Source organism: Schistocerca nitens, chromosome 10, assembly GCF_023898315.1.
Source record: "Schistocerca nitens isolate TAMUIC-IGC-003100 chromosome 10, iqSchNite1.1, whole genome shotgun sequence".
NCBI lineage: Eukaryota > Metazoa > Arthropoda > Insecta > Orthoptera > Acrididae > Schistocerca > Schistocerca nitens.
Genome location: NC_064623.1, coordinates 30736859 through 31313574, shown reverse-complemented (window position 1 = coordinate 31313574; position 576716 = coordinate 30736859). Strand labels below are relative to the sequence as shown.

General features: G+C 44.3%; 6 protein-coding genes, 1 long non-coding RNA gene and 2 pseudogenes across 11 annotated transcripts; 5 read left to right on the top strand and 4 right to left on the bottom strand.

The window, feature by feature from the left end:
* The first annotated feature begins 91145 nt into the window (after positions 1-91145).
* Positions 91146-91878, top strand: LOC126209826 (acanthoscurrin-2-like). Its single transcript, XM_049938958.1, has 2 exons — positions 91146-91149; positions 91211-91878. The coding sequence occupies exons 1-2, from the start codon at positions 91146-91148 to the stop codon at positions 91876-91878; spliced, it is 672 nt and encodes a 223-aa protein (XP_049794915.1).
* Positions 91879-140796: 48918 nt separating this feature from the next.
* LOC126210550 (zinc finger protein 239-like) lies at positions 140797-212404 on the bottom strand. Of its 5 annotated transcripts, XR_007540697.1 has the most exons (6): positions 212203-212404; positions 191137-191199; positions 182986-183054; positions 167371-167420; positions 160759-161134; positions 159957-160549 (listed from the first exon to the last, which is right to left on the bottom strand). XR_007540697.1 is itself a non-coding variant. In XM_049939803.1 (5 exons), the coding sequence occupies exons 1-5, from the start codon at positions 212242-212244 to the stop codon at positions 141127-141129; spliced, it is 1056 nt and encodes a 351-aa protein (XP_049795760.1). In that variant the 5' UTR covers positions 212245-212402; the 3' UTR covers positions 140797-141126. The 5 variants fall into 5 exon arrangements, 4 of the variants coding, with proteins under 4 accessions (XP_049795760.1, XP_049795762.1, XP_049795761.1 ...); XM_049939803.1 differs by lacking the exons at positions 159957-160549; positions 160759-161134 and adding an exon at positions 140797-141958 and having other exon boundaries at positions 212203-212402; XM_049939805.1 differs by lacking the exons at positions 159957-160549; positions 160759-161134; positions 212203-212404 and adding exons at positions 140797-141958; positions 203459-203542.
* Positions 155495-155612, bottom strand: LOC126210752 (5S ribosomal RNA; annotated as a pseudogene).
* Positions 212405-212654: 250 nt separating the features above from the next.
* On the top strand, positions 212655-232386 carry LOC126210476 (uncharacterized). The gene is made up of 3 exons (XR_007540683.1): positions 212655-212719; positions 227224-227366; positions 231977-232386. It is a non-coding gene; the product is annotated as an uncharacterized LOC126210476 (long non-coding RNA).
* A 252-nt stretch (positions 232387-232638) lies between these two features.
* LOC126209825 (speckle-type POZ protein B-like) lies at positions 232639-233142 on the top strand. The gene has a single exon (XM_049938957.1). It carries the CDS (start codon positions 232639-232641, stop codon positions 233140-233142), a length of 504 nt encoding a protein of 167 aa, XP_049794914.1.
* A 29351-nt stretch (positions 233143-262493) lies between these two features.
* On the bottom strand, positions 262494-390508 carry LOC126210442 (uncharacterized). Its single transcript, XM_049939674.1, has 4 exons — positions 388507-390508; positions 279413-281135; positions 270417-270685; positions 262494-264615 (listed from the first exon to the last, which is right to left on the bottom strand). Exons 1-4 carry the CDS (start codon positions 388603-388605, stop codon positions 264301-264303), a joined length of 2406 nt encoding a protein of 801 aa, XP_049795631.1. The 5' UTR covers positions 388606-390508; the 3' UTR covers positions 262494-264300.
* Positions 272355-272472, top strand: LOC126210747 (5S ribosomal RNA; annotated as a pseudogene).
* A 992-nt stretch (positions 390509-391500) lies between the features above and the next one.
* On the bottom strand, positions 391501-471278 carry LOC126209824 (proline-rich protein 2-like). Its single transcript, XM_049938956.1, has 3 exons — positions 471236-471278; positions 467308-467830; positions 391501-391936 (listed from the first exon to the last, which is right to left on the bottom strand). The coding sequence occupies exons 1-3, from the start codon at positions 471276-471278 to the stop codon at positions 391501-391503; spliced, it is 1002 nt and encodes a 333-aa protein (XP_049794913.1).
* Positions 471279-535539: 64261 nt separating this feature from the next.
* On the top strand, positions 535540-574216 carry LOC126210154 (26S proteasome regulatory subunit 6B). The gene is made up of 8 exons (XM_049939305.1): positions 535540-535691; positions 535778-535879; positions 546905-547091; positions 550861-551007; positions 551355-551558; positions 554390-554634; positions 565697-565921; positions 574049-574216. The coding sequence occupies exons 1-8, from the start codon at positions 535659-535661 to the stop codon at positions 574160-574162; spliced, it is 1257 nt and encodes a 418-aa protein (XP_049795262.1). The 5' UTR covers positions 535540-535658; the 3' UTR covers positions 574163-574216.
* Positions 574217-576716: the final 2500 nt, after the last annotated feature.

Sequence of the window (576716 nt, the reverse complement as noted above, 5' to 3'; positions counted from 1 at the left end):
TAAGATTAAAGGAAGACATCAAAGCAATTGAGAGGAGTGCTGCTGCTGCGACCTATACTTGAGCACTGCTCGAGTGGGTGGGATCTGCACCAGGTCAGATTAAAGAAAGACATCAAAGCAATTAAGAGGAGTACTACTGCTGCGACCTATACTTGAGCACTGCTCGAGTGTGTGGGATCTGCACCAGGTCAGATTAAAGGAAGACATCAAAGCAATTCAGAGGAGAGCTGCTGCTGCGACCTACTCTTGAGTACTGCTCGAGTGTGTGGGATCTGAACCAGGTCAGATTAATGGAAGATGTCAAAGCAATTAAAAGGAGCGCTGCTGCTGCGACCTATACTCGAGCACTGCTCGAGTGTGTGGGATCTGCACCAGGCCAGATTAAAGGAAGACATCAAAGCAATTCAGAGGAGAGCTGCTGCTGCGACCTATACTTGAGCACTGCTCGAGTGGGTGGGATCTGCACCAGGTCAGATTAAAGGAAGACGTCATAGGAATTCAGAGGAGAGCTGCTGCTGCGACCTATACTTGAGCACTGCTCGAGTGGGTGGCATCTGAACCAGGTCAGATTATAGGAAGACATCAAAGCAATTCAGAGGAGAGCTGCTGCTGCGACCTACTCTTGAGTACTGCTCGAGTGTGTGGGATCTGAACCAGGTCAGATTAATGGAAGATGTCAAAGCAATTAAAAGGAGCGCTGCTGCTGCGACCTATACTCGAGCACTGCTCGAGTGTGTGTGATCTGCACCAGGTAAGATTAAAGGAAGACATCAAAGCAATTGAGAGGAGTGCTGCTGCTGCGACCTATACTTGAGCACTGCTCGAGTGGGTGGGATCTGCACCAGGTAAGATTAAAGGAAGACATCAAAGCAATTCAGAGGAGAGCTGCTGCTGCGACGTATACTTGAGCACTGCTCGAGTGGGTGGGATCTGCACCAGGTAAGATTAAAGGAAGACGTCATAGGAATTCAGAGGAGAGCTGCTGCTGCGACCTATACTTGAGCACTGCTCGAGTGGGTGGGATCTGAACCAGGTCAGATTATAGGAAGACATCAAAGCAATTCAGAGGAGAGCTGCTGCTGCGACCTACTCTTGAGTACTGCTCGAGTGTGTCGGATCTGAACCAGGTCAGATTAATGGAAGATGTCAAAGCAATTAAAAGGAGCGCCGCTGCTGCGACCTATACTCGAGCACTGCTCGAGTGTGTGGGATCTGCACCAGGTCAGATTAAAGGAAGACGTCATAGCAATTCAGAGGAGAGCTGCTGCTGCGACCTATACTTGAGCACTGCTCGAGTGGGTGGGATCTGCACCAGGTCAGATTAAAGAAAGACATCAAAGCAATTAAGAGGAGTACTACTGCTGCGACCTATACTTGAGCACTGCTCGAGTGTGTGGGATCTGCACCAGGTCAGATTAAAGGAAGATGTCATAGCAATTCAGAGGAGCGCTGCTGCTGCGACCTATACTTGAGCACTGCTCGAGTGTGTGGGATCTGCACCAGGTCAGATTAAAGGAAGACATCAAAGCAATTCAGAGGAGAGCTGCTGCTGCGACCTATACTCGAGCACTGCTCGAGTGGGTGGGATCTGCACCAGGTCAGATTAAAGGAAGACGTCATAGCAATTCAGAGGAGAGCTGCTGCTGCGACCTATACTTGAGCACTGCTCGAGTGGGTGGGATCTGCACCAGGTCAGATTAAAGGAAGACGTCATAGCAATTCAGAGGAGAGCTGCTGCTGCGACCTATACTTGAGCACTGCTCGAGAGTGTGGGATCTGCACCAGGTCAGATTAAAGGAAGACATCAAAGCAATTCAGAGGAGAGCTGCTGCTGCGACCTATACTCGAGCACTGCTCGAGTGGGTGGGATCTGCACCAGGTCAGATTAAAGGAAGACGTCATAGCAATTTAGAGGAGAGCTGCTGCTGCGACCTATACTTGAGCACTGCTCGAGTGTGTGGGATCTGCACCAGGTCAGATTAAAGGAAGACATCAAAGCAATTCAGAGGAGAGCTGCTGCTGCGACCTATACTCGAGCACTGCTCGAGTGGGTGGGATCTGCACCAGGTCAGATTAAAGGAAGACGTCATAGCAATTCAGAGGAGATTTGCTGCTCCGACCTATACTCGAGCACTGCTCGAGTGGGTGGGATCTGCACCAGGTCAGGTCAAAGGAAGACATCAAAGCAATTGAGAGGAGTGCTGCTGATGTGACCTATTCTTGAGCACTGCTCGAGTGTGTGGGATCTGCACCAGGTCAGATTATAGGAAGACATCAAAGCAATTCAGAGGAGCGCTGCCCCTGCGACCTACTCTTGAGTACTGCTCGAGTGTGTGGGATCTGAACCAGGTCAGATTAATGGAAGATGTCATAGCAATTCAGAGGAGCGCTGCTGCTGCGACCTATACTTGAGCACTGCTCGAGTGTGTGGGATCTGCACCAGGTCAGATTAAAGGAAGACATCAAAGCAATTCAGAGGAGAGCTGCTGCTGCGACCTATACTTCAGCACTGCTCGAGTGGGTGGGATCTGCACCAGGTCAGATTAAAGGAAGACGTCATAGGAATTCAGAGGAGAGCTGCTGCTGCGACCTATACTTGAGCACTGCTCGAGTGGGTGGGATCTGCACCAGGTCAGATTAAAGGAAGACATCAAAGCAATTCAGAGGAGAGCTGCTGCTGCGACCTATACTCGAGCACTGCTCGAGTGGGTGGGATCTGCACCAGGTCAGATTAAAGGAAGACGTCATAGCAATTTAGAGGAGAGCTGCTGCTGCGACCTATACTTGAGCACTGCTCGAGTGTGTGGGATCTGCACCAGGTCAGATTAAAGGAAGACATCAAAGCAATTCAGAGGAGAGCTGCTGCTGCGACCTATACTCGAGCACTGCTCGAGTGGGTGGGATCTGCACCAGGTCAGATTAAAGGAAGACGTCATAGCAATTCAGAGGAGAGCTGCTGCTGCGACCTATACTTGAGCACTGCTCGAGTGGGTGGGATCTGCACCAGGTCAGATTAAAGGAAGACGTCATAGCAATTCAGAGGAGAGCTGCTGCTGCGACCTATACTTGAGCACTGCTCGAGTGGGTGGGATCTGCACCAGGTCAGATTAAAGGAAGACATCAAAGCAATTCAGAGGAGAGCTGCTGCTGCGACCTATACTCGAGCACTGCTCGAGTGGGTGGGATCTGCACCAGGTCAGATTAAAGTAAGACGTCATAGCAATTTAGAGGAGAGCTGCTGCTGCGACCTATACTTGAGCACTGCTCGAGTGTGTGGGATCTGCACCAGGTCAGATTAAAGGAAGACATCAAAGCAATTCAGAGGAGAGCTGCTGCTGCGACCTATACTCGAGCACTGCTCGAGTGGGTGGGATCTGCACCAGGTCAGATTAAAGGAAGACGTCATAGCAATTCAGAGGAGAGCTGCTGCTGCGACCTATACTTGAGCACTGCTCGAGTGGGTGGGATCTGCACCAGGTCAGATTAAAGGAAGACGTCATAGCAATTCAGAGGAGAGCTGCTGCTGCGACCTATACTTGAGCACTGCTCGAGTGGGTGGGATCTGCACCAGGTCAGATTAAAGGAAGACATCAAAGCAATTCAGAGGAGAGCTGCTGCTGCGACCTATACTCGAGCACTGCTCGAGTGGGTGGGATCTGCACCAGGTCAGATTAAAGGAAGATGTCATAGCAATTCAGAGGAGCGCTGCTGCTGCGACCTATACTTGAGCACTGCTCGAGTGTGTGGGATCTGCACCAGGTCAGATTAAAGGAAGACATCAAAGCAATTCGGAGGAGAGCTGCTGCTGCGACCTATACTCGAGCACTGCTCGAGTGGGTGGGATCTGCACCAGGTCAGATTAAAGGAAGACGTCATAGCAATTCAGAGGAGAGCTGCTGCTGCGACCTATACTTGAGCACTGCTCGAGTGGGTGGGATCTGCACCAGGTCAGATTAAAGGAAGACGTCATAGCAATTCAGAGGAGAGCTGCTGCTGCGACCTATACTTGAGCACTGCTCGAGTGGGTGGGATCTTTACCAGGTCAGATTAAAGGAAGACATCAAAGCAATTCAGAGGAGAGCTGCTGCTGCGACCTATACTCGAGCACTGCTCGAGTGGGTGGGATCTGCACCAGGTCAGATTAAAGGAAGACGTCATAGCAATTTAGAGGAGAGCTGCTGCTGCGACCTATACTTGAGCACTGCTCGAGTGTGTGGGATCTGCACCAGGTCAGATTAAAGGAAGACATCAAAGCAATTCAGAGGAGAGCTGCTGCTGCGACCTATACTCGAGCACTGCTCGAGTGGGTGGGATCTGCACCAGGTCAGATTAAAGGAAGACGTCATAGCAATTCAGAGGAGAGCTGCTGCTGCGACCTATACTTGAGCACTGCTCGAGTGGGTGGGATCTGCACCAGGTCAGATTAAAGGAAGACGTCATAGCAATTCAGAGGAGAGCTGCTGCTGCGACCTATACTTGAGCACTGCTCGAGTGGGTGGGATCTACACCAGGTCAGATTAAAGGAAGACATCAAAGCAATTCAGAGGAGAGCTGCTGCTGCGACCTATACTCGAGCACTGCTCGAGTGGGTGGGATCTGCACCAGGTCAGATTAAAGGAAGACGTCATAGCAATTTAGAGGAGAGCTGCTGCTGCGACCTATACTTGAGCACTGCTCGAGTGTGTGGGATCTGCACCAGGTCAGATTAAAGGAAGACATCAAAGCAATTCAGAGGAGAGCTGCTGCTGCGACCTATACTCGAGCACTGCTCGAGTGGGTGGGATCTGCACCAGGTCAGATTAAAGGAAGACGTCATAGCAATTCAGAGGAGATTTGCTGCTGCGACCTATACTCGAGCACTGCTCGAGTGTGTGGGATCTGCACCAGGTCAGGTCAAAGGAAGACATCAAAGCAATTGAGAGGAGTGCTGCTGATGTGACCTATTCTTGAGCACTGCTCGAGTGTGTGGGATCTGCACCAGGTCAGATTATAGGAAGACATCAAAGCAATTCAGAGGAGCGCTGCCCCTGCGACCTACTCTTGAGTACTGCTCGAGTGTGTGGGATCTGAACCAGGTCAGATTAATGGAAGATGTCATAGCAATTCAGAGGAGCGCTGCTGCTGCGACCTATACTTGAGAACTGCTCGAGTGTGTGGGATCTGCACCAGGTCAGATTAAAGGAAGACATCAAAGCAATTCAGAGGAGAGCTGCTGCTGCGACCTATACTTCAGCACTGCTCGAGTGGGTGGGATCTGCACCAGGTCAGATTAAAGGAAGACGTCATAGGAATTCAGAGGAGAGCTGCTGCTGCGACCTATACTTGAGCACTGCTCGAGTGGGTGGGATCTGCACCAGGTCAGATTATAGGAAGACATCAAAGCAATTCAGGGGAGTGCTGCTGCTGCGACCTACTCTTGAGTACTGCTCGAGTGTGTGTGATCTGCACCAGGTCAGATTAAAGGAAGACATCAAAGCAATTCAGGGGAGAGCTGCTGCTGCGACCTACTCTTGAGCACTGCTCGAGTGTGTGGGATCTGCAACAGGTCAGATTAAAGGAAGACATCAAAGCAATTCAGAGGAGAGCTGCTGCTGCGACCTATACTTGAGCACTGCTCGAGTGTGTGGGATCTGCACCAGGTCAGATTAAAGGAAGACATCAAAGCAATTCAGAGGAGAGCTGCTGCTGCGACCTATACTTTTGCACTGCTCGAGTGGGTGGGATCTGCACCAGGTCAGGTCAAAGGAAGACATCAAAGCAATTGAGAGGAGTGCTGCTGCTGCGACCTATATTTGAGCCCTGCTCGAGTGTGTGGGATCTTCACCAAGTCAGATTAAAGGAAGACATCAAAGCAATTCAGAGGAGAGCTGCTGCTGCGACCTATACTTGAGCACTGCTCGAGTGGGTGGGATCTGCACCAGGTCAGGTCAAAGGAAGACATCAAAGCAATTGAGAGGAGTGCTGCTGCTGCGACCTATATTTGAGCACTGCTCGAGTGTGTGGGATCTGCACCAGGTCAGATTAAAGGAAGACATCAAAGCAATTAAGAGGAGTGCTGCTGCTGCGACCTATACTTGAGCACTGCTCGAGTGGGTGGGATCTGCACCAGGTCAGGTCAAAGGAAGACATCAAAGCAATTGAGAGGAGTGCTGCTGCTGCGACCTATATTTGAGCACTGCTCGAGTGTGTGGGATCTTCACCAGGTCAGATTAAAGGAAGACATCAAAGCAATTCAGAGGAGAGCTGCTGCTGCGACCTATACTTTTGCACTGCTCGAGTGGGTGGGATCTGCACCAGGTCAGGTCAAAGGAAGACATCAAAGCAATTGAGAGGAGTGCTGCTGCTGCGACCTATATTTGAGCACTGCTCGAGTGTGTGGGATCTTCACCAGGTCAGATTAAAGGAAGACATCAAAGCAATTCAGAGGAGAGCTGCTGCTGCGACCTATACTTGAGCACTGCTCAAGTGGGTGGGATCTGCACCAGGTCAGGTCAAAGGAAGACATCAAAGCAATTGAAAGGAGTGCTGCTGCTGCGACCTATATTTGAGCACTGCTCGAGTGTGTGGGATCTGCACCAGGTCAGATTAAAGGAAGACATCAAAGCAATTAAGAGGAGTACTACTGCTGCGACCTATACTTGAGCACTGCTCGAGTGGGTGGGATCTGCACCAGGTCAGGTCAAAGGAAGACATCAAAGCAATTGAGAGGATTGCTGCTGCTGCGACCTATATTTGAGCACTGCTCGAGTGTGTGGGATCTTCACCAGGTCAGATTAAAGGAAGACATCAATGCAATTCAGAGGAGAGCTGCTGCTGCGACCTATACTATTGCACTGCTCGAGTGGGTGGGATCTGCACCAGGTCAAGTCAAAGGAAGACATCAAAGCAATTGAGAGGAGTGCTGCTGCTGCGACCTATATTTGAGCACTGCTCGAGTGTGTGGGATCTGCACCAGGTCAGATTAAAGGAAGACATCAAAGCAATTAAGAGGAGTACTACTGCTGCGACCTATACTTGAGCACTGCTCGAGTGGGTGGGATCTGCACCAGGTCAGGTCAAAGGAAGACATCAAAGCAATTGAGAGGAGTGCTGCTGCTGCGACCTATATTTGAGCACTGCTCGAGTGTGTGGGATCTTCACCAGGTCAGATTAAAGGAAGACATCAAAGCAATTCAGAGGAGAGCTGCTGCTGCGACCTATACTTGAGCACTGCTCGAGTGGGTGGGATCTGCACCAGGTCAGGTCAAAGGAAGACATCAAAGCAATTGAGAGGAGTGCTGCTGCTGCGACCTATATTTGAGCACTGCTCGAGTGTGTGGGATCTGCACCAGGTCAGGTCAAAGGAAGACATCAAAGCAATTAAGAGGGGAGCTGCTGCTGCGACCTATACTTGAGCACTGCTCGAGTGTGTGGGATCTGCACCAGGTCAGATTAAAGGAAGACATCAAAGCAATTGAGAGGAGTGCTGCTGCTGCGACCTATATTTGTGCACTGCTCGAGTGTGTGGGATCTGCACCAGGTCAGGTCAAAGGAAGACATCAAAGCAATTAAGAGGGGAGCTGCTGCTGCGACCTATACTTGAGCACTGCTCGAGTGTGTGGGATCTGCACCAGGTCAGATTAAAGGAAGACATCAAAGCAATTGAGAGGAGTGCTGCTGCTGCGACCTATATTTGAGCACTGCTCGAGTGTGTGGGATCTGCACCAGGTCAGATTAAAGGAAGACATCAAAGCAATTAAGAGGAGTACTACTGCTGCGACCTATACTTGAGCACTGCTCGAGTGGGTGGGATCTGCACCAGGTCAGGTCAAAGGAAGACATCAAAGCAATTAAGAGTAGTACTACTGCTGCGACCTATTCTTGAGCACTGCTCGAGTGTGTGGGATCTGCACCAGGTCAGGTCAAAGGAAGACATCAAAGCAATTAAGAGGGGAGCTGCTGCTGCGACCTATACTTGAGCACTGCTCGAGTGTGTGGGATCTGCACCAGGTCAGATTAAAGGAAGACATCAAAGCAATTAAGAGGAGTACTACTGCTGCGACCTATACTTGAGCACTGCTCGAGTGGGTGGGATCTGCACCAGGTCAGGTCAAAGGAAGACATCAAAGCAATTCAGAGGAGTGCTTCTGCTGCGACCTATACTTGAGCACTGCTCGAGTGTGTGGGATCTGCACCAGGTCAGATTAAAGGAAGACATCAAAGCAATTAAGAGGAGTACTACTGCTGCGACCTATACTTGAGCACTGCTCGAGTGGGTGGGATCTGCACCAGGTCTGATTAAAGGATGACGTCATAGCAATTAAGAGGAGTGCTTCTGCTGAGACCTATTCTTGAGCACTGCTCGAGTGTGTGGGATCTGCACCAGGTCAGGTCAAAGGAAGACATCAAAGCAATTAAGAGGGGAGCTGCTGCTGCGACCTATACTTGAGCACTGCTCGAGTGTGTGGGATCTGCACCAGGTTAGATTATAGGAAGACATCTAAGCAATTCAGAGTAGTGCTGCTTCTGCGACCTACTCTTGAGCACTTCTCGAGTGTGTGGGATCTGCACCAGGTCAGATTAAAGGAAGACATCACAGCAATTGAGAGGAGTGCTGCTGCTGCGACCTATACTTGAGCACTGCTCGAGTGGGTGGGATCTGCACCAGGTCAGGTCAAAGGAAGACATCACAGCAATTGAGAGGAGTGCTGCTGCTGCGACCTATATTTGAGCACTGCTCGAGTGTGTGGGATCTGCACCAGGTCAGGTCAAAGGAAGACATCAAAGCAATTGAGAGGAGTGCTGCTGCTGCGACCTATACTTGAGCACTGCTCGAGTGGGTGGGATCTGCACCAGGTCAGATTAAAGGAAGACATCTAAGCAATTCAGAGGAGTGCTGCTTCTGCGACCTACTCTTGAGCACTTCTCGAGTGTGTGGGATCTGCACCAGGTCAGATTAAAGGAAGACATCACAGCAATTGAGAGGAGTGCTGCTGCTGCGACCTATACTTGAGCACTGCTCGAGTGGGTGGGATCTGCACCAGGTCAGGTCAAAGGAAGACATCAAAGCAATTGAGAGGAGTGCTGCTGCTGCGACCTATACTTGAGCACTGCTCGAGTGGGTGGGATCTGCACCAGGTTAGATTATAGGAAGACATCTAAGCAATTCAGAGTAGTGCTGCTTCTGCGACCTACTCTTGAGCACTTCTCGAGTGTGTGGGATCTGCACCAGGTCAGATTAAAGGAAGACATCACAGCAATTGAGAGGAGTGCTGCTGCTGCGACCTATACTTGAGCACTGCTCGAGTGGGTGGGATCTGCACCAGGTTAGATTATAGGAAGACATCTAAGCAATTCAGAGGAGTGCTGCTTCTGCGACCTACTCTTGAGCACTTCTCGAGTGTGTGGGATCTGCACCAGGTCAGATTAAAGGAAGACATCACAGCAATTGAGAGGAGTGCTGCTGCTGCGACCTATACTTGAGCACTGCTCGAGTGGGTGGGATCTGCACCAGGTCAGGTCAAAGGAAGACATCACAGCAACTGAGAGGAGTGCCGCTGCTGCGACCTATATTTGAGCACTGCTCGAGTGGGTGGGATCTGCACCAGGTCAGGTCAAAGGAAGACATCAAAGCAATTGAGAGGAGTGCTGCTGCTGCGACCTATACTTGAGCACTGCTCGAGTGGGTGGGATCTGCACCAGGTTAGATTATAGGAAGACATCTAAGCAATTCAGAGGAGTGCTGCTTCTGCGACCTACTCTTGAGCACTTCTCGAGTGTGTGGGATCTGCACCAGGTCAGATTAAAGGAAGACATCACAGCAATTGAGAGGAGTGCTGCTGCTGCGACCTATACTTGAGCACTGCTCGAGTGGGTGGGATCTGCACCAGGTTAGATTATAGGAAGACATCACAGCAATTGAGAGGAGTGCTGCTGCTGCGACCTATATTTGAGCACTGCTCGAGTGGGTGGGATCTGCACCAGGTCAGGTCAAAGGAAGACATCAAAGCAATTGAGAGGAGTGCTGCTGCTGCGACCTATACTTGAGCACTGCTCGAGTGGGTGGGATCTGCACCAGGTCATATTAAAGGAAGACATCTAAGCAATTCAGAGGAGTGCTGCTTCTGCGACCTACTCTTGAGCACTTCTCGAGTGTGTGGGATCTGCACCAGGTCAGATTAAAGGAAGACATCACAGCAATTGAGAGGAGTGCTGCTGCTGCGACCTATACTTGAGCACTGCTCGAGTGGGTGGGGTCTGCACCAGGTCAGGTCAAAGGAAGACATCAAAGCAATTGAGAGGAGTGCTGCTGCTGCGAGCTATACTTGAGCACTGCTCGAGTGGGTGGGATCTGCACCAGGTTAGATTATAGGAAGACATCTAAGCAATTCAGAGGAGTGCTGCTTCTGCGACCTACTCTTGAGCACTTCTCGAGTGTGTGGGATCTGCACCAGGTCAGATTAAAGGAAGACATCACAGCAATTGAGAGGAGTGCTGCTGCTGCGACCTATACTTGAGCACTGCTCGAGTGGGTGGGATCTGCACCAGATCAGGTCAAAGGAAGACATCACAGCAATTGAGAGGAGTGCTGCTGCTGCGACCTATATTTGAGCACTGCTCGAGTGGGTGGGATCTGCACCAGGTCAGGTCAAAGGAAGACATCAAAGCAATTGAGAGGAGTGCTGCTGCTGCGACCTATACTTGAGCACTGCTCGAGTGGGTGGGATCTGCACCAGGTTAGATTATAGGAAGACATCTAAGCAATTCAGAGGAGTGCTGCTTCTGCGACCTACTCTTGAGCACTTCTCGAGTGTGTGGGATCTGCACCAGGTCAGATTAAAGGAAGACATCAAAGCAATTAAGAGGGGAGCTGCTGCTGCGACCTATACTTGAGCACTGCTCGAGTGGGTGGGATCTGCAGGTCAAAGGAAGACATCACAGCAATTGAGAGGAGTGCTGCTGCTGCAACCTGTTCTTGAGCTCTGCTCGAGTGTGTGGGATCTGCACCAGGTAAGATTATAGGAAGACATCAAAGCAATTCAGAGGAGCGCTGCCCCTGCGACCTACTCTTGCGTACTGCTAGTGTGTGTGTCATCTGCACCAGGTCAGATTAGAGGAAGACATCAAAGCAATTCAAGGAGTGCAGCTGTTGCGACCTATACTTGAGCACTGCTCGAGTGTGTGGGATCTGCACCAGGTCAGATTAAAGAAAGACATCAAAGCGATTAAAAGGAGTACTACTGCTGCGACCTATACTTGAGCACTGCTCGAGTGTGTGGGATCTGCACCAGGTCAGATTAAAGAAAGACATCAAAGCGATTAAGAGGAGTACTACTGCTGCGACCTATACTTGAGCACTGCTCGAGTGTGTGGGATCTGCACCAGGTCAGATTAAAGGAAGACATCAAAGCAATTCAGAGGAAAGCTGCTGCTGCGACCTACTCTTGAGCACTTCTCGAGTGTGTGGGATCTGCACCAGGTCAGATTAAAGGAAGACATCAAAGCAATTAAGAGGGGAGCTGCTGCTGCGACCTATACTTGAGCACTGCTCGAGTGGGTGGGATCTGCACCAGGTCAGGTCAAAGGAAGACATCAAAGCAATTGAGAGGAGTGCTGCTGCTGCGACCTATATTTGAGCACTGCTCGAGTGTGTGGGATCTGCACCAGGTTAGATTAAAGGAAGACATCAAAGCAATTAAGAGGAGTACTACTGCTGCGACCTATAATTGAGCACTGCTCGAGTGGGTGGGATCTGCACCAGGTCAGATTAAAGGAAGACGTCATAGCAATTAAGAGGGGAGCTGCTGCTGCGACCTATACTTGAGCACTGCTCGAGTGGGTGGGATCTGCACAGGGTTAGATTATAGGAAGACATCAAAGCAATTCAGAGGAGAGCTGCTGCTGCGACCTACTCTTGAGCACTTCTCGAGTGTGTGGGATCTGCACCAGGTCAGATTAAAGGAAGACATCAAAGCAATTAAGAGGGGAGCTGCTGCTGCGACCTACTATTGAGCACTGCTCGAGTGTGTGGGATCTGCACAAGGTCAGATTAAAGGAAGACATCAAAGCAATTCAGAGGATATCTGCTGCTGCGACCTATACTTGAGCACTGCTCGAGTGGGTGGGATCTGCACCAGGTCAGGTCAAAGGAAGACATCAAAGCAATTGAGAGGAGTGCTGCTGCTGCGACCTATATTTGAGCACTGCTCGAGTGTGTGGGATCTGCACCAGGTTAGATTAAAGGAAGACATCAAAGCAATTAAGAGGAGTACTACTGCTGCGACCTATACTTGAGCACTGCTCGAGTGGGTGGGATCTGCACCAGGTCAGATTAAAGGAAGACGTCATAGCAATTCAGAGGAGCGCTGCAGCTGCGACCTATACTCGAGCACTGCTCGAGTAGGTGGGATCTGCACCAGGTCAAATTAAAGGAAGACATCAAAGCAATTGAGAGGAGTGCTGCTGCTGCAACCTGTTCTTGAGCACTTCTCGAGTGTGTGGGATCTGCACCAAGTCAGATTAAAGGAAGACATCAAAGCAATTAAGAGGAGTACCACTGCTGCGACCTACTCTTGAGTACTGCTCGAGTAGGTGGGGTCTGCACCAGGTCAGATTAAAGGAAGACATCAAAGCAATTAAGAGTAGTACTACTGCTGCGACCTATACTTGAGCACTGCTCGAGTAGGTGGGATCTGCACCAGGTCAGATTAAAGGAAGACATCAAAGCAATTGAGAGGAGTGCTGCTGCTGCGACCTATATTTGAGCACTGCTCGAGTGTGTGGGATCTGCACCAAGTCAGATTAAAGGAAGACATCAAAGCAATTAAGAGGAGTACTACTGCTGCGACCTACTCTTGAGTACTGCTCGAGTGTGTGGGATCTGAACCAGGTCAGATTAGAGGAAGACATCAAAGCAATTCAAGGAGCGCTGCTGCTGCAACCTATACTTGAGCACTGCTCGAGTGTGTGGGTTCTGCACCAGGTCAAATTAAAGGAAGACATCAAAGCAATTAGGAGGAGTGCTACTGCTGCGACCTATTCTGGAGCACTGCTCGAGTGTGTGGGATATGCACCAGGTCTGATTAAAGGAAGACATCAGAGCAGTTCAGAGGAGCGCTGCTGCTGCGACCTATACTTGAGCACTGCTCGAGGCTGTGGGATCTGCACCAGGTCAGATTAAAGGAAGACATCAAAGCAATTCAGAGGAGCGCTGCCCCTGCGACCTACTCTTGAGTACCGCTCGTGTGTGTGTGATCTGCACCAGGTCAGATTAGAGGAGGACATCAAAGCAATTCAAGGAGCGCTGCTGCTGCGACCTATACTTGAGCACTGTTCGAGTGTTTGGGATCTGCACCAGGTCAGATTATAGGAAGACATCAAAGCAATTCAGAGGAGCGCTGCCCCTGCGACCTACTCTTGAGTACTGCTCGTGTGTGTGTGATCTGCACCAGGTCAGATTAAAGGAAGACGTCATAGCAATTCAGAGGAGCGCTGCAGCTGCGACCTATACTCGAGCACTGCTCGAGTAGGTGGGATCTGCACCAGGTCAAATTAAAGGAAGACATCAAAGCAATTGAGAGGGGAGCTGCCACTGCGACCTATACTTGAGCACTGCTCCAGTGGGTGGGATGTGCACCAGGTCAGGTCAAAGGAAGACATCAAAGCAATTGAGTGGAGTGCTGCTGCTGCAACCTGTTCTTGAGCACTGCTCGAGTGTGTGGGATCTGCACCAGGTCAGATTATAGGAAGACATCAAAGCAATTCAGAGGAGCGCTGCCCCTGCGATCTACTCTTGAGTACTGCTCGTGTGTGTGTGATCTGCACTAGGTCAGATTAGAGAAAGACATCAAAGCAATTCAAGGAGCGCTGCTGCTGCGACCTATACTTGAGCACTGCTCGAGTGTGTGGGTTCTGCACCAGGTCAGATTAAAGGAAGACATCAAAGCAATTAGGAGGAGTGCTACTGCTGCGACCTATTCTGGAGCACTGCTCGAGTGTGTGGGATATGCACCAGGTCAGATTAAAGGAAGACGTCAGAGCAATTCAGAGGAGAGCTGCCGCTGCGACCTATACTTCAGCACTGCTCGAGTGGGTGGGATCTGCACCAGGTCAGGTCAAAGGAAGACATCAAAGTAATTGAGAGGAGTGCTGCTGCTGCAACCTGTTCTTGAGCACTGCTCGAGTGTGTGGGATCTGCACCAGGTCAGGTTATAGGAAGACATCAAAGCAATACAGAGGAGCGCTATCCCTGCGACCTACTCTTGAGTACTGCTCGAGTGTGTGGGATCTGCACCAGGTCAGATTAAAGGAAGACGTCATAGCAATCAAAAGGAGCGCTGCTGCTGCGACCTACTCTTGAGTACTGCTCGTGTGTGTGTGTGATCTGCACCAGGTCAGATTAGAGGAAGACATCAAAGCAATTCAAGGAGCGCTGCTGCTGCGACCTATACTTGAGCACTGCTCGAGTGTGTGGGTTCTGCACCAGGTCAGATTAAAGGAAGACATCAAAGCAATTCAGAGGATAGCTGCTGCTGCGACCTATACTTGAGCACTGCTCGAGTGGGTGGGATCTGCACCAGGTCAGGTCAAAGGAAGACATCAAAGCAATTGAGAGGAGTGCTGCTGCTGCGACCTATATTTGAGCACTGCTCGAGTGTGTGGGATCTGCACCAGGTTAGATTAAAGGAAGACATCAAAGCAATTAAGAGGAGTACTACTGCTGCGACCTATACTTGAGCACTGCTCGAGTGGGTGGGATCTGCACCAGGTCAGATTAAAGGAAGACGTCATAGCAATTCAGAGGAGCGCTGCAGCTGTGACCTATACTCGAGCACTGCTCGAGTAGGTGGGATCTGCACCAGGTCAAATTAAAGGAAGACATCAAAGCAATTGAGAGGAGTGCTGCTGCTGCAACCTGTTCTTGAGCACTTCTCGAGTGTGTGGGATCTGCACCAAGTCAGATTAAAGGAAGACATCAAAGCAATTAAGAGGAGTACCACTGCTGCGACCTACTCTTGAGTACTGCTCGAGTAGGTGGGGTCTGCACCAGGTCAGATTAAAGGAAGACATCAAAGCAATTAAGAGTAGTACTACTGCTGCGACCTATACTTGAGCACTGCTCGAGTAGGTGGGATCTGCACCAGGTCAGATTAAAGGAAGACATCAAAGCAATTGAGAGGAGTGCTGCTGCTGCGACCTATATTTGAGCACTGCTCGAGTGTGTGGGATCTGCACCAAGTCAGATTAAAGGAAGACATCAAAGCAATTAAGAGGAGTACTACTGCTGCGACCTACTCTTGAGTACTGCTCGAGTGTGTGGGATCTGAACCAGGTCAGATTAGAGGAAGACATCAAAGCAATTCAAGGAGCGCTGCTGCTGCAACCTATACTTGAGCACTGCTCGAGTGTGTGGGTTCTGCACCAGGTCAAATTAAAGGAAGACATCAAAGCAATTAGGAGGAGTGCTACTGCTGCGACCTATTCTGGAGCACTGCTCGAGTGTGTGGGATATGCACCAGGTCTGATTAAAGGAAGACATCAGAGCAATTCAGAGGAGCGCTGCTGCTGCGACCTATACTTGAGCACTGCTCGAGGCTGTGGGATCTGCACCAGGTCAGATTAAAGGAAGACATCAAAGCAATTCAGAGGAGCGCTGCCCCTGCGACCTACTCTTGAGTACTGCTCGTGTGTGTGTGATCTGCACCAGGTCAGATTAGAGGAAGACATCAAAGCAATTCAAGGAGCGCTGCTGCTGCGACCTATACTTGAGCACTGCTCCAGTGTGTGGGTTCTGCACCAGGTCAGATTAAAGGAAGACATCAAAGCAATTAGGAGGAGTGCTACTGCTGCGACCTATACTTGAGCACTGCTCGAGTGTGTGGGATCTGCACCAGGTCAGATTAAAGGAAGACATCAAAGCAATTCAGAGGAAAGCTGCTGCTGCGACCTACTCTTGAGCACTTCTCGAGTGTGTGGGATCTGCACCAGGTCAGATTAAAGGAAGACATCAAAGCAATTAAGAGGGGAGCTGCTGCTGCGACCTACTATTGAGCACTGCTCGAGTGTGTGGGATCTGCACAAGGTCAGATTAAAGGAAGACATCAAAGCAATTCAGAGGATAGCTGCTGCTGCGACCTATACTTGAGCACTGCTCGAGTGGGTGGGATCTGCACCAGGTCAGGTCAAAGGAAGACATCAAAGCAATTGAGAGGAGTGCTGCTGCTGCGACCTATATTTGAGCACTGCTCGAGTGTGTGGGATCTGCACCAGGTTAGATTAAAGGAAGACATCAAAGCAATTAAGAGGAGTACTACTGCTGCGACCTATACTTGAGCACTGCTCGAGTGGGTGGGATCTGCACCAGGTCAGATTAAAGGAAGACGTCATAGCAATTCAGAGGAGCGCTGCAGCTGCGACCTATACTCGAGCACTGCTCGAGTAGGTGGGATCTGCACCAGGTCAAATTAAAGGAAGACATCAAAGCAATTGAGAGGAGTGCTGCTGCTGCAACCTGTTCTTGAGCACTTCTCGAGTGTGTGGGATCTGCACCAAGTCAGATTAAAGGAAGACATCAAAGCAATTAAGAGGAGTACCACTGCTGCGACCTACTCTTGAGTACTGCTCGAGTAGGTGGGGTCTGCACCAGGTCAGATTAAAGGAAGACATCAAAGCAATTAAGAGTAGTACTACTGCTGCGACCTATACTTGAGCACTGCTCGAGTAGGTGGGATCTGCACCAGGTCAGATTAAAGGAAGACATCAAAGCAATTGAGAGGAGTGCTGCTGCTGCGACCTATACTTGAGCACTGCTCGAGTGTGTGGGTTCTGAACCAGGTCGGATTAAAGGAAGACATCAAAGCAATTAGGAGGAGTGCTACTGCTGCGACGTATTCTGGAGCACTGCTCGAGTGTGTGGGATATGCACCAGGTCAGATTAAAGGAAGTCATCAAGGCAATTAGGAGCAGTGCTACTGCTGCGACCTATTCTGGAGCACTGCTCGAGTGTGTGGGATATGCACCAGGTCAGATTAAAGGAAGACGTCAGAGCAATTCAGAGGAGAGCTGCCCCTGCGACCTACTCTTGAGTACTGCTCGTGTGTGTGTGATCTGCATCAGGTCAGATTAGAGGAAGACATCAAAGCAATTCAAGGAGCGCTGCTGCTGCGACCTATACTTGGGCACTGCTCGAGTGTGTGGGTTCTGCACCAGGTCAGATTGAAGGAAGACATCAAAGCAATTAGGAGGAGTGCTACTGCTGCGACCTATTCTGGAGCACTGCTCGAGTGTGTGGGATATGCACCAGGTCAGATTAAAGGAAGACGTCAGAACAATTCAGAGAAGAGCTGCCACTGCGACCTATACTTGAGCACTGCTCCAGTGGGTGGGATGTGCACCAGGTCAGGTCAAAGGAAGACATCAAAGCAATTGAGTGGAGTGCTGCTGCTGCAACCTGTTCTTGAGCACTGCTCGAGTGTGTGGGATCTGCACCAGGTCAGATTATAGGAAGACATCAAAGCAATTCAGAGGAGCGCTGCCCCTGCGATCTACTCTTGAGTACTGCTCGTGTGTGTGTGATCTGCACTAGGTCAGATTAGAGAAAGACATCAAAGCAATTCAAGGAGCGCTGCTGCTGCGACCTATACTTGAGCACTGCTCGAGTGTGTGGGTTCTGCACCAGGTCAGATTAAAGGAAGACATCAAAGCAATTAGGAGGAGTGCTACTGCTGCGACCTATTCTGGAGCACTGCTCGAGTGTGTGGGATATGCACCAGGTCAGATTAAAGGAAGACGTCAGAGCAATTCAGAGGAGAGCTGCCGCTGCGACATATACTTCAGCACTGCTCGAGTGGGTGGGATCTGCACCAGGTCAGGTCAAAGGAAGACATCAAAGTAATTGAGAGGAGTGCTGCTGCTGCAACCTGTTCTTGAGCACTGCTCGAGTGTGTGGGATCTGCACCAGGTCAGGTTATAGGAAGACATCAAAGCAATACAGAGGAGCGCTATCCCTGCGACCTACTCTTGAGTACTGCTCGAGTGTGTGGGATCTGCACCAGGTCAGATTAAAGGAAGACGTCATAGCAATCAAAAGGAGCGCTGCTGCTGCGACCTACTCTTGAGTACTGCTCGTGTGTGTGTGTGATCTGCACCAGGTCAGATTAGAGGAAGACATCAAAGCAATTCAAGGAGCGCTGCTGCTGCGACCTATACTTGAGCACTGCTCGAGTGTGTGGGTTCTGCACCAGGTCAGATTAAAGGAAGACATCAAAGCAATTAGGAGGAGTGCTACTGCTGCGACCTATTCTGGAGCACTGCTCGAGTGTATGGGATATGCACCAGGTCAGATTAAAGGAAGACGTCATAGCAATTCAGAGGAGAGCTGCCGCTGCGACGTATACTTGAGCACTGCTCGAGTGGGTGGGATCTGCACCAGGTCAGATTAAAGGAAGACATCAAAGCAATTGAGACGAGTGCTGCTGCTGCAACCTGTTCTTGAGCACTGCTCGAGTGTGTGGGATCTGCACCAGGTCAGATTATAGGAAGACATCAAAGCAATACAGAGGAGCGCTGCCCCTGCGATCTACTCTTGAGTACTGCTCGAGTGTGTGTGATCTGCACCAGGTCAGATTAAAGGAAGACGTCATAGCAATTAAAAGGAGCGCTGCTGCTGCGACCTACTCCTGAGTACTGCTCGTGTGTGTGTGATCTGCACCAGGTCAGATTAGAGGAAGACATCAAAGCAATTCAAGGAGCGCTGCTGCTGCGACCTATACTGGAGCACTACTCGAGTGTGTGGGATCTGCACCAGGTCAGATTATAGGAGGACATCAAAACAATTCAGAGGAGAGCTGCTGCTGCGACCAACTCTTGAGTACTGCTCGAGTTTGTGTGATCTGCACCAGGTCAGATTAAAGGAAGACATCAAAGCAATTCAAGGAGCGCTGCTGCTGCGACCTGTACTTGAGCACTGCTCGAGGCTGTGGGATCTGCACCAGGTCAGATTAAAGGAAGACATCAAAGCAATTAAGAGGGGAGCTGCTGCTGCGACCTATACTTGAGTACTACTCGAGTGTGTGGGATCTGCACCAGGTCAGATTATATTAGGGCATCAAAGCAATTCAGAGGAGTGCTGCTGCTGCGACCTACTCTTGAGTACTGCTCGAGTGTGTGTGATCTGCACCAGGTAAGATTAAAGGAAGACATCAAAGCAATTCAGAGGAGAGCTGCTGCTGCGACCTACTCTTGAGCACTTCTCGAGTGTGTGGGATCTGCACCAGGTCAGATTAAAGGAAGACATCAAAGCAATTCAGAGGAGAGCTGCTGCTGCGACCTATACTTGAGCACTGCTCGAGTGTGTGGGATCTGCACCAGGTCAGATTAAAGGAAGACATCAAAGCAATTAAGAGGGGAGCTGCTGCTGCGACCTATACTTGAGCACTGCTCGAGTGTGTGGGATCTGCACCAGGTCAGATTAAAGGAAGACATCAAAGCAATTTTGAGGGGAGCTGCTGCTGCGACCTACTCTTGAGCACTTCTCGAGTGTGTGGGATCTGCACCAGGACAGATTAAAGGAAGACATCAAAGCAATTCAGAGGAGAGCTGCTGCTGCGACCTACTCTTGAGCACTTCTTGAGTGTGTGGGATCTGCACCAGGTCAGATTAAAGGAAGACATCAAAGCAATTAAGAAGGGAGCTGCTGCTGCGACCTATACTTGAGCACTGCTCGAGTGTGTGGGATCTGCACCAGGTCAGATTAAAGGAAGACATCAAAGCAATTCAAGGAGCGCTGCTGCTGCGACCTATACTTGAGCACTTCTCGAGTGTGTGGGATCTGCACCAGGTCAGATTAAAGGAAGACATCAAAGCAATTAAGAGGGGAGCTGCTGCTGCGACCTATACTTGAGCACTGCTCGAGTGTGTGGGATCTGCACCAGGTCAGATTAAAGGAAGACATCAAAGCAATTCATAGGAAAGCTGCTTTTGCGACCTACTCTTGAGTACTGCTCGAGTGTGTGTGATCTGCACCAGGTAAGATTAAAGGAAGACATCAAAGCAATTCAGAGGAGAGCTGCTGCTGCGACCTACCCTTGAGCACTTCTCGAGTGTGTGGGATCTGCACCAGGTCAGATTAAAGGAGGACATCAAAGCAATTCAGAGGAGAGCTGCTGCTGCGACCTATACTTGAGCACTGCTCGAGTGTGTGTGATCTGCACCAGGTAAGATTAAAGGAAGACATCAAAGCAATTCAGAGGAAAGCTGCTGCTGCGACCTACTCTTGAGCACTTCTCGAGTGTGTGGGATCTGCACCAGGTCAGATTAAATGAAGACATCAAAGCAATTAAGAAGGGAGCTGCTGCTGCGACCTACTCTTGAGCACTTCTCGAGTGTGTGGGATCTGCACCAGGTCAGATTAAAGGAAGACATCAAAGCAATTAAGAGGGGAGCTGCTGCTGCGACCTATACTTGAGCACTTCTCGAGTGTGTGGGATCTGCACCAGGTCAGATTAAAGGAAGACATCAAAGCAATTAAGAGGGGAGCTGCTGCTGCGACCTATACTTCAGCACTGCTCGAGTGTGTGGGATCTGCACCAGGTCAGATTAAAGGAAGACATCAAAGCAATTAAAGAGGGGAGCTGCTGCTGCGACCTATACTTGAGCACTGCTCGAGTGTGTGGGATCTGCACCAGGTCAGATTAAAGGAAGACATCAAAGCAATTTTGTGGGGAGCTGGTGCTGCGACCTACTCTTGAGCACTTCTCGAGTGTGTGGGATCTGCACCAGGACAGATTAAAGGAAGACATCAAAGCAATTCAGAGGAGAGCTGCTGCTGCGACCTACTCTTGAGCACTTCTCGAGTGTGTGGCATCTGCACCAGGTCAGATTAAAGGAAGACATCAAAGCAATTAAGAGTGGAGCTGCTGCTGCGACCTATACTTGAGCACTGCTCGAGTGTGTGGGATCTGCACCAGGTCAGATTAAAGGAAGACATCAAAGCAATTACGAGGGAAGCTGCTGCTGCGACCTACTCTTGAGCACTTCTCGAGTGTGTGGGATCTGCACCAGGTCAGATTAAAGGAAGACATCAAAGCAATTCAGAGGAGAGCTGCTGCTGCGACCTATACTTGAGCACTTCCCGAGTGTGTGGGATTTGCACCAGGTCAGATTAAAGGAAGACATCAAAGCAATTAAGAGGGGAGCTGCTGCTGCGACCTACTCTTGAGCACTTCTCGAGTGTGTGGGATCTGCACCAGGTCAGATTAAAGGAAGACATCAAAGCAATTCAGAGGAGAGCTGCTGCTGCGACCTATACTTGAGCACTTCTCGAGTGTGTGGGATCTGCACCAGGTCAGATTAAAGGAAGACATCAAAGCAATTAAGAGGGGAGCTGCTGCTGCGACCTACTCTTGAGCACTTCTCGAGTGTGTGGGATCTGCACCAGGTCAGATTAAAGGAAGACATCAAAGCAATTAAGAGGGGAGCTGCTGCTGCGACCTATACTTGAGCACTTCTCGAGTGTGTGGGATCTGCACCAGGTCAGATTAAAGGAAGACATCAAAGCAATTAAGAGGGGAGCTGCTGCTGCGACCTACTCTTGAGCACTTCTCGAGTGTGTGGGATCTGCACCAGGTCAGATTAAAGGAAGACATCAAAGCAATTAAGAGGGGAGCTGCTGCTGCGACCTATACTTGAGCACTGCTCGAGTGTGTGGGATCTGCACCAGGTCAGATTAAAGGAAGACATCAAAGCAATTAAGAGGGGAGCTGCTGCTGCGACCTATACTTGAGCACTGCTCGAGTGTGTGGGATCTGCACCAGGTCATATTAAAGGAAGACATCAAAGCAATTCAAGGAGCGCTGCTGCTGCGACCTGTACTTGAGCACTGCTCGAGGCTGTGGGATCTGCACCAGGTCAGATTAAAGGAAGACATCAAAGCAAATAAGAGGGGAGCTGCTGCTGCGACCTATACTTGAGCACTGCTCGAGTGTGTGGGATCTGCACCAGGTCAGATTAAAGGAAGACATCAAAGCAATTAAGAGGAGAGCTGCTGCTGCGACCTACACTTGAGCACTTCTCGAGTGTGTGGGATCTGCACCAGGTCAGATTAAAGGAAGACATCAAAGCAATTAAGAGGGGAGCTGCTGCTGCGATCTATACTTGAGCACTGCTCGAGTGTGTGGGATCTGCACCAGGTCAGTTTAAAGGAAGACATCAAAGCAATTCAAGGAGCGCTGCTGCTGCGACCTGTACTTGAGCACTGCTCGAGGCTGTGGAATCTGCACCAGGTCAGATTAAAGGAAGACATCAAAGCAATTAAGAGGGGAGCTGCTGCTGCGACCTATACTTGAGCACTGCTCGAGTGTGTGGGATCTGCACCAGGTCAGATTAAAGGAAGACATCAAAGCAATTCAAGGAGCGCTGCTGCTGCGACCTGTACTTGAGCACTGCTCGAGGCTGTGGGATCTGCACCAGGTCAGATTAAAGGAAGACATCAAAGCAATTCAGAGGAGAGCTGCTGCTGCGACCTACTCTTGAGCACTTCTCGATTGTGTGGGATCTGCACCAGGTCAGATTAAAGGAAGACATCAAAGCAATTAAGAGGGGAGCTGCTGCTGCTACCTATACTTGAGCACTGCTCGAGTGTGTGGGATCTGCACCAGGTCAGATTAAAGGAAGACATCAAAGCAATTCAAGGCGCGCTGCTGCTGCGACCTATACTTGAGCACTTCTCGAGTGTGTGGGATCTGCACCAGGTCAGATTAAAGGAAGACATCAAAGCTATTAAGAGGGGAGCTGCTGCTGCGACCTATACTTGAGCACTGCTCGAGTGTGTGGGATCTGCACCAGGTCAGATTAAAGGAAGACATCAAAGCAATTCAGAGGAGAGCTGCTACTGCGACCTACTCTTGAGTACTGCTCCAGTGTGTGTGATCTGCACCAGGTCAGATTAAAGGAAGACATCAAAGCAATTAAGAGGGGAGCTGCTGCTGCGACCTATACTTGAGCACTGCTCGAGTGTGTGGGATCTGCACCAGGTCAGATTAAAGGAAGACATCAAAGCAATTCAAGGAGCGCTGCTGCTGCGACCGATACTTGAGCACTTCTCGAGTGTGTGGGATCTGCACCAGGTCAGATTAAAGGAAGACATCAAAGCAATTAAGAGGGGAGCTGCTACTGCGACCTATACTTGAGCACTGCTCGAGTGTGTGGGATCTGCACCAGGTCAGATCAAAGGAAGACATCAAAGCAATTCAAGGAGCGCTGCTGCTGCGACCTATACTTGAGCACTTCTCGAGTGTGTGGGATCTGCACCAGGTCAGATTAAAGGAAGACATCAAAGCAATTAAGAGGGGAGCTGCTGCTGCGACCTACTCTTGAGCACTTCTCGAGTGTGTGGGATCTGCACCAGGTCAGATTAAAGGAAGACATCAAAGCAATTCAGAGGAGAGCTGCTGCTGCGACCTATACTTGAGCACTTCTCGAGTGTGTGGGATCTGCACCAGGTCAGATTAAAGGAAGACATCAAAGCAATTAAGAGGGGAGCTGCTGCTGCGACCTATACTTGAGCACTGCTCGAGTGTGTGGGATCTGCACCAGGTCAGATTAAAGGAAGACATCAAAGCAATTCAAGGAGCGCTGCTGCTGCGACCTATACTTGAGCACTTCTCGAGTGTGTGGGATCTGCACCAGGTCAGATTAAAGGAAGACATCAAAGCAATTAAGAGGGGAGCTGCTGCTGCGACCTATACTTGAGCACTGCTCGAGTGTGTGGGATCTGCACCAGCTCAGATTAAAGGAAAACATCAAAGCAATTAAGAGGGGAGCTGCTGCTGCGACCTATACTTGAGCACTGCTCGAGTGTGTGGGATCTGCACCAGGTCAGATTAAACGAAGACATCAAAGCAATTCAAGGAGCGCTGCTGCTGCGACCTGTACTTGAGCACTGCTCGAGGCTGTGGGATCTGCACCAGGTCAGATTAAGGGAAGACGTCAAAGCAAATCAGAGGAGAGCTGCTGCTGCGACCTACTCTTGAGCACTTCGCGAGTGTGTGGGATCTGCACCAGGTCAGATTAAAGGAAGACATCAAAGCAATTAAGAGGGGAGCTGCTGCTGCGACCTATACTTGAGCACTGCTCGAGTGTGTGGGATCTGCACCAGGTCAGATTAAAGTAAGACATCATAGCAATTCAAGGAGCGCTGCTGCTGCGACCTGTACTTGAGCACTGCTCGAGGCTGTGGGATCTGCACCAGGTCAGATTAAAGGAAGACATCAAAGCAATTCAGAGGAGAGCTGCTGCTGCGACCTACTCTTGAGCACTTCTCGACTGTGTGGGATCTGCACCAGGTCAGATTAAAGGAAGACATCAAAGCAATTAAGAGGGGAGCTGCTGCTGCGACCTATACTTGAGCACTGCTCGAGTGTGTGGGATCAACACCAGGTCAGATTAAAGGAAGACATCAAAGCAATTCAAGGAGCGCTGCTGCTGCGACCTATACTTGAGCACTTTTCGAGTGTGTGGGATCTGCACCAGGTCAGATTAAAGGAAGACATCAAAGCAATTAAGAGGGGAGCTGCTGCTGCGACCTATACTTGAGCACTGCTCGAGTGTGTGGGATCTGCACCAGGTCAGATTAAAGGAAGACATCAAAGCAATTCAAGGAGCGCTGCTGCTGCGACCTGTACTTGAGCACTGCTCGAGGCTGTGGGATCTGCACCAGGTCAGATTAAAGGAAGACATCAAAGCAATTCAGAGGAGAGCTGCTGCTGCGACCTACTCTTGAGCACTTCTCGAGTGTGTGGGATCTGCACCAGGTCAGATTAAAGGAAGACATCAAAGCAATTAAGAGGGGAGCTGCTGCTGCGACCTATACTTGAGCACTGCTCGAGTGTGTGGGATCTGCACCAGGTCAGATTAAAGGAAGACATCAAAGCAATTCAAGGAGCGCTGCTGCTGCGACCTATACTTGAGCACTTCTCGAGTGTGTGGGATCTGCACCAGGTCAGATTAAAGGAAGACATCAAAGCAATTAAGAGGGGAGCTGCTGCTGCGACCTATACTTGAGCACTGCTCGAGTGTGTGGGATCTGCACCAGGTCAGATTAAAGGAAGACATCAAAGCAATTCAGAGGAGAGCTGCTACTGCGACCTACTCTTGAGTACTGCTCGAGTGTGTGTGATCTGCACCAGGTAAGATTAAAGGAAGACATCAAAGCAATTCAGAGGAGAGCTGCTGCTGCGACCTACTCTTGAGGACTTCTCGAGTGCGTGGGTTCTGCACCAGGTCAGGTTAAAGGAAGACATCAAAGCAATTCAGAGGAGAGCTGCTGCTGCGACCTACTCTTGAGCACTTCTCGAGTGTGTGGGATCTGCACCAGGTCAGATTAAAGGAAGACATCAAAGCAATTGAGAGGAGAGCTGCTGCTGCGACCTATATTTGAGCTCTGCTCCAGTGTGTGGGATCTGCACCAGGTCAGATTAAAGGAAGACATCAAAGCAATTAAGAGGAGTACTACTGCTGCGACCTACTCTTGAGCACTGCTCGAGTGTGTGGGATCTGCACCAGGTCAGATTAAAGGAAGACATCAAAGTAATTAAGAGGGGAGCTGCTGCTGCGACCTATACTTGAGCACTGCTCGAGTGGGTGGGATCTGCACCAGGTCAGATTAAAGAAAGACATCAAAGCATTTCAGAGGAGAGCTGCTGCTGCGACCTACTCTTGTGCACTTCTCGAGTGTGTGGGATCTGCACCAGGTCAGATTAAAGGAAGACATCAAAGCAATTAAGAGGGGAGCTGCTGCTGCGACCTATACTTGAGCACTGCTCGAGTGTGTGGGATCTGCACCAGGTCACATTAAAGGAAGACATCAAAGCAATTGAGAGGAGAGCTGCTGCTGCGACCTATACTTGAGCACTGCTCGAGTGTGTGTGATCTGCACCAGGTCAGATTAAAGGAAGATGTCATAGCAATTCAGAGGACCGCTGCTGCTGCGACCTATACTTGAGCACTGCTCGAGTGTGTGGGATCTGCACCAGGTCAGATTAAAGGAAGACATCAAAGCAATTGAGAGGAGAGCTGCTGCTGCGCCCTATATTTGAGCACTGCTCGAGTGTGTGGGATCTGCACCAGGTCAGATTAAAGAAAGACATCAAAGCAATTAAGAGGAGTACTACTGCTGCGACCTATACTTGAGCACTGCTCGAGTGTGTGGGATCTGCACCAGGTCAGATTAAAGGAAGATGTCATAGCAATTGAGAGGAGCGCTGCTGCTGCTACCTATACTTGAGCACTGCTCGAGTGTGTGTGATCTGCACCAGGTCAGATTAAAGAAAGACATCAAAGCAATTGAGAGGAGAGCTGCTGCTGCGACCTATACTTGAGCACTGCTCGAGTGTGTGTGATCTGCACCAGGTCAGATTAAAGGAAGACATCAAAGCAATTAAGAGGAGTACTACTGCTGCGACCTATACTTGAGCACTGCTCGAGTGGGTTGGATCTGCACCAGGTCAGATTAAAGGAAGACATCAAAGCAATTCAGAGGAGTACTACTGCTGCGACCTATACTTGAGCACTGCTCGAGTGGGTGGGATCTGCACCAGGTCAGATTAAAGGAAGACATCAAAGCAATTGAGAGGAGAGCTGCTGCTGCGACCTATACTTGAGCACTGCTCGAGTGTGTGTGATCTGCACCAGGTCAGATTAAAGGAAGATGTCATAGCAATTCAGAGGAGCGCTGCTGCTGCGACCTATACTTGAGCACTGCTCGAGTGTGTGGGATCTTCACCAGGTCAGATTAAAGGAAGACATCAAAGCAATTGAGAGGAGAGCTGCTGTTGCGACCTATATTTGAGCACTGCTCGAGTGTGTGGGATCTGCACCAGGTCAGATTAAAGAAAGACATCAAAGCAATTGAGAGGAGTACTACTGCTGCGACCTATACTTGAGCACTGCTCGAGTGTGTGGGATCTGCACCAGGTCAGATTAAAGAAAGACATCAAAGCAATTGAGAGGAGTACTACTGTTGCGACCTATATTTGAGCACTGCTCGAGTGTGTGGGATCTGCACCAGGTCAGATTAAAGGAAGATGTCATAGCAATTGAGAGGAGCGCTGCTGCTGCGACCTATACTTGAGCACTGCTCGAGTGTGTGGGATCTGCACCAGGTCAGATTAAAGGAAGATGTCATAGCAATTGAGAGGAGCGCTGCTGCTGCGACCTATACTTGAGCACTGCTCGAGTGTGTGGGATCTGCACCAGGTCAGATTAAAGGAAGACATCAAAGCAATTGAGAGGAGAGCTGCTGCTGCGACCTATACTTGAGCACTGCTCGAGTGTGTGTGATCTGCACCAGGTCATATTAAAGGAAGATGTCATAGCAATTCAAAGGAGCGCTGCTGCTGCGACCTATACTTGAGCACTGCTCGAGTGTGTGGGTTCTGCACCAGGTCAGATTAAAGGAAGACATCAAAGCAATTGAGGGGAGAGCTGCTGCTGCGACCTATATTTGAGCACTGCTCGAGTGTGTGGGATCTGCACCAGGTCAGATTAAAGAAAGACATCAAAGCAATTAAGAGGAGTACTACTGCTGCGACCTATACTTGAGCACTGCTCGAGTGGGTGGGATCTGCACCAGGTCAGATTAAAGGAAGATGTCATAGCAATTCAGAGGAGCGCTGCTGCTGCGACCTATACTTGAGCACTGCTCGAGTGGGTGGGATCTGCACCAGGTCAGATTAAAGGAAGACATCAAAGCAATTCAGAGGAGAGCTGCTGCTGCGACCTACTCTTGAGTACTGCTCGAGTGTGTGTGATCTGCACCAGGTAAGATTAAAGGAAGACATCAAAGCAATTCAGAGGAGAGATGCTGCTGCGACCTACTCTTGTGCACTTCTCGAGTGTGTGGGATCTGCACCAGGTCAGATTAAAGGAAGACATCAAAGCAATTAAGAGGGGAGCTGCTGCTGCGACCTATACTTGAGCACTGCTCGAGTGTGTGGGATCTGCACCAGGTCAGATTAAAGGAAGACATCAAACCAATTCAAGGAGCGCTGCTGCTGCGACCTGTACTTCAGCACTGCTCGAGGCTGTGGGATCTGCACCAGGTCAGATTAAAGGAAGACATCAAAGCAATTCAGAGGAGCGCTGCCCCTGCGACCTACTCTTGAGTACTGCTCGAGTGTGTGGGATCTGAACCAGGTCAGATTAATGGAAGATGTCAAAACAATTAAAAGGAGCGCTGCTTTTGCGACCTATACTTGAGCACTGCTCGATTGTGTGTGATCTGCACCAGGTCAGATTAAAGGAAGACGTCATAGCAATTCAGAGGAGAGCTGCTGCTGCGACCTATACTTGAGCACTGCTCGAGTGTGTGGGATCTGCACCAGGTCAGATTAAAGGAAGACATCAAAGCAATTCAGAGGAGAGCTGCTGCTGCGACCTATACTTGAGCACTGCTCGAGTGGGTGGGATCTGCACCAGGTCAGATTAAAGAAAGATGTCATAGCAATTCAGAGGAGATTTGCTGCTGCGACCTATACTCGAGCACTGCTCGAGTGGGTGGGATCTGCACCAGGTCAGGTCAAAGGAAGACATCAAAGCAATTGAGAGGAGTGCTGCTGATGTGACCTATTCTTGAGCACTGCTCGAGTGTGTGGGATCTGCACCAGGTCAGATTATAGGAAGACATCAAAGCAATTCAGAGGAGTGCTGCTGCTGCGACCTACTCTTGAGTACTGCTCGAGTGTGTGGGATCTGAACCAGGTCAGATTAATGGAAGATGTCAAAGCAATTAAAAGGAGCACTGCTGCTGCGACCTATACTCGAGCACTGCTCGAGTGTGTGGGATCTGCACCAGGTCAGATTAAAGGAAGACATCAAAGCAATTCAGAGGAGAGCTGCTGCTGCGACCTATACTTGAGCACTGCTCGAGTGGGTGGGATCTGCACCAGGTCAGATTAAAGGAAGACATCAAAGCAATTCAGAGGAGAGCTGCTGCTGCGACCTATACTCGAGCACTGCTCGAGTGGGTGGGATCTGCACCAGGTCAGATTATAGGAAGACATCAAAGCAATTCAGAGGAGTGCTGCTGCTGCGACCTACTCTTGAGTACTGCTCGAGTGTGTGGGATCTGAACCAGGTCAGATTAATGGAAGATGTCAAAGCAATTAAAAGGAGCGCTGCTGCTGCGACCTATACTTGAGCACTGCTCGAGTGTGTGGGATCTTCACCAGGTCAGATTAAAGGAAGATGTCATAGCAATTCAGAGGAGATTTGCTGCTGCGACCTATACTTGAGCACTGCTCGAGTGTGTGGGATCTGCACCAGGTCAGGTCAAAGGAAGACATCAAAGCAATTGAGAGGAGTGCTGCTGATGTGACCTATTCTTGAGCACTGCTCGAGTGTGTGGGATCTGCACCAGGTCAGGTCAAAGGAAGACATCAAAGCAATTGAGAGGAGTGCTGCTGATGTGACCTATTCTTGAGCACTGCTCGAGTGTGTGGGATCTGCACCAGGTCAGATTAAAGGAAGACGTCATAGGAATTCAGAGGAGAGCCTCTGCTGCGACCTATACTTGAGCACTGCTCGAGTGGGTGGGATCTGCACCAGGTCAGATTAAAGGAAGACATCAAAGCAATTCAGAGGAGAGCTGCTGCTGCGACCTATACTCGAGCACTGCTCGAGTGGGTGGGATCTGCACCAGGTCAGATTAAAGGAAGACATCAAAGCAATTCAGAGGAGTGCTGCTGCTGCGACCTACTCTTGAGTACTGCTCGAGTGTGTGGGATCTGCACCAGGTCAGATTAAAGGAAGATGTCATAGCAATTCAGAGGAGCGCTGCTGCTGCGACCTATACTTGAGCACTGCTCGAGTGTGTGGGATCTGCACCAGGTCAGATTATAGGAAGACATCAAAGCAATTCAGAGGAGCGCTGCTGCTGCGACCTATACTTGAGCACTGCTCGAGTGGGTGGGATCTGCACCAGGTCAGATTAAAGGAAGACATCAAAGCAATTCAGAGGAGAGCTGCTGCTGCGACCTACTCTTGAGTACTGCTCGAGTGTGTGGGATCTGAACCAGGTCAGATTAATGGAAGATGTCAAAGCAATTAAAAGGAGCGCTGCTGCTGCGACCTATACTCGAGCACTGCTCGAGTGTGTAGGATCTGCACCAGGTCAGATTAAAGGAAGATGTCATAGCAATTCAGAGGAGCGCTGCTGCTGCGACCTATACTTGAACACTGCTCGAGTGGGTGGGATCTGCACCAGGTCAGATTAAAGGAAGACATCAAAGCAATTCAGAGGAGAGCTGCTGCTGCGACCTATACTCGAGCACTGCTCGAGTGGGTGGGATCTGCACCAGGTCAGATTAAAGGAAGACATCAAAGCAATTCAGAGGAGAGCTGCTGCTGCGACCTATACTTGAACACTGCTCGAGTGGGTGGGATCTGCACCAGGTCAGATTAAAGGAAGACGTCATAGCAATTCAGAGGAGAGCTGCTGCTGCGACCTATACTTGAGCACTGCTCGAGTGGGTGGGATCTGCACCAGGTCAGATTAAAGAAAGATGTCATAGCAATTCAGAGGAGATTTGCTGCTGCGACCTATACTCGAGCACTGCTCGAGTGGGTGGGATCTGCACCAGGTCAGGTCAAAGGAAGACATCAAAGCAATTGAGAGGAGTGCTGCTGATGTGACCTATTCTTGAGCACTGCTCGAGTGTGTGGGATCTGCACCAGGTCAGATTATAGGAAGACATCAAAGCAATTCAGAGGAGCGCTGCCCCGGCGACCTACTCTTGAGTACTGCTCGAGTGTGTGGGATCTGAACCAGGTCAGATTAATGGAAGATGTCAAAGCAATTAAAAGGAGCGCTGCTGCTGCGACCTATACTCGAGCACTGCTCGAGTGTGTGGGATCTGCACCAGGTCAGATTAAAGGAAGACATCAAAGCAATTCAGAGGAGAGCTGCTGCTGCGACCTATACTTGAGCACTGCTCGAGTGGGTGGAACCTGCACCAGGTCAGATTAAAGGAAGACGTCATAGGAATTCAGAGGAGAGCTGCTGCTGCGACCTATACTTGAGCACTGCTCGAGTGTGTGGGATCTGCACCAGGTCAGATTATAGGAAGACATCAAAGCAATTCAGAGGAGTGCTGCTGCTGCGACCTACTCTTGAGTACTGCTCGAGTGTGTGGGATCTGAACCAGGTCAGATTAATGGAAGATGTCAAAGCAATTAAAAGGAGCGCTGCTGCTGCGACCTATACTCGAGCACTGCTCGAGTGTGTGTGATCTGCACCAGGTCAGATTAAAGGAAGACATCAAAGCAATTCAGAGGAGAGCTGCTGCTGCGACCTATACTTTTGCACTGCTCGAGTGGGTGGGATCTGCACCAGGTCAGATTAAAGAAAGACATCAAAGCAATTAAGAGGAGTACTACTGCTGCGACCTATACTTGAGCACTCCTCGAGTGTGTGGGATCTGCACCAGGTCAGATTAAAGGAAGACATCAAAGCAATTCAGAGGAGAGCTGCTGCTGCGACCTACTCTTGAGTACTGCTCGAGTGTGTGGGATCTGCACCAGGTCAGATTAAAGGAAGACATCAAAGCAATTCAGAGGAGAGCTGCTGCTGCGACCTACTCTTGAGTACTGCTCGAGTGTGTGGGATCTGAACCAGGTCAGATTAATGGAAGACATCAAAGCAATTCAGAGGAGCGCTGCTGATGTGACCTATACTTGAGCACTGCTCGAGTGGGTGGGATCTGCACCAGGTAAGATTAAAGGAAGACATCAAAGCAATTGAGAGGAGTGCTGCTGCTGCGACCTATACTTGAGCACTGCTCGAGTGGGTGGGATCTGCACCAGGTCAGATTAAAGAAAGACATCAAAGCAATTAAGAGGAGTACTACTGCTGCGACCTATACTTGAGCACTGCTCGAGTGTGTGGGATCTGCACCAGGTCAGATTAAAGGAAGACATCAAAGCAATTCAGAGGAGAGCTGCTGCTGCGACCTACTCTTGAGTACTGCTCGAGTGTGTGGGATCTGAACCAGGTCAGATTAATGGAAGATGTCAAAGCAATTAAAAGGAGCGCTGCTGCTGCGACCTATACTCGAGCACTGCTCGAGTGTGTGGGATCTGCACCAGGTCAGATTAAAGGAAGACATCAAAGCAATTCAGAGGAGAGCTGCTGCTGCGACCTATACTTGAGAACTGCTCGAGTGGGTGGGATCTGCACCAGGTCAGATTAAAGGAAGACGTCATAGGAATTCAGAGGAGAGCTGCTGCTGCGACCTATACTTGAGCACTGCTCGAGTGGGTGGCATCTGAACCAGGTCAGATTATAGGAAGACATCAAAGCAATTCAGAGGAGAGCTGCTGCTGCGACCTACTCTTGAGTACTGCTCGAGTGTGTGGGATCTGAACGAGGTCAGATTAATGGAATATGTCAAAGCAATTAAAAGGAGCGCTGCTGCTGCGACCTATACTCGAGCACTGCTCGAGTGTGTGTGATCTGCACCAGGTAAGATTAAAGGAAGACATGAAAGCAATTGAGAGGAGTGCTGCTGCTGCGACCTATACTTGAGCACTGCTCGAGTGGGTGGGATCTGCACCAGGTAAGATTAAAGGAAGACATCAAAGCAATTCTGAGGAGAGCTGCTGCTGCGACCTATACTTGAGCACTGCTCGAGTGGGTGGGATCTGCACCAGGTAAGATTAAAGGAAGACGTCATAGGAATTCAGAGGAGAGCTGCTGCTGCGACCTATACTTGAGCACTGCTCGAGTGGGTGGCATCTGAACCAGGTCAGATTATAGGAAGACATCAAAGCAATTCAGAGGAGAGCTGCTGCTGCGACCTACTCTTGAGTACTGCTAGAGTGTGTGGGATCTGAACGAGGTCAGATTAATGGAAGATGTCAAAGCAATTAAAAGGAGCGCTGCTGCTGCGACCTATACTCGAGCACTGCTCGAGTGTGTGTGATCTGCACCAGGTACGATTAAAGGAAGACATCAAAGCAATTGAGAGGAGTGCTGCTGCTGCGACCTATACTTGAGCACTGCTCGAGTGGGTGGGATCTGCACCAGGTAAGATTAAAGGAAGACATCAAAGCAATTCTGAGGAGAGCTGCTGCTGCGACCTATACTTGAGCACTGCTCGAGTGGGTGGGATCTGCACCAGGTAAGATTAAAGGAAGACGTCATAGGAATTCAGAGGAGAGCTGCTGCTGCGACCTATACTTGAGCACTGCTCGAGTGGGTGGGATCTGCACCAGGTCAGATTAAAGGAAGACATCAAAGCAATTCAGAGGAGAGCTGCTGCTGCGACCTATACTCGAGCACTGCTCGAGTGGGTGGGATCTGCACCAGGTCAGATTAAAGGAAGACGTCATAGCAATTTAGAGGAGAGCTGCTGCTGCGACCTATACTTGAGCACTGCTCGAGTGTGTGGGATCTGCACCAGGTCAGATTAAAGGAAGACATCAAAGCAATTCAGAGGAGAGCTGCTGCTGCGACCTATACTCGAGCACTGCTCGAGTGGGTGGGATCTGCACCAGGTCAGATTAAAGGAAGACGTCATAGCAATTCAGAGGAGATTTGCTGCTGCGACCTATACTCGAGCACTGCTCGAGTGGGTGGGATCTGCACCAGGTCAGGTCAAAGGAAGACATCAAAGCAATTGAGAGGAGTGCTGCTGATGTGACCTATTCTTGAGCACTGCTCGAGTGTGTGGGATCTGCACCAGGTCAGATTATAGGAAGACATCAAAGCAATTCAGAGGAGCGCTGCCCCTGCGACCTACTCTTGAGTACTGCTCGAGTGTGTGGGATCTGAACCAGGTCAGATTAATGGAAGATGTCATAGCAATTCAGAGGAGCGCTGCTGCTGCGACCTATACTTGAGCACTGCTCGAGTGTGTGGGATCTGCACCAGGTCAGATTAAAGGAAGACATCAAAGCAATTCAGAGGAGAGCTGCTGCTGCGACCTATACTTCAGCACTGCTCGAGTGGGTGGGATCTGCACCAGGTCAGATTAAAGGAAGACGTCATAGGAATTCAGAGGAGAGCTGCTGCTGCGACCTATACTTGAGCACTGCTCGAGTGGGTGGGATCTGCACCAGGTCAGATTATAGGAAGACATCAAAGCAATTCAGGGGAGTGCTGCTGCTGCGACCTACTCTTGAGTACTGCTCGAGTGTGTGTGATCTGCACCAGGTCAGATTAAAGGAAGACATCAAAGCAATTCAGGGGAGAGCTGCTGCTGCGACCTACTCTTGAGCACTGCTCGAGAGTGTGGGATCTGCACCAGGTCAGATTAAAGGAAGACATCAAAGCAATTCAGAGGAGAGCTGCTGCTGCGACCTATACTTGAGCACTGCTCGAGTGTGTGGGATCTGCACCAGGTCAGATTAAAGGAAGACATCAAAGCAATTCAGAGGAGAGCTGCTGCTGCGACCTATACTTTTGCACTGCTCGAGTGGGTGGGATCTGCACCAGGTCAGGTCAAAGGAAGACATCAAAGCAATTGAGAGGAGTGCTGCTGCTGCGACCTATATTTGAGCCCTGCTCGAGTGTGTGGGATCTTCACCAAGTCAGATTAAAGGAAGACATCAAAGCAATTCAGAGGAGAGCTGCTGCTGCGACCTATACTCGAGCACTGCTCGAGTGGGTGGGATCTGCACCAGGTCAGGTCAAAGGAAGACATCAAAGCAATTGAGAGGAGTGCTGCTGCTGCGACCTATATTTGAGCACTGCTCGAGTGTGTGGGATCTGCACCAGGTCAGATTAAAGGAAGACATCAAAGCAATTAAGAGGAGTGCTGCTGCTGCGACCTATACTTGAGCACTGCTCGAGTGGGTGGGATCTGCACCAGGTCAGGTCAAAGGAAGACATCAAAGCAATTGAGAGGAGTGCTGCTGCTGCGACCTATATTTGAGCACTGCTCGAGTGTGTGGGATCTTCACCAGGTCAGATTAAAGGAAGACATCAAAGCAATTCAGAGGAGAGCTGCTGCTGCGACCTATACTTTTGCACTGCTCGAGTGGGTGGGATCTGCACCAGGTCAGGTCAAAGGAAGACATCAAAGCAATTGAGAGGAGTGCTGCTGCTGCGACCTATATTTGAGCACTGCTCGAGTGTGTGGGATCTTCACCAGGTCAGATTAAAGGAAGACATCAAAGCAATTCAGAGGAGAGCTGCTGCTGCGACCTATACTTGAGCACTGCTCAAGTGGGTGGGATCTGCACCAGGTCAGGTCAAAGGAAGACATCAAAGCAATTGAAAGGAGTGCTGCTGCTGCGACCTATATTTGAGCACTGCTCGAGTGTGTGGGATCTGCACCAGGTCAGATTAAAGGAAGACATCAAAGCAATTAAGAGGAGTACTACTGCTGCGACCTATACTTGAGCACTGCTCGAGTGGGTGGGATCTGCACCAGGTCAGGTCAAAGGAAGACATCAAAGCAATTGAGAGGAGTGCTGCTGCTGCGACCTATATTTGAGCACTGCTCGAGTGTGTGGGATCTTCACCAGGTCAGATTAAAGGAAGACATCAATGCAATTCAGAGGAGAGCTGCTGCTGCGACCTATACTATTGCACTGCTCGAGTGGGTGGGATCTGCACCAGGTCAAGTCAAAGGAAGACATCAAAGCAATTGAGAGGAGTGCTGCTGCTGCGACCTATATTTGAGCACTGCTCGAGTGTGTGGGATCTGCACCAGGTCAGATTAAAGGAAGACATCAAAGCAATTAAGAGGAGTACTACTGCTGCGACCTATACTTGAGCACTGCTCGAGTGGGTGGGATCTGCACCAGGTCAGGTCAAAGGAAGACATCAAAGCAATTGAGAGGAGTGCTGCTGCTGCGACCTATATTTGAGCACTGCTCGAGTGTGTGGGATCTTCACCAGGTCAGATTAAAGGAAGACATCAAAGCAATTCAGAGGAGAGCTGCTGCTGCGACCTATACTTGAGCACTGCTCGAGTGGGTGGGATCTGCACCAGTTCAGGTCAAAGGAAGACATCAAAGCAATTGAGAGGAGTGCTGCTGCTGCGACCTATATTTGAGCACTGCTCGAGTGTGTGGGATCTGCACCAGGTCAGGTCAAAGGAAGACATCAAAGCAATTAAGAGGGGAGCTGCTGCTGCGACCTATACTTGAGCACTGCTCGCGTGTGTGGGATCTGCACCAGGTCAGATTAAAGGAAGACATCAAAGCAATTGAGAGGAGTGCTGCTGCTGCGACCTATATTTGAGCACTGCTCGAGTGTGTGGGATCTGCACCAGGTCAGGTCAAAGGAAGACATCAAAGCAATTAAGAGGGGAGCTGCTGCTGCGACCTATACTTGAGCACTGCTCGAGTGTGTGGGATCTGCACCAGGTCAGATTAAAGGAAGACATCAAAGCAATTGAGAGGAGTGCTGCTGCTGCGACCTATATTTGAGCACTGCTCGAGTGTGTGGGATCTGCACCAGGTCAGATTAAAGGAAGACATCAAAGCAATTAAGAGGAGTACTACTGCTGCGACCTATACTTGAGCACTGCTCGAGTGGGTGGGATCTGCACCAGGTCAGGTCAAAGGAAGACATCAAAGCAATTAAGAGTAGTATTACTGCTGCGACCTATTCTTGAGCACTGCTCGAGTGTGTGGGATCTGCACCAGGTCAGGTCAAAGGAAGACATCAAAGCAATTAAGAGGGGAGCTGCTGCTGCGACCTATACTTGAGCACTGCTCGAGTGTGTGGGATCTGCACCAGGTCAGATTAAAGGAAGACATCAAAGCAATTAAGAGGAGTACTACTGCTGCGACCTATACTTGAGCACTGCTCGAGTGGGTGGGATCTGCACCAGGTCAGGTCAAAGGAAGACATCAAAGCAATTCAGAGGAGTGCTTCTGCTGCGACCTATACTTGAGCACTGCTCGAGTGTGTGGGATCTGCACCAGGTCAGATTAAAGGAAGACATCAAAGCAATTAAGAGGAGTACTACTGCTGCGACCTATACTTGAGCACTGCTCGAGTGGGTGGGATCTGCACCAGGTCAGATTAAAGGATGACGTCATAGCAATTCAGAGGAGTGCTTCTGCTGAGACCTATTCTTGAGCACTGCTCGAGTGTGTGGGATCTGCACCAGGTCAGATTAAAGGAAGACATCAAAGCAATTGAGAGGAGTACTACTGCTGCGACCTATACTTGAGCACTACTCGAGTGTGTGGGATCTGCACCAGGTCAGATTAAAGGAAGACATCAAAGCAATTAAGAGGAGTACTACTGCTGCGACCTATTCTTGAGCACTGCTCGAGTGTGTGGGATCTGCACCGGGTCAGATTAAAGGAAGACATCAAAGCAATTGAGAGGAGTACTACTGCTGCGACCTATACTTGAGCACTGCTCGAGTGTGTGGGATCTGCACCAGGTCAGATTAAAGGAAGACATCAAAGCAATTAAGAGGAGTACTACTGCTGCGACCTATACTTGAGCACTGCTCAAGTGGGTGGGATCTGCACCAGGTCAGATTAAAGGATGACGTCATAGCAGTTCAGAGGAGTGCTTCTGCTGAGACCTATTCTTGAGCACTGCTCGAGTGTGTGGGATCTGCACCAGTTCAGATTAAAGGAAGACATCAAAGAAATTAAGAGGAGTACTACTGCTGCGACCTATTCTTGAGCACTGCTCGAGTGTGTGGGATCTGCACCAGGTCAGGTCAAAGGAAGACATCAAAGCAATTAAGAGGGGAGCTGCTGCTGCGACCTATACTTGAGCACTGCTCGAGTGTGTGGGATCTGCACCAGGTCAGATTAAAGGAAGACATCAAAGCAATTGAGAGGAGTGCTGCTGCTGCGACCTATATTTGAGCACTGCTCGAGTGTGTGGGATCTGCACCAGGTCAGATTAAGGAAGACATCAAAGCAATTAAGAGGAGTACTACTGCTGCGACCTATACTTGAGCACTGCTCGAGTGGGTGGGATCTGCACCAGGTCAGGTCAATGGAAGACATCAAAGCAATTAAGAGGGGAGCTGCTGCTGCGACCTATACTTGAGCACTGCTCGAGTGTGTGGGATCTGCACCAGGTCAGATTAAAGGAAGACATCAAAGCAATTAAGAGGAGTATTACTGCTGCGACCTATACTTGAGCACTGCTCGAGTGGGTGGGATCTGCACCAGGTCTGATTAAAGGATGACGTCATAGCAATTCAGAGGAGTGCTTCTGCTGAGACCTAATCTTGAGCACTGCTCGAGTGTGTGGGATCTGCACCAGGTCAGGTCAAAGGAAGACATCAAAGCAATTAAGAGGGGAGCTGCTGCTGCGACCTATACTTGAGCACTGCTCGAGTGTGTGGGATCTGCACCAGGTCAGATTAAAGGAAGACATCAAAGCAATTGAGAGGAGTGCTGCTGCTGCGACCTATATTTGAGCACTGCTCGAGTGTGTGGGATCTGCACCAGGTCAGGTCAAAGGAAGACATCAAAGCAATTAAGAGGGGAGCTGCTGCTGCGACCTATACTTGAGCACTGCTCGAGTGTGTGGGATCTGCTCCAGGTCAGATTAAAGGAAGACATCAAAGCAATTGAGAGGAGTGCTGCTGCTGCGACCTATATTTGAGCACTGCTCGAGTGTGTGGGATCTGCACCAGGTCAGATTAAAGGAAGACATCAAAGCAATTAAGAGGAGTACTACTGCTGCGACCTATACTTGAGCACTGCTCAAGTGGGTGGGATCTGCACCAGGTCTGATTAAAGGATGACGTCATAGCAATTCAGAGGAGTGCTTCTGCTGAGACCTATTCTTGAGCACTGCTCGAGTGTGTGGGATCTGCACACGGTCAGGTCAAAGGAAGACATCAAAGCAATTAAGAGGGGAGCTGCTGCTGCGACCTATACTTGAGCACTGCTCGAGTGTGTGGGATCTGCACCAGGTCAGATTAAAGGAAGACATCAAAGCAATTGAGAGGAGTGCTGCTGCTGCGACCTATATTTGAGCACTGCTCGAGTGTGTGGGATCTGCACCAGGTCAGGTCAAAGGAAGACATCAAAGCAATTAAGAGGGGAGCTGCTGCTGCGACCTATACTTGAGCACTGCTCGAGTGTGTGGGATCTGCACCATGTCAGATTAAAGGAAGACATCAAAGCAATTGAGAGGAGTGCTGCTGCTGCGACATATATTTGAGCACTGCTCGAGTGTGTGGGATCTGCACCAGGTCAGATTAAAGGAAGACATCAAAGCAATTAAGAGGAGTACTACTGCTGCGACCTATACTTGAGCACTGCTCGAGTGTGTGGGATCTGCACCAGGTCTGATTAAAGGATGACGTCATAGCAATTCCGAGGAGTGCTTCTGCTGAGACCTATTCTTGAGCACTGCTCGAGTGTGTGGGATCTGCACCAGGTCAGGTCAAAGGAAGACATCAAAGCAATTAAGAGGGGAGCTGCTGCTGCGACCTATACTTGAGCACTGCTCGAGTGTGTGGGATCTGCACCAGGTCAGATTAAAGGAAGACATCAAAGCAATTGAGAGGAGTGCTGCTGCTGCGACCTATATTTGAGCACTGCTCGAGTGTGTGGGATCTGCACCAGGTCAGGTCAAAGGAAGACATCAAAGCAATTAAGAGGGGAGCTGCTGCTGCGACCTATACTTGAGCACTGCTCGAGTGTGTGGGATCTGCACCAGATCAGATTAAAGGAAGACATCAAAGCAATTGAGAGGAGTGCTGCTGCTGCGACCTATATTTGAGCACTGCTCGAGTGTGTGGGATCTGCACCAGGTCAGGTCAAAGGAAGACATCAAAGCAATTAAGAGGGGAGCTGCTGCTGCGACCTATACTTGAGCACTGCTCGAGTGTGTGGGATCTGCACCAGGTCAGATTAAAGGAAGACATCAAAGCAATTGAGAGGAGTGCTGCTGCTGCGACCTATATTTGAGCACTGCTCGAGTGTGTGGGATCTGCACCAGGTCAGATTAAAGGAAGACATCAAAGCAATTAAGAGGAGTACTACTGCTGCGACCTATACTTGAGCACTGCTCGAGTGGGTGGGATCTGCACCAGATCTGATTAAAGGATGACGTCATAGTAATTCAGAGGAGTGCTTCTGCTGAGACCTATTCTTGAGCACTGCTCGAGTGTGTGGGATCTGCACCAGGTCAGGTCAAAGGAAGACATCAAAGCAATTAAGAGGGGAGCTGCTGCTGCGACCTATACTTGAGCACTGCTCGAGTGTGTGGGATCTGCACCAGGTCAGATTAAAGGAAGACATCAAAGCAATTGAGAGGAGTGCTGCTGCTGCGACCTATATTTGAGCACTGCTCGAGTGTGTGGGATCTGCACCAGGTCAGGTCAAAGGAAGACATCAAAGCAATTAAGAGGGGAGCTGCTGCTGCGACCTATACTTGAGCACTGCTCGAGTGTGTGGGATCTGCACCAGGTCAGATTAAAGGAAGACATCAAAGCAATTGAGAGGAGTGCTGCTGCTGCGACCTATATTTGAGCACTGCTCGAGTGTGTGGGATCTGCAGCAGGTCAGGTCAAAGGAAGACATCAAAGCAATTAAGAGGGGAGCTGCTGCTGCGACCTATACTTGAGCACTGCTCGAGTGGGTGGGATCTGCACCAGGTCAGATTAAAGGAAGACATCAAAGCAATTGAGAGGAGTGCTGCTGCTGCGACCTATATTTGAGCACTGCTCGAGTGTGTGGGATCTGCACCAGGTCAGGTCAAAGGAAGACATCAAAGCAATTAAGAGGGGAGCTGCTGCTGCGACCTATACTTGAGCACTGCTCGAGTGTGTGGGATCTGCACCAGGTCAGATTAAAGGAAGACATCAAAGCAATTGAGAGGAGTGCTGCTGCTGCGACCTATATTTGAGCACTGCTCGAGTGTGTGGGATCTGCACCAGGTCAGGTCAAAGGAAGACATCAAAGCAATTAAGAGGGGAGCTGCTGCTGCGACCTATACTTGAGCACTGCTCGAGTGTGTGGGATCTGCACCAGGTCAGATTAAAGGAAGACATCAAAGCAATTGAGAGGAGTGCTGCTGCTGCGACCTATATTTGAGCACTGCTCGAGTGTGTGGGATCTGCACCAGGTCAGGTCAAAGGAAGACATCAAAGCAATTGAGAGGAGTGCTGCTGCTGCGACCTATATTTGAGCACTGCTCGAGTGTGTGGGATCTGCACCAGGTCAGATTAAAGGAAGACATCAAAGCAATTAAGAGGAGTACTACTGCTGTGACCTATACTTGAGCACTGCTCGAGTGGGTGGGATCTGCACCAGGTCTGATTAAAGGATGACGTCATAGCAATTCAGAGGAGTGCTTCTGCTGAGACCTATTCTTGAACACTGCTCGAGTGTGTGGGATCTGCACCAGGTCAGGTCAAAGGAAGACATCAAAGCAATTAAGAGGGGAGCTGCTGCTGCGACCTATACTTAAGCACTGCTCGAGTGTGTGGGATCTGCACCAGGTCAGATTAAAGGAAGACATCAAAGCAATTGAGAGGAGTGCTGCTGCTGCGACCTATATTTGAGCACTGCTCGAGTGTGTGGGATCTGCACCAGGTCAGATTAAAGGAAGACATCAAAGCAATTAAGAGGAGTACTACTGCTGCGACCTATACTTGAGCACTGCTCGAGTGGGTGGGATCTGCACCAGGTCTGATTAAAGGATGACGTCATAGCAATTCAGAGGAGTGCTTCTGCTGAGACCTATTCTTGAGCACTGCTCGAGTGTGTGGGATCTGCACCAGGTCAGGTCAAAGGAAGACATCAAAGCAATTAAGAGGGGAGCTGCTGCTGCGACCTATACTTGAGCACTGCTCGAGTGTGTGGGATCTGCACCAGGTCAGATTAAAGGAAGACATCAAAGCAATTGAGAGGAGTGCTGCTGCTGCGACCTATATTTGAGCACTGCTCGAGTGTGTGGGATCTGCACCAGGTCAGGTCAAAGGAAGACATCAAAGCAATTAAGAGGGGAGCTGCTGCTGCGACCTATACTTGAGCACTGCTCGAGTGTGTGGGATCTGCCCCAGGTCAGGTCAAAGGAAGACATCAAAGCAATTGAGAGGAGTGCTGCTGCTGCGACCTATATTTGAGCACTGCTCGAGTGTGTGGGATCTGCACCAGGTCAGATTAAAGGAAGACATCAAAGCAATTAAGAGGAGTACTACTGCTGCGACCTATACTTGAGCACTGCTCGAGTGGATGGGATCTGCACCAGGTCTGATTAAAGGATGACGTCATAGCAATTCAGAGGAGTGCTTCTGCTGAGACCTATTCTTGAGCACTGCTCGAGTGTGTGGGATCTGCACCAGGTCAGGTCAAAGGAAGACATCAAAGCAATTAAGAGGGGAGCTGCTGCTGCGACCTATACTTGAGCACTGCTCGAGTGGGTGGGATCTGCACCAGGTCAGATTAAAGGAAGACATCAAAGCAATTGAGAGGAGTGCTGCTGCTGCGACCTATATTTGAGCACTGCTCGAGTGTGTGGGATCTGTACCAGGTCAGGTCAAAGGAAGACATCAAAGCAATTGAGAGGAGTGCTGCTGCTGCGACCTATATTTGAGCACTGCTCGAGTGTGTGGGATCTGCACCAGGTCAGAAAAGGAAGACATCAAAGCAATTAAGAGGAGTACTACTGCTGCAACCTATACTTGAGCACTGCTCGAGTGTGTGGGATCTGCACCAGGTCAGATTAAAGGAAGACATCAAAGCAATTGAGAGGAGTGCTGCTGCTGCGTCCTATATTTGAGCACTGCTCGAGTGGGTGGGATCTGCACCAGGTCTGATTAAAGGATGACGTCATAGCAATTCAGAGGAGTGCTTCTGCTGAGACCTATTCTTGAGCACTGCTCGATTGTGTGGGATCTGCACCAGGTCAGGTCAAAGGAAGACATCAAAGCAAGTAAGAGGGGAGCTGCTGCTGCGACCTATACTTGAGCACTGCTCGAGTGTGTGGGATCTGCACCAGGTCAGGTCAAAGGAAGACATCAAAGCAATTGAGAGGAGTACTACTGCTGCGACCTATACTTGAGCACTGCTCGAGTGTGTGGGATCTGCACCAGGTCAGATTAAAGGAAGACATCAAAGCAATTAAGAGGAGTACTACTGCTGCGACCTATACTTGAGCACTGCTCGAGTGGGTGGGATCTGCACCAGGTCAGATTAAAGGATGACGTCATAGCAGTTCAGAGGAGTGCTTCTGCTGAGACCTATTCTTGAGCACTGCTCGAGTGTGTGGGATCTGCACCAGGTCAGATTAAAGGAAGACATCAAAGCAATTGAGAGGAGTACTACTGCTGCGACCTATACTTGAGCACTGCTCGAGTGGGTGGGATCTGCACCAGGTCTGATTAAAGGATGACGTCATAGCAATTCAGAGGAGTGCTTCTGCTGAGACCTATTCTTGAGCACTGCTCGAGTGTGTGGGATCTGCACCAGGTCAGGTCAAAGGAAGACATCAAAGCAATTAAGAGGGGAGCTGCTGCTGCGACCTATACTTGAGCACTGCTCGAGTGGGTGGGATCTGCACCAGGTCAGATTAAAGGAAGACATCAAAGCAATTGAGAGGAGTGCTGCTGCTGCGACCTATATTTGAGCACTGCTCGAGTGTGTGGGATCTGCACCAGGTCAGATTAAAGGAAGACATCAAAGCAATTAAGAGGAGTACTACTGCTGCGACCTATACTTGAGCACTGCTCGAGTGGGTGGGATCTGCACCAGGTCTGATTAAAGGATGACGTCATAGCAATTCAGAGGAGTGCTTCTGCTGAGACCTATTCTTGAGCACTGCTCGAGTGTGTGGGATCTGCACCAGGTCAGGTCAAAGGAAGACATCAAAGCAATTAAGAGGGGAGCTGCTGCTGCGACCTATACTTGAGCACTGCTCGAGTGTGTGGGATCTGCACCAGGTCAGATTAAAGGAAGACATCAAAGCAATTGAGAGGAGTGCTGCTGCTGCGACCTATATTTGAGCACTGCTCGAGTGTGTGGGATCTGCACCAGGTCAGGTCAAAGGAAGACATCAAAGCAATTAAGAGGGGAGCTGCTGCTGCGACCTATACTTGAGCACTGCTCGAGTGTGTGGGATCTGCACCATGTCAGATTAAAGGAAGACATCAAAGCAATTGAGAGGAGTGCTGCTGCTGCGACATATATTTGAGAACTGCTCGAGTGTGTGGGATCTGCACCAGGTCAGATTAAAGGAAGACATCAAAGCAATTAAGAGGAGTACTACTGCTGCGACCTATACTTGAGCACTGCTCGAGTGTGTGGGATCTGCACCAGGTCTGATTAAAGGATGACGTCATAGCAATTCAGAGGAGTGCTTCTGCTGAGACCTATTCTTGAGCACTGCTCGAGTGTGTGGGATCTGCACCAGGTCAGGTCAAAGGAAGACATCAAAGCAATTAAGAGGGGAGCTGCTGCTGCGACCTATACTTCAGCACTGCTCGAGTGTGTGGGATCTGCACCAGGTCAGATTAAAGGAAGACATCAAAGCAATTGAGAGGAGTGCTGCTGCTGCGACCTATATTTGAGCACTGCTCGAGTGTGTGGGATCTGCACCAGGTCAGATTAAAGGAAGACATCAAAGCAATTAAGAGGAGTACTACTGCTGCGACATATACTTGAGCACTGCTCGAGTGGGTGGGATCTGCACCAGGTCTGATTAAAGGATGACGTCATAGCAATTCAGAGGAGTGCTTCTGCTGAGACCTATTCTTGAGCACTGCTCGAGTGTGTGGGATCTGCACCAGGTCAGATTTAAGGAAGACATCAAAGCAATTCAGAGGAGCGCTGCTGCTGCTATCTATTCTTGAGCACTGCCCGTGTGTGTGGGATCTGCACCAGGTCAGATTAAAGGAAGACATCAAAGCAATTGAGAGGAGTACTACTGCTGCGACCTATACTTGAGCACTGCTCGAGTGGGTGGGATCTGCACCAGGTCTGATTAAAGGATGACGTCATAGCAATTCAGAGGAGTGCTTCTGCTGAGACCTATTCTTGAGCACTGCTCGAGTGTGTGGGATCTGCACCAGGTCAGATTAAAGGAAGACATCAAAGCAATTAAGAGGAGTTCTACTGCTGCGACCTATACTTGAGCACTGCTCGAGTGGGTGGGATCTGCACCAGGTTAGATTAAAGGAAGACATCAAAGCAATTAAGAGGAGTACTACTGCTACGACCTATACTTGAGCACTGCTCGAGTGGGTGGGATCTGCACCAGGTCTGATTAAAGGATGACGTCATAGCAATTCAGAGGAGTGCTTCTGCTGAGACCTATTCTTGAGCACTGCTCGAGTGTGTGGGATCTGCACCAGGTCAGATTAAAGGAAGACATCAAAGCAATTGAGAGGAGTACTACTGCTGCGACCTATACTTGAGCACTGCTCGAGTGTGTGGGATCTGCACCAGGTCAGATTAAAGGAAGACATCAAAGCAATTAAGAGGAGTACTACTGCTGCGACCTATACTTGAGCACTGCTCGAGTGGGTGGGATCTGCACCAGGTCAGATTAAAGGATGACGTCATAGCAATTCAGAGGAGTGCTTCTGCTGAGACCTATTCTTGAGCACTGCTCGAGTGTGTGGGATCTGCACCAGGTCAGATTAAAGGAAGACATCAAAGCAATTGAGAGGAGTACTACTGCTGCGACCTATACTAGAGCACTGCTCGAGTGTGTGGGATCTGCACCAGGTCAGATTAAAGGAAGACATCAAAGCAATTAAGAGGAGTACTACTGCTGCGACCTATACTTGAGCACTGCTCGAGTGGGTGGGATCTGCACCAGGTCTGATTAAAGGATGACGTCATAGCAATTCAGAGGAGTGCTTCTGCTGAGACATATTCTTGAGCACTGCTCGAGTGTGTGGGATCTGCACCAGGTCAGATTAAAGGAAGACATCAAAGCAATTGAGAGGAGTACTACTGCTGCGACCTATACTTGAGCACTGCTCGAGTGTGTGGGATCTGCACCAGGTCAGATTAAAGGAAGACATCAAAGCAATTAAGAGGAGTACTACTGCTGCGACCTATACTTGAGCACTGCTCGAGTGGGTGGGATCTGCACCAGGTCTGATTAAAGGACGACGTCATAGCAATTCAGAGGAGTGCTTCTGCTGAGACCTATTCTTGAGCACTGCTCGAGTGTGTGGGATCTGCACCAGGTCAGATTTAAGGAAGACATCAAAGCAATTAAGAGGAGTACTACTGCTGCGACCTATACTTGAGCACTGCTCGAGTGGGTGGGATCTGCACCAGGTCAGATTAAAGGATGACGTCATAGCAATTAAGAGGAGTACTACTGCTGCGACCTATACTTGAGCACTGCTCGAGTGTGTGGGATCTGCACCAGGTCAGATTAAAGGAAGACATCAAAGCAATTAAGAGGAGTACTACTGCTGCGACCTATACTTGAGCACTGCTCGAGTGGGTGGGATCTGCACCAGGTCAGATTAAAGGATGACGTCATAGCAATTAAGAGGAGTACTACTGCTGCGACCTATTCTTGAGCACTGCTTGAGTGTGTGGGATCTGCACCAGGTCAGATTAAAGGAAGACATCAAAGCAATTAAGAGGAGTACTACTGCTGCGACCTATACTTGAGCACTGCTCGAGTGGGTGGGATCTGCACCAGGTCAGATTTAAGGAAGACATCAAAGCAATTAAGAGGAGTACTACTGCTGCGACCTATACTTGAGCACTGCTCGAGTGGGTGGGATCTGCACCAGGTCAGATTAAAGGATGACGTCATAGCAATTAAGAGGAGTACTACTGCTGCGACCTATACTTGAGCACTGCTCGAGTGTGTGTGATCTGCACCAGGTCAGATTAAAGGAAGACATCAAAGCAATTAAGAGGAGTACTACTGCTGCGACCTATACTTGAGCACTGCTCGAGTGGGTGGGATCTGCACCAGGTCAGATTAAAGGATGACGTCATAGCAATTAAGAGGAGTACTACTGCTGCGACCTATTCTTGAGCACTGCTCGAGTGTGTGGGATCTGCACCAGGTCAGATTTAAGGAAGACATCAAAGCAATTAAGAGGAGTACTACTGCTGCGACCTATTCTTGAGCACTGCTCGAGTGTGTGGGATCTGCACCAGGTCAGATTAAAGGAAGACATCAAAGCAATTAAGAGGAGTACTACTGCTGCGACCTATACTTGAGCACTGCTCGAGTGGGTGGGATCTGCACCAGGTCAGATTAAAGGAAGACATCAAAGCAATTAAGAGGAGTACTACTGCTGCGACCTATACTTGAGCACTGCTCGAGTGGGTGGGATCTGCACCAGGTCAGATTAAAGGAAGACATCAAAGCAATTAAGAGGAGTACTACTGCTGCGACCTATACTTGAGCACTGCTCGAGTGGGTGGGATCTGCACCAGGTCAGATTAAAGGAAGACATCAAAGCAATTAAGAGGAGTACTACTGCTGCGACCTATACTTGAGCACTGCTCGAGTGGGTGGGATCTGCACCAGGTCAGATTAAAGGAAGACATCAAAGCAATTAAGAGGAGTACTACTGCTGCGACCTATACTTGAGCACTGCTCGAGTGTGTGGGATCTGCACCAGGTCAGATTAAAGGAAGACATCAAAGCAATTAAGAGGAGTACTACTGCTGCGACCTATACTTGAGCACTGCTCGAGTGGGTGGGATCTGCACCAGGTCTGATTAAAGGATGACGTCATAGCAATTCAGAGGAGTGCTTCTGCTGAGACCTATTCTTGAGCACTGCTCGAGTGTGTGGGATCTGCACCAGGTCAGATTAAAGGAAGACATCAAAGCAATTGAGAGGAGTACTACTGCGGCGACCTATACTTGAGCACTGCTCGAGTGTGTGGGATCTGCACCAGGTCAGATTAAAGGAAGACATCAAAGCAATTAAGAGGAGTACTACTGCTGCGACCTATACTTGAGCACTGCTCGAGTGGGTGGGATCTGCACCAGGTCTGATTAAAGGATGACGTCATAGCAATTCAGAGGAGTGCTTCTGCTGAGACCTATTCTTGAGCACTGCTCGAGTGTGTGGGATCTGCACCAGGTCTGATTAAAGGATGACGTCATAGCAATTCAGAGGAGTGCTTCTGCTGAGACCTATTCTTGAGCACTGCTCGAGTGTGTGGGATCTGCACCAGGTCAGATTAAAGGAAGACATCAAAGCAATTGAGAGGAGTACTACTGCTGCGACCTATACTTGAGCACTGCTCGAGTGTGTGGGATCTGCACCAGGTCAGATTAAAGGAAGACATCAAAGCAATTAAGAGGAGTACTACTGCTGCGACCTATACTTGAGCACTGCTCGAGTGTGTGGGATCTGCACCAGGTCAGATTAAAGGAAGACATCAAAGCAATTAAGAGGAGTACTACTGCTGCGACCTATACTTGAGCACTGCTCGAGTGGGTGGGATCTGCACCAGGTCAGATTAAAGGAAGACATCAAAGCAATTGAGAGGAGTACTACTGCTGCGACCTATACTTGAGCACTGCTCGAGTGGGTGGGATCTGCACCAGGTCAGATTAAAGGAAGACATCAAAGCAATTAAGAGGAGTACTACTGCTGCGACCTATACTTGAGCACTGCTCGAGTGGGTGGGATCTGCACCAGGTCAGATTAAAGGATGACGTCATAGCAATTCAGAGGAGTGCTTCTGCTGAGACCTATTCTTGAGCACTGCTCGAGTGTGTGGGATCTGCACCAGGTCTGATTAAAGGATGACGTCATAGCAATTCAGAGGAGTGCTTCTGCTGAGACCTATTCTTGAGCACTGCTCGAGTGTGTGGGATCTGCACCAGGTCAGATTAAAGGAAGACATCAAAGCAATTGAGAGGAGTACTACTGCTGCGACCTATACTTGAGCACTGCTCGAGTGTGTGGGATCTGCACGAGGTCAGATTAAAGGAAGACATCAAAGCAATTAAGAGGAGTACTACTGCTGCGACCTATACTTGAGCACTGCACGAGTGGGTGGGATCTGCACCAGGTCTGATTAAAGGATGACGTCATAGCAATTCAGAGGAGTGCTTCTGCTGAGACCTATTCTTGAGCACTGCTCGAGTGTGTGGGATCTGCACCAGGTCTGATTAAAGGATGACGTCATAGCAATTCAGAGGAGTGCTTCTGCTGAGACCTATTCTTGAGCACTGCTCGAGTGTGTGGGATCTGCACCAGGTCAGATTAAAGGAAGACATCAAAGCAATTGAGAGGAGTACTACTGCTGCGACCTATACTTGAGCACTGCTCGAGTGTGTGGGATCTGCACGAGGTCAGATTAAAGGAAGACATCAAAGCAATTAAGAGGAGTACTACTGCTGCGACCTATACTTGAGCACTGCACGAGTGGGTGGGATCTGCACCAGGTCTGATTAAAGGATGACGTCATAGCAATTCAGAGGAGTGCTTCTGCTGAGACCTATTCTTGAGCACTGCTCGAGTGTGTGGGATCTGCACCAGGTCAGATTAAAGGAAGACATCAAAGCAATTGAGAGGAGTACTACTGCTGCGACCTATACTTGAGCACTGCTCGAGTGTGAGGGATCTGCACCAGGTCAGATTAAAGGAAGACATCAAAGCAATTAAGAGGAGTACTACTGCTGCGACCTATACTAGAGCACTGCTCGAGTGGGTGGGATCTGCACTAGGTCTGATTAAAGGATGACGTTATAGCAATTCAGAGGAGTGCTTCTGCTGAGACCTATTCTTGAGCACTGCTCGAGTGTGTGGGATCTGCACCAGGTCAGATTAAAGGAAGACATCAAAGCAATTGAGAGGAGTACTACTGCTGCGACCTATACTTGAGCACTGCTCGAGTGTGTGGGATCTGCACCAGGTCAGATTAAAGAAAGACATCAAAGCAATTAAGAGGAGTACTACTGCTGCGACCTATACTTGAGCACTGCTCGAGTGGGTGGGATCTGCACCAGGTTAGATTAAAGGAAGACATCAAAGCAATTCGGAGGAGTACTACTGCTGCGACCTATACTTGAGCACTGCTCGAGTGGGTGGGATCTGCACCAGGTCTGATTAAAGGATGACGTCATAGCAATTCAGAGGAGTGCTTCTGCTGAGACCTATTCTTGAGCACTGCTCGAGTGTGTGGGATCTGCACCAGGTCAGATTAAAGGAAGACATCAAAGCAATTGAGAGGAGTACTACTGCTGCGACCTATACTTGAGCACTGCTCGAGTGTGTGGGATCTGCACCAGGTCAGATTAAAGGAAGACATCAAAGCAATTAAGAGGAGTACTACTGCTGCGACCTATACTTGAGCACTGCTCGAGTGGGTGGGATCTGCACCAGGTCAGATTAAAGGATGACGTCATAGCAATTCAGAGGAGTGCTTCTGCTGAGACCTATTCTTGAGCACTGCTCGAGTGTGTGGGATCTGCACCAGGTCTAATTAAAGGATGACGTCATAGCAATTCAGAGGAGTGCTTCTGCTGAGACCTATTCTTGAGCACTGCTCGAGTGTGTGGGATCTGCACCAGGTCAGATTAAAGGAAGACATCAAAGCAATTGAGAGGAGTACTACTGCTGCGACCTATACTTGAGCACTGCTCGAGTGTGTGGGATCTGCACCAGGTCAGATTAAAGGAAGACATCAAAGCAATTAAGAGGAGTACTACTGCTGCGACCTATACTTGAGCACTGCTCGAGTGGGTGGGATCTGCACCAGGTCTGATTAAAGGATGACGTCATAGCAATTCAGAGGAGTGCTTCTGCTGAGACCTATTCTTGAGCACTGCTCGAGTGTGTGGGATCTGCACCAGGTCAGATTAAAGGAAGACATCAAAGCAATTGAGAGGAGTACTACTGCTGCGACCTATACTTGAGCACTGCTCGAGTGTGTGGGATCTGCACGAGGTCAGATTAAAGGAAGACATCAAAGCAATTAAGAGGAGTACTACTGCTGCGACCTATACTTGAGCACTGCTCGAGTGGGTGGGATCTGCACCAGGTCTGATTAAAGGATGACGTCATAGCAATTCAGAGGAGTGCTTCTGCTGAGACCCATTCTTGAGCACTGCTCGAGTGTGTGGGATCTGCACCAGGTCAGATTAAAGGAAGACATCAAAGCAATTGAGAGGAGTACTACTGCTGCGACCTATTCTTGAGCACTGCTCGAGTGTGTGGGATCTGCACCGGGTCAGATTAAAGGAAGACATCAAAGCAATTGAGAGGAGTACTACTGCTGCGACCTATACTTGAGCACTGCTCGAGTGGGTGGGATCTGCACCAGGTCAGATTAAAGGATGACGTCATAGCAATTCAGAGGAGTGCTTCTGCTGAGACCTATTCTTGAGCACTGCTCGAGTGTGTGGGATCTGCACCAGGTCAGATTAAAGGAAGACATCAAAGCAATTGAGAGGAGTACTACTGCTGCGACCTATACTTGAGCACTGCTCGAGTGTGTGGGATCTGCACCAGGTCAGATTAAAGGAAGACATCAAAGCAATTAAGAGGAGTACTACTGCTGCGACCTATACTTGAGCACTGCTCGAGTGGGTGGGATCTGCACCAGGTCAGATTAAAGGAAGACATCAAAGCAATTAAGAGGAGTACTACTGCTGCGACCTATTCTTGAGCACTGCTCGAGTGTGTGGGATCTGCACCTGGTCAGATTAAAGGAAGACATCAAAGCAATTAAGAGGAGTACTACTGCTGCGACCTATACTTGAGCACTGCTCGAGTGGGTGGGATCTGCACCAGGTCTGATTAAAGGATGACGTCATAGCAATTCAGAGGAGTGCTTCTGCTGAGACCTATTCTTGAGCACTGCTCGAGTGTGTGGGATCTGCACCAGGTCAGATTAAAGGAAGACATCAAAGCAATTGAGAGGAGTACTACTGCTGCAACCTATACTTGAGCACTGGTCGAGTGTGTGGGATCTGCACCAGGTCAGATTAAAGGAAGACATCAAAGCAATTAAGAGGAGTACTACTGCTGCGACCTATACTTGAGCACTGCTCGAGTGGGTGGGATCTGCACCAGGTCTGATTAAAGGATGACGTCATAGCAATTCAGAGGAGTGCTTCTGCTGAGACCTATTCTTGAGCACTGCTCGAGTGTGTGGGATCTGCACCAGGTCAGATTAAAGGAAGACTTCAAAGCAATTGAGAGGAGTACTACTGCTGCGACCTATACTTGAGCACTGCTCGAGTGTGTGGGATCTGCACGAGGTCAGATTAAAGGAAGACATCAAAGCAATTAAGAGGAGTACTACTGCTGCGACCTATACTTGAGCACTGCTCGAGTGGGTGGGATCTGCACCAGGTCTGATTAAAGGATGACGTCATAGCAATTCAGAGGAGTGCTTCTGCTGAGACCTATTCTTGAGCACTGCTCGAGTGTGTGGGATCTGCACCAGGTCAGATTAAAGGAAGACATCAAAGCAATTGAGAGGAGTACTACTGCTGCGACCTATACTTGAGCACTGCTCGAGTGTGAGGGATCTGCACCAGGTCAGATTAAAGGAAGACATCAAAGCAATTAAGAGGAGTACTACTGCTGCGACCTATACTAGAGCACTGCTCGAGTGGGTGGGATCTGCACTAGGTCTGATTAAAGGATGACGTTATAGCAATTCAGAGGAGTGCTTCTGCTGAGACCTATTCTTGAGCACTGCTCGAGTGTGTGGGATCTGCACCAGGTCAGATTAAAGGAAGACATCAAAGCAATTGAGAGGAGTACTACTGCTGCGACCTATACTTGAGCACTGCTCGAGTGTGTGGGATCTGCACCAGGTCAGATTAAAGAAAGACATCAAAGCAATTAAGAGGAGTACTACTGCTGCGACCTATACTTGAGCACTGCTCGAGTGGGTGGGATCTGCACCAGGTTAGATTAAAGGAAGACATCAAAGCAATTCGGAGGAGTACTACTGCTGCGACCTATACTTGAGCACTGCTCGAGTGGGTGGGATCTGCACCAGGTCTGATTAAAGGATGACGTCATAGCAATTCAGAGGAGTGCTTCTGCTGAGACCTATTCTTGAGCACTGCTCGAGTGTGTGGGATCTGCACCAGGTCAGATTAAAGGAAGACATCAAAGCAATTGAGAGGAGTACTACTGCTGCGACCTATACTTGAGCACTGCTCGAGTGTGTGGGATCTGCACCAGGTCAGATTAAAGGAAGACATCAAAGCAATTAAGAGGAGTACTACTGCTGCGACCTATACTTGAGCACTGCTCGAGTGGGTGGGATCTGCACCAGGTCAGATTAAAGGATGACGTCATAGCAATTCAGAGGAGTGCTTCTGCTGAGACCTATTCTTGAGCACTGCTCGAGTGTGTGGGATCTGCACCAGGTCTAATTAAAGGATGACGTCATAGCAATTCAGAGGAGTGCTTCTGCTGAGACCTATTCTTGAGCACTGCTCGAGTGTGTGGGATCTGCACCAGGTCAGATTAAAGGAAGACATCAAAGCAATTGAGAGGAGTACTACTGCTGCGACCTATACTTGAGCACTGCTCGAGTGTGTGGGATCTGCACCAGGTCAGATTAAAGGAAGACATCAAAGCAATTAAGAGGAGTACTACTGCTGCGACCTATACTTGAGCACTGCTCGAGTGGGTGGGATCTGCACCAGGTCTGATTAAAGGATGACGTCATAGCAATTCAGAGGAGTGCTTCTGCTGAGACCTATTCTTGAGCACTGCTCGAGTGTGTGGGATCTGCACCAGGTCAGATTAAAGGAAGACATCAAAGCAATTGAGAGGAGTACTACTGCTGCGACCTATACTTGAGCACTGCTCGAGTGTGTGGGATCTGCACGAGGTCAGATTAAAGGAAGACATCAAAGCAATTAAGAGGAGTACTACTGCTGCGACCTATACTTGAGCACTGCTCGAGTGGGTGGGATCTGCACCAGGTCTGATTAAAGGATGACGTCATAGCAATTCAGAGGAGTGCTTCTGCTGAGACCCATTCTTGAGCACTGCTCGAGTGTGTGGGATCTGCACCAGGTCAGATTAAAGGAAGACATCAAAGCAATTGAGAGGAGTACTACTGCTGCGACCTATTCTTGAGCACTGCTCGAGTGTGTGGGATCTGCACCGGGTCAGATTAAAGGAAGACATCAAAGCAATTGAGAGGAGTACTACTGCTGCGACCTATACTTGAGCACTGCTCGAGTGGGTGGGATCTGCACCAGGTCAGATTAAAGGATGACGTCATAGCAATTCAGAGGAGTGCTTCTGCTGAGACCTATTCTTGAGCACTGCTCGAGTGTGTGGGATCTGCACCAGGTCAGATTAAAGGAAGACATCAAAGCAATTGAGAGGAGTACTACTGCTGCGACCTATACTTGAGCACTGCTCGAGTGTGTGGGATCTGCACCAGGTCAGATTAAAGGAAGACATCAAAGCAATTAAGAGGAGTACTACTGCTGCGACCTATACTTGAGCACTGCTCGAGTGGGTGGGATCTGCACCAGGTCAGATTAAAGGAAGACATCAAAGCAATTAAGAGGAGTACTACTGCTGCGACCTATTCTTGAGCACTGCTCGAGTGTGTGGGATCTGCACCTGGTCAGATTAAAGGAAGACATCAAAGCAATTAAGAGGAGTACTACTGCTGCGACCTATACTTGAGCACTGCTCGAGTGGGTGGGATCTGCACCAGGTCTGATTAAAGGATGACGTCATAGCAATTCAGAGGAGTGCTTCTGCTGAGACCTATTCTTGAGCACTGCTCGAGTGTGTGGGATCTGCACCAGGTCAGATTAAAGGAAGACATCAAAGCAATTGAGAGGAGTACTACTGCTGCAACCTATACTTGAGCACTGGTCGAGTGTGTGGGATCTGCACCAGGTCAGATTAAAGGAAGACATCAAAGCAATTAAGAGGAGTACTACTGCTGCGACCTATACTTGAGCACTGCTCGAGTGGGTGGGATCTGCACCAGGTCTGATTAAAGGATGACGTCATAGCAATTCAGAGGAGTGCTTCTGCTGAGACCTATTCTTGAGCACTGCTCGAGTGTGTGGGATCTGCACCAGGTCAGATTAAAGGAAGACATCAAAGCAATTGAGAGGAGTACTACTGCTGCGACCTATACTTGAGCACTGCTCGAGTGTGTGGGATCTGCACGAGGTCAGATTAAAGGAAGACATCAAAGCAATTAAGAGGAGTACTACTGCTGCGACCTATACTTGAGCACTGCTCGAGTGGGTGGGATCTGCACCAGGTCTGATTAAAGGATGACGTCATAGCAATTCAGAGGAGTGCTTCTGCTGAGACCCATTCTTGAGCACTGCTCGAGTGTGTGGGATCTGCACCAGGTCAGATTAAAGGAAGACATCAAAGCAATTGAGAGGAGTACTACTGCTGCGACCTATTCTTGAGCACTGCTCGAGTGTGTGGGATCTGCACCGGGTCAGATTAAAGGAAGACATCAAAGCAATTGAGAGGAGTACTACTGCTGCGACCTATACTTGAGCACTGCTCGAGTGGGTGGGATCTGCACCAGGTCAGATTAAAGGATGACGTCATAGCAATTCAGAGGAGTGCTTCTGCTGAGACCTATTCTTGAGCACTGCTCGAGTGTGTGGGATCTGCACCAGGTCAGATTAAAGGAAGACATCAAAGCAATTGAGAGGAGTACTACTGCTGCGACCTATACTTGAGCACTGCTCGAGTGTGTGGGATCTGCACCAGGTCAGATTAAAGGAAGACATCAAAGCAATTAAGAGGAGTACTACTGCTGCGACCTATACTTGAGCACTGCTCGAGTGGGTGGGATCTGCACCAGGTCAGATTAAAGGAAGACATCAAAGCAATTAAGAGGAGTACTACTGCTGCGACCTATTCTTGAGCACTGCTCGAGTGTGTGGGATCTGCACCTGGTCAGATTAAAGGAAGACATCAAAGCAATTAAGAGGAGTACTACTGCTGCGACCTATACTTGAGCACTGCTCGAGTGGGTGGGATCTGCACCAGGTCTGATTAAAGGATGACGTCATAGCAATTCAGAGGAGTGCTTCTGCTGAGACCTATTCTTGAGCACTGCTCGAGTGTGTGGGATCTGCACCAGGTCAGATTAAAGGAAGACATCAAAGCAATTGAGAGGAGTACTACTGCTGCAACCTATACTTGAGCACTGGTCGAGTGTGTGGGATCTGCACCAGGTCAGATTAAAGGAAGACATCAAAGCAATTAAGAGGAGTACTACTGCTGCGACCTATACTTGAGCACTGCTCGAGTGGGTGGGATCTGCACCAGGTCTGATTAAAGGATGACGTCATAGCAATTCAGAGGAGTGCTTCTGCTGAGACCTATTCTTGAGCACTGCTCGAGTGTGTGGGATCTGCACCAGGTCAGATTAAAGGAAGACTTCAAAGCAATTGAGAGGAGTACTACTGCTGCGACCTATACTTGAGCACTGCTCGAGTGTGTGGGATCTGCACGAGGTCAGATTAAAGGAAGACATCAAAGCAATTAAGAGGAGTACTACTGCTGCGACCTATACTTGAGCACTGCTCGAGTGGGTGGGATCTGCACCAGGTCTGATTAAAGGATGACGTCATAGCAATTCAGAGGAGTGCTTCTGCTGAGACCTATTCTTGAGCACTGCTCGAGTGTGTGGGATCTGCACCAGGTCAGATTAAAGGAAGACATCAAAGCAATTAAGAGGAGTACTACTGCTGCGACCTATACTTGAGCACTGCTCGAGTGGGTGGGATCTGCACCAGGTTAGATTAAAGGAAGACATCAAAGCAATTCGGAGGAGTACTACTGCTGCGACCTATACTTGAGCACTGCTCGAGTGGGTGGGATCTGCACCAGGTCTGATTAAAGGATGACGTCATAGCAATTCAGAGGAGTGCTTCTGCTGAGACCTATTCTTGAGCACTGCTCGAGTGTGTGGGATCTGCACCAGGTCAGATTAAAGGAAGACATCAAAGCAATTGAGAGGAGTACTACTGCTGCGACCTATATTTGAGCACTGCTCGAGTGTGTGGGATCTGCACCGGGTCAGATTAAAGGAAGACATCAAAGCAATTGAGAGGAGTACTACTGCTGCGACCTATACTTGAGCACTGCTCGAGTGGGTGGGATCTGCACCAGGTCAGATTAAAGGATGACGTCATAGCAATTCAGAGGAGTGCTTCTGCTGAGACCTATTCTTGAGCACTGCTCGAGTGTGTGGGATCTGCACCAGGTCAGATTAAAGGAAGACATCAAAGCAATTGAGAGGAGTACTACTGCTGCGACCTATACTTGAGCACTGCTCGAGTGTGTGGGATCTGCACCAGGTCAGATTAAAGGAAGACATCAAAGCAATTAAGAGGAGTACTACTGCTGCGACCTATTCTTGAGCACTGCTCGAGTGTGTGGGATCTGCACCGGGTCAGATTAAAGGAAGACATCAAAGCAATAGAGAGGAGTACTACTGCTGCGACCTATTCTTGAGCACTGCTCGAGTGTGTGGGATCTGCACCTGGTCAGATTAAAGGAAGACATCAAAGCAATTAAGAGGAGTACTACTGCTGCGACCTATACTTGAGCACTGCTCGAGTGGGTGGGATCTGCACCAGGTCTGATTAAAGGATGACGTCATAGCAATTCAGAGGAGTGCTTCTGCTGAGACCTATTCTTGAGCACTGCTCGAGTGTGTGGGATCTGCACCAGGTCAGATTAAAGGAAGACATCAAAGCAATTGAGAGGAGTACTACTGCTGCAACCTATACTTGAGCACTGGTCGAGTGTGTGGGATCTGCACCAGGTCAGATTAAAGGAAGACATCAAAGCAATTAAGAGGAGTACTACTGCTGCGACCTATACTTGAGCACTGCTCGAGTGGGTGGGATCTGCACCAGGTCTGATTAAAGGATGACGTCATAGCAATTCAGAGGAGTGCTTCTGCTGAGACCTATTCTTGAGCACTGCTCGAGTGTGTGGGATCTGCACCAGGTCAGATTAAAGGAAGACTTCAAAGCAATTGAGAGGAGTACTACTGCTGCGACCTATACTTGAGCACTGCTCGAGTGTGTGGGATCTGCACGAGGTCAGATTAAAGGAAGACATCAAAGCAATTAAGAGGAGTACTACTGCTGCGACCTATACTTGAGCACTGCTCGAGTGGGTGGGATCTGCACCAGGTCTGATTAAAGGATGACGTCATAGCAATTCAGAGGAGTGCTTCTGCTGAGACCTATTCTTGAGCACTGCTCGAGTGTGTGGGATCTGCACCAGGTCAGATTAAAGGAAGACATCAAAGCAATTAAGAGGAGTACTACTGCTGCGACCTATACTTGAGCACTGCTCGAGTGGGTGGGATCTGCACCAGGTTAGATTAAAGGAAGACATCAAAGCAATTCGGAGGAGTACTACTGCTGCGACCTATACTTGAGCACTGCTCGAGTGGGTGGGATCTGCACCAGGTCTGATTAAAGGATGACGTCATAGCAATTCAGAGGAGTGCTTCTGCTGAGACCTATTCTTGAGCACTGCTCGAGTGTGTGGGATCTGCACCAGGTCAGATTAAAGGAAGACATCAAAGCAATTGAGAGGAGTACTACTGCTGCGACCTATATTTGAGCACTGCTCGAGTGTGTGGGATCTGCACCGGGTCAGATTAAAGGAAGACATCAAAGCAATTGAGAGGAGTACTACTGCTGCGACCTATACTTGAGCACTGCTCGAGTGGGTGGGATCTGCACCAGGTCAGATTAAAGGATGACGTCATAGCAATTCAGAGGAGTGCTTCTGCTGAGACCTATTCTTGAGCACTGCTCGAGTGTGTGGGATCTGCACCAGGTCAGATTAAAGGAAGACATCAAAGCAATTGAGAGGAGTACTACTGCTGCGACCTATACTTGAGCACTGCTCGAGTGTGTGGGATCTGCACCAGGTCAGATTAAAGGAAGACATCAAAGCAATTAAGAGGAGTACTACTGCTGCGACCTATTCTTGAGCACTGCTCGAGTGTGTGGGATCTGCACCGGGTCAGATTAAAGGAAGACATCAAAGCAATAGAGAGGAGTACTACTGCTGCGACCTATACTTGAGCACTGCTCGAGTGTGTGGGATCTGCACCAGGTCAGATTAAAGGAAGACATCAAAGCAATTAAGAGGAGTACTACTGCTGCGACCTATACTTGAGCACTGCTCGAGTGGGTGGGATCTGCACCAGGTCAGATTAAAGGATGACGTCATAGCAGTTCAGAGGAGTGCTTCTGCTGAGACCTATTCTTGAGCACTGCTCGAGTGTGTGGGATCTGCACCAGGTCAGATTAAAGGAAGACATCAAAGCAATTGAGAGGAGTACTACTGCTGCGACCTATACTTGAGCACTGCTCGAGTGTGTGGGATCTGCACCAGGTCAGATTAAAGGAAGACATCAAAGCAATTAAGAGGAGTACTACTGCTGCGACCTATACTTGAGCACTGCTCGAGTGGGTGGGATCTGCACCAGGTCTGATTAAAGGATGACGTCATAGCAATTCAGAGGAGTGCTTCTGCTGAGACCTATTCTTGAGCACTGCTCGAGTGTGTGGGATCTGCACCAGGTCAGATTAAAGGAAGACATCAAAGCAATTGAGAGGAGTACTACTGCTGCGACCTATACTTGAGCACTGCTCGAGTGTGTGGGATCTGCACCAGGTCAGATTAAAGGAAGACATCAAAGCAATTAAGAGGAGTACTACTGCTGCGACCTATACTTGAGCACTGCTCGAGTGGGTGGGATCTGCACCAGGTCTGATTAAAGGATGACGTCATAGCAATTCAGAGGAGTGCTTCTGCTGAGACCTATTCTTGAGCACTGCTCGAGTGTGTGGGATCTGCACCAGGTCAGATTAAAGGAAGACATCAAAGCAATTGAGAGGAGTACTACTGCTGCGACCTATACTTGAGCACTGCTCGAGTGTGTGGGATCTGCACCAGGTCAGATTAAAGGAAGACATCAAAGCAATTAAGAGGAGTACTACTGCTGCGACCTATACTTGAGCACTGCTCGAGTGGGTGGGATCTGCACCAGGTCTGATTAAAGGATGACGTCATAGCAATTCAGAGGAGTGCTTCTGCTGAGACCTATTCTTGAGCACTGCTCGAGTGTGTGGGATCTGCACCAGGTCAGATTAAAGGAAGACATCAAAGCAATTGAGAGGAGTACTACTGCTGCGACCTATACTTGAGCACTGCTCGAGTGGGTGGGATCTGCACCAGGTCAGATTAAAGGAAGACATCAAAGCAATTAAGAGGAGTACTACTGCTGCGACCTATACTTGAGCACTGCTCGAGTGGGTGGGATCTGCACCAGGTCTGATTAAAGGATGACGTCATAGCAATTCAGAGGAGTGCTTCTGCTGAGACCTATTCTTGAGCACTGCTCGAGTGTGTGGGATCTGCACCAGGTCAGATTTAAGGAAGACATCAAAGCAATTCAGAGGAGCGCTGCTGCTGCTATCTATTCTTGAGCACTGCCCGTGTGTGTGGGATCTGCACCAGGTCAGATTAAAGGAAGACATCAAAGCAATTGAGAGGAGTACTACTGCTGCGACCTATACTTGAGCACTGCTCGAGTGGGTGGGATCTGCACCAGGTCTGATTAAAGGATGACGTCATAGAAATTCAGAGGAGTGCTTCTGCTGAGACCTATTCTTGAGCACTGCTCGAGTGTGTGGGATCTGCACCAGGTCAGATTAAAGGAAGACATCAAAGCAATTGAGAGGAGTACTACTGCTGCGACCTATACTTGAGCACTGCTCGAGTGTGTGGGATCTGCACCAGGTCAGATTAAAGGAAGACATCAAAGCAATTAAGAGGGGAGCTGCTGCTGCGACCTATACTAGAGCACTGCTCGAGTGTGTGGGATCTGCACCAGGTCAGATTAAAGGAAGACATCAAAGCAATTGAGAGGAGTACTACTGCTGCGACCTATACTTGAGCACTGCACGAGTGGGTGGGATCTGCACCAGGTCTGATTAAAGGATGACGTCATAGCAATTCAGAGGAGTGCTTCTGCTGAGACCTATTCTTGAGCACTGCTCGAGTGTGTGGGATCTGCACCAGGTCAGATTAAAGGAAGACATCAAAGCAATTGAGAGGAGTGCTGCTGCTGCGACCTATATTTGAGCACTGCTCAAGTGGGTGGGATCTGCACCAGGTCTGATTAAAGGATGACGTCATAGCAATTCAGAGGAGTGCTTCTGCTGCGACCTATATTTGAGCACTGCTCGAGTGGGTGGGATCTTCACCAGGTCAGATTAAAGGAAGACATCAAAGCAATTCAGAGGAGTACTACTGCTGCGACCTATACTTGAGCACTGCTCGAGTGGGTGGGATCTGCACCAGGTCTGATTAAAGGATGACGTCATAGCAATTCAGAGGAGTGCTTCTGCTGCGACCTATATTTGAGCACTGCTCGAGTGTGTGGGATCTTCACCAGGTCAGATTAAAGGAAGACATCAAAGCAATTCAGAGGAGTACTACTGCTGCGACCTATACTTCAGCACTGCTCGAGTGGGTGGGATCTGCACCAGGTCAGATTAAAGGAAGACATCAAAGCAATTAAGAGGAGTACTACTGCTGCGACCTATACTTGAGCACTGCTCGAGTGGGTGGGATCTTCACCAGGTCTGATTAAAGGAAGACATCAAAGCAATTCAGAGGAGTACTACTGCTGCGACCTATACTTGACCACTGCTCGAGTGGGTGGGATCTGCACCAGGTCTGATTAAAGGATGACGTCATAGCAATTCAGAGGAGTGCTTCTGCTGCGACCTATATTTGAGCACTGCTCGAGTGGGTGGGATCTTCACCAGGTCAGATTAAAGGAAGACATCAAAGCAATTCAGAGGAGTACTACTGCTGCGACCTATACTTGAGCACTGCTCGAGTGGGTGGGATCTGCACCAGGTCTGATTAAAGGATGACGTCATAGCAATTCAGAGGAGTGCTTCTGCTGAGACCTATTCTTGAGCACTGCTCGAGTGTGTGGGATCTGCACCAGGTCAGATTAAAGGAAGACATCAAAGCAATTGAGAGGAGTGCTGCTGCTGCGACCTATATTTGAGCATTGCTCGAGTGGGTGGGATCTGCACCAGGTCTGATTAAAGGATGACGTCATAGCAATTCAGAGGAGTGCTTCTGCTGCGACCTATATTTGAGCACTGCTCGAGTGTGTGGGATCTTCACCAGGTCAGATTAAAGGAAGACATCAAAGCAATTCAGAGGAGTACTACTGCTGCGACCTATACTTGAGCACTGCTCGAGTGGGTGGGATCTGCACCAGGTCAGATTAAAGGATGACGTCATAGCAATTCAGAGGAGTGCTTCTGCTGAGACCTATTCTTGAGCACTGCTCGAGTGTGTGGGATCTGCACCAGGTCTGATTAAAGGAAGACATCAAAGCAATTGAGAGGAGTGCTGCTGCTGCGACCTATATTTGAGCACTGCTCGAGTGTGTGGGATCTGCACCAGGTCTGATTAAAGGATGACGTCATAGCAATTCAGAGGAGTGCTTCTGCTGAGACCTATTCTTGAGCACTGCTCGAGTGTGTGGGATCTGCACCAGGTCTGATTAAAGGAAGACATCAAAGCAATTGAGAGGAGTGCTGCTGCTGCGACCTATATTTGAGCACTGCTCGAGTGGGTGGGATCTGCACCAGGTCTGATTAAAGGATGACGTCATAGCAATTCAGAGGAGTGCTTCTGCTGCGACCTATTCTTGAGCACTGCTCGAGTGTGTGGGATCTTCACCAGGTCAGATTAAAGGAAGACATCAAAGCAATTCAGAGGAGTACTACTGCTGCGACCTATACTTGAGCACTGCTCGAGTGGGTGGGATCTGCACCAGGTCTGATTAAAGGATGACGTCATAGCAATTCAGAGGAGTGCTTCTGCTGCGACCTATATTTGAGCACTGCTCGAGTGGGTGGGATCTTCACCAGGTCAGATTAAAGGAAGACATCAAAGCAATTCAGAGGTGTACTACTGCTGCGACCTATACTTGAGCACTGCTCGAGTGGGTGGGATCTGCACCAGGTCTGATTAAAGGAAGACATCAAAGCAATTCAGAGGAGTGCTTCTGCTGAGACCTATTCTTCAGCACTGCTCGAGTGTGTGGGATCTGCACCAGGTCTGATTAAAGGAAGACATCAAAGCAATTGAGAGGAGTGCTGCTGCTGCGACCTATATTTGAGCACTGCTCGAGTGTGTGGGTTCTGCACCAGGTCTGATTAAAGGATGACGTCATAGCAATTCAGAGGAGTGCTTCTGCTGAGACCTATTCTTGAGCACTGCTCGAGTGTGTGGGATCTGCACCAGGTCAGATTAAAGGAAGACATCAAAGCAATTGAGAGGAGTGCTGCTGCTGCGACCTATATTTGAGCATTGCTCGAGTGGGTGGGATCTGCACCAGGTCTGATTAAAGGATGACGTCATAGCAATTCAGAGGAGTGCTTCTGCTGCGACCTATATTTGAGCACTGCTCGAGTGTGTGGGATCTTCACCAGGTCAGATTAAAGGAAGACATCAAAGCAATTCAGAGGAGTACTACTGCTGCGACCTATACTTGAGCACTGCTCGAGTGGGTGGGATCTGCACCAGGTCTGATTAAAGGATGACGTCATAGCAATTCAGAGGAGTGCTTCTGCTGCGACCTATATTTGAGCACTGCTCGAGTGTGTGGGATCTTCACCAGGTCAGATTAAAGGAAGACATCAAAGCAATTAAGAGGAGTACTACTGCTGCGACCTATACTTGAGCACTGCTCGAGTGGGTGGGATCTGCACCAGGTCAGATTAAAGGATGACGTCATAGCAATTCAGAGGAGTGCTTCTGCTGAGACCTATTCTTGAGCACTGCTCGAGTGTGTGGGATCTGCACCAGGTCAGATTAAAGGAAGACATCAAAGCAATTGAGAGGAGTACTACTGCTGCGACCTATACTTGAGCACTACTCGAGTGTGTGGGATCTGCACCAGGTCAGATTAAAGGAAGACATCAAAGCAATTAAGAGGAGTACTACTGCTGCGACCTATTCTTGAGCACTGCTCGAGTGTGTGGGATCTGCACCGGGTCAGATTAAAGGAAGACATCAAAGCAATTGAGAGGAGTACTACTGCTGTGACCTATACTTGAGCACTGCTCGAGTGTGTGGGATCTGCACCAGGTCAGATTAAAGGAAGACATCAAAGCAATTAAGAGGAGTACTACTGCTGCGACCTATACTTGAGCACTGCTCGAGTGGGTGGGATCTGCACCAGGTCAGATTAAAGGATGACGTCATAGCAGTTCAGAGGAGTGCTTCTGCTGAGACCTATTCTTGAGCACTGCTCGAGTGTGTGGGATCTGCACCAGGTCAGATTAAAGGAAGACATCAAAGCAATTGAGAGGAGTACTACTGCTGCGACCTATACTTGAGCACTGCTCGAGTGTGTGGGATCTGCACCAGGTCTGATTAAAGGAAGACATCAAAGCAATTGAGAGGAGTGCTGCTGCTGCGACCTATATTTGAGCACTGCTCGAGTGTGTGGGATCTGCACCAGGTCAGATTAAAGGAAGACATCAAAGCAATTCAGAGGAGTACTACTGCTGCAACCTATACTTGAGCACTGCTCGAGTGGGTGGGATCTGCACCAGGTCATATTAAAGGATGACGTCATAGCAATTCAGAGGAGTGCTTCTGCTGAGACCTATTCTTGAGCACTGCTCGAGTGTGTGGGATCTTCACCAGATCAGATTAAAGGAAGACATCAAAGCAATTGAGAGGAGTGCTGCTGCTGCGACCTATATTTGAGCACTGCTCGAGTGGGTGGGATCTGCACCAGGTCTGATTAAAGGATGACGTCATAGCAATTCAGAGGAGTGCTTCTGCTGCGACCTATATTTGAGCACTGCTCGAGTGTGTGGGATCTTCACCAGGTCAGATTAAAGGAAGACATCAAAGCAATTCAGAGGAGTACTACTGCTGCGACCTATACTTGAGCACTGCTCGAGTGGGTGGGATTTGCACCAGGTCTGATTAAAGGAAGACATCAAAGCAATTCAGAGGAGTGCTTCTGCTGAGACCTATTCTTGAGCACTGCTCGAGTGTGTGGGATCTGCACCAGGTCTGATTAAAGGAAGACATCAAAGCAATTGAGAGGAGTGCTGCTGCTGCGACCTATATTTGAGCACTGCTCGAGTGTGTGGGATCTGCACCAGGTCAGATTAAAGGAAGACATCAAAGCAATTCAGAGGAGTACTACTGCTGCGACCTATACTTGAGCACTGCTCGAGTGGGTGGGATCTGCACCAGGTCTGATTAAAGGATGACGTCATAGCAATTCAGAGGAGTGCTTCTGCTGAGACCTATTCTTGAGCACTGCTCGAGTGTGTGGGATCTGCACCAGGTCTGATTAAAGGAAGACATCAAAGCAATTGAGAGGAGTGCTGCTGCTGCGACCTATATTTGAGCACTGCTCGAGTGTGTGGGATCTGCACCAGGTCAGATTAAAGGAAGACATCAAAGCAATTCAGAGGAGTACTACTGCTGCGACCTATACTTGAGCACTGCTCGAGTGGGTGGGATCTGCACCAGGTCTGATTAAAGGATGACGTCATAGCAATTCAGAGGAGTGCTTCTGCTGCGACCTATATTTGAGCACTGCTCGAGTGTGTGGGATCTTCACCAGGTCAGATTAAAGGAAGACATCAAAGCAATTCAGAGGAGTACTACTGCTGCGACCTATACTTGAGCACTGCTCGAGTGGGTGGGATCTGCACCAGGTCTGATTAAAGGATGACGTCATAGCAATTCAGAGGAGTGCTTCTGCTGAGACCTATTCTTGAGCACTGCTCGAGTGTGTGGGATCTGCACCAGGTCTGATTAAAGGAAGACATCAAAGCAATTGAGAGGAGTGCTGCTGCTGCGACCTATATTTGAGCACTGCTCGAGTGTGTGGGATCTGCACCAGGTCAGATTAAAGGAAGACATCAAAGCAATTCAGAGGAGTACTACTGCTGCGACCTATACTTGAGCACTGCTCGAGTGGGTGGGATCTGCACCAGGTCAGATTAAAGGATGACGTCATAGCAATTCAGAGGAGTGCTTCTGCTGAGACCTATATTTGAGCACTGCTCGAGTGTGTGGGATCTGCACCAGGTCAGATTAAAGGAAGACATCAAAGCAATTCAGAGGAGTACTACTGCTGCGACCTATACTTGAGCACTTCTCGAGTGGGTGGGATCTGCACCAGGTCTGATTAAAGGATGACGTCATAGCAATTCAGAGGAGTGCTTCTGCTGAGACCTATTCTTGAGCACTGCTCGAGTGTGTGGGATCTGCACCAGGTCTGATTAAAGGAAGACATCAAAGCAATTGAGAGGAGTGCTGCTGCTGCGACCTATATTTGAGCACTGCTCGAGTGTGTGGGATCTGCACCAGGTCAGATTAAAGGAAGACATCAAAGCAATTCAGAGGAGTACTACTGCTGCGACCTATACTTGAGCACTGCTCGAGTGGGTGGGATCTGCACCAGGTCTGATTAAAGGATGACGTCATAGCAATTCAGAGGAGTGCTTCTGCTTAGACCTATTCTTGAGCACTGCTCGAGTGTGTGGGATCTGCACCAGGTCTGATTAAAGGAAGACATCAAAGCAATTGAGAGGAGTGCTGCTGCTGCGACCTATATTTGAGCACTGCTCGAGTGTGTGGGATCTGCACCAGGTCAGATTAAAGGAAGACATCAAAGCAATTCAGAGGAGTACTACTGCTGCGACCTATACTTGAGCACTGCTCGAGTGGGTGGGATCTGCACCAGGTCTGATTAAAGGATGACGTCATAGCAATTCAGAGGAGTGCTTCTGCTGAGACCTATTCTTGAGCACTGCTCGAGTGTGTGGGATCTGCACCAGGTCTGATTAAAGGAAGACATCAAAGCAATTGAGAGGAGTGCTGCTGCTGCGACCTATATTTGAGCACTGCTCGAGTGTGTGGGATCTGCACCAGGTCAGATTAAAGGAAGACATCAAAGCAATTCAGAGGAGTACTACTGCTGCGACCTATACTTGAGCACTGCTCGAGTGGGTGGGATCTGCACCAGGTCTGATTAAAGGATGACGTCATAGCAATTCAGAGGAGTGCTTCTGCTGAGACCTATATTTGAGCACTGCTCGAGTGTGTGGGATCTGCACCAGGTCAGATTAAAGGAAGACATCAAAGCAATTCAGAGGAGTACTACTGCTGCGACCTATACTTGAGCACTGCTCGAGTGGGTGGGATCTGCACCAGGTCTGATTAAAGGATGACGTCATAGCAATTCAGAGGAGTGCTTCTGCTGAGACCTATATTTGAGCACTGCTCGAGTGTGTGGGATCTGCACCAGGTCAGATTAAAGGAAGACATCAAAGCAATTCAGAGGAGTACTACTGCTGCGACCTATACTTGAGCACTGCTCGAGTGGGTGGGATCTGCACCAGGTCTGATTAAAGGATGACGTCATAGCAATTCAGAGGAGTGCTTCTGCTGAGACCTATTCTTGAGCACTGCTCGAGTGTGTGGGATCTGCACCAGGTCAGATTAAAGGAAGACATCAAAGCAATTCAGAGGAGTACTACTGCTGCGACCTATACTTGAGCACTGCTCGAGTGGGTGGGATCTGCACCAGGTCTGATTAAAGGATGACGTCATAGCAATTCAGAGGAGTGCTTCTGCTGAGACCTATTCTTGAGCACTGCTCGAGTGTGTGGGATCTGCACCAGGTCAGATTAAAGGAAGACATCAAAGCAATTCAGAGGAGTACTACTGCTGCGACCTATACTTGAGCACTGCTCGAGTGGGTGGGATCTGCACCAGGTCTGATTAAAGGATGACGTCATAGCAATTCAGAGGAGTGCTTCTGCTGAGACCTATTCTTGAGCACTGCTCGAGTGTGTGGGATCTGCACCAGGTCAGATTAAAGGAAGACATCAAAGCAATTCAGAGGAGTACTACTGCTGCGACCTATACTTGAGCACTGCTCGAGTGGGTGGGATCTGCACCAGGTCTGATTAAAGGATGACGTCATAGCAATTCAGAGGAGTGCTTCTGCTTAGACCTATTCTTGAGCACTGCTCGAGTGTGTGGGATCTGCACCAGGTCTGATTAAAGGAAGACATCAAAGCAATTGAGAGGAGTGCTGCTGCTGCGACCTATATTTGAGCACTGCTCGAGTGTGTGGGATCTGCACCAGGTCAGATTAAAGGAAGACATCAAAGCAATTCAGAGGAGTACTACTGCTGCGACCTATACTTGAGCACTGCTCGAGTGGGTGGGATCTGCACCAGGTCTGATTAAAGGATGACGTCATAGCAATTCAGAGGAGTGCTTCTGCTGAGACCTATTCTTGAGCACTGCTCGAGTGTGTGGGATCTGCACCAGGTCTGATTAAAGGAAGACATCAAAGCAATTGAGAGGAGTGCTGCTGCTGCGACCTATATTTGAGCACTGCTCGAGTGTGTGGGATCTGCACCAGGTCAGATTAAAGGAAGACATCAAAGCAATTCAGAGGAGTACTACTGCTGCGACCTATACTTGAGCACTGCTCGAGTGGGTGGGATCTGCACCAGGTCTGATTAAAGGATGACGTCATAGCAATTCAGAGGAGTGCTTCTGCTGAGACCTATATTTGAGCACTGCTCGAGTGTGTGGGATCTGCACCAGGTCAGATTAAAGGAAGACATCAAAGCAATTCAGAGGAGTACTACTGCTGCGACCTATACTTGAGCACTGCTCGAGTGGGTGGGATCTGCACCAGGTCTGATTAAAGGATGACGTCATAGCAATTCAGAGGAGTGCTTCTGCTGAGACCTATTCTTGAGCACTGCTCGAGTGTGTGGGATCTGCACCAGGTCTGATTAAAGGAAGACATCAAAGCAATTGAGAGGAGTGCTGCTGCTGCGACCTATATTTGAGCACTGCTCGAGTGTGTGGGATCTGCACCAGGTCTGATTAAAGGAAGACATCAAAGCAATTCAGAGGAGTACTACTGCTGCGACCTATACTTGAGCACTGCTCGAGTGGGTGGGATCTGCACCAGGTCTGATTAAAGGATGACGTCATAGCAATTCAGAGGAGTGCTTCTGCTGAGACCTATTCTTGAGCACTGCTCGAGTGTGTGGGATCTGCACCAGGTCTGATTAAAGGAAGACATCAAAGCAATTGAGAGGAGTGCTGCTGCTGCGACCTATATTTGAGCACTGCTCGAGTGTGTGGGATCTGCACCAGGTCAGATTAAAGGAAGACATCAAAGCAATTCAGAGGAGTACTACTGCTGCGACCTATACTTGAGCACTGCTCGAGTGGGTGGGATCTGCACCAGGTCTGATTAAAGGATGACGTCATAGCAATTCAGAGGAGTGCTTCTGCTGAGACCTATTCTTGAGCACTGCTCGAGTGTGTGGGATCTGCACCAGGTCTGATTAAAGGAAGACATCAAAGCAATTGAGAGGAGTGCTGCTGCTGCGACCTATATTTGAGCACTGCTCGAGTGTGTGGGATCTGCACCAGGTCAGATTAAAGGAAGACATCAAAGCAATTCAGAGGAGTACTACTGCTGCAACCTATACTTGAGCACTGCTCGAGTGGGTGGGATCTGCACCAGGTCTGATTAAAGGATGACGTCATAGCAATTCAGAGGAGTGCTTCTGCTGCGACCTATATTTGAGCACTGCTCGAGTGTGTGGGATCTTCACCAGGTCAGATTAAAGGAAGACATCAAAGCAATTCAGAGGAGTACTACTGCTGCTACCTATACTTGAGCACTGCTCGAGTGGGTGGGATCTGCACCAGGTCTGATTAAAGGATGACGTCATAGCAATTCAGAGGAGTGCTTCTGCTGAGACCTATTCTTGAGCACTGCTCGAGTGTGTGGGATCTGCACCAGGTCTGATTAAAGGAAGACATCAAAGCAATTGAGAGGAGTGCTGCTGCTGCGACCTATATTTGAGCACTGCTCGAGTGTGTGGGATCTGCACCAGGTCAGATTAAAGGAAGACATCAAAGCAATTCAGAGGAGTACTACTGCTGCGACCTATACTTGAGCACTGCTCGAGTGGGTGGGATCTGCACCAGGTCTGATTAAAGGATGACGTCATAGCAATTCAGAGGAGTGCTTCTGCTGCGACCTATATTTGAGCACTGCTCGAGTGTGTGGGATCTTCACCAGGTCAGATTAAAGGAAGACATCAAAGCAATTCAGAGGAGTACTACTGCTGCGACCTATACTTGAGCACTGCTCGAGTGGGTGGGATCTGCACCAGGTCAGATTAAAGGATGACGTCATAGCAATTCAGAGGAGTGCTTCTGCTGAGACCTATTCTTGAGCACTGCTCGAGTGTGTGGGATCTGCACCAGGTCAGATTAAAGGAAGACATCAAAGCAATTGAGAGGAGTGCTGCTGCTGCGACCTATATTTGAGCACTGCTCGAGTGGGTGGGATCTGCACCAGGTCTGATTAAAGGATGACGTCATAGCAATTCAGAGGAGTGCTTCTACTGCGACCTATATTTGAGCACTGCTCGAGTGTGTGGGATCTTCACCAGGTCAGATTAAAGGAAGACATCAAAGCAATTCAGAGGAGTACTACTGCTGCGACCTATACTTGTCACTGCTCGAGTGGGTGGGATCTGCACCAGGTCTGATTAAAGGATGACGTCATAGCAATTCAGAGGAGTGCTTCTGCTGAGACCTACTCTTGAGCACTTCTCGAGTGTGTGGGATCTGCACCAGGTCAGATTAAAGGAAGACATCACAGCAATTGAGAGGAGTGCTGCTGCTGCGACCTATACTTGAGCACTGCTCGAGTGGGTGGGATCTGCACCAGGTTAGATTATAGGAAGACATCTAAGCAATTCAGAGGAGTGCTGCTTCTGCGACCTACTCTTGAGCACTTCTCGAGTGTGTGGGATCTGCACCAGGTCAGATTAAAGGAAGACATCAAAGCAATTCAGAGGAGTACTACTGCTGCGACCTATACTTGAGCACTGCTCGAGTGGGTGGGATCTGCACCAGGTCTGATTAAAGGATGACGTCATAGCAATTCAGAGGAGTGCTTCTGCTGCGACCTATATTTGAGCACTGCTCGAGTGTGTGGGATCTTCACCAGGTCAGATTAAAGGAAGACATCAAAGCAATTCAGAGGAGTACTACTGCTGCGACCTATACTTGAGCACTGCTCGAGTGGGTGGGATCTTCACCAGGTCAGGTCAAAGGAAGACATCAAAGCAATTAAGAGGAGTACTACTGCTGCGACCTATACTTGAGCACTGCTCGAGTGGGTGGGACCTTCACCAGGTCTGATTAAAGGAAGACATCAAAGCAATTGAGAGGAGTGCTGCTGCTGCGACCTATATTTGAGCACTGCTCGAGTGTGTGGGATCTGCACCAGGTCAGATTAAAGGAAGACATCAAAGCAATTAAGAGGAGTACTACTGCTGCGACCTATACTTGAGCACTGCTCGAGTGGGTGGGATCTGCACCAGGTCTGATTAAAGGATGACGTCATAGCAATTGAGAGGAGTACTACTGCTGCGACCTATACTTGAGCACTGCTCGAGTGGGTGGGATCTTCACCAGGTCAGATTAAAGGAAGACATCAAAGCAATTAAGAGGAGTACTACTGCTGCAACCTATACTTGAGCACTGCTCGAGTGGGTGGGATCTGCACCAGGTCTGATTAAAGGAAGACATCAAAGCAATTCAGAGGAGTACTACTGCTGCGACCTATACTTTTGCACTGCTCGAGTGTGTGGGATCTGCACCAGGTCAGATTAAAGGAAGACATCAAAGCAATTAAGAGGAGTACTACTGCTGCGACCTATACTTGAGCACTGCTCGAGTGGGTGGGATCTGCACCAGGTCAGATTAAAGGAAGACATCAAAGCAATTCAGAGGAGTACTACTGCTGCGACCTATACTTGAGCACTGCTCGAGTGGGTGGGATCTTCACCAGGTCAGATTAAAGGAAGACATCAAAGCAATTCAGAGGAGTACTACTGCTGCGACCTATACTTGAGCACTGCTCGAGTGGGTGGGATCTTCACCAGGTCAGGTCAAAGGAAGACATCAAAGCAATTAAGAGGAGTACTACTGCTGCGACCTATACTTGAGCACTGCTCGAGTGGGTGGGATCTTCACCAGGTCTGATTAAAGGAAGACATCAAAGCAATTGAGAGGAGTGCTGCTGCTGCGACCTATATTTGAGCACTGCTCGAGTGGGTGGGATCTTCACCAGGTCAGGTCAAAGGAAGACATCAAAGCAATTAAGAGGAGTACTACTGCTGCGACCTATACTTGAGCACTGCTCGAGTGGGTGGGATCTTCACCAGGTCTGATTAAAGGAAGACATCAAAGCAATTGAGAGGAGTGCTGCTGCTGCGACCTATATTTGAGCACTGCTCGAGTGTGTGGGATCTGCACCAGGTCAGATTAAAGGAAGACATCAAAGCAATTAAGAGGAGTACTACTGCTGCAACCTATACTTGAGCACTGCTCGAGTGGGTGGGATCTTCACCAGGTCAGATTAAAGGAAGACATCAAAGCAATTCAGAGGAGTACTACTGCTGCGACCTATACTTGAGCACTGCTCGAGTGGGTGGGATCTGCACCAGGTCTGATTAAAGGATGACGTCATAGCAATTCAGAGGAGTGCTTCTGCTGCGACCTATATTTGAGCACTGCTCGAGTGTGTGGGATCTTCACCAGGTCAGATTAAAGGAAGACATCAAAGCAATTCAGAAGAGTACTACTGCTGCGACCTATACTTTTGCACTGCTCGAGTGTGTGGGATCTGCACCAGGTCAGATTAAAGGAAGACATCAAAGCAATTAAGAGGAGTACTACTGCTGCGACCTATACTTGAGCACTGCTCGAGTGTGTGGGATCTTCACCAGGTCAGATTAAAGGAAGACATCAAAGCAATTCAGAGGAGTACTACTGCTGCGACCTATACTTGAGCACTGCTCGAGTGGGTGGGATCTGCACCAGGTCAGATTAAAGGAAGACATCAAAGCAATTAAGAGGAGTACTACTGCTGCGACCTATACTTGAGCACTGCTCGAGTGGGTGGGATCTTCACCAGGTCAGGTCAAAGGAAGACATCAAAGCAATTAAGAGGAGTACTACTGCTGCGACCTATACTTGAGCACTGCTCGAGTGGGTGGGATCTTCACCAGGTCTGATTAAAGGAAGACATCAAAGCAATTGAGAGGAGTGCTGCTGCTGCGACCTATATTTGAGCACTGCTCGAGTGGGTGGGATCTGCACCAGGTCTGATTAAAGGATGACGTCATAGCAATTCAGAGGAGTGCTTCTACTGCGACCTATATTTGAGCACTGCTCGAGTGTGTGGGATCTTCACCAGGTCAGATTAAAGGAAGACATCAAAGCAATTCAGAGGAGTACTACTGCTGCGACCTATACTTGAGCACTGCTCGAGTGGGTGGGATCTGCACCAGGTCAGATTAAAGGAAGACATCAAAGCAATTAAGAGGAGTACTACTGCTGCGACCTATACTTGAGCACTGCTCGAGTGGGTGGGATCTTCACCAGGTCAGGTCAAAGGAAGACATCAAAGCAATTAAGAGGAGTACTACTGCTGCGACCTATACTTGAGCACTGCTCGAGTGGGTGGGATCTTCACCAGGTCTGATTAAAGGAAGACATCAAAGCAATTGAGAGGAGTGCTGCTGCTGCGACCTATATTTGAGCACTGCTCGAGTGGGTGGGATCTGCACCAGGTCTGATTAAAGGATGACGTCATAGCAATTCAGAGGAGTGCTTCTGCTGCGACCTATATTTGAGCACTGCTCGAGTGGGTGGGATCTTCACCAGGTCAGATTAAAGGATGACATCAAAGCAATTCAGAGGAGTACTACTGCTGCGACCTATACTTGAGCACTGCTCGAGTGGGTGGGATCTGCACGAGGTCTGATTAAAGGATGACGTCATAGCAATTCAGAGGAGTGCTTCTGCTGCGACCTATATTTGAGCACTGCTCGAGTGTGTGGGATCTTCACCAGGTCAGATTAAAGGAAGACATCAAAGCAATTCAGAGGAGTACTACTGCTGCGACCTATACTTGAGCACTGCTCGAGTGGGTGGGATCTGCACCAGGTCTGATTAAAGGATGACGTCATAGCAATTCAGAGGAGTGCTTCTGCTGAGACCTATTCTTGAGCACTGCTCGAGTGTGTGGGATCTGCACCAGGTCAGATTAAAGGAAGACATCAAAGCAATTCAGAGGAGTACTACTGCTGCGACCTATACTTGAGCACTGCTCGAGTGTGTGGGATCTTCACCAGGTCAGATTAAAGGAAGACATCAAAGCAATTGAGAGGAGTGCTGCTGCTGCGACCTATACTTGAGCACTGCTCGAGTGTGTGGGATCTGCACCAGGTCAGATTAAAGGAAGACATCAAAGCAATTCAGAGGAGTGCTGCTGCTGCGACCTATATTTGAGCACTGCTCGAGTGGGTGGGATCTGCACCAGGTCTGATTAAAGGATGACGTCATAGCAATTCAGAGAAGTGCTTCTGCTGCGACCTATATTTGAGCACTGCTCGAGTGGGTGGGATCTTCACCAGGTCAGATTAAAGGAAGACATCAAAGCAATTCAGAGGAGTACTACTGCTGCGACCTATACTTGAGCACTGCTCGAGTGGGTGGGATCTGCACCAGGTCTGATTAAAGGATGACGTCATAGCAATTCAGAGGAGTGCTTCTGCTGCGACCTATATTTGAGCACTGCTCGAGTGTGTGGGATCTTCACCAGGTCAGATTAAAGGAAGACATCAAAGCAATTCAGAGGAGTACTACTGCTGCGACCTATACTTGAGCACTGCTCGAGTGGGTGGGATCTTCACCAGGTCAGATTAAAGGAAGACATCAAAGCAATTAAGAGGAGTACTACTGCTGCAACCTATACTTGAGCACTGCTCGAGTGGGTGGGATCTGCACCAGGTCTGATTAAAGGAAGACATCAAAGCAATTCAGAGGAGTACTACTGCTGCGACCTATACTTTTGCACTGCTCGAGTGTGTGGGATCTGCACCAGGTCAGATTAAAGGAAGACATCAAAGCAATTAAGAGGAGTACTACTGCTGCGACCTATACTTGAGCACTGCTCGAGTGGGTGGGATCTGCACCAGGTCAGATTAAAGGAAGACATCAAAGCAATTCAGAGGAGTACTACTGCTGCGACCTATACTTGAGCACTGCTCGAGTGGGTGGGATCTTCACCAGGTCAGATTAAAGGAAGACATCAAAGCAATTCAGAGGAGTGCTGCTGCTGCGACCTATACTTGAGCACTGCTCGAGTGGGTGGGATCTGCACCAGGTCAGATTAAAGGAAGACATCAAAGCAATTCAGAGGAGTGCTTCTGCTGCGACCTATATTTGAGCACTGCTCGAGTGGGTGGGATCTGCACCAGGTCAGATTAAAGGAAGACATCAAAGCAATTGAGAGGAGTGCTGCTGCTGCGACCTATATTTGAGCACTGCTCGAGTGGGTGGGATCTTCACCAGGTCAGGTCAAAGGAAGACATCAAAGCAATTAAGAGGAGTACTACTGCTGCGACCTATACTTGAGCACTGCTCGAGTGGGTGGGATCTTCACCAGGTCAGATTAAAGGAAGACATCAAAGCAATTAAGAGGAGTACTACTGCTGCGACCTATACTTGAGCACTGCTCGAGTGGGTGGGATCTTCACCAGGTCAGATTAAAGGAAGACATCAAAGCAATTCAGAGGAGTACTACTGCTGCGACCTATACTTGAGCACTGCTCGAGTGGGTGGGATCTGCACCAGGTCTGATTAAAGGATGACGTCATAGCAATTCAGAGGAGTGCTTCTGCTGCGACCTATATTTGAGCACTGCTCGAGTGGGTGGGATCTTCACCAGGTCAGATTAAAGGAAGACATCAAAGCAATTCAGAGGAGTACTACTGCTGCGACCTATACTTGAGCACTGCTCGAGTGGGTGGGATCTGCACCAGGTCTGATTAAAGGATGACGTCATAGCAATTCAGAGGAGTGCTTCTGCTGCGACCTATATTTGAGCACTGCTCGAGTGTGTGGGATCTTCACCAGGTCAGATTAAAGGAAGACATCAAAGCAATTCAGAGGAGTACTACTGCTGCGACCTATACTTGAGCACTGCTCGAGTGGGTGGGATCTTCACCAGGTCAGGTCAAAGGAAGACATCAAAGCAATTAAGAGGAGTACTACTGCTGCGACCTATACTTGAGCACTGCTCGAGTGGGTGGGATCTTCACCAGATCTGATTAAAGGAAGACATCAAAGCAATTGAGAGGAGTGCTGCTGCTGCGACCTATATTTGAGCACTGCTCGTGTGTGTGGGATCTGCACCAGGTCAGATTAAAGTAAGACATCAAAGCAATTAAGAGGAGTACTACTGCTGCGACCTATACTTGAGCACTGCTCGAGTGGGTGGGATCTGCACCAGGTCTGATTAAAGGATGACGTCATAGCAATTGAGAGGAGTACTACTGCTGCGACCTATACTTGAGCACTGCTCGAGTGGGTGGGATCTTCACCAGGTCAGATTAAAGGAAGACATCAAAGCAATTAAGAGGAGTACTACTGCTGCAACCTATACTTGAGCACTGCTCGAGTGGGTGGGATCTGCACCAGGTCTGATTAAAGGAAGACATCAAAGCAATTCAGAGGAGTACTACTGCTGCGACCTATACTTTTGCACTGCTCGAGTGTGTGGGATCTGCACCAGGTCAGATTAAAGGAAGACATCAAAGCAATTAAGAGGAGTACTACTGCTGCGACCTATACTTGAGCACTGCTCGAGTGGGTGGGATCTGCACCAGGTCAGATTAAAGGAAGACATCAAAGCAATTCAGAGGAGTACTACTGCTGCGACCTATACTTGAGCACTGCTCGAGTGGGTGGGATCTTCACCAGGTCAGATTAAAGGAAGACATCAAAGCAATTCAGAGGAGTACTACTGCTGCGACCTATACTTGAGCACTGCTCGAGTGGGTGGGATCTTCACCAGGTCAGGTCAAAGGAAGACATCAAAGCAATTAAGAGGAGTACTACTGCTGCGACCTATACTTGAGCACTGCTCGAGTGGGTGGGATCTTCACCAGGTCTGATTAAAGGAAGACATCAAAGCAATTGAGAGGAGTGCTGCTGCTGCGACCTATATTTGAGCACTGCTCGAGTGGGTGGGATCTTCACCAGGTCAGGTCAAAGGAAGACATCAAAGCAATTAAGAGGAGTACTACTGCTGCGACCTATACTTGAGCACTGCTCGAGTGGGTGGGATCTTCACCAGGTCAGATTAAAGGAAGACATCAAAGCAATTAAGAGGAGTACTACTGCTGCGACCTATACTTGAGCACTGCTCGAGTGGGTGGGATCTTCACCAGGTCAGATTAAAGGAAGACATCAAAGCAATTAAGAGGAGTACTACTGCTGCAACCTATACTTGAGCACTGCTCGAGTGGGTGGGATCTTCACCAGGTCAGATTAAAGGAAGACATCAAAGCAATTCAGAGGAGTACTACTGCTGCGACCTATACTTGAGCACTGCTCGAGTGGGTGGGATCTTCACCAGGTCAGATTAAAGGAAGACATCAAAGCAATTCAGAGGAGTACTACTGCTGCGACCTATACTTGAGCACTGCTCGAGTGGGTGGGATCTGCACCAGGTCTGATTAAAGGATGACGTCATAGCAATTCAGAGGAGTGCTTCTGCTGCGACCTATATTTGAGCACTGCTCGAGTGTGTGGGATCTTCACCAGGTCAGATTAAAGGAAGACATCAAAGCAATTCAGAGGAGTACTACTGCTGCGACCTATTCTTTTGCACTGCTCGAGTGTGTGGGATCTGCACCAGGTCAGATTAAAGGAAGACATCAAAGCAATTAAGAGGAGTACTACTGCTGCGACCTATACTTGAGCACTGCTCGAGTGTGTGGGATCTTCACCAGGTCAGATTAAAGGAAGACATCAAAGCAATTCAGAGGAGTACTACTGCTGCGACCTATACTTGAGCACTGCTCGAGTGGGTGGGATCTTCACCAGGTCAGATTAAAGGAAGACATCAAAGCAATTAAGAGGAGTACTACTGCTGCGACCTATACTTGAGCACTGCTCGAGTGGGTGGGATCTTCACCAGGTCAGATTAAAGGAAGACATCAAAGCAATTCAGAGGAGTACTACTGCTGCGACCTATACTTGAGCACTGCTCGAGTGGGTGGGATCTGCACCAGGTCTGATTAAAGGATGACGTCATAGCAATTCAGAGGAGTGCTTCTGCTGCGACCTATATTTGAGCACTGCTCGAGTGTGTGGGATCTTCACCAGGTCAGATTAAAGGAAGACATCAAAGCAATTCAGAGGAGTACTACTGCTGCGACCTATTCTTTTGCACTGCTCGAGTGTGTGGGATCTGCACCAGGTCAGATTAAAGGAAGACATCAAAGCAATTAAGAGGAGTACTACTGCTGCGACCTATACTTGAGCACTGCTCGAGTGTGTGGGATCTTCACCAGGTCAGATTAAAGGAAGACATCAAAGCAATTCAGAGGAGTACTACTGCTGCGACCTATACTTGAGCACTGCTCGAGTGGGTGGGATCTGCACCAGGTCAGATTAAAGGAAGACATCAAAGCAATTAAGAGGAGTACTACTGCTGCGACCTATACTTGAGCACTGCTCGAGTGGGTGGGATCTTCACCAGGTCAGGTCAAAGGAAGACATCAAAGCAATTAAGAGGAGTACTACTGCTGCGACCTATACTTGAGCACTGCTCGAGTGGGTGGGATCTTCACCAGGTCTGATTAAAGGAAGACATCAAAGCAATTGAGAGGAGTGCTGCTGCTGCGACCTATATTTGAGCACTGCTCGAGTGTGTGGGATCTGCACCAGGTCAGATTAAAGGAAGACATCAAAGCAATTAAGAGGAGTACTACTGCTGCGACCTATACTTGAGCACTGCTCGAGTGGGTGGGATCTGCACCAGGTCTGATTAAAGGATGACGTCATAGCAATTCAGAGGAGTGCTTCTGCTGCGACCTATATTTGAGCACTGCTCGAGTGTGTGGGATCTTCACCAGGTCAGATTAAAGGAAGACATCAAAGCAATTCAGAGGAGTACTACTGCTGCGACCTATACTTTTGCACTGCTCGAGCGTGTGGGATCTGCACCAGGTCAGATTAAAGGAAGACATCAAAGCAATTAAGGGGAGTACTACTGCTGCGACCTATACTTGAGCACTGCTCGAGTGGGTGGGATCTGCACCAGGTCTGATTAAAGGATGACGTCATAGCAATTCAGAGGAGTGCTTCTGCTGCGACCTATATTTGAGCACTGCTCGAGTGTGTGGGATCTTCACCAGGTCAGATTAAAGGAAGACATCAAAGCAATTCAGAGGAGTACTACTGCTGCGACCTATACTTGAGCACTGCTCGAGTGGGTGGGATCTTCACCAGGTCAGGTCAAAGGAAGACATCAAAGCAATTAAGAGGAGTACTACTGCTGCGACCTATACTTGAGCACTGCTCGAGTGGGTGGGATCTTCACCAGGTCTGATTAAAGGAAGACATCAAAGCAATTGAGAGGAGTGCTGCTGCTGCGACCTATATTTGAGCACTGCTCGAGTGTGTGGGATCTGCACCAGGTCAGATTAAAGGAAGACATCAAAGCAATTAAGAGGAGTACTACTGCTGCGACCTATACTTGAGCACTGCTCGAGTGTGTGGGATCTGCACCAGGTCAGATTAAAGGAAGACATCAAAGCAATTCAGAGGAGTACTACTGCTGCGACCTATACTTGAGCACTGCTCGAGTGGGTGGGATCTGCACCAGGTCAGATTAAAGGAAGACATCAAAGCAATTAAGAGGAGTACTACTGCTGCGACCTATACTTGAGCACTGCTCGAGTGGGTGGGATCTTCACCAGGTCAGATTAAAGGAAGACATCAAAGCAATTAAGAGGAGTACTACTGCTGCGACCTATACTTGAGCACTGCTCGAGTGGGTGGGATCTTCACCAGGTCTGATTAAAGGAAGACATCAAAGCAATTGAGAGGAGTGCTGCTGCTGCGACCTATATTTGAGCACTGCTCGAGTGGGTGGGATCTTCACCAGGTCAGGTCAAAGGAAGACATCAAAGCAATTAAGAGGAGTACTACTGCTGCGACCTATACTTGAGCACTGCTCGAGTGGGTGGGATCTTCACCAGGTCTGATTAAAGGAAGACATCAAAGCAATTGAGAGGAGTGCTGCTGCTGCGACCTATATTTGAGCACTGCTCGAGTGTGTGGGATCTGCACCAGGTCAGATTAAAGGAAGACATCAAAGCAATTAAGAGGAGTACTACTGCTGCGACCTATACTTGAGCACTGCTCGAGTGGGTGGGATCTTCACCAGGTCAGATTAAAGGAAGACATCAAAGCAATTCAGAGGAGTACTACTGCTGCGACCTATACTTGAGCACTGCTCGAGTGTGTGGGATCTGCTCCAGGTCAGATTAAAGGAAGACATCAAAGCAATTAAGAGGAGTACTACTGCTGCGACCTATACTTGAGCACTGCTCGAGTGGGTGGGATCTTCACCAGGTCAGGTCAAAGGAAGACATCAAAGCAATTAAGAGGAGTACTACTGCTGCGACCTATATTTGAGCACTGCTCGAGTGGGTGGGATCTGCACCAGGTCAGATTAAAGGAAGACATCAAAGCAATTAAGAGGAGTACTACTGCTGCGACCTATACTTGAGCACTGCTCGAGTGGGTGGGATCTGCACCAGGTCTGATTAAAGGATGACGTCATAGCAATTCAGAGGAGTGCTTCTGCTGCGACCTATATTTGAGCACTGCTCGAGTGTGTGGGATCTTCACCAGGTCAGATTAAAGGAAGACATCAAAGCAATTCAGAGGAGTACTACTGCTGCGACCTATACTTGAGCACTGCTCGAGTGGGTGGGATCTTCACCAGGTCAGATTAAAGGAAGACATCAAAGCAATTAAGAGGAGTACTACTGCTGCGACCTATACTTGAGCACTGCTCGAGTGGGTGGGATCTTCACCAGGTCTGATTAAAGGAAGACTTCAAAGCAATTGAGAGGAGTGCTGCTGCTGCGACCTATATTTGAGCACTGCTCGAGTGTGTGGGATCTGCACCAGGTCAGATTAAAGGAAGACATCAAAGCAATTAAGAGGAGTACTACTGCTACGACCTATACTTTTGCACTGCTCGAGTGTGTGGGATCTGCACCAGGTCAGATTAAAGGAAGACATCAAAGCAATTAAGAGGAGTACTACTGCTGCGACCTATACTTGAGCACTGCTCGAGTGGGTGGGATCTGCACCAGGTCTGATTAAAGGATGACGTCATAGCAATTCAGAGGAGTACTACTGCTGCGACCTATATTTGAGCACTGCACGAGTGTGTGGGATCTGCACCAGGTCAGATTAAAGGAAGACATCAAAGCAATTAAGAGGAGTACTACTGCTGCGACCTATACTTGAGCACTGCTCGAGTGGGTGGGATCTGCACCAGGTCTGATTAAAGGATGACGTCATAGCAATTCAGAGGAGTACTACTGCTGCGACCTATATTTGAGCACTGCTCGAGTGTGTGGGATCTTCACCAGGTCAGATTAAAGGAAGACATCAAAGCAATTCAGAGGAGTACTACTGCTGCGACCTATACTTGAGCACTGCTCGAGTGGGTGGGATCTTCACCAGGTCAGGTCAAAGGAAGACATCAAAGCAATTAAGAGGAGTACTACTGCTGCGACCTATACTTGAGCACTGCTCGAGTGGGTGGGATCTGCACCAGGTCTGATTAAAGGATGACGTCATAGCAATTCAGAGGAGTACTACTGCTGCGACCTATATTTGAGCACTGCTCGAGTGTGTGGGATCTGCACCAGGTCAGATTAAAGGAAGACATCAAAGCAATTAAGAGGAGTACTACTGCTGCGACCTATACTTGAGCACTGCTCGAGTGGGTGGGATCTGCACCAGGTCTGATTAAAGGATGACGTCATAGCAATTCAGAGGAGTACTACTGCTGCGACCTATATTTGAGCACTGCTCGAGTGTGTGGGATCTTCACCAGGTCAGATTAAAGGAAGACATCAAAGCAATTCAGAGGAGTACTACTGCTGCGACCTATACTTGAGCACTGCTCGAGTGGGTGGGATCTGCACCAGGTCAGGTCAAAGGAAGACATCAAAGCAATTAAGAGGAGTACTACTGCTGCGACCTATACTTGAGCACTGCTCGAGTGGGTGGGATCTTCACCAGGTCAGATTAAAGGAAGACATCAAAGCAATTCAGAGGAGTGCTGCTGCTGGGACCTATACTTTTGCACTGCTCGAGTGTGTGGGATCTGCACCAGGTCAGATTAAAGGAAGACATCAAAGCAATTCAGAGGAGTACTACTGCTGCGACCTATATTTGAGCACTGCTCGAGTGTGTGGGATCTTCACCAGGTCAGATTAAAGGAAGACATCAAAGCAATTAAGAGGAGCACTACTGCTGCGACCTATACTTGAGCACTGCTCGAGTGTGTGGGATCTGCACCAGGTCAGATTAAAGGAAGACATCAAAGCAATTAAGAGGAGTACTACTGCTGCGACCTATACTTTTGCACTGCTCGAGTGTGTGGGATGTGCACCAGGTCAGATTAAAGGAAGACATCAAAGCAATTCAGAGGAGTACTACTGCTGCGACCTATATTTGAGCACTGCTCGAGTGTGTGGGATCTGCACCAGGTCAGATTAAAGGAAGACATCAAAGCAATTAAGAGGAGTACTACTGCTGCGACCTATACTTGAGCACTGCTCGAGTGTGTGGGATCTGCACCAGGTCAGATTAAAGGAAGACATCAAAGCAATTAAGAGGAGTACTACTGCTGCGACCTATACTTGAGCACTGCTCGAGTGTGTGGGATCTTCACCAGGTCAGATTAAAGGAAGACATCAAAGCAATTAAGAGGAGTACTACTGCTGCGACCTATACTTGAGCACTGCTCGAGTGTGTGGGATCTGCACCAGGTCAGATTAAAGGAAGACATCAAAGCAATTGAGAGGAGTACTACTGCTGCGACCTATACTTGAGCACTGCTCGAGTGTGTGGGATCTGCACCAGGTCAGATTAAAGGAAGACATCAAAGCAATTCAGAGGAGTACTACTGCTGCGACCTATACTTTTGCACTGCTCGAGTGTGTGGGATCTGCACCAGGTCAGATTAAAGGAAGACATCAAAGCAATTCAGAGGAGTACTACTGCTGCGACCTATACTTGAGCACTGCTCGAGTGTGTGGGATCTGCACCAGGTCAGATTAAAGGAAGACATCAAAGCAATTAAGAGGAGTACTACTGCTGCGACCTATACTTGAGCACTGCTCGAGTGTGTGGGATCTGCACCAGGTCAGATTAAAGGAAGACATCAAAGCAATTCAGAGGAGTACTACTGCTGCGACCTATACTTTTGCACTGCTCGAGTGTGTGGGATCTGCACCAGGTCAGATTAAAGGAAGACATCAAAGCAATTAAGAGGAGTACTACTGCTGCGACCTATACTTGAGCACTGCTCGAGTGTGTGGGATCTGCACCAGGTCAGATTAAAGGAAGACATCAAAGCAATTAAGAGGAGTACTACTGCTGCGACCTATACTTGAGCACTGCTCGAGTGTGTGGGATCTGCACCAGGTCAGATTAAAGGAAGACATCAAAGCAATTCAGAGGAGTACTACTGCTGCGACCTATACTTTTGCACTGCTCGAGTGTGTGGGATCTGCACCAGGTCAGATTAAAGGAAGACATCAAAGCAATTAAGAGGAGTACTACTGCTGCGACCTATACTTTTGCACTGCTCGAGTGTGTGGGATCTGCACCAGGTCAGATTAAAGGAAGACATCAAAGCAATTAAGAGGAGTACTACTGCTGCGACCTATACTTGAGCACTGCTCGAGTGTGTGGGATCTGCACCAGGTCAGATTAAAGGAAGACATCAAAGCAATTGAGAGGAGTACTACTGCTGCGACCTATACTTGAGCACTGCTCGAGTGTGTGGGATCTGCACCAGGTCAGATTAAAGGAAGACATCAAAGCAATTCAGAGGAGTACTACTGCTGCGACCTATACTTGAGCACTGCTCGAGTGGGTGGGATCTGCACCAGGTCAGATTAAAGGAAGACATCAAAGCAATTAAGAGGAGTACTACTGCTGCGACCTATACTTGAGCACTGCTCGAGTGTGTGGGATCTGCACCAGGTCAGATTAAAGGAAGACATCAAAGCAATTCAGAGGAGTACTACTGCTGCGACCTATACTTTTGCACTGCTCGAGTGTGTGGGATCTGCACCAGGTCAGATTAAAGGAAGACATCAAAGCAATTAAGAGGAGTACTACTGCTGCGACCTATACTTGAGCACTGCTCGAGTGTCTGGGATCTTCACCAGGTCAGATTAAAGGAAGACATCAAAGCAATTAAGAGGAGTACTACTGCTGCGACCTATACTTGAGCACTGCTCGAGTGTGTGGGATCTGCACCAGGTCAGATTAAAGGAAGACATCAAAGCAATTAAGAGGAGTACTACTGCTGCGACCTATACTTTTGCACTGCTCGAGTGTGTGGGATCTGCACCAGGTCAGATTAAAGGAAGACATCAAAGCAATTCAGAGGAGTACTACTGCTGCGACCTATATTTGAGCACTGCTCGAGTGTGTGGGATCTGCACCAGGTCAGATTAAAGGAAGACATCAAAGCAATTAAGAGGAGTACTACTGCTGCGACCTATACTTGAGCACTGCTCGAGTGTGTGGGATCTGCACCAGGTCAGATTAAAGGAAGACATCAAAGCAATTAAGAGGAGTACTACTGCTGCGACCTATACTTGAGCACTGCTCGAGTGGGTGGGATCTGCAACAGGTCTGATTAAAGGAAGACATCAAAGCAATTGAGAGGAGTGCTGCTGCTGCGACCTATATTTGAGCACTGCTCGAGTGTGTGGGATCTGCACCAGGTCAGATTAAAGGAAGACATCAAAGCAATTAAGAGGAGTACAACTGCTGCGACCTATACTTGAGCACTGCTCGAGTGGGTGGGATCTGCACCAGGTCTGATTAAAGGATGACGTCATAGCAATTCAGAGGAGTGCTTCTGCTGCGACCTATATTTGAGCACTGCTCGAGTGTGTGGGATCTTCACCAGGTCAGATTAAAGGAAGACATCAAAGCAATTCAGAGGAGTACTACTGCTGCGACCTATACTTGAGCACTGCTCCAGTGGGTGGGATCTTCACGAGGTCAGGCCAAAGGAAGACATCAAAGCAATTAAGAGGAGTACTACTGCTGCGACCTATACTTGAGCACTGCTCGAGTGGGTGGGATCTTCACCAGGTCTGATTAAAGGAAGACATCAAAGCAATTGAGAGGAGTGCTGCTGCTGCGACCTATATTTGAGCACTGCTCGAGTGTGTGGGATCTGCACCAGGTCAGATTAAAGGAAGACATCAAAGCAATTAAGAGGAGTACTACTGCTGCGACCTATACTTGAGCACTGCTCGAGTGGGTGGGATCTGCACCAGGTCTGATTAAAGGATGACGTCATAGCAATTCAGAGGAGTGCTTCTGCTGCGACCTATATTTGAGCACTGCTCGAGTGTGTGGGATCTTCACCAGGTCAGATTAAAGGAAGACATCAAAGCAATTCAGAGGAGTACTACTGCTGCGACCTATACTTTTGCACTGCTCGAGTGTGTGGGATCTGCACCAGGTCAGATTAAAGGAAGACATCAAAGCAATTAAGAGGAGTACTACTGCTGCGACCTATACTTGAGCAGTGCTCGAGTGGGTGGGATCTGCACCAGGTCTGATTAAAGGATGACGTCATAGCAATTCAGAGGAGTGCTTCTGCTGCGACCTATATTTGAGCACTGCTCGAGTGTGTGGGATCTTCACCAGGTCAGATTAAAGGAAGACATCAAAGCAATTCAGAGGAGTACTACTGCTGCGACCTATACTTGAGCACTGCTCGAGTGGGTGGGATCTTCACCAGGTCAGGTCAAAGGAAGACATCAAAGCAATTAAGAGGAGTACTACTGCTGCGACCTATACTTGAGCACTGCTCGAGTGGGTGGGATCTTCACCAGGTCTGATTAAAGGAAGACATCAAAGCAATTGAGAGGAGTGCTGCTGCTGCGACCTATATTTGAGCACTGCTCGAGTGTGTGGGATCTGCACCAGGTCAGATTAAAGGAAGACATCAAAGCAATTAAGAGGAGTACTACTGCTGCGACCTATACTTGAGCACTGCTCGAGTGGGTGGGATCTGCACCAGGTCTGATTAAAGGATGACGTCATAGCAATTGAGAGGAGTACTACTGCTGCGACCTATACTTGAGCACTGCTCGAGTGGGTGGGATCTTCACCAGGTCAGATTAAAGGAAGACATCAAAGCAATTAAGAGGAGTACTACTGCTGCAACCTATACTTGAGCACTGCTCGAGTGGGTGGGATCTTCACCAGGTCAGGTCAAAGGAAGACATCAAAGCAATTGAGAGGAGAGCTGCTGCTGCGACCTATACTTGAGCACTGCTCGAGTGTGTGGGATCTGCACCAGGTCAGATTAAAGGAAGACATCAAAGCAATTAAGAGGAGTACTACTGCTGCGACCTATACTTGAGCACTGCTCGAGTGGGTGGGATCTGCACCAGGTCAGGTCAAAGGAAGACATCAAAGCAATTGAGAGGAGTGCTGCTGCTGCGACCTATATTTGAGCACTGCTCGAGTGTGTGGGATCTTCACCAGGTCTGATTAGAGGAAGACATCAAAGCAATTGAGAGGAGTGCTTCTGCTGAGACCTATTCTTGAGCACTGCTCGAGTGTGTGGGATCTGCACCAGGTCAGGTCAAAGGAAGACATCAAAGCAATTAAGAGGGGACCTGCTGCTGCGACCTATACTTGAGCACTGCTCGAGTGGGTGGGATCTGCACCAGGTCAGGTCAAAGGAAGACATCAAAGCAATTGAGAGGAGTGCTGCTGCTGCGACCTATATTTGAGCACTGCTCGAGTGTGTGGGATCTTCACCAGGTCTGATTAAAGGAAGACATCAAAGCAATTGAGAGGAGTGCTTCTGCTGAGACCTATTCTTGAGCACTGCTCGAGTGTGTGGGATCTGCACCAGGTCAGATTAAAGGAAGACATCAAAGCAATTCAGAGGAGAGCTGCTGCTGCGACCTATACTTTTGCACTGCTCGAGTGGGTGGGATCTGCACCAGGTCAAGTCAAAGGAAGACATCAAAGCAATTGAGAGGAGTACTACTGCTGGGACCTATATTTGAGCACTGCTCGAGTGTGTGGGATCTGCACCAGGTCAGATTAAAGGAAGACATCAAAGCAATTCAGAGGAGTGCTGCTGCTGCGACCTATATTTGAGCACTGCTCGAGTGTGTGGGATCTGCACCAGGTCAGATTAAAGGAAGACATCAAAGCAATTAAGAGGAGTACTACTGCTGCGACCTATACTTGAGCACTGCTCGAGTGGGTGGGATCTGCACCAGGTCTGATTAAACGATGACGTCATAGCAATTCAGAGGAGTGCTTCTGCTGAGACCTATCCTTGAGCACTGCTCGAGTGTGTGGGATCTGCACCAGGTCTGATTAAAGGATGACGTCATAGCAATTCAGAGGAGTGCTTCTGCTGAGACCTATACTTGAGCACTGCTCGAGTGTGTGGGATCTGCACCAGGTCAGATTAAAGGAAGACATCAAAGCAATTAAGAGGAGTACTACTGCTGCGACCTATACTTGAGCACTGCTCGAGTGTGTGGGATCTGCACCAGGTCAGGTCAAAGGAAGACATCAAAGCAATTGAGAGGAGTGCTGCTGCTGCGACCTATATTTGAGCACTGCTCGAGTGTGTGGGATCTTCACCAGTTCAGATTAAAGGAAGACATCAAAGCAATTCAGAGGAGAGCTGCTGCTGCGACCTATACTTTTGCACTGCTCGAGTGGGTGGGATCTGCACCAGGTCAGATTAAAGGAAGACATCAAAGCAATTAAGAGGAGTACTACTGCTGCGACCTATACTTGAGCACTGCTCGAGTGGGTGGGATCTTCACCAGGTCAGGTCAAAGGAAGACATCAAAGCAATTGAGAGCAGAGCTGCTGCTGCGACCTATACTTGAGCACTGCTCGAGTGTGTGGGATCTGCCCCAGGTCAGATTAAAGGAAGACATCAAAGCAATTAAGAGGAGTACTACTGCTGCGACCTATACTTTCGCACTGCTCGAGTGGGTGGGATCTTCACCAGGTCAGATTAAAGGAAGACATCAAAGCAATTCAGAGGAGAGCTGCTGCTGCGACCTATACTTTTGCACTGCTCGAGTGGGTGGGATCTGCACCAGGTCAGATTAAAGGAAGACATCAAAGCAATTAAGAGGAGTACTACTGCTGCGACCTATACTTGAGCACTGCTCGAGTGTGTGGGATCTGCACCAGGTCAGATTAAAGGAAGACATCAAAGCAATTAAGAGGAGTACTACTGCTGCGACCTATACTTGAGCACTGCTCGAGTGGGTGGTATCTTCACCAGGTCAGGTCAAAGGAAGACATCAAAGCAATTGAGAGGAGAGCTGCTGCTGCGACCTATACTTGAGCACTGCTCGAGTGTGTGGGATCTGCACCAGGTCAGATTAAAGGAAGACATCAAAGCAATTAAGAGGAGTACTACTGCTGCGACCTATACTTGAGCACTGCTCGAGTGGGTGGGATCTGCACCAGGTCAGGTCAAAGGAAGACATCAAAGCAATTGAGAGGAGTGCTGCTGCTGCGACCTATATTTGAGCACTGCTCGAGTGTGTGGGATCTTCACCAGGTCAGATTAAAGGAAGACATCAAAGCAATTCAGAGGAGAGCTGCTGCTGCGACCTATACTTTTGCACTGCTCGAGTGGGTGGGATCTGCACCAGGTCAAGTCAAAGGAAGACATCAAAGCAATTGAGAGGAGTACTACTGCTGCGACCTATACTTGAGCACTGCTCGAGTGTGTGGGATCTGCACCAGGTCAGATTAAAGGAAGACATCAAAGCAATTAAGAGGAGTACTACTGCTGCGACCTATACTTGAGCACTGCTCGAGTGGGTGGGATCTGCACCAGGTCTGATTAAAGGATGACGTCATAGCAATTCAGAGGAGTGCTTCTGCTGAGACCTATTCTTGAGCACTGCTCGAGTGTGTGGGATCTGCACCAGGTCAGGTCAAAGGAAGACATCAAAGCAATTAAGAGGGGACCTGCTGCTGCGACCTATACTTGAGCACTGCTCGAGTGTGTGGGATCTGCACCAGGTCAGATTAAAGGAAGACATCAAAGCAATTGAGAGGAGTGCTGCTGCTGCGACCTATATTTGAGCACTGCTCGAGTGTGTGGGATCTGCACCAGGTCAGATTAAAGGAAGACATCAAAGCAATTAAGAGGAGTACTACTGCTGCGACCTATACTTGAGCACTGCTCGAGTGGGTGGGATCTGCACCAGGTCTGATTAAACGATGACGTCATAGCAATTCAGAGGAGTGCTTCTGCTGAGACCTATTCTTGAGCACTGCTCGAGTGTGTGGGATCTGCACCAGGTCAGGTCAAAGGAAGACATCAAAGCAATTAAGAGGGGAGCTGCTGCTGCGACCTATACTTGAGCACTGCTGGAGTGTGTGGGATCTGCACCAGGTCAGGTCAAAGGAAGACATCAAAGCAATTAAGAGGGGAGCTGCTGCTGCGACCTATTCTTGAGCACTGCTCGAGTGTGTGGGATCTGCACCAGGTCAGGTCAAAGGAAGACATCAAAGCAATTAAGAGGGGAGCTGCTGCTGAGACCTATTCTTGAGCACTGCTCGAGTGTGTGGGATCTTCACCAGGTCAGATTTAAGGAAGACATCAAAGCAATTCAGAGGAGCGCTGCTGCTGCTATCTATTCTTGAGCACTGCCCGTGTGTGTGGGATCTGCACCAGGTCAGGTTGAAGGAAGACGTCAAAGCAATTCAGAGGAGCGCTGCTAGGTCCGACAAAAGTGTTACGGAGATGCTTCAGGAATTCAAATGGGAATCCCTGGAGAGAATGTAGTGTTGTTTTCGGGAAACACTATTGAGAAAATTTAGCGAACCGGCATTTGAAGCTGACTGCTGAATGAATCTGCTCTCACCAACATACATCTCAGATATGGACTATGAAGATAACGTATGAGAAATCAGGGCTCCTATGGAGGCGTGCAGACAATCGTTTTTCCCTCGTGCTTTTTGCGAGTGGAACAGGAGGGGAAATGACAGGTAGTGGTAAAGGGTACCTTACAGTGACTTGCGAAGTATCTATGTAGATGTAGATCTCGATGCTGATGGGACATTAAGCTCAATCTTCCGTCACAAGAATATATCAACTTTCACACTCTGCTCTCCAATACTAAACCTCATTGCATTTCCAACATTTACCGCCAACTAAATGTCAACAACAATTATCCCTTATCATTAGCGCACTTACTCTGTGCTTGTGTCCGCTGCTTGTGGTCGTGTGGTAGCGTTCTCGCTTCCCGCGCCCTGGTTCCCGGGTTCGATTCCCGGCGGGGTTAGGGATTTTCTCTGCCTCGTGATGACTGGGTGTTGTGTGATGTCCCTAGGTTAGTTAGGTTTAAGTAGTTCTAACTTCTAGGCGACTGATGACCATAGATGTTAAGTCCCATAGTGCTCAGAGCCATTTGAACGATTTTTGAATCTGTGCTTCTACTGTTACACCTTTCTACACTCTACATCCAATCCCAACGAAACTTTAGCCCTACCTTACCACAAAATCCTGTCAGAGCTCTATCCTTCCTTCAGGATAGAACAGACTACTGCTTCCCCACTCAATGGCAAAGCTTACCTTTTCCCAACTTTTCTCCTTTCCTATAAAACCGTTGCCCCATATTGTCCATTTCACATCCTTTTGTAGCATATTCCCCCAAAATAGTCTTTTCATCTTTTGCTTACTGTGTTCAGCTTAGTGCAGTGAAAACTAGTGGTTCATTTTTTAATTTTGCTGTTAACTATACTATGAGTTCTTATGTTGTAGAAGAATACAATTATTGATTACATCACTTCAGTTTACAAATATCGTTTCAAAAATTGATGAAACTTTTAATCATTTTACTAGTTTAATGCTTGTTGAAACAATGCTTGAAAATATTATAAAGAACCTCAGCTAATGAGTAGAAATATAGCTCTTCTTCTCTTCCTTTCGCCTGAGCAATAATTTGCATATTTTTGCAGGGGTGGTAGTTCAACTGAACGAGAGCTACTGGACTGAAGGTGACTGCGGGGGAGGAGGTCCATGTGGAGATGGAGATATAAGTTTAAATGCAGCTGGAAATGGAGGTGGAGCTGCAGGTGGAGCTGGAGGTGGAGTTGGAGGTGGAGGTGGAGTTGGAGGTGGATTTGGAGCTGGATTTGTAGGTGGAGGTGGATTTGGAGGTGGATTTGTAACTGTAAATGAAGGTGTAGGAGAAGGTGTGGCTGGAGGTGGAGGTGGATGGGGAGGTGGGTGGGGAGGTGGGTGGGGAGATGGTGATCATAGTTTGGTAGGTGGAGGTGGAGGTGGAGGTGGAGGTGGAGGTGGAGGTGGAGGTGGAGGTGGAGTTGGAGGTGGAGTTGAAGGGGGATTTGTAGGTGGAGGGGGGGGTGTAGGTGAAGGTGGAGGTGGATTTGGAGGGATAATTCTAAATGGCAGTGTTAGTATAGTTGGAGGTGGAGGTGGGGGTGGAGTTGGAGGTGGAGTTGGAGGTGGAGGGGGATTTGTAGGTGGAAGTGGGGGTGTAGGTGAAGGTGGAGGTGGATTTGGAGAGATAACTCTAAATGGCAGTGTTAGTATAGGTGTAGGAGAAGGTGTGGCTGGAGGGGGAGGTGGGTGGGGAGGTGGGTGGGTAGGTGGGCATAGTTAGGGAGGTGCAGGGGGAAACTTTAGTGGAGGTGGGGCATGGAGTAAGTGGCCCTCATGTATCTGGAGCAAGGCCTGACAATTCCACAAGAGGTCTACTACAAACACTAGGCAAACTGAATAGTTGCTCAGTGGCCATGTGGGTGGCAAACTTAAACACAAACTTTGAATCTATTAATGACACATCTTCCTTTGAGTTAGGTTCCATTAGGAACTAAATTCAGTGACTGTGTTACTGCAGAGCTTCCAGATTTTTTATGAAGAGGTTAAAATTTCCTGCAGGTGATCTGTATACACTTACTATTATAAAGGACTTGTTATGAGATACTAGTTCTGTTGCACAAGCTTGTAAGTGCTGCTCTGAGTAAAATTTATTAATATCAATATTCTTGAAATCAAAACAGTTTCTGACAATTGTGGCAACCCCTCCTTTCTCCATATTTTCGCTACAGAAGTAAGAAGCTAACTTCAGTTTTGTAACATTTAATGTATCTACACCAGTGATCACATGATGTTCAGAGAGGCAGATCATATCAACTGGTATGCTCAATTCTTCAACACAAATAAGCAACTCCTTTAGCTTACCCCTTAGTCCTCGCATATTCTGAAGCAATAACGATACCTGATTTTGTGCACTTTACAAGGTCTTTGATCTGATGCTGGAGGCCTACTTGTTTCTAGAAATTATGGATTCTTACTGTCAGCTGACTCCACTTGCTTGCGAGTGGAGATGTTCTATGGAGAATGGTTCGTCTGCTACTGCTGAGGAGATGGTAACTTTGACTTGTACCTTGTAATAGAGCACACAGTTAAAGCCAAAGGTGAGTCAAATTTTAAATGCAAAATCACACTGATGACGCTACAAGAAAATAAATTCAAGAGTACCACCCGCAAATGACATGTTACAAGTGTCATGTTAGTGATACTGTACAATACACACTGTGTGAGATGACTTCTCTGTTTAAATTTGGATTACTGTACCCCGATACACATACACTATGTGATCAAAAGTATCTGGACACCTGGCTGAAAATGACTTACAAGTTCGTGGCACCCTCCATCGGTAATGCTGGAATTCAATATGGTGTTGGCTCATCCATAGCCTTGATGACAGCTTCCACTCTCGCAGGCATACGTTCAATCAGGTGCTGGAAGACAGACAATTATATAATCTACGAGGTATATCCAACTATGAGATATTTTCACCAATATCTGAACTATATTATACCACCACAGAATGAAACAGTTTGAGCCCAATGTCCAGCAGTAGTGTCAAAAATAAAAGCTACTGTTCTAAAAATAATGTGACATCAGTGATGTATTCCTGCTGAAAATATAAGTTCTATGACAGAAAGTCCCTGTTATAATCTTGCCACAGCATGGTAACCAGTTTACAATTTTTGTTATCCCTGAGCAGAAGGAGTGCTTACCTCCCTATGAAAGTCAGACTTTGGTTTCCATTACTCCCAAACGACAAGAGTATCTACTTCCTAAGCAAGGTATCAATCTTTAGCTGGTGAGAGGATATTCTCAGTTCTTAACTGCATGATTATATCAAACTTACCTAGGTGACAGGAAGGGCACCTAATGTGCTAGTCAACCAGTAACTGATGGTATAACAGAAAAAAGTAGCTGTTAGATCTTAATAATGATTCAGTGTTTATGTGGCATCAAAATTAACTCTGCTGTTGCAAATAATATGTTCTGGCAAAGCTTTTAGGAGTTTGCAATTAGAAATTGGTAATAAATTCCAGAAAATGCTGCAAGATGTTTGGTAAACACATGGACTTAAATTTAACACTTTATCTTACCTTGATGTTTATAAACAAAACGCTTTTAATTTTAAACCACTTTATTATTGATTAAGGAAGAGCTCAGATTTATTAATGTGTTACCTTTGCATTTCTTTATGAAAGTTAAAACTAATTTGTTTCTGCACAATGTAATGTAAGCTTCATATGAAATGAAATTACAACCTTTACTAGATACCGAATGCGATATTCTGGGAATAAATGTCTAACAAATATTGTATATCTATCCAATAATTAAGTAATATTCGATCTGCATCCTTTTAGATTAGATTAGATTCAGTTTTCGTTTCATAGACCCATGTGATGCTTCTCATGGATGTGGAACATGTGAGAGAGTATAACATAAAAACATAAAAATTTCAATATAATACTTACTACCCTGATAATTTGTAAGGAGATTATCGAAATAAGTGAATACAATGAGCTAAACTGGAACAGCTAATATTTACACAATTAATACACTATCAGAATGAAACACTGTTATGCACTATTAATAAATTTATCATTCACAAAATACCTAATCTTAACTGTTGTGACCAAGTGCAGCCAAAACTGAAATCTAACAGATATTTTACTTAAGCTGGCTTAACAGTCTCTGTTAAGATATTCATCTATGGAGTAGAAGGCGTTGTCTATCAAAAAGTGTAGCTCTGCTGAAACTGTGCCCTATTTGAAACCAAGTTTTTATTGGTTGCTGGCATATTATTTAAAATGTGTATTCCTGAATATTGGACCTCTTTTTGGACCAAGGTAAGTGATTTTAGGTCTTTTTGTAGATTGTTCTTATTCCTAGTATTGATACTATTAATTGAGCTATTGGTTGGAAATAGAGATGTATTACTTGCAACAAATTTCATTATGGAATAAATATACTAATAAGCTGTGGTTAGAATACAAAGTTCCTTGAACAGGTTTCTACATAAATATTATTTAATTTAAACCTGAAATGATTCTTATCACAGACTTTTGCACCCTAAAAACTTTTGCTCAGTTTGATGAGTTGCCACAGAAAATAATCCCATATGACATAATAGAATGAAAGTAAGCGAAGTATGCAAGTTTTTTTTTGTATTTATATCTCCTACATATGACATCATTCTCACTGCAAATACAGACTTGTTTAGATGCTTAAGCAGTTCTGTGGTATGCCCTTCCCAACTGAATTTATTATAGAGTTTAACACTGTCATCCTCTTTGATCTGCATGTCTTCATATGTTATACGCATGCTGGAAGGAAATCCCTACAGGTTCTGAAAGGCATCTTGAATTGAATTGAATTTTATTTGATTCTGTAAGATTACATTGTGTACAGTAAATGTACATGTAATATAGGACATGTCAAAGTATTAAAATTCTTTATCACTTATTTTCCTACACCTTTAGCTTACATTTTTACATCACTGATAATGAGTAACAATATATACAAATTTAATGGCATAAGTATTCTGCAACACTGTAAAACTCTTTTTCAATGAGATAGTCTTTAAGTTTCTTTGCAAAGTCATTGTGAAGTACACCATCTTGCAGGGTTTTGGGCAGACTTCTTAGTAATCTTATACCAGAGTACTAGGGTCCTTTTTCTAGCATTGCCAGTCGGGGGGGGTATGCTCCGTACTTCGTTCTTCTTTCTTGTATTGTGGGTGTGTACACTAGCATTTGTAATCCAGTCCTCACTACCTTTTGTGATGTACATTATTGTTTTGTATATATACAACGATGAAAAAGTTAAGATACCTAAATTCTTGAAACAGTTTCTGCATGTTTCAGAGGTCTTTCTTCTTAAAATGGTCCTAATTGCTTTTTTTTTTGTAATGTGAACACTCGTTTTGTCTCTTGTTTGTTTGTTCGCGGGTCATCTCAAAGTTTAATGACAGTGCATTTGCTTTAAACCACTTATTAAAGTCAGTGAAAATTTGAGTAGCAGCTATTTCTAAATCTGTACTTGACTTGCTACTTATTGCAATGTTTGTAGCATCTGCAAACAAAACAAACTTATAATCTGGCAATGTAACAGATGCGAGATCATTAATGTACACAAGAAAAAGCAATGGACCCAAGGTGGGACCTCGCGGAACACAACATGTAATTAATTCCCAGTCAGATAAAGACTGACTCCTTACTGCACAGGTATTTCGCAGCGACACCCTTTGTTTCCTGTTACATAGATAAGACTCAAACCATTTCGCAGCTTTTCTGGTGACACCATAATATTCTAATTTACTTAAGTGAATGCTATGGTTCACACAGTCAAAGGCCAGTAGCCTTTAATTTACTAACTAATGAATTAAGTACATTCTCACTGTAAGTGTAAATAGCATTCTCTATATCAGAGCCCTTAAGAAATCCAGACTGTGAATTGGACAATATATTATTTGCAGTCAGATGCTTTAGGAGCCACTTGAACACAACCTTTCCCAACATTTTTGAGAAAGCTGGCAAAAGTGAAATTGATCGATCTCTTTATCCCCTTCTTGCAAAGAGGCTTAACTGCAGCATATGTTAGCCAGTCTGGAATTGTTCCACTGATAAGAGATTGATTACACAAATAAATTAAGATTTTGTTACAAAGCAAACAATGTATGTAGAAGATTTTAAATTAATCATGTGCCAAACAGTTCAAAAAATTATATAATCATCAGTAATAAACCTCCACGGAGGATACACATTCAGACTCTTCACTCATGCTAATACTGCAAAACTCCAGAACTGCTAATTATTGACCTCTAACCTCCATCACTGCTGCCGGCTCACTTCCAACTTCCATCACTGCTGGCTGTTCACCTCCAAGAGCTAGTCCGACCAGCCACAGAGTCTCTTACAGAGTGCACACAGCACTGTCAGAGTTATTAATGCAGAGCGCTACACACCACTGCCAACATACAAACACATAAACAGGCTACTTACAAACGACTTACAAGTTCGTGGCGCCCTCCATCCGTAATGCTGGAATTCAGTATGGTGTTGGCTCACTCTTAGCCTTGACGACAGCTTCCACTCTCACAGGCATATATTCAGTCAGGTGCTGGAAGGTTTCTTGGGGAATGGCAGCCCATTCTTCGCGGAGTGCTGCACTGGGGAGAGGTATCGATGTCGGTCGGTGAGGCCTGGCACGAAGTCGGAGATCCAAAACATCCGAAAAGTGTCAGGACTCTGTGCAGGCCACTCCATTACAGGGACGTTATTGTCGAGTAACAACTCCGCCACAGGCTGTGCATTATGAACAGGTGCTCGATCGTGCTGAAAGATGCAATCGCCATCCACGAATTGCTCTTCAACAGTGGAAAGCAAGAAGGTGCTTAAAACATCAATGTAGGCCTGTGCTATGATAGTGCCACGCAAAACAATGGGTGCAAGTCCCCTCCGTTAAAAACACGACCACTCTATAACAGCGCCGCCTCCGAATTTAACTGTTGGTTACTACACACGCTGGCAGATGATGTTCACTGGGCATTCGCCATACCCACACCCTGCCATCGGATCGCCACATTGTGTACCGTGATTCGTCACTCCATACAACGTTTTTCCACTGCTCAGTCGTCCAATGTTTACGCTCCTTACACCAAGCGAGGTGCGGTTTGGTATTTACTGGCGTGATGCATGGCTCGACCATGAAATCCAAGTTTTGTCACATCCCACCTAACTGTCATAGTAATTGCTGGGTATCTTGATGCAGTTTGGAATTCCTGTGTGACGGTCTGGATAGATGGCTGCCTATTGCACATTACGACCCTCTTACACTGTCGGTGGTCTCTGTCAGACAACAGACGAGGTCGGCTTGTGCGCTTACCCATTCACATTGTAAGAGGAATTAGTTGCTAGCGCACTCGAGCAGATGTGATTTCGATGGAATGCTCACACTCTGCCTGCAATATGTAAGCTATAAGAGAATCTCAGACTAGAGAGCAGTGTTGTATGCAGTAGGAACTGTGTAGCAGTTGGAGTAAGTAGTTGCTAGCAGTCGTGTGTATGGAGTAGGCTGGGCCGGTCGTGGGAGCGATGTAGTATAAGGTGAAAGCAGCCTCGCGCATATGTACTATTGTTATAACAAGCTCCATGTAGATGTTCTTAAAAAAATCTCTTAATAATAATCTTTCTTATAAAAATTAACTTTTGACAATCATTCATCTCAATTTAAAGAATTTACTAATTTCTCCAATCCATGGTCATCCCGAATATTGTAATGAAAAATCAGTTGTTTCTTTTTATACATGACAAATCTATCGGCCAGCATTGCACTGGACTGTGCCAGAAAAATTTCTTATAGGAGCAGATATATACATGTTATTCAGCAACCTTATTGAGGTAAGAATTTTCAATTTATTCAGTATGATCTCTCAGGGTCATGACGCAGCATTGCTGACGTCCAAATTTACCAGTTTTAACTCACAGTCAGTTAATTATTGAAAGGTTATCAGTGAGTCACATTTTTTATTGGGAGGTTATTCACGTTATTATTGCGAGGTTACGGAATAATAAACTGTTAGGTAGTTACACTGAATGTGAATTATATAATAATTTTTTTTACTGTTGGGAGGTTACACTTGTCGACAACCGGCCAGGATCGAATTTTTTTGTGAATTTCTGAGAAGTACACTCCTGGAAATGGAAAAAAAGAACACATTGACACCGGTGTGTCAGACCCACCATACTTGCTCCGGACACTGCGAGAGGGCTGTACAAGCAATGATCACACGCACGGCACAGCGGACACACCAGGAACCGCGGTGTTGGCCGTCGAATGGCGCTAGCTGCGCAGCATTTGTGCACCGCCGCCGTCAGTGTCAGCCAGTTTGCCGTGGCATACGGAGCTCCATCGCAGTCTTTAACACTGGTAGCATGCCGCGACAGCGTGGACGTGAACCGTATGTGCAGTTGACGGACTTTGAGCGAGGGCGTATAGTGGGCATGCGGGAGGCCGGGTGGACGTACCGCCGAATTGCTCAACACGTGGGGCGTGAGGTCTCCACAGTACATCGATGTTGTCGCCAGTGGTCGGCGGAAGGTGCACGTGCCCGTCGACCTGGGACCGGACCGCAGCGACGCACGGATGCACGCCAAGACCGTAGGATCCTACGCAGTGCCGTAGGGGACCGCACCGCCACTTCCCAGCAAATTAGGGACACTGTTGCTCCTGGGGTATCGGCGAGGACCATTCGCAACCGTCTCCATGAAGCTGGGCTACGGTCCCGCACACCGTTAGGCCGTCTTCCGCTCACGCCCCAACATCGTGCAGCTCGCCTCCAGTGGTGTCGCGACAGGCGTGAATGGAGGGACGAATGGAGACGTGTCGTCTTCAGCGATGAGAGTCGCTTCTGCCTTGGTGCCAATGATGGTCGTATGCGTGTTTGGCGCCGTGCAGGTGAGCGCCACAATCAGGACTGCATACGACCGAGGCACACAGGGCCAACACCCGGCATCATGGTGTGGGGAGCGATCTCCTACACTGGCCGTACACCACTGGTGATCGTCGAGGGGACACTGAATAGTGCACGGTACATCCAAACCGTCATCGAACCCATCGTTCTACCATTCCTAGACCGGCAAGGGAACTTGCTGTTCCAACAGGATAATGCACGTCCGCATGTATCCCGTGCCACCCAACGTGCTCTAGAAGGTGTAAGTCAACTACCCTGGCCAGCAAGATCTCCGGATCTGCCCCCATTGAGCATGTTTGGGACTGGATGAAGCGTCGTCTCACGCGGTCTGCACGTCCAGCACGAACGCTGGTCCAACTGAGGCGCCAGGTGGAAATGGCATGGCAAGCCGTTCCACAGGACCACATCCAGCATCTCTACGATCGTCTCCATGGGAGAATAGCAGCCTGCATTGCTGCGAAAGGTGGATATACACAGTACTAGTGCCGACATTGTGCATGCTCTGTTGCCTGTGTCTATGTGCCTGCGGTTCTGTCAGTGTGATCATGTGATGTATCTGACCCCAGGAATGTGTCAATAAAGTTTCCCCTTCCTGGGACAATGAATTCACGGTGTTCTTATTTCAATTTCCAGGAGTGTATAAATGTAGTTTGCATCTGGCGCAACGCATTTACTAATTTGTCACTCTTTCTTTCACAGATCATCGGCAATTCATTGCTCTTTGTTGTTATTGTATTTGTTCCATTTTTGCTTTGTCTTTGTTTGATTTTGTGCTTACCTTTGACTTGTGAAAAGGCCGCGAAAAACTGCTAACAGTACATCGCGATGCGCAATGAGTGAAAAAGCCGACTCGAATAATTTGACTGATAATACTAGCGACACTCAGTGTCATAATGATAATCCTCTAATTACAGATAATCAGTGCGTACCGACCACTAGTAATGATTTTAATCCGAATGATGAGCAAACAAATTCAATTATGTCCATAGTAAGTTTAACAACTGATGACACGGCACGTTCCGATTCAATGAACGCAGCCCAGCTTGACACACCTGATTTGCAAAATTTACACAGTGAACAGATAAATGTTTCTAACGTAAATGAACAATGTAGTCAAAATACATCAGATTTATTTGATTCTTATGTAGTGAGACACAGTGCACATCCAATTAGCAAATCTTTTCGTGAGTCAGACAATGACCAGATGGTTACACAAAACGTGACACATGCGGATACACCATCACACAGCACGGAAAATAGAGTTGCTAATTTTGGCATGGATCAAGTTGTGGCATTATTGCTAAAACTTAACGAACAACTTAATGAATCGAATAAACAACTTAATGAAAATCTGAAACAGTCGAATGATGAACAAGACAACAATTACAAACAACTTAATGAAAATCTCAAACAGTTGAATGAAAAACACGACAACCTTAATGACTCGAACAAACAACTTAATGAAAGTTTCAAACAGTCGAATGAAAAACACGACAGGTCGATCAAACAAATTAATGAGGACTTTAAACAGGTTAATGAACAGATTACAGCCGTTGCCGTGCAATGTCATGACACTAAAGAACAATTACGTGAGGAAATTAAGGCTTGTGCTAGGAACAGTAGTGAAGAAATTAGATCTGTTGCACAACAAGTAAGTAATATACATGCAGTCACAACGAAATTACTTAAGAGATGAAATTAGTGCAGTGGCTAAACAATGTTCAGAAAACGCAACACAGTTACGCGACGAGTTTAATATGTCAGCAGAACTTTCACGCACACTGGATGCGAAAGTCGCGAGAAATTGGAACAACAGAACAGCCAAACTGACGAACGTTTTAATCACCACTTACAAAACAGTGAGGCGCGTTACCGTAAATTCATACAGGAACAGAACAAAGTAAAGAAACAAGTCATGGAAACAATTGCTGCACAGAGACAGGAAGATAAGCGTAATTTGATTACAAAAGCAAAAACATACGTAAACAACAACATTGCTACAGTATCAGACGAAATCAATACTATCAAACAGTTGAACACCGAATTGCATGATGAAATCTCCGACCTTAAAACAAAAATAGACTCACACACACACACACACACACACACACAGTAGACTTTCAGACAGTGGCCAACAGACTTCAACAATTAGAATTAATACAGGATCCTGATGCCATTAAAGCAGACGTTAAGAAATTGAACAAAACCACACGTAAAATCCAAAAACAAATTAATGTCTGTCACACTAAAAATGACGATCAGGTAAAAGCACTGACTGAAAAAAAATCGATGAATTGCCCAGTCTTATTGATGTTATCGAAAATAACAATGACACCAAATCAGACAATACGCCACCAGTTTCGTTTAATCAAACACCCGAATTCCAAAACAAACAGCAGACAATCAGCGAGATAGGTTCGTCCAATAATACATTACGTAGAAAATTGTCATCTTTACAGCAAGAAGTGACAGAAATGAAAAATGTTTCAGCCTGTAACACGTCACAGCATATGCCACATCTTGAACATTTGTCACACTCACACAGCCAGTATAACTTAGGTAATTTACAGAGAGTAATTGATTTAGATTCCGAACAATCACAGACAAACAGATTCTCATGTAATCCTGAACCTGCTCAGACATATAGAGACGATAATTTCTATCCGTGAGAAAATTTAAGGTATTTAAGAATGACAGAACACAGATTCACCCTTTGGATTGGATACAACGATATACTTTTGCATTTTCACCGGCATTGCTTGTAATGCAGAAACTAAAATTTATCTGCAGCGCGTAAGTGACCTCAGGGGATTCATTACACTTCGATGAATATGTGCCGTAGCGTGCACAGGGCCCCGAGCCGTAGTAGTGCTATTTCCTCTTTAGTTTTCTGCACTGCTGCCTTCTCTTTTACTATCCTATACATCTATCAAAACAGCTCTCCAACTATCGATCTATCTAGGATTAGGAATGAGTAAAGAAAACCTGATACGACAAGTTTTACCGAAAGTGACAGTTTTCATTAGACACTCCCGAAATGACAAGAAATACCAGCCTAATTTTGATAAGAGACAAAATTTTAATCATCAGTATCGTCAAAATTATCAGCAATCGCAAACACATTTTGGTAACAATAGACGTTTTTCTCACAACAACAACAAAACCAGCCGGTTAGCATACCTAACCAATAATGTAATGTGCAAAGCCAACCAAGCTTTAATGTTTCGCCGCCTACACGTATAGCGTCGGCCTCACCAAATAGTAACGCACAGCAACAAGGAAATCACTACGTACAGAAAACACATCATTTCAATTCCTATCGCAATGCGCCATATAGCAATTATTATTATGACAGACGTAAAAGTAATGAGCACAGTTTTCAGCGTAACAGTCGGTCTTACCAGCAGCAGAATCATCCGCAACAACAGATTATCATGAATGAACCAGACAGTCGGTATCATTCCGAACCTAATACGTCAGGAAGAAATAACAGAACAGTACAAATAGTCGAAATGCCACAACATCCTCCCATAAATAACAGCACGTCAGAAAGAATTTGACTAGATATAGTACAGGTTGCATCTTCCAGCAACGTAAGCAATACTTTTGACACACAGAATCTTGTTCACGAAAATGTTATTACTTTTGACGACATCCGAAACACACTTTTACATGAAAAACCAGTAGTCTGAAATGATTAATCTGAAATGTGCCTTGTTGATGCACCACTTTTATCACACCCAGATCCTACCGGAAATTTTTCCATTGCCACCGACAGTTCTAACACTGCATTAAGCTTACACATTTTTCAGGAAATTGAAGAAGACGGTACTACAGTAATTAAAAACATCACATTTGCAAGTCGCATTCTGTCACCTGCTGAACGCAATTATTCTGTTACAGAACTCGAAACATTATGTGTCGCATGGGCATTTACCAGATTTAGGCATTTTCTTTATGGAAAACATACTACTGTTTACACAGATCATAGAGCTATTCAGTTTTTACTCTCCGGTAGATTTACACATGACAGATTAAGCAGATGGAAACTTTATTTACAGGAATTTAATTTTACAGTTGTACATTCCCGGTACACAAAATGTTGTAGCAGACGCACTATCCCGTTCTCTCAGCAACAATCAGCAAGACATCGTAACCAACTTCTGCAAAGCAAATTTTAGCGTCATATACAGGGTGTTACAAAAAGGTACGGTCAAACTTCCAGGAAACATTCCTCACACACAAAGAAAGAAAATATGTTATGTGGACATGTGTCCGGAAACGCTTACTTTCCATGTTAGAGCTCATTTTATTACTTCTCTTCAAATCACATTAATCATGGAATGGAAACACACAGCAACAGAACGTACCAGCGTGACTTCAAACACTTTGTTACAGGAAATGTTCAAAATGTCCTCCGTTAGCGAGGATACATGCATCTACCCTCCGTCGCATGGAATCCCTGGTGCGCTGATGCAGCCCTGGAGAATGGCGTATTGTATCACAGCCGTCCACAATACGAGCACGAAGAGTCTCTACATTTGGTACCGGGGTTGCGTAGACAAGAGCTTTCAAATGCCCCCATAAATGAAAGTCAAGAGGGTTGAGGTCAGGAGAGCGTGGAGGCCATGGAATTGGTCCGCCTCTACCAATCCATCGGTCACCGAATCTGTTGTTGAGAAGTGTACGAACACTTCGACTGAAATGTGCAGGAGCTCCATCGTGCATGAACCACATGTTGTGTCGTACTTGTAAAGGCACATGTTCTAGCAGCACAGGTAGAGTATCCCGTATGAAATCATGATAACGTGCGCCATTGAGCGTAGGTGGAAGAACATGGGGCCCAATCGAGACATCACCAACAATGCCTGCCCAAACGTTCACAGAAAATCTGTGTTGATGACGTGATTGCACAACTGCGTGCGGATTCTCGTCAGCCCACACATGTCGATTGTGAAAATTTACAATTTGATCACTTTGGAATGAAGCCTCATCCGTAAAGAGAACATTTGCACTGAAATGAGGATTGTCACATTGTTGAATGAACCATTCGCAGAAGTGTACCCGTGGAGGCCAATCAGCTGCTGATAGTGCCTGCACACGCTGTACATGGTACGGAAACAACTGGTTCTCCCGTAGCATTCTCCATACAGTGACGTGGTCGACGTTACCTTATTCAGCAGCAACTTCTCTGACGCTGCCATTAGGGTTATCGTCAACTGCACGAAGAATTGCCTTGTCCGTTGCAGGTGTCCTCGTTGTTCTAGGTCTTCCCCAGTCGCGAGTCATAGGCTGGAATGTTCCGTACTCCCTAAGACGCCGATCAATTGCTTCAAACATCTTCCTGTCGGGACACCTTCGTTCTGGAAATCTGTCTCGATAGAAACTACCGCACCACGGCTATTGCCCTGTGCTAATCCGTACATCAAATGGGCATCTGCCAACTCCGCATTTGTAAACATTGCACTGACTGCAAAACCACGTTCGTGATGAACACTAACCTGTTGATGCTACGTACTGATGTGCTTGATGCTAATACTGTAGAGCAATGAGTCGCATGTCAACACAAGCACCAAAGTCAACATTACCTTCCTTCAATTGGGCCAACTGGCGGTGAATCGAGGAAGTACAGTACATACTGACGAAACTAAAATGAGCTCTAACATGGAAATTAAGCGTTTCCGGACACATGTCCACATAACATCTTTTCTTTATTTGTGTGTGAGGAATGTTTCCTGAAAGTTTGGCGGTACCTTTTTGTAACACCCTGTATATTCAACAAGTTCCATTTGAAAATTTCATTCCGTCGTCATTACGAGACATAGCACAAGAGCAGAGCAAAGACAACGTATGGAAAGACATTAAACACCTTTGGCAAGATAGGAAAAATGTTACCATTAGAAACCATTATACTGTACGCAAGAACATTCTGTTTCGCCACTCTCACCCTGGCAGAAACAACTGGTTATTATGCATTCCTGACGAACTTGTTAACAAATTAATTTGGTATAATCATTCAAGTTACGCACATTATGGGGCCAGAAAATGTTTTCTTGTACTGAGACAGAACTGTTATTTTGCCAACATGGAGAAACGTATTCGATGAGTTTTAGCGTCATGTAAAATCTGCCAGAAAGCTAAATCAGACACAACTTCACATATTCCTCCATTGCATCCGATTGTACCATTAAATTGGGACATATGGCCGCTGTAGACATTTTGGGTCTGATTCTCAGATCTAATAGAGGATTTTGTTACATCGTTGTCGCTGTTAAACTCACTTCGAAATTTGTTACCTTCACTCCGTTACGCAAAGCTGCTGCTAAATCTATTTCGAATGCACTTGTAAAACATTTTTAATTTCATGTAGGACATGTATTGAAAGTAATTTCCGACAATGGACCACAATATTGATCTGCGATATGGACACGTATGTTACGAGCTAGAAACATTTCTGCGATCTATATATCCAGGTATCACGCTTCTTCGAACCCTTCTAAACGACTGATGAAAGAAATAGGTAAACTATGTAGAATATACTGCCATAAAAAACATATTGATTGGGACACACACATACTCTCGTTCCAGGATATAATCTACTCCATACCAATTGAACTACTATGTTATCTCCGACAGTTATATTGAAAAATGTTGAACCACCCAACAAAATTAAAGAATTAGTATCTTTTCCTACATCTCGTCGACTACGACACCATGAAATAGTTGACATTGCGCTCAACAACATCCAACGTGCCGCAGGGCGCCGGAGAAGACAGCAAAAACAGGTTTGTACACGCCGTGACTTTCACATTGGACAGAAGATATTAGTATGCTCACATTATTTATCCAACAGAGGAAAAAGTAGATGTAGTAAATGTGAGCTTCTATACGCAGGTCCATATAGAATTCGCAGCATTTCTCATCCCAATGTAGTACATGTCGAAACTCTGAGAACCAGAAAAACCAAGGGCAATCACCATTTTTTCAATATTAAACCCTTTACTGAATGAACATACAGGGCTATTACAAATGATTGAAGCGATTTCATAAATTCACTGTAGCTCCATTCATTGACATATGGTCACGACACACTACAGATACGTAGAAAAACTCATAAAGTTTTGTTCGGCTGAAGCCGCGCTTCAGGTTTCTGCCGCCAGAGCGCTCGAGAGCGCAGTGAGACAAAATTGCGACAGGAGCCGAGAAAGCGTATGTCGTGCTTGAAATGCACTCACATCAGTCAGTCATAACAGTGCAACGACACTTCAGGACGAAGTTCAACAAAGATCCACCAACTGCTAACTCCATTCGGCGATGGTATGCGCAGTTTAAATCTTCTGGATGCCTCTGTAAGGGGAAATCAACGGGTCGGCCTGCAGTGCGCGAGGAAACGGTTGAACGCGTGCGGGGAAGTTTCACGCGTGTATCTGGACATGCTGGAAAATTGGCTCATGCCACAACTGAAGACCGACAGCGCCGACTTCATCTTTCAACAGGATGGTGCTCCACCGCACTTCCATCATGATGTTCGGCATTTCTTAAACAGGAGATTGGAAAACCGATGGATCGGTCGTGGTGGAGATCATGATCAGCAATTCATGTCATGGCCTCCACGTTCTCCCGACTTAACCCCATGCGATTTCTTTCTGTGGGGTTATGTGAAAGTTTCAGTGTTTAAACCTCCTCTATCAAGAAACGTGCCAGAACTGCGAGCTCGCATCAACGATGCTTTCGAACTCATTGATGGGGACATGCTGCGCCGAGTGTGGGAGGAACTTGATTATCTGCTTGATGTCTGCCGAATCACTAAAGTGGCACATATCGAACATCTGTGAATGCCTAAAAAAACTTTTTGAGATTTTGTATGTGTGTGCAAAGCATTGTGAAAATATCTCAAATAATAAAGTTATTGTAGAGCTGCGAAATCGCTTCAATCATTTGTAATAACCCTGTACTTCATGATTTATCACAATGTAATGCCATTTCCAGTTATTTATATGACCACTTACTGATGATGATTATATTTTTTCTTGGCAAGTGCCCGGCAAGGTAAGGCTAGCAGGTCGCTTTTCTTGTCATTATATATCAGACCGTGCACATTTTTCATTTTTATGAATATATGATTGTTTTCCTACCGAAAGTAGAATTTTTGTCTGTATGCACTATGAAATCTTGAAGATATAACAAACACCAGTTGACTTTGACATTTTGCCTTATGATATCTCAATATTCGACTATTCTAGATTTTTTTGCTACTACGTTATGATATTGTGTGTACATTTTTGCACTTGAAAACTGTCTATGTTTTTGACCTTATAAGTTTTCTGTCATGCTATGCTGTACGATTAGTTATATCACTAGAAACAAGTTTTCATTTAATGGGTATGTGATTTAAATGCAAGATATTAATCCATATTCATCATTTTCAGAAAGCAATACCATGTAAAGGAAATAAATTATACAACCACATTGTTTTTCTATGAAACGGAAAGTTTATCACCAGAAAGACAGAAAGAAGATGCAATACTTTGTCATGAAGAGTAAATGGATCAGAATTAACAAGAATATACTATACACACTGTATAATAGCAGTCTTGACTAATTATTTTTCTTTCAGAATACGAGTCGATTATTGCAGGCTGTCAGACAGAACTACACATGTAAATTTCAGTGATGAAATATGCTAGAAGTAAGAAACTCTATAATATATGAAGTTTTGAATGGTAATGAATATTTGTATGAGGAAAATGATAATATGAATATGAATAATGAATAATGAAGTATCTATTTTTTGCAGATGATAATAAATGGTGATGAATAGTTATATGAATAATATGGTAATATGAATAATGAAGTTTTTCTTTGTAGATGATGATAATGATGTAGTTATGGTAATATGAAAAATGAAGTTTTTCTTTGCAGATGATGATAATGATGAAGTTTATATATTTTCTATTAGTTAAGAAATTCTATGTAGTTATTTAAGGGATCTGACTTTCCACACTCCGATCCGTAGAACGCCAGTTTTCTTTCTCCTGATAAGTTCGGTGGTAGGAGGAACAAGACTTTTGGTCGGGTGAATACAGGGTTATAAATACAAAATGAAATAGGGGAAATGCAGGAGTAGGTTTAATAATGAATAAAAAAATAGGAGTTTGGGTAAGCTACAACAAACAACATAGTAAACGCATTATTGTGGACAAGATAGACATGAAGACCACGTCTACAACAGTAGTACAAGTCTATATGCCAACTAGCTCTGCAGATGACGAAGAAATTGAAGAAATGTATGATGAGATAAAAGAAATAATTCAGATAGTGAAGGGAGACGAAAATTTAATAGTCATGGGTGACTGGAATTCGGTAGTAGGAAAAGGAAGAGAAAGAAACGTAGTAGGTGAATATGGATTGGGGGTAAGAAATGAAAGAGGAAGCCGCCTGGTAGAATTTTGCACTGAGCACAACGTAATCATAGTTAACACTTGGTTCAAGAATCATAAAAGAAGATTGTATACATGGAAGAAGCCTGGAGATACTGACAGGTTTCAGATAGATTATATAATGGTAAGACAGAGATTTAGGAACCAGGTTTTAAATTGTAGGACATTTCCAGGGGCAGATGTGGACTCTGACCACAATCTACTGGTTATGAACTGTAAATTAAAACTGAAGAAACTCCAAAGAGGTGGGAATTTAAGGAGATGGGACCTCCATAAACTGACTAAACCAGAGGTTGTACAGAGTTTCAGGGAGAGCATAAGGGAACAATTGACAAGAATGAGGGAAAGAAATACAGTAGAAGAAGAATGGGTACCTTTGAGGGCCGAATTAGTCAAGGCAGCAGAGGATCAAGTAGGTAAAAAGACGAGGGCTAGTAGAAATCCTTGGGTGACAGAAGAAATACTGAATTTAATTGATGAAAGGAGAAAATAAAAAAATGCAGTAAATGAAGCAGGCAAAAAGGAATACAAACGTCTCAAAAATGAAATCGACAGGAAGTGCAAAATGGCTAAGCAGGGATGGCTAGAGAACAAATGTAAGGCTGTAGAGGCTTATCTCACTAGGGGTAAGATAGATACTGCCTACAGGAAAATTAAACAGACCTTTGGAGAAAAGAGAACCACTTGTATGAATATCAAGAGCTCAGATGGAAACCCAGTTCTAAGCAAAGAAGGGAAAGCAGAAAGGTGGAAGGAGTATATAGAAGGTCTATACAAGGGCGACATACTTGAGGGCAATGTTATAGAAAGGGAAGAGGATGTAGATGAAGATGAAATGGGAGATATGATACTGCGTGAAGAGTTTGATAGAGCACTGAAAGACCTGAGTCGAAGCAAGGCCCCGGGAGTAGACAACATTCCATTAGAACCATTGAGAGCCTTGGGAGAGCCAGTCATGACAAAACTCTTACCATCTGGTGAGCAAAATGTACGAGACAGGTGAAATACCCTCAGACTTCAAGAAGAATATAATAATTCCAATTCCAAAGAAAGCAGGCGTTGACAGATGTGAAAATTACCGAACTATCAGCTTAATAAGTCACGGCTGCAAAATACTAACGCGAATTCTTTACAGACGAATGGAATAACTGATAGAAGCTGACCTCGGGGAAGATCAGTTTGGATTCCATAGAAATATGGGAACACGTCAGCAATACTGACCCTACGACTTATCTTAGAAGCTAGATTAAGGAAAGGCAAACCTACATTTCTAGCATTTGTAGACTTAGAGAAAGCTTTTGACAATGTTGACTGGAATACTCTCTTTCAAATTCTGAGGGTGGCAGGGGTAAAATACAGGGAGCGAAAGGCTATTTACAATTTGTACAGAAACCAGATGGCAGTTATAAGAGTCAAGGGGCATGAAAGGGAAGCAGTGGTTTGGAAGGGAGTGAGACAGGGTTGTAGCCTCTCCCCGATGTTATTCAATCTGTATATTGAGCTAGCAGTAAAGGAAACAAAAGAAAAATTCGGAGTAAGTATTAAAATCCATGGAGAAGAAATAAAAACTTTAAGGTTCGCCGATGTCATTGTAATTCTGTCAGAGACAGAAAAGGACTTGGAAGAGCAGTTGAACGGTATGGACAGTGTCTTGAAGGAAGGATATAAGATGAACATCAACAAAAGCAAAACGAGAATAATGGAATGTAGTCGAATTAAGTCGGGTGATGCTGAGGGAATTACACTCCTGGAAGTTGAAATAAGAACACCGTGGATTCATTGTCCCAGGAAGGGGAAACTTTATTGACACGTTCCTGGGGTCAGATACATCACATGATCACACTGACAGAACCACAGGCACATAGACACAGGCAACAGAGCATGCACAATGTCGGCACTAGTACAGTGTATATCCACCTTTCGCAGCAATGCAGGCTGCTATTCTCCCATGGAGACGATCGTAGAGATGCTGGATGTAGTCCTGTGGAACGGCTTGCCATGCCATTTCCACCTGGCGCCTCAGTTGGACCAGCGTTCGTGCTGGACGTGCAGACCGCGTGAGACGACGCTTCATCCAGTCCCAAACATGCTCAATGGGGGCAGATCCGGAGATCTTGCTGGCCAGGGTAGTTGACTTACACCTTCTAGAGCAAGTTGGGTGGCACGGGATACATGCGGACGTGCATTGTTCTGTTGGAACAGCAAGTTCCCTTGCCGGTCTAGGAATGGTAGAACGATGGGTTCGATGGCGGTTTGGATGTACCGTGCACTATTCAGTGTCCCCTCGACGATCACCAGTGGTGTACGGCCAGTGTAGGAGATCGCTCCCCACACCATGATGCCGGGTGTTGGCCCTGTGTGCCTCGGTCGTATGCAGTCCTGATTGTGGCGCTCACCTGCACGGCGCCAAACACGCATACGACCATCATTGGCACCAAGGCAGAAGCGACTCTCATCGCTGAAGACGACACGTCTCCATTCGTCCCTCCATTCACGCCTGTCGCGACACCACTGGAGGCGGGCTGCACGATGTTGGGGCGTGAGCGGAAGACGGCCTAACGGTGTGCGGGACCGTAGCCCAGCTTCATGGAGACGGTTGCGAATGGTCCTCGCCGATACCCCAGGAGCAACAGTGTCCCTAATTTGCTGGGAAGTGGCGGTGCGGTCCCCTACGGCACTGCGTAGGATCCTACGGTCTTAGCGTGCATCCGTGCGTCGCTGCGGTCCGGTCCCAGGTCGACGGGCACGTGCACCTTCCGCCGACCACTGGCGACAACATCGATGTACTGTGGAGACCTCACGCCCCACGTGTTGAGCAATTCGGCGGTACGTCCACCCGGCCTCCCGCATGCCCACTATACGCCCTCGCTCAAAGTCCGTCAACTGCACATACGGTTCACGTCCACGCTGTCGCGGCATGCTACCAGTGTTAAAGACTGCGATGGAGCTCCGTATGCCACGGCAAACTGGCTGACACTGACGGCGGCGGTGCACAAATGCTGCGCAGCTAGCGCCATTCGACGGCCAACACCGCGGTTCCTGGTGTGTCTGCTGTGCCGTGCGTGTGATCATTGCTTGTACTGCCCTCTCGCAGTGTCCGGAGCAAGTATGGTGGGTCTGACACACCGGTGTCAATGTGTTCTTTTTTCCATTTCCAGGAGTGTAGATTAGGAAATGAGACACTTAAAGTAGTAAAGGAGTTTTGCTATGTGGGGAGCAAAATAACTGATGATGGTCGAAGTAGAGAGGATATAAAATGTAGACTGGAAATGGCAAGGAAAGCCTTTATTAAGACGAGAAATTTCTTAACATCGATTATAGATTTAAGTGTCAGGAAGTCGTTTCTGAAAGTATTTGTATGGAGTGTAGCCATGTATGGAAGTGAAACATGGTCGATTAACAGTTTGGACAAGAAGAGAATAGAAGCTTTCGAAATGTGGTGCTACAGAAGAACGCTGAAGATTAGATGGGTAGATCACATAACTAATGAGGAGGTATTGAATAGGATTGGGGAGGAGTTTGTGGCACAGCTCGACTAGAAGAAGGGATCGGTTGGTGGGACACGTTCTGAGGCATAGAGGGATCACCAATTTAGTATTGGAGGGCAGCACGGAGGGTAAAAATCGTAGAGGGAGACCAAAAGATCAATACACTGATTCAGAAGGATGTAGGCTGCAGTATGTACTGGGAGATGAAGCTGCTTGCACAGGATAGAGTAGCACGGAGAGCTGCATCAAACCAGTCTCAGGACTGAAGACCACAACAACAACAACATGTAGTTATTTAAGTATTTGTTGCAGTTCATTTTGACAGTATGTCTTATGTCATATAGTATAATGACTGAATGTTTTGGGGAAGACAGCTAGAGTATATACATAATTCGAAGTTTACTACTTTTCAGCATAATATACATTTGTTCTTTCAGCTCAGTAATCCACTTTCTATTTTTTCCAAGAGAAGCTTTTCATGATATTAATATACTATATGCACTTAGTTATGGAACCTGTTCTAATACTTGCATTTTTTACCCAGTTGTGTGTATCGTTCATGAATGTGACTACATATACTCTACTTGTTTCATAACATTGCTACAGCTGACTCATGACGAATGACATTATTAATCCTTATTTCCAGCAATAAGTCAAAAGCGAATATTTTCATGCCCCAGCAATTGACTATCGATCCCAACGCAATGCATTGCTAGCACAAAAAAATTATTACCAGTCCCTACTATTACCAGTATACAACTAAATAATGCTACCAGTTTAAGATATATTTCTAGTCCTAAATATAATGCATATTTTTCTGAAGTATTGATTCCATGATGTCTATTATTATTGGACTAAACACCTTGAATACTAGTTCCAGTGTCTTACATTTTAAATATTTCTTATGTCACTTGCATGATCTCATATATAAACACTACCATTTTTTTTTGTTCTAATAAAACCGCATGTCATTCCAAGCATGTGCGTGAATTTGTACCTCTCTATCTACATTATTCCGTGATTTATTCAGTTTTCAAATTTATACCGACTTTTTGTCACCCGGTTTATTTTTTTGACAACTGCTTCTACTCCATATAATGGTTTTAAATGTGTGTAATACGCGTATGTGGGTGTAGTTCACTGCACTTCAACGTAAATCAATATGTATAAACATAGACTAGTGCAAAAGACTATCGTAAAAACTGTTAGAATGTTAACGTATTTTTCGGTGGCAACAGGTATTATGAGTTTAAGCTAATTCGCTCGACATTATAGTGGAAGCACGGATTTATGATCCACTGAACAAGCAAATAATTAACCATCTTCTGTGAATAACTCGATGGAATGCTGACGGGTAATGTGGAGTAACACCGACAAAAAGAAAAAAGATGTTCAAATATGTGTGAAATCTTATGGGACTTAACTGCTAAGGTCATCAGTCCCTAAGCTTACCCACTACTTGACCTAAATTATCCTAAGAACAAACACACACACACCCCAGTGTGCGATTTGCAGGGGGGAATGGGGGGATTTCCGCCCCCCCTCCCCCCCTCTGCATCAGACCATCCCCTCCTCTGGTTTTAGTTTACTTCCCACCCACTGGAGTAAAACTTTACATATAATTTAAATTTGTGGAGCCGAACACTGAAAGTTTTTAATAAGTCTTACTATTAATATTATTAATATGTTTCAGTTTTCTATCATCAGAATAAGTACAGCTTTTCACAAGTGTGCCTCTACTTTTTGAATTCCTCTCGTGTACCTGTATGTAGATGATTTTGTAAATAAGCTTTACCTATAATGTACTTTTAAAGATATAACAAGGGATGGCTTTTCTGATAGTGCATACGCGTGAATAGTGAGTTTCGGCATTAACATCTTTTTATAAATAGCTGTTTAACCATGCGTAACGCCATGGTACAAGCTAGTAACATATATAATTCTACTAACCCCCTAAGACTTCCCCCCCCCCACCCCACCCCCCACCACCCCACTGGTAAAAGCACAAATCGCACCCTGACACACCCACACCCGAGGGAGGACTCAAAACGCCGCCGGGACCAGCCGCACAGTCCATGACTACAGCGCCTGAGACCGCTCGACTAATCCCGCGGGGCTTACCACCGACATCTTGACAGGTAATCCTCGCTTTCATTTTAAGGCACTTTCCAACTCATGAATTGAAAATGACACAGGTTTACTTGTCGAAGTATTGGAGTTCTTTACAGATTTATCCGGCCGCATTCTCGCGAGTAATTAGAGCACGCAACAGGGCGGGAAAAGCTAATCTTCTCCTTGGGCAATGCGTTGAAATTATCGTGTGACTGCTTCGTAGGCTACACATTCCTAATCAGTAAAAGCTAAAAAGTTCTCATTACTATGTATGCTACTGATACGTTGACGGAAACATTTTAAACCATTAGTTTTTAAAACCAAGACGTCTACATCGTAATATCACGTCCACACTATCTGATTGTAAATTTAGGATGATAGGTTCAAGGCTTTTATCCATCTTCACCTCCCTGTCAAAGTCTTATTTCTGTAACTTTTCAGCGTGCTCCACGTAGTGTTCTCACGCCGAAGGGGGCTGCCATCTATTGCTTCGCGCACAAGCGTTTCAGTGTCTTGTTATCTTGAATGTTTTGTTGCTTTCCCCACGCAGCTTGTAACCTGTGCACAAATTAATTGTATGGGATTATACTGATATTTTTATTTATCAGCCAGAGCACAAGATCCCCTTTCCCGGTGTTTGTATTAGGTCTTTTCTCTGTAACGACTGAATGGTAAGTGGCACGGCTCGCTGAACAATTCTTGCCATACCTCGCTTCGGAGTCGGTCATTGTAATCGACGACCGACTTCGAAGCCAGGTAGGGCAAGAACTGTTCAGTGAACCACTTCTTGAACTTGACAGCGTTTATCTTCGAATGGTACACAGTACTGTTTTTCTTACACCTAAATACAAGTTTACTGTTAGCAACCAAGTCAGAAGAAGGGCCAGCATGCAGAATAAGTGCCAAAGAACATTATCCTATGCGAACTTTATAACCGCCAGTACCATCACTCATTTTCCAGCAAGTATTCGTGGAATGATTCTCGTTCACCCGTGTTTTATCATAGTAATACACTGAAAAACTGCCTCCTTCTGTTGTATTGTGCATCTTTATAATGAACGTGGTTCGTGCTGCTACTATGTCACTTCTTTCAATTAAAAACTCTTTTCTTAACAGATTTGAAACCAATGTCTTTCTAAATTCTTCGCATTGACGAAGCGCTACCTTCGATGCCAAATTGCTCAGGCATAACTGTAACGATGTTTTGTGATGTCAGATATTCCCCTCTTATCTGCATTTCAAAAATATCGGTGTCAAAACCATCTATTTGTGTTACAGGTTTCTTGCGATTTCGATGCTTTCCAAGCGACACGAAAACAAATTTTCCTGAGATTTCTACAGCTCCGACACTTTTATTTACTATTCTCTGTGTAATTCTCTTGCTGTCACGTGCTTCTGCAGTGCGTTCTACAGTCTTCAGAATGTCAAAAATAGAAGTATCGCTTTCAGATTCACATTTGAAAAAGTTGCAAATGCCGGACATAAACCTCCTAGACCTGCTTGCGAATCATCTACATGATTACGCTGCAATTCATAATTAGGTGTCTGGCAGATGGTTCATCGGACCACTTTCAAGCTATTTCTGTCCCGAACAGCAAGCGGGAAACACAAACACATTAATCTTTTCCCTTGCGAGCTCTAATTTCTCTTATTTTATTATGATGATCATTCCTCCCTATGTAGGTGGGCGCCAACAAAATATTTTCACAATCTGAGGAGAAAGTTGGCGGCTGAAATTTCATGAGAAGATTCTGCAACAACGAAAAAAGCCTTAGTTTTAATGATTGTCATCCCAGTTGGCGTATCATATCTGTGCAGTCTCTCTCCTATTTTCACTATAATACAAAACGAGCTGCCCTTCTTTGTACTTCTTCGATCAATCTCACATGCTGTGGATCCGACAACGCACAGCAATACTCCAGAAGAGGGCGAAAGCGTGGTGTAAGCAGTCTGTTTAATAGACCTGTTGCATTTTCTAAGTGTTGTACCAATAAATCGCAGTCTTAGGTTTGCTTCTGACACAACATTATCCATGTGATCGTTCCAATTTAAGTTATTCGTAACTATAATCCCTAGCGTTTGGTAGAATTTACAACCTTTAGATTTGTGTGTTTTATCCTGTAAACCGAAATTTAGCAGATTTGTTTTACTATTCATGTGGATGACATCAAACCTTTCATTATTTAGAGTCAACTGCCACTTTTCTCACCACACAGATATCTTGTCTATATCGGTTTGTAATTTGTTTTCGTCATCTTATGACTCGATAAGACGGTTAATCACAGCATCATCTACAAACAGTCTAAGAGGGCTGCTCGGATTGTCCCTTAAATCATTTACTAGATCAGAAACAGCAGAAGGCTTACAACACTACCTTGCAAACGCCACATATCACTTCTGTTTTACTCGATGATTTTCTATCGATTACCACATATTCTGACCTTCCTGACAGGAAATCACGAATCCCGGTCGCACAATGAAGACGATACTCCAGTAGCATTGCCTATGAGAAACTTCAAGTTTATTGCCATCACCTGACAAATCCATTTGGAAATCACACCAATGCGTTTACAGATACATGTTCACAGCTACACTGCTACAAGAAAGTAGCACTGTGAATCAAACTCCATTTTCGCGAAATTCGGCAAAAGCGCAGCGTGCGGGAGAAAGATTCTCGCAGTCTAGTCTGTAGCTCGCGGCTAGTCGCTCCGTGAGAGAAAGAATCTTATTGGCTCCTAGCAGTTAATGGTCAGGGATACGCAGAATGGCTGAAAATGGGGCCGCCTTCCTAAATGACGAGAACTTTAGTACAAATGCATATCAAAATGCCCTGAATTTAAAAAGTTACACTCTATCATAGACAAAGCTCTGACCCATATTAATTAGAGTAGATATGTTTTGTAGGTTCCAGCTCACTAACTCACTCACTAGCTCAATACTGCATTTTCTAATTAACTCAACCGATTTTTTTAAAATTCAGTCTATTTAAATCATTCCCACCGAATTTTGAGCTTTAGCTCAATACCTCAATTTTTTAATAACTCCACCGATTTTAGCTATTTACCTCATTTTTTCGTTCACCAAACGATATCTGAGTACTTTATTTCATATAAAAGGTGAATGTAAGAGAATAAATTTAGTGACTCATTTCCCTAGGTGAACGTAAGAAATTAAATTAGTTAACAAAGGTAAATTATTCACTTTCACTTTTTACTTTCCGAAAACACTCCAAAATGAAATGTAAACACGACGCCAGTGTCTCTATAACTTTTTCTAGTTTTTTATTCATTTACATAATTAAAAATTTTCAGTAAGTATTCCATGTTGTGCATTGTATGTAAGATTCTTCTTTCCACATGTAACTACATAAGCAAGTGTATCATTCGGAAGTTTATCGTTAAAAGTTGCACAGAGTTTCATAGTCTTTTTCTGGGTAGTTACAACATTCCTTCTATGAGTCATATTGATTACATAAATCAGATAATTCGGTATGAAACTAAATGGTCTAATATCGATATCTGATTTTAGTAGAGTGTTATACTGGAGACAAGGTAGCTCCTGAGGGCCGGCGACCCATATAACACCATAGAGGACGAGGTTGTCTATGCCCAAGGTGTACCCAAAAGCACCATGGTAAACACCAGCTATTGACATACAAGATAATGGAAACAGACAACCCGAGCACTACTTCCTGCAGGGGGAGCTGGAGCCAAGGCCTGCAGGAAGTATCACTACGCCAAAACCTGATTGGCTGGAGACAGCTATTTAGGGGCTAGAACCAGGCCCGAAGTTCAGTTCACGCCGGATGCCGACGTCGTGTACTGCGACCATTGCAGATTGCGTCTTCGTCTCGGAATTGGACTGTTACTAGTGTGTGAGAGTGTTACCATGAGCCTTTGTGGAAAATTAGAAGTGAACTTTTGTTGCCTCAAATAGGAGACTTTTTTCTTTATTGTTACATCTCATTTGTATGTTCAGTCATCAACCCTGTGAGCTTACATTAATAAAAGTTGATTTTGTGAAAAATTGAGAATTGTCTGTCACACCATAGAGTAATTCGTTTAAAATCGAGAAATGCGTCATATGCTTTTAGAAAATTATTTGGTGGATTAATATTCCACATCTCCTGTGGGAAAATTTCGTTTCTACCGTTTTTCAAATATATATGCTGTAGTTTAACGTGATCGAATAATGAATACACTCCTGGAAATTGAAATAAGAACACCGTGAATTCATTGTCCCAGGAAGGGGAAACTTTATTGACACATTCCTGGGGTCAGATACATCACATGATCACACTGACAGAACCACAGGCACATAGACACAGGCAACAGAGCATGCACAATGTCGGCACTAGTACAGTGTATATCCACCTTTCGCAGCAATGCAGGCTGCTATTCTCCCATGGAGACGATCGTAGAGATGCTGGATGTAGTCCTGTGGAACGGCTTGCCATGCCATTTCCACTTGGCGCCTCAGTTGGACCAGCGTTCGTGCTGGACGTGCAGACCGCGTGAGACGACGCTTCATCCAGTCCCAAACATGCTCAATGGGGGACAGATCCGGAGATCTTGCTGGCCAGGGTAGTTGACTTACACCTTCTAGAGCACGTCGGGTGGCACGAGATACATGCGGACGTGCATTGTCCTGTTGGAACAGCAAGTTCCCTTGCCGGTCTAGGAATGGTAGAACGATGGGTTCGATGACGGTTTGGATGTACCGTGCACTATTCAGTGTCCCCTCGACGATCACCAGTGGTGTACGGCCAGTGTAGGAGATCGCTCCCCACACCATGATGCCGGGTGTTGGCCCTGTGTGCCTCGGTCGTATGCAGTCCTGATTGTGGCGCTCACCTGCACGGCGCCAAACACGCATACGACCATCATTGGCACCAAGGCAGAAGCGACTCTCATCGCTGAAGACGACACGTCTCCATTCGTCCCTCCATTCACGCCTGTCGCGACACCACTGGAGGCGGGCTGCACGATGTTGGGGCGTGAGCGGAAGACGGCCTAACGGTGTGCAGGACCGTAGCCCAGCTTCATGGAGACGGTTGCGAATGGTCCTCGCCGATACCCCAGGAGCAACAGTGTCCCTAATTTGCTGGGAAGTGGCGGTGCGGTCCCCTACGGCACTGCGTAGGATCCTACGGTCTTGGCGTGCATCCGTGCGTCGCTGCGGTCCGGTCCCAGGTCGACGGGCACGTGCACCTTCCGCCGACCACTGGCGACAACATCGATGTACTGTGGAGACCTCACGCCCCACGTGTTGAGCAATTCGGCGGTACGTCCACCCGGCCTCCCGCATGCCCACTATACGCCCTCGCTCAAAGTCCATCAACTGCACATACGGTTCACGTCCACGCTGTCGCGGCATGCTACCAGTGTTAAAGACTGCGATGGAGCTCCGTATGCCACGGCAAACTGGCTGACACTGACGGCGGCGGTGCACAAATGCTGCGCAGCTAGCGCCATTCGACGGCCAACACCGCGGTTCCTGGTGTGTCCGCTGTGCCGTGCGTGTGATCATTGCTTGTACAGCCCTGTCGCAGTGTCCGGAGCAAGTATGGTGGGTCTGACACACCGGTGTCAATGTGTTCTTTTTTCCATTTCCAGGAGTGTAGTTAACTAATTGATTATTTCTAGGATTTGTCTGAAACATAACAAATACGAAATATGACATATCAATCTCCACAGTATTATAGTAATTCATGATATCTAACTTGTTCTTTCCACTCAGTCCAGCAACTTCTTCAGTTTGAAGTTCATAAAAAGGGATCGGAATTTTCGGATTTTTCAGAATATTTTTTCGTTGTTCAAGCTCGTTACTTGGTTCATATTTAACAATAGGAACACGAATCTCCATAGATTCTACAACAATTTTACCTTTTTTGGAAGAGTGTCTTTTATTTCAATTCCACCATCATTTCTGTCAGCCCAGCGATGAATTGCGTCTCCAGAAGTCGAAATGCACGTAAAAATTACAGTTAAACCTCCTTCCCATATAATTATTTTCTAATCCTTAAAAAATCCACCAAGCATTGACAACAGGTGAAGGACTTCATTTCTCTTACTCTTTATTTTTCCAGTGTTAAGAATATGTCCCTCTAAGTTTATTTTGCCAGTAACAGATGAAGTCAGATGTAGTAAAACTGATGAGGAAATAAAAGGATGTTCAATTCTAGATAAAATATTATTCCCTTTTTTTACTGTTATGAAGTCAAACAGTTTTGCTACGTAATTATCGATTAACCACTTGTTTGATTTCCCATCGTATGCTGGATAATCTGTTCCATCAGTTCCAATAATACTGAAATTCATGTACAATTATGCATGATTTGGATGAAGCCACACGTCGCCATTATTTATTTCAATCTCTGTATCCTTATTTGGAGCATTCAAATTATTTTTAGTTTTCTCATTCACAGGGAAGGACCAAAACTGATAACTCTCAATTTTATTCATTATTTATAAAGGAAAAAATTAATTAAGACATTTCTAATTCAACTGTTACAGTAGCACTATTAAAGTCAATTAAATTATCGTTTTCATCAGTTACAGTTATTCCTAAGTCTTGATTAGGATCAAAAATAGGACTATTTATAGGATAATGTGGTTTGTGAATTATTGATCCACCAAACTCTGCATTAGGCTTGAATGAATTGGTAATATCAGTTTCTTTCTGAAAATGATCAGTATGCTTTACAAACATTCCATCAGCGAGATTGAAATTTATATTGATCAATTCAAACAGAATAATTTTAGGAACATCTTTAGCTACAGTTTTTTCTTTAGACTCAACAACTTGATTACTAAAATCAAGCAAACGTCCAATGCTATCTACTATATCCATATACAATTTTACATCACTTTTGATAACAATTCTGTTTAGAATTTCATCTGCTTTAATGTGAATATTAGGCTTTGTCGAATAAATAATTAAAAAAAAATTTCAAACTATACTGATCTACAGGAATGTCTATTGTCTCTCCATCACAGTAAAGTTTATTATTTTTCGATGTAATATTTGGAGTTAAAAAAGTTGAATAAAAACTGACTAGTGAAACTTTAGTATAAGTATCTCATATTGGCACAGTCAATCGTTTTTTCAGAACAGATGGCTTACCACTCAGTTGAAATAATCTACTCATTTACTACTAAAAAAGTTTTTTATAAATGAGCAAAACTGATTGGGAGCCAAAAATAAGACTTCCAGAGAAGAAGTTGAAAAACAGACATGGTATGCTTTTACCAAATTATGTTTGATGTGCAATAATTGGACTGAGTGGACGTGGAAAGACTACATTAATGAACAACAATTATAATCTAGCTCCTGGTTGGTTGAACTGGAATAAAATTAATCATCTGTATGTTTACTTTAAAAGCTTAAATCAACCAAAATATCAAGAATTTATAAAAATATGTGAAAACATTGAAGATAAAATTAATTAAAAAATTGTTATTTTTATTTAATGAATAAATCATACCATTAAATGACTATGAAGAAAATTCAGTTGTTGTATTTGATGACTTCATTCTCGAAAATCAAGATATCTTTAGAGATTATTTTACTAGAGGTAGGTACAAAGGAATAGATTGCTTTTGCTTAGCTCAGACTTATTCAAAAATACCTAGACAGTTAGTCAGAGACAATCTAAATTTGTAAAATATCTTTAGACAAGATGGTACAAATTTAAATCATATTTACCATGAGTTTTTTGAGGAGATTTGATGTTTGATAATTTTAAAGACCTCCCCCCATGAACCATGGACCTTGCCGTTGGTGGGGAGGCTTGCATGCCTCAACGATGCAGATAGCCGTACCGTAGGTGCAACCACAATGGAGGGGTACCTGTTGAGAGGCCAGACAAACGTGTGGTTCCTGAAGAGGGGCAGCAGCCTTTTCAGTAGTTGCAGGGGCAACAGTCTGGATGATTGACTGATCTGGCCTTGTAACATTAACCAAAACGGCCTTGCTGTTGTGGTACTGTGAAGGCTGAAAGCAAGGGGAAACTACAGCCGCAATTTTTCCCGAGGGCATGCAGCTTTACTGTATGAGAGCTGCATCAAACCAGTCTCAGGACTGAAGACCACAACAACAACAATTTTAAAGAAATGTGTAGTAAATGTTGGAATGATGTGTTGGGATTCTTTACGACAGGCATGACTAGAAAGCCGAATTATGGCAATTTCATAAATAAAATACAACATTTCATAACAACATAAATGTTAAACATAAATGTCGTAAGTAGGCTGTTTATATTGGTAACGCCACGTATCGCTCTGTATGAAAATCACTGGATGCGCTGTGTGCAGTCTGTGGCTAGTTTGCATTGTTGTCTGCCATTGTAGTGTTGGGCAGTTGGCTGTTAACAGCGCATATCGTTGCGCAGTTGGAGGTGAGCCGCCAGCAGTGGTGGATGTGGGGAGAGAGATGGCGGAGTTTTGAAATTTGTAAGACTGGATGTCATGAACTGCTATATATATTATGTCTTTTGAACACTAGTAAGGTAAATACATTGTTTGTTCTCTATCAAAATCTTTCATTTGCTAACTATGCCTATTAGTAGTTAGTGCCTTCAGTAGCTGGCAGTAGTGGCGCTCGCTGTATTGCAGTAGTTCGAGTAACAAAGATTTTTGGTGAGGTAAGTGATTTGTGAAAGGTATAGGTTAATGTTAGTTAGGGCCATTCTTTTGTAGGGATTTTTGAAAGTCAGATTGCGTTGCGCTAAAAATATTGTGTATCAGTTTAAACACAGTCATGTATAAGTTTTCTAAGGGGACGTTTCAATGTAAACATCGAACATAAACATAAATGCTTAACACAAACGTTAGACATGTTTAATTAACGTTTTTATTCCTTAATAAACGTTTACAAAGTACGATGAAGATGTTGTTAAAAAAGCTAAGTGAAACAGAAAGAAAACTGAAGAATTAAAAGAGCAATTCAAGTTTTGGAAAGAAGCAACCAAGAACAGTGTATGAAAAGTTAGAGAAAGAGGAAAAAATCCGTCTGTACGAGTGTTAATCTCTCCTGTCGTACATTGGCTGTGAATATCTATTCTCAATAGCGTTTTCATGAAAAGAGCATTATCCAGTTTGAACTCATGTAATAGTAGTATGTTGATCATTCCTGCCAGTAACAAGTTCGGCATCACATATTCGTTTTTGGAAAAATTATTCTGTTTAGTAAGAGGTGTGTTATAGCATTTCCATAACCAACAAAAGATTCACTGCTGCGAAGTATGGCCACCAACCATATAGAACCATATTATAGGATTCTCGCGTCAGTGTGAGACCTCTACCGAGTTGGATTAATAGGTGTGAGATATAATTATCACGTATCCTATCTTAAATATGTGGTCCCTTAACAAATTACCCAGCAGACGGTTATAAGACGAAAATACCACAAATAAGGACTATGGGCATTTTCCGAATGAATTGTCCCAATCATTGCCTTGCAAGAGAACAAAAAAAAGAGAATATTTAGTAATATCCTGTCTACAGCCTTCTCCTCTTGGAGGCATCAGGATCTGAATTTGACTACGATATTAGCTGATTTGTGCTTCGTCATCAATGATAATGTCATAGATGGGGCACTGTCAGACCTCCAAAGATATGTGAGAACCAGAAAGGATGTGGATTTGTGGTTAAATCGTAACGTCCAACACATGCTTATCACATAAGCGTTAGAGGGTTTGGCTACCCTGCTGGAAACACGTTTATGCTGTTGCAGTTGCAGATACTGCTCAGTCCTCTCTCTCTCTCTCTTTCTGTGTCTCTCTCTCTCTCTCTCTTTCTAATGGTGTATACTCTGTAGTATTGTGGTAAATCTTATACCTACAGTATCCTTGGTTGAAAGCATCAGAATTTTGCTAAGATCTCATCATTTTCTATTGCTTTAACACACTCCAGTACCATAGGGGTGCCTTTGCAAGGGCTTAAACAGGGTGAATCACCTAAAACTTGCACCACAAATATTGCGGACATGGAAAATGCAACTGATGTGCGTTTTCACAGAATGGATTGGTATCGGGGACTCGTATTATTAGCCAGTAAACATATTGTAATAATACTCACAAAGTGTATTTTTTCTGCAAACATGCAATGGCTATTGGCATTAACAAATTAAAAGGAGGGTAAATTAGAGTGTCAGTGGTGATTATTGCCGGATTCTAGTTGAATCGTTAGTGAGAAATATTGTATTTTCAAAAGATTCCACACTGACACTTGTTTGGGCCGTTCAGCCTCCATAGTTGCTAGTGAGAAATATTGTATTTTCAAAAGATTCCACACTGACACTTGTTTGGGCCGTTCAGCCTCCATAGTTGCTAGATATGACGTTGTTACATTTGCTTACAGTGTGCTTTTGTGTTCCTTGAGAGCATTATGACCTGCTAATCTGTTGGTGTGTGACAGTCCAAGCAATAGGTCATGAGTGGATGATGGGATTTACCAATGCAGAAAAAATGTTCACACTCTTGATGTATGGTGTGTGTAGATAGAATACAGTTTGTTATTACGTGGTGGTATGCAGCAAGATATCCAAACAGATGTCAAACACCTCGGCAATTATTTATCAAACTCTTCACCCAGTTACATGAAAGTGGTCGTGTAACACCTACAGAATGTAATGAGAGGAAACAAGTGATGACAGAAGAGGGGAAAGTTATTGTTCTTGCTGCTGTTGCAGTTGATCCGCACATTAACACCTGCTCAGTGGCACAAGCAAGTGGTATGAGTCAGGCAAGTGTTCTACTCACATGTCGCTCCATCAAGAGCTTTACGAAAAGATTATGAGAATCATGTTAACTTCTGTACATGGGCATTATAATAGGATACTCCAGTATTATGTATCTTCCTTAGTGATGAAGCCACATTTACCAATCATGGCCATGTACACTATCGAAACGTGCACTATTAGTCTGATGACAATCCCAATTGGCATCGTCAGGTAGAACATCAGCATCTATGTAGTGTAAATATGTGGTGTGGGGTAATGAATCATCAGCTCATAGGCCCATTTTTCATAGACAGAACAATGAACGTCCACAAGTATCGCAGCTTCCTAATAGACCATCTTCCACAGATGCTATAAGACATTCCTCTGCAGAATAGGAGGAACCTGTGGGCCAATATGATGGCTATCCAGCCCGTAGTGCAAGAAGTACTACAGAATGTCTTCAAAAATTGTTTCCAGATCGTTGGATACGATGGAGAAGACCTGTACCTTCGCTAGCCCATTCTCTGGGTTTGATGCCTGTAGACTTTCTTCTCTGGGGAAAGCTGAAAGATGCTGTCTACAAGGACACACCAAATATACCTGATGCTATGTAATTACATATTACTGCAGCCTATTCAGACATCTCTGCTGAAAACCTAACACATGTGTAGCAGTCATTCCATACCAGGCTGGAAATGTGTATTGTCACAGCTGGTTGTCATGTGGAATACAGCCTATGATGGTCAGTCGTCTCGTTACTGGTGAGAATCTATATAACTAGTGTACGCACTTGTGTTGTTCTTTACCTTGTGCTACCACAGCCATTGTGCAAGTGTCAGTGTTGGAACTTTTCAAAATATGATATCTCGTTAACGATTAGTAATGTTACCCTGAAACAAACACCATGGACATTCGAATTTACCCTACTTTTGGTCTGTTAATAAAGTAAGGGAGAAATCAAGGAGCCAGAAGGAGCGAGTGGTACGACCTATGATGATTGCCTGGGTCTTGGAAGGATTGATTTTCAGGAGCCACTGGTTGCACCATGTGGCAAAAAGCTCAAGGTGATGCTGGATAAGGCGTTGGGACCATTGCAGGGTAGGAGCGAGGGCAAGGAAGGCGGTGTCATTGGCATACTGCAGGAGGTGTACTGGAGGGGGGGGGGGGGAGGGTTAGGGCATATCTTCCATGTACAGTAGATAGAGGAGAGTGGAGAGGACAGAGCCCTGGGGCACACCTGTGCAGGGGTTGTTATCTCGCTCCTCTTATAAAGTGTAATGCAAGTATTATTCTGTCAGTAACTCATTATAACATTGTTTTGGGTAAGTTAGAGCAGACGTAGAATTTCCAGTCATTAATATTTTGTGGCGATGCCAGTAAAATTTTCCTTTGTTATACAAAATTTCTTCTGTGAACTCTGGATTCACAGAGTATGTTAAAGGGATTTTTGTGTAACTTAAATGATGTATTGGTACACTAGCGCTAGCTGGTGACAGTTTACATAAGTGGACACTCTGCACTGAGCTGCACGTCTGTGCAGTTCCTACCTTGATGTTGTCGGTTAATGCCGTAACTTTACACCTATATCAGTTCACCAAATACTTTTGTGTTATGTGTATTTTATATTTTCATTTTCTTACTACTCACAAACCAAAGTCCCTACAGTGTATTATGAGTGGATTGTGTTCCCTGTAGGTGACTGATATGTGTGCAGTTTAAATTTCGGAGGATATGTACTTTATTTTATTATATACTATCCACCTGCTGGAAAATTATTCTGATACGGTATTATTACGTTCTCCTTTTAATGCCACAAAAGTTTTCTGAGTATCAAACCATGTCATGATGCAAAAAACTTTACTGGAGAAACCAATGTTTTGGCTAGACCCAGAAGAAGGCCTCTGTGCTGCGGCCTAAACGTTGCTTTCTCCAGTAAAGATTTTGGCATCATAACACTGTTCGATATTAAGAAAGTCCTCGTTAGTTGTTGCCAGTGTAAACACAGTCTAACATAACATTTTGCTACCCTCAGCAGTAGCAGCGCCCCAAGTGGCCAGCAAGGGTCACTAATGAATATGATATCAGGTGAGCGTGAATACTAACGTTTATATTGATTTGCAAGATAGATTTTTTACACTAAGAAGTGTATGTAGTGCTATAAAAATCAACACTAAAGCCTAGTTTATACGACGACACTAGTTTGCAGGCAACTGCGCTACCAGCCGCTGCATATGTGCGCCGCACGTTTGCGCAACTCGTTGGTGAAACTGAACACTTTCGGCGTGTTTCAACTTTGGCGACACTAGTTGCGTGAGTTTTGAGGTTATGTGTGTTCGTAGAGTGTAGACAACTGAAATCTGAAGTGGGGAACGGAGAATAATGTTCGCTTTTATGATATCTATGCTTTGCAAAGGTGTTCGTGGGGTTTCAGTGATGCTGATTACAAAAATAAGCAACATATTGCTGCCGCTGAGACCGTCATGTGCGACCATAACATATCTGAGCTGCAGGGCAAAATTTATTGAGTTAAGGAGCACATATACAACTGAATTAAGAAAAATACAAGCAAGTGTAATTCTAGCTGTGGCAATGCTCTCGTCTACAAGACTAAAATCCCATCGTTCGAGTTGGCCAACTCTTTGTTAAGGAATATTGTTGACAGGAAGGAAGGCCACACAAATTCAAGAAGCTGCATTCTTTATTCAGTATTCATCTATTTAAAACGTCGCTGCATTGCTCCCCATTCACATGTTAGAATTTTGAAATATTGCCACTGTACAGATCTATCTTCAAGAGAGTAGTTTGCAAACCATTCTCTTCTTAATGTGGCCTGCTTCGAATAATTATTGTTGCTAATGTTAGTAATTATTACTGTTAATGTTAATAATTATTGGTGTTAATGAAATAACATCATCACCAACAAAAACCGTTATCTTATAGCATGCCGATTGTTCTCGATTGTAATGCACGTAATATGATATGTAATTTCAATTCTGGCGTCAGTGCCTCATGTATTAAAGTACCTTTATTCTTTATCGCACAATTAATTCTATTCAGAAGAAACGTGAGCAGTTCTGGTGACATTCTAAAATAATTAAAAGAACTTCTTGGATCTTACATTATAAATTATTTCAGCAAGGATGCTGAGCAACCGAGCTGATGTCTTTTCTTCATCCAGTCACGAATCGAAACACGTTTCTTATTGTTTTCTTATGCAGCGATTCCATACAACAAGCTTTAACTCCAGCACAACTCATGTGACGTTCAGCTGCCAAAACTTTCATTTCAGACACGACTCAGGGACCCACAAAACGATGAAACTGAAGTGTATAATGGTGTCGCCGTGTCTACAGTCATATATGAAAGCACCTGCGTGCAACTCATTCCACACAAATAGTGGCGCAACACAATGTCATCGTGTAAACTAGGCTTAACTAAAAACATTACACCACATTTATGATTATTTGGTTTCCTAAGGACCCTGGAAATTCCAAACGGGACACTGAAGAACAATTTCCTTACAATTCTCTTGTAATGTACTGACATTTACTGAATAATGTCGTTTTCTCTAATAAAAAGATTGTTAGTTAACACCAGAAGACCTGACCTTTTACAGAAAGACGTCTTACACCTATCCAACAAAGCAGCATTCTGTTCAGTATACTTTCAGCCAAATCACTGGATTGGAATATAGGAAACCTATATGGAATGTAATATCTACATTATTTACCGTATAAAATAAGCCCCCAAAACTGTAGCTAAAGGTAAAATCACAGAGACGTGATAATAAATAGTCAAAAACAATGAAAATGTTTCTCAACGCAGGGAAACCAATTCCACAATTGTTGCTGAATCAGCCACAAACTGAAAGAATCGTCAACACATTCGCTTTTGAAGCAGAAGTAATTAAATTTAAGGAAATATTCGCCAGTTAGCAAGTCCAGTTAAACGTCAGAAAGAGCAAATCATTTGGACTCAATAAAAAATTATTAAGTGTCAAGGAAAGTGCCTATGACAATAACAAACAGATGACAACAGAAGTACATGCTTCTCATGATGAAATGTGTTAATTTTTCTTGCTTTCAGCGGCATAAGCTGCATGTTTAGGCATATTCGAATGTATTTCTTTATGAATGAGTTGTAGCTTACATCACTGAATCAAAGCGATTTCTGCTGGTTTTAGATGTATTTCACCATAATGCATGTATCATGGTAACTTACTAACCCACGAAACACGAAAACACAACAACTCCGCTAATTAAGTAGGCGATAGTTAAAACCAAACATATTTACGAAGGATGTGACTGCTTTACCACGGCTTGGAACGCTACGGTCACTCCGGCTGTCAAACGGTAACAACTTTCGCACCAAAGAGTGTTGTAACTGTATTTATTATTTTATTAGACTGTGTCTTCACTGGACGGGAGCGTTTTTCTGGGATAACTAATCAGGGAATAAATTGGCGTCGTACAAAATGCACTCCAAGTTAACCCGTGGTTAGGCTATTCCTCGGTTAGCTGTCCCTGGACTTATCCGGAGATTATACAAGTGATCCTATTCCGATAATGTATTTGTCACTTCAGCAATCGCCAATCACGAGACTATTAGAAAATAGTACACACAGACATATATATAAAGTGTTGTAATATACAGTATACACTTTCATTTATACGCTACTGGCCAATAAAATTGCTACACCAAGAAGAAATGCAGATGATAAATGGGGTATTTATTGGACAAATACGAGGGCGGTTCAGAAAGTAACCTCCGATTGGTCACAGTGCGGGTTGTGGGGGGAGTAGCGACGCCATCTGTGCGTTCACGCACTCAACAGGTCAGTCGGCATCAAGCCGTGATCGAGTGAACGTCGTACCTGCGCTAGTTTAGTTTTTGTGGCAGTTTGAAATGTGTGCTGCAATAGAAAACCCCGCCAAATGTGAAGTGCGTGCTGTCATAAGGTTTTTTACAGCCAAAGGATATTCTGCAGCAGCTATTCATCGTGAGCTTTGTGCCATGTACGGACCAAGAGTTATGAGTGAAGGAGTTGTCCGAGAATGGGTACGTTTATTTAAAAGTGGACGAGAAAACGTTCATGATGAAGAGAGGAGTGGTAGACCATCATTGGTGACTGACGAACTCGTTCAGACAGTTGATGCAAAAGTTCGTGAAAATCGACGTTTCTCAATGTCGGAGTTGTCTACTGGTTTTCCACAGATTTCTAAGACTCTCTTGTACGAGATAGTGACAGCAAGATTGGGTTACCGTAAGTTCTGTGCACAATGGGTGCCCAAAATTCTTACCGACCACCACAAAACTCAAAGAATGGCCTCTGCATTAGACTTCCTGTCACGTTATGAGGACGAAGGAGAACCATTGTTAAACAGAATCGTGACCGGTGACGAAACCTGGATTAAGTACGTGAACCCTGAGACAAAAGAACAATCAAAGATGTGGGCACATTCAAATTCGTCTACCAAACCAAGAAAAGCCTCGCAAGATTTTTCTGCCAGAAAACTGATGGCAACGGTGTTTTGGGATGCCAAAGGGGTGTTGTTGGTTGAATTCATGGAACGTGGTACGACCATTAATCAAGACGTGTACTGTGAAACAATAAAAAAGTTACGACGGGCTATACAGAACAAACGCCGTGGTATGCTGACTTCCGGTATCGTTTTTTTGCACGATAATGCCCGTCCTCACTCTGCTCGCAGAACAACTGCCCTTCTTGAGTCCTTCAAGTGGGACGTTATCAACCATCCACCTTACAGCCCAGACCTGGCGCCAAGTGATTATCACCTCTTCATGCATTTGAAGAAATGGCTCGGGTCACAGCGGTTTGATGACGACGAAGAGCTCAAAGATGCGGTCAAAGGCTGGCTCCAGGCACAAGCGGGTGATTTTTATGCAGAAGGAATTTCAAAGCTTGTGAAGAGATACGATAAGTGCCTCAATCGCTATGGAGACTATGTAGAAAAATAGTGCAAAGATGTAGTTGTAAGATGTATATATTAAAATATTTTTATTTAACTTGGTGTATTTTTTTAAATCAACCGGAGGTTACTTTCTGAACGGCCCTCGTATATTATACTCGAACTGACGTGATTACATTTTCATGCAATTTGGGAGCATAGATACTGAGAAATCAGTACCCAAAACAACCACCTCTGGCCTTAAAACGGCCTTGATACGCTTGGGCATTGGGTCAAACAGAGCTTGGATGGCGTGTACAGGTACAGCTGCCCATGCAGCTTCAAACACGATACCACAGTTCATCAAGACTAGTGACTGGCGTATTGTGACGAGCCAGTTGCTCGGCCACCATTGACCAGACATTTTCAGTTGGTGAGAGATCTGGAGAATGTGGTGGCCAGGGCAGCAGTCCAACATTTTCTGTATCCAGAAAGGCCCGTACAGGACCTGCCACATGCGGTCGTGCATTATCCTCCTGAAATTTAGGGTTTCGCAGGGATAGAATGAAGGGTAGAGCCACGGGTCGTAACACATATGAAATGTAACGTCCACTGTTCGAAGTGCTGTCAGTGCGAATAAGAGGTGACCGAGATGTGTAACCAATGGCATCCCATACCATCACACCAGATGATACGCAAGTATGGCGATGACGAATACACGCTTCCAATGTGCGTTCACCGCGATGTCACCAGACACGGATGCGACCATCATGATGCTGTAAACAGAACCTGGATTCATCCGAAAAAATGACGTTCTGCCATTCGTGCACCCAGGTTCGTCGTTCAGTACAACATCGCAGGTGCTCCTGTCTGTGGTGCAGCGTCAAGGGTAACCGCAGCCACGGTCTCCGAGCTGATAGTCCATGCTGCTGCAAACGTCGTCGAACTGTTCGTGCAGATGGTTGTTGTCTTGCAAACGTCCCCATTTGTTGACTCAGGGATCGAGACGTGGCTGCACGATCCGTTACAGCCATGCGGATAAGATGTCTGTCATCTCGACTGCTAGTGATCTGAGGCTGTTGGGATCCAGCACGGCGTTTCGTATTACCCTCCTGAACCCACCGATTCCATATTCTGCTAACAGTCATTGGGTCTCGACTAACGCAAGCAGCAATGTCGCGATGCGATAAACAGCAATCGAGATACGCAACAATCCGACCTTTATCAAAGTCGGAAACGTGATGGTACGTATTTCTCCTCCTTACACGAGGCATCACAACAACGTTTCACCAGGCAACGCCGGTCAACTGCTGTTTGTGTATGAGAAATCGGTTGGAAACTTTTTTCATGTCAGCAAGTTGTAGGTGTCGCCACCGGCGCCAACCTTGTGTGAATGCTCTGAAAAGCTAATCATTTGCATATCACAGCATCTTCTTCCTGTCGGTTAAATTTCGCGTCTGTAGCACATCTTCGTGGTGTAGCAATTTTAATGGCCAGTAGTGTACATTACGACAGATGTAACAGACTTTGGTGAAAGCATATCATAGAGACATTCATTTTCAAATGCACTCATTCCATTATTTATTTCTGACTTGATGCATAACTCAAGACTTCGCTACACTACGCTTCAGTCCGATTTCTTTCCATAACCAAGCTATAGATAGCAAATCAAAACTAAACAGGTTTTTTTTAAAAAAAGGAAAATTTGGAAGAATTACTCGGAACGATGATCACTTATGTAATATTAAATTGAGGTGAAAGAAATATCGAATATACACAAAGTCGATTACCAGAATAATTACGATTAATTGTAATTAATAGCGCGTACCTACAGCTTAATCTTTAGTTTACATTTTACTTTCACCGAGGAAAATTTACTCGAAAGGAACAACCGAAATTTATGAACAAGATAATGACATGGACTTCCACAAAAAAGCGTAAATAATTAACAAACGAAGTGTTGTGCATTGGAGCTCTCAAGGCATCAACAAACATGCAGACAGCTCACTGCGTACTACAAGTGGTTTCGGCAAACAATTAACTGGTAGTCAGCAACGAAACATTGCAGAAGGATGCAGTTCAATGTGAGTAGGAAACAATACAAAAAAATTAAGACAAACATATGCTGTGATTTTAAATATGTAAATAACTTCCCAAATACACAAAACACGCTTGTACTCTCGCCCACAAACTAGATGTAAATAGGAAACCACATAGTTAAACCAATGTCTGTTGTGATCTAAAGAGTCCTGACAATAATGCGAATCCCACAAACTAAAACTCAACAAAAAATGACGAAGCACCTTTTCAAGTTGTGCACTGAAAAGGAAGAAGATATGTACACTTCGTTAATGGAAGAAAAGCTTTCGTGGGTAGTGAAGGGGAAACATGTTTAAGGCTGTGATTAAAGAACACATTCGTACGAAAGTGCGTTACGAAGTGCCAAATAAAACTGAAGCTTACTACCTCAGAATTGTAATTCATCTAGAAATGCCGACTCAAGAAGCAGAATTAAAACAACAGTTCGTGCAGTAGATGAGTAAGGAATGCTCTATGGCGAAAACAGGACCTGTTTACATCTGAACCCAATTAATGTAGGATGATCTTAATTCGAGTCAAGCGAAGGGTCCAATTCCACCTGTAAGCTTTGAGCCGTGACGTGCAGATGACGTCATTCGTTGAAGTGCTACGGGCGACTAGTTGGTCGTGTTACCTTCATGTGTTGAAACTCCTAATCGTGCAGACATTAAACTCTATCGTTGGTTTTCTTAGTAACTGGTGAAAACAGTGATTGCAGTTTATGTTGATTTTGAATAAATTTCCCTTACTAACATGATACGCCAATTCCCATCACAAGTCGAATTTCAGTTTGTACGGTATAGTGATGTAAGGTTTTAAACCACTGTTTCATTATTTTGTTTTATTAGTTTCTGATTTTGTGCTAAAATATTTGTGGGTCAACTGAAGAATGGGATACAACTCATCGGCTTTGACCAATTCCGTCATATTTTAATCATTCATATTACTTGTTTACTTTCGAGCCGTAGATAACAAATCGGTTATCTTCTGTATCAAAACTTTAAAATCGTGAATGAAAATAAATGATTGTGTTATTAATTAATAGAATTTGTATTCTGTTTGTCGCTTGTAATTTTAAATAATTTGTGTACACATTTTGACTGATAGGGAGTTTTCCCACTAACTGCCTCCTCTGGAGGTGATTCATATCCTGCACTAAGTAGCACAACTGAACAGGGTACTAGTACTAGCAAAAGCAAACTGTACCTAAGATGAACTATGAAGTTTGAATCCTATTCTTCAGTTGACGTATACAGATCAACAGAAGTTCGGTATACAAATTTTATGTTGGTTGTATTTTTCGCCTTCGCTAGCGCTAGTATCCTACAGGATAAAATTTTTGCGTTTGTTGCTTTTTTTCGTCGTCGCTAGTATACTATAGCCTTCCTATTTTTCACTTCACCTGTAGAGGTCAACTGAAATACAGGACACAAATTTTATGTTTGTCATATTTTTCACCTTCGCTAGTACTAGTATCCTATGTAGGTCAACTGAAGTAGGGTACAGGGTACAAATTTTACATTTGTTGGTTTTCTTGCCTTCGTGAGTACTAGTATCCTATTCTTCAGTTCATTTATGTAGGTCAACTGAAATATGGGATACAAATTTTATGTTTGTAGCATTTTTCACCTTCACTAGTACTGGCAGCCTATATAGATCAACTGAAGCATGAGATACAAATTGTATATTTGTCACTTTTCTCACCTTCACTAGTACTAGTGACATATCATTCAGTTCACTTAAATAGGTCAACCAAAGTATGGGACACAAATTTCACATTTTTCACCTTTGCTAGTACTAGCATCCTATATAGGTCAACTGAAATATGGGAAACAAACTTATTCTTCAGATCACACATGTATATTTGTATTTCAAATGTAATGGTACATACATCGCTTTTTCTGAAGTAGAAAGTCCAAATATCGTCTTCTTCAGTTGATCTATATAGCCCAACTGAAGGATAGGATGCAGTGCAAGCAAAATCAAAAGAAAACGTGACGTATGTAACATAGCCATGGAATACCTCAGTTGATGTATATAGGTTCCTGGAGATCAGTTGACGTATATAGGCGACTCGCATTCGGGAGGACGACGGTTCAATCCCGGGTCCGGCCATCCTGATTTAGGTTTTCCGTGATTTCCCTCAATCACTCCAGGCAAATGCCGGGATGGTTCCTCTGAAAGGGCACGGCCGACTTCCTTCCCAATCCTTCCCTAATCCGATGAGACCGATGACCACGCTGTCTGGTCTCCTTCCCCAAACCAACCAACGTATATAGGCCAATTAGTATCAACTGAAATACAGGACACAACCTATATATTTCAACTGAGGTATTCCACGCCAGTGTTATGTATGCCGCTTTTTCTTTTGCTTTCACAGCACTAGTATACTATCCTTCAGTCGAGGTATATGTTGATCAGCTGAAGAATAGGATACTAGGACTTCCTACTGAGGAAACAGCGATGTATGTAACTTTACATTCGAAATATGAATATACCTGGTATGTGTCTAGGACCGGTTTTCTCTGTACTCAGCCTTCATATATATGTGCAACACATCATCCGTGGTAACTTATGACGTCATTTTTCAAAGACTAGCATAACTTAATCATAGCTAACACTTGGTTCAAGAATCATGAAAGAAGGTTGTATACATGGAAGAACTCTGGAGATACTAGAAGGTATCAGATAGATTATATAATAGTAAGACAGAGATTTAGGAACCAGGTTTGTAAGACATTTCCAGGGGCAGATGTGGACTCTGACCACAATCTATTGGTTATGAACTGTAGATTAAAACTGAAGAAATTGCAAAAAGGAGGGAATTTAAGGAGATGGGACCTGGATAAACTGACTAAACCAGAGGTTGTACAGAGTTTCAGGGAGAGCATAAGGGAAAAATTGACAGGAATGGGGCCAAGAAATATAGTAGAAGAAGAATGGGTAGCTCTGAGGGATGAAGTAGTGAAGGCAGCAGAGGATCAAGTAGGTAAAAAGACGAGGGCTAGTAGAAATCCTTGGGTAACAGAAGAAATATTGAATTTAATTGATGAAAGGAGAAAATATAAAAACGCAGTAAATGAAGCAGGCAAAAGGGAACACAAACGTCTCAAAAATGAGATCGACAGGAAGTGCAAAATGGCTAAGCAGGGATGGCTAGAGGACAAATGTAAGGATGTAGAGGCTTATCTCACTAGGGGTAAGATAGATACTGCCTACAGGAAAATTAAACAGACCTTTGGAGAAAAGAGAGCCACTTGTATGAATATCAAGAGCTCAGATGGGAACCCAGTTCTAAGCAAAGAAGGGAAAGCAGAAAAGTGGAAGGAGTATATAGAAGGCCTATACAAGGGCGATGTACTTGAGGACAATATTATGGAAATGGAAGAGGATGTAGATGAAGATGAAATGGGAGATATGATACTGCGTGAAGAGTTTGATAGAGCACTGAAAGACCTGAGTCGAAACAAGGCCTTGGGAGTAGACAACATTCCATTAGAACCACTGACAGCCTTGGGAGAGCCAGTCATGACAAAACTCTACCATCTGGTGAGCAAAATGTACGAGACAGTTGAAATACCCTCAGACTTCAAGAAGAATATAATAATTCCAATTCCAAAGAAAGCAGGCGTTGACAGATGTGAAAATTGTCGAACTATCAGTTTAATAAGTCACAGCTGCAAAATACTAACGCGAATTCTTTACAGACGAATGGAACAACTGGTAGAAGCCGACCTCGGCGAAGATCAGTTTGGATTCCGCAGAAATGTTGGAACACGTGAGGCAATACTGACCCTACGACTTATCTTAGAAAATAGATTAAGGAAAGGCAAACCTACATTTCTAGCATTTGTAGACTTAGGGAAAGCTTTTGACAATGTTGACTCGAATACTCTCTTTCAAATTCTAAAGGTGGCAGGGGTAAAATACAGGGAGCGAAAGGCTATTTACAATTTGTACAGAAACCAGATGGCAGTTATAAGAGTCGAGGGACATGAAAGGGAAGCAGCGGTTGAGAAGGGAGTGAGACCGGGTTGTAGCCTCTCCCCGATGTTATTCAATCTGTATATTGAGCAAGCAGTAAAGGAAACAAAAAAAAAAAATTCGGAGTAGGCATTAAAGTCCATGGAGAAGAAATAAAAACGTTGAGGTTCGCCGATGACATTGTAATTCTGTCAGAGACAGAAAAGGACTTGGAAGAGCGGTTGAACGGAATGGACAGTGTCTTGAAAGGAGGGTATAAGTTGAACATCAATAAAAGCAAAACGAGGATAATGGAATGTAGTCGAATTAAGTCAGGTGATGCTGGGAGAATTAGATTAGGAAATGAGACACTTAAAGTAGTAAAGGAGTTTTGCTATTTTGGGAGCAAAATAATTGATGATGGTCGATGTAGAGAGGATATTAAAAGTAGACTGGCAATGGCAAGGAAGGCGTTTCTGAAGAAGAGAAATTTGTTAACATCGAGTATAGATTTAAGTGTCAGGAAGTCGTTTCTGAAAGTATTTGTATGGAATGTAGCCATGTATGGAAGTGAAACATGGACGATAAATAGTTTGGACAAGAAGAGAATAGAAGCTTTCGAAATGTGGTGCTACAGAAGAATGCTGAAGATTAGATGGGTAGGTCACATAACTAATGAGGAGGTATTGAATAGAACTGGGGAGAAGAGGAGTTTGTGGCACAACTTTCAAGAAGAAGGGACCGGTTGGTAGGACATGTTCTGAGGCATCAAGGGATCACAAATTTAGCATTGGAGGGCAGTGTGGAAGGTAAAAATCGTAGAGGGAGACCAAGAGATGAATACACTAAGCAGATTCAGAAGGATGTAGGTTGCAGTAAGTACTGGGACATGAAGAAGCTTGCACAGGATAGAGTAGCATGGAGAGCTGCATCAAACCAGTCTTAGGACTGAAGACAACAACAACAACAACAATAATAATAATAATGCATGAAGATACTAAACATCATGCACTTATCAGACTCAGTGCTGAAAGGCATAATTATTGGTTCCACGGTGATATTACACACAAATGGTAACAGACTTTGTAAATTATTTGCAAAGCACATTGCTAGCTCTGCTGGTGACATAAGGTCCTAACGGACTGTAATGGATCTGAATGTGGCAAGAATATTAGTTGTTACTAATTGATGGGACCGTTTAGGGAGAGTACACAGAAAAGAGGTTTTGAATCCAGTAGACACAATGCTTTGAAAAAATTTGCCTCCACAATGTGCAAAAGGCTTCTTTACAAGCAGAGCAATGAAAACTATTGTACTTCCACATCTGTGTTCATAGTACATAAGTGCCAATGATTTGAAGACGACCCACATGATCATTATATGACGATTAAGACGCCAGATAATGTGTGCTACACAGATTACATTTAGCAAATAGAAACAAACACACCTCGATCCCGAACTGAATCCTCGACCTCCTGCACACTAACCAAAAACGCTATCCACTGTACTAACTGCACAGCACTACTATATGCTGAGTTGCCGTACACGTGATTACACTGTTGCCAGATTGCCAATCTTTAACGTTCATTTACTGTGAGAAACATGTGCAGACATGTGAAAGACCTTTATGTATTGCTAGTAAGTGAGGAATTGTGCTGTGAAGTTTGAGTGCGCGAGTTTTCCTTCAGCCTGTATAAGGCTCAGGTTACTTTGATAATGGGGAATGTTGAATTGCCGAAAGTGTGCCACAAAAAGTCTCCTTTATCCACAATACCAGCCCAAGTTGCAAAGAGTTGTGATAAAATTTTAATTATTACATTGAAAAAATGAAGCTGGATTATTAATTATTTGTGTGTATGTTTGTACATATACAGGGTGGTCCACTGATCGTGACCGGGCCAAATATCTCACGAAGTAAGCGTCAAACGAAAAAACTACAAAGAACGAAACTTGCCTAGCTTGAAGGGGGAAACCAGATAGCGCTATGGTTGGCCTGCTAGATAGCGCTGCCATAGGTCAAACGGATATCAACTGCGTTTTTTTAAATAGGAAACCCCATTTTTTATTATTTATTCGTGTAGTACGTACAGAAATATGAATGTTTTAGTTGGACCACTTTTTTCGTTTTGTGATAGATGGAGCTGTAATAGTCACAAACATATGGCTCACAAGGTTATGCGAACGGTTGGTAACAGGTGGGTTTTTTAATTTAAAATACAGAACGTAGGTACGTTTGAACATTTTATTTCGGTTGTTCCAATGTGATACATGTACCTTTGTGAACTTATCATTTCTGAGAACGCATGCTGTTACAGCGTGATTACCTGTAAATACCACATTAATGCAATAAATGCTCAAAATTATGTCCATCAGCCTCAATGCATTTGGCAATACGTGTAACGACATTCCTCTCAACAGCGAGCAGTTCGCCGTCCATAATGTTCGCACATGCATTGAAAATGCGCTGACGCATGTTGTCGGTGTATCACGATAGCAAATACCTTCAACTTTCCCCACAGAAGGAAATCCGGGGACGCCAGATCCGGTGAACGTGCGGGCCATGATATGGTGTTTCGACGACCAATCCACCTGTCATGAAACACGCTATTCAAAACGGTTTTCAACTGCACGCGAGCTATGTGCCGGACATCCACCATGTTGGAAGTACATCGCCATTCTGTCATGCAGTGAAACATCTTGTAGTAACATCGATAGAACATTTCGTAAGAAATCAGCATACATTGCACCGTTTAGAAAGCCATCGATAAAATGGGGGCCAATTATTCTTCCTCTCATAATGCCACACCATACATTAACCCGCCAAGGTCGCTGATGTTCCACTTGTCGCAGCCATCGTGGATTTTCCGTTGCCCAATAGTGCATATTATGCTGGTTTATGTTACCGCTGTTGGTGAATGAGACTTCATCGCTAAATAGAACACGTGCAAAAAATCTGTCATTGTCCCGTAATTTCTCTTGTGCCCAGTGGCAGAACGGTACACGATGTTCAAAGTCGTCGCTGTCCAATTCCTGGTGCATAGAAATATGGTACGGGTGCAATCGATGTTGATGTAGCATTCTCAACACCGACGTTTTTGAGATTCCCGATCTCGTGCAATTTGTCTGCTACTGATGTGCGGATTAGCCGCGACAGCAGCTAAAGTACCTACTTGGGCATCATCATTTATTGCAGGTCGTGGTTGACGTTCCACATGTGGCTGAACACTTCCTGTTTCCTTAAATAACATAATTATCCGGCGAACGGTCCGGACACTTGGATGATGTCATCCGGGATACCGAGCAGTATACATAGCACACGCCCATTAGGCATTTTGATCACAACAGTCATACATCAACACGATATCGACCTTTTCTGCAATTGGTAAACGGTCCGTTTTAACACGGGTAATGTATCATGAAGCAAATACCGTCCGCACTGGTGGAATGTCACGTGATACCACGTACTTACACGTTTGTGACTATTACAGTGCCATCTATCACAAAGCGAAAAAAAGTGGTCCAACTAAAACATTCATATTTCTTTACGTACTACACGAATATGTAATAAAAATGGGGGTTCCTATTTTAAAACACACAGTTGATATCCGTTTGACCTACGGCAGCGCCATCTGGCGGGTCAACCATAGCGCCATTTGGTTTCCCCCTTCAAACTAGACGAGTTTCGTTCTTTGTAGTTTTTTCGTTGGTGCTTATTTCGTGAGATATTTGGCACGGTCACTATCAATGAACCACCCTGTATACAATTGTGGTATGAATTGCAATCGCCATGCCAAAATACCACAGCATGTTGGGAGAAGAGTGACAACAAATGGTATGACTTGTTGATAAAGTGAAGATGGGCTACTCCATTTTGTTTCAGTTGCTGTAGTGGCATGCTGCTGCACTGTGGGCAAGGATTTCAGTGTCTACCAGTGCATGCGAACAATTAACACATTAATTATGGAACACTATATTTTACATGTGATAATGAAAACTTTATCACTACCAATCATGAACCTATAGACCGACAGACATGAATTACAGTATTTGTGAGATACCATACAGGTTTTTTTATGAAGTTTCAGGTATTCAGTTTCTTTTGATATAATGGTATTATCAATAGTATTCACTATTGTGCAGTTACAAATGTATTTTTCAGATGGTTTTGACATGTCCTTTGCATTTTTCTCCAGTCTAGGGTGCAGTGCATATCGCTATGGAATTGCATCAAAATTATATGAGCGTTCCTTAGTCTGAAAACTGAAGTGTTTAAGGTGTCCTTACATGAGACTGCCATGAGTGTTCCTTCAAGTTTCTGATGCTCCTGAATCTCTTAGGATACATACGATAACTTTAGGGTACCTTGTGAGTGTGCATCTGTGAATGCCGCTTCAGATGATAACTTTGTGTGAATGTCTTGCTGCAAACGCCACAGATATATGGGCGTTCACCAGTGTGCAGCTTCAAATGCCGATTAAGGTGACTATTTTGTGTGAACGTCTTGTCGCAAATGCCACAGCTATATGCAGATTCGCCGGAGTGCACCTGTGAATGCTGCTTGAGGTGATTACTTTGTGTGAATGTCTTGTTGCAGATGAGACAGATGTATGGACGTTCACCAGTGTGCAACTGCAAATGCAGCTTAAGATGACTACTTCTTGTGAACGTCTTGTTGCAAATATCACAGGTGTATGAGTGTTCAATGGTGTGCACAGCTGAATGCTGCTTCAGGTGAGAGATTTGTGTGAATGTCTTGTTGCAAATCTCACACACGTACGGACGTTCGCCTGTGTGCAACCGTGAATGCTGCAATAGTGTGCCACTGTTTGTGAATGTCTTGCTGCAAATGGAACAGGTGTATGGGCGTTCACCTGTGTGCACATGGAAATGCATCTTCAAACTACTACTCCTCGTGAACGTCTTGTGACACACACTGCACAAATGATGTAGTTTACATCTCTTCATGCGTGAATGCTTCTTCAGGTCCTCCAACTGTGCAAACACCTTCTTGCAGACGTCACACCTGTGCACAAGACACCCTGTATCACTTTCACTTCCACAGAATGCATCCTGCTTGGTGGTACATTGAATATTGCCGTCTTTTCCTGCAGCTGGTGAAATGTTGGTAACCAAATCACCGCTGTCATCAGTACTCCTGTCATTCTCCATGGCAACAGGAACAGCACTGCAGAAAAGTTGAGAAAACTATGTCAGAATGTCATATCATAAATATGCAAACATTAATATGAGAAACTATATCAAAATTATCTTAACATATGCTTAGTTGTCTAATGTCTCAAAAAGTTTCCCTGAAATTAATGTATGGCAAGCTAGATTATATATTCAGAGCACTAAGTGATCAATTAATGGAGTTTTTTAGGGTGCTTTGAAGACACAACGGTGAGAACTACGTTCGTATGAGACATTTCTTGGAGCCAAAGTGTTGCAAATTAGACAGAATTTCCCAGATTTTAAATGTAGGCAAACTGACAGTGGGATTATTACAAAAGAGGAACACCAGGATAAATAAAAACACAATCAATACTCCAGCAGACATAAGAAATTAACTGACAGGGACCATACAACTGTATTACGTAAACTATATCAACTACATGAGCATTCTAAGCCACATCATTTTTTGTAGGTCATTGAGATGTTGCGAGATATTGACTGTTTTCATACCTGTTTCTACCACACAGAACACACCAGCAAAAAAAAAAAAAAAAACAACTAATCGACTTTCCTTACACTATTATACAAGGGTTGTCCAGAAAGTAAGTTCCGATCTGTCGCGAAATGGACACCACAGTGAAAACCCGATGAAGCTTTGCACAGATGTGTTAGGTAGTGTCTCTAAGTATGACTGACTATCACATCAAGATGCTCTTTTCAGTTGTGAGCGCACTGTGAGCGAGTAAAGGTGCCTAGAACAACGATGTCTCCCACCAAGTAGGAGGGCCCGCTGAGAGGCTTCGCCTTAATGAATGCAGCCCACCTAACACAACTGCCACACACTCCCTTCTTCATGGCAATTCTCAGCTGCATTCTGCAGGGGCACTGAAGACGCTCCTGCAGCCTTTTTGATGGGAAGTGTTCGATCACCCACAACACAGCCCTAATTGGCTCATCCTGAGTATCATCTCTGTTCACATGAAACGCTGGATACGAAGACAACACTTGGGCACAGGCTACACGCTATAGACTAGAGTAGAGAATTATCAGAAAGCACAGGCAGCTGCCTTCTATGATGATGGTGTAGGAAATTTGGTATAACGCTCCGACAAAAGTCTAAGTTGGAGCGGCGACTATGTAGAGAAGTATCTGGAAAGTGTAGCTAACTCTTGCAAATAAAATGTTTCTGATTTCACTATGGTTTCCATTTAGCGACCGATTGGCGCTTACTTTCTGGACAACCCTCGTAAATGGAGCCACCTTGACCGTGCACAGTGGAGAAAAAGTTCACAGAGGGGTGGTCTACTTAACAGAGGCTGTCCTAAGAGAGGGCTGTGTAGATATTGACGATTCCTGGAAAGAATTTATATATGACAATGTGTGGCTAGAAAAAGGCCAATCTAGGATTTGGTTAAGTGTTGAGTTTCAGTAGCCATGCATTGATTATCTCTGATACCACACCACAGACAATAAGAGTCAAGCATGATATAAACAAGAGGCAGCTGGCACATGGAAAAGTATGGTTTGGTGTCCAGAGATGAAGCTAACTTCTGTCTGTGGCAGTCAGATCCATGTCAGTGTACCTGTAGGCGATTGGTGAAACATCATAAGAACTAGCAGTTCTCGAGAAATGTATCTCTCCATCGACTGCAATCATAATGCATGGAGCTCATGAGTATGGCAACAGGATCTTTTAGATAATTTTTAAACGGAGGCTGAATGCTCGCAAGTATGTGACAAGAATGGTGAATCCTGCTGTCATAGTCCTCATGACCAGAGAACTAAACGGCATATACCAGCAGATTAACACGAGATGATGCAATATTATGCAAAAGCTCATGCCTAGGGGGAGTGCACCTCAAACTAACAATTGGGGAAAGAAAGTTTAATCATTTAATAGCTGTGGTGGGCTTAACAGTTCCAGGAAATTCAATAAATATCAGACTGGTGCTTCGTGACATAACTCTTTTCATTTTAGATAGTGTATTTGAATAAATTCTGTAAACAGTTTAAAGTTAACTGGAAAGGACCAAATATACACATAGAAAATGATGTTAATTTATTTGAAATTTTTGATTCTAAAGAAAAAAGTATTCAGTTTTTGCTGTCAATTATATTTACGAAAAATAGTATGAAAATGGAAAATAATATCTGCTTCTGTTGGAAACACGCACAATTTTTATTTGGCTATTGAATTAAGGGAGACAGTGGCCAGAAAATGTAAAAGTAAAAAAAAAAAGATGAGAATGTCATTGGGAGTAAAAAGCATCACAGGATGGTTAACTAGGAGAACGAGGAATACCACATCAGATGAAGTAAAGTGTGACGGAAAAAGAACGCTGTATCACATTCACTTGTTAACACAATGTTTATGCCTTGGCCTATGTTGCAATAAACATTTATTGCTCTATACTATGACTGTGCTGTGATTGCTTGTTACACGATTTTGTTCTGAAATATAATAGTAAAATTAACAAAACCCTCTTTGGGGCTCACACACTGTGTGAGATACAATGGGTCTACACAGTTATTGAGTTATGTGCTAGGTGAGCACACAGCCCCTGGGTATGTAGTATCGTTATCCATTCTTCATTCTTCTTGGCTAAATCGTTTCCCTAACTCTACTGCTCATCTGCCTTTTTCATGTCAACACCCTCTATTCTATGACATAGAATGACTGTCACGTTAGTCAAGAATGCCTTTAAGGAGACAAAGATGCCATTACAACGCATCGCTGAGATTGAACGGGGTCATGTAATAGGGCTATGAGAAACTGGATGTTTCTTCGGCGCTATTGCAGAAAAACTTGGGAGGAATGTAGCCACTGTACAGGGTTGTTGGCAGCGGTGGTCGCGAAAATGTATGGCTACAAGGAGACTGGGCTCCAGACAGCCATGTGGCACTACTAAGAGGGGACAACCGTCGTTTTCAGCATATGACTCTGCTGCATTGTACTGCATCTGCAGCGGCAATTTGAGCAGCTCTTAGCTGCGCAGTGACACAACGAACTGTCACAAATCAGTTACAGCAAGGACAGCTCCGAGACAAACGCCCTGCAGTGTGCACTGCAATGACCCCAAACCATCGCCATTTTCAACTTCACTGGTGCCAAGAGTGAGCTCATTGGACGGCAGGTGGGAGGTCTCTTGCGTTTTCTAGTGAGAGCTGGTTCTGCCTCACTACTAGTGATGGCCATGTGTTGGTTAGGAGCAGGCCGGTTGAGGGCCTATAACCAACCTGTCTGTGTCCTAGACACACTGCAACTACACATGGAGGTACGGTCCACAGTGAGATTTCATGTGACAGCATGAGCACTCTTGCCCCAGACACCCCACTGGAAATTTGTACATTAATCTGGTGACTGGACCTGTTGTGCTGTCATTCATGAGCAGCATACCAGATGGTGTTTTCCAACAGGATAAACCTCGCCCACACCGCTGTTGAAACCCAATGAGCTCTACAATGTGTTGACATGTTTCTCAGGCTTGCTCGATCATCAGATCTGTCTCCAGTCTGGCATACAGGACATCTTGAGACACAACTCCAGCGTCACCCACAAACTGCATCAACTGTGCCTACATTCATTGATGGGTCAGGTGCAACAGGCATGGAACTCCATCCCAAAAACTAGCATCCAGCACCTGTACAACACAATGCATGCACTTTTACATGCTTGCATTCAACATTCTGGAAGTTACACCAGTTCTCGATGTACCAGCATTTCACATTTTCAATGGTTTATCTCATGCTTACATTAACCAGTGATCTTGCAACATATTACGTATATTACCTACACAAATGTAGTGCCAAAATTTCATTACCCTACATTAATTATTTTTTGGTGTTGTGACTGATTTTTCTGTCAGTGCTTATTTACATATCAGATAATCGCATACTTTTTTGTGTTTTGTGCTGCTCAGGACTCCACACTATATACCATTAATTTTTCCTTCTTTGCCCTCCCTTAGAGTTGACATAATTTTTGAACGGTAGCTCACTGACAATCTGAAAAAAAGAAGGAAAACAGGCTCCTCAACTTTCCCATCACTTGAACCGTAGGCAGCAAGCATCACTGGCGCCAAATACACACGGCACAGTTTGAAACTGGTTGCAGTGTGTTCGTTTAATGGGAACAAGAGCACCCTCTTCAATTTCAGGAATGATACACACAGACTTGCTCCCTAATTGTACACAGTGGTCCTTTCTATCTAGTGATGCTATTTCCCTAATGTGTACCATTATTCACTGCATGTTTTTACTACTATCGGATAGCAGACACCCAACCCTTTGCACTTGCCTTCCCTGGTACAACACCCCAAATATAGAGCCCCTAATGACATCCCTTTTGACAGCAAAAGATATAAAAATTAGTTATCCTGACCTAGCTACTGGCAACAAAATATTAACACTATTGAAAGTTTGAGCAACAGAAATACTAGGGAACTAACAACATCTATTCCACGGAAAGAACTAAATAAAAGACTATCAGATGATCACTTCATCTATGAAGTATGCAACTCTAAATAAAGAGTTCAAAATATATGCTTTATGAAGGTTAAAACCCAGACGAGATAAAGTGATCAGAGATAACATTTATCCCAGAAAAGAGTTGTAGCCGCATCGAGCTGTAAGTTCGCTGTGACTACTGTGGTGTCACCGCCAGACACCACACTTGCTAGGTGGTAGCTTTAAATCGGCCACGGTCCATTAGTACATGTCGGACCCGCGTGTCGCCACTGGCAGTGATCGCAGACCGAGCGCCACCACACGGCAGGTCTCGAGAGACGGACTAGCACTCGCACCATTTGTACGGACGACTTAGCTAGCGATGCACACTGACGAAGCCTCGCTCATTTGCAGAGCAGATAGTTAGAATAGCCTTCAGCTAAGTCAATGGCTACGACCTAGCAAGGCGCAATTAGCTTGTATCTAAAGAGTCTCACTTGTATCGTCAAGAGCGATGTACCACAAGGATGGATTAAAGTTAAGTATTCCAGAAGCTACGTACTTTTCTTTATAGCATTCATTACGTATCCTGTTTGACCTCACGCCATCCTTCGTGAGCTTATAGCGTGCATTTCGGTCTCCTCAAACACACTGTGTCGGCACTTCTGTCGACACATCAACTACAATGAAAAACTTCAATGGAGATGTTACTTCAAGTATGGTCTTGACGTAATAGTCATAGTTCTGAAGAACGGTGATAGAACATTTACCGTTTACCCGGACAACGGAACAGATATTATACGCGAGGGAAAAGTAACTCGTGTGATACTTAATCAATTCTGGGACTTAGTCGTCGTGATCTGTGATCGTCACGAACATTGAAGGACACAGCAATGTACCAGACGCCGACATAAACTCTACAAATAAACTTGAGTAGGAAACACATACAGGCAATCATGAAGAATTCGCAGGTACGCCGTGTTGTCGGAAGCTGCAGTCAATGTCAGAATTGCTGATGTAAATCGTAGTTTCAGTTCCTTGACAGATCGGTGTGCTTTCCAGTGCAGTGGTTAGATAGTTCAGAAGTTCAATAAATTAAGATATAACTTTAATACTTCGTGTCGTGTCGTCTACATCATTTAATTGAACTTGATTGTGTAACTGAATAATTATTTTCTTTATAGAACGTCGAAGCTAAAGGTGATTGAGTGACATTATCAACAGGGAACAGTGATTGAACATTATATTACGACGGTTTCTGTATTTTATTTAGAGAATACATTATCTCTGGATTTATGACGTAGGAGTTGTTGAATTAGCACCGTAGCGACGCACTAACGACGCTATAATACTTCACAAATCAACATCCTCGCAAGTCTGTAATGTGGCATCGGCTTGAATGGTAGAACTTATAACAATTCGAGATATCATATTATCTACTTTTGAACATTCATTTGCAAACAGGGCATCAAAGCTATCGTTATCAAGTTTCGCGTAAGCTTATAAGTCAGACGCGAAGTATATTTGGTTTATTGTTTCAGATCGTTAAAAGAAAAGAAAAAAATTCATTGAAGTCTATTTTTATGTGCTGCTACATGACTCTGCTGTCAATATCTTTATTCTTTGCTTTTGTGTAACTTCTGTGTTTTTTTAGTAAATGTGTTTTTTTCGTATCCAGTATGTAATTATAAAGTTAATAAAATGTTTTCTTGCCTTTAAAATAATATTTTTCATCAGGTTATGGGCCCAGTACGCGTGTAAAGGCAAACAACATAGTTTAATTAAAACAATATTTGAAATGAGCTTATATCTGTAAAGAAACATGATTGCTAGCGGCGATTATAAGGTCGGGTCTAGTGAAGCAGGGGATACAACCCGTCGGCTTTTACCAATGACGTCATACATTAGTCATAGATAGTAATGTCTTCACTTCGAGGCATAGATAATAAAACAGTTCTGTGTTCCGGATAAGCGCTTTCATTGTACATTAAAATAATTATTCGTAATAATATTGAGGTAATTTGGAGTATTAGTTTGTTATTGTAGAACAACTTTTAGTGTCTTATTTTCGTTTATAGAAATGGATTTGTCTGTTTGTGGGTATGTAATTTTCGTTACTGTCTGTCTAGGCGAGCTTCGGTTATTCCTCGATATTTCCGTGTGGTAAAATCACTTTTCCAGTTGCTTCTTTTACTGTATTTCACAATTTTGACATATTTCACTGTTTTATTCCACCAATATGTGTATTTTCGTGTTGTGAAGTACGTAATAGAAATTTCTCAGCTGTCGATCTTCTTTCGTTTCCCAGCACTAGTATCAGTACGAATTGTACTTGCTATATTACAGGCGAAACCCACGACACAACTAAAATTTGTATCCCGTCCTTCACTTCGCCTTTACACTGACACTATATATGTCAATTGGCGAGCAAGATACAAATGTTGCGTATAGCTACGAGATGTGGCTAGAAAAAAACCGGACTAGTACTGGTGAAACAATAAAACGAATGCAATAAGGCTGAAAGTCGCGTGGCCTGTCACGTGACTCTCGCTCCGCCTACTGCTCGAGTTTCATCTGCCTCCTGCACTCAGTCTGCCCGTGGCGTCTGTTTTAAGTAGTTGACGTTTTGTCTGTGCGTCGGAAAATGTTGAGTGTACAGAAAGAACAGCGTGTTAACATCAAATTTTGTTTCAAACTAGGAAAATCTGCAAGTGAAACGTTTGTAATGTTACAACAAGTGTACGGCGATGATTGTTTATCGCGAACACAAGTGTTTGAGTGGTTTAAACGATTTAAAGATGGCCGCGAAGACACCAGTGATGACACTCGCACTGGCAGACCATTGTCAGCAAAAACTGATGCAAACATTGAAAAAATCGGTAAACTTGTTCGACAAGATCGCCGTTTAACAATCAGAGCAGTGTCTGAGTTAACAGGAGTTGACAAGGAAAGTGTTAGGCAGATTCTTCATGAAAGTTTCAACATGAACAAAGTGTGTTCAAAAATGGTTCCAAAGTGTCTCACAATTGAACAAAAGGAACGCCGAAGAATGATTTGTTCTGACATCCTGGAAAACATTGAAAGTGATCCCACCTTCTTACAAAATGTTATTACTTGCGATGAATCGTGGTTTTTTACTTACGATCCCGAAACTAAACGCCAATCGATGCATTGGAAAACTGCTGGTTCTCCACGACAAAAAAAAAGCACGAATGTCAAAATCGAAATTCAAGGCAATGATGATTGTTTTTTTTTTTTTTTTTTTTTTTTTTTTTTTTTTTTTGACATCAAAGGGATTGTGCACATTGATTGGGTACCAGAGGGACAAACAGTGAATCAGCATTACTACATTAGCGTCCTGGCTACCCTACGTGAGCGAGTACGGAGAAAACGGAACGATTTGTGGAGAAAAAAGTCATGGATCCTTCACCAAGACAATGCCCCAGCTCACAGTGCGTTGTCAGTGAAGACGTTTTTGGCAAAACACAACATTCCCTGTGACTTTTTTCTTTTCCCTAAAGTCAAGTCAGCTTTGAAAGGAACTAGATTTGAGACTGTTGAAGCAGTAAAAGAAAAAGCGACGGAAGTAATGTATGGACTTAACCGAAAATGATCTGCAGCATTGCTATGAACAGTGGAAAATTCGTATGGAGCGGTGTAGAGACCGAGGAGGAGAGTACATTGAAGGAGATAACATGAAATTGTAAATAATTGTAAATAATTGTAAATAGATGTTTTTTCCAGCATCAGTCCGGTTTTTTTCTAGCCGCACCTCGTATATACCTCAAGTAACGAATGGAACACTATTAGCGTCCAAGGCAACAAGAAAACTGTACCCCATAGTGAAGTACGGGATGCAAATTGTACATGTGTCGTCTTCTTGTCTCCGTGTGGTTCAATTGAGGTACAGGTTGCAAATGTAACGTACGTCTACTTCCACCTTTTCGTTACCATTGTACATATATCGAGGTCAACGGCAGTCTGGTATACATATATTACATACGTAGGTCCTTCTGTCATCAGTAGTACTGATATGTACGTAAGAAAAGACTGTTAGTAATAGCGGAGACGAGATAAACAACACATCTACAATTTGCATCCCGTGTTCCACTTAGGGTTTACTGAAGCGGAGGATACATCGTTCAAGTGAAGAACAGGACAGTAATGCTAGTGAAAATGAAGAAATCGACACGAAAAACTCGTATTCCGTACTGTACTTAAGCAACACACTTCCAATGAGCTTTCAATTTGTATCGGGTGGTTCATTTACGGTTTAGTGAAGCAGGGGATACATAGTTCAAGTGAACAACACGACAGCAATGCTAGTTGAAAGTAAGAAATCGACTTACGCTGAAGTAGTATCCCGTACTGCACTTAAGCAATACAGTTCGAAAGAGTTTCGAGATACAACTGACATACATGTAACGTGATGTATTCTTTGCTAGTAATATATTTCATTCATTTCTTTCCATTGTATTTTGCGGATAAATACTATGATAGAAACACGCGATATCGTTAACGTGAAAATACTACTGGCCCCTATAAATGGGCCGGCCGAAGTGGCCGTGCGGTTAAAGGCGCTGCAGTCTGGAACCGCAAGACCGCTCCGGTCGCAGGTTCGAATCCTGCCTCGGGCATGGATGTTTGTGATGTCCTTAGGTTAGTTAGGTTTAACTAGTTCTAAGTTCTAGGGGACTAATGACCTCAGCAGTTGAGTCCCATAGTGCTCAGAGCCATTTGAACCCTATAAATGTGAAGTATAGCTTTTCTCTCTTGCATTCCTTCGTTTCTGGACATTCTTCTCAGCTTTTTCATCTTTGTAATACATGATCTCTTGCGAATTCTGACGTCATTGGTCAAAGCCGACGGATTGTATCCCCTGCTAAACTAGACCCATAAGGTCAGCATTGGTAAGCTCGAAGGACCTGAGGACTGGGCCAAATGGAAATGGCATATTTCTATGGTGCTGCGTTCATATGGACTAGAAGATATTAACGGCACTCATGAACGTGTAGAGTTGCCGCAAGATGCGACAAGTGTACAAAAAGAATCGTATGTGGAATGGTACAAGGACGACGCAAAGGCAGCGAGTCTTATAGCAAGTGCGCTAAGTAAACCTGTCGCAGAACTCGTCTTAACGTGCAAGAATGCTAAAGAAATCTGGGACAAATTACGCGCCCGATTTGAACGTAGCAGTACTCAGCGTTTGAATATGTTGATTGAAACATTTTTCCGTGTTAAACGTGATGAATCGGAAGATATTAGTGCACATGTGGCCAAACTGCAAAAGTTATATGTGGACCTGAACGATGAATTATCAAAACATGAAGAAAATACGCTATCTGAAAGAATCTTAAATGGTCGAATTTTGTCTACACTGGGAAAAGACTACGACAATTTTAAGGATCTCTGGGATACGATACCGACAGAAAAGCAAAGCTTGAATTTATTGATTGAAAAACTCTGTACTATTGAACTGCGTGAACAAGACATTAATGGAAGTGCAGCTTTCGTCGTTTCTATAACAAGAAAACTGCAAACAAGTAATCAGCAAGTAAAGATGAAGTCACAATTAAAACAGAAGTTTCCGTGTAATAAATGCAAACAATTAGGTCACTGGGCAGCAGAGTGTCCACAGAACACTCGTGACAGCAATAAAAGAAGAGAGAAGAAGCAAGAAAGTGAACACGCTGCATTTACTTCATACGCTATGGGTGTGTGTACCAGTAATCACAGTGACCCAAATACATGGTATTGCGAGTGGCGCTACAAATCATATCACTCCCAACGAACAGTATTTTGTTTCGCATAGTGAATTTGATGCTCCTCAAGTAATTGCATTGGGAAAACAAGATGTCAAAATGTGTGCGTACGGTCAAGGAACAGTTTACATTCAAATTCGACGTAACAATAAATGGTACAATGCTAGAATGGACAATGTTTTGTACGTCCCTGATGCAAGTGCTAATCTGTTCTCTGTGAGAGCCATTGCCTGCAGAGGCTACAGTACTAATTTTACTTATAATAATGTCTGTGTTCGAAGACAAGTCAATGGCAATATTCCTACGACAGGTTATGTGAAAAATGGACGTTGTGTGTTGAACATGCGTGTTGTTAGAAATGCAAAAATGAATCGTGTGAACTTGATGACTTCATCCGAAACATTGCAACTGTACCATGAAAGGTTTGGTCATCAAAATAAACAACATGTGAAGAATATTTTAAAAGGAATGAACATTAATGTGGAAGGTGCCAAGAGTGAATTTTGTGGCGGCTGTGCAGTTGGAAAGATGCATAGGCTGCCATTCAAAACACGAACAATACGCTCTACCAGTACTGGTGAATTAATCCACGCGGATGTCAATGGACCAATGAGCACGAAATCTTTTGGAGGTAAGCACTATTATGTATGTTTCAAAGGCGATTTTAGTAAATTTCGTCGAATTTTCTTTTTAAGACACAAAAGTGAAGTGTTTACTGTGCTTAAGCAGTTTTTAAATGAGGCACGAACTAATGGACATGTTGTCAAACAATTTAGATGTGATGGTGACAAAGAATTTAACAATAAGAATGTCAGTGAACTGCTTGCAGACAGGGGAATAGAGTTTCTGATTCCTCCTCCTCACGATCCTGAACAAAATGGTGTGGCTGAACGGGAAAATAGGACCATTGTTGAAGCTGCACGGTCAATGCTAAATCCGAGTAAATTACCTAAAGGGTTGTGGGCAGAGGCATGTAACACAGCAGTCTACCTAATAAATCGTACTGGAAAATCTTCGGTTGAAAATAAAATCCCTTATGAACTATGGTTTAATCGACCGGTAGGACGACTTCATCATCTCAAAATTTTTGGCACAGGCTGCTACGTTCACATTAACAAACAATTCCGTTCCAAGTTTGATGATAAGGCAGAATTTAGACGACTTGTTGGATATGTTAATGACAAGGATGGGTTTAGAGTTTGGCTTCCATCTAAAAGAAAAGTGGTGTTGAGTCACGATGTGAAATTTAAGCCAGAAATTGTTTGTGATTTACATAGTAATCATGTTGAATTTGAAGTCCCTCAGGAAGAATTTAATGATCCGAATTCATCTAAAGATGACCAATGTAAACCTCCTAGGCTGTACACTTCTGGAGGAAGTCAAACTCAAGAAAAAAAATTGGCACTCTCGATTCTAGAGAAAGTCAAGAGTCGAGTGAATCTGATGAAAATAAAGAATTAACAGAATTTCTAAAAGCAGAAGCTGCTGAATCTTCTAATGAAGAGAAACTGAAGAATAAAAGACAACGAAGAAAACCAACCTGGATGTAAAGTGGTGAATTTTGTATGGCAACAAAAGTTGATGCACTTGAATACAAAGATCCAAACTGTTTTCAGAAATATTGCAGTCAAATGAGAAGGAAGAATGGAAGGAGCGAAAGAGTTAGTTTGGTTACGTCGTCTGCTATCAGAATTAGTCGAAATGTGGGGGTAGCCTCCAGTTCTTTACGCCGACAATGCTAGTGCATTGAAGTTAGCAAAAAATCCAGAATATCATCGACGTTCTAAACATATAGAGGTCCGACATTTCTATGTTCGTGAAAGATATCTGAATGGTGAGATTTTCTTGGAACACATTGATGGACACAACCAGTTGGCAGATATTTTGACGAAACCCCTTCAACGAGTTCGATTTAATTTTCTATATTCAGAAATTGGCATTCAAGAGACAAAGCAATAATTTCATGATTTTTTTTCTTTTGGAGGAAATGTTAATAGAAAAGAAAAGAATTCATTGACGTCTATGTTTATGTGCTGCTCCATGACTCTGCTGTCAATATCTTTATTCTTTGCTTTTGTGCAACTTCTGTGTTTTTTAGTAAATGTGTTTTTTTTCGTGTCCAGGGTGTAATTATAAAGTCAATAAAATGTTTTCTTGCCTTTAAAATAATATTTTTCATCACAGATGAGGGGAGTAGTTGCGGTACCGAGTGGTGCAGCCGCTGTGTGTAGCAGTACAGAAGACAGACATCCTTCGAACACCATTGCTTCAATTAGCCGCTTATACATTTCGGCGTGCTGCTCCATAGATACGCGGAAATCTGTTAAAGGGAGATAGTATCTGAAACTAACCAAACAAAGCGAGGAGTTAGTTTCAACAGTTACAGATCCGAGTTGTCGCGATCGACGGACGCCGACCTGTGTCAACCGGACTTGAACATCCATTTCCATCGAGCCGACACACACGCGAACACTCGCGCACTGGTCCATGACACAGGTAGCTTACCAGTGCAGATACGTATGCCACTTGAGTCAGGACTTATGACCACAGCAGTTGAGTCCCATAGTGCTCAGAGCCACTTGAGTCAGTTTCAGTGGAATACAGCATCTCAAAAACGTTGACAAGTAGATTGATTCTATGGCAGACGGGATCCATTGGACGGTGTAAGACTACAGGCTACTTTTAGAATCTCAGGCACACCTCTCAGTAGCCTAACCCACAAATCCATTTACAGCAACTTTTTAATTGTTCGACAGCAGTCACATACATTTCCAGTTGCTCATACCAGATAGTAACTTAAGGGTCAAACGGCTCTGAGCACTATGGGACTTAACTTCTATGGTCATCAGTCCCCTAGAACTTAGAACTACTTAAACCTAACTAACCTAAAGACATCACACACATCCATGCCCGAGGCAGGATTCGAACCTGCGACCGTAGCGGTCGCGTGGTGCCAGACTGTAGCGCCTAGAACCGCTCCGCCACCCCGGGCGGCACAGTAACATACAATGTCTTTATGAGAATATAACATTAAATTAAGCTCACTGGTTTTTTTTTCCCCCCTCCGAAAGAGATTTCGCTACAAGGAAGAAAGGTTCCCCTTATTGAATCTATACAGTGAAGCCACAAAAGTCATGGCACTAGCACTCCGTCTTCAGGCCACGAGTGGCCTACCGGGAGCATCCGACCGCCGTGTCATCCTCAGGGGAGGATGTGGATAGGAGGGGCGTTGGGTCAGCACACCGCGCTCCCGGTCGTTATGATGGTATTCTTGACCTAAGCCGCTACTATTCGGTCGAGTAGCTCAATTGGCATCACGAGGCTGAGTGCACCCCGAGAAATGGCAACAGCGCATGGCGGCCTGGAAGGTCACCCATCCAAGTGCCGACCACGCCCGACAGCGCTTAACTTCGGTGATCTCACGGGAACCGGCGTATCCACTGCGGCAAGGCCGTTGCCCAACGAAAGTCATGGGATACCTCCTAATATCGTATTAGACCACCTTTTGCCTGGCGTAGTGCAGCAATTCAACGTAGTGTGGACTCAACAAGTTGATGGAAGTCCCTTGTAAAAATATTGAGCCATGCTACCTCTAAAGCCATCCATAATTGGGAAAGTGTTGTTGGTGAAGGATTTTCTCACACACTCACCTCTCTACTACGTCACTTAAATGTTCAGTGGGATTCGTGTCGGGCAATCTGGATGGCCAATCATTTGCTCGAACTGTCCAGAATGTTTTCAGACCCATTGTGAACAACTGGACATTGTCATCTATAAAAATTGAGGTCCATGAATCGCTGCACATGGCTCCAAGTAGCCAAAAATAACCATTTCCAGTCAATGACCAGTTCATTTGGGCCAGAGAACCCAGTCCAGTCCAGTCCATGTAAACGTATACCACATCTTTATGGAGCCACCACCAGCTTGCACAGTGCCTTGTTGGCAACTTGGGCCGTAGTGTTGTGAGGTCTGCACCACACTCGGACCCCATCATCAACTCTCTACCCACTGAAATTTGGGCTCAGCTAACCAGACCACTGTCTTCTAGTCGTCTAGGGTCCAGTCGAAATGCCACGAGCCCAGGAGAGGTGCTGCAAGTGATGTCGTCTGCTGCCATAGCCCATTAACGCCAAATTTCGTCGCACTGTCCTAAGGGGTAGGTTCGTCGCACGCCCCACATTCATTGCTGTTGTTATTTCATGTAGTGTTGTTTGTTGGCACACATCTACGCAAATGCGGCTGCTCTCGGTCATGAACTGAAGGCCATCGGCCACTGCGTTGACCGTGGTGAGAGGCAGTGCCTAAAAATTTGGTATTCCCAGCACACTCTTGTCACTGCGGATCCCAGAGTATTGAATTCCCTAAAGATTTCCAAAATGGAATGTTCCACGTGTCTAGCTCCAACTCTCATTGAGTGTTTGATGCCTGTTAATTCCTGTTGTGCGACCATAATCACGCCAGAAACCGTCTCACAGGGATCGGTTGAGTAGAAATTAAAGCTCCGCGAATGCACTGCTCTTTTATACCTTGTGTAGGCACCACTACCGCTATCTGTATATGCGCATATCGCTACCACATGAACTTTGTCGCCGGCCGGAGTGGCCGAGCGGTTCTAGGCGCTACGGTCGCAGGTTCGAATCGTGCCTCGGGCATGGATGTGTGTGTTGTCCTTAGGTTAGTTAGGTTTAAGTAGTTCTAAGTTCTGGGGGGCTGATCACCTCAGAAGTTAAGTCCTATAGTGCTCAGAGCCATTTGAACGATTTGACTTTTGTCACCTCATTGTTCATGTCCGTTGTTGTCAATATGATTGACAGAGGAAGCCTGTTGCCTTATTTTTACTACAAACTTTTGTTGTGGGTGAGTTGTCTGATGAAGATAAGTGATTTATATTACTCTTGGTACCTCAATTGTGCGGAGAGTCACAATTTTTTACAATGATAATATTTAAACAACGTCTTTTGAAATAAAAATGTAGATACTTTTTTCAGTTAAATAGTTTCTTCCGATTGGGGAAAGCGGCCATACTAATCGTTAGGAAAGGTGGCCAAGGTGTTCACGCCAATAAGAGAAAAAAAAAAAAAAAGATACAACTGGCTGCTAAACCCTGATATGTAATACGTACAAAGCATGTATTTCTAATATAGTATTTTCTTTTTTAATTAAGAATATTTGGTATGGTACCTTATAATACATAGACTCGATATGTGTTAAGTGGCGAGCTATCAATAAGCATGGTTTGATGAAAATTGAGTTTCTCTTTACCAACGCCTCCACCCCCTCCCCCACCCTTTCATATGCGGTCCGAAGTAACGCTGTACAGTGTCAACATTGGCTCTTAAGTAAAAAAGTTTAACGGCCCCTGGTCTTCACTGGCTAACCTTACTACACCACCGACATAGTCGAGGACTTACACATTGTAAAATTGACGTTTGTATCAATTTTACCTGACAATTTTGTGAATTTTAACGACATAAAATAAACAATTACATCAATGTATTTGTCAGGTCCACAGACTACGAAACTACTGTGCTTGTAAGGGTTCCGTTTGGCTCAAATTGACAGCTTAATTAGTTTTAGCGTACCGTTTAAAAAAGTCGTTTTTCTTTCATTATCCTCAAGGACTCAAGGATACGTTTACAGTAATAATGTTAATGAACTAGCGGACTGTAATGGTGGCGTAATAGAACAATCAGTAGAGCCCATAAAAGGTCGAATAGCGGGATAGTTCGTGTAGTCCCCAATTTTGGCACACTGCTAAGAGAGAGTGCCATGAACAACATACAAGAAATCCTGACCGGTGGGGGCTTAATGTCGAAATGGGGGTGCGTCTGGAGGTCACTTTCGCACCTTTTTCTTGAATAACTCGAAAAACTGTGGCCTCGAGAGAAAACGGATCCCACAACAAAATTTAACTGCATTAATTGCTGACAAATAATGTCCAGTTCATTTTTTCTGCGAGACTAATAGTTTGTGCGAAGCGAGCGAGAGAGTTTGAAAATCTCGCGCATGGTTTTTGAAGGTTGTTGTGTCACTGCCAGACACCACACTTGTTAGGTGGTAGCTTAAATCGGCCGCGGTCCATTAGTACATGTCGGACCCGCGTGTCGCCACTGTCAGGATCGCAGATCGAGCGCCACCACACGGCAGGTCTCGAGAGACGTACTAGCACTCGCCCCAGTTGTACGACGACGTTGCTAGCGACTATACTGACGAAGCCTTTGCTCTCATTTGCCGAGAGACAGTTAGAATAGCCTTCATCTAAGTTAATGGCTACGACTTAGCAAGGCGCCAATTGTCACAGTGCATGTATCTTACGAGTCTCACTTGTATCGCCACAATCTCCAGATGTCTCATCAAGAACGATGTATACAAGGACTGATTAAAAGTTAAGTATATTCCAAAGCTACGTATTTTCTTTATAGCATTCATTAAGTCTCCTGTTTCAGACCTCACTCCATCCTTCGTGAGTTAGCGCGTGCATCTTGGCCGCCTCTTTCAGTTAGTGTGCATAGTGTTGGCAAGACTGCCGACACTACAAAGGTTATCTAGTAAATTACGGGTTGCATAAAACGACAGCAGTAGGTGCAGTTGACCATGTTGTAGCACTGAATCGAATAGTGTGCATGTGATTGGTTCCTGAGTCTTGAAGATAAAATGAGGATATATTGATCATCTAAACCTATCATCTAGTTATGTTTATTTCTAAGTGTTAAGACTCCCGTAAACGATCAAAAATTTTGTCATCAAACTTAATGACGCTTTCAAAATATCTGATCGCGAACGGTGCTATTTGACGTGTTTGTCAAGCGTAAATCGTGTTTGACGTGTTTCTCAGAAATTTTGCTTGACGGAAAATGTGACAAAATGGTGGACGTTATATTTGACCATGTTTCGCTGCATATTTTTATATTACTGGAAAATTGTTTTATTAGTATAGTGAGTTCCCACACCTTGGGAATTGTAGTCAAGTATAAAAACAAAATAGCACTGACAATAGCACACTTTTGTGCCAATATCAATGCAACAAAAAGTATACTCTAAATGATATTTCACGAGTGGCTAAACATTCATCTCTTACCATGGTGCAGAGAGTAAATTCATCTGTAATGTGACAATTGCACTCACCATCGTCAACAGGAACTAAGTGTCAAGCAAGTATCATGAACTGTGCATATCAGGACAATATATACTTCAACAGTTCAAGTCTTGCTGTATCCATCAGGCAAGATGATTTTTGTAGATATGTTGTGTCATTAAAACTCAGCAGCATTTTGGGCCGATTGCACCAACGCCGATTATACAGCAAGATAACAGAGGGTCCCGTCATCACGGTTATAACTTAATCGCAACTAAGTTGGCTCTGTGCTGCATCAGCGTTAAATGCCGATTACCAAAACACGGTTAGCTAATCGGGAGTTTGACTGCGGTTACCTCCACGTGTTACAAAGGAAAATGCCGATATACATGCAAAGATAATGATATTCGTTGTCTGCCTGTGGCAAGGGTGTTGTAACCGCCTTGGTCTGTGGTACTTACGCGCGCTTTTTATATTGTTGGCTTAACATAAGCGTTGTTACTGCACTGTGGAGAACAAGAAAAGGACGCCAAATTTTTCCAAATTCGAAGAATACATGCTTTTGGAGTTGGTTGCCTCCAATTCAAGTATATTAGAGTGTAAAAAAACGGATGGTTGCACAGTTAGGGAAAAACTGGATGCATGGGAAAATATAGCAATACAATTTAATTCAACTCCAGGTAAGATTAAATTTTATTTAAATCACAAATCAATAAATATCTGTTACTAATGTATATTAAAACACAGTTTTTCATGGCACTTAGATTAATATTGAATAACAATTCAAGATACACACAACAAAAATGATATCAGCTACTACAAAATATATCCATTTCAGGTGTAACTAAAAGAAGGCCCGAAAGACTTAAAACATGTTACGAGAATATGAAGAGGAGGTTGCAGAAGGATTTGGCTGAAGAGAAGATTCAAGTCTATAAAACAGGAGGTGGGGAGGCAGTACCACACCTAAAAAGAGTCCACACGAGGCAAAACTACTGGAAATAGTTGGCTCATCATTGAAGCCACTGGAAAATACCTTTGATTCGAATGCACAGTACAGTGTAATAATGGATCTAAATGTAGATGTAGCAGATGATGCAGCAGTTGGTGATGCCAGCAGTACCATAAACAGTAATTGAACTGTAATTGCTTCTGAAGCTGGCGAAAGCCTGATCCCAGCACGGGTTGTTATGGAGAATGTTCAAGTGCAGAGACACAAGAAACATGTATTCAGAGAAGGCTGCCACCGAGACCTAAACCAACTTCCTCCTCTGTACTGGACAGTGTGATGCAGAAGAGGGTGGAAGTACTCCAGCAGCAGCTGGAAATGATGAAGAGAGAACATATGAAAGAAATGAGAATTAAAAAAAAAAATCTTAAAATTTTGGCACTAAAAGAAAAAATAAAATATTGGAAGTGGAAGAATTCCACCAAATGTAATGTAAATGTTTTTTTAAACATTTCGTTATTTGTGCACTATAATAATTTCAAATAAAAATAATTACATACATGTATTAAGTAACAGTTTACCTCAGTGAAAATGTTCATCAATGATAGTGCGACGAACTGCTCGTCCTGGTAATGTGTCATCACGATACATTTGTTGACCGGAAGGCATTGGCTCATTATTGTCAATATTGGGGCCCCTCTTGCTATGCAACAGCCTCTGCAACAGTCTCAGCAGCAGCCGCATAATTTCCATATTTTCTGGTGGCTCTTCCTTGCTTGTGCTCCTTGTAATATTATGCAAGGCAGCTGTACTTATGATAATTGCCATTGTCTTTTGTGGATTACACCTCATTCCCATAGATAAAATGGGGAATCTCCTTTTCCACAAACCATACAGTCTCTCCACAGTGTTCCTTGTTGTAATGTGAGACCTATTATATTGGTGCTCTGCTGCACTCTGTGGATTTGAAAGTAGTGTCAATAAGTGAGGTCTGCATGCATAGCCACTATCTCCTAGTAAGTGACCGACTGGTATTTCTCCATTTTCAAACTGTGCCCTTCGAGCGCAAATACGAAATATTATACTATTGTGCACAGAGCCAGGCCACCAAGCCACAATGTCCCGCGTTCTTAAATTGTGGTCACTGATTGTTTGACAATTAAAGGAGAAATATGATTTCCTATTGCGGAAAGTTCTGCATTCTGTCCCCCAGGTGTCTGAATCCTTATATGAGTCAATCCACTGTACCAATGACTCCAGGAAATCCAGCCAGTGTGCTGAAACCATCCATCACAGAGTGTACTTCCACTCGAGAAGGAAACATTATGTATTGACGAGACATTGTTGCTATGATTCCCGACACTTCACTTATAATTCTTTGTGCCGTTGTAGAATGTATATTAGCACTGTCACCAATTACTATATTAATATGCTCCAGTTGCGTATGCTGCCCATAATGTCATCAGAAGTCTGATCATGGGCGAGATGAGATTATTTCGGTAAGTTGGAAATTCTAACCTATTGTGGATTTGATCCAATAACCACCACACTGTTTCTTTTGAAAAACGAAACCTCTCTTCAAGTTTCCGGTCACCATAATCTTCGAAAGGATTTCCCCTTTTCACAAGTACACCAACATGGTTTGTGATGATTTATATGTTGAAGGTATATCATTCCCTCGTCTTCTATGCCATTAAAACATCAAAATACTCTGCCATGTTACGTATTTACAATAAGTTAACCGTGATCAATTCAAGATAAGCGACCCTTTGAGCTCAGTTAACTTTAATCACAATCAAATCCCTCGATTTACTTTGATCAAGGTCGGTGCAGCCGAATATTGAGTTAATCAGGGTTAAATGCTGACTTGACCGCGGTTAACTTCTAATCGACATTGGTGCAGTCGGCCCTTAAAGTTAACTTATAAATGACTATAGACTGTGAAGAGTGCAGTCCATATTAACATACGCATTTTCTGGTCTCACTAAATGAACAATTTTACCAGATATCCATAAAACTTTGACAATTCAGTTCTAACGAAATTTTGTCTGCTGAAAACAGTCCAGTCATCTTTGAAGTGAGACAGAAAGACTGATGTGAAGTGCTCCCATCCATGTTACACACCAGTACTGTGAGCCAAGTATATATGAGTTACATGCGTACACAGCAAATCACTTGTGGAAGAAATATCACATGGGCAGCAGATGTACATGCTGCCATGATGCTCACCATGAAGGACACTGTTTCATAATTCAATCAACAGGGTGACAGCAGTGTTGCCTACAAGAGTTAACTAATGCCAGTGCCACATTTTGCATTTTGTCAAGGTTAAAACCATAATCATCATTAACTAAAACATTCACCAAATGTCTCGTAATACCTGTCCTGAAAACTGAATCTCAGAAGGATGACACAGATGTTGAAATCTGCATGTTCTCACAGTTCATTGTATGGCTTGCCTGTTTACTGTGCTCAAATACAGAAGATTTATCACACTGTAGCAGTGTGATACAGCATCGATGTTCCATGCAATGTTCTTGAATTGTATGTAAATTACGTCCAATATCTGACAAACCATACTGACAGAGAATCTTATACAACCCTGCCTTCCACAGAATCTAGCTGTTATTCACAGTGTCAATGAGTGTGGCTATCTTTGGTAATGGCAGAAAAATAGCCACGACTTTGTTTAGAGAGAATGTGGCCCATTTTATTGGTTCCATGTTTAAGCAGTGCAAAAACAATCCTTCCTATAAATTGGTTTCTGTAAAAATTTTCCTGGCCAAGCAAATAGCAGGAAATGGACAAATAGAGTATCAAAGTGACTAGTGTGAGGTATAGCTTTGCAAAAACATATTTAAATACTTGAATGTAATCAGGATACTTAAGAAAAACTTTTTTTGGTGATTAGGCAAAACAATTATTTCATGAGCAGCTGCTACTAGTTATGTAAATGAAGTGTCAAGAAGTTCACATTTTGTGCATAAAAGTTGTATTGGCAGGATATTTAACGGTCAAACTAGTTTCCTTCCAATTGGGTACTAAATTTAGGACACTTTGAGAGCAGAAGACCTAATGAGAGCAAAATGAGGTGTCAAAAATATCAAGCTTTCTGAATAAAATTTGAAAATAGATAAAAAACCGAAAAAACTGTCAAATGTTTTATGAACTTATGTATCTAAAAAGGAAGAAGTAAAACAGATGAGAGAAACATTTACTGCATTATTGAATGGTGCTCTAAATTATGTACAGCATATGAACTAGCAATTCACAGCAATTGAGAATTTGAAGTTCAATGTTTAACTTAGAATCTTAGAATTTTAAAGAGTTGTGCAGGATATTTGTCAGGTGGATTATGTAGACCGTGCAGTCTGCTGCTGTGTGGCCTCAACACATTTCAATCATCTAAGGCCAAAGGTATAAAAAGGTTCCAACAATTTTTTAGTTTCAAACTTTTTACAATAGAGAATCCTTCAAATTCTTTATCAGTACCTCATTTGCTGTACATGATTTCGAACATAATCCAAAGACATGTCAAATATTTCTGTAATCTATTTTATTTCTTACTTTTGGATCAATCATTACACAAATTTATATATTTTTGTAGGAGGCAGTTTGCCTTTAACTGTTAGGGAGGCCAGGAACTTGAGCTTCCCTCTTAGCGTCTTGAGGCAGGGCACTCAGCTTTGAATTTAATTGCAAAGCCCTGCAAATCGACCGTGGTGGATAACCATTGTCTGAAAAATGTTTTATGTGGTAGTTTTCCTGTAGATGGTCTTTATTAGCAATAATATGTGCTCCTTGAGCAAGTGTATCAGGAATACAATATTAGTCTGTAGATGTGATAACAGCTGCCTGCTTGCAGATGAACATTTACATTAGTCAGCCTGCAAGAGACACTATGTCTCAGGGTGCTGTATGTTTTAATAAAAACCAAGACATCCAGGAAAGGGAGCCATACCTCTTTTTCCAGCCCAAGGCAAATTTTACGTTTCCATGAATGGAATTCAGTTGGTACAAAAATTGAAGTTTCTCTTCCCACTGGGGTTGCTCTAAATAAATGTCATCCACCTACCTCCAAAAGATAACCTGCTGTATCCACTGCCTTGTCCGCAAAACCTTCATGGTGATTCAAAGTTTCAGAGGTTCATGTGAGTAATTTTAAAGCATGCATGTTCCCCCAGCCATAATTACAGGAACGCTGTTGTTGGAACAGGAATATATGCACGGATGTTTAGCACCTACTCAAGTTTATTTAGCGAACAGAATTACACATGAAACACAGACAAGAATAAATAAAAATATGTAAAGAAATAAACATAAATGATGCATTAAAAAACTGTTGTTAAATGCTGATTTTGAGTCTCCTTGTCCAGTCAAGGCTTGATGGTGTAGCCATGAAAAAGTTCTTTGGATCACCCAGATAAGCTCTCAATTTGCACTACTCAACAATGTTCCAGAAGGAATCGTTACATGCTCCACAGTCACAGCTTAGGATTGGCTGCTTACTTACCCCATTTGTGCAGGTTTTGTGCACAATATCTGGGTCCTGTCTGAATGCAATTTAAATTCTTCCACTCATGCCATGGGAGTTCAAAGCACTTGGGTCTCTGCAGATGTCGGTCTTTGGGCATTCCAGGTTTCATGCTATTTGCTGTCAATGGTGTAGTTGCTATCAGCAAGCTGTTGGCCCGATCACAGAGGTGGATTTTTGGAATGAAGTTAGCTTGTTGCCAACCCTGGAACATCTTCATGGATGGTAAGTTGAAGGTTATTCATTATTTTGAAATATCCTTTCAACAGGGTTTCTTGCCTCATTAACAGTGGAGGGGTTATAAGGCTGAGTGCTGGAAGCCAGGATAGTGGAGTAATTCTTACACACCCAGAGATGATTCTCAAGGTTGTCTTGAGTTGAGTGTGTATCTTATTTACATAAGGGCTGTTTAACAACATCAGAGCACAATATTGAGCCCCAGAAAACACTATGCTGACTGCATAAATTCAAAGCACATTTGATAATGTTCCCCAGTTAGTACTGCAGAGTTCCTAAACAAGATTGTTCCATGTGCCTAATTTCCAAGAAGTATTTTTGGGATGGTTCTTGAAGGGGAGTGTCCTATCAAGGGTCATTCCTAGATAACCTGGATGACTGGTAGGAATGCACTGTGCCACTCATACAGATCTCCAGTTTATCATCTGCTGCCCTGTTGTTTAAGGGGAAATCCTGACTTTGGATTTAGAAAGATTGAGTATGAGTCTCTTACATGGTGAAATACTTATGTAGTTCATTGAGATCATCAGTTAGGATGTTTTCAGCAGTTTTGAACTCCTAGTACTGAACTGCAAGTGATACATATTTAGTATATCCAAACTTCTCGGCAGTGAGTTCATGGCTGTCAGAGATATAAAGATTGAAAATTAAAGGAGAAAATACTGACCCCTTAGGTAGTCCAGTATTTAATTTCTTTTCTTTTCTTTGGTTATAGGATTACCGTAGACTACTCTGAAGCATCTGTCTGAAAGCATGTTATTAATTAGTCTTGATGTGATTTGGCAGGGGATGACTCTGACCAACTTATATGAGCCCCCCTTTCTACTACAATGTATCATAAGTAGCAATGAAGTCGTGAAGACTACAGATGTCTTTGGTTGTTTCTAAAATACAGCTATGATTTGTGCTTTGAAGCATAGTACCTTGTGCATGCGTCTCCTGTTTGGTTTGAAACCTGCTTGTTGTACAGGGATGTTTTCCATATTCTTGTGTCTATCCTGTTTAATGGCAGTCTTTTCAAAAGTTGGTAGTAACAACTGAGGATTACTATTGGAAATAATTTTCTAAATTATCTGAAAGTTTCTATTCAGGATAGCGATAACTTTAAAATTATGAAAGCATTTGGTAGACATCCTGATTTTAGGATCCTTGTAAAAAAATTTTGTCAGTCATACCCTTGTCCTCTTCCAAGAGCAAGCTAGAAATTCAGGGTTTAACCCATCAACACCAAGTAATTTGCCTGTCTTTACATCCTGGAGAGTGGAGAGCTGTTTCTAGTTCCCCTAGTGTGAAGTCCTGATAGAACTGTGTATCGGCTGACATTATTTGCCAAATGTTACTGAAGTCCTTTTTTATTTTTTGAGAGTGCTCTGTCTTTTGGGGCTTTTGAGAGTTAAACAATCCTGTCTGGCCTGGTGTCACTGAGTAACCTACCCAAGTTGGTGGGCTGCTTCCACATAACTTCTTAGCAAGCTCCACGACTGACTTGATTTCTTCAAATTCAACTCTATTGTTGTTTTGAGCCATTTCTCTCTTCCTGATTCATACATTTTTCGCATCAGTTCATGAGCTAGACCAGGATAATCATGTGTCATGTATGATTTATAATGTTCTTTACATTCATGGTTCCACCCTACAATATATTTCTTACGGTAACCACTCGGCACACATTTCTTTTCAGTCAAGATTACAGCACTACCAGATCTGTCTCAGTTTACAGGTTAAGTTGGATCCATTGGATTACTTTATCAAATTTCTTGGAGCCATGCGGTGTAGCCATGTGGTTTGACACACCTCGCCACGGTCTGCACGGCTCCCCCCATTCGAGGTTCGAGTCCTCCCTCGGACATGGGAATATAAGTATTGTCCTTAGCGTAAGTTAGTTTGAGTTAGAGTAAGTAGTGTGTAAGCCTACAGACCAATGACCTCAGCAATTTGATCCCATAGAAACTTACCACCAAGTTTCTTGGAGAATATTTCCCAGTTTACCCATTGAAATTTTCATGGTCTAGGAGAGGGTCAAATAACTACAATCTGGCACCTCCTTCGCACATGAAATGTGTGTTGGCTGTTTGGAGGGTCACATGGAACAGTTCTGAATATTTAGAGGTTGGTTTTGAGAATTTCGTGATGAGATGCAGAAATCAGGGTTGTACACTCTGTTCCATGATCCAGACCTAACACACCCTCATCTTTTGCATCTCCAATTCTGGTGCTGCAGTAGCATTCTGGCCACAGGTGTTACATATCCACAATGTATGATGGCCAAATCAAGCATGTGAACCTTACCAGTGTCAGAAACCAGCATTTCCTATTCCACGTACACTTGAGTATTGTGGTATCTTCTGCTGCAGCACTTACAAGCTACAAAAGCACCCATGCACAAAATGAAAAAGGAGAGATACAAAAAAGTGTACAATACCTTTCTGGTTCACTGCCACTATTTGTTGACTCCACTTCATGTTTGAGTTCCTGGAAGAAGGATTAAGAGTATTAAGAGTATTAATAATAATAATAATAATAATAATAATAATAATAATAATGGACCCAGCACTACAATATGGTGCTGAAACATGAACCATTTGCAAAGCTAATAAGAACAGTGTCCCAACATTTTAAATGAATGTCAAAAGATATAATCTTAAGTCCCAAAAAACAAAAGAAGTGTCATCTAATCACTCAAGTTGGCTAGAACATTTTACAGTGGTGTTGCCCAACATGAAAATACATGGTTCCTGTGGGAAAAGCTGTTCAGGCTGACTGTGCAAGCAATGGAGTGACTCACAGAATTGGATCATACTTCAGTCCTAATCCTGGATGGATGATGGTGAATCATTATAATGAACTTTAAGTCCAAAATAAAAAGCATATTTTTCATCAGGAGTCTTCAAATTTATTAGATGCAACCAGCCACAATTTCATCTCCTGTTCCAATCTCTTCATCTCAGTACAGTACCCACACCCATCCACCTTAACTATTATTGTGTGTATTCTAATCTCCATTTTCTTCTACAATCGCATCTCTCTGCAGCTCTCTCTTCTTTTAGTTAATGTTTTTCAGTCATTCCTTTCCTCAACAATCCTACACGGAATTTTGTCATTTCTAATCAGTCTACATAATTTTCAGCACCCTTATATAGCACATCTCAAGCACTTTTATTCTATTCTTTCCAATTTTTCACAGTCCATGATTCACTTCAATAAAATGCTGCACTCCAGACGTATTTTCTCAGAAATTTCTTTTACTAATTAAGGTCAATGTAAAGTAAGTTCACTATCAGATGACCACCACTGCACATCAACATCATCGATCCAACACCACGAGAATATAGGGTATCACAGTTAGGTCAGATGAATACAAGTACAGAGAATTAGGAGAACATTTGTTTGAGGACTGGAATTTTTCACAGGAAACCACTTGCCCAAGAGTTGAATTACACACTAATTTTGTGTTAAAAACGATTATGTTTAATTACTGAACAATGGTACTTTAAAGGCACCAAAGACACAGAAGCTATTAAATGCAGTTTTTCAGCAACAATTATCCACAGTTTCTATGTGATGCTAAGACTTATGCACTCTCACTAACAATTGTCAAACAACAGTAACACTTTTTCTGTCCTAAGGATGAATAAGAATTAATTGAGATAGGAGGAGGAGGACATTAGTGTTTAACGTCCCGTCGACAACGAGGTCATTAGAGACGGAGCGCAAGCTTGCGTGAGGGAAGGATGGGGAAGGAAATCGGCCGTGCCCTTTCAAAGGAACCATCCCTGTATTTGCCTGAAGCGATTTAGGGAAATCACGGAAAACCTAAATCAGGATTGCCGGAGACGGGATTGAACCGTCGTCCTCCCGAATGCGAGTCCAGTGTGCTAACCACTGCGCCACCTCGCTAGGTAATTAATTGAGATAATTATGTTTCAGTAAGGTCGAGCAGATATTACAACTGTTATAATTAAGGAATGAGGAGGTTCCACGCAGATCAGAGAGGAAAGGAATATGTGGAAAGCACTGATAAGGAGAAGGGACAGGATGATTAGGCATCTGTTGAGACATGAGGAAATGACTTCCATGGTACTAGAGGGAGCTGTAGAGGGCAAAAACTGTAGAGGAAGACAGAGGTTGGAATACATCCAGCAAATAATTAAGGACATAGGTTGCAAGTGCTACTCTGAGATGAAGAGGTTAGCACAGGAGAGGAATTCGTAGTGGGCCACATCAAACCAGTAAGAAGACTGATGGGAAAAAAATTACATAATGGTGAGCTGACTGCCCGTTTCATGGATCCAGTTACTTTGCAGTGTATTGTATGCTTATATATTTCTGTTGTGTTATTTTTTATACTTTGTGAGCCTCTGCTTTTTATTTCTTCACTCTATTGCTGGGTCACTGACTCTATTCTGTTTATCTACTTCCATCGTGCAGCAATCAGCCAGGGCTAATACGGACTATGCCACACTGACAGTACTAGTTCTATCATACTATTCCAGCCAAGAGTATTGAAGTATAGCTCCCCCACAAGCAGGTCCAAATCACCTATTTTACAAAGTTTATCATGAGGTATGAATAGCATCTTATTCATTAGTTGAGCAAGAAGCAGGTTTTACTTTATCACGAAGTGACACAGTGCACTAATGGGCAATCAGTAGACTTTTGGGTAACAGTTCCTGGAGCTGCACAATCATTTCAACTCTTATCACTTTTAAGCTCCATGACACCTCACCTTGACACGCTGCCGAGATGATGGGAAACACAAGATTCATCTAGAAACCAGCTCTCGCCTGCTCCTGCTCCTGTCCCCCTCCCCCCCTGCTCTCTCTCTCTCTCTCTCTCTCTCTCTCTCTCTCTCTCTCTCTCTCTCTCTCTCTCTCTCTGTGTGTGTGTGTGTGTGTGTGTGTGTGTGTGTGTGTGTGTGTGTGTGTGTGTGTAATTGCAATGCATGATGTCAGTTTTTTTTTTTTTTTTCTATTCCTGTACTGCCAGCTTTTGTGTTGATATTGTGTTCTGCCACCTGTTCATCTGATTTAATTAGTACTGGCATGGGCCAATTAGAGCCCCGAGTAGTTGCAAGCCTAGATTCATTTTCAAAAAGAAAATGTGACTGACCCTCCATAACCATGTACATCTTATCTGTCTATTGTGGACACCTATTTCCAGTCATAGCTATCCTGTGTGGAGGCAACACAGTAGTTTGCTTAGGAAGCTATAAGCTTCGACAGCTGATCACGATAGCCTTGCTAACTTACGTCATATCGTTATGCATCCTTCTACTTACTAAAATTTAAATGCATTGATAAAATATGTTTCATATGCATAAGCAATGCACTCATTACTAATGTAGTCTTCACCACCTTTTTCATAACTGAATAACAAACTTATGAACCTGATTAAACAGTATGTTTAAGTTCAGAATTACTAGTCTGCACCATTATTCTATACATTTTGCTAATTGATCATTCTGGCTGGCCTGTAAATAACCAGTTGATTATTTGAGTGTGAAGCCACACCAATACACAATCGTGAATCATTTTACTGGTTTGCAGCAACACCTTCTCATCATTATTCATTTCATCTATTGCTAGATGCCATGTGCAGAATGTACAGATCACATTATTATACTACTCAAGACATGCTTTAGTTGCAGGACATTCTGTTTTTTCCAGCTTTGCCATCACGACTTTTATTCCACTTTGTCACTCAACACTACTGTTGTGAACTAAGAAACTGCATTGCTTTTAGAGGGGTGCGATGCACAAACCCTGGTTCGCTCCTGTTGGGAATAGCTTACTGTATTCGGCACTGCAGCCATCTTTAGTAGGACTTCTCTGTTATACCTGTAATCGTGCTTTTACGTCTCAGTCTTATCGGGTTACTAACAGAAGACTTTTATTCAAAGTTCTTATTTTGACATAGTCACACCCACTGTTAGATTATCTGCTTGTCTGACTTATATGCATAATACTAATTTCAGATCTTTCCTATTCTATTTGCTTGAAATGTTCTTTGTGTTGCCAAAATCTGATCTACACTCCCAAATACGTCTAAGGCTAGCCTTCTGCAATGTATCGATGAACTGTTAGCTTGGGAAGAAGGCCAAATTACCCTTCATCGTGCCACCACACACATCTTTTCCATTATCTATTGTTATCTTTGGTCTAGTAACATTCATTTTATGTAATCAAGGATACTGTGAAAGATCCAAATTGCCAAAACCAACTCTACCTAACCAGAAGCTGTGGGGTGACAACATAGTTAAAGGCATTCTGAAACATGATGTTGTTCAAGCATGGCCTTCTCTTAATTGTTACACATTAGGGGTTAGTATATTAATGTGTGTTAGTTTGTTTTCATTGGATATATTGGTCCTTTTATGTATTCCATAATATGGGAAGTGTATTAGCTGCTATACATTAATAATGGTGAAATTATGCAGAGCATTATAGTACTTGATTAAAGACAATATAAATAATATGCTTCATGTGAAATTACATTAAATGAGATTTAAACAATTAATGTGTTAACAGGATTAGTTCATTGAAAGGAATATATGAATAAATAGCAAGTTTTCACTATATTTTCGAATTAGTCCTTGGCATTACAACTGTTATACAACTTATTAACTTTGTCAAACTAAACCCCTTAGAGCCTCCGCGCATCCACCCCTCATAACCTGTGAGACGAGATCGCTCCCCCTGACAACCATTCAAGGCAGCATCAATGCTGTCATTTGCAACCACGGTGCACCATAACTGCACTCAGTTGTCGCCAACACTCCATCATAGGCACTGCCCAGCTAACATGTCTTGGCGGCCATTGCCCTATCCCTGACAGCTTGGTACACCGTCACTGCACCCATCGTCATCTCTACATCATCGTGCCACAGCTTCAGCACACCACTCCAATTGTCCACATATCTCTATTGTCAATAATCAAAATTGACCAATACAAATGATAAATTATTGTACTTGTATTTCTAAACTAAAAGAAATTCTCAAACTTTGTAACCTTGCCCCTTTTTACTAAATTTAGAAAATTTTCTATATAACTTACCTTCCATTACAAAGTAGCACCTTTTAGCAAGTGCCACCTGGCCGAGTGAGCAATTTCTTAATTAAACGTTTTCAATCATTTAAATAATTCAGGTACTGTGTCGGTAATTTTGGGATCAGTAATCTGCTTCTACACTGTATTGTTAATCAAAAGTTTTAATTTTTCGAAGTTTTGTTATGCACTCAGTCTAACAGTGCTCCACTGCAAAGCCACGGCTAGCACGGGCTGGTTCTGTACCAGCTACTGCCCGATATTACCACCGACCCACACCCCTTTCAAGTGCATACCATTCTCACAGTGAGTAACGTTAATGGGGTGACGCTTTGGAAGCGTAGCTGACGACTGTACACGTCTACCGTACCCCAACAACCGACCGTGCTAACAGACAGGAAAACTGAGATTTCACTTTGTGGCACGAACAGCAAGAGCTCGGTTCTGAATAGTGATCTGCCACAGGGTTCCGCACTAGCACTCATTCTTTTCAGTCCGTACGTTGCCAGCACGCCATACAAGAAATTATGTAAATTTGCGTACAAAGATGACCTAGCCTTTGCATATCAAAGTAAAAATTCTAACACCCTTTATAAAGTATTGAATGCAGACCTGGAAGTACTGAACAACTATTACTCCAAGTGGCTTCTACATCCAAACCCTAATAAAAAACACCAGCACCATAATGCACCTTAACGACAGAGACTCAAATGGAGACTACAACTCTTACGAATGGCCAAAACATCAGGCTGAGCATAAGCCTAAATACTCAGGAGCAAAAGTAGATCACATTCTTATTTACAGCTCACATCCAGAAGATACAAACTAAAGTCCCGTAATGTTTTCCTGTCGAAACCATCTGGAATGATACGGAGTGTGTAGCGAGCACACTGAGTACTTCAGCACTAGCCCTTGTCCGCAGCGTGGCTGAATACTATTTGGCAGTCTGGATGAGAAATGCACGTGTAGCTACAATGGATGTCCAACTGAAGGAGACAAAGCGGATAATCTCTGGAGCAGTCAGGGCCAGCCTGTGTGCCTGGCTCCCCATCCTAGTAAACATAGAGCCCCCTGAAATTAGGCAACCACAGTTCGCTACAGGAACACACAGAAAAATCCTAGATAACCTAGAACACTCTATACAATGAGACCTATCACCCCTAAACAGACTTAAATCCAGGTCACCCATTCCGATCAGGCGCTCTCCCCACGGCACCACCCAGCCACCTGGCACGATGGCCGTTGCCGGGAGCCCTGATGCCCCAGGAAGACAGGCATCTACTCCTTGGCATACGTGGGGAGTTTACAGCTCAGGCATCAGCAGTTGCAATCCCTGTGTTGTCAGGGGGCTACCACCAAATGGGTACGTGACGGCCCCACCACAACAGATACTGTGCTGGATATCGGGCGCAGAGAAATCCAATACTGTCATGGGGGCGAAAGAGGACAGGAGACAATGGATGAAGATGACATACCCCAGAAAGTGTCCTCGCCCAAAAAGTTAAATTGCAGGTGGTGATGCAAAGCCCTGACAAGAGGTTCAGGAGACTGAATCTAAGGGCACAATGGATAACTCGTGTACCACGTAAGGCGTCCTTCCCCAAATGGCTCGCACTTCTGTAGGATTTGGAAAGTGGCAGGTCAAACCATAAAATGAGACCTGAACTTATAGGGCCAAAAAGTGAGAGACTCCTTTTAGTTGCCTCTTACAACAGGCAGGAATACCTCAGGCCTATTCTAACCAGTGGACCCGCAGGGGTACATTCTCCATTGAACTTAGCCATATTTCTGTTGTTATAAAGTTACTTTATGTCCACGAGACTGTGTCAGTTGCCAGAGCATGAACAAATAGGTTAAGTGCTAGCTCACTTTTCATGTTGGTTATCTCTGGGGTACTGGATATAGGGATTTTGCTGAAAGTAAAGAGGGTTCAGTTGAATGGCAAGGTGACGTAACCAAGGCTGAACAAAGTTTCTGGCAGTGACATAATTATTATGAATTAATAATCGCCGTTTAAGCATCTTCATTCTCAAAAAATTATCAGCCTACAATCCCAAAAACACTGAATCCATGCCACATGGCACTTTGGGAGCATACAATGACTTTTCATACAGCTAGGTAGGTTTCACTGGAGAACTGTAGCATGTAATCAGTCTGTTGATGAAGTCCAAAAGAGCTTAGCTGGACACTAACAAATTATTCATTAAATCAGGGTTTTCACTTAGCAAATCAATTGTGGCAGAGCAGAATGTAACTCACACTTCCTAGTCTATGGGGTTAAGTTTCAGAGCAGTTTGCAATTTGTAATGACAAAAGTTGATCTCCATAAGCATTTGGCAGAAACCCCAATTCACTCCCAAAATCTGAGATCACTGGCATTCCAAGTGTTGAACACAAAGTTCAAAAGCTTCGCTCACTCTCTGCAAGTTTTGGGATGTGCACACTGTTCTTGGAGCTCCGTGCTTGACATTGAATATAATAAATTGTCTTCAAACTTCTTCACTTGAGCCAATATGGTATTCTGAGATGGTACACGACCACATCAGCTACAAAATAGTGCACTTCTCTCACAGACTTAGTTTCATTACAACAATGAACTGTGGTAATACAATGTTGTACACCCCAACACTCCATTGCTACTGGTGTATGAAATGGCATCCTCTCTTTCATTTTTCACCTCTCTCCCTCCCATTAAAGCTATTAAATATGCACAGTGTTCAAGGCCGAATTGTGTCAGTGGAATCTGCGATCTCCTGTACAATATGAAACCATATGAAAAAGACAAGAGACTGGGGATGTGTATGGGGGCTACTTACTTTTTGTAGGTATGATTTTTGAGTGAAATAGTAACCCAACTCATGCTTTTCTCACATGATGTCCTGAAAACCATGGAACAGGGCAGTCAGGTCTACACAGTATTTATTTTTCAACTTACAAAAACATTTGGTTTGGTACCATAACTACACTTAGTATCATTACTGACATCCTGTATTGAAAAGCTGAGTCCCGCAACCATCTATGAAAAGATGGACATACAGATACTTACCAAAGTATGCTTATATGGGGCATCAAGAGACTGGATTGAGATTTTATTTGTAGGGAGAACACAGCATGTTACTTCAGGTGGAGAGTCATAGACAAATGTAGAAATAATTTCAAGTGCAGTCCACAGAAGTGTGTTGGAACACTTGCTGTTGATACTGCACATTAATGCCCCTGCAGATGATATTAATAACAACTCCAGACTTTTCACATATGACACAGTTATTTATGATGAAGTATTGTCTGAAAAAAGCACAACAAAAATTCAGTTTCATCTTGCTAAGATTTCAAAGCAGTGTTCCTCTAAATGTTCAGGAATGTAAAATTCTGCACTTCACAATATAAGAACATTTAACCTACAGTTTCAACATGTCACAACTGGATCCAGTCAACTTATACAAATTCTTGAAAGTAACTATTTACAGGGATATGAAAAGGAACAATCATGTAGGCTCAGACATAGGTAAAGCATATAGCTGACACTGGTTCATTGGTAGGATAACAAGGAAGAGCAATCAGTCAACAAAGGAGATTGCTCGTTAAAAACTCTACCATCCCACCACGAAACACACTGAACTCTTGCTAATCCGGCACTCAGTACTCTGACCTTTCAGTAATCTGACTCACATGAAGCCTCTAGCCGCACGAGCAGAAATGATGCATACAGTAATGAAGTCTCGTGTGCAACAATGTTATTAGTTACAATGCTTAACAATGCTATGGATGTTTGACATTGTGGGTTCCTTCACGGTTCAAAATCATGACTTCTAAAAGGAAACACATTATGCTAGACCTCAAGCAGAACTTAAAATTAAAGATAAGTTGAACTGAGGTCTTCACAGAAAGCCACTGCTGCCGAATAGTGTCGGACGAGCAACCATTTGTGACGAAACTTTGCAGACAAAGAGATAATCAGGAGTGACCCCGACAGTTATGATGTAAGTGGTTAAGAAGAGGATGTAGGAGGACAAAACATGAAGTATCTCACACTGCTGGTGCTGAAGCTGCAGAGATCTTTCTGGAGTACATTATGCAACAATGACAAACATGCAGCGCCAATGCAATGCTTGTAACGGCACTGTGTGATAAGGCATACCGCCGTCATGTGTCATCATTGCGACAACTGAAAATCTGGAATGTATTCCATAATGAGCGACACTACTGTACACACACACACTCAAGGTCTAAGCTTTTTAAGAACGAATGTAGCTTTGGATTTAATATAAAGTATAATCTCTATGCATAGACTAACAGTGGAATTCCAAGACTTTTGAGAATGTTTTAAATTCAAGTTTGATTGGATAACAAATGACAAAAAAATATCTGTTTCATGAGATATAATTACAAATTATCAGTTTAGGATTTTTCCCTTTACTTGATGTGAAACCATGCTCCTTGTCAAATTTCATGATTCTGGGTCATTGGGAAGCACCCTTTATGTTTTGATGAGTGAGTTTCTGAGTATCAAAATATGTGAAATAAATGGCCATATCTTTTGATTGCACTGACTTATAATATTAAAATTTTTACAACACCAAGGGACAACAGACCTTACTATGTGACATAAATTTGAGCCTTTTTTTTGGCGCAAAACTGCTACGGTCATTAGCGCCTGGTCTGTGACTTAGGAAAAGGTAAAAGAACGAAACTGGAAGCAAGCAGCAATGGGAACGAAACTCAAAAAATTGGAGAAACTAAAAACAGAAGGAAAGCTTAAAAAACCACTATAGAAGGGGGATGGTTGTCCCCAAAAAGAGCTTCAAATGACTGACATCATCTCACTGGCACTAATAAACTCGAGAACTCGATCAGCTGAGCGCGTGTCATCTGCTAAAATGGAAGATATATCAGGCGACAGCTGTAGACGGGCGCGTAACGAAGTAAAATAGGGGCACTCAAGTAAAAGGTGTCTTACCGTCCACAGCTGAGAGCAGTGGGGACAGAGTGAGGGAGGATCGCCACTTAAAAGATGTCGATGGCTAAAAAGACAGTGCCCTATCCGGAGTCTAGTTAAAAATTACCCCCTTCCGACGACGCGTTCAAGAGGAAGAGGTCCAAGCACAGGGAAGAGCTTTCACGTCCCGCAATTTATTATTGGGAAGTGTCGACCAATGTGCGTGCCATAAAAGAGCAACACAATGACATAAAACACTCCGTAAATTGGCGAAGGAAATCGTGCAAATAGCTGGCTGAAGAAGAGAGACTGCAGCCTTGGCCGCTATATTGGTCACCTCATTTCCACAGATACGTGTCCTGGGATCCAGAGGAATGCCACAGAGACGCCCACCAAGTGGAGCAAGTGTAGGCAGTCCTGAATCTGGTGGACCAGAGGATGGACAGGGTAGAGAGCTTGGAGACTGGGGAGAGAGCTGAGAGAGTCTGAACAGATAACATACTGTATCCGCTGATGGCGACGGATGTATTGGACAGCCTGGAAAACAGCGTAAAGCTCCACAGTATAAACCGAACACTGGTCGGGAAGCCGAAATCCATTTGGGGTGTCACCAACAATATAGGCACTCCCTACACCAAACGATGTTTTTGAGCCATCAGTGTAAATAAATGTGGCTTCTTTCATTTGTGCACATAGAGCAGCAAATGCCTGACGATAAACAAGTAAAGGGGTACCATCCTTGGGAAACTGACAAAGGTCACGGAGCAGGCAGGTCTGGGGATGGAGCCAAGGCGGTGCTGTACCCCAAGTTGTCAAGAAAGTTTTAGGAAAGCGGAAGGAAAGAGAATGGAGCAGTTGATGGAAACAGACTCCCGGTGATAGTAGGGAGGAAGGGCGGCCTGCATACCCTAAATCCAAGGAGGCATCGAAAAAAATGTCATGGGCCGGATTAGCAGGCATGGAAGACAGATGGCTAGCATAACGACTCAGAAGGACAGCTCGCCGATTGGACAGTGAAGGTTCAGCAGTCTCAGCATAAAGGCTTTCCACAGGGCTGGTGTAAAAAGCTCCAGAACTAAACATAATCCACGGTGGTGGATAGAGTCGAGACACCGAAGAATAGACGGCCGAGTGGAGGAGTAAACTATGCTTCCATAGTCCAATTTCAAGCGCACTAAGGTGCGATAGAGGCGGAGAAGGACCACTCGGTCCGCTCCCCAGGAGGTACCATTCAGGACACGGAGGGTGTTGAGGGATCGCAGACAGTGAGCCGAAACATAGGAAACGTGGGAGGACCAGCACAGTTTTCTGTCAAACATAAGACCCAAGAATTTAACAACGTCTGAAAACGGAAGGTTGACAGGTCCTAGATGTAAGGAAGGTGGAAGAAACTCCGTACGCCGCCAAAAATTGACACAAACGGTCTTACTGGGAGAAAAGCGGAAGCCTGTTTCGATGCTTCAAGAGTGGAGGTGATCGAGACACCCTTGAAGACGTCGTTCAAGAAGGCTGGTCCATTGAGAGCTGTAGTAGATTGCAAAATCGTCCACAAAGAGGGAGCCCGAGACATCAGGAAGGAGACAATCCATAATTGGATTTATGGCAATGGCAAACAGTACAACACTTAGCACGGAGCCCTGGGGTACCCCGTTTTCTTGGGAGTAAGTACGGGAGAGAGTAGTGTTCACCCGCTCTCTAAACGTGCGCTCTGCCATAAATTCATGAAGAAAAAGGGGCAGCCGACCTTGAAAGCCCCAAGAGAACAGTGTGCGGAGGATGCCTGTCCGAGAAAATTGTTCATGATAAGTGGAGAGAGTAACAAGATGGTCAACTGCAGAACGATGCTTTCGGAAACCACATTGGGCAGGTGTTAAAAGACTGTGGGAGTCCAATCACCAAGCTAAATGGCAATTCACCATACACTCCAAAACCTTACATACACTACTCATGAGAGAAATGGGGCGATAGCTAGAGGGGAGATGTTTGTCCTTTCCAGGTTTCGGAACAGGAACGACGATAGCTTCCCGCCATCGTCTGGGAAAAGTACTATCGGTCCAAATTCGATTATAAAGGTGAAGGAGGTAACGCAGACTATGGTATGATAAATGCAGCAACATTTGGATGTGGATACCATGTGGTCCTGGGGCGGAGGAGCGAGAAGAAGAGAGTGCATGTTGGAGTTCCCACATGGCGAAAACAGTATTATAGCTTTTGCGATTTTGAGCGAAGAAAGCAAGAGGTTGCACTTCCGCTGCACGTTTCTTCGGGAGAAACTCTGGCGGGTAATTTGAAGAGCTCGAAATCTCAGCAAAGTGTTGACCCAATGAGTTAGAAATTGCGACGGGGTCCACTAATGTATCATGCACGACAGTGAGCCCATAGACCGGGGAGAAACTAGGCGTGCCAGATAACAGTTGAATCCGACTCCAAACTTCCGAGGAGGGAGTGAAGGTGTTAAACGAGCTAGTAAAGAAGTCCAATCTTGCCTCCTTGCTATCGCGGATGATGTGATGGCATCGCGCACGGAACTGCTTATAGCGGATACAGTTGGCCAAAGTAGCATGGTGTCTGAAAACGCGAAGAGCACGTCGCCGCTCACATATTGCGTCACGGCATGCCTCGTTCCACCAAGGAACTGGGGGGCGCCGGGGCAATTTGGAGGTGCGAGGTATTGAACGTTCTGCAGCTGTAAGAATAACGTCTGTGATATGAGTGACCACACTGTTGACGCTAGGAAAGTGACGGTCATTGAATGTCGCTAGAGACAAAAAAAGTGTCCAATCGGCTTGGGCAAACTTCCAGTGTCATGGGCGCATATATGGCAGTTGTGGCTGCAATCGAAGGACACATGGAAAGTGGTCACTCGAGCGTGTATCAGCAAGGGCAAACCATTCGAAGCGCCGAGCTAGCGGAACAGTACCGACTGAAAGGTCCAAATGAGATAAATTTGTCGTGGAGGCAGACAAAAATGTATGTTCCCCAGTGTTGAGGCAAACAAGATCCACTTGGTGGAAGACGTCTATCAATAGTGAGCCACGCGGACAAGGATGTGGAGATCCCCAAAGCGGGTGGTGGGCATTGAAGTCCCCAACCAGCAAATAGGGGGGTGGAAACTGACCAAGAAGATGAAGGAGATCAGCTCGTGCCATTGGTGTGGACGATGGAATGTATACAGTACAAAGAGAGAAGGTGTATCCAGAAAGGGAAAGACGGACAGTGACAGCTTGGAAGGAAGTGTTTAAGGGGATTGGGTGATAATGGAGAGTATCATGGAGAAGAATCACGAGTCCTCCATGTGCTGGAGTGCCTTCAAGAGAGGGGAGATCAAATCGGACTGACTGAAAATGAGGGAGAACAAAGCGGTCATTAGGACGCAGCTTTGTTTCCTGAAGACAGAAGATGACCGGCGAGTAGGATCGTAAGAGGTTCGACAATTCATCCCGATTGGCTCTAATGCCGCGGATATTCCAATGGATAATGGACATAGGGTGGACAGAAAATGGAAGAATGTGACCAAGGTTGCCCTCAACTCAACGACTGCTCAGAGCTTGCGACCGACAGCGTGGAACGGCATTCAGCCGTAGGCAGAAGATCCTGATCCATAGGTTGTTCAGGAACAGCTCCTGCCACCAGCGATCGGCCGCCAGCAGTGCACCTCGGCGACACAGAAGATGGCCGAGGGCGGCTACCGCCAGGTGGTGCTGTAGAGGAGACACGCCGTGGCGGAGAAGGAGAGGAACTTGGTTACTTATTAGCCTTCTTGGAAACAGGATGTTTCGATGAAGGAGGAATCGATGGTTGTGAAGTTGGGGTACGTAAAAAACCTTCATGAGTAGGCTCTTTTTTGGAAGTCCGGGAGTCTGACTTTTGGGCTTGAGATTTAGCAGAACCCAATGAAGGGTGAGCCATAGAGTGAGCAGGCAAAAGTGGGGAGGTTGAATGGGTGATCTTTGCACTGGCCGATCTGACGACCGTGGCACTAAAGGTGAGATCACAAGTCTGCGTGGCTGCCTCCTTTGTTGGCCGAGGAGAGGCAAGGGCAGTGCTGTATTGACCTGTCTGAGGCACATTGGGCTTTCGACTGGCGAATAATTTTCGAGCAGCAGAGGTCGACACCTTTTCCTTCACTCTGATTTCCTGAATGAGCTTTTCGTCTTTAAAAATGGGGCAATCTCGAAAGGAAGCAGCGTGGTCACCCATACAGTTGATGCAACAAGGGGATGGGGGTGGACAAGCACCCTCATGGGCATCCTTGCCACACGTAACACATTTGGCCGGATTGGAACAGGACTGTCTGGTATGATTGAATCGCTGACACCGATAGCAACGCGTATGGTTTGGGATGTAATATGGGAGTTGAACTCTGTCAAATGCCAAGAAGATAGTACGGTTTCGAACGACGTTCGTGTCAACCCTTCTCATGACTCGATGAATAGCCGTTACGCCCTGGTCAGACAGGTAGTGTTGAATTTCCTCGTCAGACAATCCGTCGAGGGAGCGTGTATAAACGACCCCACGTGAGGAATTTAAAGTGCGGTGCGCTTCTACCCGGACAGGGAAGGTGTGTAGCAGTGAAGTACGCAGAAATTTTTGTGCCTGAAGGGCACTGACCGTTTCTAACAACAAGGTGCCATTTCGTAATCTGGAACAAGACTTTACAGGACCTGCAATTGCGTTGACACCTTTCTGAATAATGAAAGGGTTGACCGTGGAGAAGTCGTGACCTTTGTCAGACCGAGAAGCAACAAGGAACTGTGGCAACGATGGAAGAACTGTCTGGGGCTGAGACTCATTGAACTTATGCTTGTGAGCAGACATAGTGGAAGATGAGGAAACCATTGCGGAAGTATCCCCCATGATTACCAGCATCTCCGATGGCACGCTCCTCCCTTGTGGGGGCCCTCTCTGAGGGCACTCCCACCTTAGGTGATTGTTCACACCTCAGGTCACACCTCCCAAGAAACAGACGGAGGGAGCAACACTTTCGGAAGGTGTCAGCTCGGGTAATCACCCCTCCCTGGGCCTGACCGTTACCAGGGGGTACGTACGTGTCCTACCTGTCTACCCGGGGCAGGGAATTACGCGTTACCCCGTCACCAGCTACGCATGGAAATGCATGGGTCGGCCTTCAGACATGCACAGGGAGGAAAAAAGAGAAATGGAAAAACAAAGAAAGGGAAAGGAAAGAAGAGAGGTCTCAAACACCGCAGCGGAGAAAAGAGTAAAGAGAAGAGGTAAGGAAAAGAGAAGGACAAAGGAAGGATGAAGACTTGCAAGCAGAGAAAGCAAAGAATGTGTTACATTTTCGAGTGTTTGTCTCCGGACGTAGGCACAAAACATACTCCCAGAGGGGGAGAAAGGGAAGGAAAGAGGCGGAGGTATGGAGGGGGGAGGATGAAGATGGGGGACGGGGAAGGATGCGGAAAAGGAAGGTATGCAGCCCCGAAAGGAAGGAGGGCCACATTAGCTCGGGGTCCCGTGCTCGCTACACATGTATCCACAAAAGAGTTGTGGGCCCCTGGGGGGAAATTTGAACTTGATACACTTACTCGTTTCTGAGAAGAAGGGACTGTTAACAGTCAGAAAGACAGACAGACAACAATGGGTTTGTCTGCTCCATGAGAGTGAGTTACGGACGTGCTGAAGAAACTGAAGTGGCAGGTATTTGAAGATAGTTTGTGTATACTTGAAAGCCTTCTTACCTTCGTTCAAGAGCCAACTTCCAGTGATGAGTCTAGAAATATAATACAACCTCACTAGCACTGTTCCCATAGCGACCATAAAGATGAGATTAGATCAATTACAGTGTGTACAGAGGTGCTGAAGAAACCATTCTTCCCCTGCTCCACATTTGAATGGAACAGGAAGAAGCCCTAATACCTGATACAATAGGAAGCACTCTCTGCCATGCACTTCACAGTGATTTGCAGAGTAAGGGTGTAGATGCAAATGCAAAGGAGTGGTTAACAGATATATGAAGTTCCTTCCATCATACTGTGCTAAGTGGCTCGCAGAAAATAAATTTTTATGTAAAGACAGATGAATCTTAGTACTTACCGAGTTTTCTTCTTGAACAGATATGTACTCGAACTCTAGCTCAGGAGATGCCAATGGGCCAGCTTCCATCTAAAAATTTAAAAAAAAATTAAGTATAAGAAACACAGATCAAATCAGTCTACACAATACAAATGATTATTTCATTTCAATTCCAAATCTGTGCTAGGCTGGGGCTCAAAGCCCAATTTCCCACTTATTGTGAGAACCGTGACAAACTGACACTAAAAATTAATTAAATGCACTGAAATTAAATGAGCTGAGCAGAGGGGATGTAACCAGTCCTTCATATTGCAGGTTCGGTGGCATTTCTATACAGTTTTTACTGGTATCAGGCAATGTCCATATCACTGAAGCTAAAATTGCAACCTGCCACAATTTCTGAATGAATGATTTATTTCACCATAACTACTCATAGTTTTAGCCCTGGGCTCATCATCAGATGGCATCAAGGATTTCTTGTAAGAATTTCACATTTTTGTCCTATGTTTGCTGTGCAGCTGCAGTAATGTTCTTCATATTCACTTTGATACAGTTTGGAATCACTTTTATTATTAGACAATATTTGTTTAATGCAATTGGAAATTATGATTTTTGAAATCATGCACAGTTCTCTAAGCCTGGTGAGGTAACAACATTATTTTATCAATCATGGTTTCATATACCACAGCTGTTTTCATAAATATCACTGAGGAAGAAACTGCAACTAGAATAACTGTAGGAAAACGTCCCCCTTTTTAGGTCAGGCAGGCATCACATGCATGAAGCAGCTACTTGGACTGCAGAGTACGTGTGGGGCAAATATGTGTCTTTTTTAGGATAGAGAAATCCCTCCATAGGTCCGATCAGATACTATGAGGGTGTACTTAAAAGTAATGCCTCCGAATTCAGTATGTGAAAACTCTCACACATTTGAAATATAACTAACATCATTAACATTTTACATCTTTATTCTTCTTGTCTACATATTTATTTCTCAATTCAGTCACTCTGGTGCTGAACACATTTCTCCCAACAAGAGACCATTTTGTTGTTACCATCACTATAGAATGTTTGACTTTGTTATCAGAGCCACAACCTCACCTCTGCTTGCACCGCTTCATCATTATCAAAGTGAGGTCCTTGAAGTTGATATTTAAGTTTTGGAAACAGATGAAAATCACATGGGGCTAAGTCAGGACTGTGTGGAGGCTGATTGATGACAGTGAACCCAGGGCTTCAGATGTCAGTGCTCGTTTGTGGTCTGGCTTGGCCACACTGAAGGAGATGATGTATCATATGTGACTCCTGTTACAGACTTGATTACAGCACTCTGTTTCTTACCCACTGATGTAGTTATGTTACACACTGCCTTGTTACAAGCCACAATTTGGAAGCCTCTACTAGCAGAAGGTTGCAACTTACATCAATGAAGTAGGAAATCAACAGAGTGATGTGCAAGACACTTAATACTTCAAGTGATATTGAGAACAGAATAAAAAAAATTAAGAGGCATTACACTTGAACACAGCCTTGCACAGTTAAAGAGTCGCACTCTTCGTAGCAGACTGGAGAAAGGTTGGTTGGTTGGTTTGGGGAAAGAGACCAGACAGCGTGGTCATCGGTCTAATCGGATTAGGGAAGGACGGGGAAGGAAGTCGGCCGTGCCCTTTCAGAGGAACCATCCTGGCATTTGCCTGGAGTGATTTAGGGAAATCACGGAAAACCTAAATCAGGATGGCCGGACACGGGATTGAACCGTCGTCCTCCCGAATGCGAGTCCAGTGTCTAACCACTGCGCCACCTCGCTCGGTGAGACTGGAGAAAGAAAACGTTAATATAATATCAGTTAACTGCAGGAGCGTCAATGGAAAGGTCCTAGAACTAGTCTCCTTTCTAAATGGTAACAATTTCCACAAAATACTAGGTACAGAAACCTGGCCTAAACCCAGTGTCAATAGCAATGAAACAGCAAACACCGACTGTAACGTATATCACAAAGACATGTTGAACACTGCTAGTGGAGGTACGGTTATAGCCATAAAGAAAATACGATAATATCCATCCAAGTTAGTACAGATTCTGAATGAGAAATGATTTGTGTAAAGATAAGTGTTAATGGAGGATCAAATACAGTCATTAGGTGCTTTTACAATCCCCCTGCCTCTGGAGAAGTAGTAGCGGAACATTTGAGGGCAAACTTGGACAATATTTTGTGTAAATTTCCTACTCATGTTATAGATTTAGGTGAAGATTTCAACTTACCAGCTGTAGAATAGAAGCTTCAAGTGGTTAGGGACAGGGAATTGTTTGAAATTGTTCTAAATGCATTATACGAAAATTATCTTGAGTAATTAATCAGAGAGGAATTGTGGAATCAACATCTTAATCTGCTGGTGACAAACACAATCAAACTTTTCACCTCAATTTAGAACACAGAATTAGTCTTCATAAGGCCATTACAACAACACTAAATACAGCTGTAAATGGGGATAGAAAGTGTTGTGACTTGGCAAGACAGCCAAGCCACTAGGAGGTAGCCGAAAGGCACACGTTTAAGCTCACGCAGGCTGGCGTGAGGTCTGGAACAGTTAAAGGAATAGAGACTAGCAAAAAAGGTACGTAGCTTCTGGAATACTTAACTTTAATCCATAATTGGTAAACATCGGTCTGACGGTACATGCATCACAAGATAAATAGCAAATGATAATGGCGCCTTGCTAGGTCGTAGCAAATGACGTAGCTGGAGGCTATGCTAACTATCGTCTCGGCAAATGAGAGCGTAATTTGTCAGTGAACCATCGCTAGCAAAGTCGGCTGTACAACTGGGGCGAGTGCTAGGACGTCTCTCTAGACCTGCCGTGTGGCGGCGCTCGGTCTGCAATCACTGATAGTGGCGACACGTGGGTCCGACGTATACTACCGGACCACGGCCGATTTAAAGGCTACCACCTAGCAAGTGTGGTGTCTGGCGGTGACACCACAGAAAGAAAGAAAGAAAGAAAGAAAGAAAGATCTTTCTTCTTAACCCTATGCCATCCGGTGATACCACAGTGGTGTTGTACCCGAAATAGTGGTCAATGGCCAGTGACACCTCAGTGGTGTCGTGAGCATAGTATCGCGCACTGGCCGGTGACAGCACTTTAGTATCTTTTGCATTCTGTTGGTGATTTGTTTAGGTAACAATAAGTTACATATAAGTACTTGTGCCCTTTCATCGTAGCAGACGAAAGGGACGATACGGTTATTTATTATGAATATGTGGACATCTTGTCCGACGTTCCGGACAACTTGGCCGACTGGGAAGAAGACATTGGATATATAAAAAAAAAAAAAAAAATAATGAAACTGAAGCAGAATCGTCGGAAGCTACTGAAATACATCCAAGAAGAAATCGGTGAATTCTACACTTTCCAACTGATTCAGATGAATCAGATGAAGAAGACAGTGCACAGTGGTCAGACTTTGATTTACTGAGGACCAATAATAAATTTGAAAGATCTACGGGTCCGAACATATTTCCCAAAGATACACAGAGTGTCAAGAATATCGTAGAATTATATACTGGGAACGATCTATTTGACTATATTAGCAACGAAACCCAACAATTACTACAGTCAAAATTGCAATAGAAGGAAACTGGATACAAATAATGCCAAATTTGTCAACCTTACAGGACCTGAAATTAGAAAATGGTTTCAGCTTGCTATCCTTATGGGAATTGTAGAAAAAGCAAGGATTGACGATTACTGATCAACGAATCCGTTGATAGACACACCGATATCTCGCAAAATGTGCCGGATCCGTTCTGCACACGTGGTGTTCCAGTTGTGTCTAATTTACATGCGCAATTCAGTGTTCCACGTAACATGGACCCCTTACCTCACTTCAGTGGCCCACCACATGCACTACAGGCATGCTATGCATCAGATAGTTTCCACACGGGTGACGTTCTCAACCCCCCCCCCCCCCCCCCCGCCCCTCACTTGCAGGGGTCCCCGTTTCTGGTCGCTCAACTGCCTGCTGCTCCCACAGCACCGCCTGTGTCTGCCACGCCGGTCTCTTGCCCTGTTCTGGAATTGGGTCGTTTCCATCCAGCACTAGTCGCTCACGGTCTAGTTTCTGGGACCCCCCCCGCCTCATGTGCCACTCATCCACCTGTTTCCACGGTTACTACTACAGATTCGCTCGTCTGGTTTAAAACCAGGTCTACCATGCCGGCCTCTGACTTAACCTCAGTTCAGCCGCTACCCCAGGAGACACCGAAGCCACCATTGTCACCCCCTCCTGGCAGCATGCCGAAGCTACCGCCCTTATATGAAGACAACCCGGCATTGTGGTTCACACTCGTCGGGCATCTGTTCGAGTTACATCGTGTGTCTGACGACAACTCAAAGTTTCTCTGCCTCGTCACACACCTCCACGACCACTCAGATTTGATTTGTGACCTGCTCCTTTCGCCACCGCCTGCACCAAAATACGAGTTTGCGAAGAAGACTATAATGGAACGACTTGCCTGCTCACCACAAGAGTTAATAATCAAGATTCTCTACAAAGAGCACCTGGGGGAACACACTCCCTCACAACTCTGGCACCGCCTTCGATTGCTCGTGAACGAGCATACCGTGCCCGACGCCACGCTAGGGGCTGTGTGGTCAGCCAGACTACCTACCAATCTACAGATCCATCTGTTACCACACTCGTTCGAGTCCGTCGGTTCCCGTCTACGCATCACTGACCAGTTGTATTCACTGCTACGACAACATCAGCTGGTTCATTCCACACCATTTGCCGGCACAGCCGCCCCCACATACCGACCTCTGGCCGCCAGAGGCAGGGCTCGCCACGCCTTCACCTCATCTACTTCTCCTGGCAGCGTCAGCTCACTCTCTCCGCTGTTGAGCACTCCAGGATCGCCCACACCCCTTACGTACCAGTCTATTTACTGGAACAAATCAATGAGGACAAGCCGACCCCGCTGTCGCAGTCTCCACCTCCTCCTCACCCGTTCTGCTGGTACCACAAAGTGCTTGGCGACGATGCCAAGAAGTGCAGGTTGCCATGCCAACACCCAAATGCCAACCGCAGGAACTAAGAGACGCCGAGTCCTGCAGGTAATCTAAAAGGCGTCCTCTTACATTACACTCTGTTCACTTGTCTGCCCGGCCGAGTGGTCGTCTCTATGTGACTGACATTGCGTCAGGTCTAGCTTTTGTCGTTGATGCTGGTGCTGACGTGTCGATCATACCTACTTCGATGGCTCCACCCACTTCTTCACAGACGAAGTCACTTCTACGAGCTGTCAACGTGTCCATGTTAACTATGTTACCTACCTCAGGCACAGTAAAGGTTACGGTGACCCCATCTCCTCCTCTACATCTTCCATGGACATTCTACATTGCCAACATTGATGAACCGATCCTCAGTATGGATTTTTTGTCTCATTACGAACTATATCCGAACGTCATACAGGGTTCATTGCTCCACCACACTACGAACACTCACATACCATGCACACGCACCTATGTCCAACATTCTGTTTCCACCACAACATACGATATCATATGCGAATGCTCCACCCTCGTGGGCAACATTGTGACCTGCATTACCGACCTACTGTCAGAATAAGACTCGGCGACATAACTCTGTCAGGACAACGAGAAGCTAAAACAATGCATCGCATCCGCTTACAGCAAGCTCGTCGTGGCTCGTACCTCACTTCTGCAACTGGAGTCCACGGTGCTGCCACCTAAACAAGATTGCTCGGCTGAGCCTAGCTCAAACTCTCGCCTTCACACAGCAACTGGTCTTCACCAATCCACCTCGTCCCCAAACACGACAGATCTTTTCAAATATGCGGCGATTACAGACTCTTAAATGCTCATACTGTCATGGAGAATTACCCAGTGCCAAACATCAATGACTTCACTCGTATGTTATCGGGCGCCACAATTTTCAATGTTATTGACTGTAAACGCGCCTACCACGATTCCCATGATGCCGGAAGACATTCCTAAGACAGCTATTATCATGTCGATCGGTTTATTCCAATACCACTTCATGCTGTTCGGCCTAAAAAACGCGGCACAAACGTGGCAATGTTTCATTGACTATCTTGCGACAGTTCAAGTTTTGCTTTGCTTATCTGGACGACATTCTTGTTTTCAGCAGCTCAGTGGAGGAACATGAAAATCATCTGTCTACAGTCCTCCAGATCTTGAACTCCAATGGTGTCGAGGTGAACAAAGACAAGTTTCAGTTGCGCCAGGCGTCAGTCTCCTAGGTTACACCGTCTCCGCTGATGGAATACAGCCTCCCAAATCTCGTGCGCAGGCTATCACATCTCTGCTGCCCCCAGCTACTTACAAAGAGCTATGCCGTTTCCCCGGCACCATCAATTACTATCATTGCCATTTGGCTTCCACCGCCACTGTTCAGGCACCCCTGATGGACGCGCTATCAGGCAAACAAACTTCAGGTATCAAACCCCTCTCTTGGACTGCTCCAATGCTAGAGGCCTTCAAGGCTCTGAAGACTTCTTTAGCTCACGCTGTGACACTCGTCCACCCCGACCCCTCGGCCAAGTTATTCATCACTATGGCCGCCAGTGACATTGTGGTGGGGGCAGTGTTGCAACAACGCAAGGACAACACGATTTCTCCCCTTCATTTCTTCTCTTCTCCAAGAAACTATCTATGGCTCAGAGAAAATATTCTGTATTCATTAGAGAGCTCCTTGCTGTTTACGAGGCAATCAAACCTTTCCGCCCTGACGTCGAGAGACATTCATTTTTCGTCCTCACTGATCACAAACCACTGGCAGAAGCGTTCTGCAACCCACCCCCTCGACGTTACCGCCACTTTGACCTGGTTTCACAATTCACAACGGATGTCTGTTACATCAAGGGTGCAGATAACATTGCTGCGGATTTCTTCTCGTGGATCAGTGCTGTTTCCCGCATTGTTGATCTTTCCGATCTGGTCTCCCTCTAAGCTTCTGACGAAGATTCTCAGGTTCTCCCATGAGACCCACAAACATCACTTGTTTTCACAAAGGCTACATTTCCTGGGTTTTTCGACAAGGTGTGATGTGATTCTTCGACTGGCACCCTACGGCCTTTGCTTCCACCCAGGCTGCACCGACAGGTTTTCGATGCACTTCATAACCTAACCCACCCGGGCGTTTGAGCCACCACATGTCTGGTGTCAGAACATTTTGTTTGGAAGAATATCAAATGGGACTGGGCACACAGCTGCATCGCTTGCCAGCGCAACAAGATCAGCCACCACACCTGCCTGCCTCTGGGCAAGTTCGTCATTCCCGCAGGACGATTCCGTCATGTACATATCGATCTGATCGGGCCTCTTCCTCCTTTGGAGGGCCATATATCTTAACTATCGACCGTTTGTCTCGCTGGGTCGAGGCTGTCCCTCTCCCTAACATTGCTGCCGAGACGGTAGCCGAGGCTTTCATTGGCTCGTGGATCGCTCGTTTCGGGTGCCCGATCATTATCACCACCGATCAGGGTCGACACTTTTAATACTCCCGTTTCACCATCCTCTGCAATATCTGCAGTATTAAAAAAATACACACTACCACCTATCACCCACAAAGCAATGGGTTGGCGGAGAGATGTCACTGCACCCTCAAGACGGCCCTTCGATGCGATGATTGTCTCTGGTAGGAAGCTCTCCCATGGGTGCTACTTGGTCTACTCTCGACCTATAAACCTGACCTACAGGGGACTAAATCCAAATTTGTTTTCGGCAAGAATCTGGTCCTACCATCTCCAACATGACATCAAGTGGTTTACATCTGTGTGCTGATTTTAAAGACAAAGCAAACTCACAAACAAGTAGGTTAGATTCACATAGTATAACTGTTAAGAGTTAAAACAATAAAAAAAAGTTAAACTTTCACTATATTCTCAAAAGATAAGCAAGTTCTACAGGATACAGCTTACAGGTGAGAAAATTGGTTTGAGTAACAAAAGATCTGAAGATGGCTGGTGACAGCCTCAACCAACAATTTATGTTTGAAATATTATGTGATTGTGCTAAATGATAACCTGATTTAATAAGACTTATTCTTTTTACTTTCTTTATAACATTCTTGCTAGTTTTATTCTTGACTTACTGTTTGAAACAACATAATTGCTCATGTTATATTACTTACTGGCTCTTGTTTGACAGAGGTTGCACCACAGAAAGAATTTTGATGTTTTTCTGGTGCCGCCATCTGAAAAAGAAACACCATATGTGAAGAAACTATCAAGAGCAATCCAAGGCTAAATCATGAGCCATAAATAAAGTAGGTGAAAAGTTCTAGATTTATGTACCGTGGAATTCCAGGATGTACTTGAAGCAGTGCTTTTTATTTTGTTTGACTGAAGCTTCAACCAGTTTATTACTGTTTGGTGGAAGCTGACGATTAAGACAGTCTTTGAAACATTAATTGTTCTATACATATATAGATACAGTGAATAGGGGACCAACTATAAGTATACTGGAACTATTTTCTGTTTGAAAGAATTTAGATCTTTTTTAAGTTGCCCTTAGTTTCCTAAGACACGAAAATACAGATATTTCATAAATTCAAGTCAAAATGAAAGGAATACCTTGTTGGCTACCCATTTTCTAAATTATTATCTCAACACCTAGAGTAAAAATCTGTAAAACATTGTAGGAAACCAAGTTCACTGGATATAACCTTTCATGATACAGCATCAAATATCTTCTGCTCTTCAATGGCGATTACTTAACTTATGAAACCACGAAAGATCTAATATTCACTGAATAGTCTAAAATAGCAGACTTTCTCTTAATCTACATCTACATACATATCTTCACTGTACTGTGCATGGCAGAGGATACTCCCAAGTGTACCAGTTATTAGCGATTCTTCCTGTTCCATTCACACATGGAGCACAGGAAGAGTGATTGCTTCAATGTCTTTGTGCACACTGTGGTTAGGCTGCTCTTGTCCTCAGGATATTTCTACAAGTAGTATCAATTACATACTGTCTTTGGTGATTGTAATTAAAGTCTTATTTAGACCAAACAAACATGTTTCACATTACTTTTCAGCACCTTCAGTGGTCATGGTAACAATGATTTTTCTAACAAATATGTCTGTCAATTTCATAACGAAGCTACCATTTTCAATTATTACTATTGCTATTAAACTGTATTAAATCTCTATTATCACTCAGATTTTTTTCTACTTCATTTCTTTCTACACCTAAGTCCAATTTTAGTAAGCTGCACTTCAGTGCATGAAATGTGTTTTTATTTTCATGTTGGGTATAACCACTTACACCTCAAAACAATGTGAGGGAGGTTTTAAATTTGCCTGTACATTGTCTGTCTGCTGCAGTTTGCCTTGAAAATGCTGAAATATCGGCGGTTGCTGTTAATATTACCTGGCTGAATTCCCGTAAGTTGTTTGAACCTCAAAACAAGTTTCTTCCTCTGTATAAAATGTTCAAATAACTCTCGAGAATGCAGCCAAGTGACATCTTCAACAAACACCAAAATGTCAACAGATGCACACCCTGTCATTTTCAAGACACCAATGTAATGAGAGGGCACTGTGCAAGTAAGTTTAAAATCCATGTATGCAGACCATATGATGAAAGGCAACATGCACACCATAAATGCTAATGTCATCACGCAACAAACACGATCAACATCTGAAGTTATTGATAGTGAATACTAACAACCAATGTGTGAGGTAGCATCAACTCTGCTTACTTAATAACTCTATCCCAATAACTGGAAGTAATTGCTAGGATATCTGTGTTAAATTTTTTTTTATTTTTTAACTTGGCTAGATTAGGACCTTCCCATCCTCTCTTAAATACATTCCCTTTTTTTACATCATAGTTATGTAAGAAATAATGATAGTTTTAATATGAACAATATAATGAACTGTCTTGAGTGTCTGTAGAGGCAATGTAAATAAATAATAATGACTAAGAACTAATAAAGTTACAGTAGTACTGGCAGTATTTCTATGCTATTGCTGCTGCTGCCACAAACGATGATGATGATGATGATGATGATGATAACTACAATAACAACAACAACAACGATTAATGGCAGATATAAAAACTATTTACAGATGTACAAAATACACATTTTCTGATACATTGAGTTCCAGGGAAGGGAAATTTAAGAAGATGCCACCAGCTAAAAACACTGGGAAATGAGGATCTGGTTGGAAACAAGGAAGTAAAGGGGTAACATGTGCATACAGAGATAACAATAGTCATTATTATTGCTTCAGTAGATATGTCATTAACTGTCTTTTGAAACTGGAAATGTTATTCAGTTCTCTAATATAATGAGGGAGTTATTCCAGGGACAGGTTCCTGCTACTGAAAAGTACTTCGAGGAGAAAATGGCTCATTGATGGAGTGGGACAGAAAGGATTTAGCCCTGATGAGAATGGGTGTTTCTGGCATGTTGTTCAGACAAGAGCATTAAGGTCAAGGAAATATGTGAGGGACAGTGTATGTTGATAAGACAGTACAGAAGACAGAGTGTATGGAAATCTCTGCACTTGGCTGCACATTGTCAGAACTCCTGTGCATATGATGGTGAAATATAATGAAAGAGTTGAACACAACATTTACATTGAACACGGGCATTCATAAGCAGTTTCAGGCACTGTCAGCTTCTCTGTGAATGACTTTGCAGGACATCATCACTGTAGTCAGTGATTAGAAGTGTAAGTATTTGCAGAAGTTTCTTTTTCAGATCAAGAGGGAAGAGCTTTTTATATTTTTGAGGGGAATGGAGAGATCCTGATGTCCTCTTCCACATTGCAGTTGCTTTCTCGACCCAGTTTAGATTTTCATCTGTTACTACTCCTGGACTCTTTGCTTTAGTCACACTTAGAACTAAAGATGGTAGGTATGTATTCTGTAGGATGACTGGTGGCAAGGCAGTGTTCTGAAATAGCAGATTTGTTCCGCTGTTTAAGAGTGAGTGACACTTCTGATCAATATATCATCCTTTACGGTCCTAATGATCTGACCGAATATGACATGCCACAACTACAAGGAATATGGTAGATCTAAATGAACACATAATAAGCAAACCACCGTATAGTACATGGTGGAGAGTATCCCCCAGGATTGGTCATATTCTGCAGAAAGATGATGTTAAATGTGTTGTTCAACCACCATCTATGACTAGTGCCCTTTTGGGTTCTCTAAAGACTGATCTCTGTTTGCATAAGGCAAGTATCTATTGTGTTCCTTGCAGCTGTGGCACATCATATATTGAAACTTCCTGGCAGATTAAAACTGTGTGCCCGACCGAGACTCGAACTCGGGACCTTTGCCTTTCGCGGGCAAGCGCTCTACCATCTGAGCTACTGAAGCACGACTCACACCCGGTACTCACAGCTTTACTTCTGCCAGTATCTCGTCTCCTACCTTCCAAACTTTACAGAAGCTCTCGAGAGCTTCTGTAAAGTTTGGAAGGTAGGAGACGAGATACTGGCAGAAGTAAAGCTGTGAGTACCGGGTGTGAGTCGTGCTTCGGTAGCTCAGATGGTAGAGCGCTTGCCCGCGAAAGGCAAAGGTCCCGAGTTCGAGTCTCGGTCGGGCACACAGTTTTAATCTGCCAGGAAGTTTCATATCAGCGCACACTCCACTGCAGAGTGAAAATCTCATTCTGGACATCATATATTGGTCAGATGATCAGGACCGTGGAGGACTGGTGCATTGGGCATAAGCCTTACAAATACTTAGAACAGTCAGCAAAACTATTAATGAATACACTGACTTAGCACTGGTCATCCTATGGATGTTCTGCCACACACTTCCAGCTAACAGTGTTGTAAGGGAAGCACCATTACAGTCACTGAAGATGGTATTTAACCTACATTACTATTGTAGACTCACTTTGTTGGGGTGGTTTGCATCTATCTTCAAGTGCTGCCAAGCGAGTTTTTTCACAACCTTTGTGACACTCTCCCATGGGTCAAACAAACCTGTGGCCATTTGTACTCCCCTTCTTTGTACTCGTTCATTATTGCCCGGTAATCTTGGCTGGTTCAAATCCCAGGCACTTGAGCAGCATTTTAGAATGGGTCACACATGTGATTTGCAAGAGATTTTCTTTGTAGATGGATTTCATTTTTCCAGTATTTTTTCAATGAACCAATGTGTGATATCTGTTTTACCTACATTTTAACCTATGTGACTGTTGCATTTCATATCTCTACAAATTGTTATACCCAAATATTTGTAAGAGTGGACAGACTCCAATCGTGACTCTATTGATACTGTAGTCATATGATACTATGTTTCCTCATTTTGTGGAGTGCACAATTTTACATTTCTGAACATTTAAAGCAATTGGTCAACCTTTGCATAATTTTCAAAACTTATCAAGATCTAACTGAATATTTGTGCAGCTTTTTCAGCCAGTACTTCACCACAAGTCACAGCATCACCCATGAAAACACCACGGTTACTATTAACATTGTCTGCATGGTAATTAATTAAGGGTAGCAACATGCTTCCTTGGGGCACACCCAGTTACTTTTACTCTCCATCTAAGATCACATGCTCTGTCCTCTATCAAGAAATACTCAATCCAGTCAAAATTTTCACTTGATAAACCTACACAATCATAAATTTAATAATAGACGTAAGTGTTGTTAATAATGTAAGATGCAAAACTGCAGATTTTTAAAAATATATACAGAGCACAGCAAGCACTTCTAAATACACTACTGGCCATTAAAATTGCTACACCATGAAGATGATGTGCTACAGATGCGAAATTTAACCAACAGGAAGAAGATGCTGTGATACGCAAATGATTAGCTATTCAGAGCATTCACACAAGGTTGGCGCCAGTGGCGACACCTACAACGTGCCGACATGAGGAAAGTTTCCAACCGATTTCTCATACAGAAACAGCAGTTGACCAGCGTTGCCTGGTGAAACGTTGTTTCGATGCCTCATGTAAGGAGGAGAAATGCGTACCATCACATTTCCGACTATGATAAAGGTCGGACTGTAGCCTATCGCAATTGCAGTTTATCGTATCGCGACATTGCTGCTCGCGTTGATCGAGATCCAATGACTGTTACCAGAATATGGAATCGGTGGGTTCAGGAGGGTAATATGGAACGCTGTGCTGGATCCCAACGGCATCGTATCACTAGCAATCGAGATGACAGGCATCTTATCCGCATGGCTGTAATGGATCATGCAGCCACGTCTCGATCTCTGAGTCAACAGATGGGGACTTTTGTGAGACAACAACCATCTGCACGAACAGTTCGACGACTTTTGCAGCAGTATGGACTATCAGCTCGGAGACTATGACTGCGGTTAACCCTGACGCTGCATCACAGACAGGAGTGCCTGTGATGGTGTACTCAACGACGAACCTGGGTGCACGAATGGCAAAATGTCATTTTTTCGGATGAATCCAGGTTCTGTTTACAGCATCATGATGGTCGCATCCGTGTTTGGGGACTTCGCGGTGAAGGCACATTGGAAGCATGTATTCGTCATCGCCATACCGGCATATGACCCGGCGTGACTGTACGGGGTGCCATTGGTTACACGTCTCGGTCACCTCTTGTTCGCATTGACGGCAATTTGAACAGTGGACGTTACATTTCAGATGTGTTACGACCCATGGCTCCACCCTTCATTCGATCCCTGCGAAACCCTACATTTGAGCAGGATAATGCACGACCCCATGTTGCAGGTCCTGTATGGGCCTTTCTGGATACAGAAAATGTTTGACTGTTGCACAGGCCAGCACATTCTCCAGATCTCTCACCTATTGAAAATGTCTCGTCAATGTTGGCCGAACAACTGGCTCATCACAATGCGCCAGTCACTACTCTTGATTAACTGTGGTGTCGTGTTGAAGCTGCATGGGCAGCTGTACCTGTACACACCATCCGACCTCTGTTTGACTCAATGCCCAGGCGTATCAAGGCCGTTATTATGGCCAGTGGTGGTTGTTCTGGGTACTGATTTCTCAGGATCTAGGCACCCAAATTGTGTGAAAATGTAATCACATGTCAGTTGTTGTATAATGTATTTGTCCAATGAATACCCGTGTATCATCTGCATTTCTTCTTGGTGTAGCAATTTTAATGGCCAGTAGTATTCTAACAAAAGCTGTTTGTCTTTATTTATAGTTATTACTGTAATCAACTGAAATGGTTAACTTTAGCAGTATACTCAAGAACAGATTATGTATCTTCTTCACATCTCTGAGAATTCTCTGGAACAAAGGAAAAGGAGTCTTTAAAACATTGTGTAAAAAAAATAGGAGGAAATGATTTTCTCTAGTTTTTGAGGTGTTTAATGTCATTGTAATACGTATAGTTTTTCTCACGAAGTATTTCATGCAGCCCCACCCCTTCACTGATAAGTAAGCTTAAAGATAATTTTTTCTAGAGTCTGAAGACACAGGTCTTTAAAGTTAGTTACAGAAAAGAAATAGGAATGATGGGGACAGTTCTGAAGTTTGCAATTTGCAACTTATCAAAGTACGAAGTATTTTACTTCTTGTAACTTAAAATATATAATTAAAAAAAACTGGTAGAGAGAGAGAGAGAGAGAGAGAGAGAGAGAGAGAGAGAGAGAGAGAGTGTGTGTGTGTGTGTGTGTGTGTGTGTGTGTGTGTGTGTAGCACTTGTGCACGAAGGGTGAAGGGTATTGTACAAACTTAATTATTTACATAGAAAGTTCACCCATCCCAGGAATCTAGTATCTCAACAATTTTTGCCTTTTATTGATACAGGCAAGATATATGTCTACCCATTTCTGAGAAAAAGGGGCCTTAACATGACAGACAGTTGAATAACAAATGACAAAAAATATTTTTTGTACAATATATTTACAAATTAATCATTTCTGGATTTTTTTCTTTGCTTCTATTGTGAACCTCACTTCTTGCCAAAGATCAGCATTTTAGGTCAACCGGAAGCACCCTGCAGGTTTTACTGAGTGAGCCTGTGAGCACTGAAACAAGTAACATAACTAGCCATACCTTTTGATTGTATTAAATTTGAAGGTTAAACTTCTGACACCAGCAATGGACTGTAGGACTTAGTATGTGACAAATTTCAACTAGATGCATCTACCTGTTCCTGAGAGAAAGGGTTTGTAACAGGCAGACAATAAAGTGGTCCTATAAGAGTTCCAGTTTTACCAACTGGTGCACAGAATTAAAAAAATCACCACATCAATTCATATAAACATTTCAGCATCTCTCACAAGAGAAATTCATTGGTTTCTTTCTTACCCAAAATGAACTGCAGCTGGAAAGGATGTGTTAAAATCAAACAAGAAATAGCAGGTATAAAGGGATTGTTACTACTACTGCATAACACCAATAAACAAAACAGAAAATTTAAGATACCATGCAAATTGTCTTCATATATATGTGTAACGAAAGATATTACATCTTGGCAACCTGAAACAACAGAAATTGCCAATGTGAGAGTAAGAAGGTAAATTATTTGATGTTGCACAGAAGTACATCTAAATTTGTGAATTTCTATAGACAGTATAGTGAGCAGATTATGACAGCTAGGATAAACACAAAGCCATGAGCCACCACAGCAGTACAAGTATAGGGTGTTTCAGAAAGGACTTTACAACTTTGAAACATCATATAAATTAATTCATACTACGTACAGAAATGATTGTAGTGTCGATTTGTAGGGAAATACATCAAGTTTTGTTTCACATAGTTCGCTTGTACCGAATCACACCACAAGGTTGTTAGTGGAAGTTGCATTAAAGATGGCTGCCTTCACTGGACCCGAGTGTGCTAGCCGTGTGTTTTGGTTTGAAGAATCGAAGTAAGCGACAAAATTTCAGCATAATTTCTGTACCAGGTATGCTAAAGATCCTCCTAGTAGGCCTACAATTTATGAGTGGCATAAATGTTTTGTAGAAACAGAGTGCTCAGTAAGACATGGGAAATCATCAGGTCATCCAAGCACCATCAACGGGATACTGTACTTGGATACTTACAACAATTTTTGATACCACAGACCAATGAGGAGGACCAAGAATGAAATGTTAACCTCAAGCAAGAAGGCGCACCACGCCACTACCTGGCTGATGTACAGAATTTTCTCAGTGACTGCTTTCCAGGTCAATGGATTGGCCGTGATGTGCCAATCGCACGGCCCCCGTTCCCCAGACCTTACACCACTCGATTTTTTTTTTAATAGAGTTTCATCAAGAATATCATGTTTGTACCTCTGGTGCCAGCTTCACTACCTGAACTTAGACAAGAATTTACACTGCCACCAAGCAAGTTACACCTGCAATGCTACAGCGAGTTTGGAAAGGCTGACTTCCGATGGGATGTGTGCAGGGTAACCAATGGAAGCCACATACATCTTTAGTTTAAGGTAAAAAAAAACTTTAGGAGTTTCCCTACAAAATAACACTAAACCCAGCTCTATATCTTCTTTCAATAAATTTATATGAATTTTTAAATTTTTTAAGTCCTTTTTGGAACACCCTGTGTACATGACTAATAGATCTCCAAATTATGGCACAGAGATGAGGTGACCCCTTTGCCCAGTGGGAAACCACTGCAGCCAACCTCCTGAGAACTGACGGGTAAACCACAGATGTCACTCATATGAGGAAATACGTCAGGCACTGGGCAACTAGTGCACAACAAAATATTAACACAGAGATCAACAACAGGCCTAGAAAGCCAGTGGTACCATCACCGCTTTCAAAAATCAAAGAAGCTTCAGATCAAATCCAATATCAAAAGTGGCCAAAGACTTTGAGCATACCTGTCACATATAACAGCAAACATGGCTGTGATGGAAGATTGATGTGTCTGAAGAAAAATGATAAGAAATGGGACTAATCCTGTATTCTTAGAAAATGATGCAAGAATTCAGGAAATCACACGGATTATGGCAGAGAGGGACATACTGATAATGGTACTAAGTGAAGTAAGATAAAGGGGAATGGAAGCAAGGCAATGGAAAAAGAATACAAAATGTGGTGGCCAGGAAGAGAAAAAAGAAGAAATGGTGTCGTAATAACAGTGGTTAAAGGGCTGATGAACTAAGGAATTATGTGGAAAATGGATGTGATAGTGTAACTGAAGCTAAGATGATGGAAGGAAATACCCTTGACATAATCCCGGTTTATGCCCCACAACAATGATAGATGAAAAGGAAGAACTTTTCGCTAAAGTCAAGGAGGCTGTAACATCTAACATGACTGGGATTAGAGGAGACAAATGCTAGAGTTTGGAGTGATAGAAAAGGATATAAAACAGTTGCAGGAAGCCTTAGAGAAGACCACAAAAAAGATGAAGGTGAGGTCTGAGAAATAAATGGGTCATTGCTACTGGATGGTATCAAAAAAGAGATAGTCACAAGTTTACTGAATACAGTAGGAATTTGCAACAGAAATCCATAACAGACAATCAAGTAATAATTTGAAGCCACCCAATGGAAGTGAAAGTGATACCAAGTATTCGTGTCAACAGTGACCACAGACTATTTGTAGGGGCATTGAGGAACTTCGGAAATAATAAATATGGGGGAAAAAGACAGCAAACATAAAATACTAGAAAATTAAATATTGAGAAACCCATGGCATATATAAGGAAAAAATCAGAACACAGCTTCCTAAAGATGAGTGGAAAGATGTGGAGGAAGAATGGACGAGATTAAAACAGGCCTTAGTCAAGGCAGTAGAAGAAACAATCAAGACAAAAAAGCTATGGGTGATGGAATGGGAAGCAGTGAAGAAGAAGAGTAATGCATGGAGAGAATCATTCAAAAACAGAATGAAAGAGAGAGATGAAAGGAAATGACCACACACAGCAGCACAGAAAATAACAAAACTGGCTAAGATGTCTTGGGGAAAAGTCACAAAATACACAGAATGGAATTTTATGGATGACAGAAGATACAGTATTATATTGCATATTAGGCAACATAAAGAAGCAAAAAGAAAATACTTCAAAAGTCATCAATGAAAAATACCATTACGAAATAAATGGCAATATAAAACTAATACTTCACATGCCATGACTTCCAAGGTGCAACTGGGCATAAAAATATATCACTCCTCAGTAAAACAATGGATGAACCAGCAGATGGGCATCTGATCCATGCACAAGTGCAGAGTATTGGTGATGTTTTACTGATCAAGCATGGTTTGGATCAGATGCCCATTTGCTGGTTCATCCATGGTTTTGCCAAGGAGTGACTTGTTTTTATACACACCTGCACCTTGGAAATCATAGCATATAAAGTATTACTTTTATATGACCTGAAGATACACCTCCTGGCTATAAAACCAGTCATCACACAGGGAACAACACAAACAGCTATTAAGGAGTTGGACTTTCTCTCAGTTTAACATAGACTATTTTACCATCTATGATTTTAAACTTTTGACTGTCCTTCACATCATGTACAAATGTGGTACAATTTGAACACAACTAATCTACTCTGCTAAACTGAGTTTACATATTCCTCTTGAAATGATTTTTCTTAATAAATGCTCACTATTAGTACCCATGTTCACTTTAAAAATAAATATTTGTTTGAAGAACCTGCCTTAAGGAATACAATTTTTTTCCTCTCATTTAACTTATTCAGTGAAGAACTGCATGTTCCAAACTTAGGTCATAAGAGTTTTCACACCGTGAGAACCCAACAAGCAACAAAAATTTGCAGATAACAACATTCATTAAAATAACATTTATACCAGCAGGAGATAGTGACAAGAACACAGTATGCATCTTAAGTCAAATAAATCTAAATCCAGTGAATATAAAATAAACAAGAAGTAGTATTTTGATGAACATAGGATCCTTCTAACACATTTTCAGTTTAAAGATCTGGAATAATACAAGATACCCTAATTTAGTTAGCTCTTAAAGCTTCACATTTGTGAGATGCCCGCAGGAGTTTCATACAACCTACACACAGATTAGTGTAATATTGATATATTGTTCTATGACTTTTTTCCGATACCAAATTTGCCTATGCAGTTTTAATACACAACACATTGTGCATATTATTATATACAATGTTTTCTATGAAAAGTGAAAGCTAGGGAAATTAATTCCTAGCTAAGTGCATATTATGCAAACATACACAATCATATGAGATATGGTGTGATATTCTGCAGTAATTCTCCAGCTGCCATTGGCAGTTTTAGAATCCAGGAGACAGCCACAAGGATTTTAAATTGAAGCAAACCTCGAGACTCACAAAAACCATTTTCATAAAGCTGAAGATTCTAACACTTTCTCGCTTGATGAATTTCTTAGCAGAATGGATTGATGGGTGTATTATTATTTATGGCATATGTCAATACTGCATAGTCCAACTTCTGTACAAATTTTGTGCAGTAATGCTATCATTGTAAATACACACTATAAAATGTTTTACTTATTTTTTTAATTTGATGATGTGTGGCTACAATAGCATAAGAATTATCACACTCTACAAGTGTATTGAAGTTTTAACATTTGGTGAAAAGTTTTATATCCTTTTACATGTAAATATGCTTAAGAATTTTTCTCGACCAATTGCAAATCCATAAGAGCAATTTCATGTGGGATCTGTGGAAGGTACATTAGCATATTTGGTCCTATTTTGGAAATATTTATTGTGAGTTGTTGTTCTCTGACATGTTCTACGTCCTAGAGGATCTCCTCACTGTGTATCAATTGGAAAGAAAAGTACATCTAAATGTAACTCTTGTATATTCTGAGGAATTAAAATTATTTTAAAAAGAACCACATAGTGCCAACCGAATGCTAACTAAAGAAAAATAATAAAATTCACATTACACTATAATTAACCTGCAAGTAATACACGCCAAATATAATTTTGTTCAAATGGAGCATTCCGGAATGACTTTAAGCTGTAGAATAAATTCTCCACAAGTACAATATAGAGGCTATAGATGACAATTTGTAATTTTGGAAAGACATGAAGTCTTATTTACTGTGTCACTGTAGTTCATTGAGTGCGCTGGTTGTGATTAACTGCAACACATGAACTATTCAGGGAAGCAAATGCACTATGAAAATACTAGCACATTTTGCCCGGCATTTGTAGCACACTGTGTAATATCTGATCACATGGCTCAAATAAATAAGGATTACGATAATTGTCGTTACGATACAACTAACCATTTAAAGCGTGAACGTTCCGAGGAACAGTTCAGGTCATCTTTCTGCTATGCGTCATTCGAATCAGCGGGGGAGACGTACATAGATATATACAGGAGTAGTTAACTGCGTTTACACTATGCGCTTATTATACAGAAACACAGACAGCTGATACACATTCTTTTGTTCCAGTTTACCTCGTGGCATGCGAGACAACATTCCTACACGAAACACGTAAGTACGCCACTGGTCCTATTCTATACTTTTGCCCAGAAATTAGTAACTAAGATAACCAACTCAAACGCGCAGAAAATACGCACTCTGCTAGAAAGTAAACAGATTCTTAGCTACAGAACTCTTCCGTGAAATCTCAGTTGACAGATGGTGCTGGCATTTGAATTTCAGTGATCTCCGGCGGCGCATGTTGGTAACGTCTCCGCCAGCTGTGACAGGTGAAAATGACGGACAGCTGATTTTTGTAGCCAATAAGAATGATGTTTTGGTTTCAATAGCGGACGAAACGAATTTTGATTTTCAAGATAACATCCTTTAGCACAGTGCGTATCTTAGTGCGACAGGAAAAGATGTACACACAGAAGCACGTAATAAATGATTTAACACAAGTGTTATCATTATATTCTTTTACATTAGGTGTAGTGTGTGCTAACAGGATCTACGGTTTGTACACTGTTGCTGGATTCTTCATGAAATGAATAAACATATTCACCTTTTGAAGTATTCTCTAGGCACACATATTCGAACAAATAACTACTAAAAAGTTTTTTTGCGCTGTCTGGTTCTGTGAAGAAATTTGGGGATTACAGAAGTGTCTGATCCCAGCCATTGCTGTGACTCATGACGTCATCAATATGGCGGAAATGTCTATACTAAGCGTATCCAATATGACGCTTATGACGTCACTACATACACACGGCAACAAACACGAAAATAATTATAAATAAGACAATAACGTCTCCCCCTAAAATACAATCAAACAAACGGGACAACCGCCGGAAATTGGGGGTTCTAAGGTGAGGACAGGCTAAATATAATAGTAAAAAATAAATAAAAGCACACACCACAGTCCAAAAAAATGACGATCAAAAACGAAACAATTGCGACATTCCGCTACACCAACAAAAATATGCAGGAATAGGACACTTCCCTTGACCTATATAGGTCAACTACAGGTGACGATACCAAAACGCCAATACCTACAACTAAGATTTTCTGTGCGTGACTTCTCTTTTTTTATCGTGATGGTCATTTCTCCGTGTGTAGGTGGGTGCCAACAGAATGTTTTTGCAATTGGAGGAGGAAATTGTTCATTGAAATTCCATGAGAAGATCCCGTCGCAACGAAAAACGCCTTTGTTTTAATGATTGCCACTCCAATTCACGTATCATGTCTGTGGCACTATCTCTCCTATTTCTCGATAATACAAAACGAGCTGCCCTTCTTTGAACTTTTTCGATGTCTTCCATCTGATGCGGATCCCACACCGCACAGCAGTACTCCAGAATAGGGCGGACAAGCGTAGTGTAAGCAGTCTCTTTAGTAGACCTGTTGCACCTTCTAAGTGTTCCGGCAATGAATCGCATTCTTCCGCTGGCTCTACCCACAACATTATCTGTGTGTTCGTTCCTATTTACGGTATTTGTAATTGTAATTCCTAAGTATTTAGATGAATTTACAGTCTTCAGGTTTGTGTGACTTATCGCGTAATCAAAATTTAGCGGATTTCTTTTAGTACTCATGTGACTAACTTCACACTTTTCTTTATTCAGGGCCAATTGCCACTTTTCGCACCACAGAGATATCGTATATAAACCGTTTTGCGATTCGTTTTGGTCATCTGATGAGTTTACAAGACGGTAAATGACAGCAACATCTGCAAACAATCTAAGACGGCTAGTGCGGTTGTCTCATATGTCGTTAATATAGACCAGGAACAATAGAGGGCCTATAACACTTCCTTGGGGAACGCCGGTTATTACTTGTGTTTTACTCGATGACTTTCCGTCTATTACTACGAATTGTGTCCTTTCTGACATGAAATCACGAATCCAGTGGCACAACTGAGACGATATTCCATAGCCACACAGTTTGGTTAGAAGACACTTGTGAGGAACGGTGTCGAAAGCCTTCTGGAAATGGGGAAAAAAGTTGAAAATATGAAGTTTGTGTTGGGTAGAGAGTTGGACTTGAGTAGTTGGTGCAGCAATGCTGACCACAGTACTCCAGTGGTGTAATGGTTAGCATTTCTGCGTTGTAAGCGGAAAGTCGTGAGTCTGAGTGCTGGCTGCGGTACAAATTTTAACTCAATTCAACAGCTTCCATCATCAGAATGAGAGTTTATTCAACATTAATGTTAAAGGGAATAGTTTTCAACGGAGAAAACACGGTGCTACGCTAATCGAAGATATCAATTCGTTTTGGAACACGAATCGGCCGCCTAGTAACTCTTACCGAGTATCTTTGGCGGCAACTGCAAGCCGACAATAATAATTTTGAACATAAAGAACGAGACTTCAAAAGATTAGTATAACCCGGCTATAGACTCAAATTAGTGTAAAGAGCGGACATTGTCAACAAATATTGGTAGCAATGACGGAGAGTGTTGTGTTGCCACGCTTTCACGTACCTCGATCTCGACGGGGTGAAGACTATGGGCTCGGCATAGAAAAAGGAAATTAAAATTTATCTGATTGTGAAAGTGCCATTAGGCAACATAGGAGGCTTCACGCTACACTCCAGACAAATTTGTGCTAATAAGCGACCGTCTCGGGAACCAAAACCAGCTGCCGTTCCCTGTCTAACAGCTTCCAGGAGCAACAAAATTGTCATCTTCAATACTTTGTGTCTATATTGACCGAATTTAAAACAGTGTCGTAATGTGCTCATTAAGAGGTATACACTGAGGTGACAAGAGTCACGGGATGCCGATATGTGCACATACAAATGGCGCTAGTATCCTGTACATCAGTTTGGATTCCGTAGAAATGTTGGAACACGTGAGGCAATACTGACCCTACGACTTATCTTAGATTAAGGAAAGGCAAACCTACGTTTCTAGCATTTGTAGACTTAGAGAGAGCTTTTGATAATGTTGACTGGAATACTCTCTTTCAAATTCTAAAGTTGGCAGGGATAAAATACAGGGAGAGAAAGGCTATTTACAATTTGTACAGAAACCAGATGGCAGTTATAAGAGTCGAGGGGCATGAAAGGGAACCAGTGGTTGGGAAGGGAGTGAGACAGGGTTGTAGCCTATCCCCGATGTTATTCAATCTGTATATTGAGCAAGCAGTAAAGGAAACAAAAGAAAAATTCGGAGTAGGTATTGAAATCCATGGAGAAGAAATAAAAACTTTCAGGTTCGCCGATGACATTGTAATTCGGTCAGAGACAGCAAAGGACCTGGAAGAGCAGTTGAACGGAATGGACAGTGTCTTGAAAGGAGGATATAAGATGAACATCAACAAAAGCAAAACGAGGGTAATGGAATGTAGTCGAATAAAATCGGGCGATGCTGCGGGAATTAGATTAGGAAATGAGATACTTAAAGTAGTAAATGAGTTTTGCTATTTGGGGAGCAAAATAACTGATGATGGTCGAAGTAGAGAGGATATAAAATGTAGACTGGCAATGGCAAGGAAATCGTTTCTGAAGAAGAGAAATTTGTTAACATCGCGTATAGATTTAAGTGTCAGGAAGCCGTTTCTGAAAGTATTTGTATGGAGTGTAGCCATGTATGGAAGTGTAACGTGGACGACAAATAGCTTAGACAAGAAGAGAATAGAACCTTTCGAAATGTGGAGCTACAGAAGAATGCTGAAGATTAGATGGGTAGATCACATAACTAATGAGGAGGTATTAAATTGAATTGGAGAGAAGAGAAATTTGTGGCACAAGAAGGGATCGGTTGGTAGGTCATATTCTGAGGCATCAAGGGATCACCAATTGAGTATTGGAGGGCAGTGTGGAGGGTAAAAATCGTAGAGGGAGACCAAGAGATGAATACACTACACAGATTCAGAAGGATATAGGTTGAAGTAGGTACTGGGAGATGAAGAAGCTTGCACAGAATAGAGTAGCATGGAGACCTGCGTGAAACCAGTCTCTGGACTGAAGACCACAACAACAACATCGTGTACATAAGATACAAAAGGGCCGTGCATTGCCGAGGCCGTTATTTGTACTTAGATGATTCATGTGAAAAGGTTTCCAATGTGATTATGGCCGCAGACGGCAAGTAACAGAATGTGAACGCGGAATTGTAGTCGGAGCTAGAAGTGTGCGACTTTCATTTTCGGAAATCTTCAGAGAAATCATTATTCTAAGACCACAGTGTCAAGAGTGTGCAAAGAGTACCAAATTTCGGGCATTACCTCTCACCACGGACAAAGCAGTGGCCGACGACCTTCACTTAACGACCGAGATCAGCGGCATTCGCATAGAGCTGTCAGTGCGAACAGATAAGTAACATTAGTGCGAAATGGTCTCGCGGTAGCGTTCTCGCTTCCCACGCACGGGGTCCCAAGTTCGATTCCCGGCTGGGTCAGGTATTTTCCCTGCCTCGAGGTGTGTGGGTGTTGTTGTGTCGTCTTCATCGTCATCATCAGTCATCCCCACTACGGTCGGAGGAAGGCAATGGCAAACCACCTCCACTAGGACCCTGCCTAGCCGGCAGTGCGGGTCTCCTGCATCTTCCCCGACGCTCCTCCGAGTGTGGGACCTCATCATCATCATCATCAGTAGAAAGCAATGTAGGACGTACGACGAACGCATCCGTTAGGACAATGCGTCACAATTTGAGCTGATTCTGGATCACGGGGTCCTGGGCTCGATTCCTGGCCGGGCTGGAGATTTTCTCTGCCCGGGAACTGGGTGTTTGTGTTGTTCTCATCATTTCATCATCATCATCCTCATCATTCGTGACAGTGGCTAGATTTGACTGTGTAAAAAATGGGACTGTGTAAAAATTGGGACTTAGTAGGGGCGCTGATGACTGCGCAGTTGAGTGCCCCACAAACCAAAAATAATCATCATCAAAATTTGACGTTAATGGGCTGTGGCAGCAGACAACCGAGCAAGTGCGATCCAACGAAGAGATGGCCAGACATCGAGTCTTCACGTGGGGTTGTAATGCTTCAGCGATCTTGTCCAGCTCACATTATGTACTGACCTGTCTTCTTGTAGCTTGTCCACAACCTATGGAGACACATCGAATCAAACAGGCTGCCCCTGCAACTGGCACTGCATTAAGATGCCGCATTGCATGAGCTTGGTTGAGTAAAACGTCCAGAAATGACAACTGCAGTCTCTGTGCCTCCCTAGAAAACACTGGGACACCGGTACCGACCTCCTTTGGAGGAGCCAACTGTTACTGTAATACACAACACAGCGATTTTAATTGTTGCCTACAATGAAAGTGAAGATTTCAAGCCATGTAATAAGGCCACATGTACTGTTTGGCCACGATAACTTGAAGATTTCACTAGTGCTGCCAGAAGCGGATAAAATCAACACTACTTGAAAGATATTCATTTGTCTCCGAGCACTGCCAACGTCAAGCTGCCCCTAGATGCAAAGTGGTACAGAAGTCTTGCGCCCACGAGCTGTAATTACTAGCTGACCAAAAACTTACTCAACTTTACTTCTTCAAGCTACTGGAGTAAATTTATTTGAGGAACTTGTGCAAGTCTTTGTTACAGGTGCAGTTATTCTTAAAACCAGAGCGGTCGTCACTGTTGTGGCATTATAATTATTATTAATGAATAAAGCTAGTGACTAAACACAAAAATAAAAAAATAGAAAAATATTAGAGGAGTGCATATTTATGGTACCAAGAAACAGAATTCAACTAACTAAAATCAGAGGATTTCATTCAAATTAAAAACTTTGAGGATGTCGAATGCAAATTTCGAACATCTTTTGTCCATTGTATAATCAAATACTCGATAACAGAAAACAAAACTGAGGGCCGATGTCTCACCAAGACTGCGTTTTAATTACTCTTCAATTTTTGCAAACAGTATTTACTGCTTTTATCACAGATGTAGCGCATCTATGTTTACTTTAAAATTAAAAAAATCAGCTAAAATTTAAAGACGAACTGCCAACCTACTTTCAAATGGCTCTGAGCACTATGGGACTCAACGGCTGTGGTCATAAGTCCCCTAGAACATAGAACTACTTAAACCTAACTAACCTAAGGACAGCACACAACACCCAGCCATCACGAGGCAGAGGAAAATCCCTGACCCCGCCGGGAATCGAACCCGGGAACCCGGGCGTGGGAAGCGAGAACGCTACCGCACGACCACGGGATGCGGGCCAACTTACTTTCCTGTTAGCTAAAACGAACTGACTGGTAAACTCGTTTCACATTTCCCTGATTGATGGTGTCAATTATGTGCGTTTAGGGACTCCAACGGTACATTTCTTTCGGCCCATTGTCTTTGCGTCATTCTCCTTTTCGACAATATTTTCGCACCGGTCTTCTGTAAGTTTGAGAAGAACTTCCACTAAAAGCCAAATTGGGCAAGTACTTGCAGCAAAATGCAAGAAACTAGAACGAATTTTCACCTTTAGCGGAGTGAGCTTTGATCTCAAACTTTCTGACAAATTAAAACTGTGTGCCGGACCGAGACTCGAACCTGAGAACTCGATCTGGCACACAGTTTTGTCAGAAAGTTTCATGCACGAAAGCGTTTCCACTAACTTGCGAACTTCTTGAAATCGATGCAACTAGTGGACGTCGACTAGAAGGGCCGTGGGGAGGGGGGAGGGGGGGAAGGGGGGAGGGGTTGTAGATACGGTGGTTCGTAAATTACACGCAGTTCTGTGATTGTATGGATAATGCGTCATACAATAGCAGCGAGTTCTACAGAATGCCTAATAAATATGATTTCCAGATTGCGATGTTAGACTGGTTGCAAAATGGGGAAATTAGCCGGCCTGTGTGGCCGAACGGTTCTAGGCGCTACAGTTGGGAACCACGCGACCGCTAAGGTCGCAGGTTCGAATCCTGCCTCGGGCATGGATGTGTGTGATGTCCTTAGGTTAGTTAGGTTTAAGTAGTTCTAAGTTCTGGGGGACTGATGACCTCAGAAGTTGAGCCCCATAGTGCTCAGAGCCATTTGGGCAAATAAACTGCAACGACTCAGTGAGGAAGCCTGAACTGTTATCTACAATAAATGAAAACAAACCAGTCCGGAAAGTGTACGTCGCGGATAAAAACGCTGAGATCAGAGGCCAAAAAGTAGTGCCTCTACCGCCCTAAAACTGAAATCTGAATCCGAAAGAGGTGGCATAGGCCAAAATAAACACGATTTGAGGGAGAACAATGTCGCTGGTCACATGTCGAAGGAAATATTGCAGAACCTTGTTAACGCCGCTTTTCTTTCAGTTGCCGACCGAAGTGACCGAGCGGCGCTACGGTCGCAGGTTCGAATCCTGCCTCGGGCATGGATGTGTGTGATGTCCTTAGGTTTAAGTAGTTCTTAGTTCTAGGGGACTGATGACCTCAGACGTTAAGTCCCATAGTGCTCAGAGCCATTTGAACTATTTTTCCTTTCAGTTACTGCACACGACTGGCAAGCTTATTTCGGGAATGTTCGGCCGCTGGAGCAGGAGTATTGGACACGAGATGGAATATGGAAATGGCCATCGCTGAAGTTATCATTAATGCCATATCCTCAAGCCGTGATGATGATCTTGAATCAAACACAACTGACAGTGATATTTAGTGAACATCAATTTGACAGTCCTTTCAGGCACAATTCATTACATTTTGTAAACATTACTTCTGTGCTGCCTTTAATAAATGCAATACGCAAACAAATACCAAAAATCATTTTTTTTCTTTCAGTTCATATTGTCGTAGGCTGCACATTCACCTTTCATTTCCATTGTTTTCGATAAATAAAGAACACACAACTTGTAGGTAAAGCTCTCGGGCATGAATATGTCAACAAATTAGGGATTTCCGGTCTCACGCAAGTGTCACTCAAACGGGCAATATTTCTGCGAGTGCTGCCTCCGATTTCGTGTCAAGAACAAAACGCAGGCGGCGATGGCAGCAGTGCTACAAATAGCCGACGTTGCCTTCCCCTCATCTCTCCTCTCGCTCGGCAGCCGTAATGCAGGGGCACGGCCGTTCACGAAAGCCACCGCGCCAATCGCCAACTTAAAGTGAACAAACGGTACTGCCTGTATCGAAGTAGATATAACAGACCACGTGGTCCCCTAATTCTTTTCAATGGAGTAGGTCTTTTAAACGATATTTTCATTGCCACCTCTTTCCTGCAACTATGACTATGAAAAATGACACTCAAATACACAGGCGCAAAGTATAGGTTCGATGACAATGACGATCGTTTTCGATCAGTTTTACATGTGACTGTCATAGGTAACGATGGAGTGAGAATAGGCATAATTGAAAACGTTGTCAGTACTATTATTCCATTTCTCACAGACAACTTCACTCTCTCTCTCTCTCTCTCTCTCTCTCTCTCTCTCTCTCTTGTCAGTGGTACATATCCTACTGAGTGGAAGCAAAGTTTAATTTGACCAGTACTGCAGAATGCTAACCCAAAATCACCTGACGAACAGAGGACTGTCAACATATTACTCACAGTACAAAGCTTTGGACTAGACTACCTTAAAACTTATGACATCTAAGATAAAATAATAGCGTAGGCTTCCATGGCCAGGATCTACTAGTCAGAATAATAACCAAAAATATTAGTCGAGCTTATTGTAAAGATCTGTTCAGAACACTGGGATTTTAACTGCTCCATGTAAATACATTTATCAGTCAGTTGTACTCATCAAAAATAACATTGGTAATTACTGCACAAACAGCTCTGTCCATGACCATGCAGCAAGAGATAGACTCAACTTACATTTACCAAGAAAAAAATAAACATAAATCTCAAAACAGCATTATCTACCAAGGAATAAAACTGTACAATAAATTACCAAAAGAGAAAAAGGCAGCTAAAAAGTAGCTGTTATCCAATAGATTACTCACGACGATCTCGCCAGATTGACATACCGTTTCCGGACTGAACTGCAGACTGCTGCCACTCCTGTCCATCAGATCACTTATGTAGACAAAAAATAATAGCGGTCCTGTCACACTTCCCAGGGCACACCTGACGTTGCCCTTGTCTCTGACGAACACTCGCCATCGACAACAACACACTGGGTTCTGTTACTTAAGAAGTCTTCGAGTCACCCACATATTTGGGCACCTATTCCATATACTCGTACCTTCGTTAACAATCTGCAGTGGGGTACCATGTCAAATGTTTTCCGGAAATCTAAAAATATGGCATCTGCTTGTTATTGCCTTTAATCCATGGTTTGTTGGATATCACGTAAGAAAAGGGCAAGCTCACTTTCGCACGAGCGATGTTTTCTATATCGGTAGTGAGATAAGATAATTTCTACAAATATTAATACTTCAGACTAAGATAACATTAGAAATCAACTGCGAGCTGAAATTGAACTGGAACAGATGCAGTCCGGACACAAACGCAGAAAGCCTTCCATAAGTTCTCGATGCAGAGGTGAGTAGTTTGAACGCGTATAGCACACGGGCAGTTTCCATGTGCTCATACGGCCAAATTATCCTACTTGATCCATAAGTAGCTTCTTTTGATGAATCCTAGCACACTACAGAGTTATTTTGATATTCTCAATTTCAATGTATTGTTGTGCTGGGTATGAATTAAAATATTCACTGAGATTTATAGGAACAAAGTGCGCATTCAGACTATGATATGCAGATGGCAGTGCATGTTCACTGGAGAATGCAAAAATGTTCAGTGCGAAAGCTGAAGAATGACGAATTTCTAAATGACAGAGCAGTTGTTGGAAAAGGATGACGCTGAAATCACAAAAAAGGCGAGCTAAAAACAGCGACTCTTTTATTTCTGTTATAATGGTTATTGCAGATTACGAAACAAAATGTGTATCCATTTTAACATTTCAGGAAATCCGTCAGAAGTACTCCTAGTTTATCGGGTGGTTCAAGAGCATACTCAGAATCTGAGTTAGAAGAAAGATGGAACAGTTCTGAGATTTCACGAGGAATGTTTCAGGGTATTGCTATAGTGTCTGGCACGAGAATAGGGCTTCAAGGTCATCTCGCCATCTTACAGCATTGCCAGATTTTTTATAGTGCTAATTTCAAATGTTCATAAAAATTCAAAAAAATATTGGGCTACTCAACTCTAGAATATGATGGAGTACTTTCCAAATGAAAATTCTCACTAGCTGCTAGGAAATAAATAAAAACTAACGTCACAAGAAATTTTGGAAGAAAATAATTTTTTACTTCAACCTGTGGTAGTAACAGAATCACTAATGTAATTGGAGTGAAAAAAAAGAACATCCTCAAAGTTTACAGATGCATATGCCGCGTCTTTTATTTCACTAACATAAAAGTATTCAGAGATAAAAAATAAAATATTATAAGATGTGTGAAACTGAGCCGAGTGCGTAGCGAAAAATGTAGTCGCTGATGAATATCGGTTCTGTAGGACTACGAAGAAACATCCCGCGAGAAAGTTTTTAAGAAAACTACAAAATTATTTTTGGCAACATTTCAGACATTATTGTATCGTATCACGTACAGAGGCAAATTACACTCCTGGAAATTGAAATAAGAACACCGTGAATTCATTGTCCCAGGAAGGGGAAACTTTATTGACACATTCCTGGGGTCAGATACATCACATGATCACACTGACAGAACCACAGGCACATAGACACAGGCAACAGAGCATGCACAATGTCGGCACTAGTACAGTGTATATCCACCTTTCGCAGCAATGCAGGCTGCTATTCTCCCATGGAGACGATCGTAGAGATGCTGGATGTAGTCCTGTGGAACGGCTTGCCATGCCATTTCCACCAGGCGCCTCAGTTGGACCAGCGTTCGTGCTGGACGTGCAGACCGCGTGAGATGACGCTTCATCCAGTCCCAAACATGCTCAATGGGGGACAGATCCGGAGATCTTGCTGGCCAGGGTAGTTGACTTACTCCTTCTAGAGCACGTTGGGTGGCACGGGATACATGCGGACGTGCATTGTCCTGTTGGAACAGCAAGTTCCCTTGCCGGTCTAGGAATGGTAGAACGATGGGTTCGATGACGGTTTGGATGTACCGTGCACTATTCAGTGTCCCCTCGACGATCACCAGTGGTGTACGGCCAGTGTAGGAGATCGCTCCCCACACCATGATGCCGGGTGTTGGCCCTGTGTGCCTCGGTCGTATGCAGTCCTGATTGTGGCGCTCACCTGCACGGCGCCAAACACGCATACGACCATCATTGGCACCAAGGCAGAAGCGACTCTCATCGCTGAAGACGACACGTCTCCATTCGTCCCTCCATTCACGCCTGTCGCGACACCACTGGAGGCGGGCTGCACGATGTTGGGGCGTGAGCGGAAGACGGCCTACCGGTGTGCGGGACCGTAGCCCAGCTTCATGGAGACGGTTGCGAATGGTCCTCGCCGATACCCCAGGAGCAACAGTGTCCCTAATTTGCTGGGAAGTGGCGGTGCGGTCCCCTACGGCACTGCGTAGGATCCTACGGTCTTGGCGTGCATCCGTGCGTCGCTGCGGTCCGGTCCCAGGTCGACGGGCACGTGCACCTTCCGCCGACCACTGGCGACAACATCGATGTACTGTGGAGACCTCACGCGCCACGTGTTGAGCAATTCGGCGGTACGTCCACCCGGCCTCCCGCATGCCCACTACACGCCTTCGCTCAAAGTCCGTCAACTGCACATACGGTTCACGTCCACGCTGTCGCGGCATGCTACCAGTGTTAAAGACTGCGATGGAGCTCCGTATGCCACGGCAAACTGGCTGACACTGACGGCGGCGGTGCACAAATGCTGCGCAGCTAGCGCCATTCGACGGCCAACACCGCGGTTCCTGGTGTGTCCGCTGTGCCGTGCGTGTGATCATTGCTTGTACAGCCCTCTCGCAGTGTCCGGAGCAAGTATGGTGGGTCTGACACACCGGTGTCAATGTGTTCTTTTTTCCATTTCCAGAAGTGTACTTCTGCGATATTCGGTGCGCAGCAGCGCGCGAGTCGTTGAAGGTCGTCGCCAAGTTTTCTTCGGACAGCTCGCTTTAATATGATCAAAAATATTCCCTACTTTCCGAAAATATTTTACTGTCTGCTAATATATATCCTTCATGATTGCATCCATAACTCAAAACGCCAATGTACGCTACGAAAAAGTAAATGGGTTTGAAGCATTTTCAGTGAAGTCGAGCAAAAAAATTGTTCTAAAGGTTTTGTGAAGCCCAAGTTTTATCTAAATTTGCTGTAAGCCTATTGTTCTCAGAACGTAATACGTGCTTGGTACACAAAAACGTCGCTCTTACTACTGCAATGTCCCTGTCTTGTGTTACAAATTTCGTCCATCATTACTGTTCCCGAATTAAAAACCAAGTGGGTGGAGAAGGCAGTGCATTGAAGTAACTGGCCAGAATAACCAATTTTATCACAGACATTACCCTGTATTTATCTAGCCAGAGGATACTATCCTCTGTCATACTAAAGTAATACATTTCTACGTTCTGGCTTTTTGTAAATGTCGTCAATTATCACAGATTTCTATGCTCTTCTCGGAGAATCAGAATAGGTGCTGGGATTGTTCTGATGTTAACTGCACTGTTTATATATGCGGTATGAACTGCATTACCCTTTCTACGAAACAGCCAGTAAATCCTTCTATGAAAACAAGGGGTTAAATTTCGAATGTACAAGTAAACCGAATACATTACGATTATATCCGAATGTAAATACATTCGATATAGGTTTTTAGGAAAAACTGTTGTTAATTAATGCAGAATTGGCAATCTTATTTTAATTGACAGTTACTGTCGAATAAACTAATCGCCACCACTTGTGATAAATTTATCAGACGTCTACTGTAAGGGAAAAACATTCGCAGTATGTCATCTATAACTGAAATGAATAGACAAACATTTAAATCAAATCAGCTTTTTGCATAGAAGGCACTTTTCTAAACTGAAGGATCTTCTGGCTCCGTGTCTTCAGGTTCACTGTCGCTTCTTTCAGCCAGGGGTATCATCACAGATTCCACTATGGTGTCTCCTAAACCCCGGGTTAAAGAAATCAGTTTCCTGCAATGCTTCAGCGTGTTTTACGCACCTCTCCCAGTCCTGCTGAGTAACATTGTCAAGAGCTTTGTGTCTTAGCTTCTCGATGTCAGAAAGTTTGACAGTAGTATTTCTTTTCGTTACTTCTCGCTTTATTTGGGTCCATATCAATTCAATGGGATTATTCTGGCAGTGATACGATGGTAGACGTACCACTTGGTGTCCCATTTCGTTTGCCAGTTGATCTAATTCGCAAGTATTTTTGGCACCTACGATTTCTTCCTTAGACAGGAGTTCAGCGTTCGTTTCATCGACTGAAAATGAAACATTCTTTCTCTTTAACCACTCCATAAAATCTACCTTGCGCCAAATTGAATGTGGCAGCTTTTCTATCTGAATGGAGTGGTACTTGGCCTTATCCATCACGATAATTGACCCTTCTTCCAGCGCATACAACAGTCGAATAAACCAATTCTTAGGAACTTCTCCATTCATTTCTGCATGGTAATCGGATTGGAAAGAACTTTTCCCACCACGAAAAACAAGTTTGGCTTCTGGCATGAAGCCTGTGATTAATGAATCAGCGTGGGCGATGATTAATCGGCCACCTCTACCAGTAGGCACTTTCAAATCGCCGTTTCCTTTGGAGTCGTGCCATATATACTTATTGGTGTGGTTCTGTGAAACCCAAGTTTCACCCAAGTACGTTTCAGGCCTGGTGTCTACAGCACACAAGAAGGGCATTGTACGCAAAAACTTTGCTCTTGCTGCCGCAATGTCTCTGCGTTCCATAATTTCCGTCTGTCATTACACTTCTTGAATTGGAAAACAAGGGAGCGGAGAAGACGAAGAACGGTGGCCTCTGAGCCTGAGTAATTAATTTTTTCACAGAGGTCAACCTGTATTTTTTTAGCCTTTGGATACTCTGTTGTAATATCCAACTACAGTTCTTTGCACGAGCTCTTTGTTAAAATCGTCAAAGTCGGTTGATTTCCGTTCACGTTCGTTTCCCTTTCTTGGAGAATCGAAACACTCATTCATGTCTGGAGATTGTGCCAATGACACAGATTTGCTAATACAGCCTACAGTTGACTTGGAGTCACCACACACTTTATCAGTAAGTTTACGAATTTGCGCAAAATTTAAGTTATTTCTCGTTTCTTCATTGTCGGCCAGATCAGTAAAAAACTTCAGTACATTCTATATGATAATGTTCGATTGTTTATGAATGTCTTTCCACCCTTTAAGCACACCAACCAGAAGAGTACTACAAGTAGGCTGTTGTTCCTGCATTGTTGTTCACCACCGAACGCACATCGAAGCATCTTTCTAAAGACAGTAAGACACTGAGATCAGACGTGAACGCTCGATATAGCACAGTAACACTGAGCTTTCAGCTGCTCTGCGCCGCTAACGGTACCTACATGGCAACAAACCCAAGAGGCGGGTGGATGACAGCCCGCAACCCCTGCTGGCGGCAGGAGCGGCTGTGACCTTGAGGTCTCTTACTTTCATGCTGGCCACTCTAGTCAGTGTCCGTTACATCTTCCTCCTTTCTTCAGAGCGATACTGAATCGATATGTCCACCTGTGTTGCGTGTCGGACTGCAGGTTTGGTTTGTGAAGAGCTCTTTTTTCTGGGATGAGGGAGCAACCTCCCCCCACCCCCATTACACACCCACCCATTCTCACTGCTGTGGCACCTCTGTAAGCCCATGGGGTCGTCCCTATTACTCGTCTGTAGGAGTCGCATACATTAGAAAACTGTGCATTAGAAGACCGCACAGGCTCTGCACCAAACCAACTTTAAAATAACCGATGGAAAGAGGAATGGGAGAGCAGAACAGCAGTAAACTGCCATAGTATGCCATGCATCTTTAGTAAACCAAAAGGAGTTGATTGCCCTCGCAAAGTTTGGTCAACTCTTAATCGCATCAGAACCAACTGTGGGAGATGCGCCGACTCCTTACACAGATGGGGTAAACTTCCTTCGGCCGCTTGCGACTGTGGCGCTGAGAGACAGACGGTCAAACACATCGTGCAGGAATGCCCACTAAGGGCATACGAGGGTGACCCACAGGATTTCCTAATGGCGACCCAAGAGGCAATCGACTATATATTATCTAAGCTGGATGTGTGTTTGTCATTGCTCTTCTGTGAGTGTAAATTTACAATGGGTGGTGTCCTTATATACAAACTGTTATTTATTGCTCTGTTTATACGTATATGATATTTTTTTAAATCGTGTTGTTTCTGTAATTTTTACTGCGATGTTATGAGACATACGCTAAATAAATAAAATGTACCAAAATGCAAAAAGACCTACAGAGGTACAGCACTTGATGCAGATACTTGCGTTTGATGCTTAACAAATACAAATGTAACATGTTGCCCATAAGTGGGAGGAAAAGCTTCCTGTCATTAGCTTCGATTTGGTTATAAATCAATGAAACTGTAACAACCACAAAAAAATATTAACTTATTTATCATGTATCTTTAAGCATATAAATTAGGGTGACCAGGCGTCCCGTTTTTAATGGGACTGTCCTTTTTTTGTTATGCGTCCTATTGTCCCGCAAAATATTCAGGAGGATGCCAAATGTCCCATTTTCTCATAATCAGCAGCAGCCTTTTCGTCCTTTGCTTCATTTCGTGTTTTTATTTATTTTTACGTCAATTTAGTGACACAGACATAGGCTTTTAACATTTCATTGAGTCTTGCTTTCTCTTGAACGCAAAGATGGAATAAAGAAGTATTATTTTGGTCACTAGGTGAGGAAAGATGTGAGCAGAAGATTTTCCATCATCATGCTCAGTGCCAGTGACTCGTGCGTGAGCTTCCTGATTCGTATCGATAATTTGCCACCGCAGAAAGGACGGACGGAAGTAACAAGTTTTCGTTACAAAACGTTATAGGGCTGTCAGTGTTAAATTCTATTTGTAGTTAGGAATTAGGAATTTGTAGCTAGGAATTAGCTGTTGACCGTTGGATGACACAAATTTGCAGTAGATGCAACCGACTCGATGTCTTCGAACAGTTACAGACAACAATGAAAAGTAATCGGCAGTTTCAACAATGGGTTCGATAAGCTTGCTTTAATTCGCTTCACTGTTTGTTGTTTGCTATGTGTGAAGTAACTCTTGCTCGTTAATATGGGGAAAAGAAAGTGTTCTCCCTCGAAAACTACGAAAGAAGGGTTCCCTTTCTTGAAGGAAATCATGAGTACAAAGGTCATTTAGTTTTTCCCATTGAACGTGGAGTACGTGTCGATATAACGTAGCACAGAAGCGCCTGTTGGCGGTTTCTGCAAGAACTTCTAACAGCATAATTTCCTTTGTAAGAACTAATAGACTACAAAGAGACGAAGGTAATTGTATCGCTGCAGAAGAAGGGCTGTTTGCGTTCTAATAGACTACAAAGAGACGAAGGTAATCGTACCGCTGCAGAAGAAGGGCTGTTTGCGTTCCATACCGCAAAACGCAATCGTTCTAAACTCACGGCTCTTCTCAGAAAAATAGTTCAAATGGCCCTGAGCACTATGGGACCTGACATCTGAGGTCATCAGTCCCCTAGACTTAGAACTACTTAAACCTAACTAACCTAAGGACATCACACACATCCATGCTCGAGGCAGGATTCGAACCTGTGGCCGTAGCGAGAGCGTGGGTCTGGACTGAAGCGCCTAGAACCGCTCGGCCACAGCGGCCGGCGGCTCTTCTCATCAGAGACCTATTTGAGAAGAAATTCACATGTTTTAGGACAAAATGCGAGTCCATTTTAGTGAACGTTTTATGGTCGTATGCAGTACAAGAAGTTCACTTAGAACTTAAAGATGGAGAAGGAGATTAGTGTTTAACGTCCCATCGACAACGATGTTATTAGAGACAGTGCACAAGCTCGAATTAGGGAAAGAGGGGGAAGGAAATCGGCCTTACCCTTTCATAGGAACCATCCCGGCACTTGCCTCAAGCGATCTAGGGAAATAGGATGGCCGGACGCAGGTTTGAACTATCGCCCTCCCGAATGCATGTGCTAACCACTGCACCACCTTGCTCGGAAGAAGTTTAAGATGTTAAGCCTGTGTCTGTGATGGTTGATGTATCAAATACCAAAGCTTAAAGTTAGCGCCGATTCTGGCTAGGTATTTGACACCTACCAAAGATATTCAGTGCAACGTAATCTCTCTTCAGAAAACTGGTGGAGAAACGGCAGAATTATTAACCAGCTATAGTCTGGATATTTTAATAATGTAAAATATAGTTGACAAGATTGTCACATTTTGTGTAGATAACTGTAATACCATCTTTGGTGGGTACAAGAGGCCAGGAACAAACAATGTTTACTCCAAACTGAACATTATTCTCAAGATGAACATCCCACTCATCGGTTGTGCAGCCCATGTGGTATACAGTGGAGGTCAAACAAGTGCAGACATTCCTCCCATTGACATAGAAACAATAGTGAATAAAATTTTTCAATGTTTTCATATTTACCATGTGCGTGTGCAGGAACTAAAATAATTCTGTGATTTTGTTGATACTGAATACAAGCAAGTTCTAGGTAGTATTAAAACTAGGTGGATGCCATTGTTGCCAAGAAATATAGGAGTTGCTGATATGTATAAACCTTTGAAATCCTATTTTCTATCTCAGTATAGGTGTCCTAAATGGCTGAAATAGTTTTTTGAGAATCCACAGTCATTTCTTTTGTTTCATTTCACACAAATCAATTGGAAACGTTTTCAAATTCCATCTAGAATTTGAAAGAACCGCGATTTCAGCTTCAGAATCGGCTGAGGAGCTAGAACCACTTAAAGGAAAAATCAGTAACAGGAAATTTAGTAAATTTCAATTTTCAGTTATTTCTTCAATTTTAATTAACCTGGAAAGGAAGGTATTTTCTCTCAGTCAAAATACGAGATGATTACCAATTTATTTAAAGACACTTTTGTAACTTATTTAGAAAAGTGGACGTCTCCATTTCAGCCTCTGAAATCATTTCATGGGGTAACATTGAAAAGTCTGTTTCTTGAGCTGAACCGTTAAATTATCTGAAAATTCTTAGGACAGTAGATTCAGGTGCAACATTTCAGGTAGATGAGGAAGTATTGTTTGGTGAGATGCAAGCACAACATGGCTTACAGGAAACTTGAAGAATGGGAAAAAACTAATGTGGAAACAGATAAGAGATGGTGTGACGTTTTCCACACACTCAGAAGTACAGGTACTTCATCTGAAAATATAGAGACGTTTGTGAGTTTTGTTCTTGCTGTATCAGACACAAATGCTGTTGTGGAAAGTGTATTTTCGGAAAAGTGTATTTTGGAAATTCCCTTTGTATTGATGAGAAAAGTTGTTTCACCACTGAAACTATTGAAACTATTGTAAAAGTTAAGACTCATTATCAAGACCTTGCCTGCAAAGATTTCTACAACCTGCTATTAATCAATTCAAAGCTTTTGAAAAGTATTTGATCTTCTGATAAGTACAAAGTTAGTAGTAGTGTTCCTGATATAGTAACGAGATGGTCTACAGTTTTTTGATGTCTGCATTAGTGTTGACTTGTAGAAACCATTCTACCAGTTTCTCAGTATTTTGAATTATAATTAGTTCTTGGAAAAACAATGAATTATTAAATGATGCAGTGTCATTACACGCATGTTTTGAAGTATTTTGTTAAACTATATCTCTTCTTGTGAGTATAAACTTTAGTTTTTCTTTATTTTAGTAAAGCGATGCAGTAATATGTGCAGAATATTTCCTTTTTGCCTAGTGTTCCATTTTGTCCCGTTTCTTTCATCCCAGTTTTTCGTAAATGTCCCGTTTTTTCACGTGGAAAAAATTGGTCACTCTAGTATAAACGTACTCAATGTTGTCATTTTGTGTACATATAAACATACAGTGTACACACTGTAAATGTTCATTGACCATTTTTGACATCTACGGAAATGTTATTTTCGATTTTTGTTGTGATGATTTGAAAATGGGTCTCAGCCTGAAACTAATCATAGAATGAATAAAAAGTAAAAATTTGCATTTTAGACTGTTTTTTTATACTCCTGATACACGTAAAGTTCCAGTTTCAGAAGGCTGTTGAAAGAGAACCACTGCTCAGTTTAACATTAAATTTCAGCACCATGTCATACAACGAAATACAAATTAACGAAAATTTTAGCAATAGATGGCGCTGTAAGCATCTTAACGCAAATAGGATCGGCTACAAATGACAGATAAATCGCAATTCGACGACTATAAGTTCCACATTACATCATCCACACTCTGAATGTGCACGACTGCACAAGTTTGGCAGTTAACAGTTGTGGCTCCACATCAAGGTATACCACATCAGGTGGGCAAAATCAGTTTTTAACTGTCCTGAGGGCAAAAGCCGCGTAAAAAGGAAAATTACATCTTTTTTTTTTTTTTTTTTTTAGTTGTTCTGGGGCCGAAAACCGCATAAAAGCAAATTGACATCAGGTTCTAACTGGCGCAAGGCATGTTCAGTATGCTCTTCACCGTGTTCTGCCACAAATTTTCCGACTAGATTAGATTGTCTGGGAAGGGCGGGGGGAGTCACGTTCAGAAATCGTTGCGCAATATGTGCCTCAATTGAGCTATGTTCGTAATTGATTGGAGCACTGCACACAACATCTTTCAGATAATCCCATAGCCAGAAGACACACAGATTAAGGTCCGGTGATCATCAGGGCCAGACTGTAGGGAAATGACAACTGATAATTCTATCATTTCTGAAATGCCTCTGTAGCAGATGCTGCACTGGCTAAGCAATATGTGGAGGGGCGCCATCTTCCATTAAACTGATCCTACTCACATAACCCGCACTGCTCAAGGGTTGGAATGACATTGGTGCACAAAAGACTCTCATATAGTTTACCAGTGACGATACAGGTAACAGGACCTGCAAGACTCATCTCCTCGAAAAAATATGGTCCTATGATAAATAATGCCGTCAACCTGCACCACACAGTCATCTTTGCAGAATGAAGTGTTACCAATTCGGGCATGTGTGGATTTTCCATTGCCAATGCTTTGAAATTCTGCCTGTTGACATGTCCTTGGAAATGGGCCTTTGTTTGCCCACAGAATAATCCAAGACCATTAATTGTCCACTTCCATGTGGCCAAGAAATTTCAGAGCGAACGTTTATCTTTCTGGCAGGTATCAGGCAGCAACTCCTCAATGTGTGTGAGTTTGTATGAATAGCAATGCAGGATGGTTCATAGAATTTTTATGCATCATGCTCTCAGACATGTCCTTATTCAGGCGATTCCCCATGCACTGCATGTTTGCACACCACCACTCAACCCCTTCTGCAGTGTTGCGGCCACATCTTCGACAGATATCAGATCAACGTTTTTCCTCCCTCTGACACACTGAATTTCTGAAGAACCTTTCTTTTCGAATTTTATAATCTTTTCTCCAGACCCTTTTTTTCATACCTGCGAGTGTCCGCAACTTCTGCAGGGCTACTGGAGCACGGTCACCATTCTTCTAAATGAGCTTTGTATTGTATTTTATTGTATGTTAACTGGGGGGCGTAGAAACGACGGAAAGGCCCCGTCCCCGCCGCAGCCGCAGTGGTCCACAACCCCACAACGACTAATGCAGTCCATTCCACCCCTCCACTGCCCCACATCGAACCAGTCTTTCAGGGTTATTGTGCGGTTCAGCCCCCAGTGCCCCCCCCCCCTCCCCCAGGGAATGTCTCACACCAGACGAGCGTAGCCCCTATGTTTGCATGGTAGAGTAATGGTAGTGTACGTGTACGTGGAGAACTTGTTTGTGCAGCAATCACCGACACAGTGTATCTGAGGGGGAATAAGGGGAACCAGCCCGCATTCGCCAAGGCAGATGGAAAACCACCTGAAAACTATCCACAGACTGGCCAGCTCACCGGACCTTGACTCAAGTCCACCGGGCGGATTTATGCTGGTGACCAGGCGCTCCTTCCCAATCTGGAAAGCCGTGCGTTAGACCGCACTGCTAACAAGGCAGGCAAATGAGCTTTACCAGCAGCACACGATCCTTCATGGAGACAGTGATTTTGAGCATCTCGGATGCTACAGACATGTGGTGTGCATTTGTTGGTGTACGTATTCTGATGCTCATAGCGCCGTCTGTTAGTAAAATTTACTGTTTTTTTCCCCATAAATTTTCCCCCTGCAATAATAATATGCTTTTCAAATTGGATGTCATTCTGTTCCCATTTTTACAGTGTTTCGACTCTGGAACTTTAATTACGGACACATTACACATATACATACATACAGTGTGAGGAAAATATGGTGAAATACAATCAGTCATTAGTACTACTGCGCACAAAATAACCATTGCACCATAAAATCTATGACATATTCATTACAAATAGAAAATACATGAAACAACATTAATAATTCAGCATACATTGGTGTCACTGGCACTGCTCACTCAGGGCCACATAGTGCTAAATCAGGCACGTGCTACCAAGTGGGGTAAACAGTTTCACCAACGCAGTAACTGGATGTCAAACTGTCATCGTGCCACCACGACTTTATGACATGAATACCATCGCCAGTAGGCCACGCGCCTGCTGGGGGAATTTCTGGGGGGTGCTGCATCTCAAGACTAAATAGAAGCTGTTGTCTTGCAGCGGACATTTCCTAACTACTGCAGCCAGCACCACTATCTCCACAACTCGCCACTTCACCACCGTTTCACCACTTCTACACTACAGTGGCTCCACTCACTCCAGGTCACTATAGTACTCAGTTTTGCTCTGTCTTCCCCTAATTAAAGTTTTATAGTCCTCAACGATTATTATTGACGTTGAAAATCATTTATAATCTTCGTTTACTGTACCTTACACCTCTAATGGATGTAGCTGCCAATTTTTTACCCATATGTTCATCTAGATTATACATTCTATCTTTTGGTACATTTTTTAATTCTTTATCAGGTATATATATCTACAAGGTGTTTCACAGTTATTGTTACACCCTTCTAGAGGTTGTATAGGGGACTTAGTAGATGCTATAATCACTTATTGAATAGAGTGGATGTGTTTCACAGTTTTGAAGATGAACAAGTGCTCAGAGGTCCTCAGGTATGAATTTTAGAGCGTATGTTCACTAGTCACTATTTCTTGTTTTGGTGCATCCTACCACCCTTTGTAAGTTGCCTACAATACAACAGTAATCCACTGTCAGAGGTAGCAGAACAGTTTTCACTTATAACTTCAACTCGTTATTTCTCACTACAGGGTTCCCTATCTCAATCTGATACATTTATCCTTCTCCACTACCCTAGAAATTTTGTTACATCATTACAGAATAACCCTGTATATACATACATGTACAGATACTGGCGCCTATAGCTTTGCTCCTTTGTAGTATTGTTGGATGACGTTTCTGGGTGTGGGTTCCATTTAAAACTTGATCTACTAAGTCCCCCCTACAAAATCTAGAAGTGTGTGACATGAGATGTGAAACACTCTGTATATCTTACATCATTATTATCTCTGTATCCACTATCATGTTGTTGACAAGCTTCATATAATCGATTGATTTCATTGTCTCCATGCGCTAATCTATCTTGTAATGTAATACCTGGTCCAAAGTAATTATATCCAAGCAATTGAACCTCAAATGTTAGCTTTATTAATTAAGGAGTAACCTAATACTTTTCTATACTATACACCTTCCCAAAATAAATGTGGTAAATTATATAAGAATATAATTAAATATGGTATACCATTTGGATTATTGACAAAAATTCAAATAAATTTAGTTCTTATCATTTTTATTATTCCCACTTTTTCACTGTAATAATTATTGTTGCAGGTATCTCTTCTCTATTAAATACTGTTAAGCTATCTATTAAATGTGTGTAGTCATGCATTCATATGTACAAAATAGCTTAATCATCTTATTTCTTAATAAACCCAAGACCTAATTTTTGTTTTGATTTTTGTTACCCTTTATGTCACTCATTATTGGACCTAATATATTGATCCCTTCATGTACCCTACTAGACTTCACTCTGATATTATTTGCATCATATTTATTATTCATTAACTTTGTGTTAATTGCTATTTCTTTAGAGTATTTAGATCATCTTCAGATAAATCAGTCTCATTAAACTCTTTTTCAAATTAATAGTTTCAATAAACCATTAGCGCCAATGTATTATATCACGATAATGAAAATAAGTGTGTTGTTGATGAAAGATTCACGTCTTTCAGAGTAATTTTAGAAATGCAATTTTTAGCATCTATGCAGTATCTTTTTAAAGTAGTACCAGCATGTAAAATATTTGATGTATACTTTAATTGCCCTCTTTAATAATTCTCTGTCATAATTTCTATTCATTGTGTCATAATGTTGGTTTTAGTTTTGTTTTTAATGGTAAATGAAATGATTGAACATCCATCATCTTTGTGAAACAGCCAATTTTCAAATGGTGTTTCACTTGTTGTTGGCACTATTATAAATGTCGTAATAACCATTTTGTTATGGTATTCATTGTTTTTCTTCTTCTCTACTATCTTCATTAGCTTTTAATACATTAGCTAAACCTTCTACTCCTTGTTTAATCTGTTGACCAGAATCAATAACAGACTGAGCCTATCTTATTATTTTTCACAATCAGTTCTCTGATTTTTTCCAGGTCTGAATATCTTATGGAGCAAGGCTTAATTTTTCCATGTTTATGCATTTTAATAATATGCAGATCATACTTTACAAACATTTATTTAAGAAAAAATGTTATATTTAATTGTATTTATTACAATACAGGTTAATTATAAGTTATATTGTATGTTTATGGTAAGTGTTATGCTGCATGTTATGCATTTCATGTTATGTACATAAAAGTGATTTAGTATTATTTCAATTTTTGACACTCTCTGGTTTATGTGTTATACCTACAGGTTGTTGTTGTCGTGGTCTTCAGTCCTGAGCCTGGTTTGATCAGCTCTCCATGCTACTCTATCCTGTGCAAGCTTCTCCATCTCCCAGTACTTACTGCAACCTACAACCTTCTGAATCTGCTTAGTGTATTCATCATCTACAGGTAAAATTTTAAATTCTACATTCTAACAATTATTATATACTTTTCTAAGATCATTGTATTTTAAATGTCCACCAACAAATTCATGGTAATATGATTTACATTTGTATCATCTTGTCTAAACATATAAAAATGATTAAATTATCTTTCAATAATTGCTTAGATATTTTGGAATACGTTTGAGCTAAGTAAATATTTTACGCTTACAGTAAGTAAAAATTCTCTAAGAAATTTTGGTTCTGTGTTGTAAACTTCTCAAATAAAGTGACTGAAGTAGCTTATAATTTATTTATAAAATCGTGGCATCATTATGATCAATCGATGTTGTCATGTTAATACCTAATTTATCATCAATTTTACTACATCTATTTTGAATTATTTATATTTAGTTGATTTAAGCACTTAGAATAAACACATCAATGGATAAATTTATTTCAATTTTACAATACCGATGCAAAAATATATCTATCATCACTAATGCTGTTTTACTACATTCGCCAGATCCAATAAGTGAACACTGAAAGCAATTAGCCAATAAGTGACAAGCTTTCTTTTTTAAATGTTTATCTTTTACTATTATTTTTGTCTCTTAATAGACTGCATTAATTTATTAATACAAACTTTTTACATAATAGATCAATCGATTGCTTAAGTTGGGAAATTCCTTAATTCCTAAAGAAAGATTAAAGATATCAAGCAGAAATGAATTTAAGAGAAATGCATTAATTGGATGTTATTTCACATGCTGACACATCATGTAAAGACTAAAAATATACAGTTGTATTGGGAATCTCAAACAATTATAATTCAAGAGAGGCAATATACTTTTGAAAATTTTAAAAAGTATATCACTGCAAAGAATGCAGGTATAAATATTAGATATGATAAATTCTTAAACAGACTGATACTAGAGAGTGAGGTATAATTATACTTGGATAAAGATCATAGTATAGGTAGTTTGTCACAATGTAACAATCAATATATTGAACTAAATATAATTACTATAACTGATGGTAGTCATCAAAGTATTCCATTTTAATTAATGAAAATACATTTTAATTTAGCTCATGGAACTTCACTTAAAAATTTAGATCCTCTCAACTTATATCAATTCCACTGAATCTTTTAAACCTAAGGTTGAATTTGGATATCCAATAACTTAGAATAATGATACTATCTTTTACTGTTTACATTTCATGATAACATTCAGTATTTAGTCATAACTCTAACTGATGAAAATGATAATTTCGTGACTTCAATGGTGCAGTTGGAAACACTGTTCAGACCTGATATAATTTTTTGTTTAATACTTTTTTATGTTTGTAAATGAACTGGATTGAAAGCTATGAATTTCAGTAACTCCCTATGAATGAAAACATCACAAATAGATTCAATTTTTCTAATAAAAATGTAGAAATTAATATAAATGTTGGTGATGGTTGGATTCATCCACTCATATTCAGTTTTATGTACTGTTTGATGTTATTCATACATATGGAACAGATTTTACTGCTTATGAAGGTACACAAATGTTAAATTATCTGATATTTTTTAGAAATCTTTCTGATGTAATTATCATAGAAAAGTACATTTTATTTGTAACTAAACATCCAAATATTTCTTCTACAGCATTATTACACTTAACACTCAGACAATGGATACATAGAAAATTATGTAATTGAGAATGGTAAAATGAAATAAAAATCATTGGTGGACTTTTGAAAAATTGTAAAGAATCCATGAGGTAGAGTGATTTAATTATATATTTAACAGAGGACTTAACATGAACTGATTCATTTGTTAGATGTTATAGCTTTAATAGTGATGGGAAGATACTTCTGGTACATGTTCTAAAGGAGACAAAACAGTTATAGTAAGTATCAAAATTACAGTACTTGTAGTTAAATAAGAACTTGAATATGAAACTGTATTAGAGCAAGAAGGATTAAAAAATTCTATACCCCTAACAACATTTTATGATTTTTCAGTTCATGAATTTGGTGGTTTAAATGATAGAAATGATTTTGTGTTAGATATAACTTAAAGCTATAATGCAATACTTTATTTTATATTGTAGTGTTTCAAACTGATAGAAAAAATAATGTGTTGAATGGTTCATCACTATTTGGTCATATGAAATTACACAATTTTTACCCCAAGAATTGTAAAAATGATACATTTCCACAAGAATTATGGAATATGATACCTTTTTTAATGTTTAAAATAGTTTCAGAGATTTCATACGAATAACAGGGAAAAAGGTGATGTTGATATATAATTTTATATGTGGTACACACTGAATTTTAAATAAAAAGTTTGAAGTAAATAAACTAATAAAAAGTTAGATTAATTATCTCTGAGTTTATCTTTCAGTCTAGATGATTTTAAGGTAAATGACAATAATATAAATTAATAAAATCTTTTTCAATTTAAAATTATATTCGTTTCCAATTATTAAATTAGAGATGAATAAGAAATATAATGGTACAAACTCTGACACCAGCTATGTTACAAAAATTAATTAAATTTTAGGTGATCACTTATATGACAGATATGACAAAAGATGGGTAGATCATACAACTAATGAGGAGGTATTGAATAGGAATGGGGAGAAGAGAAGTTTGTGGCACAACTTGACTAGAAGAAGGGATCAGTTGGTAGGACATGTTCTGAGTCATCAAGGGATCACCAATTTAGTATTCGAGGGCAGTGTGGAGGGTAAAAATTGTAGAGGGAGACCAAGAGATGAATACACTAAACAGATACAGAAGGATGTAGGCTGCAGTAGATACTGGGAGATGTAGAAGCTTACACAGGATATAGTAGCATGGAGAGCTGCATCAAACCAGTCTCAGGACTGAAGACCACAACTACAACAGATAAAAATGATCTGGAAAATTTGAATATTCAACCTGGTTATACAATATATAAAGAGATAATAGAAACTAAAAGTCAAAATAAAATGTATCACATTATACTCTCTTCGTTACATCATAAATGGTATTTATGGTTGTTGGTATTTCCAGACACTTGTGTGAGATTTAAATCTACAAATGACCACAACTTGTTAATTTTTAAGTATCAAATTAGGCATGTTCAAAAATTTACATGTTGGCTACAATTATAGACACTTTCTACTAATTTTACTGGTTTATGACTGTCATTCTAAGTGGTATTTTTATGTCACAATTAAAGTTAATGAAAGTTAATGAAAAAGAAACATTTCCACTTTTGATGAGTGATAGTTATTTTTATGCTAATTTGGTGATTACTGAAATTGTTTCCATACTCTGAGTACTGTACTACTTTAGCCTCTTCTCGGTTATTTGGCAGTCAGTTTCCTCTGGATTTATATGATACTTTCCATGGTGTCAAAAGCACCTCTGAACCTCTGAAAATCTTTTTACATGTTCAGTATCTCCCATTAGTCCTATTTGGTACGGATCCAAAATATGTGAGTAATTTTCTAGGATGTGTGGCATGAATGATTTTTAAGGAGTCTCCTCTGTGGAACAAGTGAATTTCTTTCAAATTATACTGATGAACTGAAAGCTATCACCTGCTTTCACTATGGCTGACAGTGTATGATCATTCTGTTACACATCTTCACAAACTGTTACATCGTGGTATCTGTGTGAGTTGACCTATTCCAAACGTGACTCACTGATATTGTAGTCATGGAGTACTACTTCTTTTGTTTTGTAAAATGCAAAATCTTACATATCTCATCCTTTAAAACAAACTGTCAGTCTCTGCATCAATTTGAAATCTTATCTACAACAAATTTCTGTTCATCACTTCAGCCACATTGCTTTTTGGGGCAACCCTGTTGCATCTTCTTTCTGTTACCTTGATTATGCAACTACTGGCTGACTTTGTTAATATTACATTGTACAGATTTCCATTATTCTTAATAATTATGTAGTCTTTTGGCAGTAATTAGTCATATACTTTACTCTTTCCTAATTTACACTACACAGAGAGTCAGGATGTGACATGTGGAATGTTGATATTCACAGATGAGTGAGAAGATAAAATTATCCTCCATTGAATGAAAATGTAGGCTATCATATCCAATCATGAAGCAACATGAAGTATTTATAAATGCCTTTATAGCAAATACATCAGTTGATTGGGTAGACACTGCAATGTTTAACCAAAGAGTTACAGACTGAATCTTCCACTCTGTCGGGAGTGTTATTACTGTGTAGAATCTGCTAGAGGCTGAGGATGTGTGCCAGGCCATGATTCTAGTCTCGACCTTTATCGTTGTCATGTTGAGGTCAAAACTTGCAACTGTGGAGATGTTTCAGAAAATGAAAGACTGTAATACACGACAACGTGGAACCTGAGGAGTATCTTCGTTGTGAGAAGGGGTAAAGTAGATCTAAAACATACAAATAAATACATCACATCAACTCATCTGGTGGTACATCTAATGACCCTGTTTTCAAAACATCTCGGTAAAGCTGCTGCTGATGTGCCTTAGGACTATGTGCTGTCTTGAAGTTGGTGTGATTTTGCTTCAGTGTGTCACTTACTAAAACATACGCCCACAATATGTCTATAGCTGCTATTTTTTGTACTAATAACTTTATTTTTCTTCATCTTAGGTGTCTCATCACCACAGGGTCAAACATCTGCTAGCTGTATAAATTTAACAACTGGATCAACGATGAGTATGTTACCAGTAGAGGGAGGTGAAGTGTATTCACCACCGATGCTTCCCAAGAGGAGGAGCAATAATGTGTCAGCTGCAGGCATTACAAGATTTGAGAAACAAAAACTTGTCTACACCTGGACGGTTTCGGGTGTAAATAACTGGCTCGAAGACACGAACGATATCGCGTCTACTTCTTTCCGTCACCCAAATTCGAGCGAGTGGTGTGCGGTACTGTCGAAGAAAGACAAAGAGCTATGTCTGTGTTTCTGGTTGAAAGCAAGCAAGGAACCTGTCAAAGCAAACCTGAAAGCAGCACTTTCTCTAGGCGGAGGCGAGAAACGCGAAGTGTATCCATCACTGTGCTGTACACTTACAGGGGGTGAGAAATCGCCGCCGAAGTCTGTCGGTGAGGCTTTTCCGGCCATCGACGATCACAAGAACGTTGATGACAGTCTGATATTCGAGTGCGAAGTGGAGATTGTGTGCGTCGTGTGGGACGATTTCCCAAGCCTTTCCGCTCCGGAGACGCAGCCCGTCCTCGCTAGAGACTTCGCCAACTTGTTGGAGTCCCAGGACTTTGCGGACTTCATTCTCCACGCCGGAGACGTCAGGATGAAAGCGCACAAAGCCGTGCTGGCCGCCCGCAGTCCCTTCTTTGCCAGGATGTTGCAGCAGAACACGAAGGAAGCGCAAGAAAACTATGTCAACATCGAGGGCGCGGAACCCGAAGTGGTGGCCGAGGCACTGCGCTACATGTATTCCGGCCACGCCCTGGCCCTGCGCGATATGGCCCAGGGTTTGCTGGTGTTTGCGGACCGCTACGACCTGCGTGAGCTGAAGAACCAATGCGAGGTGGAACTGGCTAGGCGCCTCACCGTAGACAACGCCGTCACTTACGCCATCTTGGGCGTCGCCAACTCGTGTTACGTCTTACAGAAGGCGTCTGTCGACTTCATAAGGCGGCATTTATGGGAGGTGATGGGCACTACAGCGTGGAATGAGGCCATTCACAGAGATCCTGCCTCTCTCGAGAAGATCAGCTTATCGCAATGCGGTTGTAACACAACTCAGACCCTACCTAACTGTTTACTGATTCATTCTTTCGAAGTTCATTAATATGATCTTCATTCATACAGACTTCCCCCATGAACCATGGACCTTGCCGTTGGTGGGGAGGCTTGCGTGCCTCAGCGATACAGATGGCCGTACCGTAGGTGCAACCACAACGGAGGGGTATCTGTTGAGAGGCCAGACAAACATGTGGTTCCTGAAGAGGGGCAGCAGCCTTTTCAGTAGTTGCAGGGGCAACAGTCTGGATTTTTGACTGATCTGGCCTTGTAACATTAACCAAAACGGCCTTGCTGTGCTGGTACTGCGAACGGCTGAAAGCAAGGGGAAACTACAGCCGTAATTTTTCCCGAGGACATGCAGCTTTACTGTATGATTAAATGATGATGGCGTCCTCTTGGGTAAAATATTCCGGAGGTAAAATAGTCCCCCATTCGGATCTCCGGGCGGGGACTACTCAAGAGGACGTCGTTATCAGGAGAAAGAAAACTGGCATTCTACGGATCGGAGCGTGGAATGTCAGATCCCTTAATCGGGCAGGTAGGTTAGAAAATTTAAAAAGGGAAATGGATAGGTTAAAGTTAGATATAGTGGGAATTAGTGAAGTTCGGTGGCAGGAGGAACAAGACTTTTGGTCAGGTGATTACAGGGTTATAAATACAAAATCAAATAGGGGTAATGCAGGAGTAGGTTTAATAATGAATAAAAAAATAGGAGTGCGGGTTAGCTACTACAAACAGCATAGTGAACGCATTATTGTGGCCAAGATAGACACAAAGCCCATGCCTACTACAGTAGTACAAGTTTATATGCCAACTAGCTCTGCAGATGATGAAGAAATTGATGAAATGTATGACGAGATAAAAGAAATTATTCAGGTAGTGAAGGGAGACGAAAATTTAATAGTCATGGGTGACTGGAATTCGTCAGTAGGAAAAGGGAGAGAAGGAAACATAGTAGGTGAATATGGATTGTGGGGAAGAAATGAAAGAGGAAGCCGCCTTGTAGAATTTTGCACAGAGCATAACTTAATCATAGCTAACACTTGGTTCAAGAATCATAAAAGAAGGTTGTATACCTGGAAGAATCCTGGAGATACTAATAGGTATCAGATAGATTATATAATGGTAAGACAGAGATTTAGGAACCAGGTTTTAAATTGTAAGACATTTCCAGGGGCAGATGTGCATTCTGACCACAATCTATTGGTTATGAACTGCAGATTGAAACTGAAGAAACTGCAAAAAGGTGGGAATTTAAGGAGATGGGACCTAGATAAACTGAAAGAACCAAAGGTTGTAGAGAGTTTCAGGGAGAGCATAAGGGAACAATTGACAGGAATGGGGGAAAGAAATACAGTAGAAGAAGAATGGGTAGCTCTGAGGGATGAAGTAGTGAAGGCAGCAGAGGATCAAGTAGGTAAAAAGACGAGGGCTAATAGAAATCCTTGGGTAACAGAAGAAATATTGATTGATGAAAGGAGAAAATATAAAAATGCAGTAAATGAAGCAGGCAAAAGAGAATACAAACATCTCAAAAATGAGATCGACAGAAAGTGCAAAATGGCTAAGCAGGGATGGCTAGAGGACAAATGTAAGGATGTAGAGGCTTGTCTCACTAGGGGTAAGATAGATACTGCTTACAGGAAAATTAAAGAGACCTTTGGAGAGAAGAGAACCACTTGTATGAATATCAAGAGCTCAGATGGCAACCCAGTTCTAAGCAAAGAAGGGAAGGCAGAAAGGTGGAAGGACTATATAGAGGGTTTATACAAGGGCGATGTACTTGAGGACAATATTATGGAAATGGAAGAGGATGTAGATGAAGATGAAATGGGAGATAAGATACTGCGTGAAGAGTTTGACAGAGCACTGAAAGACCTGAGTCGAAACAAGGCCCCAGGAGTAGACAACATTCCATTAGAACTACTGATGGCCTTGGGAGAACCAGTCATGACAAAACTCTACCATCTGGTGAGCAAGACGTATGAGACAGGCGAAATACCCACAGACTTCAAGAAGAATATAATAATTCCAATCCCAAAGAAATCAGGTGTTGACAGATGTGAAAATTACCGAACTATCAGTTTAATAAGTCACAGCTGCAAAATACTAACGCGAATTCTTTACAGACGAATGGAAAAACTGGTAGAAGCGGACCTCGGGGAAGATCAGTTTGGATTCCGTAGAAATGTTGGAACACGTGAGGCAATACTAACCTTACGACCTATCTTAGAAGAAAGATTAAGAAAAGGCAAACCTACGTTTCTAGCATTTGTAGACTTAGAGAAAGCTTTTGACAACGTTAACTGGAATACTCTCTTTCAAATTCTGAAAGTGGCAGGGGTAAAATACAGGGAGCGAAAGGCTATTTACAATTTGTACAGAAACCAGATGGCAGTTATAAGAGTCGAGGGGCATGAAAGGGAAGCAGTGGTTGGGAAAGGAGTGAGACAGGGTTGTAGCCTCTCCCCGATGTTATTCAATCTGTATATTGAACAAGCAGTAAAGGAAACAAAAGAAAAATTCGGAGTAGGTATTAAAATTCATGGAGAAGAAGTAAAAACTTTGAGGTTCGCCGATGACATTGTAATTCTGTCAGAGACAGCAAAAGACTTGCAAGAGCAGTTAAACGGAATGGACAGTGTCTTGAAAGGAGGATATAAGATGGACATCAACAAAAGCAAAACGAGGATAATGGAATGTGGTCAAATTAAATCGGGTGATGCTGAGGGGATTAGATTAGGAAATGAGACACTTAAAGTAGTAAAGAAGTTTTGCTATTTAGGGAGTAAAATAGCTGATGATGGTCGAAGTAGAGAGGATATAAAATGTAGACTGGCAATGGCAAGGAAATCGTTTCTGAAGAAGAGAAATTTGTTAACATCGAGTATAGATTTAAGTGTCAGGAAGTCGTTTCTGAAAGTATTTGTATGGAGTGTAGCCATGTATGGAAGTGAAACATTGACGATAACTAGTGTGGACAAGAAGAGAATAGAAGCTTTCGAAATGTGGTGCTACAGAAGAATGCTGAAGATAAGGTGGGTAGATCACGTAACTAATGAGGAGGTATTGAATAGGATTGGGGAGAAGAGAAGTTTGTGGCACAACTTGACAAGAAGAAGGGATCGGTTGGTAGGACATGTATTGAGGCATCAAGGGATCACAAATTTAGCATTGGAGGGCAGCGTGGAGGGTAAAAATCGTAGAGGGAGACCAAGAGATCAATACACTAAGCAGATTCAGAAGGATGTAGGTTGCAGTAGGTACTGGGAGATGAAGAAGCTTGCACAGGATAGAGTAGCATGGAGAGCTGCATCAAACCAGTCTCAGGACTGAAGACCACAACAACATTCATACAGATGGCTCTAAGACCAATGACGGTGTCGGGTGTTCTTTTATTGTCGGGGCACACAGTTTCAAATGCCGGCTCCATGGCCATTGTTCGGTCATCACAGCTGAACTATTTGCCCTCTATCAGGCTGTTCTTTACATTCGCCGCCGCCGACATTCTGCTTATGTCATCTGCTCCGATTCCGTGAGCGCCATCCAGAGCCTCAGTGATCCGTACCCGGTTCACCCTCTCGTGCACCGGATCCAACGCTCTCTTCAGCAGCTGGCGGACGACGGTTCTCCGGTTAGCTTTATGTGGGTTCCTGGCCATGTCGGTATCCCTGGGAACGAAACTGCAGATGCCGCGGCCGAGGCTGCGGTCCTCCAGCTTCGGACAGCTTCTTGTTGTGTGCCTTCATCTGATTTTAGCAGGGTCATTTGTCAGCGCATTTTATCGCTGTGGCATGCCGATTGGTCTACACTTACTGAAAACAAGCTTCGGGTCTTGAAACCTCTCCCCACGGCTCGGACGACCTCTTCACGCGGGAGGAGGTCGTTTTGGCCCGGTTACGAATTGGACACTGACGCTTCAGCCACCGCCATCTGCAGACGGCTGCGCCGGCGCCGTTCTCCCCGTGTGGGCAATTGCTGACGGTACGCCACATTTTAACGTCCTGTCCGAATTTTAATACACTGCGCGTTGATCTTGGCCTGCCACGTACTCTGGATGAAATTTTAGCGGATGACCCAGGAGCAGCTGTTCGCGTTTTTCGTTTCATCCACTTCACGAACCTGTCTAAGGACATTTGATTATGCTGTTTTCTTTTAATCCCTTGCCTGTTAATGTGCCTTTTATCGTGTTGTCCCTTTTAGTTGCTGTTTTAACCTTGTGCCTCGCAGTGCATTCATAACTTAGTCTGGGCGCTAATGACCACTGTAGTTGTGCGCCCTAAAACCGCAAAAAAAGATTCATTTTTGCTTTCTGTTTATTCAAGATTATATCGTTGAGCTTTTGTAATTATTATTAATTCAATACTGTATAAAACATGTATAATCTATTCTCAGTTGAAAACGTTGATGTCTTTTAGATTGTAGGAAGTGTAATCTCTGTAATATGTACAATATGAGCAAATGATATGTTTTGTCTTTCTCTCATAATCTCTTTGATTATCTATAAAATTGAATAATTTTATTTAAATAATTTTCTGTAGAACTACCAACATGTGCAAACGATATGTTTTGTTTAAAGTGACTATTCGCCGTTATGTAAACTGCTGACCTTCATTTAGGGCTTTTAGTTATTTTCTGTGTAAAAGGTGGTGTGGTTCCCCTTGGGAACGGAACTGTGTAGCGCGCCGCGCAAAATGTGGTTGGCATGGATAGAAAGGTGGAACAAAGAGTCAGTCGGAGACGAGCTACTGAACCGCTAACAGCTCATGTAAAAGTTGTGATTTGTGCTGGTACCGAGAGGGGCTTTTAGTGCCGTTTTAATACATGTTAAAGCTTCGGATGAATGGAGTAATATGCTGGCAATACTCTGAAATTAATATCTATCTTCGCCACCAACAAATGACAGAGTCCAGCTTGTCTATCTGCACCTCCACCCAACAACATGCACTCGCAATCACTGAAAAGGGACGAAGAAATAGTAGAATTGTACAGTGAAGGTTCAGCTCACTGGATTTTTCAGTGTGCTCATATAAGGTAACTGATACCTGAACTCTTGTACCTACCCTGATTTTTTTATCCTCAGTCACTTATCCAGTCAGGGTCCTTCCCATGTTAAAGTGCTCACCTAGTATCCTAATTGAAAGAGTATCAAAGCCCAGTGTGTTATATTAAAAGGCCTCTTTAAAACATTACAAGTTTTGGTTAAAATTAATGTGGATACAGAATGTGTCATGGTAACTGTTCGTTGAAGTAAATTTTGCAGTCAAAGTTGTTGCTTAAAATATCTGTGGGTTTTCAAAGAATTATCGGAAATAAAGAAGCAGATAAATTCAATTAGGTCTTAAACCAATTTGCTGTAGAATACTTGGTAATTTCCAAGAATGATTGCCTATCGAAGTAGGTGCGTCCAAACGACACATATTGAACGTGCGATAGTAAATCGATCATGCGACTCCGGTGGCGGGTGTTGTGATAAATTATTTATGACTGTCATTTTTATCTGTTTTCCGTCATTCCCTTACTTGCTCTAAATTACATACCTCCGTGAATTATTTGTGAGTTGCTAGGGAAAGCCAGACGATTTATGTCGACAGTGAGTGGGATGTCTGGTGTTCTTGATGTTTCTTCGGCGGATTCTCCCACATGGAAGAATCTAATTCCATGTTTATAAAGTGTAGAAAATTGTTCGACTTTTTGTCGCAAATATGAAGTACTACTTGACGAGGAAAGAAGACTGTGGTGGTGCGAAGTGTAAGATTAGTTTCGATGCTGAAATACCGTTACAATTTCATTGCGGACAGTGCGGAAAACGAACGAGTATCAGGAAGAATACATGCTTCGACTCTTCCAAATTATCCATACAGACCACCGTATGGACTTCCACGTGACGACAACACCGACGACGAGAAAGGTAGGTCATCTCCTTTGCATTTACAGGTATTTTTGTAACGCTCTTCTTTTGTCGTTGCTGTAATAACCAACGTAAACATACTCATAACGCCCGCCACCAGAGTCGCATGATCGATTTACGATCACACGTTCGATATCCATCGTTTGGACTCACCGACTTCGACAGGCAATCATTCTTGGAAATTACCGAATACTTACTCATACTGAAGCTACAAAATTATGTTCAGTAAATGAATAATGCAGCTTGTTGTCCACTGTACCAGGTGAGTCAATGCCTGATGTTTTACGTTAACTTGTGTCTTACTGCAGTAACAGGTCAAATTACTGATAAAAGTTTCATGGTTATGTTTGCTAAAATAAAGATCCCATGTGCATAGGAAAGAGCATATCGTTAGTGTAATAGGACCTACAGTTTGTTTATTGTGCTCACTAGTAGGAAACATTTGATAGATAGATTACAGTAACTGCTTTCGGTCATAGATCAGTGAGAAAGTGTTTGTCAGTGGATTTCATTTAAATTTTATTCTAAGTGGAAAGGCATTTAGCTGAGAAAGACTTAACCTATGCCCAATTCATAATTTTGTAGTGAACTATATTTACCTTTTTTGTTAGATAGGAAAATGTTTGAAAAGTGAGACAGAACCTATGTCCAATGTATGATTCTATGGTGAATATTAATAGTAATATTGTTGAGACCATCCTGTTTGACTAAGCACTGAAGACTATAGCGTGTGTCAATATCTGTTGTACTTGGCAAATAGTTTGTTCTGCTCTGACTATCAGCTCCAACCTTAACGTTAACATATGCTTGTGCTGGAGTTCATTGCACTCTCATGTGGCAAAGTATAGGTTGTGTTTGTCCATTAAAGTTACTCATATCCATTTTTTTGAATAGGAATGTTACTCATTCTTATGCCTAACTAGGCTGGCGACCGTTTTCTTTATCATTTGTAGAGTGTGGATAGGTAAATTTTATTTTTTACCATTTAAACATTTACGTAATTCTGACTTTCCCTTCTGATAAGCCACTTCCGTTAGGTACATCACGGTCAACATAACAGAATTCCTTCCAGAGGGTAACACTGCTCTGCTTCTTTATACTATAATTGCTTTGACTAATAATTTAGTGATACAGCTTTGAGGTTATGGTATAACAGTAGCGGACAGTAGTGTTATAGGGTCTCAGAGGTAAATTTTCACACATACACGTCCGCCGCTCGTGGTCTAGGGGCTAGCGTTGATGCCTCTGGATCACAGGGACCCGTGTTTGATTCCCGACTGGGTTGGGGATATTCTCTACCTGGGGACTGGGTTTTGTGTTGTCATCATCATCATCATCATCATCATTTGTGAGAGTGACTAGATTGGATTGTGAAAAGAAAATGGACTGTGTAAGAATTGGAACTTTGTACATGCGCTGATGACTGCTCAGCTAAGTGGCCCACAAACCAAACATCCTCATCACACCTATATACACTATCTGATCAGAACTGTCTGGACACCGCACGTAATGCCGAACTGAGCACTTGATGTCACGAGAAGCAGACTCGCCAGTATAAAAGGAGGCGGAGAGTAGGGCGTTGTCGGTAGAGGAGCGGTAGAAGCAGAATCTGAAGGTTAGGTGAGTTTAGTGACTTGGAATGTGGACTAGTCACTGGACGTCACAGTGACCGGCAAGCAAACATTTGAGTGTGAGGTTGAAAGTTCATTCTTTAGTAGGGCTCATAAAGTGCTGTGTTAACAGTTATGAGAGGAAAAATAAAAGAGGCTTGCTGCTGGATGGTCGGGAGATGAGGGGTCCAGGTGAGGTAACGATCGAGGGTGAGGCCAAGATATTTCAGGGTGGGGCTGAGCTGGATGGGACAACCATAAATGGTGAGGTAGAAATCGTGGAGCCGGAAGGAGCAGGTGGTGCGGCCTATGATGATTGTCTGGGTTTTGGAGGGGCTGAGATGAAGGAACCACCGAGTGGTGAACTGGCCAAGGTGGAGGGTGCATTGGGACCATTGAAGGGTAGGATAGAGAGCCAGGAAGGCTGTGTCATCAGCATATTGGAGGAGGTGGACAGGAGGGTGTGGCCAGGGCATATCGGCGGTGTACAGGAGATAGAGGAAAGGGGAGAGGATGGAGTCCTGGGGGATGCGATCAGTGAGATAAAAGATACGGGAGAGGGTGTTGTGGAGGGTGACATTGGAAGGATGGCATGAGAGGAAGGAAGCGACCAGAGAGACAAAATTGATAGGCAGGGTGTAGGTTTTGAGTTTAAAGAGGAGACTGGGGGTGCCATACACGGTTGTACGCATTTAGGAGGTTGAGGGAAACAAAAATGTTGGAGCAACTGGAGTTAAGCTGGAGGGAGAGAAGGTGGACGAGGATAAGGAGTTCGTCTTTGGCAGAGAAGGAGAGTCGGAAGTCACACTAGGTGAGGGGGTGGTGATTAAGGTGCTGATGGATACGACAGAAGAGAATGGATTCGAAGACCTTACTGAAGAAGGAGGTGAGACTGATGGGACGATAGGAAGGGGTGACGGAAGGTTTTTTTTTGGGGGGGGGGTTGAGGAATAAGAGGACATGGGAAGTCTTCCGCAGGTCAGGGTAGAAGCCAGTAGAGAGGGTGACGTTGTAAAGATTGGCAAGGACAGTCAGTAAGGAGAAGGGGCTTTCTCGAAGGTGGCAGTAGGTGACACAGGCATGACCAGGGACCATGATGCATTTGGACCGGAGGATAAGTTTAATGTTTTGTGCTGTGATTGGAGTGTTATGTCGGAGGGGGCAACTGCACCAAGCACTGGAGACTAGACAAATACTCGTGCGTGTTCTCGAAATTTGGCCACAATACAAAACATAAATTACGAAGTCACAGGAACTTCATTTAATGCACAAGAAGGAACACAGTTAATCTCGAATGGAAATTAGTACTTTTTAGCGACTGGGAAGTTAACAGCAGTATGCAAACTATCCTAAGAAACTAGAAAGAATAGGTCTCAAAGAACAGCAGTCATAGAAATTCATATTAATCGAGGAGCGCTGAACCAACGTGAACACAGGTCCCCTGGTGGAAGGTGTGCGAACTCTTTGACACATGGCGTGTGTACATCAGCTGACAGCAACTAGCGATGTTCTCATTTCAGTAGAAGTTACAAGTGTAACAGCAGAGCATACAACTTTGTATCCACTGTTATTACAGTTACTCTGAGCTGACAAAAGTCATGGGATAATGATGGGATAATGATGTGCACGTATACAAATGGCGGTATTGTCCCATGCACAAGGTACAAAATGACAGTGTATACGCAGAGCTGTCATTTGTACTCACGTGAGTCATGCGTAAAGGTATCCAACGTGATTATGACCGCAAGACAGGAATTAACAGGCCTTAAACCCGGAATGGCAGTCGGAGCTAGACGCATGGGACGTTCCATTTGCGAAATCGTTACGGAATTCAATTTTCCAATATCAACAGTGTCAAGAGTGTATCAAGAATACCACATTTCAGGCTTTAACTCTCTCCACGGACAACGCAGTGACTGAGGACCTTCGCTTAACGAGCGAGAGCAGCGGCGTTTGCGTAGAGTTACCAGTGCTAACAGACAAGTAACAATGAATGAAACGATAGCAGAAATCAGTGTGGGCCATATGAACCTGTCCGTTAGGGCAATGCGGCGAAATTTGGCGTTAATGGGCTAAGGCAGCAGACGACCGATGCGAGTGTCTTCGTTAACAGTACATCACCTGCAACGCCTCTCCTGAGCTATTCATCATATAGATTGGACCTAGACGACTGGAAAACAGTGATCCTGTCAAATGAGTCCCGATTTCAGTTGGTTAGAGTTGATGGCAGGTTTAGACTGTGGCACAGACCCCACAAAGCCACGGACTCAAATTGTCAACAAGGCACTGTGCAAGCTGGTGTTGCTCCGTAATGGTGCGGGTTGTGTTTACGTGGAGTAGGCTGGTCCAACTGAATCGATCATTGACTGGAAATGGTTATTTTCGGCTATCTGGGCACCATCTGCAGCCATTCACAGACTTCACGTTCCCAAACAACGATGAAATTTTTTATGGATGATACTGCGCCATGTCACCGGAGCACAATTGTTGACGATTGGTTTGAAGAACATTGTGGAAAGTTCGAACGGATGAACTGGTCATCCAGACCGCCTGACATGGCTCCCACCGAACATTTATGGAATATAATCAAGAGGTCAGTTCATGCACAAAACACGGTACATGCAACACTTCCGAGTTATGGACGACTGTAGAGGCAGCATGGATCAATATTTCTGTAGGGGAATTCTAATGACTTGTTGAGTCCGTGCCACAGTGAGTCGCTGCACTACACCAGGAGAAAAGAGGTGCGACACGATGTTAGGAGTACCCCACGACTTTTCTCACCTCAGTATACATGTCCATGACCTTCCTGTACCGTGTAAGGAAGGGAAGGTGGAAATTTAGATTTTCAAGGAGACTTAAGGGCTAACCAACCGAGCGAGGTGGCGCAGTGGTTAAACACTGGACTCGCATTCGGGAGGACGACGGTTCAATCCCGCGTCCGGCCATCCTGATTTAGGTTTTCCGTGATTTCCCTAAATCGCTCCAGGCAAATGCCGGGATGGTTCCTTTCAAAGGGCACGGCCGACTTCCTTCCCTGTCCTTCCCTAATCCAATGAGACCGATGACCTCGCTGTCTGGTCTCCTTCCCCAAAACCAACCAACCAAGGGCTAACCAAAACCTATCTCCAAGAGGCAAAATTCCAAGTATCGCTGATAGACACTTGTAAAAGTAGTTTGTGTAAGTGTTATATTGGCCTATAATATGTGCGATGAATAACTCGTGATCAAACACTGTTTTCCATTCACACTTTATTTACCGCTTTTAGAAACTTAGTTTTGATAAGTTATTTCTCTTTAGAATCGAAAACATATTTTCAGGTTAATCTGGAAACGTAGTTACAATGCATAAACATGTAGAAATAAACTGCATGTTAGAAGGAAAAAGAACATGAAAGATGTTGGCAGAAAGCAGGCCGTAGTAATGTTTCAATGCAACACAAATAAGGGGTATAATACAAAGAGGATCCATATTCTTAGATTTCAGTAAAGCATTTGACACGGTGCACACTTCAGGTATGAGCATTCAGAGTAGGTTTCCAGATACGTGAGTGGCCCAAAGGCTTCTTAAGGGGAGTTTTACTATCTTCGGCTCGAAAAAAGCATGTTCTTTTGAGAATTTTTTTCTCGGGATGTGGTATAGATATCAATGTCAAATTTAGTCAAAATGTTCATTGATATTTCCTCTACAAACTGGAATTTTTTCGGCCGGAAATGTCGAAGATCAAAGGCGGAGGTTCAGTCGGAACGAAACAAAATATCGATGTAGACCTTTACGCGTGGTATGTCACAGGTCAGCCGGCTCGTCTGAAATCAAACTTGAGTTGACGTTAGCGAAGTATATAAGATCCTTTAGGAGTTGTACGTCGCTTACGTTATTTGGACCTTAGGAAACAGAATGGCGGCCATCAGAAAAAAATAGAGTTTTTTCATCGATTTTTCGACTTCGTCGACCAAATAAAAATATTTATGGTAGATGGATCGGAATAAAAGTGGTACAACTCCTAGACAATTTAGTTAGCTTCCTCGGAACCAAAGAATCATGCCAATCGGTTCAGTGGATTTGAAGTTACCATACCGCGCGATTAAAAAAAAAAGTAATTTCGAGAAAAACGCGTTTCAAGTTTCGACTACATATAAATGCAATATTATGCAAATTACATTCAATCTGCTAATCCGGGCCCATAAAGTAGTCCTTCCTCTTCCTCATAAAGGGCGGTCTGCTCGATCTCGGCCATCCTGCGCTGCTGCAGAGCCGCTCGTACGGCCGGTGACAGGCGGTTTTCGGTCGCTTGAAGCCGGTGGTCGTCCGAATGCTTGGCGAACTGCGTCGAGTAGAGTCCCAGGGTAACGTCCATCGTTGTCGTTGTCTTCAGAATTGCTGAATACCCTTTGTTGAAGCAGTCTTAGCACCAGAATGCAAATGCTTGGTGGCTAACTTCCAAACACACGTGTTCAAACTTTCATTTGAATTTTATGTGTTTCCTCCCAAACACCTGTACAATAGATCGTCATCCGAAAGAAAAAAAAACTTGTGCGTGAGAAAGTCCGATTTCAGGCAGGTGCATTCTTTTGTTCAACCGCCAATAACAAACATTCCCGTTCCGGATTCGGAAAAACCGTTTGAGGGGTGGATTCTAAACACTTTTATGGATCCAAAAATGCAATTTTAAAAAAATCGATTTTTGGAACCAAAAGGTAGTAAACCTCTCCTTAAGTAACAGAACTAAGTTTGTTGTCGTCGACGGAGACTGTTCATCAGAGACAAGAATATTGTCAGGAGTGCCCCATGGAAGTGTGACAGAACACACATTATTCTCTGTGTACATAAATGATCTCTCGGACAGGGCGGGCAGCAGTGCCCGGTGGTTTTTCGATGATGCTGAGGCGTATGGGAAACTGTCATCATTCAGTGATTGTAGGAATTTACAAGATTAGTTAGACAAATTTACTAGTTAGTGTATTATTGGCAGCTGGCTCTAAACGTGGAAAAATCTAAGTTAATGCGGATGAGTATGGAAAAAACCAGTAATGTCCGGATACAACCTTAGTAGTGCCCTGTCTGGCACAGCCAAGTCGGTTAAATATTTTGGCGTAGCAAAGCGATATGAAATGGAACGAGAAAGCGAGGGTTGTGGTAGGGGAGACGATGGTCGACTTCAGTTTATTGGTAGAATTTTGGGAAAGTGTGGTCCATCTGTAAAGGAGACCGAATGTAGGACACTTGTGCGACCCATTCTTGAGTGCTGCTCAAGTGTGTGGAATCCGCACCAGGTCAGACTGAAGGAAGACACTGAAACAGTTCATAGGTGGGCTGTTTGATTTGACACTGTGAAAGAAGAGTTTGTGCCCGGAAGGGAGGATATGATTGTTACATCCCACACCTGAGACCAAATGTAAAAGAGTATGTGTTTGGGGATGGGGAGAGAAACTTCTGACACCAATGTTAATGTATAAAATGGCAGGGAAGGGGGAAGGAGGTTGTTAAGTATGCCTCGTGGCGGCAGTGTGCAGCAGGTGGAGCGGTCAGGATTTGAGAGTGGGCATCCAGGGCTCCCGTTCAACGACAAAACTGGGAATTAAGTACAATAAAGAGGATATATTTCAATATGTGGAATAAAAAGGACGCGCTTAGCGTCGGAATTTAGCAGGTTTAGGCCAGTCTAGGAGGTCGAACAATTAAATGAAATGGGCAACGGAAGGAGAAGCGGTTCATGTTGACTTACGTTCTACATCTACATCTACATCCATACTCCGCAAGCCACCTGACAGTGTGTGGCGGGGGGTACCTTGAGTACCTCTATCGGTTCTTCCTTCTATTCCAGTCTCGTATTGTTTGTAGAAAGAAGGATTGTCGGTATGCCTCTGTGTGGGCTCTAATCTCTCTGATTTTATCCTCATCGCGAGATATACGTAGGAGGGAGCAATATACTGCTTGACTCCTCGGTGAAGGTATGTTCTCGAAACTTCAACAAAAGCCCGTACCGAGCTACTGAGCGTCTCTCCTGCAGAGTCTTCGTAACGCTTTCGCGATTACTAAATGATCCTGTAACGAAGTGCGCTGCTCTCCGTTGGATCTTCTCTTCTATCAACCCAATCTGGTACGGATCCCACACCGGTGAGCAGTATTCAAGCAGTGGGCGAACATGTGTGCTGTAACCTAATTCCTTTGTTTTCGGATAGCATTTCCTTCGGTTTCTTCCAATGAATCTCAGTCTGGCATCTGCTTTACTGACGATTAATTTTATACAGTCATTCCATTTTAAATCACTCCTTATGCGTACTCCCAGTTAATTTATGGAATTAACTGCTTCCTGTTGCTGACCTGCTATATTGTAGCTAAATGATAAGGGATCTTTCTTTCTATGTATTCGCAGCACATTACACTTGTCTACATTGAGATTCAGTTGCCATTCCCTGCACCATGCGTCAGTTCGTTGCAGATCCACCTGCATTTCAGTACAATTTTTCATTGTTACAACCTCTCGATATACTACAGTATCATCCGCAAAAAGCCTCAGTGAACTTCCGAACTTATCCACAAGGTCATTTATGTATATTGTGAATAGCAACAGTCCTATGACACATTCCCCTGTGGCACACCTGAAATCTCTCTTACTTCGGAAAACTTCTCTCCATTGAGAATGACATGCTGCGTTCTGTTATCTAGGAACTCTTCAATCCAATCACACAACTGGTCTGATAGTCCATATACTCTTACTTTGTTTATTACACGACTGCGGGGAACTGTATCAAACGCCTTGTGGAAGTCAAGAAACACGGCATCTACCTGGGAACCCGTGTCTATGGCCCTCTGAGTCTCGTGGACGAATAGCGCGAGCTGGGTTTCACACGATCGTCTTTTTCGAAACCAATGCTGATTCCTACAGAGTAGATTTATAGTCTCCAGAAAAGTCATTATACTCGAACATAGTACGTGTTCCAAAATTCTGCAACTGATCGACGTTAGAGATATAGGTCTACAGTTCTGCACATATGTTCGACGTCCCTTCTTGGAAATGGGGATGACCTGTGCCCTTTTCCAATATTTTGGAACGCTACGCTCTTCTAGAGACCTACGGTACACCTCTGCAAGAAGGGGGACAAGTTCCTTCGCGTACTCTGTGTAAATTTCGCGCCAAACACATAAGAATGGCGCTAGCAGCGCCACTGTGAGATTACTGATCAGGTCTGCTTCAAATACACACTGTAAAAGTCTTCAGCGTTGGTTACCTTTTGAGACTGGACGTTGTGAGGCAAAGTTGGTCAACAATGCCCTTAAGTCGACAAAGATTCCATTATCAACAGGCCTCTGAGTTTGAACGAGGTTGCGTAATAGAGCTGGATGTTTCTTCCGTGATATTGCAGAAAGACGTGACAGGACTGTAGCCGCTGCGCATAACTGCTGATAGTGGTGGTCTCGAGAATGTACGGTAGCAAGAATACCAGGCTCCAGGAGCGCACGTGGCACTACTGAGAGGGAAGACCATCGTGTTTGGCGTAGGGCTCTAGCACATGGTAATGCATCTGTAGCCGTAATTTGAGCAGCAGTCGGTACCTCTGTGATAAAACGAACTGTCACCAGTCGATTATCTGAAGGACAGCTGTAAGCCAGATGTCCTGTAGCGTGTACTCCAATGACGCCAAACCACCCCCATTTTCGACTACACTGGTGTCAAGCGAGGGCTCACTGGAGGGCGGGGTAGAGATGTGTTGTTTTTTCTGATGAACGTCGGTACTGCCTCGGTGCCAGTGATGGTGGCCAGTTGAGGGCCAGCAGCCAACGTATCAGCATTCTAGACACGCTTTCCCCCACACTTGGAGTTACACTGTGGGGTGTGATTTCGTTTGACAGCAGGAACTCTGTCGTGGTTATCCCATGCACCCTGATTGCAAATCTGTAGGCCTGATGATTCGAGCTGTTATGCTCCCATTCATGAACAGCATTCCACGTGGTGTTTTCCAACAGAACAACGCTCTCCCACATAACGCTGTTGTAGTCCTACATGCTCTACAGACCACTGACATGTTGCCTTGGTCTGCTCAGTCACCAGATGTGTCTCCACGTGAGCACATATGGTTGGTTATTTTGGGGTATAAAGGGACCAAACTACAGGGTAATCTGTCCCTTTTTCCTCATACAAACAAGTCTCAAGGTGAAACAATTCTCAAAAGGTGTTGGGGGGAGCAAAAGGCGTAAAATTAACGGGTAACCACACTGAAACAGACAACGAAAGAAGCGAACCAAAAAGGAAAACTATACACGAAAAGTAAAAGTAGAGGAAGATATTAAAATAACAGATGGCCTGAACTGGCTGATGATAAGAATAAAAAGGATGAGCCAGCCATTCTGCAACACACTAAATTGTCAAGCCTAAAAGACAAGGCGAGATGAACACTCATAGGGAAAAGACGAACACTAAGGCAAGCAAAATGCAAAGGAGGTGTGACGAAGAGGTAAAATGGTGGAAGGATGGAGGCCTGGGAGAGAAGGCCAGACGCCTACCCTTAGATTGTATGATAACCTCCCCCCCCCCCCCCCCCACGAAGAAGGCGTAAAACTAAATCAGCCATTGAGGCATTGTTACCCAACAATATAGGTAAAATTAATGTAAAATTAACGGGATACTGGGAAGGTTAAAAGTTAATTTAGGTGGTGAGGTCAAGTACGAATGTTTGACATATAATTTGCAAGCAGTAGTTGCTGCTGGATCCACAATGGAGGGACGCAAGCTTCCACGAGGAGGCTGTTCACTGGGCTCGTTCGGAAAGCTACCGCCACAGGCCAAACTCCACAGTTGTGGATAGGGTCCAGCAGACGTAGTGCAGAGGGCGATGCTGAACCTTACACCAGAGTCTCATAGTCAATAAGGAACTGTACAAGGGCTTTTTACAGCTGTAGCTCTGTAGGACGATCAGCACCCAAGTCAGTGGGGCTCAGGTATCAAATAATATTAAGATGCCACCAGCACTTGTCCTTAGGCTGACATAGATGGGGAACCGAAGTTAAGCAGGTGTCGAAGACGAGATCCAAAAAGCAGTAACTGTACACTACATCAAGTAGTTGGTCATCGAAGTACAGTTGTGGATGGGAGTGGACAGTACGACAATGAGAGAAGTGCATGACACAAGCCTTGATGGCAGAAAACTGAAAGCCATGAATGAGGGCCCGCGACAGCGCCTTCCATTTGGCTCCCTGTAGCCACAAAAATATGAGAGGATCAGAAGGAAATACAGCGTATAGGAGGGGAGACAGTAAGGACCCTACTGCTACTGTGATACCATTGACAGCAACTAAAAAGAGTGGGACACTCAGGACAGAGTTCTGTTCAAAAAACTGGTTCAAATGGCTCTGAGCACTATGCGACTTAACTTCTGAGGTCATCAGTCGCCTAGAACTAATTAAACCTAACTAACCTAAGGACATCACACACATCCATGCCCGAGGCAGGATTCGAACCTGCGACCGGAGCGGTCACGCGGTTCCAGACTGAAGCGCCTAGACCGCACGGCCACACCGGCCGGCAGAGTTCTGTACACCCCAGTCTTTTGAATATGGGTTGCACTGTGGGAAGCACTGACACGAACTCTGAAAGTGTGGAGTGACAAGAAGTTCCATACAAAAACTGGGAGCAGACCCCAGACTCCCTACTCATGCAGAGTAGCGAGGATATGGTATCGCCAAGTGATATCGTAGGCCTTCATCAGGTAAAAAAAGACAACAACAAGGGGTTGTCGCCGGGAAAAGGCCGATCGAATAGCAGACTCCAGGAGGACCAAATTGTCGATGGTGGATCGCTCTTGGCGAAAACCGCCCTGGAATGGAGCCAAAAGGCCGCAAGACTCTAGAAGCCAACACATCCTCCAGCTCACCATGTGTTCGAGTAGGTTGCACAGAATGTTGGTGAGGCTGATAGGATGATAGCCAACCACATCTAGCGGGTTCTTACCAGGCATTATCACTGGAACGATGATACTTTCTCGCCATTGCGACGGGAATTCGCCTTTGCTCCAAATGCAGTTGAAGATGGCAACGAGGTGACGGTAATCTGCTGACAAATGTTTAAGCATTTGGGAATGTGTGTGGTCTGGGCCAGGGGTTGTGTCAGGACAGTCTGCAACGGCTCTGAGAAATTCCCATTCACTGAAGGGAGCATTATATCGCTCAGGGTGCCATGGAGCAGGATATAGGTGTTGTCGTTCCACCCGCTGTTTGAGGAGATGAAAGATGGGGCGGTAATCCTCAGATGCTGAGGTGCGAGCATAACGCTCAGCAAGATGCTCTGTGATTACGTTTGGATTCTCAGATACAACTCTATGTGCAGAAATTTCAGGTTCACCTGCAGCATTCTGATAGCAGTAAAGTCATTGGAGTTTGGTCCAAACCTGGAAAGGAGAGGTTCATGGAGACATAGCATTCCCAACACTCCTGCTTACATCATTTGATGAGTAGACCTGGGCATGGAAACGTTTGGAGGCAATGAGGTTCTTGAGGGAAAGGTGGAAGTGAAGCTGAAAGTGTCCGATTCAGCCTTGGGAAGAGGTAGTTTGGACTGGGGTAGGGACAGGAAGAGTGGAAAGTGGTCACTACCACACAGGTTGTCATGAGCTCTCCAGTGAATGGATTGGAGACGGCCAGGAATGCAAATCGAGAGATCAATGGCCGAATTTGGGAAATTAGTGCAGCGATACATGGGGTGGCGCTTCACCATCTGGAGGGAGGTAGATGTTACATATGATAATTTCCTGTTGTTCTCACCCTGCAGCCACAGCTTCTATAGGTGTTTGAAGGGGCACAGGTTCGCTACAGACAGAGTTAAGGACATAGGGACAAACTCCAGCTGACAGTCTGTCACAGTCAGTGCGGTTTCTGTAGTACCCCCAACAGCCACAAATGGTGGTGGTCAACATTGTGGGACACCAGATTTCCTGAAGGGCAATGCAAAAAGCAGGTGTAACGCTTAAGACTTGTTGTAACTCAGCCAGGTGGGAGAAAAAACCACCATAGTTCCACTGGAGGATGAAACTTTCTGTGGTCGGGGAAGGAATAAGAGACCGAGGAGGCAAATTGCACCTCAGTGCCACCTGCTGCCACTGGTATGCAGCCAGTACTACCAGCGAGATCTAGGTCCTCAGGGGATACCAGAATCTCCACCTCATCCTCGGACACAGAACTGTTAGGAAGCGGTGGTGCGGGGGCCACTGGAGTCTCCTAACAGACTTCTTGTTTGTCTGCCTTTTCGCCACTCTTCAGGGGCTTGCTAGGAGGTCTTCTTGGAAGTAGCTTCAGGGACAGAGGAAGACCGTGAAGCCCTTTGACCAGTAGCTAGGGGCTCTTTCAGCCACTAGCAGGTGTCCACTTGACCACAAGGGGCGGACTGTGGAAGGTAGAGTCCAAACGGAACCTTTCCACATAGGACAAGCCATAGGAGGCTGTTACTTCTCCAGCCGGGGGGAGAGAACCAATGTCCCTGGTATTTGGGGGGGGGGGGGGGGCGATGCTCCCAACAAGCATCCAAAGCAATAGAAGAAGATGTGGCCCCAACTAGCATGTGGGGGGATGAAGATGGTGAAAGATCTCTGTTGGATTCCTTTCATGTTAATTTCTTAAATCTGTTGTCATTTACGGCATAAATTCCTCTTCTAAATTTACTGTGGCGTTTCTGACTGTCTGGGAGGAGACTGAGCAGTGGAACGTGTTACTTTTACACATAAACAAGAACGATCTGTCACACTACTACACTTTAAAGCACAGTTTATATGTAATTCTTATATGTAATTCATGTCACACAGTCTCATACGGAACCTACATCCGCTTTATTTTATATACTGTATAATAAGATACTGTCATCCCCCTTCCCTTCTGTGTGAGAGGATGAATGAGCAAATGTATTTGTAGTTGCATGCTGAATGGTGGCAGACAAGCCTGTCTGCTAGAGAACAGTAGGACCAACGTCGGAACAGGTAGCTACGCTTTCTAAAAGCAGAGAGGTTTCTATGCTTAGTATGGTCCTGTCTGTCCCTTGTCATGTTGGTATAGGAAGCTGCCTCTCTGGTCACTTCCGTTTGTATTTGGGAAGCACGCTCGGTAGGAGCGCAGGTCAGTCGGTCCGCGGCGAGCGTCTGAAGTGGTAAGATCTCCGGCTAAGCGCGTGTCTGCTAAGTCCGCAGGACAATGGATTTCTTAAGTTCAGCCTAACTGAAAATTTAATCACCTTTATTTCAGGTTTATCTCTAAAATATCTAATGTTATCTTAAATTGCAACGCAGTGTAATTTGCGTGTGAAGTTCAGAATATCTTCCGGTAGTTGCTTTGCCACTACTTTGTGAGTAAAGTGGGACCACGTGTTGATCAGTAACTCTAACTAAGGTCATCAATCTTAAATGCGAATGTGCGTGAGATTATAACGTCTCGTCTTGACAATATTTTCCAATACAGCAACTTTTCTTTATGTTCAACCCACGTGGGGTGTACTTTGCGAGACCAGTACCACGTGCTTATACAATTGTTTGACCCATCAGGTTAATAGTAAGACGTTAGTAACCAGTTCGAGGTTTTTCTTTTGTAAATTGCTTTTCGATCTAATTTATTTTAATTATCAAAATTATTGTGGAGTTACACTCTTTGTGTAAACCAAGTGGTATAATCATCAAAGTAGCCCTCAGCTATTCTTTTCGGGAAGATTTCACAGAGAGTTAGTATGAATTTAGTATACCAGTGTGTGGTAATTACATGACGGACAGAATTGCGCTACGAACGTAACTTCTTTGGGTGAAAATTGAATCGGTTGGTTGTGGTTAATTTCCTCTTGCATATGTTTCAACGTTCTTCGTGTGTTATTTTATGAATGCAGTCTCCCAATCTCGGCGCCTTATTTGATGTGTTCCGTAAGATCACAAACTCACATTTTCACAATCCTAAATAAGGCACCAGCTTAGTTATGACTCACGTTTAATATGCTGAAATTTCAATGATCAATGTTAAAATAAATTTCGAAATATAAACTGATTTATTTCTTGTTATTTAAATTCTCTTTTTTATATATATATCACCGGTTGTCGTATGACTATTAAAAGATTATAGTTAATGTTAGTCTGGTTGGGAATTTGGTAAGCTAGACTGGATACCTGGTGAAACAGTTGCTCAATAATGCAAGGTTAACTTCCCCAGACAGCTCACAGCTTTTAACCCGCTTTTATTGTCTATCAGCACCGCTTTCATAGGAAATTAAAGTAACAACGTTACAATGGGCGACCCTGAAGGCCTACTGGAGTAGCTTAGACAAGGGGTATAATGGAGTCATTGTGAGTGAAGCCATCATAGTGGCAGTATAAGAAGATAGCATTCGACCAGTGTTTAGTTTAGCCTCACAATAAGACAGCCTGTCCAGGGTCTTGTACTCCATAATTTTCCGCAAGGGGAGTGGTGCCCTCCACAGTTGACACTGATGGGAGGAGGCGCACATGGAGTATTCGGATGCAGCGAACGTCTCCAGTCTCTACATGTGGTGTTGGAACTGCACTGGAAGGACAAGTGCCCAAATTTGCAGTATTTAAAGCACCGAATTGGGGGAGAGGTGTAAGGTTTGACGTCACATCGTCAGGTAACGAATCACCTCAGAGGCCAAGATGAAGGCACCGGTGACAACCCAATTGTCCTTAGGCCCCCTATAGGTGCACCAGCCGAAGTGAACGCCCCATCGTTGTAAATTGGCAAGTAGCTCGTCGTCGTACTGCAACAGTAGGTCGTGATGAAAAATAATTCCCTGGACCATGTTGAAACTTTTATGGGGAATGACCAAAACAGGAATACCACGCAGCTTGTCACAGGCGAGTAACGATCGGGACTGGACTGGGATGCTGTCTGAATCAGAAGTGACCCATTGCGCATTTTGGACAGCGCTGTCACTTCCCCAAACTTATCCTCTAGGTGCTCAAGAAAAAAAGAGGCTTCATATCCAGAAAGGAGTTCCCATTGGTTCTGCTGCACACTAAATAATGAGGCGAATATGGCTCTTTCTTTCTGTAGCCCTACGTTCCTCCCATGCTGTTGCTAGGGAGAGGAACAACTTGGGGTCATACATCACAGCATTTTATTTTACCCTCCCTTTGTTAGAGACTGCTGGGGTCACTTGGGCCCCAGCAAAAGACGACTGTGTCCGCTTCATTGCAGGCCATCCGCCATTAGAGTATTCCGCTACTACAACAAAACCACAGGAATCGGATATCTCCCTTGACTTAATTGTTCAACCGCAGCTATACCAAATACCAAAAAACCAACCCCTGCAGCTCCGAAACATGGAACCAAAATCCCAACTCAGAAACCTAAATACCCCATAATTCACTACGTCGATTAAAACACAACTGACCTACCATAAAGACACAACATGCAAAACATCACAATTACTATACTCTATTCATCATAAGAATAAATCTCATGTAAACATTGCACTATGTATTCTTCCACATTTGTTGAAACCTCTTTGGATTTCGCAGCGCATGAAGTGGAAGCCAAGCTGTCCCGAGTACAGTCAAATACTACACTCCTGGAAATTGAAATAAGAACACCGTGAATTCATTGTCCCAGGAAGGGGAAACTTTATTGACACATTCCTGGGGTCAGATACATCACATGATCACACTGACAGAACCACAGGCACATAGACACAGGCAACAGAGCATGCACAATGTCGGCACTAGTACAGTGTATATCCACCTTTCGCAGCAATGCAGGCTGCTATTCTCCCATGGAGACGATCGTAGAGATGCTGGATGTAGTCCTGTGGAACGGCTTGCCATGCCATTTCCACCTGGCGCCTCAGTTGGACCAGCGTTCGTGCTGGACGTGCAGACCGCGTGAGACGACACTTCATCCAGTCCCAAACATGCTCAATGGGGGACAGATCCGGAGATCTTGCTGGCCAGGGTAGTTGACTTACACCTTCTAGAGCACGTTGGGTGGCACGGGATACATGCGGACGTGCATTGTCCTGTTGGAACAGCAAGTTCCCTTGCCGGTCTAGGAATGGTAGAACGATGGGTTCGATGACGGTTTGGATGTACCGTGCACTATTCAGTGTCCCCTCGACGATCACCAGTGGTGTACGGCCAGTGTAGGAGATCGCTCCCCACACCATGATGCCGGGTGTTGGCCCTGTGTGCCTCGGTCGTATGCAGTCCTGATTGTAGCGCTCACCTGCACGGCGCCAAACACGCATACGACCATCATTGGCACCAAGGCAGAAGCGACTCTCATCGCTGAAGACGACACGTCTCCATTCGTCCCTCCATTCACGCCTGTCGCGACACCACTGGAGGCGGGCTGCACGATGTTGGGGCGTGAGCGGAAGACGGCCTAACGGTGTGCGGGACCGTAGCCCAGCTTTATGGAGACGGTTGCGAATGGTCCTCGCCGATACCCCAGGAGCAACAGTGTCCCTAATTTGCTGGGAAGTGGCGGTGCGGTCCCCTACGGCACTGCGTAGGATCCTACGGTCTTGGCGTGCATCCGTGCGTCGCTGCGGTCCGGTCCCAGGTCGACGGGCACGTGCACCTTCCGCCGACCACTGGCGACAACATCGATGTACTGTGGAGACCTCACGCCCCACGTGTTGAGCAATTCGGCGGTACGTCCACCCGGCCTCCCGCATGCCCACTATACGCCCTCGCTCAAAGTCCGTCAACTGCACATACGGTTCACGTCCACGCTGTCGCGGCATGCTACCAGTGTTAAAGACTGCGATGGAGCTCCGTATGCCACGGCAAACTGGCTGACACTGACGGCGGCGGTGCACAAATGCTGCGCAGCTAGCGCCATTCGACGGCCAACACCGCGGTTCCTGGTGTGTCCGCTGTGCCGTGCGTGTGATCATTGCTTGTACAGCCCTCTCGCAGTGTCCGGAGCAAGTATGGTGGGTCTGACACACCGGTGTCAATGTGTTCTTTTTTCCATTTCCAGGAGTGTATAATGAGGATACATTTTACCCTGTGCGTTATGCATACGTCGACTCAGCAGTGATACGGGGTAGCGACTTTACAGGCGCATTTAGCTTGGACAGTACTGACAAGGCAAGTGATCCAGCTAACCTGTAGTGATGTAAACAGTTGCAGCAAAAATGTAAAAAGAGACAGGCAGAGAACAATACAGCTTCGAATGTCATTTGATTTTTAAACCGAAGGAAATAACACATTGCAAAGCTTAGGAGATACTCTTCTTTAGTAACCGTATAGAAAACATAACATGGTTTCGATCTTAGCTAACGCAACATTGTAATTAAAAACAACAGTGATGGAAATTCCTGACTTTAGCAAGGGTAATTTTTCTACATGAACTGTGTGTGGCGTAGAAGCGCGTTATTGATTTCCCGTGCAGCCACTGGAGGCGTCTGGTAATCTCTGAACTCCTTCCATACTGGACTCCAAGGAACACACTTCAGTACTGCTATGTTGATAACGAGGCGATCAGCAACAGAATCCCGAGCCACCAAAAAGTCCACATTTCCTCCTCCTTTTTTATGACGTGCTGGTCTGCATCTCGCCATTGTTCGGCAGTTATGTGTCACAAAGCATTGTGCATCAGTTGTAGTACGGATGGCAGCCTAAATGTCTTATTATTTCTCGCGACGAATCCCTTAACTTGGCTCCAGATCAGTTCTGTAGGGTTCAGATAGCAGTAGTACGGTGACAACTGTAAAAATGCAGCATTTATACAGTGTGCTCGACGCCGTAGAAATTATTTTTTCCATGCTTCTATGACACGTATCTCACTGGCTCGTGTGATAGGACATCTGTCCTACAAAACAATTGGCATATTCAAATAAAAAGTATTTGATTTTTCGTTTTACTCCAAAAAAGCTTGATTGTGTAATGTTTTCTTAACTTCAGCAATGTTTAACATTTTTTTTATAAAATATCGATACTTAATAATTTATATTTGCAATGAAAACTAGAATTTTGCTTGCGATAAGTGATAAGAAACATGGAAGACGTGGATTTTTCCTCAAAAATGATTGTTAAGTACGAGTTAACATATATTTTGAGGAAATTGGTGTTTAAATGATTTAAATATTGAAATCGAAGAAAAAGTTCTAGCGCAGAAGGCGATTCGAACTGCCGCCCCACAGCATACGTGCTTATCATTCTACGACACTAGCGGTTACTCCCCCTATATCATCAGACTACGACTTTCTGTTTATTACATAGTATTCCTCGAAAAACATCAGAACTGTTTTTCCTCTGTAAGCTTGTGAAAGCCATTAAGAACAACTAGTTTCTCGCCGTTAACAGTGTTTTGCGTGCGTATTTCACTACGAAGTAGGAAACAGTGGCATTCATTGTATTGTATTGTATGCTGACCAGGGGCCTAGAAACGACGGAGAGGCTCCGTCCCCGCCGCAGCCGCAGTGGTCCAAGACCCCACAACGACTACCGCAGTCCACTTCACCCCTCCGCTGCCCCACACCGAACCACTCTTTCAGGGTTATTGTGCGGTTCGGCACTCAGTGCACCCTACTCCCCCCCCCCCCCCCCCAGGGAACGTCTCACCAAAGACGAGTGTAACTCCTATTTTTGTGTGGTAGAGTAATGGTGGTGTACGCGTACGTAGACAACTTGTTTGCGCAGCCATCTCCGACATAGTGTAGCTGAGGCGGAATAAGGGGAACCAGCCCGCATTCGCCGAGGCAGATGGAAAACCGCCTAAAAACCCTCCACAGACTGGCCGGCTCACTGTACCATGACACAAGTCCGCCGGGCATATTCGTGTGGGGGACCAGGCGCTCCTTCCCACTCCAGAACACCGTACATTGCACGGCTAACCGGGCGGCTACAGTATGTATACTAACGAGACAATCAGGGCACTAGTAGCGTTTATCGAGACTGTGACTGTACAAGATTTTTGAAACTAAAATTACGTAGCTAAAGTATGATTAAGAAAAACTTTGACGGCTGTTAATACATCAGAATGTCTTAAAGTTTCATGTACAATGACAGTAATAAGATATACAATACAGGATGAGTCACCTAACATTACCGCTGGATATATTTCGTAAAGCACATCAAATACTGACGAATCGATTCTACAAACCGAACGAGAGGAGAGGGGCTAGTGTAGTGTAATTGGTTAATACAAACCATAAAAAAATGCACGTAAGTATGTTTTTTTAACACAAACCTACGTTTTTTTAAATGGAATCCCGTTAGTTTTGTTAGCACATCTGAACATACAAACCAATACGTAATCAGTGCCGTTTGTTGCATTGTAAAATGTTAATTACATCCGGAGATATTGTAACCTAAAGTTGACGCTTGAGTACCACTCCTCCGCTGTTCGATCGTGTGTATCGGAGAGCACCGAATTACGTAGGGATCCAAAGGGAACGGTGATGGACCTTAGGTACAGAAGAGACTGGAACAGCACATTACGTCCACATGCTAACACCTTTTTATTGGTCTTTTTCAATGACGCACATGTACATTACCATGAGGGGTGAGGTACACGTACACACGTGGTTTCCGTTTTCAATTACGGAGTGGAATAGAGTGTGTCCCGACATGTCAGGCCAATAGATGTTCAATGTGGTGGCCATCATTTGCTGCACACAATTGCAATCTCTGGCGTAATGAATGTCGTACACGCCGCAGTACATCTGGTGTAATGTCGCCGCAGGCTGCCACAATACGTTGTTTCATATCCTCTGGGGTTGTAGGCACATCACGGTACACATTCTCCTTTAACGTACACCACAGAAAGAAGTCCAGAGGTGTAGGATCAGGAGAACGGGCTGGCCAATTTATGTGTTCTCCACGTCCTATGAAACGCCCGTCGAACATCCTGTCAAGGGTCAGCCTGGTGTTAATTGCGGAATGTGCAGGTGCACCATCATGCTGATACCATATACGTCGACGCGGTTCCAGTGGGACATTTTCGAGCAACGTTGGCAGATCATTCTGTAGAAACGCGATGTATGTTGCAGCTGTTTGGGCCCCTGCAATGAAGTGAGGACCAATGAGGTGGTCGCCAATGATTCCGCACCATACATTGACAGTCCACGGTCGCTGTCGCTCTACCTGTCTGAGCCAGCGAGGATTGTCCACGGACCAGTAATGCATGTTCCGTAGATTCACTGCCCCGTAGTTTGTGAAGACCGCTTCATCGGTAAACAGGTAGAACTGTAACGCATTCTCTGTTAATGCCCATTGACAGAATTGCACTCGATGATTAAAGTCATCACCATGTAATTGCTGATGTAGCGACACATGAAACGGGTGAAAGCGGTGACGATGCAGTATGCGCATGACACTACTTTGACTCAGTCCACCGGCTCTCGCAATGTCGCGTGTACTCATGTGTGGGTTCATGGCAACAGCAGCTAACACACCAACTGCTCCCGCTTCTCCTGTGACGGGCCTGTTACGGACCCGTTTGCGTGCTACGACCATACCTGTTGCATACAATTGGAGGTAGATGTTTTGCAATGTGCGGCACGTTGGATACTCTCTGTCCGGGTACCGTTCTGCATACACCCTGCAGGCTTCAGCTGCATTTCGTCGACACTCGCCATAGATGAGTATCATCTCCGCCTTTTCAGAGTTCGAATACACCATGGTCACAGTTCCTACAACACTACACTATCACAGGCGTCTGGTAACACGGTGTACTACAGTTGGTCTGCGTGCGGAGACGAATGCAGAATAACAATAGCAGCAAGCGCTACATGCGGACACTGCGACAGCTAGACCAAACCACAACAGTGCACTACAGCCACACAGCGTAAACACGCTCGTCATCGTAAACATGTCCCTGCAGATGCTGCTCGCCGACCGTGGCCCGTGTTTGTTACAACACGCAACTGAACGTCGGAGGTTTCAAGCGTCAACTTTAGGTTACAATATCTCCGGATGTAATTAACATTTTACAGTGCAACAAACGGCACAGATTACGTATTTGTTTATATGTTCAGATGTGCTAACAAAACTAACGTGGTTCCATTTAAAAAAACGTAGGTTGTGTTAAAAAACATACTTCCGTGCATTTTTTTATGGTTTGTATTAAACAATTACACTAGCCCCTCTCCTCACGGTCGGTCTGTGGAATCGGTTCGTCAGTATTTGATGTGGTTTACGAAATATATCCAGCGGTAACGTTAGGTGACTCACCCTGTATATAAGTTGAACCTACTTCCAAGAGTGGGACAATACCAGTGTACGAGAGCTATGGCTGCTGACCAGTCATCGTGTTTGCGTTTGTTTGTATCAGGTTTATTCTTATGATGTACAAAGTATATAGAATAAAACCAAAACAAATAATACTTACCAACAAAAGCCTCTGGCACTACCACACCACGCGCGCGCGCGCGCGCGCGCGCACACACACACACACACACACACACAACAAACTAATCAGACCTAACAAAAACATCAAACACAAACAAACAAAAAAGACCTTGATAACTCGTTGAAAATACTTCTGCAACCCACGTTGCTGCACCAACCACCTAACTCAGAACTTCGTTACCACAATGACAAGCAATACCCAATGAACCGAATGCCACGCATTAAATCCAGCACGTCCACAGCCACCACCAGAGGGCATCATCAAATACAACATGACATCTACAAACCTCCACGCCGTAGTGACGTCACACACCACACCGCCATTAAGTCAAGGGCCAAAGCAGACGTGTGGACCGGACGCTTCTGTTGACCCTGTTTTTCAGTATTATTGACTGTGAAAGAATTACTGCTGGTACTGAGCAAATTTGAAATCTACGCAAGTTATACATTTGTGTACAGGCTTCAGCTGTCAAACTGCATCTCCACTACCATGCTGCGGCTGCTCACAGTGGAGTCCCCGACACGATGGTTACCCCCTCTCGTAACAAACCGTCTGCACAGGCGCAGCCAACTTACTCTGCGCACACTCCACCTTGAAATTGTGCAGGCATCATGGCTGAACACATCTTGTGGGGGAAGGGTTGATATGTGCACATGCAGGGAGCCGATGGCACATGGCTGCAATCTCTTCAGGGTGACTCTGGACCAAATTGTTCTATTACAAAAAAATCTGCCCTCAACCACAGAAACACACAAGATTATGGAGCTGATAAGCTCCAGAAATACGAGGGCTATCCAGAAAGTAAGTTCCGATCGTCCGCGAAATTGGCACTACTGTAAAAATCAAAAATGTTTTATTTCCAACAGCTAGCCACAACTCCCAGCTAATTATCTAAATAATCGCCACTCCGACTTAGACATTTGTCGTGGCGTTGTAGCAGTTTTCAATACTCTTGTCATAGAAGGCAGCCGCCAGTGCTTCCCGCTAATTCTCTACGCAGGTCTACAGCTCGTCTGTGCCAAAATGTTGTCTTCATAGTCAGCGGTTCATGCGAGCAGAGATGAACCTCAGGGGGAGGGGGGGGGTCAATTGCTTTTTTTGTTGTGGGTGATCAAACACTTCCCACTGTGAACACTGCAGGAGCGTCTTCATTGCCCCTGCAGAATGCAGCTGAGAATTGTCATGAAGAAGGAACAGCGTGACAGTTGAGTTACGTGGGCTGCATAGCTTCAGGCGAAATTTCTCACCAGGCCCTCGTACTTGGCTGGAGACACTATTTTCTAGGTACATTTATGTGCTCACTGTACGCTCGGAACTGAAAAGAGCGATGTGACGCGATCGACAGGCGTTCTACAGACACTGCCCAACACATCTGTGCAAAGGCTCATCGGATTTGTACAGTGGTTTCCATTTCACGACCGATCGGAACTTGCTTTCTGGATAGCGCTCGTAACTTGGTTTCCCTCAGCTAAAATGTCTCTTCAAATTGAATACACCATGGTTCGTTAGAAAAAAATGAGCTGAGAAATTAACTGGAGAATTTGTGTTTTATTTGAATTTACCATTAATTAAATTCATAATTATATATTTTTTAAAGAAAATAACAAGAATTAACATCAAAGAAAACATTTGTCATTCACACATGTTTCAAGTTGAAGCGTTATCAGATGTGTAGTTTTCTTGTAGCAGTACTGCAAACCATAAAAAAACTCACGTCCATAGTTTTCCATATGCGGTTTTTCACTGAGTTTCCACCTTTTACACCAGGAAATTTCTACTTTTGTTAGCTATTTCCATCTCATTCACCATATTTCCGAATGCAGGACTGGTAACACATTGAAGTGGCACATACAGCAGCGGAGTCACATTTTTGCAGCCTTAGTGAAGGTACTGTTCACAAATGTGTGACGGGCTGCCTACAACGTGTCAGTTAAGTATATAAACTGTAGGGTGAGTCCATGCCTCAGGCGCTAACCAGCTCTGATCTATGTAGGGCTCTCATCAGCTCTAGTTATGAAAAGTTATAGAGGGTGTGTTTGTGCTTTGTTGTTTGAACTTCCTGAGCTTGTGCATTTATATTTGCTCTGTGACTTAATAGCATGCAGCAAAGATTGCAATTGATGGCAGTTCCTGTAAGAGGACTAACTGCTTTATTGAGACATTAGGTAAGAAAGCAGTTCCAGATGTAAAATTTGTTTAACTACACACAACTAGTTTTGGCCTTCAAGTTTCTTGTCACTCACTTTCAATATGAATTTCGCATGTAGGAGACGACAATTTCGCTCCAGATTTCTATAAATGTCGGTAGTTAGATGTGAAACAAAAGAAAAGTTCGGAGTAGGTATTAAAATCCATGGAGAAGAAATAAAAACTTTGAGGTTCGCCGATGACATTGTGATTCTGTCAGAGACAGCAAAGGACTTGGAAGAGCAGTAGAATGGAATGGACGGTGTCTTGAAAGGAGGGTATAAGATGAACATCAACAAAAGCAAAACGAGGATAATGGAATGTAGTCGAATTAAGTCGGGTGATGCTGAGGGAATTAGATTAGGAAATGAGACACTTAAAGTAGTAAAGGAGTTTTGCTATTGGGGGGGGGGGGGCAAAATAACTGATGATGGTCGAAGTAGAGAGGATATAAAATGTAGACCGGCAATGGCAAGGAAAGCGTTTCTGAAGAAGAAAAATTTGTTAACATCGAATATAGATTTAAGTGTCAGGAAGTCGTTTCTGAAAGTATTTGTATGGCGTGTAGCCATGTATGGAAGTGAAACGTGGACGATAAAAAGTTTAGACAAGAACAGAATAGAAGCTTTCGAATGTGGTGCTACAGAAGAATGCTGAAGATTAGATGGGTAGATCATATAACTAATGAGGAGGTATTGAATAGAATTGGGGAGAAGAGGAGTTTGTGGCACAACTTGACTACAAGAAGGGATCAGTTGGTAGGACATGTTCTGAGACATCGAGGGATCACCAATTCAGTATTGGAAGGCAGCGTGGAGGGTAAAAATCGTAGAGGGAGACCAAGAGATGAATACACTAAGCAGATTCAGAAGGATGTAGGTTGCAGTAAGTACTGGGAGATGAAGAAGCTTGCACAGGATGGAGTAGAATGGAGAGCTGCATCAAACCAGTCTCAGGACTGAAGACCACAACAACAACAGACGTGAAAAACGTTGATGAGACTACTCTCAAAATAGTTTTTGTGTTCGAATTTCCTAAACAAATAAATGTGTGGTTACTTATCACCCCAGAGAATCTGCTGTTTATTGGATGGATGTTCTACATAAACAGATTAAATCGTGATCTCGAACACTATTTATGGAGTCAGAGGCAGCGAGTGTGTCACCCTGCTGCATAGAAGCCGTGTCCCGCCCCGGCACCACCGAACGTGACTCCGACTCCGAAGCCACCGAGGGGCACGCGGAGCAGGTTGTGTGTGACTGGCGGCTTGTGCACAGTCGTGGTCGACGTGGAGGACTGGGATGCAGCTGGGTGGTGAAGGAGCACCACGGGAGCGTCCGGTGCGTGCACCACGAGCAGTGGCGCGTTGTCGTGCTGCGTCACCGTGGTGACCGTCGTCGTCTTGGCCAGCACGTGTGGGTCGCTGTCGTGCTGGGCTAGGGTCAGCGTGGTGCTCTTCGACAGCACGTGGTCTGCCTGTGGACAAACAGGGCAGGGGTAGGTAAGTGTGACAGCCATTATACGAGGGTCGCTCCAAAAGCAATGCACACTGTTTTTTTTTTTAAATCCATATTTTATTCTACATCTACATCCATACTCCGCAAGCCACCTGACGGTGTGTAGCGGAGGGTACCTTGAGTACCTCTATCGGTTCTCCCTTCTACTCCAGTCTCGTATTGTTCGTGGAAAGAAGGATTGTCGGTATGCTTCTGTGTGGGCTCTAATCTCTCTGTTTTTATCCTCTTGGTCTCTTCGCGAGATATACGTAGGAGGGAGCGATATACTGCTTGACTCTTCGGTGAAGGTATGTTCTCAAAACTTTGACAAAAGCCCGTACCGAGCTACTGAGCGTCTCTCCTGCAGAATCTTCCACTGGAGTTTATCTATCATCTCCGTAACGCTTTCGCGATTACTAAATGATCCTGTAACGAAGCGCGCTGCTCTCCGTTGGATCTTCTCTATGACTTGTATCAACCCTATCTGGTACGGATCCCACACTGCTGAGCAGTATTCAAGCAATGGGCGAACAAGCGTACTGTACCCTACTTCCTTTGTTTTCGGATTGCATTTCCTTAGGATTCTTCCAATGAATCTCAGTCTGGCATCTGCTTTACCGACGATCAACATTATATGATCATTCCATTTTAAATCACTACTAATGCGTACTCCCAGATAATTTATGGTATTAACTGCTTCCAGTTGCTGTCCTGCTATTTTCTAGCTAAATGATAAAGGATCTATCTTTCTGTGTATTCGCAGCACATTACACTTGTCTACATTGAGATTCAATTGCCATTCCCTGCACCATGCGTCAATTCGCTGCAGATCCTCCTGCATTTCAGTACAATTTTCCATTGTTACAACCTCTCGAAACACCACAGCATCGTCTGCAAAAAGCCTCAGTGAACTTCCAATGTCATCCACCAGGTCATTTATGTATATTGTGAATAGCAACGGTCCTATGACACTCCCCTGCGGCACACCTGAAATCACTCTTACTTCGGAAGACTTCTCTCCATTGAGAATAACATACTGCGCCCTGTTATCTAGGAACTCCTCAATCCAATCACACAATTGGTCTGATAGTCCATATGCTCTTACTTTGTTCATTAAACGACAGTGGGGAACTGTATCGAACGCCTCTGAGTCTCGTGGACGAATAGCGCGAGCTGGGTTTCACACGACCGTCTTTTTCTAAACCCATGCTGATTCCTACAGAGTAGATTCTACATGTTTGAAAGTTTTACAGTGTGTAGATACATCCTTTAGGAACAATATTTTCATTTCTCCAGATAATTTCCATCCCTCTCAACTGCCTTACGCCATCTTGGAACCAGCACCTCTATACCCGCACGGTAAAATTCTGGAGCAACCTGTTGGAGCCACTGTTTGGCAGCTAGCACAAGGGAGTCATCATCTTCAAACTTTGTTCCGCGAAGAGAGTCGTTCAGTTTCCCAAAGAGATGATAGTCACATGCAGCCAGGTCAGGACTGTGAGGCGGGTGTTTCAGTGTTGTCCTTCCGAGTTTTGTGATCGCTTCCGTGGTTTTTTGACTGACATGTGGCCGTGCATTGTCGTGTAACAGCAAAACATCCTGCTTGTGCCGATGTGCTCGAACACGACTCAGTCGAGCTTGAAGTTTCTTCAGTGTCGTCACATATACATCAGAATTTATGGTGGTTCCACTTGGCACGATGTCCACAAGCAAGAGTCCTTCGGAATCGAAAAACACCGCAGCCATAACTTTTCCAGCAGAAGGTGTGGTTTTGAATTTTTTTCCTTGGGTGAATTTGCGTGATGCCACTCCATTGATTGCCTCTTTGTCTCTGCTGAAAAATGATGGAGCCATGTTTTATCACCTGTCGCAATTCTTCCAAGAAATTCATCTCCACCATTCTCGTACTGTTGCAAAAGTTCGCTGCATACCGTTTTTCTTGTTTCTTTGTGAGCCACTGTCAAATGGTTCAAATGGCTCTGAGCACTATGGGACTTAACTGCTGTGGTTATCAGTCCCCTAGAACTTAGAACTACTTAAACCTAACTAACCTAAGGACATCACAAACATCAGTGCCCAAGGCAGGATTCGAACCTACGACCGTAGCAGTCGCGCGGTTCCAGACTGTAGCGTCTAGAACCGCTCGGCCACTCCGGCCGGCTGAGCCACTGTCAACATCCTGGGAACCCACCTGGCACAAACCTTTTTTAACGCCAACACTTTCAGTATTCTGCAAACACTTCCTTCCCCTATCCCAACGTAGTGTGACAATTCGTTCACTGTGATGCGTCTGTCAGCAGTCACCAATTCGTTAACTCTCTGCACATTGTCTGGAATGTGTGCAGTACGAGGCCTGCCGCTGCGTTGACAATTCTCAATATTGCCGTGCCCGCTTCCATCGGGTAACCTGCTTGCCCACCGACTAAGTGTACTGCGATCGACAGCAGCATCTCCATACACCTTTTTCAACCTCTTGTGGATGTTTATCACTGTCTCGTTTTCACAGCCCAGGAATTCTATGACAGCACGTTGCTTCTGACGAACGTCAAGTGTAGCAGCCATTTTGAAGATATGCTGTGACGGCGCTATTCACGGGAAAACAAGCGGGAAGGATTTATCTACACACTGTAAAACTTTCACACATGCAGAATGAAAACAGTATTTCTACAAAAATAGTGTGCATTTCTTTTGGAGTGACCCTCGTACAATCGAGACTTTGTGCATCCAAGTTGGTGACAAGAATAATATACAGAAGAATGGAAACGAAGGTTACTGGAATAGCACTCAAGGGAGAATGGATATCATGGGAAATTGGGAAGGTTCCACCTCTTGAGTCCAAGTCTCACACAGTATTCTACTATGTCAGGAAGTGTCAGATATAATATGAGGAACATTTAATGAGTAATGCGGCACTTTCTTCCTGAAAGCAGTGGTTTTATTCAGGATTACAATGCACCATATTATTCCCCACTCTTTTGGCCAAAAAACCCTATTTTCAACTTAATCTCCATTCAATGTGATGGCCTTAAGCCATCTTAGTGGGACGCCCTGTATGCCCGCATGGTACCATCTAGTGGTCGACATCAGAGCCAACGTCTTGCTGCATCAATAACCTCCTCATCATCCACGTACCGCTTCCCGCCGAGTGCGTCTGTCATTGGGCCAACCAGATGGAAGTTGGAAGGTATGAGGTCCAGCCTGTAGGAAAGATGAGGAAGCACAATCCAATGACGTTTTGTGACCTCCTATCAGGTGTGCAGATTTCTGTGAGGCACTGTCACGGATAAGAAGTAGTTGACCAGTGACGTGTTTGATCACGATCCATAGATCACCTCGAATGGGAGTGCTGCACGATCCAACATTGCAGGAGTCATACCTGTGTGAGCTGGCCTGCATCCGGGAGGTCGGAGAGGTTTGTGCGACCTTTTCGAGATGATGAAAGATGCCTCACTCACCTTGCTTTTGTTCAAAGCCGGGTCTCCATAGACACTATGCAAGCAGTTATGAATATCTGCGATGGTTTGGTTTTTCGCGAGAACAAATTCAATGACAGGTCTGTGTTTCGAACTCACCTCCGCTACAGACGCCATTTTGAAGGTTACGTATAGCGCTGTCACCTATCGGAACTTCGGTGAAACTATATCGGCTGAAGCGGGAATATCCCACAATGTTCCACAACAAATATTGCATTTTTTTCAGCCGAAATTGGCTGAGAAAATAAATGTGTTGCTTCACTTACTCCAAACCCACCGTATTTAAATGAGGAAGGAAAGGGCCAAACATTACAGCAGACAGCGTCCATTGTCATCCGGTGCACATTATATGTATACTGAGACACAGAATGCTGTAACAGAAGAACTTGGTAAGCATTTATCAGGCAAGTCCATCAAGAGGGAGTGTGCTAAGTTAGAGAAGACTGAAAATATGAAAAATGCTACCAAATGTGGTCGCCCAAAAGTGACAACACTGAAAAATATGATCAGCATGACAGCTATATCTTCTTTGATTCTCATAAAGCCTGTGTGATGTGATTGGCTTTGGTGTGAAGGGTGATGATTGTCCTCTCAATGCATGTGTGAACTCACGGAATTCACGCATGTGGGCTACTGAAATCCGTATCAGTTGTAAGAAGAGTCCCATCTCAACACACAGAAAGTGCGAATTTCGAATGCAATTTCACATAGACAAACTATGTAGAAATAAGCAGGATAAACAAGTTTCTTCATTTTAAATCACACATAGCAGTTTTATTATGTACTGCAAACATAGCCAAAACAAGGTGCTTCATTAATCATTTTTTCAATTAACGTTATGATCTATCTCGAAGCCCAAGAAAGTGAACACATCTTTTTATTATTTTTCATTTTTTGAAAAACATACGTTATAGGTTGTGAAGTTCCATGAGAAGTCATTAACTCTACATACTGAATCTTGCCCAAAATTAAATGATAATCCATTTCACAAGCTGTGACACAGTCGCGAATAAAACAGTAATCCACAAAATATCAATAAATTTACTTTATTTTCGTCTTTGATCACAAAACTGTTTGGTCGTTAGACTAACGATTTCGGTCAACGATGACCATGTTCATATCAGCAGTAAAACACAGGAAAACCAAACACAACTGTAGACAGTCTACATCTTAAAACAATAAAATATGTCATAATGAAAAGAATTACTTTTACATTCATGTTTTGCAGATACATAAAAGAAATGTTCTTCATTATTGCCTACTTTATTGTTTTAAGACGTAAACTGTCTACTAGTTGTATTTGGTTTTCTCATACTTTGATGCCGATCTGAAGATGGACATTCGTTGAATGAAACTGGTTTTCGGAGAACCAAAATAGATCATAGATGGAAATAAAAGAGATAGTCCATTTGCCTTGAACAATTTGTTGATGTTCTAGAATCTTTCGTTGACTTCATATATATATATATATATATATATATATATATATATATATATATATATATATATATATATCGACCTTTTCCGCAATTGTGTAAACAGTCCATTTTAACACGGGTAATGTATCACGAAGCAAATACCATCCGCACTGGCGGAATGTTACGTGATACCACGTACTTATACGTTTGTGTCTATTACAACGCCATCTATCACAAAGCGAAAAACGTGGTCCAACCAAAACATTCATATTTCTTTACGTACTACACGAATATGTTATAAAAAATGGGGGTCCTATTTAAAAAAACGCAGTTGGTATCCGTTTGACCTATGGCAGCGCCATCTAGTGGGACAACCATACAGGTAGCGCCATCTGGTGTCCCCCTTCAAGCTAGACAAGTTTCGTTCTTTGTAGTTTTTTCCTTTGATGCTTATTTCGTGAGATATTTGGCCTGGTCACTATCAATGGACCACCCTGTATATATATTAGACCCTTGTGGCACACCATGATTAATCGAGGGCGCCAATGAATACTAACTTGATGGTTCACTTTACAAACCGAATGCTATAAAAGTTATACTCCAGTATTTTGAAGCCTGTGGAATATGATGACGAAAATTTCTTCTTATGTGAGCTTATTTTTGAGTACATAAGAAAAGTAACTCCTATACATGAAGATTTGTATGGGAACATGAAGTCTATTGGGTATTTCTAACATTGGTGGAAATTTATAAGTAAAAATCTGACAAATAAGCACGTGTGTGACCAAAAAGAATGGTGTTTCATCTCCAGGCCAAGACCTTCCCACGTAGCCCATACAGAGAGATTGAACATAATAGCCGGGAAGCCGTCGTCTCTCAGAGAGACAAACCTCGTGGTGCAGTTCGTGGTGGTGGGCGACGGCGAACGGCACTGCGGCGATGACGTGTATGGTGTCGTCATCAGCGTGCGCTGCGACCAGCGGCTGTGGCGGATGCAGCACCACCAAAGTACCAGGCCCAGAGTCCTCCTGGTTCGGACCGCGACCGCTGCTGGCGCCACCGGCGCTACCCCCTACTGTGGTTTCAGATTTCGATACCAGGTGATGGGCTGTGTCGCCGCTGTGGTGGTGTCCTGACGATAGGATGACAGCCGGAGGAACTGTTGACATGGGAGGCAATTTACCAGTGATTCGGCTGTGAACATTGTACAGAGTGACTAAAAATTATTGGACAGATATGTAAGGCTGTATTTTACCAACACTGTATGTTAACACACAGTGTCCATTTTGTAATTTCCGAATTTCATTGTGTCCCTGAACCAAAACCACTCCCCTCCAGGCAATCATCATAGGCCGCACCACCCGCTCTTTCTGTCTCCATGATTTCTACCTCACCATTTATGGCTGTCCTATTCACCTCACTCCTACCTTCAAATACCTTGGCCTCACCTTTTACCACCACCTCACCTTGACTCCCCATCTCCTTACCATCCAACACAAAGCTCCCAACAGACTCTGCCTCCTGAAACTGCTGTCCAGCTGGACATGGGGTCTGTATCCTTCACACCTACAAATCCTTGATCCGCCTCATCCTTTGTTATGCCAGCATTGCTTGGATTTCCGCTCCTCCCATGACCTCATCCCCTTCCCCAACTTCTCTTTTTCCTTGAACACATACCACCCTATATATTGTCTGCCGCCTTGATCCACCTCACCCCCTGGTGTCTCCCTTCCTCTCCACCCTGAGTCATTGCTGTATTGTGTCCCACCCTCTCTCCATCTCAACAGCCTCCACCTCCTTTCCCAACGCAACTTCCAACATCTACCCCTCCTGGATGATGAGCTTCGCCCTGACATCTACCCCTCCTACCAACCCAACTCTAACCCCATCTTCCTTCTTTCTCTTCAGGGCTCCCTCTCCTACCCCTCCCTTCTCCTGAGCGACTTTCCTCTCCTACTCCCCCTCCCTATCTTGTGCTCCCCTTCAGTGTTTCTGTAATCCCTCCTGCCTTGTCTTCCCTCTTCATCTCCTGCCCCACCAGTCTCCTGCCTCTTAGTGTACCCACTGACGCCCCTACTCTCTTCATCCCGCCCCCTCCCCTGCTGCCCCTTGCTCTCCTGTCCTTTTCCTTCCTCCCCTGCCTCTCCCTTGGCATGTCCCACCTGGCAGTTTTATACTTCACCGTGTGTGTTCCAAGTGGGTTTTAAGTTTGTTGTTCTGGAGTGTTTTTAATACTGTGGCCAACTTTTAACCTGTGTGTGTGCCTTCAGTGTCTTTTTTGTGTTCTACGAATCGCCAACTGTGTTTTTTAACTTTGTCGACTTTTTAAATTGTCCCTCAATGTAACGTCTCCATGTCCGTGTATTTTTACCTCCATTATCTCCCCTTATTCTGTTTTAGGTCCCCCTTTTTTATCACCTTATGTGTAACATTTTCTTCTTATATTAGTTGTCATGTCACTGTGCTGAGGAGTGGCGGATTGTGCCGCTGACAGCCCTCCCCTGTCCATATGGGGCAGGAGAATGCAATCACAATAAAGAAAAAAAACCAAAACCACTCGAGATATGTAGATGAAATTCACAAACACAAATCACAGAAACACGCCTACACAGTGTGTCTCTCCTACAGGTCGTCAGGGGCATTTTCCCTGGTGTTTTGGGATATTTTCGCAATTTTATTTTTGCAATGAGTAGCTGGAGTCAGCACAAGTAAATACTGCTCATCATGTCTTTCACATCATGCCCAGTATCAGGGGAAAGCTTCAGTTTGTTTCCTATTACCAAAAAAATTATTTTTAAAGGGGAATTTTATGCGCCCATTCGACAGAGCGCAACGGCCTTGCCGCAGTGGATACACCGGTTCCCGTCAGATCACCGCAGTTAAGCGCTGTCGGGCGTGGCCGGCACTTGGATGGGTGACCATCCGGGCCGCCATGCGCTGTTGCCATTTTTCGTGGTGCACTCAGCCTCGTGATGCCAATTGAGGAGCTACTCGACCAAATAGTAGTGGCTCCGGTCAAAGAAAACCATCGTAATGACCGGGAGAGCGGTGTGCTGACCACACGCCCCTCCTCAACTGAGGATGACACGGCGGTCGGATGGTGCCAATGGGCCACTTGTGGACTGAAGACGGAGTGCTGCTGATTCGACAGAGCAGTCCCACATTAGTCCACTACAATATTCGTTTCATCAGTGTATACTAAAAGGCCGGCTGGAGTGGCCGTGCGGTTCTAGGCGCTACAGTCTGGAACCGAGTGACCGCTACGGTCGCAGGTTCGAATCCTGCCTCGGGCATGGATGTGTGTGATGTCCTTAGGTTAGTTAGGTTTAATTAGTTCTAAGTTCTAGGCGACTGATGACCTTAGAAGTTAAGTCACGTAGTGCTCAGAGCCATTTGAACCCATTTTTATACTAACAGGGACTGTGAAACACAATGAATAGCCGGTACTGCAGCAGCCCTGCTGAGCCACTGCTCTTGTTTCACTGTCCCTGATAATACATATGGATAAAACGAATATCACACTAATGTGGGGCTACTCTGTCGAATCTGCACATAAAATTCCCCTTTAAAAATAAATTTCTTTGTAACGGGAAGCAAACCAGACACTTGATCTAGGCATCATATGTAATATGTGGTGAGCAGTATTTGTTTGTGCTGCCTCCAGGTACGCGTTGCAAAAATGAAATTGCAAATATCCTTCCAAAAACTAGAGAAAAAGCCAGTGGAAGACACTGTAGGGAAGAAGCCCGGTATATCATCTTCACAGCTGAGGTGCCTGAACCAGAACCATCTCCTCCAGTATGCTGATTACACAGCATTACTAGCCCTCTAACTTATCCTCCAAAAATCTGAACATTTACTCCAGATTCATCTCAACCAGTTCACATCTTTGTATAATCCATAGCCCTCCAAAATCCACGCAGTAAAACTAGTCAACAACCATTTTGCATCTGGGATGTGATACATGAACAACACTACTAGTCATTAAAATTGCTACAGCAAGAAGAAATGCAGATGATAAACGGGTATTCATTGGACAGATATTTTATACTAGAACTGACATGCGATTACATTTTCATGCAATTTGGGTGCATAGATCCTGAGAAATCAGTACCCAGAACAACCATCTCTGGCCATAATAACGGTCTTGACACGCCTGGGCATTGAGTCAAACATGCAGCTTCAACACGATACCACACTTCATCAAGAGTAGTGACTGGTGTATTGTGATGACCCAGTTGTTCGGCCACCACGTTTTCAATTGGTGAGAGAACTGGAGAATGTGCTGGCCAGGACAGCAGTCGAACATTATCTGTATCCCGAGAGGCCCGTACAGAACCTGCAACATTCGGTCATGCATTATCCTGCTGAAATGTAGGGTTTAGCAGGATATGAAGGGTAGAGCCACAGGTCGTAACACATCTGAAATGTAACGTCCACTGTTCAAAGTGCGGTCAATGCGAACAAGAGGTGACCGAGACGTGTAACCAATGGCACCCCATACCATCTACTTGAAAATGGCCTAAGGTCGGGATCTGGATCGTATAGCAACAAAATAAGAATTGTTACAATCAAGTGGAGCCAGCATCATTCAAGAAGTCTATCATGACTTTGGCTCAAGCCAAAATAAAAATTAACATCGTTTCTCCTGAACAGACTCTGTCTTATTAGTCAAGTCGGTTTGGCTTACTCTACTCAGCAGACCTGAAACAACCAAAGATAAATCCAACCATAAGTCCCTATGAGTTACCGAGCGAGGTGGCGCAATGGTTAGCACACTGGACTCGCATTCTGGAGGACGAAGGTTCAAACCCGCGTCTGACCATCCAGATTTAGGTTTTCCATGATTCCCCTAAATCGCTTCAGGCAAATGCCGGGATGGTTCCTTTGAAAGGGCACAAGCGATTTCCTTCCCCATCCTTCCTTAATCCGAGCTTGTGCTTCGTCTCTAATGACCTTGTTGTCGACGGGACGTTAAATGCTAATCTTCTCCTACTCCCTATGAGTTATATGCATCTAATGTCTATATGCATGTTTCCTTGGTTTGAAACTAAAGCACAAGAAAGTTGGGGGTCTCGTTTCCCTTCATCTGCATGACATCTGCTTTAAATTACGTATTTTGAAGCCCGAGACGTATGTGGAGATGCAATACACACTACTGATCGTTAAAACTGCAAAGTCATGAAGGCAGCATGCAGTGAAAATCCAAGAGTGACCGGACTACAGCCTACCGACACTGCAGTTTGTCATTCTACGAGATTCGTTCCTGAAGTAATGCCTTCTATGTTTTTGTGGAGACTTTAGATGTCTGCGCCAGATGTCGTTGGTGTAGTGCTGATGCTTGAACGTTCCTCTTTCATTTGCAGCTGGTTTCGACGTTCCGCGGCAGTTGGCGCCAGCAGCGGAATGTTCCAAAATTGAGTCTGTCTGATATGGATGCACGTGTAAAACAGTGATGTGTGACTGAGTTCCTCACTGCTAAAGAAATTGCACCGGCTGAAATCCATCGACGTTTGATACAGTTGTATGGAGATGACAGAATATACGTGAGGCAATGGGTATGGCATTTTCAAGATGGTGAAGTGGGTGTGCACGACAAGTCATGGCCCGGTCGGTCCTGCACAGCTCTCATCCCTCGCAATGAAGAGCGCCTTGATCAACTCATCCGTGCTGCTCGGCGGATAACGACCAGACAATTGTGTGCAAAGCTGAATGTCGGCTGTAATGCCTCAGAAACAATGTTGGAACATCTTAGTTGTCGCAAAGTCTGTGCGAGATGGGTCCCGTGGATGCTTACAGATGAACAGAAAACTCACCGAATGGAAATTTGTTGGGACCTGCTGGACCAATAGGAAGCTGAAGGTGACAATTTTCTGAATAGTATCGTCACAAGAGATGAGATGTAGTGTCACCACTACGAGCCAGAATTCAAAAGACAATCCATGGAATGGCGACATGCGAATTCTCTGTCAGAGAAAAAATTCAAGTCATAGCCATCTGCCTGCAAAGTGTTGTGCACAGTCTTCTGGGACAGCATGGGTGTGGTTCTTTTGGATGCTCTGGAGCCTAGAGAAACTGTCAATTCAGCACGTTGACTAAGCAGGAAACCCGAATTTCCGGGTCCTAAGGTCGGGATCTGGATCATCTAGCAACAAATGAAGGGAGGAAGACCAGCTTTCGCCAGGCCCCACACTAGTTTTTCGACCTCGCATCTCATTGTAAAATTCGGCTGGAATGTCTTACCACATCCACCATACAGTCCCGATTTAGCGCCTTCAGACTTCTATCTCCTTGGGCCTACATGGCAACATGGCAAACATTTTCAAGACTGGGATGCTGTTGTCGAAGCTGTAAGGATGTAGTGAGCCTCAGCTGGTTCCAATTTTTACAAGGGCGGCATGCAGGCTGTGCTTCATCGTTTGCAAAAGTGCGTAAAGAATAATGGTGACTAGAATGATATTTTCACTCTGCATCGGAGTGTGCGCTGATATAAAAATTTCCTGGGAGATTAAAACTGTGTGCCGGACCGAGACTCGAACTCGGGACCTTTGCCTTTCGCACGCAAGTGCTGTACCATCTGAGCTACCCAAGCACGACTCACGGCCCCTCCTCATAGCTCCACTTCTGCCAGTACCTCGTCTCCTACCTCCCAAACCTTATATAAGCTCTCCTGCGCACCTTGCAGAACTAGCACTCCTGAAAGAAAGGAGCCTGGGGGATGTTTCCAGTATGAGATTTTCACTCTGCAGCGGAGTGTGCTCTGATATGGTAGAGCACTTGCCCGCGAAAGGAAAAGGTCCCGAGTTCGAGTCTCGGTCCTGCCAGTAAGTTGACAAGGGATTCCAGATCGATTCCATATTTCTGGATTTCCGGAATGCTTTTAACACTGTACCACACAAGCGGCTTGTAGTGAAATTGCGTGCTTGTGGGATATCGTCTCAGTTATGTGAGTGGGTTTGTGATTTCCTATCAGAGAGGTCACAGTTCGTAGTAACTGACGGAAAGTCATAGAGTAAAACAGAAGTGATTTCTGGCGTTCCCAAAGGTAGTGTTATAGACGCTTTGCTGTTCCTTATCCACATAAACGATTTGGGAGACAATCTGAGTAGCCGTCTTAGGTTGTTTGCAGATGACGATGTCGTGTCGACTAATTAAGTCATCACAAGATCAAAACAAATTGCAAAACAATTTAGAAAAGATATCTGAATGGTGCGAAAATTAGCAGTTGACCCTAAATAACGAAAAGTGTGAGGTCATCCACATGAGTGCTAGAAGGAATTCGTTAAACTTCGGTTACACGATAAATCAGTCGAATCTAAAAGCCGTAAATTCAACTAAATACCTAGGTATTACAACTACGCACATCTGAAATTGGAAGGAACACATAGAAAATGCTGTGGGGAAGGCTAACCAAAGACTACGTTTCATTGGCAGGACACTTAGAAAATGTAACAGATCTACTAAGGAGACTGCCTGCACTACGGTTGGCCGTTCTTTTTTAGAATACTGCTGCGCGGTGTGGGATCCTTACCAGATACGACTGACGAAGTACAACTAAAAATTTCAAAGAAGGGCAGCACGTTTTGTATTATCGCGAAATATGGGAGAGAGTGTCACAGAAAGGATACAGGATTTGGGCTGGACATCATTAAAATAAAGGGGTTTTTCGTTGCGACGGTATCTTCTCACGAAATTCCAATCACCAACTTTCTCCTTCGAGTGCGAAAATATTTTATTGACACCGACCTACTCGGGGAGAAACGATCACCACGATAAAATAACGGAAATCAGAGCTCGTACGGAAAGGTATATGTGTTCGTTCTTTCCGCGCGCTATACGAGTTTGGAATAATAGAGAATTGCGAAGGTGGCTCGATGAACTCTCAGCCAGTCACTTAAATGTGATTTGCAGAGTATTCATGTAGATGCAGATGTAGATGTATATTACAGGCCATAGTGACATCTTCCAACAAGATAACAAAAGACCGCATGATGTCCTTGCTGCCCTGACGTACCTCAATACAGATGGTGTAGTACTGTTTGGCCTGGTGAGAACGCTACACAGATATCTTACCAACTGGAGACATCTGTTCATGGTTTCTTGAGAGACTGGCACGACAACACTCAGCAGCCACGACGATTGATGAAATGTGGCATACGGTTGAAGCAGCAGGGAATCATGTACCTATATTTATCATCCAAGCTCAGTTCTACCCGATGTCCTACTGGGTTAGACTCGTTTTTGCTGCCAGAAGTAGCAGCTCGGTGTACTGAACTTGGCACTCCATGTACATTGAGATAACAAAAGCGATATGCACATGTACAGATGGCAGCTGTAACGCGTACACAAGGTATAAAAGGGGAGTCGTGTGACGAGGGCCTCCCGTCGGGTAGACCGTTCGCCAGGTGCCAGTCTTTCGTTTTGACGCCATTTCGGCGACTTGCGCGTCGATGGGGATGAAATGATGATCATTATGGACAACACAACACCCAGTCCCTGAGCGGAGAAAATCTCCGACCCAGCCGGGAATTGAACCCGGGCCCTTAGGACTGACACGCTGCCGCGCTGACCACTCAGCTACCGGGGGCGGCCTAAAAGGGCAGGGCGTTGGTGGAGCTGTCATTTGTACTCAGGTGATTCTTGTGAAGAGGTTTCCGACGTCATTGTGGCGGCACGATGAGAATTAAGACACCTTTAATTTAGAATGGTAGCTGGAGCTAAGCGCTTGGACGTTCTGTTTCCAAAACCGTTAGGCAATTCAATACTCCGAGGTCCACAGTGTTAAGAATGTGCCTAGAGTACCAAATTTCAGGCATTACCTCTCACCACGAACAATGCAGTGGCCGACGGCGTTCACTTAACAAGCTAGAGCAGCGTCATTTGCGTAGGGTAGGGTTATCAGTGTTAACAGACAAGCACCACTACGTGAAATAACCGCAGTAATTAATATGGGACGCACGACGAACGCATCCGTTAGGACAATGTGTCAAAATTTGGCATTAATGGTTTATGGCAGCAGACGACCGACGGAAGTGCCTTTGCTAACAATAAGAAATCGCCTGCAGTGCCTCTCCTGAGCTGTATCCTAGACGATTGGAAAATCGTGGCCTGGTCACATCAGTCCCGATTTCAGTTGGTAATAGCTGATGGCAGGGTTCGAATGTGGCGCATACCACACGAAGCTGTACCTCAGGTGGTCAACAAGTCACTGTTCAAGCTGGTGATGGCTCCATAATGGCGTGGCCTGTGTTTACATGGAATGGACTGGATCCTCTGCTTCAAATGAACCGATCATGACTGTAAACGTTCAGGTTTGGCTACTTAGAGACCATTTGCAGCCATTCATGATGTTCCCAAGAACGTCATCGGCCACAATTATTTGCGATTCGTTTGAAGACCATTCTGGACAAATCGAGCAAATGAGTCGGCCACCTTGATCGCCCGACATGAATCTGGTTGAACTTTGATGGGACATAAGAGAGATGTTAGTTCGTGCTCAAAATCCTGCACCGACAAGACTTTCGGAATTATGGATGACTATAGATGCAGAATGGCTCGATATTTCTGTAGGCGACTTCCAAAGGCTTGTTGAGTCCACGACACTTTTAGCGTCTTGCAACAGGAGGTCCGACACTGTATTAGAAGATACCCTATGACTTTTGTCACCTTAGTGTACTGCAAATAACCAACAAATTTAATCAAGTATTGTTGCCACTGTACTCTACACACACAATACATAAAATTTCATTATTGGCTACCGTTACTGGCGTGAATTCCCAGCAGAGTATTACCAATGCCAAAAGACGCCCATCAGTGTAGAACGAACGAAGCAACAATAAAGTGAAATTTCCCCCCCCCCCCCCAAAAAAAAAAGAGAGTGACTTACTAGTGTCGTGGTGATGAGCAGCAGCAGTCGCTGCCACGGCCATGTGCTCGTGGTGCTGGTGGTGATCCACGTCAGCAGTGATGCCAGCCACATACCCAGTAGACAGAGGAGACCTCTTAGACAGTGCTGCTGAGGTATGACTGTCAGCTCCTTCTTGCATCATTTTAACCAAGTGAGCAACACCGCCTTTCCTTAGTCCTCCAGTGCCCACTGATCTCTTGAAGATCCTGATCCCTACATGGGGCTCCATAGTTGGAGTGAGTCCACTCATGTAATCAGATCTGATGAAGATGTTGTGCAGTAGACCACTTTCTCCCTCCAACCAAAATCGCTGTTGGTCGCTGGTCTCGAGAACAAGCGCTCCCTCATCCATAGAACCACCCACATCTTCAACATGTGGTACAGAGCCTGTCGTGTGGTCGTATTCAGACGGCTTGTCGTCTATCGGCAGGATGGACGCCACTTGTTCAGACACAGCTAGTGGAACGCTGTGATGTGAAGAGAGGCTCACTGCCTCGTTTTGTGACACTGGCTGGAACAGCTTAGAGAAATGATCTGTGACAATTCTATCCCATTGTCCTTCTCCTCCCATAACCATTCTCGTGATAGCGTTTTCCAAAATAGGCCGGTCATTTCTGTTGAACTCCTCCAATGCAGAAGATCTGTACAATGTAGGCTTCTGTGATGTTCCAGGCTCCACATTCTCCCCGAGAGTGACATGTTGTAGTGACAGATCCCTCTTCTTATTCTGCAGTGTCTTTTTCTGGGAAACATTTGCCTGGGAAATGTAGTTCCTAAGATTTGCGGGGAATGTGTTTTTAATATATTCGCTGCCTAAAGCGGAATGAGCATATTCTCCATTTCCAAACGATGCCCTTCCTCCAAGTGTGGTCTGAGGGAGGATGTTTTCTCTCCCGTTACGAATTTGTAACAATTTTCTCTGGTGTAGTGGGTACAGTGCTTCTGTAAACGCACTGGCATGTGTATTTTGGGGTGCATGTATATTCCACTGCCCTTCCTGTAGGTACTGCTGCTGATTATTTACCACGCTTGGGTTGACACTTGATTCTGAACTGTCATAGCCAGTTGACACATGAAAGGGTCTCTGTTCTTGTGCTTCATCCACTCCATATCCGTTTGGGCTGGAGGAGAATCCGAGGAAACCACGACTTGTAACTGGGGAACGTGGCAGACGAGGAGAACGTTTGATCTTACTCTCCTCGTGTTCGCCAGAGAGAACAGACTCTGCCATTTCTTGATCTGGAGAATCGAGGTTACTGTTCCCCTCGCCTTCAGAATCAGCTGGATTGCCATCATTCACAAGTTTATTTGAATCCCACGCTGTTGTGAGTAGCTGCTCGACCACTGAACCATGGCCATCCAGTATCTTACGATAGGGTGTCTTTGAGACTTTGTACTCGTTTAGAGAAGGCTGAAGCTCTTCTTCGTCCTTACCAGTTAGGCTTGGAGCTGGATCATGTAAATGTGGACCACGGTCCCCTTCTCTAACTTCATGTAAGAACCTCTTATCTGGTAGTTCAGGCTCCCCAACAGGTAATAATGTCAGCAAATGTTCAGCGTCATCAGCCGGTGTCGAAGCTGTGTGAAGATGTCCCTCCATGATATTCTGACGTTGCAATACATGAGAGTCTGCAATCTCCACGCCGTCACCCAAACGCAGCCTCTTCGCAGACGATGGATGCGTTGTCAGCAGCACCATCACCTGCAACAGGAGGAGGAAACTTCGTAAATGGACGGATTTCAAGCAGTTTCCTCTGAGCTGTAAACATGAAGTTTAGTTTCACTAGCAAGCATACAATTGCTCCTAGAGGTCTTAACTGCAGATATCAGAAACTTTTTGACACAGAGAAAAAATGATCTTCAGTAAAAACTACTATGGAGTAAATGTAAGGAAGAGATTCATTCATGTCGTTCAGAGCGCATTAGTCAATGTTGCCCAGATTGATACCACTGTCCTAGACTTCCGGAAGGCATTCAGTATTCTTCAGTACTGTTGTTTAGTGAACGTAATACGACCTCATCGAGCAGTGGACAAGATTTCTTACTGGATTTAGGACTTCCTTATGGAGATAAATAAATATGTCTTTCTTAACGGAAGAGAATCGACGGATAGAATTTCGGGGCACCCCGTCAGAGTGTAACGCGGCGCTGTCTACCTATTAAGGCGGAACAGAGAGGCTTTCCACCAGTCAAAAAATTATTATTTCTTTTCCTTTTTTTTTTGTTCAGAATATCTAGATTGTTATGTTTGAAATGGTGCTTAAATTTTGTTTGTTGCATGACGAGAAGTATTTTACTCAATTTTTAAATAATTGTTTGCGCAAAAATTTGTCTTCCAGACGTCAATATCGCCGCACCCTTAGCTGTCAATATGATAACTTTTCTGCTTGCGAGTTCTTTCAAATTTGTTTATTGGATTTATGGAGGCAGCAAAACCAGTATTAAAAGACTTGGCAAAGACTGAAGTATTTGCAAGGTAGGACATCGAAGGCAAACGAGACTGTGAACTATGTCGTTTGGAGTCGATTATCCGAAAACGTTGTTGTAGCCACACACACACTTTACACTTTGGAGTATGTAACACCCATTGCTGCTTTCAATCAAAGCAACATTGGTAAATTGAATCTCAATGTAGACAAGTGTAATGTGCTGCGAATACATAGAAAGAAAGGTCCCTTATCATTTAACTACAATATAGCAGGTCAGCAACTGGAAGCAGTTAATTCCATAAATTATCTGGGAGTACACATTAGGAGTGATTTAAAATGGAATGATCATATTAGGTTGAATCGTCGGTAAAGCAGATGCCAGACTGTAAAGCAGATAACAGACAAGTGGCCCATAGGGGCCATCCGACCGCCGTGTCATCCTCAGAGGAGGATGCGGATAGGAGGGACGTGTGGTCAGCACACCGCTCTCCCGGTCGTTATGATGGTTTTCTGTGACCTGAGCCGCTACTATTCGGTCGAGTAGCTCCTCAGTTAGCATCACGAGGCTGAGTGCACCCCGAAAAATGGCAACAGTGCATGGTGGCGTTGATGGTCTAATCTACATCCATACTCTGTAAAATAATAGCAAGTGCATGTCAGGAGGTACTTCCTATTGCTTGATTTATTATGTACGTTTTCTTCAGTTTTATTTGCTTATGGTGCACGGCAAGAATTCTGACCGCATTCCAATTTTCTTATTTTCACCGTCAGTACGACAGTGATACGCAACGGGTTGTAAGTGTATTTCTAGATTGCTCAGTTAGCAAGTTAAGCGCGCGGTCAATCCAGTAAGAGTGACAGTGGACTCTTCGTTTAGACTCAGTCAGTACCATGCGCCTGAAAGCGTCTGAGAGCCGTTCAGTAAGTAATGCAACTCTCTTTTTCTGAAAGCAGATTGATTTTATTCAGCATTCCAACACATCATATTATTCTCCTGTGTTTTGGCTACAAAAACCCATTTATCAAGAAAATCTCCATCCAAAGCTGTACACCGTCTTCCATCTACATCTACATCTACGTGATTACTCTGCTATTCACAAGCCTCCAGAGGGTTCAATGAACCACCTTTATGATGTCTCTCTACCGTTCGACTCTCGAACGGCACGCGAGAAAAACGAGCACTTACATTTTTCTGTGCGAGCCCTGATTTCTCTTATTTTATCGTGATGATCATTTCTCCCTATGTAGGTGGGTGCCAACAGAATGTTTTCGCAATCGGAGGAGAAAACTGGTGATTGAAATTTCGTGAGAAGATCCCGTCGCAACGGAAAACGGCTTTGTTTTAATGACTGACACTTCAATTCATGTATCATGTCTGTGACACTATCTCCCATGCAGGCCGTAGTGGCCGAGCGGCTCTAGATAATTCAGTCTGGAACCGCGCGACCGCTGCGGTCGCAGGTTCGAATACTGTCTCGGGCATGGATGTGTGTGATGTCCTTAGGTTATTTAGGTTTAAGTAGTTCTGAGTTCTAGGGGACTGATGACCTCAGATGTTTAGTCCCATAGTGCTCAGAGCCATTTGAACTATCTCCCCTATTTCGCGATAATACAAAACGAGCTGCCCTTCTTTGTACTTTTTCGTTGTCATCCGTCAGCCCCACCTGATGCGGATCCCACACCGCTCGGCAATACTCCAGAATAGGGCGGACAAGCGTGGTGTAAGCAGTCTCTTTAGTAGACCTGTTGCACCTTCTAAGTGTTCTGTCAGTGAATCGCAGTCTTTGGTTTCCTCTACCCACAATATTATCTATGTGATCGTTCCAATTTAGGTTATTTGTAATTGTAATCCCTAAGTATTTAGTTGATTTTACAGCCTGCAGATTTGTGTGACTTATCGCGTAACCGAAATTTAGCGGATTTCTTTTAGTACCCATGTGAATAACTCCACACTTTTGTTTATTCAGGGTCAATTGCCACTTTTCGCACCGTACAGATATCTGAATCATTTTGCAATTCGTGATGGTCATCTGATGACTTTACGAGACGGTAAATGACAGCATCATCTGCAAACAATCTAATACGGCTACTCAGATTGTTTCCTATGTCGTTAATGATCAGGAACAATAGAAGGCCTACAACACTGCCTGGGCAGCATTTGTACGCCCACGCGTTACCACTCTACTGATCGATGTAAGAGGCAACGTCCTGCTGCGTCTGTAACGTCTCCATCATGCGTGTACTCCTTTTCGCTGAGTACATGCTTCATTGGGTCAAACAGATGGAAGTCGTAAGGCGCGAGATCCGGGATGTAGGGTGGATGAGGAATAACAGTCCAGTGAAGTTATGTGAGCTCCTTTTGGATGCGCAGACCTGTGTGAGGCCTTGCTTTGTCAAGGAGAAGCAGCCGTTCGTTTGTACTTTTGTGGCGAAGAACACGCTGGAGTAGTTTCTTCAGTTTTCTGACTCTAGCACAACACCACGAAGGAGTACATGAAACAGAATAACCGCTCCAAAGACCCAGAGATCCTTTGCCATGACTTTACGGCTCAGGATACGGCTTTGAGCCTTTGATTTGGAAGAAATGCGGTGTGGTGCCGCTTCATGGATCGCCGGTTTGTTTCATGTCCGAAGTGACGAACCTACACTTCATCGCCTGTGACGATGTTCCACAAAAAATTATCACGATCGGCTTCGTAACGGGCGAGCGGCTCCACACAGGTAGCCCTTCGTTGCTCTTTATGGTCTTGTGTTAGGCCGCGAAGTACAAAGCGGGCACACACCAAAGAGTACCGCAATTGTTGGACGAATGTCTCTGCACTACGCAGAGAGATGTGCAGTTCTGCAGGGAGGCGTTTGACTGCGATCCGTCCATCACCTCGAATGAGGGTGTCCGCACGTTCCAACACTGTAAGTCACAGCACGCGGGAGATTGGACAGGTTTGCGCGACCTCGTTGCGGTGATGACGTACGCCTCGCCCAATGACTCAACGTGCTTTTGTTCACAGTCAGGTCTCCGTAGACACTCTGCAAGCTCCTATGAATATCTGCGATGCTCCGCTTTTCCGCCGAAACAAACTCAATTAGAGCTCTCTGCTTGAAACGCAGCTCCGTTACAGACGCCATCTTGAAGGCTACGAACAGCGCTGCCACCTATCAGAATTTCGTGAAGCTTTAGGGGCCGAAGCGGGGATATGTCCCGCAACTAATTCCTCTTTTTTTTTTTTTTTCAACGGAAATTCTCCGAGAAAAAAATGCGTTACGTTACTTAGTGAACGCCCCTCGTGCTTTTCGTTCGGAGGAAGTCAGTCCTTGGGAACAGACAGTGTATTTTTTTGCTGTAATTTTGACGAAGTTTATTAAAACATTCGATTCAAATATGGGGTTTAGATTTGCACGTATTATAAAAGATAACCGCCTGTTTCGTTAATTTTCTCGCTGCAGTGCGTCCGAATGTTTTTGTTTGTCTTTTAACATTCAGAACAATTCCTATCAACTGTATGCGCCTTTCCTTCCTTTGTGTCCATCTGGTGTTTGCTTCTTCTTGTATCGACACTGACTGAAGTTGCTTCATGCGAAGGCCGTGTGAGCGCATCTGCCAACTGTTTCGCCAGTATTATGACTGAAATGTTCCTTCCCGTCACATCTTGGAACACATATAACGCATTCACAACAGCGTTGTTCAAAAGAAGATCGAATGCTAACTTTCGACACCATTTTACTGTCTTTCTAGATAGACTGCTATTTGCACTCACCTGACCAGAAAAGTGAAGAGCTTTTCTCTTATTATAATCAGTAACAACTTTAAGTTTTTGATGAACCCCTCTTTTGGTTGTCACATCTTCCATTTCACTCGAATGTTTGGTGGAAGCAAACAAAACTTTTCTTTTGTCTTTCCATTTCAGCACCACAGTTCCTTGACTATTCTCTTTAGCAATCACTTTCCCACTTACCAATTTCTTTAGTAATTCCTTTGCGATGTACTCAGAGGATACCAACCAAATGCGTATTCTTTGTTATGAGTTTGCTTACCAAATCTACACTGGTTTTTCAGTTATTGGTGTATAATGTGCGGCCTTTACTGAATACATCTCAACACGAATTCATCACAACGTTTGTTGGGTTGGTAATTGGAAGTACTTTGCCAGTGTAAATACGAAAACTGTAGCAGTATCCATTATCACAACAAAATTGAAAAAGTTTGATGACGTACTTCTGTCACTTTTGTTTCAAATATTGCCTGAATACAGTTCGTACTCTGAATCGTATTAGACACTCGTCGAGACATAGTATTTTGGCACGATCATAGTACGTTGCAAAATGTTTGTTCAATTCGCCGATGATCAACTGAACTTTTGGGGGACGATCTGAAGCATCAACTTTTGTATTGTCTGCGAAATGCAGCATTTGCAATAGAATATGGAAATGCTCTTTACTCCTTACATGTCTCTGGAATCTTTAAATAAACGGTGGATAGTATAAATGTGTGGGTGGAATTGGCACCAATACCACCCACAAAATAAATGAAAACAACCACTGTATTTCATCCTTGTTTGTTGGTACCAACTGATTCAAGCGTTTGGAAACCACTGTAGTTTGTGTAGCTGGAACATTTGTTGGTTAGCTGCTGTGTTCAAACATTTATTCTGGGGCAAAAAGACTATAAAAATCTTCGACTTTCTTGCACGTTTGCACATATTCACTACTCACTTTGGCACCATGGGAATTCGTAAAATGCTGGTTGCCTCGGGGATGAAACTTCCTACTTTGACCACTTAGTGGCCAGCCACTGTGGCCGAGCGGTTCTAGGCGCTTCAGTCCTGAACCGCGCTGCTGTACGGTCGCAGGTTCGAATTCTGACTCGGGCATGGATGTGTGTGATGTCCTTAGGTTAGCTAGGTTTAAGCAGTTCTAGGGGACTGATGACATCAGACGTTACGTCCCATAGAGCTTGGAGCCACTTGAACCACTTATTGAAGCATCAGACGAATTTTCACTTTCGGATGATGACAGCCGCATTATACGGGGACATTTAAGTGGTACAAATAACACACTTGATTGATTACTGTCTTCTCCTCACGATCACTTTTGTTTTTCTTTTTTTTTTTGGTTCCTGTGGGGAACGAAGCTTTTTGAAAATAATCGCTGTGAAACTGGTCCCTCCTTACACAGCTGCGTGTTTCTACACTGAAGAGCCAAAGAAACTGGAACACCTGCCTAATATCGTGTAGAGCCCCCGCGAGCACGCAGAACTGCCGCAACACGACGTGGCATGTGCTCGACTAATGTCTGAAGAGTCAATGAAGCTACTGGCCAGAAATGGCCAATAATGTCCTTGTCTGGGGAGTTTGGTTGCCATCGGAAGCGTTTAAACTCAGAACAGCGTTCCTGGTGATACTCTGTAGCAATTCTGGACGTATGTGGTGTCGCATTGTCCTGCTGGAATTGCCCAAGTCCGCCGGAATGTACAATGGACACGAATGGATGCAGGTGATCAGACAGGATGCTTGCGTACGTGTCACCTTTCAGAGTCATATCTTGACGTATCAGGGGCCCCATATCACTGCTACTGCACACGCCCCACACCATTACAGAGCGTCCACCAGCTTAGACAGTCCCCTGCTGACGTGCAGGGTCCTTAGATTCATGAGCTTGTCTGTAACGTCCATCCGTTCGATGCAATTTTAAACGAGACTCGTTCGACCAAGCAACATGTTTCCTGTCATCAAGAGTCCAATGTCGGTGTTGGCGGGCCCAGGTGAGGCGTAAATCTTTCTGTCGAGGAGTCATGAAGGATACACGAGAGGGCTTTCGGCTCCCAAAGCCCATTTCCATGATGTTTCTTTGAATGGTTCGCACGCTGACACTTGGTGATGGCCCAGCATTGAAACCTGCAGCGATTTGCGGAAGGGCTGCACTTCTATCACGTTGAACGAATCTCTTCAGTCGTCGTTGGTCCCGCTCTTGCAGGACTGTTTTCCGGCCGCAGCGATGTCGGAGATTTGATGTTTTACCGGATTCCTTATATTCACGGTACACTCGTGAAATGGTCGTATGAAAAATCCCCACTTCATCGCCACCTCGGAGATGCTGTGCCCCATCGCTCGTGCACCGACTGTAACACGACGTTCAAACTCACTTAAATCTTGATAAGCTGCCATTATAGCAGCAGTAACCGATCTAATAACTGCGCCAAACACTTGTTGTCTTACATAGGCATTGTCGACCGCAGTGCCGTATTCTGCCCGTTTACATATTCCTGTATTTGAATACGCATGCCTATACCAGTTTCTTTGGCGCTTCAGTGTATACCTCGTCGCCCTTTGGAGATGGTCTTCGTACCACATCAAGCCCGTTTATACTTCAGCCCAACAACCGTCAAGTTGTATACTCTCGTTTAGTTCACTTCCCCAACTACGCGACAGTAGCCGATCGAATTTTTTGCACTGGAACGCCTATGTGCTAGATGACAAGTGCTGCGTGGCTGTCGGATGGGTTGCGGACCAGCAGGCGCACCGTTACGCGGCTGAATGCAGCATAAATCAACACACGGCCAGTATTCACCGATTCACGGGCCTCCCTCCTCAGCGGAAAGCCTAGCAAAATCAACTCCACGCTCAACGTGTTAATACCGTCTCTAGAAACTTTATAAGGGTGCCTTCGTGAAGGGCACGTCTATCTTCAAGCGTCTTTTCAGCTCTCTCTTCCGTAGGTCAAAAACACCTGTGACCCTTATTTGTATACGGTCATCACTTCAGCAACTCTTCCCACTCCCTCCTCCGCCCCTCCCCCCCCCTCCCCACTCACAAATCCTCAATCCAGTGACAAGTTTCATTTGACATTCCATGTGGTGGTACATCGGGCAACAGAATTAAAGGATAACTTTGTCGAAACCCTGTAAATGTTACCCATTGCGACCCAAATATTTGAAATATGGCTCAAAGATGCCTACAACATTCTTCTGTCGTAGTGAAAAATCCTGGTCCCCTTCGACCCCAGCCCCAGGTTGACGAGGGTTCAAACAGCAAGATATCGACACATGCGAAAGACCAAAGCTCTGAAGTTCTGGGAACTTCGAGTTCTTGTCATATTGCTTGTCTATTCACACTATCATATGCTTTTTGGAAGTCCACAAAAAGGTAGTGAACATCTTTGCGGAATTCCCAGCTCTTTGCTAGCACTTGCCGTATTGTATGTCAGTGGTCTACAGTTGGCTTTACCTTTCCGAAACTGCTTGTTGGAATCCCAGTATTTTCTCGACATGTGCTGTTAGTTGCTTCAGTAACATGCTCAACATCTTAGTTGCTACATCTCATTGAGTCTCCTTTCTTTAGTATAGGGCAGATGACAAACTCCTTCCATTCTTCTGGGATCCTTTCCTTCTTCCAAATTAAGCAGAGTAGCTCTTTCCTCCTTCAGCATCTCTGCAGGTATGCCATCTATTCCTGGTGCCTTCCCCCTTTTCAACAATTTTATGGTCGCTCTTACCTCTTCCATGCTTGGTAGTTCATACCTCCCCAACGGCACAGTATCTCTGTTTTCTCTACATGATTCTTGTTCTTCTTTTTTTGTTGTAGCACTCATGGTGTTTACGTCCATATTCAGGAGGTTTCCGAAGTAGGTTTTTCATTCCTCCATAGCTTTCATTTCATCTGTGATTATCTGTCCTTCTTCACCTCTGATCACGTTAAACCTTGGATTGTATCCTTTCATGAAGAACCTGACTCTCCTGTAAAAGTCTCTTGTACTTCCTACTGTCCATGTATCACCGCCAGTTTTATTTTACTGTTTATGAACTCTCGCTTTTCTGTTCCAACGACTTGTCTTGCTTCTTAGCTGCTTCCATGTATCCCAATCTTGTTCTTTCATCCTGTTCGTTTGTCATCCATAACAGTTTCCCTTCTTTTTCTCTTGCAGTCTGCATCTCTACACCTATCATTAAACCACCCTCTGCTCTTCCTCCTTTTCTCCATTGCTTTCAGCACCTCACTTGGAGCATCTTTTAAACCTGTGTTGATTTTCGACCAAAATTTTTCAATGTCATCTTCGTCTTTTTCTTCTATCGAAGCAAAACTGTTTCCAATTTCAAGTGCATGTCTTTCCTTAATGTGGTCCTCTTTCAGTAGGTCTGGATTTATTTTCTGATCTGCTTCTCTTCTCCTGATGTTGTGGCTTTCTATCCTCTCCTGTATAGTTGTCACCACAAGGTAACGGTCTGATCCTGTTTCTGCACCTCTTTGAGATTTTACATTCTGGATAGCACTTCTGACTTCTGTGTCTGGCGTTAACAAGCATGTGGTCTGTTCGGTTCTAGTCTCTTGCTCAGGTGACTTCCATGTTATCTTATGTATGTCGTTGCCAGGAAAGTAGGTACTCATAATTCTTAAGTTTTTTGAAGCTGCCAGATTGACTAATCTCATTCCATTGTTGTTAGAGGAATAATGCAGACTGTGAAGGCCAGCATAAGGTCAAAAATATCTTCTCTTCCTATTTTAGCACTGGCATCACAATGAAAAATCTTCACATCGTATGATGGTGCATCTTCATACACTGATCCTAGGTGTTCGTAGAAAATGTCTTTTTCAGTGTCATCTCTTATCTTATGTAGGTGCCTGTAATGAAACCAGAGGTGTACTATGTAAATAATAAATGAATCATTAGATACTGGTAATCTGAATCAGTTAGAATTATGTGGGAGAGAAAAAAAGCACCAGCAGCAAGATTCGATCCAAAGACCTCGCCCTTATGAAACTGTGTGCCTATTACGTTTGGCTGTGGACTGCATGAATATTTGTGAATGCACAAAGCATATAAGGAGGCCAAAAATTGTCAAACTCGATCTTCTCGAAAACTGTTGCGACTTCTTGTTTACATATGTTGCAGTCCTAGCAGTGCCTTATATGCCATGTCAGTATGAATCAGATCAGTGAGGGGAATTTTGTACGGTCCCCTTGTGAGCTCTCCTGAGGGAGCCATTCCACTATTCCCATTCCACTACTGATCACCCAATTTTCTTTTTTTCCTTTATTGTGATTTCATTCCCCTGCCCCATATGTGCAGGAGAGGGCTGGCAGCAGCGCAATCCGCCGCTCTTCATCCGAGTGATACATTTAATAAAATGATGAAAATGATACATACAAAAGGCAGTGAAAAGGGGGACATAAGAACATAATAAGGGGAGACAGTGGGGGTTAAAAGATACATTTACATGGAGACATTCATGAGGGAGAGTTAAAAAAGTCCACATAAAGATAAAAAACACAGATGGTGATTTTTGGAGCACATAAAATACACCGAAGTCACGCGCACAAGTTAAAAGTTGATCACGGTATTAAAACACTCCAGAGTAAAGACACTTTAAAGCCGCTGCACGAAACGGAGCACACACTACGAAGAATAAAAATTGCCAGGAGGGACCTGCCGAGGGAGGGGAGGCCCGAGAGGAGGGAAAAAGGAGAGGAAGGGGCAGCGGGTAAGGGGGGCTGGAGGGAAGAATGAAAAGAAAGGGGGTCAGGAGACGGACAGGGAGGCAAGTCAGGAGGGAGCACAGAGATGCAGAAGGGGTGCACTGGAAAGGGAGGGGCAAAGGAGGGAGTAAAAAACCACTCAGGGGAAGGGAAGAGGCACCAGAGGTAGCCCTGAGGAGGGGGATGGGGAAGATGGGGTTGGTAGGAGGGGTAGATATTAGGGCGAAGGTCATCATCCAGGAGGAATAGGGGCTGGAAGTTCGTGTTGGAAATGGAGGTGGATGGTATGGAGATGGAGAGAGGGCAGGACACCACTGTAACAACACGGCAACAAACTGGGGTTAGAGGGAATAGAAGACACCAGTGGGTGGGGGGATCGAGTCTGTGGACAATGTACAGTGTGTGGATGTATTTGAGAAAATGGAGAAGATGAAGTTGTAGAGGATCCATGTGGGGGACGGGAGGCAGATACGGAAGGCGAGGTGGAGTGCATGGCGTTGAAGGATTTGGCGGGATTTGTAGAAACTGGGTGGGGCGGAAGTCTAGGTGATGCTGGCAGAACAAAGGATGGGACAGATCAAGGATTTGTAGTGAAGGATGGTGGAAAGATGCAGTCCCCATGTCCAGCCAGACAGGAGTTCCAGGAGATGGAGTCTATTGTGGGCTTTGTGTTGGATTGTAAGGAGATGGGGAGTCCAGGTGAGGTGACGGTCGAGGGTGAGGCCAAGGTATTTCAGGTTAGGAGTGAGGTGGATAGGACGACCGTAAATGGTGAGGAGCCAGAAGGAGCGGGTGGTACCACCTATGGTGACTGCGTGGGTCTTGGAAGGGTTGATGCAAAGGAGCCACTGGTCGTACCAGGTGGTGAACTGGTTGTACCAGGTAGTGAACTGGTTGAGGTGCGTTTGAAGGGTACGTTGGGGCCGTTGATGGGTTACCAGCAAATAGAAGGGGGTGAACAAGCGGGGGAGGTTTGGGCATATCTGCAGTATACAGGAGGTAGAGGAGAGGGGAAAGAATCGAGCCTTGGGGCATGTCAGCAGTGGGATAGAAAGTACGGGAGTTGGTACTGTAGATAGTGACATCGATCACCGATACACCCCACCTCCTTTAATATTGACGGGTCCCCCTCTCGTGACATCTATGGGTGTCTGGACTCTTCTGAGCAGATAATGTATCATTGGCAGCTCCTGCAACAAGATCTAAGATTGTTGCAGATTGCCACAGGGCTCTGGTGGAGGTAGGGGGAAGCAATAGGGTGTACCTAGTGTGGGTCCCTGGCCACTCAGGGATCTGTGGCAATGAACAAGCTGATAGATTGGCTAGGATGGGGGAAACAACTCCATTTATTGGACCGGAACCTGTCTTGACAATCACCAAGGGTACGATCAAATTAACACTACGGAACTGGCTTAGGAAACAGCAGGTAGGATATTGGACCGAGGTCCTTAAACAAAAACATGGAAGGTAATGACGCCCAAGCCATGTTTTAAAAGAAGCTCTGTAATCCTGGGATTGAACAGGAAGGAGATCAAACTCATGACTGATGACCGGCCATGTTGTTGTTGTTGTCGTCTTCAGTCCTGAGACTGGTTTGATGCAGCTCTCCATGCTACTCTATCCTGTGCAAGCTACTTCATCTCCCCATACTTACTGCAACCTACATTCTTCTGAATCTGCTTAGTGTATTCATCTCTTGGTCTCCATGATTTTTACCCTCCACTCTGCCCTCCAATGCTAAATTTGTGATCCCTTGATGCCTCAGAACATGTCCTACCAACTAGTCCCTTCTTCTTGTCAAGTTGTGCCACAAACTCCTCTTCTCCCCAATTCCATTCAGTACCTCTTCATTAGTTATGTGATCTACCCATCTAATCATCAGCATTCTTCTGTAGCACCACATTTCGAAAGCTTCTATTCTCTTCTTGTCCAAACTATTTATCGTCCATGTTTCACTTCCATACATGGCTACACTCCATACAAATACTTTCAGAAACGACTTCCTGACACTTAAACCTATACTCGATGTTAACAAATTTCTCTTCTTCAGAAACGCTTTTCTTGCCATTGCCAGTCTACATTTTATATCCTCTCTACTTCGACCATCATCAGTTATTTTGCTCCCCAAATAGCAAAACTCGTTTACTACTTTAAGTGTCTCATTTCCTAATCTAAGTCCCTTAACATCACCCAATTCGACTACATTCCATTATCCTCGTTTTGCTTTTGTTGATGTTCATCTTATATCCTCCTTTCAAGACACTGTCCATTCCATTCAACTGCTCTTCCAAGTCCTTTGCTGCCATGGGAACTTCAAACTACACACAATGGGTATAATGGAAGAGGACCCTAAATGTAGGATCTGTCATGAGGGTGAAGAAACTGCATCACACCTAATCTTTGAATGCACAGCATTGGGGGGTAAAAGATACAGAATCTTCGGGACGGCTAGACCTGAGGAAATTGTGTCTAACAAAAAACTGGTAAAGATACTACTTGCACTATTTAAGGGCACTGGTTGGCTTTACTACATATACAGGAAGCGATACCGCACAATAAACCTAGTTTCGGTGCAGGCAGTGACGGGTTAGACCTAAGCTGTTTTAGCTCTCCTGTTAAAATCTATCAATCAAGCAAGCATACGCCGACGAAGCCGAGAGTAGAAAGCTGATTTGACTGTGGACTGCAGACGCACTGGCGACGGCTTCGACCGGCGCAGCCTTCCCGCTTGCGAGCCGAGCAGCCGCCGTTTGCCTTTAGGAGTGACCAGGCAGGTATTCCGCGCGACAAAACAGCGGCCGTGCGGCGCCGCGGTCCGGCCGGTCGCATTCCTCGCCCTTTCCTTTTCCTTTCGTTGGCGACAGACTCGGTACGGACTGTCCGCTGCGTCCAACTGGAGCAGCGGGCTGTTGCCCAACGCGCCGGAGCGCGCGCTATGCGCTCTGACTGTGCCTACCCTGGCAGCACGGGGTACAGCCGCGCGATGGGGCTGCGCGTGCGAAGAATCCGCGAGAGGCGGCGAACGGCGGGAAAGTCGCCGCCATCTCCACTAACGAGCAAGGCCGCTATCTAGGCTGAGGGCTATCTAGGGGCCTCGCAACGTAAAAATCTAAAATTGAAAAAAAAAATTATCCATAGTGGATACTGTTGAACTCCGTGACTGTTCCTCTGTAGGTTGTAGAAAATGAAAGGTTATTTATTTGTCACGCGACCGGTTTCGGACTTGCGCCCGTCTTCAGGTGTTTGTACATTCATGTACAAGTTTATATTGCTGGAGACCACTGCATAAATGCAAAAAATTATTTGCTGGCGACTAAAGAGATACAAGTGGGACAATTGTAAGTGGCAAGGCAGCATTTGTCGAAAATACGAGGCGTGTTCTTTAAGTATGTACCGTTTTGAAATAAAAAAAAGACGTGCTAAGATATCTCAATAATTTCATTTTTACATGAAAGCCTGTACCTTAGTCTACTTTTCTACATAATTTCTGTCAATATTGAGGCACTTGTCATAACGTTGTATCAGTTTTTGAATAACCTCCTCATACAAGTCTGCCGCCTATCTTGTTTAACCACTGGATCACCACTGTTTTGACTTCATCGTCTTGAAGACGCTGACCGCCCAGGTGTTTCTTCAAGTGCAGGAACAGATGGTAGTCACTGGGCGCAAGATCGGGGCTGTACGGAGGATGATCTAGAGTTTCCCATTGAAAAGATGTGATGAGATCTTTGGTCTGATGCCCCACATACGGGCCTTTCTGTAAACAGAAAATGTTCGACTGCTGCCCTGGCCAGCACGTTCTTCAGATCTCTCACCATTTGAAAACGTCTGGTCAATGGTGGCCGAGCAACTCGCTCGTCACAATACGCCAATCACTACCCTTGATGAACTGTGGTATCGTGTTGAAGTTGCATGGGCAGCTGTACCTGTACACGCAATCCAAGCTCTGTTTGACTCAATGCCCAGGCGTATCAAGGCCGTTATTACGGCCAGAGGTGGTTGTTCTGGGTACTGATTTCTCAGGATCTATGCATCCAAATTGCATGAAAATGTAATCACATGCCAGTTGTAGTATAATATTTTTGTCCATGAATACTCGTTTATCATCTGCATTTCTTCTTGGTGTAGCAATTTTAATGGCCAGTAGTGCATAATAATGATGCTTCATCTTTATGTAAGTACAGATATACGAGGCGTGTTTTTTTAAGTAAGTACCGTTTTGAAATTAAAAATAGACGTGCTAAGATATCTCAATAATTTTATTTTTACGTGAAAGCCTGTACCTTAATCTACGCACTGACACCATTACAGTCTGATTCTTCCTTGTTTACGTTGTTTACTGAGTGTTTAAGATGCCTCCGATAACCTGAGTTCTGCCGACTGTGAATTATGGGCTGTTCTAAGATTTCTTAGTGCTAAAGGCCTAAAAGCGATCGATATTCATCGTGAGATCTGTGCAGTTTACGGAGAAAACATTATGAGTGATGGAATGGTACGAAAGTTGGTGAGAGCATTTAAAGATGGCCGCACAACTGTGCGCGATGAACAACGGAGTGCGCGTCCTTCGGTCGTTAATGAAAGTTTGGTGCAGGAAGTGGACAATAAGGTGAGAGAAAACAGACGCTTTACGATTTCCTCCTCGCGGGATGACTTTCCTAATCTTCTCGTACTGTTTTCTATGGCATTGTGACAGAGCACTTGAATTACCGAAAATTTTATACACTTTGGGTACCGAAAATGGTTGCAGATGTGCACAAAACCAAACGTTTAGACAGTGCATTGACTTTCCTTGAGCGGTACCACAACGACGGTGATGATTTCTTAAGCCAAACTGTTACGGGCGATGAAACACGGCCTACGTCACACGGCTTACGTCACACCAGAATCAAAGCAACAGTCCACGGAAGTTGAGCAAGGGCATCGTTTTGCTGCAAGACAATGCCCGTCCGCATGTGGCGAATCAGACGAAAGATCTCATCACATCTTTTCGATGGGAAACTCTAGATCATCGTCCGTACAGCCCCGATCTTGCGCCCAGTGACTACCATCTGTTCCTGCACTTGAAGAAACACCTGGGCGGCCAGCGTCTTCAAGACGATGACGAAGTCAAAATAGTGGTGATGCAGTGGTTAACAAGTCGGGCGGCAGACTTCTATGAGGAGGGTGTTCAAAAACTGGTACAACGTTATGACAAGCGCCTCAATATTGACGGAAATTATGTAGAAAAGTAGATTAAGGTACAGGCTTTCATGTAGAAATTAAATTATTGAGGTATCTTACCACGTCTCTTTTTAATTTCAAAACGGTACTTAAAAAACACGCCTCGTATATCTGTACTTACATAAAGATGAAGCATCATTATTTTACACTACTGGCCATTAAAATTGCTACACCAAGAAGAAATGCAGATGATAAACGAGTATTCATGGACAAATATATTATACTACAACTGACATGTGATTACATTTTCACGCAATTTGGGTGCATAGATCCTGAGAAATCAATACCCAGATTACATTTTCACGCAATTTGGGTGCATAGATCCATAATAACGGCCTTGATACGCAGACTGAACAGCCTGAGTGAGTAAACAGAGTGAATTACGAACCAGATACAGCTAACAACTGGCGTTAGAGCGCGTTGCGATCGCATATAGTATATTGGGGCCCACGCACCGTGTGCACAAGTCGCATCGTTCCTGAGCGTTCAGCGGCAGGTTCAATTCGGCGCGCTCAACATTGGCGTTCGACAGCGCGGGCCGTGTGCCGCCGACGGCTTAAGGGATGGCGAGGCAGAGGGCTGCAAGAGGGAGCGCTTGCCCTCTACTGGAATCTTTTCATTCGTTATAGAATTCCCACCCTTTTCCATAAGCGGCAGTCAAAAGAAAACTAGACAGATGGAGAAAAAATTGGCCCCTTGCGATTAGAACTCGCCCTCTGAGAGTTGCGTACAAACTTAATTATTTATGTAGACAGTTCGTCCATTATACGAATCGAGAATCTAGCGAGAATGTCTACCATTTTTGCCTGTTATCGACAATGATACTGACGAGATATTAGTCCCAGAGATTCTCAAGTTTTCGAGAATCACTTTCATGCCACAAATGTGACCTAAAGTCATTTAGGAGGTACGCGACCATTATTATAATAATCAGTAGCTCTCCTTTTTCTGGGTCGCAACGGGAAAACTCAAACAACAGGCTCATATCTAGATCTACACCTAGATTGATACTCATCAAGACACCGATAGGTGCATGGCGGAGGGTACCCTATACCACTACCTGTCACTTCCCCTCCTGTTCCATTCACATATAGAGCGAGGGATAAACTACTGTCTGTACGCCTCCTTATGAGCCCTAAATTCTGGTATATCTTCGACGTCCTTACGCACCATGTATGTTGGCAGCAGTAGAATCTTTCAGTAGTCAGCTTCAAATGCCGGTTGTCTAAATTTTGTCAAGAGCCTTTCTCGAAAAAAACGTCGCCTTTCCTCCAGGGATTTCCATTTCAGTTCCCGAAGTATCTCCGTAACACCTGTGTGTTGTTCGAGTCTACCAGTAACAAACAAATCCAGCAACACGCCACTGAATTGCCTCGTTGCCCTCCATCAATCCGACCTGGTACATATCCCAAACACTCAAGCAGTACTCAAGAACAGCTAGCAACAGCGTCCTATATGCTCTCTCCTTTACGGATTGACCGGCGTTGCCTGGTGAAACGTTGTTGTGATGCCTCGTGTAGGGAGGAGAAATGCGTACCATCACGTTTCCGACTTTGATAAAGGTGGGTTTGTAGCCTATCGCGATTGCGCTATATCGAATCGCGACATTGCAGCCCGCGTCGGTCGAGATCCAATGACTGTTGGCAGAATATGGAATCGGTGGGGTAAGGAGGGTAATACGGAACGCCGTGCTGGATCCCAACGGCCTCGTATCACTAGCAGTCAAGATGACAGGCATCTTATCCGCATGGCTGTACCGGATCGTGCAGCCACGTCTCGATCCATGAGTCAACAGATGGGGACGTTTGCAAGACAACAGCCATCTGCACGAACAGTTCGACGACGTTTGCAGCAGCACGGACTATCAACTCGGAGACCACGGCTGCTGTTACCCTTGACGCTGCATCACAGACAGGAGCGCCTGCGATGGTGTACTCAACGACGAACCTGGCAGCACGAATGGCAATACGTCATTTTTTCGGATGAATCCACGTCCTGTTTACAGCATCATGATGGTCGCATCCGTTTTTGGCGAGATCACGGTGAACGCACATTGGAAGCGTGTATTCGTCATCGCCATACTGGCGTATCACCCAGCGTGATGGTATGCGGTGTCATTAGTTACACGTATCGGTCACCTCTCGTTCGCATTGACGGCACTTTGATCAGTGGACGTTACATTTCAGATGTGTTACGACCCGTGGCTCTACCCTTCATTCGAACCCTGCGAAACCCTACATTTCAGCAGGATAATCCACGACAGCATGTTGCAGGTCCTGTACGGGCCTTTCTGGATACAGAAAATGTTCGACTGCTGCCCTGGCCAACACATTCTCCAGATCTCTCACCAACTGAAAACGTCTCTGGTCATTGGTGGCCTAGCAACTGACTTGTCACAATACGCCAGTCACTACTCTTGATGAACTGTGGTATCGTGTTGAAGCTGCGTGGGCAGCTGTACCTGTACACGCCATCCAAGCTCTGTTTGACTCAATGCCCAGGCGTATCAAGGCCGTTATTACGGCCAGAGGTGGTGGTTCTGGGTACTGATTTCTCAGGATGTTTTTTTTTTTTGGTAAACAGTCTACTGACTGGTTTGATGCGTCCCGCCACGAATTCCTTTCCTGTGCTAACCTCTTCATCTCAGAGTAGCATTTGCAACCTACGTCCTCAATTATTTGCTTGACGTATTCCAATCTCTGTCTTCCTCTACAGTTTTTGCCCTCTACAGCTCCCTCTAGTACCATGGAAGTCATTCCCTCATGTCTTAGCAGATGCCCTATCATCCTGTCCCTTCTCCTTATCAGTGTTTTCCACATATTCCTTTCCTCTCCGATTCTGCGTAGAACCTCCTCATTCCTTACCTTATCAGTCCACCTAATTTTCAACATTCGTCTGTAGCACCACATCTCAAATGCTTCGATTCCCTTCTGTTCCGGTTTTCCCACAGTCCATGTTTCACTACCATACAATGCTGTACTCCAGACGTACATCCTCAGAAATTTCTTCCTCAAATTAAGGCCGCTATTTGATATTAGTAGACTTCTCTTGGCCAGAAATGCCTTTTTTGCCATAGCGAGTCTGCTTTTGATGTCCTACTTGCTCCGTCCGCCATTGGTTATTTTACTGCCTAGGTAGCAGAATTCCTTAACTTCATTGATTTCGTGACCATCAATCCTGATGTTAAGTTTCTCGCAGTTCTCATTTCTACTACTTCTCATTACCTTCGTCTTTCTCCAATTTACTCTCAAACCATACTGTGTACTCATTAGACTGTTCATTCCGTTCAGCAGATCATTAATTCTTCTTCACTTTCACTCAGGATAGCAATGTCATCAGCGAATCGTATCATTGATATCCTTTCACCTTGTATTTTAATTCCTCTCCTGAACCTTTCTTTTATTTCCATCATTGCTTCCTCGATGTACAGATTGAAGAGTAGGGGCGAAAGGCTACAGCCTTGTCTTACACCCTTCTTAATACGAGCACTTCGTTCTTGATCGTCCACTCTTATTATTCCCTCTTGGTTGTTGTACATATTGTATATGACCCGTCTCTCCCTACAGCTTACACCTACTTTTTTCAGAATCTCGAACATCTTGCACCATTTTATATTGTCGAACGCTTTTTCCAGGTCGACAAATCCTATGAAAGTGTCTTGATTTTTCTTTAGCCTTGCTTCCATTATTAGCCATAACGTCAGAATTGCCTCTTTCGTCCCTTTACTTTTCCTAAAGCCAAACTGATCGTCACCTAGCGCATTCTCAATTTTCGTTTAGATTCTTCTGTATATTATTCTTGTAAGCAGTTTCGATGAATGAGCTGTTAAGCTGATTGTGAGATAATTCTCGCACTTGTCAGCTCTTGCCGTCTTCGGAATTGTGTGGATGATGCTTTTCCGAAAGTCAGATGGTATATCGCCAGACTCATATATTCTACACACCAACGTGAATAGTCGTTTTGTTGCCACTCCCCCCAATGATTTTAGAAATTCTGATGGAATGTTATCTATCCCTTCTGCCTTATTTGACCGTAAGTCCTCCAAAGATCTTTTAAATTCCGATTCTAATACTGGATCCCCTATCTCTTCTAAATCGACTCCTGTTTCTTCTTCTATCACATCAGACAAATCTTCACCCTCATAGAGGTTTTTAATGTATTCTTTCCACCTATCTGCTCTCTCCTCTGCATTTACAGTGGAATTCCCGTTGCACTCTTAATGTTACCACCGTTGCTTTTAATGTCACCAAAGGTTGTTTTGACTTTCCTGTATACTGAGTCTGTCCTTCCGACAATCATATCTTTTTCGATGTCTTCACATTTTTCCTGCAGCCATTTCGTCTTAGCTTCCCTGCACTTCCTATTTATTTCATTCCTCAGCGACTTGTATTTCTGTATTCCTGATTTTCCCGGAACATGTTTGAACTTCCTGCTTTCATCAATCAACTGAAGTATTTCTTCTGTTACCCATGGTTTCTTCGCAGCTACCTTCTTTGTACCTATGTTTTCCTTTCCAACTTCTGTGATGGCCCTTTTTAGAGATGTCCATTCCTCTTCAACTGTACTGCCTACTGCGCTATTCCTTATTGCTGTATCTACAGCGTTAGAGAACTTCAAACGTATCTCGTCATTCCATTTCTTTGCGTATTGATTATTCCTGACTAATGTCTTAAACTTCAGCCTACTCTTCACCACTACTATATTGTGATCTGAGTCTACATCTGCTCCTGGGTACGCCTTACAATCCAGTATCTGATTTCGGAATCTCTGTCTCACCATGATGAAATCTAACTGAAATTTTCCCGTATCTCCCGGACCTTTCCAAGTATACCTCCTCCTCTTGTGATTCTTGAGCAGGGTATTCGCTATTACTAGCTGAAACTTGTTACAGAACTCAATTAGTCTTTCTCCTCTTTTATTCCTTGTCCCAAGCCCATATTCTCCTGTAACCTTTTCTTCTACTCCTTCCCCTACAACTGCATTCCAGTCGCCCATGACTATTAGATTTTCGTCCCCCTTTACATACTGCATTACCCTTTCAATATCCTCATACACTTTCTCTATCTGTTCATCTTCAGCTTGCGACGTCGGCATGTATACCTGAACAATCGTTGTCGGTGTTGGTCTGCTGTCGATTCTGATTAGAACAACCCGGTCACTGAATTGTTCACAGTAACACACCGTCTGCCCTAGCTTCCTATTCATAACGAATCCTACACCTGTTATACCATTTTCTGCTGCTGTTGATATTACCCGCTACTCATCTGACCAGAAATCCTTGTCTTCCGTCCACTTCACTTCACTGACCCCTACTATATGTAGATTGAGCCTTTGCATTTCCTTTTCAGATTTTCTAGTTTCCCTACCACGTTCAAGCTTCTGACATTCCACCCCACGACTCGTAGAACGTTATCCTTTCGTTGATTATCAATCTTTTTCTCATGGTAACCTCCCCCTTGGCAGTCCCCTCTTGGAGATCCGAATGGGGGACTATTCCGGAATCTTTTGCCAATGGTGAGATCATCATGATACTTCTTCAATTACAGGCCACATGTCCTGTGGATACACGTTACGTGTCTTTAATGCAGTGGTTTCCATTGCCTTCTGCATCCTCATGTCGTTGATCATTGCTGATTCTTCCGCCTTTAGGGGCAATTTCCCACCCCTAGGACAAGAGAGTGCCCTGAACCTCTATCCGCTCCTCCGCCCTCTTTGACAAGGCCGTTGGCAGAATGAGGCTGACTTCTTATGCCGGAAGTCTTCGGTCGCCAATGCTGATTATTTATCAAAATTTAGGCAGCGGCGGGGATCGAACCCGAGACCGAAGACGTTTTGATTATGAATCAAAGACGCTACCCCTAGACCACGGGTCTCAGGACGTATGCACCCCAAATTGCGTGAAAATGTTATCACATGTCAGTTCTAGTTAAATATATTTGTACAATGAATACCCGTTTATCATCTGCATTTCTTCTTGGTGTAGCAATTTTAATTGCCAGTAGTGTAAATAAAAACTTCAATATCCGTGAAGATGTTATAAGGCAAAAAGGAAAGTGATATCAAATGTTTTTTATCCCACTCTTTGATCGCAACATGAAGTCATTCGACGAAGACCGGTTTCAGTGAGTACTGACCATCTTCAGAACTGTTCTGAAGATGGTCGTTACTGACTGAAACCGGCCATCGTCTAAGGACTTTATATTGTGATCAAAGACTAGAATAAAAAACATTTGACAGTACTTGGATCATTGTTTGTATTCGCGACTGTGTCGCAGCTTGGGGAACTAATACGTAAAGTGAGTGACGCCATCGGCTTATAATAATTCTATTACAAATAGTGCGATAAAAATTTAGAATAGTTCCCCAACTGAGGTAAAAATTATTTCCTCGTCCTCTCTTTCTAGTAAAACCCTAAGGCTATGCTTACTTGATCACTGTTTCTACGCAGTAGCAGAATCTTTACATGTGAATCAGAAAACTTTAAAAGAAAGGGAAAAAATATCTTAGTGCAAGTAGTTGCGTTGGTATGAATGCACGGTTTCACGGCGATATGAATTAACAAAATTTTCTCGGGCTTCCAGCCACGTCAGGTGGTTTCGACCGAGTTCTCCTCAGTCATTTTCAAGTGGTAAGAATGACAGAGAAGAGCTCAGTAACAAGCTCGTGGGATTTTAACCACCTGACGCGGCTGGAAGCCCGAGAAATTTTTATTAGTTGGGTTGTTTGGGGGGGAAGGAGGAGAACAAACAGCGAGATCATCGGCCTTATCGGATTAGGGAAAGGAAGTCGGCCGTAACCTTTCAAAGGAACCATCCCGGCATTTGCCTGGAGCGATTTAGGAAAATCACGGAAAACCTAAACCAGGACGTCCGGACGCGGCATTGAACCGTCGTCCTCCCGCATGCGAGTCCAGTATGCCAGCCACTGCGCCACCTCGCTCGGTACTGCAAGTAGTGCAAGGTGCCCTATAGATTAAGCCAATCGCAAAAACTCAGCCCTCAAAATGAGCATCCTTATTGTTGTGGCGTAACAAGACAGCCACGCCACTCTGAAGTAGCCGAAAGGCACGCGTTGACTCACGCAGGCTGGCGTGAGGTCTGAAACAGGATACGTAATGAATGCTATAAAGAAAAGTACGTAGCTTCTGGAATACTTAACTTTAATCCATCATTTGTATACATCGTTCTTGATGAGACATGCTTCATACGATAACTATCAATTGCTATGGCGCCTTGCTAGGTCGTAGCCATTGACTTAGCTGAAGGCTATTCTATCTGCTCTGCAAATGAGCGAGGCTTCGTCAGTGTGCATCGCTAGCTAAGTCGTCCGTACAACTGGGGCGGGTGCTAGTAAGTCTCTCGAGACCTGCCGTGTGTTGGCGCTCGCTCTGCGATTACTGACAGTGGCGACACGCGGGTCCGACTTGTACTAATGGACCGCGGCCGATTTAAAGCTACCACCTAGCAAGTGTGGTGTCTGGCGGTGACACCACACTTATATTTACATAACTTCGAATATTATAGTATATACTTATATTAAACTAATAAAAAATATCAGAACCTATTAAAAAAGCGAAGGTTAGAAGAAAAAATATTTAGGTGCAAATTACCAACACTTGAAAATTTCGCTGTAAAACTACGACGCTACCCACTGCGCTACCGGGACGATGGGAGGGGTGGGGGGGGGGGCGGGGGGGTTGGAGACCATATCCAGCTTCTTACCATATCCTCAATGCTTTAATTGTAGCTATATTACTAATTGAAATTTAATTGCAACAAATTGTATCAAGAACAACGCGTTTTTAATGTATCCTCAGCCTGCCACTGATTTCAAATGGCCTGCTCTCATCAACACACAAGTTACAATAATTCTTTTACCACGGATATGATGTTTCTCTTCGTTTTATTACGAGGAATGTTGCAATTAACGGAGGGTTTTCGAGAGGTCCCCAGTGTGCCGGTGCTCAGAAACGGCATACATACGGGCTTCAACTGGACGCCTCACAACTCTGCACCGAAGGCAATTGACGTGCGTGTGACGTTCTGCAGCCTCGTTAGTCAACATTCAACCGCACGTTCAGAATATCTGACATGCTAGACATTGTTCTGCACGTCCGGAAAGACTTCCCAACGAGCTATTTCACGCTATGATGTCAGAAACTCGCACCCTCAACGTTCGGATGCCGACGGCTTAAGGCGTCGGCACACGGACCGTCTAACCGAACGTTGAGCGTTCAGCGTGCCGAGTTTTTGACGTCATAGCGTGGAACAGCACGTTCGGGAGTCTTTCCGAACGTGCAGAGCAATTTCTAGCATGTCAGATATTCTGAGCGTGCGTCTGAGGGTTGACCAATGAGGTGGCACAACGCCATCTACGTCACATGCACGCCGTCTCCCTTCAGTACGGAGTTGTGAGGCGCCATATTGGCATTCATTTCAAGCCTATACGTATATATGCCGTTTCTGGGCACCAGCAAATTGAGAATCACTGGAAAACCCCTTGATTTTTTGTTCCAATAAAATAATGAGAAACATCATATTAGTGGCAGAAGAATTATTGTAACTTGCGTATTATGAGAGTATGCTATCTGAAGGCAGCGACACACTGAAGATCCACCTCAAACGTATTGTTCTTGGTACAATTTGTTATAACTAAATTTCAATTAGTAACATATCTACGATTAAGGTTTTCAGAAAATGCTAACATGCTATGATTGTCAATAGCGCGTTGTAGGTTTACCGAAGTGAGTAGTGTCACTGATCCGTATGAAGTAACATGTTTGAGTGGTGGTTCGCGAATCGACACTTCCAAATTTTTCCTAACATTTGCGTTTTTCAAACTTCCTGGAAGATTGAAACTGTGTACCGGACTCGGGACCTTTGTCTTTCGCGGGCAAGTGCTCTACCAAGCCGGCCGGAGTGGCCGAGCGGCTCTAGGCGCTACAGTCTGGAACCGCGCGACCGCTACGGTCGCAAGTTCGAATCCTGCCTCGGGAATGGATGTGTGTGATGTCCTTAGGTTAGTTAGGTTTAAGTAGTTCTAAGTTCTAGCGGACTGATGACTTCAGAAGTTAAGTCCCATAGTGCTCAGAGCCGTTTTGCTCTACCAACTGAGCTACCCAAGCACGACTCACGCCCCGTCCTCACAGCTTGCGTTTTTATTAGGTTCTGATACTTTATTATTACTTTAATATAAATATATACTATAATGTTTGGTGTTATGTAAATATAAGTTCACCTTTTTTTGAGGGGTGACCTTGATCGATTGGCTTAATCTATAGGACAGCTTGCGCTACTTGTATAAAGATATTTTGCTCCTTTTTCTGTTACGCTTCGTAATTCACATGTTGCAAAGATTCTGCTACTGGGTAGGAACAGTGATCAAGTAAGGCTGACCCTGGGGTTTTACTAAAATGTGGGAATGATGAAGTAATGTTTATCTTATGTGGAGAAGTATTGCAAATTTGTACCGCACTGTTTGTAATTGAACTTTTATAAACCTGTGTCCTTCTTGATTGGACATGGTACTTTCCTTTTCCTGGACGATGGCGGAAATAGAGCTAACGCGGGAATTCTACGCGTGCCCATTGAGTAAACAGTGTGATTTACGAAACAGAAACATCCCGCAACTGCCGCTGGATTGCGTCGTGATCGCGTATACCACGTTGGGGACCACGTACCGTGTGCACAGGTTGCATCGTTCCTGAGCGTTCAGCAGCACGTTGAACTCGGCATGCTCAACGCTGACGTTCCACAGCACGGTCCGTGTGCCGACGGCGCAATTGGTAGGCGCATTGCCTGTAGAAACCAAGGTGTGGGGTTCGAGTGGCGACCCTGTCAACATTTTAATCCGCCGCTATTTCTCAGAACAGCGCGGACGCCACAAGATAGCGAAATACACATTCCCTGACACCTCCTGATTTGCATGGCTGGCGATTTACAAATACAGATTTCTTGCCCTGCCCTGACCGGATGGACCTGTTGGCTCAAAACAAGACTGTGAGCCGCAGCTGGAGAAACCGTGCCAAGCATGTTGCAGCGGCTCTGCACATAAATCGAGTCCAACTTTCTGCGGTATCAACAGCAGAAGTCATGCTAAATCTTTTTAAAAATAACTGGCGGAATGAGAACGGAAAGAGAGAAACATCTTACGCAACGTAAAGAGCTGAAAGTGGTACAGCTTCTGACACAAGCTATGAAGAGCACGCCAGGGCATGGAAATCCACTACAGATGTCTCATCACTCGCAGAACATTTTAAACAGGTGTATCTTTTTTTCTTTTAGTCATAAGTCTTCTGACTGGTTTGATGCGGCCCGCCATGAATTCCTCTCCTGTGCTAACCTCTTCATCTCAGAGTAGCACTTGCAACCGACGTCCTCAATTATTTGTTGGATGTATTCCAATTCTGTCTTCCTCTACAGTTTTTTCCCTCTACAGCTCCCTCTAGTACCATGGAAGTCATTCCCTGATGCCTTTAACAGATGTCCTATCATCCTGTCCCTTCTCCTTATCAGTGTTTTCCTTTCCTCTCCGTTTCAGAGTACAACTTCCTCATTCCTTACCTTGTAGTTGTTGTCCTTGTGATCTTCAGTCCTGAGACTAGTTTGATGCAGCTCTCCATGCTACTCTATCCTGTGCAAGTTTCTTCATCTCCCAGTACTTACTGCAACCTACATCCTTCTGAATCTGATTAGTGTATTCATCTTTTGGTCTCCCTCTACGAGTTTTACCCTCCACGCTGCCCTCCAATGCTAAATTTGTGATCCCTTGATACCTCAGAACATGTCCTATCAATCGGTCTCTTCTTCTTGTCAAGTTTTGCGACAAGCTCCTCTTCTCCCCAAATCTATTCAATACCTCCTCATTAGTTATGTGATCTACCCATCTAATCTTCAGCATTCTTCTGTAGCACCACATTTCGAAAGCTTCTATTCTCTTCTTGTGTAAACTATTTATCGTCCATGTTTCACTTCCATACATGGCTACACTCCATACAAATACTTTCAGAAACGACTTCCTGACACTTAAATCTATACTCGATGTTAACAAATTTCTCTTCTTCAGAAACGCTTTCCTTGCCATTGCCAGTTTTCATTTTATATCCTCTCTACTATTCGTCTGTAGCACCAAATCCCAAATGCTTCGATTCCCGTCTGTTCTGGTTTTCCCACAGTCCATGTTCCACTACCATACAGTGCTGTGCTTCAAGAAATTTCTTTCTCGAACTACGGCCTATGCCTGATAGTACTAGACTTCTCTTAGTCAGGAATGTCCTTTTGCTCTTGATGTCCTATGCCGACCGTGGTGGCCACGCGGTTCTAGGCGCTGCAGTCCGGAACAGCGCCACTGCTACGGTCGCAGGTTCGAATCCTGCCTCGGGCATGGATATGTGTGATGTCCTTAGGTTAGTTAGGTTTAAGTAGTTCTAAGTTCTAGGGGACAGATGACCTCAGATGTTAAGTCCCATAGTGCTCAGAGCCATTTGAACCATTTGATGTCCTCGTTGCTCCGCACGTCATTTGTTATTTTGCTGCTTAGGTAGTAGATTTCCTTAACTTCATCTACTTCGTGACCATCAATCCTGTTGTTAAATTCCTCGGTGTTTTCATTTGTGTTGTCATTACTTTCGTCTTTCTTCGATTTACTCTCAATCCATATTCTGTACTCATTAGACTGTCTATTCTACTCAACAGATCATGTAAGTCTTCTTCACTTTCACTCAGGATAGCAATGTCATCAGTGAATCGTATCACTGATATACTTTCACCTTGTATTCTAATTCCACTTCTGAATCTTTCTTTTAATCCATAATTGCTTCTGCGATGTACTGATTGAACAGTAGGGGCGAAAGACTACACCCCTGTCTGACACCCTTTTTAATCCGGGCATTTTCGTTCTTGGTTGTCCACTCTTATTACTCCCTCTTGGTTATTGTACATATTGTATATTACCAATCTCTCCCTATAGCTTACCACAATTTTTCTCAGAATTTCGAACATCTTGCACCATTTCACATAGTCGAACGCTTTCTCTAGGTCGACAAATCTTATGAACGTGTCTTGATTTTTCTTTAGTCTTCCCTTGATTATGGACCGCAAAGTCGGTTTCCCATTACACTCTTAATGCTACCCACACTTGCTCTTAATTTGACCGAAGGTAGTTTTGACTTTGCTATATGCTGACACAGTCCTTCTGACAATTGTTTCTTTTTCAATTTCTTCACATTTTCCATGCAGCCATTTCGTCTTAACTTACCCTCACTTTCTATTTATTTCATTCCTCAGCATCTTGTTTTTCTGTATTCCTGAATTTCCATGAATTTCGCTGAATATTTCCATGAACTGAAGTATTTCTTCCGTTACCCATGGCTTCTTCATAGTTGCCTTCTTTGTACCTATGTTTTTCTTCCCCACTTCCGTGATTGCCCTTTTTAGAGATGTTCATTCCTCTTCAACTGTACTGCCTACTGAGCTATTCTTGATTGCTGTATCTAAAGCCTTAGCGAACTTCAAGCTTATCTCGACATTCCCTATTACTTCTGCATCCCTGTTCTTTGGGTATTTATTTTTCCTAATTAATCTCTTGAACTTCAGTCTACTATTCATTACTATTACATTGTAATCAGTCTATATCTGCTCCTGGGTACACCTTAGAATCGAGTAACTGATTTCGGAATCTCTGACTGACCATAATGTAACCTAACTGAAATTTTCCCGTATCACCCGGTCTTTTCCAAGTATACCCCCACCTCCTGTGATTCTTGAACAGAATATGCTGTATTAATTGCTGAAATTTATTACAGAAAACAATTAGTCTTTCTCCTCTCTCATTCCTTGTCCCAAGCCCGCATTCTCCTGTAGCCTTTTCTTCTACTCCTTCCCCTACAGCTGCGTTGCAGTCTCCGATGACTATTAGATTTTCATCTCCCTTTACGTACTTTATTACCCTTCCAATGTCCTCATATACCTCGTCTATCTCTTCGTCATTAGCTTGCGTCGTCGGCATGTATACCTGAACTATGGTTGTGGCTCAAATGGTTCAAATGGCTCTGAGCACTATGGGACTTAACATCTATGGTCATCAGTCCCCTAGAACTTAGAACTACTTAAACCTAACTAACCTAAGGACAGCACACAACACCCAGTCATCACATATGGTTGTCGATGTTCGTTTGCTGTCGATTCTGAAAAGAACAACCCTGTCACTGATATGTTCACAGTAACACACTCTCTGTCCTACATTCCTATTCATAACGAATCCTACTCCCGTTTTACCATTTTGTGCTGATGTTGAAATTAACCTATACTCATCCGACTAGAAATCCTTGTCTTCTTTCCATTTCACTTCACTGACACTACTATATCTAGATTGAGCCTTTGCATTGCTCTTTTCAGAGTTTCTAGCTTCCCTAGCGCATTAACAATTTCTGAATTTTTTTGTTTACTTGTGAGATCTTGCTTCTTGCAAAATTTGATGACTCTAGGTCAGTGGGAAGTACTTAGTATGTTTTAATGAGTGGGTCTTCGAATATCAAAGTATGTGACATAAATGGCCGTATTACGTTGTCATAGAAGCTTAAAATTAAAACACCACCAAAAAAAAGTTCAAATGTGTGTGAAATCTTATGGGACTTAACTGCTAAGGTCATCAGCTTACACTCTACTTAACCTAAATTATTCTAAGGACAGACACACACATCCGTGCCCGAGGGAGGACTCGAACCTCCGCCGGGTTCAGCCGCACAGTCCATGACTGCAGCGCCTGAGACCGCTCGGCTAATCCCGCGCTGCCACCGACAAGAGACCATCGACCTTAGTATGTAGTGTATGAGCTGAGCTTGCTAGGCCAAACCGTTCCAAAGAAAAAGGGTCTTAACAAACGGTCAAACAGACACACGGGCAAAAAATGACGAAGTATATATTTTTCGTATTGTTGTTGTTGTGGTTTTCAGTCCTGAGACTGGTTTGATGCAGCTCTCCATGCCACTCTATCCTGTGCAGCCTCTTCATCTCCCAGTACCTGCTGCAGCGTCATTCTTCTGAATCTGCTTAGTGTATTCATCTCTTGGTCTCCCTCTACGATTTTTACCCTCCACACTGACCTCTAATACTAAATTAGTGATCCCTCGATGTCTCAGAACATGTCCTACCAACCGATCCCTTCTTCTAGTCAAGTTGTGCCACAAGCTCCTCCCCAATTCTATTCAATACCTCCTCATTAGTTATGTGATCTACCCATCTAATCTTCAGCATTCTTCTGTAGCACCATATTTCGAAAGCTTCTATTCTCTTTTTGTCCAAACTATTTATCGTCCATGTTTCACTTCCATACATGGCTACACTCCATACAAATACTTTCAGAACCGCTTTCCTTGCCATTTCCAGTCTACATTTTATATCCTCTCTACTTCGACCATCATCAGTTATTTTGCTCCCCAAATAGTAAAACTCCTTTACTACTTTAAGTGTCTCATTTCCTAATCTAACTCCCTCAGCATCACCCGACTTAATTCGACTACATTCCATTATCCTCGTTTTGCTTTTGTTGATGTTCATCTTATACCCTCCTTTCAAGACACTGTCCATTCCGTTCAAGAGCTCTTCCAAGTCGTTTGCTATCTCAGACAGAATTACAATGTCATCGGCGATCCTCAACGTTTTTATTTCTTCTCCATGGATTTTAATACCTACTCCAAACTTTTTTCGTATTTTTTCTTATTATGTAATTAAAAAATTAACAATTTCGGATTTTTTTCTTTACTTGTACTGTGAATCCTTGCTTCTAGTAGAACTTCATGATTGTACGTCAACGGGAAGAATCCTACAGATTTCGATAGTGTCACCGCCAGACACCACACTTGCTAGGTGGTAGCCATTAAATCGGCCGCGGTTCGTTAGTATACGTCGGACCCGCGTGTAGACACTATCAGTGATTTCAGACCGAGCTCCGCCACACGGCAGGTCTAGTCTAGAGAGACTCCCTAGCACTCGACCTAGTTGGACAGCCGACTTTGCTATCGATTGTTCAATGTCTACATACGCTTTCATTTGCAGAGGCGACAGTTTAGCATAGCCTTCAGCTACGTCATTTGCTACGACCTAGCAAGGCGCCATATTCAGTTACTATAATATATTCTGAACAGATAATATTGTGAATCATGTACCGTCAAGAGTGACGTTCATCATTAATGGATTAAAGTTAAGTATCAAACTAATTACGTCCGCTTTCTGAATTTTTATTCCTTGTCATGTTCCAGACCTGACGTCAGGTTAGTTCTTCGCTCCTCACGCCAGCCTGCGTGAGCTAAAACGCGTGCATTTCGGCCTCCACTCGTAACACGGTGTTGGCTCTTCTGCTAACACAAAAGTGTGACGTAAAGGCCGTATCTTTTGCTTGAATGACATACAAGCTTAGCATTTTTACGCGCCCAAGGGATCTTAGACATTAATATGTGACATAAATTTGAACTTGATACGTCTGTTCGTTCCTGAGTAGAGGGATTTTTAACATTCGGGCACAGGCAGGCAGACAGACAGATGGGCAACAAAAAGCTCCTGTAAGGGTTCCGTTTTCACAAAACCCTAAACAGATATATCATAGGAATCAGCTAAAAGACACCAAACTACTTCATACACAAAGCGCAACACACAACAACTATTCAATGACCAGATAAATATCGGAAACCAGTCAGAGTGCAAAATCACTGAACAAATAACCTGAAAAACAAACTTATAGACCCACCCTCCCCAACCCCCTCCTCTCTCTCTCTCTCTCTCTCTCCTGTCAACGTCCATTTCTCCTCCACCTTCTCCCCCTTTTCTCCATCTCATTACTAGCTGACAGTCCCTTCCCTTTCTTTACTTTCACTGCTCAGTACTTTCACCTTTGACTTCCCCTACCATCTCCACGACCCCATCCCCCTACTCACCATTGATGTCACCAATTCCCACACGACCTTTTCATTTCGGTACTTATTATTACACACGTTAAAGGCCTTTATAAGACCACGCGAAGCATTTATGACTACTTGTTCTTCCGGTTCTTCCAGTACTCTTTCACTCGGTCGCTAAAGGCCCTCTTCCATTCTTCGGTCCACTTTACTCTTTGGGCTTTAGGTGGTGTCTTCTCTGATATTACTTCCCACTTGTGTATTTTGTATCTGTAGACGCTTTTGTCTGTGATGTTCGCTGAATCTACCTGTGCTTTTTCCAGATCAGTTTTGACTTGTGCCATCCAAGGCGTAGTGGTTTTGAGCCTCTGTATGTATCTGAGTATTCTGTTGGTGAGTCTGGTCTGTGGGAGTCTGCTGGTGTGACCGTAAAATTGTAGTCACCTTTTTCTGATGTCTGCTGCGTGGCTCAAAACCAAATGGTTCAAATGGCTCTGAGCACTCCGGGACTTAACATCTGAGGTCATCAGTCCCCTAGAACTTAGAACTACTTAAACCTAACTAACCTAAGGACATCACACACATCCATGCCCGAGGCAGGATTCGAACCTGCGACCGTAGCAGTCGTGCGGTTCCGGACTGAAGCGGCTAGAGCCGCTCGGCCACCACGGCCGGCTCTGCTGCGAGGTTGCACAACTTCTCTGTGTTGTCTCTGGAGTGAAGCCTGTGTCCTCCGTCTGTGAGTTTTGTTCCAATAATTTTCCTCATAATTTCTCTTTCCTGCGTGAGGATATTCTACAGGTCGCCCTTGGTGCGTAGCGTCAGTCTCTCGCAGGCATATAGCACCTCAGGTTTCATTACACTATTGTAGTGACGAATTTCGATGGAGGTGGGTAGACATTTTTTGTTGTAGATACTTGTGTTTTGTATAAGGCTCTCTTCATGTTTAGTAACCTGGTGTTGTGCCCGATTATCTCCTTTCCTGTCTGTTCGAGCACTTCCCCTAGGTATTTAAAATGTGTTATTTTGTGTTTATATTCAGTATGTTGAATTTCGGAAGTACTGGCGGAAGTAAAATTGTGAGGACGGGTCGTGAGTATTGCTTGGGTAGTTCAGTTGATAGCTGGCACGGTAACTCGGTGTGTCTCGTCAGAGGGTTAGCTGGCCTCTGTAATAAAAAAAAAAAAAAAAAAAAGTGAATAATTGGGTCAAGAACAAATCTGTCCCGTTGTCATGGAACGTCCACAATGAAAAAATGCAACGAACAAGAACGAAGAAAAATGAGTTTAAAAAAATGAGAAAAAAAAGATATGGTAGGGTACTTGCCCGTGAAAGGCAGAGGTCCCGAGTTCGGGTCTCGGTCCGGCACATAGCTTTAATCTGTGAGAAAGTTCCATATCAGCGCACACTCCGCTGCAGAGTGTAAATTTCATTCTTTTTGTTTTAGTCCACAAAAAGAACTGTACGAAATATTTTGAAAACGTGTACATACTTTTGTATAAATCTTGCATCTAAGAACCACTTAAAAATCGCCTAAGAGTATTACAGCATAAATAAAAATTTTCCTTCCTCCAGAAAAAAATTCATGTCTGAAAGGGTTAAAAATGACGCACCACTTCCGAACTGGCGCTTCGTTCATCATATTACCGTAAAAACCTCAATCATCGGTCTACAAATTTCGATGGCTCGGATTTTTGCACGTTTCAAAAGCAGATGACACCGCGCACCTCACACTTGGCGGGAGTGTCAGTTTTTATCACACATTTTAAAGTCGCACAACTAAGCAGTAATGAATGATCTGTACTGGAACGTAGCTGCTGCCACACAAATGCGGATGAGTGTCAAGCCCAGTGGTCTGTCGGCGGTGGTGGTGGAGGGGGGCACGGTCACGTGTCCAAACAAAACATTCTTCACTCTCGCAATCACCCCCGTAATAAATACAATCAGATGGGGGCCACGATTCCATTTAAAAAGGAGAAGGCTGATTAGGATCGCGTCTACGACGACGAGGTAAAGCAGATGCCAGACTGAGATTCATTGGAAGAATCCTAAGGAAATGCAGTCTTAAAACAAAAAAGTAGGTTACAGTACACTAGTTCGCCCGCTGCTTGAATACTGCTCACCGGTGTGGGATCCGTACCAGGTAGGGTCGATAGAAGAGATAGAGAAGACCCAACGGAGAGCAGCGCGCTTCGTTACAGGATCATTTAGTAATCGCGAAAGCGTTAGGGATATGATAGATAAACTCCAGTGGAAGACTCTGGAAGAGAGACTCTCAGTAGCTCGGTACGGGCTTTTGTTGAAGTTTCGAGAACATACGTCCGCCGAGGAGTCAAGCAGTATACAGGGCTATTACAAATGATTGAAGCGATTTCATAAATTCACTGTAGCTCCATTCATTGACATATGGTCACGACACACTACAGATACGTAGAAAAACTCATAAAGTTTTGTTCGGCTGAAGCCGCACTTCAGGTTTCTGACGCCAGAGCGCTCGAGAGGGCAGTGAGACAAAATGGCGACAGGAGCCGAGAAAGCGTATGTCGTGCTTGAAATGCACTCACATCAGTCAGTCATAACAGTGCAACGACACTTCAGGACGAAGTTCAACAAAGATCCACCAACTGCTAACTCCATTCGGCGATGGTATGCGCAGTTTAAAGCTTCTGGATGCCTCTGTAAGGGGAAATCAACGGGTCGGCCTGCAGTGAGCGAAGAAATGGTTGAACGCGTGCGGGCAAGTTTCACGCTTAGCCCGCGGAAGTCGTCGAATAAAGCAAGCAGGGAGCTAAACGTACCACAGCCGACGGTTTAGAAAATCTTACGGAAAAGGCTAAAGCAGAAGCCTTACCGTTTACAATTGCTACGAGCCCTGACACCCGATGACAAAGTCAAACGCTTTGAATTTTCGGCGCGGTAGCAACAGCTCATGGAAGAGGATGCGTTCAGTGCGAAACTTGTTTTCAGTGATGAAGCAACATTTTTTCTTAATGGTGAAGTGAACAGACACAATGTGCGAATCTGGGCGGTAGAGAATCCTCACGCATTCGTGCAGCAAATTCGCAATTCGCCAAAAGTTAATGTGTTTTGTGCAATCTCACGGTTTAAAGTTTACGGCCCGTTTTTCTTCTGCGAAAAAAACGTTACAGAACACGTGTATCTGGACATGCTGGAAAATTGGCTCATGCCACAACTGGAGACCGACAGCGCCGACTTCATCTTTCAACAGGATGGTGCTCCACCGCACTTCCGTCATGATGTTCGGCATTTCTTAAACAGGAGATTGGAAAACCGATGGATCGGTCGTGGTGGAGATCATGATCAGCAATTCATGTCATGGCCTCCACGCTCTCCCGACTTAACCCCATGCGATTTCTTTCTGTGAGGTTATGTGAAAGACTCAGTGTTTAAACCTCCTCTACCAAGAAACGTGCCAGAACTGCGAGCTCGCATCAACGATGCTTTCGAACTCATTGATGGGGACATGCTGCGCCGAGTGTGGGAGGAACTTGATTATCGGCTTGATGTCTGCCGAATGACTAAAGGGGCACATATCGAACATTTGTGAATGCCTAAAAAAACTTTTTGAGTTTTTGTATGTGTGTGCAAAGCATTGTGAAAATATCTCAAATAATAAAGTTATTGTAGAGCTGTGAAATCGCTTCAATCATTTGTAATAACCCTTTATTGCTCGCTCCTACGTATATTCGCGAAGAGACCATGAAGATAAAATTAGAGAGATTACAGCCCACACAGAGGCATACAGACAATCTTTCTCTTCACGAACAATACGAGACTGGAATAGAAGGGAGAACTGATAGAGGTACTCAAAGTACCCTCCGCCACACACCGACAGGTGGCTTGCGAAGTATCGATGTAGATGCAGATGTATATGTAGAAGATGATTGCAAGACGGAGTTCCACTTCGTATTGCAGAAGAGGACAGTGCCATTTTCAAAGGAACTATGCGAGAATTTGTATTAAGCGATTTACGGAAATCATGGAAAACCTCCATCTCGATGTCCCGGCGGGGACTGGAACCGTCGTCCAGCAGTACAAGAAGACAGCGTCTGCGCAACAAGTCACAAACAGCCCTGTGAGTCATCGTAATAAATTTACACAGGTCCGCAGTGTCGCAAAATCCTGATGGAAATACCCGGAATTATCTCGTAGCCAATTTGCCTACAATCGGTGGTTTGTGCGCCCACTCGGAAACCTCGCCGTCGGCAGCCTCGTCCACTTAACTGCCGTTGGGGCAGTTTCTCTTTAATCCCTGCAATTCGGCGCTCGTAAAAGATTTATAGCAGGGCGGCAACAAAATTCAAAATTACTGGCCATTATCACATCAGTCTCCTCGAACCGCCTCCCTCCCACCACACACACACACACACACACACACACACATACACACACATGAGAGAGGCAGCAGCTAACAGAGAGAGAGAGAGAGAGACTCAAAGAGATTGTGACCTATTTCTGCCAGACATGCGAAACACATTTGCTTCTATGTTTTAATGTACAGTCATTTCCACAATAAAGTGTACGCCGCTATCTGTATGAAACAAAATACACTGTTATAAATATTGGTTAACATGAAAATACTAATTGCACAATTATCTAATAGTTAATCTAATTGCTGCTATTATCGATTATAGCTTGGCATTCTTTTTTTTTTGCATGCTTTTCACGAGATTTTCTGCATATTCTCCCGGTAAAGATCTCCATATAGTCCCCGTTTTATATGACCTGCTTCAGAGTATATACTGGTTTTCCTTTAAGCTTCATTTTAATATACGACCAAACACTTGCGATCGGATTTGCAGCCGGAAACATTCTAGACCAGTCTATCGTAGACACCCCATGGTCTTGTTTCCACGTTCTACAGAGGCAGCTGCGATGTTTCCGATCATTATCCTCTTGAAGCATCCAGTTTACCTCGTTAGAACCAAATAGTGTCTTAACAGACCTAAACAGGGAATTTTTGATCAATATTTCACATTTTTTCAGCGTTTAAATACCAGATGGTTATTGTGGTGTCACCGCCAGACACCACACTTGCTAGGTGGTAGCCTTTAAATCGGCCGCGGTCCGTTAGTATACGTCGGACCCGCGTGTCGCCTCTATCAGTGATTGCAGACCGAGCGCCGCCACACGGCAGGTCTAGAGAGACTTCCTAGCACTCGCCCCAGTTGTACAGCCGACTTTGCTAGCGATGGTTCACTGACAAATTACGCTCTCATTTGCCGAGACGATAGTTAGCATAGCCTTCAGCTACGTCATTTGCTACGACCTAGCAAGGCGCCATTATCATTTGCTATTTATCTTAGGAAGCATGTACAGTCAGACCGATGTTCACCAATTATGGATTAAAGTTAAGTATTCCAGAAGCTACGTACTTTTTTACTAGACTCAACTCCTTTAACTGTTCCAGACCTCACGCCAGCCTGCGTGAGCTTAAACGCGTGCCTTTCGGCTACCTCCTAGTGGCTTGGCTGTCTTGGCAAGTCACAACAGTTATAATTAAACTTTCCCCTTTTAACACGTTATAACGTGGCGGAAAATAATCGCCGTATGAGTACCAAACTTGGTAGCATAAATGTCCAGAGTACGGAGTGCATGACTTCCATGCGTCACAGCTCCACCGTCCAGTTCCAACTATGGCCGACAGTTGTCGTGATCAGTCATCGTGATTCGCAGTCTCACACACCTGACCAGTCGCTGTGCACTTGTTGACGTGTCACCATGAGCTTGGACAAAAGGAGCAGGTCATTATTGGTGGAGCTCTGTTATCAAAACAACAGTAATGCTCAAATAACGTACGGGTTTGCTGCCGTGGGACGTCGTCGAACACCGCCGATATTTCGACAGGAGCACACCCTGCCTTACGCAGGAAGCATTTCCAACAGGATTGGCTGTATTTTGCGGAAATATGATGTGAAATGTGTTTTTCGACAACCTTATAAGATTAAGGCCCTGTTGGCGTCCGTAAAAGATGATCTCGGTTTGCGTAAGGCTGGGGTCTATCGTATTCCTCGCAGTTGTGGCATGTCATATATTGCTGAGACAATCAGGACCGTGGAAGACCGGTGTATTTAACATAAGCGTCACACACGCTTGCAACAGCCGAGCAAATCCGCTATTGCAGAACATTGCCTTGACACCGGTCATCCTATGGAATACAACAACACGGAGATTCTGGCTTGCACGTCCAGCTATTGGGATAGTGTCATTAAGGAAGCTGTTGAAATCAGACTATCAAGCAACCTTATTAACAGAGATGGTGGATTTTGTTTAAATGCTGCTTGGAATCCGGCTCTGTCTCTCATCTAAAAACAGAGGGACAGAATTAGTGCTACCTCACCTGTTTATCAACAGTTGTGTTGTTGTTGTTGTTGTGGTCTTCAGTCCTGAGACTGGTTTGATGCAGCTCTCCATGCTACTCTATCCTGTACAAGCTTCTTCATCTCCCAGTACCTACTGCAACCTACATCCTTCTGAATCTGCTTAGTGTATTCATCTCTTGGTCTCCCTCTACGATTTTTACCCTCCACGCTGCCCTCCAATGCTAAATTTGTGATCCCTTGATGCCTCAAAACATGTCCTACCAACCGATCCCTTCTTCTAGTAAAGTTGTGCCACAAACTTCTCTTCTCCCCAATCCTATTCAATACCTCCTCATTAGTTACGTGATCTACCCACCTTATCTTCAGCATTCTTCTGTAGCACCACATTTCGAAAGCTTCTATTCTCTTCTTGTACAAAGTGGTTATCGTCCATGTTTCACTTCCATGCGTGGCTACACTCCATACAAATACTTTCAGAAACGACTTCCTGAGACTTAAATCTACACTCGATGTTAACAAATGGGGGGGGGGCTCCCATTATATTATGAGCTGTTCTACTGGATATATATCCAGTGCCAGGTACACTGTTCTTCTAAACTTGAGTCACAGTTCCTCTACATGCTCCTGCTCTGTGCTGAAAGTTAAAGTTCCTCATTGAGATATGACACTGTTTATTTTTTTACCTAGTTTACTGAACATACAGTAGAACTTTGATTTTAAATTCTCTGATTTTACGTATTTTGCAATTCTACACCATTAATTAATGACCCCTATGAAAAACCTATAAGACCATTGCTAAAAATTCCCCGATTTTACATTTCTTCCTAGTAAGTTTTACCTTGATTCTAAATTCTTACTCAACGTCTCACTTGACTTCATCCATTTTTCTTCCTTTTGACATTTGGTGTGACTGAATGAGTTATAAGTGGCACAAAAGACAGTCGGTTCGCAGTAATTGACGGAAAGTCATCGAGTAAAACAGTGTTATAATCCCTTTGCTTTTCCTTATGTATATAAATGATTTGGGAGACGATCTGCGCAGCCGTCTTAGGTTGTTTGCAGATGACGTTGTCGCTTATCGACTAATAAAGTCATCAGAAGATCAAAACAAATTGCAAAACGATTTAGAAAAGATATATGAATGGTGCGAAAATTGGCAATCGACCCTAAATAACGTAAAGTGTGAGGTCATCCATATGAGTGCTAAAAGGAATCCGTTAAACTTCGGCTACACGAGAAGTCAATCAAATCCAAAGGCCGTAAATTCAACTAAATACCTAGGAATTACAATTACTGACAACTTAAATTGGAAGGAACACATAGAAAATGTTGCGGGGAAGGCTAATCAAAGACTATATTTTATTGTCAGAACACTTAGAAAATGTAACAGATCTACTAAGGAGATTGCCTACACTACGCTTGTCGGTCCTCTTTTAGAATACTGCTGCGCGGTGTGGGATCCTTACCAGATAGGACTGACGGAGTACATTGAAAAAGTTCAAAGAAGAGCAGTACGTTTTGTATTATCGCGAAATATGGTAAATGGTTGAAATGGCTCTAAGCACTATGGGACTTAACATCTGAGGTCATCAGTCCCCTAGACTTACAACTACTTCAACATAACTATCCTAAGGACATCACACACATCCATGCCCGAGGCAGGATTCGAAACTGCGACCGTAGCTGCAGCGCGGTTCCGGACTGAAGCGCCTAGAACCGCACGATCACGTCGGCCGGCGAAATCTGGGAGAGATTGTCACTGAAATGATACAGGATTTGGGGTGGAAATCATTATAACAAAGGCATTTTTCGTTGCGGCGGAACCTTCTCACGAAATTCCGATCACCAACTTTCTCCTCCGAATGCGAGAATATTTTGTTGACACCGACCTCCATAGGGAGAAACGATTACCATGATAAAATAAGGGAAATCAGAGCTCTTACGGAAAGGTACAGGTGTTCGTTCTTTCCTTACACTATACGTGATTAGAACAATACAGAGTTGTGGAGGTGATTCCATGAACCTTCTGCCAGGCACTTTAATGTGATTCGCAGAGTATTCACCTAGATGTAGATGGTTCCCGTACGGTAATTATTTTCCATGTTATTGCGTGTTAAACAAGGAAAGTTTTATTATAACCACCCGGTATTTTGCGCTCATTTTAAATTGCAGCCCACAAAACAAAACATTCAACTCTCATACTGTATATCTATACACTGTGTGAAAGCGCATTGATTACTGATTCGAGACCACCACCAAAGTTGTCGCTGCGGACGTTATATTTAAAATTATGGCGTACAGTTTCTTGTGGAACTGACGGTATGAAAAATATGTTACAGAATGATGGGATACAAATGGGCATAGCTGTGTATTAGCCACGCCTTAGGGTACTTTCAACCTGGCCACTGACTGCTTATAATCGACGGTCGGTCGAGGATGCTACGACGTGCAACACTCATTTCACAACATAACATCGACGACCGCATGATCTGCTTGCGACTTTGTGAGGTGTGACAAGGAAGAGTTTTGATTGTTACTGCTGCTCGATTCACTCGCAGCAATTTAATGGAATCCATTAGCACCACCTGATGATGGCGGAACGGTTATTCGCCGAAATATCGTGGAACTTCGATATATATATATATATATATATATATATATATATATATATATATATATATATATATATATATATATATATACGACGTGTCGCCGCTGTTACCCGTACCTAAGGTAGACAAACCGGGTATTAGGTAGGTGGTCGTAATGTTCTCGCTGATCGGTGTCCCATAAGGTCGTCTTATTTACGCGGGTAAGGTTCAGCACAGATTTTATACTACGGTGTATTATATAACTTATGGTACTGTTAACGTCTTAGCATTTTAACAGGAACAATGCTGAGCGTTGAGTCTGATAAAATTATGTTTGTTTCCCCTTGCACTTCTTTTGGGTATTTTAGCCCCTCTAATATCGCTGTAAGTTTTCCATTGAGTATAGTCGCTACTTGGATGGCCATGCTGCAAGATTTTCAGCTCAAATTTTCTCATTCAGTGAACCCTGGATGAATGCAAGCTGGCATCTTGATATCAGCTGAACTAAGGTATTACCGTAGGACGAGCTTCTTGTTGTTGCGGTCTTCAGTCCTGAGACTGGTTTGATGCAGCTCTCCATGCTACTCTATTCTGTGCAAGCTTTTTCATTTCCCAGTACCTACTGCAACCTACATCCTTCTGAATCTGATTAGTGTATTCATCTCTTGGTCTCTCTCTACGGTTTTTACCCTCCACACTGCCCTCCAATACTAAACTGGTGATCCCTTGATGCCTCAGAACATGTCCTACCAACCGATCCCTTCTTCTGGTCAAGTTGTGCCACAAACTTCTCTTTTCCCCAATCCTATTCAATACTTCCTCATTATGTGATCTACCCATCTAATCTTCAGCATTCTTCTGTAGCACCACATTTCGAAAGCTTCTATTCTCTTCTTGTCTAATTTATCGTCCATGTTTCACTTCCATACACGGCTACACTCCATACAAATACTTTCAGAAACGACTTCCTGACACTTAAATCTATACTCGATGTTAACAAATTTCTCTTCTTCAGAAACGATTTCCTTGCCATTGCCTGTCTACATTTTATATCCTCTCTACTTCGACCAACATCAGTTATTTTGCTCCCCAAGTATCAAAACTCATTTACTACTTTAAGTGTCTCATTTCCTAATCTAATTCCCTCAGCATCACCCGACTTAATTCGACTACATTTCATTATCCTCGTTTTGCTTTTGTTGATGTTCACCTTATACCATCCTTTCAAGACACTGTCCATTCCGTTCAACTGCTCTTCCAAGTCCTTTGCTGTCTCTGACAGAATTACAATGTCATCGGCGAACCTCAAAGTTTTTATTTCTTCGCCATGGATTTTAATTCCTACTCCGAATTTTTCTTTTGTTTCCTTCACTGCTTGCTCAATATACAGATTGAATAACATCGGGGAGAGACTACAACCCTGTATCACTCCCTTCGCAACCACTGCTTCCCTTTCATGTCCCTCGACTCTTATAACTGCCATCTGGTTTCTGTACAAATTGTAAATAGCCTTTCGCTCCCTGTATTTTACCCCTGCTACCTTCAGCTTAAGTAACTTAAATTTGGAGAAGTGCGACGTGTTCATGGAAAGACGAACCATAGAAGTAAAATTCTCCTAAGGGCAATAATTTCTTCTTAATACCTGTCTGCATAGTACTTTGTAGGTAGACCTGTAACCTTTGTTAATAAACTGCCATTCAGCAAGTGAAAATCGACGGTGATGTATGTTGAAGCTTTAACAGGATTAGAGAAGTGTTACAGCTCGAAGGAGTCTTGAGGTAGCATAACCCACAGCGTGGAAGTCACCCAGGCTATATTAATCCAGCATTTGAGAGTGACAGCTCGAAGCGACTTCCAACAAACTTTAAACATATTTTCAAACGTTTTGTAAACGATTTGTCGCTTACATGGTTATCGTCAAATGTATACACATTAACTCAATTTTAATCAGATGTTTGTATCTATTTTATAGAAGACAGTTCGATTGTTTGAAGAATCGGTGGTGTGGAATCTACTGGTACGCATGAGTGGGGAGCGACTGATACGAGCGCAGATCAATATGTATTGCTACATTTTTTTTGTGAAAGCAGGTTGCCTCCATTCAGGACACCAATATACCACATTATCCCCCACTTTCTTGGCTACAAATCCCTATTTTTCAGCATACTCTCCGTTCAGTGCGATGGTCTTACGCCACCTTACTCGGAGGCCCGTATGCTCGCATGACATCACGCTACTCGTCGAGGTCGGGGCCAACGTCCTGCTGCGTCTACATCTACATCTACATGGTTACTCTGCAATTCACACTTAAGTGCCTGGCAGAGGGTTCATCGAACCATTTTCATACTACTTCTCCACCATTCCACTCTCGAATGGCGCGTGGGAAAATGGAACACCTAAATCTTTCCGTTCGAGCTCTGATTTCTCTTATTTTATTATGATGATCATTTCTCCCTATGTAGGTGGATCTCAACAAAATATTTTCGCATTCGGAAGAGAAAGTCGGTGATTGAAATTTCGTAAATAGATCTCGCCGCAAAGAAAACCGCCTTTGTTTCAGTGAGTGTCACCCCAACTCGCGTATCATATCAGTGACACTCTCACCCCTATTGCGCGATAACACGAAACGAGCTGCCCTTCTTTGCACTTTTACGATGTCCTCCGTCAATCCTACCTGCATCAGTAACATCCCCACTATTCAAGTACTGCTTCCCGTGGAGTGCTTTACTTATTGGGCCAAACAGATGGAAGGTGCGAAATGTGGCCTGTAGGGTGGATGACGAAGAACAGTCCAATGAAGTTTTGTGAGTTCCTCTCGGGTGAGCAGACTTATGTGAGGCTTTGTGTTGTCATAATACTTCTCTAATCCTGTTAAAGTTTTTAAATACATCACCGCTGATTTTCAATTGTTGAATGGCAGTTTATTAACAAAGATTAGAGATCCACCTACAAAGCACTATACAGACAGGTACTGGATTAAGAAGAAATTATTGCCCTTAGGAGAATTTTACTTCTATGGTTCGTCTTTCCATGAACACGTCGCACTTCTCCAAATTTAAGTTGCTTATGCTCCTACTACGGTACTACCTTAGTTCACTGATATCAAGATGCCAGCTTCCATTCATCCAGGGCTCACTGAATGAGAGAATTTGAGCTGAAAATCTTGCAGCACGGCCATTCAAGTTGGGACCATGCTTACTGGAGAACTTATAACGATTTTAGAGGGGCTAGAATACACACAAGAAGTGCAAGGGGAAACAAACATAATTTTATCAAACTCAACTCTCAGCACTGTTCCTGTTAAAATGCTAAGACGTTAACAGTACCAAGAGAAGTTAGTTTGCATTTCTGTGGCTACGAACACGCCGAAATCGTTTCTTCAGTTTCCTGAAGGTAGCACGATACACTTCAGAGTTGATCGTTGCAGCTTGAGGGAGGACATCAAACAGAATAACGCCTGCCGGAGTCCCCGAAGACCGTCGCGATGACTTGATCAGCTCACCAGCTGACAGCTGGAGCAGTCGGCCCCACTCTATGAGGGTTGGGTTGGGTTGTTTGGGGGAGGAGACCAGACAGCGAGGTCATCGATCTCATCGGGTTAGGGAAGAATGGTGAAGGAAGTCAACCGTGCCCTTTCAGAGGAACCATCCCGGAATTTGCCTGGAGTGATTTAGGGAAATCACGGAAAACCTAAATCAGGATGGCCGGACGCGGGACCCACTCTATGAACTGCCGTTTTGTTTCCAGTTCGATGTGATGAACCCATGTTTCATTGCCTGTGACCATGTTCGACAAAAAATTGTCACGATCAGCCTTGTATGGCACAGATGCTCCTTCGTTGATCCTTATGCTCTTCTGTTATTTGGCGAGGAAGACGCTTTTGAGTACCGCAACTGGTGGGCGAGTGTTCAGTACTACCAACAGAGACGTCCAGTTGGGCAGCGACTGTGATCTATCATCGCGGATGAGAGTGTCCGCACGTTTGAGCATTGCAGGAGTGACAGCTGTGTGCGGCCGGCAGGCACGGATAAGATTGCGAGACCTCGTTCCGGTGATGACAGACGCCTCACCCAACGACTCACCATGCTTTTGTTCAGTGACAGGTCTCCGTAGATAGTCTGCAAGCACCTATGAATATCTGCGATTGGATTTTCGCCAAATGAAACTCAATGACAGCTCTCTGCTTGGATTGCACCTCCATTGCAGACGCCGTTTTGAAGGTTGTGCATAGGGCCGCGACCTATTGGGACTTCATGAAACTATAGGCGCTGAAGCGGGAATATTCAACGATGTCCCACAACAAATTTCGCGCTTTTTCAACCGAAACTGGCCGAGATAAAAAGGGTTGCTTCATTTACGTACGTCGGTAATAGGAATCACTTGTGATTGTGCGGAAAACCAGGAAGAGGTTTCTAGCACATGTCCACAATCCGCTTTCGGCGTCCAAACCACTGTGAACTGAAGACATTATACTGGAAGTTTGTACCAAATGGGTAATTATAGTTACTCGACACTAAAATTATTGAGACGTGACGCCATTGAATTAGTAGAGTGTTCTGTCTGGCGCCACTGGCTCACGTTAGTATCGACTATCAGTCTTGTGGCCCCATTGCCAGCACCTGTGTGGAAGAGTTGGTAAATGGATCAAATGGCTCTGAGCACTATGGGACTTAACATCTTTGGTCATCAGTCCCCTAGAACTTAGAACTACTTAAACCTAACTAACCTAAGGACTCACACACATCCATGCCCGAGGCAGGATTCGAACCTGCGACCGTAGTGGTCACGCGGTTCCGGACTGCAGCGCCTACAACCGCACGGCCACCGCGGCCGGCAAAGAATTGGTATCTGTGGGTTGTGTTCTTAGAAGGTCTTTGCTTGCCGATATATACGGGTTTGCTGGCCCGAGAGAGGAACCTCAGGGCTCCCTCTCCTCCCCCTTCCTTCTCCCCCTCTCCTCCCCCTTCCTTCTCCTGAGCGGCTTCCCCCTCCTACTCCCCCTCCCTCTCTTGTGCTCCCCTTCAGTGTCTCTGCACTCCCCCCCCCCCCTGCCTTGTCTTCACTCTTCATCTCCTACCCCACCTGCCTCTTAGTGTACCTGCTGACTCCGCTACTCTCTTCATCCTGCCGCCACCCCTGCAGCCCCTTGCTCTCCTCTCCTTTTCCATCCACCCCAGCCTCTCCCCCGGCAGATCCCACTTGGCAGTTTTATTCTTCATCGTGTGTGCTCCAAGTTGGTTTAAAGTGTGTTCTTCTGGAGTGTTTTTAATACTGTGGCCGACTTTTAATCTGTGCGTGTGCCTTCAGTGTCCTTTTTGCGTTCTATGAATCGCCAACTGTGTTTTTTAACTTTATGTCGACTTTTTTGTCCCCCCCATGAACGTCTCCATGTCAGTGTATTTTTACCTCCATTATCTCCCCATACTCTGATTTATGTCCCCCTTTTTTATCGCCTTATATGTAACATTTTATTCTTGTATTAGTTGTCATGTCACTCGGCTGAAGAGTGGCGGATTGTGCCGCTGACAGGCCTCCCCTGCCCATGTGGGGCAGGGGAATGAAATAACAATACAGAAAAAAAAACCAAGAGAGGGAGGCACCAAGTTTGGGAATTGGTGGTAGTATCACGACAAGAGGCGGCCACAATGTCTGAATGGCCGAAGCCACGAGCTATGCGAGGAGGGCCTGCACAGAGTAAAGATACCAGAGTACTTCACTGTGGTCAGCGTCGACTACAAGCAGCAGGCCGACATCCCGTCGGTTGGTTGGCAACATTGGTGTCGGACGACCACTCGTGGCCTGGCTGCCCTCTTCTACCTGGCTTTCATCGGCACCAATCAGCAACCGCCCGACGCACCGTGGATTCGTGGAACTGCTTGCTGATAAAGGGAAGCAACATTCTGTAATCCTATTGGTGATTGGTGTCATTGTGTACCTGAGATCCTAATTATTTTCTGGTTTGTACCCGACTCTCAGAGTTTTACTCGATCGGCTCTTTGGTCGTATATGTAGGGCATAGTATTGTACTAAGACATTGGTTGACATTTAAAAATTTGCTCCGTTACTATACTGCCTTTGTTTATTATTTTCTGGTTTCTACCCAACCCTCAGAGTTTTACTCAGGCCGTGCAGGATAGCCGTGCGGTCTGGGGCGTCTTGTCACGGTTCGTGCGGATCCACTCTTGGGCATGAGTGTGTGTGTTGTCCTTAGCGTAACTTATTTTAATTAGTATGTAAACCTAGGACCTGACGACCTCAGCAGTTTGGTCCCATAGTCCTTACAACCAATTTCCAATTTTACTGGGTCGGCTCTTTGGATGTAAATATAGCCCGTAGTATTGTACTAGACACTAGTTGTCGATTGAAAATTTGTGCTGATATTATATTGCCTTTCTTTTCTAGTTTATACTCGATCATTAATGTTTTAATGAATCAGCTCCAGGTCAGAAGTACAGTCGAAACAATTGTACCAAGGCACAGGCTGCCGTTAGACAAACAGGGGCCTTGTGGTTGGATTTAGATGTTAACCGCTTCAGTTCCTTGATTGTAATTGCGTTTGAGATAATCTGAACTACCTGTTGTACCAAGCTGTGCGATCCTGTCTTTGAAAGACCGGGTCGTTATTGGTGTATTTTTTAACCGGATCTTGTGGTTCTGCCGAGTGAGTTTTCTTGTAATAAGTGTTCATAGGCAATGTTCTTAAGCGTTCCTTCAGAGCGGCCTTAATAACTGGCAAGCAGTTTAACTTTTGACATATTAACAGTCAACTGTCACCAGGGCTTTAGTCAGAATAAGATTGTCAAAAGGGGCGGGTCGGGATGCAGTCGCACCTTGGCTGCTGATTGAAATTAAAAGGTTGCTTGCTTTGAAGCAAGCCTTATCATTGTCATAGTTGTTTCCTAATTTGGTTAACCTTTAAGCGTAGGTGCGCATCTTAACCCCGAACCTTTCGCCAACAATTTCCAGATTTAAAAAAATAGTCATCTGTGTGAGTAATTAAAACAGTCTTGTCTTCAATATTGCTTACATGTCTTCATGTGTTGCAGAAGGGCATTTGATAATACAAACTGTGTCCAGTCCAATAGTAAACACCGCTGTTTCACCCGATAACGGGCGGGTTGCAGGTCCGGTCGCCTTGTAATTATTGTCATTTTGTTCTTATTTATTTCACAAATTTGTTAATTTGGTAAAGAAAACAAATTTATGATTATATACTGTTAAACAAACAGGTTGTGTGAAAAGAAAGTTACATTGGTGGTTGCACCCTTCCACGTTTTCCCTGATGCCAGTAAATACCACGTCTCAATTATCATTATCGATTCCATGTATTTCCCCAATAGAAGAGAATCGTAAAACTGGCATTGTGTTTCAGCCTTTAACACCAAATCTATTATTATTGAACATATCCAGAGATACGGGCATGGACGTCCAGTCCACACTTGTATCCGTAAACTAGTTATTACTAGTCATTACTATTTCACAATACTGCATGATGGAGTGGAAGCACCTCTGCAGAAGGTGTGGTAATGGAGTGGGACATTTGGAAGCAGTCAAGGACTAAAATTCGTCAGTCGATTAAAAACATTATACCAAAAAAGTGGTTTATTTTTATAGAGTGATATGTATCCTATCTCATCAAAAGTGTTCGGACACCCCTGCATGGTTAGCATACTGGACTCGCATTTGGGAGGACGACGATTCCAACCCGCGTCCGACAATCGTGATTTCAGGCAATTGCCGGGATTGTTCGTTTGCAAGGGCACGGCCGAGTTCCTATCCCATCCTACCCTAATTCGATGGGACTGATGACCTTGATGTTTGGTCCCCTCCCCCAAATCATCCAGCCAACCAACACCCCTATGCAGTGCGGAATCGACCAGTAGTTACAACGAGAGGTGGACCCACCAGCATAAGAGGAGGCAGGCAGTATTATGTTGTCAGCAGAATGGGTCGCTCAGGACGGCTCAGTGACTTCGATCCATATCACTGACCTCAATTTGCAATAGGATTTTGGAGCTCATACTGTACTCGAACATTATGAATCACCTTGAAGAAAATGACTTATTGATACATAACCAACACGGATTGAGAAAATATCGTTCTTGTGTAACACAGCTAGCTCTTTATTCCCATGAAGTAATGAGTGCTGTCGACAAGGAATCTCATATCGATTCCATATTCCTAAATTTCCAGAAGGCTTTTGATACCGTTGTTCTTAAGCGACTATTGCGTGCATATGGAGTATCGTGCCAGTTGTGTGACTGAATTCGTGATTTCCTCTCAGAGAGGTCACAGTTCGTAGCGATAGACGGTAAATCGTCGTGTAGCACAGAAGTGATATCTGGTGTTCCGCTAGGTAGAGTCATAGGCCGTCTGCTGTTCCTGATTTACATAAATGATCTAGGTGATAATCTGAGCAGCCCCCTTAGATTTTTTGCAGATGACCCTTTAATTTACCGTCTAGCAAAATCTTCAGACGATCAATTCCAATTAGAAAATGGTCTACAGAGAATTTGTGCATGGTACGAAAAGTGGCAATTGGCACTAACCAAAGAAAAGTGCGAGGTCATCCACATGGGTACTAGAAGAAATCCGATAAATTTTGGGTATACGACAAATCGCACAAATCTAAGGGCTGTCAATTCGACTAAACACCTAGCAATTACAATTACGAGCAACTTAAATTGGAAAGACCACATAGATAATATTGTGGGGAAGGCGAAACAAAGATTGCGCTTTGTTGGCAGAGCACTTAGAAGATGCGACAAACCCACTAAACAGACAGCCTACATTACACTTGTCCGTCCTCTGCTGGAATATTGCTGCGCGGTGTCGGATCCTTACCAGGCAGGATTGACGGAGGACATCCAAAAAGTGCAAAGAAGGGCAGCTCGTTTCGTGTTATCGCGCAATAGGGGTGAGAGTGTCACTGATATGATACGCGAGTTGGGGTGGCAGTCACTGAAACAAAGGCGATTTTCTTTGCGGCGAGATCTATTTACGAAATTTCAATCACCAACTTTCTCTTCTGAATGCGTAAATATTTTGTTGACACCCACCTATGTAGGGAGAAATGATCATCATAATAAAATAACAGAAATCAGAGCTCGAACGGAAAGATTTAGGTGTTCCTTGTTCCCACGCGCCATTCGAGAGTGGAATGGTACAGAAGTAGTATGAAAATGGTTCGATGAACCCTCTGCCAGGCACTTAAGTGTGAATTGCAGAGTAACCATGTAGATGTAGATGTAGATGGATCAGTCATTGCATGTCACCCAACAACCAAATTCATGACGGGCATTTCAAGCCATTCTAAAGCTGTCCAAGTAGACCGTTGGAGACGCGGTTGTGAGGTGGAAACGCGAAGGGACAACCACGGCTAAACCACGATCACATGGACCTCACGTACAGACGAACGGAGACTGTCGACCGTGGCAGAGGGCTGGCTCTAAAACACTGCAAGAAATCAGCAGAAGGAATCATTCGCGAGTTCCAGAATGGTGCCAGCAGCCCAGCCAACTCAACGATAGTGAGCAGGGGTTTAAAAAGACTGGGATGCAGATGTACAGTTCAAAAAATGGTTCAAATGGCTCTGAGCACTATGGGACTTAACATCTGAGCTCATCAGTCCCCTAGAAGTTAGAACTACTTAAACCTAACTAACCTAAGGACACCACACAACACCCAGTCATCACGAGGCAGAGGCAGATGTAGAGCGGCTTCTCATAAACCATAGTTTTTTTTTGTAGACAGTGCTACATGACGCAGGGCGTGGTGTGACAAGCGAGTCCACTCGACAGTGGATGACTGTAAGCGACTGATCTGGATGAGAAATCACGCTGCACCCTTTGGCAATCCGATGGAACGATTTTGGCTATGGCAAATGTCTGCAGAACGCTACCAGCCATCATGTGCGGTGTTGCGAAATACGGAGGAAACTGCTCATGAGGGTGTTTTTCTTGGTTAAGGCGTGGTCCCCTTACTCCGCTCAAGACAACGCCAAACGGGGGAGGATATGAACACATGTTACAGCGTTGTGTAATGTGCCCGGCAGAGGAACAATTCGGAGAGGATGATTCTATCATCATGACAGTACACCCTATCATAAAGCATCACGTATGAGCCAATAGAGCCGGCCGGGGTGGCCGAGCGGTTCTAGACGCTACAGTCTGGATCCGCGCGACCGCTACGGTCGCAGGTTCGAATCCTGCCTCGGGCATGGATGTGTGTGATGTCCTTAGGTTAGTTAGGTTTAAGTAGTTCTAAGTTCTAGGGGACTGATGACCTCAGAAGTTAAGTCCTATAGTGCTCAGAGCCATTTGAGCCAATAGTTTGTGGAACATAACCTTTCAGAGACTCGATCTGAAGCTCATGAAACACCTGTTGGTTAAGTCAGAAGGTTAGCTTCGCCCCGGAGACCAGCATCCAAAGTCGGAGTTAGGCTTTTGTAAATCCGGCTTGGCGAAGATTAATGTGACGAGTAAAGATTTCCCGGTAGTATTGTTGCTGCACTGTTTAACAGCACTTAATTTATGATGTGTTTGGAAAATGGAAAGCTAGTGCGTTTTTACTTTACTAGTTTGGATTAGGTAATTTCATTGTTCAAACGTGATAAAATAAAGTTATCAGATCACGTGGGTTGCACTCAGAGTTTATAGAATTACCACTCCTTTACAAGTTCAATAATTGGTTCAAATGGCTCTGAGCACTATGGGACTTAACATCTGTGGTCATCAGTCCTCTAGAACTTAGAACTACTTAAACCTAACTAACCTAAGGACTCACACACATCCATGCCCGAGGCAGGATTCGAACCTGCGACCGTAGCAGGCGCGCGGTTCCGGACTGAAGCGCCTAGAACCGCTCGGTTACAATAGGCCGGCAGTTCAATAATTAATTTCAAGGCAGAGTGATATTTGTAGTAAAAAGTAATTTTCGTAAAGATCTTTGTAGTTTTAGTTTTCGCAACATAGTTTTAAAAAAGTTAGATTCTTTTTAATCATTTAGCAAGTTCAAATTCATCCACTGTGTCCTCACGAAATCATTTCACTTCTCTGGTTATGTGCCACGCTGCCTGAGGGGGCTTGCTATGGTTCGCGCTGCTCCCTCCGTCGGAGGTTCGAGTTCTTCCTCGGGCATGGGTGTGTGTGTTGTCCTTAGCATCAGTTAGTTTAAGTAAGATTAAGTAGTGCGTAAGCCTGGGGACCGATGACCTCAGCAGTTTGGTCCCATAGGAACTCAGCAGAAATTTCCAGTTTTCTGATTATGTGTGTCGCCGCACTGCACTCCGCGGAACACAGTGGCTGAAGTCAAAATGTGATCTACGTAGAATAGCTGCATGTCCTTGCATCGCGCTGCGCAAGACTTTCCTTTCTTTTCTCTTATTTAACTGGTTTGCTGCTGCGCTGTACTTTTGTGTTTATCGCTTTCGAGAAGCACCTGCTTCCGTCGCAAAAGGTAACTCGTGAAAGTTAGTTAGGGCCAGCTTTATACCGCAGTCAGATCATAGTAAGATCGTATGACTTTTTTCATAGCTGTAGTTGATCAGGTGCAGAATATGTCCGCAAAGATAAAAAGTCAGGAAGCAGAAAACTTTAGTTTGGTTCACTTTACCGGTTTCTGCAGTTTATACTGTCATCTTCGGAAGCGAAATAGTCTCAAATCGTTGGCAAGAATCGGACGGTAGTGTCCGACAAAGGATAGGCAAAAATTATATACGTAAAGTAAGTACGTTAAAAACAAACGTAGAAAAATTGAACAGCAGAAGTAAAACAACTTTGTTAAAACAGATGTAAGGTGGTTAAGATTAAGAGCTACAACATATCTTTGTTACAGGGTCAATAAAACAGAGCGACACCTCTAAAAATAAATGATTCGTACCATGAGTGGCAAACAATTAACTGTCAAATTTCAGGTCTTACATAGTACGGGATAGAAAAGTCAACCACCAAACTGATGACGTGAAGGACATTGAACTCGCCTATATGCAAAGTGCGAGCGCTAGAATACTTGGAAAGTGTAATAAATTCTGCGCAACGCTTTAAGCGCAAGTATGCATTAAACCTTATAAAATTATTAACAAAAGACAATAAACCATGGACCAAATGTCAGGCAAACAGACATGCAAAAATAACATCATTGCTATGTAAAGGGATAACGATGGAAAGTAAAATAATTGGAAATTTGTGGTAAGGAGTATGGGAGCAAACTGCTGGGGTCATCGGTCCCTAGGCTTACACACTACTTAACCTAACTTAACTTAACTTACGCTAAGGACAACAGACACACATTCATGCCCGGCGCCTGAAAGCAAACTATTCACATTTTATCATTATTTTATGGTGCCGCCATTGGCCAATGGCACAATAGCGATACGTGGAATTGTTCAGTATCCTGGAGACAAGGCCGGCCACTGCACGGGCGTTAGCGGGAAACACGAGTAAGGGAGCAGCAGTCGGACTTGGATAGGAGGAAGTGGACGCCGTCGCATCGAAGGCTGAGTTGCTGTCTGGAAACGTAGCCGTGGCGCGTGTTTATACGTAGTGGTCATACCAAGGAGACATCGTCAGAACGTAAAAAGAAACATCTATGCTACATAAACGCCATTAGCACATGCTGGATAGAAAACATATAATAGAATTACCCTGGTCTTGAGCGTTAGTTACCTTTCAGATTACAGGGGTGATTTTGAGACGTGGATACTTATGGAAAGGCAGATTATTCAGTTACCGCTGGTTGCTCAGTTTTTTTTTTTTGTTCTTTTTTTTAAAAAAAAATCACGTACACTTTATTTGGAACCAATTGCATAAGGCTGACAATAAGAAACAATTATCCAATTTGTCTGTTAAGACAATATCTAATTAAAAATTCTTTAGACCAATTGCATTCACGGCTGAAGGCCTTACTGGCCAGAAATTCAAATTATTTGTCGGCTGAAGGCCCCAGTAGTGAGAACTCAAAAAACAATTTGATGGCTGAAGGCCTAGATAGGAAATTGTTGTTAAAACATTATAAGAAAGGGACAGTCATATTAAGAAACAATATCTAATTAAAAATTCTTAAAATTGCATTCACGGCTGAAGGCCTTATTGACAATCATCACAATCTGATCAAATCAAGAGAGAAGTGGGCCTCAGACAGTGCTCCAAGGATCGACCTGGGAAGGTCACTCAACTTCGGAAACGATGCGACAGGCAGCCAAGAGTTGTATTGACTTAACCGGATGGCAACTCAAACTAGTGACAGTTCAAACAAATTTCGGGCTTGCAGCCGGTCGTCGTTCAATACTTCGCACGATATTTCAACTGGGCACCTGCCAGTCACCTTCAGGTGAGCCGTCGCAGACTCACATCAAACTAGCGACAGTTTAAACGCAGACAAACACTCTTGCAAAATCTACCTAACGTCTGGTAACCAACACAACGACGGAATAACCCAGGCAAGGTGGAACCGGCGGACAGTACTGCGTTTTCAGAATCCGGTGTTTACAACATCCAGAAGCAGAAGGAACCACTACCACCGAGGTAGTCCAAAAGATCAAAATATCCAAACAACTATAAAGGAGGCTGTCGAACTATACGCTTTACCGTACAGCAGTGGCAAGGCGAGGAAAGGTACACCGCCGCGAAAATACGCTAACCTCCAGGGCAGGTAATTGGGGCGTTAGTGGCCACTAGGCAAGAAAAATACCGCTGCTTGAACTTCATCAATAAACACAAGGAATTCAGTGATTATGATAAAAGGTGGAGGATATGTAACTAATTTCGCTAACTCCAAGCACTCCTCTCGTTGCTCATCATCTCAGCAACGCTGCGAGCACCAACGCATGAACCAATGGTGTGATCTCAAAATAGTGTAGGTTTCACAACTGGGTTAATATTCACTCAACGTCCTGTGTCCGGTGGAGAACGAGGTTGTGGCCCTGGCAACTACAGCCCCTCGATCCGGCAGTGCCAGCATGTCGCCAGCGGTCCCGGCCTGTCCTCGCACTGCCAGACCTCACTACTGCTCCGTCCCAATCGAACTGCTAACACAGTCCGACCCGGAAAACACTTGACGTCCCTCCAAAGATAGTACCACTGTACTAGATTTCGATAACAGCTGCAGCTGCGCCTCGTGGACAGACAACGCTAGCAAATGTAATGGCGCCAGTAAACACAAGAAGAAAACGAGACGCCACTATCCCTATTACACGATGCCAACCTACCAATGGCACCAAGGCGAGCCACAACACGGCTCAGATTTTATGTTAGTCAAGAAGGCCTTTAAGGCCACAAACGCCCGGGGTTCCCGGGTTCGATTCCCAGCGGGGTCAGGGATTTTCTCTGCCTCGTGATGACTGGCTGTTCTGTGACGTTCTTAGGTTAGTTAGGTTTAAGCAGTTCTAAGTTCTAGGGGACTGATGACCATAGATGTTAAGTCCCATAGTGCTCAGAACCATCTGAACCATCTAAGGCGACAAAGACGCCATAATCAGCACCTCACTGAGTTTGAAAGATGTTGCGTAAAATGGTTCAGATGGTTCTAAGCACTAGGGGATTTAACTTCTGAGGACATCAGTCCCCTACATTTAGAACTACTTAAACCTAACTAACCTGAGGACGTCTCTCTCTCTCACTCTCTCTCACTCTCTCTCTCTCTCTCTCTCTCTCTCTCTCTCTCTCTCCCTCTCTCTCTCTCTCCTGTCAACGTCCATTTCTCCTCCACCTTCTCCCCCTTTTCTCCATCTCATTACTAGTTGACAGTCCCTTCCCTTTCTTTAGTTTTACTGCTCGATACCTTCACTCATCTTTGACCTCCCCTACCACCCCCACCGACCCCATCCCCCTACTCACCATTGATCCCACCAATTCCCACAAGACCTTTTCATTTCGGTACTTATTATTACACACGTTAAAGGCCTTTATAAGACCACGCTAAGCATTTATGACTACTTGTTCTTCCGGTTCTTCCAGTACTCTTTCACTCGGTCGCTAAAGGCCCTCTTCCTTTCTTCGGTCCACTTTACTCTTTGGGCTTTAGGTGGTGTCTTCTCTGATATTACTTCCCACTTGTGTATTTTGTATCTGTAGACGCTTTTGTCTGTGATGTCCGCTGAATCTACCTGTGCTTTTTCCAGATCAGTTTTGACTTGTGCCATCCAAGGCGTAGTGGTTTTGAGCCTCTGTATGTATCTGAGTATTCTGTTGGCGAGTCTGGTCTGTGGGAGTCTGCTGGTGTGGCCGTAAAATTGTAGTCACCTTTTTTTGATGTCTACTGCGAGCCTCAAAACCGAATGGTTCAAATGGCTCTGAGCACTATCGGACTTAACATCTGAGGTCATCACTCCCCTCGAATTTAGAATTACTTAAACCTAACTAACCTAAGGAGATCACACACATCCATGCCCGAGGCAGGATTCGAACCTGCGACCGTAGCAGCAGCAGCGCGGTTCCGGACTGAAGCGCCTAGAACCGCTCGGTCACAACGGCCGGCAGATGTTGCGTAATAGGGCTACTAGAACCTAAATGTTCCTAACCGATGCTATGTAGAGACTTGGCAGGAATGTAGCCACTGTACATGATTGCTGCCAGCGGCGGTCACAGGAATGTGCGGTCAGAAGAAGACTAGGTTCCAGACAGCTACCTGGCACTGCGGAGAGAGGAGACCATCGCGTTCGGCGAGTGGCTGCGGCGCATCGTACTGCATCTCCAGAAGCAATATGAGCTGCAGTTGGCACCACAGTGACACAACGAACAGTTACAAATAGGTTACTTCGAGGGTAGCTCGGAGCCAGACGCCCTACAGCGTGCATTCCGCTGACCCCAAACCACCCCCATTTGCAACTTGAGTGGTGTCAAGCGAGAACTCATTGGATGGAGGAGTGGAGGTCTGCTGTGTTTTCTCATGAAAGCTGGTTACGCCACGGTGCCAGTGATCTTCGTGAGTTGGTTACAAGAATGTCAGTAGAGGACCTGCAACCGAACTGTCTGCGAGCTTGACACGTGGACCTACAACTAGGGTTATGACCTGGGTTGCGGTTTTGTATGACAGCAGGAGCGCTTTCTTGGTTATCCCACGAATACTAACTACAAAACTGTACATCAAACTGGTGATTCGAGCTCTTAGTGCTGCCATTCATGAACAGCATTCCAGGGGGTGTTTTCCAGCAGGATAATACTAGCCCACATACCGGTGTTATAACCCAACATGCTCTAAAGAGCGTCGCCATATTGCCTTGGCCTGTTCGACTACGAGATCTGCCGGCAGTCGAGCACGCACGGGGCCGGACGGTAACTCCAGCGTCATCCACAAACAGCACTAACCGTCCCTGCGTTGACAGACGAAGTGCAACAGGCATGGACCTCCATCCTACAAACTTACATCAGGGAGCTGTACAAGACAATGCATGCACGTTTGCATGCTTGCATTCAACATTCTGGCTGTTGCACTGTTTTTTTAATGCACCAGTACCGCGCTTCTGCTACGGTAGCAGGTTCTAATCCTGCCTCGGGCATGGATGTGTGTGATGTCCTTAGGTTGGCTAGGTTTCAGTAGTTCTAAGTCTAGGGGACTGATGACCTCAGATGTCAAGCCCCATAGTGCTTAGAGCCATCTGAACCATTTTGATTAATGCACCAACATTTCACATTTGCAATAGCTTACATTAACCTGTGATCTAGATTGTTAATCACTTAAATACGTCATCTAGACAAATGTCTTCCAGAAATTTCATTACTTTTCACTAATTTTTTTCGTGCTGTGATTTTTTTTCCCGTCAGTGTACTTATATTGAGTAAGGTACTTATGCTACCGTTAGCGAGTGGGATAGGGACGAGAAGGCATGACATTTAAGAATGTTTGAAAACGACCTGTTAGCATTTCTTTCCTGGTTTTGGTTGACTTGGAATACGTAAGAACTATGAAGTGTACACTTTGTGTTAGTTGTAATTTTCAGCCGGCCGGGGTGGCCAAGCGTTTCTAGGCGCTACAGTCTGGAACCGCGCGACCGCTACGCTCGCAGGTTTGAATCCTGCCTCGGGCTTTGATATGTGTGATGTCCTTAGGTTGGTTAGGTTTAACTAGTTCGTCGCGAGAATGCGCACTACAGCGGGCCAATAACTCTGTCAGCGTGTTTGAGGGCTGTGGATCATTCCACACGGCAGTAATCCACAGATGCGTTTAACGTCCTCTGTGTCGGATGGTGTGAAAAACGGAGAATCTGGCAGATGCCTCAGGATTCAGGCATGACTGCAGGACGAATCTCGCTGTGAAGTTACAGGTGATACATACGTACAAACACAACGGCAGAGAACACTTAAAAAGTAATTGAAGTAGACTAATGAAATTTTGGATTGACATTTGTGTAGGTGACATACGTGATTAATATCAAAGGTTAATGTAAGCACGAGGTAACCCACTAAAAATGTGAAATTCAGAACATTAACAACGGGGGTACTCATCACAATTTAAATGCAAGGATGCAGAGATGCATGGATTGTGTTGTACAAGTGGTGCATGTTACACTCCTGGAAATGGAAAAAAGAACACATTGACACCGGTGTGTCAGACCCACCATACTTGCTCCGGACACTGCGAGAGGGCTGTACAAGCAATGATCACACGCACGGCACAGCGGACACACCAGGAACCGCGGTGTTGCCCGTCGAATGGCGCTAGCTGCGCAGCATTTGTGCACCGCCGCCGTCAGTGTCGGCCAGTTTGCCGTGGCATACGGAGCTCCATCGCAGTCTTTAACACTGGTAGCATGCCGCGACAGCGTGGACGTGAACCGTATGTGCAGTTGACGGACTTCGAGCGAGGGCGTATAGTGTGCATGCGGGAGGCCGGGTGGACGTACCGCCGAATTGCTCGACACGTGGGGCGTGAGGTCTCCACAGTACATCGATGTTGTCGCCAGTGGTCGGCGGAAGGTGCACGTGCCCGTCGACCTGGGACCGGACCGCAGCGACGCACGGATGCACGCCAAGACCGTAGGATCCTACGCAGTGCCGTAGGGGACCGCACCGCCACTTCCCAGCAAATTAGGGACACTGTTGCTCCTGGGGTATCGGCGAGGACCATTCGCAACCGTCTCCATGAAGCTGGGCTACGGTCCCACACACCGTTAGGCCGTCTTCCGCTCACGCCCCAACATCGTGCAGCCCGCCTCCAGTGGTGTCGCGACAGGCGTGAATGGAGGAACGAATGGAGACGTGTCATCTTCAGCGATGAGAGTCGCTTCTGCCTTGGTGCCAATGATGGTCGTATGCGTGTTTGGCGCCGTGCAGGTGAGCGCCACAATCAGGACTGCATACGACCGAGGCACACAGGGCCAACACCCGGCATCATGGTGTGGGGAGCGATCTCCTACACTGGTCGTACACCACTGGTGATCGTCGAGGGGACACTGAATAGTGCACGGTACATCCAAACCGTCATCGAACCCGTCGTTCTACCATTCCTAGACCGGCAAGGGAACTTGCTGTTCCAACAGGACAATGCACGTCCGCATGTATCCCGTGCCACCCAACGTGCTTTAGAAGGTGTAAGTCAACTACCCTGGCCAGCAAGATCTCCGGATCTGTCCCCCATTGAGCATGTTTGGGACTGGATGAAGCGTCGTCTCACGCGGTCTGCACGTCCAGCACGAACGCTGGTCCAACTGAGGCGCCAGGTGGAAATGGCATGGCAAGCCGTTCCACAGGACTACATCCAGCATCTCTACGATCGTCTCCATGGGAGAATAGCAGCCTGCATTGCTGCGAAAGGTGGATATACACTGTACTAGTGCCGACATTGTGCATGCTCTGTTGCCTGTGTCTATGTGCCTGTGGTTCTGTCAGTGTGATCATGTGATGTATCTGACCCCAGGAATGTGTCAATAAAGTTTCCCCTTCCTGGGACAATGAATTCACGGTGTTCTTATTTCAATTTCCAGGAGTGTAGTTTGTGGGATAGAGCTCCATCCCTGTTGAATTGGCTGGTTAGGACATGGATAGTTAATGTTGTTTGTGGATGACACAGCACACCTATACCTCGAGTTATGGTTCGGGGTGCGGTCTCATACGACTGCAGGAGCGCTCTCGTGGGTATCTCACGCATCCTGAAGCAAACTGTGCGTCCATCTTGTGATTCGACTTCTTGTGCTGGCATTCATGAACATACGAGGGGCGTTTGAAAAGTCCGTGCAAAAATAAAAACTACTTACGTGTTTGGGGTAAACCTTTTTTATTTTTCGACATAGTCTCGTTTTAGACTTATACACTACGTCCAACGCTGTTCTAATTTGTTGATCCCTTCCGAATAAAAGGAATTGTCCAAGTCTGCAAAATAGCTGTTAGTTGCTGCAATCACCTCCTCGTTTGAATAAAATCTTTGTCCCGCCAGCCATTTCTTCAAATTGGGGAACAAATAGTAGTCCGAGGGAGCCAACTCTGAAGAATAGGGGGGGGGGGGGAATGTGAAACGAGCTGGAATCCTATTTCCATTAATTTTACGACCACAACCGCTGAGGTGTGTGCTGGTGCATTGTCGTGATGGAAAAGGACTTTTTTGCTGTCCAAATGCCGGCCTTTTTCTTGCAGCTCGGTTTTCAAACGGTCCAATAACGATGAATAATATGCACCTTTAACAGTTTTACCCTTTTCCAGATAGTCGATGAGGATTATCCCTTGCGAATCCCAAAAGACAGTCGCCATAACCTTTCCGGCCGAAAGAATCGTTTTCGCCCTTTTTGGGTCAGATTCCCCCTTAGTAATCCATTGTTTAGATTGTCGTTTGACCACAGGAGTATAGTAATGTATCCATGTTTCATCCACAGTGACGAAACGACGCTTTAAGTCCTGCGGATTCTTCATGAACAGCTGCAAACCATCCTTGAAACATCTCAACGATTCCGTTTTTGGTCAAGCGTGAGCAATCGCGGAACCCATCTTGCGGATAGGTTTCTCATGTTCAAATGTTTATGCAAAATATTATGTACCCGTTCTTTCGAGATGCCCACAGCACTAGCAGTTTGATGCACCTTAACTCTTCTGACATCCATCACCATATCATGGGTTTTATCAATGATTTCTGGAGCCGTAACCTTCACAGGGCATCCAGAATCTTCAGCATCACTTGTGCCCATATTGCCACTCCGAAAATTTTGAAACCACTTTTAAACTGTTCTAATCGACGGTGCAGAGTCACAGTAATGTTTATCAAGCTTCTCTTTAGCCTCCTGAGGCGTTTTGCCTTTCACAAAGTAATGTTTAATCACCACACGAAATACTTTTTCGTCCATTTTTTGACAATCACTCGAATTCCTTGATTCACACGAATGCCAAACACAAAGAAATAGACCAATATTGCTCAAACTTGGTGTGCGTTCTTTCCAAAGATGCTACTAACTAAGCATTACCTCGTGGTGCCATCTCTCGGACTTCTCGCGGACTTTTCAGACGCCTCTCGTAATTCCAGGGTGTTTTCCAAAAGAATAACGGTCGCCATCCTAACGCTTTTGTTACCCGGCATGCTCTACAGAGTATAGCAATATTGCCCTGGCCTTCTCGATCACCAGATCCGTCTCCAATCGAACACACATAGTACATCATCGGACAGTAACTCCAGCGTTATCTACAGACAGCATTAACCGTCCCTGAATTTTCCGACCAAGTACAATAGCAAAAAAAAAAATGGTTCAGATGGTTCTGACCACTATGGGACTTAACTGCTGAGGTCATCAGTCCCCTAGAACTTAGAACTACTTAAACCTAAGGACATCACACACATCCATGCCTGAGGAAGGATTCGAACCAGCGACCGTAGCGGTTCAATGGTTCAAATGGCTCTGAGCACTATGGGACTTAACTGCTGAGGTCATCAGTCCCCTAGAACTTAGAACTACTTAAACCTAACCAACCTAAGGACATCACACACATCCATGCCCGAGGCTGGATTCGAACCTGCGACCGTAGCAGGCGCGCGGTTCCGGACTGAGCGCCTAGAACCGCTAGACCACCGCGGCCGGCCACCGTAGCGGTCGCGCGGCTCCAGACTGAAGCGCCTAGAACCGCTCGGCCACACCGGCCGGCCAAGTGCAATAGCCATGGAATTCCATTCCACACACTGACATCCGGCATCTGTACAACACAATGTATGCTCGTTTTCAAGCTTGCAGTCAACATCCTGGCGGTTACAGCGGTTATTAATGTACAAGCATTTCACGTCTGCAGTGGCTTAACTTGTAGTCGTGCAATGTTACTCAGTTAAATACGTTACCTAGAAAAATTATCTCCGAAATTTGATTATTGTACGTTAATTACTTACCGGTGTTGTTACTTTTTCCGTCAGTTGAAACGTCTGTGTCAAGTCGTTTCATAAGACGCTTGTCGAATTCGGTACAACTTATTCACTTTACTACCTGAGTTTAGCTCAATTCATGAACTCTTCCAGAAAGACTGAGCACTCAAATAAGGCCTATTGAATATTATATGTGTGTTTTAATGTGGGGTTTCGGGTTTGTTTTGTGGGAAACGCTGAGCTGGTCATCGTCTGCTGGGAGCAGGATGACCAACTTAGGTTTCCAACACCTGAACAGAGAGGTTTACCCATCTTAGTCGAAGGCTGTTTTTGTGTGTGAGGTTGGTGACGGAGGGCTACCCCTCTGGTAGCTTCCGCTGCACGGGGAGCTAGTCTCAATAGAGAAAGCGGCACTCTACGGTGAACGCTTGGTGAGTACGGATCGTAGCTCTTAAGGTGGGTTTCAGGTGATAGGAAGGAGGTTGAGTTAGGACTTCGTTGTGTTTAATTGTTGAAATACTTAAGAACTTCAGTTTAACTGAAGCATGTGAAGCGACTTATTTTTCCGAATGTGCCATAATTATATTGCTTTAAATAGGCGTTTTTTGGGTGGTTGAGTTAAAAGTGTGGAAGTTACTTTGTTCATTTTGAACAACGATGAAGCAGAATTTCAAACGGTAAATCTGATTAGGAAAAGCTGGTTAGGATCACTTCAACCGTACTTGAGTGTAACACTGTGTCGAAGCGAGTACGATTTTTAATGATTTTTAATCTTATATTTTGTGGAAGTTGCTTTTGTCTTTGTGTGTCGATTTTGTGCCACGTGTTTGGTAATCAATGACCCTTCTGTTCCACCACGGCACCGCAATAGGCTTTATTTTAAAAGTTTGCTTGATTAATGACCTATAATTTCTGCAAGAATATCTGTTCTTTCGTGCGCTTTCTACAAAGCAGCACGACAGTTTGATTCGCAATGCACCACGTGCTCTAGTTCGGCCGTTTGCAAGCAGCAGACGCAGTTAGTATGTTGAATAATTATCGCACAACCTATTGCATTGGTTAATCCTCTGTCCAGATAATGCATGCGTAGAATTGTAATGCGAATCTCACTGAGATATTTTTATGGTATGATTGCAAAGGAGATGATATTATCATTGTCTCCCACCCCCGTTTTATGTGTTTCTTCTTGCTGTAGTTAAATTGTGCTCTGTTACATTCTCGCATAATTCTTACTTAAATACACTCCTGGAAATGGAAAAAAGAACACATTGACACCGGTGTGTCAGACCCACCATACTTGCTCCGGACACTGCGAGAGGGCTGTACAAGCAATGATCACACGCACGGCACAGCGGACACACCAGGAACCGCGGTGTTGGCCGTCGAATGGCGCTAGCTGCGCAGCATTTGTGCACCGCCGCCGTCAGTGTCAGCCAGTTTGCCGTGGCATACGGAGCTCCATCGCAGTCTTCAACACTGGTAGCATGCCGCGACAGCGTGGACGTGAACCGTATGTGCAGTTGACGGACTTTGAGCCAGGGCGTATAGTGGGCATGCGGGAGGCCGGGTGGACGTACCGCCGAATTGCTCAACACGTGGGGCGTGAGGTCTCCACAGTACATCGATGTTGTCGCCAGTGCTCGGCGGAAGGTGCACGTGCCCGTCGACCTGGGACCAGACCGCAGCGACGCACGGATGCACGCCAAGACCGTAGGATCCTACGCAGTGCCGTAGGGGACCGCACCGCCACTTCCCAGCAAATTAGGGACACTGTTGCTCCTGGGGTATCGGCGAGGACCATTCGCAACCGTCTCCATGAAGCTGGGCTACGGTCCCGCACACCGTTAGGCCGTCTTCCGCTCACGCCCCAACATCGTGCAGCCCGCCTCCAGTGGTGTCGCGACAGGCGTGAATGGAGGGACGAATGGAGACGTGTCGTCTTCAGCGATGAGAGTCGCTTCTGCCTTGGTGCCAATGATGGTCGTATGCGTGTTTGGCGCCGTGCAGGTGAGCGCCACAATCAGGACTGCATACGACCGAGGCACACAGGGCCAACACCCGGCATCATGGTGTGGGGAGAGATCTCCTACACTGGCCGTACACCACTGGTGATCGTCGAGGGGACACTGAATAGTGCACGGTACATCCAAACCGTCATCGAACCCATCGTTCTACCATTCCTAGACCGGCAAGGGAACTTGCTGTTCCAACAGGACAATGCACGTCCGCATGTATCCCGTGCCACCCAACGTGCTCGAGAAGGTGTAAGTCAACTACCCTGGCCAGCAAGATCTCCGGATCTGTCCCCCATTGAGCATGTTTGGGACTGGATGAAGCGTCGTCTCACGCGGTCTGCACGTCCAGCACGAACGCTGGTCCAACTGAGGCGCCAGGTGGAAATGGCATGGCAAGCCGTTCCACAGGACTACATCCAGCATCTCTACGATCGTCTCCATGGGAGAATAGCAGCCTGCATTGCTGCGAAAGGTGGATATACACTGTACTAGTGCCGACATTGTGCATGCTCTGTTGCCTGTGTCTATGTGCCTGTGGTTCTGTCAGTGTGATCATGTGATGTATCTGACCCCAGGAATGTGTCAATAAAGTTTCCCCTTCCTGGGACAATGAATTCACGGTGTTCTTATTTCAATTTCCAGGAGTGTATATTCTAGTCAGGCACCAGTTATGTGTAGTTAGGATGTGCAACCAAATACTTAGATACAATAAATAATCTACGTGAAAGATAAATTCTGTGGTGTTGATCTTACCCACTTACTCCGATTTCCAATCCTGAATTAATCAAGTTGCTACAGGCACGACATGGAGTGCTATTTATCTGGCTACTTAAAGAAATTTGCATACTTGTAATTAAATTATTAATGTAATTGAAACTAATAATTTTCCAGCTCCGTTTTCTTCCTAAATGGTTAGGAAGACCCTGAATTTCTGAATTTTTGTCATTATTTGTGTGAGAGAAGCAGCTAGAAATGCGAGAAAACGTATATGGCTCGATGAGAAACGTCGTAAAGATAGTAATACGTTACACAGTGTTTGTTATCCTGCACCTATGTCGGTCCAGAGCATTGTCGTAACTCAAAACAGTGTGCGCACAAACATCGGCCGATCCCGTTTCGTACGCAGGCGCCGCGTGTCTGGAGCAGGTCGGATATTTGTGGCGGTGGACCAGTAGCGCCGGTCCACTAATTCGCCTCTCCCAGTCCCCTCCACTACTCAAGCGCAGCAGCTGTCGCTTTGCAACCAGACAAACATATATTCAATATGTGTGTGTGCACAGCCCATTGCAACACCACCAAACACTGACTCTGCTGCCGGCCGCGGTGGTCCAGCGGTTCAGGGCGCTCAGTCCGGAACCGCGGGACTGCTACGGTCGCAGGTTCGAATCCTGCCTCGGGCATGGATGTGGGTGATGTCCTTAGGTTAGTTAGGTTTAAGTAGTTGTAAGTTCTAGGGGACTGATGACCAAAGATGTTAAGTCCCATAGTGCTCAGAGCCATTTGAACCATTTTGAACTGACTCTGCTCCGGAATGGGATACCGTCCACCTCAGTGAAAAACCCGAGTATTGAGTCTTCTACGAGGCTAAAATTTAAGGGAACAAAAACTTGTACAATGTCCAGTCGTGACACGAAAAATACGTTCATCGTAAACGGTAATTTGACGTCCTATACAGGGTAAATGCCTCCTCTAGGCTTTTCAACGCATTACACATGCATATCGATATTGAATTTCATCTAATGTTATCATATCGCCTCCCATTACATCGCCATTTCGGTCTTCTAATCCAGCAAAGAACTTCCCTGGTCCCACTAGCATTCCTTCACCGGGTTTCATGTCCCAATCCTCTCTGTTTTATACACATTTAAGCCATAATTTACTACTTCATTTGTTAGTTTTCCTGCCTTCCCAGTTAATGGAAATATGCATCTTTACATTTTTCTCAGGATAATTCTCAGGTTCTGAATAGTTTGACGAAAAAACAGCACCCTTCTCAGTTGCTATACCCACTGTCTACTTTAGAGCTAAATTCTTTCATACACAGTCGGTGGATGGTGTAGAAAAATACGCTCATTCTGTGCAGAAGAATCGGCATCTGAACTTTACAGCAGTCGCCCCTTATCGCAAATCTCTCATCAAGAGGAAATTCCCAACTGGTTGCAAAAAAGTGGAGGGGTAAAAGAACAGGCTCGCATAAATACAGACCAATTATCCTTAATATCGACTTGCTACAAAATTCTAGTGCATATTCTAAGTTCGAATATAATAAGTTTTCTTGATAGAGAAACGTTTCTCGCCAAAAATCAGCAATGTTTTAGAAATTTATCGCTAGAGCAACAGTTTGCTTCTCCTTCTCTTGCGCATTATCCTGCGAACGGTGTATGAAGGGTGACAGGTTGATTCCATATTGCTAAGTTTCCGGAGAGCCATTGACACAGACCCACACTACAGACTATGAACGAAGATCCGAGTTTACAGATGAGGTTTTCAGATACCTGTCTGGCTCGAAGACTTCTTAAGTAATGGAAACCAATAGTTGTCCTCGACGGCGAGTGTTGAGCAGACAGAAGTGCTCCAGGAAATATGAAAGCACCGCTCTTGTTCGGTATACACTAAAGAAGGTATAAGTAGGCGTATTCAGATACAGAGACACGTAAACAGGCAGAATACGGCGCTGCCGTCGGCAACGTCTATATACGACATCAAGTGCCTGGCGCAGTTGTTAGATGATTTACTGCTGCCACAATGACAGGTTATCAAGATTTGAGTTTGAGCGTGGTGTTATAGACGGCGCACGAGCGATGCGACACAGCATCTCTGACCTAGCGATGAAGTGGAGACTGATCGTTTCACGAGTGTACCGTGAATATGAGGAATCTGGTAAAACATCAAATCTCTGACCGCTTCGGTAGGAAAAACATCCTGCAAGAACGAGACCAACGACTTCTGAAGAAAATCGTTCAAAGTGACAGAATTGCAGCCCTTCCGCAGAATGTCGCAGAATTGAATGCTGGACCATCAACAAGTGTCAGCCTGCGAACCACTCAACGAAACATCATCGATATGGGCTTTCGGAGCAGAAGGCCCACTCGTGTGCCCTTGATGACTGCACGACACACAGCTTTACGCCTCGCCTGGGCCCGCCAACACCGACATTGGTCTCTTGATGACTGGAAACATGTTGCCTGGTCGGACCAGTCTCGTTTCAAATTGTATCGAGCGGATGGGCGTGTATCAGTATGGAAATTACCTCCTGAGTCCGTGGACCCTGCATGTCAGCAGGGGACTGTTCAACCAGGTGGACGCTCGGTAGTGGTGCGGTGTGTGCATTTGGAGTGATATGGGAGCCCTGATACGTCTACGTACATAAGCATCCTGTCTGATCACCTGCATCCATTCGTGTCCGTTGTGCACTTCAACGGAGTTGGGCAACCCCAACAGGACATTGCGATACCCCACACGTCAGAAATCGCTACAGAGTGGCTCCAGGAACACTCTTCTGAGGTTAAACACTTCCGCTGCCCACCAAACTCCCAGACACGAACATTATCGAGCACATTTGGGATGCCTTGCAACGTGCTGTTTGGAAGAGATCTCCACCCCCTCGTACTCTTACGGATGTTTGGACAGCCTTGCAGGATTCATGGTGTCAATTCCCTCCAGAACAACTTAAGACATTATCCGAGTGCATACCAGGTAGTGTTGAGGCGCTTCTGCGTGCTCGCTATGGCCCTACACGATATTAGGCAGATGTGCCAGTTTGTTTGGCTCTTCGATCTACACTCCTGGAAATTGAAATAAGAACACCGTGAATTCATTGTCCCAGGAAGGGGAAACTTTATTGACACATTCCTGGGGTCAGATACATCACATGATCACACTGACAGAACCACAGGCACATAGACACAGGCAACAGAGCATGCACAATGTCGGCACTAGTACAGTGTATATCCACCTTTCGCAGCAATGCAGGCTGCTATTCTCCCATGGAGACGATCGTAGAGATGCTGGATGTAGTCCTGTGGAACGGCTTGCCATGCCATTTCCACCTGGCGCCTCAGTTGGACCAGCGTTCGTGCTGGACGTGCAGACCGCGTGAGACGACGCTTCATCCAGTCCCAAACATGCTCAATGGGGGACAGATCCGGAGATCTTGCTGGCCAGGGTAGTTGACTTACACCTTCTAGAGCACGTTGGGTGGCACGGGATACATGCGGACGTGCATTGTCCTGTTGGAACAGCAATTTCCCTTGCCGGTCTAGGAATGGTAGAACGATGGGTTCGATGACAGTTTGGATGTACCGTGCACTATTCAGTGTCCCCTCGACGATCACCAGTGGTGTACGGCCAGTGTAGGAGATCGCTCCCCACACCATGATGCCGGGTGTTGGCCCTGTGTGCCTCGGTCGTATGCAGTCCTGATTGTGGCGCTCACCTGCACGGCGCCAAACACGCATACGACCATCATTGGCACCAAGGCAGAAGCGACTCTCATCGCTGAAAACGACACGTCTCCATTCGTCCCTCCCTTCACGCCTGTCGCGACACCACTGGAGGCGGGCTGCACGATGTTGGGGTGTGAGCGGAAGACGGCCTAAAGGTGTGCGGGACCGTAGCCCAGCTTCATGGAGACGGTTGCGAATGGTCCTCGCCGATACCCCAGGAGCAACAGTGTCCCTAATTTGCTGGGAAGTGGTGGTGCGGTCCCCTACGGCACTGCGTAGGATCCTACGGTCTTGGCGTGCATCCGTGCGTCGCTGCGGTCCGGTCCCAGGTCGACGGGCACGTGCACCTTCCGCCGACCACTGGCGACAACATCGATGTACTGTGGAGACCTCACGCCCCACGTGTTGAGCAATTCGGCGGTACGTCCACCCGGCCTCCCGCATGCCCACTATACGCCCTCGCTCAAAGTCCGTCAACTGCACATACGGTTCACGTCCACGCTGTCGCGGCATGCTACCAGTGTTAAAGACTGCGATGGAGCTCCGTATGCCACGGCAAACTGGCTGACACTGACGGCGGCGGTGCACAAATGCTGCGCAGCTAGCGCCATTCGACGGCCAAGACCCCGGTTCCTGGTGTGTCCGCTGTGCCGTGCGTGTGATCATTGCTTGTACAGCCCTCTCGCAGTGTCCGGAGCAAGTATGGTGGGTCTGACACACCGGTGTCAATGTGTTCTTTTTTCCATTTCCAGGAGTGTATATACACAAACGATGTGATGCAAAGGATGAGCTGCAATCTGGGACTGGTTGCTGACGACGGTGTAGTGTACGGGAAGGCATGGTCCTTGAGTGACTGTGGGAAGACACAGGGTGACTTGGACAGAGTTTGTATTTGGTGTGATAAATCGGAGCGTACTCTAATTGTCAAAAAATATAAGTTAATGCAGATGAGTAGAAAAAAGAACCGTGTAAAGTTCGAATACAATATTAGTAATGTTCTGCTTGACACAGTCATACCTACACTACTGGCCATTAAAATTGCTACACCACGAAGATGACGTGCTACAGACGCGAAATTTAACCGACAGAAAGAAGATGCTGTGATATGCAAATAATTAGCTTTTAAGAGCATTCACACAAGGTTGGCGCCGGTGGCCACACGTACAACGTGCTGATATGAGGAAAGTTTCGAACAGATTTCTCATACACAAGCAGCAGTTCACCGGCGTTGACTGGTGTTGTTGTTATGCCTCGTGTAAGGAGGAGAAATGCGTACCATCGCGTTTCCGACTTTGATAAAGGTCGGATTGTAGCCCATCGCGATTGCGGTTTATCGTATCGTGACATTGCTGCTCGCGTTGGTCGAGATCCAATGACTGTTAGCAGAATATGGAATCGTTGGGTTCAGGAGGGTAATACGGAACGCCGTGCTGCATCCCAACGACCTCGTACCACACTAGCAGTCGAGATATGAGACATCTTATTCGCATGGCTATAACGGATCGTGCAGCCACGTCTCGATCCCTGAGTCAACAGATGGGGACGTTTGCAAGGCAACAACCATCTGCACGAACAGTTCGACGACGTTTGCAGCAGCATGGACTATCAGCTCGGAGACCGTGGCTGCGGTTACCTTTGACGCTGCATCGCAGACAGGAGCGCCTGCGATGGTGTACTCGACGACGAACCTGGGAGCACGAATGGCAAAACATCATTTTTTCGGATCAATCCCCGTTCTCTTTACATGGGGTACCATTGGTTACACGTCTCGGTCACCTCTTGTGCGGAGTGACAGCTCTGTGAACGGTGGACATTACATTTCACATGTGTTACGACCCGTGGCTCTACCCTTCATTCGATCCCTGCGAAACCATACATTTTAGCAGGATAATGCACGACCGCATGTTGCAGGTCCTGTACGGGCATTTCTGGATACAGAAAATGTTCGACTGCTGCCCTGGCCAGCACAGTCTCCAGATCTCTCACCAATTGGAAACGTCTGGTCAATGGTGGCCCAGCAACTGGCTCGTCACAATACGCCAGTCACTACTCTTGATGAACTGTGGTATCGTGTTGAAGCTGCATGGGCAGCTGTACCAGTACACGCCATCCAAGCTCTGTTTGACTCAATGCCCAGGCGTATCAAGGCCGTCATTACGGGCAGAGGTGGTTGTTCTGGGTACTGATTTCTCAGGATCTATGCACACAAATTGCGTGAAAAGGTAATCACATGTCAGTTCTAGTATAATATATTTGTCCAATCAATACCCGTTTATCATCTGCATTTCTTCTTGGCGTAGCAATTTTAATGGTCAGTAGTGTAATTGCGGTTCCCTACGGCACTGCTTCCGCACCAGCCATTTTTCGACATTACTTGGAACAGCTGCCTGCAAAAGTGCCAATTTGTTCTAAGTGGACAACATTGTCGTCTCAGATCGTACACCAGAGGAACACATTGCCAATTCAGCACTCTTTTTCGAGTGTTGTCAGAAGTAACAGTGGCGACGAGGATGGGATACTACAGTGGCGACAAGGATGGGATACTACAAGAATTGTGCATTCTCTTCCACTAGGAGATCGGGTTCTCCACGTAATCACTCTGCCCTGACGTTCCGAGGCTGGGCTACGCCCGCAACGCTCTAGGTGTGGGCGTGTCCTGCTGCAGGTTTCCACCCTTGCAGCCGCCGCCGGGTGTCGGCTGACATTCGCGTTCGCGACACGGCGTTGCAGCAAGCGCCAAGAAACGCGAGCCCGATGCAAATGGAGCGAGTTTTCCGCGGTTTGTCGGATGAAAAGTAGTGCGGCGTGGCGCGGCCCTTCACCTGACATTCCGGGCCGGCGGGCGGTCCTCCGCCGCTTTCACGCCCCACTGCGACTCCGCCCGCCTGGAGACACCGAGGGCGTGGCCCGGGGTCCGGCGACCGGGCTCTGCTCGGCGCCGACCAGGGGGTCCTCAGCTGGAGAACAGCACAGTACAGCGGCCCATACCGAGGGGACTACACAGACACTGGTTACAGCACTCGCTGCCTTGTAAACCTCAACCAGTGACATTTGAGCCAACAACAGCTGGGGAAACGCCCACTGAACCACTGTCCGAACGCCATCAGGTGGAACAGCCGACTGCTCTTCTGCGGTTTTTTACTTCATAACACTCTGAAGAGCCAAAGAAACGCGCACACCTGCCGAATATCTTGTGGTGCCCCCACTAGCACGCAGAAGTGTCGCAACACGACGTGGCATGGACTCGACTAACGTCTGAACTCTTCGTTGATCCATTATGGATCGTGGGACGACGGCTGGATTGAATTTCTTGATGCAATAATTTACCAACAGCCGTTGTTGTTGTTGTGGTCTTCAGTCCTGAGACTGGTTTGATGCAGCTCTCCATGCTACTCTATCCTGTGCAAGCTTCTTCATCTCCCAGTACCTACTGCAGCCTACATCCTTCTGAATCTGCTTAGTGTATTCATCTCTTGGTCTCCCTCAACGATTTTTACCCTCCACGCTGCCCTCCAATACTAAATTGGTGATCCCTTGATGCTTCAGAACACGTCCTGCCAACCGATCCCTTCTTCTAGTCAAGTTGTGCCACAAACTCCTTTTCTCTCCAATTCTGTTCAATAACTCCTCATTAGTTACGTGATCTACCCATCTAAGTTCCAGCATTCTTCTGTAGCAGCACATTTCGAAAGCTTATATTCTCTTCTTGTCCAAACTATTTATCGTCCACGTTTCACTTCCATACAAGACGACACTCCATACAAATACTTTCAGAAGCGACTTCCTGACACTTAAATCTATACTCGATGCTAACAAATTTCTCTTCTTCAGAAATGCTTCTCTTGCCATTGCCAGTCTACATTTTATATCCTCTCTACTTCGACCAACATCAGTTATTTTGCTCCCCAAATAGCAAAACTCCTTTACTACTTTAAGTGTCTCATTTCCTAATTCCCTCAGCATCATCCGACTTAATTCGACTACATTCCATTATCCTCGTTTTGCTTTTGTTGATGTTCATCTTATACCCTCCTTTCAAGACATTATCCATTCCTTTCAACTGCTCTTCCAAGTCCTTTGCTGTCTCTGATTTAATCATACAGTAAAGCTGCATGCCCTCGAGAAAAATTACGGCCGTAGTTTCTCCTTGCTTTCAGCCGTTCGCAGTACCAGCACAGTAAGGCCGTTTTGGTTAGTGTTACAAGGCCAGATCAGTCAATCATCCAGACTGTTGCCCCTGCAACTACTGAAAAGGCTGCTGCCCTGTTCAGGAACCACATGTTTGTCTGGCCTCTCAACAGATACCCCTCCATTGTGGTTGCACCTACGGTACAGCTATCTGTATCGTTGAGGCACGCAAGCCTCCCCACCAACGGCAAGGTCCATGGTTCATGGGGGGACACGTATTTTATTCGAGTATAATGACTTTTCTGGAAACTAGAAATCTACTCTATAGGAATCAGCATGGGTTTCGAAAAAGACGATCGTGTGAAACCCAGCTCGCGTTATTCGTCCACGAGACTAATGGTTCAAATGGCTCTGAGCACTATGGGACTTATCATCTTAGGTCATCAGTCCCCTAGAACATTGAACTACTTAAACCTAACTAACCTAAGGACATCACACACATCCATGCCCGAGGCAGGATTCGAACCTGCGACCGTAGCAGTCCTGCGGATCCGGACTGCAGCGCCTAGAACCGCTCGGCCACCGCGGCCGGTCGTCCACGAGACTCAGAGGGCCATAGACACGGGTTCCCAGGTAGATGCCGTGTTTCTTGACTTCCGCAACGCGTTCTATACAGTTCCCCACAGTCGTTTAATGAACAAAGTAAGAGCATATGGACCATCAGACCAATTGTGTGATTGGATTGAAGAGTTCCTAGATAACAGAACGCAGCATGTCATTCTCAATGGAGAGAAGTCTTCCGAAGTAAGAGTGATTTTAGTGTGCCGCAGGGGAGTCTCGTAGGACCGTTGCTATTTACAATATACATAAATGACCTTGTGGATAACATCGGAAGTTCCCTAAGGATTTTTGCGGATGATGCTGTCGTATATCGAGAGGTTGTAACAGTGGAAAATTGTACTGAAATGCAGGAGGATCTGCAGCGAATTGACACATGGTGCAGGGAATGGCCATTGAATTTCAATTTAGACAAGTGTAATGTGCTGCGAATACATAGAAAGCTACAATATAGCAGGTCACCAACTGGAAGCAGATAATTCCATAAATTATCTGGGAGTACGCATTAGGAGTGATTTAAAATGGAATTATCATATAAAGTTGATCGTCGGTAAAGCAGATGCCAGACTGAGATTCATTGGAAGAATCCTAAGGAAATGCAATCCGAAAACAAAGGAAGTAGGTTACAGTACGCTTGTTCGCCCACTGCTTGAATACTGCTCAGCAGTGTGGGACCCGTAGCAGATACGGTTGATAGAAGAGATAGAGAAGATCCAACGGAGAGCAGCGCGCTTCGTTACAGGATCATTTGGTAATCGCGAAAGCGTTACGGAGTTGATAGTTAAGCTCCAGTGGAAGACTCTGCAGGAGAGACGCTCAGTAGCTCGGTACGGGCTTTTGTTGAAGTTTCGAGAACATACCTTCACCGAGGAGTCAAGCAGTATATTTCTCCCTCCTACGTTTATCTCGCGAAGAGACCATGAGGATAATTTCAGAGAGATTGGAGCCCACACAGAGGCATACCGACAATCCTTCTTTCCACGAACAATACGAGACTGGAATAGAAGGGAGAATCGATAGAGGTACTCAAGGTACCCTCCGCCACACACCGTCAGGTGGCTTACGGAGTATGGATGTAGATGTAGATGTAGACTCTTGTGAGGTCTTTTACTTCACAACACACTGAAGAGCCAAAGAAACTGGTACACCTGCCTAACATCGTGTAGTGCCCCCATTAGCACGCAGAAGTGCCGCAACACGACGTGTCATGGACTCGACTAACGTCTGAAGTCTTCGTTGATCCATTATGGATCGTGGGACGACGGCTGGATTCAATTTCTTGATGCAATAATTTACCAACAGCTGTATGTATTGTAGAAATTTATTTTATTTTATGAACTTCTATGTGCTACCAGTTTCTGCTTTACATTGATGCCATCTTCAGGCCCACTCGTCATAGTAAGGAGCCATATAACTGGATCCGTGAATCAAATCGCCCTGCAACAGCCCTTGGGGGCCACCAAGCTCCTTCCGTGTATAGCGATTTTACGAATATGACCAGTAGGGCCCGAAGACGGCATCAATGTAATGCCGAAACTGGTAGCACATTTAAGTTCATAAAATAAAATAAATTTCTACAGTACATACGGCTGTTGGTAAATTGTTGCATCAAGAATGTCTGAAGTAGTGCTGGAGGGAGCTGACACCAGGAATCCTGCAGAGGTGTCCATAAATCCGTAACAATACGAGGGGTGGCGATCTCTTCTAAACAGCACGTTGCAAGGCATCCCAGATATGCTCAGTAATGTCATGTCTGGGGAGTTTGGTGGCCAGCGGAAGTGTTTAAACTCGGAAGAGTGTTCCTGGAGCCACTCTGTAGCAATTCTGGGCGTGTGGGGTGTAGCATTGTCCTACTGGAATTGCCCAAGTCCGTCGGAATGCACAATGGACATGAATGGGTTGGAAGGAACACGTAGCAAATGTTGTGGGGAAGGCTAACCAAAGACTGCGTTTTATTAGCAGGACACTTAGAAAATGTAACAGATCTACTAAGGAAACTGCCTACACCACGTTTGTCCGTCCTCTTTTAGAATACTGCTGCGCGGTGTGGGATCCTTACCAGATAGGACTGACGGAGTACGTCGGAGGAGGAGGAGGAGGAGATTAGTGTTTAACGTCCCGTCGACAACGAGGTCATTAGAGACGGAGCGCAAGCTCGGGTGAGGGAAGGATGGGGAAGGAAATCGGCCGTGCCCTTTCAAAGGAACCATCCCGGCATTTGCCTGAAGCGATTTAGGGAAATCACGGAAAACCTAAATCAGGATGGCCGGAGACGGGATTGAACCGTCGTCCTCCCGAATGCGAGTCCAGTGTGCTAACCACTGCGCCACCCCGCTCGGTCGGAGTACGTCGGAAAAGTTATCGCGAAATATGGCAGAGCGTCAGAGCAATGAAACAGGATTTGGGCTGGAAATCATTAAAAGCTCGTAAGGAAAATTATAGCTGTTCGTTTTTCCTGCGCGCTACACGCGATTGGAATAATAGAGAATTGTGAAGGTGGTTCGATGAACCCTCCACCAGGCACTTAAATGTGATTTGCACAGTATCCATGTAGATGTAGATGTAGATGTACCCTTTACACCTTGTATAAATGGCCGAGCAGATAACGTCAGAAGCTGCAGGGTGCTCTTCGCCAATGTCGTTGTTTTGTAGAGAGAACTCGCGACGATAGAAGATTGTAGCGGAATTCAAGAAGACCTGCAGAGCATCGACGCTTAGTACTGGGAATGGATATTGACCCTCAACATAAACAAATGTAACGTATTGCGAATAAATAGACAGAATGCCCCTTTATTGTATGATTATGCAACTGCAGACCGGTCACTGGAAGCAGTGACTTGCGTATAATACCTAGGAGCACGCGTACGGGCAACACCGACTGAAAGGACGGCCTCGGCGCTTGTTCGTGACGTCACGTCAGCTAGGCACGGCGAACGCCATGTCTGTTGCAGGCATACTCATAATGGTGGTGTCTCCCTCTCTGACACAGGAAAATGTGAAGCTATTGGCGGTACTTGACCAACGCACATTGTTCTGAGAGATTTCTGCAATCAATTAATTGTCCAATTCATTACACTTCTTAACAAATAATGTACTCCTGAACTTAGATTTCCACCTGCTTTAAGGATTGATATACAAAAACAACGTCATGGTCCAGCAGCAACAAAAATGGTTCAAATGGCTCTGAGCGCTATGGGACTCGACATCTTAGGTCATCAGTCCCTTAGAACTTAGAACTACTTAAACCTAACTAACCTAAGGACATCACACACATCCATGCCCTAGGCAGGATTCGAACCTGCGACCGCAGCAGTCCCGCGGTTCCGGACTGCATCGCCTAGAACCGCACGGCCACCGCGGCCGGCCAGCATCAACAGAATTCGTGCTTCTTTACCTTATTTGTAAATCTGAGGAAGTTACGTTTGTACTGGGTTGCTTTTACAAGAAACTGTGAACATATTGGTGCTCTTCTTTAGGTATCTTGGTTGACTATGCGGTGAGCAGTACTGAATGTTAATGAAATATCTTGCGATTGTACACGTTGGGGGAGGGGGTGGGAGACAGAAGAATTTTTTTATCTTATCAAGTTTCTCCTTTCAGTTGTAAGAAGGGAATATTTATCTTTTCTAATGTGCATGTTTAAAAAAGTTTAAGCTCAGCAGTATTTTCGATGTATGAAGCTATTTTGTTTCCTGTTTACTATTCCTTTCGTTGAAAACGACTGTAATCTAATGACTGGCAGCAGTTGGACATTTACACATGTAAATTAGTTCACATTTCCAGTGACGATGTCAAACGAAAATAAATAAATAAATAAAAGAAACGAGTTAATTGTAATGGGGTTGGGATAAGTTTCGACAGCAAAATGGATCAAGTAAATATAGTTACTTGAATGTAAAATTTCCGAAGCTTGCAATGGGGCAAAGCATCTTCTCATATTGATCTACGTTTGTTTCGACAGGATTCAGTAATACAGAACTATGATCTTCATTTGTAGCTTTACGGTAGTAAGAAAATCTTTCATCTAAATAAAACTGCAGAATCCAAAACAATACCAAACATTTTGTCCAAAAATAAGAGATTTGTAGTGATAAGCACGCCCAGGCGTTTCTGCCTGCAACAGACCTGGCGTTCGCCGTGCCTAGCTGACGTGACGTCACCGACAAGCGCCGAGGCCTTCCTTTGAGTCGGTGTTGGTACGGGGTGATATGAAATGGAGCGAACACGTAAATTTAATCGCGAGTATGGCAGATGCCGCACGCCCGGCTAGCCGCGCGATCTAACGCGTTGCTTCCCGAGCAGGAAAGCGTGCCGGTCCCCAGTACGAATCCTCGCGGCGGCCTAGTGTCACATGTCTGGTGTGCCGGCCAGCCTGTGGATGGTTTCTACCATAAGGCGGTTTTCCATCTGCCTCGGCGTATGCGGGCTGGTTCCCCTTATTCCACATTACTTACACTATGTCGGCGATTGCTACGCAAACACTGTCTCCACATGGGCGTACACCATAATTACTCTACCACGCAAACATTTGCGGTTACACTCGTCTGGTGTAATGAGCACTGTGTACATCACTCCAGTTCATGTACCTTGAGGTGTGTCCCAAAATAATCAGTTTTGGCGTACTAACTACCTCGTAAATTGAGATTTAGTAGATTTTATATCCAGTGTAGTATTAACGTTTAACTAAAGGAACTGTCGTACAAAAATATAACTTTGTAGGTACACTGTGTGCTCAAAAGTATCCGGACACAGGGCTGAAAATGACTTACAAGTTGGTGGCGCCCTCCATCGGTAAAGCTAGAATTCAGTATGGTGTTGGAGCACCCTTAGCCTTGATGACCGTTTCCACTCTCGCAGGCATACGTTCAATCAGGTGCTGGAAGGTTTCTTGGGGAATGGCAGCCCATTCTCCACAGAGTGCTGCACTGAGGTGAGGTATCGATGTCGGTCGGTGAGGCCTGGCCCGAGGTCGGCGTTCCAAAACATCGCAGAGGTGTTCTATAGGATTCAGGTCGGGACTCTGTGCAGGTCAGTCCATTACAGGGATGTTATTGTCGCGTAACCACTCCACCACAGCCAGTGTATTATGAACAGGTGCTCGATCGTGTTGAAAGCTGCTATCGCCACCCCCGAATTGGGAAGCAAAAAGATGCTTAAAACATCAGTGTAGGCCAGTGCTGTGATAGTGCCACGCAAAACAACAAGGGGTCCAAGACCCTTCCGTGAAGCGACCACGCCATAACACCACCGCCTCCGAATTTTACTGTTGACACTACACACAGTGGCACATGACGTTCATAGGGGATTCGCCATACCCTCACCCTGCCATCGGGTCGCCACATTGTGTACCGTTACTCGTCACTCCACACAACGTTTTTCCACTGTTCAATCGTCCAATGTTTACGCTCCTTGCACGAGGAGAGGCGTCGTTTGGCATTTACCGGCGTGATGTGTGACGCTGGACCATGAAATCCAAGTTTTCTCACCTCCCGCTTAACTGTCATAGTACTTGCAGTGGATCCTGATTCAGTTTGGAATTCCTGTGTCATGGTCTGGATAGATATCTGCCTATTAAACATTACGACCCTCTTCAACTGTCGGCAAGCCGGCCGCAGTGGTCTAGCGGTTCCGGGCGCTCAGTCCGGAACCGCGAGACTGCTACGGTCGCAGGTTCGAATCCTGCCTCGGGCATGGATGTGTGTGATGTCCTTAGGTTAGTTAGGTTTAAGTAGTTCTAAGTTCTAGGGGACTGATGACCACAGATGTTAAGTCCCATAGTGCTCAGAGCCATCAACTGTCGGCAGTCTCTGTCAGTCCACAGGCGAAGTCGGCCCGTACGCTTTTGTGTAGATGTCCCTTCAAGTTTCCAATTCACTATCACATCGGAAACAGTGGACCTAGGGATGTTTAGGAGTGTGGAAATCTGACGTACAGACGTGTGACACAAGTTGACTCCCAATCACCAGACCACGTTCGAAGTCCGTGACTTCCGCGGAACGCCCCATTCTACTCTCTCACGATGTCTAATGACTATTGAGGTCGCTGATATGGGATACCTGGCAGTAGGTGGCAGCACAATGCGCCTGATATGAAAAACGTATGTTTTGGGGGTGTCCGGATACTTTTGATCACACAGTGTACATTCAGTGATATATTTGGATACCGTCTGCAAAATATGTTGGGAACAGGTTTATTCATAAGAAAGTAATAAATCAAAACGTCATACCTGAAGCTCAATTTTTACCGCATGACCAGCGAAAAATTATTTTGTTAGGTAGGAAGGGCAGGCGTCAGCGAGACAAAGTTCGCCTCAAAAAATAAATAAATAAATAAATAAATAAATAAAATAGCGCACCACGAAGGAATTACGAGAATGGGATCGATGTAGACGTACATACAAACTAATGACTGCACTTTCAGAAAACTTGGATGATTTATTCAAGAGAAAGAGCTTCACAAATTGAGCAAGTCAATAATGGGTTGGTCCGCTTCTGGCCTCATGAAAGCATTTATTATGCTTTACATCGATACGTAATGTTGGTGGATGTCCTCCCGAGGAGTATCGTGGCAAATTCTATACAATTGGTGCGTTACATGGTCAAAATACCTATATGGCTGGAAGGCCGTGCCCTTAACACTCCGGACGTTCTCGAATAGGGAGAGATCCGGCGATCCTGCTGGTTTGGCATACTCAAAGAAAAGCGGTAACACTCCATGTGTTACGTCCGGGTGGCTTGTGATGAACCGCCACAAAACGGGGCATAGAATATCGTTGACGTTCCAGGGTGCTATACGGTGCTATATGGATGCCGCGAATGACAGCCGAAGCAGACCGCAGCGTTGCTGCCTATGGATCACAGGGTCCCGGGTTGGGGATTTTCTCTGCCTGGGGACTGGGTGTTTGTGTTACCGTCATCATTTCATCATCATCATCATTCGTGACAGTGGCTAGACTGGATTGTGTAAAAATTGGACTGTGTAAACATTGTGACTTGGTGCGGGCGCTGGTGACTGTGCAGTTGAGAGCCCTACAAACCAAACATCATCATCACAACCAAGGGTGTCCTGCTATGAAATGAAATGGCAACCCCAGACCATCACTCCAGACCGTCGGGCAGCATGGCGGGCGACAATCAGCTCGGTACCCCACTGCTGTCTCCAGACATACCTCCAGCCTGGAATTTCACTGAGTAGAATTGTCTTGGATGATGGTTACCGCTTCGAACTGAACCCTGATGACCAGTGATGTCGCGTCTGCAAGGTTCCAGACGGTTTTCCTGATGAAAAAACTCCGCAATCCAGGCTGACTGGTTAGTGATTGGAGGCTCCTTAACGGCAGCCTACGCTGAGCCATCGGTCTGAAATATCTGCCCGCTGCTCGGTCATTACTTTCAATGAACGGGTGCCGCCCCTCATCAGGCAGTGGCGTTAATCAAGAACGTAAATGAGAGCGGCTGCGTGAAAACGCTGTAAGTATGTGTTAGACAGCCGTAATTCAAACTCTCGTGCGGATTAATGAGAGAATTATAAATAATTATGGTCCTTCCGCTAAAACTCTACTTCATGGCAGCAACTTTATTTGAAACGAAGAAGTTGTAACTTTTTGTTTACACACGTAATGAAAAATTACTGATATTAATATACACTACTGGTCATTAAAACTGCTACACCACGAACATGACGTGCTACAGACGCGAAATTTAACCGACAGGAAGAAGATGCTGTGATATGCAAATGATTAGTTTTTCAGAGCATTCACACAAGATTCGCACCGAGCGAGGTGGCGCAGTGGTTAGCACACTGGACTCGCATTCGGGAGGACGACGGTTCAATCCCGTCTCCGGCCATCCTCATTTAGGTTTCCCGTGATTTCCCTAAATCGCTTCAGGCAAATGCCGGGATGGTTCCTTTGAAAGGGCACGGCCGATTTCCTTCCCCATCCTTCCCTCACCCGAGCTTGCGCTCCGTCTCTAATGACCTCGTTGTCGACGGGACGTTAAACACTAATCTCCTCCTCCACACATGATTCGCGCCGGTGGCGCCACCTACAACGTGCTGACACGAGGAAAGTTTCCAAACGATTTCTCATACACAAACAGCAGTTGACCGGCGTTGCCTGGTGAAACGTTGTGGTGATGCCTCGTGTAAGGAGGAGAAATGCGTAACATCACGTTTCCGACTTTGATAAAGGTCGGATTGTAGCCTATCGCGATTGCGGTTTATCGTATCGCGAAATTGCTGCTCGCGTTGGTCGAGATCCAATGACTGTTAGCAGAATATGGAATCGGTGGGTTCAGGAGGGTAATACGGAACGCCGTGCTGGATCCCAACGGCCTCGTATCACTAGCAGTCGAGATGACACGCATCTTATCCGCACGGCTGTAACGCATCGTGCAACCACGTCTCGATCCCTGAGTCAACAGATGGGGACGTTTGCAAAACAACAACCATCTGCACGAACAGTTCGACGACGTTTGCAGCAGCACGGACTATCAGCTCGGAGACCATGACTGCGGCTACCCTCGACGCTGAATCACAGACAGGAGCGCCTGCGATGGTGTACTCAACGACGAACCTGGGTGCACGAATGGCAAAACGTCTTTTTTTTTTTTGGATGAATCCAGTTTCTGTTTAGAGTATCATGATGGTCGCATCCCTGTTTGGCGACATCGCGGTGAACGCACATTACAAGCGTGTATTCGTCATCGCCATACTGGCGTATCACCCAGCGTGATGGTATGGAGTGCCATTGGTTACACGTCTCGGTGACCTCTTGTTCGCATTGACGCCACTTTGAACAGTCGACGTTACATTTCAGATGTGTTACGACCCGTGGCTCTACCCTTCATTCGATCCTTACGAAACCCTACATTTCAGTAGGATAATGCACAATCGCATGTTGCAGGTCCTGTACGGGCCTTTCTGGATACAGAAAATGTTCGACTGCTGCCCTGGCCAGCACATTCTGCAGATCTCTCACCAATTGAAAACGTCTAGTCAATGGTGGCCCAGCAACTGGCTCTCACAATACGCCAGTCACTACTCTTGATGAACTGTGATATCGTGTTGAAGCTGCGTGGGCAGCTGTACCTGTACACGCCATCCAAGCTCTGCTTGACTCAATGCCCAGGCGTATGAAGGCTGTTATTACGCCCAGAGGTGGTTGTTCTGGGTACTGCATGAAAGTGTAATCACATTTCAGTTCTAGTATAATATATTTGTCTAACGAATACCTGTTTATCATCTGCATTTCTTCTTGGTGTAGCAATTTTAATTGCCAGTAGTGTATAATACTACTGAACTCTTCTTTCTCATTCACCCTACATCCGGGATCTCGCACCTTCTGACTTCCATCTGTTTGGTCGAATGAAGAATGCACTCCGCGGGAAGTAGTACATGAACGATGGGGAGGTTATCGCTGCAGCAAGACGTTGGCTCCGACGTAGACCACTAGAGTGGTACCATGCGAGCATCCAGGGTCTCCCAGTAAGGTTGGGTAAGGCTTCCACATTGAGAGCAGAGATAATATTGATAAACAGGATTTTGTAGCCAAAAGAGTGTGAAATTATAAGGTATTTTAGAACCCTGAATAAAACTAATCTCCTTTCAGAAAAAAATGTGTTGCATTAGTTACTGAACATACAAACATACTATACACACCACACATTCAGAATGACCACTCAAAATGGTTTGTAAATAAAAGCGAAATGCGCCTAATGGAAAACACTGTTAACTCACAGTAAACTTAAGACAGGACAAATATAACAGTTGCTGAGGAAAACTGCCACGCAGACAAATACATTAGGTACTCATGATTGCAGGGTGTGCTTGAGGTTGTATCCTGTCGCAGTAGGGCGGTGTAGTTGTTAATGTCTACGCTGCAAACTCGATGTCCATTGCGTATCAGACACAGAACTAAGCACTGTCACTATAAAACTGTTCTCAGAAAAGCACCAAAATCCAGTGCTTACGTACAGAGCTGTATTATTCAAAACCCGTTGCTGCAACTTTCTGGAAATAAACTGTATTCCTAACCGCTCTGCAAAACGGTGACGTTTCTTATGCTTAACTATTTTGTAAATTGCGGAAAAGTTTCTTAATATTTAGACGTATTTCGCGATTCTTTCCTTCCGCTATCCTTTAACCCTTTAAGTCCCAACTATATGAAAAAAGTTATTAATTTTTTCGCTAAATTAATCTTTATTATCACAGTAAGCAACAAACAACAACAACAAATTGATGAAAAGTAAACAATCAACTGTTTTAAGGAGGTGATTTCACTTTGGGACTACTAGGACATACAGTTTTCAACCACCCACCATTTCATGAGATGTACGAGGGTTGTCCAGAAAGTAAGTTCCAATCAATCGCGAAATGGAAACCACAGTGAAAACCAGAAACGTTTTATTTGGAACAGTTAGGTACACCTTGCACCTACGCCTCTACATAGTCGCCGCTCCAACTTCGAGTTTTGTCGTAGTGTTGTATCAACTGTCCAATATCCTCGTCATAGAAAGCAGCCGCCTGTGCTTTCGGCCAGTTATCTGCACTGGTCTGCAGCTCGTTGTCTGTGGAAAAATTTTGTCTTCATAGCCAGCGGTTCTTGTGAGTAGAGATGAGACTCAGGGGGAGCCAATTACGGACTGTATTGTGAGTGATCAAATATTTCTAATCGGAAACGCTGCAGGAGCGTCTTCATTGCCCCTGCACTGTGCGGCCGAGAATCGGCACGAAGAAGGAACTGCTCGACAGTTGTGTTATGTGGGCTGCATGACACAGGCGACATCTCTAACCAGGCCCTCATACTTGGTGGGAGACGCTATCCCTACGCGTCTCTACGTGCTCACTGTTCACTCAAAACTGAAGAGAGCGGCGCGACACGATCGATGGGCATACTAGAGACACTGCCCGACACATCTGTGCAAAACCTTACCATATTTTCCCAGTGGTTCCCATTTCACGACCGATCGGATCTTACTTTCTGGACAAAACTCGTGTCTGAAAGAAATTCCGAATGTTTCCTGGACACAGTTCAATATCTCGAAATTCTTACGAATTCATTAAGCCTGAAACAAATTATAGCGCTAAATAACAAGCAAAAATGGGTCCAAAATTTAGCCAGCGGATAAATGCTCCCATCGGATCACAAAAAATGCGAATATTTACTTGCATATTTCAAAGACACTGACGGGCAAGTGGGGAAGCAGCTGCCTCCCTACCTTCCTCAGCACCTTTAAAAATTTGAGCATGAGAACATATTAGTGCTTTTTTAACGTGCAGCTCACCTAAAACTCCCACAAGCTCCCCTAACTGTAACTCACACCACCTAGTCCATTGCTCCAAGTTGCTCATACTCATCCATGCCCAGTTGCCATTTCTCACTCACTTGTCCAACCCAACTAGTTGTCATTGTCTCTTTGCGTCTCTCTGCCACTGTCTCCAGTGCCACTATCTCGTTCCTTCTGTCTCCCTCTTCTTCTCCGTTACCACTGCTATTTCATTCATTTCTTCCCACTGCTGCTGTCTCTTCTCACTGTCACTATCTCTCTCTTCCTTGTTGTCATTGTCATACACTCTGTCTCTCATTACCTCCGGCTATCACCCACCTACACTCTCTCTTTCTCTTTATTCCTTACCCCTGGCACTGTCTCATTCACTCTTGTCCTAGCACTATCACTGTCAACTACACTCCTGGAAATGGAAAAAAGAACACATTGACACCGGTGTGTCAGACCCACCATACTTGCTCCGGACACTGCGAGAGGGCTGTACAAGCAATCCTCACACGCACGGCACAGCGGACACACCAGCAACCGCGGTGTTGGCCGTCGAATGGCGCTAGCTGCGCAGCATTTGTGCACCGCCGCCGTCAGTGTCAGCCAGTTTGCCGTGGCATACGGAGCTCCATCGCAGTCTTTAACACTGGTAGCATGCCGCGACAGCGTGGACGTGAACCGTATGTGCAGTTGACGGACTTTGAGCGAGGGCGTATAGTGGGCATGCGGGAGGCCGGGTGGACGTATCGCCGAATTGCTCAACACGTGGGGCGTGAGGTCTCCACAGTACATCGATGTTGTCGCCAGTGGTCGGCGGAAGGTGCACGTGCCCGTCGACCTGGGACCGGACCGCAGCGACGCACGGATGCACGCCAAGACCGTAGGATCCTACGCAGTGCCGTAGGGGACCGCACCGCCACTTCCCAGCAAATTAGGGACACTGTTGCTCCTGGGGTATCGGCGAGGACCATTCGCAACCGTCTCCATGAAGCTGGGCTACGGTCCCGCACACCGTTAGGCCGTCTTCCGCTCACGCCCCAACATCGTGCAGCCCGCCTCCAGTGGTGTCGCGACAGGCGTGAATGGAGGGACGAATGGAGACGTGTCGTCTTCAGCGATGAGAGTCGCTTCTGCCTTGGTGCCAATGATGGTCGTATGCGTGTTTGGCGCCGTGCAGGTGAGCGCCACAATCAGGACTGCATACGACCGAGGCACACAGGGCCAACACCCGGCATCATGGTGTGGGGAGCGATCTCCTACACTGGCCGTACACCACTGGTGATCGTCGAGGGGACACTGAATAGTGCACGGTACATCCAAACCGTCATCGAACCCATCGTTCTACCATTCCTAGACCGGCAAGGGAACTTGCTGTTCCATCAGGACAATGCACGTCCGCATGTATCCCGTGCCACCCAACGTGCTCTAGAAGGTGTAAGTCAACTACCCTGGCCAGCAAGATCTCCGGATCTGTCCCCCATTGAGCATGTTTGGGACTGGATGAAGCGTCGTCTCACGCGGTCTGCACGTCCAGCACGAACGCTGCTCCAACTGAGGCGCCAGGTGGAAATGGCATGGCAAGCCGTTCCACAGGACTACATCCAGCATCTCTACGATCGTCTCCATGGGAGAATAGCAGCCTGCATTGCTGCGAAAGGTGGATATACACTGTACTAGTGCCGACATTGTGCATGCTCTGTTGCCTGTGTCTATGTGCCTGTGGTTCTGTCAGTGTGATCATGTGATGTATCTGACCCCAGGAATGTGTCAATAAAGTTTCCCCTTCCTGGGACAATGAATTCACGGTGTTCTTATTTCAATTTCCAGGAGTGTATGTTCCTCTGATATTGGGCCCCTATCATTCTATCACACTCCCACTGTCTCCTGTGCTCTTTCTATAACATAACCTCTGTCTACTTTCTTCCAGTATTCATTATTTTTCCATCAATTTGCTGCTGCCACTGTCTTCTCTCAGCACAAAAAAAAAAGCGTGAAAATGTTCGCATGCCAAAATCTTTTGGAATTTATTAAAGGAGCTGAGGAAGGTAGAAGAAGGCACCTGGTACCCCCACTTTTCAGTCAGACTCTTTTAAACAAACAGGAATACATTCCCATTTTTTATGTTTCTATAGCACCATTTTTTTTCGCTGCTTCCCTTCTTTTTCCTGCTGTAGCAGGGGATGTGACTCCTATAAAAAAAAATTATTGGTCAGTAAAATTTAGATAGTTTACTTATGTGAAACTGAAATAACGCAAAATTAATTTTACACCTCAGACAGAAATTTACTTGCACAAAATTTTGCTTGTGCTTCAGATCTATAATATGGGAGACATTTTACAGCATATTTCTCCGTGCTACGTCACTTAATAAACTACGTTTCCGACTCACACCGGATTTTACTTCTAGAAATAGTGTAACTTTGGACCTATATATATTGAAATTAGATAAGGATATCAAGAAATTTTTCAAGATTGTTCGAGATCGGGATCTCAGGAATATGTGGTGTCACCGCCACACACCACAATTAAATCGGCCGCGGTCCGTTAGTATACGTCGGACCCGCGCGTCGCCACTATCAGTGATTGCAGACCGAGCACCGCCACGCGACAGGTCTAGTCTAGAGAGAGTCCCTAGCACTCCCCCAGTTGTACAGCCGAGTTTGCTATCGATGGTTTACTGACTACATACGCTCTCATTTGCCGAGACGACCGTTTAGCATAGCCTTCAGCTACGTTATTTGCTACGGCCTAACAAGGCGCCATATTCAGTTACTATTGATATTGATAGTGTGAATCATGTACCGTCAAGAGCGACGTTCATCATTAAGGGATTAAAGTTAAGTATGAAACTAATTACGTCCGCTTTCTGAATTCTAATTCCTTGTCATGTTCCAAACCTCACGTCAGTAGCTAAAACGCGTGCATTTCGGCCTCCTCTAGTAACACGGTGTTGGCACTTCTGCCAACACTACAGAATATATTTTAAAAATTTCAGCAATTTTCTATGCATAGCCGTCTTGGAATCCTAGGCTGTTTCATGGTAAGCTAGTGACGGCAAAAATATAGTAAAAAGGCCCTCTTTTGTGCTTTTGCGAGGAAGTGACCTTGAACGAATGGTGCCTTCATAAGTCCCACCAAGCCCACCGTGTACCACATCAAATGTAAAAAGAACCAACCGATTTGCGTCAATTGTCTAAGCAGGAGGAAGTGTGCAACATTCATATTCTGACCCTTTACTGTCGGCTAGTGGCACTAAGACGATCCTCATATTGGGTATATGGTTCAAATGGCTCTGAGCACTATGGGACTTAACATCTGTGGTCATCAGTCCCCTAGAACTTAGAACTACTTAAACCTAACTAACCTAAGGACATCACACACATCCATGCGCGAGGCAGGATTCGAACCTGCGACCGTAGCGGTCACGCGGTTCCAGACTGAAGCGCCTAGAACCGCACGGCCACACCGTCCGGCCATGTTGGGTATACAAATGGTCCCTAGCCCAAGGACTATCCAAAACACGTGACGCCCCTTTTTATCACCAATAAAACGTGAGTTATGAGCACCGAAATCTCCCGTCATGTCCGGCGTTTTGGAACATATTAGGGACAAACGCTGTGGCATTTTGCATCAAAACTACGCTGAAGAGCCAAAGAAGCTGGTACACCTGCCTAATGTCATGTAGGGCCCTCGCGAGCGCACAAAAGTGCCGCAACAAGAGGTAGCATGTACTCGACTAATGTCTAAAGTAGTGCTGGAGGGAATTAACACCATGAATCCTGCAAGGCTGTCCATAAATCCGTAAGAGAGTTTGGAGATCTCTTCTGAGAAGCACATTGCAAGGCATCTCAGATATGCTCAATATTGTTCTTGTCTGGGGATTTTAGTGGCCAGCGAAAGTCTTTAAACTCAGAAGAGTGTTCCTGGAGCCACTCAGTAGCAATTCAGGTCACGTGCGCTGTCGCATTCTGTTGGAATGCCCAATTCTGTCGGAATGCACAATGGACATGAATGGAAGCAGGTGACCAGACAGGATGCTTACGTACGTGTCACGTATCAGACGTATCACGGGTCCCATATCACTCCAACTGGTCATGACCCACACCATTACAGAGCCTCCACCTACTTGAACAGTCCGCTGCTGACATAGCCGTACACGTCCATCCGCTTTATACAATTTGAAAAGAGACTCATCCGACCAGGCAACGTATTTCCAGTCATCAACAGTCCAATGTCTCGGTGCTGACGGGCCCAGGAGAGGCATAAAGCTTTCTGTCGTGTAGTCATCAATGGTACACGAGTGGGCCTTCGAAAGCCCATATCATGTTCGTGCCCAGATGATGTTTCGTTGAATGGTTCTCAGGTGACACTTGTTGGTGGTCCAGCATTGAAATGCGCAGCAATTTGCGGAACGCTTGCACCTCTGTCACACTGAACGATTCTCTTCAGTCGCCACTGGTCCCGTTATTGCAGGATCTTTTTCCGGCCTCAGCGATATCGGAGATTTGATGTTTTGCCGGATTCCTGATATTCACGGTACACTCATGAAATGGTTGAGCGGGAAAATCCCCACTTCATCGCTACCTCGGAGATGCTGCGTCGGCTATAGCACCACGTTCAAACTCACTTAAACCTTGATAACCTGCCATTGTAGCAGCAGTAACCGATCACACAACTGCGCCAGACACTTGTCTTATCCAGGCGTTGCCGACCGCAGCGCCGTGTTCTGCCTGTTTACCTGTCTCTGTATTTCAATACGCACGCCTACACCAGTTTTTTTGGCGCTTCAGTGTACACACTGCCCCAGTCGTTTCATTTCGAAACCGCAATAAAGGCAGTAGTACAAACTCAAATTTAGATATACTGAAATTTTCAATATGAGCAATAAAAAGGAAGTGAAATTTTTTTACTACGACGTAGCACAATCTCTGAGCCGACTGTTGCTTTGAACGTTGTTAACGACTGCTGCAAAGCCCTGCTTTATACACTACAATATACAGGGTGTTACAAAAAGCTACGGCCAAACTTTCAGGAAACATTCCCCACACACAAAGAAAGAAAAGATGTTATGTGGACATGTGTCCGGAAACGCTTACTTTCCATGTTAGAGCTCATTTTATTACTTCTCTTCGAATCAACTTAATCATGGAATGGAAACACACAGCAACAGAACGTACCAGCGTGACTTCAAACACTTTGTTACAGGAAATGTTCAAAATGTCCTCCGTTAGCGAGGATACATGCATCCACCCTCCGTCGCATGGAATCCCTGATGTGCTGATGCAGCCCTGGAGAATGGCGTATTGTATCACAGCCGTCCACAATACGAGCACGAAGAGTCTCTACATTCGGTACCGGGGATGCGTAGACAAGAGCTTTCAAATGCCCCCGTAAATGAAAGTCAAGAGCGTTGAGGTCAGGAGAGCGTGGAGGCCATGGAATTGGTCCGCCTCTACCAATCCATCGGTCACCGAATCTGTTGTTGAGAAGCGTACGAACACTTCGACTGAAATGTGCAGGAGCTCCATCGTGCATGAACCACATGTTGTGTCGTACTTGTAAAGGCACATGTTCTAGCAGCACAGGTAGAGTATCCCGTATGAAATCATGATAACGTGCTCCATTGAGCGTAGGTGGAAGAACATGGGGCCCAATGGAGACATCACCAACAATGCCTGCCCAAACGTTCACAGAAAATCTGTGTTGATGACGTGATTGCACAATTGCGTGTGGATTCTCGTCAGTCCACACAAGTCGATTGTGAAAATTTACAATTTGATCACGTTGGAATGAAGCCTCATCCGTAAAGAGAACATTTGCACTGAAATGAGGATTGACACATTGTTGGATGAACCATTCGCAGAAGTGTACCCGTGGAGGCCAAACAGCTGCGGACAGTGCCTGCACACGCTGTACATGGTACGGAAACAACTGGTTCTCCCGTAGCACTCTCCATATAGTGACGTGGCCAACGTTACCTTGTACAGCAGCAACTTCTCTGACGCTGACATTAGGGTTATCGCCAACTGCACGAAGAATTGCCTCGTCCATTGCAGGTGTCCTCGTCGTTCTAGGTCTTCCCCAGTCGCTAGTCATAGGCTGGAATGTTCCGTGCTCCCTAAGACGCCGATCAATTGCTTCGAACGTCTTCCTGTCGGGACACCTTCGTTCTGGAAATCTGTCTCGATACAAACGTACCGCGCCACAGCTATTGCCCCGTGCTAATCCATACATCAAATGGGCATCTGCCAACTCCGCATTTGTAAACATTGCACTGACTGCAAAACCACGTTCGTGATGAACACTAACCTGTTGATGCTACGTACTGATGTGCTTGATGCTAGTACTGTAGAGCAATGAGTCGCATGTCAACACCAGCACCGAAGTCAACATTACCTTCCTTCAATTGGGCCAACTGGCGGTGAATCGAGGAAGTACAGTAAATGGTTCAAATGGCTCTGAGCACTATGGGACTTAACATCTATGGTCATCAGTCCCCTAGAACTTAGAACTACTTAAACCTAACTAACCTAAGGACATCACACAACACCCAGCCATCACGAGGCAGAGAAAATCCCTGACCCCGCCGGGAATCGAACCCGGGAACCCGGGCGTGGGAAGCGAGAACGCTACCGCACGACCACGAGATGCGGGCGAAGTACAGTACATACTGACGAAACTAAAATGAGCTCTAACATGGAAATTAAGCGTTTCCGGACACATGTCCACATAACATCTTTTCTTTATTTGTGTGTGAGGAATGTTTCCTGAAAGTTTGGACGTACCTTTTCGTAACACCCTCTATGTCTCTCTCTTGCAACTGCATTGGAGGGTCCGCAGCGCGTGGTCGTGCGTTAGCGTTCTCGCTTCCCACGCCCGGGTTCCCGGGTTCGATTCCCGGAGGGGTCAGGGGTTTTCTCTTCCGCGTGATGACTGGGTGTTGTGTGATGTAGTTAGGTTTAAGTAAAGTTCTAGGGGACTGATGACCATAGCTGTTAAGTCCCATAGTGCTCAGAGCCATTTGAACCATTTTTGCATTGGAGACTTCATGCGAAATGCAGTAGTACTTCAAAACAAAATTAATAAAGTGGTGATTTGAGGGAGAAACCACGGCTACTCAAAGGGTCAAATTCAGATATCAGCAAAGCCTTGCTGCGTAATAATACATTGCCGGAAAAAAAGAGAACACTCCCAAGGACTTCGTTCAGTGACACCAGTACAATATCTGCATATTGATGGGTTGTGGTGTTAGTGATTCATTAGTCACCGTCATCGGAGGCCAGTCTGTGCGCCCTCTGTTTTGATTCTGTATACAGTAATTCTACTGAGGTTAGAGGTGAACAAAGTTTGCAGCACTCATTCTGGGGTACAACAACGTCCCAACTCTTGTTCAACAGCTTCAACCATTTGGACGGATAGCAATGGGGGCCTGCAGGAAGCTGGATGGACGTATTGGCGGACTGCTGCCCATGTTGGGCACAATGCATCGGCGGTGTGTCTCTGCTTTCACCAGTGGTCTGTGGACCTGCAGACCGGGTTCTGGGCGTCCGCGTAGTGCAGACTCCCGTCGAGAGCGACGCATTGTGAGAGCCGACAGAACAACATCCAGGGATGAAATCTGGGCACGTGTAGCGCCTGCTGTGTCATCAGGGACCATTGGGAGCTGTCTGCTTGCTGCATGATTAAGATCGCTTGTGCCTCTGGTCAGGCTGTCACTGACAGCACAACACCGCCGAGTACGACCACTGTGAAAGTGTCTTTTGTCTTCAGTGATGAGAGTAGGTTTTGTCTGTTTGCGAGTGATGGGTCTACAAGTGTATGGCGTAGACACGGTGAGCTACCTATGCCAGACTACATTCGCCCACGACACATAGGTCCTACCCGAAGCTACATGATGTGTGGGGGGTACAAGGCGGGGGGGGGGGGGAGTGGGAGTAGTATCAGTTACAACTCGTGGCTACATTTGGTGCTTCTGGAGGGTTAAAAAAAAAAAAACAAAAAAAAAACAGTGCCCGCTGGTTTGCAGACCCTGTGCTATTGCCGTTTCTTCGACAGGAAGACATATGCTTTTTCAGCAGGATAACGCACGTCCACATACGGTTGCTGCGAAACAGCGTGCGCTTCGTGGTGAACAAGAACTGCTCCAGCCAGCACGGTCACCAGATCTCTAGCCAATTGAACTTGCATGGGACAAGATGAAGTGGGAACTTACTCGTTTTCCAGGGCCTGCAAGAACAACTGCCGAACTGCAGAAAGAAAGACACAAGATGCTTGGCACGATCTATCGTATTATGCCATTCGGCACGTTTACGATCGTCTGCATGCGAGAACACACTCCTGCCAGAGGCGTGTACAGAGTGTACTGATGCGACTCTTTCCACTTTCATTTGGCCTGAATTTGTTATCATATAGTCCTGCAGGATGAGCTACCTGCCACCTCATTTATCAATACAGTGACCTTGACAATGTTGCCATGCCTTTTTCTGGCAATCAGTATACCCAACCACTCTATCTCACCTCAAAATTACGTTCCTTATTATGCATTTTTCCCTTTGTTTCGTTGCAAGACAAATTCTTTTCGTATTCGAGCAACCCATCTTATCATCCTCTACCTCCTGTGAAACTGCTCGTCATTTGGCTTCTAATCGTTTTTTCTGTTTTCTATTGTCCTTGTTTAGTACCAGTACAAAACTATGCATAGTACATTGACTTTCAGGTATCTCTTTCAAGTCTTGAGGTTCATTTTTTTCTGTTTTAGCTGTTGTTTCTTTTTATCGAAATTTCTTTTTACCGAAATTCTCCCTCCTTTGCATTATCCTCTTTCATCTATCTTCCTTTAGGCAGTGTCCTGGCTGACACATCACCGACCAGCTCAAACCGCCAAGAATAAAAATTTGAAATTTGGTGATAGTGAACTTCTTATATTGTAGGCATCATTTGAGAACGGACTGTACGAAATTCGACTCCTAAGCGTATGAAATAGGGTTGAAAGGCTTTTAGGAAATGTGTCTCTATTAAGACAGTTTAAAGCTACAATTACAAAAATTTGTGTTTGGTTTCTGTCACAAATAAACAAATACGTGTTTCAGCATTTTTTGAAAGTTCAGTCGCTAACGGGATGAAATAGCGGGTCACTGTTTTTGTTGAAGATGAACTTTTATTAAAGAACTATTAAAGGTCCGCAGCTCGTGGTCGTGCGGTAGCGTTCTCGCTTCCCACGCCCGGGTTCCCGGGTTCGATTCCCGGCGGGGTCAGGGATTTTCTCTGCCACGTGATGACTGGGTGTTGTGTGATGTCATTAGGTTAGTTAGGTTTAAGTAGTTCTAAGTTCTAGGGGACTGATGACCATAGATGTTAAGTCCCATAGTGCTCAGAGCCATTTGAACCACTTTTTTTTGAACTATTAAAGCATTTTTAAAGTTGCGTCTATGAATATTGGTACTTGAGTTCTTGGTTAGAAATAAAAAAAATATGTGTTTCATTGTTTTTTGAAATTCAGACCCCCAAAGAAAAAATAGTGTAATAGGGGACGAAAATTGTTAAATAATTATTTCATTATGAAAGCACTGTGAAAGCTAAACCTATGAAAATTGCTATTTGGTTTCTCTGTTAGCAATGAAAGAAGTAGGTGTTCCACAGTTTTTGAATTTCAACCTCTAACTCTTTGAGGGGCAGTGGCTATCACCAGGCATTATCTCTTTCAAGGGCGGTGGTTATCAATGTTAACCACCTATTTTACGACGCCTGGCGACCGAATGGGGCAACAGTTGTCACTGCGAACCACACATTTAGTTGAGGGAGTTCTCCCTAGATGGCATGGCATTGGATATCACGCATTTTGCTTTCCTATTGTTGGTACAGCACAATTCGTTTGTTGCCTTGCAGCAGTTTTGTGCCGTTTAGTTGGTGTACGTTTTGAAGAACAAATTTGGCCCATATATACTACTTTCATTTTCAAGTAAGTATTTTCATATGTAAATTTAGTTCATGCTAATGACCTCCAGCGCAATAGTTACGTGAAACAAGTTTACTTATTTCATATTTTTGTTACTTTAATCTAGATTAGCGCTGCTAACCACCGCGCAGCTGGGATACAGCTTTCATTCAGTATGGCTAGGAGGTGTCTTAGTGATGATGAAATACGAAAACTGCTTTTCGAGGACCTTCCATCAGACTCAGATAGTGAAATAAGTTTGTTAGAAGACTCTGACATTGATCCTACATATGAACCTGACTGTGATAATATTGTGTTACCATGTACTGAAGAGAGTAGCAATGAAGCAGATGATAATTTATCAGAAAGTAATCATCACTTGTGCGGTAATAAACAACCTTGCATGGCTACAATTTCATCAAATGATGATTCGTCTGCCTCTGAATCAGTTTCTCTGTCCATGCCTAGACGTTCGAGATAAACACTGGCTAAGGCAACTACATCTGTGACAGTTAATTCTTCACATATACAGCCAAACATCCCAAATCATTGTGGTACCTCTGGTGGATCTGGAAGTGTACCCATTGTTCAGGATGATCCTCCACAACGGCGCCAAAATTTCAGAGATGAAGCACTGCTTAATTTTATGGAACAAATTGGCCCTACAGCTGTTTTTACAGAGATGTCAAATCCATCGCCACATAAAATGTTTTGTGAATTTTTTACTGATGAAATGGTAAAACATATTACATTTCACACCAATTTGTACGCCACACAAAAAGGAAACCCTTTATCCCAACTACTGGAGATGAGATATGGGTTTTCTTAGGCATCAATTTATTTATGACTGTCAAAAAATTACCAAGTTATTGAGATTATTGGTCTTCATCTCCAGATTTAAATGAATCATATATATATGACTTGATGACTAAAACGATTCAGTTTTCTTCTCAGTCAAATACATTAAATTTAAAATGACAACTCGACGATGTCTAAAAGGGGACAGGCCAATTTTGACAAGCTTTTTAAAATAAGGCCTCTTGTTGAAATGTTGACTAAAAGGTTTGCACATTGCTATCAGCCTCATCAAAAAGTAGAAATTGAATAGTCAGTGGTGAAATTTAAAGGCAGAAGCTCAATGAAGCAATACATGAGGGACAAGCCTGTGAAAAGAGGCTATAAAATATGGATGCTGTGTGATGCATCTGCATATAATTATAAGTTCCAAATTTATACTGGAAGATTAGCTACAGAAAAGTCTGAACTGGGACTAGTGCACGGGTAGTAACAGATTTATGTGAAGAACTTTATGGCAAAAATCATATTGTTTTTGTGGATAATTTCATCACATCTTATAATCTTTTTGTCCTACTAAAAGCCCGAAAACATTTGCAGTTGGAACTGTGAACCCTACACGTAAATTCCTCCAAAAACTGAAGAAAGATAAAAAGATGAAACGAGGGGACTTTGACAGCAAAGTCAGCAATCTAGGTGTAGCATTTTACAAGTGGATGGACAAACGAGCTGTGAATTTGATCTCTACTATGCATGATCCTAGTGACACCACAAGTGTAAATAGGAAGGTAAAAGATGGATCAACTGCTGTAGTGGCATGTCCCCGTGTATTGAATAACTATAACAGGAGCATGAATTTTGTTGACAATTTTGATCGTCTAAAAGGAGACTATGGCTGTGATCGCAAAAGTAAAAAATGGTGGCATAGGGTTTTTTTCCACTTTATTGATATGTGTGTAATGAATGCGTTTATCATACACAAAGAAATTGAAATTCACGAATAAAGACTTCCGAAGGAAAGTGTACGAAGGACTGCTTGCCAAGGCAATTGTCCATTGCAGTGGCCTAAGTCAAAAAGGAAAGAGCGTAACTCTCAGTAAACATAAACCACAAACAAATGAGATTGGTAGGTAGTGCACATCAGCCAAAACAGGCCACCTCAAGAAGATGTGCAGTATGCAGCACACGTGCTGTTCCTGTTAGAACAGTGTGGATGTGTTCTTCATGTAATGTACCTCTTTGTCTATGAAAAGGCAAAACTTGCTTTCAAACATTTCATTCTCAATAATGACGTACTTTTGAGTTGCTTGTGTAAATAATTTCGTAAGAAAACTGTCTAAATTTTGCCTCTCAAAATTTCTCAACAAATAAGTAACTAATGAATATTATGGGCGGTGGTTAACGGAGGTAACCACAATTTAATTGACTGTAATTCGAAAATTAAGCAAAATATAGTAAAATTGTATTAAAATAAATTGTTTTGTTTGGTAAGAAGTTTTATAATTTTGACAAATCGACGTGTTTTCATTTTAAATAAAATTCCTGCGCCTCAAAGAGTCAAAAAATATGCGGTTAACACTGATAACCACTGCCCCTGAAAGAGCTAAGGGACTGAAATAAGGGATGAAAATTTTTAAGAAAATATTTCCTTACATTAAAAATTCATGAAAGCTAAATCTATGAAAACTGTTATTTCACTTTTCTTTTAGGCATGAAAATTTTCTGTTAGGGCATGAGAGTTTCTTTGGAAATATCACTGCAAGAACCCAAAAGGCTTCATTAAAAAAAAAAAAAAAAACCTTGGAGTCCACCTACCAGTATCACCTTTTGGTCAGACGTACATTCGGAAAAGATCGTGCTTCTATGGCCTTAATTAGCAAAAGAAATTTAGAAGATTTTGTAATTTGAGAACAACATAAAAATTAGATTAAAGGAAAACAAAACAAAAAAAAAAATTGCAGCCAATACAGTCTACGCAAGCAAAGCAGTGGGAGCTAAGCTAATGTTAAAATAAATGTGTTTCCAGTTGAGGGGCGGCGGTCTTCTTCTTATTTTCTAAGTTTAACAAACCGACTACTGAACATGCACTAAATCGTCCATTTCCAGTCCAGAACTGGTTCAAATGGTTCAAATGGCTCTAAGCACTATGGGACTTAATATCTGAGGTCATCAGTCCCCTAGACTCAGAACTACTTAAACCTAACTAACCTAAGGACATCACACACATCCATGCCCGAGGCAGGATTCGAACCTGTGACGGTGGCAGCCGATTCCGGACTGAAGCGCCTAGAACCGCTCGGCCTCAGCGGCCGGCCCAGAACTGGTCAGGATCTGTCGTGTGGTTGCTGTCAGATGGTCGAACGCATTCTATTTTCTCGTGCAACTCTTCACCAACCTCACAATCTTGCTCCCTAAGTTCGTTTCTCTCATCCTTCAGAAGAGGCAAACCCATTAAAATCCGAAACTATGAATTCCTTGCTGTGTGGGATTGGGTCGCACTGCACAGGGGATAAGAGGTGGGTTGCTGTATTTCCTTACTGACAGCTTAACTACTAACTGTGCGAGTGAGTGCACATAAAAAAATCATGGGAAACGACAAAACACACTTTTGTCAAATTACGAAGTATTTTCTCCAATTATGACGCACGGTACGCGCACAACATTTCTTGTCTTCGGCCCCAGGTGGGAACTTCACTGAGGATTTTATAGTTCGCCTTAACGTAGCGTACTGCAGTTTCATACATAACAGAAAGCATCACAATGTGAAAAAGTCTTAATCGGATGGAAAAAAAACAACGAGGAACAAGTACCGACGATTATTATGACACTCGCTTGAACTCCAAAGGCATGTAGTTACAGAAACTGAGAAAACAATTTTAGAATGTACAAAATTATGAGTTGTTGTACTTAGTATAGATAAACACAAAGGGCTTTAAGCCGTAGTAAAGTTAGCTTTGAAAAGCGCGCCGCAGCGCGTAACGTGAAGCAGTCGCCCTCCGTTTTCTGGCGGTGGCACCCTTGTCGCAATTGAAGGCTTCGGTGTCTCCCTCCAGCGGGAAAGGGGAAAGGTGGGCTGATCGCGTGGGTTCAAGAAGTGGCCGCATGGGCTCTCGTGGAGAGCTGGCAGTCGGGTCATCGAGAAGCGACTTCTCTGCCGGTGCTAGAGGGACAGTCTACCCGTCCTGCCACTGCAGCCACCCGCCCCCCTGCCCCTCCAAAGTCTGTCCATGACTACCACCGTGCCAATTGGGATGCCTACCGGGAATCCATTGCCTTACAGGTCGACAGCCACTCCCTCACTTTCCACCACCCTGATGACATCACCCATGCCTCTTCCTTCCTTCAGAAGACCATCACTGACGCTGTGGAGGCTCATGTCCCTACCAAACTCATCCACCCTCACCGCCCTACGCTTCCTCCACAGGCCGTCCTTCTTCTGCGTAAATCCCGCAGGCTCTACCGCTCCTTCCTCCGCACTCGTGACCGGGATACTCTCACCCGCCACCGGCAATTACAGCGACATATTCGGAACCTCCTTACAGCAAAGAAACGCCGGGACTGGCGTCAGGCATGCACACGCCTCAACTCCACCCTCCCTGTCAACTCCTCCAAGTACTGGTCAGCCTTCCACCGCCTTACTGGTAGCCATCCCACCCCGCATTACCCCATCCTCCATGACGATCGCCCTTTTCCTGACAACCTCAGTAAGGCTAACCATTTTGCTTCCCACCTATCCGAGGTCTTCTCCATTCCAGACGATCCCCATTTTGATTACTCCCTCTTCCCCACTGTCCTTGACTGCACTGACACCTCGGTCCCCCCGCTCGCCCCTAGCTTCCAGTACTTGGATCGGCTACCCCCCTCCGACATCAACACTCCCATCACCATGCAAGACATCACACTCGTCCTCCGCTCCAAACGCAACACCGCCCCCGGTCATGATGGCGTCACCTACCGTCACCTCAAGGAATCCCCTCCATCCTTCCTATCTGTCCTTGCTACCCTGTACAATGTCCTCCTCTCCACTGGATTTTACCCTGACCTGTGGAAGACTTCCCGTGTCCTGCTGTTCCCTAAGCCTAACAAACCCCCCTCTGCTACCTGTTCCTATCGTCCCATCTGCCTCACCTCCGTGTTCAGTAAGGTCTTTGAGGCCATCCTCTCTCGCCGTATCCACTGCCACCTTAACCAGCACCGCCTCCTTCCTCTTACCCAATGTGGCTTCCGGCCTTCCTTCTCTGCTGACGACCAGCTCCTTAACCTTACCCATCTTCTTTCCCTCCAACTTAACTCCCGTCGCTCTGCTATCTTTGTTTCCCTTGACCTCCAGAACGCCTATGACCGTGTCTGGCATCCCGGGCTCCTTTTCAAACTCCAGACCTATGCTCTCCCCATCAACTTCGTCCGTCTCGTTGCTTCCTTCCTCTCCCATCGTCCCTCCTATGTGACTATCCACAATTCCAACTCCCGTACTTTCTACCCCTCTGCCGGCGTGCCCCAAGGTTCTGTCCTTTCCCCTCTCCTCTATCTCCTGTACACTGCTGATATGCCCAAACCTCCCCCTCCTGTTCATCTTCTCCAGTTCGCTGATGACACCGCCTTCCTAGCCCTTTATCCTACCCTTCAACGGTCCCAACGTACTCTCCAAACCCACCTTGACCAATTCACCGCTTGGTGCAACCAGTGGTTCCTCCGTGTTAATCCCTCCAAGACCCAGGCGATCATCATAGGCCGCACCACCCGCTCCTTCTGCCTCCATGATTTCTACCTCACCATTTATGGCCGTCCTATCCACCTCACTCCTACCCTCAAATACCTTGGCCTCACCCTCGACCGCCACCTCACCTGGACTCCCCATCTCCTTACCATCCAAAACAAAGCTCACAACCGCCTCCGCCTCCTGAAACTCCTGTCCGGCCGGACATGGGGTCTGCATCCTTCCACCATCCTCCACACCTACAAATCCATGATCCGACCCATCATTTGTTATGCCAGCATCGCCTGGATTTCCGCCCCTCCCCGGTTCTATAACGCCCTCCAAATCCTCGAACGCCATGCGCTCCGCCTCGCCTTCCGCATCCGCCTTCCGTCCCCCACGCGCATCCTCTATGACCTCATCCCCTTCCCCCACCTTCTCCTTTTCCTTGAACACATCCGCACACTATATATTGTCCGTCGCCTTGATCCCCCTCACCCCCTGGTGTCTCCCTTCCTCTCCACTCCCGACTAGTTGCCGCGCCTTTACCGTTGTGTCCCTCCCTCTCTCCATCTCCACACCCTCCATCTCCTTTCCCAACACAACTTCCACCGTCTACCACTCCCGGATGATGAGCTTCGCCCTGACATCTACCCTTCCTACCAACTCTAACCCCCTCTTCCTGCGTCCTCCTCAGGGCTCCCTCTCCTCCCCCTCCCTCCTTCTGAGCGGATTTCCCCTCCTACTCACCCTCCATCTCTTATGCCTTCTTTCAGTGTCTCTGCGCTCCCTCCTGCCCTGTCTTCCCTTTTCCTCTTCCGCCCCATGTGTCTCCTGCCTCTTCGTGAACCCACGGTTGCCCCTCCTCTCTTCATCCCACCGCTTCCCCAGCTGCCCCATGCTCTCCCCTCCTTTTCCATCCTCTCTGACCTTTCCCTCGGCAGGTCCCACCTGGTAGTTTTATTCTTCGTCGTGTGTGCTCCAAGTGGGTTTTAAGTGTGTTGTTTCGGAGTGTTTTTAATACTGTGGCCGACTTTTAACCTGTGCCTGCGCATCCAGTGACTTCTATGTGTTTTAAGAATCGCCAACTGTGTTTTTTTTTAACTTTCTGGTGACTTTTTTAACTGTCCCCAATGAACGTCTACATATCAGTGTATTTTTACCTCCATTTTCTCCCCTTACTCTGTTTTATGTTCCCCCTTTTTTACCTCCTTATGTATGTATTATTTTATTCTTGTTTTAATTGTCATGTCACTCGGCTGAAGAGCGGCGGATTGTGCTGCTGACAGCCCTCCCCTGCCCATATGAGGCAGGGGAATGAAATCACAATAAAGAAAAAAAAAATAGAGGGACAGCACGCAGACCGCGGCATCAGCGTAAGCGACGCGCGCAGCGGCTGCGTGGTATGGGGCGTTAACTGCTCGTCGCGAAAGGAATCTTCCTGAGCGTGGGTCCGCGAGGGGCCTAATCTGCAGTTCGGCCGTATGCTGTCGAACGGCCAGGAGGTTCTGAAAATCGGCGCGCCTTCCTGCGTCCGTTGAAACGGCTGGCAGCGGCCGGCTCGGCAGAGAATTTGGAGGTGCTGCGTTGGTTCAGTCCTGGCAGTCGTAACGCACCAGAGGTTGAGTATTGATTGCTAACAGATTTTATGAAGTTTAATTGAATTCACTTATTCTTGTTAATTATACCAGCCGTATATTTTGGGGGTTTTCCGTCATTCATTCTCGTCTGCCCACCCGCGGGAAGGTGGTAATATTAGAAAGGGTGGTACGTTTGTCCCCTTTTGAGGACGGAAGGGGTTGGGAGAGTCAGAGTAAATCTGTGGTTTTGGATTGCTTCTTTCCCCTCCCAGCTTACCTACGGGTTTATTCGACTGTTAGCCTCTGCCATGTCTGTGAAAGTCTAAGGCACCAATGACTGTACTGTTTAAAATGCAAGGCACTAAGACCTGATCCATTCTCTCGCCTGCCATAACTAGTATTACTAGACTCACGTGAACAATATATGCAGCCCGTTTAGTTCAATGATTTGACTTTTATTTTACTGAGATATGTGTGTGATAGTTGATTAACTTATATCCTATTGAGTGCACTTTTCATTTTATCTAGTAATTGCAATATGGTTCTATTTATGGAGTAGATAAACACATTAAAAATGCAAATGAGATCTATTTTGGAGTTTGCTGTGGCGCTATTAACTGTAGCAGGCAACGGCCTTGCCGCAATGGGTACACCGGTTCCCGTCAGATCACCGAAGTTAAGCGCTGTCGGGCGTGGCCGGCACGTGGATGGGTGACCACCCTGGCCACTTTGAGCTGTTGCCATTTTTCGGGGTGCACTCAGCCTCATGATGCCAACTGAGCAGCTACTCGACCGAATGGTGGCGGCTCCGGTCAGAGCAACCATCATAACGACCTAGAGAGCGGTGTGCTGACCACACGCCCCTCCTATCCATCGGCAACCTCAGCTGAGGATGACACGGCGGTCGGATGATCCCGGTGGGCCACTTGTGGCCTGAAGGCGGAGCGCGCGCTTCATTAACTGTAGCAGCTTCCTATGGATCAGCTATATGCAGAGGATTGTTTTTGTTTATCATGGACAGAAAATTAGCACTATATGATTAACCAATGAAAGAGCAGTGGTAGCTGGAAGTGAATAGGAAATGTATTTTACGCTGAATATAATAGAACATGTGCCATATGTAATTTAATATATACTTATAAATGAGAACATATGCATATATACTTATACAGGGTGTTTCAAAAATGACCGGTATATTTGAAACGGCAATAAAAACTAAACGAGCAGCGATAGAAATACACCGTTTGTTGCAATATGCTTGGGACAACAGTACATTTTCAGGCGGACGAACTTTCTAAATTACAGTAGTTACAATTTTCAACAACGGATGGCGCTGCAAGTGATGTGAAAGATATAGAGGACAACGCAGTCTGTAGGTGCGCCATTCTGTACATCGTCTTTCTGCTGTAAGCGTGTGCTGTTCACAACGTGCAAGTGTGCTGTAGACAACATGGTTTATTCCTTAGAACAGAGGATTTTTCTGGTGTTGGAATTCCACCGCCTAGAACACAGTGTTGTTGCAACAAGACGAAGTTTTCAACGGAGGTTTAATGTAACCAAAGGACCGAAAAGCGATACAATAAAGGATCTGTTTGAAAAATTTCAACGGACTGGGAACGTGACGGATGAACGTGCTGGAAAGGTAGGGCGACAGCGTACGGCAACCACAGAGGGCAACGCGCAGCTAGTGCAGCAGGTGATCCAACAGCGGCCTCGGGCTTCCGTTCGCCGTGTTGCAGCTCCGGTCCAAATGACGCCAACGTCCACGTATCGTCTCATGCGCCAGAGTTTACACCTCTATCCATACAAAATTCAAACGCGGCAACCCCTCAGCGCCTCTACCATTGCTGCACGAGAGACATTCGCTAACGATATAGTGCACAGGATTGATGACGGCGATATGCATGTGGGCAGCATTTGGTTTACCGACGAAGCTTATTTTTACCTGGACGGCTTCGTCAATAAACAGAACTGGCGCATATGGGGAACCGAAAAGCCCCATGTTGCAGTCCCATCGTCCCTGCATCCTCAAAAAGTACTGGTCTGGGCCGCCATTTCTTCCAAAGGAATCATTGGCCCATTTTTCAGATCCGAAACGATTACTGCATCACGCTATCTGGACATTCTTCGTGAATTTGTGGCGGTACAAACTGCCTTAGACGACACTGCGAACACCTCGTGGTTTATGCAAGATGGTGCCCGGCCACATCGCACGGCCGACGTCTTTAATTTCCTGAATGAATATTTCGATGATCGTGTGATTACTTTGGGCTATCCGAAACATACAGGAGGCGGCGTGGATTGGCCTCCCTATTCGCCAGACATGAACCCCTGTGACTTCTTTCTGTGGGGACACTTGAAAGACCAGGTGTACCACCAGAATCCAGAAACAATTGAACAGCTGAAGCAGTACATCTCATCTGCATGTGAAGCCATTCCGCCAGACACGTTGTCAAAGGTTTCGGGTAATTTCATTCAGAGACTACGCCATATTATTGCTACGCATGGTGGATATGTGGAAAATATCGTACTATAGAGTTTCCCAGACCGCAGCGCCATCTGTTGTTGACAATTGTAACTACTGTAATTTCGAAAGTTTGTCTGCCTGAAAATGTACTGTTGTCCCAAGCATATTGCAACAAACGGTGTATTTCTATCGCTGCTCGTTTAGTTTTTATTACCGTTTCAAATATACCGTGTAACACCATGGCTCTAATGCTATACTGACCCATTTTGTCTTTGTTTCATTTAATGTTTCATCACTGAGCTTCTGTAAATGTATTTGTTTGAATCGATAACATAAAATTGTATACCCCTTTCTTTATACAAACTTTGATGTCATGATTTGATTGTATGCTGTGTAGCATATCTGTCATTTATATTCTTTGTCCCATTTGGAGGGAACAAAACTTACTGTATATAATTGTAATCCTGTGTAAATAATTTTTTTGTAGAAGTGTCAATATGTGCAAAGGTTCTATGTTATTCAATGCGTTTGTTTGCTGTTATGTAAACTGCTGATCCTCCCTTAGGAATCTTAGTTATTCTGTATATAAGAGGTAGTGTGGTTCCCCTCGGGAACGGAACTGGGTAGCGCGCGCAAAATGTGATTGGCCTAGGTGGAAAAGGTGGAACTGATAGTCAGTCGGGGACGAGCCAGCAGTCAGAGATGAGCTACGAGTCCGTGCACTGCCGTGTAAAAGTTGCATAGTGCTGGTTTCGAGAGAGGCTTTTCTGTTATTTTCCAACGCCTCGGATGGATGGATAAATAGCTGGGCTATTCTGGAATTTGTATCTATCATCGCCACCAAGAAATGACAGAGTCCAGCAATTCTGCCTGCAATTCCACCTACCAACATGTAGTTGCCACCACATTGCGCAATCATTGCAACGTCATATTGTAAGGATGTACAGTGAAGGATCAGCTTAATGGATGTGTTATTGTGCTGAAATATAAGGTAATGTGTATCTCAATTTATGTACCTACCTTGATTTTTCTCCTCATCATAACACCTCTCAGGGTCCTCTCCGTTTGAACAAAAGTGATTACCGAGTGTCCTTATTGAAAGTACGTTAAAACTCAGTTTGCTAATTAATGCCTATTGGACAGAGTAAAATTAAAGTTAATGTGGCAAGAGAGTGAGTTAAAGTTATTGATACTTGCCGAAATAATTTTCTTAGTAATACTGCTTATTAAAGTGCTGTTGCCAACTGCAAAATTAAAAGTTCTTAAGACTCAGGCTTATAAAGTTTTGCTTAGTAAATGATCACATTACTGCCTGTTGTAAATCGCAGAAAGTGAGTCAGTATCTTACAGTAATATTAATTTTATGTCTCATGGTAGTAAAAGTGGAAAATTGCACAGTAGGAAATTATATACTCATGGTTACTAAGTGTTTGTCTCTCTTGTGTGCATATTAACAGTATAAAGACCACTCAGTTTGTGTAAGCCTTGAAAGTGATAGTGTTTTCCTGTATGTGTTATAATTTTGCAAATAGTTTGTGCTGTCCAGTTGTTAGCTTCAATCTTAAAACATATGTGTGTCAGAGTTCATTGCACTCGCGTGTGGCCAAGTCTAGGTTGTGTTTGTCCGTTATATTTACTTATACCTACTTTCTTAAATGAGAATGTTAATCATTCTCTTGCCTAGTTAGGCTGGCGGCCGTTGTCTTTATCCGTTGAACAGTGCAGATAGGCAAAATTTTGTTTGGTACTGTTCAAATATTTACGTAATTCTGTTCTTTCATTTCCGATAAGCCACTTCCGTTAGGTACAACACGGTCAACTTAACAAAAATCCTCCCAGAGGGTAACACTGCTCTGTTGCTTCATACCATAATTGCTATAACAAGATAATTCTGTTTGCAAACTGCCTCCAGCTTCGAGGTTATGGTGTAGCGGTAGCAGACAGGATTGTTATACGTGGCTTTTCCGTGACAGGACTATTTTGTTCTGTTGGGGACATACTACGTAATAAACCAAACTTGGTACTTTATAGTATAAGCTACGTAAATACGCTGTTGTAGTGTTATAACCGGTCATTTTTGAAACACCCTGTATAAGTAAAATTATCTTTCTTGAATGTAACGTTTAGTCGTCCAGCACGTCCGGCTGTGACACTTTCTTCTTATTTATTTGCATTTATTAAATTACAGATAGCACTTGCTCCATTACACTTAGCATATATATATATATATATATATATATATATATATATATATATATATATATATATATTACCTGGAGTGCAGAGTGGACGTACTTTATAGGTACGTGAAGGCATTGCAAGCAACAAGCCCAAAATGGCGTTTATCAGCATAAGTAGCGGCAAATGCCCAAGAATGTTAAAATAGTGTCTAATTTTGAGTGTACTAAAATTAGTTGAAATCAGCAGAGACTGTAGTGAGACGAACTACAACGGACGCCAACCCTATCAAAATACATGCCAGACACTCATAATCAGTACCTTTTCAACTTACGCATACAGGGTACAATGGGATTACGACTCTGCTACTATGAACTGTCTATATTACACAGCACTGAGATTTTATTATTATATTGTTGACGTTAATGGGAGAGGGGATATTGCCGTAATTATAGTTTCCTGATCGTAGCGGAAAAATCACTTCCACGTTTAGGGACTGCCAAATATGGAAGTTACAGCATTAAAAGCAGCAAGTGCTCAGTTTTTATCGTGCCGTTCTGTTACTACGTCTCTGCCGCTTGAAGCACTAGCATCTCTTCACTTGTCAAAAGGTACCTTTTTTTTCACTATAGAGTTTCGCTATTGTTTGTTATAGACTGTTATGGGATTATACAAAAGCTGCGGATGATGCTGTGGTATATCGAGAGGTTGTAACAATGGAAAATTGTACTGAAATGCAGCGAATTGACGCATGGTGCAGGGAATGGCAATTGAATCTCAATGTAGACAAGTGTAATGTGCTGCAAATACATAGAAAGAAAAATCCCTTATCATTTAGATACAATGTAGCAGGTCAGCAACTGGAAGCAGTTAATTCCATAAATTATCTGGGAGTACGCATTAGGAGTGATTTAAAATGGAATGATCACATAAAGTTGATAGTCGGTAAAGCAGACGCCAGACTGAGATTCATTGGAAGAATCCTAAGGAAATGCAATCCGAAAACAAAGGAAGTAGGTTACAGTACGCTTGTTCGCCCACTGCTTGAATACTGCTCAGCAGTGTGGGATCCGTAACAGATAGGGTTGATAGAAGAGAGAGAGAAGGTCCAACGGAGAGCAGCGCGCTTCGTTACAGGATCGCGAAAGCGTTACGGAGATGATAGATAAACTCCAGTGGAAGACTCTGCAGGAGAGACGCTCAGTAGCTCGGTACGGGCTTTTGTTGAAGTTTCGAGAACATACCTTCACCGAGGAGTCAAGCAGTATATTGCTCCCTCCTACGTATATCTCGCGAAGAGACCATGAGGATAAAATCAGAGAGATTAGAGCCCACACGGAGGCATACCGACAATCCTTCTTTCCACGAACAATACGAGACTGGAACAGAAGGGAGAACCGATAGTGGTACTCAAAGTACCCTCCGCCACACACCGTCAGGTGGCTTGCGGAGTATGGATGTAGATGTAGATGTAGAAATCGTGTCTTTTGTACCAGAACATTTATTATACCATGGGATTTTTATCCCTACACCCACGTTCAGCCGAAAACAATAGTTTTTACTGTACATTCGGGTTCTTGAAATAAAACTTAGTCATTCAGTAAAATAGCAGAATTCCAGCAAGAATGGCAACTTATTCATTATAGGTGCAGCTCAAAAGGCACTCATGGAATCACACGAAAGTTAGAACACACTCAAGGGAAGAGGCAGAAAGATGCTTGAAAGGAGCGTACTCACCAGAAACGAGACGAGAGCCGGAAGAGAGAACTGACTGCGGCAGCCAGCGTCCAGCCGGCAATGGCGACGGAGAACCATCTTCAGCAAACTGGCAGCCATCTTCCAGTTTTTATTACGTCAAGACGGGAGACGGCACTGGTTGCTGATCTGACAGGACAAATAATCACAAACTACTCGAAAAGGTATTCTTGCACCTAGTTCGAGAGTATTTCCTCCAACACGAATACTAGATCGTTTTTGCACTATTTTTTGCAGTATATTTTTTCATAGAACAAGCTCGCACAGTGTGATGAGGTGCCCATCAGCTGCGCCTCATTGCAGCTGACGTACCAGCCAAGTCGGATTGTATGAGCTGCCCGTAGGAGTAATACAAAGTAAAATACTACTCTCTGCCTTCCAAATTTTAACAGAACATGGTTTAAATCACTTAGGTGAGAATTTGCGTGCTTAAATTAAACATCTACGTTGGATAACTGCAATCCTCTAAATGTTTTACATGGCACAACGCCATTGTGTTTGAGTGGGCGAAGCACCCAAAACCTTTTTCACTAAACCGGCACAGATTGCAACTTCAGGATCTAATTTCTCTTGTCATAAAAAAAACCAGTTCAATAGTATTTAAATCTTCCTAGCTAATGCTAGGAGGAACATTCAAATGTTTGTTGTTGTTGTTTTTTTTACGAATAAAGCGGCCGACTTAACAAAATATACCGGAGTAGAAAGTTCAATGGACCTTCCGTGAATCCTCGTAGATCCTCTTGATGCTTCCAGTTTTGTACTGTTATAAGTCTCGTCAGTCCAAAATGCTATATTCGCTTGGGATGTCTGTGAGGTAATATTTTCAAAGTGTCGAGCTCGTGACACTGTGCTGATGAACTAGAGGCAACAAAGCTACTCAGTCTTCCCCATTCATTCCAGCTTCCGGTGAGAGGGGTAGCATAGTAACATCAACCAAGAACTAAGGTGGGATCGCAGGTCTTCAGAGTCTAATACCAGAGAACAGTTATTATTTAGCCAAGAAAACCACCTAAAAGCACAACATTTACGTAACTGCACTCTCTAAACAAAGTTTTTCTTCAGTAAAAGCGATAGTGAGCCTTCTCGGCCAGTCAGTGGGAATCTGACAGATTTATTCCGTCCTTCTGACTAGATTAATATTTCCATAAACTACACAGCACCGGTTGAGAAAATGGTCACAGTTTCCTTTGTTCAGCTGGCGAAAACACTCCACCATAAAAGCAAATCTCATTCGTTATATAGTATGGACTAACAGGAGGAGCTATTACAGCTGCCAGAATCGTATCCTACAGTTACATGTGGGCTCGCAATGGAGTGGATGCCTTTCCTTGATAGATTCCTCAGCCCAGCGGTCAATACTGTTCTTGTAGGCATTCACTTAAACCCAGACCATCTGGTGCAACCAGCAACCAGAAGCACCAACTACTTTCGCTTTCTGATGATTGAAGGTAACACTCATAAGTTGCGCCTTAGTCACTACGTATTGATCTGGAATAGCACTAGTGGTGTTTTCACTCTATAGACAGCAGAAGAGTGGTGTTCACACTCGATCCTACTCAGCATCCCCAGTGAATATACAGCTAAGATGGACGATGGACCTATGATGCATTTGGGACGGTTTCGAAAGTTATTGCAGATTCTAGATACTAGACGTCTATCATTGGACTTTGGCAGAATATGGTGTACTGTTCTCCCTGTAAGTGGCCTGTCCCAGAATGAGTGGCGAGCCTTACTGATCCTAATAAGTTAACAAGACCAGTTGGGCTACTGAAGCCATAACCTGTCAGTGCGCAGATGGAGAGAGAAGCCTACAGTCCTTCCCTGGAGCTTTTTGTTTGGACCTGTGTTATTCACAGTTGCTCTCAGACATCAGCTGGGAATGTGACATGAAACGTTCTGGCTTTATTCGAGATCACACACTGAAAAGCTACCGTGGAACCCCTGGAACACTGTCCAATTTCAACATCTGCTGTCATCTGGGCGTAGCTGATACACATTTCTGATGTATCTTTCTGTCAAGAATAATGAGACTAGCGTTGACCTCTGGAAGACCAGTGGTCTGTCATACGATATCAGTTCAGTAATGTCTAGCGTTGGTTGAGATTTTCAGCTTTGTGGAAGTGCGCTGTAAGGACTCACTCGTCCCGGATCCACTCTTCATGAGGACGGACATCCATTGCAATCTACTGTTGAAAATAAGGATGGACTTTCACACGCGTTCTGGCCTCTGTCGTCCAACTTTACAATTGAATTCGCTTTTAACTGTAGCAGGCCGATTATGTCTCATTAGTACCAAAGGTTTTGGTCATCCTTGGACATCAGTTGAGATACACAAAAAGTTTGCGATGATGGTCTAGATTGCCAATTAGACGCTATTCGAATAATTTCACTTGGCGCTGGTAGATATGAAGACAACGCACCCAGATCTCTCAGTACTAATCTGCGACTAGATTCTGTGGACGTGTTTCATCCTCAAGCCTGAGGTGTCCTCTCTGTAAAGATGCACACTCGTCGTAACCTGCTTTAAAAGAGGAGGATGAACTTCTAGTGCCACTCTGAGCTCTGCCGTCCAATGGTACTTTGAGAATTCACCTCGGGCTTTAACAGACTGTCTTCCTTCGGCATTTTGCACTATCGGACTTAGCCAACCTCGGACATCAGTTCGTGCGGACACAGAAGAGCATATGGTGCAGGCAGAGTTTGTCAGTACAATCTGGGCACAGGACGGTCAACGATAGTAGATGTCAGTACTGCACCGCTGTATGTTGCTCCAATCTCAGTCCAACTTCACAGTCTAACTGACACTTGTGGCCTCAGACACTCTCGGTTCTGGTGCTGATTGGGTTCGTCAGTACTGGTTGTTGAGCTAGCTGCGACCGAGGACAGGTATAGATTTGTCCCAGCGTTGGCAAATGAGGGGGCTGCACAGAAGAATGTTCCTCTGGTCCCTGCCGCCTAGAACTGCACTGATCGAAGCTAGTTGAGTATCCGGCAGCAGTGGCCTTGGACATCAGATGAGGTAGAGGCACAAGATCTTCTGGTGCCGGTCGAGTTTCTCGGAGCTGTGGAACCGGACTGTGGACAGTAGGCGCCTACTTGTGTCCACTGCTGGTAAACGAGAAGGCTTGCCAGCCAGAGGTTACCTCGGCCCCTGTACACCCACGCTGGTGGGTGGCTGACGCGCGCCCTGAGTCGCCCTGGAACGGCCGCCGGCAGCAGCTGCGGCTCTGCAGGAGGAGAGGAAGCGGCGGCTCCGGAGGGATCCCCAGCTGCGCCGGTGTGCTGTCTGCGCGGCACTGCCTCCGCCCGGCGGCCTTCTGCCTGCCTCTCGGCCGGACCGGCCGCCACCGCGCTCTGACGTAACGCCGGACGAGGCTCCTTTCCCTGCGCTGGCGCACGCCCGCTCCGGCCGCTGTGAACAGACAGGACGGTCAGAGAGGGGGAGAGAAGTGTGTAGCAGCCGCCGAGACCTGTTCCGCGTGCGAGCCGCCGCCCACATTCCGTGCCTCCAGTTAGCACACTTCTTCCTGCACCACACAGTGTGCGGTTTGCAGGGGGGGATGGGGGGGGATTTCCCCTCCTCTGCATCAGACCATCCCCTCCTCTGGTTTTAGTTTATGCATCCCAACCTGGGATTTTTATCTCCCATGCACCGGAGTAAAACTTTACATATAATTTAAATTTATGGAGCCGAACACTGAAAGTTTTTAATACAGTCTTACTATTAATACTATTAATATGTTCGCTTATTAATTTTGCAAAAGTGTTATGTAGTAGGTAACATTTCGAAACATTTAGAACTAAATGACAAGACGACGCACGCCACATTTCCGTAGCATGCCACAATGTTGCAAGACGTCGCCCCAGCGTAAACGAGGCTTTCTAAGCCAGGTCTGTATTGTATGGTGGATGTGATGTGTTGCGTACGAAACTAAAACCTTCAATCAGATCCAAAAGTCGTGGAAAACTGTGAAGAGGTGTCACCCTGCAGCAAGATAACGCTCGGCCACATTCTGCCAAACGGACGGCCGACGCAATAAAGAAGTTGAGATTCGAGGTGCTGGAACATCCACCATACAGTCCAGACCCGGCTCCAAGCGATTTTCACATGTTTGGACCCTTAACGGAGGCACTACAGGGAAGAAGATTTGAAAGTGATGATGACGTCATTGCTGCTGTGCAAAATTGGTTGCAGATGTAACCGATGAACGTATTTTCTGATGAAATAAAAAAACTCGTAAAACGTCGGGAAAACTGCATTGAAGTCCAGGATGGTTACGTAGAAAAGTAACGCATGTTTCACTTTTCTATCATCAGAATAAGTGCAGCTTTTCACAAATGTGCCTTTACTTTTTGAATTCCCGTCGTATACCTGTATGTAGATGATTTTGTAAATAAGCTTCACCTATAATATAGTTTTAAAGATGTAACAAGGGATGGTTTCTCTGATATTGCATACGCGTGAATAGTGAGTTTCGGCATTAACATCTATTTATAAATAATTGTTTAACCATGGGTAACGTCACGGTCAAAGCTAGTAACATATATAATTGTGCTAACTCCCTAAGACATCCCCCCCACTGGTAAAAGCACAAATCGCACACTGGCACCACATACTGTAATCTATACTGCTGTATACACTATGCGATCGAAAGATTCCGAGCGCCTGGCTGAAAATGACTTACAAGTTCGTGGCGCTCTCTATCGGTAATGCTGGAATTCAATATGGTGTTGGCCCGCCCTTAGGGCGCGTTTATGCTGCCACCTCGCAGCTCGCTGCTCGCCAGCAAGGCGCGGCGATGATGAATCAAACCCACAGAATCCCACCGCCCCGTTCAGCGCGCACCATCGCAGCTCGCGCCGCTCGCTGCTCGCTACTCGCTACGATCCTCGCCAGGCGATGATATCAAGCTGGTTTGTGTTTCGCGCTACGACCATCGCCGCCCGGCCTGAAACTTGTACTGTGATTGACTGCTTCAAGGCAGATTCGAATCCAGGCCTTGGAAAACTTTTCACTCATCGCTTCAGTGAGCATATACAGGGTGAGTCACCTAACGTTACCGCTGGATATATTTCGTAAACCACATCAAATACTGACAAACCGATTTCACAGACCGAACGTGAGGAGAGCGGCTAGTGTAATTGTTTAATACAAACCATACAAAAATGCACGGAAGTATATTTTTCAACGCAAACCTACGTTCTTTTAAATGGAACCACGTTAGTTTTATTACCACATCTGGACATATAAACAAATACGTAATCAGTACCGTTTGATGCATTGTAAAATGTTAATTACATCCGGATATATTGTAACCTAAAGTTGTCGCTTGAGTACCACTCCTCCGCTGTTCGATCATGTGTATCGAATTACGTAAGGATCCAAAGGTCACCGCTTTCACCCGTTTCATGTGTCGCTACATCAGCAATTACATGGTGATGGCTTTAATCATCGAGTGCAATTCTGTCAATGGGCATTAACAGAGAATGCGTTGCAGTTCTACCAGTTTACCGATGAAGCGGGTTTCACAAACCACGGGGCAGTGAATCTACGGAACATGCATTACTGGTCCGTGGACAATCCTCGCTGGCTCAGACAGGTAGAGCGACAGCGACCGTGGACTGTAAATGTATGGTGCGGAATCATTGGCGACCACCTCATTGGTCCTCACTTCATTGCAGGGGCCCAAACAGCTGCAACATACATCGCGTTTCTACAGAATGATCTGCCAACGTTGCTCGAAAATGTCCCACTGGAAACGCGTCGACGTATGTGGTATCAGCATGATGGTGCACCTGCACATTCCGCAATTAACACTAGGCTGACCCTTGACAGGATGTTCGACGGGCGTTTCATAGGACGTGGAGGATAAATTGGCCAGCCCGTTCTCCTGATCTTACACCTCTGGACTTCTTTCTGTGGGGTACCTTAAAGGAGAATGTGTACCGTGATGTGCCTACAACCCCAGAGGATATGAAACAACGTATTGTGGCAGCCTGCGGCGACATTACACCAGATGTACTGCGGCGTGTACGACATTCATTACGCCAGAGATTAGCAATTGTGTGCAGCAAATGATGGCCACCACATTGAACATCTATTGGCCTGACATGTCGGGACACACTCTATTCCACTCCGTAATTGAAAACGGAAACCACGTGTGTACGTGTACCTCACCCCTCATGGTAATGTACATGTGCGTCAGTGAAAAAGACCAATAAAAAGGTGTTAGCATGTGGACGTAATGTGCTGTTCCAGTCTCTTCTGTAGCTAAGGTCCATCACCGTTCCCTTTGGATCCCTACGTAATTCGGTGCTCTCCGATACACACGATCGAACAGCGGAGGAGTGGTACTCAAGCATCAACTTTAGGTTACAATATATCCGGATGTAATTAACATTTTACAATGCAACAAACGGAACTGATTACGTATTTGTTTATATGTTCAGATGTGCTAACAAAACTAACGGGGTTCCATTTAAAAAAACGTAGGTTTGTGTTAAAAAACATACTTCCGTGCATTTTTTTATGGTTTGTATTAACCAATTACACTAGCCCCTCTCCTCACGTTCGGTCTGTGGAATCGATTCGTCAGTATTTGATGTGGTTTACGAAATATATCCAGCGGTAATGTTAGGTGACTCACCCTGTATACATCATAGATGGTTTGAGACCTTAAAAGATCTATGGAACCGAATAGTTTCATTTGATTACAAGCATTACTGTTGCTCATATTACAGAGACCACAAAGAAGAATTGTTAAAAGTTCTTTTAAAAAATATTTTTAGGTGTTTCTTTAGAAACTAACTCATACTTCACTATATTACAACTACGTTCTGTTCTGTACAAAAAGAAGCATAGCAAAAATCGTTAATAAAGCTCAAGGGCTGGAGTCATATCCTTGGAGTCTAAAATATTCAGTACATAATTATCGAATGATTCTTTTTGTCAAACTGTAGCACTGCAGTGGTGACACTGGTTCTCGGCAGATCACAGAAGTTAAGCGCTGTCGGGCTGGGCTAGCACTCGGATCGGTAACCATCCAGTCTACTGAGCGCTGTTCGCAAGCGGGGACCACTCAGCCCTTGTGAGGCAAAGTGAGGAGCTACTTGACTGTGAAGTAGCGGCTCCGGTCTTGTAAACTGACATTCGCCCAGGAGGGCGGTGTGCTGACCATATACCTCTACATATCCGCGTCGTAACGACAGTAGGTGAGGATGACACGGCGGCCGGTCGGTACCGTTGGGCCTTCCGAGAACTGTTCGGACGGAGAGAGAAGCACTGAAATTTATCTTGCTCTTATAGATACACACTATCTGATCAAAAGTATCTGGGCAACTCTGTGTAATACTGAACTGGCCACTAGACGTCACAAGAGTAAGTATGAAAGGATGCGGGGAGTGTTGTGTTGTCAGTGGAGAGGCAGTGACAACAGAATGGGTCTGTCTGGAGAGCTCACTGACCCCGAATCTCGAGTTGTAATAATTGGATGTAGCCCGAGTAACAAATCCATCAGAGACGTTTAAGCCCTTCTACAGGGTGAAAAGTATTTAAACCGACAAACTCTGGGAGGTTGTAGGGGACATCAAAACAAATATTTGTTCCTAATGTCATTTTTTCGTATGAGTAGTATTTCAACCGGCAGAGAAAGATTTCTCTGGCGGCAAATTAATTAAACCAACCAACATTTTTCCATTTTTTTGTGACCAAGAGACAACACATTAACACAACCCAATTCCAATTACAGTAGCTTTTCAAATATTCCTCCATTGACACGTAAACGAAGGTTACACCGTCTGATCATGTTCTGTCATACACGGGCAAAAACCCCAGGAGTATCCTGAATTGTTCCTGATGCTGCTACTATCTGGGCAATCAGATCCTCTTCTGATCTACATCTACATCTACATCTACATCCATACTCCGCAAGCCACCTGACGGTGCGTGCCGGAGGGTACCTTGAGTACCACTATCGGTTCTCCCTTCTATTCCAGTCTCGTATTGTTCGTGGAAAGAAGGATTGTCGGTATGCTTCTGTGTGGGCTCTAATCTCTCTCATTTTATCCTCATGGTCTCTTCGCGAGATATACGTAGGAGGGAGCAATATACTGCTTGACTCTTCGGTGAAGGTATGTTCTCGAAACTTCAACAAAAGCCCGTACCGAGCTACTGAGCGTCTCTCCTGCAGAGTCTTCCACTGGAGTCCATCTATCATCTCCGTAACGCTTTCGCGATTACTAAATAATCCTGTAACGAAGGGCGCTGCTCTCCGTTGGTTCTTCTCTATCTCTTCTATCAACCCTATCTGGTACGGATCCCACACTGCTGAGCAGTATTCAAGCAGTGGGCGAACAAGCGTACTGTAACCTACTTCCTTTGTTTTCGGATTGCATTTCCTTAGGATTCTTCCAATGATTCTAAGTCTGGCAGCTGCTTTACCGACGATCACCTTTATATGATCATTCCATTTTAAATCACTCCTAATGCATACTCCCAGATAATTTATGGAATTAAATGCTTCCAGTTGCTGACCTGCTATTTTGTAGCTAAATGATAAGGGATCTATCTTTCTATGTATTCGCAGCGCATTACACTTGTCTACATTGAGATTCAATTGCTATTCCCTGCACCATGCGTCAATTCGCTGCAGATCCTCCTGCATTTCAGTACAATTTTCCATTGTTACAACCTCTCGATATACCACAGCATCATCCGCAAAAAGCCTCAGTGAACTTCCGATGTTATGCACAAGGTCATTTATGTATATTGTGAATAGCAACTGTCCTACGACACTCCCCTGCAGCACACCTGAAATCACTCTTACTTCGGAAGACTTATCTCCATTGAGATTGACATGCTGCGTTCTGTTATCTAGGAACTGTTCAATCCAATCACACAATTGGTCTGATAGTCCGTATGCTCTTACTTTGTTCATTAAACGACTGTGGGGAACTGTATCGAACGCCTTGCGGAAGTCAAGAAACACGGCATCTACCTGAGAACCCGTGTCTATGGCCCTCTGAGTCTCGTGGACGAATAGCGCGAGCTGGGTTTCACACGACCGTCTTTTTCGAAAACCATGCTGATTCCTACTGAGTAGATTTCTAGTCTCCAGAAAAGTCATTATACTCGAACATAATACGTGTTTCAAAATTCTACAACTGATCGACGTTAGAGATATAGGTCTATAGTTCTGCACATCTGTTCGACGTCCCTTCTTGAAAACGGGGATGACCTGTGCCCTTTTCCAATCCTTTGGAACGCTACGCTCTTCTAGAGAACTACGGTACACCGCTGCAAGAAGGGGGGCAAGTTCCTTCGCGTACTCTGTGTAAAATAGATTTTCTCGCCATTTTCTGATAGATTTTCTGCTGATGCGACAGCAATTGCGGAAACAAGGTTGCGCATCTCTCCCCACACAAAAAGTCCAGAGGGGACATGTCTGGGGATCGAACAGGCCATGGTACAGGACCACCTCTGCCAATCCACGTTTCTGGGACGTCGGTCCAGGAATCGACGCACACGACGACTGAAATGTGCCGGCGCCCCGTCATGTTGGAACCACATGCGTTGTCTTGTAGGGAGCGGGACGTCTTCCAGCGATTCTGGCAATGCTCTGGTGAGAAAATTGTAATAGTGCCTGCCATTTAATGGCCTAGGTAGCAGATACGGCCCAATTAAACAGTCCCCAACAACACTGACCCACACATTAACGAAGAACCCCACTTGATGAGCGCTAGTAACTGTGGCATGTGGGTTATCCTCACTCCAAACATATGTTGAAGACTCCATCACGCCCGAACGTTGCTTCATTGGTAAACAAGACAGAGGATGGAAATGTAGGATGCATTTCACACTGTTTCAGGTACCACTGCGAAAATTGTGTTCTGGGTGGATTATCAACTGGTTCCAGGTTGTGGACACGCTGTAAATGAAATGGACGTAACAACTGCTCTCGAAGGACTGTTCTTACATTCGTCTGATTCATCCCCATGTTACATGCAATTGCACGAGTGCTGATTGAAGGATCTCGCTCCACATGCTGCAAGTCAGCTTCCTCAAATTGCAGCGTTCTTACCGTGCGACGGCGTCCCTGTCCAGGTAATCTGCTAAATGACCCGGTCTCACGCAGACGCTGGTACACAGCAGCAAAGGTCGTATGATGCGGGATACGGCGATTAGGATATTGTTGTTGATAAACCCGCTGTGCAGCTCGTCCGTTGTGGTGCGCTACGTAGTACGCACCAACCATATCAGTGTACTCACTCCAGGTGTATCGCTCCATTAGTAAACAGAGACAATGCACTACTACACTTGTGGACAGCAGTTGCCTGCAACTGAAGAGCGTAATACGCCCTCTAACAATTGAAGATCGTAATATGGCCTCTAACAACTGAAGGGCGTAATACGGCCTCCACCGGTTTAAATAATCCTCATAAGAAAAAATGACATTAGGGAAAATTATTTGTTTTGATGTCCCCTACAACCTTCCAGAGTTTGTCGGTTTAAATACTTTTCACCCTGTGTACTGCTGTATACACTATGCGATCAAAAGTATCCGAACGCCTGGCTGAAAATGACTTACTCCATCGGTAATGCTGCAATTCAATTTGGTGTTGGCCCACCCTTAGCCGCGATGACAGCTTCCACTCTCGTAGGCACACGTTCAATTAGGTGCTGGAAGCTTTCTTGTGGAATGGCAGCCCATTCTTCACGGAGTGTCCAAGGAATAGAAAAGCAACTGAAATCACTCAACAAAGTCCACTGGACGTGACAGGATTCCAATTCGATTCTACACAGAGTACGCGAAATAACTTGGCCCCGTTCTAACAGCCGTGTACCGCAAGTCTCTAGAGGAACGGAAGGTTCCAAATGATTGGAAAAGAGCACAGGTAGTCCCAGTTTTCAAGAAGGGTCGTCGAGCAACTGCGCAAAACTATAGGCCTATATCTCTGACATCGATCTGTTGTAGAATTTTAGAACATGTTTTTCGCTCGCGTATCATGTCATTTCTGGAAACCCAGAATCTACTCTGTATGAATCGACATGGATTCCGGAAACAGCGATCGTGTGAGACCCAACTCGCTTTATTTGTTCATGAGACCCAGAAAATATTAGATACAGGCTCCCAAGTAGATGTCATCTTCCTTGTCTTCCGGAAGGCGTTCGATACTGTTCCGCACTGTCGCCTGATAAACAAAGTAAGAGCCTACGGAATATCAGACCAGGTGTGTGGCTGGATTGAAGAGTTTTTAGCAAACAAGACACGGCATGTTGTTCTCAATGGAGAGACGTCTACAGACGTTAAAGTAACCTCTGGCGTGCCACAGGGGAGTGTTATGGGACCATTGCTTTTCACAATATATATAAATGACCTAGTAGTTAGTGTCGGAAGTTCCGTGCGGCTTCTCGTGCATGATGCTGTAGTATACAGAGAAGTTGCAGCATTAGAAAATTGTAGCGAAATGCAGGAAGATCTGCAGCGGATAGGCACTTGGTGCAGGGAGTGGCAACTGACCCTTAACATAGACAAATTTGATGTACTGCGAATACATAGAAAGAAGGATCCTTTACTGTATGATTATATGATAGCGGAACAAACACTGGTAGCAGTTACATCTGTAAAATATCTCGGAGTATGCGTGCGGAACGATTTGAAGTGGAATGATCATATAAAATTAATTGTTGGTAAAGCTGGTGCCAGGTTGAGATTCATTGGGAGGGTCCTTAGAAAATGCAGTCCATCAACAAAACATTCGTTCGACCTATACTTGAGTATTGCTCATCACTGTGGGATCCGTACCACGTCAGGCTGACGGAGATATAGAGAAGATCCAAAGAATAGCGGCGCGTTTCGTCACAGGGTTATTTGGTAAGCGTGATAGCGTTACGGAGATGTTTAACAAACTCAAGTGGCAGACTCTGCAAGAGAGGCGCTCTGCATCGCGGTGTAGCTTGCTCGCCAGGTTTCGAGAGGGTGCGTTTCTGGATGAGGTATCAAATATATTGCTTCCCCCTACTTATACCTCCCGAGGAGATCACGAATGTAAAATTAGAGAGATTCGAGTGCGCACGGTGGCTTTCCGGCAGTCGTTCTTCCCGCGTACCATACGCGACTGGAACCCACTCGAGAGGGTGTGTTTCTGGATGAGGTATCAAATATATTGCTTCCCCCTACTTATACCTCCCGAGGAGATCACGAATGTAAAATTAGAGAGATTCGAGTGCGCACGGAGGCTTTCCGGCAGTCGTTCTTCCCGCGTACCATACGCGACTGGAACAGGAAAGGGAGGTAATGACAGTAGCACCTAAAGTGCCCTCCGCCACACACCGCTGGCTGGCTTGCGGAGTATAAATGTAGATCTAGATGTAGATGTAGATGTAGATGTAGACGTAGAGTGCTGCTCTGAGTAGAGGTATCGATGACGGTCGGTGAGGCTTGGCACAAAGTCGGCATTCCGAAGCATCCCAAAGGTGTTCTATAGGATTCAGGTCAGGACTCTGTACAGGCCAGTCCATAACAGGGATGTTACTGTCGTGTAACCACCCCACAACAGGTGCTCGATCGTGTTGAAAGATGCAATCGCCATCCATGAATTGCTCTTCAACAGTGGGAAGCAAGGTGCTTAAAACATAAATGTAGGCCTGTGCTGTGGTAGTGCCATGAAAAAGAACATGAAAAAAGGGACCACACCATAACACCACAGCCTCTGAATTTTACTGTTGTCACTACACACGCTGCAGATAACGTTCACCGAGCATTCACCATACGCACACCCTGCCATCGGATCGCCACATTGTGTACCGCGATTCGTCACTCCACACAACGTTTTTCCACTACTCAATCGTCCAATGTTTACGCTCCTTACATCAAGCGAGGCGTCGTTTGGCATTTACCGGCGTCATGTGTGACTTATGTGTGGCCAATAGCCCATGAAATCCAAGTTTTCTCACCTCCTGCCTAACTCTCATAGTACTTGCAGTGGGTCCTGATGCAGTTGAATTTCCTGTGTGATGGTGTGAATAGATGTCCGTCTATTAAACATTACGACCCTCTTCAACTGTCGGCGGTCTCTTGTCAGTCAACAGACGAGGTCGACCTGTACGCTTTTGCGCTGTACGTGTCCCTTCGCGTTTCCACTTCACTGTCACATCGGAAACAGTGGACCTAGGGATGTTTAGGAGTGTGGAAATCTCGCGTAGAGACGTATGGCTCTAGTGACACCCAGTCACCTGACCACGTTCGAAGTCCGTGAGTTCTGCGGAGTGCCCCATTCTGCTCTCTCACGATGTCTAATGGCTGCTGAGGTCGCTGATATGGAGTACCTGGCAGTAGGTGGCAGCACAACGCACCTAATATGAAAAAAGTATGTTTTTGGAGGTGTCGGACTACTTTCGGTCACATAGTGTATCTAACTGAAGACTACGGTAGTTTTCCTCGAAGCTTCGCTCAGTTAAAATCGTATCCACGGTACCTGCACGTTAGGTCTGTTTCATACCTACCGGACGGTATCTCATTTCGATAGCTTTGCCTGCGTGTGCGATCAGTGTCTTATTAGAGTCCCCTAGAAACCGGAAGCGGTGAAGTGTCTAGAAACTGATAGAGGATATATAATGAGCCATGTAACCTACGTAACATTTTTGTTCTTCTTAGTTATGTACCTGTCTGTTACTTAAAAACTGACAGTATTTATAGCAAAATTGAAAATATCAATTCTTTAATTCAGGTTTGATTTGAAAATTGTAGAGTTGTAACGTTAAACAGAGGGATGTTGTAGCCAAAAAATAAAAAAGCAATACAGATTGATTACACAGCGCTAGAAAACACTATTCCTTCAAAAGAAAAGGAAAAATTAAAGAAACGCCGTAAAACAAAACACATCAAACATCGCTTCAATACTGTGTGAGCTTATATGAAACGTGTTTCTCTTATTTCCAAAAACTTAAGGGGAGACCAGTTCTTTTCAAAAAATTTTAAAGGATGTTTCTTGTCTGGATTGTTTATTCTTAGATCCCATAAAGGATTTGGCTGTATTCGAATTAAAAGTACGTCTAGCAAAGGAAATTCCTCATAGCACCCCCTTCATATTTAGTGGTTAAGATGTCTCAGTGGATGGTTCGTCAAAATCTGTTCGCACATAAAGAGCAAAAAGAGGAAGAAGGAGTACTGAACTGTGAAAAAAGAAGGAAACTCTAAAATCAACGGTACAAGCTCAAGATGAGTAACATTGAATGAACTTCTATAGCTAATTTTTTCAGAAAATTATGAACTGTGTCTGTCTACAACAGCGAGGTATAAGGAAGGTGTCTCCCGTTCATTCTTCACAGGTACCACATGTTATGACTCTTGCGTTCCCTTTTGGAAGTTTCGATTCTCAGCTTGAAGGTGGTTCATTGAACCCTCAGCCAAGCACTTTATCGTGAATAGCAGAGTATCACGTAGATGTAGATGTTGTGACGTAGTTCACAACCGATTAGTTGTTGTTTTCATTTCTGCGAGAAGTCTGTGCGACATCTCACGTGCTCTCAGTTTTCGTCACATTAATTTGCAATGGTAATATACTCGTATTCTAACAACGTGACTCATATTGCCGACCGCTGTGGCCGAGTGCTTCTAGGCGCTTCAGCCTGGAACCGCGCTGCTGCTACGGTCGCAGGTTCGAATCCTGCCTCGGGCATGAATGTGTGTGCTGTCCTTAGGTTAGTTAGGTTTAAGTAGTTCTAAGTTCTAGGGGACTGATGACCTCAGATGCTAAGTCCCATAGTGCTTGGAGCCATTTGAATTTTTGACTCATGTTCTATAACCAACGTATAGTATGACAACTGACAACACTGCAGAAGGAGAATAGACACGCCAGTGATCGGACGGAAAGTTCATAACCTTTCTTTTTTTTTAAAAAAAAAAAAAAAGGGGGGGAGGGGGCAGTGAGAGGCACGAAGGAGATTTGAACATGGATCTCCCGCTTTGCTGTCCAACACCGTGACTGTACAACGACGACACCGCGAGTCTCACGGTGCGCTCGATGTTGCACATCTTGAGCTTCTACCTTTCATTGTTTCTGTTTTGCTTCTGCGTTGGTTCGTTTGTGGGACCAGACTACTAGAGCCATCGGTCTCCACTTCTGTTACCACATTTCAGCACAGCTTCTTCGTATTTTCGTGCTTGATCTGTGTTCAGTTTTTGACTGGATTTTATCGCTAAATGTGAGGGTGGTGCGGTGGGGAGTTTATGTTGCAAGTAATACTTGAAATGTGGACTGGACGAGGGGTCGTGACATACTGACAGCTGCAAAAGTAGTCTATACGGTATCTGTGTATCAGAGACTTGTATCTCGTGCACTACTGGTAAGATGCGCTGATGGCAGGACACAAATTGCAGTGAAACTTTGCACAATGTCCAAGTGCCCCAAAGAGAGAAAAAAAGATGTTTTCTGTCTCGTTGCAGCTGTTTGTCAGTTCACTGTGGGAGGTTTTCAAGACTGAAGAAAGTAGGAGTTCCAGCACTCCTTTATCGCCGTCCCATAAGATCTGCTTATCTAGAGATCAACGACGGAGCAAGCAGTCCACAAGATGCCGCCTGGAGACGGAGAAATTCAAGAAAGTGTCTACTGGTCTTGATATTACAAGAAGTAGCCTTACACGAATAGAAAGGGAAAACATATGGTGCTTCTTATACTGGCATTCATTTTTTAATAAAATTTTAAAATCTGTTTTCCTAGAAGTTTCTTTTTCCAAGTTCGATACAAGCGTTCTAATCCTAAATATTAAACAAACTCAATGAAATTTTTACAAGAAGTAGTCTTCAGATATCTGGAAACTTCTGTGCATTAATATTATCGAAAATGTAGTTTTTCCATTTTATTATCACATTTATGTAGCGATAAATCTGAAACTTGGAAAAATCACTGAACGCAAATTAATAACTTTTCTCACAAAATGAATGCATGTGACTCTTGAACAATGTCTTGTGAATATACCTAAAAACCTTGGAAAGTGAAAATTGAGTTATGAGCATCAAAATTTGGTTTTAAAAAGTACGACCAAGAATCACATTAAAAATTCAGAAGTGAAGGATCAGAGAAGTTCTGGACTTCAAAGCTTGGACATTGCTTCATCTTTACGTGATAGACATGATTTTAAAATTCGGCTAAAATCGAAGAAGTAGAAGAAGAGTAAAATTACTTGGTGGAATCTCCCCTTAAAGAACACCTTCGAGGACTTCGCTTTCACAGTGGTGCAGTTTTGCAAGCAGCACTGCGGTTGTGGCTCCGTCAACAAAGTCGAACATTATACAGTGACGGTGTCAACATACCGGTATCTCGTTGGGAGGAATGTGTTTGTCACCAGGATGACTATGTTGAGAAATAAACATGCAGGCGTGAAGATTAAAGATGTAGTATGTTTTATTTAAGTAAACTTCAACAGTTTTCACATAAAAAATTCGCTTGAGGCATTACTTTCCAGCTTGTCTTCGTACGCCATAGTCGTAAAGCTTTGGCTGAATTAATTTTTGTTCAGTCTGCGCTGGAATTTTTTTTTTTTTTTCTAAATCTTCGGATTGCATTCATACTGAAATGGCCGCGCTTGTGCAAAGTCCCGAGAGTTACGGATGTGGTGTTTAAATGCCAACATATGCGCCGAGTACGGCCTTCACGTACCTGGTAAGAGCGTGTGTTGGGCGTCGGATCTTGCCGACGCTACAGCGAACCGGGTCGCCTTCCTTACGAATTATAGGGAGTTGACCTTGGCTGGACCGGTCGTTGCACACTTAGCTTCTGGATTATTTCCTGCGGTAGGCCAGACGCTGGGAGAAGTGTCAGCGTTTCTTCAAGGACCTGCGTGATGTGATATTTCTGTAGATCAGAAGTACATGAAGCGTAATATAAGCAGGCAATATTTATGGAATTAGAAAGTGGGTACTTAAGTAAGTGTTAAAATGACTGCGTTATATTAAGCGACAGATCGAAGGTGTAACTTTCTAATTCCGTAAATACCGGTTACAGCGCGTTTTCTGGTAGCGCGTCCTGTTCTCCAGTTAATGTCTTGTATAAATTCGATACGTTATGAGAACAGCCACCACCCATCCTCTTCGCGTCCTGAAAGCCTACCTCCCATCCACAGCCTCGCGTTGCAAGCATCCATTTAGCGGCGAACGTATACAGTGGTTTTTCCCACTGTGTAAAATCCCTAGAATTGATCGATATTTCTTTATTCGTGTCAGAGGTACACTAAGATGAACACATATACAATACATACAAAGAAAACTATACAGTATTCACCCAGAATTGGGCAACTTTGATAGCATTGTTTGCTGCAAAGTCCTTCATGCTACAGCTGGTTGGGCATAAGTTACATTTGAAGAGATGCCGGGTTGTCTGCAATTCACCGCATGCGCACAGTGTTGTGATGGCATTTCGCAGCTGGAAGTTCCATTTAAGGAGTTTGTCCCTCGATCTTGCAATTTCGGTCCGTAGTCTGTTCGAGGACTTCCAGATGACCCACTTCTCCGTGTGTCCAGGCGGCAGGGATTTTTGTGGTGTCATCCGGTTTGACAGGTGTTGGCATCTTTCTTTCCACTTGGTGAGTCGGGTAGCAGCAGCTGATCCTTCCAAGGGGTGCCAAGTTGTTACGTACAAGCAAATTGGTCGATGAGAGGATACGGAATTTTTACATAGTCCAGTTTTTCCAAATTCTAATCTAGCAACTGTCACGAATGGTGTCTACATCTACATCTACATCTACATCTACATCCATACTCCGCAAGCCACCTGACGATGTGTGGCGGAGGGTACCTTGAGTACCTCTATCGGTTCTCCCTTCTATTCCAGTCTCGTATTGTTCGTGGAAAGAAGGATCGTCGGTATGCTTCTGTGTGGGCTCTAATCTCTCTCATTTTATCCTCATGGTCTCTTCGCGAGATATACGTAGGAGGGAGCAATATACTGCTTGACTCTTCGCTGAAGGTATGTTCTCGAAACTTCAACAAAAGCCCGTACCGAGCTACTGAGCGTCTCTCCTGTAGAGTCTTCCACTGGAGTTTATCTATCATCTCCGTAACGCTTTCGCGATTACTAAATGATCCTGTAACGAAGCGCGCTTCTCTCCGTTGGATCTTCTCTATCTCTTCTATCAACCCTATCTGGTACGGATCCCACACTGCTGAGCAGCATTCAAGCAGTGGGCGAACAAGCGTACTGTAACCTACTTCCTTTGTTTTCGGATTGCATTTCCTTAAGATTCTTCCAATGAATCTCAATCTGGAATCTGCTTTACCGACGATCAACTTTATATGATCATTCCATTTTAAATCACTCCTAATTCATACTCCCAGATAATTTATGGAATTAAATGCTTCCAGTTGCTGACCTGCTATTTTGTAGCTAAATGATAAGGGATCTATCTTTCTATGTATTTGTAGCGCATTACACCTGCCTACATTGAGATTCAATTGCCATTCCCTGCACCATGTGTCAATTCCCTGCAGATCCTCCTGCATTTCAGTACAATTTTCCATTGTTACAACCTCTCGATATACCACAGCATCATCCGCAAAAAGCCTCAGTGAACTTCCGATGTCATCCACAAGGTCATTTATGTATATTGTGAATAGCAACGCTCCTACGACACTCCCCTGCGGCACACCTGAAATCACTCTTACTTCGGAAGACTTCTCTCCATTGAGAATGACATGCTGCGTTCTGCTATCTAGGAACTCTTCAATCCAATCACACAATTGGTCTGATAGTCCATATGCTTTTTCTTTGTTCATCAAACGACTGTGGGGAACTGTATCGAACGCCTTGCGGAAGTCAAGAAACACGGCATCTACCTGTGAACCCGTGTCTATGGCCCTCTGTGTCTCGTGGACGAATATCGCGAGCTGGGTTTCACACGACCGTCTTTTTTCGAAACCCATGCTGATTCCTACAGAGTAGATTTCTAGTCTCCAGAAAAGTCATTATACTCGAACACAATACGTGTTCCAAAATTCTGCAACTGATCGACGTTAGAGATATATGATGATATGATGTGGACAACACCCAGTCCCCTGGCAGACAAAATCCCAAACCCCTCCGGGAATCGAGCTCTGGGACCCCGTGACCCAGGGGCAGCAACGAGCGCCGCTAGGCTACCAGCTGCGGACGCTCTGCCATGGTAACGTTGTGTCTGATTCACTTCTCTTGCTGATTCACGTTGTAGCTGGTGTGGTACAGCGTTGTACACTATGGTTCCGTATTCGAATAGAGAGCCTGCCGACATGGTGTTTGCTTACGGAAAGGCAACGGGCGGCGGGGAGCAAGGTTGTATCAGGAGACCTATCACCGCCTACGTCAACCACAGCATTCAATGTTTGCAACAGTGTTACGACGTTCGTCTGAGACAGGGTCATTTCAGGGCGTACCCGAAATGTTCGGACATGTCAGTAGCAGGCAGTTGGCCCGACAGTAGTGTTACTTACCACTTACAGCTTCTTCAGGGATTAGCGAGTGCCTTTCCACATCGGGAGCAGTTTTGTCACACCACGATTCCGGGATTTTGTGTCATCCATCCTAATCACAGATTAGGCCTCCTTTACACGGAGTGGTATCTTCAACTTTCGAAACAGACATCTGCGGTATAGTATTCAGAACCCACGTGTATGGTGACAGCGAATTACCAGCATCAGTGCAGCCGGAATGTGTGGTCCGGGATAATTGTCGACCGTATTTTGGGACCAGTTTTCCTTCAAAAATGTTCAAATGTGTGTGAATTCCTGTGGGACCAAACTGCTGAGACCATTGCTCCCTAGGCTTACACACTACTTAAACTAACTAATGCTAAGAACAACACACACACCCATGTCCGAGGGAGAACTCGGACCGGCCCACCGCCGGTCAGTACATCTGCGCACCTGATAATGACAACGTGGTCGATTGCCGAAACATTGTGTCCTATGCACACTCATACCAGGCTGTTCACCCGAGATTTATTTCGTCGTGGTTCAAATGGCTCTAAGCACTATGGGAGTAAACATCTGAGGTCATCAGTGCCCTAGACTTAGAACTGCTTAAACCTAATTAACCTAAGGACGTCACACACATCCATGCCCGAGGCAGGATTCGAACCTGCGACCGCAGCAGCAGCACGGTTCCGAAATGAAACGCATAGAACCGCTCGGCCACAGTGGCCGGCACCTGGAAACATGCGTTCCATAATGTCAAATGGTGAAAGATGTTCGAAACTGACAACAACAGGGGTATGCTATACGGAAACATGCGAAAGAGCCAAGAGGAAACAACAAGATTGAAAGACCAAGAACGAAGTCCCCGGATAAAAAAAAAAGGCTGTAAGACGGGGGTGTAGTCTTTTGCCGCTTTTGTTCAATCTGTACGTCGAAGAAGCAATGACGAGACTAAAAGAAAATAACCGATTTTCGATTTTTCCTTGCTGTTTTTCCAACAGTGGAATTAAAACTCAGTGTGAAAGGATATCAATGATAAGTGTCGCTGATGACATAGCTATCCTCAGTGAAAGTGAAGAGGAATTAAAGGATCTGCTGAATGGAATGCACACTCTAATGAGTACGGAATATGGACTGAGAGTGAAACGAAGAAAGACGAAAGTAACGATAATTAGTAGAGGTGAGAACAAAGAGAAACTTAACATCAGGATTGTCGATCGGGAAGTAGATGAAAATAAGGAGTTCTGCTGCCTACGCAGCAAAATAACCCATAACAGACGGAGCAAGGAGAACATAGAATGCGGGCCAGAGTAGCACAAAGGGCGCTCCTGGCCAAAAGAAGTCCACTAGTATCAAGCATAAGCCTTAATTTGAGAGGGAAATTTCCAAAAACGTATGTTAGGAATACAGCATTGTATAGTAGTGAAACACTGTGGGAAAACCGGAACAGAAGAGAATCGAAGCGTTTGAGATGTGGTGCTACAGACGAACGTTGAAAATTGGGTGGATTGAGAAGGTAAGGAATGACAAGGTTCTGCGCAGAGTAGGCGAGGAGAGGAATATGTGGGAAATACTGAGAAGAAGGAGAGACAGCATGGTAGGATGGTAGGACATCTGGTAAAACTTCAGTCAATAACTTCCGTGGTACTAGAAGGAGCTGCAGAAGGTAAAAGCTGCAGAGAAAGACACAGATTGGAATACATCCAGCAGGTAATTGGGGATGCATGTTGCAACATGTTGCAAATGCTACTCAGAGATGAAGAGTTTGTCACAGGAGAGGAATTCTTGGCGGGTCGCATCAAAACAGAAGACTGATGACAAAAAAAAAAAAAAAAAAAAAAAAAACAACGAAGAAGCACGGCACACTTCAGAGTTGATCGGTGACGTCAACGGAATAACCACTTCAGAGTCCTAGAAGACTTTTTCCATGGCTCTACCAGCTGAGGGTGTGTCTTTGAACTTTTCCTTCCAAGAGTGGTGTTGTAGCGGCACTCCGCGGGTTGCCGTTTTGTTTCCGGTTCGAATAGACGAGCACATCTTTCATCGGCTGTGACGACGTTCGACAAAAATTACCAAGATCAGCGTCGTGACACGCAGTTAAATCCGCACAGATGATCACTCGTCGGTCTTTATGGGCTTTTGTTATGGGGCGAGGAACACATCGGGGACACTCCTTTGAATCACTACCGGCAGAGAAAACCGCTCAAAATAAATAACCGATTGTCCATTATTCCCTGCTGTTTTCCAACAACAAACTTCGATATCGCACAAACATTGAAAAATTCTACAACTCCCTTAGAATTTTGAATCACAAATTTCGACATACATACATTACTGGCCATTCAAATTGCTACACCAAGAAGAAATGCAGATGACAAACGGGTATTCGTTGTACAAATATATTATACTAGAACTGACATGTCATTACATTTTCACGCAATTTGGGTGCATAGATCCTGAGAAATCAGTACCCAGAACAACCACCTCTGGCCGTAATAACGGCCTTGATACAACTGAGCATTGAGTCAAACAGACCTTGGATGGCGTGTACAGGTAGAGCTGCCCACGCAGCTTCAACACGATACCACAGTTCATCAAGAGTAGTATTGTGACGAGCCAGTTGCTCGGCCACCATTGACCAGACGTTTTCCATTGGTGAGAGATCTGGAGAATGTGCTGGCCAGGGCAGCAGTCGAACATTTTCTGTATCCAGAAAGGCCCGTACAGGACCTTCAACATGCGGTCGTGCATTATCCTGCTGAAATGTAGAGTTTCGCAGCGATCGAATGAAGGGTAGAGCCACGGGTCGTAACACATCTGAAATGTAACGTCGACTGTTCAAAGTGCCGTCAATGCGAACAAGAGGTCACCGAGACGTGTAACCAATGGCACCCCATACCATCACGCCGGGTGATACGCCAGCATGGCGATAACGAATACACGCTTCCAATGTGCGTTCACCGTGATGTCGCCAAACACGGATGCGGCCATCACGATGCTGTAAACAGAACCTGGATTCATCCGAAAAAATGAGGTTTTGCCATTCGCGCACCCAGGTTCGTCGTTGAGTACACCATCGCAGGCGTTCCTGTCTGTGATGCAGCGTCAACGGTAAACGCAGCCACGGTCTCCGAGCTGATAGTCCATGCTGCGGTAAACGTCGTCGAACTGTTCGTGCAGATGGTTGGTGTCTTGCAAAAGTCCCCATCTGTTGACTCAGGGATCGAGACGTGGCTGCGCGATCCGTTACTGCCTTGCGGATAAGATGCCTGTCATCTCGACTGCTAGTGATACGAGGCCGTTGGGATCCAGCTCGGCGTTCCGCATTACCCTCCTGAATGCACCAATTCCATATTCTGCTAACAGTCATTGGATCTTGACCAACGCGAACAGCAATGTCGCGATAAGATAAACCGCAATCGCGATAGGCTACAATCCGACCTTTATCAAAGTCGGAAACGTGATGGTAGACATTTCTCCTCCTTACACGAGGCATCACAACAACGTTTCACCAGGCAAAGCCGGTCAACTGCTGTTTGTGTATGAGAAATCAGTTGGAAACTTTCCTCATGTCAGCACGTTGTAGGTGTCGCCACCGGCGCCAACCTTGTGTGAATGCTCTGAAAAGCTAATCATTTGCACATCAGAGCATCTTCTTCCTGTCGGTTAAATTTCGCGTCTGTAGCACGTCATCTTCGTGGTGTAGCAATTTTAATGGCCAGTAGTGTAGAATCAAAATATCAAATAAAATAGATACATAAAAGAAATTCCATCCACAGTTCGCTGCTTTCTCGAAAAGTAACGAGCAGTACTACAAAAAATTTACCACTATTCTCCTACAGATTCTATTTTTTTACAGTTTCTGTTAAAAAATAACGTTGTCATGGTGGATCACACTACCATTTAGATATTATCAACACACAGTGCTAAAGGGTGTAAACTAAAGTTGGAGACTGTCTTTCGCGTTAAGTTGCCCGTTTCTAAGGGCCGCTAACAGATAATGGAGAGTTTTGCAAGCACAGACAGCAGCTCAACTAATTCTGTTTTTATTGTAAACCATGAATTATTAAGTTTTTAATTTATTTCTTGTGCCAGAACTTACTTTATTATTATTTATTCATCAGAAAATACAACAGACCTCCACTTTGCCCTCCAATGAGCTCTCGTTCGACACAATGAAGTAGCACACTCGACTCACTTTCTGGAGGGCGACGGTTCAAACCCGCGTCCGGCCATCCAGATTCATGTTTTCCGTCCTACAACCACTTGAAACGCGACTTCTTTTACAAGTAGCTGATTATGCATGACTCAGTAGATCACTTGTTTCCCAGTCCCACTCAGTAATACCGAAATATAAGCTCGTTGACGGGTTGTCTTCAACGTGATGCAGTACGGCTCCCCCAATTCGGGTGTGCGACGTCTCTTCCGGGCACCACAGTCACGCCTGCTGACAGCGAAGGGTCGCTTTCTCGAAGCCATTGCGTAAGAGTATACGATAGAGTCGGGCGTTGTGGAGAACGATCTTGACAAGGAGCTCTTCCATTATCGTGAGCTTCGCCATTCAGAAGGATCATGTCGGTGTGGTACATAGTTCCCTTTTCACACCACACTTACCCACCATATCTCAGATACCATTAAAGAGGAAGCGGGATGGAATCATGGCTGGTACTCACAATTTGTAATTAAGACAGTTTATTGACAGTACACCTTTTAAGGAATTTGACAATTACAATTTGTGGACGAGCCGCTAGATAAAGCTTTGCAAATACAGTTAGAAACCCAACGTACTCAGTACTCAAATAAACAGTCCCTAAAGAGAAAGTTATAAAAAACTTAATGTGCCAGGTATTTATAGAAACATTAAGCATAGCAATTATCAGTTACTTCACATAGCCACTTTATCAGACTCCTTAAAACCAGTTATTACATTAAGATGGCCACACTTAACATTCTTCACTAAAAATCACTTATGAACTTACTATTTCAATCCCTTAAACAAGCACTCGTTAAAAAGTCAATTACAAACTTAACGTTGCCGGGCACTAATACCCCTTGCTTTATTTTCCCTTATTGTTGTTGTGGTCTTCAGTCCTGAGACTGGTTTGATGCAGCTCTCCATGCTATCCGTAGAACGCCAGTTTTCTTTCTCCTGATAACGACGTCCTCTTGAGTAGTCCCCGCCCGGAGATCCGAATGGGGGACTATTTTACCTCCGGAATATTTTACCGAAGAGGACGCCATCATCATTTAATCATACAGTAAAGCTGCATGCCCTCGGGAAAAATTACGGCTGTAGTTTCCCCTTGCTTTCAGCCGTTCGCAGTACCAGCACAGCAAGGCCGTTTTGGTTAATGTTGCAAGGCCAGGTCAGTCAATCATCCAGACTGTTGCCCCTGCAACTACTGAAAAGGCTGCTGCCCCTCTTCAGGAACCACACGTTTGTCTGGCCTCTCAACAGATACCCCTCCGCCGGCCGAAGTGGCCGTGCGGTTAAAGGCGCTGCAGTCTGGAACCGCCAAACCGCTACGGTCGCAGGTTCGAATCCTGCCTCGGGCATGGATGTTTGTGATGTCCTTAGGTTAGTTAGGTTTAAGTAGTTCTAAGTTCTAGGGGACTAATGACCTCAGCAGTTGAGTCCCATAGTGCTCAGAGCCATTTGAACCAGATACCCCTCCGTTGTGGTTGCACCTACGGTACGGCCATCTGTATCGCTGAGGCACGCAAGCCTCCCCACCAACGAAAAGGTCCATGGTTCATGGGGAAGTTTCCCTTATTAAGAAAACAAAATTACTGACAAACTTCAGAAATTCAAATCCCCATACAACGAGTGCTTGTTTAAGGGATTGAAATAGTAAGTTCATAAGTGATTTTTAGTGAAGAATGTTAAGTGTGGCCATCTTAATGTAATAACTGGTTTTAAGGAGTCGTATAAGAACAGGTTACATACAGTATATATTTATATATTTACCAGCTCATCCCTCAAAATGCTTATAATGAAAACAGTTACCAATAAAGGGTGACTTAATGACTCTTCAACACTAGTACCAAGCTAAGATCCAATTACCTAACTTGATAGAACCACTTACATAAAAAAAACTACAGCAAAACACTGATCTTTAAAAATGAATATTCAAGTGCTCAGACGTGTTAATAAAAGACTACTAGAAAGAGCTGCGCAAGGAACTCAGCAGATGCTATGCAATTTAAAGATCAGCCAGTTGCCAGTCACTAATATTTAAGGAAACAGGTTCGTATAAGAACAGGTTACATACAGTATATATTTATATATTTACCAGCTCATCCCGCCTTGGTGGAAGGAAGATAAATAGTAAACTTTGGAAGGCGGTATATGGATAACTCCCGGTAGTGGCCCGGTTTTGAAACACTGCCAGGCCTAGGCCTCGGATGACATTTCACTTCCCGCCAAGGCGCTGGCACAATCAAAGGTTTTTGCGCGAACCACAAAGACATTCCAATAACTCTGAAACATAGAAAGACTCGGCAGAACCTTTGTCTCGATATATGGGTAAGCGTGTAAAGGAACACGTTACACTACTGACAAATTCGCAACTTTGACCTTAAGCATTTTACACATGGGCAGCTGTATTAATAGAGTGCAGGCTTTGAAAACGCCAACATAAAATCATTTCATTACAGGAAACACAGAGCACTCGTAAAACTTCTGAGACAACTTTCAAATAACGGCCACCATTTAACTAGGCCAACTGGACTCTTCCACACCAACTTCAAGTTCAACTAAGAAAGTCTCATCATAATAATAAAATTTAAACTCCTCTGAGTGCGTCGGTGAACAAAACACAATTACGACCACTTACTCCATATCAGGTACACAATACGAAGGAGCGGGTTCCACAGCTTCACCGCTTCACTTCAAATTTTGTTCCCAGCGAAGTCACAGAACTTGTATCTCCAAGCTGCCCATGTCTCCAAAACGCCCGACCAACTTCACACCACAACATATAACGGTCATCACGCTCGTTCGGCAGCCGTTGACACTCGTCTCCCAGCGAATGCCACGAGATCTCGAGCACTAACAACCCAATCCATTAGCCCGCCAACCCGGAAGATAAGACACGCGAAAAGCAAAGGTAGCTTAGGTCAACCACAATCGATCTCAACAATACATGAACAAAATAACACTGGCTCCAGCTCGCCACAAACGTGTGCTCAACCATGCTGTTGTAACACTCACAGACACGTGAATGACGCTCGAGCTAGGTTAGAGAGGTAGGATGGACATCAAATGACATCGGGCGACCCGACGTAACCATGCCCCACTATGACTATCCTGTTGCATACCTGCCTAGCAAAACATGTTTACAAACAGCTGTAGCACATAAACGGTACGTTTCCGGACATGCGTTCATATTCAAAATATAATGTACTCCCTCCCCTCTACAAGTCCTAGAAGTTTGTAACGGGAATTTACGAACACCCTGAATTTGCATACAGTAATATTTGTCAGTATGCTTTTGACGGATGATGAATGCAATGTAAGTTCTAATGACAAACAGATTTTTCTTATGTGATATAATTACAATGTAACAATTTTCGGATTTTTTTCCTTGAGTGGTATTGTAAAACCTTGATTATTGCCAAATTTCATGGTTCTAGGTCAACGGGAAGTACCCTATAGGTTTTGATGAGTGAGTTTGCGAGCATCAAAATATGTGACATAAACAGCAGTATCTTTCGACTGGATTAGAAGCTTCCATTTTTGCACCGCCTACTGACTGTACACCTTATTACGTGACATAAATTTCAACTTGATACGTCTAGCCTTTCGTGCATTCCTCAGAAAAAGGGCACACAGACGGAGAACAAAGCGAACCCTAAAAATGAGGTCAGTGCTGAAAAAAATCAAGAGGTTAAACTGTTACCCAGCAAAAAGTAATTACAAGCTATTTTTCTTTGTCCTGTGTAATGAGTCACCTTCGCATGTGCGGTCCCCACAATGTCGTCACCCACGTTACGCTGCAGTTTTGGTTGGTATCCCGTATTTCGAAACAGAGACATTTCGCCTCGAAAGATTAATCTGCAGACCTGTGTACACTGCACTGTTAAATGGCCCCTTTCGCTAGGCTGTCCCACTCTCATTTTAAGCGGTACCTCCGTGCACAAAGCCCTGCGATTGCAGATCACCTCTCTCTCTCTGAAGCAAACCGGCCGTATCCATCAGCGCTAAGACACCCGCGCTCAGCATTAACCCCATTCTCCGCCCACACCTGCGCGGTTTTCTTCGCACTGTAATGACGCTGAACCGAGCAAAAACATCTCCACAATTTCAGCAACTACCCAGCCCGGGAGTGGTGCCTGTATTAGGTACTTTCAGCGTAAGACATGTTGACTTTGGCTGAAAAACGCGGAAGATCGGTAGCAGCTGTCCGAGCACTGAACCGTGCGGGACACAGCTCGCCGCCTTCTCGCCACGCCGCGATCGGACAACAGACCCAGAACTGGAATGGCAGGTCGACGCAAGGGCAACGCCCCTCCCTCACTGCACGCGGCCTGCGCTACGGCCCAGAGGCCGCTGCGATAACGCTCGCTTGATGAACTGTGACGTCACTGGAGAACCACCTAGCCGTTGCAAGCTACGATACGTACTACTGACTGAAAAATGACGTCTGCTGTATCTCAAAAGTAAGCAACAACTGCGAACAAAAGATCACGAAAGATTATCATCATCAGTTATCTGCTATATTAGCAGGTCCTTTGCCTCTCTATTTTCTGCAATCCATTGCTTTCTTCTTAAGGCTGCTGTATGTTGTACCGTCCATCATGTCATCCAGTATCTGGAATCTCTTCCTTCCTCGCTTCCTTTCCCCTTCTACATAACCTTCTAAAACTGTTTTTATCAGTCCGTCATTCTTTCTTAATATATGCCCAATCCAATTTCTCTTTCTTCTCTTTATTACATCTAGTAACTGTCTTTTCTCTCCCACTCTTCTCAGTACCTCTTCATTTTTTATTCTGTCCATCCAACTTATTCTTTCCATCCTCCGCCATGTCCAGATCTCAAAAGCCTCCAGCCTTTCTCTTTTCCTCATAGTCCATGTTTCAGCGCCATATAGAAGAACACCCTATACAAGGCATTTTATGAGTCTCTTTCTGAGTTCTCTGTCCAGACGGCTGCAGAAAATTCTCCTTTTCTTATAAAACGCCTCTTTTGCCATTCCTATCCTTGTTTTAATTTCTGTGGTGCACTTCCAGTCGATGTCTATCCTGCTTCCAAGATACTTAAAATTTTGCATCTGTTCTAGTATTTCTCCATTCAGCATAATTTTTATTTCCTTATTTCCTCCTAGTGCCAATACTTTTGTTTTATTTGTGTTAATTTTCATTCCATATTTTTTTCCGTTAGTTGCAATGATGTCCACCAAATCTTGTAATTCTTTTTCCCCTGTGGCTAGAAGGACCATGTCATCATCCAGATCATAAATTAAAAGTAAGTCTCTCTCTCTCTCTCTCTCTCTCTCTCTCTCTCTCTCTCTCTCTCTCTCTCTCCCTCTCTCTCCCTCATATATATTATTATTTTCAATTATTCCCTTTTAAGAAAGCGATTCAACTTGAGTAGTCATGATTTCTTCTTCTTTTATCGTTCTTCCCAAATTCTCTTCATACTTTCACTGTGTTCTCTCTTGCCTTCTTTCCACCATCTTCTTCCCATTCTGTTCTCCGTATGTTCTTTAACTGTGTGTTTCTTTATGATGTTTCTAAACTGTTCTCTGTTGTTTTGTGTGATCCCCTGTTCTTTAATATCTTCTTCTGCTTCAGTGATCCACTTTGTCTTGTTTATGCTCTTGTTCGCGGTCTCAAAGATTTGTCTTGTGAGCCTGCCTTTATTCATCCTGCTGATATTTCCATAAAATTTCGTCCTTCTCTTTCTAATGGTGTCTGTTATTGTTTCTATGTCCTTGTAAATCTCTCTAGCTGGCCTCTTCATCCAAACTCCTTCCCGAATCACTGGTCCACATATTTTCCTCAGAATTTTTCTTTCCTGCTTTTCAATCTCTCTGACCTTCGTATGACCATGAATCACTGTAGTTTCTGCAGCATAAACTGGTAGGACTACTGTGTTGTAATGTCTTAGTTTCGCATTGACAGAAATAGATGTCTTATTATAGTGATTCCAAGTGAACTTATGTGCTTTTTGCAATCTGGCGATTCTATCTTTATTGGCTATTGAGTTCAGTCCTGATGGTTGGATTATCTCTCCCAGATATCTGAAGTGGGCAACTTGTGCCACTTTATGGAATAATGTTTGTCATCTATTAAATCGTAAGCACATATCGTAAATAGACTGTTTATTTACATTGTTACATTTACACTTACACAATCATGGTTTCGGCTTCAAAGTGCCATTATCAACTGTTTTAAGTGTTATAAATTGCCTAAGATGGCATACTGTCGTATTAAAATACACTATGCCATCTTAGGCAATTTACAACACTTAAAACAGTTGATAATGGCACTTTGAAGCCGAAACCATGATTGTGTAAGTGTAAATGTAACACTGTAAATAAACAACAGTCTAATGGCGGTACTGCCTTTAAAGAAATAAATTACGACTGTGGCCCCGCATTATGAAAAAATTATAGAGCATATCTGCTCTAAACTCTGACCATTGCCTTCTCGCCATGTAATTTTACAACTTCTCAAAATTCCATTCTGATGAAGACGTCCTTAGAGGTGTCGAAACTTAGGTCAATATACCAAAAAGTTATTCGCAACCCGCTGGCTGTCTGATTCCTATACTGAAACTTATATACGGCGAGCTATATGACACGTTGCATTGTCATGCTGGTAGATGCCATTATGCTGAGGAAAAAGAAACAGCATGTAGGGGTGGCCATGGTCCCCAGGGATAGACGCATACTTGTGTTGATCCATTATGCCTTCCAGAATGACAAGATCACCCAGGGAATGCCACGAAAACATTCCCTAGACCATAACGCTACCTCCTCCGGCCTGGACACTTCAGAACGTGATTCATCTGAAAAGGACACCTTTCGCCACTTCGAACTTCCAGTGGCGTGCAAGCTGCAGATTTCCTCGCTGATTAACGCCTGTCAGTTTGAGTGCAGGCGCCTGCCTGCTGCAGAGATCCATACGCCGCAATGCTAGCTGAACCGTCGTTGAGGAGACACTGTTGGTAGCTCCTTGGTTCATCTGGGCGGTCAGCTGCTCAACAAAGCTACACGTCTATTCGCCCGTACACTTGTCAGCAACCGTCATTCATCCCTGTAATATATGACCCTTGGTGCACCACACTCCCTGGTTCATCTGAGCGGTCAGCTGCTCAACAAAGCTACACGTCTATTCGCCCGTACACTTGTCAGCAACCGTCATTCACCCCTGTAATATATGACCCTTGGTGCACCACACTCCCTGGTCCATCTGAGCGGTCAGCTGCTCAACAAAGCTACACGTCTATTCGCCCGTACACTTGTCAGCAACCGTCATTCACCCCTGTAATATATGACCCTTGGTGCACCACACTCCCTGGTTCATCTGAGCGGTCAGCTGCTCAACAAAGCTACACGTCTATTCGCCCATACACTTGTCAGCAACCGTCATTCACCCCTGTAATATATGACCCTTGGTGCACCACACTCCCTGGTTCATCTGAGCGGTCAGCTGCTCAACAAAGCTACACGTCTATTCGCCCGTACACTTGTCAGCAACTGTCATTCACCCCTGTAATATATGACCCTAGGTGCACCACACTCCCTGCTTCATCTGAGCGGTCAGCTGCTCAACAAAGCTACACGTCTATTCGCCCGTACACTTGTCAGCAACCGTCATTCACCCCTGTAATATATGACCCTAGGTGCACCACACTCCCTGGTTCATCTGAGCGGTCAGCTGCTCAACAAAGCTACACGTCTATTCGCCCGTACACTTGTCAGCAATCGTCATTCACCCCTGTAATATATGACCCTTGGTGCACCACACTCCCTGGTTCATCTGAGCGGTCAGCTGCTCAACAAAGCTACATGTCTATTCGCCCGTACACTTGTCAGCAACCGTCATTCACCCCTGTAATATATGACCCTTGGTGCACCACAGTTATCTCGCCGCCAGTTTTACATAGCACAATTTTGCCATGCACGATATTTTGGCCCAGTAGTCAATGATCTTCCCTTTTGGACGTCAGTTATATCGCTCCATCCCCCCCCCCCCTCCCCGCCGACACGTTGACGTCGATGATGGACGTTGGTCACATCAATGTGAATGGACCATGTAGCTTTAGAAGAGATATCTTTGGAACCTTGATACATCTTGATACATATAAAATGTGTTTCATATAAAAGTTGAAATGTAATTAACGTTTTTCAAAGGTATGTAACAACTTTTGTAAAAGCTTGAAATTTTACGAAATACCCCAACACCTTTAATTAATTCTGATAAATGAAAGCTTTTCATAAAGCATAGATTAAACAACTTTTCGTGCCACACCAATCCATGTGTAATAATGTTGCTTCCTGGGATACCACTTTTGGAAAATAAGCTGTACACAATTGCTTGGAGTATTTTGAATATATGTAATTAATATATCTAAACGTCCATTACTATGCTAATTATTTGGTTTTCTTATTTTTATTTTATGTTTTGAATTGTTGTTTTACGTTTTACATTTGAGTTTTGTTGTTTGTTTTTCTGGTTACCGTTTCACATATGTCTCTTTGGTTAATCGAAAATAGTAACTTATTATTGTGTTACAAAATCATTACAAGAATGACAATCTATAAAAATGTGCTTAAAACATAACGTATTTCTACACCATACACATAAACTGAGCGAAATTTGTTCAAATAACGATGGACAATACAGTATGTAATAAAATTCAGAAGAATATGCGATTTGTGATGGGTGGTCCCCTAAACATTCTGATTCGCATCAGACATATTTCAGTACATTTATAAGCCATGACAAAGAGAACTGATTATGCATTAGTGACTCCAGCTTGACTATATTGTTTCTCAAGTGGAAACTGACATCATAATCATTCAGCAGAACTACATCTGCAAATCTACTCACAAAGTTCTTTCAACATCAAAAACCGTACACCTGTCCTGTCGTTCATTTCGGCATCACCAGCTTAACAAGCTCCTTGTCGTCGGATACGACGCTCAAAATGGTTTTTTTCACGCTGATCATCCCCATTTCCATAGTTTTAAGAGAAACTAAAGGAGAGTTTGGGCCGAGAATTGGAGAATCTCTTTTTGAATCCCTAGAAGTTCTTGAGACGGCATCGAAATTTGGTTGGTTGGTTCATTTGGGGGAGGGACCAAACAGCAAGGCCATTGGCCCCATCGGATTAGGGAAGAATGGGGAAGGAAGTAGGCCGCGTCCTTTCAAAGGGACCATCCCAGCATTTGCCGTAACCGATGCAGGTGAATCTGTTGTTGTTGTTGTGGTCTTCAGTCCTGAGATGGTTTGATGCAGCTCTCCATGCTATTCTATTCTGTGCAAGCTTCTTCATCTCCCAGTACCTACTGCAACCTACATCCTTCTGAATCTGCTTGGTGTATTCATCTCTTGGTCTCCCTCTACGATTCCTACCGTCCACGCTGCCCTCCAATACTAAATTGGTGATCCCTTGATCCCTCAGAACATGTCCTACCAACCGATCCCTTCTTCTAGTCAAGTTGTGCCACAAACTTCTCTTCTCCCCAATCCTATTCAACACCTCCTCATTAGTTATGTGATCTACCCATCTAATCTTCAGCATTCTTCTGTAGCACCACATTTCGAAAGCTTCTATTCTCTTCTTGTCTAAACTATTTATCGTCCACGTTTCACTTCCATCCATGGCTACACTCCATACAAATACTTTCAGAAACGACTTCCTAACACTTAAATCAATACTCTATGTTAACAAATTTCTCTTCTTCAGAAACGCTTTCCTTGCCATTGCCAGTCTACATCTTATATCCTCTCTACTTCGGCTATCGACAGTTATTTTGCTCCCCAAATAGCAAAACTCCTTTACTACTTTAAGTGTCTCATTTGGTAATCTAATACCCTCAACATCACCCGACTTAATTCGACTACATTCCATTATCCTCGTTTTGCTTTTCTTGATGTTCATCTTGTATCCTCCCTTCAAGACACCATCCATTCCGTTCAACTGCTCTTCCAAGTCCTTTGCTGTTTCTGACAGAATTACAATGTCATCGGCGAACTTCAAAGTTTTTATTTCTTCTCCACGGATTTTAATACCTACACCGAATTTTTCTTTTGTTTCCTTCACTGCTTGCTCAATATACAGATTGAATAACATCGGGGAGAGGCTACAACCCTGTCTCACTTCCTTACCAACCACTGCTTCCCTTTCATGCCCCTCAACTCTTATAACTGCCATTTGGTTTCTATACAAATTGTAAATAGCCTTTCGCTCCCTATGTTTTACCCCTGCCACCTTCAGAATTTGAAAGAGAGTATTCCACTCAACATTGTCAAAAGCTTTCTCTGAGTCTACAAATGCTAGAAACGTAGGTTTGCCTTTCCTTAATCTAGCTTCTAAAATAAGACGTAGGGTCAGTATTGCCTCACGTGTTCCAATATTTCTACGGAATCCAAACTGATCTTCCTCGAGGTCGGCTACTACTAGTTTTTCCATTCGTCTGTAAAGAATTCGCGTTAGTATTTTGCAGCCGTGACTTATTAAACTGATCGGTAATTTTCACATCTGTCAACACCTGCTTTCTTTGGGATTGGGATTATTATATTCTTCTTGAAGTCTGAGGGTATTTCGCCCGTCTCATACATCTTGCTCACCAGATGGTAGAGTTTTGTCAGGACTGGCTCTCCCAAGGCCGTCAGTAGTTCTAATGGAATGTTGAATGACAAGTTACAGGGGAATCTAAGAAAACCTAAATCAGGATGGCCGGACGTGGGTTTGAACCGTCGGCCTCCCGAAAGCGAGTCCACTGTGCTAACAACTGCGCCATCTCGCTCGTTCCGAACACTGGTAAAGTAACGTTTGACCACGTCAAAAAGAAATTTCAAAGAAATTCTCTTTCCCAGTGCGGGCGTTAAATCTGTATTATTGGTAGATTCTTCGGATGGTCAGTGTAAAATAATCGCTTTGAGTGTCCTTCTTGAGGACATGGAACTTGATCTGCTGATTCCAAAAGGCACAACGGAGCAGGTACAGCCGTTGCACATATATCACTTTCGATGTTGGAAGAACATTGTGAGAAGATTTTCGGATCTAGTTTTATTGAATAACTAAGATGTCAATCTCCTCCTGAGAAACAATATAATCAAGCTGCAGTCAATAGTACGTACATAATCACTTCTCTTCGCCAATCCTTCCCAGTCTACTGAAATATACCTGGTACAAATCATAATACTTAGGGGACCACCCGTGACAATTTGCGATACCTGCCGAATTTTGTTATCTATTGTGTTGTCCAGCGTGTGTATTACATGAAGAAGTTTTGTTCATTTTATGTGGATGTTGCAAAAGGAAGTTATGTTTTAAGCATTTCTTTACAGATAATCGTTATTGTAATGATTTTTTATCTAACAATGAGTTACTAATTATTTTCAAATAACAAACAAGTATACTGTGCACGGGTGTTCGTTATGGTTAATTCACACTTTTTGCCACACCGTCTAATTGGTCGCCTGTGTCTACCATCAAGTAATGCAATCTTTAAATTTTTACTTCCATGTTCTTATGTATGCTTCACATTTCTTCCTGCTGTTGCAAAAGGGTATTTATATATATATGTGTGTGTGTGTGTGTGTGTGTGTGTGTGTGTGTGTGTGTGTGTGTGTGAGTGTGTGTGTGGATACCGGGCACCATGCTGATGCCAGAAACTTCAAGAGTGGAAGCTTCTAGAACACAAAACTTCACAGGACAACAACAACTTGTGACATCTACACAAATCTAGGTAGCAGCTGTTATATGGACTACACAATGTATGCGTGAGACCGTCCCTACTACAAGCGCCAGTGTGCTTGATTGTGGTATAATTAGCACTGATACGTTAGCTCATTCTTATTCAGAAACAAATTTTATGTGAGGCCTGAGTTTCTCCTGGAGTATACAATGTTCAGATAACTATTGGGAATGCAGCCGTGTGATATCGTCTACAACCGCCGATATTTCGACAGGAGCTCATCCTGCCATTTTCAAGGAAAAACGGCAGAAAGTAAGCTGTTATCTGAGTAACCGACACATAGTGCAACCGCTGATACTTCGACTGGAGCAGATTCCGCCATTTTCAAGGCACAACTGCAGCAAGTAAGCGCTTTGCGAGGAAATTTAAAACCTCGTTTTGCAGAGAAACCCGGAAAGATAATACACGCACACACGCACACACATACACACACACACACACACACACACACACACACACACACACACACACACACACACACATTGTAAACACTAGCGCCATCACAAACCAAAGATGACCGACGCCAGAAATTATCGGTGGTCAGTGAAATTAATAATTAACGTTTGAGGTAACATAAACCCTGCCCCTCTGCTTTTTGAGAAGAGAGAGAGCAGGATTACATGAGAGAGAGGAACTAGAGTTTTACGAATGTTGACCCAAGTATTATCCGAATGTGCGGAAAAAATTAATATTTGGGTCAACATTTGTAAAACTCTAATTACTCTCTCTCAAACCCCACCCTATGGAGAGAGTTCTAGTTTTACAGAACCAAAATTTACGAAGTAAATAAGTATTTTTTTATTCATCCGTAATCATTTTCCACCCAGAACTGAGAACATGGATTTCCTTGAATTACAGCGCCAACTACCAAGAATCAAAACAAATGTTTTAGACAAAATGTACGTAGTTTTTTATCTAAAATCTGATTCTGCAATAAAAAATGGGGGTTCCCATTTGAAATTTTAAAGTTGCCTCCCGCCCCACCCCCACGAGGCTGGATGGCGGGCTAATTTTAGCACCAGCAGGTGTCCCCTTGAAAATAATCAACTTTGGATTCTACACATTTTTTCGTGTAAAGTTTACTTTTCGAGTTATTCTGATTTGTCAACTTAAAATTTACACCCTGTGTATTCCGCGGCTTACTCCCTGGTTAATATTTGCTACGACCATCTTTCCTTGTGCTACATAAGGACTGTGAAATGTCTTTTGCCTAAACGGCATGTAACACTTCATATCCACACCCATCATCTTTACCTGAACTTGGCACTGTTTTGCAGGAAGAATAGTATGAGACGCCATTGAAAACCGGTACCAGGAGCAGTATTTATCTGTTGCAAGACGACTGGAATCAGTTCTGAATGGCAAAGGTCTTCCCACACTGTATTAGGCACGGTGACTTGTTCTGTTCTTTGGTGTTTCTATACCTTTGCCCACCCTCTGTAGATAGAACGTAGCGACTGGCTGGACGGCTGGAGGTTTGCCTGGCTGCCAGGACTGACCTGCGCCACTCCAGCCGCTCCAGCCATTCCAGCAGCGTTGCGACAGACGACCAGAGCGGCTGTGGAGTGAGTAGCCTGGGCCACATTTATCAGCTGAGCGCAGGGAACTGGTTCACCGCTGTGCTGCGGGCCGGCGAAACACTTGTTACATCTCGAGCTGCCGGCAGTTAATCCACTCACAGCCACAGAAACGTGCCGCGTCCAAACAGTTCTGAGCACTCGGTATTTACCGCACGTCTGGCGATGAACACATCTCGTGCGAGGGCATACTGAAAAGTTATACCACCGAATTTTTATACAAAAACTCTTAAAGCTTTTAAAATAAAACAACATTCTACAAGAGGCTTTCAATAAGTAAAGCAAGACATCTCGTTTCTGATATCGGGTAGGTTCTACAGGGTGAAAAGTATTTAAACCGACAAACTCTGGGAGGTTGTAGGGGACATCAAGACAAATATTTTTCCCTAATGTCATTTTCTCCTATGAGGATTATTTAAACCGGTGGAGGCTCTTCAGTTGTTAGAGGCCGTATTACGATCTTCAGTTGTAGACAGCGGGTTTATCAACAACAATATCCTAGTCGCCGTATCCCGCATTTTACGACCTTTGCTGCTGTGTACCAACGTCTGCGTGGGACCGGGTCAATTAGCAGATTACCTGGATAGGGACGCCGTCGCACGGTAAGAACGCTGCAATTTGAGGAAGCTGTCTTGCAGCATGTGGAGCGGGATCCTTCAATCAGCACTCGTGCAGTTGCATATAACATGGGGATGAATCAGACGAATGTAAGGACAGTCCTTCGAGAGCAGTTGTTACGTCCATTTCAGTTACAGCGTGTCCACAACCTGGAACCAGTTGATTATCCACCCAGAGCACAGTTTTCGCAGTGGTAACTGGAACAGTGTGAAATGCATCCTACATTTCCATCCTCTGTGTTGTTTAACGATGAAGCAACGTTCGGATGCGATGGAGTCTTCAACATGCACAATTCGCATGTTTGGAATGAGGACAACCCACATGCCACAGTTACTATCGCTCATCAAGTGGGGTTCTTCGTTAATGTGTGGGTCGGTGTTGTTGGGGACTGTTTCATTGGGCCGTATATGCTACCTAGGCCATTAAGTGGCAGGCACTATTACAATTTTCTTGCCAGAGCATTGCCAGAATTGCTGGAAGACGTCCCGCTCCCTACAATACAACGCATGTGGTTCCAATATGAAGGGGCGCCGGCACATTTCAGTCGTCGTGTGTGTCGATTCGTGGACCAACGGTTCCCAGAAACGTGGATTGGCAGAGGTGATCCTGTACCATGGTCTGCTCGATCCCTAGATATGTCGCCTCTAGACTTTTTTGTGTGCGGAGAGATGCGCAATCTTGTTTACGCAACTCCTGTTGCATCAGAAGAGGATCTGGTTGCCCAGATAGTAGCAGCAGCAGGAACAATTCAGGATACTCCTGGGGCTTCTGCCCGTGCCCGACAGAACATGATCCGACGGTGTAACCTTTCTTTACGTGTCAATGGAGGCATTTTTGAAAATCTACTGCAATTGAAATTGGGTTATATTAATGTGTTGTCTCTTGGTCATAAAAAAAATGGAAAAGTGTTTGCTAGTGTAATTAATTTGCCGCCAGAGAAATCTTCCTCTACCGGTTTAAATACTCCTCATACGAAAAAATGACATTAGGGAAAAATATTTTTTTATGTCCCCTACAACCTTCCAGAGTTTGTCGGTTTAAATACTTTTCACCCTGTAATCAGGATTCCAATAACCCATATTATGCCTCACTCTTTTTGCTATAAAGCCCTGTTTTTCAACACAATGTCCGTTCAGTGAGATGACCTTACGCCACCTTCCTGGGATGGCGTGTGTGGTGTCACCGCTAGAAACCACACTTGCTAGGTGATAACTTAAATCGGCCGCGGTCCTGTAGTACATGTCGGACCCGCGTGTCGCCACTGTGTATTCGCAAACGTAGCGCCACCACAGGGCAGGTCACAAGACACGGACTTGACCTCGCCCCAGTTGTACGGACGACATAGCTTGCGACCAGACGTATCAAGTCTTCCTCTCATTTGCCGAGAGACAGATTAAATAGCCTTCAGCTAGTCCATCGCTACTACCTAGCAAGGCGCCATTTGTATCAGTGCTAATAGCTTACTACTAGTCAAGAGATGTATTACAACAAGACTACATTAAAGTTAAGTATAAAAGAAGATCCCTTCTTTTCTTTATAGTTTTTCATCCAGTCTCCTGTTTCAGAATTTACGCCCGTCTGCGTTAGTTTCGCGTGCTTCTAGCCACTCATTGTGTCGAGACTTTAGGGACTCGACACAACAGCGTGTATGCCCGCAAGGTACCACTTAACTGGCTGACGTCAGAGCCAATGTTTTAAGGGAGGACGTTGATGAAATTGACCAAAAATATAAATTTTCGATTTATTTTTAATTTGTTAGTGCAACTCATTGACAATAAGTTCCCAAAGTTCCAATGTTGAAATTGCATCCAAAGTGCCTGAAAATTAATTAAAAGTGTGAAACGGCCTCCCTGCCACGCCCACGTTTTGAAGCAGCACTTCAATACCAGCTGGCCGGCCGAAGTGGCCGTGCGGTTAAAGGCGCTGCAGTCTGGAACCGCAAGACTACGGTCGCAGGTTCGAATCCTACCTCGGGCATGGATGTTTGTGATGTCCTTAGGTTAGTTAGGTTTAACTAGTTCTGAGTTCTAGGGGACTAATGACCTCAGCAGTTGAGTCCCATAGTGCTCAGAGCCATTTGAACCATTTAATTGCCAGCTCAGTGAACAACTTCGGGAACTTATTGTCAACCAAACGTGTGCGGGATACGTCTAGAAGGCCGTGATACATACTCTTTGGTTTTATAGATCATCTTTGGCCGATCCTGCACTTCTCAAAAAGTGTGTTCATGGCAAAACCCAAAATCCAAATGAGTCGCTAAATTCAGTCATATGGAAACGATGGCCTAAAAACACATTTGCATCTGCTGCAGTTGTCAGAATTGCAACTTATGATGCAGTTATTGTATTTAATGATGGGAACATCGGGAGGATGAAGGTATTAGAAAGAATGGGGTTCAAGATAGGAAATTTTAGGACATCCTGAGAAAAATGGATTTACAGCGCGTCTCTGCAGCTGAAAAGTCAGTTGAAGACCTGGTAAAGGAAAGAAGACAGACAACAAGAAACCAGAAGAGAAGCCTTGAAGGGAAAGACGACCCAGAGTACAAATATGGTGAGTTCTGAAGAAGTGACATAAAGAAAAAAGTTAGGTTTAACTTTAAATTGCGTTTCCTGAAAAGTTTGTTTTTTTAAAGTTTATGTATCTTTTCCTCAGAATTATGAAATTTTGTACACATATTTCTGTATACCTAATAAACGTTATCGCAAGAGCAAATTTTGAAATTCTGATTGCAAGCTGAGATGCGGGGCAAAGTGCTTGGAATTTCGCATGAATTTAAAATTGTACTTGTGGAATTATAGTTAAAAAATTATGAAAATTCTCCTCTTTGACCTTTTCCAAAAACCTCATGAGAGAAGCTTACAACATATAAAGAGATGAAACAGAAATTTTTGTAGAGATCTCTTGAATACTTTCTGAGAAAAAGGAACACCCATTACTTTTTGAAAATAAAACTTCAGACTTCTTTAAAAAAAAGTTGAATATATATAATCGAAGGATTTTGTATGTAAATGTGTTACTTTCATGTAAAGCGTGGTACCAAATTTCACTGCCATATCTCCAAAACTGTGGATTTGGTGCATTTCTGAAATAGTATGTGTTTTCCATTAACGTCCCCCCTTAAGCGTCAATAACCTCCCAGTCACCTAAGTACTGCTTCCCTTGGAGTGTGCCCTTCATAGGGTCAAACAGACGGAAGTCGGAAGGTGCGAGATCCAGGCTGTAGGGTGGATGAAGAAGAACAGTCCAATGAGATTTTTTGAGCTCCTTGCTGGTTCGCAGAGTTGCGTGCTCTCTGGCACTGACATGGAGAAGGAGATGTTCGTTCGCATTTTTGTGGCGACGAACCCGCCGACGTCGTCTCTCCAATTTTCTGACAGTAGCACTATATGCTTGAAAGTTCATCGTTGCACCATAAGGGAGCACATCAAACTGAGTTAACCTCTTCAGAATTCCAGACTACACTCGCCATGGCTTTACCGGCTCAGCGTGCGGCTTTGAACTACTTGTTCACAAGAAAAGTGGTCTGGCCCAACTCCATGGATTGTTTTTTTCTTTTTTTTTCAGGTTCGACGTGATGAACCCGTGCTTCATCGCCTGTGATGACGTTCGACAAAAAATTGTCACGATTAGCCTCGTACTGCTCAAGTACCCGGCGGGCACAGACACTTTAGTACCCTAGCTTGTGCCCGCCCAGTTAGCCGAGCGGTCTAACGCACAGCTTTCCGGAGCAGGAAGGAGCGCCTGGTCCCCGGCACGATACCGCCCGGCGGATTTGTGTTGAGGTCAGGTGAACCGGCCAGTCTGTGGATGGTGCTTAGGCGGTTTTCCATCTGCCTCGGCGAATGCTGGCTGGTTCCCCTTATTCCGCCTCAGCTACACTATGTCGGTGACTGCTGCGCAAACAAGTTCTCCATGCGTAGACCACCATTACTCTACCACGCAAACATAGGAGTTACACTCGTCTGGTGTGAGACGTTTCCTGGGGGGAGGGGGGGGGGGGGTGTCCACTGGGACCGAACCGCACAATAACCCTGGTTTCGGTGTGGGGCGGCGGAAGGGTGAAGTGGACTGCGGTAGTCGTCGTGGGGTTGTGGACCACTGCGGCTGCGGCGGACGGAGCCTCTCCGTCGTTCCTAGGTCCCCGGTTAACATACAACATACATACAACCCCAACTGGTGGACGAGTGTGTCAGCGCCACCAATAGATACGCCCAGTCCAGTTCATCAGGGAGGTGTCAGATTGTGATCACTCGATCGCCTCGAATAAGAGTGTCCGCACGTTCCAACATTGCTGGCGTCACAGCTGAGTGCGGCCGGCCGGCTCGCGGGAGACCAGGTAGGTTTGAGCGTCATTGTTGCGGTTCCCGTCTCCAGCCATCCTGATTTAGGTTTTCCGTGATTTACCTAAATCGTTTCAGGCAAATGCCGGGATGGTTACTTTGAAAGGGCACGGCCGATTTCCTTCCCAATCCTTCCCTAACCCGAGCTTGCGCTACGTCTCTAATGACCCCGTTGCCGACGGGACGTTAAACACTAACCATCACCACCACCTCATTGTTGCGGTGATGACATACACCTCGCCCAACGACTCACCGTGCTTTTGTTCACTACCAGGTTTCCGAAGTCACTCTGCAAGCGCCTACGGATATCTGCGATCCTCTGGTTTCCGTCAAAAGAAACTCAATTACACCTAAGTTAAAATCTTCTGGGTTGTTAGGGCGCGTCATATTTCCTCTAAAATGATAGATGTTTCGACCCCTCTGCTGGGATATTCTTCAGGTTGTTTCAGTTTGTACTGTTGCTACATCCCACAAGATTTTAACTTTAGTGGAACGGCCACGAAAGCCTGCAGACTGATATTAATGACAGCTCTTTGCTTGGAACGAAATTCCGTTCAAGGCTACGTATTGCGCCACGTTTCCGAACTTCATGAAACTACAGAGTTGGTTGGTTGGTTGGTTGGATGGATGGATGGATGGGTGGTTTGGGGGAGGGAACCAAACAGCGAGGTCATCGGCCTCATCGGATTAGGCAAAGATGGAGAAGGAAGTCGGCCGTGTCCTTTCAAAGAAACCATCCCAGCATTTGCCTGAAGCGATTTAGGGAAGTCACGGGAAACCTAAATCAGGGTGGCCGCACGGGGGTTTGAACCGGCAAAAAATGTTCAAATGTGTGTGAAATCTTATGGGACTTAACTGCTAAGGTCTTCAGTCCCTAAGCTTTGCAAAACAGACATAATGTCTGATGGGATAGCAGCAATCAGTGATTGGACATCAGACATCAGACAACTGAGCGGATCGCGGCACAACACCGATATGGCGGGAACCACGGACACAGATCGTAGAGGAAAACAAGTCTACACCAGCGCCATAGATATAGGAATCGCCCTATGTTTTTTAGATCGTATAAAATTGATAATTTTACTGTTTTTTAATTTTGATAAGTACACATGTTAACCTTGACATCTATAGATTTTAATTAAGTATTTTTGGAGATAAAAGTTAATCAAAAAAATCTAGTGAATACAATATGAACAAATGGAATGTAACAAATGTTCCAGACGCCACCTGTCGGTAATAGCGTTATAATTAATATAAATGACATGCATTCTGGCAACCAATTTTATGTGATGCAGCATGTGAAAGTTGCTGGATTTGGACGGGTTACTCCTGTAACTGAAATATCACGTACGTTCTGATACATTTGATGTTGATTAGATAGGATGAAAAAGATTTGCTTTCGTGAAATAATAAATTAGTATCATTATCGTTACAGATCTGAAGATGGTTCTGTATGAACCGAAACCGGTCAATTGAATAAAACAAATTTGCAATCAAGACGGGTTATAAGTAACATAGTCCGTAAGCTTACACACTACTTGACCTAAATTATCCTAAGGACAAACACACACACCGATGTCCGAGGGAGGACTCGAAACTCCGCCGGGACCAGCCGCACAGTCCATGACTTCAGCGCCCCAGACCGCTCGGCTAATCCCGCTCGGCTTTGAACCGTCGTCCTCTCGAACGCGAAACTATAGCGTCTGAAGCCGGAATTTCCTACGATGTCCCCCAAAAAGTTCCGCACTTTTTCAACTGAAACTGGCCGATAAAAAAATGTATTGCATTACTTCCTGAACGCCGCTCGTACATCTTTATTCTTCATGCCTAAGTACTTGCTGCTCAGCGTGGTCACCCTGGTGACGAACACATTTCTCCCAACGAGACACCAGTGTTGATACCGTCATTGCAGAATGTTTGACTTTGCTGACGGCACCACAACCTCACCTCTGCATGCACTGCTTCATCACTACCAAAGCGAAGTCCTCGAAGGTGTTTAAGTTTCGGAATGAGATGAAAATCAGATGGGTCCAAGTCGGGGCTGTGTGGAGGGTGACGAATGGCAGCGAACTCAAGACATGGGATTGTTCCAGATGTCTCAGCGCTCGTGTGTAGTCTGCTGACATTGTCATGCTGAAAGAGAGTGTGTTCCATGTGTGGGCGAACTCTTCGAATTCAAAACTCGAGTACAGCGCACTGTTTCTAACACACCGACACAGTTACGTTTCGCATCGTCATGTTACACTCTACAATTGGGAGCCTCCTAACGGCAGAGTTCTGCAGACAAGTAGACTAGAAAAATAAAGCTATAGAATCTTAGTAAGGTCTGTTTTATTTAAAAACCTTTAAGAATTTTCATATAAAAATTCGGAGGCATCACCTTTCAGCAACCCCTCGCATTTCTAGATTTCCAGAAGGCTCTCGATACCGTTATTCACGAGAGGTTTCTAATCAAACTGCGTTTCGTGTCATGCGACTGGATTCGTGATTTCCCGTCAGAAAGCTCACAATTCGGAGTAGTGGGCGGAAAGTCATCGAGTAAATTACATGTCGTACCTGGCGTTCCCCAAGGAAATGTAATATGCCTTCTGCTGTTTCTAAGTATGTAAACGATTCAGGTGACAATCTGAGCAGTCCTGTTAGACTGTTTGAAGATGAAACTGTCATTTACCGTCTAGTAAGATTATCAGAAGATCAACTGCAAAATAATCTAAACAAAATATCTGTACAGTACGAAAAATGGGACTCGTGGCCCTAAATACTGAAAAGAGTGAGGTCAATCACGTGAGTACCAAAAAGAATCCTTTAAATTCTGGTTACACGATAAATCACAGAACTCTTAAGGCTGTCAATTCAATTAAATGGAACAATTGTACAGATAATGTTGTAGGGAAGGCGAACCAAAGACTGCGTTTTATTGGCAGAACACGCAGCAGATGCGGCAAATCCGTTAGACTGCCTACACCACGCTTCTCCGTCCTGTGCTAGAGTATTGCTGTGTGGTATGGGATCCCCAACAGACAGGAACGACAGACTACATCAAAAAAGTCGAAAGAAGGGCAGCTCGTTTTGTATTCAGTGAAATAGGGGAGAGAGTGCCATGAATATGATACGCCATTTCGGGTGACCATCATTAAAACAAAGACTTTTCTCCTTATGGCGAAATCTTCTCACCAGGTTACAATCACCAACTTTCTCCTCTCAGTGTGAGAATATGTTATTGATGCCAGCCTACATAGGGAGAAATGATCATCCAAATAAAGCAAGAGACAGCAGTACTCACACAGAAAGACTTACGTGTTCATATTTGCCAAGCGCTGTTAGAGGGAGGAACGGTAGACAAATAGTCCAAAAGTGGTTCGATGATCCCTCTGCCAGGCATTTAAGTGTGAGTTGCAGAACAGCCATGTGGATGTAGATCTAGACAAGCACATTCCCTAACGACAGGCTACTACGAAACCATCAACGGGAGATACCTTTCGATTCAGAATCTAACATTCTGCGTGGTGTCTGTTTGTTCTATATCGTGTCTCCCTACCACTTTCGCGCAACGACGCTCTGAGCGTGTTTTTTTAGGGAATTGACTAGTTTGAACCTGGGACCTGTTGCTGGTAAGGAGACGCCAGACCACACATGACATGTAGAATTCAGAAGAGTTCAGTGAGACTAGCGATGATATAACCAAATACTTTATGATTTCAGCGTCAGCTCCACTGCACTCCCTGTGAAAGAATCTTAATACTAACTAAATTTAGTGGAAGGGGTTCAAGGCTTTCCTATTTTTAGTTAGCTGGTAAAATAACGTCGAAAAAGCAAGCAAGTTTACCATTGGAAATTTTATTCTACTCACAAAACATCGTTTATAAATTGCACTATTGATAAAAGGAAATGTTTTAATAAAGGATGGTAAAAACCAACTGCGTTCAACAAAAATGTGTACGAGTATTCCCTGAATGGGTTTCCAAGTTCTACAATGGATCGAAGGATGACCTATGCCATATCACATCTGCAATCTAGGTTTAAATTAAGTTTCACAAGAGAGAAAACTATCAAAATGGTCTACAGTGACCCTCAATTATCTTTAATTACTTATCTAACTTGTCGTAAGTTACAGTGGCTGATGTGGCTTCTCAATAACTATATAACAGAAAAATCATCGTGTTTCAGATTTTTACTTCAAGTGGCAAATGTGAACACCATGAGCTTTAATTGACGATCGACACTAGTATTACGCAAAAAGTGGGTGTAACAGATGAGACTTCTGCAGTTCTGAGTGAAGCTTTATGCGCTGTTATGCGGCATCGCGTGCGTTCATTACCTTGTCGGTGTTCGTCAGGGGGCGGCGGACAGCACAGCTCCGCTCACCTCGCCGTCTCGGAAGCAACTCCCTCCTAACTTCTCCTTACTACAATTTACCGAAGTTGGTTTAAAAAAAACTATCTGCCTGTGTTTTCATCTGACCAATCATGGTCTCAATGTTAACCTTAAGCTCCACCTACAAAAATTCTGTCTATCCAATGAGAAACGTTATACTTTTCGTGGTGGGGCAATGTTTTTTAAGTTAGCAACGTAACAAAGACGCGAAAAAGTCTCACGCTAAAACTTGCAGCTGGTGTGGTCCTTTTAGTGTTATCGTAAGATCTATACTGTTCTTCTGGAGGGCTCTATCTTTTAACATGGGCTGGGGGGTGGTCCTGACGTAACAGAGACGCGAAAAAGTCTCACGCAAGAAGTTGCAGCTGGGGTGGTCCTAGGGGTTAGCTGGCGACGTGGGTCTCCAGTCCATCCCTTATCGTAGGGCCTTCTAGCTCAACACGGTTCTGCTCTCGGCTTCTCGTTTCTCCCCTGGGAACTGAGTCTGTCTCACGGTGGGAAGGTATGACATGCATTTAGGCATTGTTGTGTTAGTCTGTGGTATTCCAGTTGCTCACTCGTTACTCGTATTACGTTGCTTAATTTAATGTTACGATTTATTCGGAGCTATGTGACATACTACTGGATTTGCTTTCATGTCAGGGTTTTCATGGAAGGTATTGGATTTGCCCGACACCTTACAAGAAGACACGTCAATTGTTAGCACTCGTTGCGTTGAATCCAACAAAAAAAATTCCAAGAAAACAGCAAAAAATCAGATGAGGAAACGAGGCACTAAATGTAGTAGATGAGTTTTGCTATTTGGGCGGGAGAATAAGTGAATATAGAGGAAATAGACCAGATACAAAATTCAGACCAGCAATAACGAGAAAACCATTTCTTTTTTTAAAAAAAGAAGGAAATATAATTGATCATTTTATTTCACATAATTTTTTATCAAATGTACAGTTCGGTTTTGGAAGTGGTTTAACAACTGGAAATCCTATATTCTCTTTTCTCTGTGAGGTACTGGATGTATTGAACAAAAGGTTTAAAACTCTATGAGCCGTGCGTGGCTCGTGTTCCCACCATAATGTATCTTAGACCTTGAATGAGATTTTCACTCTGCAGCGGAGTGTGCACTGATATGAAACTTCCTGGCAGATTGTGTGCCGGACCGAGACTCGAACTCGGGACCTTTGCCTTTCGCAGGCAAGTGCTCTACCAACTGAGCTACCCAAGTACGACTCACGCCCCTTCCTCACAGCTTTACTTCTGCTAGTATCTCGTCTCCTACCTTCCAAACTTTACAGAAGCTCTCCTGCGAACCTTGCAGAACCAGCACTCCTGAAAGAAAGGATTTTGCGGAGACATGGCTTAGCCACAGACTGGGGGATGTTTCCAGAATGAGATTTTCACTCTGCAGCGGAGTGTGCGGGGATATGAAACTTCCTGGCAGATTAAAACTGTGTGCTGGACCGAGACTCGAACTCGGGACCTTTGCCTTTCGTGGGCAAGTGCTCTACCAACTGAGCTACCGAAGCACGACTCACGCCCCGGTCTCGCCCGACCATTCCTGCCACACATCCCTTGAGCCGGGGACAGTCATCGAGGATCGTCCGTCGGTCCTCCTACCGGACGACGTGAATTGGCTTGCCGATCGCTTATGGGTTGGCTGTGTGTGTGTGAAACGAGTCCCGGTTTGTCGTCGTGATGCACAACCACTGCTTAGTGTCGTTCAAGTCTTCGTGCAAGTGATTGTCGAACTGTCTGTGTAGTTGTGTCATTTCCACTGACAACTTGTTTCAAATGTTGACGGCGTACTGATAGTCAGTCGGTCAGTTGCTGCGGACCAGGGAAGTTATCTCCGCGCGGTGCAGTCGGCTGGGTCCACTGGCGGTCCCTGCGCAGTGTCGGAGCGCGTGTGGAGCTGTCCGATCGCTACGAGCTTCGTGGTTCGCCAACCCAAGTTCAGTATTGGTTTCAAGTACCCAAGCCACCTACATTCACGTCGTGTGGTTCGTTTTGGTGGTCCGCTGTTGGGGAGGTTTTCCTGTGAGCAACACTGAGTGTTTGTATTGCTGAAATTTAGCCGGCATGCGGTGGAATTAACAGTATCGGTTGACTACAATTCGAGTGCACCAGCGGAATTTTCTGCCTAGTGGCCGTTAGTGTTCCGGTTACCTGCCCTGGCCACTAACGTAATTTCAGGCAGTGTCCTTTCCTCACCTGTTGTCGCTGTCCAACACGGTGTGTAATTTTGATAGCTTAATACATATACATATTTGATTGTGGATAATCACGCCCTTAACATTTTAGGTTTGAATTCTCATGTACCGATTGGTGGCAAGCAAGTCGTTTGTCGATCAGTGCGTCGCTGTCCCTTGGTTTGGTTCCCATGGACCAAGTGTAGTTGGGCCCACCACCTGTCTCACCTATGTGAACGGGGGCAAACCGACCCCCTAGAATCTTCTGAGTGCTGTTGTCTCTACTGTCTATCTCACCAGTGTTTAATTGTCTGTTTATAATCTTTCAGAGCCAATGATAAAAGAAAAATTCTTGGTTTCACTGTGTTTTATGTAAGTAAGTGTGAATTCTGGCAAGTGGATATTTGCTGTAAGTTTATTGCCTTTGTGTTGTCTTTTCTTTTAGTCTGGTTTCATCTGCTAAAAACTTAACGTTTATGGTTATATTTTTTTTTAAAGTTTTGGAAAATTAATTGTGGGCCTTCAGACTTGGCACCTTATTCTTAAAATTACCTTTCAAGCTTAAACATTGCGGCCTTCTGTCCTTGAAACGTTATGGTAATTTATTTTAATGGTAATTTATTTTAAAATCTTGAAAATTTCATTGTAGGCCTTCAGCCATTTGCATTGCATCTTGTTTATGTTTGTCTATCCACCCTTGCCTTGAGGCTTTCAGTATATATATGTATATAATTTGCTATTTTAACTGCATGTTTTTACCACGTGAGATTTATCTTGTTGCTTTTTAACATTTCTTGTTTGGAGGCCTTCAGCCATGAAAGAATTGCTTTTTTGAAACTCGTAGTTGTAAGGATTCGGCTATGTGCCGTTTTGATTTAAAGGTTTTATTAAATTACAATAAATTCCAATTTTGAGTGAAACTGATCCCAACCTTTTTGGCCCTTTCCACAATCGTAATCACCTGTACTGCCCAGCGGGTTTAGCGCGCATATCACTCTAGGCATCTTTTTCTGATTTAACTAAGATGTTCGATTGCGTTGATCACAAACTGTCGACCAAGCGAAGTGGCGCAGTGGTTAGCACACTGGACTCGCATTCGGGAGGACGACGGTTCCATCTCGCGTCCGGCCATCCTGATTCAGTTTTTCTGTGATTTCCCTAAATCTCTCCAGCCAAATGCCGGGATGGTTCCTTTGAAAGGACACGGCCGATGTCCTTCCCCGTCATTCCCTAATCCGATGAGACCAATGACCTCGCTGTTTGGTCTCCTTCCCCAAACAACCCAACCCAACTAACTGTTGCTCCAGAACTTGGACCATTATGGAGCACTGAGAGTAGCACTGTTAAATGGTGTGTGCCCAGGGATCAGTGCTGGGGCCTCTCCTGTTCCATATTTATATAAATGATGTGCCCTCTACTATTACAGTTGATTCTAAAATATTTCTGTTTGCTCACGACACTAGCTTGATAGTAAATGACGTTGTGTGCAACATTGGCACTGTTTCAAATGGTACAGTTCATGACGGAAGTTCATGGCTTGTAGAAAATAAATTAATGCAAAATCACAGTAAGACTCATTTTCTAACACACAATGCAACAATACCCGACGTTTAAGTTTAACAGAACGGACATGTGATTGGTGAAACTGAACAGTTCAAATTTCTTGGTGTTCAGATAGTAAACTGTCGTGAAAAGCCCACGTTCAGGACCTTGTTCAAAGACTTAATGCTACCATTTTTACAATTCGAAGGGTATCTGAAGTAAGTGATAGTTCGAGACTAAAATTAGTCTACTTTGCTTATTTCCATTCGCTTATGGCTCATGGTATTATATTTTGCAGAACTCCTCCCCCATTCTCAAGAATTAGCAGCTTTAAATTAGTTAACACTAGGCAGAAATCCAATCTGCATTTGGATCGCACTTGCTTGACTCTTGTGCAGAGAGGCGTGCAGTATACCGCTGCATCCATCTGCAATAAGCTACCACAAGAATTCAAAAATGTTAGCAGCAATCCACGCGCTTTCAAATCGAAGCTGAATAGTTTCCACATTTCCTTCTATTCTGTCGAGGAGTTCCTTGAAAGATTAAGCTGATTCTTGTGTGATATTGTTGATTGCGTTTATATAAACTTGTGCCTTGTCTTTTTTGGATTCATAAACATTTTATCTGTTACTAATTTTATGTTGTAATCTTATCAACTGATACGTTCAATGGCCTTGGAGATTTGCTGCCCAATTTGATCCTACGGAAAATAACAATAAATTGTTTTATCATCTATTGTAAATTCGAGTGTAGGAAGACTTCTCTCCATATAGAGGATGAAAATACTTAAACCGACAAACTCTGGGAGGCCGCACGTGACGCTAAGACAAATGTTCTCTAACGTCATAATTATCTATGAGCATTTTTTAATCTGGTAAAGGGCATAATCGCTCTCAGCAATCGAACAATTGCGTATGATATGGGGAGGAATCAGACAGATGTAAGAAACGACCTTCATGATCAATTGTTAATCCACTTCACTTAAAGCGTGTGCACGACCTGGAACAAGACGATAGTCCATAAGAGAATATCCTTTTCGGAGAGGTATCTGGCACAGTGTCAAATGCATGCTACACTTCCGTCCTCTGAACTGTTTACAGATGAATCAACGTTCGTGCGTGATGGAGTCTTCAACATCCACAATTCGCATGTTTTGAGTGAGTTGCGGTTCTGCGTGAGTGTGTCGGCAGATATTGTTGGTGTCTGTCTGATTGGACCATATCTCCTACCTAGGACAACAAATTAGACACTATTTCAGTTTCCTCGCCCGATGACGTGACTCAGCGCATGTGATTCCAACGAGACGGAGCGACGAAACATTTCTGTCGTCCTGTGCGCCAATTCTTGAACCGAAAGATATCGGTACCTCTCCTCAGTGAAGCACTCAGTCAAGTGAAAGGTCTTTGTTGGATTCCTTTCATGTTAATTTCTTAAATCTGTTGTCATTTACGGCATAAATTCCTCTTCTAAATTTACTGTGGTGTTTCTGACTATCTGGGAGGAGACTGAGCAGTGAAACGTGTTACTTTTACACATAAACAAGAACGATCTGTCACACTACTACACTTTAAAAAACAGTTTATATGTAATTCATGTCACACAGTCTCATACGGAACCTACATCCGCTTTCTTTTATATACTGTATATGAGAAGATACTGCCATCCCCCTTCCCTTCTGTGTGAAAGAATGAATGAGCAAATGTATTTCTAGTTGCATGCTGGATGGTAGCAGACAAGCCTGTCTGCTAGAGAACAGTAGGACCAACGTCGGAACAGGTAGCTACGCTTTCTAAAAGCAAAGAGGTTTCTATCCTTAGTATGGTCCTGTCCGTCCCTTGTGATGTTGATATAGGAAGCTGCCTCTCTGGTCACTTCCGTTTGTATTTGTGAGGCACCCCTCAGCAAGGGACCACGGCAGTCTGTCCACGGCGAGCGTCTGAAGTGGTAAGATCTCCGGCTAAGCGCGTGTCTGCTAAGTCCGTAGGACAATGGATTTCTTAAGTTCAGCCTAACTGAAAATTTAATCACCTTTATTTCAGGTTTAGCTCTAAAATATCTAATGTTATCTTAAATTGCAACGCAGTGTAATTCGTGTGTGAAGTTCAGAATATATTCCGGTAGTTGCTTTGTCACTACTTTGTGAGTAAAGTGGAACCACGTGTTGATCAGTAACTCTAACTAAGAGTATCAATCTTAAATGCGAATGTGTATGAGATTATAACGTCTCGTCTTGACAATATTTTTCAATATAGCAACTTTTCTTTATGTTCAACCCACGTGGGGTGTACTTTGTGAGACCAGTACCACGTGCTTATACAATTGTTTGACCCATCAGGTTAATAGTAAGACGATAGTAACCAGTTCGAGGTTTTTCTTTTGTAAATTGCTTTTCGATCTAATTTATTTTAACTATCAAAATTATTGTGGAGTTACACTCTTTGTGTAAACCAAGTTGACCACGTGAAGCATGTGGTGTATTCATCAAAGTAGCCATCAGCTGTTCTTTTCGGGAAGATTTCACAGAGAGTTAGTATGAATTTAGTATACCAGTGTGTGGTAATTACATGACGGACAGGATTGTGCTACGAATGTAACTTCTTTGGGTGAAAATTGAATCGGTTGGTTGTGGTTAATTTCCTCTTGCATATGTTTCAACGTTCTTCGTGTGTTATTTTATGAATGCAGTGTTGTATGCAGTCTCCCAATCTTGGCTCCATATTTGATGTGTTCCGTAAGATTACAATCTCACATTTTCACAATCCTAAATAAGGCACCAGCTTAGTTATTAATCGAGTTTAATATGCTGAAATTTCAATGATCAATGCTAAAATAAATTTCCAAATATAAACTGATTTATTTCTTTTTATTTAAATTCTCTTTTTTATATACATATCACCGGTTGCCGTATGACTATTAAAAGATTATAATTAATGTTAGTCTGGTTGGGGATTTGGTAAGGTAGACTGGATACCTGGCGAAACCGTTCCTCAGTAATGCAAGGTTAACTTCGCCAGACAGCTCACAGCTTTTAACCCACTTTTATGGTCTTGACTATCAGCACCGCTTTCATACCAAATTAAAGCAACAATATTACACAAGAATGGGCTGCCATTCCCCAAGAAACCTTCCAGCACGTGAATGAACGTATGCCTGCGAGGGTGGAAGCTGTCATCAAGGCTAAGTGAGGGCCAACATCACATTGAATTCCAGCATTACCGATGGAGGGCGCCTCGAACTTGTAAGTCATTTTCAGCCAGGTGTCCGGATACTTTTGATCACATAGTGTACATTTAATGTAGTTCACACGTGTTTGTACACATCTCTCACCTGTATCTGTATCGAAACCTTCCCTGCAATTCCATTTTCATGAAGGCCAACGTTTCTGGTGCGATATCTCATGAACTACAGTACTGGCCATTAAAATTGCTACACCACGAAGAGCACGTGCTACAGACGTGTAATTTAATCGACAGGAACAAGATGCTGTGACATGCAAATGATTCGCTTGTCAGAGCATTCACACAAGGTTGGCACCGGTGGCGACACCTACAACGTGCTGACATCACGAAAGTTTCCAACCGATTTCTCATACAAAAACAGCAGTTGACCGGCGTTGCCTCGTGCAACGTCGTTGTGATGCCTCGTGTAAGGAGCAGAAATGCGTACCGTCACGTTTCCGACTTTGATAAAGGTCGGATTGCAGCCTATCGCGATTGCGGTTCATCATATCGCGACATTCCTGCTCGCGTTGGTCGAGATCCAAAGACTGTTAGCAGAATATGGAATCGGTGGGTTCAGGAGGGTAATACGGAACGCCGTGTTGGATCCCAAAGGTCTCGTATCACTGGCAGTCGAGATGACAGGCATCTTATCCGCACGGCTGTAACGGATCTTGCAGCCACGTCTCGATCCCTGAGTCAACAGATGGAGACGTTTGCAAGACAACAACCATCTGCACGAACAGTTCGACGACGTTTGCAGCTCGGAGACCATGGCTACAGTTACCCTTGACGCTGCATCACAGACAGGAGCGCCTGAGATGGTGTACTCAACGACGAACTTGGGTGCGCGAATGGCAAAACGTCATTTTTTCGGATGAATCCAGGTTCTGTTTATAGCATCATGATCGTCGCATCCGTGTTTGGTGACATCGCGGTGAACGCACATTGGAAGCGTGTATTCGTCATCGCCATACTGGCGTATCACCCGGCGTGATGGTATGGGGTGCCATTGGTTACACGTCTCGGTCACCTCTTGTTCGCGTTGACGGCACTTTATACAGTGGACGTTACATTTCAGATGTGTTGCGACCCGTGGCTCTACCCTTCATTCGATCCCTGCGAAAACCTACATTTCAGGAGGATAATGCACGACCGCATGCTGCAAGTCGTGTACGGTCCTTTCTGGATACAGAAAATGTTCGACTGCTGCCCTGGCCAGCACATTCTCCAGATCTCTCACCAACTGAAAACGTCTGGTCGATGGTGGCCGAGCAACTGGCTCGTCACAATACGCCAGTCACTACCCTTGATGAACTGTGGTATCGTGTTGAAGCTGCATGGGCAGCTGTACCTGTACACGCCATCCAAGCTCTTACTCAATGCCCAGGGGTATGAAGGCCGTTATTACGGCCAGAGGTGGTTGTTCTGGGTACTGATTTCTCAGGATCTATGCACCCAATCTGCATGAAAATGTAATCACATGTCAGTTCTAGTATAATGTATTTGTCGGATGAATACTCGTTTATCATCTGCATTTCTTCTTGGTGTAGCAATTTTAATGGCCAGTAGTGTATGTGTCGCACAATGATATAATTTTGCAGGTGCGTCCAATGGTATATTTGGATACTGTCTGCGAAATGTGCAGCGAATAGAGTTATTAGTGAAGAAGTAATAAATTAAAACATCATGTATGATGGGGCAGTTTTTCATGCATCTCAGTACTCGATGTCATATTTCCTGAACTATGTGTTCTACAATGATATAATTTTGTACGTACATTCAGCGGCATATGTGGATACTGTATGCGAAATGTATTGCAAATAGAATTAATATCAAGGACGTAATGAAGTCAATGCGCGATATTTTTCAGGCATCTGGGTGTTTATGACGTCATATCTCCTTAATTATAAGTCATACATTGATATAATGTTGCTGATACATTCATTGTTATATGTGACTGCTGTTGCAAAAGGTATCGCGAATACGGTTAGTGCTAAAGAAGTATTAAACTAAAGCGTCATGCCTGATGCTACAGAATTTCTGCATGAGCAGCGAAAATGAAATAAGCGATCAAGTTTCTTCCTTTCCTCATTCCGCGGGGGCTGCCAGCGAGGAAAAGTTTCATTAAGGTTTGATATTATGTGTAAATTTTTTTGCAAGTCACTAAATCCTCTCGTTCTCAAATTCTGTATGACGAAAGTATGGGTATTAGTATGTCGTGGACTCTACTGCTTTGTCACCCCCACCCCTTTGATAGGTAGGTGGTTCTTACCCTCACAGCCGTTCTTTCCAGGCAGTAAGTGATATGCAGATGAAGCAGGTAAAAAGTAATACAAACGTCTCAAAAATGAGATCGACAGGAAGTGCAAAATGGCTAAGCAGGGATGGCTAGAGGACAAATGTAAGGATGTAGACGCTTATCTCACTAGAGGTAAGATAGATACTGCCTACAGGAAAATTAAAGAGACCTTTGGCGAGAAGAGAACCACTTGTATGAATATCAAGAGCTCAGATGGAAACCCAGTTCTAAACAAAGAAGGGAAAGCAGAAAGGTGGAAGGAGTATACAGAGGGTCTATACAGGGGCGATGCACTTGAGGACAATATGATGAAAATGGAAGAGGATGTAGATGAAAATGAAATGGGAGATACGATACTGCGTGAAGAGTTTGACAGAGCTCTGAGAGACCTGAGTCGAGACAAGGCCCCGGGAGTAGACAACATTTCATTAGAACTACTGACGGCCTTGGGAGAGCCAGTCCTGACAAAACTCTACCATCTGGTGCGCAAGATGTATGAGACATACGAAATACCCTCAGACTCCAAGAAGAATATAATATTTCGAATCCCAGAGAAAGCAGGTGTTGACAGATGTGAAAAATACCGAACTATCAGTTTAATAAGTCACAGATGCAAAATACTAACACGAATTCTTTACAGACGAATGGAAAAACTGGTAGAAGCCGACCTCGGGGAAGATCAGTTTGGATTCCGTAGAAATGTTGGAACACGTGAGTCAATACTGACCTTACGACTTACTTTAGAAGGAAGATTAAGGAAAGGCAAACCTAAGTTTCTAGCATTTGTAGACATAGAGATAGCTTTGGACAATGTTGACTGGAACACTCTCTTTCAAATTCTGAAGGTGGCAGGGGTAAAATACAAGGAGCGAAAGGCTATTTACAATTTGTATAGAAACCAGATGGCAGTTATAACAGTCGAGGGGCATGACAGGGAAGTAGTGGTTGGGAATGGAGTGAGACAGGGTTGTAGCCTACCCCGATGTTATTCAATCTATATATTGAGCAAGCAGTAAAGGAAACAAAAGAAAAATTCGGAATAGGTATTAAAATGCATGGAGAAGAAATAAAAACTTTGAGGTTCGGCGATGATATTGTAATTCTGTCAGAGACAGCAAAGGACCTGGAAGAGCAGTTGAACGGAATGGACAGTGTCTTGAAAGGAGGATATAAGATGAACATCAAGAAAAGCAAAACGAGGATAATGGAATGTAGTCGAATTAAGTCGGGTGATGCTGAGGGAATTAGATTAGGAAATGAGACACTTAAAGTAGTAAAGGAGTTTTGCAATTTGGGGAGCGAAATAGCTGATGATGGTCGAAGTAGAGAGGATATAAAATGTAGAGTGGCAATGGGAAGGAAAGCGTTTCTGAAGAAGAGAAATTTGTTAACATCGAGTTTAGATTTAAGTATAGCCATGTATGGAAGTGAAACATGGGCGATAACTAGTTCGGGCAAGAAGAGAATAGAAGCTTTCGAAATGAGGTGCTACAGAAGAATGATGAAGACTAGATGGGTAGATCACATAACTTATGAGGAGGTATTGAATGGGATTGGGGAGAAGTTTGTGGCACAACTTGACTGAAAGAAGGGATCGGTTGGTAGGATATGTTCTGAGGCATCAAGGGATCACCAATTTAGTACTGGAGGGCAGCTTGGAGGGTAAAAATTGTAGAAGGAGACCAAGAGATCAATACACTAAGCAGATTCAGAAGGATATAGGCTGCAGTAGGTACTGGGAGATGAAGAAGCTTGCACAGGATAGAGTAGCATGGAGAGCTGCATCAAACCAGTCTCAGGACTGAAGACCACAACAACAACAAGTGATATGTGTACCAAGTTTGGTTGAAATTGTTCCAGTGGTTTAGAAGGACATGGGCAACCTACATATAAAGGTCCTACATACGTACATTCGTTTTTATTATATGTATGGATGTATACGAATATACAGCCATCCACGATGTGTCGATTTTGTTTAGCACAGTTTACAATTCACGACTTGGCTGTCAAAGACAGAGGATTACTCGCAACACGAACTTTCAGATATTCGTTTAATGTACGATGTTGCAACATGCTGACCCGATATAGAAAGAATGTACAGAGAACGGTTGCACAACACGAGTCGTCCACGCTGAAGTAATTAGAGACACCGTTCTTCCAGTGGATCATTCGTGACAGAAATAGGCATTTCTATATCTACCACCAACATACATTTCGATACATACCCCACAAGCCATCGTACGGTGCATGGCGAAGGGTACCAGTTATCACTGCTGCCGGCCGCGGTGGTCTAGCGGTTCTAGGCGCTTCAGTCTGGAACCGCGTGACCGCTACGGTCGCAGGTTCGAATCCTGCCTCGGGCATGGATGTGTGTGATGTCCTTAGGTTAGTTAGGTTTAAGTAGTTCTAGGGGACTGATGACCACAGATGTTTAGTCCCATAGTGCTCAGAGCCATTTGAACCATTTATCACTACTAGTCATGTCTTTTCCTGTTCCACTCGCAAATGGATGAAGGGAAAAATGACTGTCTGTATGCTACCTTAGGAGCCACGATTTCTCTCATCTTGCCTTCGCTGTCCTTAGGCGAGATGTATGGTGACAGCAGCAGAATGGTTCTGCAGTCGGGTGCAAATGGAAGTTCTCTAAACTTTCTTAACAACGTTTTGCAGACAGACGTCTTTGCTTCAAGATTTCCCATTTGAGTTCATGGAGCATTTCCGTAACAGTCGCGTATTGACAGAACCTACTGGTAACACATGTAGCAACACGCAGCTGAATTTCTTTGCTGTCTTCCTTTAATGCACTCCATATCCCATGTCGCTTTGCAACGTTATACCTGTATATTTAATCGTTGTGACTGTATGAGGAAGCTCAGCGCTAGTGCCGCATCAGAACTTTACAGGATTTTTTCCTTGTTCATCTGCATTAACTAATATTTTTGTATATTCAGAGCTGCCATTTATCACACCAACTACACAATCTGTCACCGTCATCTTGTGTCCTCCTGCAGTGGCTCAACAACTACACGTTCCCATACACCACAGCATCATCAGCGAAATGTCACAGATCATTTATGTAAGTAGAGAACAGCAACAGTCCTATCACGTTTTCATTGGGCACTCCTGACGATACTGCTGCCTCTGATGAACACTCGCCGTCGGGGACGAGGTGCTGGATTCTACAGCAGTGGAAATCAGTACAAAGGTATGGGTATCTGTGGGAAAATTAATGTTGCCGGTTGGAACCGTTGTGCACAACGTATATGCAACAGCATGAAATCTAATACACCGACAAATGGAGTAAAATACACTGAATAGTCACATATAGTGTAGGCCCCTTCCAGTACGCGGAGGAGCCGCAACACGACGTGGAATGGACTCGACTAACGTCTGAAGTACTGCTGGAGGGAACTGACACCATGAATCCTGCAGGGCTGTACATAAATCCGTAAGAGTACGACGGCGTGGAGATCTCTTCTGATCAGCACGTTGCAAGGCATCCCAGACATGCTCAATAATGTTCATGTCTGGGAAGTTTTGTGGCCAGCGGAAGTGTTTAAACTCAGAAGAGTGTTCCTGAAGCCCTCTGTAGCAATTCTGGATATGTGGGGAGATGCATTGTCCTGCTGGAATTGCCACTGTAATGTACAATGGATATGAAGTGACGCAGGTGATCAGACAGGATGCTTACGTACGTGACACCTGTCAGAGTCGTATCTAGACGTATCAGGGGTCCCTCATCACTCCAACTGCTCACGCCCCACACAATTACAGCGTCTCCACCATCTTGCACAGTCCCCTGCTGATATGTAGGGTCCATGGATTCATGAGGTTGTCTCCGTACCCGTAAACGCCCATCCGCCCGATACAATTTGAAACGAGACCAGTCCGACAAGACAATACGTTTACAGTCATCAACAGTCCGATGTTGATGTTGACGGCCGAGGCGCACAGCTTTGTGTCGTGCAGTGGACCTTCGGCTCCGAAAGCCCATATCGACGATGTTTCGTTGAGTGGTTCGCCCGCTGACACTTGTTGACGGCTCAGCATTGAAATCTGCAGCAATTTGCGGAAGGGTTGCACTTCTGTCACGCTGAATCTTCAGTCGCCCTACATACCAGCAGGGGACTGTGCAAGATGGTGGAGACGCTGTAATTGTGTTGGGCGAGTGCAGTTGGAGTGATGAGGGGCCCTGATCCGTCTATCTTCAGTCGCGGATGGTCCCGTTCTTGCAGAATCTCTATCCGGCAGCAGAAATATAGATTTCATGTTTTAACGTGAAATGGTCGTACGGGAAAATCCCCCCTTCATCGCTACCTCGGAGATGCTGTGTCCCATCACTCGTGCGCCGACTATAACACCATGTTCAAACTCACTTAATTCTTGATGACCTGCCATTGTAACCTCAGTAATCGATCTAAGAACTGTACCAGAAACTTGTTGTCTCATATTTTCATTGCCGACAGCAGCACCGTATTCTGCCTGTTTACATATCTCTGTATTTGAATATGCAAGCCTGTACCAGTTTCTTTGGCGCTTCAGTGTAATGTGTCACTTGACGTCAGTAGTACAGTATATAACAGTTCAGATGGTAGAGGGTGAACTCGGTATAACGGCTCTGTGCCGTGTTGCCGGCCGGCGTGGCCCAGCGGTTCTAGGCGCTACAGTCTGGAACCGCGCGACCGCTACGGTCGCAGGTTCGAATCCTGCCTCGGGCATGGATGTGTGTGATATCCTTAGGTTAGTTAGGTTTAAGTAGTTCTAAGTTCTAGGGGACTGATGACCTCAGCATTTAAGTCCCATAGTGCACAGAGCCATTTCAACCATTTTTTGTGCCGTGTTACTGTGTGCTTACATGCCTTTACTGCAGATAGCAGACAGACACCATGTGCGACAGCGCCTGTTGCGTACATAAACCACAACTGTGACAACGCCACGTGGAAAACTCTTATGAAAAAGCAAAAAGCGGTCGAGCAATGAAAGCGAATCTGTAGTCGTCAAATCTCCAAGAAGTTGAACCGTTCAGATACAGTGATTGATAATTTCTTTAGATTTGGTACACGTCGTGGACAGAACGGAAACTATGGGCATTGGAGCGGTTACTTTTGCGCAAAGCAAGCGCCACAAATCATTATTCTTCTCAACTTGCTGCCGATTTACATTTTCCAGTGACTGCCAGACGTATTCGACAAATTCTGTCACATGAAAAAGCCTTGGATTCAAGAAACCATAGCAGAAACCTGCTGTAACACCCAGACATAAAACATGCTAGACTGTAGTTTGCCGAAAAACATACGTCATGGATGTCAGAGAGAGATAAATTTACATTCAGTGATGAGGGGGCGTTTAATATAGAGGGCTTGGATGGATTTAAATATTGTTGGTATGATCTGAAAAGATATCAGCAGGTAAGAATAAGCAAACATTTCGTGGTGGAAATGTTATGATTTGGGCAGTCTTCTCCATTAAAGGTAAATCGTGCTTTGTTTGGATGAACACAAGAATAAACTCTAACATATACACTGAGGTGCTAGAGACAGAACTGATTTAGAATGCATGAGGATCTAGGTGACGAAAGTCTAATTTTCAACAAGATAACGTATGTAAGCAAGTTTCCGCAATAACGAGAAACTGATTTACAGACAAAGGTATCGATGTCTTGACCTGGTCTGCATATAGCCCGGATTTGAACCCCGAGGAAAACTTATAGTAAATACTTGAAAGGCGTGTGTATCGCCACGGAAGGCAATTTGGGCTGAAAAGAGCGAAACGACTGAAGGGCTGACAGTTTCACACCCAAAACCACAAACCCTAAAATAGCAACGCCAGAGAGAATTTTTGAGGTAATTAGGAAGGACGGAGGTTGGACAGTTCACTAACAGCGCAATAATACAACAGTACCATAAGTGTCTTTATACAATTTTCCACCCAGGACATACAAACGACTTATTTTATTAGTCGTGTTGTGAAACAAACTATACAGGATGGTCCATTGATAGTGACCAGGCCAAATATCGAACGAAATAAGTATCAAACGAAAAAAGTACAAAGAACGAAACTCGTCTAGCTTGAAGGGGGAAACCAGATGGCGCTATGGTTGGCCCGCTAGATGGCGCTGCCATAGGTTAAACGGATATCAACTGCATTTTTTAAAATAGGAACCCCCATTTTTATTACATATTCGTGTAGTACGTAAAGAAATATGAATGTTTTAGTTGGACCACTTTTTTCACTTTGTGATAGATGGCGCTGTAATAGTCACAAACGTATAAGTATGTGGTATCACGTAACATTCCGCCAGTGCGGATGCTATTTGCTTCGTGATACTTTACCCGTGTTAAAATGGACCGTTTACCAATTGCGGAAAAGGTCGTTATCGGGTTGATGTATGGCTATTGTGATCAAAATGCCCAACGGCTTATGCTATGTATGCTGCTCGGTACCTGAACGTCATCATCCAAGTGTCAGGACCGTTCGCCGGATAGTTAAGTTATTTAAGGAAACAGGAAGTGTTCAGCCACATGTGAAACGTCAACCACGACCTGCAACAAATGATGCCCAAGTAGGTGTTTTAGCTGCTGTCGCGGCTACTACGCACATCAGTAGCAGACAAATTACGCGAGAATCGGGAATCTCAAAAACGTCGGTGTTGAGAATGCTACATCAACATCGATTGCACCCGTACCATATTTCTATGCCCCAGGAATTGCATGGCGACGACTTTGAACGTCGTGTACAGTTCTGCCACTGGGCACAAGAGAAATTACGGGACGATGACAGATTTTTTGCACGCGTTCTATTTAGCGACGAAGCGTCATTCACCAACAGCGGTAACGTAAACCGACATAATATGCACAATTGGGCAACGGAAAATCCACGATGGCTGCGACAAGTGGAACATCAGCGACCTTGGCGGGTTAATGTATGGTTCGGCATTATGGGAGGAAGGATAATTGGCCCCCATTTTATCGATGGCAATCTAAATGGTAAAATGTTTGCTGATTTCCTACGTAATGTTCTACCGATGTTACTACAAGATGTTTCACTGCATGACAGAATGGCGATGTACATCCAACATGATGGATGTCCGGCACATAGCTCGCGTGTGGTTGAAGCGGTATTGAATAGCATATTTCGTGACAAGTGGATTGGTCTTCCAAGCACCATACCATGACCCGCACGTTCACCGGATCTGACGTCCCCGGATTTCTTTCTGTGGCGAAAGTTGAAGGATATTTGCTATCGTGATCCACCGACAACGCCTGACGACATGCGTCAGCGCATTGTCAATGCGTGTGCGAACATTACGGAAGTCGAACTACTCGCTCTTGAGAGGAATGTCGTTACACGTATTGCCAAATGCATTGAGATTGGCGGACATCATTTTGAGCATTTATAGCGTTAGTGTGGTATTTGCAGGAAATCACGCTGTTACAGCATGCGTTCTCAGAAATGATAACTTCACAAAGGTACATGTATCACATTGGAACAACCGAAAGATCTCTTTATTCGCACGAAGCAATGACCACTATTGACAGGGGATCTCAAGTTGATTCCGTGTTTCTGGATTTCCGGAAGGCTTTTGACACCATTCCTCACAAGCGACTTCTAATCAAGCTGCGGGCCTATGGGGTATCGTCTCAGTTGCGCGACTGGATTCGTGATTTCCTGTCAGGAAGGTCGCAGTTCGTAGTAATAGACGGCAAATCATCGAGTAAAACTGAAGTGATATCAGGTGTTCCCCAGGGAAGCGTCCTGGGACCTCTGCTGTTCCTGATCTATATAAATGACCTGGATGACAATCTGAGCAGTTCTCTTAGGTTGTTCGCAGATGATGCTGTAATTTACCGTCTAGTAAGGTCATCCGAAGACCAGTAGCAGTTGCAAAGCGATTTAGAAAAGATTGCTGTACGCTGTGGTAGGTGGCAGTTGACGCTAAATAACGAAAAGTGTGAGGTGATCCACATGAGTTCCAAAAGAAATCCGTTGGAATTCGATTACTCGATAAATAGTACAATTCTCAAGGCTGTCAATTCAACTAAGTACCTGGATGTTAAAATTACGAACAACTTCAGTTGGAAAGACCACATAGATAATATTGTGGGGAAGGCGAGCCAAAGGTTGCGTTTCATTGGCAGGACACTTAGAAGATGCAACAAGTCCTCTGAAGAGACAGCTTACACTACACTCGTTCGTCCTCTGTTAGAATATTGCTGCGCGGTGTGGGATCCTTAACAGGTGGGATTGACGGAGGACATCGAAAGGGTGCAAAAAAGGGCAGCTCGTTTTGTATTATCACGTAGTAGGGGAGAGAGTGTGGCAGATATGATACGCGAATTGGGATGGAAGTCATTAAAGCAAAGACGTTTTTCGTCGCGGCGAGATCTATTTACGAAATTTCAGTCACCAACTTTCTCTTCCGAATGCGAAAATATTTTGTTGAGCCCAACCTACATAGGTAGGAATGATCATCAAAATAAAATAAGAGAAATCAGAGCTAGAACAGAAAGGTTTAGGTGTTCGTTTTTCCCGCGCGCTGTTCGGGAGTGGAATGGTAGAGAGAGAGTATGATTGTGGTTCGATGAACCCTCTGCCAAGCACTTAAATGTGAATTGCAGAGTAATCATGTAGATGTAGATGTAGATGAAATAAAATGTTCAAACGTAACTACGTTCTGTATAAAAAATCTACCTGTTGCCAACTGATAGTCTAAAATTGTTAGCCATCTGTTTGTGACTATTACAATGCCATCTATCACAAAGCGAAAAAAGTGCTCCAACTAAAACATTCATATTTCTTTACGCACTACACGAATATGTAAAAAAATGGGGGTTCCTATTTAAAAAAACGCAAGTGATATCCGTTTGACCTATGGCAGCGTATAAAAATGACTTTTTTTTAATAATATGAATATTTATATATGTGTTTGGAGAGAGAGAGAGAGAGAGAGAGAGATTTTTGATTGAGATTTTTACTTTAAGTCGTAACTGGTACCTGAATTTTGGTTGCTGCCTCCTTGAATGATCAGCTTCCGCACCAGTTGTTGACGTATTGCAATTTGGAGGAAGTTATTGTTCTTTAAGGTTTACAATACGACTCTGTTAGTTACTTGCTCGTATTGCGGATAGCTTTGAGCCCAAGTTTTCGTAGCTTTTCATACCCAAGGGGCCACTGTTGTAAGTAGGTAAGATCAAAAAGCCATCTGCTTTTCATGAGAAAAGGATATTGCTTGGCACACAAACTTCCTTCAAACTACACGTCCTGCTACATCAAAATTGGTCAGTTACTGTAATTAACAAATTATGAGAGGTTGTTACTTATTGAATGAAAACTATAGAGAATGCATTTCTTTTCCTGTATTTTAGTGAACTTTGTACACTTACAATTCTGTCGATTGATAGACGGCAGCCGGCCGCGGTGGCCATGCGGTTCTAGGCGCTTCAGTCCGGAACCGCGCGACTGCTACGGTCGCAGGTTCGAATCCTGCCTCGGGCATGGATGTGTGTCATGTCCTTAGGTTAGTTAGGTTTAAGTAGTTCTAAGTTCTAGGGGACTGATGACCTCACAATGAAGTTCACCTCCTTTTTCAAAAACAAGTTATTTCTATTATTCACTTCCAGAAAATTTGTATACATAAATGTTTGGCAACTCTTACGCATACTATACTCGGTTTTATCACTAAAATATCAATTTTCATTAAATGTACCAACACGTTCTGAGCGACGGCCTAGCAACACGTCCTCTTTCCACAAGACACAGATTAACAGTTCTCTTTTTTTTAATAAATCAATCGTCTTTTTTTTTTTTTTTAGAGTCCATACTCAAAGATTCACAACTACTATCGTTGCGGGGAATGCGCGCTAAGGAGTTTGTTGCTGTCCAGCTGCGCGTCACTTCACTTCAAGTACTTTTTGAATCACATTTACATTTACGGTATTTACATACATTACTGAGCATCTCAAAATAAAATCAGACAAAAATTAGTTTAAAAAAAAAGGGGGGCAGTGGGGCTCACATAACATTACAAACGCCATCTAGCGGGCCAACCATAGCGCCATCTGGTTTCCCCCTTCAAGCTAGACAAGTTTCGTTCTTTGTAGTTTTATCGTTTGACGCTTATTTCGTGAGATATTTGCCCCGGTCACGATCAATGGACCACCGTGTATAGCTCCTACACAATTATTTATGTCTTATGTGTATCTGCAACTTTCGTAATAAATTAGATAATGTTTGACACATTATTACTTTCGTAGGAACCCTGCCTTTATACTGATTTCCACTGCTTTATTACTTAAAGAAGTCTTCGAGCCACTCACATACCTGCGAACACCGTCTATAGGCTCGGATCCTTCGTTAACAGCCTGCAGTTGGGCATTGCGCCAAACGGGCGGAAATTTAGGAAAAATTAAATCCTCGTGTTGCCTTCATCCATGGGTATCGAGTGAGTATGGGGAACTGGGCCGAGCGACAGTGGTAGACAAAGTTCCCTCCATCACACACCACACGATGGACTTGCGGAGTACAGACGCAGAAGCGGATATAGACGTAAATATGAGCAAACAGGTATGGCACCCCTTGAGATATACTACAAAGTACTAGACGATCATAAGCAATGGCTGCGGCAACAGTTGTCAACTCACGCAGTCGTAGTGAGCCAGCTGGTGATTTGCGATGTCAGGCAAGCGTTCCGCCGCTGACGGGAGTCTGTGACACAACTGGGATGATTCGCCGAGTAAGAAGGTCTACCTCCTCCTCCTCCCCCCTCCCCCCCCCCTATTTCCACGTTTTGCACATGGAGGACTTCCCCAGTGTTCGTCACAGCAGGCTGATCGCGAGTTTTTGCAAGGTTCGCTCAACCAATGTCAAGGGCGCGCCGTCCTCTTATTAGACTTGTTTACCGCCAGATGGGAGGGACGTCTGGTACGACCTTCACGGAGACGCCAGCTAAAATTCTAATTGACCGACAGCAAATCAGCATCTCTTACATCTACATACATACTCCGCAGCCCACGGCGTGTGGCGGAGGGTACTCTGTACCACTCATTTCCTTTCTTGTTCCTCTCGCAAATAGAGCGAGGAAGAAACGACTGTCTGCATGAGTCCGTATGAGCCATAATTCCTTTCATCTTCGTGATTCTTACGCGAAATGTACGTTGGCGGCAGCAGAATCGTTCTGCAGTCAGTTTCGAATGGCGTACTCTAAATTTTCTCAACAACGTTCCTCGACAAGACCATCGCCTTCCCTCCAAGTATTCCCATTTGAGCTGCCTAAGCATCTCGATAATACCTGCGTGTTGTTAGAACATACCCATCTACATCTACATCTACATCTACATGGTTACTCTGCAATTCACACTTAAATGCCAGGCAGAGGGTTCAGCGAACCATTTTCATACTACTTCTCTACCATTCCACTCTCGAATGGCGCGTGGAAACAAGGAACACTTAAATCTTTCCGTTCGAGCTCTGATTTCTCTTATTTTATTATGATGATCATTTCTCCCTACGTAGATGGACGTCAACAAAATATCTACGCATTCGGAAGAGAAAGTTGGTGATTGAAATTTCGTAAATAGATCTCGCCGCAAAGAAAACCGCCTTTGTTTCGGTGACTGCCGCTCCAACTCGCGTATCATATCAGTGACTCTCTCACGCCTATTGCGCGATAACAAGAAACGAGTTGCCCTTCTTTGCACTTTTTCGATGTCCTCCGTCAATCGCACCTGGTAAGATTCCCATACTGCGCAGCAATATTCCAGCAGAGGACCGACAAGTGTAATGTATCTAGAATGAAATTTTCCCTCTACAGCGGAGTCTGCGCTGATATGAAACTTCCTTGCAGATCAAAACTCTGTGCCGGACCGAGACTCGAACTCGGGACCTTTGCCTTTCGCGCACAAGTGCTCTACCGACTGACCTAACCAAGCACGACGTACGCCCCGTCCTCACAGCTTTAATTCCGCTAGTACCTCGTCTCCTACCTTCCAAACTTTACAGAGGTTCTCCTGCGAACCTTGCAGAACTTGTAATATAGGCTGTCTCTTTAGTGCTGTCGCATCTTCTAAGTGTTCTGCCAACAAAGCGCAGTCTTTGTTTCGCCTTCCCCACGATATTATCTATGTGGTCTTCCCAATTTAAGTTGCTCGTAATTGTAATTCCTAGGTATTTAGTCGAATTGACATCCCTTAGATTTGCGCGATTTGTCGTATATCCAAAATTTATCGGATTTCTTTTAGTACCCGTGTGGATGACCTCGCACTTTTATTTGTTTAGTGCCAATTGCTACTTTTTGCACCATACAGAAATCCTATCTAGATCATTCTGTAATTGGAATTGATCGTCTGATGATTTTACTAGACGGTAAATTACAGCGTCATCTGCAAACAATCTAAGGGGCTGCTCAGATTGTCACCTAAATCATTTATATAAATCAGGAACAGCAGAGGGCCTATGACAGTACCTTGCGGAACGCCAGATATCACTTCTGTTCTACTCGATGATTTACCGTCTATCACTAGAAACTGTGACTTCTCCGAGAGGAAATCACGAATCCAGTCACGCAACTTAGACCATACGCCATATGCGCGCAATTTGATTAATAGTCACTTGTGAGGAACGGTATCAAAAGGCTTCTGGAAATCTAGGAATATAGAATCTATTTGAAATCCCTTGTCGACAGCACTCATTACTGGCTGTGTTGCACAAGAACGATATTTTCTAAATCCGTGTTAGTTATGTATCAATAAGTCATTTTCTTCAAGGTCACTCATAATCTTCGAGTATAGTCTATGCTCCAAAATCCTACTGCAAATTGAGGTCAGTGATATGGGTCTGTAATTCAATGGGTTACTCCTCTTTCTTGAATATTGGTGTGACCTGTGCTACTTTCCAGTCTTTAGGAACAGACCTTTCGTCAAGTCAGCGGTTGTATATGATTGCTAAGAAAGGCGCTATTGTGTCTGCATACTCTGACGGGAACCTGATTTGTATACCATCTGGACCGGAAGACTTTCTTAAGTGATTTGAGTTGTTTCGCAACACCTAAGATATCTAATGGTAAAAAATGTAGCAGGCCGTCTCTGAACTGCTTCGATGTCTTCTTTACTCTGATCTGGTAAGATCCCAAACACTAGATCAGTACTCAAGAATGGTTCGCGTTAGCGTCCTGTTTGCGGTCTCCTTGATAGATGAACCAGACTTTCTTAAAATTCTCCCAAACAACCGAAGTCGACCATTCACCTTCCCTACTACAATCTTTACACGCTCACCTCATATCGCTTTACAATGTTACGCCTGGATATTTAACTACCGTTTCTGTGTCCACCAGCACACTACTGAAGCTGTACTCGAACGTTACGGGTTTGTTTTTCCTACTCAACTGCATTAACTCACATTCTCGTACATTTTGAGCTACATCACACCAACTAGAAACTTTGTCAAAGTTTCCAGAATGGGATTTTCACTCTGCATCGGAGTGTGCGCTGATATGAAACTTCCTGGCAGGTTAAAACTGTGTGCCGGACCGAGACTCGAGCTCGGGACCTTTGCCTTTCGCGGGCATGTGATCTACCAACTGAGCTACCCAAGCACGACTCACGCCCCGTCCTCAGAGCTTTACTTCTGCCAGTACTTCGCCAGTTTGGAAGGTAGGAGGCGAGGTACTGGCAGAAGTAAAGCTGTGAGGAGGGGGCGTGAGTCGTGCTTGGGTAGCTCAGTTGGTAGAGTACTTGCCCGCGAAAGGCAAAGGTCCCTAGTTCGAGTCTCGGTCCGGCACACAGTTTTAATCTGTCAGAAAGTTTCTTTGTCAAAGTTATCGTGAATCCAACTACGGACACTCAACGACGTCGCCTTCCCGTACACCAAAGCACCATCAGCGAACCACCGCAGACTGCAGCCCACCCCGTCCTCCAGAACATTCGTGACTGTAGAAAATAATGCCGGTCATATCACACTTGCCTGGGGCACTCCTGATGGTATCCTTGTCTCTGGTGCACCCTCGGCGTCGAGGACAACGTAATAGGTTCTATTACTGAAGAAATCTCAGTGCCATTTACACATCTGGGAACTTATTCCATATTCTCGTAACTTCTTTACCTGCCGCAGTGCGGCACTGTGACGAAAGCTTTTCAAAAATCTGGAACTATAGAATCTGTCTGTACCTCTTCATCCTTAGTTGGCAGAAAATTTAATTTATGTGATGTAAAACAAGACCTTATCACTCACTAAACAAGGAACTATCTTTATATTCCATCGTCATAGTTAACTTCTTCAGTAGTAACTTATCTTGCTGTAAAAGCTAAATACACTCATGCTCATAAATTAATGATAACTGCAGAATGTGGTGCCACACAACGTGGCACTACACAAAACTGGCGCTAATAGCATAGGCACACAGGGAACATACACGACACAGATCTGTAAGTCCACGGTATTGGTGATAAGTTGAGAAAGCCGTCCCGAAACACGTGTGTTACAAAACGCCACTGTTTCCTGCGCATATATCCCAACATCAGTATGGGATATGATCTCCATGCACATGTACACAGACCGCACAACGTGTTGGCATACTCTGGATCAGGTGGTCGAGCAGCTGTTGGGGCATAGCTTCCCATTCTTGCACCAATGCCTATCGGAGTTCCTGAAGTGTCCTAGGGGTTTGAAGACGTGTAGCGATACGTCGACCGAGAGCATCCCAGACGTGCCCGATGGGGTTTGGGTCTGGAGAACAGGCAGCCGACTCCATTCGCCTGATATCTTCTGTTTCAAGGTACTCCTCCACGATGCAGCTCGGTGAGGCTGTGCGTTATCATCCATCAGGAGGAAGGTGGGACCCACCGCACCCCTGAAAAGGCGGACATGCTGGTGCAAAATGACGTCCCGATACACCTGACCTATTACAGTTCCTCTGTACGTGCACCAATCATAATCCCACCCCACACCATCAAACCACGACCTCCATACAGGTTTCTCTCATGCCGGTTTACGTTATCGCTGTTGGTCAATGACGCTTCGTCGCTAAATAGAAGACGTGCAAAAAATCTGTCATCGTCCCGTAATTTCTCTTGTGCCCAGTGGCAGAACTGTACACGACGTTCAAAGTCGTCGCCATTCAATTGGTACGGTTGCAATAGTTGTTGATGTAGCATTCTCAACACCGACGTTTTTGAGATTCCCGATTCTCGCGCAATTTGTCTGCTACTGATGTGCGGATTAGCCGAGACAGCAGCTAAAACCCCTACTTGGGCATCATCATTTGTTGCAGGTCGTGGTTGACGTTTCACATCTGGCTGAACATTTCCTGTTTCCTTAAATAACGTAACTATCCGGCGAACGGTCCGGACACTTGCATAACGTCGTCCAGGATACCGAGCAGCATACATAGCACAAGCCCGTTGTCCATGTTGATCACAATAGCCATACATCAACACAATATCGACCTTTTCCGCAATTGGTAAAGGGTCCATTTTAACGCGGGTAATGTATCACGAAGCAAATACCGTCCGCACTGGCGGAATGTTACGTGATACCACGTACTTATACGTTTGTGACTATTACAGCGCCATCTATCACAAAGCGAAAAAAGTGGTCCAACTAAAACATCCATATATCTTTCCGTACTACACGAATATGTAATAAAAAATTGGGGTCCCTATTTTAAAAAAAACGCAATATATATATATATATATATATATATATATATATATATGCGCCAAAGAAACTAATACAGGCATGCGCATTCGAATAAGTAAACACGCAGAATACGGCACTGCCTATGTAAGATTGGTTGGTTGGTTGTGTTGGGGAAGGAGACCAGACAGCGAGGTCATCGGTCTCATCGGATTAGGGAAGGACGGGGAAGGAAGTCGGCCGTGCCCTTTGAAAGGAACCATCCCGGCATTTGCCTGGAGCGATTTAGGGAAATCACGGAAAACCTAAATCAGGATGGCCGGACGCGGGATTGAACCGTCGTCCTCCCGAATGCGAGTACAGTGTCTAACCACTGCGCCACCTCGCTCGGTGCCTATGTAAGACAGCAAGTGTTTGGCGCAGTTGTTAGATCTGTTACTGCTGCTACAATGGCAGTTTATCAAGATTTAAGTGAGTTTCAATGTCGTGTTGTACCCGGCGCACGTGCAATGGGACACAGCATCTCCGAGGTAACGATGACGTTGGGATTTTCCCGTACGACCATTTCACGAGTGTACCGTGAATATCAGAAATGCGGTAAAACATCAAATCTCCGACTTCGCTTCGGCCGGAAAAAGATCCTGCAAGAACGGACCAACGAAGACTGAATAGAATCGTTCAACGTGACAGAAGTGCAACCCTTCCGAAAAATTGCTGCAGATTTCAGTGCTGGGCCATCAGCAAAGGTCAGCGTGCGAACCACTCAATGAAATATAATCAATATGAGCTTTCGGAGTCGAAGACGCACTCGTGTACCCTAGATGACTGCGCGACACAAAGCTTTATGCCTCACTTCAAAAATGTTCAAATGTGTGTGAAATCTTATAGGACTTAACTGCTAAGGTCATCAGTGCCTAAGCTTACACACTACTTAACCTAAATTATCCTGAGGACAAACACACACACCCATGCCCGAGGGAGGACTCGAACCTCCGGCGGGACCAGCCGCACAGTCCATGACTGCAGCGCCTGAGACTGGTCGGGTAATCCAGCGCGACGCCTCACTTCCGCCCGTCAACACCGACAATGAGCTGGTGATGACTGGAAACATGTCGCCTGGTCGGACGAGTCTCGTTCCAAATTTTATCGAGCGGATGGACCACCTGGCGAATCCACGAACCCTGGTCCGCTGCTCGTGGTCGTGCAGTAGCGTTCTCGCTTTCCGCGCCCGGGTTCCCGGGTTCGATTCCCGGCGGGGTCAGTGATTTTCTCTGCCTCGTGATGACTGGGTGTTGTGTGATGTCCTTAGGTTGGTTAGGTTTAAGTAGTTCTAAGTTCTAGGGGCCTGATAACCATAGATGTTAAGTCCCATAGTGCTCAGAGCCATTTGAACCATTTTTTTCTGCTGCCTGCAGTAAAGGTACGTACGCACACAGTAAAACGGCACAGAGCCGCCTGCCTTTATACCGAGTTCACCCTCTACCACCTGAATGGTTGATTTCTTGTTATATACCGTACTATTGACGTCAAGTGATACATTACACCGAAGCGCCAAAGACACTGGTACACGCGTGCATATTGAAATACAGAGATATGTAAACAGGCTGAATACGGCTCTGCGGTCGGCAACGCGAATTTAAGACAACAAGTGTCCAGCGCAGTTGTTAGACCGGTTACTGCTGCTACAATCGCAGGTTATCAAGATTTAAGTGAGTTTCAATGTGGCGTTACAGTCGGCGTAAGAGCGATGGGACACAGTATCTCCCAGGTAGCGATTATTTCACGAGTGTGCCGTGAATATCAGGAATCGGGTAAAACATCAAATCTCCGACTTCGCTTCGGCCGGAAAAAGATCCTACAAGAACGGACGAACGACGACTGAAGAGAATCGTTCAACGTGACAGAAGTGCAACCCTTCCGCATATTGCTGCAGATTTCAATGCTGGGCCATAAGAAAGTGTCAGCGTGCGAACCACTTAATGAAATATTATCGATATGAGCTTTCGGAGCCGAAGACGCACTCGTGTACCCTAGATGACTGCACGACACAAAGCTTTACGCCTCACTTCAAAAATGTTCAAATGTGCGTGAAATTTTGTGGGACTTAACTACTAAGGTCATCAGTCCCTAAGCTTACACACTACTTAACCTAAATTATCCTGAGGACAAACACACACACCCATGCCCGAGGGAGGACTCGAACCTCCGCCGGGACCAGCCGCACAGTCCACGACTGCAGCGCCTGAGACCGGTCGGGTAATCCCGCGCGACGCCTCACTTCCGCCCGTCAGCACCGACAATGAACTGTTGATCACTGGAAACACGTCGCCTGGTCGGACGAGTCTCGTTCCAAATCGTGTCGAGCGGATGGAAAACCTGACGAATCCACGAACCCTGCATGGCAGCAGGGGGCTGTTCAAGCTGGCGGAGGCTCTGTAATGGTGTGGAGCGTGTGCAGTTGGAGTGATATGGGACCCATGATACGTCTGGATACGACTCTGACAGGTGACACCATACCTAAGCATCCTGTCTGATCGTCTGCGTCCATTCATGTCCATTGTGTTTTGCGACGGGCTTGGGCAATTCCATCAGGACAATGCGACACCCCACGCGTCCAGTATTGTTACTGAGTGGCTCCAGGAACCCTCTTCCGAGTTTAAAGACTTCCGCTAGAACCAAACTCCTGCATCCAGAAAGGACCGTCCAGGACCTGCAACATGCGGTTGTGCATTATCCTGCTGAAATGTAGGGTTTCGCAGGGATCGAATGAAGGGTAGACCTACGGGTCGTAACACATCTGAAATGTAACGTTCACTGTACAAAGTGCCGCCAATGCGAACAAGGGGTGACCGAGACGTGTAACCAATGGCACCGCATACCATCACGCCGGGTGATACGCCAGTATGGCGATGACGAATACACGCTTCCAATGTGCGTTCACCGCGATGTCGCCAAACACGGATGCGACCATCACGATGCTGTAAACAGAACCTGGATTTATCCGAAAAAAATGACGTTTTGCCATTCGTGCACCCAGGTTCGTCGTCGAGTACACCATCGCAGGCGCTCCTGTGTGTGATGCAGCGTCAAGGGTAACCGCAGCCGCGATCTCCGAGCTGATATTCCATGCTACTGCAAACGCCATCGAACTGTTCGTGCAGATGGTTCTTGTCTTGCAAATGGTTCAAATGGCTCTGAGCACTATGGGACTTAGCATCTATGGTCATCAGTCCCCTAGAACTTAGAACTACTTAAACCTAATTAACCTAAGGACAGCACACAACACCCAGTCATCACGAGGCAGAGAAAATCTCTGACCCCGCCGGGAATCGAACCCGGGAACCCGGGCGTGGGAAGTTGTCTTGCAAACGTCCCCATCTGTTGACTCAGGGATCGAGACGTGGCTGCACGATCCGTTACAGCCATGCAGATAAGGTGCCTGTCATCTCGGCTGCTAGTAATACGAGACCGTTGGGATCCAGCACGGCGTTCCGTATTACCCTCCCGAACCCACCGATTCCATATTCTGCTAACAGTCATTGGATCTCGACCAACGTGAGCAGCAATGTCGCGATACGGTAAACCGCAATCGCGATAGGCTACAATCCGACCTTTATCAAAGCCGGAAACACGATGGTACCCATTTCTCCTTCTTACACGAGGCATCACAACAACGTATTACCAGGCAACGCCGATCAACTGGTGTATGTGTATGAGAAATGGGTTGGAAACTTTCCTCATGTCAGCACGTTGTAGGTGTCGCCACCGGCGCCAACCTTGTGTGAATGCTCTGAAAAGCTAATCATTTGCTTATCACGGCATCTTGTCCCTGTCGCGTCTGTAGCACGTCATATTCGTGGTGTAGCAATTTAATGGCCAGTAGTGTATATATTCAGGCCGCCTGGCTGCGCTGCAGTAGCGAACTTGCAGAGAAAATGTGGGAGTTTCGTGACTCATTGTCTGGACTGTGGTTAGGCTGGGGTGCGACCGCACGTGCAGGCTCCACAGCTCGCCGACGCCGCATTTCCCAGCCTTGCGCGAAACGTCTGCCCAGCGCAAGGTCGCTAGCGGACGAGCCCCGCGCACGCGCAGAAGCGCGGCGGCTGGCTGTGCACTTCCCTTCCGTATAACCCGCTCCTCTTGCCGCGAACTTGACACCCCGCGCGGCCAGCGCGTTGCGTCACAGCTGGCCGCTCGCGACTTTCTATTACGCCTCCGCGGCGGACCGGTTCTGCAGCTCCGGTCGGCGCCGCCTAAAAGCGGCAACTCGCCGCTCTGTGAGCAGAACGGCCGCCCGCCCACCCGTCACCGACAAATCGCCTCCATTACATCGCACTCGTCACTTGACTTCCGAGCAATTACCCTCGCACCGAGGCCGCAGTAGATACCACTCGCTAACGTCGCACACAGGTTTTCTCACTTACAAGCGTCCGTGATCGACAGCGTCTGCACACGGGTGTCTGACACAGCACTCGTGCTTTTCTCGTGTGTCGTGCATCTCATGCCGTGCCGTCTAGAATAAGGGTGACTTCATTTCGGCATTTACGATAGCGCCCCTCTCCCCCCACTCCCCCCCCCCTCTCCCCCGCCGCCCACACAGAAAAAAAAATTGCACTCCGTAAGTGACAATTTGAACTTGCCACATTTAATTTAACTCGTTCTTATCTGCATCGAGACAATACAATGAATTATGATAATGAATATTAAACACTGATCAATTAAGTTTAAGGCCTGATAAAATATCTTTCATACAAACTCTCGCCGCTGGAGCATGGCTTATCCAGTAAGAGGTCCTTTCATGTATTTTTAACCGTGTTTCTCCTCTCTGTGTTTTCCCTAAAATCGGACTTCGTAATAAGACAGCACCCGAAGACGACGGTGGATCCAGCTGGACGACTTTACGTTTAGAAGTACGGATTCTTTTCCCATGCCAAGTCACCCAGCAACCTTACAATAAGATAGAAAATAAAACATACGTAGGTTAGTAATTAGAGTATATTCAAAATAAAACACAATTAAATTACGACAATTACATTGAGACTTGCATTATGCAACTACGAGTGCCTATTGGTTCCAACTCGTGAATATACACCACTGGACATTAAAATTGCTACACCACGAAGATGACGTGCTACAGACGCGAAATTTAACCGACAGGAAAAAGATACTGTGATATGCGAATCATTAACTTTTCAGAGCATTCACACAAGGTTGGCATCGGTGGCGACACCTACAACGTGTTAACATGAGGAAAGCTTCCAACCGATTTCTCATACACAAACAGCAGTTGACCGGCGTTGCCTGGTGAAATGTTGTTGTGATGCCTCGTGTAAGGAGGAGAATTGCGTACCATCACGTTTCCGACTTTGATGAAGGTCGGATTGTAGCTTATCGCGATTGCGGTTTATCGAAGCGCGACATTGGTCCTCGCGTTGGTCGCGTTCCAAAGACTATTAGCAGAATATGGAAACGGTGGGCTCAGGAGGGTAATACGGAACGCTGTGCTGGATCCCAACGGTCTCGTATCACTAGCAGTAGAGATGACAGGCATCTTATCCTCATGGCTGTAACGGATCGTGCAGCCACGTCTCGATCCCTGAGTCAAAACAGATGGGGACGTTTGCAAGACAACCACCATCTGCACGAACAGTTCGACGACGTTTGCAGCAGCATGGACTATCAGCTCGGAGACCGTGGCTGCGGTTACCCTCGACGCTGCATCACACACAGGAGCGCCTGCGATGGTGTAGTCAACGACGAACCTCGGTGCACGAATGGCAAAAGGTCATTTTCTCGGATGAATCCAGGTTCTGTTTACAGAATGATGATGGTCGCATCCGTGTTTGGCGATATCGCGGTGAACGCACATTGGAAGCGTGTATTCGTCATCGCCATACTGGCGTAGCACCCGGCGTGATGGTATAGGGTGCCATTGGTTACACGTCTCGGTCACCTCTTGTTCGCATTGACGGCACTTTGAACAGTGGATGTTACATTTCAGATGTGTTACGGCCCGTCGCTCTACCCTTCATTCGATCCCTGCGAAACCCTACATTTCAGTAGGATAATGCACGGCCGCATGTTGCAGGTCCTGTCGGGCCTTTCTGGATACAGAAAATATTCGACTGCTGCCCTGGCCAGCACATTCTCCAGCTCTCTCACCAATTGAAAACGTCTGGTCAATGGTGGACGAGCAACTGGCGTATTGTGACGAGCAACTGGCTCCTCACAATACGCCAGTTACTACTCTTGTTGAACTGTGGTATCGTGTTGAAGCTGCATGGGCAGCTGTACCTGCACACGCTATCCAAGCTCTGTTTGACTCAATGCCCAGGCGTATCAAGGCCGTTATTACGGCCAGAGGTGGTTGTTTTGAGTACTGATTTCTCAGGATCTATGCAGCCAAACTGCGTGAAAATGTAATCACTTCTCATTTCAGGTATAATATATTTGTTCAATGAATACCCGTGTACCATCTGCATTTCTTCCTGGTATAGGAATTTTAATGACCAGTAGTGTATCTAGATGCTTACCTGGTGGGTAGGCAGTCCACATACCTGTTACGCATCTGGTGTGCGCTGATTTTCCGGATGTGTCCCTATGGTAGAGCAAGAGGCATAGAAAAAGAGAGAAACTGCTGCAGAAAAATGCAAAAGTTTTTAAACGATTTGCTTTTTATTGTAGTGTGTCTGTTTTTTCTGCCTACATCGTAGCTACAAGTCGCATCAATATTATAGAACTGAAATGATTTTACTAACTACGGCAAACCAGGGCAGAGATCCCCATTACTCCCCACGCATTCCTTTGTACTAAGGTGGTTCACGTGTTACGGTTTCCAACGGCCGCACTACCGAAAGTAAGAGTCTTTGAATGGGGTATGATAGCTGGAGCGAGACGTTTCGGACAATCAATTTCGGAAATGGGTAAGAAATTCTTTTGTGACGGCCTTCGTAGCGACAACACTTCGCTGTAGAAACGGCCTACGAAGTCACCGCCACACTTTTAATAGCGGGCCGACCGGTCCGCTGGAACAGTGAACAGAAAGATGAAAACCCAAACACTCGGATTAAATGAAAGTCGGTACTTATCTTTATTAACGTCGATACAGAACACAGTGGTGAACATGGTCTACAGAAATCTGTCTTGTTCGAGTCGGAGCGGCTTGGTCAGCGTCGGCTGACGACAAACAACAACTCTGCTGCGATGAACACACAACTGACTAGCAGGTACACAATTCGGTGGCGAGTATACAACTGAGCGGCGAATCCAGAACTGTCCTAGCGCTCGCAACTCCAGCGCTTAAGAAGCCAGCGGTGGCGCGCGCAGACTTGCGGCGATTTCCTGTATCGCTGACGCTGCTTATGCGGACGGCGTCCGGACTTTGATGCTGCCAACCTTTTTGGCAGCGGGCTCGGTTGGCATTACTGGCTAGGATATAACACTCCTCCCCCCCAAATCGCCGCACCGTCGTTGAATAATGACGTGGCGAGCGTCGACGGCGGGGGAGGGGTCTGGCCGCAGACGTAGCAGAAGAGACCGGGGCGGAGACTGTTGTCGGTGGCAGTCCCCGGTCCGCACCCCAGCATTGGCTACGCGGGGCCTCGGGAAACACCGACTGAAAACCGAGGTCAGGGTGCACGCCTGTGACCACGGGCGCAGCTTCTGGTACTGGACGCGACGGGGCGTCGGGACCCACGAAGAGAGGCAGCGTGTCCTGACGCTGTGTCGACGGCTGCTGAGTGGGCGCCGGACAAGGCGCTGCGGTGTCAGACTCCTTGGGGGTGCCCAAGGAAAGCGGCTGCAGTACAGGCTGCACAGCCACCGCTTGGGAAGGCGGCCCGGCTGAGGGGTCGACGTCCATCAGCTCCGAAGGCGGTGGCGACTGAAGAGGGACCGCAGGCGCCGGAGCGACCACCCGGGGCGCTCCCGCATGAAGCTGCGCGGGAGGCATCAACGGGACGGGCTGTCGGCGTGGTAGCGGCGACGGCTGCTGCTGCTGCCCTGGGGGCGGCAGCGAAGTCGGAAGGCGCGGCTGGAACCCGCCGCGGACCAAATCTGTGGACAAGGAACGAGCGGCAGAATCCCGGCGGCCAGCGCGGCGCAACTGGTTCTGATGCCTCCTGTGCACCCCAGTAGCACCTTGAACAGTATAAAAACCGCGACCCTGGACACTTATCACGGTACCACGTTCCCAACGACGGCGACCGTGATAAACTCTGAAAAAAACGGCGTCGTTGCGCTGAAAACGCGTGCGATACTCGGAAGCGGCGGGTCGATCCGGGGGGTGCAACAACCGTAGTAGGGTGCGATGACGACGGCCGTGGAGAAGCTCCGCAGGCGAAGGGCCGTTGCGTGGCGTGGTCTGGTACGACGACAGGAACGTGATGAGGGCCTGCTGACGAGAGTGCGTAGCACGAAGGCGGTCCATATGATCCTTGAATGTGCGTACAAAACGTTCCGCTGCACCATTCGATTGAGGGTGGAACGGCGGAGTAAGAACATGGCGAATGCCATTGGCAGAACAAAAACTTTCAAATTCAGCAGAGGTAAATTGTGGACCATTGTCAGACACTAAAACTTCTGGAAGACCCTCAATACAAAAAATTGAATTCAACGCCTGTATAGTTTGCGCAGACGTTGTAGACTGCATGGGCACAACAAACGGAAAATTACTAAATGCATCTATCACGATGAGCCAACGAGAATGCCAATATGGACCAGCGAAATCAATATGTACTCGCTGCCAGGGACCGGCAGGGCGTGCCCACTCAAAATAGCGTTGAGGCGGAGCAGCTTGGTGTTCGGCACACGTCGAACAATCTGTAGACATCTGCGTAATCTGCTTATCAATGCCGATCCATGTACAATGACGGCGGGCTAGCTGCTTGGTGCGGACCACTCCCCAATGACCTTGATGCAACAAGTCGAGGACCTTGGATTGGAGCACTTGGGGAACCACTACACGAAGCTGGTCATTCTCGGTGCGTAACAGCAAAACTCCGTGCGAAACAGACAACAGATGACGTTGCGGATAATAGCGACGAACCACAGGATCCGATATGTCCTTTGCCTTGGACGGCCAACCACGTTGAACAAAACGTAATAGTAAACTCAGATGAGGATCCGTAGCTGTCTCACGTGCCACCTGACGATAATCAATCGGAAAATCCCGGAGGGATTGATGCTCATCGGCGTCAATCTGATGGCAAGAGTCGTCAGAGGAATCGAAGACCTCATCCGCAGCAATCGGCAATCGAGAAAGCGCGTCAGCGTTTGCATGCTGAGCTGTAGGGCGATACAGTATCTCATACTGGTATTGTGATAACAAAAGAGCCCAACGTTGTAGTCTCTGAGCTGTCCGCTGAGGAACTGGTTTAGACGGATGAAACAGCGACGTCAGGGGCTTGTGATCTGTGACTAAATAGAATGGTCTACCATAGAGGTAGTGATGGAATTTTGTGACACCGAACACAATAGCCAACGCTTCCTTGTCCAATTGGCTATAATTACACTGAGCTTTGTTTAACAATTTAGATGCGAACGCAATAGGACGTTCGGTGTTACCGACTCGGTGAGACAACACAGCACCGAGACCGAAAGAAGAAGCATCACAAGCTGACACCAGAGGCTTGTTAGGGTCGTAATGGACCAGACAGCGATCATTCAATAAAGCCTCTTTTAGCTGCTGAAAGGCTGATTGGCAATCAGCTGACCACACAAACGGAACATTCTTACGGCGGAGACGATGCAACGGTGCAGCAATCTGTGATGCATTAGGTATAAACCTAATATAATATGTCAATTTGCCAAGTACTGCTTGCAATTCATGCAGATTGCGAGGGGTGGGCAAATCACGAATAGCTGCCAAATGTGACTGGGAGGGATGAATGCCTTGAGCATTAATAACATGTCCCAGATACTCCAACTCCGTAAGGAAAAATGAACATTTATCGATGTTGCAACGTAGGCCTGCCTGAGATAACACTGTAAACAAACACTCCAAATTACGGAAATGTTCTGCAGGCGTCCGACCGGACACAACAATATCGTCTAAATAGTTGCAACACGATGGCACATTAGCCAAAAGTTGGGACAAAAAACGCTGAAAAACAGCTGGAGCTGACGCACAACCAAAAGGCAAACGCAGAAAACGGAACAACCCCAACGACGTGTTTATGACAAAATACTGTTGTGATTGCTCGTCGAGGGGCAATTGCAAATATGCTTCACGGAGATCAATTTTGGAAAAGAAACGAGCTTCCCCTAACTTATCCATCAGCTCGTCCGGTCTAGGTAAAGGAAAAGAATCAATGACAGTCTGAGGATTAACTGTCGACTTAAAATCAGCACACAAACGTAACTTGCCAGACGGTTTCTTTATAATAACTAAGGGAGAAGCCCACTGGCTCGCTGAAACGGATTGAATAACACCGTCGTTTTGCCAACGACGAAGTTCATCTTCTACAGGTGCCCGGAGGGCGTGAGGCACTGGACGAGCACGAAAAAATCGAGGCTGAGCATTATCTTTTAACGTAATATGAGCGGCAAAGTTCGCAGCACAACCGAGTTCGTCTTTAAATATGTCACTGTATCGTTTACACAAATCGGTTATGCTGTCTTGAGGAACAACAACAGAATTAAGTTGCAACACATTGTCTTGGATAGACAGGCCAAACAAGTCAAAACAGTCTAATCCGAAAATGTTTACACTGTCTGTAGCGCGGAGCACTGTGAATGAAACTGTTTTCGTGTTGCCCCGGAATGTGGCTGGCACGCTACATACACCTAACACAGGAATGTGTTCGCCACTATAAGTAGCCAAAGAATGTTTTGCCGCTAAAAGGTTAGGGCGGCCGATAGCCGCATACGTAGCACTATTTATGAGAGTCACAGACGCACCAGTGTCTAATTGAAAATTGAAGGTCTTATCCTGGATGCGTAGCTTCACAAATAGTTTATTACACTGTCTCTGGATCGGTGCAGTGGAGGCGGAAGACACAAAATCAGCGCGTTTAGCGCGTGTTCGCTGCTTACGACAACTCGTGGGTTGGGCGGGTGGAACAACAACTCCCGCTTCACTTGCAGTCTGTACATTACTTTTTACAGCGTTTGAATTACGCTTGGGTCGCATAGCAGAGGGCTGGGTGGGTGGCTTATTGCGAACAAGTTTATTACCCACACGAACCGTGGAAGAGTCTTTAAACGCGACCTTCTGGGCGGGCTGGCTTTGAAGAACATGAATATCCATGGGCTGGGCAGCACTAGAATTGTTCTTACGTTTACGCAAACAAACAGTCTGGATGTGTCCTTTCCTTTGACAAAAGTGACAAACCGCGTTTCGTAACGGGCAACGTTCACGAGGATGAGCAAGAACACACTTAGGGCAAGACTTAAGTCTATCATTTTGCACACGCGGCTGACGAATGTGTTTAACATGACGCGGCCGGCTAGTGTTTACAGTCTGACTCTGCCGGTGGGGCCGCGGGCGTGACATAACTTGCTTAGCACAGGCAATTTGAGAAATACATGGCTGATCTAACTCACACTCAGCATAGTCAAAAGTATCTTGGGCTTCAATAATGTTCATCACAGTCTCTAATGACGGGTCAGGCAACTTTAAGATAGCAGCACGAATACGAGAATCTGCAATGTTTTGAGTAATAGCGTCTCGTAACATGACATCACTGTAGGAAGCTCCACACACACAATTAAATCGGCACTGACGGGTGAGGCCCCGTAAATCTGTTAACCACTGTTTATTAGATTGATGTGGCAGTTTCTTTAATCTGAAGAACTTGAATCTGGCTGCTGCCACATGAACTCGCGACTCGAAATACTCAGCAAGCTTGTTAACAACAACGTCATAGTCTAAAGCTTCTGGCTTGGATTCCGGGAACAACTTACAAAGTAGTCGATAGACTTCCACGCCTGCAGTGGAAATTAAATAAAGCTGCCGCTCATTACCTGTGATTTTGTAGACTGACATGTGCGCCTGCAACTGCGCGAAATATTCTTGCCATTCTTCTCGTGATGCCTCAAAAGCACGAAAAGGCGGTGCTGCCCGTGCTTGTTCCTTGTGTGGTGGTGGATTAGCCGCTTGTTTGGCGATTGCTTCCACCAGACTTTGTATTTGCTGACTCTGTAACAAGATCAACTGTTGTAATTCGGCAGACATAGTGAACACAAATTAAACCAGCCCCCAAAATTCTATCTCAAGAAACCAGTTGAACCAGCCCTGCACACGAGTTCGGAAGTCCTCGTCGCCAGTTTTGTGACGGCCTTCGTAGCGACAACACTTCGCTGTAGAAACGGCCTACGAAGTCACCGCCACACTTTTAATAGCGGGCCGACCGGTCCGCTGGAACAGTGAACAGAAAGATGAAAACCCAAACACTCGGATTAAATGAAAGTCGGTACTTATCTTTATTAACGTCGATACAGAACACAGTGGTGAACATGGTCTAGAGAAATCTGTCTAGTTCGAGTCGGAGCGGCTTGGTCAGCGTCGGCTGACGACAAACAACAACTCTGCTGCGATGAACACACAACTGACTAGCAGGTACACAATTCGGTGGCGAGTATACAACTGAGCGGCGAATCCAGAACTGTCCTAGCGCTCGCGACTCCAGCGCTTAAGAAGCCTGAAGCCAGCGGTGGCGCGCGCAGACTTGCGGCGATTTCCTGTATCGCTGGCGCTGCTTTTGCGGACGGCGTCCGGACTTTGATGCTGCCAACCTTTTTGGCAGCGGGCTCGGTTGGCATTACTGGCTAGGATATAACAAATTCAGCGTTCAAATGTGTGCCGGGAATACGGCATTACGTCTCACCACTGACAAGGCATAGGCCGACGGCCTTCACTTTATGACCGCGAGCAGCGGCTTTTGCAGAGTAGTCAGTGCTAATAGACAAGCAACAGTACGTGACGTAACAACAGAAGTCAATTTGGAACCTGTGACAAACGTATCCGCTAGGAAAGTGCGGCTAAATTTGGCGTTAATGGGCTGTGGCAGCAGACGACCGTCGCGAATGCCTTTGCTAACACCACGACATCGCCTGCAGCGCCTCTCCTCGGCTCCTAACAATATCAATTGGACCCTGGACGACTGAAAAAGCGTGGCTTGGTCGGATGAGTCCCGATTTCAGTTGCTAAGAGTTAATGATAGGGTTAGAGTGTGGCGCTTTGTAAGATAAGAACCGAGTTTGTCAACAAGGCACTGTGTAAGGTGGTGGTCTGGGCTGAGTTTACATGGAATAGACTGGGCTCTATAATTCAACTGAAGCGATCATCGACTGGAAATGCTTGCGTTCGGCTACTTGCACACCATTTGTAGCGATTCATGGGCTTTTATGTTACGAAACAACGGTGGAATTTTTATGGATGACAACGCGCCATGCCACTGGGTCACAATTGTTCTGGACTGGTCTGAAGAACATTCTGGACAGTTAGAGAGAATGATTTGACCACGCAGATCGTCCGACATGAATCCAACCGAACATTTATGGGAAATAATAGAGTTGTCAGTTCGTCTACAAAATCTTGCACCAGCATCACTTTCTCATTTATGGATGGTTATAGAGACAGCATTGCTCAATATTTCTGCAGCAGTGTATACCGGAGATCCTTGCGAGTCCGTCTAGTACAGTAAAATACATTACAATACACGTGTATTAAATGGCAATAACAAATCAAAACAGTAGCTTATACAGACTACGTGATTCAAACTGGAGTCAGGTATACAAGGCAAGACGATATTATACAAAAATTTATCTTTACACAACTACAGGAATTCAAATTTGAAGTCGTATAATAAACTATAGGAGTATATCGTAGAACCATCAGCAAAGAAGCTGCCAAAAGCTTCTACACAACGGCATGCTGGCCTCAGGACAGTACAGATGCAGTCCTCGCACTGGAATACGACCTACGACCAGCATAGAGACAGAAGTGATGACACTTTCTGCAGGACCTGACCATCATTTTGCAGGACATTGCTCAAGCACGCACAATGAAAGCTGTTACTGATTTGTTCGACTGATGGGGCTGCTAAGTGCTGTACCACCTGCTGCACTCCCCTGACTTAAGCCCTCGTTACTTCAACTCGATTTCCAAATTGAAACAAACACTTCACGCCATTCGTGCACCCAGGTTCGTCGTCGACTACACCATTGCAAGCGCTCCTGTCTGTGATGCAGCGTCAAGGGTAACCGCAGCCATGGTCTCCGAGCTGATAGTCCATGCTGCTGCAAATGTCGTCGAACTGTTCGTGCAGATGGTTGTTGTCTCGCAAACGTCCCCATCTGCTGACTCAGGGATCGAGACGTGGCTGCACGATCCGTTACAGCCGTGCGGCTAAGATGCCTATCATCTCGACTGCTAGTGATACGAGGCCGTTGGGATCGAGCACGGCGTTCCGTATTACCCTCCTGAACTCACCGATTCCATATTCTGCTAACAGTCATTGGATCTCGACTAACGCGAGCAGCAATGTCGCGATACGATAAACCGCAATCGCGATAGGCTACAATCCGACCTTCATCAAAGTCGGAAACGTGATGGTACGCATTTCTCCTGCTTACACGAGGCATCACAACAACGTTTCCCCCAGCAACGCCGGTCAACTGTTGTTTGTGTATGAGAAATCGGTTGGAAACTTTCCTCATGCCAGCACGTTGTAGGTGTCGCCACCGGTGCCAACCTTGTGTGAACGCTCTGAAACGCTAATCATTTGGATATCACAGCAACTTCTTCCTGTCTGTTAAATTTCGCTTCTGTAGCACGTCATCTTCGTGGTGTAGCAATCTTAATGGTCAGTAGTGTATAGAAGGAGGCAGGGAATATTGTGTCGTCGTAGAGAAGCAGTAAGAGCTGAATTGGTAGGTGAGGAAGGCTCAGTAACTTAGGAAGGTGTTGGATGTCATTCGAGTAACAAATCGATCAGGGACGTTTCAACCCTTCCAAAGCTGTCCCAGTGAAGTGGAAACGGGAGGCAACAATCACAGCTAAGCTGAAACCAGGCAACCTCATGTACTGACTTATAGAAACCATCGACCTTTGCGGCGTGTGGCTGTAAAAATTCGCACGAAATCAGCAGCAGGAATCACTCGTGAGTTCCAAAGTGCTACCACAGGTTCAGCTAGCACTGTGAGTGAGCGTAGGAAGGTTAAAGGGAATGGGATACAATGGTTGAGCAAGTCTTCACAAACCACACATTTCTGTCGTCAGTAATAAGCGACGCTCGAGATTGTTCAAATAGCTACGCCACTGAACAATGGACGACTGGAAACGAATGATCTGGAGTGATGGATCACGCTATACCTTGCGGCAATCCGGTGGAATGGTTTGGTTTTGGCGAGTGCTGTGAGAACGTTACCTGTCTTCATGTGTAGTGCCGTCCGGCCCCGGTAGCTGTCTGGTCAGCGCGACAGAATGTCCGTCCTAACGGCCCGGGTTCGATTCCCGGCTGGGTCAGAGATTTTCTCCGCTCAGGGACTGGGTGTTGTGTTGTCCTAATCATCATCATTTCATAACCATCGACGCGCAAGCATCCGAAGTAGCGTCATATCGAAAGACTTGCACCCGGCGAATGGTCTACCCGACGGGAGGCCCTGGTCACACGACATTTACATTAATTTATGGGTAGTGCCAACAGCGAAGTATGGATGAGGTGGTGGGAGTGTTTCTTGTGGTTGGAGTGCGATCCTCTCATTCGACTCAAGAAAGCGCTATATGTGTGTGCATTAGAGGAACAGTTCACAGGCGATGGACAATGCACCGTGTCATAAGGCAGCAGCTGTGACGCAATGGTTTCTGGACGACAATCTGTTCGAAACGTACTAGCCTACCCTGAGTACCGATCGGAACCCAATGGAACATCTTTGGGCTGAATTAGAACCGGACCCCCAGCGTCCATCACCTCTACCTTCTCTGGTTTTGGCTCTTGAGGAAGAATGGGCTGCCATTCTTCCGCAACCATTCAGATACCTTATTCAGTCCCCAATAGAGTTCAAGCCATCATAAAGGTGAATGGTGGACACATCTCACATTAATGTCCATTAATTAGTGTCTGGGTACTTTTGACCAAATAGCATACAAATTTTCGGATACAGAGATAAAAAGGACATAAATAATATTTATATTTTACAGTGAGTATCTTATGATCTATTGTCCCACCTCTTCAGTTATTATGGTAAATAAAAAGTGACCTTTCTTTTTTCTTCTTGCATGCTGCTACTTAACACGCAGTGTAAACTTGGTCAAGACCAAGTTTACAAAATTTTACCCGATTAGAGGGAGAAAATCTCTGTTTCATCCCTGTATAGGTGTAGTCTTATTTGTTCTGCATTACTTCGTACACATTCGTAAGGAGAAGTGAGCTACAGAGTGGAGCAGCAGCTTCCGTCAAAGGGAAGCTGGCACAGCAGAAATGATTGATGAACATGTAAATACAGTCATCGGAAGTTTTACTTAACTTATAGCTGTCCCCGAGCATGTAGAAGAAATTTTACAAAAGACCAAATGGCAACAAACTCCAGCCATTACGTGAAGGAAAAGACCATCACACAGTGTGAGGCTCCCACTACTAATGCACGGGCGAACTGCCGAGTCTGACTAAGATTGAAGGCTTTTGAAGACTGGGACTGAGACTGGGCCATGTAGCCTCCGCCGGACATCCTGTATTGCGACAGCAGAGGGCGCTCGTAGTCGGAGCCACTGAGGGTGTGGCTCAGCGCGCGCGCGTCACTGGATCTGCTGGGACCCCACGCAGCTGCTATCGGCATCTGTCGGAAACGTACGTTTCTTTCGTCAACTGTGAGACGCCGGTGACGGTGGTATCGATCTGTGGTACCACGCTTTTAAGCTGGCTTGTGAACGTTTATCTGTAAGTAAATTTCCGTTGCTTTCTCGCAAAGGTTGCAAAGTTCTAGGCAGTTTCAGGGAGCAAATCGCTGTTTCATCCAGGTAGGAGTGTAGTCTTAGCAAATTGTGCTGGCACTGTTCATCTGTGTGCCAGTTTTCTTTGCTTAACTGCAAGCTGTGACCAACCAATCTTCGAACATGGTTCAATATTCACCAGTTTCGAAGCACATACAGACCATGAAAATTAGCCCGAGGAAAGGCTGCACTGCACAATAAATATGCACAACCCGGAAATACGTAATTTTAATCGACGTTAACCGTCCCAGATAAGAGTTACATGAGTTTATGGCGGTACTGGCAAGTGCTACACATTCAAGCGCTGAAAAATCACGAAAGTTTTAAATTTTTTCAGTTTTTCGCTTACAACTCGATAACGATGTATCCTACAGAAAATTTCGAAGTATTAGAGTGAAAGAGCATAAAATTTCGTGGAGAAATTAAAATTGGTTGAACCGTTTAGCCTGGCGATCCAACTCGGAGGAAAAGTAGCAGGCTGATCTTGTAACGTATATGCAACAAATATGTAACGAAGCTACAACCAATATTGCCTTTGTTCGTCTGTGAAACTGAACTCGATAAGCAACCTGAGCTATCATTACACGGAATGTAACCAGCACAACACTGTGTGCGCGTTGTATGAGTGTCAGTTTCATTCTCATTTAAGCCCACATGAAAAACTTGAAACTAACATTTGGATAAGCTGTCTGACTGCGTGTTTGAACCAGAATTTACAAGTGAACGAGAATTTACAAGTGATACAGAATCTGACTTGTGCAACGGAATTTACTGGACTAGAGTACATGACATGTTGTGGTGTGTCAGTGCCTCTGTTTTGGCCCTCTTAAGATGAATACTTTTTTCCATGTGGTTTACAGCAATGTACAGCATTATGCAGCAGCACCGGCTAAAGCTTATTGTTACTAAGAATGAATTTAATAAAAAGTAGTTTGCTTGGGTCCTGTTAACTACTAAATAACTTTTGGGAAGGGATTTCATTAATTGTTGTTGTTGTGGTCTTCAGTCCTGAGACTGGTTTGATGCAGCTCTCCATGCTACTCTATCCTGTGCAAGGTTCTTCATCTCCCAGTACTTACTGCAACCTACATCCTTCTGAATCATGAATTAAGTCTATTTAAAACTTCAGATTCACCATGAACAAGTATTAATAATGACAATGACAAATAAAATATGTGTCAGTAATGATTGAGTGCCCGATTAACAAATTATTTCAGTTTCAAAGTTACATTAACATTTAGTAACCACAACATATTATTGAGGTGTGGAGAATAACTATTATTGTTTGGAGGATAAGGATGCTTCTTCCACTGACAAGAAAAATATGGGATTATTGCAAACTCGGACTAACAATCACAAGCCTAAGCATGCAATTGCGCTTTATGCTTTGATTGCGAATCTTACCTTGAAATCCATCTTCAAGCGTAGTTGAGCCATCTAAATCTCTCGTGGTATATAAACGAAATCAGGCCTTGAGTGTGGTAAGATCTGCCATCACCGACGTGAGGGCAGCGTGACACGTCTTCTGTCTCAGAGCACTCGACCGACGCTGCTCTTCCCCTCTCGCAGACAGACGTCTCACAACAATGCTTGAAATCGCGCTCCCATGTTTCGCCCTCATATTGTTACTATCGATATCTGAATGCTTACACAATGCAAAGATTACCGTTAAGATGGATACATTGTTTTATGTAATGGAGAGTTCTGACACACTGCTTACAATGTTCCAACAACTGTAACTAACAATCAACTGCTCCAAGTGGAAAATGTCACGCAATGAACTTGTAGAACATCAAATTCTGCGTAAAAAGAGCTCCTACATTTTAAAAAACGATCATTTCCAAGCGGGGATACCAGTAAAGAAGTGAAAGTATTTGTAGCAATAAATTATTGCTAAGACATTTTTGTGAAGTCAAGTAATTTTTTAATCACAGATCATCCACATTCCTCCAGTTATTCAGATTTAAGGGCAGTTTAGTTAGGTCTCTATCTACATACCTAGGTAGTTAGCTGTATTTATTAACTTAATTTTTCAAGTAGGTAATGTGCAGTCTTGTTTGAGTTAATTACTTGTGTTTGTATCACAAAATTATCTAAGAATACCTATTAATTCGTTCCCCTCTATTGCTTTCAGCGATCTTCTGATGTAGAAGGATAGGCGAACGATTGGCCATCTGGCGTATCCCACTTGCATATTTTGATGAATATGGATGATATGTGGTTCAAAAGTAATTTGACTTCCGAATAAGCGTTAGTAGGAATTTAGCGCTACGAATATCTTCACTTTCTTATTGGTATCTACTCTAGGTAGTGAGCATATTTTAAAATGTAGGAGCTCTTATACGCAGAATCTGATGCTCTATAACTTCCATACCTGACATTTTTCATTTGGAGTAAAATGAGCTTAAGGTTACTTTTCCGGCGAGTTGGTAAAAACTGCCAGTCGTTCACGATCGATTGTGGTGAAACGGCTGAACCAATTTTAACTTTTAAGTAGGTCATTCTGCGCGATATTTTATACTCTTTCATTCTGATTCTGTGAAATTGTCTGTAGGATGCATCGTTATCGAGTTGCAAGCGGAAAACTGAAAAAATCTAAACCTTTCGTGGTGTATCAGCCCTCAAAAATGTAGCACTTGCCAGAAACCGTCACAAACTCATATAACTCTTACCTGAGATGTCTAAAGTAGATTAAAAAAGTCGAATTTACCTAAACTACTAACGCTCACAATAACAAAAAAGAAAATTAGCCTCATGTTGTAAATACGAGGGTTGTCCATAAAGTAAGTTCCGATCGGTCGCGAAATGGACACCACAGTGAAAACCCGATGAAGCTTTGCACAGATGTGTTGGGTAGTGTCTCTAGTATGCCCTTCAATCGCATCAAGACGCTCTTTTCAGTTGTGAGAGCACTGTGAGTGACTAAAGGTACCTACAACAACGATATTTCCCGCCAAGTAGGAGGGCCTGCTGTGAGGCTTCGCCTTAATGGATGCAACCCACCTAACACAACTGTCACGCACTTCCTTCTTCATGGCAATTCTCAGCCGCATTCTGCAGGGGCAGTGAAGACGCTCCTGCAGCCTTTTCGATGGGAAGTGTTCGATCACCCACAACACAGCCCTAACTGGCTCGTCCTCAGTATCATCTCTGTTCACATGAAGCGCTGGAAACGAAGACAACACTTTGGCGCAGGCTACACGCTATAGACCAGCGTAGAGAATTATCGGAAAGCACAGGCGGCTGCCTTCTATGACGATGGTGTTGGAAATTTGGTATAACGCTCCGACAAATGTGACGTTTCAGTTCGTCAAACATTTAATTCAGTTTTCCTGGAGACAACACTCCCACATCGCGATACTGAGCGCGATTTGATTAACAAATTTCGAAGTACGGGTTCAGTGACAGATGCATCGAGAAGTGGTCGTCCTAGCGTTTTGTCTGAGGATAAACTGCTCGATATTTCCGATAAAATGTCATCGAGTCCGAACAAGTCAGTAAGAAAACTCGCCCAGGAAATCGATGTTAGTGTCGGAACGGCTCACACAGCTGTAAAGAAAACAATAGAACTTTTCCCATACAAAGTGACAGTTGTACAAGAACTGAAAAATACTGATCATGGCAAGAGATTGCATTATTGTCAATGGTTCAAAAATTTCGTTCTACAAAATGGAAGGGATATTCCTAATGAAACGTTTTTCACTGATGAGGCGCGATTTCATTTATCCGGGTACATGAACTCGCAAAAGTCTCATATGTGAAGTACTGCAAATCCATTGTCTATTCATGAGGAACCTGTTCATTCTGTGAAAATAGGAGTTTGGATTGCAATTTCTAGGCGTCGGATTGTGGCTCCCATATTTTTCAACGAAACAATAAACGCTCAACGATACTGCAGTGATATTCTGTACCCATTCATAGGAGAACTTGTGTTAAGTGAAATACTGAACGGTTATTTTCAACAAAATTGTGCGATTTCGCATACAGCTCGCGTCACTGCTTGCTGATGTTTCTCCTGATCGCATAATTTCACAGAGACTTTGGCCTTCACGATCGCCTGACCTAACATCACCTGACTTTTTCTTCTGGGGAGCATCGAAAGCAACTGTCTATATAAACCGTCCAAAATCCATCGATGAATTGAAAACTGCAATATCTACTTTCACTGCTTCTGTTACAGAAGAACTGTTACAGCTTGTGTTTGGAAACAAGATTAGACGAATTGAATTGTGTATTCAACAACAGGAGGGACACTTTCAACATTTAATGTGAAAATTTGTAAGTAAATTTATTTATTTATTTATTGTTCCGTGGGACCAAATTAAGGAGAAGTCTCCACGATCATGGAACGGGTCAATACATGAAATTATAACACGATAGTAGAAACAGATAAAATGAAATATAAGAAACGTATTCAAGCGAAAATTCGTAAGTTTAAATAAAGAAAATCAGCAACGTAACACTGGAATTTGCTTAATTTTTGAGCTCTTCCAGGAGCTCCTCGACAGAATAGAAGGACTGAGCCATGAGGAAACTCTTCAGTTTAGACTTAAAAATGTTTGGGCGACTGCTAAGATTTTTGAGTTCTTGTGGTAGCTTATTGAAAATGGATGCAGCAGAATAGTGCACTCCTTTCTGCACAAGAGTCAAGGGAGTGCATTCCACATGCAGATTTGATTTCTGCCTAGTATTAACTGAGTGAAAGCTGCTAACTCTTGGGAATAAGCTAATATTGCTAACAACAAACTACATTAAAGAAAATATATACTGTGAGGGCAATGTCAGAATTCCCAGACTACTGAATAGGGGTCGACAAGAGGTTCTCGAACTTACACCACATATAGCTCGAACAGCCCGTTCTTGAGCCAAAACTACTTTTCGTGTTGAACTGTCACTTATTTCAGATACTGTTCTAATGGTAAATAAAGCAGCATTTAGTTTCTGAACAAGATCCTGAAGATGGGCTTTCCACAACAGCTTACTATCTATCCGAACTCCTAGGAACTTGAACTGTTCCGTCTCGCTTATGATATACCCATTCTGTCTGATCAAAATATCGGTTCTTGTTGAATTGTGAGTTAGAAACTTACTGTGATTTAGCATCAAATTATTTTCCACAAGCCACAAACTTATTTCATTAACTAGATTATTTGATAATGTTTCAATATTACACACAAGATCCTTCACTGCCAAGCTGGTGTCATCAGCAAACAGAAATATTTTTGAATCACCTGTAATACTAGAAGGCATATCATTTATATAAATAAGAAACAGCAATGGCCCCAGAACCGACCCTTAATAGCGCCCCATTGGGATTGAACATCGCTACCACTCTCAAAATGAATATTCAATGAATTAATAACTTCTATTTCACTGAGTTTCATTTCGGTATATTCACTATGGCATACGGCACGCGCGGCTAACAATCATACGGCATTGCGGACGTTTTGAACACCCCGTAGTGCAGGCCCGATCTCTACGGGTCTCTTACGCAACCACAGTTCAAAACACTCCCCACTTAAAACGGCCACAACATAGCGTCCGCATAATTGAAATAAATATTTCTCACAATATTCCGAATAGGTGTCTTGATCGGTGTTGTGTGGGTGTCGGATTGGTGAGCTGGTCGGTGATGTGCCCGGTGTCCTGGCAGGAGTCTTGATCGATCTTGGTGTGAGTCTCTGAGCCTTGCTGGGTCGACGTCCCTTCCAGGTTCGCTGCAAGTTGATGGGTTGCAGGAAGCAGCCGGCGTTGAACCCGGAGCGAGACTGAGTAGCTCTGCCTCCGCTGTAAAATAGGGACATCTTGAAACCCCCTTGCAGATTAAAACTGTGTGCTGGACACGAATAGGGACATCTTGTTTGCCCAATCTGAAACAAAGAAGGTGGCTATCTTGTTGGTTGCTGCAATGTTTAATTATGTCTTGTCTGATTAGTTGCTAAAACTAGTTCCTTAAGCTAATAAATTATTATCTAATCTTTTCTATTTTTCCAATTTCTTGTATTTTATTTGTGTTTTGTTGATTTTTATTAATTATTTTTTGTTATATTTTTTGTTACTTTTTTGTTTTTTATTTATCTTTCTCAAATACTGATAACTGCTTGTGGGCGTGAATTGCCGAAGTACTGTGATTTTATGCTGTACAGTGACCTTATTAACTACCTTAGGTACTATGAAGGGTGTGAGTATCCTTTTATACAGGGTGATTTTTCCCACCGTGTAGGATAGAGATTGATCGGTGAGAGGATACGGAACAAAAAAGGTCTAATGAACTTGTCCGGAAATGCATGGTTTCCATGTTAGAGACCATTTACTCAATCACACTTTGTTACAGAGACTGCGATCTAATACGCGCTGTATGTGGTGAAAATGGTTTCCATGTGCTTCGCATGTGTGTACACGTCTGTGTCACAGGTTCACATCGGCCAGACTTCTTCCGAATAGTGTCAAAGGCAGCATGAATACGCTTCTCCATTGTCTCCACATCTAGGATGGGTTCTGCGTACACGATACTTTTGAGATGGTCCGATAACCAGGAATCGCGCGGGTTGAGATCCGGTGAACGAGCAGGCCATGTAACTGGAACCTCTTGTCCGATCCATTGACCAGGCAATACACGATTGAGATGCGTCCGGACATTAACGGCGAAGTGGGCTAGAGCACCATCATGTAGCAGCCATTTGATTTGAATGATCATTGGCACTTCTTCCAGCAGGGGAGGCAAAGTCATCCGCAAGAAAAGCCGATAGTTCCGGCCTGTGAGGCGACGTGGACGGAAGACCGGTCCGAAATACGGTCGGCAGTTGACCACAAATTCCCTCTGCACCGATGCTAATGATTCGCTGCCACGATACCACGTGGGTTCTGGATACTATCCCACAGAGGACTACCATGAAGGTAGAAGATACCACTCCACGTAAAGATGGCCTCATCTGTGAACAGGATGGGCGACACGAATTCCAGAATCGTGGTTGCTTGGTGAAGAAACCAGTGACAAAACTGTTCCCAATGTGGAAAGTCTGTCGCTAGTAAACTCTGGACACGCTGTAAGCGATAAGGAAAGTGATGTTCCAGGCGCTCGTCTGGCTTACCAGGTACTGGTGGGCCAACTGCCTGGTACTGACAAGGCGGTCGCCTTCCACTGCCTTACATTATCCTCAAAGTCGGTGTCCGAACATTTCGGCTACGTCCTTCATGATTTCCTGCTTCCTGAAATGACGGCGGGGATAGATCTCAAGATAAAACCTTGCTCCATCGCTCATTGCCACTTGCCGTTCCGTAAGTATACTCCATGTCGACAAGCTCTCGATCCGATTACGGAACCATTGCGTACAACGCTGTATCGCGTCCACTACAAGGTAAAAAAAATTGGAAATGAGCGTATGGCGTCGTTGACCGGGAGTTACCATGTGGACTACAAGGTGAGTCAGCAAGAGAAGTGAATCGGACACATCATTACCAATTACTATTGCAGGATAGGACGCTAGGGCATGACGCATGAGGAACAATACCACCCTCTAGGAGGAAACCATGCATACTGTAACCGCGGCTGCACGGTACGGCGCGCATTAGAGCGCACTCTCTATTTATTTAATCGTGTCAGAAACGCACTCTATAGCTTACAAGTTATACAAAATGTTCCAAAACATGGCACTGTAAGCATTACAATTACAGTTAAATACGGTGTGACCAGTATTCAGCAACTTCGCATGCTTCCTCGGTGGCATCGATGACCTTCTGTGGCGTGGATGACGTTGGGCATAGGCTGCAGACAAGAAGATGACTCATTGTCTGTTCTTCACCACATTCACATTCGCATGGAAATCCCCACTTTTTCAAGTACCCTGCACAGGTACTAGGAATCGATTTCCAATAGTGAACTGAGCATCAGCATTCCAGAAAAAACATACATTCAGTATAAGATGAGCAGTCTCTGTAGCAAAGTGTGGTTGAATAAATGGTCTTCAGCTTGGAAACCATACATTACCGGAAGAAAGTTCATTAGACCTTTCTTGTTCCGTATTCTCTCATGGATCAGTCCCTAGAGATTGTACCCGGTGGAAAAAGTCACCCTGTATACAACATTGTTTGGACTGCAGTGATCAAGCCGGCCGCTGTGGACGAGCAGTTCTAGGCGATTCAGTCCGGAACAGCGCTGCTGCTACGGTCGAAGGTTCGAATCCTGCCACGGGCATGGATGTGTGTGATGTCCTTAGGTTAGATAGGTTTAAGTAGTTCTAAGTTCTAGGGGACTGATGACCTCAGATGTTAAGCCCCTTTAGTGCTTAGAGTCATTTTCTTGCAGCGGTCATTTTCTCTGGTTTTACACGAAACGGTGGTGAGTGATACGATTTAGTTGTTGGGTTATTTATCCTATTGAAAAACTCAGTAATTTAAGTACTACGATCAGCTAGAAAGTTAGTTTAGCCTCTGGTAGCAAGTTCTTCCAGAGTCTCAAATAAATGGTTCAAATGGCTCTGAGCACTATGGGACTTAACTTCTGAGGTCATCAGTCACCTAGAACTTAGAACTAATTGAACTAACCTAAGGACATCACACACATCCATGCCCGAGGCAGGATTCGAACCTGCGACCGTAGCGGTCGCTCGCTTCCAGACTGTAGCGCCTAGAACCGCACGGCCACTATGGCCGGCTCCAGAGTCTCAATGCGATTTCTCAGGAGGGGGGCCTCTGCCAGCTGCTGAAGTTCGACCATTGGGGACCCTGTTGGCAGTTGGAGCGCCCTGTTGAGTGCTCCGTTTTGCTCTCTCTGGGGCCTCTGAATGTGACTGTCACCAGTGTTTCCCACAGGACTGCGGCGTACTCGAAGATATCTCACACTGGCGTCAAGTAGAGGATTATTTCCACTCTTGGTGGTAGTGGCGATGATAGATTCAGTAGCAGATAGAGCGTTTTCAGTCTACGGAGGACTTTTTCCCGCACTTCGTCTACATGATGGCACAAGACGAGGCGTCTGTCTATCGTCCCTCGTATCTCGGCGGTTTGTATGTTGGGCGGCAGTGGTCGCCTGCAGATAGCTAGTGCCTGAGGTTTTGTGGCATCGAATGATAGGCGCCATTTCGTTCCCCATCCGCGTAGTGCACTGCACGTCCGTTGGACTTTTGTCTGTAGGTGTGCGGCGTTCCTGGTCAAGAATAGATTGCCGTGTTCAAAAAATGGCTCTGAGCACTATGGGACTCAACTGCTGTGGTCATTAGTCCCCTAGAACTTAGAACTACTTAAACCTAACTAACCCAAGGACATCACAAACATCCATGCCCAAGGCAGGATTCGAACCTGCGACCGTAGCAGTCGCACGGTTCCGGACTGCGCGCCTAGAACAGCGAGACCACCGCGGCCGGCAGATTGCCGTGTGATCAGCGTATAGAGCTAAGTGTATCCTCTCGATTTTAGGTGGATCAGCAGTGTATACGACGTAGTGTGACTACGCGCTATGCCTTGTGGAATCCGGGGAATGGATTTCTGTGCGGGTCGTGTGACACGCTCATGTAATGTAGTGGCGCGAATTGCAGCAACGCGAGCTGCTGGCAGGCGATAATTGCGCCTCTGGCGGAGCCCACTGGAGTCTCGCCTGTACAGCTTGTGTTGCTACTGTTCTTCGAGCACATCGCGGGAAACGTTGCTGCTGTGGTCTGGCACATACGCAGCGCGGCGTAGTCCGTGTAGGGGACGCCTACCAGCGCGGCAACCCGCCAGCCGCAGGTGTGTTTCAGGGTGATACGTAGCCAGGCGGAATGGCCAGATACTACACATACACTACTGGCCATTAAAATTGCTACACCAAGAAGAAATGCAGACGATAAACGGGTATTCATTGGACAAATATATTATACTAGAACTCACATGTGATTACATTTTCACGCAATTTGGGTGCATAGATACTGAGAAATCAGTACCCAGAACAACCACCTCTGGCCGTAGTAACGGCGTTTGATACGCCTGGGCATTGAGTCAAACAGAGCCTGGATGGCGTGTACAGGTACAGCTGCCCATGCAGCTTGAACACGATACCACAGTTCATCAAGAGTAGTGACTGGCGTATTGTGACGAGCCGGTTGCTCGGGCACCATTGACCAGACGTTTTCAATTGGTGAGACATCTGGAGAATGGGCTGGCCAGGGGAGCAATCGAACAGTTTCTGTATCCAGAAAGGCAACATGCGGTCGTGCATTATCCTGCTGAAATGTAGGGTTTAACAAGGACCGAATGAAGGTAGAGCCACGGGTCGTAACACATCTGAAATGTAACGTCCACTGTTCAAAGTGCCGTCGCTGCGAACAAGAGGTGACCGAGACGTGTAACCAATGGCACCCCATACCATCACGCCGGGTGATACGCCAGTATGGCGACGACGAACACATGCTTCCAATGTGCGTTCACCGCGATGTGGCCAAACACGGATGCTACCATCGTGATGCTGTAAACAGAACCTGGATTCATCCTAAAAAATGACGTTTTGCCATTCGTGCACCCAGGTTCATCGTTGAGTATACCATCGCAGCTGCTGCTGTCTGTGATGCAGCATCGAGGGTAACCGCAGCTACGGTCTCCGAGCTGATAGTCCATGCTGGTGCAAACGTCCTCGAACTGTTCGTGCAGATGGTGGTTGTCTTGCAAACGTCCCCGTCTGTTGACTCAGGGATCGAGACGTGGCTGCACGATCCGTTACAGCCATGCGGATAAGATGCCTGTCATCTCGACCGCTAGTGATACGAGGCCGTTGGGATCCAGCACGGCGTTCCATATTACGCTCCTGAACCCACCGATTCCATATTCTGTTAACAGTCATTGGATGTCGACAAACGCGGGCAGCAATGTCGCGGTGCGATAAACCGCAATCGCGATAGGCCACAATCCGACCTTTATCAAAGCCGGAAACGCGATGGTACGCATTTCTCCTTCTTATACGAGGCATCACAACATCATTTCACCATGCAACGCCGGTTAACTGCTGATTGTGTATGAGAAATCGGTTGGAAACTTTCTTCATGTCAGCACGATGTAGGTGTCGTCACCGGCGCCAACCTTGTGCGAATGCTCTGAAAAGCTAATCATTTGCATATCACAGCATCTTCGTCCTGTCGGTTAAATTTCGCGTCTGTAGCAGGTCATCTTCGTGGTGTAGTCATTTTAATGGCCAGTAGTGTATGATTCTCGAAAATGAGTTCATAAGACGTGAGTTTAACGAAGAATACACTGATGAGCCAAAACATTACCGCCACTACCCACCGCGACGTTTGATGCCGCCTGGTGGAGTTGCTGACACGTGAGGCGGTGACAAAATTATGTAAGTGGAGCAGACGCAGACGCGAGATCAGCCTAGCGAAGGTATGGGTCCCAAATGGGGAAATCCATCGAGATAAGAGACTTTGACAAAGGACAGGTTATTATTACGCATAACCTCAGAACGAGCATCTCGGAAACGGCGATCCTGGTCGAATGTTCACATGCTGCCGTCATGAGCATCTACGGAGAGAAGTACGACAGAGAAATTACCACTAGGTTTGGACATCCACGACTCTACACAGAACGTGGTTCAAATGGCTCTGAGCACTATGGGACTCAACTGCTGTGGTCATAAGTCCCCTAGAACTTAGAACTACTTAAACCTAACTAACCTAAGGACAGCACACAACACCCAGCCATCACGAGGCAGAGAAAATCCCTGACCCCGCCGGGAATCGAACCCGGGAACCCGGGCGTGGGAAGCGAGAACGCTACCGCACGACCACGAGATGCGGGCACACAGAACGTGGGGTTCGGGGGCTTGTCTGCTCTGTAATGTAGGATACACGGTGATCCGTGGCATCTCTGCCGAAAGAGCACAATGCTGGTGCAAGCACAAGTGTTTCGGAGCACACCGTTCATCCTACATTGTTGAACATGGAGCCCTGTAACAGACCACCCTGTAACAGACCTCCTGTTGACCCAACGATATCGTCAATTACGATTACAGTGGGCACGAGAACATCGGGATTCGACCGTAGGCCAATGGAGAGATGTCTGGCTCTTCGGGTGAATCACATTTTTGCAACACCAGGTCGGTGGTCGTCCCCACAAACGCCGTCATCGAGGTGAACGGCGGCTGGGAACGTGCAGCGCGTCACGGACGCAGGCCGGTGGTAGCAGTATTATGCTACGGGAGAGATTCTCCCGCGATTGCGTGGGGCCTGTGACAGTAATCGAAGCGCCGGTTCCATCTCGTCTTTCAGCAATGTAACTGTCCGTGTCTCGGAGCCAGAACCGTGCTACAGTGGTTTGAGGAGCATCGTACTGAACTCTCATTCATGTCTCGGCGACCAAATTCACCTGACGCAAATCCTATGGAACCACCTGCATCGCTGTCGGGTGCCATCATCCCGTACACAAATCAGCGGCCTGTTATTTACGCGAATTACATGGCCTGTGCCAAGATATCTAATGCCACATACCTCCACAAACCTACCAATAAACTGCCGGATCCCTCATATACAGAATCAGTTATGTATTTCGTCCCAAATAGGGTTTTTTTTTTCTTTATTGTGATTTTAAAACCTGTACAACAGCTAGGCTGGCAGCAGCATTCTACGCTGCTCTTCAGCCGTAGAATAGACAATGTGAAAACATAAGGAATATACATGATTTACATAATGGCGGGTAATAAAACAGAAGGCACATAAATACAAAACCACGGAGCCGTTCACACTCGACGATAATCCACACTACAAACTGTTGACACGACGCACAAACACTGGTGATGTCGATGGCACATGTGAACGATGGAGTGTGACGGTGAACACTAAACACAAAACACGACGGCACACACGAGAAACGGATGGCGATGACCTCCGGCGCGCGAATGTTCACGTAACGTGTGCGAGTCCAGGGACCTGCCAAGAGGGTGAGAAGGATGAGGGGGAGGGAGCTGGGAGAGCAAAGATGCCAATGGCAGAGGAGATGGGACGAGGAGTAGAGGGACGGGGGTAGGGGAAGCCCGGGGGAGGAGTGGGAAGAAAGGGAGGAGGCGGGGAAGGGGGAGAGAAGGGAGGGAGGGTGCCCAAAGGAAAAAACACAGGGAGGGGAGGATCAAAGTTGGTAGGAGGGGTAGATGGAGGGGAGGAGGGCATGATCAGAGAGGGGGAGCAGGCGGAAGCCACCATGGGAGAGGGTAAGGAGAGATGGAGAGCAGGTGGGACGTGGGAATGCACGCACGGCAGCAGGCGGGGGTGGGAGAGGATGGGTGAGACAAGCGGGTGAGGAGGATCGAGTTTACGGGATGTGTAGAGGATCCGTATCCGTTCGAGGAAAAGGAGGAGGTGGGGGAAGGGAATTAGAACAGGATCCGCGTGGGGGAGGGGAGACGGATGCGATAGGCGAGGCGGAGAGCATGGCGTTCAAGGATCTGAAGGGATTTGTAAAAGGTGGGGGGGGGGGCGGAGATCCAGGCCGGATGGGCGTAACAGAGGATAGGGTGGATGAGGGATTTATAGGTGTGGAGTATGATGGAGGGGTCCACACCCCACGCACGGCCGGAAAGGAGCTTGAGGAGACGGAGTCGGGAGCGTGCCAAAGACGGCCAAACAAGCTATTAAGCAGGTGGTCATAATGTTTTGGCCCATCAGTGTGATTGGCTTTAAAGACAACATAAAAAGTTTACAAGCCTGTAGCCAACTTACACTCAACGGAACATCGTCTGAAATATACAGGGTGGTCCATTGATCGTGAGCGGGCCAAATACCTCACGAAAGAAGCGTCAAACGTAAAAACTAAACGAAACTTGTCTACCTTGAAGGGGGAAACCAGATGGCACTATGGTTGGCCCGCTAGATGGCACTGCCATTGGTCAAATAGGAACCCCCATTTTTTATTACATATTCGTGTAGTACGTAATGAAATATGAATGTTTTAGTTGGACCACTTTTTCAGCTTTGTGATAGATGGCGCTGTAATAGTCACAAACATGTGGCTCACATTTTTAGACGAACAGTTCGTAACAGGTAGGTTTTTTAAATTGAAATACAGAACGTAGGTACGTTTGAACATTTTATTTCGGTTGTTCCAGTGTGATACATGTACCTTAGTGAACTTATCATTTCTGAGAACGCATGCTGTTACAGCGTGATTACCTGTAAATACCACATTAATGCAATAAATGCTCAAAATGATGTCCGTCAACCTCAGTGCATTTAGCAATACGTGTAACGACGTTCCTCTCAACAGCGAGTAGTTCGCCTTCCGTAATGTTCGCACATGCATTGACAATGCGCTGACGCATGTTGTCAGGCGTTGTCGGTGGATCACGATAGCAAATATCCTTAAAACTTTCCCCACAGAAAGAAATCCGGGGGCGTCAGATCCGGTGAACGTGCGGGCCATGGTATGATGCTTCGACGACCAATCCACTTCTCACCGCTTCAACTGCACGCGAGTTATGTGCCGGACATCCATCATGTTGAAAGTACATCGCCATCTGTCATGCAGTTAAACATCTTGTAGTAACATCGCTAGAACATTACGTAGGAAATCAGCATACATTGTACCATTTAGATTGCCATCTATAAAAATGGGGGCCAGTTATCCTTCCTCCCATACTGCCGCACCATACATTAACCCGCCAGGGTCGCTGATGTTCCACTTGTCGCAGCCATCGTGGATTTTCCGTTGCTCAATAGTGCATATTCTGCCGGTTTACGTTACCGCTGTTGGTGAATAACGCTTCGTCGTTAAATAGAACGCGTGCAAAAAATCTGTCATAGTCCCGTAATTTCTGTTGTCCCCAGTGGCAGAACTGTACACGACTTTCAAAGTGTCGCCACGCAATTCCTGGTGCATAGAAATATGGTATGGGTGCAATCGATGTTGATATAGCATTCTCAACACCGACATTTTTTAGATTCCCGATTCTCGCGCAATTTGTCTGCTACTGATGTGCGGATTAGCCGCGACAGCAGCTAAAACATCTATTTGGGCATCATCATTTGCTGCAGGTCGTGGTTGACGTTTCACATGTGGCTGAACACTTCCTGTTTCCTTAAATAACGTAACTATCCGGCGAACGGTCCGGACACTTGGATGATGTCGTCCAGGATAACGAGCAGCATACATAGCACACGCCCATTGGGCATTTCTATCACAATAGCCATACATCAACACGATATAGACCTTTTCCGCAACTGGTAAAGGGTCCATTTTAACACGGGTAATGTATCACGAAGCAAATACCGTCCACACTGGCGGAATGTTACGTGATACCACGTACTTATACGTTTGTGACTATTATAGCGCCATCAGTCAGAAAGCGAAAAAAGTGGTCCAACTAAAACATTCATGTTTCTTTACGTACTACACGAATATGTAATAACGAATGGGGGTTCCTATTTTTAAAAAAAAACGTTGTTGATATGCGTTTAACCTATGGCAGCGCCATCTAGCGGGCCAACCATAGCGCCATCTGGTTTCCCCCTTCAAGCTAGACAAGCTTCGTTCTTTGTAGTTTTTTCGTTTGACACTTATTTCGTGAGATATTTGGCCCGCTCACGATCAATGGACCACCCTGTATAACCTTTATTCTATAAAAACAATTAACCGTAAAGTGCATGAAAAATTAACGTCGGCTAATTTGTAATATTGCGGAAATGAATAAGGGAATAACTGATGCAATAATCAAATTCGAAGCGTTTAATGATAGGACCATTTGAGCGCCTATTGCACTGTATGAAATCACGCAGTCAGCTACCTACTAACGGGGTAATACATCCCCAAACTAATCTCACCATGTAAAGCTAACATTCATCATGCGAAAGTAAACTGATTTCATCTTACCTAATCCTCACGCACTGCAGTGTCTGCTCAATGGCGTGGACCTCGGCCAGGTAAAAGCAGCTTCCTTCTCAACATCAGTAAGACAGCAAAAAGTTTGCAAAAACAGACATAATGTCTGATGGGATAGCAGCAATCAGTGATTGTATAATGTTACTTATAATCTGTCTTGATTGCGAAATTTTTTTTATTCATATGCCCGGTTTCGGTTCATCCAGAACCATCTTCAGATCTGTAACGATACTGATACTAATTTACTATTTCACGAAAGCAAATCTTTTTCATCCTATCTAATACACATCAGATGTACCAGAACGTACCTGATATTTCAGTTACAGGAGTAACCCGTCCAAATGCAGCAACTTTCACATGCTGCGTCACATAAAATTGGTTGGCAGAATGCACGTCATTTATATTAATTGCAACACTATTACCAACAGGTGGCGTCTGGTACATTTTTTACATTCCATTTGCACATATTGTATTCAGTAGACTTTTATATTAACTTTTATCTCCAAAAGTACTTAATTGAAATCTGTAGATGTCAAGGTTAAAATCTGTACTCATCAAAATTAAAAAACAGTAAAATTATCATATTTATACGATCTAAAAACATAGGGCGATTTCTATATCTATGGCGCTGGTGTAGAATTGCTTTCATCTACGGTCTGCTCTCGTGGTTCTCGCCATTTCGGTGTTATGCCGCGATCCGCTCAGTTGCCTGACGTCCATCGCAGCGGGCAAGAGCGCCGCGCAGGAGGGCCCCGTCAATGACGCCAGGCGCTGCACGCGTCTTCCGGCTTCCCCACCACGCACCATCTCTCATCCCTCGGTCTGGACTTCCAGACGCAACAGTTGTCAGCAAGGCGCCTCAAACCGCTCGCCCCACCCCCCCTCGGCTTAATTTTTGAAATTCACCTTATTACCTCTTTTCAAAAATATGCCAATTCTGTTCAAATGATCTTCTAAGTCCTTTATCGCCTCTGATTTCGGCGCATTTGGTGATTTAATTACCCTTATGAATGGTGGTCTCCATGTGGTTTAATTTTTTGAAATTCACCTTAAAACCTCTTTTCAAAAATATGCCAGTTCTGTTCAAATGATCTTCTAAGTCCTTCGCCACCTCTGATAGAATTACAATTTCATTGCCAAAACCATTAACTTTAACTCCTTTTCCAAACATCTGCTTGGTTTCTTTTACTGCTTGCTCTGTGTATGTACTGAATAACATCGGAGACAGGCTACAAAGGAGATAAATAAATATCATCAAACTTCTGCCCTCTGTCACTTTTACTAAAATGCTCGAATATTTTAGAAAAGGTAATATACAAACCGTTCTTTATAAATCATATATTGCTTACGTCACCGTTTCGTTTTGTAAATGGTTCTGATAACGAGAAAGCTGTTAACACATACAGCGAGGATGTACTTAATTCGTTAGATCATAAATTACAGGCTACAGGTATGCTCTGTGACTTTTCAAAGGAATTTGACTGTGACAGTCATAGTATCCTTTAAAACAAATCAGAATACTACGCTGAAACAAGAAATGTCCCGATGCAGCTGACATCAATAATCCCTTCCCATTTCCTTTCCTTTCTCCCCACCTCCACCTTCAAAATGGTTCAGGCTGTGTCCTTGACAGGAATCAAAGGGTGCCAGTAGGGAAGAGTCATGTATAAGTCTGTCAGTCGCTTATCTGCCGTCTGGCAACTAATTACATGTAGTATGTTAATGACCTTTGATCAGTAATGTTACCAGATATTATGTTGTTTTGTTTGCAAATGATACAAACGTTGCAATAAATATAAAACTGAGTATGGTTTTAGCAACATCGGTTAATGAAATTTTCATGGTCATTAATAAATAGTTCGCAACAAATTCTTTGTCACTGAACTTTTAAAACACACACTGTACACAGTTCAAGTATCCTCCAGTATATGACGACAAACAGGTAGAAGGGGAAGACAGCAAAACTCCCCGGCAAATTAAAACTATTTACCGAAAAGAAATCGAGCATGGAGATTTTGCCTTTGTGGGCAAGTGCTCTACTGACTGATGTATCGATTGTTGCATAGTAGAACAGATAACTAAGTGCAGGAATGAAATTTTGATGGAGTCGACTTCACATGCTAAGCAGAGCATGCCCATCGAGTGCGCAGCGATGGCGTAACCAACGTCATCACTCGGGAGAACTGAAGTACAAACAAACAGGAAGCTAATTGCCCCGTTCTGCGTGAGAGAGAAAACCAGAAACACCTGATTCAGCACTTAGACGACAGTGCAGAGCAAACACGACACTCTTCTATGATGCGGCTAAGTGTAGTAACTTCACCTAGAGATGACACAAGAACGCCATTCAGGTTGCAAACTTTGTGTAAAGGAACGCTCTGAAGTGAAATACAGGGTGATAAGTGTTTAAACCAACAAACTCTGAGAGGTCGTAGGGGACATCGAAACAAACATTTTTCCCTGATGTCATTTTTTCCTATGAGGATTATTTAAACCGGCGGAGGCCGTATTACGCTCTTCAGTTGTTAGAGGCCGCATTACGATCTTCAGTTGTTAGAGGGCGTATTACGATCTTCAGTTGTTAGAGGCCGCATTACGATCTTCAGTTGTTAGAGGCCGCATTACGATCTTCAGTTGTTAGAGGGCGCATTACGATCTTCAGTTGTTAGAGGCCACATTACGATCTTCAGTTGTTAGAGGCCGCATTACGATCTTCAGTTGTTAGAGGGCGTATTACGAGCTTCAGTTGTTAGAGGGCGTATTACGATCTTCAGTTGTTAGAGGGCGTATTACGCTCTTCAGTTGTAGCAGTGCATTGTCTCTGTTTACTAATGGAGCGATACACCTGGAGCGAGTACACTGATATGGTTGGTGCATTCTACGTAGCACACCACAACGGACGAGCTGCACAGTGGGTTTATCAACAACAATATCCTAATCGCCGTATCCCGCATCATACGACCTTTGATGCTGTGTACCAACGTCTGTGTGAGACCGGGTCATTTGGCAGATTACCTGGACAGGGACGCCGTCGCACGGTAGGAATGCTGCAATTTGAGGAAGCTGCCTTGCAGCATGTGGAGTGGGATCCTTCAATCAGCACTCGTCCAATTGCACGTAACATGGGGACGAATCAGACGTATGTAAGAACAGTCCTTCGAGAGCATTTCACTTACAGCATGTCCACAACCTGGAACCAGTTGATTATCCACCCAGAGCACAGTTTTCCCAGTGGTACCTGGAACAGTGTGAAATGCATCTTATAATTCCATCCTCTGTGTTGTTTACGGATGAAGCAACGTTCGGGTGTGATGGAGTCTTCAACATGCACAATTCGCATCTTTGGAATGAGGATAACCCACATGCCACAGTTACTAGCGCTCATCAAGTGTGTTCTTCGTTAATGTGTGGGTCGGTGTTGTTGGGGACTGTTTAATTGGGCCGTATCTGCTACCTAGGCCATTAAATGGCAGGCACTATTACAATTTTCTCGCCAGAGCATTGCCAGAATTGCTGGAAGACGTCCCACTCCCTACAAGATAACGCAGGTGGTTCCGACATGACGGGGCACCGGCACATTTCAGTCGTCGTGTGCGTCGATTCCTGGACCGACGGTTCCCAGAAACGTGGATTGGCAGAGGTGGTCCTGTAGCGTGGCCTGCTCGATCCCCAGATATGTCTCCTCTGGACTTTTTTGTGTGGGGAGAGATGCGCAACTTTGTTTACGCAACCCCTGTTGCATCAGAAGAGAATCTGGTTGCCCGGACAGTAGCAGCAGCAGGAACAATTCGGGTTACTCCTGGAGTTTTTGCCAGTTTCAGACAGAACATGATCCGACGGTCTAACCTTCGTTTGCCGGCCGGAGTGGCTGAGCGGTTCAAGGCGCTACAGTCTGGAACAGCGCGACCGCTACGGTCGCTGGTTCGAATACTGCCTCGGGCATGGATGAGTGTGATGTCCTTAGGTTAGTTAGATTTAATTAAGTATTTCTTAGGGGAATGATGACCTCAGATGTTAAGTCCCATAGTGCTCAGAGCCATTTTTGTAACCTTTGTTTACATGTCAATGGAGGCATTTTTGAAAATCTACTGTAATTGAAATTGGGTTGTGTTAATGTGTTGTCTCTTGGTCATAAAAAATGGAAAAGTGTTTATTGGTTTAATTAATTTGCCGCCAGAGAAATCCTCCTCTACCAGTTTTAATACTCCTCACAGGAAAAAATAACATTAGGGAAAAATATTTGTTTTGATGTCTCCTGCAACTTCCCAGAGTTTGTCGGTTTAAATACTTTTCACCCTGTATAAGGCTAGTGAAGAGCTCTGACAGGCTCAGAATACGGGAGCACATTCAATCACCAGTAAATGTCGTGTGACTAGGGCCTCCCGTCGAGTGCAAGTCTTTCGATTTGACGCAACATCGGCGACCTGCGCGTCGATGGAGATGAAATGATGATGATTAGAACAACACAACACCCAGTCCCTGAGCGGAGAAAATCTCCGACCCAGCCGCGAATCGAACCTGGGCCATTAGGATTGACATTCCGTAGCGTTGACCGCTCAGCTCCTGGGGGGGGGGGGGGAGTCACCAGTATGATGGGGGGGGAGGGGGGGGTTGCATTATGTCACTGGCTCCTACAAAACTCCGGCTTTCCTTTCACTCTCTCTCAAAGTCTGCCCACCCCATCTGCATCACTGATACCGATGGAGGACCAGCTCTACTAGCTGTAAGATGACCTGGTATATACGATGTGTCACCAGCGACTACCGGCTTGGGGACCACAGCTACAGCTCTGCAACATTCCAACTATGGAGGGAATTTCAAGTCTGTGAGCTGCATTTTGGCTGGTCACACATGTGACTACTTGAAGATGGGGTCTGGACTGATCTTCCATGAATGAAGAACCGATCTGCCCTCCACGAGCTGTTCAAAATAGTTCAAATGGTTCTGAGCACTATAGGACTTAACATCTGAGGTCATCAGTCCCCTAGAACTTAGAACTACTTAAACCTAACTAACCTAATGTCGGTGCCCCGGTGGTCCCGGTCGCCTACGATCGACTGGAAGCCGAGCGGTGACCTCTCCAGTTGTCAGGATGCTAGGAAATGACTGTGGACGCGTCAGAAGCGCCAAAGAAACATTATTAATTCGTGACAACTTTATTCCTGCCGACTACAATGCGGCCCGCGTAACACAGGCTGGCTGAGCTCGGTGATATCAACGACGTTCCCCGAGTCCTCGCTGACTCGGAGCGATGACACCAGCTCCGGGCCACACCAGTCTTGCTAGCGCAGTGCCGCGTGCTGTGACATAGCGGTGGAATACCCTTACTTCGTACTTCGGCCGAGCGTGGCTGGTGGCGCCCAGCTGGCCGCCCGGCTTGGCGGCGGACAGCAGGCCGCTGCGCGTAGGAGGCTCCGGGTTGGAGTCCCGGCGCCGTCGGCACGAGAAGCATTCTTGTAGTGCGGAGTGTACTCTATCCCACCCCGTATTCTTCCCTGCTCCTCCTGGTGGCACGTCCGCAGTGGACTGGCGGAACGGGCTGCAGTCCCCCAGCATCGTCGGCTCACCCGGTTGTGACGGCGGATGCACAGGGCCTAGGCCCCGCACGATCTCGACGACGGCTCACTGATGTGGTCAGCATTGGCGGCGACCGACTCTGCCGCGATGTCTGCTAATCCTGCGTTGATGATTGACAGCGGCAACAGGGAGGGCCAGAGCTGGTACTGTCCCCTCACGTCTGCTGCTGGATGGGCCGCCCTTACTGCAACATCTCCCTAATAAAGATTAACGTGTCGATCACCGAGCTGAATGCTATGCAGCGCCCCAGTACACATCTAACTGCAAGTCTGACTGCGAGTGCCTTGTTGCTATCAAAGCTGGCGTATTTAAAGGAATCACGAGCGACGTCCTGACATGATGCTCGTTGATAATGTATGCATTCGTTCCACTTATACTGCTAATTTATCAGTCGTATTCGCCCTTTAGGTGTTCTTGTGACAGAGTTACGTGTTGTTACGGCGGACTTACGCAAAGTTATGAAATGCAGTACAGCTGACGCTATACCTCTGTCTTACACTCTACGAAAGTCTCTGTCTAACACAAACCCGCGTGCTAAGCAATTCTCTCTCGCCTGTTGTGTGTAACCAGGCCAATGCCCCTGCGTGACGACACATTCCGATACATGTGCAATCCTCTTATCTCTTGGCTAACCTACTGCCTCTGGCTCTCGGCATAGGCAACGAAACTTTGACAATATTCCACGTTTCCAACTCTTTACTATTCCGCGACACTACACTAAGGACACCACACACATCCATGCCCGAGGCAGGATTCATACCTGCAACCGTAGCAGCAGTGCGGTTCCGGACTGAAGCACATAGAACCGCTCGGCCACTGCGGCCAGCCGAGCTGTTCAACTTGGGAGCAGTACAAGTACTGCCTTGCAATCTGTATGCTGGGACTACCTCTCGGACTGTCCTTCACTTCGCTATTGGTTCTTCCCCTTAGGTGCAGTGTTGACAGCTGCCAACAAGGGCAGGTAGATTTCTGATGCCGAGCCTGGGAGCAGCTTCAGTCGACGAGAGTGCTGAGATAGCCACAGCCACGTCAGGCTGTAGTCACTCGATCGTGCAATGGAAGCAGGCCCACCGTCAGAACACTTGCGCCAAACGTCACAGAGGCGACAGTTCTGAATGACAATTTGTGCTCATCCACATATTCCTGACATTCCTAACGACATGTCATTTTATTTCAAACGACTACCGTTCCCCATTCGCCTAGCATTCTCAGTGGCCGTCAACAAACTACAAGGACAATCGCTTCAAGTTTGTGAGTGAAATATGGAAAATTTGTGATTTTCACATGGTCAGTTTCTAACAACCCTACCACAACAAAGGTCAAAAACTAATTATGATTGTAGTGTTGCCCAAGCTGCTAAATATTGAATTTTCGGGCAACAAGATACTTATATTATGTGGCAGGTGTCATTAGAGCACAGTTAATAAAGTCATTTCATGAAATATTGGATAAACTAGGCACTCATCTTTTCGTGTTTCCTACGCTGGTCTCGTTGTGAACTCATGGCTCAATCGTCGAAAATCTAGGAAGTGATGATTCCAAGCTCGGATGCAAAGAGGCCTAGGTGTTATTCTGCGATATTCAAAAGTTTTATAGATGTGTTTCATAAACCATTCTTGAAGATTAAACTTTTGCAAGTTAGGACAATGGTGATGTAAAAAAGTAATCAGCACTCCGAATTTAAGTTACACTTCTTTTTTATTACTTTTGTTGCAATATCACGTAACTTGTTCCAGAACATCACTTCAGAATATAAAACATACTGGAAAATATCTTCCTCACAGTTAAAGTTCACTTTTCATAAACTGACTACAATTTGCGTCTATTTAACATGACGACCAAAACTTGACACTCTAATAACCGCTTACACAGCCAAAAATCAGAGTTACAAGTACGTCAAAGATCATAGTGACAAAAAAGAAAAGAATACAGATAAGAATAATATCACTGCAATATATACATATCGATGTATCGAAGTACTTCTACATCAATGAAATCAAATCTGAATGTTGTCACTGAAATATGTTAACTATTTTACAGGAACACAGTAGAACATTGCTGGTATCGAGAGGTTGAGGTGAGGTGCCGTAATGGTTACGTAATTCAAGTACCATTACAAGTTACATGTTCCACGCTCACGAATGGCACAGCCGAAACATTTATTTTTGCACAGGATGGAAACATTTAAAAATATTGTACATGGTACAATCACATTAACGCAACCACTTGTCAGGAGCCTGAGTAACCACCTTCTGCAGCGTGGACCACTGCGAGACGTGCAGAAAGAAAGTCAATGAGGTTTTGGATGGTGTCGACAGGGATGTGGAGACACGCCGACTGCAGTACCGTGGCCAGCTGCCCTAGGATTCTTGGTTGACGATCCGTGCTACAAACAGCGTGATCGAGGTGGTCCCACGGATTGTCATTTGGGTTTAAATCCTGGGAGTTTTGTAACTAGGGGACTACAGTAAACTCATCCTGCTACTCTCGAACAATACACGTACACTGCGAGCTGTCTGGCATGTTGCATTGTCCTGCTGGTAGAACATGAACTGCGTGTAGGGGTGGACATGTGCAAGTTTTTTTAGGTTTTTATGTTTGAAACGCCACGTAGCGCTCCGTAAGAAAATCACTGGCTGTGCTGTGTGCAGTCTGTGGCTGGGTGGCATTGTTGGAATAGTTGCTATTGTAGCGTTGGGCAGTTGGATGTGAACAGGGAAGTGTTATGGGACCATTGCTTTTCACAATATATATAAATGACCTAGTAGATAGTGTCGGAAGTTCCATGTGGCATTTCGCGGATGATCCTGTAGTATACAGAGAAGTTGCAGCATTAGACAATTGTAGCGAAATGCAGGATCTGCAGCGGATAGGTACTTGGTGCAGGGAGTGGCAACTGACCCTTAACATAGACAAATGTACTCGTAATGTATCGCGAATACATAGTAACAAGGATCCTTTATTGAATGATTATACGATAGCGGAACAAACACTGGTAGCAGTTACTTCTGTAAAATATCTGGGATTATGCGTACGGAAAGATTTGAAGTGGAATGACCATATAAAATTGTTGGTAAGGCGGGTGCCAGGTTGACATTCATTGGGAGAGTCCTTAGAAAATGTAGTCCATCAACAAAGGAGGTGGCTTACAAAACAATACTTGAGTGTTGCTCATCAGTGTGGGATCCGTACCAGGTCGGGTTGACGGAGGACATAGAGAAGATCCAAAGAAGAGCGGCGCGTTTCGTCACAGGGTTATTTGGTAACCGTGATAGCGTTACGGAGATGTTTACCAAATTCAAGTGGCAGACTCTGCAAGAGAGGCGCTCTGCATCGCGGTGTAGCTTGCTCGCCAGGTTTCGAGAGGGTGCGTTTCTGGATGAAGTAACGAATATATTGCTTCCCCCTACTTATACCTCCCGAGGAGATCACGAATGTAAAATTAGAGAGATTCGAGCGCGCACGGAGGCTTTCCGGCAGTCGTTCTTCCAGCGAACCATAAGCGACTGGAACAGGAAAGGGAGGTAATGACAGTGGCACGTAAAGTGCCCTCCACCACACACCGTTGGGTGGCCTGCGGAGTATAAATGTAGATGTAGATGTAGAACAGCGCGTAGCGTTGCGCAGTTGGAGGTGAGCCGCCAGCAGTGGTGGATGTGGGGAGAGAAATGGCGGAGTTTTGAGAGCGGATGTGGATGGGTGACCATCCAGGCCGCCATGCGCTGTTGCCATAAAAAAAAATGGCCGGCCGCGGTGGTCTAGCGGTTCTAGGCGCTCAGTCCGGAGCCCCTCGACTGCTACGGTCGCAGGTTCGAATCCTGCCTCGGGCATGGATGTGTGTGATGTCTTTAGGTTAGTTAGGTTTAAGTAGTTCTAAGTTCTAGGGGACTGATGACCACAGATGTTAAGTCCCATAGTGCTCAGAGACAGTAAATTTGTAAGACTGGATGTCATGAACTGATATATATATTATGACTTTTGAACACTATTAAGGTAAATACATTGTTTGTTCTCTATCAAAATCTTTCATTTGCTAACTATGCCTATCAGTAGTTAGTGACTTCAGTAATTAGAATCTTTTATTTAAGTGGCAGTATTGGCGCTCGCTGTATTGCAGTAGTTCGAATAACGAAGATTTTTGTGAGGTAAGTGATTCATGAACGGTATAGGTTAGTCCGCATCTCGTGGTCGTGCGGTAGCGTTCTCGCTTCCCACGCCCGGGTTCCCGGGTTCGATTCCCGGCGGGGTCAGGGATTTTCTCTGCCTTGTGATGACTGGGTGTTGTGTGCTGTCCTTAGGTTAGTTAGGTTTAAGTAGTTCTGAGTTCTAGGGGACTTATGACCATAGATGTTAAGTCCCATAGTGCTCAGAGCCATTTGAACCATTTTTTTGGTATAGGTTATTGTTAGTCAGGGCCATTCTTTTGTAGGGATTATTAAAAGTCAGACTGCGTTGCGCTAAAAATATTGTGTGTCAGTTTAGTATTGATCAGAATAAGTAAAGAGAGTAATGTCTGAGTACGTTCAGTTTTGCTCAGCTGTTTGAAAAGCAAATAATGTAAGAGGTTTATCAGCACAGGCATTCATTAATTTTTCCTAGGGGACGTTTCACAAGCCACACCACAAGTTGGGAAACGGGGCCAAATTCTAGTAGTTTATTTTCGAGTCCACAGCTCGTGGTCGTGCGGTAGCGTTCTCGCTTCCCACACCCGGGTTCCCGGGTTCGATTCCCGGCGGGGTCAGGGATTTTCTCTGCCTCGTGATGACTGGGTGTTGTGTGCTGTCCTTAGGTTAGTTAGGTTTAAGTAGTTGTAAGTTCTAGGGGACCGATGACCATGGATGTTAAGTCCCATAGTGCTCAGAGCCATTTGAACCATTTTACTTTCGAGCTGAGATTTTCACAAATGTCTTATTTCTATCCTACAGAAACTAGCAGTACGGCAATAAACAGCCTTTTAAACACGCCGCTAACGGCAATCAAGTAACTTATAGCAATACAACAATTAAAAAAATTTTTTTTAGAAAAACACAGTAGCTAGCAGTACGGCAATAAACAACCTTTCAAAACACGCCGCTAACGGCAATCAAGTAATTTATAGCAATACAACCGTTTAAAAAATTTTTTAAAAAATACACAGAAGCTAGCAGGACGGCCATAAACTACCTTTTCAAACACGCCGCTAACACAGTAATTTATAGCAATACAACAGTTTAAGAAAATTTAAAGAACATTAGTAAACAGGCTACTGAAGTAAATACAGAACTTTGCTAATAACGTACAGTGAGGTAGTGAAGCTACCAACACCGCCATTAAAAAAATTAAACAGGTCTCAGCAAATACACGAGTAATGGCAATAAAAGGAATTAACAAACTTGGAGGAATTTAAAAAAAAAAATTTTAACAAAAGTGTCCTGGAATATCAGTAGAACATAACAGATATGGCGGACCCGTGTAAGGCAGCCACAAATCACCCACTCAGGGATGCTCAGGCTAGACAGAATACTGACCAATTTAAATACGTCGGTAAACACAACTGCCACTCTCAGGCTGGTCACTGCACCGACTTTTAGCCAGCAAAAAATTGTTATAAGATGGCTTAACTTGCTGACAGAATTAGAGCTAACCTCGTGCAAGGAAACATTGCACCACACAGTCCTGAATGAGCAACCATATGATCAACCAACAAGAAGCATGAATTTACTCATAACTCACGACAGAATAACGAAACAATTAAACTGCCAAAACTACACCTCCCATCGGACAGTAACGAGAGGAGGAGGAAAGATCACTGTCTTCAATTACACCGGTGCCAGGGACAGGAAACCCGGTCGCCGGAGGCCACAAGGCAGAAGAGACGCTGGTTACACAAAATTATTACTTAACGATTAAACCTTCCACGAACTTAACTTGCAATTATGCTCGAACAGACAGTACACGACCTCCGATGGCAAGGATCCACACATCCGACCACGCACGCGTCGCCAGCGTACCCAACACGCCACGGTCGCGCGACAACACGCTCTGTCACCGGAGTTCACGTCTTCTCTGCAACGTTGAAGGTTAGTGACCGCTCCTTCATGTTAGGTGTCTCCTTTTAAACTCCAGTGTTGTAACGGAGGATTTAAAGAGACTTGTTAACGTCCCACCAAGGTGAAATGAACAGCAACTACTCGTGGGGCGATTCCGTATACAACCAACACTCGGGGAGCTCTTCCGTCAACTCGACCCGCTCGTTACACTCAACCGACATCCATCACGTGGCGACTCGGTACAACCGACCACGCCTGCTTCGCGCTGGAGAGCCACACTGCCCTCCCGTGTCCACCACACTCTTTCTGCGTGCAACGCCCCTACTTCCGTGCCACCCATAGAGTAAATATCTCTTGAATGAGCATTGCGTTCTGCGCATGTTGTCAACATTAAACCAGGATTGTCACGTGTTTTCGGGACTTAGCTGTGCGTGTGTGCTTTCCCCAGAATTTGAAGCTATCAAACAATCGCTTCCTCTCGTAAATTTGCTAGCGGAACAGGAAAGGGAATGTTTAGTTGTTTCAGCAAATACTATCCTCCATGCATTTATCAGTGACTTGTCGATTATGTATATAGATTTGAAAGACGGGAGACAGATAAATACAATAGAGTGAGAGTCTGTAATTGTCTTCGTATAATATGTGTGTCCAAACCTTTTTGTTTACTATAAAGTTACGGTAGGAGACCATGTTAACTGTGTTTAGGACATGGAGAATGATTATGTGTGATTTATAATTTAGTTTCCCGAAGGATGAACAACGAGTAAAGATGTGGCTCCAGAAAATAAGGAGGAGTAATTTTGTCCCCACAAAATATTCCAAAGTATGTTCAAAACACTTTGAAGAGGAATGTTTAGACAGAGAAAAATTTGGACGTGTGTGACTGAAGGTAGGTGTTATACCAACTATTTTTAATTTTCCACAGCATCTACTACCAATTTCTGCATTCAGCTTAAATACATATTCTGCACAAATCAAGTAAAAAACACAATAGTGTACCTAATCAAAGTACACATTCATCTTCTTTGGTGTATTTTACCTTCTATTTACTTTCTGAGAAGCATAAAATATTAGTAAACATGTCCCCAAACTCTTCCATTTGTGTCACTTTCCACTTCCCTTGAGGGTGCTATATGGGTTGACTGTTACATGACCAACTGTATTTGCTTTACAGTACATTTATTCTCCGATCGCCTTCCCCCCCCCTCCCCCCCTTCTTGCACAGTCTACTATTTATTTAATAAACTGGGAGCAAGTACGTAAAATGCGGTAAATAAACACTTCAAAATGTCACCAGAAAGAAAAATTGTGCTTTAGGTCACATAAACGAGAAAATAAACAAACATGAAATAGAAGAAAAAAAGGGCGAATTAGCAGGGACATAATCGGTAATGTGTGACAAAGTCGGTGTTTTTCGGACACTTACAAAAGTAGTAGCGTACTGTCAAGTCGTTTTGCAAGCCTATCACTGCAAAAATGTACGTCAGGCTCTGTAATACTATAAAGTGCCGCATCATACCGAAAACTACAAAAATCGTGTGCATCTGAACTGTGACACCTATCGCAAAGAAGCAGAATGCAATATCACTTGCCCTTAAAAGTTACGTAGCTGATTTATTCCCGGTATCAAATGGATACTGTTAAAATGTCTGCGCAACAAATATAAATAATCCACGACACGTACGAAAAGAATCCGTCTGTACTAGGGATGTAGTAACATTCGAAATATACAGGGCGCTATACGGACAAACACACGACGTCCCGAGAACACGTGACCAGGCCGGCGATGTATGATGACACAAAATCTGTTCTGCGCATGTGAATGCTCACTCCAGAGATATTTACTCTATGGCGCCACCACACGAGATTACAAACGGTCAAAGATCTCATTTCCCCCATAGCAGTTTCCCGGAAGCAAAAACGCAGATATCGATAACAGAGGGAAAAGACAATCAAGCAGCCACTTAATGACAAACAACATGTCAAACAAACATGTCTGGGGAAGAAAAGGAAAACCAATGCAGTCTAAACACAAGGTGTAGCACGAGTCGATACACGGCTCACGCTCGTACTCATATCAGCAGCCGTCGTTCATCCCTGTCATGTATGGTCTATTTTGCAGCACAGTTGCGTCAGCGCCAGTTTTGGATACCACATTTTGCCACGCACGGTATACTTTAGCCCTGGCGGCATGCGAACAGTTTACGAACTTAGCCGTTCCGGATAGTCTTCCACTCTTGGCCCGAGAGCCAATGATCACGTCCTTTTGGTCGTCAGATAAATAGCTCCATTTTCGCATCACGACAACAGCAGCACTGTTTCCAGCATAGCCCGACACAGTTTATACACCCTCCACTGCAAGTGCTGGGAGCTCGCGTCTGTGAGTGGTTATTGCACGTTGACGTCAAAAATACTCGGTCGCCACATTAACGTGACTAGACCACGTATATCTCAAAGCGGTTGAATAAACTTATTCACGTATAACGCAATGATGAAGAAAATATTTTTCTATTTCTTTTCTACACTACGTGATCAACAGTATGACACCCCCCAAAATATATCGTTTTCATAATAGGTGCATTGTGCTGCCACCTCTTGCCAGCTACTCCACATCAGCGACCTCAGTAATCATTACACATCGTAAGAGAGCAGAACGGGGCGCTCCGCGGAACTCACGGACTTCGAGCGTGGTCAAGTGACTTCGTGTCACTTGTGTCATACACGAGATTTCCACACTCCTAAACATCCCTAGGTCCACTGTTTCCGATGTGATAGTGAAGTGGAAACGTCAAGGGACCCGTATAGCACAAAAGCGTACAGGCCGACCACGTCTGTTGATTGACAGAAACCACCGACAGTTGAAGAGGGTCGTAATCTGTAATAGGCAGACATCTGTACAGACCATCAGACAGGAATTCCAAACTGCTCAAATGGTTCAACTGGTTCTGAGCACTATGGGACTTAACATCTGAGGTCATTAGTCGCCTAGAACTTAGAACTACTTAAACCTAACTAACCTAAGGACACCACACACATCCATGCCCGAGGCAGGATTCGAACCTGCGACGTAGCGGTCGCGCGGTTCCAGACTGAAGCGCCTAGAACCGCTCGGCCACACCGGCCGGCTTCCAAGCTGCATCAGGATCCACTGCAAGTACTATGACGGTTAGGCGGGAGGTGAGAAAAGTTGGATTTCATTGTCGAGCGGCTGCTCATAAGCCACACATCACGCCGGTAAATGCCAAACGACGCCTCGCTTGGTGTAAGGGGACGACTGAATAGTGGAAAAACGTTGTGTGAAGTGACGAATCTCAGTACTCAATGTGGCGAACCCATGGTAGGGTGTGAGTATGGCGAATGCTCTGTGAACGTCATCTGCCAGCGTGTGTAGTGCCAACAGCAAAATTCGGAGGCAGTGGTGTTATGGTGAGGTCATATTTTTCATGGAGGGGGCTTGCACCCCTTGTCGTTTTGTGTGCCACCATCACGGCACGGGCGTACATTGATGTTTTAAGCACCTTCTAGCTACCCACTGTTGAAGAGCAATTCGGGGATGGCGACTGCATCTTTCAACATGATCGAGCACCTGTTCATAATGCACGGCCTGTGGCGGAGTGGCTACACGACAGGAACATCCCTGAAATGGACTGGCCTGCACACAGTCCTGACCTGAATCCAACAGAACACGTTTGGGATGTTTTGGAACGCCGACTTCGTGCCGCGTCTCGCCGACCGACATCGATACCTCTCCTCAGTGCAGCACTCCGTGAAGAATGGGCTGCCATTCCCCAAGAAACTTGATTGAAAGTATGCCTGCGAGAGTGGAAGCTGTCATCAAAGCTAAGGGTGGGCCAACACAATATTGAATTCCAGCATTACCGATGGAGGGCTCGACGAACTCGTAAGTCATTTTCAGCCAGGTGTCTGGGTACTTTTGATCACATAGTGTTTATATGCCGTGGGTGGTTATAATTCAAGTGCAGGTACTCTCAGGGCTCCAGCACGTACCGTAATTGTTCTATGTCAGCGAAGCTTGATAGATATTCTAATGCGTTAATGCGCTGTGAATGCAAGTAAGACCCACAAAAATGTTTCCATATCTAATGGATCAGGAATGGGATGTGGGCAGTAAAGGTCATACAAGTGAGAAAGGCATAATGTCGATTTTATTATTAACCGCCGCTTTCACAGTTCGTTCAATATGAGCACCGCAGACGTCGACGAGATGTTGTAGAGCGCTATAATTGCACCAGGTGACCAAAATTGGAACTAATTTTTTCCAGCCTAAATCGGTTTCGCATTGACGCATTAGCATATGCGGCAAGTTTCGCTGTCATATACGATAATTACAGCCCACACTGGAACTCACTGATGAGCTAAAGTTTAATTATAACTACTCAGCATAAGTGTCTACTTCGTATATGCGTATCTGTATCGGACAAATTACAAAACATTTGACAGAGGTGTTGCAACGCACGCCGAGAATTAGCTAGTTGGTAACAGATGCAGTTGAGGGAGCATACTACTGAAGTGCTAATCGCGAAGAAAAATCTTTATTAGCAATGAGTATGCTGTATTTAATTTTATTCCATAATGACCTATGGGATACTTTTTTGGGATTACTAGCCAATCCAAGCTTATGTTTTGCAAGTCCAAAAACCTGTAACAGGAATTATTTGTGGCGTGAACTGAAGAACAATTAGCAGATGCCTGTTCTGGGAAGAGAGGATACTAACTACTGCTTACCAATGTATTTGTTCCTTAATGGAATTTGTTATAAATAGCATGCCTCTTTTCAGTGAAGTAAGCGGTTGGTAGCCTTACTTCAAAGGCTGTATATTAGTGATAACTGTCGAAAGCTTTTTCAAAATCTGCAAATACTATAAATGTTGTTTTATCTTTCTTCAACTCATCTCCTAAGGTAATCCGTGGAGTCAGCATTGCCGTGAGTTTTCCCATATTTTGCTGGAAACTTAACTGACCTTTATCTAGATCGGCTTCTACCAGTCCTTCTATTCTTCTCTATATGATTCCTGTTAGTACTTTGCAACAATGATGTGGTAAACTGGTGGTTCGGTAATATTCACACCTGGAAGCCCCTGCGTTCTTTGATACCGAAGCTATCAGACTATTTTTGAAGCTTGAACGTGTATCTCCTGTCTCGTATGTCCTTCATACGAGATGTAATTGTTAAGAGATGTATACTTCCTGCTTAGAATATGTTTGTGATTGGAAGAGAGCGAACAACATTGCGTCGTGCCCACAAAGTCTCAGTCAGTTCTGTACTCGTACTACAGTTGTGAACAGAGAGTGATGTCGACAACTTGCTGCTGCACTGTGGCGCAATTGCTGTCTACGAGTGTCCACATAATTATCTCTGCCAAACGCTTCAAGCATCACTCCGTCCCCGTACAAGAGGGAAAAAATATAAATAAAATAAAACTGGTAATTACTGGTGAAGAGAAGTAATAGGATTCTATCCAACCTCTCAGAAGAGCTTGGGTTCCTAGAAAAACTCTACGAGCTACAGTGTGACCAATATGTAATCGTATGCTTGACCTAATTGGTAATTCTGCTTTCCAACACTATAGCACACCGTCGGTTAAATGGATCTTATTTAGCTTATGCTTACTAAACAAAAAAGAACTATTTACAGATAAGAGTGAAGCACAAGCCAGCTCATTATAAATGAAGGGTCTTTTCTGTAAAGAATTCTCTCAACATATATATCATATGTCTATGTAACTTAACACGTAGCAGTATTCCACTAAATAACTAAAATACACTACTGGCCATTACAATGGCTACACCACGAAGATGACGTGATACAGACGCGAAATTTAACAGAAAGGAAGAACATGCTGTGATTTGCAAATGATTAGCTTCTCAGAGCATTCACACAAGGTTGGCGCCGGTGGGCAGTTGACCGGCGTTGCCTGGTAAAACGTTGTTGTGATGCGTCGTGTGAGCAGGAGAAATGTGTACCGTCACGTTTCCTCTTAATAAGGGTCGGATTGTAGCCTATCGCGACTGCGATTTATCGTATCGCGACATTGCTGCTCGCGTTGGTCAAGATCCAATGACTGTTAGCAGAATATGAAATCGGTGGGTTCAGGATGGTAATACGGAACGCCGTGCAGCATCGCAACGGCCTCGTATCACTAGCAGTCGAGATGACAGGCATCTTATCCGCATGGCTGTAACGGATCGTGCAGCCACGTCTCGATCCCTGAGTCAACAGATGGGGACGTTTGCAAGACAACAACCATCTGCACGAACAGTTCGACGACGTTTGCAGTAGCATGGACTATCAGCTCGGAGACCGTGGCTGCAGTTACCCTTGACGCTGCATCACAGACAGGAGCGCCTGCGATGGTGTACTCAACGACGAACCTGGATGTTCGAATGGCAAAATGTCATTTTTTCGGATGAATCCAGGTTCTGTTTACAGTATCATGATGACGCATCCGTGTTTGGTGACATCGCGGCGAACGCTCATTGGAAGCGTGTATTCGTCTTCGCCATACTGGCGTATCACCTGGCATGATGGTATGGGGTGCCATTGGTTACACGTCTCGGTCACCTCTTGTTCGCATTGACGGCACTTTGAACAGTAGACATTACATTTCAGATGTGTTACGACCCGTGGCTCTACCCTTCATTCGATCCCTGAGAAACCCTACATTTCAGCAGGATAATGCACGACCGCATGTTGCAGGTCGTGTACGGGCCTTTCTGGATACAGAAAATGTTCGACTACTGCCCTGGCCAGCACATTCTCCAGATCTCTCACCAATTGAAAACGTCTGGTCAATGGTGGCCGAGCAACTGGCTCGTCACAATACGCCAGTCACTACTCTTGATGAACTGTGGTATCGTGTTGAAGCTGCATAGGCAGCTGTACTTGTACACGCCATCCAAGCTCTGTTTGACTCAATGCCCAGGCGTATCAAGGCCGTTATTACGGCAGAGGTGGTTGCTCCTGGTACTGATTTCTCAGGATCTATGCAACCAAACTGCGTGAAAATGTCATCACATGTCAGTTCTAGTATAATATATTTGTCCAATGAATACCCGTTTATCATCTGCATTTCTTCTTGGTGTAGCAATTTTAATGGCCAGTAGTGTACTTCAAACTCTGCACACGTCTAGTAGACCATTAAAACAACATATGTGCAAGTAGCAAGGTGCACCACTCTGGAAATTCCGAGAAAATCGCAAGAGGAGTTTCACGAGTCTATTATGTAAATCATGTATTATTGCGAAGGGGCTGGCTGAAAGAATTCATTGTAGTCATGTGGTCAGCATTCGCGCATGGCAAGGGGTCGCAGACGAGGCGATGGTTCGAATCCCCCAAACACGTAACACTATCATGTTGAGGTTGAAGCTCTTTTGTTTGTGTTTGCTTTAACAATACAAACGTTGGTAATTTCCAAGAATGATTGCCTCTCGGAGTCGCGGGGTCCAAACGATACATATCGAACGTGCGATCCTAAATCGATCTGGCGAATCTGGTGGCGGACGTTATAATCAGTTATTTGTGATCGTCTTTTTTATCTGTTTTCCGTCGTTCCCTTAGTTGCTCTAAGTTACACACCTCCGCGAATTAATGGCAAAAAGGGAACTGTTCCCGTAGCATACACATCACATGGACTTTCACATGATGAGAACACCGACAACGAGAGAGGTAAGTCGTCTCCTTTGTAATTACAAGTATTTTTGTAACGCTCTTCTTTTGTCGCTGTTGTAGTCACCACCGTAAACATACTCGTAACGCCCTCCGCCAGAGTAGCCTGAGCGATTTAGGATCGCACGTTCGATATGTATCGTTTGGACCCCGCGACTTCGAGAGGCAATCATTCTTGGAAATTACCTATACATTTTTGGGTTGGGTCCGTTTTTTGCAAAACACAATTTTGATTTTTGTTCCAGACATGTTTTACTGCAGTTGCAGCATCATCAGTGAGTTTTTTATTTTATGGCGGTTAAACATAAGGAATGTAAATATTAGTTTTTAAATCCTAATTACAGATTTTTGAAGAGCACTTAAATTATGTATTCATACCTTCTTACTAAATGGTGTGGTTTTCCTCCTGTATTACGCTGTTACAGCGTCTGTTTTGCTTTACAGTTTACAAACTGTAAAGGAAAACAGACACTGTAAAAACGTAATACCTCTGGAAAAACACACCATGTAGTAAGAAGGTATGAAACATAATATTAGGTTTTGTTTTACAGTTTACAAACTGAAAAGGAAAACAGACACTATAAAAACCTAGTAGAGCAGGAAAACCACACCATGTGGCAAGAAGTTATGAATACATAATTTTATGTGCTCCTCAAAAATCTGTAATTACGATTTAAAAACTAATAATTACATTTATATAAACAGTAAAGAACATTCCTTGTGTCTAACAGAAATAAAATAAAAAACCGACTGATGATGCTGCAACTGCAGTGAAACATGTCTGGGACAAAAAACAAAATTATGTTTCACAAAAGGCGGACACCATCCAAAAATGTAACACTATATTTATTTCATCACTCGTATCATTATATAATTTATATGACATTTGAGAAGTAATATAATGAAAAACACGTGTTTTTGCATGAAGTTTCAATTTATGTTTTCCATGTCTGCATGACAAATAACATCCTGCAAAGTGTGATGTCAAGAACACATTCGACAAGTCACTCTTCATTCCTATTTTGATCCGGCACACTGTAACTTACTACACTACTGGCCGTTAAAATTGCTACACCAAATGGAAATGCAGATGATAAACGGGTATTCATTGAACAAATGTATTATACTAGAACTGACATGTGATTACATTTTCACGCAATTTGGGGTGCATACATCCTGAGAAATCAGTACCCAGAACAACCACCTCTGGCCGTAATAACGGCCTTGATACGCCTGGGCATTGAGTCAGAGATTGGATGGCGTGTACAAGTACAGCTGCCTATGCAGCTTCAACACGATACCACAGTTCATCAAGAGTAGTGACTGGTGTATAGTGACGAGTTGCTCGGCCACCATTGACCAGACGTTTCAGTTGGTGAGAGATCTGGAGAATGTGCTGGCCAGGGCAGCAGTCGAACATTTTCTGTATCCAGAAAGGCCCGTACACGAGCTGCAACATGCGGTTGTGCATTATCCTGCTGAAATGTAGGGTTTCTCAAGGATCGAATGAAGGGTAGAGCCACGGGTCGTAACATATCTGAAATGTAACGTCCACTGTTCAAAGTGCCAAGTGCCGTCAATGCGAACAAGAGGTGGCCGAGACGTGTAACCAATGGCACCCCATACCATCACGCCGGGTGATACGCCAGCATGGCGATGACGAATACACGCTTCCAATGTGCGTTCACCGCGATGTCGCCAAACACGGATGCGACCATCATGATGCTGTAACCAGAACCTGGATTCATCCGAAAAAATGACGTTCTGCCATTCGTGCAGCCAGGTTCGTCGTTGAGTAGATCATCGCAGGCACTCCTGTCTGTGATCCAGCGTCAAGGGTAACCGCAGCCTCGGTCTCCGAGCTGATAGTCCATGCTGCTGCAGACGTCGTCGAACTGTTAGTGTAGATGGTTGTTATCTTGCAAACGTCCCCATCTGTTGACTCAGGGATCGACACGTGGCTGCACAATCCGTTACAGCCATGAGGATAAGATGTCCGCCATCTCGACTGCTAGTGATACGAGGCCGTTGGGAACCAGCACGGCGTTCCGTATTACCCTCCTGAACCCACCGATTCCATATTCTGGTAACAGTCATTGGAACCCGACCAAAGCGAGCAACTATGTCGCGACACGATAAACCGCAATCGCGATAGGTTACAATCCGACCTTTATCAGTCGGAAACGTGATGGTACACATTTCGCCTCCTTACACGTGGCATCACAACAACGTTTCACCAGGCAATGCCGATCAACTGCTGTTTGTGTATGAGAAATCGGTTGGAAACTTCCCTCATGTCAGCACGTTGTAGGTGTCGCCACCGGCGCCAACCTTGTGTGAATGCTCTGGAAAGCTAATCATTTGCATATCACAGCATGTTCTTCCTGTCGGTTAAATTTCGCGTCTGTAGCACCTCATCTTCATAGTGTAGCAATTTTAATGGCCATTAGTGTATATTACTGATTGTGAATAACGTCATTCGCATCGTTATTTAACGAGATTTGACTTGAGCCTTCCAAGCCTGTCCCTCGTTCTTGAAAATTTAATTACAAATAGTAAAAAGTCAAGTAACATATGAAATTCACGACAAGTTCATAAGAATGCATGTGTTGCTTTGATTAAATTACCTTTCAGACGTAACATACTTAAAATAATGAGACCAGTGATGATAAAATATAGGTTAAATAATAAGTGCCAGCGGGATGGATCTCAGCAAGTGAGAGCGAAACTTTGATCATAGACGCCAGGTGCACCAAGTTAGAGAGGTCCTATCATTCCTCTAAGAACATCTGTACCTCCAAGTGCCTATTCAAGAACATAAAGCTGAAGCACTGCATACTAGGATCCATAACAGAGAAAGACGGTACTTACAGAGGCACAATAACGAGCTTTACCAACATCAGGAAGACATAGTCACGTGTATGAGGAAAAGGCGACTGCCCTTCTATGGGCACATGACCAGCCTGAATCACTTCAGGCTCACCAACAGAGTCTTCACGGTGTCAAATAGGGGAAAGGCGTCTGTTAAATCAGACTTAGAGGAACTGCAGATTGCATTAAAGACAACCGAGAACCGAATTCAGTACCGGCAGGACACCCTTCGGTCAGTCTTACCACTGTCTCTCACACAAGTGTACAGACACCACCAGACCCGAGTGGACGGATGAGAAGAAGCAGGCTCACAGCCAGAAGATGAAGACATACTGGGCCAAGAAAACGCAGAAGACCCTAGCTGAGAGTTAATACGAGCCCCGTTGTCCCTAGTAGACCGAAACGAAATGAAAAAAAGGCGATAGCGGGATTTGAACGTCACCCCTTGCCAGGCGCGCACGCAAATCACATTATTACAATGAATTCTTATGGGCAACCCTTTTGCAAAGATACATGTGAGCCGTGTAATGACTCGTGCTACACCTTGTGTTTAGATTGCATTGGTTTTCCTTTTCTTCATCTGACATGTTTGTTTGATATGTTGTCTGTCATTAAGTGGCTGCTTGGTTGTCTTTTCCCTCTGCTATCGATATCTGCGTTTTTGCTTCCGGAAAACTGCTATGTGGCTCTCCAGCGCGAAGCAGGCGTGGTCGGTTGTACCGAGTCGCCACGTGATGTATGTCGGTTGTGTGTAACGAGCGGGTCGAGTTGACGGAAGAGCTCCCCGCGGGTTGATTGTATACAGAATCACCCCACTAGTAGTTGCTGTTCATTTCACCTTGGTGGGACGTTAAAAGCTTCTTTAAGTCCTCCGTTTCAACACTGGACTTTAAAAAGGAGACACGTAACATGAAGGAGCGGTCACTACCCGTCAACGTTGCAGAGAAGACGTGAACTCCGGTGACAGAGCGTGTTGTCGCGCGACCGTGGCGTGTTGGGTACGCTGGCGACGCGTGCGCGGTCGGATGTGTGGATCCTTGCCATCGCAGGTCGTGTACTGCCAGTTCGAGCATAACTGCAAGTTAAGTTGGTGGAAGGTTTAATCATTAAGAATTTTGCGTAACCAGCGTCTCTTCTGCCTTGTGGCCTCCGATGACCGGGTTTCCTGTCCCTGGCACCGGTGTAATTGAAGACAGTCATCTTTCCTCCTCCTCTCGTTAGTGTCCGATGAGAGGTGTAGTTTTGGCAGTTTTAATTGTTTCGCTATTCTGTTGTGGGTTATGAGTAAATTCATGCTTCTTGTTGGTTGATCATGTGGTCGCTGATTCAGGATTGTGTGGTGTAATGATTCCTTGCACGAGGTTAGCTCTAATTCTGTCAGCAAGTTAAGCCATCTTATTACAAGTTTTCGCTGGCTAAAAGTCGGTGCAGTGACCAGCCTGAGAGTGGCAATTGTGTTTACGGGTGTATTTAAATTGGTCAGTATTCTGCCTACCTGAGCATCCCTGAGTGGGTGATTTGTGGCCGCCTTACACGGGTCCATCATATCTGTTATGTTCTAATGATATTCCAGGACACTTTTGTTAAAAAACTTTTTTAAATTCCTCCATTCCTCTATTGCCATTAATCGTGTGTTTGCTGAGACCTTTGATTTTTTTTTTTTTTAATGGCGGTGTTGGTAGCTTCACTGCCTCACCGTACTTTATTAACAAAGTTCTGTATTTACTCTAGTAGCATGTTTACTAATGTTCTTTAAATTTTTTAAACTGTTGTTTTGCTATAAATGACTTGATTGCTGTTTTTAAAAGAAATTTTTAAACTGTTGCATTGCTGTAAATGACTTGATTGCCGTTAGCAGCGTGTTTTGATCGGTTATTGATTGCCGTACTGTTACTGCTATTTTTTTCAAAAAAAGAAATGTTTTTAAGAAGGCTGTTTATTGCCGTACTGCTAGTTTCTGTAAGATATGAATAAAACATTTGTGTGTGAAAATCTCAACTCGACAATAAACTACTAGAAATTTGGCCCCGCTTCCCAACTTGTGGTGTGACTTATAGTAACCGTAACCACTGTGTGTGTCAACATGATTTGTATAATAGACGCTTAAAGCTTCTCTTGTGATTTTCTCGGAGCTGCCAGAGTGGTGCACCTTAATGCTTTCACATTATGTTGTTTTAATGGTCTACTAAGCCCGCCCGGCTAACCGCGAGGTCTAACGCGCTACTTCCCTTATTCCGCCTAGGTTACAATGTGTCGGCGATTGCTACGCAAACACCGTTTCCACGTACGCAGACACCATAATTATTCTACCACGCACATATTTGGAGCTACACTCCTCTGGTATGAGACGTTCCCGGCGGGTGAGTGGGGGGGGGGGGGGGGGGGTGTCCACTGGGGCACGAACCGCATAATAACACTGGGTTCGGTGCGGGGCGGCGGTGGGGTGGGTGGACTGCTGTGGCCTGTTGTGGGGTTGTGAGCCACTGAGGCCTACGGCAGGACGAAGCCTCTCCATCATGTCCAGGTCTCCAGTTAAATACACTCCTGGAAATTGAAATAAGAACACCGTGAATTCATTGTCCCAGGAAGGGAAAACTTTATTGACACATTCCTGGGGTCAGATACATCACATGATCACACTGACAGAACCACAGGCACATAGACACAGGCAACAGAGCATGCACAATGTCGGCACTAGTACAGTGTATATCCACCTTTCGCAGCAATGCAGGCTGCTATTCTCCCATGGAGACGATCGTAGAGATGCTGGATGTAGTCCTGTGGAACGGCTTGCCATGCCATTTCCACCTGGCGCCTCAGTTGGACCAGCGTTCGTGCTGGACGTGCAGACCGCGTGAGACGACGCTTCATCCAGTCCCAAACATGCTCAATGGGGGACAGATCCGGAGATCTTGCTGGCCAGGGTAGTTGACTTACACCTTCTAGAGCACGTTGGGTGGCACGGGATACATGCGGACGTGCATTGTCCTGTTGGAACAGCAAGTTCCCTTGCCGGTCTAGGAATGGTAGAACGATGGGTTCGATGACGGTTTGGATGTACCGTGCACTATTCAGTGTCCCCTCGACGATCACCAGTGGTGTACGGCCAGTGTAGGAGATCGCTCCCCACACCATGATGCCGGGTGTTGGCCCTGTGTGCCTCGGTCGTATGCAGTCCTGATTGTGGCGCACACCTGCACGGCGCCAAACACGCATACGACCATCATTGGCACCAAGGCAGAAGCGACTCTCATCGCTGAAGACGACACGTCTCCATTCGTCCCTCCATTCACGCCTGTCGCGACACCACTGGAGGCGGGCTGCACGATGTTGAGCGGAAGACGGCCTAACGGTGTGCGGGACCGTAGCCCAGCTTCATGGAGACGGTTGCGAATGGTCCTCGCCGATACCCCAGGAGCAATAGTGTCCCTAATTTGCTGGGAAGTGGCGGTGCGGTCCCCTACGGCACTGCGTAGGATCCTACGGTCTTGGCGTGCATCCGTGCGTCGCTGCGGTCCGGTCCCAGGTCGACGGGCACGTGCACCTTCCGGCGACCACTGGCGACAACATCGATGTACTGTGGAGACCTCACGCCCCACGTGTTGAGCAATTCGGCGGTACGTCCACCCGGCCTCCCGCATGCCCACTATACGCCCTCGCTCAAAGTCCGTCAACTGCACATACGGTTCACGTCCACGCTGTCGCGGCATGCTACCAGTGTTAAAGACTGCGATGGAGCTCCGTATGCCACGGCAAACTGGCTGACACTGACGGCGGCGGTGCACAAATGCTGCGCAGCTAGCGCCATTCGACGGCCAACACCGCGGTTCTTGATGTGTCCGCTGTGCCGTGCGTGTGATCATTGCTTGTACAGCCCTCTCGCAGTGTCCGGAGCAAGTATGGTGGGTCTGACACACCGGTGTCAATGTGTTCTTTTTTCCATTTCCAGGAGTGTACATACGAGGGTAATCCCAAAAGTAAGGTCTCCTATTTTTTTTGTATGTACATAGACCTGTTCATTTCGACAATGGTTTACATCACTTTACAGCTTGAACATTTAGCTATTTTTCGACATAATCACCATTCCTGTCGTTGCATTTTTGTAGACGCTGTCGCAGTTTTTGTATGCCCATGTCATACCAGCAAGTCGCCATGCTGTTCAGAAAGTTATGAACCTCTTCTTTCACCTCGTCGTCGGAGCTGAATCGCTTTCCGGCCAAATGTTCTTTTAACCTAGGGAACAGGTGATAGTCACTGGGCGCCAAGTCAGGACTATAGGGTGGGTGGGTGATTATGTTCCACTGAAACTGTTGCAGGAGAGCAACGGTTTGCCGAGCGATGTATGAGCGAGCGTTGTCATGGAGAATGTGTACGCCCTTGCTCAACATTCCTCTTCTCCGGTTCTGAATTGCTCGTTTGAGTTTTTTCAGAATCTCACAGTACCTGTCAGCGTTACCTGTGGTCCCAGTGGTATAAAGTCGACCAACAATACCCCTCTCCGATCCCAAAAAACGGTTGTCATGACTTTACCGGCATACTGTGTTTGTTTGAATTTCAGCGGCTTTGGCGAAGAAGGATGCCGCCACTGGGGTGATTGTTGCTTGGTCTCAGGTGTAAAGTGGTATGCCCAGGTTTCGTCACCCGTGACAATTGAGTCCAGAAAGTAGTCCTCTTCGGCTGCAAGGCGGTGAAGAAATGCGCGGGAAGCATCAACTCGTTGCCGCATGTGGTCCTCAGTCAGCATACACGGCACCCATCTTGAGCACACCTTCCGGTAGTTCAATGTTTCCGTTAAAATTCTGTGAGCGGTGCTTCGGGAAACCTCAGGAACCAACGAGCAGAGATAACCCTGGGTGATCCGCCGATCTTCACGCATGCTTTGCGCAACCTTCAAGACTGTCTCCTCAGAAATTGACGGTCTCGCGCTCCTTTGTTCATCGTGAATTTCGACCCGACCAGCTGCAAACTCTCTACACCACTTACGAACATTTTTGACATGCATGCACGACTCACCATAGACTTCCGTCAACTGGCGATGGATTTCAATCGGCGCAGTGCCCTTTGCGTTCAAAAACCGAATAACTGCGCGCAATTCGCACTTGGCGGTAACATCCAACGGGAGCTCCATTCCCAACAGCTGCCAATCCAAGACTGAGCGCCTCAGCACAGCGTGCGCATGTTTACACACAGCGCGTGAAGCACTCTTCATAACAATGTGACCAACTGCCACACAAACAGAGTTCTGTAGTTATAAAAAAATAGGAGACCTTACTTTTGCGAATACACTCGTACATACATACATGGTCTACTAAACGCGAACAAAGTTTGAAGCAAGCCCGCGATATCAACATCCGTTGTAAGTTACTGTCACGTGAATTTGAGTTTGTTCTACTGCTTTTATTCCTATCACTGAAATGAAACCACTGGAACAGTTTATAGTTATGATAAAAATGTGTTAAATTTTAGGCCCATTTTTTCTTGTTATTTAGGACTATAATTTGTTTTAGGCATTATGAGTTCATGGCAAATTTCGAGATGCTGGATTTTGTCTGGGGAAAATGTGAATTTACTTTCATATATATACACTCCTGGAAATTGAAATAAGAACACCGTGAATTCATTGTCCCAGGAAGGGGAAACTTTATTGACACATTCCTGGGGTCAGATACATCACATGATCACACTGACAGAACCACAGGCACATAGACACAGGCAACAGAGCATGCACAATGTCGGCACTAGTACAGTGTATATCCACCTTTCGCAGCAATGCAGGCTGCTATTCTCCCATGGAGACGATCGTAGAGATGCTGGGTGTAGTCCTGTGGAACGGCTTGCCATGCCATTTCCACCTGGCGCCTCAGTTGGACCAGCGTTCGTGCTGGACGTGCAGACCGCGTGAGACGACGCTTCATCCAGTCCCAAACATGCTCAATGGGGGACAGATCCGGAGATCTTGCTGGCCAGGGTAGTTGACGTACACCTTCTAGAGCACGTTGGATGGCACGGGATACATGCGGACGTGCATTGTCCTGTTGGAACAGCAAGTTCCCTTGCCGGTCTAGGAATGGTAGAACGATGGGTTCGATGACGGTTTGGATGTACCGTGCACTATTCAGTGTCCCCTCGATGATCACCAGTGGTGGACGGCCAGTGTAGGAGATCGCTCCCCACACCATGATGCCGGGTGTTGGCCCTGTGTGCCTCGGTCGTATGCAGTCCTGATTGTGGCGCTCACCTGCACGGCGCCAAACACGCATACGACCATCATTGGCACCAAGGCAGAAGCGACTCTCATCGCTGAAGACGACACGTCTCCATTCGTCCCTCCATTCACGCCTGTCGCGACACCACTGGAGGCGGGCTGCACGATGTTGGGGCGTGAGCGGAAGACGGCCTAACGGTGTGCGGGACCGTAGCCCAGCTTCATGGAGACGGTTGCGAATGGTCCTCGCCGATACCCCAGGAGCAACAGTGTCCCTAATTTGCTGGGAAGTGGCGGTGCGGTCCCCTACGGCACTGCGTAGGATCCTACGGTCTTGGCGTGCATCCGTGCGTCGCTGCGGTCCGGTCCCAGGTCGACGGGCACGTGCACCTTCCGCCGACCACTGGCGACAACATCGATGTACTGTGGAGACCTCACGCCCCACGTGTTGAGCAATTCGGCGGTACGTCCACCCGGCCTCCCGCATGCCCACTATACGCCCTCGCTCAAAGTCCGTCAACTGCACATACAGTTCACGTCCATGCTGTCGCGGCATGCTACCAGTGTTAAAGACTGCGATGGAGCTCCGTATGCCACGGCAAACTGGCTGACACTGACGGCGGCGGTGCACAAATGCTGCGCAGCTAGCGCCATTCGACGGCCAACACCGCGGTTCCTGGTGTGTCCGCTGTGCCGTGCGTGTGATCATTGCTTGTACAGCCCTCTCGCAGTGTCCGGAGCAAGTATGGTGGGTCTGACACACCGGTGTCAATGTGTTCTTTTTTCCATTTCCAGGAGTGTATATAACACATGAAATTATGGATCGTTGAAAACTGTAAACCCAGTGGTTCCAAAGTGAAAGCACCTATTTAAAAAAGTGATGGTTTACCTTTTGCTAATTTCTTGTGATATTTCCTGCTTGTGTGACAATAAAGGATATTTGAGAAAAATTTATGATCCAAAATGTAACTGTTGTAGTTGGCTCAAGAGCCAACACCGTGTTACTAGCTCACACAGGCTGGCGTGAGGAGGGAAGAACTATACTGCCGTGAGGTCTGGAACATGACAAGGAATTAGAATTCAGAAAGCGGACGTAGCTAGTTTGGTACTTAACTTTAATCCATTAATGATGAACGTCGCTCTTGACGGTACATGATTCACAATATTATCTGTTCAGAAGACATAGTAACTGAATATGGCGCCTTGCTAGGTCGTAGCAAATGACATAGCTGCAGGCTAAGCCAAACTGTCGTCTCGGCTAATGAGAACGGATGTAGACAGTGAACCATCGCTAGCAAAGTCTGCTGTACAACTGGGGCGAGTGCTAGGGAGTCTCTCTAGACTGGACCTGCCGTGTGGCGGCGCTCGGTCTGCAATCACTGATAGTGGCGACACGCGGGTCCGACGTATACTAACGGACCGCGGCCGATGTAAAGGCTACCACCTAGCAAGTGTGGTGTCTGGCGGTGACACCACAGTAACCACCTCTTTAAAACAATTGAGTGTTTACTTTTCGCCAATTTCTTATTGCATTCTTTGCGTACTATGATAATAAACATTGTGTTAAAAATTTTAAAATTATATTTTTCTCAGGTTGTTGGGGCTCAAAGAGTTAAAAGTTGCGGGCTGTGTGCTGTGTCCGCTCGAATGTCTAAATATGTTTTTGTATTCCTGTATTCTGTCATGAAACGTGGATGGTGCGAAACTGTTGCGATTCGCTGACACTTTGGTGAAATATCATAACAGATGTGTCCTTAGTGACGGAAGATTCTTTACAAACTTGCATCTACTAGTAAAGTATTTCTCTGTCAACATCCAAATCCTCGAAAACAAAGAATCTTGCTCAAAGTCTACGCATTAGAGTAGATATTTTAGAACCCTTATACTATCTTCTGAGTTTGGGGGGAGGCTCGTTAGCTTCGACAAGAAGAGCATTCGTAGGATTTGACAGCAGAACCCCAGACCAGTACCTGATGGCTTTATACTGGCATCTGACAAGGGCCTGTAGAGCAGAATCAGTGGCCGAACCATTGCAGAGGCAACAGTAGTCCATATATGGCATGATTAGCGTGCGGTACAGAGGGGTACACATTCCGCTTTTAACCTACCCTTGCTCGCGTGTGAACCAGGCAGGCAAACTGCCACACGTCATCAGCAGAAAGGGCAAGCTGCTTTCCTGCCAACCAAGCCGAGCTACGCCCATCCCAAGCAGTCTTCCTTGCCTCCCGTCCTCCCGCTTTGCCACGCTACGTACGCTTTCACTGCAATGTTATGAGTAAGGTTCGAAAGTTGATGAATATACCAGAGGCTCATTGTAGGCCAAAAAATGGTGTATTTTATTTGTCCTTTTTCCCTCTTCGGCATATTTCAGGCTTATTTATTTCCCTTCTCTTCCTTTTCACTTCTCTGTAACTTATCTTCTTTCCACTAGTACCGGCGATTCTCAATTCGAACCATCATCTGGTCACCTCTAGTACATGTTTCCTGTAGGAATGAGAACTATCTCCCATAGTCAAGATCCTTTCACCTCAGAACCCGAAGATGTGTATTATAACGCAACGCCAGCTCAAGTCAGGTTTTGTAATCTAATTTCCGCAAACTTAGTGTGTTCCAACAAATATGAGACCACTTATGCCTGTTACTTTTCCCAGGCCTCGCTGAATTCATTCTAAGAGGCCAAAGCCGTTCTTTCTAAATTCCCCAAAAGCATTTTAGCAAACACGAAGTTCGTTTTTCGTATTATGTTAGTCTAAAAAGTACATGATTATAAAGAATCCGCTGCTATTGCAAATAGAAACCGGATGTTGACCTAGGTTTCGACGCGGATAACAACGCCTTCTTCGTAACACACTAAAACTACAAACTGCCTAAAGAGGCATGGTCCAACATTAATAAAGAGCGCCCAAAAGACCATGCCTTTTTAGGCAGTTTGTAGTTTTAGTGTGTTCCGAAGAAGGCGTGGTTATCCGCGCCGAAACCTAGGTCAACATCCGGTTTCTGTTTGCAATCGAGGCGGATTCTTTATAATCAGTAAATTATTCACGATTGCTGACGCGCTGCAATGTTAAAAGTTAAAAAGTACATGTCTGAAAGAACACGCTTCCCTGTCATAATAAGTTGTCTTCGCACTATGTTGCATAGCACCAGAATGTTTTTAATATCTACTGAGCCATTTTTTTTTTACTATTTCAATAAATGTTTGCCCTAAATTTATAAGGCCTATATAGGCATACCGCTAAATAGCCTCAAGACCTTAGCACGCATTTCCACACACTTGTCACCCACTATATCTTTGTCCTGTTTCAAGATACTTAACGAGTGAGGAAACTTTCGTCAAATTTACAAACATGTTGTAACATACTTGAGCTTCCGGAATGAACGTTTAGTAACTTTTTAGACAAATTGCATTGCGAGACACCTACCGATTTATTTGAAGCTGCCTCTTAAACACACAACTTTTCCCCTGTTGGACTTGCGCTCTGTTGCAACTGGTATAGATTCCCCAACTTTTAATTTCTTCTAAGACTCCTTTAAATGTTGTTTGTTCATTTTGCTGCTCTCACCGTTACGATATATGAGCCGCAGTGAAACTGACTACGCAAACGTATACCTGGCTAGTGATATTGGATTGATAGCACAACGTGTTGTCAACTGCTCAGTCTGAATGGGTCCTTCGAAGCTTGCCCCGCTAGCGGAAACCCAGGTTGGCCTGCATTAACCACTGTTGGGTTGGGTTGTTTGGGGGAAGAGACCAAACAGCTAGGTCATCGGTCTCATCGGATAAGGAAAGGATGGGGAAGGGGCCGGTCGGTGTGGCCGTGCGGTTAAAGGCGCTTCAGTCTGGAACCGCGTGACCGCTACGGTCGCAGGTTCGAATCCTGCCTCGGGCATGGATGTGTGTGATGTCCTTAGGTTAGTTAGGTTTAATTAGTTCTAAGTTCTAGGCGACTGATGACCTCAGAAGTTAAGTCGCATAGTGCTCAGAGCCATTTGAACCATTTTTTTGATGGGGAAGGAAGTCGGCCGTGCCCTTTCAAAGGAACCGTCCCGGCATTTGCCTGGAGCGATTTATAGAAATCACGGAAAACCTTAATCAGGATGGCAGGATGCGGGAATTAACCACTGTGCTGCATGCAGTAAACATGTACTCTCGTGTCCCCGTTGTGGCAGGCTGAGCAACTTTATTTGTTGCGACGGAAATAGGGGCAGGCAGGCTGCAAGAAGAATTTGTACACGTCTGGTATGATATAGTCGTACAAACTCTGTGGTCGACAACTCAGCAACCTCCTGTAGTTGTATTTATAATACTAAATTGACCTTTCCCTTTTTTTTAGTGCATTTCACATGTGTGGACCAGGTCAGCTCCTATAAAATGTATTCGCATTTGCGAATATCGACAACCATGCATGCATCTGTGTCCGAAGGCACTTTGCTTCGTAACAGGCACTGCAATACAGTATCGTAAGCAAGCTTCTGGTCGATATACTGGCCAAGGCAGCAGCAGTTATGGAGAACTGAAGAGATTCTCACAGGCTCTACTTTCACGGTGGGCTGCATTAATCCAGTCTTTGGGCTGAATACCACAACAATAACAACGTATCACAAACAGAAAATGCCACTATCGAACTATCCACACATACATGTACCTATTTCAGTGTTCTCTTTTCGGTATAAGAAAATGATCATCTCATTAATTAGAATTAAATTTGGGCATGGATCTTACGCAGTGCGTTTCCACATAATCAGTATCGCAAATTATCTGTAAGTGAACTCCTGCGTTCAATTACCGCTCTCGACCACTTACTTTTCGGTTGGCTGGATTATGCAAAACAAAGCAACGAACTATATACAGCAGTTAATTTATTTATCGACGAGAGTTGTGGATATTTCACGAAACTTGCCATGTATCCAGTAATGGAGCAGTTGTGTACGTGTGAGAACCAGTAATACACTGTTCACTCACGTACAAAAGCAGTACCTCCAAAAGGCTAAATTGTAGAATACAACGGCCGGAAATAATTCTAAAAAACTGCGAGACCAGAGATAATACCCAAAAGATTAGTCTTTTGTTTTGCTCACAGAAAGTAAAATACTGCATATTTTTATTTGCTGATGCTCCGCGGTGTAAAATAAATTTGTCACGTAAATATCCGCCACATCTTCGTCTTCTAGTATGAACCTCGGAAACGTGAATTCCTGACAGGTTATGACGTATCGTTTCTCTAGTAAGTGATAGAATCGAAGATTTGAAGTAGCATTGTGTTTCAACTGAAAATACAAGGAACTTGGCTTTGTTTATGCTTCAGAAGAGCCCGCCTTACGAAGAAGAATGGTCAACCATGACTGAAAATCTGGTTGTCTGCATGAGCGCGCCGACAATTTATGAAGACTTATGGTTTGTTCTTTGGCGATAAGTGTTAATTTATTTCGCTTGTGCTTTCGTCTTGTTTGTTGCTTTTTAAACTGTGTTGTGTGATGGACGAAACGATACGTATTTTAGGTAATGCTCGTTAATGCTAATTTCAATGATACAAAAGTTCCCCTACGTTCGGAGCATTACGCCTGCCCTTTGCAGTAAAGTGATGCACATACCTATTGTGGCTACCTCGGTTACTGTAGTCCATTTCCACAGCCCACTAATCTTTTAAAATCAGAAGCGAAGTGAAGTTCATGTTATATGGCACATTACAGTTGGCTCGCAGTGAATTTTAGTCTCTCCAGTGAGATAGACGTTTCCGTTTTTGCGCACCGTGCTTGGAAGACTGACTGTAGTTATCAAAGGATTATGCGAGCGATAATCTAACGCATGTTCGCTGCTAAACTGGTTAGAGTCGAAATAATGTGCGTAACAACGAGATGATCTACTCGGATGAAAAATCCTAAAACATACCATACATAAAGCCCATGAAAACGTCATATGTTAGTGTTTCTTCTCGTTACGTTTCATCTGGACTATGCGAAGAATGCTTGTTTGCCTTTGAGCTAGCTGTTATCAGTCAAGCATTATCATTGCGGTTCGTGTGAAGGTGATCAGTCGAGTTTTTTTCTGGAAAAGAGGGTAGGAGGGGGAGGGTGTGTGTGTGTGTGACAATTTTAGAATCCTCACTGAAAAGCCAGTTCTCGAATTTTCTGTTTATAGGTTTCACTTGATACTTGGCTCCTATCTTCAAGTGAGAAATATATTTAATTTTTCAGTATTTCTGAGACGATTCATTTAGATTCCTCGCCGAAATCCTGTTTTAAAACATTCGAAAAGAACTTTGCGAGAGTGCCGTCATTTTATTCCAGCGTCTACTACCTCAGCTTGCGCGACTACATCAGACCTGCGAAAATTCGCTCTCCTGTGTGCGTACGTATTCATTAGCCTGAAATGGATGTCTTTAACCCGAGTATAAATCAGCACGACCCACACTGGCATTTTTAGGCAATTTTTTTCATAATTTCCCAAACAGCATCCTACCAATAGAAGACTGGATCTATGTGATCGTTTCACATTATCTGTTACTCCCAGCTATGCGTACGACGCTACTGAGTCCGTTTGTAGTTAATAGGTTACACATTCGCAATTCACTTATTTCACTCCCTTGGGCTTTATCAAGTACCATACAACAAATACGAGGATGGTTTGATAAGTCTGGTAAATTTGCATGAGAGAATGGAACATTTTTGTTACGGCATCATGGTTGGGAAGCTTGATTATTCCACGGGTCGACGTAAAGAGTGTATAGCCTACAGTTCGTTGTTGACAGCCATCTGAATTGGTCAGCGTATCGTCTACGATCGAAAATGGTGAAAACCGAGTTTCGCGCTGTTATGAAAGATTTTCATCTGAAGAGTTGGACTGCCGCACAAATCAAAAAAGAATTTGACGAAGTTCACGCGACTATGCACCATCTTTGAAAACTATTTACTTTTGGATTAATGAATTTAAACGTGGTCCGACAAGCATCGAAGACAAAGCACGCTCCGGCGGCCCAATTGAAGTCACCACAATGGAAACCATTGACGAAGTCCATGATATAGTAATGCAAGAACGCCGGATAAAAAAATCATGAGATTGCTGAGACGGTAGGCATCTAAACTGAGCGAGTGCATAATATCCTGCACGAAAAATTGGCTATGAAAAAGCTGTGTGCGAGGTGGGTAACGCGACTGCTCACAGTGAATCAAAAGTGCCTCCGGCACAATATTTCAACACCATCTCCGGTGATGTTTAGTGGCAATCCGCATGACTTTAGCGACAAATTGTGACTGATGATGAAACCTGGATCCATCATTACACACTAGAGCCAAAGCGGGAGTCAAAATAATGGGCGAAAGCCTGCGGCAGTGGACAGAAAAAGGCAAAGAGCATTTCGTCAGCTGGTAAGCTGATGGCCACTGTTTTTTGGGATTCCCAAGGACTAACCCTCATACATTACTTCGAAACAGTTAGAACCGTAACTGAACCCTATTATGCTTCATTGTTGGATCGTTTGAAATTTGCGTTGGCGGAAAAAAGACGAATGTTTGCACGCAATAGAACACTCTTTCACCCGGATAATGCACCATCTCACATGTAAGTGATAACAATTTCAAAAGCGCATGAACTGGTTCTCTATTCACGGTATTCACCAAGTGACTTCTTCCTGTTTCCTAACTTGAAACTATGGCTTGCTGGGTAGAAAATTTCATCAAATGTGGAAGTGATAGTTGCAGTTATCGTTTATTTTGCAGAGTGTGCAGAATCTATTTTTCCGATGGGATGAAAAAGTTAGACGATAGTTATCCCTCAAAGGAGATTATGTCGAGAAGTAAGGAGAGTAGTTTACAAAACAAATATTTTTACTTACTTTTTTACACCACTTAGAAAACCACTATCGTACGTTACCGAATAAGCATCCATTTGACATCTCACAAGACTACACACCACAGTGTGAAATATATTAGTATGTAATGGTGTCATAGTTCCGAAGGGACGAAGTAAGCTAATTGCCGCTGAAGTAAAGCGTTTGTGTCGAACAGATTGCCTAATACCGGATAATGGCTTCTTTCAAGGAATGTAATGTGGCTCTACTTCTGAGCTCCAAAAGCTGCTAGAGCACTAGTGTTAAGTATCTCTTTGAAGACAATGTTCAGTACAGTGGAGTGAGATAACCAATAGTAATTGTTCACATTTCGCGGCTTTGCCTTATTTTCTGGGTGTGCATACTTAGCGTTACACCGCAATCTTAAGTGCAGATTAACTGATTAAAAACGTTCATTAGTGTGCTCTTCAAGCTTGCCATTAAAGGATTTTCTTTTATTTGCATATTCTTCCAGTAAACGCAAAAAGTTCGTTTTGGTTACATTCGGCTGTTTATGCCTAATTTTTTAACGTGCATATTTAGCGTTATACCACAAATTAAAGTGGATTTGCTAGTAGTTCTCTTACGCATTAGTTTCCAAAACATATTTAGTGTCCTTTTACATCTGTATTTAATATATTATCGTTATCACTTAGTAAATCTCTTAACTAATTTCCAAGCTACCATGGATACTAAGTGTGTGAGCTGCAGTAGGAAAGTTAGTTCAGGGGTTCTGCGCAGCTGTTGTGACAGGTGGTTTCAATGGGGGAATTGTAGCGGCGTGGGAATTGAGGAAGCAAACGAGATTCTTCCATTCTTTTGCAGGGTTTGCTCAAGAGATAGGATTATAGCTGAACAGGAGGAGGAAGTTAGAGCCCATCAGGCTGATTTGGACAGAGCGAGGGAGGAATTGAAGAGGTTAAGGGGAGAGAAGGGTGAACAGCGGTGGGAAAAGGTAGCTGGGAACAGGGGGCACAGAAAGAGAACAGTGTCTCACAATTTCCCAATTGGCACAACCAATAGATTGGCCTTGCTACCACAGTTAAGTAAGGAAGAGGCTCCAGTAGAAGTATATGTAGTTACGACAGAACAGAATCTCACTAGGGAACCAACTGTTTCAAAAAAAGTAGAAAGTAAGAGGAAAGTTTTGTTGCTAGGTAGCAGCCATGGAAAAGGTGTGGGCCAGATTTTGCAGGAAGAATTATATGACAGGTACCAGGTCACAAACTTTTTCAAGCCAAGTGCATGTCTTACCCGGGTGGTAGAGAATATAGGTTCCTTGTGCAAGGGTTTCTCAAAGCAGGATCATGTGGTGATAGTGGGTGGCGTGGGAAACAGTATTGATAGGGATCAGGGCTACAGTATTGAGTGTGACCTCGTGAAAATAGCCTCGGCAACGACCCATACCAATGTTGGGCTGGTGCCTGCTTTCGTGCGGCATGATCAGCCCCAGTTGAACTGGTCTGTCAGGAGGGTAAATATGGAGTTGGATCAGTTGTGTAGGGCGGCCACTCTGTCAGACATTGGATTTGTTCCTGTCGAGGCTATTGATAGGGAGGATTTCACAAGGCATGGCCTACACCTCAATAGGAAAGGAAAGGGTAAACTGGCAGGGCTGTTAGCGACGTCCATAAGGGGGGACACTAGTACTCATGGATGTACCTCTTTTTTCGGCTAATATCAGTGTCCAATGAGAAGTTCAGACAGGTAGGTGCTAAAGAGGTCCAAAACTTACAAGATTCTCACAACAGTAAAGTAAATAATAATGTTAGCATATTTAACCAAAATACTGGTGGACTTAAGAAAAAAGTAGATTCTCACAAAAGTAAAGTAAAAAATAATGTTACCATTTTTTACCAAAATATTCCGGTATTGAAGAATAAAGTAGATGAACTCCTGGTTTGTTTTATGTTGAATCTGATAGTGTAATAGATATACTATGCCTGTCTGAGCATCACATCCTGTCTGATAAGGAGAAGGTAAACATCAGTGGTTATAAACTAGCTGCACATATGAGTAGAGAGAATAAGATGAGAGGAGGGGTTGCCATATATGTCAAAAGTTATCACTGTGTAAAATGCTTTGTTACAAAGAAGTTTTGTCTAGAGCAACATATAGAAGCATGTGCCTGTCAACTTAAACTGAAGGAGGGCTCTTTAATAATTGTAACAGTATATAGGTCCCCTTCAGAAAACTTTCATTTATTCCTGGAAAACTTGGATGCCTTGTGATATAGATAGAGGAAAGCAAATTATTAGTTGTGGGGACTTCAGTGTTGATTCACTGAAAGAGTGTAATAGGAAGAATGACCTGGAAGTCTTTCTCAGTTCTTTCAATTTGATATATTTCATTAATTTTCCTACTCATGTAGTAAAGGACAGCAGCACATTGGTAGATAACACTTTTATAGACCAAGTTTAAAAATATAAATTCTTGTCCTGTTGAGAATGACCTTTCTGATCATGGTGCTCAGCTAGTTACAGTATATGACATAGCTCCAGTCAGTAATTCAGAACTACCCTCCAAAGTTGTGCGCTCAATTAATGACTCAACAATTAGAAATTTCAGGGAAAATCTTCAGCAGTTAGACTGGGATGAGGTGTACAAGGAACCTAGTGCTAATTTAAAATATAACTTGTTTCATGATGCACCTGTAGCAGAATATGAAAACTGTTTCCCCAAGAAAATAGTTAAATCTAATTATAAGAAACCATGCAAAAAACCTTGGCTTACTAAAGGAATAAAAATATCTTGTAACCATAAAAACGAATTGTATCTAACAACAAGAAAGAGTAATGACCCAGAAACAGCCAAATATTATAAAAACTACCGTGCTACATTAAGAAAGGTGATTAAAAAGTCCAGAAGCACGTGCTTCATGTCTGAGATTAATACCTCTGATAACAAAATCAAAACAATTTGGAATATTATTACAAGGGAGACAGGGCAACCAAGAGTACAGGATGATGGCATTACCATCAAAGCGGATGGAAACTTGACAAAGAACAAGCCACAAGTCGAAAACATTTTGAATAATCATTTTTTAAATGTTTTAGAGAAAACTGGATCTAAATGTTCATTAGTAGATGCAAGGCAGTTAATGGAAGAGGCCTTACCCACACAATTTGATACTATTAAAATTCCACCCACTTCTCCTTCTGAAATTAGGAAGATAATAAACTCTCTCAAGAATAAGAATTGATGGCATTTCCAGCAGGATAATAAAAGATTGTCCCCAAGAGATAAGTGGGATTCTTAGCCACATATGTAATAGCTCTCTGAAGCAGGGTATTTTCCCAGATAGACTGAAGTATGCCATTATTAAACCACTGCATAAAAAAGTGGATACGTCTGATGTCAACAAGTATTGACCAATCTCTCTTCTGACTGCCTTATCCAAAATTCTTGATAAAGTAATGTATTGTAAAGTAGCTTCACATCTTTATGAAAATATAGTTTTAACAATATGTCAGATTGGTTTCCAGAAAGGTTTTTCAACGGAAAATGCTATATATACTTTCACTAATGAAATATTAAATGCTCTGAGTGACCAGAAGTCACCCGTTGGGATTTCTTGTGATCTCTCAAATGCTTTTGGTTGCGTAAATCATGGGATACTTCTAGATAAGCTTAAGTACTGTGGTATGAATGGGACAGCGCTCAAATGGTTTAAATCATACCTAACTGGAAGAGTGCAGAAAGTTGAAATAAGCAGTTCACATAATATGCAAGAAACTGGTGATTTCTCAAACTGGAGAACAATCAAAAATGTGGTGCCGCAAGGTTCCGTCTTGGGTCCTCTGCTGTTCTTAATATATATTAATGACTTGCCATTCTATATTCCCGAAGATGCAAAGCTGGTGCTTTTTGCCGATGATACAGGTATAGCTATCACACCCAACAGACAAGAATAAACTGATGAAATTGTAAACGATGTTTTTCAGAAAATCATTAAGTGGTTCTCTGCAAATGGGCTCTCATTAAACTTTGACAAAACACAGTATATACATTTCCACACAGTAAATGGAATGACACCATTAATAAATATAGACTTCGATCAGAAATCGATAGCTAAGGTAGAATAGTCAAATTTTCTAGGTGTATGCATTGATGGGAGTTAAACTGGAAAAAACTCACTGAATATCTGCTGAAACGTTTGAGTTCAGCTACTTATGTTATGCTATTAGGGTCACTGCAAATTTTGGCGATATACATCTCAGTAAATTAGCTTACCACGCCTATTTTCATTCTCTGCTTTCGTATGTCATCATATTCTGGGGTAACTCATCATTGAGTAAAATAGTGTTCATTGCACAAAAGTGTGTAATCAGAATAATTGCTGGAGCTCATCCAAGATCTTACTGCAGACACTTACTTAAAGAGCTAGGTATCTTCACTGTAGTCTCAAAATATGTATGTCCACTTATGAAATTTGTTATTAACAATCCAAACGAATTCAAACGTAATAGCAGTGTACATGGTTACAACACTAGGAGAAAGGATGATCTTCATTACTCATGGTTAAATCTAACTTTGGCTCAGAAGGGGGTTAATTATGCTGCCACAAAAGTCTTTGGTCACTTACCAAGTAGCATCAAAAGTCTGACAGATAGCCGTATACTATTTAAAAGGAAATTAAAAGAATTTGTATTCATTTGATGAATTTTTGGATATAGCAAGTGGGTAATTTCCCTACCCCCCACCCAAGAAAAAAAATATTAAGTGTCATGTAATATTTTGTGTAATGTAATATCTTGTATAGACACCTTTTATTAATCTGACATGGTCCACACCATTATGAAGTGTCGTATTCATGATCTATGGAACAAGTACTAATCTAATCTAAGTTCTTTAATTCATTCCTACATTCTAATATTTTTACTCGTGAAGCATTTGCACTGGCAGTTGTTTTGAATACGGTACATGTGTATCTACACCTTTCACAAATAACGTTGTGACTTTGAAGTCCAAAATTTCAAAGAAATATTAAACGCTATTCCAAAATTAATTTTCATTTGAGGTGCTGAGAACCATAAAGCTTTAGCACACTGACGTCGACCACAAATTTAAGTGGATATGGGATAAACCAGTGAGGCAGCTTTTCGCAAATGTTTATTTATACAGGGTGGGCCTGTAACGCAGGTAAATCTGGCTCACCATACGATCAACAGATGTCAGAAACATGATCAGATGCTACAATCTCACAATCGATGACGATATGCTTTAGGCTGCTAAGGTTCTCAGCGTCTCATTTGTAAAATAGCTTGTGGGGATAGAAAAAGTAATCCTATTTGTTTAGGTAACAATCAGTTGCACTTGATGTATATATTTCGATGAAGAATTTTAATTGTGGTCGTTGTAGCAGGATGGCCAAAAAGGAGATGGCTTGCCGACTTCACACGTTGTCGACGCCATCGACTGGAGCGAACCGGCCATGCGGTTCGTTCGCTTCGTCTTCATCATCTTGTTGCGGATAGCAGCCGAAGTCATACTGCGCGTAATGGCTGAGCCTTTTAGAAGTGTTGACAACAACGCAGCTGACATCATTACCGATAATACAACCGCCAGGTGCGCCAAAATCGGTATGGAGGAGCACTGAATACCCTTTTCCACATCACATAGTGATCTAGGAATGAACTGCCTTATTTGCGAAACTTATCCTAAGAAAAACACACATTCAATATCTACATTCGACTAGAAATAACAGTCTTTGGATGTCGCTTTAAGCAATAGAACTATTTTGAAAATTTGTATTTCTTTCTTTTTAATATGTATGTGTTTATTACAGAAATGACATAATATCTGAATTTACATGTACATGTTATGTCTCTAGAAAAGGCCCGACTTCACGGAGAGTGAGAACGTCGAGTGGGAATACTAATGCTTTCATCTGTGAATTGGTCTCCTTCATCCAACTGTTCTTTTTATGGTGCTTCTTCACATCAATTTATTTGTACTTACGACATGTATAAATGTATCAGCAAAGATGCAAATGGAAAATTGTTGAGCGAGTCATACAAAAGAAATAAAACCCAACAAAGGTGTACAAACGATTGCACTTCCTTACTTATTAATACTACAAGTCTTCATTTTGTAATAATGGCTGTCTAGTCGTATTTCATTTCTCATACAATTAGGATACGTATAATACTTATTTCGTGTGTCATATTCATGTCAAATATGAGATGGAGTGCCATTTATTTTATTCATAAATGTCCATACATATTTGTTAATTATACAGTTGGATTTTCTTATGTAATCATGAGCTAGTTAGTTGCGTCCACCTGTTTAGTGCGAACAAGCTACAAGGTGCGTACTAAACTTGTCAACTTTTGACCAATCTCTTATAAAATCTACAACTCAAGCTTTTATAAAAGATATGATGAAAGCAACCCAGTACGCTGTTAAACATGGAGGTATACCTCAATGGTGTTAAACGATTTATAGAAGATCTTTGGCCAAATTGTGTTTCAGTCATCAGTGTAATACGGGCATAATCCTCTGGCCTCCTCTCGAGTAAATCGCTTCCAAAATAAAGATTGGCAGTAAGTGACAATATGCTAAAGGGAGTAGCACTTTTTCTGTGTATTTATATTTTACAGTTATTAATGCAAATGTTAATGCCTTACAGCAGTAAGAATCATCACGCCTAAAATTTATTGGAAGACGTCATCTATTCAACAACACACGTTAGCGCCAAATTCAAAGACTTAAAAATTGAACAGCTATAACCAAAGATATTTCAACAACCGCAAATGTCAATTAAACCTCGGTATGAAAGAAACCTACAATTTCTGTGGCGTTTTCTAGGAGACCACTAGTTCTAAAAGAGAAGATTTAACTGCACCAATTTTACTATTTTAAACTGAGACTATTGGTAAAGAATATCTAAATTATTGTGCAACCTACGTAGATAAATTACATTCGAAACGTAGCATTTCCGACGATATTCAAGTGTTTCGTTCAAAGACGTTGGTATTCCTGCAGTGACTACGCGTGTTTAGTAAAATGGAAGAAATAGGAATAATACTCACTGACAAGGTAAAATCGTGTGTGAAGTTAATTATGTGCAAGTTTGTCAAATGTTCATTAATTAATAACGAAAATTTTCATTTGTGTCACTCAAGCTAGAAGACACTGCACAAGATGCAAAGCAAACTACTACAGGCGCATTGGGGATCGGTGCTTCAGATGATACGGATTTCGAGGACTTGTACACAAAGTATAAGGTCAGTGCTGAAGATGATCCTCTCTACAGTAAAAGTTTACTAACGTTAGTACTTACAATGGAATAAAAGTTAGAGACCTCGAGGAGGTTCATGCTGAGTAAAGTGCAAGTTACTGAAAAATCTGTGTAAGCGACTGAGACTGCTTCGAAGTTGGATTAGAGACCTGTTGTTATTTGTCAGTCTTAGTGCGTTTACTTGTTAACCAAAGGACACACAAATCCCCTAAATATGATTTTTTTTTTTCAACGCAGAGCTGTTAACTAGCGAAATCACATGACATGTGTATATGTTGTAGACGTCTCGAAACCCAAATATATTAACTGCATAACATGTTGAGTGCAGTTGGAAATAAATCGTCGTCTTAGGTATTCCAGAACGTTATTTCAGTATTCCAGAGATCATCTGTACAATTTATGTGATGGTGTGCTGAGAAATGTTTGCAGTCTACAGCAACGTGATTAATTTGTGTTTTAAAACTGTATGCTGGCCATTTGCAGATTGGTTAATGATATATAGGGCCTATGACCCAAAAAACAATACTACCTTATATACATGGTATTAGTTCTCGGTTAACACTTTGGAGTGAAAGTTTTGTCTAGCTTGCTTGCCTGTCTTCGTTACTGAGTAAAGGATCAAAGAGATTTGGCTCACACAATCCACTTCTTTCTGTGCTGCAGACAGTTTCATGTAAGTTTTTTTTTTTTTTTTTTTTTTTTTTTTTCCCCGTAGCTCATTGCCAAATGCCCCGCACTTTCTCGGTATCTTGGTTGTTGTGGCAGTGATCTGTAATGTAGCCAGAGTACTAGCTTAGGTGGGAAGGTGATAATTTGTTGCAAAGCGGTGAAGCCAACAAATTTGAATGCCAAATAAATGTTGTGGTAACAGATTAACAGGTAGCGTAATCTAAGGTTTACGTTTGTGCTGTATTTAACACACACTTCATCATAAAACTAAAAATGCAAGGTAGGTTCGGAAAATTTATATTAGATAATAGGATTGTCTACAACAAATATTCAGGTATATATTATGTCAAAAAGGCTTCAGAAAGTAAGTTACACATTGTCCGATGCTAAGACCGACCCACAAGAAAGTGGCAGAGTCAGAAGAGAGGACATGGTCAGGTAACAGGTGCAGCACATTTTGTGACTGAAATGGCATATCAAGTTGGAAGCCTCCTGCAAAGTTGAGATACGTGGGACAATAAAATTCTTGTGGGTAAAATGCCTAATTTGGACACAGATTCACTGTTAAGTTCTGGTGCTGTAGGCTATGGATCAGATGTGATGTCATCTCCAGCCATAGTGAAGTGGTGCCAACATTTTGACCAGAGCCACATAGATGTGAGTGATGCTGACCAGGAAGGAAGGCTATTGAGATCAATCTAAGAGGACAATGCACAGGTAACCAAGGAACATGTGGGATGGGGGGCTGGGGGAATTTCCAACAGTAAAGACGTTCACACAGCAATTATCAAATGGCTCCATGACCAAGGAGAGAACATTCCAATCATTGTTTACAGACACTTGGTGACTATGTTGAAAATAGTTTCGTTTCTTTGTGTCACATTGAAGTGCAATGCACTTGGCCTGTAGCAATAATATATGATGTAGTTTTTGAAGTCTACTCATACATCCCCAGTTGAGAGACCTATGAGCCATGGACACCACCCTAAACTGGATGAAGGGTAGTGTGGACTAGCTCAGTCTGATTGGTCATTTGCATTGGTATAGTGTGTTGTCATTGGAAACATAACACACGGTGGAATTCAAAACAGGTAAAGAAAGCCATATATAGCATAATTACTACAAAACACTTTTTGTGAAAGTGTTGCACTCTGAAATAATATTCCACATTACAGTATGTAATTTAAGCTTTGGATTCCTGTAGTGTACTCTAAAGGAGAAGTGTACTTACACATTATTTCACAATATTTTCCAAGAATTAGATATCAGAATAGCAATAGTTTTTATTTTTTGGACATGTCCCAAAATGTTTGACTCTAGTTGTACAATGACATTCTGTTCTTTAATGGCATGTTCTTGGCAACATTTAAAAGCCTACAGAAAGACAGCTAACAGTAGACTGTGACACAGGTACAGTCGTGATGTACCAGAGTGCTGTGAAAGGACATAGCGATTGAGAAGTGTAATTAGTTCTGTCATACTAAGAGATCATAGTTGTGTGCTGTGGACCCATCCAGTCAAAGGCTTTAGATTTCTTACCCTGAGCAAGTAGAATGTTGGTTGTCTGTCTGTCTTGGCTTTCAGATCTGACATTTCTTCTTGAGAGCATTTATAGTACTGGTTCTTAGTGTATGAGTACACGCGCCAACTTGAACACACTCCCAGAACTTGTTAAAATGTGGGGTGTGCCAAGGTCTTTTACAAGTAGCTGACTATTGAGGTACAAATAGTTAATAAACACTAGGCAAAACAATGCATAATTCAAGCAGCAAGGCTAAAGTTTACATGAGCATTCATATTGCCTGTGTAAATCAGAATTTTCATTACTCTTGGAATAGCTGTTGGCTAGACTGCAAGTGACTACGGTTGCTACTTCTGCGTGAACTTAACCATTGAACTTTCTTCCCACCTTGTCAAATTAGCCCATATAAGAACAGGGTACATGCATGTACCAAAATTAGTGATTGTTAGTCCATATATGAGGTGTGATCAAAAAGTAGACGGGTGTTTTTGTTTAAAAAAATTTTGTTTATTCATCAGCATCAACTTTGACCTCTTCAAAGTAATCCCCCTCAGATATAATACTTATGCTAGTGCTTTTTCCAGTTGTGGAAGTGCTTCTGGTATTGACTTATCATTATGGTGTTTACCTCCTTCAGGGATTCTGTTTTTATCTCCTCAATGGTGGGCACTGGTGACAACACTGTTTAGCGCCCGAAAACCTCAAACCACACACACACACACACACACACACACACACAAGCATTGAGGTGTGAGTGGGACTATTATGGTAAAGCATTTTCCATTAGTGGTTTTGTCACAGTTTGGTTGTTTCCTTCAAATTGCTTCACACAAGCAGCACATAACTTTCAGGTAATTCCTTGTTGACGGTGAGAACAACTTTCACATGTGATGAGACTTGTTGAATATTTTTGAGTATTGGCTCTTCGTTGTATACCTGGAAGAATCCTGGAGATACTAAAAGGTATCAGATTGATTATATAATGGTAAGACAGAGATTTAGGAACCAGTTTTTAAATTGTAAGACATTTCTAGGGGCAGATGTGGATTCTGACCACAATCTATTGGTTATGATCTGCAGATTGAAACTGACGAAACTGCAAAAAGGTGGGAATTTAAGGAGATGGGACCTGGATAAACTGAAAGAACGAGAGGTTGTAGAGAGTTTCATGGAGAGCATAAGGGAACAATTGACAGGAATGGGGGAAAGAAATACAGTAGAAGAAGAATGGGTAGCTCTGAGGGATGAAGTAGTGAAGGCAGCAGAGGATCAAGTAGGTAAAGACGAGGGCTAATAGAAATCCTTGTGTAACAGAAGAAATATTGAATTTAATTGATGAAAGGAGAAAATATAAAAATGCAGTAAATGAAGCAGGCAAAAAGGAATACAAACGTCTCAGAAATGAAATCGACAGGAAGTGCAAAATGGCTAAGCAGGGATGGCTAGAGGACAAATGTAAGGATGTAGAGGCTTGTCTCACTAGGGGTAAGATAGATACTGCCTACAGGAAAATTAAAGAGACCTTTGGAGAGAAGAGAACCACTTGTATGAATATCAAGAGCTCAGATGGCAACCCAGTTCTAAGCAAAGAAGGGAAGGCAGAAAGGTGGAAGGAGTATATAGAGGGTTTATACAAGGGCAAAGTACTTGAGGACAATATTATGGAAATGGAAGAGGATGTAGATGAAGACGAAATGGGAGATAAGATACTGCGTGACAAGTTTGACAGAGCACTGAAAGACCTGAGTCGAAACAAGGCCCCGGGAGTAGACAACATTCCATTAGAACTACTGACAGCCTTGGGAGAGCCAGTCATGACAAAACTCTACCATCTGGTGAGCAAGATGTATGAGACAGGCGAAATACCCTCAGACTTCAAGAAGAATATAATAATTCCAATCCCAAAGAAAGCAGGTGTTGACAGGTGTGAAAATTACCAAACTATCAGTTTAATAAGTCACAGCTGCAAAATACTAACGCAAATTCTTTACAGACAAATGGAAAAACTGGTAGAAGCGGACTTCGGGGAAGATCAGTTTGGATTCCGTAGAAATGGCGGAACACGTGAGGCAATACTAACCTTACGACTTATCTTAGAAGAAAGATTAAGAAATGGCAAACCTACGTTTCTAGCATTTGTAGACTTAAAGAAAGCTTTTGACAATGTTAACTGGAATACTCTCTTTCAAATTCTGAAGGTGGCAGGGGTAAAATTCAGGGAGCGAAAGGCTATTTACAAATTGTACAGAAACCAGATGGCAGTTATAAGAGTCGAGGGGCATGAAAGGGAAGCAGTGGTTGGGAAAGGAGTGAGACAGGGTTGTAGCCTCTCCCCGATGTTATTCAATCTGTATATTGAGCAAGCAGTAAAGGAAACAAAAGAAAAATTCGGAGTAGGTATTAAAATTCATGGAGAAGTAAAAACTTTGAGGTTCGCCGATGACATTGTAATTCTGTCAGAGACAGCAAAAGACTTGGAAGAGCAGTTGAACGAAATGGACAGTGTCTTGAAAGGAGGATATAAGATGAACATCAACAAAAGCAAAACAAGGATAATGGAATCTAGTCAAATTAAATCGGGTGATGCTGAGGGAATTAGATTAGGAAATGAGACACTTAAAGTAGTAAAGGAGTTTTGCTATTTAGGGAGTAAAATAACTGATGATGGTCGAAGTAGAGAGGATATAAAATGTAGACTGGCAATGGCAAGCAAATAGTTTCTGAAGAAGAGAAATTTGTTAACACCGAGTATAGATTTAAGTGTCAGGAAGTCGTTTCTGAGAGTATTCGTATGGAGTGTAGCCATGTATGGAAGTGAAACATGGACGATAACTAGTGTGGACAAGTAGAGAATAGAAGCTTTCGAAATGTTGTGCTATAGAAGAATGCTGAAGATAAGGTGGGTAGATCACGTAACTAATGAGGAGGTATTGAATAGGATTGGGGAGAAGAGAAGTTTGTGGCACAACTTGACTAGAAGAAGGGAATTGGTTGGTAGGACATGTTTTGAGGCATCAAGGGATCACAAATTTAGCATTGGAGGGTAAAAATTGTAGAGGGAGACCAAGAGATGAAGACACTAAGCAGATTCAGAAGGATGTGGGTTGCAGTAGGTACTGGGAGATGAAGAGGCTTGCACATGATAGAGTAGCATGGAGAGCTGCATAAAACAAGTCTCAGGACTGAAGACGACAACAACAACAACAACAACAACAACAACAACATTGGCTCTTCAGGCAGTTTCTGTTGCGATGCAGTGGGCCTCGGTTCCAAAGTCATACCCTTGTTTTGTCACCTCTTATAACCTTCTTTAGAAGTTCTGAATTGTTGTTAATTTCATTCAGCGATTCCTGAGCTATTTCAGAACAAACTTCGCTGCTGCACATTTCATGCCCAAAACATCCAGAAAAATTGTTGTCATGAGCCAAAGGACATCATTAGCAATTTCTCTACTAGTGATTCGCCAATTTTCCGGGACCATTTTCTTTTCTACTTCCACATTATCGGCAATTGATGTGCCATGGCATCCAAGGCGGTTGTCCCCTTCAGTGTATATTCAGCTGTCTTCGAAACATTTATACCACTCGTAAACTCTTGTCTTAATCATAGTAGATTCGCTAGGAGACACAGGCAACAATTGGAACACTGTGCTGCAGTTTATTTCATTTTTTAAGCAAAATTTAATGCAAAGCCTTCAATCCATCTTTTTTTTAAAGTAAAAATTTGCCAAGCACTCGAAAATGCGTATAACCTTCTTGACTGTCAACAATAGACTAAATATTAAAAACAGCTGAAAATGAAAATGTACATCAGGAACCTGTACATCAACAAGATAAAAACTATTTTGAATGTGGGATATGTAGAGCCCTGAAAGTAAAAAGTTCCCGTTACTTTTTGATCACACCTTGTATGTTTTCCAAGTTTTTCTTTCGTCCTAGGATTCGAATGAACTTTCCTACATTTCCTTGTATTTGTTTTCTCTTTTACATTTCTCTCCTGGTGTATAAAGAAACTCTTGGTCCAAAGACTATCATCTTAAAACCCGTGGGGGTACGCGAGCGAGCGTGTGTGTGTGTGTGTGTGTGTGTGTGTGTGTGTGTGTGTGTGTGTGTGTGTGTGTGTGTGTGTGTGTGTGCGTCCGCCCCACAGTTTGGTTATCTGGTTCTAAGACTCTTTATATTTATTACTTTACTGTAAAGTTCATATCCAATTATAGTAATCCACTTGTGTGTGAAAATAGCATTACTTGCTCAGCACTATGTTGTGTCCTTTGTTGTTCAACTGAGCTCTTGGTCGTAGTTTGGTGAGGGCCATTCGTTTCAGAGGACCTAAGGCTGTGTAGAAGTTGCTGTGTAGAGGGTTTGGAATGATCCAGGGTATTTTTGTTAAGCTGTTCCGGTCCAGGGTGACATTGGGTGACAAGAGCAGTGTTCCTAATCCTCCTCTGACCTCTACAAACAAACTGTAAAGGAGCCATTTCAGTATAATGCTACAAGGGAGAACAAAAAGTAAGTTACTCAATTAAACATATTAATTTAATTGAACCTCTACAGAGTACATCACCTCCAACAATATTCATCAAGGCTAATGCACTTCTCCACATTTCATGTACTGATTAATGCATTCATCATATTTTTTCCTGTCTGTTCTGTGCCCTTTTAGGACTATTTTGGATTGATGTGAGAAAAATGTGACAAGGAGTCAGGCCAAAAGTGAAATGGGTGTGAATTGCTTTTGTTTTGTTTTTTGACTAAAACAGTCTGACACTCAATGATGCTTGACCAGGTGCATTCTCATAGTGGTGGAGCCAATCCTTTCATCACTAAAATTCAGGCTGCTTTTTTATAACACTGTCACTGATTAACTGTTCTACGTTGGGAACAAGTTCTTGATAGACTATTGCCTTAATGTCTGATGAGTGGTAGGGACAGACAGTGTTTTCACACTCCCAATTGTTTTGCATACTATGATCATATGGTGTAGTCTTCCTTTACCTAAACTTGTGCTTGGTTCCTGAGTCATACGTAAGGTTCCATATTTTCTTGCCTATAAAACTTTGATCAAAAACATGACCATCCACATTCTAACTTCAAAGTGTATGTTGGTAATGCCTATTGGGAGTGGTTATGAGAAGCTGTGATGATGAAACAGCTGATTTGTATAGTCTGTGATGAAATTGTGCTTTTGTTTTGATTGAGAGAGAAATATTACATATTTAACGTAGCAAAATCATTAACATATTAGAGGCTAAGGTGCACTCAGTCAGCTTTCAGAAAAAAGCGAAAAGTAGTTTAACACTGTGTTTATTTTCGGATTTTTGCTGTGCCTGGGTGTTTCTGTAATTGATTTATGTAAGTATTACATAACTGTGGATTGAAGTTAACAGAAAGTAGCCGAAAACGAAACTATCAAGTCCCAGGCAAACATAGACCTCTGGCTACATTACAAATCAGTCCGTAACCTCAACCAATCAATTGGCTGTGCTAACTTGCAATCAGATTGTCACCTTCCAACCTAATGAAGACATTGGACTCTGCTATAGGCCAATGTGTCATAACAGTGTAGATTCTGTCTTTGAGGCAAAATGATTAATCTTATTACAACACAGACAGTGCAGACATGCTCTATATATATCAATAAAAAATCATTTAAGCAGAAAATGAAGAAATGCTCATCCTCTCACCACGGATGGCGCAGTGGCCAACGGCGTTCACTTAACAACCGTGAGCAGCAGTGTTTGCATAGAGTTATCAGCACTAACAGACAAGCACCAGTGCATGAAATAAACACATAAATCAATGTGGAATTTACTGCAAATGTCTCCATTAGGACAGTGTGGAGAAATTTAGCGTTAATGTTAATGGCCTGTGACAGCAGATGACGCATGCAAGTGTCTTTGCTAACAGCACGACATCGCCTGCAACACCTGTCCTGGGCTCATTACCATATCGGTTGGACCCTAGATGACTGGAAAACCGGGCTTGGTGAGCTGAATCCCGATTTCAGTTGGTAAGAGCTGATGGTAGGGTTGGCGAGTGGCACAGGCCCAATAAAGCCTTGGACCCAAGTTGTCAACAAGGCACTGTGCAAGCTGGCAGTGGCTCCATAATGGCGTGGGCTGTGTTTATGTGGAATGGACTGAGTTTTCTGATCCAGCTGAACTGATCATTGACTGGAAGTGGTTATGTTCGGCTATTTGGAGACCGTTTGTGGTCTTTCAGGGGCTTCATGCTCCCAAACAATCATGGAATTTTTATAGATAACAGTGCGCTATGTCAAGAGCCGCAGTTGTTCATGATTGATATGAAGAACATTCTGGACAATTCAAGCAAATAGTCACTCAGGTCACCCAACATGAATCCCAGTGAACATTTATGGAACACAATTGAGAAGTCAGTTCATACACAAAATCCTGAACCAGTAACACTTTCGCAGCTGCGGGCGGCTATAGAGGCAGCATGTCTCAGTATTTCTGCAAGGGACTTCCGATGACATGTTGAGTCCGTGCCACATGGAGTTGCTGCAACATGCTGGACAAAAGGTCCGACACGAGGTATTAGAAGGTATTGCATGGCTTCTGTCACCTCAATGTATGTTTCAGCATAAAAGGTGGGGGGTGTTGATTTTGTGTGTGTGTGTGTGTGTGTGTGTGTGTGAGTGAGATAGAGAGAGAGAGAGAGAGAGAGAGAGAGAGAGAGAGAACAGAAATGTTCATATGCAACAAAACCAGAATGTGGAGGAAAGGTTATCAACAAAATGTGATAAATACATTAGGGGCATGTGGATACATCTAGTTAACAGCTGTTCATTGGCTACCTTCTACCACCCGCCCAAGGGTTCCTCCAACTTTAATGTAGGCACAGTACCCAACATCTGCTCCATACAAAAAACAAACCGCAATGTGTGAATGGCCATTTGTAAAGTTTAGTAAAAACATGGTGCTGACAGAATGATTTCCACTCTGCAGTGGAGTGTGTGCTTATGTGAAACTTCCTGCCAGATTAAAACTGTGTGCCCATCCTGACACTGGAACTAAAGCTGTGAATATAGTGAGTCGTAGCCAGTTTGCTCAGCACTTGCCCACAAAAGGCAAAAGTCCTGTGTTCAAGTCCCTATATGGTGCACAGCTGTAATCTGCCAGGAAGTTTCATGGTTTCAATGAATTTTTCTGTTGTGTGTGCAATTGCATAACACACAAACGGGATTGTGGTAAATTTTGTACTTCATTAAATTCAGTATGACTGAGTGCCCTTGTATGGACTTCACATTACAGCCTGTAATCAGATGCTTATAAGCACATCAGAATGTGATGTTAAATATGACTAAATTATAAAAAGACTTGAAAAAGAGAGATTTTAATGCTTAGGAGGCTAATAGTGGAGTAGAGTGGCAGCATCACAGGAGTCTTGTTGCCTTGATGCTAGTTAGTTCAGTTGCCTCCCTTCCATTTGCACTTCCTTCCTCATTTTTCCTGTGTACTAATCTCTTTACAATTGATGAAGGAATCGTATGAAGTCACAGAGATGATACAGTTTTCTTAATATGACATCCCTTTTTTATGCTATATATATATGTGTGTGTGTGTGTGTGTGTGTGTGTGTGTGTGTGTGTGTGTGTGTGTGTGTGTGTGTGTGGTTTTTTTCCGATAATCAATAAAGTATGACTGTTTTAACTCTACATTATTCACAGAATATTTCTATTGATGAAACTCTGTAGATTCAACTTATCTAAAAATTAAGAAGAAAGAAGTCATTACTCTAATTTTGTAAGATACACATGCTGTGATGTGGCCCAGTCGGTATGGTTGGAAATGAAGAACATACTTTGTATGTCATGATCAGAGTGTAGCAGCTTTTATTGTTGAAAGATGACCAGTTTCAACGGTCTTATGCTCCCATCATCTGACCTAAAGGGGGGGGGGGGGATACGAAATTTCATTTACCTTATGGAACTTGCTATAAAATTGCCGTATTACATTACATGAACTCAAAGCATAAAAGGCACTCCACACAACATAAATTGATGAAAACCCAGTTAATTAAATGCACACTTGTCTCACCACTGGATGGCGTGTGTGGTACAAACTAAATGACCACATCCTGTGATTACAAGTAATGAATGGCGATGCACCAGAAATAAAGGTGTGTTTTTCAAAGTGCTCAATATAACGATTAAGAATGCCGCCTGACTATTCATATAAAATTACTACAGGTTTATGCTCCATACAAAATCTGCAGTAATTACATACTGTCTGCTTATTGATAGCGAGAAAACAGTAATAACCAAAAAATTTAAAAAATAACCTATATCTTTAACAAAGTTATGTGACGTAAAAAGAAAACCTCACTGGTGCAAGCACGAATGAACTGGCCAGATCTCGTGGGGTCCTGAAGAGTATTACGCGGAAAGGAGGGTGGTGGGGGTGTGGGAATTGCACACAAAAACCACATAGGGCCAAACTTACTTCAAAAGTCATTTAATTCAAATACAAGCCTTACTGGATATGAGGTGTCTTATTACAGCACCAGTTGTAGTGTACCCCCCCCCCTTTATTATGTTTTCGCTGTAGATTAAATGATGGCTGCATAAGGCTGGGGCATCTGGTCAGTTTGAAACAATAAAAGTGTCTACACTGCTGTCACAGCATATGAAGTGTGTTCTTCAGTTTCAATTACTTTCATTCTTGCATGACCTAAACAAGTATTCAGGTACTCCCTCTCCTGACCACCGAAGCTAAGTTACAGAGCACCACTGCCACATGTAAAATTGCGTGGTGTGGGACTATTGTTGTCATTGTCACATATGCTTCTAATTTTGCAGAAGCTTCAGAGGCAACTGGAATTCTTAGCTGTGCAGGAAGAATACATAAAAGACGAGCAGCGCAACTTGAAAAAGGAGTACCTGCATGCGCAGGAGGAAGTTAAGCGGATACAGAGTGTTCCCCTGGTTATTGGGCAGTTTCTCGAGGCTGTTGACCAGAATACTGGAATAGTTGGCAGCACTACAGGTATACTTAGTCTTTTTGCCGTCTCATTAATGGCCAGTTGTATGTGTGAGCACCTGAGCATGAATACAACATTTCTCCAGTTTCTTTGTGACTATTTTGAGAAACATCAAAATGCCTTACTTTAAGGAACAGTAATGCTGGAAAGTTTGCACCAGTATTTTTCAACAAGTAAGCTTTGTCTTGTTTGTTTCAGTCTGTCAGGAGTATGGGGCATACATTTGACAAACTGTAGTTATTCCCAATATCTCTACACCATCTCATTCTTCCTATTTTACTGTCTCAAAGATCCACATATTATTCGTAATGCCAACCCACGTATAACTTTGCCACTGTTTCGTGTAATTCGATGTCTCTTACATTGCTGCATGTAGATTTTGTCACAAATACCAATTACTTACCAATCCTCTTGGACTTTTTTACCCAGTTAAAAGTAATTAATGCCATTGCACTTGATTTCTCCCTGGTCCTCATTTTCACTTGTAGCCTTCTTCCTGTTGTGCTCGAAATTGATTCTGCATACCTGTGCAGATCCTGCCGTGACCTATCTACCCAAATCTCACAAATCTCCCACCACCCCCCTCCCCTACCCTACTCTAACCACCACCTGTTAATCTCAGAAAATACTTCCTTTTTTCCCCTGTATTGGACTCATGGAAACTCTTGCCTGTGTGAAGATCACCACATACATAATGCAACATTTCGAAGGTTGCTAACTAATCTTACAATCTGACATTACTCAATTGTTAATGTAGATTTTTCCCGGCATATATTGCTAATGAAATCTTCTCAGCTTCCCTCCAGATGGCTGTGCCAAATTCCACAACATTTTGACAGTCATTATCATCATCTTACGATGAAGTCAAAAGATGATGACAATGACACTCATCAAAATATCATAATGCCCTCAAGAGCTCGGCAACCATTTGCTGAGTACGGGCTTGGCGGCCCCGTGATTCCTGAGCTGGGGGCTAATAAGCTGTTACCGTAAGCTCTGGGCGTGCTTCAACAACCACCGTATGGCATGGCTATGGAATGTTGTGTGTCTCAGGGAATGGGGGATTTTGGCTTGACAGCCCGGAATGGTTCCCACTTGTTGAGATTAACAGGGCAAAGCAGGTGGAACTACTTACAAAGACCAAAAAATTGGGTGAATGTGATGTAACTGTTGAACTGCATAACTCCCTTAGCTCTAGCAAGTGTGTGGCCACATGCCATGACACTATGGATATCGACATAGCCAAACTTCAACAAGAAGGGGGATTGCAGAGGAGAGTGGATGTAGAGCAAAGGACGTGTAGAAATAATGGAGAAATTGAGAAGACCACCACGTTCATTGTGACCTTTAATTCTCCAACGTTGTCTGACCTCATCATGGCAGGTTTCATCAGACTTAGGGTTAGGCCTTCCATACCTAACCCAATGCAGTGCTACAAATGCCAGCATTTTTGTCACATGACGCCGAGTTTCAGGGGTGAAGTGACCTGTGGGAAATGTGGAAAGGCAGCCCATGAAGCTGGGATTGACTGTCCATCTCCAGAAGTCTGCATTAACTGCTCTGGGAGCCATCCAGTCTGGAGCAGAGACTGCCCTGTTTTTGCACATGAACAAAAACTTCAGGAAGTAAAAGTCAACAAGCGGATCCCCTATGCTGAAGTAAAAAATGAATATAAGGCGACGAAACCTTCCGTGTTTACCACTTCTTATGCTTCCATGGTTCAGAAACCTGTTCCTAAGATTGACGGCTCAATGCAGATGACGTCCAGTGTACAACCATCCACCAGCAGACCCTATACTTGCATGTGGACATGCCAAGGCAAAATGAGTAAGAATAAAGCAATCCAAGCAGCCACCACAGAAAAGACCAGCAGCAGTTCCATAATGAGTGTCAAGAAGACAGAAGACAAGCAGAGTGCCTCTAAATGCCCCCTTTCCTCCTCATCTTCGAAGAGTCAGGCTGCAGGGAAAGGTTCATGATGTTCGGATCAAAAGCTGTCCTGAGCACTGTCAGGCATCATTTTTCACATCTGACTGATGAGGAGGACATCATGGAGTTAGATGCCTTGGATCCAAGCAGGCCCCTCCACTCACCCTCGCTCTAAAAGTGCTTCACCTCCACAGTGCAAAGATAGGGGTAAATTAAAACCACATTGATTTAATGGTTACCATTCTACAGTGAAACTTGCAGGTGTTCAGGATGCATGTGAACGAACTCGGTCTCTTATCTCAGGGTAGACCACTGTGTCTCCCTCTCATCTCAAGGTAGATGTCTGTGTCTCCAGGAGAATCGTTTTCAACAATTGTACACCCCTGAGCTATGAAGCTATGTACTCCACAAAAAGGACGACCTGAGTGGGGAGAGAGCTAGAGGTGGCATAGGTATTTTCGTCAGTACCGGCTACCATTCCTTGCCTCTCATTTACGACAACTTGACAAGCAATTGCTATATCAGTGCATGTGCCCTTTACTTGCCTCCACATGATGCACATGATGAATAGACCCTAATCAACCTTATTACACAGCTCCCCTGCCCCTTCATCCTCTGTGGTGATTTTAATGCACACAATGTGCTTTGGGGTTCTGCAACTACCTTCCCCTGGGGATAGAGCAATTGAGAAGCTTCTCATGTCATCATGCGCATACTTGCTAAATGTGGGAGAGAGCACTCACTTCTGCACAGCAACTAGGTCGTTCTCTGCCATTGATCTCTTGCTTTGCTCTCTAGCTGTTACTAACACTGCTCAGTGGGATGGGGCCTATGACTTGCACCGAAGTGATCACTTCCCTATCTGGATTCACGTGCCAGATGGGGTGGAAGCCGAAACGAAACCGCCACAATGGGTGCTGAGTGCACTCCTCCTCTCCTTTTTTGTTCCTTTTCCCCCCCGCCTCCCTACCCCACAACTTCCTGATGCTGTACCTGTCGCCAGTCTGCCCTGCACACTCCACCAGGCAGCGTTCGTCTTTCCCCCACATGTACGCTATTATCCCTTCACCTTCCCTTTCGCACCATCTCCAGATTGATGCTTGCATCCCATGCATTCCAGCCTGAGATCATGGATTTGGCTTTTATGTGTGTGTGCGTGTGCGCGTGTGCGTCTTTACTGATGGTGCAATGGCTGTGTGAGTTTCTTTTAATCATGCGTGTCTGCAACTTGACATGTTTTCTTTACAGTAAGTAGCAATCTGTCTTTTCCTGCATCGTTGCTGAGACGCAGTGTTGAATGCACCAGAAATTCAGTGCCCCTTTTCGTGCCTCTTATTGGTTATGTGAAAGTGTCATACAATTGACTGTGCAAAACTAGCAGAACTGATGCCTTACCAACCTATGAGCAGTAGAAAGAAAACACCTTGACTGGCATCAGTCATGATATGTTAAAAATAAAATTTTCACATGGAGGCCCTGCAAAAAAAAAGAGGTTGTCTTACACTTGGATGAACTCAGTAATAGGTCACAAACACTGAAATAAACTGTGTGTGGTTGATAATTAGCATCCTTACGAGGCCATATAGGGAGACACAAGGAATCTTTGGTTGTAAATAGTTTCTTTCTATTCTGATTTTTTAAGGCTTTCATATGGCTACTGATAATTCCAGCTGTACTGTAAATTATATTTTTAGTTGATGCATTGATGCTAATATGGAGCTGGAAATTAAAATATCTCACTATTAATTTCTTTCATTCATTAAAACAATACTCATGATTGATATCCTTTTCATTTCTCAAGCTTTTTGTATCTCAAAATGAAATTGATGTTTTGTTTCTGGGTAGGTTCAAACTACTATGTCCGAATACTGTCGACAATTGACCGGGAACTTCTGAAACCTTCAGCAAGTGTTGCCCTCCACAAACACAGCAATGCACTGGTTGATGTTCTCCCACCTGAGGCTGACTCATCCATATCAATGCTCCAGGCAGGTAAGTCAGTATTTTTGTGACATCTATTACAGAATGTAAATATATAACGTATTGTTGTGCAATCTTGTTGACTTTGTGGTCACTCGGTTTCCTGAGTAAGTCCTTTCTAAGTGAAGTGGTGTAGAATGATTTAGATAATGCGGTAGTCTAGCTAGCTCCTTTTGAAGTGAGTAAATACTTTCAAACTGATTAGCAGATAGTTTACTGAGAATATTATTGTATTTCAGAAATATCATTTGTAGGCTATGTTGTGCTGTAATGACACTCATTAAATTATAGATACCAGTTTCCAGGCACTTCATAATTCATCTTATCTAATCATCTTGTGATACTAATTTTTGTTACAGATGAGAAGCCAGATGTAACATACTCTGACATAGGAGGTATGGACATGCAGAAGCAGGAAATTAGAGAGGCTGTGGAACTGCCCTTGACACACTTTGAACTCTACAAGCAGATTGGTATTGACCCACCCCGTGGTGTACTGATGTATGGGCCACCAGGCTGTGGAAAGACCATGCTAGCAAAAGCTGTTGCTCATCATACTACTGGTACAAAGCTCTTACTTTTAGTAGTTCTGAGAAATGGAGTATTTCAGTTTTTTCAGTTTTCATTTAATCTATGTCTCCTTTTGGTTAATCAGTAAATGAAAACTGTCAAGTCTTTTTGGGAATAATTTATTTATTGCTAATTAGCAACTACAACTGTTCTTGTAGTTAAAGTGCACACTGACCCACACAACACCCTTACACTTCCACCAGTAGCTTTAAAAATGTGAAACCTTGTGCGTTACTTTCTAAGGAGTTGAAAAAATTAAAATGAGTGTTATTGGAGTATGGCAAACATGAGTCATCAAAAAGCTTCCTTTATAATAATTTTTATTTAAATTTGCTCCACATTCTACATGTAATTGGTTAGTGGCAACTTAAAATTAAACTCTGGTGACATTTTATCTAAGATTAAAAGCTACTTCATTTATACCACAATGTTTCCGTTGCTGTCAGAAAACACTTATAGAATGTCACTTATTTTAGCAGAAGTGGGACTTCAGTAATTTCTCTTTTATCCACATTCACAAACAGGGTGTGTTTTTATTTTTTGTTCTATATATATATATAAACAAGATAGTTACCAGAGGCCTTTAAAAATGCTGGTGCATAAAAGATTACTTATAAGGGAAAGTTGGCAACAGCTATGCTTACGAGAGTAGTGTTGCCCTCCTCCCACACTAATCCTTTTCATGCCATACATTATTTCAAAGATTTTAAATTTAAACCACCTTGAATTTTTTAATAAAAATTTATAATTCTTATCAAATGTGCTACGAAGTTTCAACTATGAAGTACAAAAACATAGTCCGTGATTTGTTTGTAGCTTATATTTTTCCAGCTATTTTATTATCTGAAGGATACATTATTTTAAAAATGCAGTTGGTGGGGGGGGGGGGGGGGGGGGGCTAATTGGATGAGTGTCTTTGTGTGTTGGGAGATGTAGAATTTTAACTATGCTTCTCACTGACACACTTCAAATGTGTGTAAACTTTAATATTTGAAAGCTGTGTACTGTGTTCAACAAAAGTAACAAATGATTATTAGTTTCAGTATGAGTTCCCATTTATCCAATTTTTTTCTGGACAGTCGTGATTTTTTAACTCTTCAAGAGTAAAAATTTGTAATTAATTATAAGTGACACCAGTTTCAGATCTGGAGAAACAACTTTCGTTGTAAAAAGTTACTATATCACACAGCAATGCACAAGCAGTAGCCTGCTCCACTGATTGGTATGGAACACACAATGAAAAGTGTGAAAGAAGCACAGTTTTTCCAGTGATGATAGGTTCTTCCAGCCGCACAGAATTCTAGCCAGTTCCTTTTGTGGTTACTGTTTACCATCTAGATAAAGGCACTAAATGTTGCAGTTGGTCATGTACCATATTGAAAGGGCAGAGCTTCTGACACTGCATGTCATAGAGGTGTTGGAAAAGTTTGATTTTACCAAAAATGTTGCAGCAATTTTCGCTAACAACGAAAGCACCTATTATGGGAGAAACAAGGAAAAACAAAAGTGGTTTTTTATTGTAAGTTGCAAGAAAATAGTGCAAATGACATAGTAAGAGTATGTGTACAGTGCTGTAGACACTACTTACACATTTGACATAAAAATTTTCTGGGTATGATACTGTGTCATATTGTATAAAACTACTGCTGGAGGAAAAAACCAACATTTCGGCCACAGTTGCAGCAGCCTCCTTCTGGGTCTACCGGTGCATTCTAGCTATGCAGTGTTCCTTATATTTTGTTATTACTGTTCACTGTACGTGCCATTACGTCATAATTTTAAAAAGATAGTTCATTTCATTGGTCACTTTAGGAGGAAGGAGAGGGAAATTTAATAGGTAATTGTGGTGGAGGGAGAGTGTAACCTCTGTTGTCTGTTGGCTCTTGTGCCACGACTGGTGGTCACTGTCGAATGAGAAGGTGGCTGCTGTTTACCGAATGCCGGACATCGTCTGCGCGGCAGCAGTTACTCGCCAGTAGTGAAAATAAATTATTGTGCCTTTATAAAGAATGATTCTGTATTTCTGCACATTATTTTGAAAATGTTGTGAACTTGTTGAAAATAACTATAGTTTGAAATTTAAAAAAAAAGCAGTGGCAGGAATGTTAGTAGAGTTTCCAGATTGGAAGTTTTTCTTACACCGTCTCTCATTTGCTGCAAGTAAGTGGTTCCTTCTCTTTTTCTTATTACATATATAATCATACTTATTGTATATTTTTCATCCATTATTCTTTTCTCGATTTGCTCGTTCTCTAACCACTGTAATGGGTTGTGTGAACTGAATTTAAATCTTTCTTAATTAACGTGCAATGGTCTCTTTCAGGTTTGTAAACTTTCCACCAATTGAGTTGATATTTTCCAAAGATCTCAAATTATTCACTATAATTGATCACTTAATATGGTCATCCTTATTACTTCTAATGAGACAGACAGAGGGAATTCACTTTTATGAACAAAACATGTGTAGTACAAAAAAATATATACTTAGCTGTTTGTACCATCCAGTGGCAAGAATAAAATTCATCCCTGTTTTGTAACAAGATGCATAGAGAAGAAATTTGGTGATAATCTCCATGATATTGGCATAGTTGCTTCTGTTATTTAACCTTCTCTTTTGTCGAGTTCTGTGTAATCTGTCCATGTCGGCTTATTCGTGACACTGTTGCCACATTTCACTTACGCTTGTATTGTTATTCTGTGAACAAATCTTTTCAATCGCATGTGAAAAACATAAAAGCAGTTACAAACACAAATTAATTTTATCTAGGTGTTAAAAATTGATGTTTATTAATTTAGTGTAATAACTACTTTCACTACATTTCAGCGGCATTCATCCGGGTAGTCGGCTCAGAATTTGTCCAGAAATATTTAGGGGAAGGCCCACGAATGGTGAGAGATGTATTTAGACTTGCCAAGGAAAATTCTCCTGCCATCATCTTCATCGATGAGATTGATGCCATTGCAACGAAGCGATTTGATGCGCAGACTGGTGCAGACCGAGAAGTGCAGAGAATTTTGTTAGAATTGCTCAACCAAATGGATGGCTTCGATCAGACTACAAATGTTAAGGTTAGTGCTGACTCCACATATTGATTTTTGGTATTTAATGTGTTGGCCCACAGCCACATTTCTTCATCACTGATTTGGTCTATGATTAAGAGACTTTATTGATTCTAGCAGAATGTAAATGATAATTAGGAACAAGATTAAATCATTTCTGTGCTTGTCCATTTCCTGTCATTTTAAAATCCTTTGCTGACTTGTCAGGACAATGTTTGATCTTATTAATCAGTAACTCAAGGCAGAGATCTCATGATAGGTTTAAATATACGGTGGCGACTCTGATATATTAAAATAGAGATAAGAAAGTGTTTCTGATTACAGACTCATTTGATTGCCCCCTGTCTAAATACAAAATATGAAAGAGTGGTATATTCAATCAATGGAAACTCTAGGTTGGAATATCAACAATGTAGGAAAAGGTAGAGTGATACTTACCATAAAGGTGACGTTAAGTTGCAGACAGGCAGAATTAACACAGTTACACACAAGCTTTTGGCCACAGCGTTCGTCAGAAAAAGATAGAAAAATGCACACCTCATGCACATGACTGCCAACTCTTGGCAGCTCAGACCTCCAGTTGAAGCCTGAGGTGCCAGAATTTTGCAACAGTGGAATTTCAAAGCTTGTTCGCCTCTATGATAAAGTGCCTAAATTTTTGTTGAGACTGTTTGAAAGCGGTATTTGTCACTTTCAAATGAATAAATTATTTTGTTCCCTGTACCTTTTTTTAAAAATAATATCCATGCATTATCTACTGTCTGGATAGCCATGGTGCTTATGAAAGTCTAGGTGGACACTCCAATTTTAGCAATTATAACAGCCAAATTTATAAAGAAAACCTTCGTGGTTCCAGGAGGCAACTACGTGAAAACAACAATGATCTACAGAAAATACGCATTTGTCAGAGGATAGAGCATCTGTCAAAGTTTTTAATTTGCATTATGCATGCTAAATTCGGGTACCATTTAAGACATGACAAACATCAGTGCAATATTCAAACTCAAACACTTCGTCATCGAACACAGTAGTTATCCTTCCTTGTAACTTGTCCATATTAAGTGACATCGGAGGCAGGGACACACAGTCTTTGATGTAACCCCATAAGATGAAGTCGTGTATAGTAGAACCTCAATTATACGACCTTCGATTAACTGATTCCTCAGATTATCCGACTGTGTGTCTGACCATCTGTCTGTGCTCAATGTCAAACAGCGTGCCAGCACTATTGATCAATTGTACTCCTGTCACGGTTTACAAGCACGTGAAGGTTGGCTCCATCAGTGGACGAATTGTCATGGCTTGAGGCAAGTTGCTATTTCAGGTGAAAAACTTTCTGCTGCTGATGATTCAGGTAGGGAGTTTGTTGAAAAAAAAAAATTAAGTGGTAGCTGATCAGTTATACAACATTGATAGATTTGATAAGCTATAAAATGCTCCCTTAAAAAACTCTCGCCTCTAAGAATAATAAAACAGCTACAGGCATGACAATAACAAAGAATAGCCTGACCATTGCAATGTGCACAATGCAGGTGGTGGCCATAAATTGATGTTTGTAATTGGCTATCTCAGAAACCAAGAGAATTAAAAAACAAAAATAGATTAAACAGAAGAGGGTTGTAATCTTTTTGAAGCAGTGAAAATCCTCAATTTGAAATATTCAATTTACACAGCTGCTCAAGCTTGGGAAGAACTTATGAAAACCACTCTACACTCCACAATCATGAAAGGAGATTTGTTCTAGCCTAAACCAAGAACCAGAACTTACAGAAACTAACAAGCCAGGTGGTACAGATTTAGTCACTGATTTGGAAACTCTTCAGAATGATATCCAGCCTGCTGATGTGGAGGAATGGCTGGCAGAAGGTGACATTACTGCTGTTACCAATGAAGAACTTGAAGATCATCAGATCATTGATCTTGTTCTTCAACAGGATAGTGTTAAGCAAGAAGAGTTAGGTGATGAAGAAAAGGAAGAAGACAAAAAGTCTACCACACTGCACCAAAGGATGCATTCGAGACTGTCTCAAATATTTGGACCAGCAGATAACCGCTACAGCTTTGGACTATTATGGACAAGGAAGGAATGTGATGCAGCTGCAAAGTGAAGGTTTAAGAAATTCCAACAGAAAACATTTTAAATATTTAAATATATTTTCTGTTTCCCTTTCCCTGTGTTATAGGTGTGGTTTTTTTTTTTTCTTAATTTTGATTTATTATATCATTTTTGACCTTTATAAAGGCGTTGTTTCATTCTCTTCTGATTATCTGATCTTTCTAGTGTTCTGACCACTCCCAGGTCCCAAAAGTGAGGGTTAATTGAGATTCAATGTCAACTGTAGTTGCTAGGTGATTGTGGGAACCACTGTAGAAGAGGATAGTCATGATGGGAAGCACATCCAATCCAATACCAAGGCAATTTGAAATTGAGATACTCAAAAGTATCTGAAAGAAAGTAGGGTGGAACACTTGTCTTGTTGCAAAATGAAGTGTCTACTGATTTCCTGTAATTGTGGCGTAAGTCATTGCTACTGCATGTATGGGTACACAAAAGCAGTCAGTTTTCTTTGCAAAAAAGAAAAACAATCTATAACCTTTGAAGAGGATGTGGCACAAAAACGTGTTTGAGGTGAATGACAGATGTATTCCACCACCTCATGTGGATGTTTTGTGCCCAGATGTGCCCATTATGACAACTCACCTTTCCAGACACATGAAACGTGGCTTCATCACTGTAAGTAGACTTCTGTGAAAGACCATCTGCCGCCAGTAGGTGGGAGTCATTCCAAAATTCAGAACCTTATTGTTCCAAGCACTAAACACTTGTCACAGCTGTCACAGGTATGGTTTTACAAGCAAACATTTGCATAAAATGTGCTGGACTGTCGATTGCAGTATTTGCCATTCTCTGCTCTCCAGTGTTGTCAGTTTCTATGGGCTCCCGACAAATGATTCCCACACACAGTCCACCTTCTCTGCCGATGGTCCCAGGCAGCCCATTTTCTTCAAAGTACATAAGCAGCCATTCTCACATAATGTGTTGTACCACCCACAGATTGTTTTGTCTGTCGGAGCTTTCGCCAGTATTTGGTACTGAACCACCACAAGTTACTAACATTGAATGAATTGAAGGACAGAAACACCCATGTCCCTAAATTATATGCCATGTTCTAACATGCCTACCTCTAGTGGTGTACATTGAGAATATGCAGTGGTGTGTATTATGAATCAATTTGGGGATGTGCTCTAATACACGGATACATGTAATTTTTCTGAATGTCATGTAGTTTTAGAGGTTGCCCTGAAATTACTTACGAATGATCCTGTATATTTCTGAACTGGATTTATTTACTCTTGGAAAGAATAACTATGATTTGATGTACCTGATATAATTTCAAATAATTGCATCTGTATTAATTTCATATACATTCCTTCTGCCGGGCCAGCCGGAGTGGCCGTGCGGTTCTAGGCGCTACAGTCTGGAACCGAGCGACCGCTACAGTCGCAGGTTCGAATCCTGCCTCGGGCATGGATGTGCGTGATGTCCTTAGGTTAGTTAGGTTTAATTAATTCTAAGTTCTAGGCGACTGATGACCTCAGAAGTTAAGTCACATAGTGCTCAGAGCCATTTGAACCATTTGAACCTTGTGCTGGGCTAATCCAAGGTCCTCCACAAATGCTACTCTCCCACAAGTGGTGTTAGTGTTCAAAAACAATAGGTGGATAGATCAGTGACAGTGAAAGTTTGAGTCAGGCATGAAGGTGTGCTCAGATAGCCTGTAGATTAAGGTGACTGCTCATGATATAGGAAATCAGTTAGTCCTGTACTTGTACAAATTTTCAATTTCTGTTACATAATGGCTAGATTTTAAGCAGTTTTAGTTGAATTTGTGTTTGATAATTAAGGGAGCCTATTAATTTTATTTGGAATGATACAGGGTGGCCCAGGGGGTTTGGTAATATTCAAGGATAAGATAGGAACAATCATTTGAAGCAAAATGTCTCTTAAAACAAGGGCCATAAGACCTATGAGCACTTCTTCACCTTCAGTACTGTGAAGCAAATCTCTTCTCCTGCAAGCCCTTTGCTTTCCGTATTTTGGGAGAGAATAGTATGGACCAAATTGTCTAGTAAACTTAGGCTCTAAAATGCATACTGTAGGAGCTGTGAGCACTACTTCAGTATAAAGAGCTGGGTTTCATAGTAGCAGAGATGAACTAGTACTCATAGCTCTTAAGGTATGTGTTTGAGAGCTCACTTTTACTAGACTGTTTTGCTTTGAATGATCATTCCTGTCATATCCCTGAATAGTTACCATTCCTCCTGGGGCTTCCTGTATATGTTCGTAACCATTTCATTTTGATGAACGAAGAGCGGTTTTCCCACAAAACTGCATCATAGCTCATGGCACTCAGTTTGAAGCTTGTCTACCGTGCACGAAATACAGTGGACTCTTGTTAGCACATTTTTGAAAGTACTCCAGCTTTTGAATGTCATAAGCAGGTAAACCTGCTATCAAAAAATACCTAATTTAGTGATGATTCTATTTTTCATCAGTGAAAGTGTGGAATTAAGAGTACCCCATTTGGGGTAATATGTGATCTCATAACTCCACACTTACTGACATGCTATCTCAGTAAATTATAATGCAAAATACTCCTTTACATGAATGTGTTCAGACTATCACACTCACAGACACTCAAAATTACATCTTAGTATATAAGAAGTAAAACTGTGCTATAGTGTCATGTGGTGTAGAAAAATAAAAAAAGTATGCTAATGTTACAATCTTTATTATGCTTCTCAAAACAAACAAGTGTTGTTCATATAGAATGGATTAGTGAATCACCACAGGTAACTGAATACGGGTTGTCATTTCAATGAATTGTCAGTACATTGGAAATCTTGTTGGCCTAACTGTGCTGTAACACAGTAAGGGACAATGCATAATTCTGTCTTCACAGATGTTTGAAAGACATATCAATAGTTCTTCTTGTTCTAATTTTAATATTGTATTTTCCATCTTATGTAATACATTCATCACTTCTTTGATGACTTCAAAACTCTAAACGTAATGCTCAACTGTGTCTATTGCTTCAATAGCTTTTGACACTGTAGGGACTTCCACAAAGGTTTTGGTTCATTCTCGTCTTCACTTCTTGATTCTGTGCCAACTGTTCCTGCAAGACTTAACTAGTTATCATAGACTGACTAACAGCAACACCTTTGTCGCATTAAACATATTCATCAAAGCTAAGGTAGTCAGTGTTTTCTTCTTACCCCGTTATTTGTTGTCATTGTTCAGCTGAAATTACCCCGTGTTTTGGCATGATGTCTTCTTTAAGTATCTGATGTAAGCCAGCCTTCATGAAGCAGCTTGCAATTGTGCTGTCTTGTACAGAATCCTGAGGTACTGTATGAAAAATGCACAGTGTCTAAGATAGTAACCATTCTTATCGTGATGTGGACAAGGTAGCCTCTTCAGTCAAGAATCTTCCTATATTTTTGTTTCAGGTGTTTTGTAATACCTTAGTCAAGCGACTGAAGGCAGGAAAAAATGCTGCATTTATATTATGGTACTAGATACAATGTATCTTTGGGATGCACTGCACGCTTGTCAATAAAAAGGATTTTCCGCTTTCTACTTGCATTCCAGGCATGCAAGAATTGTTCGAATATAATTGTTACCCATGCATTTGCATTAAATATACAGGGTGTCCCAAAATAATGTATTCACTCTTTGAGACTGAATATCTCCTTAATAAATGAGATATCAATACAGTACAATGTTTGTAATGTACTTTAAGGTCCTACTAAAGGTGGTAAATGTTCAACGACGACTTGGAACAGACAGTGACATTCTAATTCTGTTGCTCCTAATGGAACAGCATAACAGGCTTGCTGATTTTGCTCTTTAATATCATCGGGTGTTTATGGTCTATCAGTGTAAACTGTGTTGTTAAGAGTAGCCCACAGATAGATGTCTAGAGGAATTAAATCAGGAGATAGTTGGGAGCTTCACACTCCCTTCTTCATCCTGTCCATCTGGTTAGAAATCTATGATTGAGGAATGCCCTCACATCAATGTGAAGGTGAGATGGTGCCCAATATGTTACAAATAATGATCCTCATTTTCAAAGAAGCCATTAAGATCAGGTGTTACCATATGCAACATTTCTTAGTAAGAGTCACCTGTGACGGTGTTTTCAAATAAGTACTGCCAGCACGTTAATCTATCTTGAGTATCAGTCTGCTGTGGTCTAACGTGCCTTTCCTCGGTTGCGTGTGGATTCTCAGTGGCCCAGTGCACGCAATTATGGCAATTAATTGTTACATTAAGTGGAAAGGTTGCTTCATCGGGCCAAAGAAATAGAGCTTGTAAACGTTCCTACGCAATGCCCCTTATTGATATCCTGCAACTTTCCTTCAGTATCAAACTAGCTCGGATTCTTGTAATTGTTACGTTTCATTAGTTAAAACTTCCGGGCTGAGAGGCCATGGTCGATCTGTAAAACTGCTTCTTCCTGACATTTCGTTGCCAACTGTGGGCAACATCTTCTGAGGTGAGTCAACAACTACTGCCAGGTTGTGGAGGTCCCATTTATATAGAGCACATAGAGGGCACCACCATACGTCACGTGGAGTCGACTGTAAATCTCTCTCTGACTAACATCATTCTTGACTGAAGGTAATCAATTGTAACATCGTTGGTGCGAAGTTGACCTCCATATCTTATCTAGCTTTAAGCCTTCTCTTCTCTATTTAAATTATTGTGGTGTTTCTGAATCTCTCTAGTTTTTCCATAAATGTGTGCATAATAATGAGATTTCCTGTCACAGATAGACTTACAGTAGACTCCATGCGATGTATGGTGGTGCCCCCTACGCGCTCTATTCAAACGGGACCTTCACGGCCTGGCAGCCAGTCATTGACTCACCTCGGAAGATGTTGCCCACAGTTGGCGACAAAACGTCTGGAAGTAGTTGTTTTAAAGATCGACCATTGCCTCTCGGCTTGGAAGTTTTATCTAATGAAGACGCCAGCTGTGAAAGCCTACTCGTTAGAATTATTACATTTGTTGCTGTGACGTTCCAAATTCAACCCTCTAACATTGTCGTAACTCACTCGCATTCTCTGTTCTCTTTTAATACTTTAGCATCCATTACCGTTGATTCAACAAGAACGCCATGTTTGTTTACAATCCTGAAACAAAAGAAAGCGTTGTCATGTTTTTCATCGCCTTCTGAATTATTACCTGCAAAAATTGTATTTTTATCTCCTTTAATGAAAGATGTTCAGTTTCAAAGAGTATATACATTATGTTGAGACAACCCTGTATATTTACAATGAAATATCTGCACTTTTTTAAAGCAGTGTGGGCTCTTAACTTTACCAGTTATTAGTTGCCGCTAATTCATTACAACTACCTCCAAACACTGCTTGTACATCACAGGTAAAGTTTAGGTGCAGTCCACGAAAAACATTTGGACTTCCAATCAATTGCTGTTTATTAAACTGCCCAGCCAAATCAATATCAATCGCCTTCAAACTGCGATACACAGGTACACTACGCCGCCAGCAACGTCGGTAACCACGTCGCAGAGGCATTGCTGTGGCACGTTAACACAAGTGAACGTAGCAAGCCAACGCCCAGCGAGACACCCAGAGGTATGCGTCCGCACAGCGAATGACGCTCCGTGCTGCGGCGCAGCTGGACCCCAGTAGCGCTTATCGCAACCACAACTACCGGTCGCCACGCACTCGCACAGCGCCAGCGTGCCTTATCAGCCCGACCGGAAGCCAATTATTCTGCAACACGGGCCTAGTAGAACTAGGGCCCGTGTTGCCCGGCAGCCTCGTGCAGCGGACGCATAGCTCTGGGTGTCTCGCTGGGTCTTGGCTTGCTACGTTCACCTGTGTTAACGTGCCACAGCAATGCCTCTGCGACGTGGTTACTGACGTCGCTGGCGGCACAGTGTACCTGTGTATCGCAGTTTGAAGGCGATTGATATTGACTTGGCTGGGCAGTTTAATAAACAGCAACTGATTGGAGGTCCAAATGTTTTTCGTGGACTGCATCTAAACTTTACCTGTGATGTACAAGCAGTGTTTGGAGGTAGTACCTGGCTCACACTTGCTGTTGTATGGGGCAATCAAGCAGATTATGGTGGCCTTGAAGCATTTACAGAAGCTAACATTTTGGCTTGGAAGACATGGAGTATTCCTGAGACTACAGTATTGTTAGCTAAACAGCCTTATGGTACTCTTGTTCCAAGCATGCCATTTGTTTTGACTACGAGAAGGAAGAAGAAATTGAATGCTGATGAGTACCTCTTTTTATGGGCGAAAGTCGGCAATGGCAATTGTAAAATAAAGATCAACGGTGATTGTATGATTTATTATAGACAATAAAGTGTGTTCTGTCCTTTCCTTATCTCCCTCCCTTTTTTTATTCAAATAATGTATTCACTTTTTGTTTGGTGGCCGTGCTGCTCTTGGTTGCACGCTAGGCGGGTCGCCTTGAACGGGACTTAGCCGCTGCACGAGGCTGCCGGGCAACACGGGCCCTAGTTCTTACTAAATTTTCCACTGTCGCATTTTTCTCTCCTGAACTCAAGAGTTTTGCAAGGAAAAAGATAAAAAAATCGGCACATTTCATCTGCATTAAAGACATGATTGGGAGTGTACTTTCCTATGATTTATGGAAGAGTATTTTTTCTTGACTGAACAGTATCAATGTTTACATTTCCAGCTCCACCTTTAACACATTTATACACTACATTATGTATGTTCTTGAACCTTTCTATCCAACCATTGCGTGCGTTGAAATCAGCAAGTCCCAACTTTTGCTCCAAATAAAGTGGTGTGGCACGAGCCATAGTACTATTAAGTGGAATATTCAAAGCATGTTTTACATTTTCGGAAACTGACCATAACACATTAATTTTTGTTCTGTTTTCTCCTTCCAAACTTGCTCATGTAATTATTTTTCATTTGCTCTTGATTGTATTTAATGTTGATGTTGGATGAATATGTAGTTTTCGTGCTGTATCAACATGCTTTGAGTGTTAAATTTTGTTCACTTCTTGACTAATGTCCCACTGTTCTCCATTTAACTCTGTCTGTCTCTTTTCATGCACGATGTACTGGTACACCGCTAAAAGAAAGAAAAAAAAAAGGAAAAGAGAAAGAACACTGGCTGAGAGTCAAACATTAAATGCAAAAAAAGAACACCAGCAACTGAGTTATGCACTATTATTGTTTGGTTGCTACAGGAGTTAGAAGCAGTCGGAGCTACTGCCAACCTATAAGAAGTATTTCTTCATGTCATTTCTACCATAACAAACAATCTGTATGACTTGCAAAGTTGCCAGCATGGAATAGCACTGTCCAAAGATATTAGAATACATGGCAAGAGTCACTCACAAGTGGGCTGTGACCTGTGACGTCACTATGAACCCTCTTGCCACAATGCCCTGTGTTGAAGCTTGTAGATACATGGTGCACATGTTTAATTCATATGCAGGTATGAATTTAATAGAAATTTTCCATCTTCAGATAGCTTACAGAAATGGAGCCAGATGATGTCGACAACCGCCAGCATTTCGACAAGAGCATGCTCTTCCATTTTCAAGGCAAAATGCAGCAAGTAAGCACTGTGCTAGGGAATTTGAAACACACACACACACACACACACACACTTAACACTAACGCCATAACAAACCAAAGATGACCGACATCAGAATTTATCGATAGTGAAGTTAATAATCAGTTGGTAAAGTAGTGTAAAAAACATTGTCCCCCTGTTTTTTGAGGAGAGTGAGAGCAGGGTTCCATGTACAATTTAAGCATAAATCTCCATCTCTATTTGCTTGTGAATTTAATCTCAATTGCTTCCTTAATAACACTGTCCCAATAGCTGGAAGTGCGCTCCAGAATCTCCATGGTGTTATATTCCATAGGTTGATCGGTGCCAAGACAATGTTCTGTTGAGGTGGATTTGCACGATTGTTGTAAGAGTGTGTACCGCTTAGGCTCAGTACGCCACTCCTCAACAGTCCTGATAGTCTGACCAATATACAACATGCTGCAACAGCATGGAATGCAGCAGGTACTCACCTTACACAAACCAGGATCATCCTTTATGGAACGTAAAAGGGCTGTGTTCTTAGACGGCAGTCTAAAAACATACTTACTGGTGGCAAGTCAGAACTGGTGGCAAGTCTGAGAGACTTGGTATCCTGTTCATTGACAATGCTGTTTTTGCTGTTACAATATGCATACATACGTAACAAGGGGCAACGTTCTGTTGTGTGTGGAAGCTCATACTTACTTATCTCTGTTTATTATTAATTTTTTTTTGCCTGAAACCAGGATTTTACATGAGGTGTATTTTCATTGATTACATATTCGAGTATGTACTTTTCACTGCTTGTCTGTCCATTTGTATCATCTGTGTGCCACAATAAATAAAGACACAAAGGAATTAAATACATTAGTTTCAATTTATTTCAAAGGGGCAAGTTGAAAATGTGTACCGGACCAGGATTCGAACCCAGGTCACAATAACTGCACGGACATCCTTAGCACACCTGTCAGATCCAAGTTCTCGACTTACATCACATACTACTGATGTAGTTCCCCTGCTCATTAGCCTCATTACTCGCAGCACCTTGTCAATTCCCATGAGTTCCAGTCCGGTCTACATCTGCACTGAAGGGATCAGTCGCCATCATTGCCGTAGTTATATGTATATGTGATGCATGTTCTTTTTGGCTTCTCCTCCCCCCTCCTCTTTTTTTCCTTTCACTTATGACACTAAGGCTAACTGAAAGTAAATTAATCTCATTGTGTGACAGCAAAGCTTATATGTTGGAGGTGATGGTTTTGTATAATTTATTTTGAATATAGGATTGAAAAATTAATTATAACTTAGCCACACAACTTATTTGTGAACTCTGATAATCTGTAGCACAATTTGATAAAACACCCATTCACTGAAAGTACACATAATCCAGGTTTCACACTGTGTTGTTTGTGAAGCAGTAAAGTAGATTTACTCATGTTACAGGTTATTATGGCAACGAACCGCGCTGACACTCTCGACCCAGCACTCCTCCGGCCCGGTCGTCTTGACCGCAAGATCGAATTTCCTTTACCTGACAGGAGGCAAAAGCGGTTGATCTTCTCAACGATTACAAGCAAAATGAACCTGAGTGAAGAAGTGGACCTGGAGGACTATGTTGCTCGTCCAGATCGCATCTCTGGTGCGGACATAAATGCCATCTGCCAGGAGGTGAGGTTGAAAATGTCCTCAATTCACAATAAATGAACTTTTGTGCATTGAATTATCTAGTCTGTGTATACTCTGCATGCCACTGAACAATGTGTGGAAGAAGGAAATTTGTATCAGTGTTAATATTACTCTGTTTAATTCCAATTTTAGATCAGGCAGGGGAAAAAGTTGTCCATAGTTTGTAACTTATTCTCATCATCTGTGCCTAAGTTATGTTGAAACAGTAGTATTGTTGAACAGTCTAAATCAAATATAGATTCTCAATACTTCACCGACTGGGGTTCTTCAGAATGAAGTCACATTTCCTACCAGTGACTCTCATCAGTGTTCCCTGAGCACCTCTGTTTAACTTTTCTGTGGGCTATACCAACTATCAATCTAAGCAGTGTCACTAAGTTCCCTTGATGTTTGATGCCAGCCTATCATAGTATAGATGAATAGCAATGAAAGCCATAGAACAGTGAAATGTGAATAACGAAAGACGTTACATCAACATTTGTGATAGAATATTTGCCAGTGGTGTCAGTTGTTAACATACTGTGAGTGAATCAGTACCTCAGCTGGGGAGTAACCTATGCACCTGTAGAATCAGTACTCAGTACAGGATCATAGATTAGCAGTGTGTGATTGTTGAAAGCCAATTATGTAGTTCGCTAGTCATGTAGCCAGTCATTGTTTCAAATATTGTTAAAGGTAATTACAGAATGATCATTGTCACTTGTACAACAGTGAACCCCATAAATTTAACTGTAAAGTGGTCAGTGAACTTTGGGACATAGCCTGATCCAGTGATACGGGCAAGGTATGGAAGCACTTCTGTGAGCGAACGAGTTGGAGCTCCCCTCCTGCTGGAAAATGAACTTGTCAGTCATCTTTCAGTTGTAGAAACAGCAATGACAGCACCCAGTTGAGATAGTACATCACTACTACAATTTTCTCAGTGGAAAAAAGATGCTTACACCTCTATTTTTTATACCATATCAGACACTGTTAGCTTTGCAGAATCTTGTTCATGCTCAACATCCGCCTTGACATTAATTCATTTTAACAGTTCATCTTTCCAGTCAAATAAAATTTTACCCCATCATGAGACACAAACAGGCAGCAACATTATCTCTGAATACCTTCTGCATGAGATCATAAAAATATTTGTTGGATGTTGTCATTGGCGAGCTGTAAGTGTTGCACAACCCATATGCCACATTGTTTCTTATAGTCTTTGGAAACATGTTCAAAAGATTCAAGATTACAATTTGCATCGTATGATTTAAGAGTTTGTGAAGCTAGTGCGCTCTCTCTCTCTCTCTCTCTCTCTCTCTCTCTCTCTCTCTCTCACACACACACACACACACACACACACACACACCTATTTGGTAGTTGTCCTTTGTTCTCGTGTAATTGTGCACACAATTACAGAAAGAACTCAATAATAATTAGGTGTCAGTTACACATCAGTTAATGCAGAGATTATTATTGTTTGTTGTAGCCATTGCCACAATTTCCAGAAATTTTTGATTTATTACTACGTGGCTGATGACACTAAAAAGTGAAACTATATCGTACAAAATTACTGCCGGAAATGAGAAATCACTAAGTGGCACATTACAGTGTATTACTCTGCCTGTAAAAAGATCAGAAGGCACAGAGTTTGCATTGAGAGTGTATGAGAGGAGCCTGGTGAGCTGCTACTGTCTGTATAGGTAGTAATTGAGATCTCATTCATAAGTGGATTATGGGGGTGGTAACTACATAAATGGTCATAGAGATAATGATATTATTTTGTCCTGTGTCAACAGTAAAAAGTATATTTTGTTGGATACTGTTAAATATCTGTGTGTGCATACATCTAACCTCTTTTATTTGCTTAAATATACAGTGATAGTGTTGGTGCAGCACACTGGTTGGTGGTGGTGGTGGTGGTGGTGGTGGTGGTGGTGGTGGTCTTCAGTCTAGACTGGTTTGATGCAGCTCTCCAAGCTACTCTATCCTGTGCAAGCTTCTTCATCTCTGAGTAACTGCTGTGACCTACACCCTTCTGAATATCTTTAGTGTATTCATGCCTCTAAGAGTTTTACCCTGTGCACTTCCCTCCAATACTAAATCAACGATCCCTTGATTTCGGAACCTGTTTTACTAACCGATCCCGAGCACACTGGAGCTAAGCAAATTCTGCACGAGTCGAAATAAATGATCTTACTCTTTTTATTAATTTTTGTTAAATTGTGACAAATAATAAATTTGATGTTTACTACCACACTTCTAAACGTTCATTGATGCACATAATTTCAGTCACTTGAGTTGCAGCATAACATAAACTAGCCATCAATTTCTTCCTATCATATTGTACTATATAATATTGCTCTGTTCATATTTTTACGTGGTATAATACATTCCAAATTTCATTACAAAATTATTTAGTAAAATGCGGTTATCATTGATATTTCTCACATTAATACATCACTTTATGGAAATATTTGGTTTAACATGCATAATTCTATTAATAATACTACCACTACAGAAATCGGTAAACATTTTCACTGCTTTTTTAAAAGCTATAACACAAATTTGCTTTTTTTATTTTGCACCTTGTCAACCAGAGTCAAATTCTTACTCTGCACTTTTTTCGATGTGTAGGTAAATTAACCACAATAAATAGTATTAGAGCACAATTTATTTACTTCTAAACAATTACATAGCATTGAGGTGCGCACAGAACATGAGTTTATGTGAGTTGTACTAAAGACTAACTGAACTACACCATTTAAGGCCAACAGTGATTAGAGTAGAGCTCTTCAAATGTAGGGGAATTGGTGTCGAACTCAACATTGTGGTTTCTGGGGAGAGTCTTTCCAAGATAGTGGTGAGGGTTCTTGGTCAGGGGCTGCTGTAAGTGCCACAGAAATGGAATTGTTCATTGACCTCGCTTGTTGATGGTGACAGAGAATACGGTGATGGAGTTGGTAGGACGTCGACAATTAATGGGTAAGCTGGCTCAACTAATTCAAATGACGCTGTTGTAAGTTCACTGTTGTATAGGATTTGCACAGTACTTTTCTTACACTTCAAATAGTGGTAAAGGCCAGACTAAGGAGGTTTTAGTGATGGTGGGTAGTGTCTGGGCGTAACATCTGAGGTTTTCTTAAAGTCCTTATGAATGAAAATGTTGGCTTTAATGTGGGAGGATGCCGCTGTAGGGTGAAGCTTGGAGTTTTGACTTTTAAATTCCTGCAGTAGGAACAGCAGTTACGGTGTGGAGGACGACTATTGTGGGATGATGATGATGCACCAGTCACTTGCTGTTAAACAGATGGAGGGAGCGGGCCAATCTGGCCAATGTGGACATGAGAGAAACAGTGTGTCATTTCAGAAAATAGGACTACTGATTTATGAATGTGGCAGCCAACTTTGGCTGGTTAGTTGGCATGCTAAACAGTTTAGTCCACTAGTGAGAGCCCTTTTTTTCATACCCTGGCTAATGTACCTGTCCTAAATAAGCTTAAATGTGCTGTTAGATCTGGGATTTGCAAGCTGTGCACTGAATCACACACATGCTTGTGAAAATCAGCAGCTACGAATAGCCTTGTAGGATAGCTGCTGGCATTGCATCACAGTGATTTTTTGGTCCTGTAGAGGCACTTTTTTAAGGTGGTTCTCAAATCTTCTCTTGCCACAAGTTCTTGTAACTGCATATCAGTGATTCTGCTGGAATGAATTTATGAAAAAATCAATATAAGTGAAATTGTTTTCAGTCTAAAAAAAAAATAGTGGGCAACTCTGTTACGTGTCATTTTTACATGTCTCAAATGTAGTAAGCTGACTGATAAATTCTAATTACTGCAGGTAAAAGTATCCTTGAGTCTTTTGAAGGCAAAAGTGGTGGTTTTGTGGGTAGCGTATGCTATGGAATGTCTCACTGGATGACCTCTTGTATCGCGATCAACTCCAAATCCTAAGCGCTCCACTGGTCTGAGTGTAAGTCCATTAACGTTTTGATGGAGTGCCACACCAATGCCAGCTAACTTGTGTCTACTACAGTCATGGCAACGGGACCCAGGTGTGCGAGAAGCAGCATCTTGCCTAAGCTGGACTTTACGTGCATAAACATGCACTGCATTTCCATAGTCCCCAACCTTCTGCAGTGACCAGTAGTGTTGTGGCCAGCCAAAGCTACTATCTGGGGTGCTTGCTTCATGGCTGCACCTACCATGAGACATAGATAAAAACTGAGTAGGCCTATTCCTGATGATCTTGCTGTTGGGGAACCAGTGGGGTGGGGTATGTCTTGTGTGCCATCAACAGTCTCCTTAAGGGGGCAGAAGACCACTCCAAAAACTGGATGACCTAAGAATTGCATCTTGTCATTCCGGAGAACACCGTTCTTTAATCTTGTCCCTTACTGTCAGTGTTTTCCATGTGTTCCTTTTTTTCCAATTCTACAGAGAATTCTTACCTTATCAGTCAATCTAATTTTTAACATTCTTGTGTAGCACAAGATCTCAGACACTTTTATTCTCTTTTGTTCTGGTTGTCCCACGGTCCATGATCCACTATCGTACAATGCCATGCTCCTCAAATTGAAACCTATGATACCTATGTTTGATACCAGCAGACTTTTCCCCAGAAATGCTGTCTTTGCTTGTACTTGTCTGCATTACTATTGTCTTTCTTTGGCTTATTCCCAACCATATTCAGTAATCATTCAATTGTACATTCCATGCAACACATCATGTAATTCTGCTTTGTCTTCACTGAAAATAACAATATCAACAAATCTTATCATTGATATCTGTTCACCCTGAATTGCAGGCGCACTTTTGAACCTTTCTTTTATTTTTGCCATTGCTTCTTTGATGCATAGATTGAACTAAATCCCAGTCTTGCACCTTTTCTTAATCTGAGTAGTTCGTTCTTGGTCTTCAACGCTTGGTTCTTGGTTCTTGTACATATTGAATATTACCTGTCTTTCCCTATAACTTGCCCCTATTTTTCTCAGAATTATGAAATCTAACACCAATTTACATTGTTGAACACTTTTTTAGGTCGACAGATTCTGTGACACTGTCTTGCTTCCATCATCAACTGCAGCATCAGAACTGCCCCTCTCGCACCTGTACCTTTCCTAAAGCCAAACTGATCGTCATCCAACAGATCCTCAATTTTCTTTTACATTCTTCTGTATATTATTCTTGTGAGCAAATTGGATACATGAGCTGTTAAGCTGACTGTGTGATAATTCTTTCACTTCTTGCTCTAGGTATGAATTCTGTGGATGTTGTTTTTCTGAAAGTGATGGTGTACCACAAATCTCATACATTATAAACACGAACCTGAGTAGTCGTTCTGTTGCCATTTCCCCCAATGATTCTACAAATTCTGGTGGAATGTCGGCTATCTTTTCTGCCTTATTTGATATCAGGTCTTCCAAAGCTCTTTTAAATTCTGACTAATACTGGATCCTCTGTCTTTCATATTGAATCTAGCTTCTTCTTCTATCATGTCATCAAACAAGTCCTCCCCCTCACAGAGGCCGTCAGTGAACTCTTTCCAATTGTCTGCTCTCTCCTCTGTGTTTAACAGTGGAATTCCAATTGCACTCTTAAGGCTACCACCCTTGTTTTTAATATTACCGAAATTTGTTTTGACTTTTCGATATGCTGTGTCAATCCTTCAGATGATTCTTTTTTTCAATTCCTTCACACCTTTCTGGCAGCCATTTCGCCTTGGCTGCTCTGCATTTGCTATTTATTTTATTTATTTATTAAGTGATTTATACTGCTGTATTAATGTCTTTCCCCCAGACACTTTTGCACTTCTTCCTTTTGTCAATCAGTTGAGGTATTTCTTATGTCACCTAAGGTTTCTTCGCAGTGAAGTGTTAGTGTTAGTGTTTGTGTTCGTGTTCCTCTATCCAAAATTTTAGTGTCACTCTTAGAGATGTCTATTCTTCTACAACTGAACTTCCTGCTGTGCTTTTCCTTATTACAGTATCCATATCCATGGAGAATTTTAAACACTTATGATCATTCCTCAGTGCTTTAGTATCTCACATACTCCTACAGTTATTCTTTTGAACAGTTCTCTTACACTTACTAAATTGTGATCTGTGTCTATATTTGCTCCTAGACACATGCCTGGTTTTGGATGAAATACAATTCTTAAATTTTCATCACATTTTGCTGCTGTTCGTGTAAACAATAGTACACTGTCCAGATAGGTGAAACAGAAAGATAGTTCATTCAACACATTTTCAACAAATTGTTGCCTGTACTGTGCTGCATTATTCAGATTAAAGGGTATTCATAAATATTCAAACAGACTTACTTAAAGACATCAATTTTCAGTACTTACTGCATTTCATATCTTGAAACACTGTATGAGGCATAGTAAGTTTCTGCATACAAAAGCATAATTCTGATTGCTGCAGTGAATATGGTGGGATTACTTCACAGCATTCAGACATTGCAAGCCAAGTACTGGAAGGTTTGCCACGGGATGGAAAATACCAAACCTAGCAGAAATATGTGTCATGTAGCTATTGGAATTTCTTGGAACCTGAGGTCACTGTTTGCACTGCATTTGGCATTGTGGAGCTGTCCAAACATGTTTCAGCATGACACTCACTGTCAGTTGTTGTATGCATTGTTAAGTAACTTGTAATTTCTTGCTTTTGATTTAATTTCTTTTCGAGGTCTCCAATTTGTGGGTAGTTTTACCGCTACTGCCTTGGATGTGGAAATACAACACTACTCCTCTTGATGAGCTATTTTTTCTTCAATAATCTTTGAGGGCGAAAAACCTCTGTATACAGGTTCCTTTTATATGGGATGAAGGATTCAGAATGATGACAGTCGGGATTGACAGATCAGTTTATAATTCACTTGCTCTAATATCAATACAGTCATTGTCACCTTTTCCTGCACATATTCTAGGGATGACCTTTTCTCCAATGTAGGTCGGTGATTTACAGAGCTTTTATATTGAGCCTTTGCATGTGCTTCGTGAGATGAAGTTGGTTGTCCTCCACATGTAAATGAAACTATGAACCTGCACAATAGTTGTGTTCCTTGTATAACTGCGAGTATCATTCGTCAGTAAGAATGCATAGGGATGTATGTCACACTTGATATTTAACACCAAGCAACTCAGAATTGCTGGTTAAGAATACAGTTTATTTACAATTTAGAAGCATTTAAATAGTGTTGATGCACGCCTAGAACATGAGTGGTCATGAGTAGTACCAAAGTCTAACTGAATTGTACCTTTTTGCGTAAATGGCAGTCTACTGTGTCAGCAAAGAAAACACACTCCACTCAAAGCATTTGTGTAGCTTCTACTCCTGCAAGTGCATTTTTTATTGTAGGTCATTATAATCTGAGGCTATAACATAGTGACTCACATTGTGCACCACCGTTAAACAGTTATTGAGTTGAAGAATACACATACAAAATCATGTGTACAGTGGCTGTGTAATGGCAAAAATGCCTGAGCTGGGCTTAACAAATATTTTTCACTAACCTTTCCTTTAGATTTCCCACTTCTGAATGTTTTGTACCTGATTTCAAAAAATTTGCATTGAGTATTGACTTTTAGAGGTTTTTAACATTGTAAGCGTACGTCATAAATTTCTTTCATGAGCAATACAAGAAATTGGAATCTTGTTGTACCAAAATATCATATCATTAATATTTTTGCTAAGCCTTAGTGATAGATGTTGTATCTTGAAAGTTTAACTGTTGACAGTCATGTGATTACATTTTTAGTTTTTATTAAAGCCTTTCTCTTTCCAATAGCAGTAAACTTACAGATTAAGTTGCAATGTCTAGTGGAATAGTAACCTGTTTTTGAACAGCTCTTAAAATACATTGTTAATATTTGCAGCCATGTTTCCTCAGTTACTCCTTAAATTATGTTTATCATGTAGATGAGAATACATAATGCCTTTTGCAGCAAACAGTCAGTTGCAAAAGACAGATAATATTTACTCTTACCTATAAAATAGAGGCGAGTTGTGTAATATATTAGAGATTGGTAAGTTCATTTATAGACCTACAAAAATTGCTAAGAATTGGAAGTTTAAAGCATTTGGTTGCAGCAGCTGCACATTTTTCATGTATGTTTTTGTTTCAGGCTGGAATGCATGCAGTACGTGAGAACCGTTACATAGTACTTACGAAAGATTTCGAAAAGGGTTACAAAAATAATATAAAGAAAGATGAATCAGAACATGAATTCTACAAATAAACTGTTTCTAATTTTATACTGTTTACTAATAAATTTTGTTTTGTGTTCAGTTTATTGGAGTATTTTGTGTGATTGGTATTTGAATTGGAAGTGTTTCTTTTTTCTGATTTAATGGTGAATACCTCCATAACTTTCCAGTTCTATGACAAATGAAATCATTTTGTATAGAGAATAAAACTACATTAAGAGCAGTGTTACACATATCACTGTTCGAATGTTGTGAGGTGACCTACCTGTGAGCCTTTAGTATCACTTTTTCCACATTTGTCACTAGCAGCAGTACAATGACCAGTTTAAAGACTGTTTACAATTGGGTACTCTCACAGTCCTATGAAACAGTAGGACAGTGGCATCTCGCTCCACTTTTCTGTACATAGTCTAACCAAATAATGTTGCAACATTGGTTTTTAGTATTTTCAGGCAGTGAACTGATAATTATAACAATTTACAACAAGTCCTTAATGTTTTAATTAATTACGGGTGTCATTTGGTCCTGAAAATGTAAAGCAATAGTAGTGATAAAAGCTGGGATCTAAGAAGTACAGTGCTAAATCTGCAATAGAAACTTTGAGTGTGTCAAAACTTTAACATTAACCATCTATTAAGTTAATTAGTTTAAGGAAAATTGAATACATTATTGTTACGTATGAATGCCATTCTTTTTAGGGAGTGGTGTCAGTATGTCAAACTGACATATTAGCTCACTCAAAATGAGCTATTGCATACTATAATAATAAGTTTGGTTCTTCATACAGTGAAATCACCTTTTTACTCTTTTCAGCAGACTGACCCAAATTGTAAAATATAGGAAACGCAACAAGTGAAAATGAATAAATTACTCTTACTGTCATTCTTTTTATATTGTTCAGAATATGAAATTAAAAACATTTAAATATTGCCTATTTCAGAAAATGTGAAACAATTGTTTTTGTTTCTTTTTAACAGCAATTAGATCTTCTCTCTTGTGAAACCACATTAATAAGATATTTGTTTTCTAATGTGGGATTTATTGTTGATAATCATTATATAATCATGGTAATTAAGACTTTTAACATACTAAAGCTAGCAGTCTTCATATACTGAGAACAAATCACAAAATATACAGCTTGTTGCCTACAAGGTCGTCACTAAGTTCAGGAACATCCAGGGTGAGAAGAGGGCTGAAATTGTCATGCTGCAGAGAATCTTGAATAGGAATGTTTACATCTGACATCAGGTCATACTGACCTAAGACTGTGAACCTAGTACAGATTACCGTATTTCAAGCAGAACAATAATAATTTGTGAAAACCCTTTATAGAGGTGGCCATCTTCAAAAGTGGAGTTATTTGTATAAATGATTGAAATTAAATTCAAGCTGTTGCAGTACAATGCAGTGAACAGAAAGAAGGTTGCTACTATAGTTATTGTTGTCAGATTGTGATTATCATACTTCTCACCCTTCCAAATACTGTGAACAGATGATATGGGCAGCCAAGACCCAACATGCTGACAATGAAATTCTTGTTAAAAGTGCTAACACTATTTTACATGATCAGTAAGTTTGCCTATAGCATACGTTTTCTGCTTTTTTCCAAGGCTGACTTTTAGCAGGAATATAATGCACTTTTTGCAGGAATATAATGCACTTTTTGCAGAAATCTATATGAAAATCAGTGTTAAATGTCGTGATAACATCAATGAAAACTTGAAATGTGGGAAATGTTGTACCATGGAATTCATAATGACAGGAAAGCATTGTATTGAGAGAATAGGACTTCTGTTAGAACTAATCAAAATTAACATAAAATGTGGTAACATAAACGCAGGGTTTTACTGTACCTTTTAATTATCTTGGTTGTGATAAATTAGATGCATTATTGGGATCAGCACATGGAAATTAATATTCTGAGTAATGAATCTATGTGAAACAAAGTCTGATAAATGTTTCTGTAGATTCGGGTACATGCTATGTAAATACTTGGATGAAAATTGAAAAATGAGTAAAGAAAAAAATATTAATAGGAGTGCAATAATAGCATGTGTAGTAGTTCCAACTTGCTATATTAAAATGTTACAAACTACTAGCTGATTACCCAGAATTGCCAAATTACAAATTTAATCCATTTCTGAGAGTGTATATTATATTTATCTCGGAGAGATTCTAATGGTTCTAAACTCAGGTTGAAATGTCATCAGAAGAGTCACCATTCAGCCTAGTGAGCTCAAGAAATATGACTGGCATTAATGTTTGTTATTTTCAAAGTAATTTTATATGTGTATTTTGAGTGTGAGTATGGTGTGTGTTTTTTAAAGTGGTTAAATGCAGTTTTAGTCCCAGGAAGTGTAGATACAGATTTAGCCTTATTTGACTAGATAAGATTGGCTACAGTTGATCCTTACTTCAGGCAGTAAAGGGTGGGGGAAGAGCTTGAAATGAGTTAATTAGGTTATTCAGCAGTACAATGATAAAGTGGAAAGGAACACACTGATACTTAAATTTGAGGCATAATATGGAGACAGCTAAACTATGTATCACCAAGTGTATTATAAGCTGGTGATTGGAGTGAGGGGG

Excerpts from the sequence above, each read along its gene's own strand:
- LOC126210550 (XM_049939803.1), bottom strand. The coding sequence starts at position 212,244 with ATGGACAGGAGTGGCAGCAGTCTGCAGTTCAGTCCGGAAACG. Across the intron at positions 191,200-212,202 it reads TGCAGTTCAGTCCGGAAACG|ATGGCGGCACCAGAAAAACA; the intron begins GTATGTCAATCT and ends TTTCTTTTTCAG. Across the intron at positions 167,421-182,985 it reads CTGTTCAAGAAGAAAACTCG|GAACTCAAACATGAAGTGGA; the intron begins GTAAGTACTAAG and ends TCCTTCTTCCAG.
- LOC126209825 (XM_049938957.1), top strand. The coding sequence starts at position 232,639 with ATGAAAGCGCACAAAGCCGTGCTGGCCGCCCGCAGTCCCTTCTTTGCC.
- LOC126210442 (XM_049939674.1), bottom strand. The coding sequence starts at position 388,605 with ATGGCTGCCAGTTTGCTGAAGATGGTTCTCCGTCGCCATTGCCGGCTG. Across the intron at positions 281,136-388,506 it reads CGGCTCTCGTCTCGTTTCTG|GTGATGGTGCTGCTGACAAC; the intron begins GTGAGTACGCTC and ends CTCCTGTTGCAG. Across the intron at positions 264,616-270,416 it reads ACCACGAACTGCACCACGAG|GCAGACCACGTGCTGTCGAA; the intron begins GTTTGTCTCTCT and ends GTTTGTCCACAG.
- LOC126209824 (XM_049938956.1), bottom strand. The coding sequence starts at position 471,278 with ATGAACATTATTGAAGCCCAAGATACTTTTGACTATGCTGAGT. Across the intron at positions 467,831-471,235 it reads TACTTTTGACTATGCTGAGT|GTGCTACTGGGGTGCACAGG; the intron begins GTGAGTTAGATC and ends ATACTGTTCAAG. Across the intron at positions 391,937-467,307 it reads CACCCTGACCTCGGTTTTCA|CGGCCGGAGCGGGCGTGCGC; the intron begins GTCGGTGTTTCC and ends GTCTGTTCACAG.
- LOC126210154 (XM_049939305.1), top strand. The coding sequence starts at position 535,659 with ATGGAAGAAATAGGAATAATACTCACTGACAAG. Across the intron at positions 547,092-550,860 it reads AATAGTTGGCAGCACTACAG|GTTCAAACTACTATGTCCGA; the intron begins GTATACTTAGTC and ends GTTTCTGGGTAG. Across the intron at positions 565,922-574,048 it reads TAAATGCCATCTGCCAGGAG|GCTGGAATGCATGCAGTACG; the intron begins GTGAGGTTGAAA and ends TTTTTGTTTCAG.